Source organism: Genypterus blacodes, unplaced genomic scaffold (genome assembly GCF_046128005.1).
Source record: "Genypterus blacodes isolate CSIRO-AG114 ecotype Tasmania unplaced genomic scaffold, CSIRO-AGI_Gbla_v1 ptg000107l_1, whole genome shotgun sequence".
NCBI classification, from domain to species: domain Eukaryota; kingdom Metazoa; phylum Chordata; class Actinopteri; order Ophidiiformes; family Ophidiidae; genus Genypterus; species Genypterus blacodes.
In genome coordinates this window covers 1208456-1642931 of record NW_027466911.1, presented here as the reverse complement: position 1 = coordinate 1642931, position 434476 = coordinate 1208456, and the positions used below count along the sequence as shown (strand labels likewise).

The 434476-nt window shown below is 43.3% G+C and overlaps 35 protein-coding genes and 1 long non-coding RNA gene across 62 annotated transcripts; 11 read left to right on the top strand and 25 right to left on the bottom strand.

Moving 5' to 3' along the window:
- Window positions 1-4171: 4171 nt before the first annotated feature.
- twist1b (twist family bHLH transcription factor 1b) lies at window positions 4172-4808 on the bottom strand. Its single transcript, XM_076160822.1, has one exon. It carries the CDS (start codon window positions 4744-4746, stop codon window positions 4240-4242), a length of 507 nt encoding a protein of 168 aa, XP_076016937.1. The 5' UTR covers window positions 4747-4808; the 3' UTR covers window positions 4172-4239.
- An 11240-nt stretch (window positions 4809-16048) lies between these two features.
- On the bottom strand, window positions 16049-21113 carry macc1 (MET transcriptional regulator MACC1). The gene is made up of 5 exons (XM_076160788.1): window positions 21009-21113; window positions 19830-19952; window positions 17687-19734; window positions 17399-17587; window positions 16049-17291 (listed from the first exon to the last, which is right to left on the bottom strand). Exons 2-5 carry the CDS (start codon window positions 19942-19944, stop codon window positions 17088-17090), a joined length of 2556 nt encoding a protein of 851 aa, XP_076016903.1. The 5' UTR covers window positions 19945-19952; window positions 21009-21113; the 3' UTR covers window positions 16049-17087.
- A 1961-nt stretch (window positions 21114-23074) lies between these two features.
- LOC143008753 (CXADR-like membrane protein) lies at window positions 23075-272499 on the bottom strand. Of its 5 annotated transcripts, XM_076160643.1 has the most exons (9): window positions 270826-271577; window positions 270272-270601; window positions 269912-270187; window positions 269777-269830; window positions 269510-269683; window positions 269370-269429; window positions 269214-269276; window positions 269057-269115; window positions 23075-23247 (listed from the first exon to the last, which is right to left on the bottom strand). In XM_076160643.1, exons 1-8 carry the CDS (start codon window positions 270911-270913, stop codon window positions 269102-269104), a joined length of 1059 nt encoding a protein of 352 aa, XP_076016758.1. In that variant the 5' UTR covers window positions 270914-271577; the 3' UTR covers window positions 23075-23247; window positions 269057-269101. The 5 variants fall into 5 exon arrangements, with proteins under 5 accessions (XP_076016758.1, XP_076016761.1, XP_076016760.1 ...); XM_076160646.1 differs by lacking the exons at window positions 23075-23247; window positions 270826-271577 and adding an exon at window positions 272406-272499 and having other exon boundaries at window positions 268855-269115; XM_076160645.1 differs by lacking the exons at window positions 23075-23247; window positions 270826-271577 and adding an exon at window positions 272399-272493 and having other exon boundaries at window positions 268855-269115.
- sp8b (sp8 transcription factor b) lies at window positions 27398-28825 on the bottom strand. The gene has a single exon (XM_076160647.1). The coding sequence runs from the start codon at window positions 28793-28795 to the stop codon at window positions 27488-27490; it is 1308 nt and encodes a 435-aa protein (XP_076016762.1). The 5' UTR covers window positions 28796-28825; the 3' UTR covers window positions 27398-27487.
- On the top strand, window positions 72482-106188 carry LOC143008736 (dynein axonemal heavy chain 11). The gene is made up of 82 exons (XM_076160606.1): window positions 72482-72694; window positions 73122-73265; window positions 73386-73579; window positions 73667-73856; window positions 73936-74035; window positions 74134-74345; window positions 74480-74701; window positions 74799-74966; window positions 75447-75563; window positions 75676-75813; window positions 75907-76022; window positions 76115-76310; window positions 76553-76657; window positions 76753-77148; window positions 77333-77665; window positions 77767-78021; window positions 78103-78272; window positions 78356-78578; window positions 78668-78784; window positions 78860-78946; window positions 79036-79194; window positions 79363-79446; window positions 79564-79722; window positions 79816-79938; window positions 80052-80174; window positions 80720-80944; window positions 81030-81121; window positions 81203-81329; window positions 81403-81555; window positions 81657-81890; window positions 82866-82997; window positions 83309-83469; window positions 83577-83733; window positions 83868-84013; window positions 84105-84221; window positions 84303-84441; window positions 84544-84636; window positions 84728-84922; window positions 85034-85111; window positions 85205-85337; window positions 85492-85619; window positions 85805-85953; window positions 86227-86377; window positions 86474-86605; window positions 86858-87031; window positions 87621-87825; window positions 88052-88217; window positions 88348-88450; window positions 88690-88929; window positions 89048-89209; window positions 89299-89492; window positions 89630-89792; window positions 90231-90354; window positions 90497-90639; window positions 91462-91623; window positions 92983-93216; window positions 93325-93471; window positions 93584-93697; window positions 93801-93944; window positions 94591-94773; window positions 94864-94965; window positions 95060-95194; window positions 96388-96561; window positions 96677-96912; window positions 97015-97137; window positions 100047-100251; window positions 100341-100505; window positions 100727-100867; window positions 100980-101150; window positions 101579-101698; window positions 101853-102046; window positions 102130-102278; window positions 102356-102483; window positions 102740-102967; window positions 103051-103243; window positions 104089-104216; window positions 104635-104877; window positions 104975-105157; window positions 105240-105355; window positions 105447-105559; window positions 105639-105779; window positions 105941-106188. The coding sequence occupies exons 1-82, from the start codon at window positions 72482-72484 to the stop codon at window positions 106186-106188; spliced, it is 13380 nt and encodes a 4459-aa protein (XP_076016721.1).
- Window positions 109447-126811, bottom strand: rapgef5b (Rap guanine nucleotide exchange factor (GEF) 5b). 2 transcript variants are annotated; one of them, XM_076160623.1, is made up of 18 exons: window positions 126298-126811; window positions 123182-123312; window positions 122389-122489; window positions 118173-118260; window positions 117832-117967; window positions 117638-117735; window positions 115658-115688; window positions 115455-115533; window positions 114504-114653; window positions 114178-114275; window positions 113839-113961; window positions 113548-113726; window positions 113278-113368; window positions 113092-113142; window positions 112662-112749; window positions 112455-112519; window positions 112313-112367; window positions 109447-111197 (listed from the first exon to the last, which is right to left on the bottom strand). In XM_076160623.1, exons 1-18 carry the CDS (start codon window positions 126475-126477, stop codon window positions 111079-111081), a joined length of 1863 nt encoding a protein of 620 aa, XP_076016738.1. In that variant the 5' UTR covers window positions 126478-126811; the 3' UTR covers window positions 109447-111078. The 2 variants fall into 2 exon arrangements, with proteins under 2 accessions (XP_076016738.1, XP_076016740.1); XM_076160625.1 differs by lacking the exons at window positions 123182-123312; window positions 126298-126811 and having other exon boundaries at window positions 122389-123175.
- On the bottom strand, window positions 128597-132971 carry LOC143008744 (ferroportin). The gene is given in 8 exon segments (XM_076160626.1): window positions 128597-129800; window positions 130075-130729; window positions 131369-131643; window positions 131759-131885; window positions 132061-132176; window positions 132437-132617; window positions 132720-132793; window positions 132878-132971. Coding segments are annotated over 8 exon segments (1782 nt in total). The 3' UTR covers window positions 128597-129540.
- Window positions 134035-137839, bottom strand: LOC143008758 (sodium-dependent neutral amino acid transporter B(0)AT3-like). Its single transcript, XM_076160652.1, has 12 exons — window positions 137649-137839; window positions 137159-137299; window positions 136842-136979; window positions 136562-136743; window positions 136113-136223; window positions 135905-136017; window positions 135699-135827; window positions 135422-135578; window positions 135116-135320; window positions 134678-134837; window positions 134426-134588; window positions 134035-134331 (listed from the first exon to the last, which is right to left on the bottom strand). Exons 1-12 carry the CDS (start codon window positions 137812-137814, stop codon window positions 134137-134139), a joined length of 1860 nt encoding a protein of 619 aa, XP_076016767.1. The 5' UTR covers window positions 137815-137839; the 3' UTR covers window positions 134035-134136.
- Window positions 139974-143042, bottom strand: slc6a19b (solute carrier family 6 member 19b). The gene is made up of 10 exons (XM_076160633.1): window positions 142844-143042; window positions 141947-142087; window positions 141676-141813; window positions 141406-141590; window positions 141217-141327; window positions 140980-141092; window positions 140765-140893; window positions 140507-140663; window positions 140220-140424; window positions 139974-140137 (listed from the first exon to the last, which is right to left on the bottom strand). Exons 1-10 carry the CDS (start codon window positions 143040-143042, stop codon window positions 139974-139976), a joined length of 1542 nt encoding a protein of 513 aa, XP_076016748.1.
- fhod3b (formin homology 2 domain containing 3b) lies at window positions 144089-223538 on the top strand. Its single transcript, XM_076160619.1, has 25 exons — window positions 144089-144546; window positions 150443-150549; window positions 156036-156100; window positions 187944-188011; window positions 189620-189725; window positions 202132-202226; window positions 202705-202816; window positions 204020-204114; window positions 204631-204774; window positions 204881-205125; window positions 208371-208481; window positions 208645-208779; window positions 210166-210216; window positions 211886-212085; window positions 212529-213005; window positions 213093-214027; window positions 214500-214658; window positions 215451-215633; window positions 216108-216227; window positions 216991-217152; window positions 217250-217440; window positions 217563-217755; window positions 219987-220179; window positions 220325-220486; window positions 220639-223538. The coding sequence occupies exons 1-25, from the start codon at window positions 144382-144384 to the stop codon at window positions 220719-220721; spliced, it is 4557 nt and encodes a 1518-aa protein (XP_076016734.1). The 5' UTR covers window positions 144089-144381; the 3' UTR covers window positions 220722-223538.
- On the bottom strand, window positions 223218-230807 carry LOC143008750 (retinoic acid receptor RXR-beta-A-like). 4 transcript variants are annotated; one of them, XM_076160638.1, is made up of 11 exons: window positions 230630-230807; window positions 228902-229092; window positions 228346-228499; window positions 227928-228107; window positions 226534-226694; window positions 226199-226328; window positions 225471-225597; window positions 225324-225365; window positions 225137-225228; window positions 224929-225034; window positions 223218-224800 (listed from the first exon to the last, which is right to left on the bottom strand). In XM_076160638.1, exons 2-11 carry the CDS (start codon window positions 229040-229042, stop codon window positions 224653-224655), a joined length of 1281 nt encoding a protein of 426 aa, XP_076016753.1. In that variant the 5' UTR covers window positions 229043-229092; window positions 230630-230807; the 3' UTR covers window positions 223218-224652. The 4 variants fall into 4 exon arrangements, with proteins under 4 accessions (XP_076016753.1, XP_076016754.1, XP_076016751.1 ...); XM_076160639.1 differs by lacking the exon at window positions 230630-230807 and adding an exon at window positions 230472-230562; XM_076160636.1 differs by lacking the exon at window positions 230630-230807 and adding an exon at window positions 229804-230078 and having other exon boundaries at window positions 226534-226691.
- On the top strand, window positions 231869-234496 carry LOC143008749 (macrophage mannose receptor 1-like). Its single transcript, XM_076160634.1, has 5 exons — window positions 231869-232057; window positions 232146-232505; window positions 232622-232966; window positions 233108-233353; window positions 233470-234496. Exons 1-5 carry the CDS (start codon window positions 232015-232017, stop codon window positions 233826-233828), a joined length of 1353 nt encoding a protein of 450 aa, XP_076016749.1. The 5' UTR covers window positions 231869-232014; the 3' UTR covers window positions 233829-234496.
- On the top strand, window positions 239205-250807 carry c4b (complement C4B (Chido/Rodgers blood group)). The gene is made up of 41 exons (XM_076160618.1): window positions 239205-239341; window positions 239643-239829; window positions 239922-240096; window positions 240184-240254; window positions 240381-240469; window positions 240653-240735; window positions 240834-240921; window positions 241207-241324; window positions 241426-241567; window positions 241750-241862; window positions 241948-242103; window positions 242224-242391; window positions 242474-242662; window positions 242878-243018; window positions 243103-243226; window positions 243508-243576; window positions 243679-243891; window positions 243995-244112; window positions 244329-244399; window positions 244488-244627; window positions 244719-244934; window positions 245181-245232; window positions 245343-245432; window positions 245515-245721; window positions 246112-246190; window positions 246551-246743; window positions 246829-246918; window positions 247005-247167; window positions 247256-247440; window positions 247668-247826; window positions 247908-247967; window positions 248049-248139; window positions 248228-248396; window positions 248511-248595; window positions 249289-249363; window positions 249442-249544; window positions 249659-249748; window positions 249858-249959; window positions 250040-250123; window positions 250198-250330; window positions 250414-250807. Exons 1-41 carry the CDS (start codon window positions 239271-239273, stop codon window positions 250553-250555), a joined length of 5094 nt encoding a protein of 1697 aa, XP_076016733.1. The 5' UTR covers window positions 239205-239270; the 3' UTR covers window positions 250556-250807.
- tnxba (tenascin XBa) lies at window positions 253016-262100 on the top strand. Of its 2 annotated transcripts, XM_076160620.1 has the most exons (15): window positions 253016-254223; window positions 255482-256575; window positions 256710-256829; window positions 256940-258205; window positions 258337-258459; window positions 258590-258733; window positions 259264-259383; window positions 259538-259693; window positions 259861-259973; window positions 260069-260201; window positions 260296-260447; window positions 260532-260628; window positions 260732-260893; window positions 260978-261141; window positions 261679-262100. In XM_076160620.1, exons 2-15 carry the CDS (start codon window positions 255621-255623, stop codon window positions 261775-261777), a joined length of 3804 nt encoding a protein of 1267 aa, XP_076016735.1. In that variant the 5' UTR covers window positions 253016-254223; window positions 255482-255620; the 3' UTR covers window positions 261778-262100. The 2 variants fall into 2 exon arrangements, with proteins under 2 accessions (XP_076016735.1, XP_076016736.1); XM_076160621.1 differs by lacking the exon at window positions 253016-254223 and having other exon boundaries at window positions 255184-256575; window positions 256710-256796.
- cyp21a2 (cytochrome P450, family 21, subfamily A, polypeptide 2) lies at window positions 262326-265790 on the top strand. Its single transcript, XM_076160653.1, has 12 exons — window positions 262326-262581; window positions 262749-262931; window positions 263046-263135; window positions 263200-263354; window positions 263464-263559; window positions 263760-263870; window positions 263988-264074; window positions 264258-264344; window positions 264600-264713; window positions 264807-264973; window positions 265239-265342; window positions 265482-265790. The coding sequence occupies exons 1-12, from the start codon at window positions 262458-262460 to the stop codon at window positions 265724-265726; spliced, it is 1563 nt and encodes a 520-aa protein (XP_076016768.1). The 5' UTR covers window positions 262326-262457; the 3' UTR covers window positions 265727-265790.
- LOC143008745 (uncharacterized) lies at window positions 266347-268825 on the top strand. Of its 4 annotated transcripts, XM_076160629.1 has the most exons (9): window positions 266347-266650; window positions 266806-267057; window positions 267158-267442; window positions 267519-267548; window positions 267660-267803; window positions 267910-268173; window positions 268289-268393; window positions 268492-268520; window positions 268627-268825. In XM_076160629.1, exons 1-9 carry the CDS (start codon window positions 266578-266580, stop codon window positions 268741-268743), a joined length of 1299 nt encoding a protein of 432 aa, XP_076016744.1. In that variant the 5' UTR covers window positions 266347-266577; the 3' UTR covers window positions 268744-268825. The 4 variants fall into 4 exon arrangements, with proteins under 4 accessions (XP_076016744.1, XP_076016743.1, XP_076016745.1 ...); XM_076160628.1 differs by having other exon boundaries at window positions 266809-267057; window positions 267519-267803; XM_076160630.1 differs by lacking the exon at window positions 267660-267803.
- On the top strand, window positions 271614-273022 carry LOC143008757 (allograft inflammatory factor 1-like). Its single transcript, XM_076160651.1, has 6 exons — window positions 271614-271755; window positions 271889-271950; window positions 272168-272234; window positions 272319-272360; window positions 272479-272644; window positions 272861-273022. The coding sequence occupies exons 1-6, from the start codon at window positions 271737-271739 to the stop codon at window positions 272946-272948; spliced, it is 444 nt and encodes a 147-aa protein (XP_076016766.1). The 5' UTR covers window positions 271614-271736; the 3' UTR covers window positions 272949-273022.
- A 389-nt stretch (window positions 273023-273411) lies between these two features.
- Window positions 273412-275949, top strand: LOC143008756 (casein kinase II subunit beta). Of its 2 annotated transcripts, none has more exons than XM_076160649.1 (7): window positions 273412-273509; window positions 273861-273945; window positions 274177-274279; window positions 274368-274483; window positions 274575-274650; window positions 274760-274949; window positions 275256-275949. In XM_076160649.1, exons 2-7 carry the CDS (start codon window positions 273874-273876, stop codon window positions 275344-275346), a joined length of 648 nt encoding a protein of 215 aa, XP_076016764.1. In that variant the 5' UTR covers window positions 273412-273509; window positions 273861-273873; the 3' UTR covers window positions 275347-275949. The 2 variants fall into 2 exon arrangements, with proteins under 2 accessions (XP_076016764.1, XP_076016763.1); XM_076160648.1 differs by having other exon boundaries at window positions 273430-273509; window positions 273811-273945.
- Window positions 275950-276762: 813 nt separating this feature from the next.
- LOC143008737 (uncharacterized) lies at window positions 276763-306939 on the bottom strand. 10 transcript variants are annotated; one of them, XM_076160610.1, is made up of 36 exons: window positions 306799-306939; window positions 306358-306433; window positions 295615-297161; window positions 295032-295304; window positions 294846-294950; window positions 294604-294722; window positions 294276-294494; window positions 293974-294061; window positions 293650-293802; window positions 293297-293394; window positions 292748-292920; window positions 292541-292627; window positions 291670-291873; window positions 291262-291396; window positions 290362-291168; window positions 289987-290274; window positions 289652-289885; window positions 289331-289570; window positions 289007-289249; window positions 288683-288925; window positions 288359-288601; window positions 288080-288283; window positions 287756-287989; window positions 287492-287662; window positions 287164-287373; window positions 286767-286970; window positions 285903-286096; window positions 285538-285612; window positions 285387-285431; window positions 284645-284707; window positions 283180-283359; window positions 279598-279996; window positions 278985-279107; window positions 278639-278758; window positions 278470-278550; window positions 276763-278373 (listed from the first exon to the last, which is right to left on the bottom strand). In XM_076160610.1, the coding sequence occupies exons 3-36, from the start codon at window positions 297151-297153 to the stop codon at window positions 278344-278346; spliced, it is 7824 nt and encodes a 2607-aa protein (XP_076016725.1). In that variant the 5' UTR covers window positions 297154-297161; window positions 306358-306433; window positions 306799-306939; the 3' UTR covers window positions 276763-278343. The 10 variants fall into 10 exon arrangements, with proteins under 10 accessions (XP_076016725.1, XP_076016723.1, XP_076016726.1 ...); XM_076160608.1 differs by having other exon boundaries at window positions 306708-306815; XM_076160611.1 differs by lacking the exons at window positions 306358-306433; window positions 306799-306939 and adding an exon at window positions 305962-306112.
- Window positions 306940-308618: 1679 nt separating this feature from the next.
- On the top strand, window positions 308619-311791 carry LOC143008746 (potassium channel subfamily K member 5-like). 2 transcript variants are annotated; one of them, XM_076160631.1, is made up of 5 exons: window positions 308619-309003; window positions 309750-309861; window positions 310261-310427; window positions 310557-310725; window positions 310815-311791. In XM_076160631.1, exons 1-5 carry the CDS (start codon window positions 308818-308820, stop codon window positions 311567-311569), a joined length of 1389 nt encoding a protein of 462 aa, XP_076016746.1. In that variant the 5' UTR covers window positions 308619-308817; the 3' UTR covers window positions 311570-311791. The 2 variants fall into 2 exon arrangements, with proteins under 2 accessions (XP_076016746.1, XP_076016747.1); XM_076160632.1 differs by lacking the exon at window positions 308619-309003 and adding an exon at window positions 309466-309570.
- LOC143008760 (serum paraoxonase/arylesterase 2-like) lies at window positions 311723-315218 on the bottom strand. The gene is made up of 9 exons (XM_076160654.1): window positions 314664-315218; window positions 314456-314523; window positions 314176-314231; window positions 313888-314047; window positions 313446-313569; window positions 313158-313358; window positions 312949-313030; window positions 312632-312760; window positions 311723-312511 (listed from the first exon to the last, which is right to left on the bottom strand). Exons 1-9 carry the CDS (start codon window positions 314738-314740, stop codon window positions 312350-312352), a joined length of 1059 nt encoding a protein of 352 aa, XP_076016769.1. The 5' UTR covers window positions 314741-315218; the 3' UTR covers window positions 311723-312349.
- Window positions 315219-316330: 1112 nt separating this feature from the next.
- Window positions 316331-318607, bottom strand: LOC143008761 (serum paraoxonase/arylesterase 2-like). The gene is made up of 8 exons (XM_076160655.1): window positions 318399-318607; window positions 318119-318174; window positions 317831-317990; window positions 317388-317511; window positions 317100-317300; window positions 316891-316972; window positions 316649-316777; window positions 316331-316528 (listed from the first exon to the last, which is right to left on the bottom strand). The coding sequence occupies exons 1-8, from the start codon at window positions 318523-318525 to the stop codon at window positions 316367-316369; spliced, it is 1041 nt and encodes a 346-aa protein (XP_076016770.1). The 5' UTR covers window positions 318526-318607; the 3' UTR covers window positions 316331-316366.
- A 544-nt stretch (window positions 318608-319151) lies between these two features.
- LOC143008752 (serum paraoxonase/arylesterase 2-like) lies at window positions 319152-322548 on the bottom strand. The gene is made up of 9 exons (XM_076160641.1): window positions 322398-322548; window positions 322194-322261; window positions 321465-321520; window positions 321174-321339; window positions 320733-320856; window positions 320445-320645; window positions 320236-320317; window positions 319994-320122; window positions 319152-319873 (listed from the first exon to the last, which is right to left on the bottom strand). The coding sequence occupies exons 1-9, from the start codon at window positions 322472-322474 to the stop codon at window positions 319712-319714; spliced, it is 1065 nt and encodes a 354-aa protein (XP_076016756.1). The 5' UTR covers window positions 322475-322548; the 3' UTR covers window positions 319152-319711.
- Window positions 322549-322701: 153 nt separating this feature from the next.
- LOC143008742 (uncharacterized) lies at window positions 322702-327060 on the bottom strand. Its single transcript, XM_076160622.1, has 2 exons — window positions 326349-327060; window positions 322702-326106 (listed from the first exon to the last, which is right to left on the bottom strand). The coding sequence occupies exons 1-2, from the start codon at window positions 326527-326529 to the stop codon at window positions 324377-324379; spliced, it is 1911 nt and encodes a 636-aa protein (XP_076016737.1). The 5' UTR covers window positions 326530-327060; the 3' UTR covers window positions 322702-324376.
- Window positions 327061-327170: 110 nt separating this feature from the next.
- On the bottom strand, window positions 327171-329253 carry LOC143008751 (uncharacterized). The gene is made up of 2 exons (XM_076160640.1): window positions 328980-329253; window positions 327171-328558 (listed from the first exon to the last, which is right to left on the bottom strand). Exons 1-2 carry the CDS (start codon window positions 329158-329160, stop codon window positions 327579-327581), a joined length of 1161 nt encoding a protein of 386 aa, XP_076016755.1. The 5' UTR covers window positions 329161-329253; the 3' UTR covers window positions 327171-327578.
- Window positions 329254-329478: 225 nt separating this feature from the next.
- On the bottom strand, window positions 329479-333086 carry LOC143008733 (serum paraoxonase/arylesterase 2-like). The gene is made up of 10 exons (XM_076160602.1): window positions 332853-333086; window positions 332082-332342; window positions 331896-331966; window positions 331730-331785; window positions 331334-331493; window positions 330880-331006; window positions 330539-330742; window positions 330377-330458; window positions 330078-330206; window positions 329479-329995 (listed from the first exon to the last, which is right to left on the bottom strand). The coding sequence occupies exons 2-10, from the start codon at window positions 332156-332158 to the stop codon at window positions 329834-329836; spliced, it is 1068 nt and encodes a 355-aa protein (XP_076016717.1). The 5' UTR covers window positions 332159-332342; window positions 332853-333086; the 3' UTR covers window positions 329479-329833.
- Window positions 333087-333277: 191 nt separating this feature from the next.
- Window positions 333278-338516, bottom strand: LOC143008732 (casein kinase II subunit alpha-like). Of its 3 annotated transcripts, none has more exons than XM_076160599.1 (15): window positions 338423-338516; window positions 337577-337673; window positions 337258-337334; window positions 336948-337076; window positions 336736-336847; window positions 336523-336624; window positions 336383-336433; window positions 336234-336293; window positions 335961-336044; window positions 335747-335857; window positions 335537-335638; window positions 334769-334869; window positions 334517-334665; window positions 334256-334345; window positions 333278-334119 (listed from the first exon to the last, which is right to left on the bottom strand). In XM_076160599.1, the coding sequence occupies exons 4-15, from the start codon at window positions 337046-337048 to the stop codon at window positions 334004-334006; spliced, it is 1179 nt and encodes a 392-aa protein (XP_076016714.1). In that variant the 5' UTR covers window positions 337049-337076; window positions 337258-337334; window positions 337577-337673; window positions 338423-338516; the 3' UTR covers window positions 333278-334003. The 3 variants fall into 3 exon arrangements, with proteins under 3 accessions (XP_076016714.1, XP_076016715.1, XP_076016716.1); XM_076160600.1 differs by having other exon boundaries at window positions 337577-337713; window positions 338423-338499; XM_076160601.1 differs by lacking the exon at window positions 337577-337673 and having other exon boundaries at window positions 338423-338495.
- A 2329-nt stretch (window positions 338517-340845) lies between these two features.
- On the bottom strand, window positions 340846-343222 carry tyrobp (transmembrane immune signaling adaptor TYROBP). The gene is made up of 5 exons (XM_076160604.1): window positions 341816-343222; window positions 341694-341714; window positions 341457-341600; window positions 341282-341349; window positions 340846-341167 (listed from the first exon to the last, which is right to left on the bottom strand). Exons 1-5 carry the CDS (start codon window positions 341850-341852, stop codon window positions 341111-341113), a joined length of 327 nt encoding a protein of 108 aa, XP_076016719.1. The 5' UTR covers window positions 341853-343222; the 3' UTR covers window positions 340846-341110.
- A 204-nt stretch (window positions 343223-343426) lies between these two features.
- Window positions 343427-345938, bottom strand: hcst (hematopoietic cell signal transducer). The gene is made up of 5 exons (XM_076160605.1): window positions 345691-345938; window positions 345203-345281; window positions 344965-344985; window positions 344639-344770; window positions 343427-344330 (listed from the first exon to the last, which is right to left on the bottom strand). The coding sequence occupies exons 2-5, from the start codon at window positions 345246-345248 to the stop codon at window positions 344287-344289; spliced, it is 243 nt and encodes an 80-aa protein (XP_076016720.1). The 5' UTR covers window positions 345249-345281; window positions 345691-345938; the 3' UTR covers window positions 343427-344286.
- Window positions 345939-348013: 2075 nt separating this feature from the next.
- On the top strand, window positions 348014-354112 carry nfkbid (nuclear factor of kappa light polypeptide gene enhancer in B-cells inhibitor, delta). 2 transcript variants are annotated; one of them, XM_076160812.1, is made up of 12 exons: window positions 348014-348134; window positions 350488-350618; window positions 350763-350793; window positions 350893-351083; window positions 351218-351390; window positions 351783-351888; window positions 351996-352142; window positions 352224-352275; window positions 352393-352550; window positions 352760-352876; window positions 352967-353131; window positions 353227-354112. In XM_076160812.1, the coding sequence occupies exons 1-12, from the start codon at window positions 348119-348121 to the stop codon at window positions 353296-353298; spliced, it is 1359 nt and encodes a 452-aa protein (XP_076016927.1). In that variant the 5' UTR covers window positions 348014-348118; the 3' UTR covers window positions 353299-354112. The 2 variants fall into 2 exon arrangements, with proteins under 2 accessions (XP_076016927.1, XP_076016926.1); XM_076160811.1 differs by having other exon boundaries at window positions 350760-350793.
- Window positions 354113-358569: 4457 nt separating this feature from the next.
- On the bottom strand, window positions 358570-364705 carry LOC143008875 (FXYD domain-containing ion transport regulator 6-like). The gene is made up of 9 exons (XM_076160828.1): window positions 364460-364705; window positions 362971-363027; window positions 361979-362002; window positions 361685-361708; window positions 360755-360829; window positions 359203-359239; window positions 359009-359040; window positions 358858-358897; window positions 358570-358764 (listed from the first exon to the last, which is right to left on the bottom strand). Exons 2-8 carry the CDS (start codon window positions 363020-363022, stop codon window positions 358893-358895), a joined length of 249 nt encoding a protein of 82 aa, XP_076016943.1. The 5' UTR covers window positions 363023-363027; window positions 364460-364705; the 3' UTR covers window positions 358570-358764; window positions 358858-358892.
- A 1235-nt stretch (window positions 364706-365940) lies between these two features.
- LOC143008768 (IgGFc-binding protein-like) lies at window positions 365941-373059 on the bottom strand. Its single transcript, XM_076160661.1, has 14 exons — window positions 373033-373059; window positions 372770-372961; window positions 372072-372645; window positions 371765-371964; window positions 371213-371354; window positions 370791-371119; window positions 370098-370677; window positions 369402-370000; window positions 368482-369049; window positions 367753-368351; window positions 367099-367666; window positions 366812-367011; window positions 366363-366737; window positions 365941-366231 (listed from the first exon to the last, which is right to left on the bottom strand). The coding sequence occupies exons 1-14, from the start codon at window positions 373057-373059 to the stop codon at window positions 365941-365943; spliced, it is 5244 nt and encodes a 1747-aa protein (XP_076016776.1).
- Window positions 373060-373777: 718 nt separating this feature from the next.
- Window positions 373778-376630, bottom strand: LOC143008767 (IgGFc-binding protein-like). The gene is made up of 6 exons (XM_076160660.1): window positions 376207-376630; window positions 375808-376067; window positions 375020-375599; window positions 374314-374912; window positions 373848-374214; window positions 373778-373800 (listed from the first exon to the last, which is right to left on the bottom strand). The coding sequence occupies exons 1-6, from the start codon at window positions 376628-376630 to the stop codon at window positions 373778-373780; spliced, it is 2253 nt and encodes a 750-aa protein (XP_076016775.1).
- A 10921-nt stretch (window positions 376631-387551) lies between these two features.
- LOC143008766 (IgGFc-binding protein-like) lies at window positions 387552-396812 on the bottom strand. Its single transcript, XM_076160659.1, has 16 exons — window positions 396389-396812; window positions 395990-396249; window positions 395196-395775; window positions 394493-395088; window positions 393826-394393; window positions 393375-393640; window positions 392938-393279; window positions 392240-392813; window positions 391927-392126; window positions 391562-391703; window positions 391144-391472; window positions 390453-391032; window positions 389759-390357; window positions 388836-389403; window positions 388120-388712; window positions 387552-388032 (listed from the first exon to the last, which is right to left on the bottom strand). The coding sequence occupies exons 1-16, from the start codon at window positions 396810-396812 to the stop codon at window positions 387730-387732; spliced, it is 6924 nt and encodes a 2307-aa protein (XP_076016774.1). The 3' UTR covers window positions 387552-387729.
- A 2462-nt stretch (window positions 396813-399274) lies between these two features.
- On the bottom strand, window positions 399275-403199 carry LOC143008845 (uncharacterized). The gene is made up of 3 exons (XR_012964630.1): window positions 402322-403199; window positions 400661-400839; window positions 399275-400433 (listed from the first exon to the last, which is right to left on the bottom strand). It is a non-coding gene; the product is annotated as an uncharacterized LOC143008845 (long non-coding RNA).
- A 7536-nt stretch (window positions 403200-410735) lies between these two features.
- LOC143008803 (IgGFc-binding protein-like) lies at window positions 410736-422215 on the bottom strand. Its single transcript, XM_076160724.1, has 17 exons — window positions 422172-422215; window positions 419793-421136; window positions 419395-419654; window positions 418606-419185; window positions 417904-418499; window positions 417232-417799; window positions 416782-417047; window positions 416345-416686; window positions 415646-416219; window positions 415333-415532; window positions 414759-414900; window positions 414340-414668; window positions 413649-414228; window positions 412955-413553; window positions 412022-412589; window positions 411304-411896; window positions 410736-411216 (listed from the first exon to the last, which is right to left on the bottom strand). The coding sequence occupies exons 2-17, from the start codon at window positions 421087-421089 to the stop codon at window positions 410914-410916; spliced, it is 7797 nt and encodes a 2598-aa protein (XP_076016839.1). The 5' UTR covers window positions 421090-421136; window positions 422172-422215; the 3' UTR covers window positions 410736-410913.
- Window positions 422216-434476: the final 12261 nt, after the last annotated feature.

The window sequence follows — 434476 nt, the reverse complement described above, 5'->3', positions numbered from 1 at the left end:
ATCCTGAAGGAGAGCAGGTAGGAATGTGACGCCTGAGCTCATAGTGCTGCGGTCAGCTGGTAACAGCAGGGAGCCTCTCAGTTTGAACCACAGTAAAGGAGAGTGGATCCTATACGACTTTACATTAGAGATACACTAAACTCTATAACAACAAATGAGAGATTCTTTAGTTTTCATTAGATTAGATTAGCAACCTCATAAAGACACACAGGCCGGTGCTGCACTACGGAACAAATTACAATTACAATTACAATGACATAATAATAATTCCAGTTTGTTCCCTTTTACGGGTCCTATAGGATCAAAGCCACTTTGCTCTAAGGCTCCACTCCATGTTTAAACTAATCAATACGGAATCTTCCAGAAGGAGTTCAGTCTTTGTGACACATCACCTATTCTGTCCTAGCTCTTCTGATGCTCTTGTTTTCTAATCTGTCATTTGTAATTTGTCCTTTTTTCTCATTTATCCTAGTACCTAACTTATTGCACTTCTACTCTAGCTCTAGTTATGCTCTTAGCTGTCGGTTTTGGAAGGAAATGCGCTTACGATTTCTGACCTGAAGTTCTTTTATATACCCTTGTTGAACGCACTTATTGTAAGTCGCTTTGGATAAAAGCATCTGCTAAATGACCGTAATGTAATGTAAAATGTAATGTCTTTTTCGTACATACGTTGCCTGATCTGACTTTTTACATGTGTGTTAAATAAAATGCTGCATTATTCATCCATGTTAGTATGCAGATTAGCAGCAGAGCGGCCCAATGCTAGAGGCAGCTGTCTGTTTCTGCTTAGAGCTTCTTCTTCTTCTGTTTCCTTGCCTGAAGTGCAGCACAGTACTTTGATCTTCTCTCCACGCAGCTCAACTGCTCCTGGACTTTAATGTTTCGCTTTCTGTGGTGTACTTAGAGGTATGATACAAGTGTGTGTGTGTGTGTGTGTGTGTGTGTGTGTGGGAGTGGGGGGGGTAATTCTGCTGTTTCCCTCCCACAAAAACCCTCAGCTAAAGTTTGCACCTGCGTCTTGATAAAGCAACTAGAAATAAACAGATCTGTGCAACAATACAATGAAATATTAATTTGTCTCAAGCAGTAATATTGTTAAAGTTCATATAACATTCTTTTTTTTTTCAACCAAGCTGCTAAACAAAGTCAGACAAATCTAATTTCCATCTGACTATATTAATGTATATTTATATATATATATACACATAAATACGTGTTAAAGTTAGAATGAGACACAAATAGGAGATAACTAAACTAAATGTGTTGTCATGGAGACTGAGACTAAAGTCTGAATGTCCTGCTGTCACCTGTCAGACACATGTGAGCCGGGACAATGAGGGCAGATTCAAACTGATACACACAATAAATGTGCAAAACACTCAAAGCTACAAAAAGTATATTAGCTTTTAAATAATAGTGGAAATAGTAACTCCTTTTTTTGTTTTCTGTACATTTCCACTTGGTATATAATATTAATTATAATAATTATAATAATAAAATGATGTAATTATATGGAAGCATCTTTTTAGAGCAATAATAACGACAAAAAATATATAAAACATAATCGACAAAAATGTAATTAATGTCAAACGATTCTTGGTAGTTTAGCAGATCAAAGTATTAACTCTTGTCGATATTCCAATTTTATTTGGAATTCTTCAGCAGGATAAATGGATCCGGCTGGTGGTGGCTGCATTCTCTTTTCCTTTTTTTCTTTTTTCTTTTTCAGATCATGCACTATTCTCCTCCCTCCACACACACACACACACACACACACACACACACACACACACACACACACACACACGTCGTGACAAAGCGCTGTGGTGCGTTCACGGCCGTGGGTTCGCAGTATTGAGAAACTTAAAAAAAAAAAAAAAACTACTTATTTTACTCTTTTAATCTCACAGCCGCGTACATTCTATATTCAGACGGACATGTTAGAAGACAGCGTGTGTGTATGTGTACGTGTGCGAGTGTGTGTGAGTTCACCATACCTTCATCGGGGCTCCGTCGCTCCAATCCGCGGCACCCAAAGGTGTCTCACAGGTGTCCCTTTTATTTTGTATTTAAATCCTTTTGTAAATCGACGCCTTTAAACACACTTCTCTCACACACGCACACACACTCGAGTGCTGCTCGGAGCTCTGCGTGCAGAGCACTGCAGCGCGAGGCGAGGCTGCAGCCTGAACATCTGCTCATTTCACGTGACTTTCTTAAAAATACTAACATCTGGTCTAAATAGCTTTTTCATTCTCGGCCTCTGCGTCGCGTCAATTGCCAACTGAGCTCCACTGCAGCGGGGGAACGCGTTCCCACTGAACTGAGCTCAGAACCAAAGGACACAAACCTGCAGACAGGCTGAGTTTTATTAGAAGCTGCTTTGCTTCAGGCCCAGATTGTGTTTGTGAAGCGTTTTGTTCTTTCTCTCCAGTCAGAATATATATGTGTGTTTGTGTATGAGTGTGTGTGTGTGTGTGTGTGTGTGTGTGTGTGTGTGTGTGTGTGTGTGTGCGTGTGTCCAGCCTATATACCTTCATGGCCTCCTTAAATTTCATAGACATCTGGGAATTCCATACATGCCTCACAAGCCAATTACACACCTTCAAACGGTCACACGCTTTGATTCCCACATCAGCCAGATCAATCACAGCCAGATCACTGCAGAAATCATCAACCAATCATTTACAGGCCCAAACACCCAGAGACCCATCTGCTAGTATTGTTATTGTTATTATTATTAGGCTTTACGGCTCTTATCATGACAATATACATTGTCATCATTTCTGTCTGTGGCTGTTGTTTTGTTTTCATGGCACACTGAGTGTATATGGCAGCCAGTGTGTGCATGTGTTCTGTAATTAGCAGGGCTTCTTTCAGTGCCTACATGGATTTATATAAGAGAGAGAGAGAGAGAGAGAGAGAGAGAGAGAGAGAGAGAGAGAGAGAGAGAGAGAGAGAGAGAGAGAGATAGACTGTGGGCTTTATTAGTTTAATTATTTTAAAATATTTTCTCATTGGCTTTGTTTTATCTATGGAGGTTAAATATAGGGTTCATATATAAACAATCCACTAATAGTTTTAACTTGTTCTCAGTTCTATACATCAGTTTTCTGTTTAATATTTTAAACACTGTTGTATATTATAGTTTGGAATGATTATTAAAACCAAATGTCTCCTAAACCAAATAGAACCTGAGCAGTTTATCATTCTAGCTTTACTCTCTCTCTCTCTGTGTATGATGGAGATTGAAATAATAATATAACTTACATTTTGTTTCCCCATATTTACATACTAACTCTATACTGCACATTCTTGGCCTTTTTTTTAGAAATGTTATTAAAGCAAATTAACAGTTAAAGTACAGTGTTTAAAATGAATAAATTAATCCTAATAATAAAAAACAAAAAAACAAAGCATGTTAATCGTAATTTTCTTTAATGCAAAAAATATACAAACATTTACACAAAGATAATAAAAAATAGGAATGTATTTGTATTTCAGACACAGGATCGATTCCTCGTTGTAACACGTTTCTCCCAATAAATAAATAAATGTATTCTGAAAATATTTTGTTATGTTTGTTGCACAGGTTTGAATCCACAAGTCAGCCTAATGTGAGGCTACACCACCAGTTGACAGTCTCTCTCTCTCACACACACACACACACACACACACACACACACACACACACATACAACAACTGACAGCTGCTCCATGCACTTTGACCTCCACAGCAATAAGTCCAAATGCATTACACTTTTTTTGATCTTTGTTTTTTTCAGTACATTTTCCGACAACGTGAGACCAGATCAGAAAGGCGGTGTGCTATAGAGCAAAACACACGGCGGGTGTTAGAGTCCGTACCGGGCCTGTGCTCCTCCATGTCGGCTTGGGATGTATGCGTGTGTGTGTGTGTGTGTTTGTGAGGGGGTTTAAATAGTGCGCTCCGTCTATCCAGCATTTGGGTCCAGATTTGTCCCGTCAAAAAAAAAGTGATCGAAAAGTAGAATCAGCAGTCACCTGAAATTCAAACAAGTCATCGATAAACAAACAGGGATGAAGGAGCGACACAGAAGCAGCAACGTGATCGTCATTAAAAAAAAAACCCATTCACGCCATTAGAAACAACATGTTTTGTTTGTCCCGGCGCGTAATTACGCACAGTTTTTGGGCGCTGGCGGAAAACGGGTAAGACGCGTTACCATAGTGGGCATGGTCCCTCGCGGCGCGGCGCTAGTGAGATGTTGACATGGACCAGGCGCCCTCCATCCTCCACACGGAGAAGGCGTAGCTCAGCCGCTCATGTGCCACATAGCTACAACTCGACATCTTGGAGTCCAGCTCGTCGCTCTGCAGCACCTGGCAGAGGAAGTCGATGTACCTGGAGGCCAGCTTGAGCGTCTGGATCTTGCTGAGCTTGTCCGAGGGCAGCGTGGGGATGATCTTCCTCAGGGACGTGAACGCCTCGTTGAGCGACTGAGTCCTCTGGCGCTCCCGCACGTTGGCCATGACGCGCTGAGACTGGAGGTCTTCGAAAGACTGTGGGCTGCTGCTGCTGGACTTCTTCCCTCTTTTCCCAGGGGTCGGGCTATCTGAGTCCTCCCCGTTTCTCCTGCTAGGTCTCCTCTTCCTCCCACATCTCTTCGGCTGCAGGTCCAGCTCCCCCTCGCTGTTGCTCAGGCTGTCCGCAGGCGAGACGGGGGAGCTGCCCGAGTCTTCCCCCATGATTTCCTCGGACATCACCACGCAGCGCAGAGACGGGAGACCAAAACAAGCGTCCCGGATTATTTTCCTCTCATCAAGTCAAGTCATGGCTGTGGAGACGCCGTGGTATCCATAGATGGGTCCCGGGGAGGACGAGTCTTTTCTGATACTTGAGAAACTTAGCGACGTCTTATAGGCTGCGTGGAGAGAACTTTTTTGGAGCGCGTCATGATTGGCCAAGGAGGCGAATTACGCGCGGAGGGGAGGGAGCGTCCAAGATGTGAGTGTGAGCCGAGCTGGAGGAGCAGAGCGGCTGCCAACACTAATTAATGCCGCACATCTCTAAACACACGCGTGCCCTTCTTGAGGATTGTGTTTGGGATGGATTTCATCTTTGAATCCGTTTTAAAGTGATCTGAAAGTAGGAAAAATCCATTTAAAAAAATCGTTTTATTCATATTTATTCTAAAGTCAACATAACAGTGAAGATTAAGTGTAATACCTCCGCCCTATCTGTCCTGCATACACGTGTCTCCTCCTGCTGCTTTTGTTTGTTGCCATGGAGGATTTACGCTCATTTGTAACTGACACTTCCTCTTAAATCAAGTGTGAGGAAACCTTGGCACCTCTGCAGCCGGAACCAGATGGCTTAATATAATTTACGTTTTCACGAAGTCTCACTGAGTGTGATCAAAGCGCCTTCATATAGCCAACTTGTGATCCTATAACCTTACACATTTGACACACAGCCAGTCTGTGCATAGATCCTGGAATGCAGCCTGCTGTAATGAAACTGGCCACAAGGGGGCGTGTTTTTGAATACTGGCATCTATCACTAAATATGTGTAAACTGCTCCATGACAGAGGTTTGATTCTATTTCCCAACAGTGAAGCAATACAAGAAGTGATAGTTCTTTGGTTGCTGTCGATGATGAGGGCTGCTCTACGATATGAGGGCCGCTCTATATGATCAGGGCCGCTCTACGATATGAAGGCCGCTCTATACGATGAGGTCCGCTCTTTGTGTAAAAAAGGCCCTCTGTTTTTTTTTGACCAGGACGGTGATACAATATCCATCTTGTTTAGTAGGGGATTACTTTGTTTAGTTTGAGGAGGCTGGGGTCCACGGGAGCAGCATCTGGTTCAGGAAACAGGGGGGGCAAGCAGGGTCAGAGGTCACAACACCAGCGAACATCCATTTACATCTTAGTGGAGGCCTGAGAGTGAAGCATTGTTACAGGGGAAACCCACCAACAACACACACTGTTGTTTTAAGAGTTACTGCTGTCGCTCGTGTTCTAACCTCAGGTCTGAAATCCACCACACACACGGTTCAATCCATCCACATCCTATACCAAAGATAGGTGATATTCCATAAGTGTAAGTCAGGATCCCTGCATGGACAGAGGAGGCTGCTGGGGGATGAACATTAAAGGAAGCAGCTGTTCAAGGTGAGGGTGTACCTGCCTGCTGCCTCTGTCCAGGGTGCTGATCTGAGCCACCTGAAGCTGCCTCCTTAACCTTACAGGTGAGCAGGAAGACTTTATTTGTTTTATTTCCTATTTCCCCCCTGCAAATTTTCCCAAAACAAGCATCCCATTTTCATGACTATCCTACGTATCAATGCCATTATTCTATAGGAAACTGTATTTGTTTGAGTCTAGCTGTTGCTTCACCCTCTAGTCAAAACCCAACAAGGACGCCAGCATCCTCAAAGAAATCATGGACAAATATAAGCAAAGAAATCCAGTTCACAGAGAGAAAGTGTGAAAAACATCGAATGAATACCAATGAATTGTTTCTCTATAATGAAAAAGTTTGTATTTTTGTTCTTCTACTTATAATTCTGTCACACACGTACCCCTGACATACTGTCAATCACAAATGGCCCCTCCCTCCGAAACGGCAATCCTTCCTCACTCACAATCGTCTTTGTTTTTTTTGTGAAATGTAAGAGATAAAATGGAAAATTATGCAGTGTTGCGGAAAAATGTGGCATTTTGTTGAATTTTGCATTGAATTCTGCGACTGTGGAGTTGCAAAATGTGGACATTTCACATTCTACATTCACATTTGTGGCTGATTGCTCCGTAGCGTTTCAGCTCGTTGCTGCTAAGGTGACTCTGAAAAAACACAGCTGCTCCTCCAGAGAACATGATGTCATCGACGGATACGATGACTCCTCCAGTGTTGATTTTTAATAAAGACAAAACCTTCATCAGTCAGTCACAGGTTGCCAGGGCTCGTTAATTAGAACACGGCATGGGGAGATAAACAGCGGCGGGTGTACGGGCGCGTTGCTCTCACTGCAAAAGGTGGCAAAGGCAGAAGAAGAAAGCCTTTGTCCTTATCGATGAGCTGTGAGTGGGAGTTGTGATAAAGTCAAGTGTATGGCGGTGATTCATGCAGCTTGACACGGCGGTCATGAGCGACCCCAGAGCGTCATTAAGAAACCTCTCCCTGAGGTCACATCAAGGCAGACACAACTCAGGCTCTCACTCACTCCAGCCCGGGCCCGAGTCAGATCCACAGAGACCTGTCTATTTTCTCTGCTCGAGTCGTGGAAGGCAGTGTTTCTCTATCGGCCCACTCGTATCTATTGAAATAACAAACCGCAGACCTCCACATGTACAACTCTCCCACAATTGACAGTGATATTCATGTTCACTCCATTAAAGTTTGACCACGGCGAGTCCGATGCCAGCTCTCCGAGATGGATCGAGTGCCGGGCGATGAGAAAAGGCAGGGGTACGTTCTTCAAAGAGCCGGGGCCCCAGATAGCCTGTAATCAACCCTCGGGACTAACGAGGTCAACCAGGACAGACGTTTCTCCCCTCTGACGTTCAGGAATCCTCTGAAAATGGATTCCTGAATGTCCCATTCCAAAGAGAAATCCAGACGTGGTTTCAGAGGGGGTTGATAACGGCGATGGTGAGGGAGGATCTGGGGTGTTGATTTGGGAGGAGAAGAAGAAGAAAAGCTCTACTTTCCAAAAAAAAGAAAGAAAGAAAGAAATGTTGTCTGGACAGGTCGGAGCCAGAACTCCTGAAGTTAGCTGTAAAAGAAATCCTTTGAAAGGCGAGGGCTTTGAAGTCGCAGGTTCTAATCTCGGCTCGACTTTGTATCCCTGCGACGGAGCACAAATACACTCTGTCCTGGGATGAATGGAGCAAAGCCCGTTCCTTTCCTGGAATCCCACAACATAAGGCCTTATCTCTGACAGATGAGGCCTGCGTTCGCCTTCACAGAGGAGCAGGAGGAGGTTGATTTTGTATATTTCTGTGTGTGTGTGTGTGTGTATATTAACTCTTAAATCCATCCATACTGTTAAATCCGACTCTGTGGGATGTCGCGACTGCTCTACCGCACAATGACACCTTATTAGCCGCAAAGAAACCAACAAACTTCCCGTATGTTTTCACAGCTTGGAGCCTCGGGGTGATGTGGGGTCTGTGAACTGGCATCCCGGCAGTATAATCTCCTTTTAAAACCACACACACACACACACACGGCTGAAGAACACACACTCAAAATAAACACAACCTTCCTCCAAAGGTCTGAGGAAGAGTTTCACTGGTAGGACAACAAAAACAAATTTGGGCGTATCGCTGACAGTACGTCTCATTGTCAGCCAGTCAGCCGGTGTGTTTTCGTGCCCTCACTGATCCGTGCGTCCTGCTACCTATAAAGCGCGCTGCCACCCCGCAGACCACACACACACACACGCCAAGGCTATACTGCTGCACGGAGGCCAACGCACCGACCCGTGCAAAGAAAATATCTGTTCACGCCGTTACAGTAGCTGGAGCGTATTTGGGCCAGATTGGTTTAACAAGAGGAGCTCAACAGGTGCTGCTGGGGATTCTAGGGTAAAGTACATTTACTCTACAGAGCAGTAGAGCTTTGAGGTACTACAGAGAGAATGACCTCATCAGCCATAGTTACTTTGCAGATTTGCAGTTTTCAGCTTTTCTAGACCTCCCAGTTGGACATGCCTGGAACACCAAGAGACGTCCTGATTAGATGCCAGCGCTGCCTCGACGAGTTTATATTGAAAGTCACAGTTAAATAGTGTTGAGTTTATCCAGTACAGCAGTGGTCCGCTGTATATGTAAGTACTAATCATTTTCTGTACCACTTATCCACTGCAAGGTCTCAGGGGGGCTTCAGCCTATCCCGGCATTCATTTGGAGAAGATCCTGGTTGGTCCTGGACAGGCTCATTAAAGAACACACATCCATCCAGAAAACGACTTTTCACACACAGTATTCCAACACGAGGAACTCTCTGTGCTACTCTCAAACCTTAAACCATTCCTTCCTTCAAAGCTCATAAAAATGATGGCATCTATGGAATGGAGTCTTTTCATATGGACACACACACTAACTCACACACCCTAAAGGGCTTTGCAAGTGCTGGCTAACATGAACACACACATACGCACGCACTGCTGTCAGGTTCCCAAGACTTAGTTCTTCTTTTATGAGCTCATATTGTGAGCATGACTGACATGATGACCTGACAAACACCATATTTGGTTGAAACGTCATCAGTCCTGCTCACAACATGAAATAATAAGAGCGGCTTTGACTCTTGGGGATGTGACAGCAGCGTGTGGGTATTTTCCTCTCTCCTTTATCTATGGCAAGGAGCCCAGCAAAACAACCCTGGAGTGTGTTTCTGAGAGCAGTATAACATGCCATGTCACATAGGCTTATGTAAGTGATGAGCATAATGTCAGTAGTCCAGTGTGGTTCCTCACTATGACCGCAAGTGCTGCGAGGAGTCCCACCACAGTCCCTGTTAATAAGGGCTCTGTGAGGAGAGAGGAGGTCAAACAGAGTGCTCCAGCTGCAACACCACAATGAATAGTGCGCACAGGGATGATGGGCAGAGGTGTGGGGGGCGGGGAGGGGTGTGTGTGTGTGTGTGTGTGGACCTGGGGAGTGATCAGAGAAGAGGAGGGTCTCCAATCCTTCAGCCAAAATCAACAGGAGGAGGAGCAGCAGCAGCAGCAGCGTGGACGCTCATGCTAGCTTTCTGCGTCCCCACCACTCCAACTCCTGACAGCATGTGTGAGTGTGTGGGCGTGTGTGTGTGTGTGTGTGTGTGTGTGTGTGTGTGTGTGTGTGTGTGTGTGGATCATGCTAATCTTACCTGCATTCTTCAGCATAATAACAACAGCAGTGGGAGAGGGGATGTGGTAACTTTATAGCAAGAAATATGTTTATTTATAGTTTTCCCATCATCCCCCCACCCCTATAAACAGGGAGCGTCATAAATTCAAAGGGACGCAAACCCAACAACCTTGGCAGTGGATTTTAAGTTATGCGAGGTAGTAACGTCGCTAACTCTCCTCTGAACTGCAGCTGTGTTCCCATCTCCCCCAGATCTCCGCTCACCTCTGCTCCTCCCCGTGTGTCAGTTTAGAGGCGACCTCCTCCTCCTCCTCCTCCTCCTCCTCCTCCTCCGGTCGGCCCAATCTGTCAGGACACAATAGGCTACCTCTCCGAGCTCTGTTGTTTTTGGAACAGGAAACCCTTTGGCCCCGCTTGTTCTCCCTCTTGGATGACAGAAATTAGCCCAGAAGACACTACTTGACGGATTTATCTCCCTCTTCATCTTGCATCACCGTCGACTCTGCATGTTGCTCTCAGAGGCCGTTGTTTATTTGCGCTCATTAGTGTGGAAGTTGTGTGATCGGGGCCACCCAGCTGGGGTCCGTTTCAATAAGCACCCTTCAGCTCCGGCCTCTAATATCTCCACTTATAAGAACATAAAGAAGTTATCAGTCACACTATCATCTTCTTCTACTATCATTCAGTAGATCTTCTTCTTTAGCAGGATGTCTTACAATCACATCTTTATTCTGTCCTTCCTTTTCCACATTTCTGTCTGTCTGTCACCCGCTGTCCTTCTTTGTGTGCCTCTTCATTACCTTCTCCCCTTCTTTCTTTCTTTCTTTCTTTCTTTCTTTCTTTCTTTCTTTCTTTCTTGCTTTCTTTCTTTCTTTCTTCCAACCTCATATCAAGATGTTCCACTTTATTGTCTTCCCTGTTTCCTAGTTTACTCTTTCATTCTTTCCATCACTACTTCCTATGTGTTATGATTAAAATCCACAAAACTTCATATACAACTAGTGCTGTAGTATTGTTACTTTTACTGACTTTGAATATATAATAGTCATTATTTAATGATACTGTGTATATAGACGTTTACTCAAGTGCAACTTCCAGGTACTTTATCCTCTGCTGGACTCAGACACCTGCAACATCGTGAACATAAATGTATTCATGGGGCGAGGCTTCGGCGTAATAGATTACGGAAATACGTCGATTTGCAATGACGTAAAATGGTTGCGCCAGATAAAAACAACCGGAGAACGAGCTGCGTCGATAAAAAGTGTGAGTATTTTAGACACACACTGAATAATATCAAGCTCTACAAAATACAACTGTGATGCACGAACACCTTAAGTGAAAAGCATCCCGCAGTGCGTCGTCAAGGCGACAGCAAGACAGCAACGTAAATCCTGTTTACTTTTTGTCCCCGCCCACCAAACATAATAGATTAGATCAAATTATTATATTATTATTATAAATTGTATGAGTGAGCTGAATCCCGAATATGTTCTTACGGTCTCCACAACTCAGGACATACTGAGACCCCTAGCTTAAGAGAGAGAGAGAGAGAGAGAGAGAGAGAGAGAGAGAAGGGGAGAGAGGGAGAGTGTATGTGCGTGGGTGTTGCACTAATTCTACTGCCAGATGATTTTATGTTGGGCTGCTGAACTTGAGGTTACACGTTTATTCCTTCTGCAAGTGACTTCAATATAACATTGCCTCATTTATTTTTGTTGTTGGATTGCTAATTGCAGATTTCACTCGATGACTTTTACCTGAATTGAATGGAATAAGCGATATGTTGGATTGTGAAGTTCAAACTATTATTTGTTGTGGAATAATGCAGTGCACACTTTGTTTTGATTGTTTTCAAGAAAAGATTAATGTTATATTAATTGTTATTAATTGCGTATTGAAATATAATTTGTAGATGAATCGACTAATTGAAAAAATAATCTGTAGATTAATCGTTAAAAACATAATAATTAGGTGCAACCCTAGTTTTCATTGGGATTCAGTGTAATTCTCACTGGTCGCTGCTTTATTCTGATGGCTCATACAGACAGAAACTGGACTTTTATCGGCCATCAGAGTTAATATGTTGTTCAGGCTGCAAACAGTTTTTCCAGGAAAACCAAATTACTGTGAGGCCACGGCGCAGTGAAGTGCTCGCTATCAAAACTGTTGGAATGCGCTGGGAGCCTTTACCATTCCCACGTCTCATTCCCGCCCCCCATCCCCCCCATCTGTTTTTCAGATTATCAATGAACTGAGAGAGCGTCACGGTTGGTACATCAGACCTGTCAGCAGAGACACCCCCCTCCCACCCGCGCCCTTACACACACACACACCTGACGCAACCTCTCACCCGCAACACAACGTCATGTCAACAAAAACAAACCCGGATGCAAACTGGAGGGAAACTGGAGACAGATAAGACATTTAGTCATCTGGTATTCCTGTCTGACGTAGCACAACTAAAAAGGAAGATTGTGTCGAGGTGTGGATGGGTTTATTTCTCACAAATTTTTCCATCAAATCCCAATCTCTATCAGCTAGGTGACAGAACTCTGTCCGTCAGGTTGTTGGTGGAAAAAGTGAGAGCAAAGCAGAGCGAGGATGTGGACGGTGATTACTCACAAACCGGCTGCAAGCTGCTGCCAAACACTTCAGGTTGTTTTTTTCTTCCCCCTGTGAGTCATGTGGTAATGGAGCTTCTTCCTTCCCACTGGCGTTCGTACATGGAACGAGGTTCTACAAGCAAGCTGTTAGTCAGAGGAGAGAGCATTGAACTTTGGGTAACAAGCGACACCTTGTTACACACCCCAAAAGAATTTCTGTTCAAAATCTACTGTAAACCCAAAACACACACACATGCTATTCACTGTACTTAGACAGAGGGATTTGCAAACTATTTCATGTGTTTTACATGTGCAGCAAATGTAATTGACACAACCTGAATCAAGAAGCTGTTTTAGCACAATTATAAGTCGATGATTTGTGGTGAAGTTGCCGCGTCTGGCAGTCGTCTCAGCATCAATCTGCCTGCTGAGTGACAGAAACGCCGATGACAAATGAAGTGTGGCCGCTGAAACAGTAAACTCTTTTCTAATTGTTGAGCTTTCTCTGCTTTCACATCATCCATTAGCGAATTATTAGGGGGCACAGCCTGACCGTGGGTGCAGGGAGACACCAGCGCTTCTACCTCTGCGCCGAGCATAAATCACTGGGCTAATAAATTGAAAGCTAAATGACTTTTTGCCCCCGACATACATCACAGCAGCAAACCAAATGAAGCCTTATATACCCCAGAGGACAGTGGAATGCTTCTGTTCGTAACAGTGATTTGTGGACGCTCCCTTGGCCGCTGGCCTCAGAAATCACATTCGAGCTCCACCACACCTATAAGCTCAGAACATTTAACTGGTAAATAGCAATAACAAGAAAAATAGCAATATTACTAGCACTGCTACTACTATGACTACTGCTACTGCTACTGCTACTAGTACTATGACTACAACTACTACTACAACTTCTACTATTACTGATCAATACATTATCTGGCATCGCTTAAAATGTAGTATAAAGAGGTATAACTGCATTTAAAAGCAACATATGATTTGTCATTGTATATCTCACACACTTGCAGGAAAATCTGAATGGAGTTGTTGTGGTCCAAGAGTTCAAACCCAAATTCCAGTGGTGCACAATACAATGGCGCCACCCACTGGATAAAAGGCGTCTCATCTCTTGTCTGTGGTCACCATGTGATGGTTTGCATTTTTTCTTGGGAAAACTACTTTTATTCCAGATGTGTTATTTTTCATGCTGTATTATATTAAAAATTTAAATTACATTAAAAATTGTCAAACTAAAAATATAATATAAAGGATGCTTCCCCCTGTACAAGGATGTTTATAATATCTGTTAATAGAACTCTAAACATTAAGAGCAGTCATTTGTTGCTATGAATGTCATTTTGGTTTTTGTCAATCATAAGCACAAAATGAATCCCCATTATCTAAAGCATAGCCTGCATCTTCTTTGAAACTCCACCATCAAAACAGTCATGGACTAAGATCTTTCTTGGCACCGCGCTGGGATTAGAGCCAGAGGAAAATGCGTTTTCCGCTATTTTCACGTCTCAAGGGGAGAAAAGACAGTAGATCACTTCTTGTCGGCCTCCACCCAATCCCACCTGGATCATGCAGATTTATGTCATGGATTTGCTCTGTGAGGTCTCACTCTGTCCACCGTCCTGATGAAGACTAGAGTCTGCATGAGGAACTCTTCTCCTCAGAGGAACGTCTGCACACTCCCTAAAACATGATCTATCAAATCTATGGTGGATGAAACAACCAGGGGAATGCACACAAAGTGCACATGGTCTATCTCCTCCTTTAACATACTTGGACTTACGCTTCATATGCTGTGTTTGAGGGACTGCACTGTAATTACTGCAGGTATGAGAAGAGTTTTAATCCACATGATACCACAGCCTGTTCGGTGTGACACTCGGCACCAGGAAGACAGAAGAATTACACGAGAAGCCACTAGATGTATATGTGTATCAGGAGCTTCAAAGTCAGGAAAATGGGAGTGAGTGTCTAGTGATGGAGTTACAGTCGGGCTGAGGAGGGGTCCATGGATAGGACAGCTTGGTGACCATGGATAAGCAACTACAGACCAAACATCTCTCTCTTAACAGTCTCTCCGGTTTGGGATCAAAACATCTTCTCAGAGTGTGAATGTCGGTCACAGTCGATCCAGAGCTTCACAGAGTTGCTCCTTGTTCAACCCTGAGTACAATACAAAACACATTTTTCGCCCCTGACTGTAGTGGTGGATAAAACACAGACTTTGGTCTCGCAGCGGGCCGAAAATATGCTTAGCTGAGTCACGCTTCAGCCCACCCTCAACAAGGGGATGAGTCTGTGTGTGTCAGGAGAAATTTCATGGTGAAGCGTCGTGGCGGCTCTATTGTGGTGTGAGGTTTATTTTCTCAGTGACTAAATGTCCATAAAAAGGCTTATAGGGCTTCGTCAGCATGCAGAGGTCATTCTGCGTGATGCTACTCATCCTTTAGTGAAATATTTCTGTCCTGGTGTGAGTGGTGAATAACAATTTCTCGGCGCAAGAAGGGCCAATTATTTGCTAAAAACGAAAATGTAATTCACCCAAAACAATGGAACACTGACAGTAAAGTCTGAATAATCATTTGTGTATTTTGCTGCTTCCCCATATTTCTTTGTAATCCAACTACGTACATCAATAATATGAAGGAATATATTTATTTGAGAGGAAGAGGAAGTGTAATCCAGTCTCAGGATTTCGAATATTTGCAAATAGTTTTACTTGCTTTTGATGTCTGGTTTTGCAGTTGAAACACATTTGTAATTCAGTATTTGAGAAATTAAACCTCCAATCTCGATAGAAAAAGAGAGAAATTTAACTTTGTGGTGTAACTCGTGAACCAGCAGATGTATCTAATAACATCTAAGACTCTGTACTGGATTTTTATATCAAAAAAGCCTTGAAAATGAAACACAGGCGGGGCCCTTATCTCCAAAAATCACTGCTCTAACAATGGCCTCTTGTTTATAATCTTATCTATTTGATGCTGTGCAGTGACACTGGGATGGTGTGTGTGTATACGTTTAATGATAACTAGGATGTGTGTGTGCATGTGTGTGTGGCTGTTGCGAATGAGACCTGAGACCAGTCCTTTTAATATGATGTTGTTTGAGTGAGCAGTCAGTCAGATCCACATTTCTGTGTAATTAAATTGGAGATAATAGAAGAATTGTGTGTTTTTGTGTGAGGTGTCTCGCCTCACTGCACCAGAATAACAGGCCTTCATTATCACCTTTTGGGATTTGTTTTCCCCAACTGCACTGTTACACTGTTAGTGCTACAGCTTGTCCACATGACAGTACACACACACACACAATGAACTGAGATTAAATCAGTTCACTCGGTTTGACTTTTTGTTTTGTACACATTTCACTCGGCAGTTTTTACTCTGATAGGGAACAAACACAGAAATGAGCTCAACTGAAACTGGCTTAGACAAACAGAGCTGGGAAAAGCAAACAGCCAGAGAAAATCAATGGATATCACAAAGAAAGCTCATTTGTTTCAGTGGGGGTATTTAACACAACTAGAGATGTCACAGAAAATATAGTGTAGTTTTAAAACGCATACATGAGTCCAAATAGTGCTGCAGTCAGCATTTATTCACATCTCATACTTACACCACCTCTGCATTACAGTATCAAATATGTTCATACTCCAGTGAATGAATTCACCGACTTTACGGCACCAATGTAAACACAGAGGTTTGTATTTGGCAGGAAATATATGATCGTGTAACAAAGAAAATCGAAATAACGAATTTGTAATCATCACATTACATCACATTTGATACCATCTGGAAATACATTGTTTATACATATACGTAATGTAATTTTAAAAAAGAGCAATTTATTTAAGTGACACATTTCAATGTGCGTTTGGCATCTTTACAATTGTTTAACCAAGATCAGAAAAACGTGGTAATTTTTCACTTTTGCTCAATTATTGATCTCTCAACCCGCCGTTCACCAGCTTCTGTTTAAGATACCCAATCTAAAAATCCCCCTGTACAAACATGAAAACGGCCCACATTAGTGACACAAACAGTACTAGAAAGAAAGCTTGGCTCCATATGTTTGATATTGTAACAATCATTGAAACACAAATAAAATGTCTGAAAATGTGTTAAAGGATTGTGATAACAGTAAATAAATACATAGACCCTGGACTATTATCAAAAAACAATATCACCACAAATATCTGGAGAATGTTTTTGGAACTAAAAGTGATCAACTCAAGTGAAATTACACTTTCGGTCTCATTAACATCTACATACAGACAAAAGTGGCTGTGATAAACTTAACCTGCCTCTGTTTTCAGTGATTCCTTCACAGCTCAAAACACATCAGAGCATAATGCCCGTTCACTGAAAGAGATTTATACACAAAATGCACCTGAATGAATTTCAATAGTGTTGCTTTGAATACTTTGCATAAAAAATGAGCATTGAGTTCAAACACGTGAAGTAGTAACACAACAGACAAAAATAGAATGTAACATCATCAGCATATCTGTGTTTCTGCTGCACTTTAAAATCGTCAGGGGCAACAAAGACACGCTGCTGTTTCTCCCCCAAGTACACGAAGGTTATCGCTGCTGCAGTGTGTTTTTGCTGAGGGTCTAGGACTTTGGATAAGCAGTGGCCCGAAAGATGTCAAGGCAGTTCACCGTGATGAGGGCGCCGGTCAGCTGCCTCCACTGTCTGGTGGCAGGGTTCTTCATTTTGTCCAAGAACAGGTGGAGGTCTTGGATCATGTCCCTGTAGCTGTTTCCATAGCGCAGGCTCCAGGAGTACAGGAAGTCATAAGCGGGTTTCCACATGGACTGAAACAGAAGAAGAATAAAACCAACCCTTAATCAGTTTTGTACATTAGCAAAACTGAAACTGAATTGGTTCAATATCATCTACGGTTAGATAAAAGCAAGCTGACCTGAGGATTGATTTCGCCGTTCTTCCCTTTGTGTGGTGCCTCATAGGCAGCTATCTGAGTACTTGAGAGTTTTCCGATCTTGTCCGCGAGTTCACGCCATCGATTCCCGAGCTCCACAGCGGTGGACAGGATGACCGTCTTCTGAATCAGTTCTTCCACAATAGTCAAAGAGTCCATTTTAAAGAGACCCTAGGATGGAAAACATACAAACATGCTGTAACACAATCCTGGAACATGGACCAAGGGTTTTGAAATAGCAACATGTACGCACAACATGTCTCTACTTACAACCATGAGCTCGTGCAGGAACTTCTTCCTGCTCTTGTCAGCATGGCAATCTTCCTTCAGCTTTTCTAGCACGCAGGCCACCTTGTCGGACTCAGTTTCAGCGTGCCGCCACGTGATAGCTTCCAGTAAGAGGTTGCCGTACCCTAGAGCATCAGCAAAGACCCTCCAGCTTGTGATGTGTTCGGTCACCGACGTCTGAATGGCAGAGTACATGTACGTCAGCTTGTTGAAGGGCAGAGTCATATTGTCCAGGAGCGTCTCGGTGGTGATGTGAATGCCGGTGAAGTCGATCACCTGGCTCTTGATGATGAGCTTGAAGTTTTTACAGTGGACCAAACCAGTCCGACCTCGCAGGAATCCGATGTACCATTCCTTCACCTTCGAATTGCCCACTGACCTCACGGTGTCTTTGGAGAAGAGAGCCAGAGTGTCCCCCTTAAAGTACTCCAGAAGGTACGCCACACGTGGCTGCCGGATTACTGTCTTTATTGCTACCCCATAACATTGTATGTCCACAGACCTGTCTTGAAATTTGGGGGAATCTGGCACACATTCTTCAGGAATTGGCTTGGACAGTGTCTCGTCGATTACCTTATTTACGTGCCTCGCTGCTCGAGATTCTGACCGAATGGGTGGAGAAACGGGGGAATTCACCTGGAAACCTGTGGCAGCTGCGGTGTTTGATTCCCTCACGTGAAGATCTAACTGAAAGGGAAGCATTTTGGCGTGACCAGCTTGAGATAACGCAACTGGCAGATGCAAAACCTTCCCTAGCTTGAGTTGATTATGCCTCACTTCCTTTGTTTTGTCCTCAGATTTGATTTCAAACTGTGAGTCTGAGTTGACGCTAATATCGACGTGCATGTCATTCTGTATGTCTGCCTGAAACCGATGATGTCCCCAGAGCTGCAGCACAAGTGGCGGGAGGCTCTTGTTGCCTCGATGGATGTCTGAGAATGGAAGCCTCAGTGGAATGTCATCGTGACAACAAACCACCATGACGACCTTGAAAGATGGATGGATGTACCTGGGACCATAAACTGCTACAGTAATTTGACGGTCAAGGTAATCCCAGACTGATGTAGCAGGGGGCTGGATTACAGAGGCCTCTGCTACAGCAATAACATAAAAATGTGTTTTCAGGTCCAGTAGCCTCATCTGCATCGTGTTCTTGTCAATGTGACAGTCCTTCACTTGCTGGTAGGGTCCCTCTCTTTTGTAGGATATTAACCCAACCACAGTGGTCATCACCTTACTCACCGGGTCACTCTTTACCTCTCCGGATAGTTTCATCTCCAAAGAGACAGACTTCTTTGGGTTGATGCTGCTGAGGGCCACTTCTATGAGTGGGCTCAGAGTGGTCATGTAGTTGTTGTTTAGTCCAGGTGGAGGGTCCAGCATTGCTTTCAGTGTAATTTCCTGGACATCTCCTGCAGAAACATGGCCTTCTGGAATGTGGATGCTAATTCTTGAGTCTGGTAAATGCACAGAACCTCCAGTGGGACCTATCTTGCTGATGACCTGAAAATCAGTGGCCTGTGTCTGAGCCCACCCAGGACTCTGGCTCATCAGGCCTAAGTCCAGGCAGGACCGGGTCAGCTGCCTGTGGCTCAACCAGGCCATTTTGTAGGCCTCTCTGTCATTCTTTAGCCACTCAAAATCCGGATTCAGAACCACACCAGGAGGTTTAATGCTGTTTTCCCTTTTTGGTGTCTTGCTCTCCAGGTCATCCAGAATGTCTGAAGCACTTCTCCATCTCCCTGATCTGTTACTGGCTTTGCGTTTGTTTTCAGAAAAATTCGCCAAGTTGCCCTCCTCTGAAGACGTGCTTATGGCATCCTCATTATGTTTGTCCAAAGGGTTTTTGGAGTCTTGCTTAAGTTTGGATGTGTTGCACAGGTTTTCTGTGCTGTTGTGTACAATGTCATCCAGGAAAGGATTGGAAGCAGATTTGTTCCAAAACGGATTATTAGTCTGAGTTGAATTTTTAACTTCAGGTTGTAAAATTGGCCAGTCAGAGATGTTTGTTGATCGTGGATCATAACCACCTGGGAAAATATTGTAATTTTGTATAGCATATTAATACTGACATGTTTTAAAATCATGGATCTTGGCTGTTGATGTTTCATAATGAGAGTTTTACCATTCAGGTTGTTGTTAATCAAAATGCTGTCGTCCAGATCAATGAGTGTCCCTTCAGATTTACTCCGCATGAGACTCCCAACGTTATGGAAGGATCGTACTTCTCCAGCTGCCATATTTTCATCTGGGACCACAAAAACACCATTTTATACCCATATCATCTATTTTCTTGTTTACATGCAGGTATCAGTAAATAATGTTTTATTTTTACCCCTCACAGGCCTGTAGAATGACATCACAATGACATAAATGACATCTCAAACACATCTTATACACACATTGAATATATCTTCGTATTCTTATCTATTGTGGGCAAGTACATACACTACTATCCTTTCTACCTTTATTAGAATTTTGCTTGCATTCACGTTATATATAAATGAATGATGAAAATTATCTTAACGTATCCAGGTGGGAATATTACCATAAAGATGTTGTACTTCGACATATGTCGACACCTTTAAACCAGGAATCCACACACAGAGGTCAAGCATGCAGAGTTATTGTAGTGTCTCAGTTTTCTGTGAGCCTTAGGCTTTCTGTCTGCTCCACATCACAGAAGAAAGCCTGAACTCACTCTGTCACTTGTTTGCGTAAAAGGACACAACCCATTCATGACTTGTCACAGTGAGTCAGTCATTAATTATGTGGTTTCTTACACCAGTGCACAAAAACAGGTTGGTCTTGTCCTGCCTATGACACTGTACTCAGCTCTCTCTTGTTGTAATGAAAACGCAGAGACGCAGTAACAGATAAAATGTCTGCTGTGGTTGAACTAAGGACGTCCAGGCGTTGCGTTTGTTGTACTGTAGGATTATTTACGCATATTTTTATTATAGCACAGTAAACACAATTAATATGAAATAAACAACAGCATAGCAGCCTATTGTCGTGATTTTACACAAACTTTTACGCGGCAAAGTTAGATATCCTACATAATTCCTACATAATAATAACTAACACGGGTTTCGATTATATCATAGCTCACTTTCAAAGTGTCTACACCGCCCATCAGTGACAGTTTCACACTAAAGCGCCCGGACAGGTGCAGAGTAACCACATATTAATAACGCAAATCCCTCATCCGCCGCCTTGTTAAAACCCGGAAAGTGCTGCAAACAAAACAGCACAATTAAAGAAGAGGAGAGGAAATAAAGCATAAATCAAAGCGCGGTCTCACCTTTGTGAAGAGATGTTTGTAGTTTTGCTGCGGCGCCTTGGCAGGAAAAGAAGCCAATCCACTCTCATCTACTGGGCGGAGCTTAAACTTCTTCTCCTGCTCGCGTTACACAAACGTCGCGCTGTTTGTTTCCACGCGCGAAGCATTCTGGGAATACAAGTTCTCTACCACCACTGACTCGCCTTTGCCTGGGGGCACGTAATGACTACGTCGCCCACAATGCAACACGCTGTTTACGCGCGCGGTTTGCAACACCTGAAACTGAGCGATACCTGGAAGTTTCGACGCGGCTCTGCTCTGTGTGATAAGGACACAAAACACACACACAGCCGCTCACAGAGGCTCTTTATCAGTGAAACAAGGTTAATACACGAAGCATCTGGCGTCAGGGTGAAGAAATGTCGATTATTTACTCTCGCATTAATCTTTAATCGAGTCCAGTTGAGTTGCAATTATAGATCTAGGTCTCGTCGCTAACAAAGCCAACAAAAGCCAAACAAAGATCATGTATGAAGTGAAGATAATGAACTGTGGCCTCTCAAGTGCCTGGGACTCTGAGAGGGAGCCGATTATGGGTCTTGTGAGAGGCTGCAGGAGCCTGGACCACAGCCGTGAACCCGTGAAGAAAGCAGTGGAAGCGTCCAGTGAGGTCAGTATTGATGGTGTCATTGATCAGGAGCCTGAGCTGTGCATGATTTGGGTGTTACCTTTGTTTCGGCAGTTGATTACATTTTATTGGAGAATCTCAGCAAATTCTGCTCATTCATGGTCTTTTAAAAAAAAATACCAAGATAATGTTTTACTGTAGTTTCCTTATGGTGAGCCCAGGTATCAAAATTATTCTGTTGCATACACATATGGGGGATGATTAAAGTCCTGAGCTCATCTTAAAACGATTGAACGATGCCTGTGATAATTTTGGAAGTAACATAATTCCCTCGTCCACTGCGTTCATGTGAGCAAAGGTCAAAATCCCACCCACTCTGTGTCTCTGAGTCATAAAAGATGGACCGAACAGTGCAGCCCTGCCAGGCGTTAGTCTCCTCCCAGACATGAATAAGTGAAAATCTGAATGTAAAAGATGTTTCTATATGCTGGAAACTTATCAGCCAATCCTCATGTAACACTGTGTGTGTACTGATCCTCTGGTGTGCTTGCAAGTCTCACACCCTTGCATTTAATGGTGCAGTATGACATCAAAATTCAAGCAGAGAGTTTACCGTTTAACTGTTGGAGCTTGTATTTTTCATAAGAACACAGAGAGACAATGTCAGCCCTCTGTGTATTAGTGTATCTATTGTTGTCTAATCAGGAGGAGGATGTAACCTGGACAAAGAGAAGTACCTGGTTTTATTTCAGGGAAGTACTGCGGTTTGATGTTGAAGGTTGCGAGTGATTGTGGGTCACATATTGAACTTATAAACAGTGTAAAGCCTATAAGTCTGCACACTGTTGGCTGTTCTTCTGCATGTTTATTGCTGTGATTGCTTTACGCTTTCAGCAATCTCTGTATTGTTCTTCTGTTTTCTTTGGCACTCGACTAGTTCATCAACTAGTATCAAAATGTTCAGAATATTGAGGACATTGTTGCTATGACATTTTGGTGTTCATATCTTCCATATTTTCCATTAAAACCCATTCAAATCTCTTCACATTTCCTTCAGGCACTTCATGCCTTCAGGTCCTTCTAACCTCTTGATACTTTTAGGCAGAGAAACCATTAAAGCATGTTTTAGGCCTTCAGGCCTTCAGACTTCATAAAAGGAATTCATACACAATGCTTCAAGTTTTGACATTCATGCTTAAGCCACTCGATGGCGCCATTTCTCTACAATTGGTCACATTCTTCAACGTTCTTCCTGTTTGGAACCAGTCTCACTCTGAGAGCACTTTTACATCTATTTGCTGCTTGTTACTGTGCCCGATTAAACATTTAGATATGACTGATTAGTTTGGCATTAAGTCTGCAACAGTGAACAGGACTGTGATGTCTGCCATGTTTCACCATTTTAAAGGAAATGTGTGTGCCAGAGTAATTAAGCAACATTTAATTTTACATTACACTACGATCATTTGGCAGACGCTTTTATCCAAAGCGACTTACATTACGTTACCACCCTTCGCAGAGGGGGGAGCAATTGAGGGTTCGGTGCCTTACTCAGGGGCACCTCGGCAGGGACTCGAACTGGCAACCCTCCGGTTCCCAAGCGGAAGCACTACCCACTGAGCTACTGCCTCCCTAATTTATGTGTGTGGTGGCTTTATACTGCGAAAACAAAATGTGTTTAATGATCGATCAATTCTAGTGTCTTCCAATGGAATTAGTGAACATATGATTTCTCACGTTACCTTTTGAATATTTCACCACACTGTGATCACCAGCTTCCCTTATGTTGATGGAGTCAAAGCCCAATTGAGGGAGGAAGACTCTGACCCCAGTGCAGCAGAAATCAGATGTGTGATGATTGGCATAAATAAGCATATATACAGCATATATATATGAACATATAGTGTTGTGTAATCAGTGTCTGAGTGCCTACGAGGTGGCTTCAGCAGAAAGTCGAGACAAAGCTCCTGCTGTGTTTTAAGTGGGGGCCGAGTGTTTATATTCACACACTTTACTCAGGTTCAGAGACTTTTAGTGGTTTCAATATTTTGTGGATATCCGCCCTTTGTTGGAGCACTTTGCTTTGTGTAAATTAAGTCATTTCATTTCATTATATGTCCTATCAGTGGAGCTGTGCAGCGATTACACAGGTGAAACGCCACCTGTGACAGGAATGAATCCAATTCGCTGGCAGTATTGTATAAGGGGTCCTCTGTCAGTGTTACAGCAATTACTGTTAATTATTTCGACGCACCTCGCCACCTTTTCAAATTGCCTTTCCCCAGAGATTGGCTGCTTTGATGACAATGACGGTGCGGTTTGGGGGATTTTAACCACCAAATTGGCCACAGATGCATCATGGGTGAGAGGTGCGAGCGCAACACTGTGATTTACTCGCTCAGCTACAAATCCAATACATCTCCTCATATCTATAGCAGCTGGTGCTTCACGCTGCAGCCTCGGGTTCAATCAGCCACCATAGTGACTGACTGAAGATGTTGCCACACGAAAACACAAAATCACTGTGATCCAAAACAAATCTCTTCACCGTTTCACTCTGCCATATAGGATAACACTTCTTCTTCTTCTTCTCCTCCTCACAGGGAGCTGGATTGAAGCTGGTTTTGGCAGCTGGTATCCTGTTATTGTGGCCTTCATCCACTGCTGGCAGCCCATCCTCCTCATCCTGGCATGTGCAGCTCTTCCTCACCGGGTGCCAGCTTCATTCAAACGAGGGCAGACATCAGGACGCCTCTCCAAGGCCCAGGTGACACACACAGGAGAACGATGAAGGTGCTGATAACACTTTACAGTAAATTAGGAATGTTTTGGCCAATATAAAGTCTTTATTTAAGACATAATGTTTAGACGTGACAATTGAACTGGTTCTTCCGGTTTTCTGCTCAGATTGCAGAAACGTAAACCAGCAGCGGGGATTGTTTGCATTTAAGACATGTTTTTATCATGAGGATGATGATGATTATTTATTATGATTACAAATAATAAATAGGAAAGGTTGGAGATGAGGGTTCAGCAGAAGCAGCTGATCTGATCTGCTGGGTGATGCCTCGCCTTCACTGCAGTCAGCTGGTGCCTAACTGTTTCAAATTACCTTGAAGATGTAGTCGGTGGCTCCACGCGTGAGAAATAATGAGCTTCTATTTTCAAACCGCGCAGGAGGACCTGGGGTAACGAGCCGAGATTGCCACAGCAAATTGTCTTTATCACCCTGATTTCATATATGATTGATGTGAGCAAGCGGGGGCGATGAGGTGTGAGGGATCAGGGGGACTCGCGATGAGCACCTGACGCCCGTGTCACTACTCTGTGTGTCTTGTGCAGAGGGAACAGAAATGAATGGCGTCAAATTGTGCCATTTTTCTCAGCTGGACTTGGTGGAAAAAGGAAAAGTCGAGTCTGGGCCAATGATTTGTTTCAGTGATACTGAGAGAGATCTGGATTAGAAGATGTCAGGGTTACTTTCTCCTGTTCCACCCTTACCCACAAACGAGCCAGTGGAGATGCACCCGAGGCTGTTAAAAGTGATGTTTGTGTACAGGCGGAACGCTAGATGGCGCTAGAATCCCGCGCAGAAAAGAGTCTGCCGAGAACTTTGAGAGGTTTCTGCCTGTAGTTTCCCCTTAATGACGAGACACATTGACAAGAAGTTTTAAATGATATATAAGAGCTGATATTATCTATGTTTATATTTTACTAAGGTTGTAAAGAAGACAAACTTCGCCTTCAGTGCGCCAGCGCGTGCGGAATGTCGGGTTATTTCAATCGCGTGAATGTAACATCGTACCGAAACGACGCAATTGTTCAATTTTAAGACAAACTGACAGAGAGAGTGTGTGTGTGTGTGTGTGTGTCCTCTGATTACAGCATGGAAATTGATTTACATTTTTCAAATTTTAGAATACGTTTTTTGTATTAAATAAAATCGTTTTAGTTTATTTCCTAAAACTACACAAGGAATTATCTTCAATCTTTAAACTTACAAATAGTTGTTAAGGACTTTTTCTTGTTTCCACCTACACACACACCGACACTCACACAGAGAGATGCACGCCAGCGAGAGGAACAGTTCTTCATTTTATTTTTTTACTTAAAATATTTCAATACGTGAGAATTACTGTCGTCTTAATATTTATTTCACACTTTTAAAATCTAAACTTCTAACGCATTTATGAGTCATTTCAATCGTTTGAAAATAAACTCATGGCAACAAACTGTGAACCTGCTTGAACACGAGAAAGTTTAGTTACAAAGGGGAAAAACTTAAATATCATTAAAGAAAATTGCACTTTTAAAAATAGGGGAAATTACATGAAATTATACTTTATTTTTTTATTTTTTTTAAATGTTTTAGTAGTTTGGTGGTATAATCTGTTGAATACCTGAGTGAGTGTGTGTGTGTCTTCGGCCTTTGAAAGGTTTAATTTCCCTGCAGGTTCACGCAATTTCCTGTAAAATGTGTATTGAATGAAATCATTTGGTCTATATTAATTAAATTAGAAGATTTAAATCTAAATCTATAAACGAATAATCTCCTTTTCTGCCCCTTTCACCAAATAAAGAATCTATTGGAATAAAACAGCACCAGCACGTGCAGAGCATTGAACGCCATATTTACATTTTTATGACACAAACGCTTTATATAGTTTTCTTCAACAATAACAACAACAAAAAACCCAATAACAAAACAAATGCAACATCTAGATTTGTGTCGCCTGAATAATCAAACAGTTGATTCTGAGTCCATACTGACTTTATTGAGTGGCTCACTTAAGGAGCCATTCTCGGGAAGGAAGGAAGGAAGGAAAGAAAAATCATTGAGAAAATTAAAGTCACTTTTACAACATGCTTACTTAAATTAAATGAGCGGGTAAACAGGAAATGATCTCCAAACCTTACAAATCAATCCAAAGTGCGCCTAACGATAGACCCCTAAATACAAGAAAACTCGTGGTTAAATAGAACTCCCACAATACATTTGATATCATGTCAAAGGAAAATCCAAGTACATTTCCGTATATTTTCAAATATTTACTAGAATCCATATACAACTAGAAATAGCTATACAAAAGCGTCTCCTGGACAAATAACATTACTCACCTTTACATCGGGCTGGAATTACTCTCTAACCTACATCTTCTCAGTATATACACACACACACAGTGACGTGATGAGGTGTGAAGCAACCTACAGACACACACAGCCTGCTTACACTCTCACACACGCATACACACACACACACGCTTGTATAGGCTGCAGGAGTGAAAAGCAACACATGACACAAACCCACAACTGTTCCTTAATCAAACCGGTGGATGGGCCGGTGGGGGGATGGCGGGGTGAGGGGGGGGGGGGGGGCAGATAAGGATCATATTATTCTACAGTGATTCGTTCCTATAGAGAGACCGAGCAGCTCTATATCCAGAGGGACACAACATGGAAACATTCCTCCTGCTCGACAGTATAAAGTGCCAGAGTTTGGTTTGGAACTTCTTTTACCACTGCAGTGTGTTTTAGACTCTAATGCCCCTGTTACTCACACACACACACACACACACACACACACACACACACACACACACACACACACACACACACACACACACACACACACACACACACACGTACACTCACTCACTCACTCATAGTTTCACACCGCTGATGTGTCAGTGTGGGACTGTCCTCCTGGTACACATATGAGATTATGGGATTAGTAATCTTAAACACTTGTAAAAAGTCAAAGGAACATTTTCAGCCTCATTTCTCGCTTTGCGCACACACCAGAGTTTGTCCTTTCTCAGGTCCGCCATGACAACCCCATCATCACCTTGTTGCTGCTGTTTGTCCCCCCTTTTTAGAGGCCGTTCATGCCTACTCCCTGGGTGGGTTCGGGCGGGTGCAACAGGTCCGGGGAATGGCACGGAGGGCTCCCCGGGGCGCTGTGCTCACTGTCGGTATCGCTGCCCCTCTTTCCCCCGCTGCCCCCGGAGCCAGAGCCGGCGGACCCTCCGGCGCTGTGAGTCTTTACGTGCTTACTCAGGTGGTCGCTACGCATAAATCTCTTGTTGCACACCGGGCAGGCGAATCTCTTCTCCCCGGTGTGTGTGCGTAAATGTCGCTGGAGCTCGTCGGAACGCGTGAACCTCTTCCCGCAAAAGAGCCAGTTGCACACGAACGGCCTCTCGCCGGTGTGCCACCGCAAGTGCGCCTTGAGGTGCGACGTTTTGCCGTACACCTTCCCGCAGCCGGGGATGTGACAGCTGTGCAGCCCCTTCCTCCGCAGGCTCGCCCCCGCCGGCCCCAGTCTCTCCGCCTCCTGGCAGTTCGGACAGTCGCAGGTGGCTCTGCCCGAGTACCGCCGGGCAGATGACCTAGGGGACCCCGCTAAAGATGTAGGCGGACCCCCAGAGAGCATAGTGCCCCCCGCCCCGGTTAACGGAGAGGGGCTCGTGTCCGGATAAGAGGAGAGCACCGGTTTGAAGCCGTCCATCAGGTGCTGGCCGGTTGTCAACAGGTGCGGGGAGGGATTCGTGCTGAACGCAGAGTGACTTAAACTCGAGTAATCAGAATTATATCCGCCCAGGGGAGAGTGCAAGGACGTCTGGAGTCCACCGGAATGTAAGGAGGTCTGTAGTGCGGCTCCGTTAGGGTTCTGAACGTCAATCCAGCCCGTCCCCACGTCCCACCACGAGGCTCCGGTGGTCCCGACCTCTCCCGTGGGGATGCCGGGATGGGACGACTTGAACCAGGACTCGTAGGGATGCGCCACGCTCATCCTCGGGTAGATGCCCTGCAGACTGTCCACCGACGTGTGCACCTTGGAGATGAACACCGGCTGGTGGCTGGACTCCTGGGCGCTGCCCGACACGGAGCCCTGGAACACCGAGTAGTCGTTCCCAAAGTGTGTGTGTGACCCGGAGGAGGTGCCGGACGTGAGGGAGAAGGCGCTGGAGCCGGACGAGCCGTTGGTGCCGAAAGAGTCCGAGATGCCGGATCCATTGCGGGACACCCCGAAGCCGGACAGGCCGGAGCCCAGGCTGCAGCTGCTGGCCGCGGCTCTCTTCCACGGGTGGAAGCCTTTACCGAAGGACGGAGAGTTATCCGATATGGTGGAGGGTGAAGGGCTCGGACTCCCGATTTTGTTGCATGTCGCGGCCAACATGGCTAAAGGAGTCGATCCTAACCTCGGCTCCTCCTGCGGCGCACAAGAAGGAGAAGAAAGTGTAAGTCTGACAAGTTTATGATGACATTTCAAAAGCTGTAAATGGGGGATTAGAGTGACAGGCTCTTATATTATAATCACTATTAAATTATTATGCTGACTATTCGGCTCCTTCCTACCTGGGTGAACGGAAAGTAGGTTACTGAGACACGGCAGTGATTACAAACGCAAACATGAAGCAGCACTCACACACTCACTCTCTCTTATACACACACACACACACACACACACACGCACCGGCACCGCAAACTTGTCCTCCGCGGTCTCCAGGAGCGTCTCTCTCTTTCTCTTTCTCTCTCTCTTTCTCTCTTGCGTCTCTGTGGCACTTTGTTGCGGGGGAAACAGGAGCGACTCTCCCGGTGCTGCTGCTGCTTCTTCTTCCCCTGGCCGGTGGAAAGTTTAATCCCCTCACACACACTCTCACGCTCTCTCTCTCTCTCTTTCTCTCTCTCTCAGTGTGTGTGTGTCTCTCTCTCCCTCCGCCGCCGGACAATGACAAAAAGAACTAATTAAACCAGTAAGAAACTCACCCCGAGAAGTGAAGTTGCCATCACACAAAAACACGCAGCGCCTCCTCAGAGGATCTTTTTATATTTATGAATCAGGAGCGCCGGGGCTGTTTTTTTTCTCTTTTTTCTCTCTCTCCCTCTCTCTCTCTCTCTTTTTTTTTCTTTTTTTTTTTTTTAGAGGTGTGCAATACAATGACGCGTTCCGCCCATTCTTCCACGATTGTAGCCTCCTCGCCGGCTTTGAAGTGCCGCTGTGACACGGGCGACCAATCAGCGGCCGCGTCCCAGCCGCACTGCCGCGCATCGGCACCGTGAGGTCATCAGCAGACACGGGAGAGGAGGGGAGGGGCGGGGGGCGGAGGGGGGGGAGCGGAGTGCCCTCCCCTCTCCTCCTCCCTCTCCTCCCCTCCATCATAAAGACAGCGGAAGGAAGGTAAAGTTAAATGAGGGAGAATTAGGAAGGAGGAATTAGAGGAGGAGGAGAGGGTGGGGGGGGGGCACTTATTGAATTTTTTTTGTTATTTTTTCTTAAACGAAAACATCACATAACTCCATAAATGTAAAGATTTAGAGTGGTTAACGTAAAGGTGGGGACACGGTGACCCCCGCCCCCCCTCTCTCTCTCTCACACACACACACACACACACACACACACACCACCCCTCCAGCAAAGAGTAAAAAGAGAAAGGAGAAAGAAAACAAATACATCTCTAAACTCAAATGTCGTCACCTCACCTTAATCGTTCTTTATGTCAAAGTTTGTCAGACTGAAACTTTTCCATTCACACACAAACCCCCCTCCCCACACACACTTAACAAAGCTGTGTGTGTGTTGATCTTTTCTGTAAGTTTCAGGTGTTTTATTTTACCAGTAGCTCCCTAAATGACTCTGCAGATATATTTTGTTTAACGTTTTACCCGCTTCACCGTAATATCAACACTCATTACAGCCATAAAAGGCCGCTTTGTCCCGCTCTCACACACGCGTGGATATTACACCGGCGCACAACTTTGGCATTAGACCGTAATTGCGTTCAATTATCTTGCCAGAGTTTGATTAAAAGCGGCGCATTCCGGAGGAGGATTGTTTTTAATATATTATAGAAGATAAAGAAGAAGAAGAAGAGGGGTGAGTGTGTTGACGGGGAAACAGTTTGAAACATTTTCAAGAATTCTAATATATTTAATGTTGTTCCCTTTGACCTGGTGACAGTGAAGTGATTGAGCCTGAAAATGAAATGATCAGCTGCTTTTATTCAGCAGGTTCATCACTTTACCACGTTGACATTTTGGTTAAATCCTGTTACATAATAAGAACCTGTAGGCCATACGTGTGTGTGTGTGTGTGTCTGTGCGTGTGTGTGTGTGAACCTGAGGGTGTCATTAGCATGCAGCGCGCACTGGAAGCATAAATTTCATTTGAATTTCAAATTTAATAACGCGGGAGGTTTTTAATCATCCTCCGTTTTATTTGTTTGATATTAACATGCTTATTGACCGGCTCTGTTGACCAGCTTGGTCATTACAGGACAGCGAAAAGTTAATTAAAACGACCAGGGATTATTCATCACATCATCTGCCGAACCCGTGTCGCTTCCTTTATTACACAGCCTGATAGATGGACGAGCTCATTCATTCTTGTGTTTCTACGATTGGACAACAGATTTTTTTTGGGTGAGGGGGGGACGGGAGGGGGGAGGAGGGGGGGAGGAGGATTAATTTACACCGCTTTAACCCCGCAAGTGTAGAAAAATAATTTTAAAACGAGGAACTAAAAAAAACATGTACAGCAGCTTCTAACTGAATTAAATCGCTGTAATTTTCTTCATTTTGTTTGACATCTTTTTTATTTATTTATTCAACTCAATTTGCAGTATTTTATTTATTTGCCAGTATTTTACCAACGCGTAGAAAATATGTGACGGCGCTCATTTTATTTCTTATATTATAGGAGTAATTCAACGTTAAAAAGTAATTCAACGTATTTATCTCAATGTGAAAGAAGTAATTATTTCAATTACGCAAAGAATAATCTAATTATAAAATCACCTAATTAGTTATTTTATTGATAAGAAGAAACACGATACATTTAATGTCAAAGCAACATGAAAAATCAAACAGTTTTGCAAACACACACACACACACAGCGTCTATAAGCGCGCAGATATTGCAGATAAAGAGTCTGAATATTGATTTATTTTCCATCTCGTTCCTTATTTGACATCGCTCAAACTAACGCGATTTGTAGAGCAAAAAAAAAAATCACAACGAGCGTGAAACAATATTGTGTAAGAATAAAACGTGACAATGTGACGAGGAGGAAAAAGAACCAAACGTACCGTGCTGCGCTCCGGCGGTGCATCGATTGACCCTCGGTGTGTTTGCCTGCAGCCTGGAGTCAAACAGACGGCGTGATGCGCACCGCGCCACAGACGGTGTTACGCTGCTATTCAATTACCAATAACAGCCCGCCGACCCCAGCTTTCCCTCCTTATAATCACACACACATAACACACCTCAAACACATATGCTTACGAATCCAACAAAAACACATCATGGATCTATTAAACATCATAAATGGAGGGGATTTGCATTGCCTCTTAAGTGTTCTATACTCGTGCGTGAGGCGTCAGAGCGGTTTTCCTCAAGGTAACGGCTCTATAGCAGGCTGCAGGGGATCTATATGTGTGCTCTGCTGACACATGACCCCGCGGTCATATCAGCCAGGCTGCTGTCAGAGGTCAGTGTAATACAGAGAGTTTACAGAGAGAAAGATCAGATATTCTCATTTATTGTAAAGTGAAATCATGTCTGCGTGACTGGAGGGGCGCGCTGGTTCATCTGGTGCGCACAGGTTGTTCTCCTTATCGCACGGCTGTAACTGTAAGCCGCATTGAACAGATGTCCCCATTGAAGGCTTTCTTCTCCCACACACACACACACACACACACACACACACACACACACACACACACACAAGGGCTATATTACCATCGCGAAATCAAACTCAAAACCTGTCCCTTTCGCCGCCATAATGACCGAGTTATTCTGGGCCGCTGAGCACGAACAAAGTGCGTTCAATATTGCGTGCTTTAGAATCAGCCCCGCTCAGAGGAGCCGGGGAGACAAGGGAGTCAAGATACACAAGGTGCAGCTTTACAAAGCTCAACACCACCATCATCTGCAGGGCCCGGAGGAAGGGGGATCACGCACTTGTGGCTTTCCACCGCAATTACACAGGCTGGGGCTCATGGAACCACGCAGACATGTCAGAACACTCTGCTCCAGAAAAGAGAAAAGAGGAATATGTTGGCTAAAGGATCTTTTTACCAAGATGCAAGGGTGTTAAGTGGAAAGAAAGAGGGAATATTAGAAGTTCAGATAGATGGATAGATGGATGGATAGTGATTATGGTTTGTGTCTCTGATCAAGTACACACAGCTGAGAGTCACACAGGGCTGGAGTTGGTGTGTTGGTTGTTGTTTTCTCTCTTCACCAGGAGGTTGGAAGCAGCAGATGTCCGATTGCACAGCGAGTTGCCAAGTGGGTCCGGGGCAGAGCGGCCACAGACACAAGGGCCCAAATGGTGTGACAAAAGATGTGCAGGAAGCCCCTCTCTCCGCCTGGGTGAGCCGCAGAGAGGGTCTCCCCCTCTGCCAGCCTGCAGGAACACACACACACACACTCACACACACGAGCCAGGGGCCGGCAGCAGACAGCAGAGCCATGTGTTACAGGCTGGGATGCAAAATACACCCGACGCTCACACAAACATAAATACATGTGTATGCAGGAATGCACAGAGAGAGAGAGAGAAAGAGAGGAAGAGAGAGAGAGAGATCACACCCTCCATCACACATACCTGCATAGTCACATGTGCTGGTCACACCCGCTAACAAACACACACAGATGCCTTTCAAATTTGTTATCTATCTATCTATCTATCTATCTATCTATCTATCTATCTATCTATCTATCTATCTATCTATCTATCTATCCAGGCGGTGTGTGGAGCACAGGTGTGCATCATGGCCTGTAGTAAACGGGTGCGCTGAACCATAAACAATGAAATAAATGTCTGGCAGATAAAATGGCTAGTTAACAATCTTTTGACTGCTCTAACCTCTGAGCCTTTGTCGGTATCGATCGGCCAGCTGTTCCTGTCTTTGTCTGGCAGGATATAGGAGCGTCTGATTTGGGGATGAATGGGCGCCGACGCCCCAAAACTTCCCTTTCAAGTTGTTGTTGTTGTTATAAAAATAAGAAAAAGCTGAGAACATATTTAACCTGCGTAATCTGACACGTTTGAGCCTGGGGGTGCGTTGGAATCATGTAATGTCTTCGTTTGTCATCCACTCTCATTCACATACATGATGGGGACAGAGTAGAGGAGTAATAAAGTGACTACTGAGGGATATAAACTGATAAATAAATACATTTGATAGTTTTGCTGTTGGTTGTTCACATGGAAACCAGTGTAGATTATAATTTGCACGTTGCTTAATGTGTCTCCATATATTAAGATAATTATATGTTAAATTACAGACGCGTAGTCAGTGTCACGTGATGGGTCAGCAGGGGCAAAACGTGTCGCTAGTGATCCCAGTTATTCTCTACACTCGTGACAGTAATTGCGGCTGTTTCTCACCTGTGCGTTCCAGGTGTATCAGCCGATCTCTGCCCTCCAAAGAAATGTTGTTCTTATGAAACACAGCGGCTGAATGTTTTTCGCAGCCAAGCGTGATTTGTCCTGGCGCGTCGCATGTCGCGATCAGTATTTTTCCCGCCACTCGTTGCCTTGGCGGCGGTGACAGATGGCAGCGTTTCAGAGCGGCTGCTTATGATAAACAGAGATAACAGTGTATTTTGCTGCCATTTGGCTTTGACTAGTGCGTCTGCGGGCCACGGGGTCTTCTTATTGACTTTCACCGAGCCCAACGTTTGCACTTTGTCAGCGTGAGCGGCAATCTAAGAGACAGGCGGGCGAGACAGTCATACAAAGTGAAGTACTTAGGATTAGCCCTGGCTCTTCAAGTTTCAGTAATTATCCTCCTGGAGGCATTCTGGCTATGCTGGGTAATAATGGAAGTCCTGGTGCACGCCTGTCACCTCTCAAGTGTGGGTGGAGGAAGAAGCCGAATGAGAGGCGCAGGACAGAGAAATGTTTGCTTTTCTGTTATGTCATCCGAGGAGCACAAGTGTAAGGCTAACTTGTATTGTTCACACACACACACGCACACACACACACACACACAAACAGAGGCAGAGAGGGAGAGAGAGAGAGATGAACATGCAGTGTGACACAACCTGGGATGTTTTTTCGTCTGAGGATGTGATAATGAAGCATGTTCTGCAAAGGTGATAATATCGTTTGAGATGCAGCCTAATTGCCACATGTCAAGGATGTGTTTTTTGATAAACAAGTCTGTTAAAACAGCGGCAGTGTTACTTGCACCGAGCGTCTGATCGGTGCTGATTAATTTAATCTCTTGTCAGATATGCACTGAGGAAGAGGGAGCACTTACATGTCTGTGTTGTCTCACCTTCTTCTTTATACATTATGTATATATATATATGTACATGTTGGACGAATACAAAGTCCTTCTTCGGCAGAGTAAACACAATGCTTTAATTAAGAGTCGCTCCGATTTCCCAGAGGGGCGATTGTCTTCTTCCATTAACTTAGTTTATCATATAATAAAGATGTTGCCTTGTCCTTCCTACCCACACAATTGGTTTTAATCAGGCTGCAGGCCTTTCACGCCGGGTAATTTATGCTAAATTGACAAGGGTGGAGGATATCAGAGAAAATCATTATGACAGGCCTCAGGTCACACTGCTGTCACCGTCTTGTTTTAGCCTGACTGCGTGTGTGTGTGTGTGTGTGTGTGTGTGTGGGCTGAAACAAAAAGTTCCAAACAGCAAATAAAAGTGATCGAAGAAGTCGCCTGTTACTGATCCACTTTGCGGTTTAAATCAATACCTGCGATAAAAATGTGAACGTATTTATCAGGCATGTTGGAAGGATGTGAGCACATTCGAGACATTAGATTACGGAATTGTTTTTACTAAATATATCTACGGACAATAGTTTCCAGTTGAAAAAGACGTCCAAATCCCTTAAGACCAGAATAACCCAAACCTACTTTATGAATCAACAGGTCTCCCCCCAGCCCCCCGACCCCCCCGGCTGTGTGAACGCATTAATGCTAGTTTAAGGCGTGATAAATTATTCTACGCGTCAAAGCAAAACCGCAAACGTGCATCACGACGTAATTCTGCGGATCGCACACAACGGAGCGCAAAACATGAACCGGTATTGGACTTTTGTGCTTTAAATGCAGACGGTGCGAAGTGCGAAAGTACAAATTGTGATTTGAAGTAAGGGGAGGGTGGTGAGGATGGGGTGGGGGAGGGGAGGGAGAGGTGGATGAGCATGAGGAGGAAGAGCCGGGACAAACACTTCTCGCCTTGCAATTTAATCACTGTATACCCAGGGAAGTATTGACAGTTGTCCTGTGGAAGCTATTAAAGTTGCTGTCCAAGGTTAAATGAAATTGCAGTTTATCAAGGCAGCATTGAGAAAATAAGGGAATCCGCTCATGGCTGTTGATTAATGTGGAGCGTGATCAACACAAGGGGTTCATTAAGCTATACATCACCGGGGTAATTTAACATGTCATCGCGCCTGCTGTCGCAAACCCCTTCACACTTTTGTGTACGTGCGGCGTGTTTTGTGTATGTGTGCGAGTGTGTCGTCGTCTGACCGCGTATGGAAATCCTGTCTTATTTTTCCTGGCTTGTCTGTCCCTTTGTGAGTCGCAGGATCAAACTTCTCTCCCCGGCGGGTTATCGCTGCAAATCGAGGCAGCCGCTCCTCAGAGACACACACAAATACACAACACGGCCCCGGTATGTTGTAATGCATGTACCAACATTCAATTAAGGCCTGAGGTTGGAACAATCTAAGCTTTGTGGCCGCCGTTTTTTTTTTCTTCCCGGCAGGAGACGTTTCATTCCAATAATGTTGTGATATAAACTCAGGGGACAAATCAGACCAGAACACGACCCTGTTATTTATCCTGTTCATCATCTCGTCTTATCCTTTTATCATCTGGTCGCAGCGCCGCTTTGATCACTCGCCGCCGCTCTGCAGCTGACGAGCATACATAGCGCTATGCTAATCAGGCCTGGGACCTGGGATTTGTTTACTGGTGGATAATTGATGGTGCTTGAGGGACAGGCGTGAGTCGAACATGAATCACAGGGCGACATGGCTCATGATAAGGAGCTGAAAGTCGCCTGTAATTAAGCCGGGCACTAGAGACCAATTGTTTGTAGAATGATTTGGTCGGGGCTAATTGACACTAATTGTTTAATCAGATTTTCTTCCCCTCCATGCTGCAAACCAAGTGGGTTCCTCCGGCACTTCATCCGACGCCGCGCTGACATGAGCCGACAAAGTCCTGGAATGAGACGCTTGACTGGGCCGCGGCTAATTCAGGAAATCACATACTGCACAACTCTCAGGTTTAATTTAAGGACGAGGTGGCGCGTACTGTTGCTTTAAAAAAATACAAAGTTATACTTAAAGCAATGGAATTTATTACATTTTATGATTTTCAGGAAGCGAATGTCCAAACGAGGTCACTTTTTGCAGGACGCAAAAAAATACAATACATTTTCTTTAGCTACTATTTGTCCTTCCAACACGCTGCATGTGTATCTCATCACACTCTCTCAGCTACACCATCACACGAGCAGTAAACTCATGTGAGAAGACACCGATTCATGAAATAAGACAGACGCTTCAGGGTAAAATGGCAAATCAAAACACTTCCTGATCCGCTGATAATATCTGTGTGTGAGTGGATGTATGTGTGTGTGTGTGTGTGTGTGGACTGTGTTCTGTGGATCTGACCTGAGTGAGTGAACAGCAAATATTTCCAGAATGCTCCACGAAACTCAATCGAAAGCAATGTCAGTAAACCAGTTCTCTGTATCACCCAAAGCCACTCGAGCATTGTCACCATCAAAAATAAGAGTTTCTCAAACTGTGATACGTGTACCCCATGTGTTACGTACAGCGCCCCCCTGGCAGGTAATCCAGATCCCAGAGTGGGAATTGTTATGGTAGCAAATTATTATTTTTTTCCTTTTTCTTGTGTGATTTCTGATTTTCTTTGAGTGTTGGTGATGTTTAGCATCTGGTTAAAACACAACAGCTTTAAATAATGTCATTTTATATGTACATATAATGTAAGCACCAATTTTCCATCCGCACCTGCTCTAGCCACATGTGATCTGCTAAAAAACCAGCTGATCAAGAGTTGGCGCCTCGCAGATCTTGATTGGCTCCCCACAGATTTCGATGTATAGACACAGGAAAACACACTAATGATATTTTCCTGTATGCAGATTTCAAAACGCATTTCGGTGACACAACCACACCTGCACCCGTGTAGACTTGTGTCGCATTTTTGAACAAACACACCAAATTACCTCAACAAATAATTAGAGCGGTGCTACACATTATGGCGGCGTTTCGTCACCACCAACACCCGACGCAGCAGAGACAAACATTGTCAAGTTGCGGCTGCAGCACACGCGAGGTGCTGTGTGTTAGTAAGATTAAATGATGAAGCGGAGCAGATAATTAGAGACGAGGGAGACGAGACTTCCTTCTCTATCTGATTAAACCCACCAAGTCTGAATAATGAGCAGGGGATGGGTGGGGCTGAACACATGAACATGAGATCTAACATCATTACGTTTAATGGCAATTAAACTTGTAGCTTTTTTTTTTAATTAACACAAACTATGATGGGAAATTAATGGTTATTGCTCAGGGGTCCAGCAGAGGGGAACACTGGACACTCACTCACCCTTCGCTCAGACGTATAGGCGCAACTTGTCATGATGATGTCAGGGTTTGGCAGTTTGCATACCTCCACCAAGGACGAACAAGCCTAAATAACTGAAATTTGTCTTAATTTACAGGCCTAAAGAAGAAACCTGCTTTATTTAGCAAATGACTCATCGCAAAACGTTTGTGAATGCGGACATCACGGGTTAATTATGCCATTTAGTTAGCTCCTTACCAAGCTGCGTGAGTGAAAACACAGCCTCCTCGGTAGAAAGGTAGTTTGCGGTTGTAACATCTTCAGCTGATTAGATGCTTTGAATTGGAGGAACAGTGTGAAAAGATTTGTTGCGCGGTGTTTGATGCTATTTTAAATATGAACTGAAAATCGAATGAGATACTCTCGTAAATGTTTCACTTTTTAAATCAAGCGCTGACTTTGGCACTTGAGCGTTATCCACCTTCCAATTAGCGTTTATCTTGTCGGTGCTGCTTTTCAATAAAGTTTTGTGATTTATCGTGGAAGGCTGCCTTTACTTTGTGCTAATAATTGGATGCTATTGAAAGGATGAGTTTCATTGATTTTGTGGATGACTGGGAGCATTACTGGCCCAGACCATAGATTGTCAGCAAGGTCTGTGTTGAGCCGGGATCGATGCCGGTGAATCTTCCCCTCTGGTTTTTATTTACTTCTGTCTCCATTGATTGAAACATGCAATAGTTCAGCGGCTATTATCACACTGACGCTAAGTTTCTCTGTCTGCCCCTTCCGAGCGGCTCCCTCTGTTCTTGGGCAATATCTCACTCCAGCAAGTGCTCCCATCTTTCCCTTTCTAACTAATGAGTTAAGAGTATTGCTATGACCTGTAAGCATCAATCACGGCGGAGGAGGGAGACAGTGACGAACGGCACCGGCGGGAGAGGGACGGAATGAAATGAAAGTGTACAATAAAAGAAACATATGTTAGAGAAGATGAAACAAATAACTGCAAAAATGAAGGTAGCTAAGCGGCCAGGTGGCGAATTAACTCCGATAACAAAAGCAAAGTTTAATTGTGTTATCGGTGTAATGGATGGTGACTAATGGCACCCTTAGACTTTAGCGGTATTGGGAAGAGAAAAAAAAGGAGGGAAAGAAAGTTTTTTTGGTTGGATCATTGTGGATTCAGTGTTGTGCTCTTAATCCAATTTCTCCTGCTCCCAAAGAAGCCATGAATTTCAAAATTAAACTTCTCTCAAACAGATAACCGGCTCAATCTACCCTGTTGTGGCTGCCGCGCTAGATTGTCTTCACAATACAACATACAGACATTTGCGCGGCACTGGCCCATCCTACGTTTACATATCTTATTTCCTTACGAGGCGGCGGAAAGGTCAGCGTCCTATCCGAGCGGGACTCTCGTGATTGAATGTAATCAGTGTGTACTTGTTATTCTGAGTGCTGGGGCCTTTCTTTTATTTGCTGGCCCCAGAAGTTAATTTCCCTGGTGACCTTTGTGTAATAAAACAGTATTATCTGTTTGTGGAGCCACAACAAGGCAAAGGCAAATTAGCTTCCTCAGCCAGCGTTTTGTCACCGAGGAGATCGGTTATAAGTTTATTTAGTTTAATTAGATTAAGGGCGCAGTAAAGGCATGCCTCTGTGTGGGCATCATCCCTTGTCTCCTTGCATTATCTGATTGTCCCGGCCTGTGAATCGGACAATGGTTACGCATTTTAATGATTATTCACTCCGTGCGGCTGGAGGGAGACACAAGCGTATTAGACCGGAGAGCAGAACAGAACAGAAGCCAACGCGGTAAATATTTAGTTCTGCGTTGACGCGCGGAGACGTCTAAGAGGAATTAATCAAGCTGTTGATTTCTCACACTTCTGCACGAACATGTGCCACCTGATACTGTGGAATCTCTCTAATCCTTCTCTTGCTTTTTTTTTTGGTGGGAGTGACGAGGTGTTTTCTTTTAAACTGGATCCCTTCCTCTTAAGTGCACTCAGGCAACCTCAGACGACTACCTCAGGTTTCCCCCGTCAAACACAGGCGCTCACAACGCGCCGCGAATTTCGGTTAATAACAACAACGCCAACGACGACAACAACAACAACAAGAAGTAATGGCGGCACGAGCGACGCCAGCTTGAACGCCTCGAAACATATTATAATATTTCTTTCCACTCGATAAGAGCGGACAAAGTCTTTTCCCGGGCGACAAAGATAAGTTTACACTTTCAAAAGTAGCCGGTAGCCGCTGCGAGCGCTTTAGACTAAAGGTGAATGCGAGAGGCTGTGAGCTGTGGAGGCCAAAATGAATGCAATGCTTTACTGACCCGAGGAATCTCTTTTATTAGGCGCTCTTTGTGCCTCTCCCTCCGCTGCTCTGTCAGCCCATTCAGACCCAGTGGCAGCCACCTACATTATATCCTGGATAGGCAGGACATTCATGCCTTTTTAACCCATTGTCCTTCCCCCTGGGGTGAGGGCCCAGAGCGGGATGTGAGAACCCCAGGCCGGGTATTGTGTCCCTCTGCGCTCTTCACACACCCGGCGGGGGACTTCCTTTCTGGTGTCACCGAAACCTGTGTGGTGTAATCCGCAGCTCCCCGCTGAGCAGGATGGGAAGGTTATTAAAAGTGCCTCTAATGTCTCGTTAATAAATCGCTTCCATTTTCCGCTTCATTTCTAAGTAATCGTGTTGGGGAGTGTGTATGGGAAAGAATGCGGGGACGCTGCCCGTGTTTTAACTCTCCGAGCCGCGTTAGAAAAAATGAGCGCCTCTCTTTATTGTCAGAGCCGTATCACACACGCACACGTACAAATCCATTAGAGGTGACCCCCGACGCTACAGACGGAGTATCTGGACTCTTATGTGATGGGGTCACAGTACAAGGTGTCAACGCTGCTGTGATGGCCAGAGGAGGGATTTTTAAACATACTCAGTCCAGCTAAGGGCTCTGGGTTAATCGTGTCTCCCGCTGTGAGCCGGTGGGTGCTGCGTTTAGGTCTCCTCTGGGGGAAGCACTAAAGCAGCAGAGGTCACTTCAGTTAGAGTGCGGGCTGTGTTAAGAGGTTAGAGAGCAGAGGTCCCCACAGCGCGCTATCACAAGCACTCTCCATGATGCGTTAAGGATGCTGATGCCCCTGATTGCCACAGTGGGACCCTGTGAGGTGAGGTTAGGGATGGATCGGGACCGCCAGGGTAATCCCATTAACTGTGACTCCTCCAGCCTTTTCTCGCAGTGTGTTTGTGTGTGTGTGTGTGTGTGAGAGAGAGGGAGAGAGAGCACCAGAGTGTGAGACAGTGTGTGCGTGTGTTTGTGTGTGTGTCGGGCGGTGACCTTAAAGACATTAGGCTGCCCTGTAGGTCAAAGGACAGAAGAAATTAAAACACATGTGAATCATTCATCAAATATGAGCGTCTGCTTCCTGTGAGTAATTACCTGTCACAACTTGTGCGTCATCAAGCTCCAAGTTAGTTAGCGGCGAGCTCGCGCACCCTCGTCTTCCTCTCGTCTAATAACTCCCAGTCAATCTGTTTTCTTTCGCTTTCGTTTCATTTGGATTTCCAACCTTTGTTTCAGTGCAAATACGTCCATAATTGTTAATGACAGCTCCACAGCTGTTATGTGCTGTATGTGCATGTATTTTTATACTTTTCTTGTTGACTCTCTGGTCCTTGTTAAGTCTTAGTTGCTTGTTGTTTCGCCATTGGGGAGAATGAGTCCGAATCTGTATGCATGAAAGTGACAGATCGTCTCTGGGAAATCAGAGCTGACAGATTCATGTGCTGCTCCAGAGCTCAGTCATTAGTTAAGCCACAAAGAATAAATAGCAACATGTCCAGCATGGCTGTAAGTACAAGACTTGTCTTTGGTTAATTGGTATCCATTATCACATGTCTCTCATTTTGGTGTGGAACAATTAGCTTAGCTTCTGCCTGCGGGTGTACAAAATATGTATTGACATCCTGTGCAGCTGCTGAGATGGCAGCATCGAGCTGATTTTCACAGCATTGTTGAGTGATAAAAGATGTGGCTATTATGTGTTACACACTGCTAAGATGTCTGCATGGCTCCCAGGCAGTCAGTCAATGCAGGAGCGCATCAGCCGAAACACAAGTGGGGCAGTTACGGCAAACAAAAAGCCATCAGCCATTCTGAATAGAGGATATAATACTGAAGGGGTCAAACGTGGACGGCAGAGAGCAGGAGAGTGTTTGGTTTGGGGGTCAATAATGGATCCACTGTGTGTGTGTGAGGCCTGTTTGTTCACGGGGAAGAAGCTCAAGCAAGCGTACGCCATCCCTACATCAGCATACAGAGCAAACACAGCAAAACAGGAAGTTATGATGAGGAAAGGAAAAGTGGAGCTGCTGGTGTTTTGGTAGTTTGTTTTTAATGAAACTTGAAGGTGGTGATTTCATCCACATCATAATCACATCTATCATAGAAATAATCAATATGTCCAGATTTATCGATGGCTCTGCATTTATAAAGCCTTTGGTAAGATTTTCTATTCTGTTTAAGTGGAAAAATGAGTGAAATATTCTGTGATTCTTTAATTCTCCCACGCAAAAATACTTAAGGGTTCATTTAATTATTTGACTGTTACTAATGCAGCTATCCAGTCTTATTGGTGTTTGGAACAATATGTTGAGTGTGTGTGTGTGTGTATTGATCAGTCTGGATCTTCACATGTCCGTCAATAACTGTAGATGAAACTAATTATGGTTCCTCCGTGTCTACTGGGTTAACTGTCAGCATGGGAGCCCTCAGCAGTGTCATATAGTGTATGTCCCTCTCTTCTCACACACACACACACACACACACACACACACACACACACACAGAGCCATCACAGCATTAGGACAGTTTAGTTAGACTCCCTCCTCCTCCTCCCTCAGCCACCATAAAGCTTTCACACTGATGTCCTCAGTGTTAGAGGCTGTAGATGTGTATGTGTATGTGTATGTATACGTCCTAGTTCCCTTTACTCCTATTCCAACATTTACACATTTAAATGACATGTTCTGGCTTCAGTTTGACTAAATAAGTCAGTAGTATTCTGTTCTACTGATTTAGTGGCTTAGAGCTGTAATACTAACAGGATGAAAACGCTTTGCTGTGAGGAAGATTATTAGTTTTTTTGTTTATTTTCAAGTGTCGTCGTGGAATAAATACGTCAAATTGTTTCCATTTTAATTAAGAATTAAAAAACATCATCTTGAGACTTAAAAAGAAATATGACCTCATCGAATTAGTTCTTCCCGACAGCATGCACATTTACTAATTTATGTCAAAATCGATTCTGTACTTCGGCCAAACAAACAAACAAACAAACAGAAGCAGATGAACTATAACTTTGTTGTTGGTGGTCGTAGGATTCCAGCATTAAACGCTGACAAAATGTCTCTTTTAAGATGAGCTTTGATAACATTTCATATGAAGGAGGACATAGCAAGGCGACATGTTTTGTACAATCGAAACAGAAAACAAACAAGCTATAATCAGCTGATGCTAGTTTCTCTCTCACACATTCAGGTTCAATGACAACAGGAAAGTCTTCAGGTTCGCAGACAGACGAGGTCCAGCATCAGTGTCCTTGATGGAGGAGAGAGAGGAGAACAGAGCAAGCAGCGGTGGGCACACACACACACACACACACACACACACACACACACACACAGCGGCCTGGCACTAACACGCCTCGTAAACATCACTCCCTCCATTTTTCAGCCATTATTTACATTCCCGTGCCAGCCTTTTCCTTCTACAACTCACTCGCTCTCATACGACACAACATGAGAAAACAGCTTTACACCTGATCCACACACTCACACAGTCACACACACACACACACACACACACACACACAGCGGCGTGTTGGCTTTGTTTGCTCAGTCTGTCACTTTGCACAGGCGCCGTTGCGTGGGCCGTTCAGGGACTCCCCCTATCTCCTACAGGTTGTCTAGGAAAGTCATTTGAGTTTGAAATCTTCTCCGGCGAGTGCAACACTTCATCAAGGGTGAAGACTCCCCGGCTATCAGAGATGTATCAGCTGGTGTGATAAAGCCCTCAGCCGGGTCCCTGCACAGCAACATCCCATCATAAATAAAAGCGGCAGAAAAGAGGCCTTTGTCACTGTTTATCTGGACTGCTTTTCTTCCTCGCCCTTGATTTCCTCTTCAGAAAATTGATGCGCCCTTAAATTGAAGCAGAGGGCTTGACAGGTAATGGTTAGTGTGATAACTGCTCAGATTTCATCAGCCGGGCCTTCTTTTTTTTCACCCCCTCGTCTTTGTGTGCAATTGTTGGAACTTTCAGCTAGATTACCTGTCATCCAGCGCATCAGATAAAAATGCAGAGTTGAGGAGATACGAGCCGGCGCCGGTGCAGATAGGCAGGAAAAAGATCTGGATGGAGAATGTTACACGTGAAAGGAACAGCAGGACACACATTTACACTTATCTGATAGTGCGGTAAAGAGAACATATTATTACCATCACAATCACACACCATTTCCTCCCGACATGGAGATTTCTGATTTATATTACGTGATTTAAACGCAGCATAAGCATGTGATTAACAGTTTTCTGCATCATTCTCTGAATTTGGCTTTAAGGTTAAAGAGTGAGTGAAATGCTGGCTTTGTACTAGAAAGCTCAGTTGATTTCTATATAACAGGCAAAAACAAAGCACTGCAGCTGCTTTTAAAGAAGCTGTTTTCTATCAAATGAAAGTTTTATTGATTATCCATCAGAGAAACAACATGTTCCTGCCGCATATAAAGTCAAATCTGCATTTAGTCTTTGGCTCCATCAATGTTGGTGTAACCAACAGAGCTGAAATCTTTGGCAGATGTGTGGTTGGAGTTTTTTCTCCCCTCTCAGCTATTAAAGCATTATAAACACTCGGTTAGAGTTACATAAAACATGCATATTTTTGACTGGGAGATTTTCTGATGAGAGAAACAGCTGTGCTGGCCTTACAATGCATTAAGTATTTCATCCCTTTTAGATGGTTAAATTGTGCATGAAATGTTGCTGGCGCGGGTTCTCCCGAGCTGGACTGATTAGGCAACATCTGTTACATTGGGACAAATCCGTGTCGTTTCTAATTAGCTGTCAGGCTGCGGCTACGTTGTGCCTGATGGTGCCGAGGATCTGCCACAGGTTCCTCTCCTCGTCCTGTCACCTGCTCGTGCCCCCCCAGCCCCCAGCCCCCAGCTCACCCTCTCCTCTCCTACCCCCACCCCCCCTTGTACTCTCTCTCTCCCCCATACACACTCATCAGCTGTAATTAGAGAGCAGGGTCCATACAAAGGAGCTCTCTGGGAGCCGGGCTCCAGCCCATCTGTGCAGCCTCGTCATCAGCGCCGCTCGCGACTCTCTAACGCTGGGGGCCGCTCCCGAGCCGGCGGCCCCCACATCCTGATCATTCCAGACGCACACCAACTTTTTTCCCAACACGGCCCGCTGACTCCCCCCGTCTCTCCTTCCCCTCTCCCCCCTCCCCCCCTCCCTCCCTCCCTCTCTCCCTCTCTCCCTCTCTCCCTCCCTCCCCTGTATCCTTCTTTTCCACTTTGCTCTCTTTCATTTTGCGCTGAAAGAAAATCTATCACAGCGGGGATCATTCGTCTTGTTTTAATAAGGCTCAGGCGCTGGTAAATATTAAATACACTACAGAGAGGAACAGACAACACTGCGGCCGAGTATTGACAAAATGCAACATTAGAGAAATGGAATGAGCTGAAATCCATATGGACAAATTAACAAACACAGGGGGCTCAAAGAGACATACACAACTGATGGCATTTAGAGCTCTGCCTTGTTGCTTTAACGCCACATTTCTCAAAGACTTTGATATCAAACAGAACTTCCTTTAAGCTGTAATTGTTATCATTCCAACAGATGTTATGAACAAATAGCTAAACTGCTGTGAGAGAGCTGGATGTGTTTCCTTTTTAACAACATCTCCCTCACTGCACAGGCCGCCGCCGCCGCTCTCTCACTTCAGTCATCAACTGTGTAAACAATATTCCATATCTATAGGTCATCTCCTATAGGCATCACTGCATCAGGCCGCTCGTTCACTTCAGCAGCTAATCGATACGTCCTGTTAGAGTCATGCAAAGAAAAGTAACTCTGCTTTCTCCTCATCTTCTGTTCTTTCTCCAGGCTTTTAGAGGAGAGAAATGTTTTATTTACTTTTTTGCAAACACGGCAAGAGTTTAGCTCCACTAATAATAAATAAGTAGGTGCTTAGTCACTGTTAGACGACAATTCAAGAAAGTCTTTATATCTTGTTTGAATGCAACTCAGTCAAAGGAAATGATCATATTTAAGACTTTAAATTTGGATCACATTCCAAACATCTTCTACTAGTACTTTCAAGAATCAAGAATCTTTAAACTTCTCTCAACAAATGCAATGAACCGCCAGCGACGTGCGATTCAGCTTGATTCCCGGTGGAATCTATGTTTTTTTGGGGAGGGACCAGGAAGAAGCGTTTGTCTTGAAATGGCTGCACTAGAATCAAGAAATTGACACTTGAATCTAGAAAATTCTTCCCGGGGCTGATTGCCATGTGATGTATGTTTGATTTGAGTCCTTCACGTTCGCTCTGCAAACAACAAAGCAGCAACTCGAGACAACTGAATCCTGTGTTGCTTGTTGCTGGGCGGAAATGGCAAAACTAGTTTTCTCCCCATTTACTGGAGGACTTCAACTTTTAAAATGGGCTGAAGTTAGAGGTGAATAATGTAGTTTCAAGCATTTTTTGTCGATTTCAGTTGTAATATGCATCGATCCATGTTGTTACTTGATTCTCATTAGGAAACACTTACCGCGCCGACTTGCAAGCATTTTGCCTCTAACTATGCAATCGACTCCAGTCAGGACCTACGTGTGCTCCTATTGTCATCTGAGCGCTCAAACACAGTCTGACTTCCTTTTGCTGTCCGCAGCCTCTCAGTCTGGCAGCAGCTTTGCGGCGTTACACTCCGTCAGCGTACACATCTGTCCCCTTTGGCTCTTTCTGACAAGTTCAACGGGCCTGTTGAGATGAGGGGAGGAGCTGCCGGGGGCCGAGCTGCTCACCCGGTGCTTCAGGCGGCAGATGAGACACAAAGATACTGCAGAGTGTGTGTGTGTCTGTGTATGTGTGTTTGATTGTATACACTTTAACCACAACTGAGAGTAGCCCAGGCATCGCCAGCTTCAAGGCAAAGAGGTAATCAGGGTTCAGAAGATGACAGGTACAACATGTACAGTGTAGTCAGTCGCTGCTGCGCTTCAGGTGTCAGAAACTTCAGCTGTTGCTCTTTGCAGACAGGAACTCAACTCCCTCTGCACTTCCCGACACTGATGAGACAACTTTGATGAGTGACTAATGCAGAATGATTCGTATGACGCCTGTCTGTGGCTGCAGTTTACCGTATATGCAGCTGTTAAATGATAGATAGGGACTAAATCAAACAGTCAGGTTAAGGTTTTTATTTTTAAACTTGTTATTTTTAACCTAAACTGACCAGAGAATGTTTCATGCTTCAGTCTTTAATATGATTGCAGCCACATATATAAATGAGCTGTTTATAAACGTACACCTGACCCCCTGGCTTACATAACACTCACACGCTGCAGTGGGTAGAAAACGAGGAGGAATAAGTTAGAGAGAGATGCCGTGTGTGTGTGTATATATATATAAATCAAAACAGGAGGTGTAAATGCAAAGTTGTCTCCATCCCGCTGCGAGCAAATCAAGGCCGAGGAAAAACACAGTGTGACCGAGAATGACAAGCCTGAGAGGGAGAATGTCACGGCAATTGTGGGGGCCATCACGGCACAGAGATGATGGGTGATTGCTCTGCGTCTCCGGCGTCTGTCCATCCTGGAGGACATTGCGCACCCTTTGCTCAGCCGTGGCCCCAACCTTTGGCGCTGACATTTAAAGTGTTGATTTTGGAGCACTTATGCTAATTGTTGTAATTTTCCTGATGAAGCGCCATTCTGATACCTTGATGTGGCCAAGATAGTTTTACATTTTCTATGTGCTCCTCTTTGCCATTTGCACCGTGTAGTGTCAGCTCAGAGTGCTACTGAAAGCAGACAAAATTGCAAGCAAATTGCATCAGATTGCCAACATTGTGAAAAGGTAAATTGCTTGCAAATCTATTTAAACCACTGGCCTATTTTCATCAGCTATGGTACTTGGTATTCATGATTGCTTAATTGGCGACCTTTTCTATTGTGTAGTGCTTTATGGTGCGATGGAAAACGATCTTTACCAAACCAATTACCCCTTTTTCTCCTCACTACTACATTAGAGCTGTGATTGCAACAGCTAGTCCTTTGTAAATGAACTTTGTGGTTTCAAGGTTTTTTTTGTGTGTGTGTGTGTGTGTGCACGCGTGTGTGTGTGTGTGTGTGTGTGTGTGTGTGTGTGTGTGTGTGTGTGTGTGTGTGTGTGTGTGTGTTTTTTGTCAGCGCTGACAGAGAATAAAGTGTCATTTGTTTGATATGATGTTGTGGAGCTGCAAAGCGCTGCCAGAGAGATGGACTGTCTGTGTGTGACAGTAATAAGCCCATAATCGTCTCTTCTATGGGAGAGACTTGTTACATTTAGAAATATTTTGTCACACTATCAATCACCAGTGTTTGCCTACTGCTTGAGCTTTATTAGCTTCAGATGTGGCCCTTTATTTGGGGACGCATGCCGCAGTTTTAGCCGTCGTAGAAATTATTTTGCGGAGTTCATTTTCATAAAGCGCAACAGCAAACATTGGATTTGAGTGCAGATTTCACCTTCTTGTGAATATAACAAACACGATTTTCTGTCATATTTATTATTATACTTTATTTATAGCATCATTTTTATTCGTCCATTTGTCTGGGGAGGAGGAAGCTTCAAGTACCACTGACGGGGCCCGCACCGCAGTTTGAGAACCACCATTTTTTCCGAAACACTGTCCAGACCCGTGAAGTCACAGTCACAGTCACACTCAGGACTTCGATAACTCTCCCCAAATGCTGTGAGATTAATTTTGCACTCATTCTCTCCAAACGCATTTTTCATCAATTCGCTTGTCAGCAGCGAAATTTTCATTTATTACTCTTTCAAATTGATGATGATGAAGAAAAAAAAAAAGAGAAAGCCGCTCTCCCCAGACAGAATTAGTATTCCTGTATAGAATGTAGCGAGCTGCTGTCAGTCTGCTCGCGTTCCCTCTGCCAGACAGGCCAATAGAATTAACCCTGCATTAACCCACCAGGCCGGAGTGCAAGGTAATGGCCTTGGCTCCTGTCTGTGCGCTGCCCCGTGCCAGGTAGCCGGCACAGTTAGTTCCATCTGAGGGGAAGTATGACAGCCTGGCCGGCCCAGTACAGCTGGCATCCCCACGCCTCTGCCAAGCCAGAGATCAAACCCATCCATGCCATCCCTGCAGGATCAGAGGGGAGAGAAGGAGGGAGAGAGAGGGGGGTAGAACCCGCGACAGAGAGGTTAAGTCTTCACTTCTGGTTGTGTTCGAACAAGTTTGATGAACTCGTAGCATCTAGTACCATTTATTTATGATTCCATAATCAATCAATAATTTTGTCAATTTCTTAAGCAATTCTATAGCTATAAAACCTATATGAATGAAAAAAGACATATTTATCTCGTGATAGTCTGTCAATACTCTTTATTAGACGAATGAACAAGCAGGCGAGTCTCATTATTATTATTATTGTTATTATTATTATTATTATTATTATTATTATTATTATTATTTTGGCTGTTTATTCTCTTCTACTTGGTTGGATACAGATGAAGAATTTCCCAAATGAGATGTGCGATCAATGTAAACAATTATTTCGAAGAATTTTCTAATCTTAACTCTTGTATTCAGTTCTTCTTCTTTTATACGTTGGACTATTGTTTGATTCTACACCTGTTTCACTTTCGAAAAGAGAAAACTTCCAGCGTGGTTCCTCCTCTTCCCCTCGTGGTTGAACCGCTGTCTTCCACAGCTCTTTTGTGCCGGCGTCTGTGCCTGGAGGTGAGGGAGTGCAGGGGGCAAGCGGAGGGAGGGGACGGACGACTCAGATCAGCCTCAGCAAAGGGGAAGAGGTCTCCTCCTCTGCTGTAGATTAGCTTATTTTAACTGCGCTCAAGGCTTTTACGCAGACAGAGGATGGGTGTAGTGTGTGTGTGTGTGTGTCTGTCTGTGTGTGTGTGTTAGTGGGGGGTGGTATGTAACCCGCCCGTCCTACCATTTTACCAGATCTGCTGGGAACGTAGAGGTTGGGGGGAGAGAGGGAGAGAGAGAGAGAGCGAGAGAGAGGGAGGGGGTTGGGGGGGCTGTAAATTTTCTCTGAGTCAGGATAAAGCTGATTGATCTCCGAGTGTAAAATCGATAAGAGGACACTGTCATTTTTGTAAAGGATGAGTTGGGAAGAGAAAATAAATGAAGACTCCCCAGATGGGCCCCGGGCGCCGCACGCTGGAGCCTTGGGTTCTCTTTAATTCAGCGCGCTTGTTTCCCGTGTTTTGGTAAACGTAGCGTTGGCGGCTTCAGTCTCCCAGGCGCCCGGCGTGGCTGCGGCTCAGGCAGCTCGCGGGCAGCACCGGGGGCCTTTATGAGGCCGCGTACGTTTCATCAGGAATCCCACACGTGCCCTTGATTCCTGATGAATCTGTTTTATTATTTGCACGGATGCATCACGGCGGCGGCGGGTTGATTAAATCAGGAATTGAAAGCCATTGTCTTTCTTGCATGTCCCTTATCGGAACTAATGCGGCGGCTGCGATCATTTGTCTCGAGTTGTTATAAGAAATAAAGACTGGTGCACTTTTCTCCGGGACGCGATATTGCAGGAAGATTAATTTACTGCTTCTCATCTCTTACCTCCTCAGTTTACTGTCTGCCGTGTCTCCGGTGATATTTTTCACGCTTAGATATGCTGTTTTCACTTATTCATTCCTGTTTCACCTTGATCTTCTCATCTATTATATTACACTTCCTACCCAGCGCTGAGAGAATATAGTCCTCACGGCCTTATTGGATTGATGGTTACAGAAACCATTGCATAATATCCAACTTTCAGGGGGCCATTTTTCACCCTCTGCCCACCTATGTTTCATTTGATCAGCGCCTATGATTCGCCGCATGCTCACATCCCAGGCTTGTGTCTTTGTTTATACCCTTGTGCTTTGTGTCATGTAGGACATCATTGTCTGAGGCTGTGTGTGTGTGTGTGTGTGTGTGTGTGTGTGTGTGTGTGTGTGTGTGTGTGTGTGTGTGTGTGTGTGTGTGTGTGTGTGTGTGTGTGTGTGTGTGTGTGTGTGTGTGTGTGTGTGCGTGCGTGCGTGCGTGTGCGTGTGCGTGTGCGTGCCCAGTGGCTTTTATCAGCTGGTCTGTAACGTGTCAGTCGCTGCGGTGCATCCACTCATCATGCCGCTGTCTGTGCCGTTCAGTGGGGCCATTAAGGACACATCAGGCTATCAGGACGCAGCTCTTGGGAACCGGCAGGCATAAAATACACCCTGTGGCCTGTTTGAATATTCCTCAGGTCAACAGGGCTCATGGTAGAGCCGGGGGGGGGGGGGGGGGGGGCGCGCGTCTGAGGGGGGAGGGGGGGTCGATGGAGCGCTGCAGGATAGGGACCTGACTTAAATGCTCACACATCATATGAAGGGGCTCAACTTTGTCACCTTACAGATCTTGGGCATTTTAAAAAAATATAACCTTAGAGACAGATTGAGTGTGTGTGTGTGGTGTCTTTTGTCATGTGACACAGGAGAGGCTCAGACTAACCACAGCAGCTTCATCCTAATATATAAAACAAATCAGATACACCCTGGAGGTTCTGTAGGACATCTGTGTTTTGCAAACGGCGAGTGATTCTTCCAGCCGCCGTAATGAAAAGAGATAATTTGTATGTGAAATACTCATTTAATTCGCATTCACTAAGCAGGTTATCAAATTAAATCAGGGCTCTGTTAGGCCTGCCACTTGGGCTTTTGCACCGAGCTTCATGTGTAAAATTGGCCAACAAGAGATTTGGGGGAGCGCTTTGCACACCCCTGTCACGTCATCCCTTGGCTCCTCTTAGGAGGCCGGTCCCAGGGTCAGCGCTCCTGGAGAGACGCCTCTATGGACTGCCACAGGGCGACAGGGCCACAACACCACCTCCAGCTGGGCAACTTATTACAGCCCCGCTCTTTCTCACCCCCTCCTCACCTGCCCCAGCTATTCACAACATCATCAAGCCATCACATATTCATGAAGCCGTGGGCTGGTGGAGTGTGTGTTTGTTGCACGGAGAAGAGGAGGAGGAAGGGGGGAGGAAGGGAGGGCGGGGGGGACGGGGGAGGGGGGGGGGGGGGGGGGGGGGGGTTACCAGTGCAGTGACATCGTGCGGTGGTTGTGGCGATGGTGCAGTGGTTGGGAGAGTGCAGTTGGAGACTGTAGGGGGGTGAGTCTGCAGGTGGCTGTCACATCCGTAATTGCCTCATACTTCCCTCTGCAGCGTAAAATTGTTTTCATTATGTGTCATGCACACAGTGCCAGGCAAGGGCCCCTTGAGAGCATTCCCAAGAGCCAGAGGGAGGAGGCACTCCACTTAAACAGCCGCTTAGCTTCAAATAAGAAAGGAGAAAAGGAGCAGAGAGAGAGAGGAGGAGGACAGGAGAGAGGGAAGGGGTGTGGAAAAAACAGAGGAAGCTCATCATTAACTGTGTTCGAACAACAGCAGACAAGTGTGAGCTCATGCACAAAAACCCAGGCAGAGCTTAGCCCAAATATCTCAGTTACCGAGGGGGGAGTTGCGCCGCTCCGACCAAACTGTGAGCTCCTGGAGGGCTTCCGCGGTGTCGGCGGGGGGAGAAAAACAAGTGAGCGGGAAAAGAAAAGGAGAAGAAGTTTCCACCTGACTGGAGTTCCCATGGTTTGCCATGCAGGAGGGTAAGCAGGTTTCAGCAATAAACTCAGGCATTGTCAGGCAATAATGCTCAGTCAGGTCCCTCCATTGGGATTCAAGGGTGTCTTTTTCTCTGCTCCCTGTGCTGCACTAATCACAGGCCTACTTTGTTTAATTGCGGCAAAAGGGAGAAAATGTGTTCAAGAAGTCATCCTAATCCCTCCCCTTTACCCCTCTACCCCTCTACCCCTCTACCCCTTCAGCCCTTTACCCCCTGCTCCCTCCCTCGCTGCTGCCCGGCTCTGCTGCTCCACACTCTCGCCTTCTCTCTGCTCCCCACCCCCTTTTCCCTTTTTAATGAATTGTGGAACTATAGAGACAACAAACAGCCAAACTGAGATAAACAAAGGCTCCAGTAGTGGGGAGGGGAGGGGAGGGGGTTTGATAGGTAAGGGCCTGAGGTGTTGGCTGGTCATCTATGAAAAAACACTTCCGCTGGATTTAAGGGCTCGCAACAAGTGCCATTACACCATTACAGTGGAGTTTGGATGCTGTTGACGCAGGGGAGGATCAGATGGAGGATAAATCCTCTGTGCAGTGAGCTGCTGGTAGCCCGCTGGGCATGCAGCCGCAGAATAATCATCCCTGTTAAAGCACGTCAAAGCTCCTCAATGGACACAAATTCGCTGCTTCTATTTTTCAATCGGAGATTTAGAAACTTATGGTGCTGAGCATTGTACTTGATGACTCCGGGGTCACAGGCGCTAAGGGGGGCAAGGGAGGGGATTTATCAATCAGGACTCCTCGTCTTTCTAAAGCTGAATAAAAAGCAACCCATGAGGAGACAAACCAGTCCCCTTTTAACCAAAGGCTTTTCTTATTCATTAGATTGGGGTTCTGGCTTCTCCCTTCACCTCCTGCTCCAGTGAACGAGGCATCTCAAGCATGGAAAAGTGCTCAGAGGACGGAGACACAATTCTAAAAGCTTCCCCCAACTTCAGATGACGTTACATGACTAAAGCAACCACTATTATTTGATAATTATAATACTGGTTTGATCGTTTAATGGGCATGTAAATGTGAAGATTCCACTGGAGAGATCAGAGATACAAAGAAAAATGTTGTTTTGGCCTAGAAGCTATTTTAATTAATAACTTTGTCACAAGTTCTTCATAGTTTTAAAAATCCTGATTCATTCGTATTTTTCACATTTATGGATTTGCTTTTGAACACGAGGAAGATTTAATTACCTTTCAAATGTTTCCTTTTAAACAGAATGTAATAAAACTTCACATCTCAACCTGCACTTTGCTGCATAATCACAACTCAACAGCAACAATGTCCATCAGCTTCAAATCAGCTACACACACAAGTACCGAACCTACAGCTTTGTGTTCAGATAGACAAATCACAATTGTGGAGGAGTTTTGGTCAAATGTGTAACACAGAGTAACACAGAGTAACACTTCCTTGGTGTGTAACAAAGTCAAACACTGAGTGGTTGCGTAAGAGCAGCGCTGAGCCTCCTTTTAACAGAATGTTCTAGAAACCCTTTGGTGTAAGTGGCTGCGTGAGGGTTTAGTTGTGAAAATCCAGCCTAAGTAAACGACTTCCCATGTGACCCGGGGCAAGTCACTTAACCTCTGCCTTCATGCCCACCACCCCAGTTTAAACAAGACGACTGCTCAGTTCCATCCCCATACACAAGCTCTCAGCAGGCCTCTCTCATATTAAACCCTATTTTATTTCCATTAAAATTCCACAATCTTTAAAAAAAAATGTAACTGTTAAATCCAAATCTAAATTAAATATCTATGTCTAATATCTAAATATCTATCTATGAAATTCTGGAATCTCTATTTCTAATTCAAATGCGAGGCGTTCTAACCAAAGCTCAGCCTGGAGATTTACTTTCCTCTTTCCTTTCAACCGGGGGGAAAATATATTGCGGTCATCCTCGGATAATCCCGTTGTTTTATTTTTATTCTTTTACTGGCCATTCTCTGAACTTTTTGTGGAGCTTGTGGAGACTGTAGCAAGCCAATGAGGGCCAGCGATGCCTGTGAATGTAGCATTATGGCCCAATCTCTTTCTGGCTCCCTGAAAGACTGTTTAAATGGTTTGGTTTATTATTGCCCAAGGAAGGCTAAAGGCTTCTGTCAGCATTTGGGAGAGGGAATCACTGCCTCTTTACTGGACAGCTGTTCCGGCCTTACCCCACTTTTCATATGGATATGTATGTTAATGACAGGCAATGGACTGGAGATGAAGAGGCCTGAGCGCTAGGCCCTCTCTTCAGCGCACTTCTAAAGCTTCCACAAAAGGAGCAGTAAAAGAGGCTGCAATGGTGAAGCTCCCACTTTTGTGCCCTGAATTAGTTCTGCAAGCAATGAAAGTGATCTTTTCTGGACGACAGGGGAAGTCTGCCGATGGCTGGACCAGCTCATTAGCACAAAAGTCTGTTGGGACATATAATTGACTGACGCAGATCCCCCGCCTGTCACAACACAGCACAGGCTGCGAGACGGAGCTCACACAGAAAAAAAGCACCTTTAAAACTCACCTAACAGTTTACATTGGAGGTGCCCTCCCCCTTTCTTTAGGTGCTCATGTGTTTACTTCCTCCATGCTAATGTTGCATCCTTTAGGCTGCTTCCTGTTGCCGTCAACACTGCCGATATCACAGCTATTGACCGATCCCAGTGGGAAGAGAAAAACAAAATGACAAACGCTGTGCTTAAGCTTCAGTGTTCTGCATCAAATCCACCGCCAAATGTTTCTTATTTCACAACGTTTAAAGGCAGATTACTGTGTCATTACTGCGCTGTGGCGTATTCGTGTTTTGGGTGGATATTTAATGTGCAACGATTAGGATTTAACCAGCATAAGTGCCTGTGACTGGCACATCAAGTCTATATTGTTTTTCTGGTATGTAGTAGGAATCTGTATTTTGGTTTGATTTGGAGGCTGGAGGCAGTAATAAACCTGCGCTGCTCACCAGAAGCCCCTAATGGCTGCATCGTGGTTAAATTGACTGGAAAATGCCGTTTTAATTTCCATGTTAATTGAAATGGACTAATTGTTAATATATTCTGAGAGCAAACTACCAAAATGGAATAATTTTCTCCAAATTTAATCCATTTGTAGATGCTGTTGGAACCCATCGTGTTTTTCTGGCCGCACATTAAAAATGAATCATGAACAGCACAATCATTCTAAGTCAAAGTTATAATAACTTTTCTCCACAACAGGCATCATTAGAAATGATTCTAGTAAAATTCAGAAACTTGAACAGTGTGAAGGAGTCCACTTGAAAACAATTGCCATTGTTTTTCCATTTTCAGGCAAAAGAATTTTGTCAAGCAGCTAAATAGGGTATTCTTCATGGTCTCCCTCCTTCACAGGCAACTATAGAAATTAGCCCTACGTTTCTCGGCTCTCACACATGGATACACACGCTTGCATGGACACAAGAAAAATTTCTTTTCTTCTGTCAGCATTCCTGGCCAACAATGGCTAGATTAGTGGACGTGAGGGCCCCCTCGGGGGCACGTATTGTGGCACAGAATACCCTCGGCAGGAACAGCTGGTAGGGGTTAATGGCTACTGAACCTCTCAGCCGGAGCCCTTTCTCTATTGTGTGTTCGGCTCATGGGAAGGAAGGAGGCCACTGACAGCTTCTGGGGTGCGAGGAACCCTCAGAACAGCGCCAGGGTCACCACAAATGGGGAGCAGGGCAGAGGGTGGGGGAAGGGGTAAGGGGGAGGGGACCTTGATGCTGAGGGTGGTAGGATGGTGGCAATAGGGAAGTCTCAGTGGACCCGCCAGCAAAAGCTGCACATCAACACGGCCAACATTAGAATTAGCATCAGTGTATATTCAGCCTGTAACAATAAGGGCTGGACAATGGGAGGGGCAAACTGTACACAAGGAGGGAAGGGGGGGTTAAAAGATGACAGTGACGGGAGGGGGGGAGGGGGGTGCGGCTCAGCTGAGACTGTGTGACACGGAGTCATCGTGGGATATTTACATCAAGCAGAAACTATAACTGTAGCACTGAACACATAACTGTGAGCTGATTCATCGTTTATAAATAAAGGAAAAAAAACATTTAACACAGGATTAAAAAATACTCTCTTTTCATATTTAAAGTTGTTTTTTTTAATGAGGTAAAAACCAGACAATCTCTATGTAAATGTAAAATGGACTGACTGGCAGTGTGTTGCTGCGACCCAGTTGGCTGGTTTGCTGTGATTTCAGGCTGGGTCACTCTGCTGCTCTGTGGCCGCTCTATAACGGCTCTGTGACGGCTCTGTGACAGCTCTGCGCATTAGCATTCAGGGCTGCGGCTGCACAGGAGTAAGCGACGCTCTGATGGTGTGTGTTCCAGCCAGCAGACTCTCTTCCTATGTGTGTGTGTGTGTGGCCTGTGTGGCCTTGTCTTGTAGGCATCACAGCGCCGGAGCCTTTGCCACCCAGAGGAGCCCCCGCTCTGTCACATCCAGAGGGCCTGCACCTCAGATTTAATCCCTCAGCTACTCACCCCCCGCTGGGCAGCGTGGAGAAGCCTCTTCTCCCTGATCCATCCAAGCCTCTCACGCCAGCGGCCACACTCATTAGACGGCTGATTATGATAGCGCGCCGGTGTAATGTTTAATCGAGTCTGACACCTGATTCGCCATGTTACAAATCCCGTCATGCAAATTGAGCCATTTGTGTTGTTTGATATGGAGAGATGGGCTATGAAATGAAAGATTAGCGCTGGAATGAGGCACCGGGGGGACGTGTGCCCTCTGCTCGCGCCGCTGTGATTACAAAGATGAGAACAAGCATCTTTTTCCTGCGCCGGTGTATCATGTCGGGCCGGAGGACATATTAAATTAACATGGTGTTTTTCTCCCCTGCAGGGAATCAGAAAAGCTGCCCATCACAGAGGAAATGTCTCGTCTGCCCCTGCAAACAGGAGCAGGATAATGGGCCTCTGGGAGCACGTCCTCTGAAATCACAGCCGCCCCGTGACAACTGATGTAAATAATTCAAACGCGCTCAGCCTTTCAGGTTTGCCGTCCACAAAGCGGCCGTATGATAGAAGCGATAGAACATCTTATGTGTCTGCGGCTGAGTCGTCTGCGTTTACATGAGATATTTCTATAGCAAAGCAAATGTAATTCCGTCGGCACGCTGTGGGGAAAGTCTTTCAATTTCAATGTAAAGACAAAACAATTTGCTTGGTCGGAGTGCCGCATTGAATTGAAATTGTAGCGCGGCGGTTGACACACAGATGGGCTGAATTAAATGGCAGCGAGCACAACGAGCCATTTTTCACAGCCCTGTAATGACACCTGTTTTGAGGATGACCACTCCTCATCCGCAGCGGAAAAAAAAGTGACAGTCGGAACAAGTGCTCTCCAATGTGTGTGTGTGTGTGTGTTTTTGTGTGTGTGTGTGTGTGTGTGTGCCTCACTTATCAGCACCCTTACTGTAAACATTTCATTTCCTCATCCTGTCAGAAATGTCTTTGTCGCCGCGTGTTGCTCGGGCTTTAATCTGAAAGACAAAGTCAGCCACAGAGCTCGGCCGCTCTCTGTTTGCCTCCAGCTTCCTCCTTTCTCATCTCCGCTGACAGCCGCGTCTTCAGACTGACTTAAGTTCATGTCCCAGTGTTTCTTGTTCTTTATTGAAATAGCAAAGGTCCCGTAAAGCATTTCCTTTTTAAGTGCCTCTCTATTTGTCTCTGTCAGTCTGAGGTTACTGTGCTGATGTTTATCTCCTGGTCAACAATGGATTACGTTACCACAAACACTGACAGTCACACGGGGACTTTATTTTATTTATTTTGCACTCTTGTGAGGACACTGCCGCCGTGCAGATTTGTGCCATGATTTCAGCCTCTCCGGGCAGATGGCCAGGACCCGCTTGTGAGTTATTGCAGCAGCAGCAGGAGCCTTTTATGTGAGTCAGTTCTTGTCTCGGTGGAGATCTACCTGTTTTTACAAGTCATCCCCTCTGAGAAACACCTGTACTGAGCAACAGGCTCATTGTTTTCCTCTCAGCTATATCGTAAAGTTTGAGCGAGCGCAGAGACAACGCCAGGCAGGTTTGCTGAATCACTCATCCTTCCTGGCGCCACGCGGCTGACTGCACACTTCCTGTCAGAAACACTCCATCATGAGAGATGTGGGTCTCCATGCTGGATACTGTAACTGGACTATTATCACTCATTTGGCTTATTTGGTTGAGGAAAGATATATTCCAGCAAGATAAAGAAGTATTTCATTGCTAAAATTACCATTTTTACTTGATTAACAATGATAAAGGGGAAGTGGACATATTGATAGTTGGTAGTTAATTTTTAATATATGGCAGAAGAGAGTAGATGGTGTGAACGCGGTGTGACTCAGGTTTCACTCACAGCTCCTTTTAACTGCAGGGATTAAACAGGGACGAGCGGCTCTTTCCTCTTAAATATAAACGTTACTGTTTTCCCAAACCGGCCGGAATATTGTAAAGTTATTGATTAGCTGTCATGTTCGGTGGCTCTTATTGATGGCGGGAGAATGTGAAAGTAGCCAGCAACCTGGATGTAAAGATCAGGATTTATTGCCCAGAATCTCTTGAACAATTTTATCAAAAGCCCATTCCACTGTGACATTTTTTTTCTCCCATAAATCAGCGAGGGGAAATCTATCAGCGGACAGTAGTGAGAGATAGATGAGCAGAGGGATGAGAGGGTCAGCAGAGATTTTTCACTGGTCCTCCCCGTCACAGCCGCAGCCTCACTTTTTCACCTTTATGAATTGGTCTTTTACTGACTGGCTCGGGCTTTTAATTTGTTCCACACACTAAAAAAAAACCCCACAACCCCTCTGAACATTCAGACTTTGCACATAAGATAATATATTGATTGTTAAAGCACTGGTGCATTGGTTTCCTGGCTCATATTTAAATCGCACAAACTTTAGATAAATGGCTCTCTGCAGATAGATCAACCTCTATATTATTAATATCCTGGATTTATTCTATTTTGGCAGCTATGATAAAGAAATGAAGCATCGGGGGTCTTTATACATGTGATTTGTAAAATTCCTTCAGTGTTAATTCCAAGTAGGTTACATGAAGAAAGAAGCGAAACAGATAGAGGCTAAAACACTGAACACACACTCAAAGGAAGCACCGAGTCTGAGGCAACACTTAAAAATAAAGAGAAATAACGCCTGTAGTTTGACTCCTATGCAGGATTCTTTAGCTTCATATCCATGTTTTGTACTGCAAAGTGGACGTGTCACACGCAAACAAAGAAGCTACTCTTTTTTGCTTCATTAAGATGAATTCAAAAAGCTTCACGGTTTGCGTCCCCACACACACATACTTTTGTTGTGACCGTGAAATTTGCTCAGTTTTTTTCCCCGTCATTTGATAGATTTATTCCTTTGTCATTACTCTCAGTGCCGAGTGTTGGTGCACCAATAGTCCATCCACCCAATCTGATTTGATTGAAGGCCTTCATTTGCTATGCGGCCATGTAAAGTAGAAGCCTTGAAATATCACACTGACCTTGGTGTTCCTTTCTGATTCATTTTGCTCTGACATGCTGCTGCTTCCTCATATGGGGGTTTCTCACTACTAACGCGTCCGACTGATACACTCACCATGCAGCTCCTCCTGGAATTTAAAAATACACTTTACATATGAAATGCTGTAGAAAATCTTATTTACGAGTGTAACATTTCTACCGTTGTGTTGGTCGGTGTAAAATTCATCTGCTTGAGCTTTGCCAAATGTATTTGCTGCATTTATTCTGCACAAAAAAACAAAAAAAACATTTGTTGCTTCTTTTCTACGTAGAGAAAAAAAAGAAAATCAAACTTTTTGTGTTGAATTATTTTTTTTATTTTTGCATTTTTCCATTGTGGGCAGATTTGAGCTGAGATGAAGTGAAGCAGGGAGTCTAAGATCTTTATTACATTTATTCTACATCATTTTTCATTATTTATGTTTGTGTTATTCTAAACTAATACTATCGCCCCTTTGTTGACATGATTGATTATGTAGATGTATTAATGCGTCAACATAAATCAACGACGGCTCCGGTGTGGTGTGTGTGATGTCGGCTTCCTGGTAACAGATACAGTATGTAAAGTCAAAGCTGTGATCCAGACCTTGTTTACTAAAAGCAGTTTTGGCTGAATCTCATCTACATAATGTTTCCACCGCTGACAACTTCACTATCTGAGTTTAAATGTGGGCAAATCTGCATTTTTTTCTGGCCATGAATATTATCCTCTTATTGCCTTTATAGGATGATACATTGCAGAAAGTAACGATCCACGCCGGCCCTTTGTGGTTCAGCTCCCATCCCGGGCTGTGCAGTGCAGAATGCTTGTGTGGTTGAAATGGCTCCTCGCCGTTGTCAGGTCACATTGTTGGCATACCTGCTTCCTGTGCCCTGAGGGACCCAGGCAGTGAACATCGCGGATGAGTGAGCCGCCTAGTGTCGTCTACCTGCCTGATTTACTGTCCTGCCGCGTTTGAAGTCGGACAGGCGGAATTCACTCCACTCTGCTCCTTTGTGATCATTCCTCCCAGATTACAGCCCAGGTGAGGCCCCTCGCTCAGCCCATCAACCACAGGATATAGGAAGTACCTGTCTGTCATAGCCCCTGGTCATCTTTCCCGCGTCAGCATGTGGATGACCCACAGTGCGTTCACATTAAAGATGTTTAAGCGTCTTCAAAAATACAAATCTGACTGTTTTACAATTCCCGGCAGTGATCTGAGGTATGAGTGTATCAGCCTGGGAATAGCCCCGAGCTGTGGCGCTGTGTGTTTTAACCTGTTGTGGACCCAGACAGCCCAGGCTGAAGCTGGCGTCAGTCATGTTTTCTGTCAGACCTGTTCAGCGCACAGAGACACAAGCCAATACTCGTAACGTGTTCGGCTGTAACTCTTTTCCACAACGGCAACAGTCGCTGCGGCCGGGACCCAGACCTTTATCTTTTTTAGGTAAATGTCAACTGTATTTACTTTAAAATAGCCACAGTTCATGACAAAGTGTAATACAGCAATATTGCATTTGAAGCCACACTCACACAGGCTCTCTCTCTGCCGTCTGCACCCTGTAGACGTCTGCACATGTAGCTTTGAAATGCATTTGCATCAAGGCCTTTATCAAACCTCTCTGGTGTAAGCAGAGCAGAGAAGCACCCTACATATTTATGTGTTTTTCAATTTGCCCAACATCCCACCTAATCAGCCACCAGTGTACACGAGCTGGAGGTCCGAGTGATGCCGGCTTGGTGCGGCTGATTAGACTCAATCAGCAGAGGCTGAAACCAACATTTCCTTCAAAACAACCACACAGAGGTCTGGAATTTCTCCTCTCAGCGCATCAGCTAATGGCACAGCCAAATTTCCACTGACCGAATGACAGCTTGATTGCGAGGAGCGTGCTCATGTGGAATTGGGACGCTGATTTGGTGGCGCGCGTTAGACGGGGATCCTGAGAAATAAATGGCAGAATATAATCAGGGCCTCTAAAAGTTAAATAAAACAGAGACATCAAACAAATTGACCGGGGGGAAGATTTTGTAAGAGAGATGATCGATCCTGATGGCAGCAGCAACAGCGACTGGCATCACTTGATCATCAGTTTAGTTTAGTGCTAAAGGTAACAAGTGCAGGCAGGGGATTCATTCTCACTTAATGCATTAGCAAGTGTGCAGAGCCAAAGAAATGCTGTGTAACTAAATGAAGTCATGCATCACATCATATCACATCACAGACTGAGAGTAGAGATACTGAGACTGATAAAAGATGAAACATTTAGCACTTCAGGTTATTAAACTGGGTCAAAAAAAATGTAAAAACATGATCTATGAGTTCTGAAGCTTGTTAATATTTGAGTTTTACATTTAATTTAATTGTTCTCTTATATTATGTTTTACCTTTTGTCTGTTTGTGAGCAGAAATCAAAAAGCTATGAACCAATATTAAAAACAAAATGGTTTCTAATGTCAATAAAAGCAATTAAGTTCAATCACTATTATTATGATTATGATTATTATTGTTACATGTGTTTTTTTCTCTTTAGGCCAGTATGCTACTGACATTGGTAGATTGTGCCAAATGTACTTTGCTAACAGAATATATGAGGTCGTCATGTGGAAAGAATGATTTTCTAACATTGTTGCAGCACTGATGATGTCATGGAGAGTTGAAAAAAAATCTACCGAATCCAAACAAAGCAATTTACTGAGAAGCATTGTGAAAAAAAATCAAACAATCTTTTTGAGGAATAAGACCCTGAATATTTTATATTTTGTCTGTGATGAGGTCAGAGGTCAAACTCACAATGACAGATGAGATTTCAGATGAAAGAACAGCTTTGGTTTGTTGATCCACAAAGGCGGCTCATATATTTTCTCATCTCTCTTTGGCTATAAAGTGAGTGACTGCTGTGAAATAAACATCACTACAGTGGTTTGCATTAACATGTGTCAGATAAGAGACTTTCAAGTGTCTTTAGAGGAACTAAATAACTGCTATTGATACTTTAGCATTTCAATGAGCACCTTAACTCTCAAAGCTGTCATTGTTTTTATTTAAGGCTCAGGCTTCTTCTGCTGCTATCAGTGAGATTTCCCATTGAAGAGGAAATCAGAAGAGCCAACATTTAAATGGCTAAGAGGCCTTTGTATGTCGAGAGCTAAAGGGAGCTGTTTTGTCTTGCATCAGTATATTTTCATCTCAATGAAGTACTTCAAGGGCAAACAAAGTAATAGTGACAGCGCTGTCATTGTGCAGCTAATGAATAATGTTTTTCATAAAGGGCCTAACCTCGCTCAATTCATTTCTGCATAATTGATATCGGTGCCTGGTTGATTGACACTTCAGAATGAAACGTGTCCTCTGAGAACCTGATGGAGAACAGGCAGAGTGGCCGATTCATTCAGGACAGACAAAATAAAGGGTCGGCGGTGTAAAAGTCACGATGTCATTTTGATGACGGGGTCCCTCAGATTCACTTCAAAACAAATCTACACATCTTAATTTGTTGTTTTTGTTAGCTCGTGTGTAAATTCACATTTAGTCCTCTGTTTTTTAACACGCAAAATCACATTGTTAAATACAAAACTGTCAATCGTCAGCCAATTGTTGCCCAGTTTCATTTCGTACATAAATCCACATAAATGATAATAATACTGACAAATGCCGAGTGATCCGTGTCAGTATGAACTGCTCCACCTGCTTATGAACTCACACCGGCTTGACGGAGCTTTGCACGGGTTTCCTGAAGCAGCAGTGGGTCCCAAATTGAATTACATGCACATTTCTCAGCCACAAAGGGGAGCCATCACTAATTAAAACCATGTGATTGATGACAGTGACGCTTCATGCCAAAGGAGGATAAATCACTCTCACAGTCACTTTGCTGCATTGGTTCCTGTCTCCACACCACAGGCTACTGTACGTCCAACACCCTGCGCCGCCCACACCCACATCAACCTACACAACGCAGCAACACAGCGCACTTTTGTGTTGTTTGTTTGTGCGGCTTACCGTCTTATGTAATGTACTTTTGAGGAGACAAACAAAGTCATCCACAGAGGCCAACACTGTATGAATCTGTATCTCACATAAAGAACTTTAGCCTGTCATAAATATACTCTACATGCTCTAAATTGTGTTAAGTCCAACTATGACCCACTAAAAGGGAAGCTGTCAACCTGTCCATCCAGAGGCAGCACTTTGTGAGTAATTGCTGTCTAATGGCTTTTGAACCGAGTCAGTGTATTACACACACACGCACACACACACACACCAGCACACACACAACCTGAAGCTTTACTTTCTAAAGTCTTATTTTCTGGACTAAAGCTCAGCGTCACTTTAAGGCACAAAAGATGCAAACGCTTCCTTCCTGATCCATCTGTAACACTAATGACATAAGCTGAGATGATTCGGTGTCACATGTTTAAGATTTAGACTCACTAATTTAGGGAAAAAACACGTTGCATTGCTGACAAATGTGTTGGAGTAAAAAAAAAGTGTTGTTGTTTTTAACTTACAGCAATTAAGTTTGAATTGTTTTTTTCTCTAATAATGTTATATATTGATGCCATTTTTTTTGAATAAATAACATTTTCAAGAGTAAATTTCAGGTTTGTTTCCTTTATTTTCTCTAATTAATTTAATGCTTTAGTGGTTGTTTGTGGTCATTTTTAAAAGTGAATGTAAAAGCAAGAAAACTGACATCTGTGTGAATCAATTCATGTAAGTTACTTCCTAAATGCTGTTTGTTGTGCCCGTCAAATTCCAAAGTAAAAATAGATCAAAGGTTTTTTTTATAACACAAGAACGCTGGTAAGATCAGAATCTCCATGTTGCTGCTTTACCAGGGGTCCAGGTCTCCTGCCTCTGTAGATGGACCGTTCCACTGTTCCAGAGGTCTACAACTGCTGTCTGAGAATGGATTTTGAAAGGCCTAATGGTGGGGGCATCCACCTGAGGGGTGCAGCACTCACAGGCTTTAATTTGAGAGAGGGGTGGGTGGCATCTTCTGAGGCTTTTACCATTACACAGGTACTTCATTGTGGCTGCTGACCATTTGATCTTAAAATAATTTACTTAATGATCTCACCACGGGAGCAATTGGTGCTGCTCGATTAGTCTGCAAGGTCTAATGGACATGGGAAAGAAAGAGGATGAGGAGGAGGAGGAGGAGGGGTGCGAAGGGGGGAGGGGGGTGGCACAGTGAGAACTAGATGAATTTGCTTCGTAACCTTGTGGAGGTTCATTTTTAGCGTGACTTCAGAAGTGGAATTGTGATGGTGCTTCAGAACCGGCAAGAGTTAAAGGAGACATCAAACATATAAAAGCTGTTATTAATCTAATGTTACCAAAAGCTTTCTAAAGATATAATAGGACCAATAAAGTGCACGTTTGCAGTGAATCAACTGAGGGTGGGGAGCAATTATAGCCATGTTGGCTCACGCGTGTGTTTTCGAATTTAGTCACATTTACAAGAAGTTACAGTGATTCTACTTTTATTTCAGGTTTTATGTCTGATTTCTTCTCTGGAAATTGATCATTTAACATTAGATGGCAGGAACATGGGTTGACATGTGTATGATCCATGTTTAATTTGCTCTTTAAAATTTTAAAATTGTAACCGTGTCATTAAATGTAGAATTTCACTGCACTGGTTATAAAAACAATAGAATCATGTATAAAGTATTGCTGGGTATTATTTCATATATGTTATAACGAACTGAAGACAAACTTGGGGGAATGAAAGCTCAGAGCCCAGAACAGCTTCAGGGATCCACAGGAAGGAGTTGAAAAGGTCACTCCACTTCCAACACACACTTGGCTCGGTGACTGAGAGGCCTTTCTGAACCCTATAACAAGCTGCTGAACGGGGGATGGGGTCTAATGCAGCCATTAGGAGACGGTTGGAGTCAGGTAAATTGGAGCAGTTCACCACAACCCCTCCAGCAAAATATGAAAAACGGAACTAGGGGGGGGTGATGAGCGCCAAGCACTATTATTAAATCATAGATGGAGGTTGTTGGAGCACATGAAGTTGTCTGTTTGACATGTCATGACAAAATCTGGCTCAATGACAGGAAGAAGACAAATAAATCTTCCAATGGAAAAATTCTGATGGGAAAATGCAGTATAATTTAGTGTCATCACATTTAATGATGAGCTGCGATACATCTGTTTCTCTTGTCAGCGTTACGATCTTATTTAGAAAAATGCCAGATTATAGTTACAGTCAAATAGCTGCAGCCTGTCGAGATTATTTTCACAACACATGCCAGAAATGAATGAAATATAGCCGAGCTGGCCTCAATCTCAAGCCCCCGGAGCAGAAAGCACTAACTGCTTTTACTCTTTCTCATATGAAAAAAAACAAAAAAACCCTCGATTTAAATCCGTTGTTTAGGCTTGATGAAGGGATGTTCCCAAAGCTTTAATTAAATGATCAAGTAGGGGCCTGATACTTGTGGTGCCTACACGAGGAGGACAAACACTCCAGATGAAAGCCGTTTAGTTTGCACTCTTGATTGTGTGCGGAGACTTTTAACGGCGACGCGAGCAAAGGTCGACCTCTTCACTCTAAAGTGGCCATTAACTACACCGGCAACAATTAACAGCCATAATGAAACTAGTGCCAGTGTGTTCCGTGTTATATCTCCTTGGCTTATATTGCACATTGAATTACACAAGCTGGTATTTTTACGAGGACATATTAAGATTTAAATTCAGCTATTTCCTCCTATTGAAGTACTGATTCAGGATGTGTAAATACATGCAGGGATGTGTGTGTGTGTGTGTGTGGAGGAGCTTCCAGACTGTAAAACCTCATATGCATCTTAAACATTATTGACCCATCCCCCCCCCCCCCCCCCCCCCCCCGTCTGAAGTGCAGAAATCCTTGTGCTGGCTTCTGTCACAGACCACGAGATGTGCATATTAAAAGTTTGTAACCATAACACCTGTGATCCTCTGAGCGCCGAGCCCCCCTGAGCCGTGCACGGGGACATAAATCACCGCTTGTGAGTGGAATATCTCATGTCGGGCCGGCATTCCATAGCTCGTGATGGGATTAGGAAATCAAAAGGGCACGCGCTCTGCAAATGCTACACAAGGCCCCGAGGAAGAGTGTGGAGAAACAGCCGAGGAGGCTCACTGAGCTCTGTCATTTATAATGGTGCCGGACTGACACAAGCCCCTGGGACATTACTACAAACCCCAAACCACTGCCTGTGTCTATGTGTGCGTGTGCGTGTGCGTGTGTGTGTGTGTGTGTGTGTGTGTGTGTGGGTGGGTGTGTGTGTGTGGGTGTGTGTGCGCCATCCAAACAAGTATAAATTATGGTCTAAACCTAGCGGAAGCGCCAGTGGAAATTACAGGAAGAGCTCTGCTGTGTCTTCATTAGTCTTGCTTGTATTTTAAATAAATGTGCTGTACTTCATCATGGTGTCACGGTGATGAGGACCTTGTTATTCTTATTTCACCTGCTGTGGGAAACAGAATTACAATGTTTTATTTAACACGCGTGTAAAATCATTTTGACTGTATTTGCTGATGAAATAACAATGGCTGTAATGACATCACCGTGTGAAGAACATTGCACAGGGGGACGTTCAGCGCACCGCAATGCAAATATTAGATACGCTGAATGCTTTCAATGTATCATTGTGCTGCCATAGTCAAAACATTGTTGAGATTAATTTGCATTTATGGAGTGAATAATTACACAAATACACTATATGAGGAATAAAAGGAGCAGCCCAGGTTAAGGCTGAGTGACAGCAGCTTTGTCTGACGGGGCTTCACTTCATTTTCAGGAGCCCACAGTGACCTCAGGCATTATGGCCGTGGGGGCAGTGCCAGTCTCTCAGGACGCTGATTAAGTGGGATAAACCAGCCCCTCAGACACAAGTGGCCGGGCCGTCCTCAGGGGAGTCCTCAGTGCTACCTAACGGCCTGGACCGGCTTCCTCCACACACACGCATACACACACACACGCAAACACACAGACAAGCACACACGCAAACACAAACAACCGGTATAAGAAATGATCAAACTTAGGAACCACGTGTCTGGTTTACACGGCTATTTAGGTTTAGAATCCTAAATTGATTAATCCATATAGGCCATTTCAAAAAGCAGGGTTTAGGCCTAATCCTAATGTATGGCATATGTTCTAATATATGTGTGAACTAACTAAACAATGGGGACTTTACAACAATTGTAAGGTAATGGGTGCCCTTAAAGCCTTTGTATGGCGGCAGAGGAACACTTAAAACAAGCCTTTCAAGATAAGCGGCCGGCTGTTGTCCTGTGGCTTCCCGGTCCCCCAGGACAACATATCCATCAACAGATGCCCCAGGGTGTGGGGCCCAACAAATTTGTTCATTCTGGGGCTTACATAACACAGCATGAGGTTTAGCACCATGTATCTGGCAGGATTTGGTGTGATCTGTCAGATTGAGTGCTTATCGGGAGTCCTGCTTTTTTTTGTTTGTTTTTTTTTTGTTGAAACATTTCATTACAGGGGCGTTAAGTCATAAAGCAAAGGTTATGGTTTGCCACAAACATGAAACTACTTTGTCATGGCTGTATTTGCCAGGACAGGTGGAGCAACCGCTAATGACTGGATGACTGACAAGATATTATTATTTAGTCAATGCGATCAATTATTTGTTATGGCGGTGACCAAACAATGCACCCAGCGTGCGCCCTTCATCACACCCTGGGGTGGTAAATATGGCTTACAGGCTGATTTCTACTTTATTTTCAACCAGGTTTTCATTTGCCATTCATCAGGCCTGTTGTGATATTAATAAATATATATAAGTATACAATCGAAAGTGAGAGATCTATCTATCTATCTATCTGGCTATGATATATATGTCATAGATCTATAGGGTGACTGTGTCCGTGCAGTGAGCAGCCCACGCGGGGTCAGAAGCGCATGACGAGCTGCCAAAAGAGAAAAGCCAGTGCCCCCTACAGGACACCGCGGGTAGTGCAAAGCCGGACCGACTTCAGATGACACAAATTCAAGTTCCGTTTTCAATCTGTTACATCTATTTATTTACGTCTCTGCGCGAGCTCGGGTTCTTTATTTATCACAGTCAACCCAATAAAAATGCAGATTATAAAATAAAATAAATATATAAATAAATACAATAAAATCATGTAAATTCGTGTATAGGCAAATATAAAGGAGGATCAGCTCATCTGTGATCCTGTTGCTCCTGACTTACAGCTGGACTCCCTGCTGAGGCCTGTAGAGGGCGCCCCAGCGGTGTGGACCCCCTCACATGCAGGGGTCAGGACACACACACACACACACACACACACACACACACACACACACACACACACACACACACACACACACACAGCAGGTGATTATTGGTAAGCTGAAGTTGCTTTATGTATTTATCCAAGCTATATTGAGCTATTTAATTACATCCAGGCCTTATATATATATATATATATATATATATATGTATATGGGTGATGGGCTGCAGCTATGAACCGACGCAACATCAATTATACACCTATGATTATTGGTATGGCACCGGTAATTTCCAAACCCAGGTGAAACGGCAAATTGACGGACTGAATACGCGACGCAACGAGAGAAAAAAGTTTTCTTTGAACCTCACAACATGCTGCTATGGGAACTAACACAAGAAGTAACACAAGAATAAGATGTTTTAGAGGAGACAACATGTTATGATGGCTCTTTGTATCCTTGTCTTCTGTAATTATGAGGCGCAACAGTAACATAATAGTGAGACTTGTGCCTTCCTGTGGTGTTTGATTAAATGATACGTTTCACCAAGAGACCTACTGGTTAAAATGCTCGTCGTCTGTTTGTCCTCTTACCTCGTCTCACCACGTCTATTATCATTATTTCTGATTACACACCTTCAGGGTTTCAGTATACAATATAATGTAATGCTCTGATTTACACGGCATGCGTACTGAAAAGAAGAATCTGCTATTTCATATCTAGACACTAGAGATTTGCTTGCTCACGCTTGCTTGCCGCTCTGGGCTCATAATGGCGATCAATAGGAATCATCAACAACATTCTGATCTGGCTGCCAGGCATTGATAAACTACTTCAACAATATAAATTTACACAATTTCTGAAGGCCTAGAAGACAAAGTGCAAGATGTACAATAAGAATGCTGACTGTGACACAAACACACACACACACACACAGACAGAGACTGTCCAAACTGCAGCTTTATTATTTAATGTTATCTAATATTTAACTGATTTAGGCGAGGAAACAGATTATGCACGACTTAGCGTAGCGGTTTTATCTTGACAAGTTGATGAATGAGCTCAGATATTGACAGTCAGATCGCAGCACATCGTCTGAGGAGGCAGTGGATGGAGACGTTAGGAGGCCCGGGCTCAGCTGTGTAACCAGCCTTGGCAGGAAAATGGTGGAGGTCACGCGTGTAGTGGCAGAATTGTTTCCCCCGAGTCGAGGTCTAATATCTGGTTGCTCAAGAGGGCCCCGATTGTTGCAGTCTGTCTCCCTCACTCTCGCCCCTCTCGTCTTCTTCCTCTGCTAATGTTCTCATCTCTCGACTCCTGTTGTCTGTCGCGTAAACACATGCGCTGAATTTCCAGAGCGAAATGAGTGTGTGGGTGACATCGGGAGCCATCTTCGTCGCCGACGCCGCTTGAATGCATTGCCTCTAACTTGTTATTAGCGCCATAGCAACAGGCAGGCAATCTCTTCCCAGTAGGGGGTCTTGTCATTGTTAGTGATGAGGTCCAAAATGGTCGTGCCACCTGCAAACCTGAGGAGTTTGTCTCAGTCTCCTCTGCTTTTGCTTTCCCTGGGAGCCCGTTTCAGTGGTGTGAAGAGGGAAATAAAGCCAAGAAGTGCATGATGACACACAATCTACAACCAGGTGATCAGCGCTGCACTGCCAACGTAGCTGTCAGCATTACACTACTTAAGGATTGACCAGTGAATACATTCCTTAGATGCTCTTCCACTTTATTTGACACATTCAGGTTGCTCACTCTTGAAAATGAAGAGCAGTTTAAGGCCTTGTTAAATCTGTTGCTTGGCACTGCTGCTAAGACAACAGTCAAACACACACACTTTACTAGTTGATAATGTGAACAACTGGCTAATCCACGTCTAGAAGCACATAAGTCATCTTACAAACGGAATCATTTAAATTAATTTGATCGGTTTTCAATATATATTAAACTAATATAATATATCACATTCATGTCCATGCAGATATAAGATCAGACGCAGAATGATACTAAAACTTTCACAAACATAATGAAGACTGGTGACAGATTACACAAGTTTAAAGATTTCCATGGAAACAAACAGCCTCCATTAATGTAAAAAATTACAGTTTAAGACAAAGTTTGTATTTGAGCTCATGCTTGAAAAAAACAAAACATGGTTATGGTCCTTTAAATCAGGAGAGTTTGGATTAGTGTATGTTCTTATAATATTAACGTGTGTGTGTTGTGTGTGTGTGTGAATTCACTGTATCTTATCTCACTTTATTACAAACTATAACATGTCTTCCTATCTGTTCGCGCCAAAAAAGAGACTTTGCCGTGATTGACAATGTTGTCCGTTGCCTAGTGACGGCACGCGGTACCGCCCCCTCCCATAGTTTCACGACACCTGCGTGATTTCAGGGCAGCCAGCCGCCATAGCAACCTGTAAAAAAAACACCAAAGAGTCACTAAAGTCTGGACTATTTCCGACCTTAAATCTCGTTTCGTGCTCGTGTTGCGCTGCTAAAGATGTCGGAGTCATAGTCGTAGTCGTAACATGTCCGACGACGAAGCTCCGGCTGCTGGTCTGCTGGAGGACGTCAGAGTGAAGTTTGTCCGGGAAGAAGTCTGTGAGCTGTTGCGGCTGCGGCAGCAAACATGGGGGACCAAGGACCAGGAGACACTCAACACTCTGAGGGACTTCTTTGACAAGCACACGGTTGTCTTCCTCTCTCCGTCCAAAAGTGGCTTTCTGGAGGCTTCTCTTCAGGTAGGCCCGGGTGGTTCTCAACCGGCGAGGCGTGCACCACTGCCTGTACACAGTGATAAGTCGGGGGGGGGGGGGGGGGGGGGGACAAAACTGTTGAATTTCTTTGCCAATTATTTAGAAATACAATGTATTTGATTGAGAATTGCATTTTTAAAGGTTGTTTTTCTTTGTAATTCCCATCTGTGAGGGTCAGGAAATGTTTCTGCTATTTTCCGGACAGCAGTTTGTGGGGACACAAGTGCATCGGAATGACAAGACAGTTGTTGTTGTTGTTGTTGTGGAAGTTGCCGTCCTTACTAATATGACATCATTAATCATCATATGCACATAAGAGCACAGATCTATTTGACGGTCACTGTGTCTGTCCTCACAGATGTTGCTGCTGATGTTTGAGGTTGAAAAGTTGTGATGTTATTTTCAACCGCAGGTCATATCTGCTGCAAAGACCAAGCAAGCTTATGTTCTGAAGAGCAGAGCTGTACCCATCCACTCTGAAAACTACAGGGATCTACTGAGCTTCGGCCTCCTATGTCCATCACCGCTGACACAGCTGTCAAACATCGTCAAGCAGGTGATCATTAGAGCCTCCAGCCTGCATGTAGCTCCTGATGCACCGTGGAGCAAATTGTCCCTGTGAAGAACCTTATTCTGGCTGTGCAAATGACTCCGGTATTCTTATTGTCTTCTCAAGATATGTGTTCCACTTCTGTCGAACAAGAAAAACCATAAAACATGGCCGGCTGTGATGTCTGAGGATATTCTTCGACATGTGGAGAACATAAGCAGCAGGACTTCAGTTGTTCAGGGTCAGGTTTTAGGGAAAACGCTCCTTCCTGTTCCAGCACAGAGAGCTTGGATGGAAAATTCACTACATACCTTCAAAATGTAAGGAATCGCAACCATTTGTGTCTCAGATGTTTGATGTAAACATTTCAGAAACCGTCTTGACTCTGTCTACATGGTGACCCTCAGGTATGACAGCCATAACAGGATGGTGGCCCACACGCTAGAGTCCCACGTCATCACATGGACCAACTTAATCCAGAAGGTTCTAAAGGAGGATTCATCAGACGTACTGGTGGCAGGAGATCATCCAGATCCCACTGCCGAGATGAACTTTTGGGCCTCCAGGAAGAGCAACATACAGAACATCTATCATCAGGCATGTTCTCCTTTTACTTCACCTAAAAAACACAACTTTGTTTATTTTCATTTATTTACCGACATTCTTTAACTTACAGCTCCAGAGTCCTGTTGTTCAGAAGATGGAGAAGATGTTAGAGATCATGGAAAGCAGCTATCATCCAACAATCCAGACTCTAATTGGAAATGTATTTGATGGTAGGACAAGATGGAGTCTCCCAGCCGTAGTTTGTTTCAATATTTATATTGTTTGACATCTGATCATATTGATTGCTTTCCCCCCAAAAAATCAAAAGCACTGCAAGAAGCTCAGGACATTGACCTCCATCTGCAGCCACTGGGCGCACAATTGTCTCATTTGGAACGGAAAGGCTTTCCTCACATTGAGCCGATCATCCCTGCAGTGTTCCACACCGTCTTCCTCATCTGGACCAACTGCTCATCCTATCAGAGGCCTGCACGCATTGTGGTGCTTCTGCAGGAACTTTGCAATTTACTCATTCAACAGGTAGATCAGCCTCTCCTTCTGACAGCAGCTTCTAGATCTCATCCAGTAACAAACTCTCACGACTCCGCTTCAGTGCTTTTACCTCTGTTAAATGTTAAACAAAGACAGTGACGTCAGATCTTTCCTCCTGTAAGGCTTCGACGTACCTCTCTGCAGACCTGCTGCTCAGAGACGACCCAGAGGAGAGTCTGGACATGGTGACGAGGGTGATACAAGTCTTCAGAGGATTCAGGCAGAGCTATCAGAGGCAGAAGGAGAGGTCGGCCTGCCATGTGAAGCTCGCACGCTGGGATTTCCCATCTGCTGGGATTTTTACACGTTTCAACCTGTTTCTTAATCGCATGCTGCAGCTCAAGGTGAGGTCAAATTGTCCTGCTGGCTTTCACATGCTGTATCTGCACCAGTCCCCCCGCCACACACAGATTTGTCACCTGTTACCTCTTATATCTACAGGAGTTTTTTGAAATCACGCTGGTCTTTCAGAGGATGGAAAAGCTGGAGTTTGGTGGTCTTAAAGGCAAAATCTACGGTGAAAATGCTGCCCAGATAAATAAAGAGTTTAACCAACGCTGCCACGTGTTGAAACACAGCGAAAACAATCCACTTGATTGCAACTGCCAGGTAAAATTGCCAAAGTTTGGCATAATTCCCGATTCATAACCGCAACAGCTTTCCAGCACATATAGATAATATGTAAAGAACCGCATGATGACGGCAATGTAAAGTTGATTTAAACTGTCCTTGGTCGCTGGCATTTGTTGGCTCCGCCTGCACAGTAATACACATCACTGCCATAAACGTTGTGCACATAATTATATAAGCATAATGTTGCAAAAGTGAATCTGTCATGTCAGGACAAGTGTGTCTGTCTCTGTGCTTCTCCTGAGGCCTTTGCAACAATGATTACTGACAAACGTTCATTCCAATTGTCATTTCCCTGACACGTCTTTAATTTGTGTGTCAACATGATTGTTAAAGCGAAAATGACATCTTTCTTCTCAAAGATTCTCAAGGACTGCTGTAAAACCTACTGATAACAGCTTCAATATCCACCTCTACTGTTTACTTTTATCATGAATAGATTTAATTTTGTATTTGAAGGACTTTGAAAATGACTATAAGGATTGCAAAGTGAAGATTGAGGACTTTGAAAGCCGCCTCGCCTCCATTCTGTGCTCGGCCTTTAAGGACTGCTCAGATCTGGAGTCGGCACTCAAAGTAAGTAACGACTGGGATGGATGCTGATGACAGCTCTGATGAGTAAGTTGAGTAATGAATGACAGAGCTATTACGTCCGGGACGCCTGCGTAATTCATTTTGTGCCCTTCAGATGTTAACCATTTTGGAACCTTTCCTGGAGAGGAGACTGATCAGACAGATATTCTGCCCCAATTTCCGTGTGCTGCTGCAGCATTTCAGAGAAGAGCTGGAGAAATGTAGAGTCCTGTATAAAACACAGGCCAGCCAGGTACTGTATGGAAATTGTATCATAGCAACGTGCATACAAGGCAGAATAGCCATTGTTTGGAGGGGCTTCACCTCTTTGTCTCTGTGCTTACAGATGGAGAGGGGTCTCCTTAAGAACATGGCTCACACATCTGGAGTTCTGAGGTTGGCAAAGATGCTCAGGGAACGATTTCAAAACCCCTGGGAGAAGCTAAGATTGTTCTTTGACAAGTCAGCGCAAACCCTTTATTATTATTATCTTAAATTTGCAGTATGTGTGAGTGACATTTGATTCAAAATTACGTAATCTGTAATGTTTCCAGGCCTGTGATGGGTGCAGAGATGGCATGTGAGTACGGCATGTACACAGAGATGTTGAGTCTCCTGGATCAGCATGAAGAGGATATTTACTCTAACTGGTGTAATGGGCTGGAACACACCTGCTTGTTCAACCTGAACCAGCCGCTTATCTCTAGAAATATCTCATCTGGCCTGATCTCCGTCAACTTCAATCCAAAGGTAAATTACCCAGAGAGGACGTGGGCGCTCACACCTCGTTTAGGTGCGAGTCATAAGTGTTTGAACGTCTCGCAGATGCATAGCTGCAACTTTCATTTTGGCAGATTTAGCCACGGATGCCTTAATGATATTTTATGCAGTCAACTTATTCACAGAGGGATTCTGTTAGTTGGACAAAACATTTGACCCCTGCCCCGCTGTGACTGTGTGTGTGTAAGTCGCCGTCTCTTTTCATTCCCCAGCTGACTGAAATCTTGAAGGACGTGAAGTACATTCAGACTCTCAGTCAGGTCACCATTCCTGCAGGGGCGATGGCTATTTTCCAGAAGAGTGACATGTTCACAAAGGTTCGACACCACACACATCACCCCAAGAGCTCACTCCTTTTTACGCCTGCTCGTGTTAATATGCAAAGTCTGCCTGCTATGCTTGTTTCTTTCAGTATGTGAGCAGTCTGCAGCTTTTAGCACAGTGGTACAACAAGCTGAGGCAGATGGTGCTACAGGTGGAGTTCCCTCTAATCAGAGCCGAGCTGCTGTCCATAGACGTGCAGCTGACAAAGGCAGAGACTGACCTGACGTGGCAGGATCAGGAGTGCTGGACCTTCATCAGCACCATCAAAGATCTGATCCACGACCTTTTGCTACGCGTCCGTCGATCCAAGGACAATTGCGGCGCCGTGCAGTCGCTGATGAAGGGATGGAGCAAACAGGCCATGTTTGGCAGGAAGGACAACAAGAAAAGCACGCTCATACAGCTGGAAGAGCGGGGAGACTGCGTCAACAGGAAGTACAGCACGATACGGAAGGATGGCGATACCATCCACAAGCTAGTACAGGTGTGTATGTCGAGAGTGTTTTTGGAATGTATTCATCATTTTCAGTCTTATATTTCATTTATTTCAAAGTTTGTACTTAAAAGACCTTCAGAGGTGCAAGAACAACCAAAAACGCTCCATATCACATGACTTTTTAAGCACCTTGAGTACTCCCCATCTCTCCAACATGCTGTCTCTTCACCAGGAGAACATGGTCCTTCTCCATGTTGACCCAGGCTCAGAAGCGTGGCAGTCCTACCTGGAGTATGTGGATGAGATGGTAGTGGACGGGCTCTTCAGGTACATCAGTAACTCCCTGCAGTTCTTTGTGGAGAACATGGAGGCGGGCTCCTGTCAGGCTCCTCTGTTCGAGGCTCACCTGTTGCTGAATGGCTCAGTGCTGACCTTCGTTCCCTCAGTGGAGAGAGATGCTGGGGACGGCGCCTATGAGCTGATTGAGGGGCTGGTAGGAGACGTATTCAAGACCTCCGTGAACATCAACAGAGTGGCCACACACCTCAGCTCAGAAAGCTATCAGGTACAGCTGTAGTGACCTCCTTGCTGTTGTCTGTGCAAGTCTAACTACATGACATGTAGTGAAGTGAGTGGATCAGTCATAGTTTGTGTTCATTCTCACAGGATGTGATGGATGACATGCTGGATTTGTTGGACCTGAGGCAGGAGATCATGGACCACGTGGAGAACGTTCTCAAGAAAGCACAACGTTACCAGCGGCAGTTTGATTGCTACACCCACCTGTGGCTGGAGGACAGAGCCGAGCTTCTCAGGCAGTTCCTCCTGTACGGACGTGTGCTCACACATGAGGAGATGGAGGCTCACAGAGCAGGACTGCTGCCTGAGAGACCCCCGACTACTGATCAGTTCAAAGAACAGGTACACAAGTACTCTGCACACACTCTCTGTGTTCTCTGCTCGTTTGGGTTTCTCTTGTTAGTATTTGTCTTAATTTTACAGATAGATTATTATGAGGACCTCTACACTAACATCTCCAAGCTTGAAGACTTCAGAGTGTTGGATGGATGGTTCCGGGTGGATATCAAGTCATTCAAAGTCAATCTTCTAAACATGATAAAAAAGTGGAGCTGGCTGTTCAAGGGGCATCTTATGGCTTTTGTCACTAACAGGTAAAAGTGCTTTCTGCATCACTGATACACACATAACAAAGTGTAGCATCAGCTGTACTCACTCTGCACGCTGCCCTGCTCAGTCTCGATGATCTGGAGGAGTTTGTCAGAGCTGCGGTCAAAGGGCTGGACCAGCCTGTGACTAAAGGAGACCACCAGGGCTTAGTGGAGGTCATGAGTCACCTGCTTGCTGTGAGGGACAGACAAACGACCACAGACAAGATGTTTGAGCCCCTCAGAGACATAATCGCCCTCCTGGAGCGATATGGAGTGTCCATATCAGAACAGGTCCACGCTCAGCTGGAGGTAAGGTCCCAACTGCATATGTCAAGTTCCATCAGGATACTGGACGTATATTTATTTAGTGACCATTCAACCTTTAATTGTCTCTTAAGGAACTCCCGGAAAAATGGAATGCGGCTAAGAAACTGGCCTTGAAAGTGAGGCATGAGGTGGCACCGATGCAAAACGCAGAAGTGATGGTTATACGAAGGAGATGCATGGCGTTTGAGGTGAGACGACACTTCCTGTTTATATTTATATTTGAACAATGTTACGCTGCTTACATCCTCTGAATTCTTCCTCAGGTGAAACAAAGTCAATTCAGGGAGACCTTCAAAGCAGAGGCACCCTTCGGTTACACAGCAGAGTGTCCCTACACCAGCATTTTGAAAGTATTAGTTCATTCAATCAATTATACATTAAAAACATTGATAATATGTTTTATTCGTCAAATAACAATTTTCATGTTCATGTTCCCTAGTCTGAAAAAGCAGTTCAAGCTTTGGAGAAAGAAGTGGCTGAGCTGCAGGAGTCCACAAAGCTGTTTGACGTCACCATCCCGGACTACAGAGACATCAAACTCTGCAGACGAGAGATCACCGTCCTCAAGGAGCTGTGGGACATGGTGGTATTTGTGCAAGTAAGCAGCTTCATGTGCATTATATACGTAAACATCCCCATTCTTCAGAGACAGAGGTACTTCCTCATGACCTCACCCCAGAATAACCGTTCTTTATTCTGTGACTGCTCTATGACCTTTAAATGACCCTCAACACATTCACCTACGTGTGTGTCTTTATCTATACAGAGCAGCGTGGAGAACTGGACAATGACCAAGTGGAGGCAGATAAACGTGGACCAGATGGACGCAGAGCTGAGGATGTTTGCCAAGGTGAGGGTCACCAAGAGAGACGAGTGGGTGGGATGTAGCACTTTTACATCACACAGCACATCTCTCCCGCTGTCTCGCCTCCACTGATAACTAACTACCCGCCTTCTGTTTGTGTAGGACATACGCAAGCTCGACAAAGAGGCACGCGTGTGGGATGTGTACGCCGGTTTAGACCTGTATGTGAAGAACTTGTTGACGTCACTGCGCGCCGTGAGTCAACTGCAGAACTTGGCAATACGAGAGCGCCACTGGGTGCAGCTGATTAGAACAATTAAGGTGTGTAAATACACACAGTAGAGGTCTTCACCAGAATACGAATATGATTTAAGTCCAACATTGAAATCTGAGACTTTAATTCTTCTTAAGCAGATGGACTTCACGGTGACTGACAGCACCACACTGGAAGACCTCTTGGCTCTGCAGCTCCATTTGTTTGAAGAGGAAGTTCGCTCTATTGTGGACAAGGCAGTCAAAGAAATGGCGATAGAGAAGGTTCTTCACTTTGATCCTGGGATACATACAGCTTATAAAAAATATCCTCTAGTAAACTTCTGTGTTCATCAAATACAGCTTGGAGAATAAAATGTCCATTCTTTTTGTTTCAGGTTGTAGCAGAGATAAGTCAAACGTGGGCGTCAGTGGAGCTCTCATATGAAGATCATTACAAAACCTCTGTGCCTCTGCTTAAATGCGATGAAGCACTTATCGAAACTCTTGAGGACCATCAGGTAAACTGTCTAAACTCTGGATAAACGCTTTGCATGCAACATTCTAGTGAAGGAACCAGCATAATGGTTTTAAATGTAGAGCTTGTTCTCAACATCCATTGTCTCGGGGTTGAGTGTAGTGTTGAATGCAGAGAGGGGCTGTCCAGCCCGCCTCAGAGCACAGCTGAGAGCAGAGACTTCGCCATTGAGACCTCAGATTTATAGCCGCTGTAGGACAGAGGGCATTGTTGCACCGTGGCGCTCTTTGTACGCGTGCACCAGATGTATTGCAGGGTTACAGCCGGCAATTAGACGGCTTGACACCCCAGTGCCTCCATCTTTGTATAAACAGACTGTTTCCCTCCCCCACCTTTTTTTGTAGCTTGATGTATTGTTGCGGAAAAAATGAATATCCAGCAGCACATTTAACTAATATCTGTAATGATATGCGGCAATTATGAAGTCACCTTTGACCTCATCTAAAAATTGTGGTAGTTTTGTGTTATTCAGTCGGTAAAGAAATTCTAACAAAATAAACATAAAAGTCTCTCTGCTTCTTCCTCCAGGTTCAGCTGCAGAGCATTTTTCAGAGTAAGCATGTAGACCACTTCCTGTTCCAGGTGTTGGAACTCCAGAAACAGCTAACTGTAGCTGACTCTGTGCTGATAGTCTGGATGGAGGTGCAGAGGACATGGGTCTACCTGGAGAGCATCTTCAAAGGCTGTGATGACATCTGCCAGCAGCTGCCTGCAGACGCACACAGATTTTTGGCTATTGACTCTGATTTTCAGGTTGACCTAATTATGCAGGAGGATTGTTGTTTAAAATCCCATACTATAGAAATACTAATGCTGTGTATGTTCGTCGTTATTACAGGAATTAATGTTGGACAGTGCAAAGACTAAAAATGTCATCGAAGCCACCAACAAACCTCACCTATATGGGAAGTTAGAAGATCTACAGAAAAGGTTAGTGCTTCATTTTATACTTAGACTTCATTATATCTTAAAGTTCAGTGCTTACTGTGCTTTACCTTTTTCTTCTGAAAGGCTGGCACTGTGTGAAAAAGCTCTGGCTGAATATCTGGAGACCAAAAGACTTGCTTTTCCACGTTTCTACTTTATTTCATCTGCGGACTTGTTGGACATTCTGTCTAAAGGAAGTCGTCCTCGAGAGGTACCCTGGCATGCAAGTTGTCTTAGTTTACATAGTTAGACATTTTGGTCTTATGGCTCATTGTCTTTTGCAGGTAACTTCCCACCTCTCAAAATTATTTGACAACATGTCAGATCTCGAGTTCTCTAAAACTGGACAACAGGATAATAATAAATTTGCTGTGGGCATGTACAGCAAGGAACGAGAATATGTCCCGTTCCAGAACGATTGTCACTGCTACGGCGCGGTAAGATCAGGTTCAGCTTCGAGATCCAGAGAACATATCTGAACGTATCTAGCTATCCCAGAACATTCCTTATCTAACTGAGGATATGCTGGGTATTTCAGGTAGAGGCGTGGCTGACATGTCTGGAGGACTCCATGAGGGAGTGTGTCAGGGGTCACCTGTCCGAGGCTGTGTCTGTGTATGAGGACAAGTCCAGAGAGCAGTGGATCCTGGACTTCCCTGCACAAGTGGCCCTCACTGGATCTCAGATCTGGTGGACCAATGATATGGAGCTTGTTTTTAAAAAACTGGAGGAAGGCTTTGAGTCAGCACTGAAGGACTACAATAAGAAACAGGTTTGATTTATATTCACCCAGAATTCATGTGGAACAATCCAATAATACTGTGTATTACCTTGAAGTGTCTGACTTGTCCGGATAGAAATTAATTTCCTTGAAGAAAATGCACTGTGATTGCAATTTCTGAAAGGTTTGCTGAATGCTGAAGACTTGCTTGAAAGATTTGAGTGAAGGCCTGAAAAATGTTTTAATGGTTACTCTACTTTAAAGTATGAAGAAGTTAAAAGGGCCTGAATTATGAAAGGGCCCAAAGGAAATTTTAATGTATTTTAATAGTGAATGGCTGAATTATTATTATTATTTTTAAATGGGAAGTGTTTTAAACTGGAGCCATCTGAAAAACCATAAAATGTCTGAAAATACTGAAAAAAACATGAAATAATGAAGCCTGAAGTGCTGAAACATGTCTGAATGTTCTCTGTACCTGAAATAATGGAGAGGTTACAAGCAGTTTGAGTGACAGCTAAAGCAACTGGCTGACACTGAATCAGCTCTGTGTCTCTGCTTAATTGTGAGCACATGTTGTTGGCAGTTGGCCCGTCAAAGGATTTGAGCTATAGTTGTCTCTCAAACTGCTTGTAACTTCTTCACCATTTGGCAAAAATGATCAGCACTTGCAATCACAGCACTTTTTCTTGAGGAAATGCATTTCTATTATTATCACTCTTGTCAGTTTCATCAGCACTACTTAAGGTTAGCATGTCCTTGGCTGCTGTTTGAATAATCTCTCTGTCCCTTCAACCTGCTGCACTGCACTGATTAGATATTCTGTCATACAGGACCACTGACAAATTTCAACCCTCCAGTGGTGATTTATCCAAAATGAAGAGCATCGGATTACTTTACATTGGCTAAAATCCCAATTCTTCAATTTAGAATATTATAAAATTAAATGTTCATGAATCTACGCCCATGAGCCTTCCTCAGCATGGTTGTGACGGCAGTTGTTTTTCTTTTCTTTTTTCTTTTTAGATATGTCAACTTAACTCATTGATCAGCCTGTTGTTGGGCGAGTTGAGCTCAGGAGACAGACAGAAGATCATGACCATATGCACCATCGATGTCCACGCTCGAGATGTTGTGGCTGGCCTCATTGCACAAAAGGTTATCACTCAAGTCATGCTCACCATGCCGTTTAAGTCTAAAGCTAGATTCTATGCTTAATATGATAACAGTACACTTCTTTATTTGCAATGTATATGTGGCCAAAAACTAAATTTAACCAAACCCAACTAAGGGTCAAATAATAATAATGAATAGAGTGCCGTTGCGTGAAACACAGAAGGACAAAAACAGATTTAACTGCTTATAATATAAAAGAAGCCTTATCGTGGAGTGGTAGTTTCTCACATATGCAGTACCTCTGTTGATGTATTTGCTCCTCCTGGTTTAATGACCCCTCTCTGTGCTCTCAGGTCAGCAGCTCACAGGCCTTCCAGTGGCTCTCTCAGCTACGACACTGCTGGAATGAGCAGCAGCGCCACTGCTTTGTTAACATCTGCGACGCTCACTTCCGTTACCAATACGAGTATCTTGGAAACACACCCCGTCTGGTCATCACTCCTCTCACAGATCGGTAATCTCCTCGCCAGCATACAGTATACATGTAGCATTTTAACACGTGCTGCATTCAATTGCTGAATGGTACATTTGTGTCTCTGTCATCGCTGTGGATGAATTAAGGTGCTACATCACCTTGACTCAGTCTCTCCACCTGACTATGAGTGGAGCCCCAGCAGGCCCGGCTGGAACAGGGAAGACTGAGACCACCAAAGATCTTGGCAGAGCACTTGGTGTCATGGTGTACATCTTCAACTGCTCAGAGCAGATGGATTACAAGGTGTGATATCTAATCAAATTTACAGGAAAATCAAGGTTTTTTTTAAACACCCTAACTGCATCTTTTAAGAATTCAAAACAATTATTATGGTTGAAAGGGTTTCACTACTAAATGCGATTTTTATTCATGTCCAGTCAATTGGAAATATCTACAAGGGTCTGGCCCAGACAGGAGCGTGGGGCTGCTTTGATGAGTTCAACCGTATCGCTGTGGACGTCCTGTCAGTCGTGGCGGTGCAGGTTAAAAGCATACAGGATGCCATTCGCACCAAGAAGAAAAGGTCACCAGTAGAAGTTGGAAATTTTGATGATTTATGTTATAGCTCTTTCTAAATGTAAAAATTAACTTGAACGTTTTGTGCAACTTATTAGGTTCCTGTTCCTGGATACAGACATTGCTTTGAAACCCTCAGTGGGCATCTTCATCACCATGAACCCTGGCTATGCAGGCAGGACAGAGCTGCCAGAGAACCTCAAGGCTCTTTTCAGGTAAGAATGAGTTAATTAGTCTTTATCTTGAGATTTTCCTCCACGTTTTTCACTCTCTGTGCCATTTGTGTCCTGTTGCAGACCCTGTGCCATGGTTGTGCCGGACACTGAGCTCATTTGTGAGATAATGTTGGTGGCAGAAGGCTTCCGTAGTGCTAAGCTTTTAGCGAGGAAGTTCATAACTCTGTACAGTCTCTGCAAAGAACTCCTATCCAAGCAGGTAGAAATGTGCACATAAAAAAAATCAAATTCCATAATGATTGATTACAAATTAGAGCTAAAAGATATGAATTAGAGCTATCTATCCTGTCTTGTCTATTAGGATCACTATGATTGGGGTTTACGTGCTGTCAAGTCTGTTTTGATTGTGGCTGGAGCCCTGAGAAGAAGAGACAAGAGCAGACCAGAGGATCAGGTGACTGACTTGTTTGGCATCTCACAACTAGATGAGGACGCATTCTATGATAGTTGATGAAGTTTAAAAGTACACATTTATTAACTTCCAGGTGCTCATGCGTGCCCTGAGGGACTTCAACATGCCTAAAATTGTGACTGAGGATGTGAGCATCTTCTTGGGCCTGCTAGGAGACCTTTTCCCAGGCCTGGAAGTCGAGAGAGAGCGAGACTGTGAATTTGAAAAGGCCATGCGAAACGCCACCCTGGAGCTCCGGCTCCAGCCTGAGGAGACATTCATTCTCAAGGTTTGACATTAGATGGTGTATAATTTTCAGTCCCTGCTTATAAATGAAAAATAGGGTGACAGTTGAGAGTGTCTGAAGAGCGTTTCTGAAACATCTGATTCATCTTGTCAGGTGGTGCAGTTGAAGGAACTCTTGGCAGTCCGTCATTCTGTCTTTGTTGTTGGAAATGCAGGGACGGGGAAGAGTCAGGTTAGACTTGAATTTCTTTCATGTTGTAAAATTGATACTAAACTTCAGTGTTAAAGGTATATGTTAATTGTGAGTTATTCATCTTTTCAATAGATATTGAGAGTTCTCCATAAAACCTACGTAAACCTGAAGAGGAAGCCTGTTTGGAATGACCTTAATCCAAAGGCCGTAGACATAGATGAATTGTTTGGCTTCATCCATCCTGCGACTCGAGAGTGGAAAGATGGTAAAGAGATTGAATGAGCTTTGGAATAACAACGTCACACAACACCACTGAACCACTACTAACTTACAGTGTAACGTTCATGATATTACTAAAATGTGTTTTTGAAGTGCAAGCAACCCTACACATTCATATTTATTCTTCAAACCCATCCAAGGTTTGCTTTCATCACTGATGCGAGAGCAGGCGAACATCTCCCACCCAGGACCTAAGTGGATTGTGTTGGATGGAGACATTGATCCAATGTGGATTGAATCGCTCAACACAGTGATGGATGACAACAAGGTACCTCCCTCATGTTTACTCATACACAAGTGTACAATACACAAGCAACCAAGGTGGAAAGATTCTCTGTGCTTCAGCAGTCGCAGCTTGTGCCTTTGAAATGTTCTACAACAATTCGGTGATGTTTTCTTTGTGAGCAATATCTTGACCTTCATATTTATGTATGACTTCATGTTGTCCTTCAGGTCCTGACTTTGGCCAACAATGAACGTGTGCCTCTCTCCTCATCTATGAGGCTAGTGTTTGAAATCAGTCATCTAAGGTCGGCCACCCCTGCTACTGTGTCCAGAGCAGGAATTCTCTATGTCAACCAACAGGACCTGGGATGGAGCCCGTGAGTTACACACAGCTCTGCTCCCACACTTTGCATTAACAAACTGTAATATCCTTGTATTTGTGTGGATATTAATGCGCCGCTTGTTTGAATCCTGCATTGCCCTGCTGCTTGTTGTGCTTCTTGTGCAAGACTGTTATATATTCCTATTGTATTGTATACATATATGTTTTTCTGTGCCGCTATGATTTTGTGTAAACCTGCTGCAGTTACTGGACACTGATTCTGTTCTTTGTGCAGCAGTATAAAATGATTCCTTTGGTTTCTGCTTAGGTATGTCACCAGCTGGATTGACGCACGAGCACGGCAGACAGAAAAGGCCCACCTCACCATTCTATTTGAAAAATATATCCCTCGTTGTCTAGAACAAATGAGAAACACCTTCAAAACCATCACTCCCATCCCAGAGATCTCTATGGTGCAGGTGGGCAGCATACTAACCTGTACATTTCTCTCTACGTCTTTCATCCTTTATACAGGCAAATATAGACAGCAACATAATTATGTTCTTGCTCCTCAGACACTCTGCACTTTGCTCGACTGCCTACTCAAGCCAGAGAACATTCCATCCGATTCTCCACGTGAGATCTATGAGACCTACTTCACCTTTGCCTGCATTTGGGCGTTTGGTGGGGCCCTCTATCAAGACCAGGTATAACTTTGGTTGAATTGGTTTCATTTAAATGTTGGTTTGATAGTCTGAATGTTTGTAACAAGACTGAAAGTGCTATTCGGTGTTAACATATACCCTTGAATGCTCTACAGGCATAGAAATATAGGCATTACTTTAAACTAGATGTAAATCATTGGTGAAAGTTGTGTACGGGTTTTATGAAATTACTGTGCATATGAACTCAAATCTACAATAACTCATGCATGCTGTTTCTTTGACAATATTTTCTAGCTCTGTGATTACCGAGTGGAGTTCAGTCACTGGTGGAGCAAAGAAATGAAGGCAGTGAAGCTTCCGGCGCAGGGGACAGTGTTTGACTACTACCTGGACCCTCAGACTAGACGTTTCCTGCCCTGGAACGATACCGTGCCACAATTTGAGCTGGACCCATGCACACCACTACAGGTGAAGACACATCTGCTGTCATTACGAGGCCGTTCAGACCCTGCACATTACTCCAAAAGCAAAAGAACTTTTCAAAGAGCTTTGCCACTCAATCACAAAAAGTAACCCTCTCAGGAAAAATAACCAAAAATGAACAATACAGTCATATTAAAAATGTATGTATGCCTGAGTGAGCATAATAATAAGAGAGGGTAAAGTCACTCACGAGGTTATGGCAGGGGTGCAAGAATGGATGATAGGCCACTGTGTCTGATTACCATCTACTACACCCCATACCAGACTGTGTGGGGGTGAAGGCATGAGCACCAAGGCTTGAGCTATCACCCACGCACCATTGTCTTTCTTTATACTCCTGCATACAGCTGTGAATGCTCCAAAGGCTCTTGCTGAGCCATAATTAGTGGGGTTTTGTTCTGAGCAAATGATGCTATTATGACAGAATAGTTGTAGTGTACTGGGGAAATACAAGAAATTATAAATCACACACAATTCACTGAACACATGTCTGTCAATAAATCACTCTCAAAGAAAGCCATAATAACCATGTATGTTCCTGTTCTCCGTCTTCCTGCTGTTTCTATGATTGCAGGCTGTTGTGGTACACACGGCTGAGACTGTGCGTCTTCGCTACTTGGTGGACTTGTTGCTGGAGAGGAGACAGCCGGTGATGCTTGTGGGGAACGCTGGAGTGGGAAAGACTGCGCTTGTTAGGAACATATTAGATTGTCTACCAGAAAGTTACGTGACTACCAAAGTACCCTTCAACTACTACACCACCTCCCTCACCCTGCAGAGTGAGTGGAGTTTGTGTGGAGTTCTGTGATGAGTTTTGTTGGATGGTGAACACTGCAGCACCATCTGCTGGTAATGTCTGGGAGTCTGGGAGATGGTGCACGGGCAGTATTTTATATTAAAAGTTCACCCTTCGCCCTTCCTATAGCTGTATGCCATGATATGTGTTGAAATTTACGCCTGTAACTAAACTCTGACTGTGTATGTTGCCTTTGCTTTCTGTTGTAGTGATTCTAGAACAGCCATTAGAGAAAAGAGCAGGAAGGAGCTATTCCCCGTCAGGCAACAGAAGGCTGGTTTACCTCATAGATGACATGAACATGCCAGCTGTCGACAGCTACGGCACAGTGCAGCCTCACACACTCATACGCCAGCATCTGGACTACAGGCACTGGTGAGACGGCAGCACACGCTCAAACACATTGTATATTTGAGTGTCAGTGTTTCATTGTAAAACATTATGACAAAAGCCATTGTGTGGTTTTGATGAAAGCGTGCTGTGTTTCATTTCTGGCTCGCTGAAGGTACGACAGACAGAAATTGACTCTAAAGGAAATACACAATACACAGTATGTTGCCTGCATGAATCCAACTGCCGGGAGCTTCAGTATCAACCCCAGACTACAGGTATTTATACAGGGAAATTGGTCTTTGAAGTGGAATTAAAATAATCATACAACATTCATTCATCCATTATGGACAATTTCAAATATGTCTGATTATGAACTGTACCTAACAAGCTTGTAATGTGTATATAAACATATTTCCAGCTACATGGATTTCTGTTTAGAATCACTAATAACCGGAGTTCACGGTATTGTCTATGCATGTTTCTGAAATGTGGTTTTGTGTGTTGTTTTGCACAGAGACACTTCTCAGTGTTTGCAGTGAACTTCCCATCAGCTGAAGCTCAGATGTCTATCTTCAGTCAGATCCTTGCTGGTCACCTGAGGCAGCATCTCTTCAGTCCTGTGGTTCAGAGGAGCGCTGCGGCTGTGGTCCAAGCTGCCATTTCTCTTCATCACAAGATGATTCTCCACTTTCTGCCCACAGCCATCAAATTTCACTACATATTTAATCTTAGAGATATAGCTAACGTCTTTCAGGTAGTGTATGTGTGTGTGTGTGTGTGTGTGTGTGTGTGTGTGTGTGTGTACTAGTGAGCACTCTCTAGTTGTGCCTCTTACTGAAAGATGAAATATCGACATGATTTGTGTGATTCAGGGACTTCTCTTTTCTGGCCCTGAGAGTGTGAAGGACGGCAATGAACTGGCACTGCTGTGGCTCCACGAGTCCTGCAGAGTGTATTCAGACAGACTGGTGGACGTCAACGACCAGTCGCACTTCCACAAACTCCAGATGGAGACTGTGCATGAATGCTTTGAGGTGCAGTATGCAGGTTTTGATGAACAGAGATGGAATAGAAATTGCTTTACAGGGGTAATTGTTAAAAGTTAAATGCTCGTCCTCCGCAGGGACTGGAGGATGAGAAGATGAGAAAGCAGCCTCGTCTCTACTGCCACTTTGCCCAGGTGGGTGAAGAAGACTTGTATACTCCTGTGACAGACTGGTCTGTGCTCAGGGATATCCTCACAGATGCCCTGGAGAGCTACAATGATCTTAATGCGACCATGAACCTGGTGCTTTTTGAGGATGCCATGCAACATGTGTAAGTGTACCCCATTACCATATTAGTATTATTATTATTATTATTATAGTAAATCTTGTTGTACTTTTTCCTGTAATAATGCTGATGAAGTGTTTATGTGTGAAGGTGTTTAGTAATGAAGGTTGTGTTGTTGTCAGCTGTCGCATCAGTCGCATCCTGCAGTCTCCCCGGGGTCATGGCCTGCTGGTTGGGGTCGGGGGCAGCGGTAAGCAGAGCCTGACTCGCCTGGCTGCTTATATTTCCTCTGTGGAAGTCTTCCAAATCACCCTGAGTAAAGGATATAGTATTCAGGATCTCAAGGTAATTTTTGACGTTATTCATTTGTCCTTAAATCATCTAAACACTTTACAAACCACAGTATAACTGAATGACATTGTTGTAATGCAAAATGGAATGCAAATAATTAACTGAAATCGAACAGTTTAACATGAAATTCCTGATCAATAATTCCTCTGCCTGCACGAGGAATATTGATTTAATTCAGTTCAATTCGGTTCAATCCTCTCCACTGATGCAGGAAATAATTGTCAGATGCTATTAAAGGTTACTTGGATATATTTCAATGTCTCATTGATGAGGCAGATATTGTCAGTTTAATCATCTGTTAAAAGGTCGAGGTGTTATCACCGGGTTTGTGCTATCCCATTGATTATTGTGGACATTTTTTTATTGTACCCCATATAAGTATAAACAATATTCCATATTTATCTATTCATGCTGTTGTTGTTTCTTCCTCAGGCGGATCTGGCAGGTTTGTTCCTAAAGACTGGAGTGAAGAACCAGCGTGTTGCTCTGCTCCTGATTGATACACAGATACCCGATGAGCGTTTTCTGGTGATGATCAATGATCTCCTGGCATCAGGTCAGGAAAAATCAAACAAAACCACCGCAAAATAAGTAGAAACTATAGATGTGCAATAGATGGTGATGACCTAATGTTTACTAAAATAATAATTAAGGTTATATAAAACAAATTTGGATCATGAATGTGTCTTTCCCTGAAGGAGAAATCCCTGATCTCTTCAGTGAGGAGGAGACTGAAGGGATTGTAGCAGGGATGAGATCTGAGGTCCGAGCCCTGGGAATGCTTGACAGCAAGGAGAACTGCTGGAGATTCTTCATCGACCGAGTCCGACTCCAGCTCACGGTACTTCCTTTTATTTGAAATCAGTTTTTTACTTTTTGTAATGATTTGTGATGTAGCGAATCTACTTAAAATATTTATACTTCCAATAAATAAATAACTAAATGCCATAGATTGATGTGAGTGATGTCACCTACTGTATATCTTTATAAAACATTTTTTAGAAAATTGGCAAACTATGCTCCAAGATGTACAAGTATGTCTTGCTGAGATTTTTACTCTCAAAATTTCCACCATGACACACAAGAATCATCATAAGAGACCACAAATTATTCTCAATAATAACAATAATGAGTATTTATTGATTTTGTATTTGAGGAGATGGAGTGTGAATGTGAACAGATACGGAGCCATTACCTCTGAAGGCATTACTTGATTGGCTTCAGGTGATGACTGCTCGGTTACATACCAGCCCGGAAAAAGAACTTCATGTCACAAAAACACAAACCAGTCTAAATCTGCCACAAAGTGAATGAACAAACCCGGACAAACAGGGGGGTTAAAAGGATGGAAATTCTTGTCACAGCACATATGTATTTGGTCCAGCTAAAAACTTGCGCCAAGGCCTCTGGTAGTGTCGCCGTCTGCTCGGGCCAACTGGGAATGTGGCTGCCTGTCCACATGCCAGGGGGATGTAAGTGGGGCCACAGAAGGCTGCCAGCTTCTCTCTCTTGAACTGGAGGATGGGTTTCCCTTTTGAATGGCATGTCTGAGGCCTGAGGGGTTTGGCTTCAGCATGTGTGCTGTAAATGTGCTCATAGTCGTGCTAAGTGTAATGATTCACCTTTACAGTTTGTATTTGTCTTTCTGCTTCTTTTCCTGTAGGTGGTGCTGTGCATGTCTCCCGTTGGCGATGCCCTTCGCATTAGAGCCCGTCGATTCCCCGCCCTCGTCCAATGCACCACCATCAACTGGTTTCATCCATGGAGCCCTGAAGCTCTGCAGTCTGTCAGCTACAGGTTCATCCAAGAGATGGAAGGCATCGAGGTCAGGCCTTTATTTTGAGCTCATTTTAGTCTCACAAACTCTCTAGTCCTGCTCGTCACATCCAGACTTTTAGGCTCTGTGTGATTCCCTTGATTCATTGCAATCCAACAACGTAATAAGTTAGGAATGTACATAGCTGAGTGTGATCTTCCCTGGCTGCTGTGTGCGCTACATTCCAGACTTAGTTAGACTTCTAATGAACACCTTCTAATTACTGCTGTGCAGCTGGATTAACTTTCCCATAGATCCCTCATCATTATTTCCGTGCTGAGGTACTGACAAATCGCTGAGCACATGCCTGGAGACTCACAGTGAGTGCAGGCATATCATTGTTTTTCATCATAGCAGCGGAGCGATCACAACCCATGATCATTTATGATAATGAGAGAAGAGTGATTAATAAGCACATAACGACCCTCTCAGGAGGCACAGCTGTCACAAGCAGGAAGCGTCATCACATATGGGAACATGTGCCAGAATGTTACCTTCCTTTGTCTCTGTGTGTGTGTGTGTGTGTGTGTGTGTGTGTGGATGCAAGTGTGCAAAAAAGTTTGAATTAAAATGGTGCCATAGTAAATGCAGAAGTTGTAACAAAACGCTCAATGCTGGGGAATTATACACAGTCATCAATATGCTGTACCAATTTCTGCTTGTTTATCTTTTTAAAGAGGGAAGAAATGAAATGATCATTTGTTAGAAGTTAGAGATGCACAACCCACTAATAGTTGTTGCACAAAGCCAATCAATGAGAACTTCTTTCGCATCTCAACTGGACATAGCATGCTTTGTCAAAAAGCATCATGTCAGCTCTTAATTAATAATGATTTTTTTCCTGCGGTTCTTGATCATTAACAATGGCTTTTTCTGAGTTATGATCAGGTTTGATCCTTGTATTATCTGCTCATTTGTTTTTTCATTAATTGATTGCTAACTGTATGATTAATGAAAGCTCTATATCATTGAGCACAATGTGATAAATACCTTGTTGGAATGTACAGCACCCTCTGTACACAGCGTTTAGAAAGTTGGAGGACATGGGGGGGGGGGGGGGGGGGGGGGGGGGGGGATAATGTAAACAGTGTGCATGCTTTACAAGCGGCATGTCAGAGGCTTAAACACATTATTTTCACAGAGGCTTCAAAGCCTAATCATTCCTGCTAGCTGCACCTAAATTTCAGATTGAGTAAGTCAGGGCCAGCCAAGTACGACGGCAAAACTTGTAGATGAATTCAAAATTTATGAAGATAATATTTCAGTCCCTATCAGGTTGGTGGATGTTAAACTGTACTTAATCCAGCTCGCCCTGGGCACCCTCTCCCCTCTCCCCTCTCCCCCCTCCGTGTCTGCTTATTTTTACAGCCTGCCGTCCAGGAATCCATCAGTCTTTTCATGGCCTACGTTCACACCAGTGTCAACCAGGCCAGTGAAAAATACCAGCGCAATGAGAAGAGGTACAATTACACCACCCCCAAGAGCTTTCTCCAGCAAATCACCATGTACAGGAACATACTGGAGAGGAGCCGGGCTGAGCTCCGGCACAAGCTAACCCGGCTAGACAGTGGCCTGAAAAAACTACAAACCACCGCTGCTCAGGTGAACGTTTCTATTATTTACTGCAAGTATGTAGAATTTCAGGCACCGACAGGTTAATACGTCTCAGTCTTTGTGTGTGGCGTGTTGTCATATTTCTCTCCGTTTCAGGTCGAGGATCTGAAAGCCAAGTTGGCGTCACAAGAAGCCGAGCTGATCTTTAAAAACCAAAACACTGAAGCTCTAATTGTAAAGATTGGCCTACAGACTGAGAAGGTCAGCAACAAGAGAGAGGCTGCAGACGTAGAGGCACAAAAGGTGAGACGCCATCTTCTCATACACTGGTGATGGGACTTACATACACAAACAACTAGCTAAAGTGCTTATTTTCATCACCTTTTAATCATTATTGCTGCTGCTTTTGGCACAGGTTGCTGTTATCCAGGCAGAGGTCTCAGTCAAACAGAAGGACTGTGAGAAAGACCTGGCCAAAGCAGAACCATCACTGGCTGCTGCCACAGAAGCTCTGGATACACTCAACAAGGTGCTTCACTTCATCAAACGTGTTCCAAACCTTACAGATTTCTGTCCGAATGGAGAGGACGATAAGCCCTAAATCTTATAATCTTTACAAATCTTCTTTCCAGGTGAATCTGACTGAGCTCAAGACCTTCCCCAACCCTCCAGCAGCAGTGATCAATGTAGCAGCAGCAGTGATGGTTCTGTTAGCTCCCCGGGGCCGAGTTCCTAAGGACCGGAGCTGGAAGGCGGCGCGGGCCTTCATGGGCAAGGTTAAGCTGTCATCATGTCGATCACCTCTGCTTGATTAATGCCGTATGACTTTTGTGGGAGCCTTGACCGTGGCCCTTCACACCATCTCTGCCACGCTCACATCACTGCCTGATGGCTCTTTGAATATGCTCTCTTACTATGCCTCATCCTTTACCATGATTAAAGCAAATGTGACCGTAAAAGGCAGTTTTTATTTTTTCTAATCCACCGGTCACATGAGGAAATTGAAGTCCATTTGCTGTCCCCAAATGCACCTGTAGCTTTTTGGAAGCTGTAGGTTTTAGCTTTTAAAAGGTCCCTGCTAGTTTAAAAAAGGGTTTTTGTTAATGCAGATAGGCTACGAAATATTCACTCACTATTTACTTTGTGTTTGTGTACAAAGTATATATCACCTTGAATTTGATGCTGTAGTAAAGAGTTTAAATAATTTTTTGGAGGTCAGTAGAAGAAGTGGAGTCATAATTCAAGCTGCCTTTGTCTGTCTCTGTTAAAATGGCCTCAAATTGAGTCTGATTGCTTTGAATTCTGACACATTCCATTTAGCTGCCATCAGATCCTATCACAGTGACAGCTTTGATAACAGCTTTCAATGTTACACTGCTGTCAACCCAACATCCAATGCAGGCATCATTTCCCTCTGTCCAGGTGGATGACTTCCTGCAGGCCCTGGTGTCGTATGACAAAGAACACATCGCTGAGTCCTGCTTGACTGTGGTGAAACAGCAATATCTGAGAAAAGCCGAGTTCCACCCTGATCACGTTCGCACCAAGTCTACAGCTGCAGCTGGGCTTTGTGCCTGGACCATTAACATTGTCAAATATTATGAGGTAAGATATTCACTTCAAATATGTGTTAAATGCAATGAAAGTAAAAGCTTGGCTTTTGTTTGAGGCTCAATATGATTTCTTGTCTTTTAGATTTATTGTGAGGTCACTCCAAAGCGGCTGGCGTTATCCCAAGCTAACGCAGAACTCGACACAGCGACAGCCAAGCTGTTGGCAGTGCAAAAGAAGCTGGAGGTCAGTAAAATGTTATAAAATGAAGCCATTAGGTTTTTACGTTTATTTAACAGTGTCTTTACTCTCCATTACTTGCTTTGGTTTCTTTCTCCAGGATCTGGACGCCAGCCTCCAAAGCCTCACAGCTCAGTTTGAAAGGGCCACGGCTGAGAAACTCAGTTGTCAGGAGGAGGTGACCCGCACCAACCAGACCATAGAGCTGGCCAACCGACTCGTCAAGGGCTTAGAGGTAAACAGCGAGAGGGGAGTTTGGCCGTGAGCTGGCACGGGCTAAACTGTCACTTTGCCTCAGGCGTGCATGGTGAGGCTGCCGGTGTTTGAGTAATCTGTGCTAGAAGTTGTTATATCCTGGCAAAACAGCCTGACAGGTTTATGAGGAGACCAGGCGGGAGACTTTACAGCCTGGCCCCAGCAGCATATTGGGAACTTGTGAGACAGGTAGAGTGGGCTGGACCAGAGGAAACGCATGGCTGAACTGGGCACCCGGCTGGCTCAGTGGTTTCCAAAATGGAGAAAGGAAAATGGATGGTGAGAGCGCTGCACTGCTGCTCTCTCTCAGTCTGTGCAGGAGACTGTTTGTGTGCTGTGACTTCTGCTTGCTCACTCATCCGGCTTGTATGATTTGTAATAATCTCAAACATTTGTTCTACTCGCCGGATAAGAATTAAGACAGGGAGAATGTGGAATGTATTAAACATATTGTATTTAGTTATGAATTGAAGTTGTATTCGACTCTTGCGGTCAGGCTGTGGTATCTGTTGTCTTTACGGCTGCTGATAGGAAAGAAAATGGACATTTCAGTGGCTATTTTGTAAGTTTCGACTTTCTGATTCCAGAAAACAAATGTGGTTTACATGGAACAGCTTGGCTTTTAAGCATATCAAGATAAATGTTTTGTCTTTGTGGCATTGACCTGGAAGCAATAGTGTTCAGACTAATAAATCAGGCCGTCTATATTTAATCATTAACTCACCTCAAAGCCTCAACAGCTGTTGGGAATTAACAATGTCTCACCCCAGACTGAGTGATATTACAGGCAATCCATAATACATTAGAGTAAAATTATAGTGATTTTTAACTGTCTGAGAATTTATTATGTGGCATATTCTAGACCCACGCCGCCTTGTAAGAAAATGCCACGCGTGATTTATCTTTGTGGGGCTGTCACAGTCGTCGTATCGAAGGTTTAAATAAATGCTAAAATCATGCTGAGTGAATCTATAGCCAAACTTCCAAAGCTGTTTAAGGGAATTAGTGGAGTTTGCTTTACTGGATGCTTTACTTCTTATTCTTAGTCTCCACTGAGGATAGGCGCACATGTTTATTTGGTTTTACTCCCATCCTCACGTCACCATCACAGACACATTGAATACGCCTCACAAGTGTTGCTGCTATCAATCCTTATCTTTGTGTTTGGTGCAGTCAGAAAAGGAGCGTTGGGCGCAGGCGGTTATTCAGTATGAGAAGCAACAGAAGACTCTCTGTGGCGACGTCCTCCTCACCGCCGCGTTCGTCTCTTACCTGGGCTACTTTACCAGGCAGTACCGCATGGAGCTCCTCTACTATACGTGGATTCCTTTCCTTCAGTCTCAAAAGGTAAATCACTAGTGAAACCTCTCTGCGTTTAACTGGATCTGAGTGTTTGGAGCACAGTTTAGCAGTCAGATGACCTTCACCAGAGTGACATCACTCCTTCTGGTTTCCGTTCCAGGTCTCCATACCCCTGACAGACGGCCTGGACCCGATCCTCATGCTTACAGATGATGCCACTGTGGCTGCCTGGCATAACCAGGGCCTGCCAAATGATAGGATGTCCATCGAGAACGCCGCCATCCTGACCACCAGTGAGCGCTGGCCGCTCATCATCGACCCGCAGCAGCAGGGCATCAAGTGGATTCGAAACCGTTTGGGGTCAGAGCTGAGGGTTGTGCAGATGGGACAAAAAGGGTGAGAAGTAGCTCCTCATGTTTGCACTCAGACTCGTCTCTTTAAACATGTAGAATGGCCCAACATTTCCAACCAAATTTCCTCCTTTTTGTTACTGATCAGGTATCTGGATGCGATTGAAAAAGCCTTAGCCTGTGGGGAGACGGTTCTGATAGAGAATCTGACGGAAAAGGTGGATCCAGTCCTGGAACCTCTATTGGGCAGAAACACCATTAAAAGAGGAAGGTTAGTACTGGAATTACAACGACTGTTTAATTACACTAATTTACAAATCACAGACATTACGTATATATGCATCAAAAATATTCTTCATGGCCGATTATCAGAAATAAAATCGGAAACGGTGAGTGTTCTGTTTTGTTGAGGCTTTTCAGCATTTAACCACATTTGTGATTTAAAAACATTTAAAAACCACCGCATCGTTTTTATATCCATGTCGATGCACGAGTCGATATTCCCACAACACTGGCGAGAGACAATGGGAGCAGATATGCCAGATGGTTGAATATCACCGAGCATTGAAACAGCAGTAAGACATGACTGAATGCATTATTATTGCCCACTCTTTGGGTTATAAATGAATTTGCAGCACATGTTCTGAATCCCTGAGGCCAGCGTATTGATCGGGGCCGCTCAACGCCGGTGATAGATGTATATTTGTGTGCTCATATTCTTTAGGTGTGATGAATATTGAACAGCTGAGCCTCTGTGTAAAACCTGAATTGCGGGCAGTCATGGTTATGTATAAGAACTGTCTCCCGCAAGATTCTGCCGTATTACACACACTTAACTCAGCGGTCTTTCATCATTATGGCAAACTCAATTCAGCTTAAATAATTGTAGAGGTCATTAGGCCTACAGGTCATTTGTTGCATTTGTCTGCATTGATTAATTTTGGGGAGGCAGAATAATGAATTTTTAAACATCACTGAATCAGCTTTATGTTTTCTATACGTGTGGTTTGTCTCCAATCATAGTGACGTTGTGACACATTTTGTTATAAGCTTGAATGCTTTGTCACACCTCTACTCAATAGTCAGATAAAAAAAAAAAGAAAAAAAAGGGAATCAAATGTCATGAAATTGATTCTAGTTTTAAAATCATATTGTTTGTTTAATTATTGGTTTATTGTGGTTTCTGCACAAAATTAAAGACTTAAACATTGACCCTATGTAAAAGGTACACGTGAGGTCGTGTTCAATCAGATGAATTGTTTTATTGATATGAACATCATGTCAAATGTTTGTATTAAAGCAATTTTCAGAGAGAAGCAGTTTGGTAAGAATACATTGCACAGAACCGAATATCAATTTGAATCTTAATTTATTCCTGTCCATACGAGATCATTTCATTTGCAGTAAGAATAAATTGGTCATAGTTTGTATTTTCAGCCGTATTTTACACCTCGTTTCACAGTCGCAGTTTTGTATTGTTGACCAACTAGCAGCTAGAGGTGAAGCGCCTTGCTCAATGGCCTCTCAGTGATCTATATTTTAGATTTTTGGAAAGAATTCATCGCTAATTGTTCTGGTTCTGGTTGAGCTTCGGCCAGTGCAGGAATATGGCCAGTGTAGCTGCCCTGCGATAACCTCTGTTCAGTTTCCAATCACCCGGAACAGTCAACATGCAGCACATGTCATAAAATGAATAGCAACAGCCGAATAAATAGAAAATTGAAAACACCACATATTGACGTTGTGTTTAGTCTTCCCTTCAAAAATGTTTACGTCTTCCTAGGTCTGATCCATGCGTGTTCATGAATATTGAGCATGTGTGGCGACGGGGTTCATCCAGCCTCGTCTGAAGTCCTGTCTGTCCACACATAACAATTCATCATAGTAAATCTGATTATAAGTTTATCCCTTGTAGATGACCCGCACACTTGTTTCTGTCGATGATTAATACAACCTGCAGGGGCAGCCGTGATGGATCTGGTAGGGCTCCACAGCTGAAGTTCATTAATAATTGGAATGTTGTAGAGTGTGAAGTAATGAATACTAATTATTCCTTTCATGGCTGACGGAAGACTACAAGCCAATCCATCAGCAAGGACTTTAATTTGGTAGAGTAATGGTTCTATCAATAGTACATTAATTCTGGCTTGTGAAGATATAGAGTTGAACCAGACCCAGGCCATGAGGAACCTGTGCTGTAAAATTGGGGCTCAGCCTGACATCCAGGGGGTAATTAGAGAGAAATGAAAAGCCACCAGGTTCGTCAAGCCAATTGCTAATTTAATTGAAATGCGGGAGCGGATAAATATTGGCTGCCGTGGCGATAATCTTTAAAATTGATTCGAGATTATTGGCCTGCAGTTCCAAGATGGAGTTTAAATTCTTTCCTCAGGTGGCAAGTGAGAAGTGGATGGACTCTGAGATTCATTCAGCCAAAAAAAAAAGTTTTGTAATTTAAAGATGCAGATGGTTGTTTACCTTGATAAAGTGCAAAGATGTGCTTAGATCATTATCATCTTAGTCGTGCGGCTGAAGATTGTAACTGTCAACACTGTCATCTGTGCTGCCATTTAAAGGAAAAGTACCAGTGAAGATTTTTACTCTTCTCACTTAACACATCTAATCTTAACTGTAGACTGTGCATCATATAATTGCACAGTAATTATATTACTGTAATATTGCATATACTTCCTATTCACAGCTGCCAAAGTCTATCTTTCACAAGAATCTTTGAAATTCTCACGTTTCAAAACTTAATTTGCCTCTGCTTTTGGATACAGAAGTTTGTTGGTTCTCATAAAATCATCGGTCGTGTATTCAGAAAATTTTTTTTTTGTCAATATGAATGGATTTTCAACATTCAAGCTTATAAGATTACCTTAACAACACTGATTTTTATTTTATTTATTTAATGATAGTGCCCAATAGCCTCCTCAAATGCCAAAAACGTTTTCAAACACAAACTCACTGTTTTGAAACCAAACCTGTACGGATTTGTTTGCACTGTCGAGCAATGTAACAAAATCAGGCAGTACCTCTTTAATCGTCAATTAAGTTCATCATCAATGACCTTTCCAATAAAGCGATACAGCATCACAGCCAAGCCATTAAGTTGTTACTGGCCTGTTGATAATATGAACTAGCGTTACAACAAATTGCAAATTCTCCCCCGTTTTCCAGGTACATTCGTATTGGAGGAAAAGAGTGCGAGTACGACAGTCATTTCCGGCTCATTCTCCACACCAAGCTGGCCAATCCGCATTTCCCTCCTGAGCTCCAGGCTCAGACGACACTCATCAACTTCACAGTGACGCCTGTGGGCCTGGAGGAGCAGCTGCTGGGTCAGGTAGTGACCCGGGAGAGACCCGACCTGGAGGCCTTTAAGGTGAGCGCCTCGCCATTCTGTCAAAGCTACCGACCGTTAAACACTGTGCACCAAAATCCATCTGACTTGGTTAATTTATGCTGTTTAAGGTGGAACTGACAACACAGCAGAACCATTTTAAGATTGAACTGAAAAGGTTAGAGGATGAGCTGCTGAGTCGCCTCTCTGCAGCCCACGGTAACTTCCTGGGTGACATTTCTCTGGTGGAGCAATTGGAGAACGCCAAGACCACAGCCGCTCACGTCCAGCACAAGGTGACATCATTCCACCCTCGCGTTGCCTGATTGCAGTTGAGAGCGGTTGTGTATATTTTTTTTTCCATCACTCACAAGTTTTTGAATGTCACAAAGCAACCACCACCTCATTTGATAACATTAGCCGCACAGCGCGGTGCGGTTTGGAATATGTGTAATGAGAGGGTTCTGGAGCATGACTGAGAGCCTAATAGCTCATTTTGTGCAATTGGAACACACAGGTGGTGGAGGCCAGAGAGAACGAGACAAAGATCAACGAGGCTCGAGAACTATACCGCCCAGCAGCTGAGAGAGCGTCACTCCTCTTCTTCATCATCAATGACCTCAACAAGATTAACCCCATGTATCAGTTTTCCCTCAAGGTGAAACCTTTAGCCCCACCCCCATCCCCACATTTTCAACATGTCTTGTTTGCATCTGTTATCTCCTGAGGTGGTGTTATCAGAACTCTTCCTCCCTTCCGTTGTGTTCCAGACCTTTAACTCTGTGTTCAACAAAGCGATGGAGCATGCAGAGTGGGACGAGGACGTGAGGACCAGAGTGCTCACGCTCGCCGAGGCCATCACCTACTCTGTATTCCTGCACACCAGCCAGGGCCTGTTTGAGAGAGACAAGTTAACCTTCTTGTCACACGCCGCCTTCCAGGTGAGGAACTCGGGGCCGCCTCAAAGGTGGGGCCCCCTGTCATCCTCATCAATCAAAGTACTTTTCTGCCCCCACATTAGCTTCAATTAAAAGCAGTCAGCAGGACCATACGCTGCTATTGATTACCTCTCACGCTGAGCTTCAGGGCCGCTGTTCAGCCAGTTGGTTCTGACAGGGGGCTGGTTCTGATGGCATAATGCAAATATCTGTCATTGCGCCAACTGTTTTCATCTTAGAAATTGTGGGGCTCTGAAAGCTGTCCATCATGTGGCTCATTTGCATTCAGAAGCGTTTATTCAGCCAATTGCTCAGGCTTATGAGGTCACCCCATCCCTCTGCCAATAAGTTTCCCTGGCCGTGGTGAATTGGAGTGTGATCAGTGCGACATGAATCATTGCAAACTGCGAAACTGTGATCTTTTCCCTCAGATTCTGCTCAAACAGGGCCTGATTGATGCCGAGGAGTTTGACTTCCTGCTGCGGTTTCCCATGGAAGCTAAAGCTAGCCCTGTTACTTTCCTCTCTCCGCACGCTTGGGGCGCCATCAAGGTACGTTACAACACAAGAGAGGCTTATAAACAGGGAGTAGGTGATGGAACATAAATTAAAGGTGCTCACGTCACGTTTGCGTACCTGTTGGCCTCCCGGTCAACACCTATTCCGATGTTTGGCAGGTCTGACAATGTGTTTTACTCTGATTTAGACCATTTCTACAATGGAGGGGTTCAGCGGGCTGGACAGAGACATGGAGAGCTCGTCTAATCGCTGGAGGAAAATCGTTGAATCCAAGTGTCCTGAAAACGAGAGGCTTCCCCAAGACTGGAAGAACAAGAGTTCCCTCCAGAGAATCATCATCCTGCGAGCTCTCCGCCCTGACAGGATGACCTACGTGCTGAGGTAAGTGACCAACCTGCATTGATATAGGATGTTGATGAAGCGTGTTGCGTATCAGCGAGCTCACTGGCAATGTTACCTGGCAGGAACTTTGTGGAGGAGAACATGGGAGCCAAATACGTGGAGGCGTCCGGGCTGGAGTTTGTGAAGTTATTTGAGGAGAGCAGCCCGTCGACCCCAGTGTTCTTCATCCTGGCACCTGGAGTGAATCCGCTTAAAGACGTGGAAAAACTAGGTACTGCACCGACCTGTGTTACATGTCTAAACATAGCTGGTTAGGGATGAATATTGTAATGAATTCTTTGCTTGCAGGATTAAAGCTGGGATTCTCCATGGAGCAAAGCACCCTGCACAATGTGTCTCTGGGCCAGGGGCAGGAGGAGGTGGCTGAGACGGCTCTGAAGAACGCCTCAAAGCACGGACACTGGGTCATTCTGCAGGTGGAGAGCATTCCCGTACATGGTGACTGCAGGCTGCTCTTTCAGCCAGCCTGAAGTGTAACTAATTAGATTATCTCAGTGCCTGAGCAAGGGAAATAAACTCAATTTGGTTTAATCAAGAGCACGATTAGGTAGATCAGCTGCAGTAATGCCTCAGTGCAGCCACACATTACTGGAGATTGAAGGTAATTTATTGGATCAAGCTGTGGTGTAACCTTCTTAATTTTTCCGATCATCTTTTCCGTGTTTTTGTAAGAACGTGCACCTGGTGGCTCGCTGGCTGCCTTCCCTGGATGCGCTCCTGGAGACGACGGGGACGGACAGCCACCCCGACTACAGGGTGTTCATCACCGGGGAGCCGGCGCCGAGTCCCGAGCAGCACGTCATACCCAGAGGCATCCTGGAAAACGCCATCAAAATCACCAACGAGCCGCCCACAGGCATGAACGCCAGTCTGCACGCAGCCCTCGGCAACTTCACTCAGGTACCATCTAAAACATCAACATCAGCAACTAAAAATGAGACGTGGCGCTCACAACACTTTCCTCCTTCTTCTCTCCCTTTCAGGACACGCTGGATTTGTGTTCCCGGGAGCAGGAATTCAACTGCATGTTCTTCTCCCTCTGCTTCTTTCACGCCTGCGTCACCGAGCGGCGCAAGTTCGGCCCCCAAGGCTGGAACAACAAGTACCCCTTCAGCACCGGAGACCTCACCATCTCAGCCGACGTCCTCTACAACTACTTAGAGACAAACGCAAAGGTTGTTTTTCTAATACCACTGCCTTTTAATACTGCTTGATGGATTTATGGTGATAATAGTGTTTGTAGCAACATCTGACACTTGTGCCAAATTACCCAAATGTAACTCCAATTATTTACTGGAATGAAAAAATCCTCTTATTTTTCACATTTCTCCCTTTATGACTGCGAACACACAACCTATAATTTAGCTTTATTTCAAGGAGACGGAAAAAAAATCCATTCTTGCTAAGCTGCACCCCTCAACTCCTAATGCATTTCTCTTAGCACTCCTATTACTCCGGTCACAACCAATTATGTCTCCGGGTTTTCCTGCCCTCCAAAAACGAATGTCCTTCATTATGTTAACCAAACAGTAACCTGTATGTGCGTATACAGAGAATTCATTAGGAGGGCAATGAAGCGTTATCCTAAATGTAATTACATGCAGCCGATGTGACAGTTCACAACGCTACATAAGTGATCACTGCAATTAGAGCTGATGAAGGAAGCAATTTGCAAAACAATACAGGTACAAATGATTGTGAACCTCCAGCTTTTGTAATTTGTTATGAATCACAGGTTCCTTTCTTCCTCCTTCACCCTCACCGATCATAATCTCCCGCTGAGGAAAAGACTTTTCTGTCATACATTAGATCAGTGTGTGTAAAGAGAGATAATTCTGTTATTTCTCTCCGGCTTTCATTACTAAAAGAGCTTAGTCGGTAAGAGATCGTGTGCTCCTCAGTCGGAAAGTTTACAAACTGGGACAAAGAGGAAATACTTTAAGTTTGCTGTGAAATTCTTTCTGAAATATGAGCTTTACTTTGACTTCTGTAAACAAACACACTCTTTCTGATCTCTGTTCATGTGCAGGTGCCTTGGCAGGACCTGTGTTACCTTTTCGGGGAGATCATGTACGGAGGACACATTACGGATGACTGGGATAGGAGGCTGTGTCAGACCTACCTGCAGGAGTTCATGCACCCCAAAATGGTCAGTCGGAGTCCATGTTGCTAAGTAACCAGGCATTTTAGTTTCAACATAACTATTGCATTAGAACCAGAGCTAAAATCAACACATCTTTGGATTTTTCCTCTTATTCTCAAGGTAAAGGCTGCCCTCTTGGGATGTTAACATAAACTGCAGTAAAACTTTGCCATTGTTGATTTTCCACCGTCAAAGAAAAGTTCAAGACGGCTGTGTTCCTTTGTTGTTGGCTGCTGTGTTTGGTGAATAGTTTGATCTTCAGACGCTTAGAGGAGCAGCACTGTAACTTTTTTTTTTTCTCAGGATATGAAGTTTTTCTTATAATTGTGTAAAATATTTGATACTCTCTATTAGAAATCTTTTAAAATGTTCCTCTAACAATAATGCTGATCAGATTTATCTCTGTGTTCTGGATGTTTCCTAGCTTGAAGGGGAGCTCTTCCTGTGTCCGGGATTCCTGGCCCCTCAGTTCACCGACTATAGTGGCTATCACAGTTATATTGATGAGCACCTCCCGCCTGAGAACCCCACTCTGTACGGTCTACATCCCAATGCTGAGCTGGAGTGTCTCACCGTCACCTCAGACAACCTCATCAGGACTCTGCTGGAGCTGCAGCCACAGGACTCCTGCAGGGGAGAGCAGGCGTCTCAGAGCGTAGAGGAGAAGGTACAAGGCGACAGAGACCTAGATATCTAATTATGAGAGTGAACAGTTTGGACCTAACCTACCTGACCCATTTGATCTCCTTCACTGTATTAAACAGGTGAAGTCTGTCCTTGATGACGTCCTGGAGAAGCTTCCTGAAGAGTACAACATGGCAGAAATGATCGCAAAAACAGCAGAGCGCAGCCCCTACATGTCAGTCTGCCTCCAGGAGTGTGAACGCATGAACATCCTCCTCGCAGAAATAAGAAAGTCCCTTGAAGAGCTGGACCTTGGCTTGAAGGTAAAAGTCTGCTTGTAGTGTAAGTTTATCAGTGTGTAATCAGCAGTGGTGTGTGTCTCATCTCTGCCGTCTCTCTTCACAGGGTGAACTCACCATCTCCTCCAGTATGGAGGCTCTGCAGTCTGCTCTGTTCAACGATTCTGTTCCAGACTCCTGGGCCAGGCTGGCTTACCCCTCCACCAAAACACTCGCACAATGGTAAACAAAGCTAAACAGCTACAAGGACACATGAACAACTGATATTTTACATATTTACAAGGTAACAATTCATGATGGTTTCATGTTATAGGTTTAGTGATGTAATGTGTAGCTGCCGTGAGCTGGACAGCTGGACTCAAGACTTTGTTCTACCAGCAGTTGTGTGGCTCTCAGGGCTTTTTAACCCTCAGTCCTTCCTCACTGGTGAGCTCCCACTCTCAGCTCTACAGATGATTCTCTGTGCTCTCTAACCACAGAAACATTAACATGCAGATCTTTACAGCTGTGCTGCAGAGCATCGCTCGCAAGAATCAGTGGCCACTGGACAAAATGGCTCTGACTGTGGACGTAACCAAAAAGAATAAAGATGATTTTGGCCATCCGCCACGAGAGGGGGCGTATATCCACGGCCTGTTCATGGAAGGTGAGAGGCTGATTACGCTTCTTCATGGAGCTCTTTGTCTCTGTAGCAACATAATTGTTGGCGAGTTGAATCTATTTTCACACTCGACACTTGAAGCATTAACCTGTCAGTGTCGCTAGTTAGACTCACTCACATGAGAGTCGTGTCCCGTCTCTGAACAGGTGCATGCTGGGACACCCAGTGTGGCGTGATCTCTGAGGCCGTGTTGAGGGATCTGACCCCGGCCATGCCAGTGCTGTATGTGAGAGCTGTGCCTGCGGAGGAGCAGGAGCTCAAGAACACATATCAGTGTCCAGTGTACAGAACCAAGCAGCGTGGGCCCACCTATGTGTGGACCCTTCACCTCAGAACCAAGCAGCCTCCTGCTAAATGGATCACAGCTGGAGTGGCGCTGCTGCTGTCAGTGTGAGACTGTGAGGGAGCTGCAGTTAGAGCAAGTATAACACCTTTTATATTTACACACAGTGTTCATGTTATTTTGCACATGTACATCTCAGTATCAAGTCTCACACTGCTTTACAGGCCAACACAAGAAATGCTTTCATAAAAATAAAGAATCTCATTGTGAATGTTGTTTGTCACTTGCTGTGATTAAATTCTTTTTTTTGAAGGTTGCAGTAATTCGAGCGTGTTCCCTTTAGGGCTAAAGACAAAGCAAATGCAGATCCATCTTGATCTACTGGCAAAACCTGTTGTGTGTGTGTCCAGACGTGTTGAACCTCTCCCCTGAGATGCTTCAGTCTGGCCATGATTTGTTGGGAGCTTATGTCTCCATTTTAGACCATGTAATTCTGGATCGGGAGCATATTTTATTGGAAGGTCAAGATTAAAAAAGCTCTCCGGCTGCCCTCTACTTACTGAATGATACACAATGCCGTCTGGAGGGCTCCGGGACAGAATTCCCAGGAGATGATGTGCATGGTCGCTATTGACTTTTAAATGAGGTGCATTTGACATTGACCTTTTGTACGGCAGAGGCAGAATACTAACAGACTAGTGTAATTCATTCAGCCCGGCCCGCAGGAGGAACCTATTCAGACTCCCACTGATAGCTTTCTATGAGAGAGCAACATATCACCCATCCTTTATCTGTCTGCACTCACTGTTAGCATCTGATTAACTTAAGACTAAACAAACAAAACCTTCATTCACTGAGTCTGGATCAACAAAATATCACTAAATATAAACCGGTCGATTTTATATTCAGAGGATAAACAAGTAAAATCATGCCTGTGTTTGACTTCGATTGAATACATTTGAATACCGTTTCATCTTGTTGTGTTCCCAGTCGGCCTGATGGTGGCGCTGTAGTAACCATTGTTACAGTTGGGATTGATAATGTTAGATCAAGAAGTCATGGAATCAAAATATTTTTTCCCAGGATTCCTTGGGGTCTCTCTTCGTCCATTCATATAGGCCACGCCCATTTGCTAACTACACTCTATTTCTATCTCCTCCTGCAGTTTTGGGTCAATCATGACCAAATTTGACATTTAGAATCCCTGGAGCAAGCACACACACACACACACACACACACACACACACAAACACACACACACACACACACACACACACACACACTGATACCCAGCAGGTCCAGGATACATTTTGCACACGGCTACTTTTTAATAAATAAAAACTCACTTTATTATCTAATCGTCGCAAAACTTCCAGGCTTTCAGTATTTATTCAAACCTGTAAATAGACGGTCTGCGTCAGAGCAGAAGTAAACCCACAGACAATTAGACCATTATCTCCAGTTTTATAACTTTGGCACCATCTGTTGTTATCAAAGGAAAAAGACATTAAGTGACATTATGATGGGCAAATTATAGCTGTTGTGTATTCCCGCGTGTAAAGCACCACTCTGCCACCCTTGTCTTCTCATTTCACAGAAGATCTTTCCTGCGACACTAACAGCTGCTGTGTTCTTAATTTCTTCCTGCAGCCAAAGCGGCAGAGGGCTGAAGGACGGAGGATTGATTCTGTGTATTGTATTGCGCAGGGGAAATGAAGAACCCCAGTCTTCCTGTACTTTCTCTTCATCTGCCCTCTCTTCCTCTCATTAACACGCCACAGCAGCTAGCCAGTCATTTGGTGACAGGGAAATGATACAGTGCCAGCGGTGTTTGGGAGGAAATGGCAGGGTACGGGACCCGGCTCAGCAGGGGTCGTGCCACAGATAGTCATGTTAAAGGCCAAGCAGGACACCTGGTTAAAGTCAGCAAGGGCATCTGGGTCACACCTCCGCCTCCTAACAAACATGCTGCACGCTGATGAATTCAGCTGAGAAGCCATTTTGTAAAAGGCTGGTTTGGGAGGAAGGAAGGTTCGCCCGACGTTATCAATGAGTCAACCAGGAGAATTTCACATCTCTGCTGCTCACTCACAATATTCTAATAGTTAATGAAGGATAGACAAATGAAGTGTGTTTATACTTTATCACCTCTGCCATGCGTGAGCCTTAGCTTGCTAGTTTGTTAATGTGTAGCTGGATAAGTTCTTAGATGGTTGTAAACTTGGGTTTATGACCCAGAGAGGAAGCTAGTTACATTGTGATGAAAATAATATCTATCAAAATCCAGAATCACTTATTTATTCCAGAATTGTATGTATTTAACAGTTGCTTATCTCATCTAGAACCACTAATGTATTCTAGAATCACTTAATTATTCAACAACCACTTAATTATTTATTGTAGAATCACTTATTAATTCAACAGTCACTTATTTACTCATTTGTTCTATGAGCGACTATCAGAATGTACAATTTGGTGAAGATCTGGTTACACGTGAATCCTCCAAATTTATATTATTAACACATTAAAATCAGTTTCTGCTTCTTTCTCTTTAAGCCGCTTTTTGTTTAGAACAACATTGGTCAGCTCGTTCTGCCTTGGAAGAGGTATGAACTATAATTACGTAGTTCTAATCAGATCGTTTTTGTTGTAAAGGTGTTGTGAAATTAAACGCGTTTGCTTATTTAAAGCGTGGAGCCACACGGATGCAGTGAATCTGATGTGGACAGCAGTTTCAGACCCACTTCATGCATAAATGTACATTTTCCCCCTCAAATCTGATATTTCTCATGATCTTTATAACAAACATGAGAAGTGGGTGACAATTCAAATACGTGTGACTAATCACACTTACCATACAATGAATAATATCAAACTGGATGAAGATGAACATTTTAGTGGACGCACAGTCGACAGTGATTAATGAAGTGTGTTTATGTACCATCACCTCTGCCAATAAGGTCAGAGGTCATCTGGTTTGTTAATGTTTAGCAGGATGACTCAGAAAGTTCTTAAATGGTTCTAAACTTGGGTTTTATGACCCAGAGAGGAAGCCATTAACATTATGTTAAAAAAAATATTAAAATCTAGAATTAGTTCATTATTTAACAGTCACCTAATTATTCATTCAAACGTTAATTATTTACTCTAGAATCACATATTTATTCAACAGTCACTTATTTATTCAACAGTCATGTATTCAACATATTTCTTCCATGATAGACTCATCAGGAGAGCTGGATACATTTACACACACAGTATACAATTAGTTTCTGAATTGAAATAAACAAGTCAGTTTCTGCTCCTTTCTCTTTAAGCCACTAATCATTGATTTTATATTCAGATAGACTTGTAAACAATAATATCAAACTGGATGAAGAACATTTTATTGGATGCACAGTCGACACTGTTGGTCAATCATAGTTGCCGGGTGACGCAGAGCAACCGAATTCTCAACAACGGATCAGCACACACAGTAAAACATGAAATTAAAGTGAATCATGATTAGTATGAGCCAAAGAACAAATACATTCTTCTGAAATAATAATGAAGTCTTCCTAACCAGTATATCAGTTTATAGATGAATAGAATTAGGTCTATTAAATTCAGAATATGACTAATGCTGCAGTTAAGTTCTTACCATGTTGTTTAAACTTCCAAAACATACAAATAAATTAAAAACAGAAAGCAAAATTCCATCTACAGCACTTCACAAAGACCAACTTCATCAGCCTAACCTGAGGGCAAAACTGACTGTTTCTCATTGACCGAATCAGAATGAATACAATATTTTCCATGACTTCACACTGTATATGAGCAAATGGCTTCTTTTCTTCCTCTTCCTCCTCAGTTTGTATCCAAAAGGTGCCATAGTACTTTGTTCTGCTATTGCTCTAGATTTATTGGTTTGCTAAACCTTTTTCCTTTTACCCATAAGTATCTGTCCACACCTCCGCTTCAGACAGCAGAACCTGATGAAATGCAATCCCCTGGCACTTCAATGCCAAACACACACTTTGTATGACGCTGGAACACACACGCTATCACAAAACATCAACAAATCAAACGGAGTGGCTGGATAGATGACAGGTCAGGTAGAAGGAACAAGATGTTTTAGAGCGAACTGTCCCTTTAATGCCAAATCCAGAGATATACAGTACAGAATGAGCTTCAGCTGACTGATTGTCTACAGCTTGTATCTGTGTGTTTGACAAGATGAGAAACTAGCTTTAATTTGAATGTGTAATCTGGAGGATATTTGGCACTAAAGTGATTCTAACTCTCACACAGGGATGAACTTTACACCTTTCACCCACTCACTCACTCACAACTGACAAGGACGGCGTGAGCGTACACACACACACACACACACACACACACGTCTGTCCACACGCTCACACTCCCTCAGCTGTGATGAAGCCTCGTCTAACTCACTACACTTAGAATAGAAATGCGGTCGCTACAAGTATTCTGCAATGTAAAAAATAGTAGATGAAAATAATTTGATGAAGTTGTTAAATATGTCACTGATCACCATTTGTGTACTTTGTTGTGCATACACACGCTGTACTTGTCACATGTGGTGACCTGGTCTGCATGAGCCTCTGACTCCGTTTGGCTCAAAGTCTCTGTACGTTTGCGTAAAGGACTTTTTTCCTCTGATATACTCTTTGGTTAATCTTGATGAAACAACCCTCTGCTGCCTCTGGTGTATAAACTCTGCATACATATAAAAACAATGACTTTATATCTCATGATGTCATCTGTGGTTTGTGCAGCTCTCTGTCAGCTTTGTCGTTGAGTCTATGCGGATATTTAACTGAAAAATGTGTTGTGCTGCCTTTTCCACTCCAGGCGTGTTTTTCCTGATAGTCTGGCTCCCTCTTGTGGTTGGCCTAGGTCATGAACGCTGTCTCGAGTCCTGAGAATTGGAGCGGGGGTCAAGCAGTTTGCTCCTGGGCTCCTTGGCAGCCTGGCTGAAGACCACAGAGAGCTCTGTCTCTAAGCCCGGGGCTCCAGCCTTTGTGACAGTTCAAACAGAGTCTGCTGATTGTCAATGATGTGAAGGTAATCGACGTAGGCTCGCACTTCTGAACTGCTCTTCTGGGCGATGTCGTGTGCTGGAAAAAAAGAGGACAGATTTGATATATTTACTTGTATTTGCTACATCCAATCCTCCTAGTTTATCCTATCAACATCAACTGAAGATCTGGATACATTTACACATACAGTATACAATTAGTTTCTGAATTCAAATAAACTTTCTGCTTCTTTCTCTTTAAGCCATTATGTCATTTGAACAAGACCACATTGGCCAACTTGTTCTGCTTTGGGAGAGGTTTGACAATTCCTCGTGACAATTCAAATAGTTGAATAGTGACTAATCATTGATTTTACATTTGTATAAAATTGTAAACAATACAATGTGAATAATATCAAACTGGATGAACATTTGATTTGATGCACACTGATTAATGAAGTGTGTTTATACTTTATCACCTCTGCCAATGAGGTCATGCTCACACCTGAGTGTGCTGGGTTGGGCTTGGTTTAGCAGGAAGTTCTTAAATGGTTCTAAAGTTGGGGTTTTACGACCCAGAGAGGAAGACATTAACAATGTGATGAAAAAATCAATCAATCTAGAATCACTTATTTTTTGGACAGTCACATATTTACAATGGAATCCTTCATTTAATCTAGAATCACTTGTGAATTTTATGAAGTCCTTCCCAGTGCCACATCCATTCACCATAGGTTTGTTTAGGCAAACAAATATGGCAGCGCAGCTCAGTTCAGCTGAAATGACAAAAGTTGTTTTGCCATTTTTAAGATCACTGATAAGCTTGTGTGTTGTTGTTGCTGTTGTTGGGCGGCTGCATAGTTTGAATTGTGGCAGTGGTCTGGGGGTCTCCTGGTTTATGAGATGAAAGTGCATCAAATCCCATGTTTAGCTCTACTCTAACTATTTCAATGATGCATGTTTTCACGTAGCTTCTCAGCTGTTTATGATCTGGGTTAATTATATAATATAAATATATACAATACAATTTAATAATAATATAATTTGAGCAGAATATTCCATATTAGACTCTAGTTCAACATTGCAATCTAGCTACATTTCTTATATAAAATGGATTTTAAACTGATACGGTTGACACATTGGTTGTTTTCCCTGTGAAGAGTCTCTCTGTATTTCAGATAATAATCAATAACCCGAGCTGACTTGAATACTGACCCATGTGATCTCTCTGACACTGTCGGATGAGTCGCACTGTGTCTGCGATCATGTGCTGTAGGACACAAGGGGAGAATTAAACTGTGACATTCTTCTTATCTGTGCTCATTGTGCAGAGGAACATTGAGGTTTATCGTCGTACCAGTTTTTGAAAGTTCACCAGGTTGTCATGAAATGTCTTGTTGCCTTCATGAATGAACGTGATATCTAAAAAAAAAAGGGAAAACATTTCATGAGACAATGGGAAAAGTGCCGTTGTTGCTGAAACCTGCTTTATGAACACTATGACATCATGTTCCTTGAGTCAGAGCGGATACGAGGCGGCGATGTGCCAGAATAACAAGCACACCTTTCAGTAAGAGAGGAAGAAAGGGGATCTTTGGCGCCTTCATCTTCTTGAAGGAGTCCCTGTAGGCCTTGTGGTTGAGAGAAGGATCCTGTGAAGACATTTTCACAATAAATGAGTGTAATTCTCCAGGGCTCCGTGTGTGTGTGTCTGTGCATGCATGCTGGGCTGTTTGCATGTGCAGTGTCAATTAGAACTCAAGTGTTGAGGGTTGAGTGCTGCTGATCATCTCTGCTACCTGATCTTTAAAAACAATCACTGATTCATTTCACCTCACAGCAGGTTAATATGAGTGTGTATTCCCTATAACACTACAGATCAATATCATCGATCAGGTTTGTCATGCATTTCTATAAAAAGCAAAAACAGATCCATACTGTATAATTCAATACGATGCTCCTGACTCAGAGGAGTCACACACACACACACTTACTGTTATTGTCTCCAGCTCTAAAAACAGCTTTTTGAATTTGCCAGGGATTTTCTGCAGAGACAAAAACAGAATGTGTCTTCATTGAAATAACTTGTTTCTGGAATTAGTTAACATTGATTAGTAAATAAATAAACTACTAGCAAGCTACTAGCAAATGCTTCAAAAACATATCAAACAGATCTTTACCTCCCATGTGTGACTGAGGCGGCTAACAGCTGCGGTGTTTAGGCCCATGATGATGGCGAACACACAGTTGAGATTCCTCTGTGCTTTACAGCTGCAAAGAGCAATGCAGGACGGGTTACATGCAGTTCACTGATTTGCCACCAGAGGGGGCAGCATGCACATGTAAACCTCAGTAACGCTCCCTTAATGAGAAAGGATTCTATTCGAGAATAGTGTAAACAAAACAAAAATGCATGATCTATAGAATACATTGTTTAGCAAGTTACTAACTGGGCTGCAATCTTGATGAACTTCTTGATGAGCTGGACCCTCTTGCAGAGTGTTGGACACAGCAGCACCTCAGTCATCACCCACAGCTGGACCTCGTTGCAGCGCTGTAGCAGCAGCTCTAGCGCCACCGTGTGCCCACTGTTTGCATGGCGGCTGAAGACCAAATATACAAGTTCTTGCTGTAAAAGAAGAACACAAGAGTTCAGAAGTTAAAGAGGGTGAATGTGCATGTAACTCTTTCAGTCTTCCTGTTGTTTCATGCTGTGTTTGAGGCTTTTATAGTGAGAGTACCTCGTGTATTGAGTCAAAGATGCTCCAGTCGAAGTTGGTGAGGGCCACAGCCACGTCCCATGTGTTTAAGCTGAGCAGGCGAGCGGTTCTCTGCTGCAGCTCAGAGTTGTCTGTGAAGGGGTTCTGCAGAGGGAATATATAGCATCAATTCCCCAAGATGACAAAATCAGGAATTTACACTTCTGTCATTTTAGCAGATTTGAAGAAATAACACAAGGTAGGGATTATGCTAACGATGCTCCTAACAGAAACTGATGAGTGTAAGAAATGCTCCATCAGCCAGCGTGCAGACCTTCTTCACAATATTGTTCAAATGACAGACATATATTATGATCCTACCAGGACTTCACCCACGTCCTTTCGGCACACGTGTAGCCTCCCTACTGCCCTCAAAGAATCTGAGTAGACTCTGTCCTGAGGCTGCAGAAGGAGCCGACCTGCAGGGGAGGAAAAGACACAAACATGGAGAATCTCATTAAAAACATGTTGGTAGTTTGTTGCTGGTGTGAGATAGGACACACAGGCTTGATAACATGGAGTGGTGTTACATTACAGGATTGCAAGTGCTTGTTCCAGTTAATTGTTGTCAGCAGGGAGACAGATTCTCATTTTACACGTTCATGTCTGGGCCTGAACATTTTCTGTGGTGGTGGTCGTGTGTTTACCTCCCGGGTACGTGACGGCCACCAGTGCCAGTTCCCCCTGAGGGACATCCATCCTTTCTGCCACTGCCTGCAGCAGCTCCTGCGCCTGAACCCCAGTGTGGGCCCTCATACTTAGGTAGGAGTCCATGGTCATATAGACATGGCACAGCACTGGGACAGAGAGGAAACATTTGTTCAGCGTGGTGTGAGAAGAATGTGCTGCTGTTTCATTAAGTGCAGTTTTGCCTTGACAGAGGTGGCTCAGATCATTCAGGGGGGCAGTGGCCTGGAGCAGAGGTTCAATTCTGACTACACCTCAGTGGAATTCTGTCACACTTTCAACCAGAGACAGAGAACCAGCTCCGCCACCTCCAGCACTTTATTACACTCTTATCTTCTCCTTCTACAAGGTGCTATATGGATTATAACTCCATCCATCTCCTCTATATCTTGCGGTTCTCTCTGCTTGCCTGCTTCCCCACCTATGACTCCCATTGCACATTGGTTGTCTGAGGATGTCTGAGGAAAGACAGTAAAGCATCAGTCTGTAAGATTATGGAGTGGCTTCCCTCCACAACTCCTTCCACCCAGGTACATGAGACAGTTGATGTCATGATTCCTCTGTGCTGCCAGTAGGAGGCGCTACAGAGACATCATATTTCTCACAGAGCTTTTACGGATACTCGCCTATGCGTCAATAAGACAAAAAGCACTTTGCCTTGTGGACGTCATTCATTCCTTAGAAGGATTCCCATTGTTTGGTTCCTCAGATTACACGTTTCCTCTCAGCTACATTACATTACATTAGGGTCAATTAGCAGACGCTTTTATCCAAAGCGACTTACAATAAGTGCGTTCAACAAAGGTAGATAAAAGATCTTCAGGTCACAAGAAATCGTAAGCGCAAAGCTAGTTTGGAAATAACGTATGACGGGAGGAATGTGCCAAGAAATCCATATTTATATGACTCACCTTCCTTGGTATCCGTCTGTGTGCCTCTGGAGGGGAGCCCATTCTCTTTAAAGCTCAATTGGTGGAAAAGTGCTTTGCTCTACAGGAGGGGACATTTGACACACATTCATGCTGCCTGAGAACATTGAACGTTTAGGTGGAATTACAGAACAACGACTTTAACGGAAGATGTAAGAACAATAGCGCAGAGCAAGAACAATTACCTTTCTGTGAGGAGAATATTCATCCACGGTGCTGCAGAAAGAGGAAGCGAATGATTCAGTGAAGGGCTCCATCATATAGTGACACAGACACAAAGCTAGAAAGACAGATGCTACACCTGCGACACGTTTAGAGAGTTTATTGTGGCAGGTCCAGGTCAAATTCTGCTTCTTGTTTTGCATTAGATGTGGGAGCAAATGTTTGGCAGTTTTTGTGAGACTTAGACAGACATGCAAACTATTGTGGCAACAGAGCTCAAATTGATTGGGGAAGATGCAAATAAATTGTTGACAGACAGACAGACAGACAGACAGATAGAAAGTGTTGTAATGATCAACAGTTTTTCTTAATTTTGCAAAAAAGATTCTGCACTGTTTGGATTTTCCTTCACACTGCCACTTCGTCTTGCGCGGAAACAACCACATGTCTATAATCAGAATGTAGTGGTAGAGTGAACGTACACACTTCCGTGCTTCATCTAGTCTATGATTAAAACTCCGAGTTGCGGCTAGATTAGAGTGCTTCCTCGTCTCTCCACCGTTCAATCTCATCCCTTGCGTTTAATCACCTAATTCTCATCAGTTAGGCTGGGCGAGCATGATGGATAGCCCCGTGTCCATTATCATCCCTCAGCCTTCACTGGGCCCTGCATCACAATAAGGCACGTTGGCACAAAGCCTGCCCTGAGGGACACACTCCCCCCCTCTACTGCCCGGCAGAAGTCCCACACTAATGAAAAATATGATGCCCACTGTCAAGAGAGAGCTGAATGTGGTTTATGATAATGCAACGCAAGTATGATTTTTAAGGGGATTCCTCAGCTGCATGGAGCTGATTTATGACAGTTAAGACAGCTAATTGCTTCCTTTTCTTGCTAATAACAAAAGCAGCTTTTAGCTTTTTTTTCAGCAGCAGGATGCAACAAAGCAGTCGGCCGTGTCCCCCCCCCCCCCCCCCCCCCCCCCCCCGGAGCTCGGCTGAGGAAAAAGCTCATAAATAGTTGAGTGCGTCAATTAGGGAAATCCGTGCAAAGTCCACCAGTTTAACAAAGCAGGTGATCTGTATCTGGATTGTTCAGATTTAAAGGTGAATAAAGTACGAGCTGCAGCAAAGGAGGTGACATATTGGCGGCTGTGTCAGGTGGATTTATCTTCACTGGCACTGGATTGGTCATTATGGAGGATAGACGGATGGATGGATGATGGTCTGTAATGGGGGGGTGTCAGGTGGCAGGAGCGCCTCCCCTGGGATGAGCTGTGATTGGAGGAGGCTGTGGTTGAAGGGAGACGTGTGTGGCAGCTTGTCTGGGGGGGTTGTTTACACCGGTTGTAAATGATCAAGGCGGCGCTGCTTATCATAATCAAACTGAGGAATCCCAATTCAACAGTTCTGTTGCCGGCGCTTGCCAATAATCAATATTCTCTTTTTCAGTTTGTGTCACTAGCACATTTAAAGCTAGATAATAGATTCCCTCTAAAGACATAAATCCAGATTGTGTGCCAGATGTGCTTTGTTTGGATTATATAATATATTGTAATATATGTTATACAATACTTTCATCCGTTTGACGCCATCAACATTTATTCACAGTGTCCTTTTTTTCTCCTGACAAGTGACAAAAATTCAAGTGACATCTTGTTATTAGTTCTGAAAATGTCAGCATTTTTGGAGATTCAAGATAAGGAGCGCTGTGACCTTTTCTACTTCTGTGAAAAACACACGCCAGCACACTGCAATTACTCTGCAGTGTCTGAATGGATTCATTGATGAAAGTGAGAAGCTAAATAAAGGCAACATGCAGAGAAGAAGAGGCTCTGGCTTTGTACTGTCAGAACAGATAGTCAACGTGCTTGGTTTAGATCAGAACAGCCACGTTTCTTACTTAGTATTCCACATGCTCAGGCTTCATGCAGAGATTCACACATTATTTATGCTTATTAGGTATGATGACAAACAAGGTCAGTTCTGAAATGGTGGCTCACTGTCTGCGATGCGTCGGGTAGAGTCTCTGCAGCTCCCTCACATCTTTCTCCAGGGCCGGATACTCGTAAAGATCATCCAACACGTAACGAAACAGAGTCTGTGAGGAAACATACATTTTCACTGTAGCGCTGCCTCTTATGCTCAGATTAAGCTTCCCTCAAGCCCGGTTGACACCCTTTTCCCTTTTTCCTACCTTCATAAACAACTGGACGTGCTCGTCCTCTCTCAGGAAGCCTTTGCAGAGGGCGACCCACTGTGACACCAGGTGCAAAACCTTTCCTTTCCTCTCCAGAGCCTCCTTCCTGTCCTCTTTCCCCCTGTATCGCTTGGTGCAATAGGTGAGGTTAGGTTAAGGCTTTTAGGTCAGGCACAATGGGAGATCTGGCTGCTGACTGAAGAATGGAGGATGGGTAGCAAGACAGACAGACTGTTGGATGAATGAAAGTCAAGCAGCTGTAGTGTCGTATTTGTATAATACATATAGTCTTTCTCATCCAGTGTGTGAGACTATGACGTCATGTTCCTAAGTTTGAGGAAGGATATTGTCCGAGCAGAGCTTGACATAAATCACTGGTTGACATGAACACTGGGTAGGTCAGCAAGAAGTCATCCAGAAGGGAATCTGAAACACACACACACGCACACACACATTAAAATCTGAATACTTATTTAATTGCACAAATTTAGAGAGTGTGTGGCAGTAATTATATAACATTCAAGATATCTTACAGCAGGAAGAAATTAAATAACAATAGATGAAAACCATAACATAAATACAAACATTCACTGAGGTCGTACTGGATACACAGGATATTGCAGAGACATGGCTTTTGCTTATTCCCATTTCAATAACAAGGAGAGTTCAATCATCACTGTCAAACATCGGTTAACAAGCTCTAAGCAGAGTCGTTCCAGAGGCCAACATAATGTGAGTGACCTTTCAACTGCACATCATTCTTACATAATGACTCGTGCTGATACGCGCTCGGACCGGAACAAATCAACAGCAGAGTCTACAGTGCCTGGCATCTTTAATCTCATGTGATGTATACAACAAGCATCTCTGTACTTATCTTCAACCCTATGAGTCAGTGGACTGTAACCTCTCATTAAGTCTGCGTTTGTACAGAGCAAGAAAAAAGGCAATATGATGGGGCTCAGCCATCATCCTAATGTGTTTACATTAAGCATTTAGGGCCACAGGAATGCTTGAACTACAATTACAGTGAGATGACGGCAACATAACGCAGGCTTTACACCATTATGTGAATGAAATCAGTATATATTGAAGTATGCAGACCCATGTTCGGCGGGCCGCATTGAAAAGTGCAAAAGGCCAGATGTGGCCCGCGGGCCGTATTTTGCCCACCCCTGCAATACACACACGGGAAAGCGAAGTAGTTTAAACTCAGGATATCTGAAAAGGCCTATATAGAGAAGAAAAGATTACGGATAATCATAAATCCAGGACGACGTCACATAATGCTTTTGATTCTATAGATTTACACAGCTGGTTTGGGCTGCAGTGTTTTGCATCTGGCCGGTGTTTTGCTTGTTTTATTAAGGAGGAAATAGGCTTTCCTATGTTTATGTCAGGCTTCTTCCTTTTTTACAGTAAATCAGTTTGTTTTTGCTGTTAGCGCGGAACCACAGCTACAAAGTGCCGCCTGCTGCTAATCAATACATAACAGAGCCGCACAGGCTGTTAGCATAGCACAGCAGAATGAGCCTGTTAGAACTGTTTTTTTTGTTTTAATGTGGTATGTTAGTCATCCACTCCATGGAACACTTAAACTTTATTGTGCTACAGCAATGTACAGAGGAGTTGGGTTAACGCTAGCTTACATAAGTCTAAATAAACCCTCACAAGCTAAATATTCAAATGTAAATTATTCAGTGGACATTGGAAAACATGGTAGGTAGATACCTGACATAACTGTGCAGACGCAATGGGACCTGACTGTTCAGGGTCGAGTTCAAAAATTCATGTTCTTGGAGTTTTTTTTTTAACTGAAAGCAAATATTGATTGTGTTTATTGATTATCATGAAACAGGTGCTGCTGTAAGAATGTTACGGTTGCCTACTGGTTGGTTTCAGGTCCATCTGACAGAATTTTGTCAAGTTAAAGTTGTGTTTGGACAATTTTGGGGGGTTCAGACTGAAACCTTTATTGTATTTTATTTAGTCGAGTGGAGTCGTACAGCTCTTGCGTTTGGGTCGGGTTCAGAACATCAGCCGCAATTCAATCCAATTCAACTCTGAAATGAGTTTTGAGGTAGGAGTTAAAGACGAAGCCTCGGCAACAGCCATTTGTGATGCTTCGCCACAAGGAAACGCTGTACAAATCCTGTTAGGACGGACCACCCGTCTCCCGTCCCCCCCTTATAAGTGTGTCCCACACCCAGAATTGTAAATTCAGCTCTTTAATTTCACAGTTGCTTCCCCGGGCCTTTGTGTGCGTTCTGGTCCATAGAACTGGCTGACATCATTATGTTAATCCGCACAGAGCAGCTGGAGATGCATCACTCGCTGCTTATGAGGGGCTACAAACGCACATCCAGCCCCCGTACAGCACACAGGACACAGCAACATGACTTCATACAAAGCAAGCAAACAATACAGATCATCTACTCGCAGACACACGACTCACTCATCCCACTCTGTATTTGTCTATTTTATCCTCAAACTCACACATGTAGTACTATACAAGCTGTGCCAATTGGGTCTGCAAACAGTATTAATATTTCATTGTAGCAAAGACCTGGAAAAATCAGAGACTAATGCATTAATGATTAAATGCAAACAAAGCAATAGATGAAATGTTTCTCCTTTGCCTTTGATGTTCTGGTCTTTTGTGGCACCATACAAGTTAGATTTCTAATTTTAGCCCTCATTTAGCCACTGTACTTTTAAATCAAGGTCATTTAGTTTCCCATTGTGAGGAAATGTAAAATGGATTCATTGATCAAGCCTATCAATCTGTCGCCCAGTCAATCAGTCTGCCAATCAATCTGCCATTTTGCATTTCAATAAGCTGTGTTAAAATTGATCAATGCAGCTTCTGAAATTAGCACGTACATGTGTCGTCTATTGGATACATTCATCACAAACCAGGTAAAGAAAAAGGCTTTCAAATGAACCTATATTTCATAAATACAACCTTCAAATCCGTCTGCGTTATCAGTCATGAACCACAGACGGCTTTACTCTCACATCCTCCCTGGGTGGTTTTTGAGGGAGAGACCCAAACGGAGGGCTTGATAGATGTTCAAATAAATCTCTTTTTGATGAAATCATGGCTCTGGAGCTGTCATCCTTCTTCATCTTCTGCTGAGATGACTCTCCAGGGGCAAACTCAGCACGAGCACGGAGCACTACAGCCTACAGAGTTGCAGTACTCGCACACAAACACCAAGGCTGACCTGAGCCGCACTATCAACCATCATCAAGCGCAGATCAATATGCTCGTCAGGACTCAGTTAATTCTTTCTCCTCTGTGGTAGTTTGACCCTGGTACACACACAGCTCTCAGTGGAGTCTTCACTTCCATACACTCCTAGTAAGGCCAGCTAATGGGGAGTGATCCATCAACTACTCACCACAGCCTCAAACCCCACAGGAAATTAGCTTACATGTAAAGTGCGGAGAGGTTGTTTGTGAATGCGCTAACTGAAGGAAACGAGACAAAGCATGTCTCGCCCTGTTTCCCCCGGGGATCTAAATAATTCATCTTATGTTGAATATTGCACACTAAATCACAGCAATAAAATATTACAACTGCACTGCCATAGCCCCGTCCTGCATTGCAGCATCCTGAGAGGACAGAGGACATGTAGATCAATTCAATTTACTTCCTCATCAAGAATGAGCAATGGTCTCTGCTGTGAGGTTAGCCCCCATCCATCCTGATGGGAGATCATCTGTGACCACATCCATTTCCCAGGAAAGAAATCCCCCCCCTTCTGCGTTTCCATTTTCTTCTACTCGGCAGGGTTCCCAACTCTGTCTGCTGCTTGTCTTTCTCTCCCTCACTGACTCTACTTGTGTTCTCAGTCTGTTTCCTTTCGTCATTGAGCCACTTTTCCAGAATCGGCCACAGAGAGACTTTTCTGCCTTGGCAACAGTGCTGGGATGAGAGGACGTGTGCTGATTTGTCTCTGCTCTGCTGTGAGTATGGACAGTATGTCATCAAGCACTCACTCCAAAAAATATATGAACTCCCGTCTGTCGCTGCCTTTTTAAACCAACAGGCCAAAACTTAGAGTCACTCGGGGAAAGATCGCGTATGATTTGCTGGGTCATGTTGCCCAGAGGGGGCTGCTGTCCCAGCTTCTCAGAGAAAGGGCGAGAGAGAGAGAGAGAGAGAGAGAGAGAGAGAGAGAGAGTGAGAGAAAGAGAGAGTGAGAGAGAGGCGGGTAGAATAAAGCAAAAAGGAAAGTAAAGGGAGCTGTCTGTTCTATTTCTCTCTCTCTCTCTCTCTCTCTCTCTCTCTCTCTCTCTCTCTCTCTCTCTCTCTCTCTCTCTCTCTCTCTCTCTCTCTCTCTCTCTCTCACACACACACACATACACACACAGACATATCTGTGGACAGGAATGCCATAGACATAAAGTCTGCAGAATACTCTACAGGCATTTGAACTATGTCTAAAACTTCTGCTCTGTAAAATATGATCACATAACCAAACACTGACAAAGAGACAGAAAAAGGAAGCTAAAGGTTTTCCAGGATGATAAAGAATGCATGCTGACCTGTCTCCTTGCCCTGTGTGGTCCCCTGGTCATCCTCCAGCATCAGCTCATTCAGCAAGTGTTCCAGGATCTTCTCTGGAGTCCCTGACACCACCGTGTACCTGTCGGACACAACAGAGTCAGTGGACGAGTCCTCCTCGATGGAGGACAGAGAGCGGCTGCTGCTCCACTCCTCTTCCCCCTCAGTCCCCTCCTCGTCTATGTAGCGAAAGTAGGGGACATCAAAGGTGGGCATCGTCACCACCTCCACCCGGCTGGTGCTGTCGCTGCTGCTCTCCTCGGAGCCCTCCTCGTCGTCCTCGTCCTCCTCTTGCTCCACCAAGGCAGCATGCAGCAGCTTGCCCTCTTCCTGCTGCAGGTTCAGGGGCTGTGGCCGAGAACCCATCCTTGCGGGGTCCCTGTGCCCTTACGCCGGCACCGTTGCTGTGGTTACTGCTGCATGCCCCCTTTACTCATGCATCCATCCACCTGGAGGTGCTACAGAGCGGTGTCCACTGCTGTCTGTCCCTTTAGTGTGCTGAGGTTTCCCCAGTCAATTCACTGCTGAAAAGCTCTCCACTCCCAAGGCTGAATGGGTTGAATGGTGCGAGCCAGCCTGCAGAGCCCTGACTCACAAGCCAAAAGCTCCTTACCTTTGTGTATTTAACGCTGTCATTTCGGTGTAGGGAGCTGTGATGCAAGTATGCATGAGTGAGTGTGTGATCCAGAGAGGCATAGAGGGAGACTGATGAGAGTGGACGGTGCCAAGTGAGAGATACAGTGTGAGAGAGAGGGAGGGAAACGGGGGGCTTACCTCTTGTGCCTCGCCTCCTCTCCTCTCTCCCCTCCCCTCGCTGATGACTGCTCTGACGACATCCTCTGGAGAACGAGCACATCGCGGCCCCTCTCCCTCACATGCACACGGACTGCCTCGTCACGCTGAGGCTGGAGAGAGGGAGAGAGAGAGAGAGAGAGGGAGGGAGAAAAAGGACGGAGGGTAGGAGAGGGAGGGAGTGAGTTATCACCAAGGAGATTCCCCTGTATTTTCTCCCACTCACACACATCACCACTGATTTCCATCATAATACTCCAGCACTGTAAATGAAAGAGCATTTCCATAGATCATTATTCAGTCCTTATCGGTGGGGTCCATTCAGGGATTAACATGAAAGTCTCATACATATTTTAATTACAGATTCGTACTCAGAAGGTATCAAATGATGGGTTGTGTCTAGAGACGACCTATTTACAATATGTTAAGCAGCCCGGACTGTTTGTCTGGCGTGTCAAGATTGTAAACTCAAAATGATTTCGGTGGTTTACAGTCTGACTCACGGTAGAGCATATATGGAGTTGTCTCACTGATTGCCGGGTCTGATGGATGTACCACTGTTGGCCTGATCCATTAGAATCGAAGGGGAAGCACTGCTCATTGTAAACTGCATTTTCAACGGAATGATGGCAATTCCAATGAAAGGACAGAGATGGCTTGTGGCTGTTTGGCAGTAAGTGGTCTGGTTTGAAGATATGGTTTTGTTCATTGTATGCTCCTCCTTACGCACTCGTCATGCTTCACCTCCCCCTTCCCCCCCCCCTCCACTCACCCATCAGTCAATGCAACCCAAGCCTCAGTGCACGCAATTAGCCGGACAGACGGGTTTGAAGTGATTACAGTTTTCTGTCCGAAATTGTCTATTGCACAGAAAATGCAGGCTTCCTGTCATATTATTACTGATCTAGTTGTACATGCGCGCAAATAGATACATGGCCACAACACTTACATATGTGTGCATCAACACAACATGCCAACACACACCAGGGTCACAAATAACCAGGGGATGCCATTATTCTACATTTTTGCCCCTAAAAAGTCAAATTGGGGACAAAAAAAAATGGAAACATGTCTCATTTGAATTTGAGAAAAATAGATCAGAGTGCATCACAAAGTGTGTCAGTCAGTGAGGACAAACATTAAAAATAGATGATTTCCTTCCCTGATGCACAGATGAGCTGCAGAGGCACACAGTGTCCAACACGGGCACGGACACGTTTTCTACACAGTCATTACACACTTGAATAGGCACGTGATAAGTCCTAACACTCAGAGGCCCTTTAATGGGAATGTTTACTGGCTGTTCCTTCAGTGCTGTGATTCATGACGCCAAGCAAAGACAGATAAATATTGTCTATTACAAATCATCAAGAACACATTCAGTCAGCATTTGTCCTCGCTCTACGTACACACACACACATGCACAAACTTTCTTTTATCTGGGTAATAACAGACTGTATTATGCTGTGGCAGGACCTGTGACCTGATGTCAGGGGGAGTGATGGAAACTCTTCCCAGAAAGCTGAGAGCAGTGCCGATGAGCATCCTGGTTCTCAGGATCGAGACGCTGGCGGGTCTGTTTTTTTCAGGGTGTGACGTACATCATTATTGTTTCGGTGCTAGTGACTTTGAAAGCCTAAGGGAAATCACATATGACTTTGGTTGCCAGTGTACCAAATACAAAAGCGATAGGATTCATGGAGTGGATGCTTGTGGTGGGGAAGAGCTGAACACATCGTTCTGTAGCCTGGAGGTGACCTCAGCGTGCTTTTATCACAGAAGTCCTCCCAACATGGACACCAACACTAATCTCTTGCATTTTCATAGCACCCCTAGAGCTGAGCTTTCTGATGTCAAGCTTAGATATATGAGCCGCACGGAAGATGTTCATTGAAGCATCATTGAATTAGTTTACATCAACCTTAATCTGGTCCCTAGATAATCTCATATAATCTCCATATTTCCATATAATGTCAGATGGTCACCATATCCAGCCATTACCTCCAGGATTACAGGAGTGATGCAAACAGAAGTACACTCCTGTTTTCCCCCTCTCAGCTCAATTATGTAACAGGCTTCACAAAACAAAGTGTTTCACTTTATTGTGTGATACAACAATTTGATTACGAGCAGATCGACGTGGGTCTACTGCAGACAAAAGGTCATTCTATTGAATTTGAACATAAGTAACCCCCTGGCTTGTGTTTGGAGGAAAGGTCAACGACCTGATGCAGTGGAATCCACCCTGAAACCACACAATGTCTTGGCATGGTGGTCTGGTGGAGCCACTTGCGTCAACTCTTCCTGCCATTGTTGGACGCGCTGATACAGCTGCAGGAAGGGAGAAGCTGATCCCAGCATGAGGTCAGCCAGTCAGCCTTAGCAGGTGATTTTTTTAGGTACCAGTGAAGTGCTGCTAACGCCTCCCTGTGTATTTCAGTATGTACACACTGACAGGGTGTAACAGCATTTTAGAAACAGTAGGATTCTGTATTGTAGAGTAAAGTGCTGTTCATGGCAAACAAGTTTGAAACACACATATGAAATCCATTTTAATTAAACAGATTCCTAAACATTTAGATGCTCAATGCACTCTGTCCCATCATAATATCCTTTTAACATCTACTTAATTTGTCCAAAATATTTCCAGCGATGCCAGTAATATTCTATAAGAGCTTTTATAAGAGCTTTTTTGTCAACATGGGCAGAATCTAAATGACAACATTAATCTTCAACACGAGTGGAGTTAATCCGAAATGTAAGGAAGCCAATAATAACAGACAGCAAATTAGCATCAGCATGATGAATGGGACACTGCAGGGGGGTGTAATAAGTGGTTCTTATAGCCCAGAGCAAAATAAACCATAATGTTCTCTAACTGCAGATTCAAGCTGAGAGTAAGCTAATTGAGTTGGATGATAATGATATGATGAGAATAGAGGAGCAGGGTGACTGATGTATTCAGTGATGAAACCAAACATACAGTAGCTGTGTGGGCTTTGTTATAGTTCAGTAAATAAAGTGATATAGAATTACTTCCTACTGAAACTCACAAGCATACGTGATAACTCTGTTTGTAGCAGCGATGTGTATCTCACCTCTCTTGTCCTCTCTGTGCCCTTGCTGTGGTTCTGGAGGAAGCGGCATCCATCCTTGGCCAATCTCTGAACCATCTCCAGCCTGGAAAGGTCCTCCTTGTCATGCAGGACGCACATGCCCCCCTGCTGCAGTGAAGGAGGCACTGAGAACATGTACCTCAGGCCGCAATCCCACGACATTGCTGCCTCAACTCCGTCAGGACTCTCAACCACTCAGCTCTTTATACTGCTCCTACGAATGTGTGTGAAGAGGTGAGCAGCATTGGCGTGTGCACAGTACGATGTGTGTGTGTGTGTCTGTGTGTGTGTGTGTGTGTGTGTGTGTGTGTGTGTAGGTAGGTCCTCTGTCAGTGCAGCCAAAGTAAAACCCAGTTGCCGTATGTCGGAGAGCTCTGTAGTAAAGAAGCTCATACAGAGAAAGCTTCAGAGACTCTGTGCGAGATTGGCATTCAAGAGAGAGAGTGAACGACAGACTCCCACTTTCTGTCCTCCCCTTGCCTTTCACTACTGGGAGGGGGGTGAGCTTGGAACATGGTGGACTCAGGAAACATCTGCAGAGCTGGACAGCCCAAGAAGGGAAATCATTGTGCGCATTTAAGCACACAGCAGGAAGTAGGGAAAAAAGGGTAAAGGGTCTGCTGTGGTCACTGCTCCGCTCTGTGACCACAGCAGACACAACAAGCATAATTACAAGTCGCATTAGAGCGCCCAGTCATAAAATGTAATCATGATCTATCTTTACACTCCTACTGTAAACCACACAAGAGCTTAGAAGTGCTAGAATGGAGTCAAGTCAATGCGCCCTCGTTTTTATATAATTTCAAACTAGTTTTATCTTTAAAATCTACAGTTTGATAGTATTTATAAGTTCAAAGACCTAACCAGAAAGATATAGTGCAATGTACTGACAAGCAATGGACATAATTCATGCTTCTATTTCATCTCACCTGGACAACTGCAATCAAATACTCACCTGTCTCAAAGTCAACTCTAAAGAAACTGCAACTAGTTCAAAATGCAGTCGGTATAAGGTGAACAACATCACCAATACCCTCATCACTGAACTGTGTTTAATCAACTCAATTACAGTAATGACAGTTTTCCCTCTAACGATTCACCCATTCTGCGCTGATACAACACAACAGAGGGCGTTCCCATGCGCTCACTACGCAAGTTGCGTAGGATCCCGTAAGTACGCGATAGCCAAGCCTCCTCCCCGGGTCAATGCGACGGGGGTCAATGTTTACAATTTCAATGAGAGGATGAAGCGAAAATGTTCCTGTTGGTCACGAGAAGACGGAAGAACATCATGAGAGAGGGAATTTCCGGAACAGCAAGCAGGTAAAGTTATGTCTCAGACTCTCTTCTCTTTAACTTTGATGTCAGCAGGTAGCTGGAAGGTGATGTTAGCTTGCAGTGCATCTCTCTCGGACATTGCGTTTCCTGTCCTGTTTGTGTCTTCCATGTCTGTGTTCTGGTACTGTGTGACGGTGTCTGACAAAAGTGACAGTGAAATACAATCATTTATTACGTTTGATAAAAGCCACTGCGATGTTTAGAAACTGTATTTCGGAAAAGGTAACTTCAGCGCTAGCATGCGCGTGCGCGAAATGAACCTGGCCCTTTCCAGCTTCAGCCTCTAGGGGCGCTGTTCAGACAGGACAGTGTATGGACGTGATGTTACTCCTCAACATTTTTACACAAGAGTCAAGGTTAACTTTAAACTCTGGACTAAAAGATTCACATTGACTATTAAATTAAATATTTAATTTTCACACATGCGGTTTCAGTGTTTTTGCCTTGTGACCTGAAATCCATCAGGCAGTACATTCATAATACTATGGTCTGCAGAATATGTGATGCAAAAGTCAACTTCATTCATTCATCTTTATTTTTTAATCATCACGATCAGTCTGAGACAAATAGGGACAACACAGCTTAAAACCGAAAGCTCACAGGAAATGATACAAATATAATGAGATGTGGAGCTAATTGTAATGACAGAAAATCCACCTTTGATGTTATTTTCACTGTACATGAAGAAGATATGAAAACATGGTAGCTGAGAGTAGTCGCCTTATTCCCAACCAGGTTCTGGTTTTGAGCTGAGGTATGATAATGTTTAATTCAACAAAAGTTTGAAGCAAAATCTAGGCTAATACAGAAGACGGGTCACACAGGTTTGCTCTCAACATACAATTATCCTGATTTCAAAAATGTCTCAAAATGAAGATTACTTATCCAATAAAACTAATATCACTCTGTTTATAAGTGAAGGAAACTAGGAAGCTATTTTCATTTATCTAAGTACACAAGCAATTAAAGTAGTTTAGCAAGTAGTTTGCAGTACTTGGCATTTCTTTTTTATGACAAATGTTGATTATGTTGTTTTTAATCCATAACCCAGGATGAAATGAGCCAAATTTTTGAGCCAAATGTTTCCTTGATTCATCCACAGAGAAACAATCTCACGTCAAGTTCCCTTTATGCTCCGTTTCACACATCCTGGAATATTCTTAAGCAGACAGAGACGCATTTGTTAGGGTCTTCATGCTATGTCCTCATTTAAAGTCTCATTACAGCATCACCTTCTGTGTAATCGTTGGTTCATCCATCCAAAACGCTGCATGTGATAACAGGCACATTTGCTGAAAGTGTTGCAGTAATCCTGCGGGGTTTTGTAAAGGGCATGGACTTCATATTTTCTCTTGTCTACTTCTGCGTCACGTTGGTATTGGTTCATTCAGAGGAACTCTGTAACCAAACTCTAGAGGATCTAAGTCTGCTTAGGATGAGACTCCTTCATCTTGATTATCTACTATCTACTACTATCTTCACCAATCTCTTCTTTTGTCTTCCATCCCATGAAGAATAATTCAAAACCTTTAGCCTTACCTTTGTGTCCTGCTATGAATTATCTAAGGACTTCTCCCCTGTAGGTCGAAACGCTGCATCTGTTGTTGTCACCCTAACCTTCTCTCTCTCCTCTCTCTATCTTTCTATTTCTCTTTCTCTCTCTCACGCTCTCTCTCTCTCTCTGACTCTGGTTAACCTGAGGTGTTGTTTGCTACTGTGGCACTTTTATTTCATGAAAGAAAGGAAAAGAGTCACCCAGGGGTGGACAGATGTTCACTGCGTGGTGCCAAAATCAATGGCAGAGTGGGAGTGGACTGATTGCTGTGGGATCAGGACAGACTCGTTCATTTCACGGGTGAAAAGCGAGAATCTGTCCATGTCCGATCCTTATGTGTCGAGGGGGGGTTTTCTTTTGGCTTTGTGTGCGTAGAGAAAGTACATTGTGTGTCCGGTGGTGATGAATAATACCGAGATGATAACCAGGATGCCAAAGTGCTGCGGCTGCGGTGCGGATATGACCATGATGAAGTGCAGCAGGTCCATCAAGTAATTCATGGAGCTCTGCACGCCGTTGACAACTCCCCTCTCTGACTCGCATATGTTCTCCTGCAGGAGCTGGGTCACCGTCAGGTCAAAGGACCACAGACCTAAAACAACACAACACAGAGGTCGTTCCAGTTTCAAAGGTTATCTGGTGGCCATGCCTGAAACCTCTTGTCTTCTCACCAAAATAGGGTTTTCAAATTTGTGTGTGTGTGTGTGTGTGTGTGTGTGTGTGTGTGTGTGTGTGTGTGTGTGTGTGTGTGTGTGTGTGTGTGTGTGTGTGTGTGTGTGTGTGTGTGTGTGTGTGTGTGTGTGTGTGTGTGTGTGTGTGTGTGTGTGTGTGTGTGTGTGTGTGTGTGTGTGTGTGTGTGTACTCACCAATGCGTGCTGTGATGACACCCAGGAAGAGCAGGATAATGGAGATGTAGGATTCTGGCGCCGTACCGGAGGGCACATTGTCAAACAGCACAGTGTTGTTGGTCCAGTGGATGGAGGAGCGGTCGGGCAGCAGCGGCTGATTGCTGCCCACCCTCAGAGGATACGTGTGCTTTTGCTTTTGGCTCACCAAGCCTCCGAGCCCGGCGGAGGAGTTGGTGTTAAAGTAGGGTATCAGCAAACTATGATCCATGGGGCTGCCGGGAGCAAACACAGAGCACACACACAGCAGTAAGCATCCCAGGTGGAGACAGCTTGAGATGACTCCTGTGTTAACCAGGCCGTAGGTTCTCCTCAGTTTGGTGAACATCACGGTGCCCAGGAGCCCCGTGATGGCTGACACGCCCATGAGCAGACTGAGAAGAGAGCCGCTTATGCCCTGAGTGTAGGCGTAGCCAGTGGTGATGCAGTCGAAGCCCAGCACTGTGGTGTAGAGGAAGGCCAGGCCCATGCCCGCCAGGAAGACAGGCTGGTGATAGTATGCCCTCCATGCGTCCTTACAGGTGCTCACCAGCCAGCGGAACCTCCGGAAACACACGGGCACGTCGGATATTTCTTTATGCCCCAGGCTCGTGTTGCGTTTGCCTTCTGTTACAGGCTGAGGTTCTCCTGCGTCGTCTTCCCCTACTGAGGCAGAGGAATATGATGTCACTTTGAGCCATTCATCATTCAGCTGAAATACTCAATGTGTTAACTTCATCCTTTTACATCATTGTGAAGTCCTACTGCTAAATGTAGGCCATGAACAATCAACTACATGACCTGCAACTGGAATGCAGACCACGTGGAGCTGCACACAAAAAGGACATCTGTTTAAATAACACACCACCTTTCATGAACAATATAGAGCTTAGCTAGAGGTGCCGTTTGTCCAAGCTGTAATCACTATATATCACTGAGATCTCTGAAGTATCTTTTATATAATGTAACCCCTTTTCAACTCACACAGCAAGCATTAGTGATGATAGCAGGTAGATGGATAAGGTCATATTTTTTAATGTACCACTCTGATGTGATGAATGCCTCAATGTTGCTCCCTGAAGCTTTCCTGTCAGCTCAATTTGTAATTTCTTCGCAATGGAAATCAGCAACTTACTGGACACACGGCTCACATTTCAAACTGGAGTTCTCTAGACATCCAGAGGAAGCAATTTGAATGATTTTAAGCCCTTGAATTATGATTACATTCTTTCTCCAATTGATCTAAGTTTGCTTGAAAACGATCACAACCACACACACGCACACATCAGTTTGTACCTCGTAACCTTTTCCTTCCCTTCCTCTGCAGATACGCCTGATCCACCTCCACCACCGGCGGTTTGACTGAAAGAGCGGGGACGATGCGGTACACTCGTGACAAGAAGAAGAACTCAACTATGAGGGACACAAGGTTCCATCCCAGGATGAAGCCACAACCAACGACATTGGAGGCCAGGGTCATGACCTGTCCCACTGCCAGCGGGGCCAGGATGTTGGTCACCTGATCGATCCGCCTCATAGTTGCATTCATCCCTTTTTGTCAGAATCAAAGACACAGAGGTTAGAGCTTTTCCTCATCAGAAATCGATCAACACTTGATGTTATAATTGTGTAATTCAAGTATTCATCACAAACTGAACCTTCTCACCAGCTAAGTGACGTCGGTTGTAACCTGTGATAACTATGATCCAGTCTCTCTGAATAGCTATGGTCAGCGCCGTGCTCGCAAGGTTCGCCACGTTTGCCAGGATGATCACCACCGTGTAACAGATCACCTTGTGTAAGTTGTATGATGCAACATGTTACTACACACACAACAGCAGAGACGCCAGGAGCTCAGCGGCACAAAGAAGAATGCAGGATAATGGACACAGCATCAGCTATAGCTCACGTGTGTCTTTGCCGATCAATATTATATTTTCCCAATATACACAGTGCACGTTTACTCACAGTGAGCCATCCATCCCAGATCTTTTCAATCCATTTCTTATACGAGAACACCAACATGAGCACAATGCTACACACTGTCACCGAGATGTTCTGAATGAAGAGGGACGCATGTGCAACTGAAATAGAGGACAAAGGACAGTTTCAGACTTTCAAAACCAAAAGAGTGTGAACAAAAAGAAGTAGCTTTGAGTCCTGCTGCTTTTCAGTGTCGCTATCAAATCAAATCAAATCAAGGGCTGATTTACAATTAGGACACAGTAAGAATTTAATTAACTACCTGGTGGGATAGGAGCACAGCAGACGTCTGGGCCCGGGACTCAGAACTACGTGCCCCACGTTTTAAATGTCCTGTTGAAACAAAGTTGCGGGTGCTTACCTTTATTCCTGGGATTGCGATCCACCCAGTCGCCAATCAGAGCCCCGAGTAGGAGCACTGACCCCGCCACGACCAGTCCAAACACGGCAGTCAACAACAGGTTACGTCCATACAGCTCAATCAGGAACACAGAGATTGCAAAGTGCCACATGCGGTCGCCCTGATTAACACAGCGGGAGAGCTCATCATTATGCAAATTAGCACTCGGATGATGTGAGCGGTTTTGGCACCTCGCAGTTATTTTAAGGTCCAATATCTTATCTCTTAGATTTGAGAAAATGACTCTTACCCACATTGACAAGGCTCCGCTGATGTAGATGAGAAACTTGGGACCCTTGAGGTAGATAAGAGCCGACCCTTTAGAGGAAACACATGGATGTCAGACACAGCTGAACACATGGCTTTACACTGATCATACGGAGCGTAGAGCGTAGAGGTCACCTGGTATACTCCTGGCCTTTTTAACTCTTGCATCTTCAGACTCAAACTCGACCACCACCCCATCACGGCGGGGGGCATCTGCTTGCTGGGACATTGCCTAGTGTGGGATTATACATCACAAAAACTATTTCACAAACTATTGAACACATTCCAAACATACAGAAGATGTAAAGAAAGTGTTATTTCTTTCAGAAGCTATACAGGTACGGCAACAGTAAAAGAAAAATAGCTTTAGCTGTTCAAACTTTAACCAGGCAAAACTTGAGGCACTCATGAATCAAAGCAGGGTCCTTCATCACCTTGGTTGTGGTGTCGTACTCTCAGTCCTCGCTGTTGTTCCTCACCTCACATGTGTCTTGTGCCATGTGTGCTACATTGGGGATGCTGTCTTTCCCGAGAGCTGGAATTCAAGCTATAGTAGTTTGAAAGGCTTAATAACATCGCAGTGTTAAAGGTGCACTATTGTATGAAAGTGCCAGAAAAGCAGAACAGGCAGAGAAACAACAAAGGCAGCCAGCATATTCCAGAGCACGTGACAACGGGGGGGACAATATCACCGTCCACACACACACACACACACATATACGCCACAAAAAGGGACAACTGTGTAACTGGTGCGACTCAAAATACACAAACGCGCATGGTCAGTGACACACATGCACACACAGTCCGCCCACACACACTGTTGACATGCAAAAAAGGGCACAACAGGGAAAACATCATGCAATGTTACGTCACTCTTTACATCGCAGGACACAGAGTCAAGGTAAATTACGCAGTGTAATAGTAGTAGTGGATAAAATGTGTTCACCAGTGATCCACATCAGCCATAGATGAACAGAGCATGCAAACGCTGCAGCAAAGCCCAACCTCTGCGTTTCCAACACACCTGAATCAAAAGGAACATTGCGTTTGTTTTACAAGAATTAATAAAGCTCTTATCAGGAGAGGCGATCCACTAATTTACAAGTGTTTCATTGAAAACACCAACACAGGAAATGAACAGTTATCTCGTTTTAATCAAATATAAACACAGACCGGCATTTTGTGCTGTGTTGTTAATATTGTTTCATCATCTTGCATTGATTTAATCAGAACTTTAGGTGTTTACATTTCCGCCACCATTGTAGACGTGAGTGTAAATTAAAACAGGATTTTCTTTGAAAATATACTAAACAGCATGGACTGGTAATGATTTCATTTAAAATATATACAGTAAGAAGCTTTGGGGGTGAGATGTTGCAATCCTGGTCTTTCCTTTACCAATCTCCAAACGTGGTTTCACTTTCGTAAGGGTTTGGAATGTGTCTGTCCATGATGCACCTCCGCAGGAAGCAGGCGAGTTTGTAGAGAGCCACAAGTGGAATGGAGACGACGGGAAGGACGCACAGGAGGACGCAAATGACGAAGACCCACTGAGGATATTGTACAACTTCAGCCAGGGGGAAGTGAACCTGTGAGGGGGGGGAATGAAGGCAAAGGTCTTTTTTTTTTTCCATGATTCCACTCAGGAATAGATTTTGAAAGAAACAGCACAATGTGGCTTACATAGTCTGGGTTCCAGGCATTATATGTTGGTCTTTGTTCCGCCTCAACCACAATATACGCAACAAAAACCACCAGAAGCAGAAACGGGCTGATAAAGCGCCAAGTGGCCTGCCAGTACCAGTTTGGCTTCCTCTCCGTCATCCATTCAATGTCAGCGTTAAATCTATAGGAGGAGGAATACAGTCGGGACAGATCAGGCACCTATATCACCAGGAATGCTTTGATTAATGGTGAGATTGAACTGATAATCACCTGTTTATTCCATAGACGTACACCACAGAAATGATCTCGAAGAATGCGATAACGAGCAGAGGCACAGAGCCCACGTAGTTGTTGAAAATCTCCAGCCAGTAGTTTCCTGATCCTAAAGTGAATATGAGGCCCACAGCAAAGGAGGTGAGACATATCAGCCCTGCCAACAGAAAGGGAAGAAGTACAGGCGTTAAAATCACAATTACAAGTCTGATTCACATCTGTCGGAACATTTAAAAAGCTTCAAATGTTTGTTCTAAGGGGTAATTGTTGCGCAGCACAAACACAAAATGGAACATACGCACTGTAGCCATGTTTGATCAATGCAAGGACATGCATGGAGAAAAAGAATTCCAATCTGTACTCATTGATTGACTAATTGATTAGGACCCAAATGTATCTAAGATGTAATTCATTGTGTATAATTTTCCAGTTGACCTGTGACGAGCTCCTTGGGCATCCAGGACGGCACCACCTGCAGGTCCAACAGAGGGGTCAGGACTCCTTCCAGACTTCCAAACATGGAGGTCAGACCCAGGCTTAACAGCATGACGAAGAAGAGCACCGCCCACACCTGAGAGCCTGGCATGTGTATCACAGCCTCAGTGAACACGATGAAGGCCAGTCCGGTTCCAGAGGCGCTCTACAGGTAGGACACACGACAGGTAGGACACACGACAGGCGCTGTGGTACACGGGCGCTTACAGGGCGTCACTGAGTAATCGCAGTGTGTAGCTGCTGTACCTGATGCAGGAACGTCTGTAGATTGCAGGTCATTAGATTGAGGCTTTCAACTTCCAAGGGATCAGTCATGTTGAGATGATTCAACCAGTCGTCATAGTTTTCAACCGTTACATTTTCATCCCCAATGTTGAACGCATTTGTCAATTTCAGTATATTTCTATGTTTAACAAAGAAACCAGACAGTTAAATCAGATCTGTTCAGACTTTGGCACAGTATTGTTACACTTTGTAACATTCTCATTGTTTTGACGTTTGCCTTTTATATTTTATTACATACCCTTGTTGGCATTTGATGAAGTTTGTATTTGCTTTAAATCCAAGAATGGCAAAAATAGGAATTGCTGCATATATGGATGTGAAACTGTTCACACACCCGACTATAAGGGCGTCGCTTTCACAGTTATTCCTGCAAAGACACACATGGAAATTACATCATTTTATCTTGCTCATGGTAATTTAGTTGCTTTAAAAAGAAAAACTTACTTCTGAGGATTATAGCTGGAAAAAGCAATAAGCCCCCCAAAGGCCAAAGACAAAGAGAAAAAGATCTGAGTGGCAGCATCCAACCACACTTTAGGATTCTTCAGGGTTTCCCACTGTGATGAATAGATTTAAATACATAACATACATACACATGCATATCTTTTACTTTGGAATTTCTGTAAATGAGGTATAATAGAGGCAAAATTACATCGGGAGTGAAGAGATACACCAAACCGTCCGTTGCCCCCGGTAGAGTCAAGGCTCGGATCAGGAAGATGGTGAGCACGAGATATGGAAAGGTGGCAGTCACATAAATGGCCTGGAGAAAAACAGAGATACTTCATATTCACCTCTAACACATGGAGTATAATTCGCTTGTTTGCGTTTGTGAATGTTATCATTTGTTTGAATAATAACGGGCAAGTGAATGATTAATACTCTGTCTGGTTCTGTTGCCGTGCTATTTAAAAGACATTTCAGAATAGAGCTGTGAAGTTCAAAAGAGTCAGTTGTGTGTACAGATAAGACTTCCTGCCAGTGATGGAAGCGGATGTCTGAATATAGCCCCAGCATGCAGGCAATAGTAAACATCCATTTTTTATCATGAAGTGCTTAAAAGCTTCATTAAGAGGAATTTCAGCATAAGATTCAATTTACCTTCCCGATGGTCTCAATTCCGCGTATGAAACAGATGTAGACGATGCACCAAGCGACTCCAAGACACAGTACAAGCCACCACTGTAAGGAGCCAGCTGTCTCAATGTTTGGGGTTATGTTCAGCGTCTCGCGATACCAAAAGTAGTTCACCGATGAGCTCTTTTCACATTCACTCACATAGCCTGCATCAGAGAGAATATTCATAGTTTGATAGATGGGACCTCCATATTTGGGCATGTTTATGTCTGTGGGATTGAATGGGCATGGACAGAGAGGCTACCTGTATGGTTTAAGTTGATTGGACAATCCCTCCATGGAAGTGGGTTTTGAAATGAGTGAAAGAAGTACCAGAGGATCCAGGCCAGGATCATGTTGTAGAACAGACCGATCAGGAAGGACACTAACAAGGACGCCACACCTGCGTACGTACACACTGACATTACCCACCAGAAGCTGAAGTGTAGTATGGATTAGAGTCATTTCAGAATTCAAACAGAGAATTTTAAGCACGTACGATGCAACCCAGCTTTTTGCTCTTTTTACTTTACTGAATTAATTTGTAAAATGCTTAAGATCACTGAAGCCAGACCTTCTTACCCAAACCTCCTAGGAAAGGCGAGATTGAATGCCACACTCCGATGCTTCCCATGCGTATTCTTTGTCCAATGGCGAGTTCCATGAACAACAGAGGAAGGCCCTCGAATACCAAGGCAAGGAGGTACGGAATCAGGAACGCTCCTAAAACAGAAGTGATAATAGAAATTCTTAGAATAACTGACAGGTAAAAGGGATTTGTGCACTAAGGATCTGACTTCATCCTTAAATACTTTGGCATTGTACTTATGGTTGAAGGTCATTGGAGTTTTTATCAAAGTATTTAGTCTTTATCGTACTCACTCATAGCAAACTATGATGTAATGAGACAGATTTTAGTTCTATGTCTTATGTCACTTATTATCTCTCTCTATAATGGTTAATTTCTCATTTTGTACAGATAAAAATAACTGGTTGATTTTCATTTCAATCGAAAACCAGATGATGGCAGTTTGCTGTGTAACAATGCCTATGGAAAGTAAAATGTTCTTACCTCCGCCGTAGATTTGACACAAATATGGAAACCTCCACACATTACCAAGTCCCACAGCAAAGCCAATGCAAGTGAGCAAATATTGAACCTTGTTGTCCCATTTTGGTCTCTCACTGGACTCCTTAGAGCCCAGAACCTGCAGAGAACTCCCAGCTACTGTATCCATTTCTTATTTGTCCTCTGTATTCTGTGTTGTGTATTTTTGTAAAACATACACTATTCCTTTATGTCTGACCTGTCTATCTGTCTTCTGAAGGGAAAGGGCGAAAACCAGCTTTCTACCTGTGTTTGTGAGAGGACAAAGGGGCGCCGCTTACATTATCAGCCTCTTTTTTACTCGCTCGCTTTAAGAGCTGTGGGAACAATGCGTCCTTCTTGTTTAATCAAAAGACCTTGTGTAAATGTTCACAATGTGATCTCGATAACCAAATTATTATCAAGCTATTGTAAAACAGAATAAATAAGAACATGGAGGAATGAAACCGACACAAGATACATGACTTTCTAATTTCTTACTTATTTCAGTCAACATTAATAACCAAAAACAGTCTCCATATCTCTATAGAAATATCAAGTGTGTAACATAGGATAGATTATAGTCGTTATGAAACTTTATTTGAAACCCTCAGTTGCTATTTACATCTATTATTGCCCACTGAGAATTACAAGACTAAAAAGATCAAAACGTGCACATATTGGAATCAGTTTCACAAATTACAGGCAAATTCATAGGCTAGAGGAGTTACTTGCAATACTTTTACAAATACTTCAACATTTTTCCTTGGGTTGATTCATCTTAACTGTATTTCCTGAATGACTCTGCTGAATTCTCTCCTTGGGCATGTTTAATGTCTCAACACCGCCCCCAGCTGGATGACAGAGCACAGTGCCTCTTGTTATGAAAGTTGTTATAAAAGTTATGCTCGACTTGACAGTGAAATCAGATCGAAGGCCGTAAATAAACTACTAGGTGGCTCTGGATGTTGACAGTTATTATGCATTAATTTGATTACACATACACACAGGTGGTATATGGACTATGACCAAATTATATGGACCTTAAAATGGAATTCACCAAGGCTACAGAGGCTTAAGACCAAACACTGCCACAGTAAACAACAGTATAATACTTTCTGGCTGCAGTCACTTCAGAGGATATTGTGCCTGGAATGTTTGCACAGCACAGATCATTGAGCAAATGAATAATAGTGGAGTAATGTGAACACACTGTATGAAACCCTCTGAGTGCTGAGCTAATAAGCTACTGTGCGTTCTAAATACACAGGGGAAAAGTTTTAAGCTGACAATAATCTCTGTATTATTTGATTTGACGATTTAGTAAGAAATGATTGCTTTATGTATGAATATGGTGCAAAAATCCCAAAATGACAGTGTCCCCTAACAATTCTATTTATTGTTAAAGTAGTGTGTTAAGCATCGGATCTGCCAGTCTCTTCACTCATCTCAACTTGATCAGAGATAGTGTGCAAATGTGATTGATCTCTTTTCTCTTTCTTGAAGCATTTCCAAACAGCCATGATCGGCACAGTAATAGTGGGTATTCCTGCCAGTACGAAGATGACCACAGAGACCCAGGCTGGGTATGACTTCTCATCCAAAGTAGGGAATTTCTCCTGCAAAAACAGTGGGAAATGAGATCTCACAACATTTTGAAGGTACGTTATCTTTGACAGATATCAATATCTACAATTCTAGAGAGATCCTCTGAAAGAAGGAATCAATTCCGTACCGATTCGGGATCCCAGGATTTGTACAGGAGCTCCTCCGAGATTTTAGTGAGGAAGTAAAAGATCAAGATGACGAAGATTATGAGCGGGCTGACGACTCTCCACAATATCTGCCAGAAGATGTTGGGTTTGTGTCCAATCATGAACTCAATGTCATTGTTGAACCTAGAAAAGCAGCAAAGTACATATAAGTATTGTACAGAAATACATTGTATTGAAACAGACTAACAGGAATCCTTTCCTTTAGATAAAGTAAGAATAATTATGTGGGTTGCTTGGATATTATAATGAATCAGTTTTTCCTGCTTGAAAGATCAGATGTATAGTTCTTTAAACGTGTGGCGAAGTGATCAAAACTGTGTTTAAAGTGCATGTTTATTGAGGGAGTGTATTCCTGCTAGCTGTCCTCATTATCATGCTCTTTAGACCACCGGGAAATGACTCTTTGTTCTTCAAAAGGGCTGGCTGAAGAATGATAAAAACCCTAATCTGGATACATTACTCATAGACTTTATGGTATTTTCCTTAATATGCTTATATCCTGCATGTGACCAATGACGGCAATAACGTGTTCTTTTCACCTGTCTATCCCGTACACGTAGACGACTGACATCATCTCACAGAACGCAATAACAAGCAGAGGGATGGATCCTCCATAGGTGTCAAAGAGCGCAAGCCAGTAGCTCCCTGAACCTTGGACAAATATCAGCCCCACCAGACAGCAGAATCCACATGTTATACCTGAGGAAGAGGAAGAACAACACACATAAGCAAGTATCACCATAATAATCTGTAATGATTGAAAGAATAGACTTGGCTTTACCAGGGACAACCTCTTTTGGCCATCTCTGTGGGAAAATATTCAGGTCTTTCAGTGGCACTATAACTCCCTCGATGCTTCCAAACATGGAGGACAGGCCCAGACAGAACAGCATTATGAAGAAGAGGACAGCCCAGAGCGGTGAGATGGGCATCTTGGTGATAGCCTCTGTGAAAACGATGAAGGCTAAACCAGTGCCTTCAACTCCCTAGACCCAAACACAGCACACTGTCATTAGAATCATAATCAATGGTCTGCAGCCTTAATGCTCCTCTTCCACAGCATCTTACATCACTGAGGAAAGTATTCAAGTTGCAGGTCGGCAAATCCAGCTTTTGAATTGCATCAGGAAACGTTGCATTGAGACGTTCAAAGACCTGATCGTAGTTGTTCTGACTGACGTCCCCCTCAGCAAGATTAAAGGCATTTAGCAATGCTAAGATGTTTCTAAAATTAAAGGGATAGTTGGGTTAAAGACAAGCTTGAATACAGAGTTAAAAAATGTGTGATTTGTTTAAAAAAAAAGGAATAACAAGACAACACTGTACCCCTCAACACAGTTGTCAAATCTCTCTGTGGCTCTAAAGCCAATAATGGAATAAATGACCGTAGCAGCATAGACGGAGGTGATGCCATTGATGGAAGAGATGATCACTGCGTCCTGTTCACAATTGTTACTGAAAGAAGAAAATGTACGCTTTTATTTCAGTCAAAATTCCGTAGCCTTAATTAAAGCGGGACTGAAAAAAGAAGTCAAACTCACTGCACAGAGTTGTAACTGGAGAAGGAAATGAGACCACCAAAGGCCAAAGAGAAGGAGTAGAACACCTGAGCCCCCGCGTCCAGCCACGTCCCCGGCTTTGCAAGCTCAGCCAACTAAAGAATAAATGTTTATCGTCATTCTTGGCAAAATGTTACTCCAGCCTTTGGGTTGAAGATCCTAAATTCACCGATAATAGTAAGGTAACGCTGCCTCTTATTCACTAGAATAAAAACTTACATCTGGTGTGAAGAGAAACTTAATTCCACTTAAAGAGCCCTTCAGGGTCAATCCTCGGATTAGAAAGATGGTCAGCACCACGAAGGGAAGGGTTGAAGTCACATACACTGCCTTGAGAAAGAAATCATACTTATTCTTGTTTGGCATAATTGGAATGATCTCTGCAGCACTGTAGAGAAAGAGTTGTACCTTTCCGCTGGTCTCAATACCACGGATGATGCAGATGTAAAGTATAGCCCAAGCACAAACATGGCATAACACGATCCACCACTGGAGCCCACCATCCTCCTCAATACTCGGGGTTGTGTTCAGGGTCTCCCTGTACCAGAAATAATCCACTGGGGATCCACTCTTCGCACACTCGGAGACGAAACCTGACCGAATTTTAAAGCAGTACAGTATCAGGAATGAACCTAAACCCCATTTCCATCCAGCAGGGGTACCAGTTGGAGCCCTCACCTGTGAAATTGGCATTCATGGGACAGCTGCTCCAAGGAAGAGGCTCTTGGAAGGAGTTAAACAAGTACCACAGGATCCAAGCGATGATAGTGTTGTAGTACAGACTGAGCGTCAGAGATGTCAACATGGACGCGATACCTGCCGATGAACGTTTAGACCAAAGAACAAAATGTTAAGGTAAGTTAAGGTAAACGCCCTATCTTATCTTATCTTATCTTATCTTATGTCTTATAAGTGTTATATAGGACAGTGTGTTAAGCTTGTTGCTCACCGACGCCCATCAAACAAGGATGAACTGCTGTCCACACGCCCAGACTGCCTTTTCTCAAGCGTTGACCGATGGCAAACTCAATATAGAGAAGCGGGACTCCTTCAATAACCAGCAGAATCAGAAAGGGGATCATGAATGCACCTGGAAGCAAAAGAGAGAAGTTATCCATCTGATTGTAGTGTACATTGAAACTATGGCATAGAGGATTCATTACTCTCAACACTAAAATTGCAGTATATGTATAAATGATAATAATGGTATATGTAATTGATCGACTTTGTATTCAAACATTTTTACAGAAAGTATGAATTGCTGTTAATCATTTAACAAGTGATGTAATGTCCTTTTAAAGAGGACGTATAGATACATTTTAAAGAGTTTTGTTCTGATTAGTCAGCAGGAAGAAAGACTCTTATCTGAACAGAGAGTCACAGCTCATCTTTATGGACACTATATGACGCTCGACTTTCTGCGTAGGACTTCTGCTGAACTTAACTTTTGAATGAGTGCTCTTGTGCTTTGTTACAGATTCACTTTCATATGTGGGGATCCAGAACTGCATTTGGTCAGCAGTGATATTCAACTGTAGTTACTGCAGATCAACGATTGTATTCCTTTATGCATTTAGGTAATTATTGTCTCAAGATAAAAGATTACGTGCTTACTCAACAGTCAGAGACCAGATGGAAGAGCCCAGCAATTTTAACACCAAAATGAAATAATGCAGGAAAGATGAAACGCTTCTCCTCCCTGCTTTGTTCTTACACTGATTAAAGAGAATTTCCATCACATGTAATTATTTATATATCAGAAGTTATAAATATTAATGTACAATTTGTATTTTCTGGTTATGAAATCAAATCAATCAAATGTAACCAATCGAAAAACAGCACTTGCCTCCTCCATGACTTTGACACAGGTAGGGAAAACGCCAGACGTTCCCAAGTCCCACACAAAACCCCACACAGGTCAGCATGTACTGGGTCTTGTTCTCCCATTTCTGTGTGTCTCCAGTCTCCTCCGCCTCTAGCTTGTCCAACTGCTGGTGGGACAAAATCCTGTCGTCCAGGCCTCGATTGGTTAGTTGAAGCTTCATAATCAGCCAGACACTAGAGGTAGTACGGTGGCGATGCAACGGCAAACTTCACAGCAGAGGAAAGCAAATTGTAGAGCGTGTGTGATGGACCTCTGTTATAGATTGACTGAGCTGTAATTTAAGGGGACGTTGGCTGAGTTGTGCCCTTGAAGCCGAAGCTGAGTAAAAACACACGTGATATTTATTGGTGTCTTATCTGCTAGAGATGCCTACACATCCAAACATATTACCCCAACGTATGCAGAAAGATTGCCTCCCCAGACTGTTAGCTGTTAACTGACTTGGATAAAAGCGTCTGCCAAAATGATCGTAATGTTATCATTATTTCTATACGACTTACTGCTTTCAGAAAGTGTCATCAATACGGATGCAGCCATCACACACAAGTCTCAGCGGAGCAAAGTCATTGAGAAAACTATGACCTCAGAAAGATGAGACCAATACCGCTTTGTTTATTGGAAATTAAAAATGGAATAGTATAAAAAGAATAATTTTTGTGTTTTGGAATTGCCAAGTCAAGGAAAATCAAGAAGTATTGTTTTTAAAAACAATTAAGTTAAATGATGTGTATTTAACCTGTTAAGATCTGGGAGACACCAACTTTTGATCTGGTAACTTCAAGGGGGGGATCAACAGTGAAAACAACTAAATTAGACTTCTTTCTTTCTTTCTTTCTTTCTTTCTTTCTTTCTTTCTTTCTCTCTTTCTTTCTTTCTTTCTTTCTTTCTTTCTTTCTTTCTTTCTTTCTTTCTTTCTTTCTTTCTTTCTTTCTTTTTTCCTCCCCATTGTGTATTCTCCTGTTTGGCCACTGGAGGTCGCTGTTGCGCCTGTCATCTGAGCTGCGTGTGCCCGGCTGCGGTCTGACTGTCTGCGTGTGTGTGTGTGTGTGTGTGTGTGTGTGTCCCCTTGGCAGAGTTTGCGTTTGAGGAGGGGAGCCGCTTCCATCGCTTCTCGCAGGGGCCCGGCGCCAAGTGTAAGCAGCTCCGCTCCGCAGTCCTGCCTCAGTACCGCCTCCCCTCGCCTCGCCGCCCCGCGATGCCCTTGGACACCGCCGCCGCCCGCCGCGCACCTCAGAGCGAATAACGCACCTCTGGATCCTCTCTGACTTGTGGGTTTTTGTTTTCACTCCTCCTCACTCTCCTCTCTGCCCCGCTCGCAGCGAATGGACACGACGCAGGGATAAACAGAGGGTGCAGAGGAGTCGCTGCTGCAGAGGACCTGCCGCTGGTTCCGCCGTGGCCCGGTTGTCAGTGGAGGAGGAGGACGGTGGCGTCTTAAGGCTTCGGTGGCGCATCTAGATCTATTTAGATAAACCAAACTCGCCGTGCATGGATACATCATGGCCACGTTTGTTTGCAGGGTGCAGTTCTTAGATGACACTGATCCATTTAACAGCACCAATTTCCCCGAACCCACCCGGCCTCCTCTGTACACTTTCAGGGAGGACATACCTCTGATCAATCAGATTGCTGGAGTCCACCGGCTGCTCAAAGCGCCACAGAAGGTACGCAGCGTTTATTGCTTTGGTTTTTGTGTATGCGCTTTGCGGGGGTCCCGTTGTTAATAAGTCTCAGGAAGGTTGAGTTATTCATTTGATCACTGTATGTTCGTGTTAAAGCTAATGGACCGGAGCGGTCAGAGACAGAGCTGAAGGTGATTGCTGATGTGGGGGGGGGGGGGGGGGGGGGGGGGGGGGATGCTGACAGAACATCCGTGTGTCAGTGTGGCAGCGTTACCATGGCATTATGGAATGTTTGGTCAGTCGAGTTGGTAATAGTCACAGTTGTAGGCAATCACGCTTTGGCTGCATCTGTTAATATTTACCTCAGCCACAACAACTGCGAAGCCTCTGCAAAGTTAACCTGCTCTCCTTACTACATGGGATCATCTCGCTTTTTCATGATGATCTCTCCATAGAAGTGATGTGAAGTTAATGTGGAATGTAGAATATAAAGCAAACAAAGTTGAGATGAGGAGGTTAAGGTATTTTCTCTTAGGAGCATTTGTCTCCACTCTGTTGTTGCTAAAGGTCCTCTGCACTCCAACTCTTCTTCTTCACACATTCACAGGTAGTTAAGATGAACACCTGGACGTTCACCAACATCAGCACTGAATTGCCCCCAATAACTGCCCTGCTCAAGGGTTGGTCAGTGGTTGAGAGGTCAGTCGTTGCTGGATCTTGGGTAATTTGTGGTGATCTGATCTGTTCTGAAGACATTTTCTGGAGAATTGGGGTCACTAGCATCCTCTCACATAGGTTTTGAAACTGTTGTAATGCGTTGTTGTATATTTATTGTAGTTTGATGTATGACTTTTGGCATTTCATTAGTCAGCGCTGTACCATGGCGTTGTTGTGTTTGGTCAGCGGCATCATGTCAGTCTTGATTTATCTCTAACTGTTGGAGGAAATGAAACAGTACACATTGTTTTGATTGCAAAAGTTCCCAAGATCCACAGTTCCATAGCCAATTTCTAACAGCTGAAAATAACTGAATGTTCCTCATTGGTATGGTGTAATTGCTCTTTTAGGAAAGTCAAGTTGAAGATCATTTTATATTTTCTCTTTCTTCTGTGGCCTCTATAGTCCCAGTTATCACTGTAATGACATCGCAGTCTGTCTCAGCCTTCTGATGGAGTCATGTGCATCCAACCAGTTTACAAAAGGCCTCATCCTCTGACCTTTAACTTTAAACAAAGCAGAGGGGCTGTCGAATCTGAATCCTTACTGTGCATTCATCTCAATCTGCTCAGGAAGTCCAGTAAATAGAAAGTTAATTTGGGTCTTTATTCATTTTGTCAGATCAATGGTTCTCCATCTTGTTTGAGTAGAGCTGGTAAGATAAGTCACGGAAGCCTCAGGATGCTGTGGATCACCACAAGCCTGGCTCTCATTGTGCAGCCCACTCAGCCTGACCAGCAGGATGGGATGGGAATGCTTTCCACTGTTTGAGAGGGCAGAATTAAAAACACAAACAAAGAGCTGATGTTCTTTGCACAGTCCATTGGTTTGAGTTTAGCTGTTGGCCAGCTGGACCGCAAACGAGACCAGAAGGGAGTACCAGCGGAAGGTTCTCCGGCATCTTGGTACTGAACTTTGGTCACATGGGCATTAGTGGTTAGTAGTAACTCGAGGGAACAGCCTTGTTGTGCTTTTCATAAAAGCAACAGTCATGTTGATGACAGGTCCGTGTCAGCACCTTAAGGTGAGGAATTCATGTGCGCATAAAGAAATGACTGGTGTGACTCTGTCATACCCTTGACAGCAAACCTGTGGGCTTTGAGCTCTGCCTCTGTGGATGTCTGGGACGTGCAGGTCAGGCGGGTATAAATAGCACAGTGCTAACACATGGTGTCCAGGGAACCAAAACAGCTTGCATGTGCTGTCTGGGGGCTTGGGCTGTTCCTGTCAGTTTCAGCGTGCAGTCTCAAGAGGAGAGAATGGAAGCACATGGCCAAGTGTCTTCATAGGGCTCTCTCTCTCTCTCTCTGTGTGTGTGTGTATGTGTGTGTGTGTGTGTGTGTGTGTGGTAGAAGGGCACCTGGCCTACCTTGGCTTAGTTTAAAGTTCATGTAAAGTGTAAATCTGTCTGTCTGTCTGTCTGTCTGTCTGTGTAGGTTAGTTCTGTGTTGGTTGCACAGTCAGTTGGACGTTATATGAGTCTCTTCTCCTTCCTTAGCAAAGGGAAAATGTAAGTGTGGGCTAGTAAAAGCTATTGTCTGCGTATCAAATTGCTCTTAGGAAAGAGAATTCAGTTCCAACATTAGCAACCCACACACACCCTGTGGCCTCCTGGACGGTTCAGAAAGCACAATGCACAACTTCACTGAATTCAATATCAATCAAACAATAGCTATACTGTCATAAACACTGTAACAGTGCGTTCAGAGTGTTAGTGCTGAAGACAGATATCTTCCTCACTGCAGTGTTTTGCTCAGCATGACGCCTATAGCTCAGCGTCTCTACTGCAAATAGAACGGAGGACAGGACACTTCCTGAGTCAGCCTTTTGATTCTGTACATCAATTATTCAGCATTTCAGACAACAAGTAAGAGCGTGAGCACAGTGTGAGCGTGCCAGTTATCACAGACGTGTTGCCTCCGTCCGCACAATCCGGCAGATCGATCCGACCTTCACATGCCGTCCTCCCTGTCAGCGCTTCATAGGTCCGTGGCTTTGGTGGCCTCGCAAAGCAAAACTCAGGGAAGGGAAAATGTGGCTAAGCCTTGGAGAATAGACTCTCACTTTACCAATTTCACTTTTTCGGTGTGGTTGTTTCCCTGCAGTGTTTTCCTGCTCCAGAAATTACAGAGACCCATAATGAGAAGTTATGTTAAACGCTGTAAAATACAGGTTCCTCCTTTCACGACCGTCGAGAGCTCTTTTGAATTCTTTTACACATTGTTATGTCGAGTTGAGGTTTTGCTGATCTCTGTATTTTTCAAGCATTGTCTCAGCAGACGGCTCCTTTCAGATCAACGACAGACTCGTTCTCTCTACCTTTGACAGGTTCTTAACATTGCTCTTGTGGCGTCTCTGTCATGCAACCACTTATGCATTATGTGTACTAATTACCCATCTAGAGAAAGACCACAAAGCTGTTAAAGGACTACACTCCATATCCTCCTATTACATTAAGAGACAACATCTCAGATAATACTGGCTCACATTTGCTCTAACTCATGAAGAAGTTGCTCTTCAGCCATCGAGTTCCAGACGTCGCATACAGGATACGCTCTCTCATTCCAGATGTCTTTTCTTCTGAATACAAAGAAATCTGGAGTGAGATACCGGTTTTGAATTGGAAATTGCATGGCGTTTATTTTTAGTCCTTTCTGCCTCAACTGCCTCTCCGGTCAGTGGACCACGGTATGGTGGTTGAAGGGAGAGGCCAGACCTCAGTGTGTGAGCAGAGCACTTGTGGTGAGATTTCTGCACTTGGCTATCATAGGGCCATTGTGTGGGTTCAAGTCCTGGGCAGGGGACAAACTGAGGAGGTCACTTTCTGCTGATAATCTCTCTCTCTCTGTAGTTGTAGTCTCCCTGGATGAAGGACCATGTGGCGTCACACTGATGAATGTGTGGAGATATGCAGATGTAGGGTGATGTAGAGATGAACAAGACCAGTCAGTGATCTAATAGAATGATTCATGGATTCATGACTTCGCTCGCTGTACTTTAGGCTCTGAGAATCCAAACTGCGTGTGAGTGTGTGTGAGTGTGTGGGGAAATGGATTTCTTGTTTCCACAGTTGTCTAATTACTGGTTACAGCTGTAACTTCAGCCCAATGTTTTTGTCTATTTCAGGTTGTGATACAGAGCATAAAGCAGGAAAGAAGCCTTGTGGATGAGAACTAACACTTTTTTTTTACCAAATCCATGAATCTCAGGCTGCTTTTTTTTTGAAGTATTCAAACTATAAACTAGACAGAAAGCCTACAAAGGATACTGACCACTAATAATTGATCAGATATTTATGTTCCAGAGTCCTTATTTATGTTTTTTTATTCTCTCTGTACCGCTTTTAGACAATAGAGAACCCCATGGTTAGGAAACACTCAGTGTGTGTATAGCGGTCAGTATATTTGACTTTAGTATCACTCTCTCCATAGACAGTAAATCTATTGGGCCTGACTTTGCTGTCTGGATTCCTTGTCACTCCAGAATCTGTCCTGTAATCTTCCTCATCCTTCCGTCTGTGTTTTATGCGTGTTTGTTTTCCATTTCCACATCTGTATGCTCTCTTTCTCTCTGTCTGTCTGTCTGTCTGTCTGGCTGTCTTACTGTAAGAACATTAAAAACAGTCCCAGTAAGACCTTTTCTCTGTCCTAAAAACAGTAGGATTTCCTTAAACGATTAAGTTCTTTTTTTACGGCATCGGCCTCGTGCATGGACTCATCTCCGGTGTCCTCTCAAAATGAAGACGTTCAGCCCTGTAATCTCAGGAACTATTATATGACCAATAAGCTTTGGTTTGTACCGGCAAACAAGGGAGAGATAGAGAGATAGAGAGATAGAGATAGAGACAGAGAGAGAGAGAGAGGCAAACAGAGAGAAAGAGACTCAAGCTAAGACAACCACATGTTTTGTTTCAGTTCTCACTCACTCACACACACACACACACACACACACACACACAGTCCTTGATCGCTGTGCTGTAGTGCAGTAATACAAACAGAGCGGCAGAGCAGATCAAAGACGTCAGAGCCGTAATGTCTTTCCCAGCCTTTGTGTTTCTCCTCCGTATTCAATTAAGTCACTGTCACATGTGGGAGGAAATGGAACTGCATGAAACCTGGCAGCCAAGTTGTAATTTGAAAAGTAACTTGGTTTGAAATGCTACGTACACAGCCATGTTGTTTACACATGTTGCTGTCCTTTCATTTAGGGGGTAAATGTCTTTGAGGGCGCTCGTTTGCGAAGTGTAAATACTCGTTTATCTGTGTGTTGACAAGAGACGACAAATGAACGAACTCAGTTTATGTTTGGGCTCCGCTGTGTGTTGTTAAGTTTATATACGTCCTGATTCCTGCCTGATGGAGCAAAGCAGCGCTGCTCTCTCCGCCTCACGTCACATAGTTTCCCTGGAGTAATGGTATTTGTTTTCCCCCTCGTCCTCTCCTCCTCCGTCGGAGCCGCTGTCCCGTGGAGCCGACAGACTCACAGCATATAAATAGGTTAATATCTCCAATTTGCAGGTCAACCACGCGTGTGAACAGACACTCACGTTCTCCACGTCCGTGATCACAGGCAGCCGATGAGAACCGCTCGAGACCAGACGAATCGTGTAGTGCCTCCTCTGCGTAATGACTCTGCGTGTGTGTGTGTGTGTGTGCATGCGCGTGCGCGTGCGATAGGTTATCAGACAGAGAGACGAGGGACGAGAGGCATCACGACTGCCAAGTTCCTCCGAATCTGCGCAACTCTTCAGCTTGTCATTGTAAAGTGCTGACAGCTGCTGATAAAGGGACTCTCTCTGCTCCACTGCAGACTAGACAGAAACCCAGAATACACACATGTGCACTGGATCTATAAAAAGAGGAGTTCGGAGTGTGTGTTTGTTTGATGAGGACGTTCTTCTGTTTCTCCAGAGCAGGAAGCAACATGCAAGTGACCAAAACACAAAAAGCCGGTTGGATATTTGTGGTATTGAAGAAGGTGGTGTGGTTGTGACATAGTTGTGGCAAAGCGCTTGAGTGTGATGAATTCCAGTCGACGTGTGTGTTTGTGAATGTGTCACAGTTCTGCAAACCTTCATATGGCTCAATGTCCCACAAGCAATTCCTACAATTTTACAATGCTAAAGATAAGGAGACAGTTTGGCCTTTATAGTGTACATGCTATCACCTCAAGAGACCATTTAAGACAAACTTCTAATGAACTTTATTTCCTCCGTCTTTAGCCTGATGACTGTGCGCTTCAACTGTCCCACAATGGAAGCTACTTGGACTTGGAGTCGACGCTGGCAGAGCAGAGGGATGAACTGGAGGGATTTCAGGAGGAAGGAGGGTAAGAAAACACTCAATTCTCTCCAACGTGCTCCTACTCCCTCTTTACCGTTCAGTCGTCTTTTCGCTCCAACTCAAACTATAGCGTGTACGTACACATAATGAAGTCAAAGGTGGGCCTGCGTTACTGCTGTAAATGTCAGAAAGCGATATAAATCTACATCACTCTCTAAAAAGTCCTTCATTTATTCCTTGTTGCTTCAGAACGTGCAGCTGAAATTGAAAACATGAGAGAGGGAACTGGCTCGGCCCAGCAGGTGGACAATAGCCTGATGCAGTTTGTTCCTGCCAAGCACCGCTCGTCCAAGAATAGATGCTGGCGTTGTTGTGGTCAAATAAAACGTTTTAATGGAGAAAAGCATCATATTAGAGCAAGTGAAGTCAAAGTTTTTAATAACAAATAACGCAAAGACTCAAGTATTTCTCTGCTTTAATCTGCGATCAGTACAATGTGATTGTTGTTTCTTAAAAGAGAGATAGAGAGATAGAGAGTGAAAGGAGAGAGGAAAAGAAAAAGAGAGAGAGAGAGAGAGAGAGAGGGACAGAGAGAGAGAGGTAGAGAGGTTGGGGGGGAGGAAGGAGGAAAATGCAGGGGAGACAAGAAAAGGTATTTAAATCCTCTGCCAGAGGGATACGTGGAGATATCCTGCCCGCGATATTAATTTGATTCTATTATAGTGATCTGGATCATACTGACACCCATTTTTTTCCCGGATGAATATATCAAATGATCCCTTTTTATGCTGTAATGCCTTTAAACTGCCATGGAGGGACGACTGAGTGTGTAAAAGAAGACGAGAAAAGGACTGATTTCCCAGAACTTTGACATGTCGGGGAAAGGAATTTGCCTTGAGTGACTAGTTAGCATGACCTGCGACACATCTGCTGATAGTCGACAGTGTTACAGTATACACGTCAGCCGCTCGATGTGTTTTTATCAGTTGTGTCGTGGCAGCATTGCCCTTTTTCTAACACGCCAAACGCCTCAAAGTTTCCATGGCATTCGTCCTCCACTCAGCTGGCTTTAAACACCTGGCCTCCACGGGCCAAAGGCAGCACTGATGTCATCTGAACCACTGGTGGTGTAGCCAAGGCTCATGACTTATCGCCATCATCATCACCCTCATCATCATCTCGGTTCAGTATTACCTCAGTGTTCTCATTAGAGGTGAACACACTGCGCTTGAACACCGTCTTCCAGTAACAACTCAGAGCTTCTTGACTTGACCGTGTTGTTTCTCCTCTGTAATGTTTAGGCTTGGTCTTAGACCTTAAGGAAGGCGAAAAAAAGGTTTAGAATTCTGTTTCATGTCAGCTTTGTACACTTTTCTGTGGACAACTTTATTGACTCCATATGTTTTCATGTACTGTGTGGAGTATGTTGATATATCATTCATGTGCCGCCTCCTTCGGTCGATCGCAAAACCAAAGGTTGGCACGGAAGTCCCTGGTCGGCTGCACCACAAACATGTATGGATTTATTTGTCTAACTTGGAATTCATAAGCTGCTCTCTGGCTTTGGTGTTGCTATTGGACGTTGAAAACGCCGTCCTTTCCCAGTTCCATCTGAAACTGTGAGGAGATTATGGGAATCTATTGAGAGCTGTGAGGTTAAAGCGGTCCGCTTCTTCTCTCGTCACAGATAGAGGTTGCCAGGGTCCGTTCCGGTTCCAGCTGGCACAGCCCGGTATGGATGTGTGTCATTAAAACCACACAGCGTTGTCTGAGGAGGCTGGGGGTAAAGGTGCTTTGCCAATTTGTAAAAATAGGGCAGTTCTGCGTGCGGGGTTTTTATGGCGCTGGTGTGCTCTGGATTCCATCTCCCACGGCTCGGTGTTGTTGATTTGATGATTATGGAGGTAATAAACGGTCTGATGAGGCATTTCACCTTTACTGTATTGTATTTTATGAGTTTATTCATTCTTCCATTACTGCACAAGATCTATGAACAGCAGACGCAACTCCAAATACTTAAACTTGGAGAAAATAACTCCAAGTTTAAGGAGAAACATAAGTGTTTGCCTTCTTTTCCGTATTTTACAAGGTCTCTCTCTAAGTCATTATCACACAATAACTCAAGCGAACACTCTTACCAACCAATCATACATTACAAAAATAGTAGATTACCTTCGAGTCGCTGAGCTCTCCTGATCACGGGCCCTCGAACTCGCCTGTAATTGATATTAATGGCGGGTTGCATTCCAGAGGTGCCTGTGTCATACCTAGTGTCTTTACAATCAGATTAAAGTATGATCCTCTGACAGAACACCACGGAGCCAGGAGATATCCATGTCACAGGAGCTTAAGGCCCATAATCACTTCCACACCGTGTTGTGAAGCTCGGCTGTAGGCGAGGGGATCCCTGAAACCCCCATCGTCCCCCATCTCTGACACAGTCTCGCTCAAAGGTTACGAACTGACGGTAGACCTCAGAAACGTATCGCGCAGGTATGCGTTTGCAGACCGTTTGTATGGATGTTTCAGTGGTTTGTGTGGATTGAGGAGAAGCACCATTTTGTTTTTTCCCTTACTGAACTTGTGCGTTAAGCGTTAGACTTCATTGTTGTTTTTGCTGGGATATGTGACAGTGATTGGCAGATGATTAGCAAATGTGGAAGTCCTCAAGGATTTACACATGGCTGAGCGGCTTGTCTTTACATATGATCCAGGCCTCTGTAATTGACTGCATAATTGTTCCAGAATGTGAAATGTGTAGCTGACATAACGCACACAAGAGGAAGAAGAAGAGGAAGAACAAGACATTTCTTTCGTATTTTATCCCTCCGACTGAAAGCCCAACAAACTGTGCTGAATTTGCCATTTTTGTCTTTGTTTTATGGAGTGTTCTTGATGTTTTTTGACAACCGGTTAGAAGTCGAGCTTAGCAAATCCAACTGTTGCTCCTCTGGAAGCCTCAGCTATTCACAGTTTTTCTCCTCGTATCCTTTCATCTCTCACAGGACTTCTCTACTTTCATTATTTTCATTTTTTTCTGACGCACTCTGACATTGTTTTGCACGCGCTCGCGGCACGTCCCATTTTCATTAGATGGGGAAAATGCGCTTTTGAAGTGATCCGAAAGGAATCGTCAGAGTGCAGCTTAAACCTCAAGGAGGGAAATGAAACTCCTGTTGTCCCCTCTGCCAGTCTTTGTAGAGCAGTTTGAGGGTATTATGAACAGAACGGAGCAGCTTGGTGATTATTGAGCGTGTGTGCATGTGGTTTTCTGTGTATGCAGGGTGAGACCTCGCGGATGGTTAGTGAAGCCCTCTGAGGGACCTGAAACCCACGGTTAGTCTTGGCCCTGACTCGCACCGCGTCTCTACGCAGAACCGAGGTCGGATTTTTGAACCTCTCAGTTACGAGCGTTCACCAAGAAGTGCTGAGTCAGTCAGCCTCCGCGGGGGGAGGGGGGGGGGCCTTTAGCTCGCATTAATTGGTGGTCCCGGGGAAGCACTGGGGTTGACTGCGGTCCAAGTATGTAAGCTTCTCACTCTCCTCGTTCACTTTCTGTGGGTAGGTATTATGCCATGTTTTATAAACAGGGCCAGTAATGCTCCTCCAGAAAAATGCCGGAGAGGACGGAACTGGCAGGCATCCACTCGTCCAGTTGCTGCTGCGCCGGGTATTAGGATTAAGACGGAGCTTTGTGAGGGTGCTGCCCATTGAGGGGAAAATGGAGACGAAGAGAGAATACATATTTAGTTTTGTAAGTTTCCACTGTTACACGAGTCACGATTGTTAGGCAAAGTGTTGATGAATACGGCCCTGCATGCACACAATGAAATGTTCACATGTTCATTTCATTTGACCTGAAATCATCTGGATTTGAGGAATCTAATTGGATGATGGTCAAGACATACATCTCAAAAACTACGATTTAATGAAACAGGATAAACAATTATTTATTTCAGAGGCTTGATGTTGCCTCAAAGGCCGAACAGATTGAACAGGAAGTGATGTTCTTGGCTTGGCTGGATCATAAGCGGCACTGCGAGCCAGAACATTGGCACAGGAGTGGATTTACTCAACAGGACCGGAGGATAATCTGTCCCAAAGTGTTGCCAATGTCTTTGTTAAGATGACCTTATTTTTTTGATGTAACCTGGAGTTCCAGCATTCTACCTCAGCGTCCAATAGTTCATCTCCGAGGGGGGTCTGAAAGCCTCATTCACACCCCTGTGCGCTTTTGTTTAATTTGATAATGAGCACGTTGGCCCGTGTAGCCTCATGTCTCGGTTAAGCACAGGGATACAGTTGCAGCGACGCAGAGAGAGAAAGCAGGCGTTCGTGACAAAATGGCTCCGGTTACACGTTTGCCTCAACAGCGTCGCGGCGGATTAAGTTCCTGTTTGCCGTCTCATTTCACCAGCGAGAGGTCGGCGTTGACAGATGTTGCTCTCCCCGTCGCCCTCGTCTTCTTCTTGTTGTTGCTGGATATTATATTTGATGAATAGCGCACAAAGCACAGGCGGGCGTCCCCTGCCATGTGATCCGATCTGCCCGCGTTGCGTGTCTACTCAGCACATCACGCTGACTGGTCGGGGCAGGAAGGATCTCTCGTCTGTCTGCAGTAATGCCGGCGAGGCGGCAGCACAGAGCGGCCGATGGTTTTTCACTCTGTCAGACCCCCTGCTGGCTGATTGTCGCTCACGGTGTCAGTCTACTTTTGGGCGGCGGTCCAGTTCCTAAAGCATCACGCAGCCATTGTGCAGGCGGCACAAAAGCACAGTTTTTCAAAAGCACCAAATTAGAAGAAGGGGGAGGGAGGTGTTGCGCAATACCGTCTGCTGTTATGTTGTTGTGTCTAGTTAATAGTTTGATGTCACTATCTTTGGTCCGAAATCTAAACACAAGCAGCTTCCCTCTCCAAGAGAATTCAAGCTCACAAACAGATCTTTAACTTTATGATGAGCGAATATGGCAACGTCCCAACAAGTGACACGTAACTCTTGTTGCAAACTTTACTTTTTTCACATCAGTTAAAGTGAACTGGAGTCATTGTTGCCATCGTTCATTCAGGCCTCAGACATTGTGCCCATTGACAGGGTGGCGTTGGGGGCGGAGCTGACCTTTAATCGTCCCATCACTCATTTCTCCCAATGGGGACCTTCCCTTTTGTTTTGTTTCACCTACTTTTTTTTCTCTCCACTAACTGTGTTGTGAGTGCAGGGTTTGGTTTGAACGAGACTGAATGGTGTCGTTTGTTGTAGGAAGAATTCACCTTGAAGATCGTTTTGCACAGTAGCTTCTTACCCGCCGCTTCTTGTCAGCACACGTCTGCATCTGCTGTATCGATGGCACACTTTGATCCAGACATTCAGACATTCTCTTTCCGTATCTGGATACAGTCGTGTGTGCCATACCCAGACACACACACGCACAATCACATCCACGCACACACATACACATGCAGAAATAAGCATAGATGGTTTAATGTCCAAGTAACATTCCTCTTTCTCCTCTTTTTTCCTTCTTTCTCCACAGAAGAGGCAAGAAACACAGCATTATTCTCAGGACCCAGCTATCAGTCCGAGTCCATGCCTGCATTGGTGAGTAACTAACTGTGCCGCAGTCTAAACTGTCCGTTTGTAGCTTTAATTACCTGTAGCTGCGGTGGATTATTATTATTTTATTGCCGTACAACAATAGCCTACAAGCTTAATTTGACTGAGACTTAACAGCATCTTAACAATAATGAAGAACAGAGCAACGGCACACGGCGGAGACTTTAAAGGGCTTTTAAGTTTTTGGAGTTTACTGTTCTATCACTTTGTTTTATTGGGCCTCGTGCTGCCTTTGAATGATGTGAGCGAGGCAACTGGAACTGAAGTGCTGAATGAGAAACATCTGCAAACACGCACGCATGCAAACACACACAAACACACACACACACACACAAACACACACACACACACACACACACACACACACACACACACACACACACACACACACAGTGGACATGTCTGAGGGTGGCATTTTGATGAAACAGAGGAGACCAACTGCTTACATTTTATTAACTGTTGTGCACTTGTCTGAGTCTGACTTTGGCATCAGTCAGGTACTTTCCAACAGCTTGGCAAGATGCAAACGATAAACAATTGAAATGTGCTATTGTTGCCTGATAACAGTGTTCTAATGTGATCTAAATGATGACCCTGCTGGCCCCTCCAGTATATGCCAGTTATATTTAGTGTTTGTTAGTAAGGGGCACTATGTCAGAGCAAACACAGCCCCATCCTGGCTTCAACTCATTCCTCCCTCCTGCTGTCACTTTGGCTGAGCTTAGTTTAACCTGGGGGGGGGGCAGGGGGGGCCGCCGCTCCTCTCTAAGTGGATGATGAGCGTATTTCTCCCTAAGTTGTCAGCCACCTGTTGCCCAGCTCACCCTCTGTGACTGCCAGCGCGGGCGGCCAGGCTGATGAGGTGGTCACCGTTAGTGCAACTCGCCCCAGACGTCTTAGCCTAATTTCATCTGCCTAGGGGGGCTTACCTCGTGGCCCCATGTGTGGAGAATTACTAGGTTATCTCCGTTCCCCACACAGGAGATAATAGGTTAGTCTTCAAACACAAATGGCGCTGTGTTCCGTCTCTGGGATTGGAGCTTTTTCTCTACTGTCAGTCTACCGAGACCAAATCCTCCCCTAAAGCAAACAAACCTCATTATTTTGTTTGCCTTTCTCGCTCTTTTGTCTTTCTAAAACGAGGAAAGCGGCATCATTGTGTTACAGTAACACGCCTTTGGAGGATTGTCACCACAAAATGTAGAAATGCTTGTTTTCAAACACTCGGTGGATGTAATCCGAATCAGTCTTCCATTCCATCTCCTATTTAAAATCAATCTCCATCATGCAGTATGAGCTGTGTAAGCAGACTTGCTAAATTAGTCCATCTGAGGTGTTTACAGTCATTGTTTATCCCAGGACGCCGCTCGTAAACAAGTGTGATGAGTCGGTTAAAATCCTCGCTCTAAATTCTGCGTAAAACCCAATGTGCATTTTTGTTTAAACTGAGACAACTTTGCTTATGTTATCTAGTTTTTGTCAACTTTGCGCCTCCCAGCTTTTTAGTTTGTGTGTGTGTGTGTGGGTGAACATACAGTACAGTACGCACACTGTGTGTCGTGAACCACAGCAAGATGGAATCCAGACTTCCCTAATCATGGTCATTAGTGCACGCGTACATATGGAGCGGGGGCGGGGGAGGGGGGGGGCAATGAAGTGCTCACCTAAAGAGCTAATGGTTTATTAAACTGCTTTTTACGATCCACCCCTGACACGGCGATTCGTTGTAATCACACAGTGAGGCAGTCCAGGCTTTTGGGGGGGGGTTTGTGTCTGTCAGGCTCAGCACATAGATTTATCTCTGAATACAGTGCTGCCTCGTTAAAATCAGCAGGTTTCATGCCGGTTCACCTATAGTACAAAATAAAACCTCATATATGAGAAACATCGCAAAATCTTAAAACATGTTGCAAACTGTCTGATAACAGCAAATCATATCAGTTCATTTCATGCCACAGTGTGCAAGATGGAGGTTGCAACAAGTACAGTGAAGTCTTGTCTCTGACTCTTTTGACAATTAATCCAATTTATGGAATTTGTGTAACATCTGACACAGTAAATCTTTCAAGTGCGATCCGCCCACACTTCTGGAGCCAATCTTCACTTTGACATCCCACATTATTAGTGTTTTTGTGTGTGTGTGTGTGTGTGTGTGTGTGTGTGTGTGTGTGTGTGTGTGTGTGTGTGTGTGTGTGTGTGTGTGGCATAAACTTTTTTTTTCTTCTCCATTTTGATTACTAGTTATTATTCCCAAACACAGAAACAAAACATTGAAATGCTGAAATGCTTTGGTATCCTCCTTTAAGCGCGAGATCATCTGTCAGCACCATTGATCCCAGCTGAGGAGTGACGGCTGTAATCAGAGGTGACACATTCTTACTGGATTATCTCCCTCGTCTTTTTACGACCTCTTTATAATCCGTACTCTGCGCATGATTCATTGCGACCGCAGTTCACTTGTGTTCCTCTTTTTCGTGCTATAATTTTGTCTAATTGGTAGTCTTGATCTTCAGGTTGACAAGTGAAAACAACTGGTGGTTGTTGAAGTAGAAGATGTGGAGTAGAGCACTTTTTTATCGTACACACACACAGACACACACACACACACACACACAAATATGCTATATATACTGTATGTGTATGTAGTATGTCAACACATGTCAACAACACACGTGATGAGATGAACTTCAGGTTATCTTCCTGCAATTCCAAAACCTCAACAGAATCAATATACAATGATATGAAACTCAAACAAATATTCACTTTCTGGAAGTTGGGACCAAGAAATGTTTGCCAATTTTACTCAATCGGCAATTACAATGATTATTGATCTAGTTTTAATATTGTAAAACAAAAGGTTAATTTGATCTGCTTTTCTGGTTGAAATGTGTGTGTTATGATTCTCTGTGGACTCGTCCTTATAACAGTGTGTAGCACACTGAGGACCCTCAGAGTCGCACCGCACTTTGGAGTCATATTCCGCCAATCAAATCAAATATTTCGTCATGTTTTAGTATCTTGGGAGAGCAGAACGCAGGGAGTAATTAAGAGCATGCATGTCACAGAGCACATGTGAGACACAGAGGACTCTCATCTCTTCCACTCCCCTCATAGAGACCCCAAAATGGGATCATGGACTTAGAGTCACAACAGGGGGCCAACCTAAACAACAGTGAGCCAAAGAGGAGAAACCCAAGGAGCAAACATTTCAGAGAGAGGAGAGTGCATCTGGCTTTTCAAATCAAAGATGATAGTAAAAGTAGATCAGTGGAAGGATCGCATTGAGACTGTTAATTCTTTTAAATACTTTCTGTTTATCCATGACCTCTCAGCCCCACACAGAGCAATAACAGGGACGCTGTGGCTCATGCTTCATTCATCTGCAGCTGTAGACGACAGCTTGAAAGTCACTCTCAACCTGCACCACTTAATGACTACAATGGCCTTTGTGTGTTCAGACTTGTTGCACACAGCGTGGAAGGTTTAAAGCCGGCTATAACATTAATGCATAATGTGCACATTGTATGCACATGTTCACATGCACACTCTCATGCAAAGGCATGCACGTATTAAGAACCCATCTGGTTCCAATTGTAAGAACCCCTCAGCGCTGCTCCTCAGCCATCCAGAGAGCACAGAGCTGTCTACGTTTTCTTTTGTTAAATTGCCTTTGTTTACAGGGCAGAAGGAGAGTGAGTGTGTAGTGTGAAGTTGACCAGGGGACACAGCTGTACGCATCTCAAGCAGGCATCCTATAGCCTCTTTGTTTTTGGGCTTAACAGCATGTGTAACGCTTTCTTGTACTTAACAAATATCCAAACTGCTGCCAGGAAAGCAGGTGATTTGTTAGAAATTGGTGTGAGGTGGTAACAGAGTGGCAGAGTACAATGACGTAGGACTGGGAGGAAAAGACGCCATGGCAAAGGCAGGGCGGCTGTGGGGTTTAGCTCTGCTGTGAGACAGGAACAGGCCCTTGTAAGGCTGGACAGGTGTGTAACCTCAGCAACCACAGACTTTAAACAGCTGACCGCTCGCAGGAAGGAACATTTGGAAGGAATCTGAGTTTGTTTTTGTCCAAACCAACATTTATTTGATGTCTGCAGAAGATTGTTTATTGTGTATTTACATAGAGGATGATGCTGTTTTAGTGCTGGAGGTCTGAAGTGCGCTTGTGCTCAGCTGGTGTTCTTCGTCCCTCTCCTCTGTAACCCTTAATGGAGGGAGGATGAGGAGGAACAGATTGAGAAAACACATGTGAGGAATGGGTCCTTTTTCCCTTTTTTCTTACATGATTCATTTGACGCATTACAGACAGATTTAAATGTCATTATGTCTAATTGAGCACAGGTATCAGATTTAATTTGATTGAGAATTTCCTGCTTTTCCTCCTGAATTTAATGAACATAGGTTGGTACCCAATTACTCTATAATTCCACCTGCTGTCCGGGTAAATATGTTTTTTCTGCATTCTGCACCCATCGAACTCCAAATATTGAACGTTCCCTCACCGCCTGATTTATAATCTTCGTCAACTTTGAGATTTCAGTGTGGGGGTCAGGGTTATATATGGGACGGAGGAGGAAGACTATGAGCACAGTATAGACTAGCAAAACCCCCTGACCTTTATTTCAATACCCTGCTGGCCCACAGCCAAATCCTAGTGTGCCATGGAATTCCGTCTCACATCCTCCTGCTCATGTCACGCTGGCTCCTTTTCTTTCGTCCAGCTTTGATGTCAACATCTTAGTAAGGAAACTTGTCTCCTTCCCTCTCGGCATCTATCAGGAGAGTATGAAAAATGCTTAAGAGAACCAAAACACTTCATTTTTTCTCTATTTATCATTACAGTAACTGTCAGTCATCCAACCTTCTATGAAACGTTTGTTTTCTCTTCTCTCACCTTGGATCAAGGAGTGTTGCCACAGCTGCCGAGTTTTGAATCATTTACCATTTTTGTTTTGCTTTGAAGGAGGATTTATTGGATTTTTGTCACATTCATATTCTGAGAGTGATTTAGCTTTTAAGCTGACATCAGCTAGAAAAATAAAGATTGACATGACCTAAAGGTTTAAGGCGTGGGGGGATTGCAACAGCCTAAAACTGAGTTTTGGCCTGACTTCAGTAATCACAGTGTCAGTTTAAGCTATTCAACAAAACACAACACGATGAGCTAGAAGCCCAAGCCAAAGCAAGTCAAGATAACCGTCTGTGCACGACCTCTGAGATCACTTTGATTTACATTGACAAAGTTAGAGATTTAAAGAGACAGGTGCATATTCACGGCCATAGATTAGCACGTTGTACACAGAGCAAAAAGGATTGATGATGCTGAACTTCAATATTTCATCTTTTGTCACGCTGCAAGATTTTGTCTGATACACGTTCTGTTTCTCATTTATGTGTGTACGACAGAATCTCACTCAACCTCAACTTGAGTCGTCACTTTGCTGCAGCACTGGAACACCTGTGGCTTGTTCACCATAAATCATTTTTGCAAATATGATACCAGCTCAGTATGAATAAGTATATGATGGAAATGTGTAAATAGTTGCTTTCACCACGTTAGCAGAGATGAGATGAAAACTCTACCACAGCGATTAAAAGGATCCAACAGCTGTCTAACATAAAACAAACTTAACCTCAGTATGTTTTGCCACATACACACAGACACACACACACACACACACACAGACACACACACACACACACACACACACACACACACACACACACACACACACTGTTAACAAGTTATTTTGTGGTTTCACTGCATGGCACATCTACCTTCCTCTTCAGCAAAACACGCTGCATGTTAGAGCTGCTGTCATGGAGACGCTGTGGGATTACCACACTTATGGCAGTCCACTGTGGGCACGCTACCATTACCATCATTTAAAGCACTCCACTCATATATTTAAATAAATTGCAAGCAAATTGTGATTTTTTAATTGTGCAGCCCGAGTCATGTTGTGATCGGCTGTAACTATGATTCAGGTCGTTTGGTATCTGTTCAACTTATCAGCTGTGAACGCGGTGAAGACCTACGGCTGATGTGAGTAGAAGTAAGGGCCAGTATGGGCAGCACAGTAATATCCTCTTCACCTGTAACCACATAATACTGTCTCATCTTCTCTCCTGAACTTCAGCCGGAACATTGATGGAATGAAGGGATGTGGTAGCTGTGTAGGTGTAGATAGATGGAGATGATGATGATATAGTATCGTCTTTCTCTAGATGAAAGCAAAGACATCAGGTAAACAAGAAATATTTGATAGATCAGTCTGCGCTAAAGAATCAAAGGGATATTGATGTCTTTATTCAACCGCATTTTCATTTATTCCCACTATTATTAAGCAGGCAAAATGACAAAAAAGTGTTCTCGCTTTTCTTTATTTCTCATTTTGGCTTCTGATCATAGCAGCAGCTGAAACCCAAATGATCCCTTCACCTCCATCCCAGACATTGTTGGGTGATTGGAGAGTCTGAGTGAAATGAAGGCTCAAGCACCAGGAGGATCTCTGCTTTCAGGCCACCCATGGCTCTGAAGAAGACCACTCAAGAGTGGCCTTAGCAGGAGACGATTGGCCAACCTTTGTTACATGCTTCAAAGCAAAAAGAAAAGTGCCATAGATAGGGAGGGGGCCCAATTCCTTGTGTGAACATCGGCCAAGAGCCTACTTAATCGGTTCAGGCATGTTGGGAAGGTTCCATCTGAAGTGCAGGTTACAGGAGGAGAAAGAGTCTGTGTCTGAAGTGCGTGTTGCACATGGCGCTGAAGTGTCTTACAAATGCTGAATACTTTTAACAAAGCGTACACACATGTGCATCAAAACTCTCAGCACTTACTCAGTCGGGACTCATCCGAATAGCAACTCTACAAACAGCTGTGCATCTCCAAACGCTGCACTAAACACATCTGAATAGTTTATCTGACATTTCCCCCCCTGGTGAGAGTTAAAGAAATACTCTCTGCTTTTGCTTAGTCTGGGTTACACAGAGGGGTGAAAATCTCCATTGTAACAAACCGTAAACCAACCAGTGATGTCGGTGAGGAAAGCAGGGCATGTTTACATCATTGTTGTGGTTTACGCTGTGTAAAGTTAAGACTCATCTTTCAATGAGTATGTCAGACATCGTTATGATTCATTCAGATCTGTTCATTTGTGTAGTTTGGTGGTTTTCTCGGTGGTCACTTAAGGATCATTGAACACCAAAGCTCCAAAATGTTTTGCTAAGGCCTCTTGTTTAGAAGATGAAAGCCTGTACATAAGCCTTTAATCTCTGTGTTTGGAAATCTGAAAAATGTTTGAATATCTCCCAGTGTCTGGACCTCAGAATTCAATGACATCAGCGGCCATTCTTTCCGCTTGTTCGCCGATGAATGCCTTTTGTATTAGGGAGGGTCAATACAGAAATAAGACTGGCCGTGTAGGGTTTCATTCACACACACACAGAAAACAGAGAGGGGTGACACGATACACAAACACTTAACAATAGAATGCGTTAGGGAAACTTTGTCGACGTCTTTTATAGTCATTTGTCATCCAAGTGTGGATTCATTGGATCGCAATAGAACAACTCCATTACACATTACACTCTCACTCGTTTGCAGAAGTTCCAAAAATGTGTTTCAGGGTATTTGTTTGATAGCTTTAATTGTTGTACTTCTCTTTCTTCCATGCCACATATAGAAAGAAAGCTAATGCAGCTACACGTGCTGCAGTCAAACCAAATAACAACTGGCGGTGCGTCAGCTTCAAATGAGCTCTGACAGTCATCACTTATCAGTTACAGGCCACAGCTAAGTTCTGGAGCGAGCAGATAAACTGCCTCCAGTCTTAGATCTTGACAGCTTAAGCCAAACATTGACAGACTGCATTAGTAAACAGTGAACATTGGTCACCAAAGACTCAGTTCAGCCCAGGTTCTCCACTTGCAGACACAAGAAAAAAGCCAGAGGAAAGAGAAAAGATCGAGGCCTAATTGGTCTAATCTCGCTACATGTGAATGTTCAAAGATGTGAACTGTTGGGAGGGATTCCATACCTTGCAGTGTGAAATGTGTTGTGACGCTGTGTGTGTGGGGGGGAAACACGGGACACCAGCAACAAGGTATCAGCAAGCAAATTAGCAAACAAACGACCCTGATTGGTATCTTGTTGCTGATCAGTCGTGTCATTTGCAAACCAAGATATTACTGCCAAAATGTAATCGCAATAACTACACTATTTCTTCTATCCTGTGTGTCATCTTGAACCGCGTACTAGCCCCCGAACTCCCTCCCTAACATTCCGCTCCTGCAACTGAGCAAAGCCGACAGCGGCAGGCGACGGGCGGCAGCTGCGTTGGAAGAGTGTCACGGCGGTAAAGGAAATGAAGGGGGGGAACGGCTTAGTCTGTTCGTCACGTCTCTCTTCAACAGCTAAACATGACGTTCAGTGTTCTAGATCAACTTCCCGCGTTGATGCTACTTGTAGCTGTAACTCTTGTAGCTGTAATGCATCATGCAGCATTCACGGGCATAAAACAACTCTCTTGTCACTACAAAGCGACACATTCTGTGGTTGAATGTGCTGAGCCAGTGTTTAGTGTATTATTCATTTCTAAATATAGCTTCCTAAAAATAGCCCCTTTCATTCAGCCCCGTCTAACTCCTGGCATATCCATTCTGTCCGTCTGCTAGTGTAATTTGCTGTTTTTGGATCCACCTTTCCTCCCTGGAACAAATGTAGCGGTTTTCATACACAGTGGCGAAACCTCTCTTTTTGTCCTCAGATGACTGAAGACAACAATGTATTTATTGACACTCAGCGAGATCACGGGGATCCTTCAGCTGGACTGTAGAGTTAAACCAGAGGTCGTGACCTTCACCTCCCTACAGTATGTCAGCTGTTGCGGGCCACAGGAGCTCCTCCACGAGCTGAAATGACACTGGTGGAGCCTTCCGGAAAGTGCTGCCATCTTTATGTCTCAGCATTTAGCGGAGGTGTGTGTGTGGGGGTGGGCGGTGCGGGGTGTGTGTCTTTGCTGAGGCTTGTCCCGAGACATCATTTCACTTTGAAACAAATACAACTGCTGCCTCTTTTTCCGCCTCATCGCTGATAGGTGCGAGATTAAAATGCTTTCTGGCAGGTGATTAAATCATGCAACGCTGACATTTAATACAATATGAAAAATGAGTGTATTTTGGACACAAGTCTAAACAGATACAGACGCATGGGAACTTTTTGTGTGGCGAAATCTACAGCATCTGGTTTCATAGCCAAAGTCGGATTCTTTTCTTTACTTAATCCGTCAGTCCGTTACTTACATGATGGACGTGCCACATTGTTCCAGTTCCTTGACAAGCCAGTGGCAGATCTCCTTCTTCTGACAGCGAGAGAGTCGGGGTCAACTGGGGTTAACCCTGCCCGACCCTGCCGGCCACCTGGAGACCCCCACAAGACAGCTCACCGGGATTACCCTCCACCCTCCCACACATGAGCTGCACACATATGAAGGGTCGTAGAGGTCATTTCTCTCCCTCCCTCCCTCTCTCGCTCCCTCTCCGTCCGTCCCTGTGCCTTTGGTGCCCGTGCTCCAGAATGCTGATCCTGTAAATGCTGTAGGATGAAAGGGCTGTCTTGGCACAGGCCTGTGTAACCTCTGTGTCTTTGGCTATGGGAGCTGGGTGCACCCCTCTTTGTTTGGGTTGACACTCGGAGGAAGCCGTCACCCTGGAGGTCAGCGGGCGGGGGTGAGCTGAGTGACTGGAGAACCACCTCCTGTCACGGTGAAGTGATTTATGGAGCGGAGACACAATCCCCGCTCCTGTAAGACACATTGAACACCGTTAGCGTGTCTGCTCTTTCCAGTTCTTCTCTTCTTCTCCTCCATCCCTTCAATCCCTTTGTCATTTGCCTCTATAGCACACCAGAAAGCATTTTTAAGATACTATTGGTAGTTCCTCCCTCCAGGTGATTACCTGTCTGAGGTGCGATAGGTAGCGGCCACCATCAGGGAAGCTGTCTTATGTCCTTTTTGTCCTTTTTCACCGGCGTGCAGAAGTAAAGAGGTTAAGCAGAATCCAGCCTTGTGTATTTCTTCCTGTGGAAAGTTCTTGAGTATGAGAAATGAGCTTTCAGTCCCAGTCTGGGACGTTTCACATTTGTCAGGTTTTTTTATGGCTTAATTCTGCATTAATCTGCTGCCCCACATTTTGTGCTAAACCACTTTTCATGCCCCCCGTTTCTTAATTGAGAAAGATGGTTTTGGAGGGAGAGAAAGAGCCATGGAGGAATGTTCTCCTGCTAAGACATCATGTGGCGCATGACTGTGTGCCGCACTTTCCGAGAGAGAAGAGCCTTTCCTGGAAATCTCAGTTTACCTCTGAATAATAGAAAAGGGACAGTATATCACAGACATAAATGTGTGCTGGAGGCAGGGAGGTGGCGGGGTGAAGGGGGGCTATTACTGAAGAGTTATGACAGGATGAAGCAGTGCACTTGTAAACGCACTTGATTCGTTTCCTTTTTGCGCTTGATGATGTCCTCAGTTCTGACAACTGTTATATATCCTTTAATATTATGCTGTCACACCAGTTGAACGTTGTGTGTTTCTTTCTTTCTACGTCGGATCAATTTAAAGAACACACTCTTGCTTCTACAATCACACTGATCTGTGGCTAACAATAGACCTCGAAGGCGCACCGCATACGATGGATCCGAGCTGGGGCGTCTTGAGCCAGCTCTTTTTGGTCTGTTCCACATCAGGATGGCTGCCTCAGCGGGGCCTCAGCCTGCCCGTGAGTGGAAATCTTTGGCCCATGTTATCTTTGGAAAGTGTTGAGTCCACAGAAACCCAGGAGCATGGAGTCCAGTGTCAGCTAGACATCCCAGGCTCGCTCTTACGAAGGAAAGAGCCAGGCTGAATGAAGATGAGTTGAGGGGAAACAAGGAAACAGAAGAAAGGGCGACTACACATAAGAAGTATTAAAGGACTGTCGAAATGCGGGACAAAGAGCTCCAAATGTGCACTGGGCTGTAGTGTAACCCAAGTCCTGCAGCGAGGGAGGGCCTCTTCCACTTAATGCAGGAATCCATCTCATTCTGTCCGTCTTTATTGCTGTGATTTTCCCGTTATAATGACCCCCAAGAGCCAGCGGGAGATTGGACGGCCTCCTATACATTCTGCATGTTGCGGTGGGGCATGACAAATTAGCACCCTACAGAAATGCTGAATGTCGATGTGTGTTTGTCCCATCAAAACAGCATGTCCATTTCCTGACTTGGCAATTGGAAAGCTCTGGTATAAAGAAACATTCATAAAGGCTCGCAGACAGGGGACAGTTCCTCATCTACTGTTGTTTTCATTTAACGCATGGGTTCATTTCATTCCTTTTCGATAATTGTTAATCTCGTTAGGACATTTAGACTTCGTATGGGCCAGAAACGTTCAAATGATCCTATCCAAGTAGAGATCTGGTATGAGTAACATCTACCACATGCTATCATAATCTTTGTTGTATTACACAGTATAAGTTTATACTGTATCATAGGCTCAGACTGCAGGAGAGACTGTAGCTGATTTGCTTTAGAGGTTTGATATGTAGAATTAATCTATTCCCTCTTCAAACAATTAGCTCATTAACTGATTATTCAGTTGACAGAATGTTCATTATTCATAACGGATACATGAGTGAGGTCAATCATGGCTCATTTGCTTGTCACTGCTCCCCAAACCCAATCATTCCCAAGCTTTTCTCTGCTTTGTATGATTTGAAATGAGGCGACAACAAAGCCACCAAATTGTCAAAATCATGAATTAACAAAGACCAAGACCTTCAAATTCAGTTCCCAGAGCAGCAACAAACCCATCAATATTTGCCACTAAGTAATAAACTGAACGGCAACATTTTATCAGGAGAAATTGCGTAAAACGTTAATAGATTATCCAAAAGCAGTTGTTTTTATGTCAGTCAAATCATCAAATAATCACTTACTTGTCCTTTCGGCGATTGTTGAGACTCTATAAGCAGTTTTAAGCTCTCACATTGGATTGAGCTAAAGTGTCATTGACATTCATCACGTTTTAGGATAAATCTCCTTATTCCCGGAGGAATTCTATGAAATCTTAGACGAGAACAATTAAACGTGACTGTAAGGCTTATCAGCAGCGGAGCAGTGCCGCTGTCTGCCACTTGATCTGCTCGCGTGACTAAAATATCACATCAGCTGTTCTCATATAGATGTTCCAAGTTAGATAAAGAGTAGCAATGAAAGAGTGACCTGGATATTAACAGAGGGTCTTTGTCATCCTGCTGGAGACGGATTAAGCATAAGGAGGGGGAAAGGGCCGATCAGAGACTTAAACATGCGCCTGATGTAACATTCTATATTTTTATCCCACGGTTTTACATGTGCTTGTGTTTATATTTAGCGTGACCCCCCCCCCCCCCTCTCTGTTTGAACTGCTCAGCTGGTGACTCATGAAGATTGTCTGCAATGGAGCTCATTTATTTTTTGATGGAACACACATTTATACTGGGTGTAGACAGGTCTCACTTTCTTCTCACCTACATATAGAACCGACCGGCTACATCAGCACTCGACCCACTGATTATTTCCGTGCTAAGATCTAAGATTAGGATGGAGGGAACACAAAAAAAAATCTTTCATTCACTTTTAGAATCCCGCCCCCCACATACCTCCACCAGGGCCCGACCGAGCTCAGGTGTCACTCATTTTTGTGAATGTAAATCCAATTCATTTCAACTGGCACTTGTGCATTGTGTGAAAACATTAATAGTACAAATTATTATACAGCATCATCAATCAGTACCGTTTTCGCTAAGCGTAGGCTGTAGTTCAATGTTTCTATCCTTGTTTTGAAAGAAATGTTGACACATCGAGATATTGCCATGTCAAAGAAATGAAGGTAGGCAGAGAAACAGATGAAACAGTGAAAACAATCTCCTTGGTAATCAATATATAGTGGCTCTTTGCTGTCTGTTGACTATCTGTAACTGTTATATTATCAGTTACAGTAAACAAAACCTCTGTATTTTCAGTTTGATGTAACTTAATCTCTGCCTCTGCGTTTACCTTTCCTGATGTTGCCTAAGCTGCCATCGGTGCAACAAATGAGGCTTTTCTCATTTCCTTGCGGTCTTCTGTGCTAATGCTACAGTATTCCACCACCCATTAACTTGTGACATGTGGGGAAAACAGGTTGATGGCTTTACAGGATGTCCGAGGAATTGTGGTCGTGCTCAACAGAGAGCGGTGCCAAAGAAAGACCAGTAAGGGGGACAGAAGGGAAAAACATTTTAGAACAGTCTATTTTTGTTGAATAAGTCCATTATGTGTCAGGCCACATATGGCAAATGGGTCTAAGTAGTTAATTTTGCCTTTGACTGTATTTTCCTCAGTATAGATTTCATTGTTCTTTATTGTTGTTTTGGTTACACTCTTTTGATGCTGCAATGAAACACAAAACATGAAAATCTGGCGCCTACAGTACAGGTATTGAAATGTATAGTTAAAGCCACTCATCTACGTTTTGCTCACTCAGCGAACAGATCCTAGTGGGCTTCTACTCCCTTGCATTCACGCCTGTGTTAGCACAAAACTCCCTGTCATTGATTATAAATCACTCTAACAATCAAAAATCATGGTCTACCATCATGATTTATTTCACATAGGAGCCACACAAGTTGCGGGGAAATCCGCCACTCATTGTTTCTCTGTGCGTTTGCCTCCAGGGCAGGCAACACTGACATGTTAGAAATGGCTGCAATGAATCCCTTCATTATTGATGTCTCTACTAGCCTGTGGCAGCTCGTCTTTGTTTGGGTGATGAAGCGTAAACATAACCCGCTGGCCCCCTGGTTTGAAAGCGCTTGTTGTTACCTGTAGGAAAATCGTAAACCCCAAGAAGCTGGACTTATTGAAATTTGCCTTAGTATTATTATCAATTACAAATATGACAATTTTGGTGGCCAATGTTCGAGTACTTGCTTCAAAAAAACAGCAAATTCTCGACTTTATCAATTATTTAAGAAGAACTGTAGCCGATCTTTGTCTTTGAAGGAGCTGAAATTCAACTACTGGACTGCGGGTCGTGGGAAATCAGACCATGAAGGGCAATATTGGAATCCGCCTTTTCTTGAGATTTGTCTGTGTGTATGGGGGCATTTCCATTGCTGAACATTCTGAGCTAACGATGCATCAAAGACAAACAGCACCTGGTCCTGTAAAATGCCCTCATATTTCTCGGCTGTCACATGACCATGCAGAGCAAACATCAGACCTACCTGTCAGATGTTTGCCCATCTGGTCCACATCCACCATGCTGGTCTCAGTGTTCCCAGGTAATTCCACGTTAATGTCCTTGTTTGTTAATCCAGGATAAAGGCGTAGATTGTTTCAGTCATGCACTTCTGCTGTAACTATGAAGCAGCTTGCGTATGTTTGACTCATGATGTTTATGTTGATCTTGCCCATTAGAATAATTGGGAAGCTTTGATGAGTGACGCTAACTCCACCTTGGGCACCAAACCCTTTCTCCTCTATGCATCACTGGAAATGTGTGGCTTTGAAAAGTCACATACTTAAGCAGTGATAGTAAAACCTCTCTTTTTAAGCCGACGCACGCTGCTAATTGCCGTTCAACATGTGACTATCATTTGTAGTTGCTTTTATAACTGGGATTTCACTACTTCAAAGGTCTTTTATCAGAGCAATCGCCATTGACAACATGAAAACACAAACCAAGGGGCGAACACGTCGAGACCTGGGAATGACGTTGTCAACCTGCGTGGCCGTCATTTACGAATGTGTCACCTTCATTTGATCTGTAATTGTAGCACTGATGAGATACATCTGTCCAAATCCAGCCGGTGGTGCCTGAAGTTTCATTTGTGGGGGTTTTAAATGTGGACGTGTGAACAAATGAACAGATGGGGAAACAAAACCTCCCACCACTGTTTTACTTAAGAGACAAAACAATGAAGCAAGAGCAAAATGTGGGTCAGCAGAATCATATGATTATGTCCCCTGGCTCAGTGTTATAATAGACCTTTATATTCCGTCAATACAGCTGTTTGGAATAGTCCAGCTGGGGGGGGTTGAAGGGACACAAGCTCAGATGCCACACCCAGGACCGCCACTTCAAATCAGCTTTTATATGTATTGTGTATTCATCTAAAATTAGTAAGTGGTGACAACAAAAGGAGAAACAGTGTAACGAAAAACAAATCGTCTAAATGTTGTCATGGCGAGTTTGCAATGTTAGAATACCAGAGGATGAGGCCAGCTTCCATCGCCGCAAACAATGCTGTCAGGCCGTCTGAGCGGCGACCATTTCAGACGCCCCGCAGTAAACCAGTTTAAAGGGCAAATGTCTTCATACAAAGTGAAGGCACATTTGCAGTTGCTCAGTGGCCCCGAGAGCTTATTGCCATAATTGTGGTTTTTGAAAATGTAAGTTAGACATGAGGAATATGATGGGAACCTCGTTTTACTGTTTGTTTACTATTCCGTTGCGGTGGCAGACTGCTGGGGTTTAACATATTTGCTACATTTCTATCCACTACATTAGGCTCTCAGTCTCCTCCTCTGATCTCTGCTGATTGTTCTCATGAGTGGTTAAGTCTTGTCACACAAATGTATATCCTACAGTTACTCCTCTGTTATGTTTTCTTCAATGGTGGCAGGATTTGTGTGTGTGTGTGTGTGTGTGTGTGTGTGTGTGTGTGTGTGCGTGCAAAGGAAGCATTCTGCCTTCTGTTTTGCGCTCTGGACATGCTTCGTTTTCTGGATTTGTTGGAAACGCTGCAGATTTATCTCTCAGCATCAGTAAACAGCAGAGGGAAACAGGGCAGGATGAAGAGTTTAAGGTCCCGGGATCAGTCAGTCACCTGTACTGGCACTCAGCTTGGCATGTAGGGTAAACAGCGGAGGACTCAGACTGACCCCGCTGTCAAACAGTCTGATATGGATCACATCAAGCTTCAGTCAGCTCTCCCAGCCTGCTCTGCTCCTACCACCACCACTCCACTTCTCTCATTTCCTCTCACTGTTTTTTGACTTTGTTTCATGTTTCGTATTCTCGTCTCCACAGTGATGTTTTTGTAGTGAAAAACAAATTCCTACCACGCAGCTTCATGCACAACTGTCAGTCAAATGTTTATATTCTGCTACTTGCTGAATACATTTATGTCAGCTGAATGCAAAGACAAGATTTAGGCGCAAACGCCGTCCAATTAAAACACAAACCCTGCCAAAGAGCTGCTAATTACAGTTAAGGGCTGTTTGCTATGTGATAGATTGGGCCACAGTGGGCCATGTGAACCAGGCCTGCAGCTGTCACACACATCACACACACGCAGACTTCACTTTTCTCCTCCTCACTCCCTACTGATGTGGCCCAGTCTGCCCAGGGACAAATGAGCCCAGACATGGAAGACATTAAGACAAGCTAAAAACAACATGCTAAGTACAGACTCCCTCTCCCGCAATGCAAACACAAAGTGTTCACTCTGCTGCAAATACACACATTTTGACATGGGCAGCGGGGGACCGTTTTCTTTATATTTATGTAAATGGCTGTTTCAGGGAAAGCTTAAAGCTCGGAGCCATTTTGTGGCTTCAAGTAGCCGTGTTAACATTAAGATGAAAGGGCAAAACAGATTATGGAGGTCAAGGGTGAACCACGGAGACATGGGAGGGTGTTCATATGTGTAGGAAATAAGGTCTTAGTACAATGTGTTGTGTAGAACTTCCCTCATGATTGCATTCAGACTTTCCCTGCATTATGAAAGGGAAACATATGCAAACCGGCCTCCCAAAGCGAGTCTGAAATTCAGAGCCAGCAGTCCAAGCATTACTGCTGACCCGTCTCCAGTCCCAGATCAAATGCGTGGTAGGAGTGTGACCTTTGTAAATACAGCCAGAATTCAAGGTTCTAGTCTGGTGATATCACACATACTAAGACGAATCCAGAAATACTCCACGGCAAGATAAGAGATTGCCAGATTTAAAGAGAAGACGATGCACCAAACCATGGGTGGGGGGGGGCTCGCTGTCATGATGGGTTTACAAACCAGTTATTGTTCCTCCTGGCTCGCAGGGTGGGCATCTCCCGCTGGGTCCTCGGACACAGTGTGTTTTCTTAAAAGAGACAATTAGCTCTTGATGAGGTAGCCCGACTCTAAGAGCTGTTGATACCAAAGAGTCAAAGGTCACTTTTTTGAAGTGGAACAGCAGACATGGACTTGCTCCTCTGGTGAGAAAAAGCCATTTGTGTACTCGACCTTATGCCAATGAATACCACATGCCACATATGTTAATTCTGAATTTGTATTTGTGTTTTCTCCTGTCTGTAACTCATACGGCCACATAATCCATCCAGTGTACAGAGGATTCCTACTCTCGTCGGCCATTGGAAGTCGAGTTACAACATCCATCGTGAGAACTCCATCTTATTAAAACTTTGCCTATGAATGGTGGTTTGTGGTTAGGAATGTTGATTTACTGCGTCTGAGGTCCTGAGTGGCTGTCAATCAGTGGATCTTTATAATCCGTGGTTTATTTTGCCCCGTACTCCACAAGTAATAACACTTACACTTTCATATAATTATATTTCTGGTGATGTCAGCAGCGAGCCCTCTTGATTTGCTTATCTAAACGTAGTGCGGGAAAGTTCGTTTACGGTGCGCAGGAAATGAAGTGTTACACATTTCTGGCGGGCAGTTTTGTGGAATAAACCAGGCTTTAAACTACATTGATTGTTAAGATGGCTGACAAAGGCTATTGCGGTTGACGACAAAGAATGGATACATCAGCTACCGAGGCGCTAACTGATGCTAAACGAAGCCGTTCAGCAAGTGTATCGTTTCCACACAGCGACTACAAATGATGGCCTCCACAAACTGGGGATGGTGGTGGAGATACAGGCGCCCCGTTTAGGCTTTGTGCATAACATGAGTGTGTACTACCAGAGCAGGGAGAGGCAGGAAGAAAGGGTTAAAAAGAGGCAGATCAGATTAAAAACCGCCTCAAGTTTGACACACATCGCGACAGTGATAGAACACACTGACTTGTGGCACCACGCCTGATCCATGGGCAGATCCAGGAATGTTCGTAACGATTCCTTACAATCAGAAAGCAAGGCATGTCTTCAAATCTCCAAGAATCTCAAGGAAAAGAAAACTAGCATGTTAATCAATGTAATTTGGTCCAGACTCAGACAAATTGAGTCAGCGTTGTTACCTCACTGCACTGTTTATCTGTGTATGTTCTGTAACGTAACATAGCTGCTTGCTGTCTGCTGAACTTACAAGACCTTTTCTCCGTCCCAAAAATCCTCCACCTCCTCATCCTGCGATCAAACGTATCAACAACCGGAAACCAAATGAAATAGCACAGTTCCATTACGCTGACATTGTAAACAAACATGGCTTTTCCCTCTCTGGATACCATTAGGAATGTTTTAATGTTTGTTTTAGTCATTGAGCAAAATGTGTTCCCTCTTCCCTCTTTATACTTCAATAGTATGCAAATCATAGCATTCATTCACAAGCCGCCATTGTTCTCCGTCCAAACACAGCTTGTGTTTGTGAGTCTGTAATTGTGCGGCGGATTCTGCTCTGCTTATCTAACCTCCTCTCTTTCTAATCATGTAATATTTAGAATATATAGAGGTTATGTTGTCCGCTGGTTAAATCCCGCGGCTTCTACAGAGAGTGCAAAAGGCTGCTTTGAGGCCTTTATGGAATCCAGCTGGCTCGGCCCGGCATTTCCAAAGTTCCACGTTTATCTGAACCAGATCAGAGCCGAGCGCCGTCCAGTCAGACATGCAGCGGCCGCTGAGGAGAGCGCGGATGTTTTGAGAACATCCAACACATTTGTGCACATCAAAAGCCGGGGGACGGAAAGTTGTGTGTATATGTGTGTGTGTGTGTGTGTGTGTGTGTGTTTTTCCGCCACGAATTGAACCTGCCTACACTAGTCTGAGATTGCAAGGGAAGGAGGAGGTTCCTTGGAAACTGCAGTAAAGTGTTTTTTAAACGTCCCCGACTGTAAAATTAGATCTGAATTTGTGAAATTACACCGTGCATTAAAACCTTTGTGCAGCTGCTGAATCTACACAATCTACACACACACACACACACAATCACATCCCAGCCCCACCCATGCTAGAGTGCTTAAACTCCTGGCCAGGTGTGCCAACATTTTTACTAGAATCTCACTCCTGATCTGTCATGAGCGACTTCTGTTCATCATTGTCACGATAAACTGCTTTTCTGAATGTGGATCAAACCTTTCGCACGAAAAGTTCTCTGTAAAACTCAAAAAAATAATTACGTCTACATTCCAACATTACATCGCACTTTCAGACCTGGAACCCTGCGAGGCCTTCTCAGCTGTATTTAAGATTGGAATACAAAAAGAAAGCATGACTCACACACACACACAAACACACACACACACACACACACACACACACACACACACACACACACACACACACACACACACACACACACACGTCTTAGCACATTGTCTGTTAGGTGCTGGTGGTGGTCTCCCGCTCTGTGTGTTAATGAGAGCACCCTTTTTTTGCACCCAATGCTCCGGAGCTTTAACATTGTGTGGTGATTGAGCCCTAACCACTACCAGGTGTACTTGAAAGGTTTTGGCGTGCATGGCGTACGGTCAAAGAGGAGGAGGAGGAGGAGGAGGAGGAGGGGTGTGAGTACCTCCGTGTGAAAACCTCAAACGGCCTGAATCTGGTACCAAAGTGTTCGACTAAAGGTGTCTGAACTTGTTAGGGTGCGATCACGCAGAGCTGTTGCCTGTTGAAAAGTTGCCTCACGCAGAACCAGAAAGACCCCCACCCCCTCTTTCCAGTCAACAAAACCAGCAGTTGTTGCATTTTCTCTCCTTTTTTGGGGGAGAATTCGGCAGAGTGCAGGTTGTGTGAATGTCATAAATATTATTCTCAAGATTTGGCTCTTAAATCTGGACGCCGGTTCCTACGCCGAGGCCCAAGGTCAATCAAAGCCGAAAGACAAACGAGGCGATTTCTCAGATTTACAATCCCATCTCGTTCTTTATACAACAGAACCCTGTGGGGCAAGAAAACCTTTTCCCCTCAGCTCTGAGCACGCTGGTGTTTTGAGAGACATTAGTGCCGTACCCGACAGAGCACCCACGGCCTCATGCAAACCATACTGCAGAGGTATGTGTGGTCACGCACTCTGCAAGCAGCAGCAAGGCTTCATGTATTTCAGCCAAATCTTTGTATTACGGGGTTTTTTTGAGCAGCGGGGGATTTTTTTTGACATGATTGACGTGACGTGATTACTAACAGCAATAATATTCAACGGGCAAAATGCCACAACGCAGCCACTTTAGGAGGGTGGTAAAGGATTACAGCAGTAAGCACAGGGCTCCTTTGCAGCAACATTACATTCACTGTTTAATGATTGGGTTTACTTACAAGCCAGGCTTCCTTTTGCGATACACATATTATGCAAATGCAATGGAAAATGCAGTGTTTTGCGTTTGTTTTCATTTATCTGGTTATCCCTTTTATGTACATTTGGTTTTATTGTGGAAAAAAATATCCCTTATTTGGAAATTCAGGCAAAATTGCCATCACCACAGTGTCACCACAGCGACCAAACATTATGTAAGAGCATTTTTTAACCAAACGGTTAGACTCAGCGTGTACCAGTTGGAGGAAGGCAAAGGATCAGTCAGAATTTGTGGCTTTATCCATCAGTGATGTTCTCCTCCTCTTGTAAATTTGTACTTTTCTGAAGGCCACAACACAGACATGCAACATTTTTAGCATATCCACCCATGCATGCTCTCTCAAGTACCCCCTGCTGAGAAGAGAGCAAGGTCCTCTCTCTCTCTCTCTCTCTCTCGCTCTCTCGCTCTTCCGTGTTTGTGTGCGTGTATAGTTGTGAGTAGTTGAACATAACACTAGCTGGTCAGTCTTGGTGTTGTGAAAGTTAAATCTGTCACTGCTGCTGCCTGTGCAAACACACTATGGCTCAGAAAAGCACCAGAGACCTCCAGGGGTTGAGGTGGGGCGCCCACTTTTTACTGGTGAAATGTAACCAAAGCAACCAGCCAAGAAACTCATTTATTACAAAAATTCTTTCTTTGAAGTGTAAAATTTTCATTTTATTTACTTTTAACATATTTTGTAACTCAGCCCTTAGATGTTTCACCATATTTTGGTTTCCACACTGCTAGGGAGGCTTATCTCTGTCATCCTGGGACACACTCAAACACCCAGTACACACATTAAAACAAACACACACAAGACAAGTAGACACACACTTGAAACTCAGGCAGATGGTTTGGCAAACATAATTGCGACTCGGCGCCATGGACACAAAACAAGAATAAGATGATACCAGGTGGATATTTGACTCTGGGTCTAAGGTGTCTTTTTTGGGGGCATTGGAATATAAAAGATGTTGAGGTGACATGTCACTTCATGTTTGACTGTCAGATCCATATACTATTTTTAGCAGACTATTCTCTTGAATTTCTCTGTAATATCACTCTATCCCTCTTATCTCTTGTCTCTTATCCGGCCACATGATGGTCCCTCCCTAAATAATTGCGTGTTAATCTGTCGTCATTCTCATTCCATGAATATTCTTCATCTCTTTGAGGTATGTATGTTTTGCTGTCATTGTTTTTTTCCTCTCACTTTGAGATCCTAATCTTGGCAATCTCTCCCCTGCACTCCTTTTTTCCATTGCACGCTCTGCAATATGATGGCTGGCTTTGGCTAAATAAGGTAAGGGAACACTTTGCATTCTTTCTTGCCAAACAACGGCAGATCCTCTGTAGTGCTGCGAGCCAGAACGCCCCCTCCCTCCCCCTATCAGAAACAGAGAGTGCTCTAGGTGTGCCAGCCAATCCCTTCCCACCTTGACACTGTCATGCTACAGGGATGCATGACTGGCTCTTAATGGTGGTTTTCAAAAATCTCTTAGTGTGATTTATGTTGCTAGGACATGTTTGCTGAAAGCCAGGTATGCTGGTAAACTCCACATTCTGTCATCTCACTCACTCATTTAGGACTTAATTTTGTGTTTTTTTTTCACTATTAGAGATTCCATGTGTGTTTAATCTAGAAAGAATGGATATTTTTCCAAATATTTTGTTTTTCTGGGAAGGAAAAGACATTGGCCAGGTTCTCTGGTTCTCTCTCTTCTCTCTCTCTCTCTTTGTCTCTCTCTCTCTCTCATTTTCTGTGTGACTTTGATGAGTTCTGCTGCAGCAGCTGGTCGCCCTAATGTTTTTAATATCCGTAAACAGTAGAAATGTGGTCCTCTTCATAAATATTCACTGATTTATCGCTCAAGCTAAACAGATGTTTATTTGCGAAAGTCAAAGCTTTTAAGAGACGGTTCACTGAAGGTTTTTCTCACGGATGTTATTGGAAAATGAGCCCCACTTCAAAACCCGTGCCGGTCAAACGTGAAGGACCTCATTTCAGCAGGCAAACATTAGGGTTCCTCCCCAAATGGTTGAAGAAGTGTTTTTAGGAAAATGCCACAGATAACCTCCCACGTGACGGATGAGCGATGAGCGAAAGGCCCAGTTCATCGCTGAAAAATGTCCAGAGGAACCTTGTGCTCCTCCGTCTCTTGTTGACTTTCCTGGGTAGCACGAAATCTCAAAGGGCGCTCCAATCCATCAACTGGGTCATTTACATTTCATATCTCAAATTTGTGGAGCCTGACTCTAGTGTGTGTGTGTGTGTGGGTGTGCAGCTACCCCTCCTCCCTGAGTGCAGCCCTGGTGTGGTACAGTCTGTCTCCTGTGTCGTATTTATTCAGACCAGTCCAAATAAAGGCAGGAGGTGTCATGGAGCCCAGGGACTCGGGAGAAAAATGACGATGGATTCAGAGTGACAGCGAGGATGCTCTGCTGGAACATTTAAGACGTCTTCTAACTCAAGTGAAGAACACCGAAGGAGCCCAGGTGTGATTTGGCACCTTGAACAGAGTTCAGTCCAGGGCCACTAGAAAAAAACACCTGAAACATTTTATTATGCCAACAGGTGACTGTGCCAAGTTAATATTCATCTGGTATGCTCAGTTACTAACAGTTTCTGAGGAATTTCTGATGTAGCACGCGGGGGAATAAAACGGTCAACACATCAGTCAGTTTGGCATTTCGAAGCGAGAGCAGTCGGTCATGTCCGTAGAGAAAACAGGTTGGTGGAGACAAAACACGTCTTTCAGTCTTCTCCTGTGCCAAGTGGGGATTAGATCCAGCTCAATGACTCACCAGAATAAAGCAGCGTTTCTCCAAACAGAGCACCTCCGCACCTACGGCGGATCATTAAGCAATGTTCTACCCTGTTGGCTGCTGGTGCCAATGCAAATGTTAGGATATCTAATAACAAATATTCAGTTTACAAGCTAGAATTCCATACCTGTGTAAGTACGCCGCTTCAAATTTTGTGGCTCTGATGTGGCCATCAATGTATTCTATAGTATCAAGCATGTGATAGCTGGTGACTTGACCCTTTCCCAAGCTATGCCACCTGTCAGCAGCCTGGATCACAGCTTCCAGAGCACTTCGCACCCCGCGGAGCTCAGCCACTGCCAAGTTGTTAAGAGAGTACGATGACAGCGCCCAGGGGCGAGTCATATAGACGCAGATGGCCACACAATAATAATTTGTACTGCTCATGTCAATCTAAAGAGGGCCGGCGGTCTTGAGCTTTTACGGATTCATCTGAACTCTTTGGCGGTGAATTACTTGAGAGCCAAACCTCACACGTTATTAAAACAGACTTGTGCACTGGCTTGTTTGATGGCTGCGCTGAAGGTAAACTCCCGTGCCAGTTCCCTCGCAGATCCGGATCAAAGGCAAAGTGGCATTAACTTAACATGGCCAAGAAATCCACAGTGTCAAGAGATATTACACTCCATGTCTGGCCTGTCCATTGTTACAAACTCAGATTAAATGTGTTAAAGTTTTGAGGATCGTCAATAATCCTCTGCTCCGTTTAGGGTTCCTCGTGCGTCTTAACAACTCTGGAAAACTCAGACTTTGCAATATGAACGGTCCAGTTCGGGAGGATATGTGAATTCTAAAGATCGGATTTATCCCCTTTGCCTGTCAGGTGTGTGTGTTCGCCTGTCTCAGGTGGAAGTAATTACCCAAAGTAGTTAGAGAATGGGGGCACCTCTGATGACAGGGCGGGGGGGCTGCTCTCATCAGGCCGTATGTCAGGTTAAGTACAGTAGATTGTGTCCTCACCCAAACCACTGACAGACATGTGCCAGAGGTCCTCCTCTTCCTCGTGGAGAAGACAGGAGGAAACACACTTTGGCCCGACTCTGAAAGGAAAATAGGCCAGAGAGGGACATCGCCGAGGATCCCGCTTGTGCAGAAACCAGGTGTCTCGACTGAGAAGCTGTGCAGTGCCAGATCTCTCTACCATCTGTTTTCCAATACTCACGATGTGGCCAGTATGGAAATGAGACAGAGTGGTGTACTGTCAGAACTTTCTGTGTGTGTGTGTGTGTGTGTGTGCACGCGCCTCCACGTTGGTCTGCTTCCTATTCCCAGCGTGGCGTCTGAAATAGATTGTGGCCTGGGCGCAACTGTGTTTATTGGACGAAGTTCTCTCCCCCCCACCCCCCACCCCACGTGTCAAGTTGTTCAGAATAGCAGGGAGAGAAGAGCGAGTCAGAGGTAGAGAGACAGCCAAGAGGAGTGAGCGACGAGGAAGGGAGTGGAGGAGGTCAGGCAAGAGTCGCTGTTTTTATGGAGGATTTTCTGTCCTTAGTTGAGGACAAAAGGATGAGACATGAATTGATGGTACATGAATATAACACTGAGTATCATAAAAATTTTAATTGAGAATCTCTCAGCCAAATGTAGGAGCAAATGTGCGCAGAACGAAATTGGGATCCGAATGGAATCAGATCTGCTTACCGCTGCGGTCAGACTCGCATCGATGTGATCACATCTCAGCACCGACAAGCCGGGTGTAAATGCGATCGGTGCGGCTTGGATGCATTCGCGCAATGAAATACGCCTACCAGTTTAAGACTTCTCATCTTCCCAGGCTCTAGTTAATAAAGTTATTCCGAGCAAGGAATTGTGGGCCGTGGAACGTGGACAGCGACGCAAAAAAGTTATTAGTTATTTTAAAACAGGAATGAGGCTCGTTGGCAGAGAGAGGAGGGTTGTCGTTATCCAGATGATGTCCGCGCCAATTATACCAAAGAACAACTTAGCCTTTTCAATTTTTACAACTCTATACAGCAGCACATGATGGATTTCCTTAAACAATGTTTTTCCAAGGCTTTGACAGGCTGTCGCCATCTCCACTTCACCCGTGGATCTCCTGGTTGATATCTCTGTCGAGCTTTTGTCCGGTCCGAATGCTCTCTTCTCCGCTCTCTGCTCCGCTACTTATCTGTGTCAGGACCCTGCTGAGGAGGTGAAAGGGGGGGGTGGGGCACCAGAGAAACCAGAGGGAAGAAAAGGGAAGGTATTTGGGGGTGGGGGGGGGGTCGGAATGGGGCAGGGGCTAGTGAGGCTCACCCCACCTGGTAGCTAAGGAATGAGTCATTAGACAGGGAGACACTAATGAAAGATTTGTCTTTCCTCACGTTGGCCTTGCTGTCGTGTCTCTCCCCCCTGTCATGTCTTGAATTCTGCAGATTCCTCCCTCACCTTCAGATAGCATCTTGATGGGTTCTTCACATGCGGTTTAGTGAAGAGTTACCAGCAGATATTTAGCTCACCGTGCCCTTTAAGCACTTACAGAACACAGCACTAAAACTGTATGGAGGGCTTTTCTCAGAATTCTTAACTACCAGAGGGTGAAAGACAAACGCCAATCGTGGCCTCTTTCCTAAACAATTACGACCCGACGAGAGGGTAAACGTTCCAGCTAGAGCCTGTCATGTAAACACGTCAATAAACACAACAGTCCAATTTCCACCGCTGCCATCTGAGGGACAATGAGCACCGTTGAGCTCAGCGGGCGCAGGTTTTTGTGTTTATTGGAACTCAGCTGAGGTATGCCCTGGTATCGAATGCCTCTGCCAGGATAGAGTGTCGCAGCCCAGAAACCTAATCTCTACACGGGTTCCCATGGGATTGTAGCCACCATGCACCCCCCCCCCCCCCCCCCACCCCAATCACCATCCACTCTGTGTGTAGAAGCAGTCCAGGTAGAACATCTGTGAAGGAAATCAAATCAGAATGACGTAGTGTGGTTTATTTGCGTGCTCCTGCCACTGTTGTTGAAATACATCATTACATCAACCCTATTAGACTCAATGAACCAGCACGAAATCCACATGTTAATATTGATCAATGTTAGGTAAACAGAAGCCATTTGATAGTGAGGATGACTTGTGCCCCAGCTGTCTATCCCCTCACGGTTCTGAGCCCCATGGGCGCGTCCTCTGGGCGTTTCCTTCGCAGCCTGGCCCTTTCCAATGGAGGCTTCTTCGGTGTGTGTGGCCAGGCTCAGCTCACTCTAATGTAAACCATCGTTTCCATATGTCTCTCAGCACAGAAGACACTCCGGGCGACAGGAACAAATTAATTAATGTCTTTATTTCTCTTGTAAACTGCTTGTGTAAACACACACATTTGAGCCTGTTATTGTTTTGATCCACATTTCGAGTCGAACGTAGCAACCAAAACACATGAAATGATCTCATTTTTACCTGCATTCCCGCCTAATGATTTCCACCCGGGTGCATTAATCTCCTTTTATTGACCCATCATGCACTTATGTTTTACGTTTTAGTTCAGGCAGAGAATAAAAAGAGCAGAAGAAACCCAACGTCCACGTTACAAGCTGATGCACGTGTTTAGAGGTCTTTCTCTCTGGTTTCTCTTCATAAACGTAGATCATCCAGTGAGATGGGAGAGGAGGAAAGAGAGGAGACAAGAAAGGAAGCGCTCTTGTTGTTGTGCTGCTGCGTTTCGTGACTGTAGCGGACCATTACACATACTGTAAACTCAATGGCTGCTCGTGAAAATACCAGAGAGACGAAAATGAAAGACGGGTTCGTTTGTCCTTACACATGGCCGGCAGTGATGTGGCGATGCTGGCGCGCATCAGACTGTTCTCCCAGATGTTCTCAGTTTGCCTGACCTCGGCCTGACCGCTGTCACCTCTCACAGACTCTGTGGCCTTTGCTGACCGGTGGAGCAGGCTCCAGGCTCTCTGGAACAGGGCTAAATGCAGACATGGGCAGGGCTCTGGTTTGGGATTTGAGTTCACTTTTAATGTCCGTCTTTGACTGGGACCGAAATTCTGCAGCACAAATGTACTCTCACTATCATCATTTCTGGGTTTTGATCTCATACTGTACTTCATTCTTTCCCCATCCCACATGAAAGCCATTCAGTTGTTTGTGCATTGTTGTGCAAGTTTTTTTCACACAATCGACAATAAGACGCAAAGACACTCAGCTAAACTGTGTTTGCCGCTTGTCTGACAAGCGGCAAACACAGTTTAATTTATAGCAGTGTTCACAGGGTTGTCCTGCCCAGTGGGGTCTTTGCGGGTTTCCTGGCTGTGCTTTGGATGTGGTTTATGTGTTCCGCCTGCTGTGTAAAGCAGGAGCAGCGGCAGTGGTCCTTTTCATTTTATGGCACTTTCTGAAAATAAAGGCATGCGAGAAGATCAGTAACTGAGCTCGCAGATGTGTTTGCGGAGGAGTTTGAACAAAGTTATTTGGCTTTATTGCCGAGAAAATCTTGATAGTTTTGTTAGCCGCCCCAGCGATGAGCGGTGAGGCTGGTGTGGTGCTTGGTTTGCATTCGGTGGCAAATAAAGTGAACAGTTGGCGTTAAGTCTTGGTGTTGAGGGAGAGAATGAGGATTCCAGCAGATTGAAATTATTATAAAGGAGCATCCATGGGTTTCTGGCTTCCCTGACTGTTTGCCTGATCAGGCCCAAGAGCATATTTTAATTCAATCCCTCTCCTTTGGATAGATTTCTGACGATTATATGAATTCACCCTCTATTGCCTCTATGATTGTTGTAATTATGAGACTATTATGTCCCTGTAGCTACTGCAGTTTCGAAGACAGTGTGTGTTGCCTTTAAAGGGGAGAAAACAGCTGCTGTGTGTCAAGCCAGCAGCTTTCACCGTTGAGTGGTTCCATAGTCAGGTTCCAAGGTGGATGTAAAGATGGTTTGCTCGTCTGCTTGTCCTGAAACGCACTCGTGTATTATTGTAATTTTAAAGGGTTTTACTTCGATTGGGAGGAAAAATGACTCACAGTCTTGATTTTGTGTGTGTATGTGTGTGTGTGTGTGGAGTATTTCTTGAATGTTGCCCATGTGTGGCTGAAAAATGCGTGGCTATTACAGTTTGCTCTCGCTGTCATTGTAGCTGTTGTTCCAGACTTCACTGAGGTCGCTGCTGGCCAAAGTATTTCTCAGTGGCCCAACTATGTTTGATATCTCCTCAACAATAACAACAAATCCATGACAAATGTACGTCAGTTGTAGTGGTTGACGCGTACAAAGCAATCTGTCTGGGCTCGTACCTGTGAGAGCTGAGGTTCATAAACAATTCCTCTGGGTAAATGAGATCTTAGGTTTCTTACCCCAACAGGAAATGCAGCTGATACTGCCATACAACCATACTTTTGAGTACATATATGTGCCAAATGGCATTTCTCGCTACAGACGGGGCTCTTTTAGAGGTATGTCGGTGTGTAGACTGGACAGGGAAGGAGCTATCTGTTCCTGCAGATGGGCTTCATTTCTTTGTGGAATAGAATAACAGTTTTATTGCCTTCCAGACTGAGCAGCTAAGTGGAGAAGCTCGTTGTGCTAATGACAATGCATGAAGAACTTCTCTGCCAATGCGCCCGCTGATTGCCCCCTCATTGCACACACACACACACACACACACACACACACACACACACACACACACACACACACACACACCCCCCTGGGATTAATTGAAACTCAGGGGCTGTTGCTGAGAACTGCATCACTGTCAAGATGCTGTGCAGTGATCAGGGCTGAATCATCAGTTGGTTGTTTGTGGTGCTGAATCGCTCATCTGTTCCTTTATTCAATCAACCTTCAATGCCTGAGACTTTGAGAAGAAAATTCGATTCCAAGCAACACTTCGGAGGGGGACTGCAAATGAGGTTTGCTCTCCATGGGGAAGGTGTGATGATTAACCCAGCGTCGCCCTTTGTGTCTCCACTCCAGTGATCAGAGAGATCAGCGAGGCTGTCTGTTTAGTGATCCCTAATCCAAACTGTGAGTCATCCTCCTAAAGTACAAAGACGTGACTCCGACCCTGTCCTGACCTGCTGCATTAGAGAGCTTCCTCCTCTCCTTTGTGGCTCCTCTCCACACGGTGTGAAATCATCCACAGCACCCTGAGGCCTACGTATTGATATAAAGCGTTCAAAAACCTGCAGATAGAAAATGTCAGAACAAGCCAACCACACAGCACTGGTGAAAAGTGTTGCTACAAATTGTTTTCCACCTTTCTGCATTTTTCTACAGCCATAAAACAGAATGTGTGACATTTCTTTCCTGTTATTTATAAAGACATAAATTACCTCCATTTCCCCCTCTTAATACCTCTGGACTCACTCCAGAGATTTACTCCTTGTGTTTGTTGATGCCAATGACTTTCTGGAAGTCCTCTGTAAAAGACCAATACACATCCCCGCGGCCATCTGAACCATGTATGGCACTCAATGCACAAGTGGGATTGAGCTTTTCATGCATGTTAAGCTTGTACAAAATACCACTGCAGTCATAAATTAGAAACACGACATCCTCTGAAGATAAGGACCTCTGCTAGCTTGGACTGTGGTGTTTCATTTCAATGTTTGTCTTGTATTCAGACTGAATTCAGAATGGATTAAACCTTCAGCCCAAGTTCAGGGTTTTTGATCAATTAAGCTTTGATCAGTCTACAATATAAATGATCATAATAAACAGAAATCAAGGAGAAGGGAGAGTTCAGGTCATCTGACATAAATACCATAACCCAGAGTGTCCACTGAGTGGTGCTGTAGCCCCGGGTAAAAGGATGGGAGAGGAAGGGTGATAGTTACTGTCCTTACCTGCAGGAGGTGCCTCTTAAGCTGGCATGAAAGCCACCACCAGGTAGCACTAGTGTTAAGTGGACAGAGAAAGGAAATTGCAGCCAGTGCAGGATGTTTGCAGCCAGAAAGAGCTCAGTAGAACAAGAACTATTCAGTCAGAGTAAAAGTATTGTTTTTCCCTCCTGGAGCAAGAAAGATTAGAAAGGTCTGTAATGTGTCCTAAATAGAATGCTAGATTGGAGTTTATGATGTAGCTTGATGTGTTTGTCACAGGCGGCTGATGGTGTGATACTGTATGTGCAATGTGGAAAGGCACGCACAGACACACACACACACACACACACACACACACATCAGACCACTAGAACCCGAGTGTCTCGTCCAGTGTCTAGAAGTAGCTTCCTGTGTACCCACAGAACTGGCAGCCAAGACTCTCTCTCTCTCTCTCTCTCTCTCTCTCTCTCTCTCTCTCTCTCTCTCTCTCCCCCCCCCCCTCCCTCCCTCCATCCCCCCTTCACACACACACATCCATCAGCTGAAGAAGGGATTTACTCTGTGGCTGAGGAGGCCAACAACAATACTGAATAAGAAGTCTGTTGCCCTGATTCCCAAGTGTATGCACTCATCACTTTCTCACACTTTGGAATAGAATTGGTGGCAGCTGTTTGTTAATACAAGGAACTCATTGGCACAAGAGTTGTTCGTACTTGTGTGTGTGTGTGTGTGTGTGTGTGTGTTTATGGTATGGCATTGGTTCTGGCGCGTTTACGTTTATTTTCCGTCCTGTTACACACTGACAGGAAATGCGTTTTCTTGTCCGTACATTGGAGCTGCAACAGCTGCAGTGGTGGCACAAATGGACGACAGGCACACGGCAAAGTGCAAGTCATGTCTTTTAGATAGGTGTGAGTGTGTGTGTGTACATGCCAGTCACCTGTCAGTCTCTTGCTGACCCACACGTCCAGCACTGATACTAAAGTCCCATCAACACTCCCATAATGCACCATACTTGCAGCGTTTGCGTGGGCATGTGCTGTGCGTTTGCTGTATCTGCAGCAGTAATGTGCTGAGTCAGAGAGAGGTCCTGCAGCCATGGCAAGGAGGCTTATTAGCACTCTGCTCAACACCGCCACTCGCTGGCAGACATGGGAAACGGCACACAGGATGAAAGATGATGGAAGTAGTTGCAGGAAATGTACGCCTCCGTCACCAGGATCTGTCATCCATCATGCCATTCCTTTGGTCCTCTGTGGAGTTTCCATAATTGATTAATGGATGTATTGTTTCTTCACCATTGTGGTAGTAACTGGCTGAAGTTTTCTGCCTTGATTTTGTGTTACGGCGAGCTGCAGATATGGCTTTGTCAGCAGGAAGTGTCCACTGTTCTCTAACTCTCCACAGATGTGCTCTTGAGTTTCTCCTACTGTTGTTCCTCTCCCCTCTCTCTCTCTCTCTCTCTCTCTCTCTCTCTCTCTCTCTCTCTCTCTCTCTCTCTCTCTCAATTCCTCCCACTGCATATTTTTCACATTTAGCTACTTGGGATAATTGCAGCCAATGATATTTACATTGTTCAAACACGAGGAAGTGATCTTGAAGGGAGAAATCTGTCGTGGATGGATACATGATGTGTTAAGTCAATTATACCGTGAAACACTGGTAGCTAGGCACTTTGTTTTTCTTCATCTCTTGTCCTTTTGGTTTATATGTGATTTCCGTCTCTCCACACAGAGAAACTCTACAACTCAAATGGACGAGAGCTACGCAGAGCCCTCTTCTCCCTCAAGCAGATCTTTCAGGTATGCATCTCTTCTGTCCTAGCTCTCCTTAGTCTGCCTTAGCCTCTACAGTTTGTCATGTTCGCCCAGACACACAGGATCTGTTCACACCCAAAGAGGGATTTGGTCCTGTGATTCTCCCTTCGTGGCAGCTGTGCGGTGTCCAGGTCTGGTCATACGTCACGTGGCGGGGCTGGCCTGGCGGGCATTCGGCCATAGAGGGGGAGGGTTAACTGTTAGAGTCTGAGAGAATTGGATAGAAAAGAGAGTAACAGACATAACGTAACATTCCCGTTGTCCCAGAATAGATCAGAATACCTCATTTTGTGCACTCTGGGAAGGATTTTGTGGGTTTTCAGTTCATGTCAACATTGATCACTGTTGTTCTTTAATAAAATATCCTCTAAGCCTGATATTAATACAGATCCTTTACATTACAGTGGTGTATATGCTGGAGTGTAAGAAGTGCTGTACTGCTCTACTTTCAATGTGAACGCAGTATTGTTTATTTAGTGTGTTTGCCAAATGGCTGGAGTGTCCATTACAGGTCCATGGTAAAGCTATTCTGGAAGGAGCTCAGCGTTGTCCTGGGAGACGAGTAGCGCTGACCACCCTGCAGCCTTTATTGCCGTCTTCCTCTCTATCCCAACTGAACAGTAGAACATATCAGAATATGTCGAATCCATGCAGAAAACCTACTGCGTGGCCTTAAATTACAGAGTCAGCGACAGGTGTGAGAGATGCAGGTGGTTTTGTCATCAAGGACAAAATGCAGGATGAGGTGAACAGTCCAAAGCAGCAGGAAGCCATTCAAACAAACTGCAGGCTGAGGGATGAGGCCAGCTCTGCCTCGTGGTTTGGCAACGGCAGCAGTCAGACTCTCAGTGTTGTCGGAGCTGATTGTAAATATTGGATTTGATGAGATGAGGTCACCATGTGAATGCTGTATATATGTAAAGGCCCATTACGCTATTTGTCCCGCTTTGTCTAAATTAAATGATGCAAGCAACAATAATCCCACACACACATGTTCGGATCTGTCAGTTGTAAAAATGTATTGTTTTCTTCTGTTAAGCTTTATTGTGTTCTTGCCAACATGCCTGGGCCTTGTGATTCCATAATAAAGCCAACTTAAGGAAAAGTATTTGAATGACAACAGTTATGCACTGAGGACAGGGTGAGGTTTGCTCCTCTTTTGCTTAGTGACTCGGCCAAAGATTCTCTGTCATATGTCACAGAACTTTGCCACTTACTTATAAATATCGGCCAGTAAGAATCCACCATTCCTTCCTTCAGGAGTTTCCCCCTTAAGCTGATGTCACTCTTGTTTATTGTGTAAAACCCTATTTACTTGTTAAAATATGTTTGGGTCATCTATTCTCATCTTGGGTCATTATTCCCTGAACAAACCATCATTTTGAGCAGGCAAACGTTTACATTCTCAATCATTAATGCAGCGCTGGAGCAGGGACACACTAACTCAGTATCTCTCTCTCTCTCTCTCTCTCTCTCTCTCTCTCTCTCTCTCTCTCTCTCTCTCTCTCTCTCTCTCTCTCTCTCTCTCTCTCTCTCTCTCTCTCTCTCTCTCTCTCTCTCTCTCTCTCTCTCTCTCTCTCTCTCTCTCTCCAGGATGATAAGGACCTGGTGCATGAGTTCGTGGTGGCTGAAGGGCTGACGTGTTTGATAAAAGTGGGAGCCGAAGCGGACCAGAACTACCAGAATTACATCCTCAGGGGTACGAGCTTGCAACAATAAACACACTTCCCTCTCCTCCGCCTTCTCACACCTCCATTTACAGCACTACGGCCAATCAAGGATGTTATTAATCAATCCTGCAACACTTGGCTTTCCGTAAACCTAACCCGGAGCTCTGTGTTTACATACAGAATCTAAATTGATGACTACGCTTGATGACCTTCTCAGGCACACACACAGCCCATAAACACTAAATGTGGGGTAGCAGACGCTGTGGTGGATACTAGGTCGAGTTTAGCAGCAGCTGGTGAATTTACACGCAGGGTGTTAGTGTAGGTGAGACGTCATACGACTAACGGTCAGGCAGAGGTGAGAGCGTCGTGTTGGGGGACTTGTGCTGTCCCACCATAGCAGTTGCGGCAAGGTCACCGCCATTTTAACAGCATGCTGTGAGGTGGCCCATAAACGTTTTGTCAGGATGTTGCAGATCATAAAACTAATTTCCTCTCGTCTCTTTTTCCTCCTCCTGTCTCTCTTTGGGTTGTCAAAGGTATAGGAAATTGTATTGATAGTGAAATTTTAATAGGATTTCAAGCTACAGATTTTTTTTATAAACAACAGGTGCAGCCAATTAAGCAGAGACACAGAGCTGAGTCAGTGTGAAGGTAGGAGATGCCTGAAAACCACATGGTGAACAACTGGCCCTCACACAAAAAGTGTAACTGCTATCTGAAAATGGGTTGGACCGTGAGAACCAAGAGAACTTCCTGATCGTAGGGATGTATTGTGGTCCAAAAAGGCCAGAAAATAAAGAAGAACCGGTGAGTTGAAAAATCTGTAAAATATTTTTTTCAGCTGAAAATGTAACATTAGATGAGTTAAATTGAGGACCAGTTTTCACTTTAAGGCATAAGATCTTTACCTGGATGTCTCTTTAGTGGCAGGACGCTCTCACACTTCCTCTCTAATTTACAAGCACAAGAAGGGGAGGTCACAAGCACGAATGTGACCCTTGACCTCTGGACGAGCTGTGCGGTCACTGGGGCTCTGATCTTTTAAGGTTTGAAGCTTAATCTTAACTTGTCTCTGGTCTCTGACTCAGAGCGGATAAATCACTTGCGTTAAACGGCGGTTAAACACGCCAGAGGAGGCGAGCGACGGGCTTTTTGGAAACGTAGCAGACTTGACCACATGTAAGAGTTGTTAGTGTTGTTGCGCACTGAATGATGAGGCCGCCTCTAATATCCTTTTACCCCTCCTCCTTGTGCTCTTGCGTTTTCCCCCCTTTTACTTCCTCAATATCTTTTGACAAAACGTCTTGTCAGCTTGTTTCTCTGGGGCTTTTTCCTTAATTCTTTCATGTGCTAATTTATCGTGTGGTCTCCGCAGACTCTAACCTTTCTCCTCTCGTACTCCTGCATCGCCAGGAGAAACCAAACCAAACAACCCGCTCTCCCAAAAGCCCTTTTAAAGCCATTTCGACTCTTGACCTATTTTCTCTCCTGACCGGCTAAGGAATTGTGGAGTGCTGTACATCATCCTCCCTCCTGAGCCTCTGAAGGATGAGAATGGAGCACGTGCCTCAACATAGAGGCGAGCGCAGGAAATGTTTAGCTGCACTACTGCCAATTGTTTCCAAGAGAAGCTGCAAACTATGACACAAGGACTCCTCTGAATTAATTCACACAGGGAGGGAGAGAAGCATAACAGCAGTGATTGTTTTGGTATTAAACACTTCTCGTGTGGGTTGCAGCCATAAACGTATGCGCTTCATGTCAAGGCCGGCACAAAGAAGAAAAAACTAGGGAATGCAGATTCTCAAAGTCGCCTGTCTGGTGTGCATTAAAAAACTCCCAAAAAACAGATTTGCTCTCTTTCATGAGTAAAAGTCGTTCTTGCCGTTCTTTGTAGACGAGGGCGGCACGATCACGCGCTCAGGTTCGCAGCCTCGACTTGTTGGAGCTCTGCCGTCGTCGTAAACGCTCGTTCACCGCAGCAATCTACATCGCCATCTCGCTTTCTTTCGCCTTTTTTTTCATTCCCCTCCGCTCAAAGCCCTCGAAGGTGTCTGTGGCCAGTTAGTGCTCCCTCAGTGATGTGTGGGTATAGATTCTGGGGGTCTGGGCCCCTCTCTGGGCCCCTCACACCTGGCTCAGAGGGCTTCCAGACGTGGACTTCGCTCCTTGAAGGCCTGTGTTTTGGGCCCGAGGCGAGGGGGGCTTGAGGGGGGGGGCTTGTCTGCCTTTATCACCCCATCAGTGGGAACGGGTGTGAGGTCACCTTTCCAGCGCTAACTGTGCCATCTGGTCCCCCTGTGAGCCTCACACACCAGCACCACAGCCAAATACACAAGTCAAGGCTTCTTAGAAAAAAATCAGATCAAGCCCACGTCTGTGTGTGATACAGTTTCCGACTCAATAGAAAACGAGATCAATACTGAGATTCTGTTTCATCCATAACATAACTAACCCTTACTTTTATTCTTATTTAGAATCTTTCTGCAGTGTTTTGTGAAGCCAAACAAAACACATTTGAAGTTCATGAGAGCGAGAGCCTCATTGTTAAAGCACATTGTTATAGTAAGTATACTTCTGAGTGAGACTAACATGATATCAGTTACACAAGGATGATCTTAAGAACTTACACGTGGTGGACCAAATAATAGGAAAGGCTGAAAGAAGCATTTGTCTTTACTAATGTGTTTTTGCTTAATTCAGCCAAATGGCATCATGACTTTAGAGACTTATTTTGTGTACTGCTGTCTATGCAATCTGTTTCTGTGAGTGTCCACCTACAGTTACAATTACAAAGGCAGCTCTACAATCAAGCTATTTTAGGTGAAATATTGAACTTATGTGACTATAACAGATGCCAATGTCAAGTCACATATTAGATGGGAAGCCTTACAGCGGTGTACAGGTGGAAGATATCGATCAATATTTGCACAACCTTGCTAATTTATGAATGAATGTGTGAGCAGCGTCTGAGCACAGTGTTATAAACTATGTCGAGTCACAGAAAAAAATGGAACATCAGTAATTGTAACATATACTGCAGGGTTGTTATTGTAGATTGTAGTGTGTGTTGTTATTTTGTTCTTTTGTGCCGCAGACTGTGCAGCAGCAGTAATCATGGAATCACACCACTGTTGACAGAACAATAAGCTTTTAAATTGAATTAGTCTTTGCCAAAGGCCAACATCTCCCAAAGCCTCCTGTGTGTGTGTGCGTGTGTGTTTGTGCGCACCGTGCAAAGGACAAGAGCCCTACACACCAATTATGATGAGCACAAACTGCAAAATAACAAGGTTGTCGCTGGATGATTCCTTTTATAGTATTTACAGAGGAGCGCTAACAAAACTAACAACTTTCTTTAATTGCTGACTGGAGGATAAAAAATGGGAGCGGCGAGATTAAAGGCGGCCAACTTGAAGTAATTATTCTTCGCTCTGAAACGTTTGTTGTTCACGTGTGTCGGTGCGAGCTCTGGTTTGAGCTGTGTGTGTGTGTGCACGTCTCAAAGGCCTCTGTGGAATGAAATGGAATTTAGAGAAACGATCAAAGCAAATCTGCCTGTTGTGTACTTGAAATAACATTCTTACACATTGCATAAATTACAGTCCTATCAGATCTCTGTGTGTACATAAGCTTACATGTACGCTTTGCACACAGATTTATTACTTCCGCAAGAAATGGGACTATGAACAACATCCTATACCTCCCCCCCTCCCTCGCCGCTCTGTTTTTAATGACGTGGCCGTTATGATGCCATAAGTTAAACCACCTTGACTTCCTGGTTTCCAGAGGGGGGGACCGAGCGGGAACCGAGAGACGTATTGTAGTATTGGAGTGTTTCATTGCCTCTTAAATTGTCTGGGACTTGGTACACTGCTCCCCAGTGCAGCACAGCCCTCCGCTCCGGCTCTTAGCGTCACACTGCAGCCAGTTTATTGCACAGAGAGTCTTTTTTTTTTTTTTTTTTTTGCTCAGTTACAAGTGCCCCCCTAAACAGAAGGAGCTTTTGTTGAATTTATAGGCGTCCTGCTGTGTTTTCAGTGTCAGTGTTGTGGGTTGGGATTCAGCGAGGAAGTATATTTTAGTTTTAATCTGTGTGAGATCTAAGAATAATTTAGGTAGAGCTGCTATTTCACCATTTGACTTTATGATGATTCTGTGTGTGTTAGGCATTAAGGGAAAGATTAGAGGAGGAGGGGAGTCTTTAATAAGTGAACTGTAAGGGGAATATTTCAGGACGCTTTTAGACACAACACTCTAAATGTCACTACAAATGCTTCAAAGTGCACAAAAACAACCTCAGTGATCTAATTTGGACATAAATTCTCCAGAAAATCGTTTGATTTTACTACAGAATCTTTCAGGGTCCAGTAACTTTCTCAGGAACTTACTGTCCCAGACACCATTATAGTCTTTAAAGGATGAGTCAATGATTGATATCATTACCTAAAGTCATCACTGCTCAGTTTAACATGTTAGATATTGCTTCTGTTAGGAATGATGCAATGTCTTATTTACTTTTTGGGGTCTAAATTCAGCACAGAGACGATGGCTTGGTGTGATACTGGGATGTTCTCTGGATCTTATAATTCCCATATCTGAGCCGACTCCCCCTCCGCCTCTGCTGGTCTGACCGTTTCTCTGAGCGTTAAGTGAAAGCCCAGGCGTGGTCGGGTTAACAGAGGTGCTGGCAGTTCCACTTGGAAACAGTGTGTATTGTGTGTTTGTCTGGCTGTGTTATAGGTCTTCTGTTCGAGTGGGGGCGGGAACCTCTACTATGCGCCGTCGTCTAGGTTTCTTTCCATTCCAGCTGGGCTTTAGGCAGAGATGCTGCATGGACGTATATGCTGGTCACTGTGGATGTGATGATTTAATAATAACAGTTTCTGATCACGACTCGGGGTGATGTGCAGGGAGAGGATGAGTCACTGCAAAGCAAAAAACAGAGCCGTAATGCTGCGGTAAATCCTGGAGGATAAAGGAAATCTGAAAGGGAAGACACAGGAAACACACACACACACACACACACACACACACACACACACACACACACACACACACACATACACACAGGAGGGGGGTATCTCCAGGAATGCCCTTGTCACAGCAATAGAAACCCAAATCTCTTTTTTCGGTTTCTAATGAAATCCTGTGAGAAAGCATGCATACTTTCCACCCCATCTCCTGCTGCTTCTCTGACTCAGCCACTGCTCCTGTGCAGAACCTTCCAGCCTCAAACGCACACACACACACACACACACACACACACACACACACACACACACACACACACACACACACACACACACACACACAGGTAGCAGCGTCACCCAGGACGTTTGGTCATTTCTACACTTCCATAGAGCTTTCAGTGTTTTTGTCTTCCGGAATGAGTCAATACATCATTTTCTGATACACTGTCGGCCCGAGCCGCTTCTCTTTTAGGATGACACATGTTTCCCCTTCATGGAATTACTTCATTCCGTCAGAGGAAATTTAGGAAATGAGCGCTAAACGCCGTCTCACCCCTGCAGCCCCTCAACTCTCTACGCTCCACCGGCAACATTCTATCTTTTGCCTCCAGCATGGCCTCCCCTCATTAAATTAAATCACTACATGACTTACACACTCGGTGCCGCTCCAAACACACACTCCGTGTACTCCGCAGACTGATTTGGATAACAATCGCAATTATTAACTTAACGTGTAACTGAGTATTTTTGCTGAAGCTTGGAGACCTGCGTTGCCCCGGATACGTCCCACCCTGCGACCCCCCCCCTCACCGTGTCCGACCCCAGCTCGCATCTGAACCCAATTCAACCCCACCTGCCTGACCTATATTCTGCCCCCCCCCGCCCCCCCTTTTCTTTTCCTTTTATCTGTAGGCAACTGGAAAAAGAAACAGGGGAAAAAAGAAAAAGTTTTCCGCCTTTCGCAAAAACCACTGGCAGTGGAATCACGACCGCATACTGGAGCCTCGTTTTGCTGTAACACAATTCAGTACACACGCCAATTATATTATAAGAACTGTTTGATTTGGTTCACTTCACCGGCTCTTATTTTGTCATCTCTGACCTTGCAGTTCAAGACACATAAACTATCCATTTGAAAAAAATAATAATCCTTTGCAGTAATGTAGCAGGCGGGCGGGCGCTCGGGCGTCTGAGTGGGCTTTTAACGGCCCGTTCTTGCGAGTGTGTGATCACGCTGCTATTCTCTCAAGTGCTGTAACTACTGACCACAGCTTGTCTCTCCGTTCACTTTACAAGAGCTGGATGTCTCAGGCCGTTGCAGTCTTCTCCTGCCTCGGGATTGGGATGCGATGAGAGGAAGACGCTCCCCTCAGCTGGGCTTTCACAGCTGTTCACCGTCCTAAAACGTGGAAGGGTTTACCCGCCTCTGACCTGATGCCTCTGAAGTGAAAGAGTGGCTGTCATAGTACGAGTGTGTGTTTAGCCCTCTCTCTATGCTCAGTTCATTAACGAGTCTCCACTGCCAATGGAGTGAAATCTCAAGCCAAACACTGGAAGGTTCCGCTGTCTGACTCCGTGCTATTGTTCCGACGGGTTTGTTTGTTTGTCTTTAGGGAATTTGTTTGGTCGTTGGCCCACAGTAAATTGTCTCAAAATGCAGGCAGACAGACAGACAGACCCCCCCCTTCCACACACACACACACACACACACACCCCGCTGTTGTTTTACTGTATGGGGGCTTCTTGCAGGTCTGGCAGTGGGCTTGGTGAATGCAATTGGCCCGGCTGAGACAGTGAGTCTGGCTCTAATGGCCTGGGTGATTAGAGGTGCTGCTGCTGAAAAACAAATGGAACATAACCCGGTGGATATGTCATAGCCCAGACCGTACTGTAAGAGCCGTTTAATTGGCCCGAGTAACGAACATCGGCGTCTGCATGCTGAATCTTACCAGGGGGCACAGATGAGAAAGTGATGAGAAATGACAGCGCAGAAAAAGGAAATCTGTCGCGATTTGGCTCAATCAACGCCATTAGATTGCAGGAAAAATCTCACAAATTCTCATAATGATGAGATATTTATAGGTCACCCTGGGCCCTCATCTGTGTCTGAGCGATGTGGACACTAAACAAAAGAGAATCAGCGTAAAATTCAGCTTGCTTTGACTTTCTGGGTTGAGTTTATTTGGCTACGGGGAGGCGTGCGTCAGAACCGCGAGAGCAGATCCGACTTTAATGCATAAGGCAACAAGATAAGAGGGCTGCACGTTGTTGCACTGTGAGCTGGACGGAGATCTGGCCTCTGCCCAGAGCCCTGGCAAAATAAATGTTGCTCGCTGACAGACAGTTTGGCTGACCCAGTTTTGATAAATTCCAAAATGTAAATGAAACCAAAGGGGCAGAGTGGTGAAAGGGGAGGGAGGGAGGGAGGGAGGGAGGGAGGGAGGAGCGGTCTTTGCAGAGGGAGAGCGGCCGAGTCCATCGCTCACTTCTCAGCAGATAAGGTGGAATACTACACAGCGATGCGTGAGTCAGGCTGGCGCGCGCCGGTGCCGCCGCTGCCACCCAGGCCTCTTGAGTGCCTCTCACCTCGGGCGTGCGGTCAGGGAGCAACCCTTCCTGCACATTCCTGAGGCTGTGGAAGATAATTGCTGTGGTTTAAGAGAGGGAGAGGCCCCCGGAGCAAAGACTTTCAACCAAACCTCAGTCGCCCTGTACATCCTCTCTCTCTCTCTCTCTCTCTCTCTCTTAACCTAAAGTTCTGACTAGATAAGACGCCACCAAATCAGTTTGGGTCCCGGTGAGCACTCTTCAACGTGTCGCAGTAGTTGTGACATCATGAAGGAGTTGCTTCCTCAAAAAGGCTGGTTGGACAACTAAAGCCAGGGCGAGAACTTGGTGTGGTTGAGTTTACGACAAGGTTATAGGAGTGGCTTCAGTGGCTGTTTTTGGTGGTTAAGCTGTGGTGTCCCAACAGGAAGTCACCAGTGTGATGTCATAGAAGTCAGGTTCACACCCAGTTCCATTAAATCCAATTTGAATTCCCCTTTCAGGCAATGTGTGTAAGGTGCTTTAACAGCAGAAAAAGCACAGGTAAAGAAGAAGAGAAGGAACTCAGTTAGCTTAAATCCTGCTGCCGGAGGAACCATGCTAGCGTCTGATGAGCCTTGGTTCCTGGTTTCCTGGGCCTAAAGTTCCTGAAAAGTTCACTGACGTTGTACTTGAGAGCATTTCTGGTGATATGTGGCCTTGCTTTGGTGTGTTTTGCCCCAGGATGTTGTAAAATATACACTTTCCTGATCACTTATTAAACACTTCCAAGTTCCTTCTCGGAGCTTAATCTCTATCCTCTCCAGTAACGGCTTACATTTAAATTCTAATCACTGTGCTTGGAAAGGCAGCTCATTGTCTGCCAGCTTCCCATTACGTGACGTCCATGCAAAGGGACCGAGCGGTGTTATTGTTGTACTTTGTGTGAGGTATAGTAGAGCTGCTGGTGATTACTCGGAGGCCCACATTTTTTGGCTCCAGATCGGTGTTTGAAGTGGAGGTTGTCCCGTGTACACTCGGCCCCCACATGCTCTTCTTATTAACCTTCTCCAGGAGCTATTGATGAGCGTCTGGCCGAGCTGAGAAACAAATCCCGGCTCCGTTGTCCTCATAGGTAAAGGGAGAAGGAAGTGCGCTGTAATGCGGTGGCTAGAATCACTCTTTTGAAAGTTCTAGACATGAAACGCAACGCACAGGTAAAACTCTACTTTCCCCCAGCAGTTTCACGACTAATTAAACCAGAAGTGTGTGGAAATAAGTTCCATTTGCAGTTTGCAGAAGTGATTGCTGGGAGATTGAGTAGATGTTTCCTTTCAGCTCTTTCTGAGCAGACTCTGAAGGCTATGGTTTCTAAAAATGAAATGCCCTTTTAATTGTTTGAAACAGTTACAGTATCCTTTTCCCTAACTGTTCAGTGACTGCAGTCCATGTGGTTTCTTGTACTCGTGGTTTAATTTTAGCTAAATGTCAGCTGGCATTGAATAATGCAGCAATGTAGCAGTTTTAATGAATCTGAAAGAAAAGACAATAATTGTGTGGTTTCTGGTTTGCTTCATGAGAATTTCAATATTATAATTTCTTTACGTGCAGTAAAATGTTCAGTAAATTTGATTTATAAATGACAGTGGTTCTACAACGTTATGATCCCGGCACCACCTTTGAGTAAAGGTCAGTGTCGCCTCAGTAACAAGCCACCAAGACAGAGAATCATCTGCAGACTGAAACTGAAACGTTTACAGTACGTGGAAGACAAATACACAACAAAGATATGTATGTATATCAAGTATAGAGCTTGAACGGGGATTGAAGTATTGAACCTGTCTCGAACCTGCGACAAATGTAACATATTGCCCCCCCCACCGGAGCGCCATCCAAGAGAGTGCTATGCTAGCTGTACGAATGACATCAACACAGCAGCGCCTCAAGCTCCATACCACAGTAGAGAACCGCTGACATGGGATAAATAGTTGTTTATTCCAGCGGTGGAATAAATCCAGAAACCCTTTACTTAAATACAGTTAGTAATTCCACAATGGTAAACCTGCATGTCCTGCATTTAAAATTAGCTGCATGTAAACTTTCTTTGTACTAATTGCACAAAACCGTCCCCGTGAGAGCGTTCCACATTTATCTGGTACATGTTCTTTTGGATTCTCAGGCCCTCACAACAACTCTTATGGCCTCAGTAATATCTCTGAGTAATTCCTTAAAGATTACACCTCTCAATGAAGCTAAAGCCATTTCATTTTGTTGTTGACTTTGGTTAGAATCACTAATGTCTCACGCGTCATCGCCTGGGCTTTGATGTCGTCTAATAACACCTTTTTAAAAGCCTCATCAAGGCCGCTCGTCTCTTCTCTTCTCTCCCCTCTCTTCTCACCTCCTGTTTTCAATGCACATTCCTGGCGACCTTCGTGCAGCGCTGGCGTTCCTCTACACAGGTGCACGCGGCAGATAAAGTGATGTGCAGCCATGATACTACAGGTCAGACATCGGCTGCCGATGAAGCGTTTAGCTCATTACTCATCTGGCGAACGTTGGAGGAATATGTTCTCAGTCTGTGTAAATGTCACAGTGAATCATAATGCGTTTAAGCCACTTCTCACCTGCTTTTTTTTTGTCCTACAGTAGGAATCCATTAGAGACTCTTTTACGCCAGCTGTACATCATGTCATTACTGCTGTCACACATCTGTCGGCGCCCGTGCATCGGCAAGTGCAGTTTCAGGCGAGGGCAACACTGTGGGCCTTCACTGACTGAGGGAGGTTAATCATGTTTTCATAAACACACTCTTGATGTGGTCTTGGTTGATCTGCCATATTGTCCGTGCTGCTGACTGCCGTGACACGCGGCTCAGAGCTCGCAGCGGGAGAGGACTGTTTGGAATGCTCTGGCCTGACATGTAGTGAGTAATTAGCCCTGATTGATAAAAGATGAACTGCCGCTGCTGCACCAGTGGGCCATCTGGATACACACACACACACACAGACACACACACACACTCGTGCTTACACCCACACACTCTCACGCACTATGCACACACAGCTGCACCTGGGAATTTTGGCTCATCTACAGCATATTCACAATTTTCATGCCCCTCCAGAGGAGACGGGGAGGGAAAATCCATCACAGAAGCTGCAGCCGCTCATCACACAAACTGTCAGACCAATTTGATCTAAACACAGTTAGAGGGGATTAGGTGGAAGTAATTTAAAGAGCTCCAGATAAGTCAATTCAAGTGTTTTATCCAGATAAGAGTCACGGAGGAATCTGACCGCAAACATCTTTTTTCCTCCTCCTCCATCTGCCAGGATTACGCAAAAAGTTACAAACCGAACTATAACTCAAGGAATCAAAGTCCTGGGTTCCCTGGGTCCATCTGCATCCATCCAGAGAGGCCACACCCACTGGGACCTGACTAGAAAGTTTCTCCAAAACAGTTGTTGTGGATTCTTTAAAAACTTGTTTCACATTGAACACGAAACCTGATGGTGGCGCTGTAACAGTTCAAAGCTCAACTTTGGCACTGGAAACGATAGAATCAAACGTTTCTTGGTTTGTCAGGGGATCGTCTATCGTCTATCTACATGTACTTATGCATCTCTGATCATCGCCACTTCAGCTCCTACTAGTACAGAGTTCGTAAGGGAAAACCTCAAAAAAATGAATCGTCTGAGGATTTCCCTCCAAGACCGTCAAGTCTGTCGTCAAACGGGCCTCCCCAAGCGGTTCCACCCTTGACTCTTTATGCCTCGACTTCCCTGGCGCTGTCAGCTCGTGTATCATGTATGGTTCAAGCTGAGCTCATCCTGTTGCCGCGTGAGACCGTTTGCTCGCTGTGTGGGGACGGCCGCTGAGACGCTGTTAAGAACTGACAGACCATTTCGCTCTTTCCTTCTCGCCACCGCAGTCTTTAAATGGAGCTTTTGTCCGTCCAGCAGTGTTTGTCTCCCTCCCCCCTTCGGCTCTTTTCTTTAACAGAAGCCCTACATTTTTACTGCCCCCCCCCCTTAGCCCCCTTCCAACCCCCCATTGAGCTCCCATGGCTCTTATTATGTTCTTATTTATGTATCCTGTTACAGATGGAAGTCGTGTCAGAGTCCAGTGAGTTAGTCTGCTCAAATATTTTTCTTCCAGTTCAGTCTGCCGAGCTGAGGACAGAGTGGACCGCTGCTGTTTTTCAACGTTTCTGTCTTCACCCAAGTGTTGTGATTTCTTCGCCGTCCATCGCCGCGGTTCCCTCGGTCTTTGCGGACATTTTTACGCGTCAGGTCGGAGCCGTGCCGCTCAACCGTTTCACGCGCATTCCACGTGTTTGTATTGTGCGTGTGTGCTTTTGTTACCAATGCAGGAGAAAATGCAGTTCATCTTTGATTGCATTCAAAATGACTGTGCACCATTTGCATACATTTACTGTCGTTACAAGACTTTCCAGGAGTCTCAGGTCAGGTTTCAGCTGCTTTGAATAGAAATATCACCCATGCATGTGTGTGTGTGGGTGTGTGTGTGTGGTACTGAAAGTTAGATGTTTACAGTGTGAGAAGACACCCACGTAGAGCTGGAGTCGGGCTATTCCTGACCGACCCCCCCCCATCCCACATCAATTCTTTAATTAAAAGAGAATAATAAACTGTAACATCCTTCCCTGAAAGCCAGTTTGAGGACGATGACTTTCCCACAATAATATCATTTCCTTAGATTTGAGTTGTTTGGATTCTCTGCAGAAATTTCCAGAGTCATCCGGTGTACCACTTGGGGCGGTAGGACGAGTTTGAGAACCACTAACCCAATACACTCTTGTAGAACGCTCCCCCCCCCCCCAACAAATGGCAGATGATTAACTCCCCCTGTCCTCTCTCTCTCTCTCTCTCCCTCTCCCTCTCCCTCTCCCTCTCCCTCTCCCTCTCCCTAGCTCTTGGACAGATCATGCTGTACGTGGACGGTATGAACGGTCTCATCTCTCACAATGAAACCGTCCAGTGGCTCTACTCCCTCGCCGGGTCAAAGGTAAAACCAAACACGCAGTATCTCCGCCGCAGCTGTCACTCTGTTGTAGAATCATTGTGAATTAGTGATGTAGCTCACTTCCCTGAAATTGAATGCCACCGAGGTCACCTCAGCTGCCCTCTAGTGGCCAGGTTGCCGTACAACAGGAAAGAAAGTACACAGGCTTCTTCTCTCGCAATGATGTCTATTTATCTGTTCTTACTTATCCGTCTTCTGCCTGTCTGTCTAACATTTTTGTCTTAAGAGTTACTGTTACTATTATTGACTGGATGTTCTCTCTTTTTCTCTCCCGTGCTTCACTTTGTTTTATTAAAGAGTGTAAGTTTCCTCATTCAATCAGTCGCCTTCATTTAAGTATTGCACTGTCCCCTATCAATGTTATATTCTGCATATTTGTCTCGTCTGACTTTGGTAGAAGCATTTTAAGTATCGCGGGCAAACACACACTCAGTTCAACCTTATTTCCATCTGTTTGTAGTTTCGTCTGGTGGTGAAAACGGCGCTGAAGCTGCTGCTGGTGTTTGTGGAGTATACAGAGTCTAACGCCGCCCTGCTCATAAAGGCCGTGGATGTCGTGGACACCAAAAGAGGTGAGAGCGCCGACGAAGCGGCCTGGAAGGTTCAAACAAGGTGAACTAACTGAACTCGCAGTGGGAAACGTGGACTCCTCTGCTGCTGCTGTGATGCACGGTCCAGGCACAGCTGTAAAGGGAAAATCTACTCTGGTATTTGTGTGATTTTTGGATGGAAAGCTTAATATTTGTAGCCGGAAAAAAACTGCAGGAAATCAGAGTGTCAAGACTTAAAAATTGATATGGGGGTCATGATGAGGCGACACGTTTTGGTGTCGATCCATCGAAAGGAGAAACCGACTGCGTGAGCTCATCGGACTTTTGTTTGGGGTTTTGGTCCAAACGAATGAGTGTGTTTTATATAAATGTAGGGCTTCCAGTTATGAATAAGAAAATGTCCCTGTTGTTCCATTATTCACCGTCTGTGGAGCTGCTCCAGGATTTGTCTGCGCGGATGACATCATCACGTTTCAGTGTTAACTCTCTGCTTTCCAGTTTGTAATGGAACTAAAGCTGTCAGCAGTGTCACATTATAGAAATCCTGTCTTTTTAATTCAGCTATGGAGCCTTCTGCAGTTGTTCAGGTGACTGCAGATCACACACAGCTTCCTGTTACACAGTCAGATCAGTTGTTCTGAGATCGAGCGAGACTTATAGAAAGCGACTGTAGCTCTCGCCCATGGTGGATTCAGTTACCTGTCAGCTTCACGTTGTTACCTCAGTGTGCAGCAGGGGGTTGAGTGTGTCTGTGTGTGTGTGTGTGTGTGTGTGTGTGTGTGTGTGTGTGTGTGTGTGTGTGTGTGTGTGTGTGTGTGTGTGTGTGTGTGTGTGTGTGGAGGGGTCGGGTAGCCCTCTGTCTTATCCGGTCTCGGCTGCTATTGCATAGGAAGACTAAACCCGATCCCCGGTCTCCTGATGAGGAGGAGAAGGCCGGCTTGACCCTTGTGGCTGGGAGGCCTCAGAGCTGCTACCTCCTCTCGCTGGTGATCAAGTCACTCCATGAGCGGCCCTGCTCGCTCTTCCCCTGCTGCTTTCACACCTCTGCTAGTTGAAGACTGCTATGACTTTGCCGTCCTTTAAAATCCATGAGACAACGTTTTGTTTTGGTTCTTGCAAGGTTTTTCTTTCTTTCTTTGCGGTGAATTGGCGATAGGTCGGTGCAGCTGTTTGAGTTTGAGTTTTGGCTTGTGACAACGTTTCGCACACTTTATGATCCTGCAGGCATCAAACTGTGGTCGAACATCACGGAGATCCTGGATGAGAAGGATGGAGTGGATACGGAACTGCTGGTGTACGCAATGACTCTCATCAACAAGGTCAGTGATGCTGCTTGCCGTGTTTCTCTTTCACCCTATTCACGCTCACACAATCCTGAAACTGAATGATGTACGTTAATCTGAAGTTTGACTCCTGATCGGATCTGGGCCGTGAGCGCTCGTCCACAGCCAAAGACTCACTGAGGCCCTGTAGCAGCAACGGCAAAAGAAAGATTATCCTCATGAAAAATGGACGGGGGCTGAGCGCTATCATGTGCAACAACCCAACACCTGCCACATTCTTCATACTGTGCCTGAAAAAATGGGATCTGATTACGCAAGGGACGCAATCCAGATGACAGGAATGCATACAAATGCTAAGAAATAAATGATGCGGTGGAGTCTTGACCAGAAAGCCTCTCGGGTTACAGATCACATTTCAGCACCAGATAGAAATCAACAGGTTTTTCCCTCCCTGGCCATTGTTCCAATTTTTTCTTCCCCTCACACGCAGTTAATCTAAAATATGACAAGGACGACGTGTTGTGTAACCCTAAACATGTGTTTGTGTGTCAGACCCTGGCAGGCCTCCCGGATCAGGACTCGTACTATGACATGGTGGACTGCCTGGAGGAGCAGGGGATCGAAGGCATCGCCCAGAGGCACCTGAGCAGGAAGGGAACCGACCTCGACCTCGTGGAGCAGTTCAACATCTATGAGGTTTGGGAGGCCGACACATAAATGAGCCTTCATCATGTCCATCACCAACATTTGGCATAAACTGATACTAAGCTTGTTCCCTCCCGCCCCATACACAATAACCCAGGTGACGTTACGGCGCGAGGACGGCGACGATGAGACTCAGCTGCCTCCCAGTGGCCGCAGGGACCGCCGGCGAGCCAGCGTGGGCGGCACCAATGAGAGGAGAGGGCTGGAGCGAAGACGCAGCCGGAGACATTCGCTCCAGAACGGCAGGGGCCACGCTTCTGCCCCGGGGTCGCCCAGCAGCTCCCACAGTCACACCAGCTTCCTGTCCTTCAGCGGGAGGCCGGTGGAGGACATCAGCGAAAGGTACGTGACACCGGGGTCTTAAAGGTTCAGCCAAGAGTTGTTGTTGTTGTTTCGTGCTCGGATTTGGATTCAATTTTCCCCCTGTTAGACCGAAACACAAAAGATTTCTGGATCCAGGCTGGACTCTTTTTCACAGGAAACGGCTGGACTGCGAGCACCGTATTGTGTTTCAGTGTCTGAGACTTTTTCTATCCGGAGCCAACTTAGAGAATTTAATTATGTAGCCATTTAAAGAAAAGCAAATAAAAGGCTCCTGTTGCAAAAGTGACATTTACATTAATATTCCAGCAGTGGAAGAAAGCCTGGACCTGTAATGGAAATGGGAAACTTCTGTAAACACACAGATGCCCTACACGGACAAAAGTAGTGGGCCACCTACACATTACACCTACAGGAGCTCTTTATCACATCCCATTTTAAGTCCATAGGCATCAATATGGAGTCCGCCCCCTTTCCCCTTAGCACCTATAACAGCTTCCACTCTTCAGGGAAGGCTTCAACCTCAACCCCATTGAACACCTTTAGGATGAACTAGAACGGAGATTGCGAAGCCAGACACTCTCGTCCAACATCAGTGTCTGACCTCACCAATGCTCTTCTGAATGGGCAAAAAGTGTGGAAACTGCAGCAAAAAAGGGTGGAAGTGGGTAAAGATTAAGGCTGGGGATGGGTTAGGGTTAGGGTAAGAGCTTATGGTCAGAGATTCGTGGAAGGGCGAGAACTAGAGGTCTCAAACTTGGTCCAAAGCCATTTTAGGCTCCCACAAACAAATGGGAGTTGGTTTGGGGGATAAACCACAAATGCTGATGCCGACATATTTAGATACAAATAAGTAGCAGATAATCAATAACTCCCACTAAGGGACTAGTAGTAGTAACACACCAATATTTCTGATAGCGCTCAGGTTGTCAGGTGTAGTTAGATTCCGTCCAGCAGGTCATACGATGCCAGTTCAGCGTCTTCCAGTCTGACACACACACGAAATTGGAGACCGTCCTTTGAAGATGGCTGTTTTCCACATTGTTAATGGAACCCAGGCATCTGAGAGGAATCCCTAATAGCGAACGAGCCACAGACTGACACATGACGACGTACGCCAGGCCCCTGTATCGCTCCAAAACACGCAATATATCACCCACAGCTCCGAGAAGGCTTTACTCCGAACGTCCTCAGGTGCGGTGGCTGGGAGACAATTTTACTCTGTTGAAAGTTGTCAGAAGTTGCGTTTTGCATGTCAACTCTCTACCAAACAAGCTTAGGACATTGTCTCGACCACATATTGACTACTAATCTTCTTGTGCCTCCTTCAGTGCTTTCTCTCTCTGCCACCCTAAACCCTTGGCTTGCCTCGCCCTCTTCTTCACACGCATGCCTCTCTGTGTCTGTCCTCCATCTTTCTTGGGCTTCTTTCTCTGCTGCTGCTACTGCTACTGTGTTTTCATGGTGTCTTTGTCCAACATCTCTTCTCTTCCCTCTCTCCTGCCCGCGTCCTCCCTTTTTCATTCCTCGCCACAGAGAAGAGGAAGAAGAGGAGGAGGAGGAGGACGAGGAGGAGGAGGGAGAGGATGGGAATGAGAATGAGGAATGCAAGGAAGAGGCAGATGATGAAAGTCATCCAGCCACTGAGTCCTCTAGACAGGGAGCGTGCAGGTATTTTAGGTTTTTCCCAGGTGTGACTTCTTCCCATTCCTTTAGTTGACAATGTGATTTTCTTCTTCTTCTTTTGGACCTCTACTCTTGTATGTGTCATCCTAGTGTGGCTCCAGCCGTAGCGGGCTCCCCTAACATGTGTTTGAGTTTAAAATGTGTGGCCAACGTCCTACCTAAAGCCAGGGACGGCGATGCGGAGGGAGAGTATCTCCGCCTCAGGACCGGGGCGTCTTCTCCTGTGTTTGTCGCACCAAAACAGAGGACCTTTAGTCTCGGCACTCTGCCTCCCCAGCGACCTTTGAGTAGGGCGCCCGGCCCCGCGAACCCCCCGATGCGGCGTCACTGTCCGTCTACCCTTACCTCACTGCCCATTCCTCCCTCCCATCCTCTCCCTCCATCCCCCGACTTGAGCCAGAGCCCTGTGGTGTCTGTCGGGGCCGAGCAGAGTGAGAAGGGCCGCGGCAGAGAAAGGCGCTACAGGTAGAGCGTAGGAGCTACACTTCATCTCTCTCATGTTGCCATCTGGACTCCCATTAAAGCCTCAGCACATAAAAACACACCTCCACACCTACAGGCATTAGTACAGAGTCAAAGTGCTCTCTGTTGTAAGATTGTGTCCCGTGAGGTGACTCGTATTGCACGTAGCCTAGCTTCTGCTTTAGCTCTCTCCTTCCTTTTACGGAGGAGATGATCGCAGTGGCTAGTAAACATCTTTGTTTCCCATCAGATGCGATGTATGTCGCATCTGCCATCTCCTACAGTTAACACAGGACAAGGTCGTAATAATGGCCGTGCACGTCTCAGTGAGGCTTGGTGTTTCTGCAGAGCTCTGGTGTAACAGATATGGGATAGAATGTGGACCGGCACAGCTGAGTGTCTAAATGATTCTGTGTCCTCTATGCAGTCAAAAGAGAGACGATTAAAGCTCCTTAAACACTTTTTGTTCACTTTTACCAGACATATTGTGTTGCCTGTGTCGGCCCCGTTGCCCCGCCCTGTCTCACCTCCTCGCCTATGTGACTAACACGTTGTCCTTTCATCTTTACCCGACTGTACCTCTGTGTGTGTGTGTGTGTGTGTGTTTTCTCACTGTACCTTCCGTCTTCAGTCTGACAGAGGCGTCACACATAAACCACTCCCACATATCTCAGCCTGCTCCAAAGCCCTGCTGGGCACAAAGGTAAGAAGAAGTTGAGACGGTCTGAAGATCAATGCTGTTAGTGTGGCGATGGCATAGGTGTACAAATGGATCTGATTGGTTGTTCAGGCTCACAGACTTGTTTCACACTGCCTGACAAGAATTCCAGAGAGATTCTGATTGTTCTACCAGTTGAGCAATCAGAATCAAAATGCTTGAAATGCTCGTTAGCTCGTTTGTGTTTCCAATAAATAATTTAACCCTTTGTTTTCTGTATTTTTATGAATGCAGGCTGTGCTGTTCAAACTATTATAGGAGGAGATGTGCAGAATTTATGAAAAGTGTTTTGTTGAGCCATTACATGGTGCAGTCTGCCTTAGCTGCCCCTCATTGCCTTTTCTGTGTCACTATGGGACACTACTCTGTTTGTTACAAAACTTGTTATCCTTTTTTCCAGAATTGGCGCCAATGGCTCTCCATACCCTGGCAGGCACCAGGCTGCTACAACGCAACCCATCCATCGCTTCAGCACTTCAGCTCCCGCTACACCAGACTCCAAATCTGACAGGTTGGCGTGTGAACTTTTACTTCACGCGTAAATGAAACCGAAACCCAAATGAAAACTCAAAACAACCACCCCAATGTTAACAATCTCTCTCTCTCTCTCTCTCTCTCTCTCTCTCTCTCTCTCTCTCTCTCTCTCTGTCTCTCTGTCCTATGTCCATGTGCAGGCCTACTTTGGGGGGTTTGCTCACCTCCTCCTACAGGCAGCACCAGGAGTCGCTGGCTGCAGAGAGAGAGAGAAGACGCATGGAGAGAGAGGAGCGGCTACAGAAGATCGAAATGGAGGAGAGGAACCGCTTCAAGTGAGTCTGAATTCACAAACTGGACGACTACCACTGAATGACATCAAGTTTAGAGTCACAATAATGTTTGGTTGAACAGAAAGCATCCACAGCGCTCAAGCATCCACGACAGCTCACTTTCCTATTCTCTCGTCCTTTTTCTTCACCTCATTTTCCTCTATTTTCTTGCTTTTCTAACACGGGAAAAAGAAGGTGCACAATAGGAATGATAGAATGAGAACACAGGAAAAGGAGGTGAAGTAAAAGAACAAGGTGTTGCAATCGACCCCAACGTCCTGCAACATGGAAGCTCTCGCTCTTCTCACCCAGCAAACAGAATGAAGGTCCGGCTCTGAACTCCTCCTCATTCTGGAAGACACGACAAAGAAGAATTAGTTTATTGCATTAAAACAAAGCCGTATAAAAGGTGACAGGCTGGTGTTTACAGCAGGGGTCCTTACTGAGGATGGAGCACGACTGATGGTCCTCACAGAGGATGGAGAAGGACTGGGGCTCCTGCTAGCTCCTCCTAACAGCGTGGGATCCACAGGTGCAGGCCATGGACACGCCAAAAGAAATGGAATGAGAGAACGACACGCAGACATCGTTTTTTCTTTAGTTTTAAGAGACTTTCAGTGCTTTTGCAATCGGATAAACTCACCTCTCACCACTTTTTCCCTTTATGCACATTTCTTTAACATTTCTTTGACTGTCCACGGCCCTGCATGGGAAACCCTGAGAACCATGAGAACTTCCTGAACCTAGGGATGGATTATGGTCCAAAAAAGCAGGGAAAAAACAAAGAACCAGCAAATATTTAACATCGGGCAGACGAGGAAAATTCAGTACCAGTTGTTGCCTGAATGCAGAAAGAGCACAAACTACACGTAAGATGAACGGATGAAAGTTTCCCATGTTTCTATGTTTTTGTTGTTTGTGAAGTGTGAAACTTGTGGAGGTTATTGAGGGTTGAACACACTCTAACCGGACACAATACACATGGGGAAGGCAGAACATTCCAAGTATTTTAAACTCCCGATACCTGAAAAACCGTGAGATATTTGAAAGCGCTGAAAGCCTGACATCTGAAGACCTAAAAACAAATACTTGAATGGTTTCACTGCATGAAAGTTGGAGAAAGATCGAAGCCGGAAAACGCAAAATTTTTCAGAAAATATGAAAGATATGCACACATAAAGTCGTCATAGCGATAATGTCCTGAATATCTTGGACAGGTCGACGTTTGAACGGTGTCTGTAGGTTGAAGTATGCAGAAGAAGTTGAATGCCAAAAAAAATGTACTGAAGGGAAACAGAAGGCAGAAAAGCTGTGTCAGCGGAATCTCCCAATATTTACTCACTACAAATGATTTCTTTAACACATTTTCTTTGTCTCTTTCCCTTTCAGTCGGGATTATGTAGAGAAGAGGGACGAGGCCAGGCAAGCGCGAGAGGAGAGGTGAGCGCTAACGTTTGCGGGGTTCACACGGATTCCTCGTAACGATGCAGATGTGAAGATATAAGAGCATAAATCTCTGAATGTTTGCACACGCTTTGAGATCTTATTTTTACAATTGATAGCAGATGTAAAGTTGAGTTGCACCCGAGGCCTGGGGGGGGCTGAGTTATGGGTGTCGGGGCCCCTGCAGGCCTGCTCGGCATTAACACGTCCCAAAGTTAACAGGACAAGTGTGTAATTGTGTTTTGGCAAGGTTCCGCTCTGTGCGTTTGTCTCTCTTTTGTGTGCGCGACACCATTTTACAGCTCGTACATTCTCTCCCTCGCCTTTTTATTGTTTCGGTTCCCGCGAATTGGAAAATGCTTTTAGTCGAGTTGTAAATAGTTTTTGAATCCACATCAGCAGCCGCTAGGAAGAAAAAAAGGTTGAACAGCATTTTGGCAAATGTTAAGAAGGATGTCATCAGTCATCTGAGGCCTTACAGTAAAACCATTACAGCTCCGTCTGACCATAATCACCCTGAAATAATCCATAAATATGTCCTCAATGTTGACGTCTCTAAACGCTTTCATGAGCTTGTATTTAATTTGATCTTTCTGCTTTTTTTAAAACTCCACTCAGACAAGAGATCATTTAATTCCTCTGCGCTTTGAAGACGGCATAGTTTTCAAAATCATCCATCAGGGGTTTTCAAAGGAGTCACGCATGCTGAACTCTGCCCTCTCTCTCTCTCTACCTCTCTCTCTACCTCTCCCTCTCTCTCTCTCTACCTCTCTCTCCCTCTACCTCTACCTCTCTACCGCTCTACCTCTCTACCTCTCTCTACCTCTCCCTTACCTCTCTCCCTCTACATCTCTCTCTACCTCTCCCTCTACCTCTCTCTCTCTCTACCTCTCCCTTACCTCTCTCCCTTTACATCTCTCTCTACCTCTCCCTCTACCTCTCTCTCTCTCTCCCTCTCTCTCTCTCTCTCTCCCTCTCCCTCTACCTCTCCCTCTACCTCTCTCTCTACCTCTCCCTCTACCTCTCTCTCTCTACCTCTCCCTCTCTCTACCTCTCCCTCTCTCTCTCCCTCTACCTCTCCCTCTCTCTCTACCTCTACCTCTCTACCGCTCTACCTCTCTACCTCTCTCTACCTCTCCCTTACCTCTCTCCCTCTACCTCTCCCTCTCTCTCTCTCTCTCTCCCTCTCCCTCTACCTCTCCCTCTACCTCTCTCTCTACCTCTCCCTCTACCTCTCTCTCTCTACCTCTCCCTCTCTCTACCTCTCCCTCTCTCTCTCCCTCTACCTCTCCCTCTCTCTCTACCTCTACCTCTCTACCGCTCTACCTCTCTACCTCTCTCTACCTCTCCCTCTACCTCTCTCTCTACCTCTCCCTCTACCTCTCTCTCTCTACCTCTCCCTCTCTCTCCCTCTCTCTCTCTCTCTCTCCCTCTCCCTCTACCTCTCCCTCTACCTCTCTCTCTACCTCTCCCTCTACCTCTCTCTCTCTACCTCTCCCTCTCTCTACCTCTCCCTCTCTCTCTCCCTCTACCTCTCCCTTACCTCTCTCCCTCTACATCTCTCTCTACCTCTCCCTCTACCTCTCTCTCTCTCTACCTCTCCCTCTACCTCTCTCTCTACCTCTCCCTCTACCTCTACCTCTCTCTACCTCTCTCTCTCTGGCAGGTACAAGGCTGTGGAGAGGTTGGCGGCAGAGGAGTTTGAGCGAGAGCACACCAGAGCCCCAACAAGAGGACGCACGGAGATCACCTTGTGTTTGAGTCCCACTCCCTCCTCCAGCCGCTCTGCGTCTCGCTGCGTCACGCCGTCATCCGTCCTCTCGCAGGAGGACGCGGCTACCGGTGCGCCGAGGACCCCGACTAAAGGTGCGTTCCAACCATTTATTCCATCATTCCCGCTCAAGAGACGTGAAAGTAGTACCTGTTGGACTTTTGGGGGGGAAGTGTAATGTGTGGTTTGCGGGGGAAAGGAGGAAACAAGATCCACAGATATAAAGGATTGCGATGAAACGGCTTCATTAAGTTGGTAATGGAACGATTTCCCTCTAAAGGGTTGTAAACTTCTGAAGCACTCTGAGACACTAATGAGTCACGGGCGTACACTTTGATGATTGCTTGGTAAATGACTTCTACGCTCTGATACGGCATGAATTTGAAACAATTTGTCACCGCCATTAAGCATCTGTCGGGAAGTCATTTAGAGCTGTTTGGATTATGAGCAGGAATGTTTCAGATAATACAAAAAGCAAAAAACAAAAAACAAAAAGCCTTCTTACATTTTCGTCCATTTGTTGTGATTTCTCTTCCAGGAACAGATCACGTCTCCGAGCCAAGCCTTGACCCACAGACCAGAACCAAAAGTCCAGCGCCAGAGCTAACGGCGTCAGAACCGCTTCCCTCCAGGCCAGACCAACAGCGGGCAGAGACAGAGTTGCTCGCGGAGACGGAGGACGTCGCCGATGAGAATGCAGCAACGGAGCCGGAGTTAGATGAAGAAGCGGGAGCGGAGGAAGAGGAGGCGAAGGCAGAGGGTGTGAACGAGGTAACGGGGGAGGAAACGGAGGAAGCGCAGCCAGATGTGGAGATGGACGTGGAAGAGGAGGACTGTGAGATGGAGCGGACGGTGGACAGGGATGTAGAAGACGGAGTGCTGTTGAGTGAGAAGGAGAGACAGAATGAGGAAGTGAATGAAAAGGACAACTGCTCTGCGTCCAGCATCTCCTCAGCCAGCAGCACGCTGGAGAGGGAGGAGCGGGAGGAGAAACTCACCAATGACATCCACGCAGGTATGATATCACGCTAAGATCCAGAATAATCATCAGGGTTTCTGTCAAAATGAACTTAAATCACTGAAATTGTTCCCATGCCAACAGGCCAATGGACGCAGTGCACTCAAGATGCAGATGTGGACGATCAGTGCAACAAAATACTCAACAGCAAGCGGTTCATGCTGGACATGCTCTACGCTCAGAAGGCGACCGAGGAGGAAGGGAACGCAGAGGAAACGGAGAAAGAAAAGTGTCTGTGTGAGACAGAGAAGGAGACGGAGGTCAGCGACTCGTCTGTGACGAGCCTGGCCAGCAGGATCTCCACACTGGAGGCCCACAGACAGGCCCGAGAGGAAAATGTGAAGAAAATGGAGGTGGGACATCTGGACAACCAGGGTAGCGTCCGGGCGGTGGCAGAGAAGTTTGGAGATTTGGTCAAAGCCCTGACGACGCCCCCGGAGTCAGAGGCGTTAAAAGAGCAGCAGCAGAATCAGACGGACAAATCGACGACGGCCGTGTCGTCGTCTTTACCCGCCAAGAAAGAGTCGGACCACATCTGGGATCAGCTGATGGCGGTACCCAGGGAACTGCGCATCAGAGAGATGGACTTCACCGATCTGAGGGAGGAGGACGACTTGGACATTCTAGATGTTGACAGCGTGATAAAGTCCAGCGACCTCATACCGCCGCCGCCCCCGCCCCCGTGCAACGCCGCCCTGCCGCCGCCCCCGCCCCTCTTCGGGTGCCCCCCGCCTCCCCCCCTCCTCCTCCTCGGCAAAATGATGCCCCCGCCCCCGCCGTTCATGGCCCCCGTCCCCCCGCCCTCGCCTCAGCTGAATCGAGGGGAGGCCCCTCTCTTTCAGAAGAAAAAGAAGACCATCCGCCTCTTCTGGAACGAAGTGCGCCCCGTGGACTGGCAGTACAAGAGCCATAAATTCTGTAAGGAGTCCCTGTGGTCCAAGCTGGAGCCAATCAAAGTGGACACATCCAAACTGGAGCAGCTGTTTGAGTCCAAATCAAAAGAGCTGCCAGTAACAAAGGTAGGACCACATCAGAGAGAGAAACTTTTACTGCTTCAATTTCATTTTCCCTGCATTGTTTCCCTGCAGTGGCTCAGTTTGTCCTGTAGGTTGTGCTGCTTTGACTCTTTACTCTTTATTTAGATGTTGTTGATGATTAAAATGAAGCAATGATGATTTGATTTGAGGGATTTTTTTTTTAAACTTTAATCAAGTAAAAAAAAAAAAAACATTTAGAAATTGTAGCTTCTTAAATAGAGACTTTATTAGCTTCATAGTCCTTTAAAAACTTTTTCACTGGCAAAAATGTTCATCTCCCAACATTGTGATCTGTGGTAAGCTGTTGTTTGTTTGGAGATATAAATGAATAAACTCGTAACACTGCACCTTCCTGCATGTAGAAGTTAGATATGTTAAACAATGACTTTAAAAAATGAGCGATAAAAATCCACCATCCACATTAAACCTCTGCTTTTTCTTTGTATCTACGTAGAAGACAGCAGTCGACGGCAAACGACAAGAAATCATAGTCCTGGATTCCAAACGTAGCAACGCCATAAACATCGGCCTGACCGTCTTACCTCCTCCCCGCACCATCAAGACCGCCATCCTCAACTTTGACGAGTACGCACTGAACAAGGAGGGCATCGAGGTGAGCCGTACGTCTGCGCGTGTGTGACGTATCCGTCTGTAAATATACGTCGAGAGCGGCGCCGTCAAACAAAACCCCAGTCCGCGCTCACGCCGTCCAAAACAAACACACATTTTCTTGACGGATATTTACTCAGCACACCGAAATACAATGACCAGACGAGAGAGATTGAACTCATCTAGATGGGATTGCCCACAGCGCCGGCGTATCGTGTGATTTTCTCGTCGGACGTCTGGCTTCTCGGCGGCTCTGGTGTAATGAATCACGGCCATGATTAAAGGTTAAACACCACATGCATATTTTCAGGTTGTTTTAAAAACCGTAATGTTGCCTTTTGAAGGACTTTGGATCAGCGGATTGTGAGTAATGTTGCGTCTCTTGGGGATTATATAACCGCTAGTTTACAGACCTTCTCCTTGAGTTGTTTCCCAGGAGAGGAGTCTTTCTCTCCGCCTACTTTCGATCAAACAACAATTGGAAAGGTGGAAAGTTGAAGGTGCCACGGGAGTTAGCTGGAGTCGATCTTAGAAAAACACAAAACAATTGTCAAAATCAGATCCTCTTCGTCTGATTGACTCCCTGATACGTGCGGTTAGAAGCAACACACACATCCACCCAAGAGTCTGAGATATGTTGACTCCATGAATGAGGCACTAACCCAGCTTCTCTCTCTCTCTCTCTCTCTCTCTCTCTCTCTCTCTCTCTCTCTCTCTCTCTCTCTCTCTCTCTCTCTCTCTCTCTCTCTCTCTCTCTCTCTCTCTCTCTCTCTCTCTCTCTCTCTCTCTCTCTCAGAAAATCCTGACCATGATCCCCACTGAGGAGGAGAAGCAGAGGATCCAGGAGGCTCAGCTGGTCAACCCCGACATTCCCCTGGGCAGCGCCGAGCAGTTCCTCCTCACGCTCTCTTCCATCACCGAGCTGTCGGCTCGTCTGCAGCTGTGGGCCTTCAAGATGGACTACGAGGTGGTGGAGAAGGTCAGGGCCTCTTTCCTGTTCTGCCGTCATGGTGTAGCAGCTTCATCGCACCTTTGTCACACAGACATCCATTACTGAGGGTGTTACAAAACAACTAATAACAATTAATAAGTATTTGATCATTTAAAGGTGAATTATTGTTCCCTTTTAAATAAGATTGTGTGTGTGTGTACATAAATCCATTTCCTGTGTTGTTCTCTTACACACACACACACGGTTGTTCTGTGACACACACACTCACACACACACAAGGTTGTTCTGTGACACACACACACACACACACACGGTTGTTCTGTGACACACACACACACACACACACACACGGTTGTTCTGTGACACACACACACACACACACACACGGTTGTTCTGTGACACACACACACACACACACACACACACACACACACACACACTGTTCTGTGATTTGGTGGATGGTCGGTGAGGTGTTTTGTGTTTTCTCTGTGTTTTCTTCAGGAAGTAGCCGAGCCTCTGCAGGACCTGAAGGAGGGGATGGATCAATTAGAACAAAACAAGACACTGCGCCACATCTTGACCACACTGCTCGCCATAGGCAACTTCCTGAACGGCACAAATGTAAGTTAATATCCAAGACAGGCGGCCGCACTTCCTCTGTTTCCTCCCACGCCGCCCCCACCCCCTCCCTCCCTCCGTCCACAGATTTATTTGGCAGGGATAACAGTGGGCTCTCTGTGTGTGTGTGTGTGTGTGTGTGTGTGTGTGTGTGTGTGTGTGTGTGTGTGTGCGTGCTACAGTAGACATGCTGTTCTCATACAGTAAAGAAGCTTGTCAAGGCCTCTGCTGAACCTGGTCCTGTCTGTCTGACTGACTGGAGGGAGCGGCCTGTGTGTGTGTGTGCCTGCCTTTGTGTATATGTAACTGTGCGTCAGTGTGTGTGTGTGTGTCAGGGATATGAGAGCCAAAACGTGGCAGGAGGAAACGTAAGCATCATCAGCATGAAAACAAGCAGTTCCCGTCAGGAGCGGCTGCACTTACATTGTGCAGTAACCCGTTTAAAGCTGGCAGGAGAACAAGGCAGCTGCTGCTCATGATGGCGTCCGGAGGTTCTTTCACCCCGCTGCGGCGAGCACAACAATCGCCCGGGCCTGAAGCTGATTGTGGTTTCTGATAATCACAACCTAATGAATCTCCATATCTACTCCCTGCACTCCATCAGTCCCCTTTTCTTTTTTTTCTCCCCCTCCACTACTTTGCCAAAACGGAAATTCACTGCAATTTGGTTTCTAGAGCATTGCGGCGGCTTTTTAAAATCTCTAGACAAGTTGTTTCCTCGTCGCACATTCTCAAGCGTGTCGCTGTGTGTTCCCCGCATCTCCAGGCGAAAGGCTTTGAGCTGAGTTATTTGGAGAAGGTTCCAGAAGTGAAGGACACGGTTCACAAACAGTCCCTGCTGCACCACGCCTGCTCCATCGTGGTGGAGAAGTTTCCCGACAGCACAGACCTCTACTCTGAGATAGGAGCCGTCACGCGCCTGGCCAAGGTACCAACGTTCACGCTTGAAAGATAAGAGTGTGTTATGTGTGTGAAGTCACATAGCTTTGAAGGGCGTGTCCATTTCCTCTCTGCCTTGTCTTCAGGTGGATTTCGACCAGCTTCAAGAGAATCTGGCCCAGATGGAGCGGAGGTGCAAAGCGTCGTGGGATCACCTCAAGGTCATCGCCAAACACGAGATGAAACCGGCGCTGAAGCAGAAAATGTCGGATTTTCTAAAGGACTGCGCGGAGAGGATTATTATTCTGAAGATCGTGCATCGACGGATAATCAACAGGTTTGTTCACGTGCAGGTCACGACCCCATGCTGCTCCTGAGGGTTTGGTTGGTTTTGCGGAGAGAAAGAGGTCGGACAGCATTTATATAATAAGTGTTTCTGCATCACTGATATTCCCGCAGGTTTCACGCCTTCCTGCTGTTCCTGGGTCACCCCGTGTACGGCGTGCGCGACGTCAGCATCCACCGCTTCAGCAAGATCCTGAGCGAATTTGCGCTGGAGTATCGCACGACGAGGGAGCGCGTCCTCCAGCAGAAACAGAAGAGAGCCAATCACAGAGAGCGGAACAAGACCAGGGGGAAAATGATTACAGATGTAAGTGGAGAGAGAGAGAGAGAGACACACACACACACACACACACACACACACACACAATCTCTCACACACACACAATCTCACACACACACAATCTCTCACACACACACACACAATCTCTCACACACACACAATCTCTCTCACACACACACACACACACACACACAATCTCTCACACACACACACACAATCTCTCACACACACACACACAATCTCACACACACACACACACACAATCTCACACACAATCTCTCACACACACACGCACACACACAATCTCTCACACACACACACAATCTCACACACACACACACACCTTTTTGCGCTCTCAGTATCTGTTGAACAATGTGATCAGTCCCCCACACACTGGTTACATCCTTAATCTGTTTAATCATCAAATGAGGCCACGTCAGGCACATGCATTTGTAATGACCTCAGCTCAGCCACACACACACACCCCCCCCCCCCTTACTCACATGTATAGGTTACTGTAACAACAAGCAGTCAGTTGTTTGGAGTGTATCCCGCTCTGTGGCTGCAGTGGGCTAAGTAAGGCCAGACCAAACAGCTAAACCCAGAGGAGGCAGCCTGCCTGGCCTCCACAGAGAGGCAGCAGGGCCCCGCTCTCTTCAAAGAGACCCTAACTCAATCACTGTGTGAAAACTCAAACCTTTGGGCCGTCCCTGGAGCAGAGAAAACAAGACACACACTGGAATCGCCCGCTCTTCTTACACAGACGTGTGTGTGTGTGTGTGTGTGTGTGTGTGTGTGTGTGTGTGTGTGTGTGTGTGTGTGTGTGTGTGTGTGTGTGTGTGTGTGTGTGTGTGTGTGTGTGTGTGTGTGTGTGTGTGTGTGTGTGTGTGTGTGTGTGTGTGTGTGTGTGTGTGTGTGGATCTTTTTCTACGTTTGCCGAAAAAAAATTGATGTTTCTCTTTTTTTTTCGCATTTCCTCACCTTTTACCTGTGTAGAGTGAGGATGAAGATGATAGCGAGGTAGGAGTGACAAGTGCATGGGAGTGTTTTCTGTTGTGACTAACATTCACAAGTGTGTGTTGTCATGACTTTGAACAATAGCCGGCGCGTTAACGAGGACACTTACAGAGGACGAGTCATTAGTCAGACTGACAGGCCCGGTGCAGGAATGAGGATGCTGCAGGGTGGTGATGATGATGATGATGGTGGAGGGCCGGGGGTGGGGCGCTGTCAGTGGGAGTGTTGACTGACGACGGAAGAAGAGCCGTAGCTCAGTACTTCCTGGAGAAAATGAATCCTTGGTAATGGACCTCAGGGGGATTCAAAGGTTCACGCCCCGGAACCTGAATGGGGCCCATATGAGAACCTGAATGAGGCCCATATGAGAACCTGAATGAGGCCCATATGAGAACCTGAATGAGGCCCATACGAGAACCTGAATGAGGCCCATATGAGAACCTGAGAGTCCCGACCAATGTGGCTCACGCTGACACGGCAGTAATGTCAGTAAATCCCTCAATACATATGTTTGAAATCATTTATCAATAAACACAACTTTGACCAGAGGAGCAGGATTACAAAGAGGATCAATCACATTTCAGATCATAATCCATGTTGGGAGGATTTATATCATTTGCAGATTTTAAAGGTTTTTGGTTAACATGTGTTATATTAATATACAGGGTTAAATTACAACCAATGCTATTAAACGTATGGATGAGGATACATTAAAGTGGAAACACTCACCAGACTCTCATCCATGTCTCTGATTGAACTTGTCTTCTGTTTTGAACACAACTAGAGCAGATTTAGAATAAGAGACATAAAGATCTGGATAACGAGAAAACACAATTTGACGTCTGGAGGCGTGTTTGTTTGAGCACTAATGTAGACTTTTGTCAGTGTATGTCTCAAGCATGTGTGTGTATGCTTGATGTTAGGCTGATGTTGTTTCTGTGTTATTATAAACGAGTTAAACGGCTTCAGCAAAACCCTGGTGGAAGGTACAAAATCGTTGTTGAAAATGCAGTTTTTGCAGTGTGAAGAAATTGTCTTGAAATGAAGTGCTGCATCTGCAACCAAACTGAGAATGAAAAGTTTGTGTTATAGGGAATGAATCAGTTAAGAGCTTTGACTGACCTTTGTTTCAGGCTGGGTTGTGCTCGTGTCACTGCTTCACAGCCCAGATGAGCAGTGTGACTCTTCTGTCTGACCTCTGTCCCCTTATGAGCAAAATCCCCTCTCTGTCCTCTGCACAGAACGGGAAATTTGGCGGCGCCACATCAGACGGACAAGAGAGCCAACCTCAGGGTATCCAGACTGCTGAAGACGCAGCGGAGCACGAGAACATGAAGGCGGTGCTGAAGAGCAACCTGCACGGAGGCGAGAGCGGGGGGGCGGCGTCCACCGTGCCGGGACTGCGTTCACGCACCAGAGCCGGAAGCACCAGAGGTCGGTTTCCTCCTCTACTCTACGCTCTTCCTCTGCCACGATCAAGCCTTTACGTCATCATCATCATCCCAGCACACTTCTCTACTTTCCTCTCTTTCCTACAGATTATGCTCGCCTCTTAATCCGCTCTGATCTCATTTCTCAGGGCGTATTCCCCCATGGTGCACTGCAAGCGACGACCCGGTGAATTGCACAGATGACACAGCAGATGAGATCATGGAGAGAATAGTGAGGTCGGCCACGCAGGGGCCCAGCCAGCGGACGCAACCTCGCGAGAGACGACGGTCCCGAGCCAACAGAAAGTCCTGTGAGTTATGAGAGGAAGATCCTTTATCTGAGAGGAAGAGAAACCCCCAGTGTGCATAATCTATAAAGAAACATGCGGATCAGAAGCTCTTCTTACATCGCTGTATCATTCTGTCTCTCCCGTCCCCTCATTTGTCTTCTTCCTGGCTGCAGTGAGACGGACGCTGAAGAGCGGTCTGACATCGGAGGAGGCCAACGCGCTCGGCCTGTCCAGCGGTTCAGAGATGCAGGTCTGAGGAAGATCCTGGATTCTACTGGAAGGAACATCTGGAAGCCCTTTCACTGCCCCTCCAAAAACACCGACACCCCCAACCTGGCAACCCCACTCCACGCTGGTTTTTGGCACAAACAGACCCCGCCCCCTCCTTCTCCCTCACTTGCGTTGATGAGTTGATCTCATTTTGATGTGTTTGGTTTACGGAGGTAGAGGAAAAGGCTTCATCGATACAAACCACTAAGCTTTGCTGTCGATCTGCACTCCCGTAGTCTCAATTCCTCCTTTGAACGTAGTTTCCCGTAGGTTCCCCTGGGCAAAATCTTGAGTGTTTGGCCCATTTGTGCACGAATCGCCGCGGCCTGGAGTTGAATCTAAAGTGCTGGACGGGCTAAAGTACAGGGCAGAACCAGAACAACTTTAGCCGGCGTGTACAGAAGGTATCATTGTGTTATGTACTACTATGTATGCTCGAGAAAGTGCTCCAATAAGGACTAATTGCACTGGATGGAAACGTGGGGAATGTGAAATCCTCTACACTGATGAACCACTCCAGACATCCCAATCTGAAAACACACTCACTTACTTACTTACTTAACCAGCCATTACACAGTAGCACAGTTTCTCTTTCAGGATGTCAGATCTGGCACACGGATTATCTGTAAACGTTTAGAGGATGAGAGAAGATGATCTGAGCAGAAGTAACGCAAATATGCTCCGAAAGGTGCGCAGAAGGAGAATATGGAGTTCCAGCGGTTCAGTTAGCAGGTGGGAGACGAGATGATTACCACTAGTTCCAAATTGACGCTCATCCCGCAACCTTTCATGGTTTTTTTCTTCCCCCCTCCTTTCGCTTCAACCAACTATAGACATGTTGCTTTATGTGAAGTTTGGAGAAACGCAACCTTGAGAATGACGTGTGCTTATTTGAAAGAAACGTACGTGCTGCACATTTGAGAGTGCCTTTCAGAGACATTTTTATTTATTGAGACATTTTCAGGGACGTATATAATCGAGAAAATGTTACGACAAGGGTTTACCGAGAGGCGCGAGGGCCGATTATCGCAACGATTAAAGACGGATCTTGCGAGCTGTGATTTAGTTGAACCAGTGTGTTTTTTGTTTTTTTTTTAACTTGGCAACCCATTTCTGTTACGTCTTGTGTGTTTCATGCCCGGGGGTCGGAATAGTTTGTCTTACATGATAGCTTTAAAAGAATTTTGTCCGTTCAAAGGTTACGCACATTTAGCTGTATCCTGTTGCCTTACTTTAGAAGAATACGGGCGCGTGTTGTTTCCACACGAGTAAAACACAAAATGAGGCCAGGCCAAATTAATGGCATCACTGGAGTTCTCTCTCATGTACAGTATTCCTATTTCTTTAACTTTTGAATGTGATCAAATTTAACGAGAGTAGTATTATGGATGCACATCAAATCTCCATATTTTATACAATTTTAAACATTCTTCTGTATCGATGTGAATAGAGGAAGAGCCCGCGTTTGGCATTTGGTTGAGCTCATTGTGCTATGAATTAATTTGGAATGGCCTTGGCTCCACGTGTAACACACTTAATCCATTGCTTGCATGTTGCGAGGGTTTAATCCCGTCCACTCGCAATTGTTCACTGTGATGGAAACGTAGCCATTATGGGGAAAGAGGGACTTAAGCACGACATCACCATTAAGCTGCATTAAACCCACACCAGCAATACATTTCACTTTTCTTTTACAATTTACTGAAAACCTGTTCAGCACCTTAGGCTCAGTGTGTAGCATGTGACTTTGATCTGAAGAAAAGAAGACGTGAAGTTAAGGGGGAGAGAGCTCATCGGAATTCTAAGATTGTACTGATTTTTGTCAAAAACGAGACAGATATATGTAAAGTAATATAGGCAAATGCTGTAAAATGATGTAAATGTCATGACAATGTCTTTTTGTGCATCTTTTGTTTATGCTCCATGTGTAGAATAGTGTATTATAGACTAAAAGCAGTATTATTCTAAGGATAATTTAAGCAAACCGTGCATGGTTTAAAAAGAGTCGACATGTCTCACTTCTGCAACACACTAACTGGGTTCGCTTCGATCCTCAGAGCTGGAGGTTGTGTCTGTGTGTGTGTTGTACCTTTTCACTTCACAGACTTGAAACGTACAGATATGAAATTCACGAACTCGTCCAGCGGAATCCATCAGAAGCCTTTGAGTTGCCTTCATTCAGCATATTCTCCTAATTTGAAGTTAGTCGAACTCAAACACACACACATAGACACACACACACACTGCTTCCTGTGCCATAATGTCACTGTGGAACTGGAGACACAAGTTGCAACACAACCAAGGCTTTTTGCAGCGTCCCTGCCTGCAGCGAAAACTGTAACGACGACATTAAAAAGGCTCATAAAAAAAACCAAACATCTTCTGCATTGTTTTTTTTTTTGTTTGTTTCTACTGTTTGCCCTGAAACATTAACAACATTCCTCTGGGGGGGAACAATGTGTGAAGAAACAAAGCAAACAGAAAAACTTAAGCCTCTTTATTTTTAGTCCACACAACCCATGCTTCAAGTCACTTAATGTTGGAGGTCGATCAATACAGGGTGATCTGATGTTTACACGTGGTTGTCACACTGACCTCATTTGGTCTGTTTAATATTCCTATATGTGCACAGGTTTTCTGGTTTTAATGTGATTAAGTTTCGCTTGGAATAAATTGCAGAGACATTATGGTGAAAAAAAAAGATGTCTACCTAAAAAAAAAAAAAAAAAAAAAAAGTGGGGAGACGGTAGGAAAATGCAACCGAGCATCAAAAAAAAAAAAAAAAAAAAAGCACAAAAGAAAATCAGCTGAATCAGTCTCAGCAAATCCAGTGCAACCCAAGACACGTTCTGCTTTAGCTGAAGACTCAAAACAAGGGCACATATCAAAAATTACATTATTCGTTTTTTCTCCTGATCAAATTCAATATCAAATTCATCAATGTACAACAATTTCCCTGAACAATTACTTTTGCACAGTACCTTAGAATTGTATAGATAAATTACAAAATGGAGTATTCCCTTTCCTCCAGACAATGATTTACTTTGTAAAACCCTGAATGGCAGACAGGCAAAGCTCTTTGCATTTCATATTGCTACATTTTTAACAAAGGGGATTTCATTTTTGCATAATTAAGGTTTGTGGTTTAGAGTGTCTGCACCGAAGAGTCAAATTATCTCCTAAATAGCACCAAAATACAAACGCCGGGCCATTTAGCGGCCTGGCGTTTGTTAATAGCATGTTTTACAAATAGCAAATGTGCAGTGCAGTTTAAAAATTAGATTTATAAAACGGCAAAGTAAACAACACTACGTAAAGCTAATCCTCAATCAACTGACAAGTCTGGACTTGGTGAACATGAACTTGTCTCGCACAGCAGGTTTCGCTGTTAAGATGTTACACGCATTTTCTGAAATGTACACAAGTACACTAGGAGCCGTTTCTCGAACACGGCCACTAATGAATGTTTGTAAAGTGATATACTTTTTAAATGTGACATTAAAAAAATTATAAAATGGAGAAAAGACTACATCTTTAATGCGTACTCATGTCAATGTTACCTTCATTTTAAAAATAGGTTTCTACGCTCTGTTCAATTCAGCTGAAGCTTATCGTTTGTCTAAAAAGCTTATAAAATGATTACCCAAATTTAATCTCCTGTGAGTGAAAGAAACGTTGAAAATTTGAAAAATACTTTGTCGTAGTTACTCATGAAGTTATTTTGTATAGCACCAGCTTGTAGGTCACGCCAAGCCTTGGGTTTGGTCTAAAGAGCGAATCTGTGCTGCACTAAAAAATAGTGAAACGCAGACAGCAGTGAGACAAACTGACAAATCTTCAAAGAACTTAAAGTGCAGTCCCACTCCAGCACATTCCCAGACCTCAGCTATCTAAACCCAACCACAGTACAAATCTGTCTATGACAACTGATGGGGAGCTTCAAGCATTTCCATAAGGAAAGTGTCAATAGGTGTGTCACCAATAAGCTTGAAGAAGAAGAGATGCTCCAGGCACTTCAAGCCAATGGAACGCAGTGCAGGCAGCCTGAGGAGGAGCTTCGCAAACCTGCCAGCACAAAGACACGAGCCAGGGAGGTTACACTGTTCCCCAATTAAGCAAATGGGGAAACATAACGAGCGGCCTGTGAATTGTTTCCATGGTGAATACGTGATGACATAATTCAGGACACTTACCTTCCCTGCTGCTCTGGGTATTTCTGTTTGCAGTAGGATTCCAATGATGCATAGACTTTTTCTCTAAGGAGCTCCACCTCACCGGTGTTGGAAAGCCCTTTAGCATCTACGACATACAACAATATTCTCATAAGGGACGCTGCCGTATTAAGAAGGGGAAAATCTTTCTTAATTAGATGTCAGCACAGTGCCTCGGGCTGTCGAGCACCTGGGTTGAATAGGACGATGGCTCGGAGGCAGCCCAGCTCTGTCTTGTCCATTTGCATATCTCTCATTTTATTGACGAGCTCGGTGAGAACCCTGAACGACAAAAAAGATTTGAGGAAGGAAGGTGGACGATGCAAGCTACGGCAGAAAATACAGGGGGACATTATTTCCTCACAGAGGGAAATTACCTGTCGAATATGGCGCCGACCTCTGCACTCTGCACACTCTCCCTGTGTTACATCAAACCATTAGATAAGAAATATTTAACGTTACACAAATACATCTGACCTTTCAGAATCGGAATAATCACAATCTGTCTCTTGACATTGGCGTACCTGTCAAAAATGGCACCTACTCCGGCTGCGTGTGCGTTGTCCCTCTGCAGCTCGGAGGTGAGAAGAACTCCATCCTTCAAAGCGATGGAGCGGTGGGAGAAGGAGGCGATGAGGAGCTCGTTCCACCCTGACAAACACAACACAGACAAGACGTCTCAGCGAGCGGCCCCAGCGCGGCCCGGGACTCCTGCTGCTGCAACCACTCGGCTTCGTGACCCTCGTCCCTGGACACGAAGCCCCAAAGGGACGTCTCTCCACACAGGGATGGTTCTGATGTCACTTCAACTAAAACCTCCAAGGAAATACACTCTGGTACAAATTCAAACTCAAATGTGCTTCATGGAATCTCAGTCAATTAAGACAGAGAGAAGAAGTGTTGTGTTGTGTTTGTCTTGCTGGGCTGACAAATCGTTTCTGTGTGCAGCGAGCGTGTCATCGTGTTAGTCTTTGTAAAGTGGCGTGACTGTGATGTTTGGAAGGAGATTTTGCGAGAGTGGAAGAATAAAACAAGATGCTTCTCTCCGTTGAACACTTATGTCAATAAGTACTCTTCATATATATTATGTGATCATCAGAGATTGAGATTTTCCAACACGCAAATACAATAGACTTTTCATAACACTCAATTTTGTAAGTGGAATCTTAGTCCTGCGGAAATAGAAAATATTCTGTGAACTCTCAAGGAGCGTTTGCATGCGGGTCGCCCGACAGTCGCCGCTTGGTCGTACCTGCACGCAAGAGGATCACTTGGTCGTCGAGGGGTAATTCAGAGAAATGCGGGATCCTCTTCGCCCACTCCACCAAGGCAAACAGCTGTTTATCTGCAGTCTGGCAGATGTTGCTGACTGCATCATGGGGCTGAAACCAAACAACACAAAACCGTGACTTCCCAGAAACGCATCTAAGATAAATACTTGCAGTAATTATTGTAACTCTGTACTTGAAAAACATATGAGGTTATACAAAAAATGTGATCCAAATGCTTTAAAGAATCCAAGAGAAACACTTTACTGTAAGAGTTAACCCATAGAAACCCTTTGATTGCCAGGTTACGGTCACTCACAGAGTTGGCTGCGGAGCCTTCATCAGAGTGAAGCTCAGTCTTCTGCTCCACGGCGGTTTCTGCCTCCAGGATCTTCTCCACGGGCATCTCCTCGTTCACGCCGACACTAAACTCCAACTCTCCTTCACGCTCTCTGTTCCTCTGGCGCTCCTCTTGCACTGCTGCACCACACAAAGCACGGAGATACAAAGGCGGCAGGGGGAGAGGCATCAAAGGAAGGTTCTCTCCTCGCCGAACTTTCTCAGTGACTCGACTGGATCAAGTGGACTGGGGTCTAGCGTCACATTTATTTGACTTTCCTGCATTATTAGGCTACATTAGATCTTTGATGTCTGGGTGTAATTAGTTTTAGATTTTCCCACACAGCCCCTGTAGCACACCTGGCCGTTCAAGGAGAGGGCCTCTCCCATTTTTCTTCTTCCTTCTTTTTTTTTTTTTCCCCTTGAAAAAAAAAAAAAACCTACCGCCATATGCTTAGTAAAGATCACACCTGAAGAAACAGGCCTGTAGCAGACTTGTCAGACATTCCTACAGCTACAGGCAGATCAGACAGAAGTACAGCGAGAAACGGGCATGACGAGATAACAGCGAGAGAAACAGAATGTGCAGACTGAAGGCAGCAGCGTGTGTCGACTAAAAATAGATCAGATCACATCTAAGCGAGGAGGCGCCGCGTTTGTACATGTACGTTTCCAGTGCATGTGTTTAAGGGACTGGGAATACGGATCTACTGCTAGGCACACAGAGGCGTTTATTACAACCTGATGCATAATTATCTTTATTATTGTTGTTCTTATTAAAGATCTGTAGTTTCACTCGCTCAACCCTGACACACCCTCGGGCTGGAAATACATTCATGCACATTTAGGTCGTATCACTGCAGTCAGACTTCAGACTTGTGTGCCTGTCACGCATGTGGGTCGAGTGTCTGGAGATATCAGCTGCCATTCAGACTTCTACACGACGTCGACTCCGGCGGGGAACTACGTTAAAGCCTGAGCCACTGTGCAATATTCCACACGCTGCTGGAACGCCACCGTTGAATTTCTTGGCGATCTATCTTGAATAAATGTATGCGGCAGGCTGCGATCCTGATGCCTTACTGCTGACACGGCGGAGCAGAATGACGCACTTGGAGGATTTCAAAAGTATCTTAACAATGCAGGAAGAATTTAATAACATGCTCTTCAACCTTCTTGCAATTATTCAATTAAGAAATAATTGAATAATAGGAGGCTCACTAAGTGCCTGCGGTGAATGCCAATGTATGACTGAAACATATCTTCTAAACATATTTTGAAATGGAGTTATGTTTTAACTTTATGACAGGTTGCAACATGCATAATCACAATTATATGAACTCTTGAGACTTCACTCTTTTAACTCTTGCATACCTTCCCTCTTCATGCCCATGGCCAGGCACTTCTGGTACCGGCAGTACTGGCAGCGGTTGCGCTGCCGTTTGTCAACCAGACACTCTTTATTATCCCTGCAGGTGTAGCTCAGGTCTTTACGGACAGTTCGTTTGAAGAATCCTTTGCAACCCTCACAGCTGTACACTCCGTAGTGCTTGCCTGGAGACAACAGAAGGTGAAAAAGTGAAACGAGTGACACGGGCTACGACTGAGGTCATCGTAAACTCAAACTACAGCAAACGTGTGTATTTCTATAAGCACAGACAAGGGTTTAGAATGCAAAGAAGAAAGAATGCAAATGCTCTGACAAAAAAGGTCTTAACCTCACGAAAACTGCAATGACCTTAAAAAAAGCCCACAGCCACTCTCTAAACCTGCTCTGCAAACATGCACTCACCAGAGGAGCGGTCTCCACAGATGACACACAGGCGTTTCTGAGACAGCATAATTCCTGGACTGTGTGCGGACATAGGCCTTAACCCAAACGGAGGCTTGATGTCTTCCGAGCTGCTGATTGAATGCATCCCTGACATGGGCGCTGAAGAACTAATCTGGAGGTAAAACAGTGCGAAGAAAGATTAAAAAAAGACAATGTGCTTCTCGTCTGCAATACCAATCAACACGCCTGGCAAGATTACAGGATTCTACCAACTCCTCGTCAAATTGTATTTTAAATTTGAAGCAATGGTTTGCTTCTTATTTCCATTTCCAGATAGACCTCCCCCACCCCCCCCTCCCACTGTTGTATAAGCGATTCAAACCAAGCATTAGTCCCCTACTCTTGTCCACTGACATGTCTGTAGTGATGCACCCAAAGTTAGTTGACCCCAAAATAGTAACATCTGCTTCATCTGAACAACAACAGTAGTATCCCAAAGCTATCGCAGGTTAAACTGCCATAGCTGAATACAAATGTTCCCACAATGTCCCCGGTCCTTTCTGCTTTCACTCACCTGGCTGTTGCTGATGGGCCCAAATCCCATCGAGGGCGTGACCACAGGAGAGTTGGGTGAATGACTAATAACTGAGAAAGGGGAACCCAGGATGTTAGTGGGGCTGTTGGAGGCTGAACTGATGGGCTGCTGGGAGGACATGGCTATCAAGCTACCCGGCGGAGAGGATGAGGACCCGTCTGAAGGATAACCTGAGGGGGACGCGACAAATCTTCGTCAGCATTACAACGGGGCTTTTACTTAAAGCAAACATAGCAAACATAAGTATTTGTCACGAGCTGAGGAAATGTCCTGCATCATGTATTTTTAATGAGCCTGTTGATTTAGAGATGAAGCTTATAGTCACAAGATGCCATGAGGTTATGGGATTAAAGGCAACAAGAAGGTTAGGTGGCAGTGTTGTATGGTCCACTGAGCAGGAGAGGGATCTGATTATTGGAAGGAGATATATTCATTCACTAATGGGTTAGAATGATTGCAAGTTCATGAACCTAAAAGGTTAATTTGACTAAAAGAATTAATGAATGGCACAAGGTTAAACCAGGGTATTAGGAAAGCAGAGGTTACATTTGTGATTGGAAAATGTTTTGAGTAAGTATATACTCTATATATTACTGCGCTGAATCGCATTATATCATGGAATAGACATTACCATAAACACAGGCAACCAGTACAAATTTAGACAGCTGGTCTCTTTACAACTGCTGCCGTTTAAACACACAAGTGCAGATGAATAACTGAATGTGTACATATGCAGAGATTGATTAAAATCTTCACCGTGGAGCAGGAAAAGTGACATACACACATAAGACACACAGAAGCTTAATGCTGATGGTTGAGCCCCATTACCATAACAGCAACACAGTACAAAACGGAAAGGAGCAAACAGTTATGAACGTAACCTGCTAAGCAATCCATCCCAGGCGAGCGATTTGATCGATAAAAATGAGAAAACCGAGTCCAGATTCTAAGTACAGTAGTAACGGGAATTAGCCAACCGGGCCACAGAGCCTACAGACAGACAGCAGCTTAGCGACTTAGCTGGTAGCTGATCGTTACAATGACACTCTGACTTCTGTGCCTGTGTTTGGTTTTACTCGCTGGTTTGTTTAGCGTCGCAGAAAAATACAGTTTGACTCATTTACAGCTACAGTAGCTAACCAAGCTACTGCAGCGAGCGACACACGGCGATGTTTCCCTGCAGTTGTAGGCTAGCTACATGAAACCATGGCCGCAAATACGCAGTTTGGTGTCGATATGTGTATTTAAAGCAGAAGTTTGATCCAAACCCGCTGCTTTTGGTCACAGCACGAAGCTTTTGCCTCAGTGACGCCGCGCGCGGTATCGTTAGCTAGTTAGCAACAAAGGTTTCCTGCTTACGAGCGGAGCAGGCTAGTTACTGTTAGCAAACATTAGCTAGGGCTCCCATAAACCGGACTTGCGTTGCATTCTTATACATAATATGATATCTAAATCAATAAACACCAGCCCCGCACACCGCCGAGGTGTAAGCAGTTGGGACGTTAGCTCGACCTTCATCAAAATACTTCAGCAAACCTGCACAACTAACCTTTATCTCGAAGCCTTATCTCGACGAGATTAGCCTGCTAGCTATAATTGCGGCTAGCAGTGAGGGGCTAGTGTGGGTAACGCTGCTGGAGGAGCTCAAGCTAGCGATGCGAAGAAGAAACGCACAAATGTAGCGATATGTGCCGCACTTTAACTCACCTCACACGCCTTCAACGCATTATTGAACACTGCGAAAGAGCGTTTGGCTAAAGACAGCAGTGGCAGATAAGAGGCCGCGGCTCACACTGAGTTTACTTCAACTTGACGCTGTTGTTGTTTACACAGTGAGGAGGCCATGATGGCTCCCGGCCAGTCGCTCTGTGCCTGAGCCAAAATGTCTCACGGGACCACCCAGAGGAGCAGACGAGCACCCCGCGTCTCAGCCGGCCGACTATCACCTCCAAACACCAGCAGTACATTCGTCGTATTTATTTTCTCATTTTGTTTTTCCCTAATTTTTTTTTTAAATACTAATACTCCTGGATTTTTATTTCTTTTAGGTTTTAATGGAATTTTATCATTTACACGTATCTAATCTTATGAATAAATAAAAACCCGAACAATTTCATAACATTTTATAGTTATTATATTGGTGACATTTGTATTAATTCATTTTTATTATTGACAAATTATTTCCCTTCCTTCCGTCACAATATTACTATATTTTCACAGCATTGTGAAAATATAGTGAATTCTTAACAGCTGACAACATCACATTGCATTATTTTGATCACAATGGAATCTGAGTGTTTCATCTCTTGTTGTGATTTTTATTAAGAACATAACTGAGATGATTTGGATCATCTCTCACTCACTCACGAGGCTGTCAGAGGAGAAGTGTAATTCTGCTCTCCTCACTCTTTCCTGTCATGTTATTTTTTCGAGATGACGACAGACCCTGACACAGTGACAGAAGGAAAAGGAGGAGGGATCCACACAAGTCTAGAAGGTCCTCAACAAAGTAGACCTTACATCTGATATAGTACTTTAATGTTCTATTTGTTTTTATCATTGTAACATTGAACAGAGCTTCTATAAATAACTTTTATCTATTTATTCTGTTTGCCCACTTAGTTTCGTTAATATATTCAGTTTGTTCGTAAAACTTTAAATTCACAAATTTAACTTCACTTAATCCCTCCTTGTGTATTTCCATTGTTTGAATTGAGGCACTGAATTTGAGCACAGTTGCACGTACCACCAGTTTGAGAACCAGTGATGTTTGTGCACATTTTTTCTGTCATTTGTCCCGAGATACAAAACAATGCTGCTCACCTGTTTTTGCTGTTTTTCATCACATGTACATCACCATCATCATTTCATCTCCACAAACCAGAGAGGAACTTGAAAAACCGCTTCCTCTTTCACCACCCAGCTGTTCCAAAGGAGTGTCTCTAAACTAGACAAGTTGCATTCTTATCTACAAACCAACAAGTGCTGCGTTGGTCACATCAGCTCATGACTTTGTTGTATCACAATATAATCAGAGGGACCTAATTATTCTCTTTAGATTTCTTGGGAAAATTGAAGACAGACTCATCAAAATGAAAAGGACTCAAATTTGGTGTCTTCTTCTGTTTATATCAGGTTAGTGCCTTTTTTTGATTTATACACGGTTCCTCATATCGGATTTTTTTTGAATATGTACTAAGCTTTAACACATTGTCTCCTACAGGATTTTCCCCTTTCATATTTGGATCATCAGATTTTAACATTGTTAATGTTTTGAAGACCTATACAGAGGCAAAGAGCTTTTGCAGAGAAAACTACAATGATTTAGCAACAGTTCGCAACATGGCAGATATGAAAGATTTGACCACTTTAACTCCAAGTGACATTGCCAGAGCCTGGATAGGACTGGAGATTGGAGACACAAAGAAGTGGCACTGGTCTTTGCCCGGGCAGAAACTGATTTTTAAGAAGTGGAAGGAAGGAGAGCCTCAAAATGAAAACGAAGATTCTTGTGCCGTAATGAATCCAAGTGGTGAATGGGCTGAAAGGGACTGTAAAACTAAACAGAGTTTTGTTTGCCATGGTGAGTAAAATGACTACACTGATTTGGAATGTTGTTTAGGATGCCACAAGTCATAGCTCAATGTAGGTCACCTCCATGTTCTATTTGATTGAAGGATTGAATATTTGGATTTGCAGGACAGAGAGGTACCACTGGGCCCATTTATATGGGTGACAAAAAATCATGGAGGGATGCTCAGAACCACTGCAGAGACGACATGAAGCTGTCTGACCTGGTTAACATCCAATCACTAAAAGAGAATGAGGCAGTGCATAAAATGGCCGAGTCAAACACTGTGTGGATTGGACTGTTCAGTGATCCCTGGAAGTGGTCTGATGGAAGCAACTCATCATTCCGATTCTGGAAGCCAAACCGGCCTAACAACTTTGAAGATCAGGGTTGTGTTGCTGCTGTATTCAAAGATGGTGGGCAGTGGAATAACCTAAAATGCACAACCAAGCGCAGATTCATTTGTCAAGGCGGTAAGTAGGTGTTTTTGCTTTGGGTATTATAACATATTCTTTCTCTATCAGCCAAATAATGATTTAAAATGAGTGTCAAGTTATTTTTAGTCAAGTTATGTTAACTATCATTGTCTGATCATTTATTACTCATTCCTACAGCAAGAAAATCCACTCCAACGCCAGCAACCACCAATCAGACAAACCTGACCACAGCTCCGAACACCACAACTCTGGCTACAACATCATCTCAAATGACCACTGCAAGTGCCCCTACTCAGCAAACCACTGTTAATGTAACATACGAGGAACCTTCGAACACAACCACAGATGTTAGCAATGCCACAACCCCACCCATAACCTGTGACGCTGCCACTTATAATCGCTTGCCCCCTGAAAACAGTCCAGGTACAGTGCATTGGGTCACATTATCAAGTGCAAACCATATTAAAACTAGTTTTATGTTGGATAAATATGCATTGTGAAATTATATATAACACTTTTTTTGTGTTATCCGCCCAAAGAAAAAGTGGTACTGATCCAGAAAAACGTGTCATGGATGGAGGCCCTGAGTTACTGCAGGATGCATCATGCTGACTTGGTCTACATCACCACCAAAGCATTACAGGACATGGTGGCGGAAAAGGCAAAGAATGCCACGTCATGCCACGTGTGGCTCGGACTACGATACGCCTGCAAGTCTGACTTTTGGTTCTGGACCAAGTTATCCCCAGGCTGTTACCAGAACTGGGCTCCCGGCCACGGACCAGAGGGGCTATATGGCTGTGGCGCCACAGGTGCTATTCAGACCACTGGGGGGCAGCAGTGGGTCGGTTTGGCTGAGACAGCAAAACTCAACTTTCTCTGCTATGCAGTGTACTGAGATAAGCCTAGAAAGACTGAGAGCACAGACAACTTCGGAAAACTGAACTATTGTAATGATGTTAATGCTGTTATTAATTTCACATTGAATTCAATGTCACATGAAAATAGTAGACTTTGACAAGTGCTGACATAGATATCAGGTTATTTTTTTTACGCTTAGCTAAACCCTCTCTGTGTCTAAAACATGCTTATGACATCACACCTTACCTTTGTTTAAATACAGCTGCCTTCTCTATTGTTCAGGTTGAATTTCATTGAATATGAAAACCTCATGCAGAGTGTAGGCGTGCACATTCACAGTCATGGGCAGCAAGAGTAATGTGAGAACATTGATCTGCTCTCTGCCTTTCACTGGGGGTTACTATTTGCATATTGACCCTTGGGATAGGCCCCAAGATTGTCTTTTTTCACACCACCAGTGTGTGCCCCCAATCCAGACTGCCTGCTGCCCTCACTGACCTGACCTTCACTAGCAGCCACATGGAAGACAGAGCACACAGACCCTTACCTTCCTGTCTGCACCCTTGAGGTACATACGGACCGTCCATACCATGGGATGCTGCAATGATCACACGATCAAATATCAGCTATCAGCACTGTAAGCTATGACAGAAATGAATGTGAATTGTGTATCATTGTGAGAAACTTATAAATATTTCCAATACATTTTGCTGTTGTTCTTTGTTCATTCTTTAAAACACAATACATTAGTGAGCAATTAATGACTTAAGGCTTTAACTGTTACTTGGTACATGTTAGAGTCCATATTTCCTTTTGGAAAATGAAGAAATAGATATCAGTTCAAAATATTATATTTCACAATTTAGTATTTAGTAAAATACCTTGCACATATTTAGTATATATTTTACTTATGGCAACATGTGTTATATGTATATTGTATCATCTTTTTGTATTTTTGAATCATCCCTGAGTACCCTGAAAAGCTCTATTCAAACAAAATGTATTATTATTATTATTATAAAAGAATAGGGCCATGTACACTTTAGCAAGTGACTATCAGTGATTCCAATTAACATTTTTTTTATTTTGTTGTGGCTAAGGCTTTAAATCACCATGAGCTTCTTCTATAATCTCTAGTCTAAAGCATTCCTGAGGGCCCGTTTTCATCTTAATGTATTGGCACGTTTTTAATAATATTCAGGACAAGGAGAGTGCTGATGATGACTTATCAGTATCAGTATATTATAGTTTCATAACAGAAATGTGATATAACTCAATACAGACCTTGGAGAAATATATATATATATTTATATATATAAATAGTTTACTACACTGTTATTGCTTTCACAATGCGGATTTGGTCACTCGTCAATTACCACGGACCATTACACATGAGTGTGTCATAGCTTGCTTTCTCCCTGAATGGACATTGGTCAGTGAGCCTCCCATCAGTTCAATGTTAATGTCCCATTGGGTCCAGTCAGTCAGTCCCTGGACGAGCCCCCCACCTTCTTTTCTCACCCTCATCTCCTCTTGTGTGCTGTCCAGCTGGCTCTGACCTGTGACCCTTTCACCCTCACTCCTGACCCTTGGGGACATTCCCACGCCACACCCTTTTGTGTACATCTCTCCCCGGTAACCTAGTGGTCACTCCCTCCACGGTATTAGAGATTATAGTGGTAGACATAATTCACTTTCAGTGCGGTAGTTGTAATGCAACCTAATTTGCCTTAATCCCAATTCAAGTACATAGACTGAAAATCCACACAAAAAAATCACATGCAGGACAAAAATTCAATTAAACGACACAGAACTGTTAATGACATTAAAACCTTGACTGCAATGAACTGAACTGTGCTACTTTAATGTCCAAACATTCAATTCAAATGAATCTATTTCACTATTTACTCATATCCAAGGGAATATCTGAGGTTGCTGGTTTTTTTAAATGAGTGCAAACATAAAGTTTTAATTCTACATATCTTTCTACCTGGCATGCGCACTCCTACCACTCCCTCGCTCCCCTCCATTGAGTCTGCACCCCTTCGTAGATCCCTCCTTCTTTTCCTTCTGTCACTTTCACAGTTAATTGTAGCAAAAGAGATTTTCTCCTTTGAGGCCGAGTCTCTTAGGTAACCCCAGTCCTGCATGAAATGAGATGGATAGAGGGGAAGTGAGAGAGGGGGACATGGACAGGCAGACTGAGCAAGCAGCAGTTGAGGATGGATGCAGAGGATTGCGGACTTTACAATAATGACAAAGTTAGATAGTAAGACGGAGTGTTAGTGGTGTTTGAACACAGGGCGCCTTACACCAGCTGCATCACCGGACTATTAAGACCAGATAACTGACGATATTTAATGTAAGTATATGAGAGTTATTTCTTCCTTTTTTAATTGAAAAAACACAATTAATTCTTTAATCAATTTTTCATTTTAAATTTAGATAAATTACTAATGTGAACATAATATGGAGAATTATAATCTGAAACAAAAGTGTGGATTACACAAAATCTAGTTTGGAGAAACAGCTGCTCTTGGATTGGAATTTTCCATGAATGATAAAACATTATTTTGACGCTTCAATCATTTTGCAGTACACAAACAAGTTTATTTCTAAAAATGTGTTGTCACAGATCTATTTACAGTGTATTTTTTGACCTCCTTCCATGACATCAACTCATCAAACCATCCATCCATTGCAGGTTTTACTTCCAGGCTGAGAGATGCTACGTTGCTGGTCATTCCAGGCTTTAGCAGGGAGTCTGGTGTTGATTGTCCAAACGCAATTCTTGTATTTCTTTTCTACATCCAGGAGTTGTGGATGGACATCATACCCCCGGCTCCCATCACTTCCACAGAAACTACAAAATCATACAGAGAGCAACTATGTGTGCTAAAAGGCCCAACATTCATACTGTGTGAGGACACGAGTGTCAGCATTGACGGTGATTTAAGTGTTAACCTTTGTCTCGTTCATTTTTTATTTAAAGGGATTTGTTGAAATTTGGTTAGGATTTTCACCAGAATTTGTCATCAAATATGGTAGATTGAGAACTTAATTAAATGACTAAACTGTAATATCTGTTATTAAAAGTGTGTTTGCCTGTTTTTTTAAAACTCACTTCACTTCAAAATGAGTTGTGTGGAGGAGCTATTTCGATTCCCTGAATGCTGGCTGGTTGACAAAGTGCCATCTTCATTATCAACTGCAGAGAACTAGCTTTCCACATTTGATGCTACAATACACTCCTTTCTAATACTGAAAATGTTGAAAGAACAGTTTTGGGTGAGTCATGATGTAATAAATAAGGCTAAGGATGCAGCTGTTTATGTGGGTTAAAGCTAATGGTTCACCAGATCAGTAGACATAACCTTTGCCTCTCACATGTGGAGCGTTATTACGATCAGGAGAAGGAGTGCGGGAATACACGGCTAAATGACCGAGTGCCCAGTAGGACTTACGAAACAGGGTCACAACACACACACACACACACACACACACACACACACACACACACACACACACACACACACACACACACACACACACACACACACACACACAAGGTTTGGGTGAGTTTGAAAAGTGGAGATGAATGTAACGGAATGTGATAGAAAGTCCTGCTTGCCTCATTTCAAAATAAGAGCATGCACAACACAGCAACATCACAGGTAGCTTGGATTAGCTAGTTGGATAGTTTAGAGATAACTGTTTACAAAGCGAATAAAGACATAGCTAGCAAGTTTTATAAAATTACTTTATCGTTACAATTAATGACTTAAATTATTGCTAAAGCTCAAGATGCCGCGAAACTGTTGAGCAAGGGCTTATGCTAAAGTTTGGCTTCAGTGTGTTAGCACTCACGTTACAAGATCTATTTGTTTAGCTACTTTGTGAAGCTATAATGTGTCTAATTGTTTTACTTTGTGAAATTATTATTCATTTTCCTATATAATACATAATGATAATAATAAAAAAATAATACATTTGAATTTTAATTGAGTTTTTCTCTGCTGGACTTTCAAATGAACTTTAAAAAAGAAGAATATTGTCACATATAACATAATTTCATTTACTGTATATATATTCATTCTTACTCCAATTTCTAAAATGTTATTCCAAATATATTTTTTACATTCACCTAAGCGGCAGGGGATGTATGGGATTAGTATGAGTGATAATATTATCTAGACCTCACATCAAATAGCTCTAAACATTAACTCATTTCAAGACATTTACTGGATGCATTCTGAATAAATCTTTCAAAAATACCTGCATGATGATTTTGGCCACTAGATGTCAGAACACCTTCAAAACATTCTTGAGTTCTGAGCATCAAGGCCTTATGTCGTTCCAGCCAAATTAATCAGGCTTACATTTACTTGAGTCACTTCAATGTCGTCCCATCAGTTTGTTTGAATAACACAGAATAGCAGTGCTGAGTTACAATCTGTCCATCAGGAGGGTTCTCTCACAGTTAAAGGCATGTTGGATCTACTGACTAACATACAAACAAAAGTGAGTTACTGCCAGTATGTCTACATACGTTTGCAACTTCAGTTATACTCTGAAGAAGACAATAAATCATAGTTGTGCATTCTCTCAACTCCTCCTACTGTGAATACGCAGTGCATCAATGCAAGCAATTAGGTCCTTGAATACATCTTTACTGTCTATACTTGTATAATGGGGTATCATTGTTACTGCTTAGTTCGAAGCCTGAACAGAGAATAACAGGTCATTAATCAGACAAGGGGACAAATAAATTATGGGTTTGCTTGAGTTTTGCTAAATTCCAAAATAATTTTGGTTGGACACACAGAGAAAGAGAGAGAGAGAGAGAGAGAGAGAGAGAGAGAGAGAGAGAGAGAGAGAGAGAGAGAGAGAGAGAGAGCTGCAACACATTTATCATTTCATGTTGTATAAACTTAAAGAGGTAAATATTCTGCTCATGCTTTAAAATTGAGCTGCTGTAGTTTGCACACATACATTAAAACCATATAGATGCTTGATCTGAAAATCATTGATTAACTGTTGTTGAATGTAGTGATCAGGCTGAAACTTCTGATTTCTTGTAAATCACATGATTTGGGGGAAATTGGGCCCTGACCAATGAGGGGGCAGCTACACATTGTGAAACAGCAGACAGAACTACCAACACACATTCCATGGGTGCAGGCCAAGTACCAATAGATCACTGCTTTTAGCTCTATGAAGGAACACCAGTTAAGTGATGTGTAATTTATGTTTACATGTATATTTTCACATGAATATGCATCAATCAATGAGAGAGCGCTTTTGTTGTAACTGACATCTGTTTTTGAAGTTCATTTTAATAAACAGATGTTAAGAATACTTTCATGTGAGAAAACAACCAGGAGGGGGAGGGCACTGAGCGATTCTGAGATTGAGAAACACAGGGGTGGGTGTCTTATAAAAGCGTGTGAGAGCAAGCAGACAGACAGCAGCTGCAAAAATGAAGTGCCACATCTGTGCAGTTCTCCTGATCGTCACCCTGGAGTCAGTGTGCGCAGGGGAAAAAGACAGGTAAATAGAAGAACACCTGCACACATGCAGGTGTTCTACATTTGGTCATAATGTAATGCCAGCCTATTCCTGTTTAATTCAGATATGCTTATGCCTCTGGGTTGTAAGATTTGATGTTATATATTTTCAATATACTGTTTACTTTCTGTTAATTCTGTCTGATAATTTTATCCAAAAATGCAGCACTGTTGATACATATCTGCATGCATGCTGTACATACAATAGTGGTCCCTTTAGTGCATAACATAGAAGAAAGTAGATATACTGCATGGTAAATTATATGTTTCACCTCAATATGCAGATTCTTCATCTCAGCTCCTACTTGGTTCCATGTGGGCGTGAAAGAGAAAGTGTTTGTCCAGCTCGGAGGGTCTCATCTTAACAACCCTGTCACTTTCTACTTGGAGGATGAGAAGGGTACCGTGATGTCAGAGAAGATACAGACAATGTGTGCCAATGAGGGGGATACCAAAATAATTGAGCTCATGGTTTGAGAAACTTTCCAAACTCACCTTGAAACACAGACAATTCTGACAGGAGAGAGCTGTTGCTTATGAGTCTTTAAATTGTATGTCTACAGATAAACAAGGACATCTGGTCGCAAAGAACCCCTTCCAGGAATAAGCCCTACCTACAGCTGTGGGCAGAGAGCCCTTCTTTCACTAAAAGAAGGAGCACAAAGGTGTATGTATCAACACGCAGGGGCTATATCTTCATTCAGACTGATCAGCCAATCTATAACCCAAAAAAGACAGGTAAAGACAGAAAGTCAATGTCAAATTGTGTTGAATGTGTTTGTTTCACATTATGATCATACAATATGTGAATTCTCTTCCTGCTAGTGAAATACAGGATATTCACTCTTGATCACACTTTGAGGCCCTATAAGGCCATAGTCCAGATATCAATATTTGTAAGTATATACATTTTTGCTTTGATTCATAATTTTGTCAATTAACTGTAATGTCTTTGACAGTGAGCCCATTATTTAATTTGATGATTGATTATTTTGATCTTTTCACATATCTATTTTTTGCAGAATCCAGCTGGAAATAGAGTAAAGAACTTACTCAAGATTGCACAGGGAGGAATACTCACTGAGAAGATGGACATACCTGACGTCGCTGAGTATGTTGAATGAGATTTGCAGTAAAGTGTGTGTGTGTGTGTGTGTGTGTGTGTGTGTGTGTGTGTGTGTGTGTGTGTGGTTGTGTGTGTGTGTGCATGCTTTAAATACAAAAATACAATTGCACATGAAATCTAGATGTCACTTTGATTATTTAATAATGCATGCATGCTTTGTTTTTATAGAATGGGCACATGGAAGATTACAGCACACTATGAGAAGGATCCAGATCATGCTGCCTCTCGAGAGTTCACCGTACAGAAATTTGGTAAGCTACTAAATTGATGTGATATTTTTAGAATTCAGAATTTCTTTTATATTTTATTTTAACAGATAATGTTTTCCATCTGGATAATTTTGTTTTAGTTTTACCAAGCTTTGAGGTGAGCATCAACATGGAACAAAAGTACATTTTGTTGAATGCAGCACAGATTGACTTCCCCATCTTAGCCATGTAAGTGTTCATGTTCCAATTACTGCTACATTTTAGTGTTGGATTTTCAAAAACGTTTACAGTTTTGGTGCAAAGACTTACTAATATGTACACCACTTTGGGCCACTTTAAGCACCACCAGTGGCACACTTGCTACAATTTGAACTGAGGGGGGCTATGAGAGACCCTCATTATTTATAGACTATTTATAACTTATAGTACTGACGTGCTGATTTCAAGCAAGCTCGTCAAGCTCTGTCTCAGTTTGCCAGACCTTGAACAGTCGCACTGTTACAATGATTCCAGGTATTCCTATGGTGAGAGAGTCCATGGAACCTACCACTGTCGATTTGGAATAAAAAGAAAGACATTTGGTCAAGAAACAAAGCCTGTCTTTATCAGAGGAACAGAGTCGACTGGTTCGGTGAGAAAACTCTGTGTTTAATTTATAAAGCATTGTTCATTTCAAGAAGACAAGTTAATATTGCAAAAACCTACATTAACATGTTTGCCATTTTTTTGCAGGTCACAGAAGGGAACGCAAGGGTTCAGCTTCAGGTTGCACAATTAAATAACCTGATCCAAAAACAACTGAACACAACGCTATCTGACTTACTGCAGAGTGAAGCAGAGCTCTACATGGGAGTAGCTGTCACCAACATACAAAGTAAAGGACACAGTGACACACAGGCAGCTGTTTCAGAGAGATGCTGCACAGTGCATAAACCAGAGACTAAGACACAAACATTATTTAGCATTTTTAAATGAAATACACAACTAAACTATAATCACAGACACAGCAAGTCCCAACGGGGATATTTCAGAAATAATGTATGCATGTTTTGCCAGGTGGTGAAGTACAACAGTCAGAAGTTTCCCTTCCCATCATCTCCAACAAATACACCATAGATCTGTCTCGAAGTCGCTCATTTTTCATTCCTGGAGCTTCACTAGATGTGGAGGTGAGCCTGGAACAAATAGGCACATGGTCAGATACATACAGTACCTTTGAGGGGCTCGTCGGTAAGGAAAACCTTGTTTTTACAGGTGGTCGTTCGCCTCCCAGATGGCTCCCCAGCAGTTGACGTGCCGGTGGAGATCAGTGCATTATCAACAGGGACGAGTATGTTCCGAACCAACCAGCAGGGGGCAGTGGCTGCTGTCTTTAATGTGCCAACAACTACCAATACGGTTACTGTTCAGGTAAGTTGCCTCAGTTGACTTGGTGGTAGTTTGAAAGAAAACGATCAAATATTACAATTTGAAATAAAAGTCACAGTTTCCTTTGTTGTTAGTAGTTTTTTTTATCCATGGCTCCCATAGGTGTCTGTAGAGGATCAGCAAAAGAGTAAAGTACTCCAACGTGCTTCATCACCATCTAACAGCTACCTGTATCTGAACATGAACCACAAGACTTATGCTGTGGGCGCCTCACCCATCATTACTTATGAAGTCATCAATGGCCCACCAAATGGGTTCATATACTACATGGTGAGACATATTCGAGGAACAAAACTGGTTTTGTATACTGGTATGTGTGGTTGTAAATGTATTTCAATTGTTTGTGTTGTAGGTGTTGAGCCGTGGGATGATAATAAAAAAGGGTACTTTTACTTCTGATACAAAACAACTAAAACTGGACATTACAGCTGATATGGTGCCATCCTTCCGTCTGATTGGCTACTATTACGACGCGTCTGGCAACATCATTGCTGACTCTCTGTGGATTGATGTGGAGGATCAATGTGAAATACAAGTTAAGGTGAGTAAATAGATTATATACAGATGCAGCGGGAAATCACTCTCAATCTGTGTGCGTGAGTGTGTGTGCAAATTCCATATAAGTAGGATACTTTCCTTCATTGTGGGTAAACCAAAGATCAGATATTACAATTCATGAAATATGACTTGAAGTTTATCACAGCTGGTCAGATTAACATTCTTGATTTGTCATAATCTCTCTAATCTATTGTCCAGTTAACTGGCGATCACAGTGAACCTGGGAAGAAAGTAAATCTCAAAATAGATTTAAATGGTCAGACAGCCAAAGTGGCGTTGTTGGCTGTGGATAAGGCCATCTACGCTCTCAAAGCCCAGAATAAACTCACAGCCAAGCAGGTAACATCACAGCCAAGCTCCCACTTAAACTCCTCCCCAGTCAACTCATAATGGTGACAGCAACATCTTTGTCCCACTTTTTAGGTGTTTTCCTCTATGGAGTCGCATGATCTTGGTTGTTCATATGGTGGAGGATCTGACCCTGCTTCCACAATAAATGATGCTGGTCTGGCTTTTGTGTCTCACCTTGAGTCAGGGTGGAGAGGCGGTATGATATGTCTCCTCCTTAAATATGTAATCTTATCAACATTGATGTAGGATAAATAGATAATTATTAATTCAAAGTATTACAAATATTTATTTGCTTACATGTGTTTAAGCCTGATTTTGGCAGAGCACCATGTTGAGCCATTAAATTAGAAGCCAAACCTTGACAAAAGTTGATTTTTGTTTTTTAGTCTGGATGGAAGGTATTCAGTGAGCTATCCAAAGCCACTTGTGCAGATGTATTTCATGCCGAGCTTTGACGTTGGTATTCCATGTTTGCAGGGTCCTGTAAGACACTTAACTATCGGCACACACGCTCTCTGGACATTGAACAGGAAATGATGGACTTAAGTAAGACAGTTTTCTGTCAGTGCTGCTGTCTGTCTGAGAGGTTGTAAGCCAGGTGTGGGGAGAAAGTCCTGTAAGCTCATTTCTTTTATCCGTCATTTTCAGAATCTAACTTTTCCAGTAAACAGTTGCAAGATTGTTGCACTCGTGGTTTTTCTCTCCTCCCTATGAGACGAACATGTGAGCAAAGAGCTAAGAGGGTCTCTCAGTGGCATGAAGACCCTCTGTGTGCAGAGACCTTCCTTAGATGTTGTCTCAAAGGAGAGACGCTGAGGCAGAAAAAGGCACAGGAGGATGCCCGCAAAGGCCTTGGCAGAAGTGAGAACAAATATTCTCATTGATTAAATACTTTTAACACAAAGCTAAATAGCATTTAGCATCTACTCAAAGCAAACCCTGACTTTTTTTCTTTCTATTTTAGCTGCAACCACAGAAGACATCGAAGAGTACTTCATGCTAATCGATGAGAGCTACGTTCGGCGCATGTTCCCTCCAAGCTTTGAATTTAAAGTGTATGATATAAATAATGAAAAAAACAGGTAAGAAGAGAACAATCAGTGGAGAAGGCAGGAATAAAGAAGTACTAGACATTTAGACTATGTGCCACATAGTGTTTCTGTTGTCAGCGCAGGGCAGTGATTGCATAGTAACTTTTCTACTTCTAGTTTAGGTCTGGAATATTTACTGTAAATAACCAAACCCCAGAATTTTCCAATTCATTATTTCCTTTGTCTCTGAACTGAAACCCTTTTCAGTGTACCTTTGATTCTACCTGATTCCATCACCACCTGGGAGATTCAAGCCGTCACTTTATCTCCGACCACTGGTGACAGCGTCCTGCCTGACACATGTGTCTCAGATATTTGGCTCATCAATAACTGCAGTTCACTCGTCTTTCTCTTTATTTCATGCAGGTTTTTGTGTAGCGCAGCCATCCACAATTGTGGCATTTCAGGAGATATTTGTGTCCCTGAGGCTGCCTTACTCTGTCAGAAAACATGAGCAAATATCCATTACACCTGTCATCTACAACTACGGACAGGCAAAAACGCAGGTAGATGCTCTGTTACCTGATTTGTCATATGGTATATACAATACAAACAGTGAGTCAGTGATGTTCCTTTTGTGTCTGTCTTTGTTTATAGTTGGCGGTTCACATGGAGCAAACTGAGGGACTTTGTTCCCCGGGCTCAGCTACCTCTTCATCCTTTGTTAACATCACTCTGGAGCCAATGTCTTCCCAGTTTGTTGTTTTCACTGCTGTCCCTATGGTAACGGGCTCAATACCCATCAAAATACGCCTCTATGACATCGAGAATTATCGCAGAAAAGATGCAGTGGAAAAGATTTTGAATGTTCAGGTGAGTGACAAAATTATCGACACACAATGATGTAATAGTGTGAAATTCATGTCCTGGTTGCTCAAGACATACTTCCTTTTTGATGTGCTCTATATAAATATATACCCAAACTACTGATTTATTCTTTACATAAGCACATTGAAAACTTGTTTACACTTGAAATGCCATTGAAACTTCCAATCAATGTGTTTTTATGTGTAAGTCAAGGGATGCAACAATTCTAATCTCTATTTCCTCACGTCATAGACAGAGGGTATGGAGTACAGAACAGAAAAATCATATGCCCTTAAGTTAGATGGTGAGTTATTGCAGTATTTCATTCAATTGTTGATGTCTTTAAACTTCCCATCAGTTTACTTCTGGCTAGAAACATTTACACTGATGCAAGACTTTTCTTTGTCTTGACAGGAACAACCAGTCGGGACATCGACTTGGACGGAACGCTACCTGATGGAAGAGTCCCAGACTCCTCCTCTAATATTTTCATTTCCTTGGAAGGCACGTACAGCTCAACACAGAAGTAATACGTGTAATATGGCCCACACAGTGTCTGTAACTACACGATATTCTCATCTCACAGGGGAGGGTTTCAACAGGCAGAATCTCGTCAAGCTTCTTTCTCCTGAGGGGGTGCACTCCCTGATCAGACTACCTAGAGGATGTTTAGAACAAACCATGTCCAAATTGGCCCCTACAGTTTTTGCCATCCGTTACCTTGACGAGAGTGAGCAATGGTTTGAGTTGCCAGCTGGTGCCAGAGATCAGGCTCTTCAACACATTGAGGATGGTGAGCTCTGAAATTCAGGCATTATTCTTACTTTTGCCCCTACCGACAGGCCTGCGGATTTGTTGTGGATTTTCATGGTACCTACGGGGATGATTCCCCGAATACTTCACCTCTATATCAAGAAATATCTATAGGAAATACAAATAAGCTAATTGCGAGAGTACAAAATCTCATAGAATGAAATCTATCCATTTTGAGTTTCCTGCTTTCAAGTGTAAACTTTACAGGCCAGTTGTATAGTTGGCATCACCCCGAGGAAAAAGTCAGGATTTTGTTTGGCTCACAGTTTTTAGTTAAGGGATGTTAAGGGCATTGCAGAGTGTCAGAACTTTAATGTTTATTGAATTGTTTAATGTCATTTTAAACCAAAAATACAAATTTGTCTTTAAGGCTATGTCAGAATTTTAGGGTTCAAGAGGTTGAGGGATAAATCTTATGGATCATGGACTTCAGGATCACCCAGTGTTTGGTAAGTTTATGCTGTTTAAATGGCAGCAAAGAGTTTAGCAATTTCTGCATTAGTAACTCATCAAATATAGACTGAACTGCATCCAAGTCATAACATGGACAAACATGTAAACTCTGTCAAGGCTGATAAAAGTATATGAACTTTGTATTTAATAACTGATAAAACCTCCTGTAGCAATAACCTCCACCAAATGATGTAATGGAGAAATCCAAATTATTCTGAAGGATTCACAAATGTTTACTTGCCACAGAATATATCATGTCAACATACTGCATCATAACATAATAATACCCCTCCTTGCCTGTATCTCATATGTATTCTTTCCATTTACCCTTTATATGCTTCTTTCTTTGCCCTTAGGATGACTGCGTATGTAGTCAAAGTGATGTCCCTGGTTGCTGAGCGTCAGTCAGTCTCTATAGGACAACAAGGACGGCGGGTCTCAGCGATCGTAGAACAACAACAAATCACTGAACCGATCAATTTCTTGCTTTCAAAACAGTCTAAAGAGGGAATGTTTGTTGACCCATATCCAGTGTACCATAGAATAATGGTAGTAACTAACTCTACTTTGACTGTATATAACATACAGTATTTAAACAGTGACTTGGTTGAAATATCCTTCTGTTGTTGTGTAGGGCAGTAAAGAAAACATAGCATTCACGACAGCTTACACCGCCCTCGCACTGCGTCTGTCCCTTCCGTTCAACCAAATGGGAGCAGAGACGGTAAGATGAGACAATGATGGCGATGCTGTCTTTGTTGCAACTCATATAATTTGGATTTTACTGATACTTTCTTTACTTTCCACCAGCAAGCAGCGATCACAAAAGCAGCCACATACGTCAGGACAGAGTTCGAAGAGCTTCAAAATCCCTATGTTGTTGCCATTTCAGCCTACTGTCTCTCAGTTTGCCGAGCCCAGGGAACAGATGTCTCTTATATCTGGACAAAACTCAGTTCAGTGCTAAATATAGGTATGTCCAACATGAACAAACACTGCTTGTGATCACAAAAACATTTTCTTAACCACCGTCTTGTCTTTTTCCCTTTCTCAACCATCAGGGGAGGATCAGTGTTCTGTGGGGGCCAACAATGGTGAAAGAAAGATTGAAGCTGCCATCCAAATAGAGACTGTAGCTTATGCCCTCCTAACTGCGATGGAACTCGGGCTTTCTGAGTGGGCAGACAATGCAGTCTGCTGGTTAATCTCACAAAAAAACTATCAAGGAGGTTTCGTGTCATCACAGGTGAAATCTGCTTCACTAGCGGCTTATTTAAACTCTATCCATCAGGACCTGGGGCTTCATGAGATTGCATTGCTCTAATTGAAGAACGTCATTCTGCACTTCTTGCTTAATCGGATTTCCAAGACTGCCCAGGAACTGATTAATTTTAGTAGTATCTGGAGGAAATTCAGATGTGAGGTAGACTGACTTGGCGAATACTGTTAACTTTGTCGTAATTCCATGTCCAGGATACCATTATGGCACTGGAAGCCCTGACGGCGTATGAGCTGGGGAGGACCACTAGTACCTTCTCAAATGTGACAGCAGAATTCAGTGTCCAAGGAAAGACTGACGTTTTAAAGCTGACACTAAGAAATCGGAGGGAAGCCTTGGAAATAGAAGCAAAGGTATGGTCTCTGCTCAGCTATACCGTTACCTCCACACATACAAATGTACAATTTAACCAGTGTTTGTGTTTGTTACCATAGAAATTCACGGGGACCAGGATCGTTGCCCACCTGACAGGACAAGGAAACGCCACTCTGAAAGTGAGTTTGATTGATTTTAAGCAATGTCCAAAAAGATTTGAAAAAAGTTATATATAAATAAATTATTGGTCTTATTGCCAGATTATGAAGGCGTACCATCTCATGGCACCCAAGGGCCAGTGTGAAGACCTGTCTATCACAGTAACAGTGGAGGGGGCTGTGTCATACACTAGTGAGCCTTAGTCTATGAAAAATTGAAGAACAGAGATCAAACACAAAAAGATAAATGCCACAAGTACTGTTGTCTGCTGTCTCTCTAGCCAAGATCTTGGAAGATTATGAGTATTATGATGAAGGCGAACAGAGCGAAGGGAATGTGGCTCGAGTGACACGATCAGCAGTTGAATGGTCTGATGCTCACATTCGAGACAGGAGAGCTACTGACCAAACAGATCCAGAAAAACCCCTGAACTACACCATCTGTGTCCGGTTAGTTAAAATAAGAATCACATCCTGATTATGGAGCTACTCTCAGGCATTGTTGGGACATGAAGATGTGGAAAACCTGTTTTACTCATCCGGTGTGTTCGTGTGTGTTCACAGCGCCGACAGGAATCTTACAGGAATGGGCATCGCTGACATCACACTTCTGAGTGGCATGGAGCCTCTGACTGAGGACCTGGACAAGGTTAGTCCATCTCTACCTCCCCTCCTCCTCGTTATTGTCTCTCCATTCCTGCCTATCCTGTGCAGGGTTCTCAGGGGCTGAAAATTATTCCCATGTTCACTGCTCACACAATGACCACATTTACATTTGGTCAATTCATGTGTCTTCAGTATCTGGGTGATATCCCTATTTTTTAGATTCCTTGAAGTTTAACCCAGGATGGTGCACGACCCAAGACGAGCAAACAATCTGACGACGGTTAGACAGAAGCAATGGCTCCTCCTCAATGCCAAGCCTTATATGGACTTGAGGAGATGGCAGAATGGTAGAGGAAGTTGGCTGACGGAAGGCAGCGTTTGCATATTATGCGCGTTGTCGTCAATACGATTTCAATCTGTCCAGTCGGAGAAGGCTTTGAGCAACAAGTATGTGGCTGAAATGTGATCAGGACACAATCCGGAGACCACACGGATGGAAGTGTAAACAGGGTTAATGACGGACAAACTCATAAGTTAATTCATGCCACGCCATGCATGGGCAGGCAACTTAGAGCCCCCAGTTTGCCTTAGAGCACATGGAGGATTTGATTCTTGACCGAGTCACCATGACGGTTGCAAACCAAATGCAGAAGACGAAGCATAAATTGGAGGAAATGCCTCAACCTTCATGCTCTCTTATTCTGTCGTCTAACAGTCAGCTCTTGTCTCCTGGCAGCTAAAATCCAAAGAAGAACAATACATTTCTCATTACGAGCTCACCAAGGGAAGATTAATCCTCTACTTCGACCAGGTGAGTTTGAAATCCATTTGGATACACACGACATTTAAATCTCCAAAGCTTATAGATGTTTCTTCTCTCCCACTGTAGCTCTTTGACACAGAGGAATGTATTAGTTTTAGAGCTAAACAGGTAATTCCAATTGGCCTTCTGCAGCCTGCTCCAGCGGTCTTCTATGATTATTACGAGCCAAGTAAGCACCGCATGTTAAATGTTTTCTGTACATCTTCTGCCCATCTGGGATAGGAGAGGCTTTTTTATGTAATCTACACGGAGCCTATGTGAACTGTTTGTGCTTTCCTTGCAGACATAAAGTGCACTGTGTTCTACTCTGCCCCCCGAAGAAGCAAGATGGTCTCTAAGCTGTGTTCCGGGGATGTGTGCCAGTGTGCAGAAAGTAAACCTCTATCCTAAGCCTTATCCTGAAAAAGGCTCGCGCAAATTTAGCGTTGGTTCTGTGTAAATAACGTAACATAAATAAAAAAGTTTTTTTCTTCTTTCTATAGAACCTTGTCATAAAGAAAAATCCATATTCGCCTCTGAAGACCAGAGGATCAAATTAAACGCTCGTCAAAGACATGCTTGCTTCTTCCCCATTGTAGATTACGGTCAGTACAACAAAGACCCTCAAGGTACACTGAAAATCAGTCAAAGTACAGTAAAGTTACTGTGTGTTTTTTTTTTCCAGCATACATTGTTGAAGTTCTGGATGTTTCTGTGAAGAGTAACTTTGAAATGTACACCACAAATGTAACTGATGTGCTGAAAAACGGTGAGTATAACAACAAGCGAAATGACCATGTGCCATCGCATTGAGTGATAAGGACTATAAACTCTGTCCACCAGATGGAGATCAGCTCTTGGAAGCAATGTCTGCTCGAGTGTTCGCCAAGAGGCTTCAGTGTAAAGGGTCTTTAGTGCCAAACGAGCGTTATCTCATTATGGGTATGGATGGTGCCACAACTGACACAAATGGAGCGTAAGTACAATCAGTTAAATGAGCGGCTGTATCATTTCAATACCGTGGTGCTTTTATTCCATTTGCTCTCCTTCTCTTTGCAGGATGCAGTATATGTTGGAATCAAACACCTGGGTTGAAAAACTGCCCAGCAAAGAAGAATGTCAAGGGTCCAACTACAGAACTGCCTGCAGACTATTTCGTGATTTTGTCTCTGCGATGAGGGTAGATGGCTGTAAACAGTGAATGCAAAAACAAAGCAGATTCATCTTTACAGGTAACTGAATGTGTATAAGTCAGAAATTACATAATACAATAACAGCTTTATGCTTCATTAGAAGATGCTATAGGGTTGGACTATAGGACTGAGATGAACTGTTGACGGGCACATCTACACGCTTTAATTTGAAGTATTGCATAACAATGTGTAGAAATCAGTTAATCATTTCTTACTGTGCAGTACGTGTGTTTACATTAAAACACGTCTCGTAATGATGACCAGCAAATGCCTCTGTGTTTCTTTAAATGATTATAAGTCAACTTTTTCGTATCACCTTCATTTCTGTCTGAAAATCACATCCACTCCGTTTCCCTGCACATCCAGCCAAATAGTGAGATCCAGGTGGCTTTCATGGTATGATTTAGCTTTCCTACCAAATGTATTTATTTTTGATGTAACTTTTTTTCTGTTGCTGAGAGGGGTCTCTGTGCTCAACACAACCCCCCGCTCCTGCCCCCTCCATCCGTAACATCAGCAAGGTTAGGAAGAGGGGAGTGGTGGTGTGGTGTTGGGTTAGTAAGGCGACGCACACACACACACACGCACACACACACAAACACACACACACGCAAACACACCCACTCGGGCGGCCAGTGTGCACACATGGCTGCCTCGCACTGTGGCAGGCACGGGTATCAATCTTCACCTCATTAGGATAATAGTAATGAGATTCTCAAATGTGCTCCACAGAGATACATGCCCCCAAATGACACTCAGTGTAATTATACCAATGTGAAAACTTGTCAAGTTGTATTTGATGCAGAGAGTGGGAACGGGAGAAAACATGGAGGAACGGGAGGGAGTGGTACAGAAAGAGCACGGTGGGGGAGGGGTGTATGTGCGGAGAAGCAAGGAACAAGCGAGGGCTTATGTGCTTATATTATTCTAATCTCTGAGGCCAGGGCCAATGTAAGCAACACAGGAGTACTGACCATCACTTCAATCAAGGCTAAATCAATGCCTGCACTGTTTCGGAACTTTGCCATTAGACATTTCATTAAATTTGAATCAATAAAGCGTCAGTAAATATTCAGACTTCAACTTTACACATTTTCATCTCAGGATTACTTCAGTGCATCGCAAGCAGCCAACACCAACAGCACATTTGAAAGAGCGGTCTTCTTTTTACTGTAGCTCCCTCCGTGTTATCACTAGGTCGGGGTGACAAAGTACTAAAGGTTTGTGCTTGTTATTAAGAGCGCATCACTTGAAAATAAGTCAGATAAACAGGAAATGGAACTAAGTTTCAGCAGAAGCAACATTTTACTGAATTATTTCCCTGACTTCCCATAAATGTGCAGGATAGTAATGCACATATATAAGTTTCCCCGAACACAGAGAGAGTCTCACCGCATACTAAAAGACAGATTTATCTTTTACTATATCTGGCTTCATCAAAGAAAGTCAAACACAGATATGTTTGAGTAGTGACTATGAAACTGGCTGAGAAGTTGTGAGATATTCATATTGACCACGTGTATTTTGTTAGGTGTGCATTAGCCTTAGTTGCTGCAGATATGTCTCCTGCCATGTCTCCAAAGGCCAACACAGGGTCAGCGGTTTGAGGGTGGTCTACGGCGCAGAAAGGAAAATGAGGGCGGAGCTGTTCCTGGAGGCCGCCAGCAGATGGAGGCACTGATGGTGTGGGACCACCCACTCGGGAGCCCACGCTTTAGTGACAATTGCTCTTTGTCGTTGCCTCGGTTCATCATTAGGGCTGTAGACCAAAGCTGTAATAGGCCTCTTTTAATGCCATATTACGGTTGAAAGGCACACGATCAGACACGTTTGTGCTTTCATGCATGCATGTGGATTGCATTTGAACTAATTCATGGTATATTTGAGCGTATTTTGACCTGACACTGCTGATGGGCCTTCTTCTAAAATCTGGCTGAGAGGCATCTTTACAGATTTCCTTTATGGGAATAACCACGACTAAACCATGCACTGATGTATCTCTGCAACCCTGTGCAGTGGCTCCAGGTTGTCGCTGTTATACATGAGGATGACTGAGTGATAAACAAGACAGCTGTTTCTTCAATATTTCTCTATACATTCAACATCTGCGTAGACATCAAAGTTAACAGACAGATTGCTGAGAATGAGGATATTGTCTTGGCTGAGTGACTGTCAAAAAGGTCGTGGAGTAGGCATCCATAATGTCTGTAGACAAGCCATCAATAATGATGAGGCACTGTTTTCGTTGTAGCAGTCATAACACATTTGAGTGCATAATGACTAAAGAATGTCACAGGCAATTATGAGAGAAGGTTGCGTTAATTGGGATTACATTTGAACTGTTAGTGATTAACTTTTGCTTATCTAAGATTAAGATTAAGATTTATCATGTTGCATGCAATTCACGCACAAATTACATGCAATTGAAATTTTTCTTGCACCCCTTCTTACATATCAGACACACAAAAACATTGTACAGAGGGGGTGCAGTTGGCAATTTATGAGGATTGATATTATTTTGTTTAGTTTGTCATCTATGCACTTTTAATGTTTAATATGTTAACTTTGTAATCCATATATAACTGAATCTTAATCACTGTCAAATATAAGTGATTCCTACATCATATTTGGATTTGAAAAAGTTAGGATCGCTTCAGTTTTCTTTCTGCCCTCCTGCAAAATTAGGAGAGTGTCACTTATGCCCTGTTTGCTCTAAAACCCTTGATATACTTGTCTTCATGTGGTTTACAAAAGGTGGGATGGTGGGTGGCCATTTGGTCAGTGATGCAGCGCCCTCACAGAGCATTCCTTAAACCTGGTGGATATTTGGTCACTTACATAACTCCCACGTAGTTACATCTCATTACTTCCAACAAACGGCCAATTCATATAGAGAGAGGTTCCTGTCCCCCAGAGTGAGTGGTGAATACCTGCAGTGTTATGCTATGTATTCCAGCTGAATCATGATTCTCAGACCAGGGCTTTATTCAATCAAAGACGATGTCTAGCTGTTAGAAATGTCTGGTATAAGTCAAGAAACATACGCCACACACTGAAATAAATAACTGTCACCAGCATTGCAGAGCTTAAACATTTAAGTAACATGTTGTGCCACTGTATTTTTGCGTTACATGACAGAACATGATAGCCCTGTTCAGGGAAAATTCTTGGAAATAGCTGGGATTGAGATCAAAGCTACAATTTTACCACATTTACTAAAAAATATTCCACTTGACATATTAAGCCACATATTCCAAAACTACTGAATAATTCATGTTTTCCAATTAAAATGAAATTAACAGTGGAGTTACATTGATAAATCTTACAAGTAAGGTGGATGGAGGCACAACAAAAACATACTGTATGTAACTTTATGTAACAGTACATATATTTAGTTGATCATATTTGATGCACAAATCCATGAGAACATGCCACTCTCTTCGTAAGTCCAATACAAATATTTTCCATCGTGGTTGAGAGAGTGGGACCACTGGGGGGAGGAGAGGGGGTCCTTAAGTAGGAGAGGACTTTATCACTCTCCTCCTTTCTAGTGGTGGTCCTTTCTCTCTCCTCTTCCCTCCAAGTTCATACTCAGCAAGTCTATGTGAGCATTTCCAATCAGATGGAGGGATCCACAGAAAGAAAGACATAAAGCCAAGAACCAACTCATTACCTGGTAGGTTCATTATTCTTTTTCTTGCATGAAATCATTGTAAAGTCTGCATATCATAATGTTTACTGCAGGTATACGAATGCATGGAATTATATACTGACATTTGATGTCTGCAAGCTGTAGATCAAAGTTGTGTGGCATTATGGAGAATTGCTAGGGCAAAACCCAATTATGAATTGAAGCAAATGCCTAAGTGTTGTTTGAATTTGGCGAATGGTGAACATAATGTGCAACTGTTTGTGCTGCAGGAATCAAGCTACGACTAAAATTCACCATAGCTTAGCTGAGATTCAAGCATTTTTATTGCATTAAAATGAAGAAAAGAGATTCTGCTTTAATGAGGTCAAAACTGCAGCTATTGAATTAATAAATCCATGCATACCAGTGTAGTATTAAACTTTGGGTAATAAAGCATCCTAATACACAATTTATTTGATTCCCTGGTGGCTTTCATGAGCTGTGGTTGCAGGATTATGTAACAGGCTGTACAGTGAAAGACATACAGTGTCCAAGAGTTCTATACAGTAAAGCTCTGTTAGCACTCTGCATAGTCTCTCCAGCAGACTTCCCGCTCCAGTCACCTCTTTCCTTCCTGCACTAAGTCAGCTAATTTAGGTTTCACTTACTCTGGCAAAACATTAAAATTGGCAACTTTGGCTGCCCTGATGTACTTTTGGACATAAATCTGTTTGAACTCTTTTAATGTACTACATACATGCATGCATGTAAGGTGTAGAGGTGATAACATGTACACAGTCTTATTTAGAATGTAAGTTTTCATCAACATTTTTTCAAAAGTTTGTGGAATTTAAAGACTTTCACAAGTTTAGTTCCTAAAATCCAGCACTGACTCTAGCACTAATCTAGCACTGAATGAAGAGAGTACTCTAAAGAGAGTAAACAAATAAAAACAGGAACATGCACAGTACGATATAAAGCTCCAAAACGTTTCTATTTGCTTTAATGTTTGTATCCACCTTACTTGCCTCCTGTCAGTTCACATATAACTTGAAAAGACCCCAAAGTGCCATGGTTAGACTAGTGACTGGGTTTATAACCAGTTGAACATTGAGTTGCTGAATGAATCGAGTAACCCTTGACCAAGTCATACAAATGAAAATGATTCAGTGTAAAATGTGGGTAGCCAGAAGGAGACTGTGGTTATTAGAGGGGCACCAAGGCTTGAATGGGATCTCTATGAATGTGACGCTGGCCACTGCTGAAAAAACACAACTAAGCTCTTTTGTTTCTTTGTTTCTAGAGAAGACCTGGCAAAATCCCCTTTACAACTGGTCACTGAAATATAAAGGAAGGAGTTCATAATTTTCCAGCAGCATACACACAGATCTTCCAAAGGCAATTCCATCTCTTGTTACCCCTGCAGGGTGCTGGCTAAAAAAATGTTGTTTACTCTAGGACTTCTCCTCCTTCTCACCCCATTTCCCTCCTTTCAAACCACGACCAATGAGAAGAGAAACTCCACAGGAAGTGACATGACCAGACCCAATACCATTTTCACCCTTTCAAAACCAAAAACCACTGCTGCTCATGCCAAACAGACCTTTCGCCCCACCCTAAAGCCAAACACAACTAATCTGACAGATTTACCCACTCCAACCGTCAACCAAAAGCCGTCAACGGTCAATGCTACAGGGGCCACCAAAAACAAGCCCAGCTCCACAGTAATTCAAACCACTCCATCAGCACCTGCAAGGCCTGCATCCAAAGAGAAGCCTGGCCCTACTGCAAGTCTAAATGTTCAGTCAACACCCACCAAGTCTGCTGCATCCAGCGGCGCTAAAGCCACCAAGGACAAAGCCCAACTCTCCACCAATCAGACCATTTCTACCAAATCTCCCTCAAGCAGTGATGGGAAGACTGCCAAAGACAAACCTACTCCTACCATAGTTCAAAATGTTCAGTCAACGGCTGCAAAGTCTGCTCCCACCAGTGGCAACAAAGCCATCAAAAACAAGATCACACCCTCAGTCAGCCAGACTGTTTTGGTTAAGGACAAGCCTTCCTCCACAGCAGGTCAGACTCTTCTGACCACACCCACAAAGGCAACAGCTGCTGGTGCTGTAGCTGACAAAGACAAAGCCATGGCCGCCAAGACCACCACAGACAGACCTGCTCCTGTGCAACCCATCAAGGTGGTCATAAGTGATTCAAGCTGTGACTCGAGCAATACCAAGGAGCAGGAGGTGAAGCTGAAGCCAGGCGCTCCTCTTGTGATGACTCACAAGATCAGCTTGCTGCCCGGAGGTTGTGCGGGGACCTGTGAGGCTGAGATGGCTGCACTGAAAGGACGCGTGGCCCGACTCGAAAAGGAGATGGCTGCATTTAAAGAGAAATGTATGGTTTCCTAATTGTCACCGCTCTGTATATACATGTAGCATGATTATTCTCCATTCACCAGACCATTATATTAAGCCACAAAGTATCACAGATTTAGTAACAATGCTTTTTCTGTCCTTGTCCCTGTTAAGTGAGCTGTCCAAATGACTGCAGTGGCAATGGACAATGCGAGAGCGGCAAATGTGTCTGCCAGCAGGGATTCCAAGGTCCAGACTGCAGTAAGTGTGCAAGTGGAGTAGAGTGTGAGAAAAGTAAGTATGAGTAGTTTAAGTTTAAATAAGTTTTTTTAAAGTGATGGTTAATTATTTTAATTTTTGAGTTGCCATTTTAGCATATCTCAATTTCTTCTCTGACCTTTCAGAATCCACCAAAGGAAAGGTCAAAGCAACAGTGGAGACAGTGACTCAGCAGGTTGACCAAAAAAGCAACACCGTGAAGGAAAACACACAGGAGAAAAGCACCAAGACGGAGCAAACGCTGGTCCAGAGAAAGGAGCAGAAGAAGGCAACTGAAAGCAAAGAGAGTGACACCAAAACTAAAGTGGGCACCAGTGCTAAAGCAGGCATCCTTAAAACATCAGCAAAGCAAGGAGATACTCTAACTAAAGTCATTACAAAAGTTTCTTCAGGTGCCACAAAAACCAATCGGCTAACCATTAGTCAGGTTTTGTTGAAACACGATGAAAGAAAGCAAGAGGAGGCTCGCAAAGGCAAAACTACAGTCCTGGCTTCTAAAAAGCCTTTCCCAAAACCTGACCTCAAGCAGGTCACTGTCAAGGAAGGAACTGCAGCTAAAACATTTCAGAAATCAGGCCAACTGAAAGACCAACCACAAACCAATGTAACCCAGAGCAGTGTGAAAAAACCCGATGGCACAGCTAAAATTGTGACCATTCTCTCCAAAGTCACTGAAACAAACAAAACAAGAACAGGGAAAGAGACCCTGGAGCAGTCGACGCTGCATGAGAAAAATGTTACCCAACCTGGCCATAAACTCATTAAAAAGGGGAAAGTAGAGAGTGTGAACGTGACAAAAACTGTACAGTCTGTCGATAGAAACATTGAAGCAGGTAAGGTTGGAAAAGGGAAAGTTATACAGAAGAGTCAGTACATAATCAATTCAACCCTTACAACAGAGGAGGCTAAAGTTCAGCAGAACAAAACAGCCGTCTATGCTTCAGAAGATGGCACCAGGAGAACTGGAGGATCTGGACTGGGCTCTTTGAAGGTGGTGAATGTCTCCTCCTACAGCTTCACTGTCACCTGGTCAGCTCCACAAGGGATGTTCAAGAACTTCACAGTGATCCGACGAGAGCCGAGAGCTGAGGGTGACGAAGAAGAACACGAAGAGGTGGAAGAGGAAACTCTTGATGGAGACAAAGCTTACGTAACTAAGAACACAACTGAGGTTCACGTAAAAAGCGAGAGTACCAACGTGACAGCGTCCTCTGGGAAAACTCTCGGATCAAGAGGTAAATTTGAAAGCAAGAGAGTCTCCATGGTTCTCCCTGGGAATGTTCGTTCTGTGGAGTTCAGTAACCTTCGGTCACAGACACGGTACTCCCTGCAAATATACGGCACTGCTCCCGGCAAAAGATCCAAGATTCACAGAGCAAGCGTAACTACAGGTAATTACAACAGGACCACATTCACCATTTCATTTCACCAACATTTATCAGTGACGGTGACACTGGAAGCCATGAGAAGATTACAACGTCCATGCATGTCTGTATAAGGTCAGTGCAATGTCTCTCACCAGGTCCCGAGCCAGCTACAGAGATGGTTTTCAGCAATGTGACAGAGTCTTCTCTCACGGTGTCCTGGTCCAAACCCAAGACCACATTCACAGGCTTCAGGGTTACATACACCCACTCTGTTACACGTATGTTGAAGATTTAATACATACTGCATATTTGTTCAAAATTCACATAGATCACAGCATCTGTCTCTGTAGATGAGTCATTGAAGAAGCAAGCATGGAGAGTGATATCTGTTCTGTCTGATCCCACCAGGGGAGAGCTTCTCTGTGACTGTGGATTCAAAGCACTCTTACATGGTTCTGTCCAAGCTATCTGCTGGATCCTCCTACATAATCAGTGTAACTACTACACAAGGCAAAGTCCAGAGTGATGCCCTCACATCCACTATCACCACAGGTAGACACGGACAGTTAATTTCTGGTCTTTTATGTCCAACAAGGACACTGATATTGTTTTTGTAGAAATGTTGTGTTTACGTACTCAGTGTGTAGGCTGTATATGGACTCTTAAGAAACACATTTGTTAAAGCAAATGTCTCTATGTAAAATAGACGGGTAAAATAGACATTTCAGCATCATAAACGTAAAACACTTTCTGAGGCAATGGTGGACATTTCTGAATCTAACTTAAAGTGTGGCTAAATGTAGAGCAGCTTTTAGAGGATTTTCATTGTGTTAAGCACAGGGTTCCATGGACATGGTAAGTGAATGGACAATATCCCCAGAATGCAGCGATGTACATAAAATCTCCAAAAACTATCAATATCAGTATCCTAGTTTGCACATAAATTATCAAAAAAAAAATCCATTTGTAAAATGGCTGGGGTGTCACTTTAAACTTATCCTCATATATAACTATGTTTTAATGCTTTGGGCTGGGAAATCAACAGTTAACACAGTTCTTAACAAATTGTCTCCTGACTGCAGTGCCTGCTCCGCCAACACTTGTTCAGGCCATCAATGTAACAGACACCAGAGCTGTGCTGCAATGGACGCCCAGTCTGGGAAAAGTAGACCGTTTCATCATCAGCTATGAATCTTCCAAGAGTGAGTGCCGCAACATCATTCTCTTCTACCTGCTTCAAGATCAGATAAAATGAGATAACATGAAACTTTATTATCACCAGGGAAATTACTGAGACTTCAAACAGCAGTAACAATGAATAAGCTAAGTAATCATAATTAATTCTCCCTCTCACAGCTCCTAACGTGACAGTGACAGTTATGCTGTCTGGAAACTCTGTGGAGCATCAACTGCGAGGGCTGCAGAGAGGAACCCAGTACACAGTCAAAGTCCTGAGCCAGAAGGACAGTCTACAGAGTACAGCCATTTCAACAACGTTGACTACTGCTAATGGTGAGCAACAAAAGGTCACATCAGGCGTTGTTTACTGAATGAATGAATGAATTGAATGGAATGCTTGCTCAAAATAAGTTTGGTAAAAAAAAGGAGGTGAACTGAGTGTGCGGAGATTGAGCAGATCAACGAAATGTGACCATGAAATGTGTTTTTCTGTCTTTCAGTGATTAAAGCCAGTGAGGTGGGTTCCCGCTCTGCAGTGATTGTGTGGAAAACGTCCACTGTTGTTTATCATAGCTACAGGTTGATCTACCAGGTGGTGGGAGAGGAGACAAAGGTAAACAATGTCTGCTCTTACATGTAAAGTGAGAACCTCAAAATGTATGTAAGTAAGTACGGAAACAGTTAACTGTGTGTTTGTGCATCCATTAGGAAGTGATCTTGGACTCGACCTTCACTGAGTACAAGCTAACAGGCCTGTTGCCCGTGTCACGGTACATTGTTCTGGTGCAAGGCGAAAGAGATGGAAAATACACATCAGTGGTCACCACAGAATTCATCACAGGTAATCCATTTGATGGGAAATAATACCTAAGATGAACTAACGTACACTGTCGAAACAACATATTTAAACTAACTATTGTTTTTTTTACCCTCAGGAAAGCTGCGCTTCCCGTACCCTACCGAGTGCTCTCAGGAGTTGCTCAATGGAGCCCTGCAGTCTGGAGAAGTGGCCATCTACCCTGAAGGAAAAGAGGGAGGAGCAGTCAGAGTTTACTGTGACATGGAGACAGATGGAGGCGGCTGGACGGTGGGGAGAAACGAAATGTTATTACATGACGAAAGGTCACAATGGATCTCAACCTTTACCGACAATCCAATGTGTGTTTTCTAGGTATTCCAGAGGAGAATGAATGGAAAGACAGATTTCTACAGGACCTGGAGTGAATACAGTGCCGGCTTTGGAAACATTAGCGAAGAGTTCTGGCTTGGTACAGTCGTTCATCACCACAATTATGATCACATCACAATATATCATCATCACATTAAAGCTGTCAGCGAAAACTGATCACTCTTCCTGTCTACCACCACTAGGAAATGAACTTCTGCACAACTTGACCAGTATGGGCCCCGTGAGTCTGAGAGTGGACATGACTGCCGGAAGAGAAGCAACATACGCGCACTATGCCAACTTCTCTATTGATGCAGAAGAGAGGAATTATGCCATTTCGGTGTCTGGATACACAGGAGAAGCAGGTACAACTTTAAAAAACAGGTCTACATTACATATACATTATATATATGGCTAATACAATACATTCCTGATTATGCACGCTTCAGGTGACTCAATGAGGTACCATAATGGCCGTCCATTCTCAACCTGGGACAAGGACCCTGATCCTTTGGGCATCCATTGTGCCAAGGCCTACATGGGTGGCTGGTGGTATAAGAACTGCTACAAGACCAACCTCAATGGTCTTTATGGCACCAACAGTAATAATCAGGTAAAGCAGTCTACCTTGCAAAACAATCTTTTTTTATGAATTTAAAGGGGTCACAACACCATTGGCACGATGACAAAGATAGATTAGCTGACCTCAGTGATACAGTCAGTGTGTACAACTGTATTGTGCTCCATGTTAGAAACAAAACTGTGGAGAACTGTTGGCTATTTACAGGGCTATTTCATACATAGTCCCTGTTTCTCTGGTGAGAAATAAGCTCTCAAGGAGTTTTCCTATCAGTGTCTCTTCGTCTTCCTCTGTGAACTCTGTGATGAAACGAATGCTACAAATGGGCCTTGAACAAGAACGAACTGGCCAATATAATAACAACTTAATCAGAAGTTGAATTCCTTATTTCTTGACCCTTTACTCTCCCACTTGTTTCACAACAGTTTCACATTATTACATTCTACACTCTCTGTTATTTCTCAGTGTAATAAATGATTGCCTAATATCTGAACAACAGAGCTCAATGTCTGCAACAGTCTCCTGCATACAGACCAAATGTATCATGGGCCTGTTTCTCTTGTGCTACAGGGAGTGGTCTGGATAGACTGGAAAGGTAAAGACGTCTCCATCCCATCCACCGAGATGAAGTTAAGACCATCTAGGTTCTCTCCTGAAACTCACGGCTAAGGATGCTGTGCCATCTCCAACCCGAAAAGCTGACATCTGACAGCGAAATACAATTCCGGACGCCCAGATCTGTGGATCTCACAGCTGCTGCATGTCACTTTCCAAAGAAACTGCATGTGCAATTATCAGCTGCTTCTTTAACAAAAGTACAAACAGAGAGGAGATGTTTTATTGCAAAATTGTATACTATTGCCTGATCTGTCCATTTCAACACAGTTTGTTTTACTCTAAAACTTTCTATTGTGCATCATCGATGTATGCCACCCCACTACTACTGTAATTAAATATGCACTGTCTCACTCTATTGGAATAAATGTGGCTAATGTGGGTCTGACAAGTTGTGGTTTTGTTTTTGAAAAACTAAAATAGTACACCAAGATACTTCCTTCATTCCCTACAAGGCAAACACTCAACTGTGTATCATGGCCTTCAGCAGTATCCTCCCAAAACAAATGGGAACTATCTTTGTTTATCAAGCTGCCTCTTGTCACATTTGCTCATTCCATCGTCAGACACGTTGTCCTCAATCGGGGGTTAAAAAAATATTTAGACATCCTTGATGCTGACAAAACGCTAACGACGCATAACGTGCTGACGGACTTCAGGTCACAAGAAGAGCATAAATGGGAAGAACAGTTTCACAAGCAGTTTTCTGAAGGAGGGCAGCAGCAAGAAACAAGATGGGAGCAGAAATGTCTGTCATCAGTGTGGGAGCTGCACTCCTAGCTTTACTACTGTCGATGTTGCTGATCAAAATTTCCGGTCAGAGACATAAATCCGAAGAAGGAGGAGTTGCACCTACAGGTAATTATCTATTAAAGTTCATTACATTTGTCCATGCTGGTTGTTCTATCAGCTTTTCAGCAAACACATGGACAGCATTGTATACTACTTAGACTAATTACTGATTAGACCAGTCGGCCAGTAGACATGACAGACTTACTTTTGTCTTTTTTAACTCGTCCACACAGAAGTCAACTCTGGACTGCTGCACCGGTTTCGTCCATGCTCCTTGTCTCCTTCCCTCCCAGGTCCTCCTAGTCATTTTCTCATAGGAAACATGATGGAAATGACAAATGATCACCTGCCCATTCACTTGACCAACCTGGCACAACGCTACGGAAACATCTACCGCCTCATATGTGGCAACACCAGTAATGCAAATTCATTTACAGAGTAGACACTGTTTTATCTAATGAAATTCTAACAGAATAAAATCCAGTTTGAGCGAAATGAATGTCAAAACTCTATGTTGTGTCTTTTTCCAGCCATGGTGGTTCTTAATAATAGTGAAATCATACGAGAAGCACTTGTGAAGAAATGGTCTGACTTTGCTGGAAGACCAGATTCATACACAGGTAAACCTCCTCTTGATTTTATGGTTATGCATAATTGTTGTACACTTACAATGTATTCTCTCAGGGGATATCGTGTCTGGGGGAGGGTACTCCATCTCTCTGGGCAACTACACTGAGGAGTGGAGAGCACATAGGCGTCTGGTCCACAGTGCTTTGCAGCGCTGCTCTAAACAATCTTTACACAACGTCATTGAGAGAGAAGCACTGCACCTGCGACAGGTACCGAACACAAAACAGTATGAATACATACCTTGTCGACAAAATAATAACCTGTAATGGAAACAAAGATTTTGTATTAATTACTGAAAATGAATCTGGCTCTCTATAGATTTTGCTGGGCTATCAAGGCACTGCTGTGGATCTCGCTGAGGATTTCACTGTAGCAGCCAGTAATGTCATCACCACGCTGTCTTTTGGAAAAGAGGTGAGTATCTTTCCCTCCACACGGTGCAGTTTGTGTGAGGAAAGTCCTGGGAATAGAGGGGGAATTCTGCTTCTCATCAATGAACACCAACTGGTTTTCTTCTGTGGTTGTGGCTGGGCAATGCCACTGTTTATGTTGCACTTTTTTGCGCTTTTTTTACTGGTAAGACGTACGAAAACATAAACCTCTCTGTTCTCTAGTATGACAAGAGTTCACTGGAGCTGCAGAGTTTGCACAGTTGCCTGAATGAGATCGTCGCACTGTGGGGCTCTTCTTGGATTTCTGCCCTGGACTCCTTCCCCCTGCTCAGAGTCAGTTCATACACAGTATTTATATTTATATTAATCATCAGTGTGGATGACTGGGTATACATTTACAAATATGCTCAGACTGAATTCTCACACCTCCCCTGCTCTCTTCCGTCAAAGAAATTGCCCAATCCTGTGTTTTCCAGTCTCCTGAGAGAGGTCAAGAGGAGGGATGACATCATAAGAGAACATATAAGCAATTACAAGGTTAGTGTAAGAATAAAAAAATAACAATTAAGTACTGTATAATAACAATACAAGATAGTGGAGAGTCTTCATCATGCTAACATGCTCAGGTCAAAAAATGTCAACATGAGAAAAAATCCATTATCCATGTGCTAATTTGTGCGTAGAACAATGATTTCACCTAATTTCCTTCTTTTTAACCAGCTGATGTCTGCACAGTCACAAGAGGAAACGATCACAGATTCTCTCCTGCAGGGCCTTGACCAACCTCACGGCACAAATCATGACGTGGTAACTACAAACACACACATATGCTACATATCATAACACCAAATACCAGGAATCACATCAGTTTGACAGATATTTCAAGGTGTTGATCCTGCAGGGAGAATTTGGATTTGGACATTTACAAGTCTTCCCTCTATTTTGACTTGTGATTTGTTATTAAAATTTCTGTTTATTTAACATTCATTTCAAATCTAATGTAAGCTATCAAACTACTGTGAATGAGAAGTTGCATTGGTATTCATTGACATTTGCCTCAAGCATCTGACGGACACTCACGTCCACATGGCCACAGTGGACCTTCTCATCGGGGGGACAGAGACCACTGCAGCCTGGCTGAGCTGGGCCGTGGCCTTCCTTCTACACAGACCAGAGGTAGACATACAAAACAAACACACCACATGGCGCCGGTCGCACACCCTCACGCTTTAACTAGGCCTCTCTCTGCTTGACTGCTATGATCTGAAGGTGCAAACCCAGGTGTACGAGGAGCTGTGCTTGGTGCTGGAGGGACGCTACCCCGAATACAGTGACAGACACCGGCTTCCGGTTCTGTGTTCTGTGATCAGCGAGGTGCTCAGGCTCAGGCCAGTCGCCCCATTGGCGGTGCCGCACAGAGCCATCAGAGACAGCAGGTCAGCTAGGAGAGGCCGCCATAGTGCCTGGATCTTTCTTTCTAACCATTAAAGATGCGTCAAACCAGTATTACAGCTCAGCAATACACTGTTTTACACCAGCAGTTCATGATAAGGATCTAGATTCTAATCAAGCCATGTAGAATTTGTGTTTCTGATTTGAAAAGTTGCCCTAATACTTTGCAACACCTTTTTTACTGCCAGACATGATGACAGATGCAATGTTAATGTGATTCTCATCTCAGTGAGCATTGCTGGTGTTTAGCATTGCAGGTTATTTCATTCCTAAGAACACAGTCATCATTCCTAATCTGTTTGGCGCTCACCATGATCCTGAGGTCTGGACTGACCCGGACAGCTTCAAACCAGGTACTGCTTTAAAAAGCTGGGTGCCCTCCTTTAATTCGGCATAGTAGAGTTCAAATACTTAAATCTCTCTCTCTCTCTCTCTCTCTCTCTCTCTCTCTCTCTCTCTCTCTCTCTCTCTCTCTCTCTCTCTCTCTCAAAGAGCGCTTTCTGGAGGGTGGGGGAGGTTCCACCCGGGCCCTTGTGCCTTTCGGAGGGGGCGCTCGAATGTGCCTGGGCGAGTCTGTTGCCAAAATGGAGGTCTTTCTGTTCACCGCCTATTTGCTGAGAGATTTCCAGTTTGTCCCTGCCGAGGATGGAGCCTCTCTGCCCGACCTGAGAGGAGCTGCGAGTATCGTGCTGAAGATCAAACCCTACACAGTTATAGCACGCCCACGACCCATGTAGTGTGTCACAGTCTCCTAAATAATGTACATTTGTATAGAATGTACAAAATAAAACTTTTTTTACTGTTCAGTGTAAATTAAATACAACTGAAACAACATTTTCTATCTCATTATTCTCATTATTACTGAATACATTGATAAAAACGGTACATTTTGACATTGTATTTATTTGCTCATCAGTACATAACGATTTTAGTAAATAAGTATTCAATAAGTTTTGTGAATATTTAGTTAATAACATCACTAATACAATACAATATATTCATAGAGATGAGAGTAAGAAAAAAACACATCTTCAGATTCAACATAATCTTTTACAGCAGCTAGTCAGATTTCCCCTAAAAGAAAACACAAAATCTGTTTAGGACTGTGAAAAAATCTTCCATTAATAGGATTCCCCGAAACGTACAGCTTGCACAAACTATAATAAATTGAAAATGGTCAAAATTGTATCAATTTGCAACATTTAAGAGGACATATGGACTGGAATCAAATAGCACCACCCAGTGGGCAAACACTGAGAATCTATATGGAGTCAATATCATCATTGCATGGATGAGAGAACTACATGAATTGTGATGAATCATCAGCACGTACATTTGGCTGTAGTGTTAGGTGGGAGGTATGTACAATCATTTCCAAACACAACATGCATGACCCATCTCAAAGATATACATTCATTTGTCTGGCTGCCATGTTTCTGCTGGCCTCTGGTATAAATGGGAGGCCCGGATGTAAAGAAAAACCCACTCCGTATGAGTTGTCTGCATGCATGTCATTTCCTGAAAATCTTGCAGGAAGCTGCAACTAAGATGTGATTTAGCAATAGTCAGAAAGTCTGCTCGGGGGAGGATGATTTCCTATTATTTACTAAACCTTTGCCTCTTCTCTCTTACACAAGCAACATTTGGACTCCAGCTATCTGGTGAGTATGAAAAATAACATTATGCTCTTATGTTGACTATAAATTCTATGTAGAAGGTGGAGTTAGTCTAGCAAAGAAACCAATTCTATTTCTGAGCATCATTACAGTCAATACTCAAATTTAAGTTTAACTGAGAATTTAGAGTCTTCCTCCAGCAGATCATTTGGTGATGTTTGCATCACTGGGAGACAGCATCACTTTGCCATGTGTTATACCCTCCTGCTCCTCTATCGACTGGAACATGATCGGACAGCATGGATTAGTGACTCGGGTGGTGGTAGCAGGAAGGCTCAGCCTGGTGAAGCACTGCTCTCTACACATCAATCACCTGGAAATAGATGATGCTCGCGATTACACTTGCCACAGCGGAACTTTCAATTCAAGCGTTTCAGTTCAAATCCTTGAAAGTAAGTGAGTTCTTTTACAATATTGTGCATTCTTGTAACAATTATTAGTAAGTTAGTAACAAACAGTCACTAACGTTGTTGTTTTCCTTCCATTCGCCAGTTAGTCAAACATCTACAGAGAAAGCCAAGATAGAGCTTCACTGCTCCCTCAACACATTTGTGGGCCTCGTCCCAACTTGTCCCCACAGCGGAATCAACATTGAATGGCTGACTGAGGCTGAAACGCATATAAATGGAAGTAGGTTTCACATTAAGGAGGTTTCTAAATGCTTCTCTGTAATGACCATCAACCTCAAACCGACAGACCATCAACGAAAATGGAAATGCCAGCTCACTCAAAGAGACTCTGTTAAAGCCAGCACCACTACTACTACAACAATAGAAGGTACACACAAAGGTGCTTATTCTACAATTAAAGATGTGGTTTATATAAAGTGTAACTGGTGCTCCCTTTGCCCCAGATGGTATACAGGAAGTGTTTGCTGCAGTGGGTGAGTCAGTGTCATTCTCTTGTGGCAACACTTCCTCTCTTGGTGTGGGTGACAGAATGCAGTGGGCTCTGGGTGGAAAGCCACTGACAGAGGACATATCACCTGTCAAAGGTCAGACGGAGCCATTTCATGTAAACAAAGACTTCTTGCTGGTCATAAGCAAAGTGAGCGCTATGCATTCTGGGAACTATCAGTGTTCATTTCCTACTGATGATCAAAAGGTGACCAACAAGATCAGACTGCACACAGTTGACAGTGAGCATTACAAAATACTGAGCTACAGTCTATTTATATATGTATACAGTATATAAACCCGAAAATGAATATTCCCTCTCACACAATCTCATATTTGTGTTCACAGTTACTTCAGAGTCCAATCCGGAAGGCGATAACCTGACATTGACTTGCATGCTGACCTGTGCTGCTACACAATGTGAACCAGACTTCAATTTAACATGGTCTGGGAATATCCAACACAGCTGGCGAAGCAAAGTGACACACGTCAATAACACCCTTATCTCCAAGCTATTCCTCCCAGATCCTCAGAAGAGCCTGGATCAGTTTTCCTGCTCTGTGTCCAGAGAGGAGGTTATAATGGCAACAAAGAAGTGGCAAACTGTTAACAGTAAGCAATGGGTCCTGTCAGTGTTGATTGCTCTCCAAACTAACATCCACATGCTGAGGAAGTTGCAGCATAGTTACTGACAGTAATCTGAGGATTAATAATTTGTTATGTGCAGAGCTGCAAACTGCCACGTGGTCAATCCTTCCTCTGGGCCTCCTGTTGTGTGCAGTGACTGGAGGGATCTGTGTGTACATAAAGAGGAAGCACAATAAGGATGCAGGTACTGAATGTGGTCCGAAAGTGCATGATTGATTTAACAGTCCTTCCTGAATCGTTTACCGTAATAATGGGCAATTTCCCTGTTTTTCTATTTTGCAGAAAACAAACAGGCAGCAAGTGTTGGAATGGTAAGAATACTAACAAGACACACAACACTAAAATATGTTGTGTGGAAAATATGTCAGGCTTTCATCTTTTGAATGGCTTCTAACGCATATCATCATACTGTTGCAGACCAACATTTATGAGACCGTGGAAGATGTAAATAATGAGGAAATACACCAGCAAAGTCAGAGACAAAGATCAACCACATCAGACAGCTTCTATGATCTACTACAAGCTGTGAACTAACACAAAATAAAAATGCTTTACCGTCTGAATGTTCACCTTCATCTTCTCTTTTATCGTCAGGACACAATGCACACATATTGTTTTCCAAAAATGACACTAAAGATTGTTACGTAAACGCATCTTGATTTTTATTTAACATACCGATCACAGATGATTTAATAATACAAAACAGAAACAGGTGGTATAAAAGCTTGTCATCAGTCACCATACATTGTTATGCATCTTAGCAAGCTTAACTCGACATTTTACAGCTTACATTTCAGGAACTCAGAAATATGATTAATGTGCTCAGATTAGTTATCAAGTGCAAAACAGAGAGCAGCAGATCATCTTGCCATTCTTCTGTAAAAAAAGAAAATCACCGACACTGGACTGCAATAAAGGCAAGAAAATTGTTATTAAACTTGAATATTAGTGAATATCATGACAACAAACGATGGCTTTTATAGCTCATCAGTCAGAATACTCACAGGTATCCATCCCTCCATCCTGGGAAAGCATGTATAGGCTGTTGATCTGTAGGTTTGTTTGTTCTGCAGGATGTGGGAGAAGCTGTCAGTGAAGCGGCGTAGAAATTCATGCTGGATTCAATGAATAAACTATTGGGAGATGAAGCTGGCACTCACCTTCTACACCTGGTATCTGCACATCCTCATAAAGTCCGTCGTTACATTGCAGGAAGCCCCCTGATTACAACAAGAGACGGAGTTGTAACAATTTACTACGCATATCACGACAATCTGAATTTCAGTTCCTCAGCTCTGACCTGGGTTCCTCTGAGTGTTCTGCACAAGTCTCCTGACGTAACATCTGTGGTAGATGATCAGTCCAATCACTGAACATATCACAGCAAACCCAGTCAGAGACGACACAAGTGTGACAGAAAATGTTCGGCTCCCCGTATTCTTGGGTTCCTCCATCCTCTGGTTAGTTGTCATTGCTGAGGAAGACATGAGGAGCATATATGATATTGTCATCATAACTACATAGAAAATAATGCAATTGCTTGTGCAAATAAACTTTAACACACAACCTTGCACAGTTTCTGTTTTAGTAACTGGAACTGTCGTGGCCACAACAGTATTTTCTATTTAAAAAAGGAAATCGAAAGGTACAATTCATTTATTTTGTCATTAGTTGCCATAGATAATACCAAAGAAGGTCTCACCTTGAACTTGTAGATGGAGGTCAAAACAGCGCTGAGTTTGTCCGTACTTGCATCTAAACCAACCGCCGTCACTATAATCTCGTACATGAATAGCCAACAGTGTCCCGTTACTTTCAACCGTTTTAGAATTGAGAAGCATCGGGTTTTCAACGCCTGCTTTCAGCTTCACCCAGGAGACATTTTGACGTCTGTGAGGTTCCAACATTGTGTCCACTGGGCAATGCAGATGTGCTAGAGTGCCAGGTGCTGCCTTCACTGCATCAAGGGTTTTACAGTCTAAAAGTTACAAGCAATACATGCATGAGATTGATTAGCCTGGGAAAAAAGTAGGAGTAATAATATAATAATATATGACGTTACCTTTCACTTTTAGTTGGAGGTTTTTGACCAGAATGATCTTCCAGCCTTCCCAGATCTCACAGCAGTACTCTCCCTCATTAGATTTGTTTAAACTCTTTAGAGAAAGAGACATATCTCCATTCTTATCAGTTCCCCATGAAACGCCTTCCGCATCCCGGAATGGGGGCATTTGAGGTCGGGCGAGGATAAGAATTGGCTGACGGGAAGGATCCAAGAAAAGTTTGGTCCATTTGACTCTGTAGCAGCTCTCTGGAGCCAACATGGTAGATTTGAAACAAGGGAGCGTGACATCTTCTCCTTGAGAGGCTGAGACAATTTGTGCTGGATTCTCTTTAAAATTGAGAACGACAAGAAGAAAGGATAAGCGGAATACATTTATTATAGTGTGTATCATAAACAAATTGACAAACAAAACGGTCAGAATCTCAGAATAAACTGCAGTCATAATCACTTGTTACACAGAATACATTAATACATTGATTTAGTTAGTCACATGAAGCATATGTGTGAAGTATGTCGAGTCTAACAAAGGAAATTCTCAATCGCCTACTCACCTCTGCTCTCTGATATGACTGACCAAAATAAAAACAGGGGGCCCCAAAGATGAAAATATGCCATTTTCTGTACAATGCAGTAGTGCATGTGCAATGCAGAGTATGTGGCAAAGAAATGATTTACACTGATAATTATTCAGTCTCTACCTTTTCTCAGTTCTCTAAGTCTCCAAAGAGCCTGCAGAGAACATGTCAGACATGCTGTCATGACACTGGATCATACGGCCAGCAGAGACACCAAGTGGTAACAACAAAAGATTGCACTGAAATGTTGATATGTGTCTTGGCATATATTTGACAAGTGCTGATTTGTGGATCAAGTGTTGAGGAGGACAAATGTATGTAAAATCATGTCAGCAAAATGTCCCCTGTGGCATATCAGAGCTGCCCTATTGACAGAATTGCACAACAAAGAATGAATTTGCCCTCAATGCAGAGGTCTAGCAAGTGCCAGCCTGAGGGCTTGATCTGTCACATATCTGTAGATAAACACATGTTCAGTATTGCAGGCGTGTTATGCAACAATGTCACACTTGGAATTTTCTATTTTCGTAACATGAATTTTTCGGGATTTCAAAACATGCAGTTCCACCACCCACATCACCTTTCCTTCCTTAATTCAAATGTCAACTTATTTTCAAAACTAGCAAAACTTTTTTCTCCATCAGAGAAGCTTAGATATGAGACCATTCAAAGTTTAAGCTAAAAGGAATTAGGTTTTGTCTATGTCCTCTGGTGAAAGTCAGTGTCTGTGACCTCAGTCTGCTGTAGCAACCTTAAATATAACAGAGGAACCTGAAACACATTTGCTCCACTTCCTGTTCTGGTTTTATTCGCAGAAACACCGTCATTGCATTTTATACTCTTAGTTTCACCACTTGCAGGGCAGTTTAGACGCTCTCGCCACCAACATGGACAAGAACACTCAAGGTGAGTCTGCCTGCCCCGTCAACTGTCAGTGTATACATTGTCTAAAAAGCTACTTTGTCATTTCAGTGCATAAAAGTGTTTAAACTCTTATATCTTGTACCTAATTATCTCCATTGTTGTTTCATTTTAACAGGGGGCAAAGCATATGGTCAGCTCAAGTCTCACCAGGAAGAGAAACTGAACTCTATCAATGAGGTGAGTCACACTGATGATTTATATATAAAGGTCAAGCCATGAGTTCACAACTGGCATAGACTTTTTAAACTAATTATCTAAATACACAGTTCAGGTGTTGGAGTTATTATGTACACCCCCTGTACATAGATCTAATGGTTAAATACCCACATTAGCTATGACTGACAGCTACTACAATACAAATAAGTAATGTATCGTGTACTCACCACTTCCCTAGGCTTTACTCTCAGATCCACAGTATGCAGAAGTGGAAGATTTGGCCTCAAAGCTTGACATGTTTAAAAGTGAGTTCAATAAAATCTAACCTTATCACACTCTCTGTGCACAGCTATGTCATTTGTAATGAATTCCATTTTGTTTTGCTACAGATAAATACATGGAGTTTGATCTAAACGACCAAGGAGATATAGGTAAAACTGTGTCATAGTTATAATAGTACCACACATACCACAGACCTATTTGTTGCAGCCAGTGTTGACTCCTAACATGCACATAGTCCCTTTCAATTCTTTGAACTCTTCATTTCAGACATGATGGGATTAAAACGAATGCTGGAGAAACTCGGAGTGGCCAAAACTCACTTGGAACTGAAAAAGATGATGTCAGAGGTGGTGGGTGGGACAACCAAAGAAACCATCTGCTACGATGACTTCCTAAAAATGATGCTGGGGCAAAAAAATGCAATTCTAAAACTGTGAGTCTATACCAGTGTGAACTGTTATAACAGGAGAGTGTGATCCACAGACTGGGGGAGGATTAGATTCAATGAATATACGTCATTCATATGGATTTGATAGGGTTTGGCTGATTATGTTACATTCAGGAACAAAGAATACTACTCTGTAAGATAGATAATGCTGATGATATAGTAATAGTTTGTGTTGCTGACATGTCATTTTCTGTGTGGAAGGATCCTGATGTTTGAGGGCATGTCAAAGGAAAAGGAACAAACAGAGGTGGGACCACCACGCCGCAAGACCTTTTCAGACCTGCCCTGAAGGATCTGAGACGTTTTGACATTGCCACTTTTGATGACTTCATGTTAAAACATTAAAACACATGGGAGAAAGTATGCCTGGTTTCAGTGGTGGTATATATTTAGGCTCATGTATCAATTATGTAAAGTTTATACATTTTATCAAGTAATTGCAACCACCATCCAATGATATTTCCTTTTTATATCATGAAGTAGCGCATTCTTATACTCATACTAAATATACGTCATATACAGTGTGTGTTCAATTTGTATGAAACCACGATTACTGAAACAAAAAGGAACAATTCGAGCTGAGTATACAGTATTTATGGCTGACTTATCAACATACATGAAAAACACTGCAACTGATGGTCGTAAATAAATTAAAACGACTGTTAAAATCAATAGTAATGCTTGTTGTAATAATATCCAGTGCTGAAACGTTTCCGGTATGGTTTCACCGCAACAACAAAGTGTGAGCAGTTTATTTTGAAAATTAGATGTAATCGGAAGTCTGATTTCGTCAAGCGAGGCTCCCAAACTAGCCGATGGTGTAGATTCATGTTAATAAATACAGCGAACGGTGAGTAAAAGTGACTTTGGAGTGTTTTTAACGGTACAGATGTCGCGGTTTCGTCACAGTAGTTTGAATCAGAATTACTTTATCGTCTTGCTAGAATAAAAATGTAAATATGACGCTACGTGATATTAGCAACGAGGCTAGCACGTAAAGCACGCGCTAACAGCAGCGTTTAGTTTAGCAGGCGTAACCCCGGGGGATAAGAATTATTATTCACATTAAAAAAAGTGATATTTGCAAAGTGCTTAAGATAACAGTGTTGGTTTAAAGCGCTCGGTTTGGTCCGAACCTTAAACTATAACAGCAGTGTTGTTGACGCGGAGGCATGGCGGCGCACTCACTGTCTGCTTGCAGGTCTGTGAGGAGGATGAGCAGCTCGGAGGAGGTGTCATGGATCTCCTGGTTCTGTGGTCTGAGGGGGAACGAGTTCTTTTGTGAGGTGAGTCTGCTGGATTTGTATTTTTGTGTTTTCTTTTAAAGTCTTCTTTTTGAATTCTTCACCGCAGCGACCAAAATACCCTCCAAAATAAAAGCCCATCCTCTGCAGACACTGATAATCATAATTGCCCCAATACACCGCAAGCGTGCTTACCACCGCCACAGTTTGGATTGCTCCACACACAGTTCTATCTATGTTTACAGCCATGTGTCTTCTGTCTCTGCGTTACAGGTTGATGAGGACTACATACAGGACAAGTTCAACCTGACAGGTCTGAACGAACAGGTGCCTCACTATCGCCAGGCTCTGGACATGATCCTGGACTTGGAGCCAGGTGAGAGCCTCAGGGATGTGGTGGTTCCTGTGTAAAACGAAGTCAACGTTTGGTTGATTTAGCTGATTGGGTCTCTTTGCTTTGACAGATGAAGAGCTTGAAGATAACCCCAACCAGAGTGACCTGATTGAGCAGGCAGCAGAGATGCTCTATGGGCTCATACATGCTCGTTACATCCTCACAAACAGGGGCATCGCACAAATGGTAGGTTGTTTCTAAATTAGTCTTGGTGGTGAATTCGTAACTGTTTCCGTTTCAAGAACTGACATTGTTTCCTGAATTTGTCCTTTTGTAGTTGGAAAAATACCAACAAGGGGATTTTGGCTATTGCCCCAGAGTTTATTGTGAGAATCAGCCGATGCTTCCCATTGGTAAGTCTGACATTTCAATGCTTGCACACAAGAGAGCCACACTCTTGCCTTTGAACTTTGCTGGTTATGAAGACACAATCCACTATCAGGCATCTCTTTTCCCGTGTAGGTTTATCAGACATCCCGGGAGAAGCGATGGTGAAGCTGTACTGCCCAAAGTGCATGGATGTGTACACCCCTAAATCCTCCAGACACCACCACACAGATGGGGCCTATTTTGGCACCGGATTCCCCCACATGCTGTTCATGGTGCACCCAGAGTACCGGCCAAAGCGACCGGCTAACCAGTTTGTGCCAAGGTTTGTTTGACCAGATACTCACTTTTCAGTTGTTGCCAGCATACAGAAGTTGAGTTTCGACTGCACAGTTCCAGCTAGAATTTTCCGGTTGCAGACTACAAACTTTTACAACTGATACTTGTCTTGTCTCTGTATTATACCATCATATATTATGATATATTGATTATTCAGAAATGATATCTCATGTAATTTGAACGCTTAAGCAATTTTGGGGAGTTGCGTAGTGTAAACCGGAGTTAAAACTGGATTCCCTCGTGTCCCTTTGATGCGTCATCACACAGGTAATGCGTGTTCTTTCTTTTTCAGGCTATATGGATTCAAGATTCATCCGATGGCCTATCAGCTCCAACTTCAGGCTGCTTCAAGCTTTAAGAGCCCAGTCAAGGCAATTCGCTAGACCTCAGCATGGTCCACGACAGCGGAGAAAGAGACTTATACTTTTGTTATTGGTTTGACACAGTGGATTATTAAATCCCAATAAACGTTTGTACAGATCTTCAAACTCAGCCATGTTGGACACGTTCAAGTCCTGTTTTAGACCTACAAACTTACTCTCATTTAATAAAACACTGTTAGTTTAGCAAGTTGTTATTGCCTGATAAACATGTTCTGATTCTTAACAGTGTCCATCTCACGATAATGTTTTACCCAAACTGCTGTCAGATCTGTTGATGCGGGTTTCTCTTAAGCAGGAAAGTGACTATCTCAGTGATAATGCTGGTGTATTTCAATCGATTGTAACAGGAAGCCGCATGCTGACCTTGTTAAGAGTCAGTCATTGCAATTGAATGTTATTTTTGGGTTGCATGTGAGTGAGCTTTAGCCCTCTCTGCTTTCCTTGTTATGTTTAGTGGTCAGTTGATTGACAGTATGGGTTCTTTTGCGCGTGCTGGTGACAATATTTTCCTGACAATTCTTGCGTTTTGTTTTTTTTATTTTGTTTTAAGATTTTGGATTTACCACATGGAACAAGTGAATGACATTAAATATTTATTTCGAACACCGATCTCATTCTTTTTCATCAGCAATCATAGTATTTTTCTGCTCCGTTTTCTTCCATAGGCACTCAAACTAGTTCTGCATACTTCTAGCTACAAACCCCAACTAACCTCCCTTATAACTTCTTACTTCCAGGCAGAGAAACCATTCAAGCATTTTTCAGGCTTTCAGCCACCCATTCAGCGTTTTCTAATATTTCATGGTTATTCTGTTGTCGCATACTTCAGATTTTTTTTCAGCCTTCCCCATGTGTGTGTACTTTGAATTGTTAAGAGAGAAAATCATTTGAAGCTGATTGGCTGAGGGCCTCACACTCTAAAAACTTGCGGAAATTTTTACTTGAAAATGTGTTCAACTCCTAATAACTTCCACAAATTTGACAAATGTAGGAATATGTCCTCTTGTAATTTGTTAAACTAGCTTGTAGTTTTTGCTGGCTGATTTGCTTGGCTGCAAATGTTTATAAACAGACGGCGTCAAAGGATTTGAGCTTCACCTTTCACTCAAACTGCTTGTAATTTCTCTGTTCAGGTACAGAACCCATTTTCAACACATCAAGGTTCATTCTTCTAGGGTTTTTCCAGCATTTTCACATTTTAAGTTTTTCAGATGGAGCCAAATTAAAATGCGTCCAATTTTAAAGGTCTTTCAGCCATCTCCTATGAAAAAACATTCACATTTCTTTCAGTCCTTTCATACTTTCAGGCACTTCAGCATTCCGCAAAACCTTTCAGCAACGGCAATCATAATGCATTTTCTTCCTGAAATGCATTTCAAGTTTCAGTCTGTCACACATTGACAGAGGACACCAGGATGCATAAAATAATGCATGTTTTTATTTATTTTTTCATAAAAAGACAAGGGATAAGTCACAAAGCAACAATATTTTCCAATGTCTAAAAACTATTTTCCTTCAAGTGATCTCCATTTTCCCTCTGGAGGGGGTTGTAGACTTTGTTGCTAGAATACCAATGGCTTCTTTTGGGTAAAAAAAATCTGCTACCAAACATGCTCATCTAAAAGGACTTTCATATATTTGAAGCATTGTTGTTCCTAGGGAAAGTACAAAGTACAGCAAGTGAGAGTAATCTACTTAATCTATGTGGTAAAAAGGCTTTACAAACTTGGTGGATAATGAATGTAATAATTCACACTGTGACTCAAGTCTTAAAATGTCACATTACAACAAATCACATGAAACAGTTCCTACTTTACAAATAAATTACTGTATAGTAGAACATGTTAAAAAAGACAAAACCGGTGCCCTGACGAGAGAGAGAAAGCCACAGACAGGGACCGGCTGCCTCATCCCAAACGTGTGGTCGCTGTGTACGGACCAGCTTTATATTTACTGACCTCACTGGCGGACAAAAATGTACATTTAAAGTAGCGGGTGGATATGCACATTTGGATTTCCCTCATACAATCACATGGAGGTCTGTAGCCTTTAAAATAATATCAAAACCTGAGATAAAAACAGACCAAAGCATGTAAAGTTTTTCATACCAAATATGTTTCAAAGCACCTATGAGCTGTATGCTACCGAACGAAATGTAGAGCGGAGGGAAGCACTCGACTATGAGGCTTGATTACAGATGTATAAGTGTGAAGATGATTCAGGTTGTCAGGCGAGACTAATAAGGAGGTCCAGAACAGAGACCTCAAAATTGAGTAAAAACCACAAATGGTAACCTACTGTTCAATGAGCTGAGGGATATGAATAACTTAAAAACCTCATTTTGTACAAGTACTATAAAAGCATCAATTCTATAAAATAGAGAAACATTTCAAAATAGATCGATTTTTTTAATTCAAACTTTACAATAGCGTGTTGGTTACCGCTACGTCGCTAGTTGGGGAAGAAAAGATTTTGTTTTGTGTACCTGAGCAGTGAACAAAGCCAAACAGCTGTCCCAATTTAAGCACAGAATACCTTTGTTCACATATTCTGAGGTGAGGTATCTCAATTTCATGAAAATGTCTGCTCCTGAATTAAATAGACGAGTAAACAAAAAAGCAGAGAAGAGCTCTATCGAATGGTCTTCCCTTACCTGAACAGCACCAATGGAATAAAATGCTGGAACTGGTGTCAAAGAGTTCAAACGGTGTGTTTATATCAAATTAACAATGTAAAAACCCCTACGAAAATAAAAGCACTTAAAAAGCCAAAACTGAAAATATCGTTTCTGAACCTTCACTAAGCTTCACCGCAGAGACTTTTTCTACCTATAACGCAAAAAGAACAAACATTATCTACTAAGGTTTTTCTATCCATTCATTTTAGGTGCAGATATTTCTTGTGTGTGTGTGTGTTCGATACAGCTGGTCGCTGTGTGTTGTCCTGGACCTGCTGAATGCTGCACCTTGACATGGGGATACGCGATGTGGAATTCAGTTACAAAGCTGATGCTCCACCCTCTGTCCCCTGCAGGATGCACATCATGCATGCTTGTATTAGTTTTATACTGAATTTCAACAAAATGAGTAGTAAAAAAACTGACTGTTACTCATTATTCTGTACCTCGACTTCAACAACATCAGAGTCTGCAGTGATGACGATTCTCTTCTCCACACGCGTCTCTGAAGAGCCGCCTTTCACTACCTGATGGACAGAAGAGGAAATGAAGACTAACGAGAGAGATTTGGGAGACTAAAGTTCAGGGAGAAGGTAAATGTGAGTTTGTACTGACCTTTGAGATGTGGGTGGTAGTGGTGGTAACTGTGGTGCCACTCTCTGTTTCCGAGGTAACAGTCTGGGAGCTGGACACAGTTGTTAAATCTCTGTCCTCCTCTGCCCCATCGACAATCACCTATAGGGGGGAAAAAACCAAACATCAGCTGATTTCTTATTTGCAGTCAGGTGACGCCAAGTTTAGCCCGGCTAGGTACTTGTGCTCATTCTGGAGCTCCTGGCCTGGTCCTCCCAGACCAGCTCACCCTGTTGTCACTTTGTGCTGCCATGCACACCGGAGGCGATAGAGAGTGTTTGTCTGTGGCTACGCCAGATCTGGGCTGAGCAAGTGCAGAAGCCCCTACCTTTGGAGACTCATAGCTGATGGTCTTGGTCGGGACGATAGGGACCTCTGTAGTGGAGACGCCACTTGGTGAGGAGTTGGAGACAGCTGTGATGGTGACTGTCTGGGTCTGCACCAGAGGGGGCTGTGGATGGGAGCATAGCCCCGTGAGTGGCTGTGACCAGACAGCTTGGAGCTCACAGCAACCATTTACTTCACACCATTCCCTTCTCAGCCACTCCCCTGCTAGAAGATGAATCTTGCCACAGAAGCCCTTTCCTCTCACCGAGATGTTTATTATGAAAAGAATGCTTTTGCTACAGCACTTCCCTTCCCACCACCAACTACTACAAACAGGAGGGCATCAGAGGATTATCAAGCCATGAGCTGGCTGGACAGATGATGAAATAGCACACAGTGGTATTTCAACCCATCACCACAGTTGAGCCCCATGCACTGACTGACATTCTGATTAGATTAGACATTCACAGACTTTGTTAGCGTGCCGTGATGGTGCTGCAAAGGAGTGAGCAAGTGCACCAGCCATGGAGTCATAAGAGAGGCCAAGCTGAGAAAGACAATCAGGGTCACCCTGTAGGAGTTAGGGGGCAGAGGTTGGCGCTTGGGGGGTCTACCTGGAAGCAGCGTATGACACTGGGACCACCGCTCGTGAAATAGGAGGCTGGGGAAGATCCGACTATCATCCCAAGATACTCCAACCCGGGATGTGATGCTTCCTCCTCCTGCGCGTCCTTCAACTGGGTCTCCTCTAAAGCGTTACTGGACGGGTCGTGGGTGGAAGGCACCTGTGCCTCCTCCACCTCAACCACGGCCACAAAGGAAGTCTCACACACACCCTCTTTCTGAGCACACAGCTCTGCGGCAACTGGAGCGCCATGGGCTTCAACGCTACAGAGGTCACCCGTTTGGCTCACAGTGGGACCGGATATGTCTGAAAAGCCCAAATTGCTGCAGGTTTCCTTGCGGGCTGTCTTAGTCTCTGAACCATCCCTTAAGGGACTAAAGCACAAACTCTAAAAAAAAAAGACAATAACACAGTCACTGCTTGATCACGGATAGGATAAATCTGCGTTTCCACACAACAGTGAACATATGTATGCATGCAAGTTAAAGATATACAACTGGGGATACAGTATATATGTGTGTATGAGGTGGGGTCCATATCATCACGCAGGTACAGCAGACCTATGAGCAAACTATATTATTACTAAAAATCCACAGCGTAACATAAATGATGATTAACCTTTGTCAAACTGAAGCTGTTCAATACTGATAGTGTACCTGAGAAGATGGATACTGCATATACTGTATGTCCAGCCGCATATTTCAACTATGAATAGCAGAATGGAATGTATGTTTTTATAGTTTTTATAAGAAGGAAGTATGGCAAAATGACATGAATCATGTACAACACTACTGCTCAAATATTGTCGTGTCCAGGCTCCTTGCTAAGGAACAAACAATCAATGTGGGACTGTGGCGTACATATGGAATGCCCTTTATTCTTCTTTGGTCAAAATTGATTGTCAAAACATCATGCAACAGGAATCTCTTGTAGTCACTATATATTCTACTGTCAAATACTGGTGAAAGAGGTTATTTAGTATTAATATTAAGCTGCCTTGCGGTCTCCCAGCGCGGAAAATCCAATATGCTGACCCAAATACAAGCCTTTGATTGCTGTTTTTGAAGTGCTTAATCCATGTGGCTTCCCTTACACATGTAGAGAAAATACCCCAAAACATCACAGTGTCTCCGATTAGCAAATCCTAAAACAACCAACAATATAAATTTAGTTCAAAATGTGTATCAAAACAGGCTCAGGGTGATATTGGCAGACGTTAAAAAAGCCTCCAGATAAAACAGGCAGATCTTGGCCAATACTGGTGCGTGGATCTATGAATCGTCCATGACAGAAAATGCAAAGGTGAGGTGGGGTCATTGTCATTTCCAGTCCTAACCAGTCTTTGGTGAACAGGTCTGTTTGTGGCTGCAGTGGGAAACAGAGGGGATGAAGGTCGTGTTCCGCAGAGGCCAGAGAGAGAGAAAAAAGAAGCAGCTTCTCAAGTGGAGTCAGGGGGTGAGAAAAAGGAAGAATGCGACAGTGATGCTGTAGGAGAAGAGAAGAAGAGGATGCTAGAGGAGGATGATGGGTAGATGACTAGGTGCGGACTCCACGGATCACGCTCGCACCTGTGTGGGGACTTGTGCACGTCGGGCCGGCCCCTCAGCTGCGTTTGGAGTAGAAGTCTAGCAGGGGGCCGCGCGGGAGGCGGATGACAAACTGAGGGGGGGAGGAGGAGGAGGAGGAGGGAAGAGAGATGAGAGAGGAAGGAATTCTGACATGTCTGCAACCATCCAGGTGTGAACTTCACTTGGAGAAGCCAGAGTTGTCAGGGCTGAAGGCTAAATTTAGAGGAGGATTGTGGGAGGAGTTTCTCTAATCCAGAGCATGGAAAAGTTACTCGCCCGTGCATTTTAACATAGCTTCTTACGTTTTCCATGTCTTACAACTCACTTAACGGTCTGAAAAGGCAAACAGTCATCCACACTTGATGGAAAACCACCACCTAGCAGTTATGTCTGAACAGAGTCTGCCTGTATGAAACGCTCACTTCACTGCTCCAGCATACATTTTGCAGTGAAGAGGCTCACGCTGAGGCTTAGCATTGATTATCATTAGTTTATTATCATTAGTTTCATACCTCAAACTGGAGGCATTTGTCTATTGCCAATTCATATTTGATCATAAACTAAGTCCAAGTATTATGGCTGGTAAATTTGAGCTCAGTGTCTATCCTCTCCACTAGGTGGAGATATTTGACCACTTATGTATCCTGTTGAAGGCATTAATCTTCAAAGTGGAATAGTGGTTTGTGTCCAGGCAGTTAAGCTGCAGTTGAGGGAGCTTAACGTCAAAAGACTAAATCAATCTCGGTATAATACTTTTATTATTGCTGCCAAGGACATCATGTTTTCATCCATGTTGATTGTTTTGTTTGTCGTTTCAAAAAGGTTTGAATTGATAGTAATGAAGCTTGGTGGGACATGGCCCAGGCAAGATCCCTGAGATTTTGGCATAAATCTGGATCTATCAGCAGATGCTAAAAGGTTTAAACGATTTCTTAACTTAGCAAGATATGCCATTTTTGTGAATTTATAAGTAATACACTAATCTCAATGAACATAATCAGGCATATTCATACTATGATAGACTATCAGTAGTTGCAATTCAGAGTGCAAAGCTGACTGTAATAGATTAAGTTCAACTGTGAATGAGGCCTTGTCTCTTCACTGAACAACAAACCAAGAAGAAAGTAGCAGCCAAAACTTAAAAGCACAAGGTAAAAGGTATCGGAAGTAGGAAGAAAGCTCAAGAATGATGCAAAGGACAGAGCGGGAGAAGGAGCAGTCAATCCACATTCTGCTCAGAGTGGAAACATGCAGAGAATTAAGAGAATCATCTTCACTGGCTCATGCAGTGTGATTGCCACAACAGGTTTGTCAGTCATGCAGTGCATGTACAGACTTCCAAGACAGCCGATGCAGAGAGGTGAACCATCCCTGAGCCTTTTCCAAAGACATTCAATCTGTATCGCTCTCATAAATTAAGTACAGAAGCACACACCATATTCAACAAGTCCAACTGCATTCTTCATACACATGCATGTGTCACATACCACATGCCGTGGACAGATCTGTACATGCATATGACATCCAATATGCTCAAACAATCAGAGGACCGATAGTGGTAACCTGAAGAGCCTGATCCACTCTAAAAAACTAAATAATTGCTTTTGTTTTGTTTGAGAATCAGCTTTGATGCAGTAGAAATGAACTGCCACAAGGTTCAGGATGACACGAAATCAGGAAAACTGTTGCTCATGAATCTTTTCCAAACACAAAGCCTTATTAACGATTCAGGTTCTTCTGTTACATCACAATTCCATGCACGTTTTTCACACAAGAAAAAGTGCAGTGATGGTTTTCCAGGTCATATAAAATAAGATGCAGGGCCACTGATAACATGTGGCGTAGAAATTCCATCTCAACCAAGTCAGGTAGGGAATTTGTATTCCTTATATTTGTTGATTCTATTAGATTATTATTTACTCAAATTCCCCAAATTACTTGACTACTATTAATGAATCAGCTTAAAGGCTTTTGTGTAAGGCTGCTGGTGTGTGAAGACTCACCCCATCTGCACCGGGCAGAGGCTGACCATTGATTCCAAGGGAGCGGAATGGAGAGTGTGTGGACAGGCGCTTGTCCCACTCATTAGGCCTGGAGTCCGGGACGGCCTCCATGAAGTTCCTCTTCAGCTCAGTGATGCTTGCGTGATGCCTCATCAGCTCCTCCTGAGGCTTATCGAAGTCCTGCACAGGCGAAAGTGGAGGGGAGAGAGAGATGGAGGGAGAGAGGGAGAAAGAGGGAGAGAGACGGAGAGCAGGAAAGGATCCAGGGAATCAGGGCCAAGGAATCAGAAAGAGCGAGGAAAAGAAGAGATGGGAGAAAGGAGGTCCATAGATAGACGTTGGAGGTATGGTGAGGGAAAGGGGAGTTTATAGAGCATATTGGGAGAAAGAGAGATTAACAAACAGGACAGAAAAATAAGTCAGATTATGTTGTTTTTCGGTTCTCATTGAATTTGTGTTGACTGCTCATTAAATGCATACTTTAATCAAAGCAGAAGCAGGGTTACTTGGGCATTTTCCATTAATTAACAGTGACGTTAATTAAAATAGGCTGGAGCTCAATAACTCAAGATGGTCACATTGTGATTCTTAGTAGATTTTCAGGGTTCAGAGGCTGAGCACAGGCTCGGTGATGAGTTTGATAGCATTAGGCTTTCACTGAAACATGTCTCAAAAAACAGGCTGCAAATCAAAGAGCAGCAGGGCCACATTTAGCAGACATGGTTCAAGTTGTCAGAGGTGAAGCTCCGGGGTCAGTGGAGATGTGTTTATTTGAACAGGAAAGAACAAAAGCAACAGCAGCAGCACGGATGGATTTGGCAACAGTTAACACCAAGTTGATCTTTATGGACCACTGCATGATATGGACAGACTGGACATGAGGCTTTCAAACCTAATGTATGTAAATTATTCAGTAGCTACTGAAGTAATCATGACTTTGTGTGGTGCTAAAGAACAACTTAATGATAAGTGTTTCCCAAAATTCATTTCATATGCAACAGCAAAGATGAATGCCAGAACTGCTTTCATTTACAATTTTGAAATAGTCAAAAGGTTTTCATTTGTATAACTGCCTAAGAAATGTAATGAATTACTGGCGAGTAAGATCATGAGGCAGAATGAAGATGGAGGGGGAAGAGCAAAAGCTGGAACAGGAGAATACTGATGATCTGGACAAAGTGTATTTCAGTTATAAAATGGAGTCGTTTGTGAATCCTGATTTCAAAATCTAAAACAGGCGGAACAATCACTTGCCATCCCTGATCAGCAGGATTATTTGACACCAGCAGTCTCCTGACAAAAGTGATAAGGGTTAGAATTACATTGCCACACACACACACACCTGCACAAAGCCACACAAACACGCTGAGGCAAAAAGTGTGAATTGTGCCACATGCAAGCGTGACGTGAGCCAAAAAGCAAGAAAACACAGCCAGAGACGGACATCTCCAGAAGGGATACAAACCTCCAACATTAAAAGGCTATGTCTGATATAAATTGAGTCGCCCTCAATTTTCTTAGCTCTTTTCTGTGAAAAATGAAAGAAACAAAAAAAGTGTGGGTTTTGTCAGTTTCCTTGTGGACACCATGGACATGCATGCTACGCTGTTCACTAACGTGTTAATGCTACAGAGAGGAGGAGGCATGCAAAACAGTTTGAGGCCAAAATGACCACAGAACCAGAAGATCACACGTCACTCCACAGTGTTCTAACAGAGCAGGACACCTGTGGCTCTACAAGGCCGACTGATAAGGTTTCTAGTTTCAAAACAATATGATTAAAAACAACAAAGAACACTAATAAAACAGTAGTCATCATGCTGCATTCTAGTAGTGTGTATATACTCCACCATGCATGTGCAATCCAGGGTTTAAAATAACAGCATGCAATGAGAAGAAATTAATGCCACACAAACTGCTACTGAGGTAAAAACACATTTTCAACTGTTAGTTAATGTTATGTTAATGTTCTATGAATGAAAATAATAGTATTGTTTAAATATAGTTACTGACTGGTCACCTTTTCTATCCCATTCTTTCACTCTCTGTTATGTGCGTCAAACATGATGTAGATGTTATCTAAAAGCTATCACAGCATACGAGCGCAGCATGAGATGGGTGAGAATAAGACTTTTGAATGAGAAGCTCGATATCGTCAGAATGGAGGTGGGAGGGTGACGGCTCAGATAGCAGGCTGAATGTCTGACCTTTCGCATTCGCACTGCCTCTGTGATGGCCTCCTCTGAGTGGAGCTACCCCGTGGAGGAGAGAGGAACACGCATTAGCATCCTCTGCTTGCCCGCTTTGACACTTGCAGCTTGGCTAGTCTGTGCTGCCATGCCAGTGTCTGACACTAACCTGAAGCTGAATGTCCCCATTGACGCTGGGTATCAGTGAGGAGTCTACATCTGTCTGGTCCCTCCTCACTGCTGGCTACAGCAGCAAGAGAGACACAGTTCATTTCAGACACAGGCAGCCATCTCTGCTTGTTACACAAGCATATTATATTACTTAATGATAAGAGGGATTCAAAGAGCTCTTTATCATTTAAAGTTAAAGTTAGCTACAATCGAAACACCCACTAATCACTAAGAGGACACGACACTATCTTGCACTGGCACCAGCTCAGAGGCAAGTGTCATCCTTTTCTTGCATATCCACTTTTAGACATTTGTTAGGATAACGCAGCAAAAAATAAATTAGGAATCAGGAAATTTTGATACCTTAGTTTCGATTTTCGAGGGTTCCACAGCTTCAACAGTGACCTCAAGCTTCCTATCTTCCTGGCGGCTGATCCTGATTGGTGTGGAGGTTTGGGGCTGGTCTAGTGGGGCCATGGGGATCCCAGCCTCAGCCAGGGCAGCCTGGGAGAAGACTGGGGCACTGACGGGACGGACACCCCTGTGTGTGCTCACCACTGCAGAGGATAAAGACAAAACGGAAACGTGACTGAGAGAAATTAAACACACTTGATGGGATTGGGCAGCAAGCATGCAAAATGATTGAACGCGACACGTGAGAAATAGCCACAAACAAATGGCCAAAAACATAAAAACTCATGGAAGCAAAAAGCCGGTTTATACTTACAGTCTCAAGCTTTCAGATAAGTTCACAGACTGCAGGCAGCAAATACTGTACCATTGAAAAGAACTAAAGCACGTCAGAGGCACATCAGAACCTGAGGTGTGCCCGGGGGGTTGGATTAGAGGGATAGCCACGATATTCAGAGTGGCATAAGAGCAAAGGTGTAGGTAGCATAGGTGTTGTTACGGTCCAAAGGTAGATGCAAAGGCAAATGTTAGGCAGCAAAGAGCAAAAACGCTTGACGTCGTTGACATTGTTGAAATGCTGAGAGAAAGAAAGCATTTCATCTTCCATCTGTAATATATTACAGGATCAGCGGTCGATGATGGTGGATACTCTTGGCATCTGCAGAAGCATCCTCTGATAGCAGAGAAGAAGGGAACGTTGCAAAGAGGCTGCAAGAACGTTTCATCGTGATGTTAGTAAGCTTTCCAGGGAGTGAAGGAAGCAAGGCCGTATTTGAGCTGCAAAACAAACACAATCCACAACAGGCTGAAAAATACCTGACACTGTGCGGTCAACATCTAGGAGAACAAACCAGTCGGCATTGACATGTGCACGTGTTACTGGCCGCCTCTCCTCCAGGATCCTTTTCTCAAACTGCGGCCTCCTCTCAGGGACAGCGATCCTTACTTTGGCGCCAGCGGTACGAACTCTGACCTCAGAGCGAACGTCTGCGGGCAGCTGGGCATGCTTACGGACGGCAACTAATATGAATACACACATTGCTTTTTAGATCATATTGTGGAAAAAAAACACAAAATGTAACAGTTTCAGCAAAATAATCTCTCCTGTTAAATGTGAATAAAAGCATTTAAGTATGACGCTTTTCATGAATAAACCCCAGATGTATCACGATTAACAATGCTGGCGGAGTTATTCGGCGGATTGCGGCTATACCTGATGTCTTAGGGGCCACGTCCAGGAGGGTAAACCAGTCATCGTCCACCTGTCTGGATGGTGGACTTTGCCTCTGCTGTCGAATAGTTTCCTGCTGCCAACTTTCCTCCATTATAGTGATTCTCTGCTGTGCTTTCTGCTCTAGGGCTGCAAACTCTTTAGACGGTCTTACCTCAGGATACACATAGGATACAGGCTTGTCCACAGCCACTGGGGTGAGATGCACACAAAGAAAAATCGAAATGTATTCCCATAAGAAAATGGTAATCTTCAAATTTAAGATTGATTGAGGGTTTCAGTAACAACCACGCATGGCAGAGAACAATACCTGGAAGTTTTTCTGCAACCTCTAGTAGCACAAACCAGTCATCGTCTACCTCTCTTGGCTGTGGTGGTTTACGCTCCACCATCACCACAGGCGGCCTCATGTCTGGCATTAGGAGCTTTTGCTTTGGCTCAGCAGCTGCCACCACATACGGAATACGCGCCACCAAGGCAGCTGACAAAGGAGAATTGGGGTAAATAAATGTAATGGAAATTGAAGAGTCTTTCAACAGGGTAGATGGAGAAAATCACTGGTCAGCAAAGATACCTGGTGGTATGAAGACAGGCTTTTTGCGGATGACGTCAAACAGGAGATACCAATCATCTCCACTGCCCCTTTCTGTTGCAGGCACGATTTGGCTTAATCTAATTTCGGACAGACGTGTCTCATCCTGCCTGCTCTCCATGCCAATTATCATCTTCTGCCACGTTCTAGTCTCTGCGGTTGTCGCCTTGGCCTCAAAAGTCTTCCTCATATCCGGAACAATCTTGACAGGAACAACTGACAAATGCAGAGACAGCCGTTGAGCTTGTGAGAAAAATCGAGGCGGTTGTCGAGACAAAAAGTTGGACACGGACATACGACGTATACCTGGTGGTACTGGGACTGTTTCCTCATGCAATGCGTCAAACAGCACGAACCAGTCGTCATCTCGCCCTGGCACCGGATGGGAAGGCTGCGGCCTAAACTGGTGGAGGTCAACCACTTGTTGTTTCTGCACTACACGTTTCACTTCAGTTACAGGCTGGATGACGTCTGGGTACATTTGTCTCGGCGAGGTCAGAGAAACTGAAACTGAAATGCAAAATTCAGCCATTCTGACTATGCCAACAGGAGCAATGATGGAAAGAGTTTGAAGGCTGTAGGTACCTGGAGGCACATACGCAGCTTCTCTTGGAACAACATCCAGAAGCACAAACCAGTCGTCGTCTCTTTGTGTCGCTGGCTGTGATATTTTCAGCTGTGGGCTTGTTTGCTTAGGAAGCACCTCGTCTTCTTTCTGCGCCAAGATCTCCTCAACTACAACCTCAAGCCTGGACTCTACTGTTACCACTTCATCTTGAGTAGAAATTCTTCCTTTGGTATAACGCTGGAGATCTTTAACCTCGATTGCTAATGATAAAGAGAAGGTATTGTGAGACGGCAAGGGACTATTTTACATTTTTCAAACAAGGTGGCGAAATTCAGCAATACCTGGCATCACAAACGCTTCTTCTCTGGGGCAAATGTCAAACAGCACGAACCAGTCGTCGTCTCTTTGTATCACCGGCTGTGATATTTTCAGCTGTGGGCTTCTTTGCTTAGGAAGCACCTCGTCTTCTTTCTGCGCCAAGATCTCCTCAACTACAACCTCCAGCCTGGACTCTACTGTTACCACTTCATCTTGAGTAGAAATTCTTCCTTTGGGATAACGCTGGACATCTTTCACCTCGATGACTAACGACAAAGAGAAGGCAATGTCAGACGCCATGGGCCAATTTGACATTTTCCAAACACTACGGGGGAATTCAGCAATACCTGGCGGCACAAACGCTACTTCTCTGGGACGAACATCATATAGGATGAACCAGTCGTCGTCTCTTGGTATTGTCGGCTGTGATATTTTCAGCTGTGGGCTTGTTTGCTTAGGAAGCACATCGTCTTCTTTCTGCGCCAAGATCTCCTCAACTACAACCTCCAGCCTGGACTCTACTGTTACCACTTCATCTTGAGTAGAAATTCTTCCTTTGGTATAACGCTGGAGATCTTTAACCTCGATTGCTAATGATAAAGAGAAGGTATTGTGAGACGGCAAGGGACTATTTTACATTTTTCAAACAAGGTGGCGAAATTCAGCAATACCTGGCATCACAAACGCTGCTTCTCTGGGGCAAATGTCAAACAGCACGAACCAGTCGTCGTCTCTTTGTATCACCGGCTGTGATATTTTCAGCTGTGGGCTTCGTTGCTCAGGAAGCACCTTGTCTTCTTTCTGCGCCAAGATCTCCTCAACTACAACCTCCAGCCTGGACTCTACTGCCACCACTTCAACTTGAGAAACGCTTTCTTTGGGATAGGGCTCGACATCCTCCACCACAACGACTAACCACAAACAAAAGGCATTAGGAGACGTCAAGGGCCAATTTTATGTTTTTTCAAACACGACGGGGGAATTCGGCATACCTGGCGGCACAAACGCTGCTTCTCTGGGGCGAAAGTCGAACAGTATGAACCAGTCGTCTTCTCGCTCTCTCGCAGGCTGTGGTGGCACCTTTACCCGCATCGGAATGAGCTCTTGTTTCACTTCTGCGTCCTCTACCAGAATCTCCAACCTCATCTCACTCTGTTCCACTGAGGCCACTTCAACCTTAGAGAAGCGTACTTCTGGAGACACCTGAACACGCTCCACAACTGCAACTAGACAGAGGAGACACAAATCCTCACTGTGGGCCGCAGAGGGGCTTTAAGTATGCTGGCGTCTGGTTGCTTTCATGGTGCTTGATTGATTTTAGAAATACCTGGTGGCACATAAGAGGTTTCTCTGGGTGCAGCATCCAGCAGCACAAACCAGTCATCTTCTCTCCTTCTCACTGGCTGTTGTGGAATTTCTCTGAGTTGCGTTGGGAGCTTTTCTCTTATTTCGCTCTCTTCCACCACAACTTTCCTCATTTCCTCAGCAGTTGTAATGTCAAGGACAGGGGCGAGACCTTCTTCGTCCACAGGACTTCGTCCCTCCAAGGTAACTGATACCAGTTTTTTCTCTTGTGTTTTTCTCTCTTTAACGGCGACATCCATTCTCTCCTCAGCTGTTGCGATTTCAAATTTAGTAGAATCATACAGTTGTGACATTATCAGATTACGTTTGAAGCAGCTGCCAAAAGGATTTAGTGTACCTGCTGGTTTGAAAACAGCCTTGTATGGAGGACGGTCTAAAAGCACTAACCAGACATCCTCATCCTCCTCCTCAGCCCGAGCTCCCTCTGTAACTTCTTGCTCATTCTTCCTCTCTGGTAATTGAAGCCTTTTCACATCTGTTTCTTTTTCTAAACCCTCCTCTGACATTACAACGGGCTTTACCTGCTCATCTGCCACATCTTTCCATTCCTGCCTCCTCTCTACAATAACCACTCCCTTTTCAGTCCTTTGCTCCACCCTCTGGTACGAGACGGTGCTCGTGATAACCGATGAACCGGACTTCAGCGTCTCCTCTGCCTCCTCCTGCCATTGCTTGTCTACCTGGTGTAACTTTTCTCTCACTGTGTCGTCCCACAGACTCTGCTCCGTCTCACTCTCCTGTCTCACTTTGCCATGTCCCTCCTCCTCCTCCTCAGGCAACAGGCCTTTCAAAAACACACGCTTTATTTCATCTTCCAATTCATCCCAGCTTTTGACTTGTTTTACCTCTTCTTGCACTAAATCTTCTTCTCTTATCTCTTCTCTTAATTTAGCAACTTCTTCCTCCCCCAGTTCCCCTTCTATTACTTCCTGAATTCTCTCTGCTAGCTCATCTACTTCCTGGAGCCTTTCCTCGAGAACTCTCACTTCCCTGAGCTTACATTCCAAAACATCTGCCTCTCTCAGCTTGTCTACTAAGGTCACCGTTTCCTTCAGCCTCTCAATGATTTCCAAGTTGGTCACTTCCTGTTCTGCCACATACGTGCCTTGTTCATCGTTGACCTGGAGCTGGGCTGGGGGGGAGACTGGTGTGGAGGAGATGTGTGAGTGTAACTGGGTTGAATAAACTGACAAGATTAAAACCATAGGACAGCATTTACAATCACATGAAAACTCACATGGAGGTTTGTCCACACGCTCAAGCGAGGGTATGGCGGCGATGCGGTCAAAGTACTGGAACCAATCATCTTGCTGTTTAGGCACTAGTTGCAATAGCCTGTCCATAGAGCTCATTTTTGCAAAGCTGATCTTGGCTGACAACATCAGAGAAACAATATGTAACTCTCCAATGACAGCCAACACAGTTAACACAAAAAGCAAAAGGTAGAAAACAGCCTATCAGGATAAAGCAGTGTACATACAGTATCAACCCAAAGTGCATACTTGCCTCAATAACTGAAAATGAAATTCATACATGTCCTTTGACAGTTAAACTTAAGGCGGAATAGAATTAGAACGATTAAAAGCCCAGTAATTAGAGCAGCAAACTTCTAAATAAGACATAAGCGAACTTCATATGCAGATACCTGGTGGTTTCACAAAATCAAAAGATGGGACAAAGGGAAGAGGAGGATGACGATGGAGCAGGGGATACCAATCATCACCCTCTTTTCTTCTTTGCTGTTGCTCATCAGTTGCCAGTTCCTGCCATGACTCACTGCTGGTTGTGGTAATTGGATGAAAGTCAGCTTGCTGCAAGGATTCTGTCTGCACAGACTCCACTCTGGCTGCTAAAAGATGACGTGGTAATGATGGTTATGATATCATGTTTCTTCCTGAGATAGGACAGCAATGTTGCAAAGCGCTTCAGGTGTGTGCTTACACCGAGCCGGATGCCAAGCAATTGTATGGTACAACTGTACCAGAGTATTGTGAGTCCAGTAAGCTGAAATTAGTACAAAGCTGATGCAAGAAGCTTTTATGATATGGATGTGTAGCACAAACATTTGTTCCTTTGGAACAAATGTGCAGATGAATCCTTTTTATGGCAGAACAGCGAGGAGTTAAGATGTGGAACAACACACATCAAGCAGTAGCTTCTTAAATGCCAAGAAATGAGGAACAACAGTCTCACGACTGTAAATGCTCGTGTCAAGTTGTGAGCATAAAGAAATTCCTTGTTTTTCTCTCAAAATCGACAGTGACCAAAGCTGCCCTGGGATCATGCCAGGGAAAGAACAACAGAGTGTCATTATCCACAACTCAGATGAGTTCACTGCCCTGGCAAGTAAGCCATCCATACTGCAGCATGTTTTTGAGTTTCATGGCTATGAAAGCAAATGAACCTGATGGACTGTCATGTCACATCATGCAATAAGGAAGTTAGCAATCTAGCTTTAAATAAATCATGTTAAATATGCAAAAAGCTCTGATGCAGCTCCCAACATTCAATGGTACCTGTGAGCTCATGAGAAGGCTTTGGTTTGTCAGATTCCAACATCAGCGACCAATTATCAACCTCACACCTGAGAGTATCATCTCCAGCTGAAAGGGCGGAACCAGTTAGAGAGGGGTTTATTCAGCATATGCACTTATGACGAGATAAACGCATGACACAGACCAACACACCACAACACCACAGGTTTTTGCAGGAGTTGTACACACCTCCATCTAGGTTACGGGACAGCCTCTTGCTGGCAGAGCGTGTGAAGCGAGGGGCCGGGCGGTCAATCATGGAGCTGGCCTGGCGGGTCTGGGCCTGGGTGCGCCCACTGAACCGGAACTTAGATCCCAGGACGAGAAAACGGCGTGAGGAGGGTGGCTCTATTGTTGAAACCCTGAGGGAGCAAACACTAATTGAAGTTTACAGAGCCACAAACTCATCAAAGATTGTAAATGTTGTGTTTACTGCTCAGGTTATTTTGCGTTCGCTAAAACCTTCCATTGTTATATAAACCAGGTTAAGCAATGGTTCCCTTGCCGTACTACGTGGACAACAGCTTTGAAGGTTAAATCTAAGGTCAGGACGACAGTGTGTGTAAATGAATTCTCCTCTGGGGTTAACCAATATAATTAGTGGCTAAGCTGCAGAGGCCAGTTAGCCAATTATCTCAGGGGATGGAGGGGTAGGGATAGGGTGAACCTGAGAATGGCTTCTGTTGCCATGCAGAGAGACATCGATCGGTCAGCAGAGAGAGACAGGGGTTTCCCTACCTGAAGAAGGTGTGGTGTTCCACACAGACCTTCCACAGCTTCTTGGAGGCTTTGTAGTTGGGCAGCTTGAAGCCAATTGTGCTCTCATACTGCTCTTGCTGAAAGTGAAGAAATAAATATGAGATCATTCAAACACACAGTTGTAAGCATGTTGTAGCAAATTCTGGTAATATTGCCAAATTCTAACTAGAGAACACCACTTAAAGGTAATTCTTTAGCATATAAAAATGCATTACCTGGCTATTATTAACTATATCACATGGTCTATTTAAATTCAACAATTAGTTAATTGAATAAAAAGACAAAAAAAGTAAAATTTAAACAACGGGATGGAGAAAGTCCTTTGGATTTACCTCTGATGGCCGGATTTTGATAAAGAAGCTGCTGCGTTTGTAAGAAATCTTAAGCACTTTGGGCCAAGGGAAACGGTTGATCCTCAGCTTTTCCTTGTAAACCATCAGGCCGCTGGAGCAAACACCCAGTGTGATGTCAACCCCTTCGAGATCCTGCAGAAACAAAACAAAGTTCCTATATTTTGTACTGACAACAGAATGTCACTGGGGGGCAGACTTTCTCCCACTTTGGGAGCATAAAGTCTCAGGTTTAATTTAACAGGACCTTTGAGGCCTCAGTGGCTCACAGTTGCAAATCGGGTAATGTTAATTCAAACACTCTACCTTGGCTTGGTGCAGGTCCACTCCATACATGGCAAGTTTCTTGGCATTTTCCAGAAACATCATATCAGCTTGGGCTGGACTCATTGACCTGGACACAGAAGAAGACAAACATTTACTGTTGACATCATTTGACAAGTTTTCTATTTGATCAGTTTTGTAAACAATTTTGTTTACAATGTGGATTTCAGGAACTCTACTTTAAAGTCGAGAAATCCCATATGTCCTCAGGTTTGAATGCAACAAAGTAAGTGAATCGTGACTGAAGGTCAGCAGTCCATGTCCATGCCTTTCTGCAGGCTCACCTGTATGTGCGGTGCAGCTCCATCACCTTCTCCTCCAGCTCTTTGCTTTGACCTGGGGCCAGACTGAGATCCTTTACATAGTCTGTTCCGTGGAGCTCTGGATCATACTCTCCAAGCTCTGATTGGGCTGTATAGGAGCCCAGTAGGGACAGCGTAACAAAGGAACAAGGAAGGACCCCACGCATGATGTCCTTCCTCAGCTGGAGGCAAAGACAGTACCTGCAGGAAAAAACAAGATGACTTCAGAAATCTACACCTTTATGTTGTTCATCAGAGACCAAACAGTATCCGAGTAAAGTGACCAGAGCAACATTTAGGAGACATTTACCTAGTGAGGTCTTCAGTAAGCTGTACTGGGTCAGCTGGGTAGAACTTCACATTGAATGTAAACTCGTAGACGGCACCGTGCACCTGTTTCCGGATCTCTTTGGTGGGATCCAGCCATAACTGTGGAAAACATTAAAACTGATCAGAGCCAATTTTTCTCTGATGCGTCCAAATGTGAGTCTGGCGCGAAAGCTTGAGTAGTAAATATGTCATAAGCAAGGTAAAAGAGAAGAACAGGCCTACCTTGCCAGTCGGGGTTTCCAAGTTGCAGAGGCCAAAGTAATCTTTCTCCAACAAGTTGAGGTGGTCACACACCTTTGTAAGAAGCTCCTGGCCTTTAGCATGTTTCTAAGAGAGAGAGAGAGAGAGAGATTCAGTCACTCACCATTACACACACATCAGAGACTATAGTGTGGTGGACAAACTTACATCAAGCTCGCACTCAAACTGAGCGTCATCCAGCAGGGTGACTTTGCACTGCATGGTTTTCTGTCGTTTCGATGTCTTGGCCTCTTCTGCGTTCTTCTCCGCCTTCTTCTCCCTTTTAGCCTTCTCTTTCTTCACCTCGTCCTCCTCTCCTTTTGCCTCTTTCTCCTCTTCTGCCGGTTCTTTGTCCTTTTCCCCGGCGTCCTCCTTTGACTCCTCTTCCACTTCGGGCTCTGCCGTGATCTCGGCCTCCGCCTTGGGCTCCTCCTGAGCGGGCTACAAAGACAGACATCAAGTCAGCTAGGCGGCAAGAAATGTGACACTGTTCAAAATGATGAGCGCGCTACGATAAATACGACGGATACAACGGATACGACAGAGCGTTTTTAGTGCTCTGCTGTTTACAAAAGAGCAACATCCTTAAGTACAAACCAGCATAAACACTTTTGCTGAGTAGGCAGTCCACAAAATAAATAATTCATTAAGAGGGGGAAAAGCTGCACTCCAGTGTCGGCTAAAAGCTGAAGGACGCTTTAATTCTTCGATATTTACGTTTCCAGTTTCAGGAACTAAACCTCCTGCTCACCTGGGTCTCAGTGCTGCTCAGCGAGTGCTGGTCGGGTGGCTGCTCGATCTCTGGCTCCGTTTTGAGCTCGGGCTCCGGAGCAGCGATGGGTGCTTTGCCCTGCTCCTCGCCTGGACCCTTCTCCTCTCGCTCCCCCTTCTTGCCTTTGTTTTTCTTCTCTTTTTTCTTGGCTTTTCCCTCGTCCTTCTTGTGCTTTTCCTGTGTCTTTTCTTCCTCTTTCTCCTTTTTCTTCACCTCCTCCTCCTCTTTCTCTTTCTTCACCTCTTCCTCTTTCTCCTTCTTCACCTCCTCCTCTTTCGCCTTCTTCACCTCCTCCTCTGTCACCTTCTTCACCTCCTCCTGTTTCGCCTTCTTCACCTCCTCCTTGTTCGCCTTCTTCACCTCCTCCTCTTTCGCCTTCTTCACCTCCTCCTCTTTCGCCTCTTCTTTTGCTTTCACCTCTTCTTTCTTTTTGGACTCTTTTAACTTCTCCTCTTCTTTCTTTTTTGCCTCTCCCTTTTCCTTCTCTTCCTTCTTCTTTGCCTCTTTTGCCTTCTCCTCCTCTTTCTTTTGGGCCTCCTTTAATTTCTCCTCTTCTTTCTTTTTAGCCTCGTTTGCTTTCTCCTCCTCCTTTTTAGCCTTTTCCTCTTCTTTCTTCTTTGTTTTCTCCTCTTCTCTCTTCTTTACCCTTTCCTCTTCCTCTGCTTTTCTCTTTGCCTTTTCCTCCTCCTTCTTCTTGACCTTTTCCTCCTTTTCCTTTTTCTTTGCTCCCTTCTTGTCAACCTTTTCTTCTTCTTTGCCCTCTTTGATTGGCTCCTCAACCTTCTTGTCTTTAACTTCAGCCGCCTGCTCCTGATCCCCTTCTTTTGTCTCTACCTTTTCCTCTCCCTGTTCGACAGATTGTTGTGCCTTGTCCTCCTCTTTAGATTTTACTTTTTCATCCTCTTTCTTTTTCACTTTTTCCTCTCCTTTATCATCATCTTTCTTTTTTACTCTCTCCTCATCTTTTTCCTCTACTTTTTTCTTTGCATCCTTCTTTTTCTTCTTACTACCCTTCTTCTCAACCTTTTCTTCCTCTTTCTTCTTCCCCTCTTTTTGTTCTACTTTTCCCTCAGTCTGTTTTGTTTCCTTCTCCTCAGCTTTTTTATCCTCTGCTTCGGCCTCTTTCTCCTCCTCTTTAACCTCCTTTACTTTTTCCTCTTCTCCCTTTTCCTCCTTATCCGCCTTTTCCTCCCTTGCCTTCTCCACTTCAAACCCCTCTCCCTCTGAGCACTGCGAGCGGCGCTTCAGGAAGGAGGAGAAGAGGCGAGACAGGCCTTTACCAGCAGAGGTCCTGGTGCGGGGCTTGAGCTGGTCCTCCTCAGGGGAGGTAGCTACATCACCATGCTCGGGCTCAGCGGCCTGTTCCTGGGCCTTGCTGCTTGAGTTCTCCCCCTCTGGTACGGAGGCCGCCGCCTCTGGTTTCTGCTTGTTCTCAGGTTCGGGTTCCGGCTGGGCTCCGCTGGCCTTGTGTTTGCCCTCTGTGTCCGCGTCACTCACCGCACTTGCCTCTGTTGTCATGGTAGCCACTGGGAAGAGGACAGAAGTGAGTTAGAGATGGAGAAAGGTCACAGCGCTGTACAGCGTGTGACGGTGCACAGCAGAGCTATACTTGGAACGCCACAAACAAGATTAGCAGAGGTGGACTCATTAACCTACGTCTACAAATCATTACATCTATTGCGATCACAATATTGTTCTACTGTTTTATTCCGTAGGTTGTTTTGGCACTCAACTAGTTCCGCATACTTCATCTTACAGACAACCCCCTTCGAACATGAAACTGTTTAGAATATTCAGGACATTATTGCAATCTTCTGGTTCTTGGTGTTCATATCTTTCATATTTTCCAAAATATTCAGCTGAAAAGTCCCAATTCAGACCTATTCCAATCTTTTCAAATTTCCTTCAGGCTTTTCCGGAAATCTCAAATTTCAATAACTTCTGATTTTAAAGATTTTCAGCCTTCCCCATGTGTTTGTGTATTGCGTCTTATTACAGTGGAGGCAAGTTGAAGATGATTTGCTGAGAGCCTCACACTCTAAATTCTGATAATGGACATTTTAACTTCAAAAAACGTGTTCAACTCCTAATAACTCCTACAAATTTGACACTTCCCAAACAATTCATACATAGCAGTATACATACATAACATAATATAGGAACTCTTGTCATATTCTTGTGACTTGTCTCGTCCAGAATATGTCATTTGTTAAACTATAATATGTGTAGTTTTTGATACGCCTGTCCTCAATTTTCCTCATCTAGCCCTCTGTAAACATTTCAGCTGAGAAAAACCTTTCAAACATGTTTTTAGACAGTTTTTTTAGATAGTTTTGTGTGAGAGTCAGCTGTTCCACGTGTGGTTTTCAGGCATATTCTGCTTTCAGACTCCTAGCTCTGTGCCTCTGCTCAATTGGCTGTAACTGTTGTTTACAAACAATCAACAACTTCAAAGGATTTGAGTTTAAGCTGTCACTCAAACTGCTTGCAACTTCTTCATTCATTCATTCAGGTACAGAAACCACCAGAAAACATTTTTCAGGCCTTCAGGCATCAATCTTTCAGGCTGTTCACCATCAGCAAAACCTTTCAGCAATTGCAATCACAGCTGATTGCTATTGACTTGAATTTTACTCTCAACAACACATACATCTAATAAAGCTTGATTTGTATTATAGTGCTACAGTCCGAGTTCATGCACCTTAAGTAAGTCTATGCACACTATCAACCACAATTTGCTTTGTTAAAAGAAAAAAAAATGAGCGCAGGCCTAACTTTGCTTGTACACCTCTGCTGCCATGGTGATGGACTAATATGCAGTTACAGCCTCTTTTATCATGCAAATAGAGTGGTTGATATGCATATTTCCCCGACTACACTTATGATTTGGCAGATGCTGTTATAAAGAGCAATTTATATGCATAATCCTTAAAATGGGTAATATATGTCATCACTAAAGGTTATTTGTCGGCAGCCTCACTCTGCGGCAAAACAGAAACTAATACCATTAAACATGAAACCAATGGCCACCCACAGATTATATTGCAACACAAACGCACACATCCACAAAAAACCACTTTGCCACACAATGCCCTCCCTTGTTTAAAGCGTCTCTGTGCCTACATGAACTTTGGAGGGAAAGTTCACAACAGTGGCCATCGCAGACTCATTAAAAGCTGGCGGACACAAAGGAGGCATTCTGCTCTGTAGCTGCCCATCCTCACGGAGCAGGCCACACACTCTTCATCTCGCAGGCTCATTCTCCGTGCGGAGGGTCACCTGAGGCCTTTGCACACTTAAACAAGATCAGGTAGTGGCGAGAAGTTCTCAATGCAAACACACTTAATTACTTGTGGTTCACATTTGGAGGTTGATATGGATTATTTTGATTGACTGGTTTGGCGTTGGGATCGAATCACACATTATACTGCAGGTATTTTACAACCGCTACACCTCTGCTAAGTGAGATATATCATTTACAGACACTTGAATTGCAATCAATACTCGTCGTCAGTGAGACAGATAAGCATCCTGTCTGAATGGGGCTGGTCTAATTGGTGACTAATGCGGCTGCGTTTGTCTCTTCCATATGTGGTTCAGGTCCCAGCCACGGGAGTCATGCATGTGTGGGGGAGGGAGATGCGAATCAGGCAGACAGGCCAATCTTCCAGATGTACAGGGCGGTTCGTGCCCCCAAAGAGTGCAGCCTGCTCCTCCATACCATACACTCCCCACTGGCACTACAGGACAGCCGGAGAAGGAGGAGGAGGAGGTCGAGGAGGAGGAGGAGGGGGTACGCACCAAATCCTCTTTCACCCTTCCATTGTTTGTGTCCAGTGACCAATAACTGTGCTGCACACTAAAACTAATCCTGCCTACCCTTCCCCCCACAAGCCCCCCATAGGCCTATTCCCTAGGTCACCGCGCGCACACACACACACACACACACACACACACACACACACACACACACACACACACACACACACACACACACACACACACACACACACACACACACACACACACACACCGGTATGCATCAGTGCTCACAGGCTCCTCTGAGTCTTTTAATACTCTGTCATCTCAATTCTGATTGTCAGGAAACAGACATACTCCTAATGGACCAGCTGAGCTTGTGTCTGCTGCCTGCTCCATTTTGTCTTTCCCATCAAACATCTCTGCTAGCAGCCAGCTGAGCAACGTTAACCTGCATCCTGACTGACTGATTGAGAGAGCAGCAGGCTAACCACAGGATATCTCAATACTTAAAAGTCATGATATGAAGGGCATCATTTCTCATCTGGAGTAGATGTAATTAGATGAAATATTGCTGCACTGTAAAAGACTGCCCTCAATACTGCATAATTAGTGTTGCTAATGAGCTAAATGATATGTAAAGTGGGTTACCCTCAAGCAAAGCGGGTGCTCGCACAGAGCTGCTGGGCTCGGGTGAATAGTCCGGCCTCATGATGAATCAGGATCTGATTTAAGGTCACATTCCTCATGATTGACATTTTGAGTATTTCAGTGTCCTTAATTAACCATTTGATCTGAAGTTTGATCTTAATTTGATAGTTTATTTATTTCCATTTTCAAGTCACCAAATCTTTTGAATGCTTTGCCAGTGACTGCTGTGTATGACGCTGTGTAGATGAGAGAGTTGAATGGGAAGAGAGTGCAGAGGAGGAGGTGGACTGTATAAATAGCTGCATGTGCTCAGGATACAGACTCATTAGTTAACCTTTTATCTATTTATGTTCATGATGCACCGCAAACACACACATATGCATACATCTGTGCAAAACGACACACTCGAGTTAATTTACAAACTTGTTGTAAGGCAGCCGTGGAGCGTGTTATTTGATTTACTGTACATTCAGTGAGGTTCCTGAGCAACCTTGACAACTGACTGATAAGTGACAGCTACAAAAGAGCAGCGTAAAGGAAACGTGCTTCCTGGGTACTTGAGTGTAGGATTAAGGAATTAGAAGGAGTTTAGAGTTAATCGGTCCCCAAGTGACCATATGAGATTATCTCTGGCACTACCTATGTGCCTCCCTGTCTCTATTCACTGTGTGTCTCTTACAGTCTGTTCCTGTGTGTGTATGTGTGTAAGAGAACTAAGAGAAGAGCTAGTCAAAGCACCGTGGTGATCCACTATGCTGATTCATGCTTTTATGTGGAGCTCCGCCTACCTGGCTCAAAATCAGCAGAAATTAACACAAGGCCAAGACACCGGTCCCCTGACCACATGGTGGCTCCTATTTAACCCCTCTAAGTAAACACAGACACACATGCAAACACACACGCTAACATGTGCCTCGCTACGCTGTTCGTATGTTCAAATAACGTGCATCAGTCTGCCAAGTAACACACAAAATACATACAATGGACAGATTCTAGTTGAGTTGGTTTGCTGTGGCCGGGGACAGACATTCACACTGTGACGCCTTTCATCAGCAAATGCTCAACACAATCAAACTAAGTGAAATGTCAGTGATTGACCCTACACCTGCATAGCTCAAGGGGGCGACTGGGTGATACAGAACCAAAAAGGTTTTGAGCTACAGAGGTTTATTTTAGTCCTCGTCTGTGTAAGTCAATCCCAAACCCGGTCCTGAACTAATCAATACACACAGATGGTCTCCTCTGTGCTCCAGATGCTGCAACATGAACTGCCCTGGGAAGGCAGCCGAGTGGGCCGATCGATTGACTGTGGTTGCCTTGAAAGCAACTCGAAATCCATTTCTAACATCACCTCAGCCAAAGCCCATTGATTGAATAGTATATATGTACATTAGAGTACATTATGAGAGAGGAGCTTTGTTTTATTTATTTGGACAAAGCTTACGATTCATGACTAGATATCTGTAGGAAATATTAGACGATTCGTTAGCCTTTACTTACACCAGGAATAACTTGTCAAACGAATTCTAAATGGACCTTGGAGTTGTTTGTGTTTGTGTGTGAAGAAATACACGTTGAATGCTTCCAACTGTTCAAAGCTTTCTGTCATTCACCGGGAAAAGAGGAAAGCTGCCTATGTGGAATCTGTTTCCCTCTTTGGTTGTGCTCACAAAAGAGAGAAGGAGCCTAACTGCACAAACGTATGATAGCTCCCAAAAGAGGATTAACAGCAGCAGACTCCTTTGGGACCTTGGTGACCTCACTCTCACAAACCAGAGCCAAAAAACATCCTTCAGCATCACTCCAGCACCTGTGTGTACTCAACACTGCTGATTCAGCATTGCAGCAGACTGATACCGTGGGTTTTATCTGTTATTTTTTACCTCTCTGTTTACCTTTTCCCTCGTGCCGCTTGCCAGTTTTACTGCACTAATACCGCCAGTGTCTCTCCCTCATCCGCTCTACGTCACATTTGCAGTCCTTCATAAAAGATTATCAGACTATATATATCCAGCAGTATCATCAATTGAGACAAAGCTTATTGGATGATTTCCCAATGAGTGTGTTGGGCATATACAGCAGCACATGCATGCACAGGCGCACAAACATATGCAACCCTCCAGGGGAAAGGGATATTTTTAACCCATAGACCCCTTGTTGGGATAAAAACAAGTCATGTCAAGCAGAAAATGAAATCCAAAAGCCATGCCATCTCTGGAACAGCACCGACAGAACAGCAGCACGATTGCACACAACTGCTGCGTGACATGATAACCGTGTCATGTTGATCATCAAATGATCTTCAAATACAAAGAATGACTAAACAGACTGCAGCTGGGAGGACGGGAGAGGAGCACAAACACACCTCCATTCAGTTTGCATTTGAATCTATATGAGCATCTGCACTCATATCGCTACTTTAGCCTGAAATATATCTGTTTCATAGAAACACCTATCTCACACCCTATTCAAAATTTGCACAATAATTTGCAAGTTTATTCATAAAGTGACCGTTGCTCTAGAAAAAAAGTGGTGATTTAAGTCTTTTATTGAAGCCATTTTAACAGATAAAGTAGTCTCATCTGGCTATTAATTAAAACAAACATTGGACATATTCACTTATTTTGAGTAATGGCCAAAAGGAGGTCGTTTGCCCACACAGATTATCAATAGAGTATTTAATACTATTCTACAAACACATTTTTTTAAGTGGAACCGTCAATAGAACGTTTAAACTTCATCTACATCACATTAGAGAAACACATTACCGATGCGAACCACTTTGGATTTATGGGAGTTGTGAGGCGACTAATGGGCTTTAATTGGGCGCTATAGAGGCTTGATAGGTTTGCACCGCCCAGACTATAATACATAATATATAGTTGCTAAATATCACCAAGGGGCCGCAGCCAAACCCGATTTCTTCTTATAAAGTTTTCAAAATAAAGCACAAAGCGGTAATAGGCTGCAACGTGCGGGGGGTGGGGGGTGGGGGGGATTTAAATCATCTGTGTATGAAAATGGCGCCGAATGTGCCACAAAAACAAACACACGCAAACTCATCTGCTCCGTGTGTGTGATATCAAGCGGGCCTTCGTCTTACCTAATGTCGGAGCACCGTGAAGAGGAGCGCAAATACAATCAAATCCAATCCGGTCTATACGTCGCGTCGGGCGACTTCAGCAGCGCAGCAGCAGCAGTGTGGCGGAGGAGGCGCACATGCTTTGTTGTGCTGTCGGTGTCCGATGCTCGTAAAGGGGCGGAGCCTCACCACGGGGCTCGGACCTTATGTTGACCAACTGAACGGCAGAGCGGAGGAGCACAAACCGAGACAATGCTGCTTTACAATGGGCCCCACTGCACGACACGAGGGTCCGCTGCTGAAATGTGATGGGAGTCAGAGCAGCTCCCTAAGGTGCTGAGATGCACCCACAGCAAGACCCACAGGAGCAGCCTGAGCAGCCAGAAGGGCTTGTTGACTGTTTTTTTTTTTTTACTCTAGTTGTGAAACCTATTATGACCTGGTGCAATAAATGAGGCACCAAGGCAAAATCCCCAACATGCAAGAAGCAAGGCGGGCTAAAGTGCAAATCATTAACACGGGACAATGTCCAGACACAGCAGGGGGGCAACAGGAAAGCCCCACAGCAGCACAGTGTGAGGGTGTCACGGGTGTCACCCTGCGCCAAACGCTCAAGACGGGCACAGTTTCAAGTTCTGATGCTGCCAAAACTCACAAACAATAGTTACTGATCGGAACCTTAATGTCCAACACACACTCTCCATTGTCCCACATACATGTCAAATTCAAAAATAAACAAGCACACACGTGCACGGAATTATACACACGCATACATACACACACAAGCTGTCTTCATGAACCCCAGTATGGTCCCAACCCATCTGCCTGACCCCATTAGTGCCATAAGGCTCCCGGGGCAGAGGGGGGGGCGGGGGAGTTCATTATTCTCTCAGCCACGCAGGCTAAGCAACCATCACATGTGCCTAACAGGGCCAAGTTCATGTGGCGTGCACAGCTATGTCATATGTCATTTCTGGGCAATTTATTTCCTGTTAATTACAGAAATTCTTACCGGTGCGAAGCAGGTTCGGCTGATCCAACGAGTTACATTCTAATAAAGCCATGAGCGAATCACAGAGATATCAGACGGTAAAGGAGCAAATGGGAAATAGTTCTGGCACACTGTATTACTCCATAATCACATTTTTTGCCTTTAGACTTTGATCACCAAGCACAGTGACAAGATATCAGGCGCTGTGCAGAGTGGTGGCGTTAAACATTCACCTCAGGGTGACGCAATAACATAAGCTGATCCAATTGAGCCCATCTGGGTCCACACAGAAAGGCCTGCAGAGGGATATCGTATTTATCTGTGTCATTTCCTTTCCCCTGCTTTGGTTTGTGATTGAACTGTGAGATGGAGACGGTGAGACAAAGACGACAGGGAGACAAACAAAGACTCTATCAGCTAGGAGCGTTGCCTCTGGTTGCTTAGGAACCCCTGCCCTGCCCTGTGCCTACTGCAAGGAGCAGGTGCTGAGCTGGACCCTGGAGAGGGAGGAGAGACGGAGCAGGAGAGGAGGAGCAGCTCTCACACACCCACAGTCCCCTGAGACAATGACAGACTGGAACCAGGGGCTCTGAGGCGGTCCACGCGCCCACACACACACACACACACAGTCGACACACCCAACACAGTGCTTCATACACTGATGCTTTGCCCCGTCTCTCTTGTTTCCACTTCCCTCTTAGCTCATGTATGAGTCAGTGCTTTACTCCGGCTGAGTGGACAGCAGAACATCTTTCTCCTACTCTGACTCCACCGCTCAGTGATTACATAATGTCCCACACTGCTCTCAATCCGTTCATCTGAGTTTGACTCTGCTCCCTTCGGTGTTGCGTCTTATGTAAAACAACATGTGCAGCTTTGAAAGTGCTTCAAATATGAATTTTGAATGCATGTGACGGATGCATGCTTGCAAGAGCTTTATTTGTTGCTCAGAATCTGGGTTCCCAGGAGCACTAACGGGATAGATAGTAACAGGGCATCAATATTCATATCGTGCCATTATGCTATGAAGTATTTATGAAGCATGTTTCTGCGCCTCTCTAGCAGCAGATATGAAGCCGTTGCCCCCTCCTGTTCAGTCAGACCGAGCTGGAATCTGCTCACCTCACAGACTTTAGATTCTATAGCACATTTCTTAGGTAGGTAAATACGGACAGCTTTACAAACTGTTCTACACATTATTCACAATTTTAAGCAGAAAAGGAAACTATGTCGAGCTTCTCTTTGCACATCAGTGTCACTGAGAAACTGTAACTGTAAGAACACATATGTGGTAGATTCACCAACATGCTGACTTTTTAGTTTAAACGCTGCATGAACGTCTGAGGTTCACGATATTACAACACAGACTGTGGTGATGGGACCTTCTCTTTAAAGCTGCAACGTGAAATACACTGTACAAACTTGTCTGAGTTTGCACTGCCACCTGGTGGAGGAGCGGTCAGCAAGGTTCATCATAAATGCTGTTATGAAAGAGGAAATCCTCCCTAGTTCTTGCACCCTAATGCAGAGCTGAAGAGCTGCAGCGTTGCACAGCACGCCGGGCGCGAGTGTTTGCGAGAGATAAAGATGTCTCTGCGTACAGATGCCTCAGACTGACAGTCCATCTACTCCTCCCAAAACAACTGCCAGAGCGCCCAAAAACAGCATATCAGCATGTCAGCATTATTGACATTCACTTTAAAGGCCTTATTATTTAGCTTATGATTCATTGTTAAGTCAAAGATCTGCCCTCAAAATAACCTTTATACAGGACCACCACATCTAATCATAACAGAAGAACGGCACAAATTCCAACTTAAATACTATTTGATGTGATACTCACATTGTATCCACGTAGAAGGTCATTAAGTTCATCGCCAGTAACAGACAGTGTGTGTCGGCCAGAGAGCCGGAGGAGAGAGAGAGATGGAGAGAGAGAGGAGAGTTGAAAACAGGATTAAAACTGTTTGGTTATCGTATAGTAAACATGTCAAAATGTGACAAGACAAACACACAAGCAGAGAGGATGAAGCTAAGTGCTGTTTTGCAGTAAAGTACACGATTATTGTCGGAATCACAACCTGAAAGCTCACTGATGTGCAGAACGCTGACATCATTTTATTCAAAGTAGATCTGTAAAAGAGCAGAAGGGGACATGGGTGAGCGGAGAGCCAGGTCTCAGGTTACAGCTGAACACAGAAACACACAAGCACCTGGATATTTAAAAGAAGATAATTACCATTTCATCCAGATCCATAGTTCTTCGTCACAAGTACACACACTTGCTATGGCTGTGTGTGTGTTGGTTCCGTGTTCTGTCGTGGAAAAAAAAGAAGCGCGTTGTTTTGACTCCGAGCAGGTAATAGTCACAAACTAACTTCGGATATTTAAGAGAATTTCTCTTGTGTTGAAGCGTCTGTTCGCCACTCTGAGTGTTCAGTGTTGCAGGCGGAGAGCAGAAGCATCACCGCGCTGAAGATAATCCCCTCCAAACACACACACACACACACGCGCACACAAGGCACAACAAAAGTGTGTGAGCGTGGAGGTGGAGCTGTGTGGAGGTGTGTGCGTGGAGGTGAAACGTACCTGAGCAGGTAGCCGCAAACGTGTCCCGCCTGTGAGTGTGTGTGATTTGCGTGTGTGTTCCTGTGTGTGTATGTGTGTGTGTGTTCTCCACCTTAGTTCCGGTGTTCCTTCGCAGAAGTTGGATCTTCGGTTTCCACAAGAGGCGATGACGCAGATACAATGACGCAGCAGAGCGCAGCTGGGTGGAGACAAGAGGAGCGGCCAGAGATTACTGCTGCTCCTGAACGCCTCACGAGAAGAACAAACGTGAACTAGAGTCAAGCCTCCAGTTACATCACAGCCATGATGGAAGAGTCACGGAATGAGACTATTTAATGCATGTAACAGGAAAAAAAACAATTATTATTATTATTATTATTGGTAGTAGTAGTAGTAGTAGTAGTGGTAGTAGTAGTAGTAGTAATAATGTTTTACAATATTTTAATTTCATATTTGACAAAAAATTGTGTAATACAGCAGCTCCTAGGGGTGCAGACAATAACCCACATCATCACAGACATTAGCACAATCAGTTAACACACAAGGGATACCACCTCTGAGCCTCACCTCATCACAAAGCCACCATCAAGTCCAACAAAGATCTCAGGAAAGCCTTGGGTGTACATGAGGTGCAGTGAAAATGTCACTGATGCACGTGTAGAAGTTCAAGGGTACAAGCACAGCAGTTCTCTATTGCTTGGAAATGTTTTGATATCCTAGAAACTTTAATGAAATGGAAATTAAGTCATTAACAACTTCCCCTTTGTAAATAACGACAGGTCCGGTGTGGTTCTCATGCTTTGGCACTATACAGTATGGTTAATAATTACCTAAACACTTGGCATGAAGAATGTTCTGTCAAAGAAGTCTTTGTGCAGCTATCAGCTCCCTGCCAGTTGCAGAGTGACCGGGTCAGTAACAGGCTGATATCAGCCAAAGAACGCATTGGCCCATGCCTGCAATGAGAGAACAGAATCCAGATATTAAGTCAAGTCAAGTCAAGTCAAGTTTATTTGTATAGCCCAATATCACATACAATGTCTCAAAGGGCTTTACAGAGCCACAACATTAGGACAATTTCCGACCCAGCCCAAAGCTCTCAAGGAAGACGAGGAAAAACTCCCGAGAAAACCTCAATAAATAAGGAAAAAAAGGAAGAAACCTCGGGAGAGGCAGTTCCATGAGAGATTTCCCTCTCCACGAATGGCTGGGTGTGCAATGGGAACTTCCAGTGGGATTATACAGAGGTGCAAAGGCATAGGGTACTTATGGCTCCACACAGGGACGCTGTTTGGGTGTGGCTGAGAGCTGCTACATCAACACATCTGCTATACTCTTTGTTCTCAGACAGTATGTTTATTAAAATCTCAATGTATGATTTGGAGAGTGACATTACGTCTATTTTTGTACAGTATGAAATAGCAAACAGATGGAGGTCAGTTTTCTCTGCTTGCAAATACAACAATCACTCCACCTGGGGCGATTCTCCTAATGACCATACAGAAGACACACACACACATTCAAACTGTTGACAAAACCTCCCTCTCTATTATCACGCTGACCAGCGAGGATCCACCCAGTGTGCAGATGAACCTCCACTGCTCACCAGCTCTCTGGATGCCCGCAGACAAAGATAACAACAACCGTCACTGACAATGCACAATTCGTACATAGTTTGTGAAGTTTGTAATTGTGAGTGTGTGCAAGCACAAATATTCTCCCTCTGCTGAAAACCTTATTCAATAACTTTTGTCTTTCAAAAGTTATTTCTAGATGAATAAACAGATATATCGCTGGGTAGATGGATATATGTAGAGGTTGGGAAACAGCGCCATCTGCTGGCTGGTTGCGGTACATACATTCTTAATGATTTGCAAAGAAAAACACAACATGCAAAACTTCCATTCAGTTTATCACAACAGGAAACTCAGTGAGTAGCTACATGATGTAAAAAATAAAACTTTTTCCCAATGAAAATGAACCACACTATATGATTGTGGAGCACAGAGCGCCTGTATCGATCCTCCCCGGAACGAGGTGAACATGTGTGAAGCAGGAAAGAGCGGCTGGCAGGTTGAGTTCAGCCCAATGCGGGAAGCTTCGGCCGTGAGTCTGGCGGTATGAATTCACTATGGCTGATAAGGGCCCCTTTCTGACCTCATGCATCATCTTCTACCTGTCGATCGGCGCGGCGATTTTCCAAATTCTCGAGGAGCCAAACTGGGAATCAGCCAAAGCCAAATATGTCCTCGACAAGCAAAACATACTGGTGAGATATCCCTGCTTAACAAAGCAGAGCCTGGACGAGATCCTGGAGGTAAGAACTAAAGCAATGATTAACAAAAAGAAATAATGTGTCAAGAGAAAAGCAGGTTTCAGAGAGTTAAAGCGATCTGAGTGCCGGTAACTTCCAGATTCACGGAAGAGTTCAGATCAGGTTTCATGTAGTCGTGATCAAAGTTTGGGAATTTTCCAGTTTTTGCAAAGGAAGTCAGCTTTTTTTAAAAATCACAGAAAACTAGGCAAACAGCCAGTTTCTTGCTGAAACTGTAAAGGTGACTTAATTGTAAAGGTGGGTTAATTGTGTAAACGCTGCGCGTCAGAACACACACACACAAGCACAAGCACATACTCTCTCTCTCTCTCTCTCTCTCTCTCTCTCTCTCTCACACACACACACACACACACCAGAACCAGTTTTCCTGGTTAGAAGTAGTACAATGAACAACAAGCGAAACACAACCGCTTCTGGTTTTGTGTAAGCCAACTGTGCTGTGCTACTTATTGTTTCCTATTGTTGTAATAAAGGGAAGGCAGCGTAACTCGTCATTACATGAATACAACATGTAGTAACTACAGACCAGTGTGTGGATATTCGCACAAGGTGTGTCTCAGCATTAATGGCGACATATTCGCTTTGATTGAGGAGAAGGTTCAGTGAGATTATTATGATTTGTTAAGTGTATTTGAAGGTGGTATAAATTGACAACATGGTTTATTCTGACTGTAAAGTACTGCTTCCAGTATGGACTCATTTTCTGTTTCCTCCTCCATCCACCCTAGATAGTGTCAGAAGCTGCTGGTCAAGGTGTGCCCATCACTGGAGACAACTATATCAACACGTGGGATTGGGCAAACTCCGCCATTTTCGCTTCCACCATTGTCACAACTATAGGTCAGTATGAGTCTACAGTCAATAACATTATAATGCAGGATTTTCATATTAGATCATACAACCGTTCACCAGTTAGCTAACTTGACCATGTGTATATATCAGGCACATGTACATTTTGTAAGCAGTGAACTGATGTGTGAGAAGGATGTAATTATACAATAGTAATCCATGGCAAAACAGGAATAGTTTCAGAATAATATGTCATAGGTTAACACTTTCTGGAGCGACAGTGAACATATAAGTATCAAACTATACTTGTGACATCATGCACAGTAGCTTTTAGAGGCTTTTCCACATGTTCCATGGATCATGTCAGTTCATTCTACAGACTGTGGGGCTACCACACAACAGCAAATGTCAACAAACTCCAGATTTAACATTTACTCACCAAACCCACAGGTTATGGCAACGTCGCTCCAAAGACCGTCAGTGGCCGAATCTTCTGTATCCTGTACGGCCTTTGTGGAATCCCCCTGTGTCTGGTGTGGATAAGCGAACTCGGTTCATTCTTTGGGGACCGGGCCAAACGTCTGTCCCAGGTCTTGATCCGCAAAGGTGTTTCAGTGGTAAGAACCCGACGAAAGCCTGGAGTTAGATCTAGTTTGTCTGCAAATTATCTAAGGAGTCCATAGTTGTTTGGATGTATTCTTATGTTAAATTAAGACATTGTGCGTCTGTTGTCTTCCTTTTGCCAGAAAAAAGTCCAGTTAATCTGCACAGCTTTGTTTCTTTTATGGGGGCTGCTGCTGCACCTGGTGATCCCCCCATTTGTTTTCATGTCTCTGGAAAAGTGGACCTACCTGGAAGGCCTTTACTTCTCTTGCATCACACTCACCACAGTCGGTTTTGGTGACTATGTGGCAGGTTGGTTGAACTTTAAATTGAAGTTTTTCTGAGGTTGCACATATTTCTGGGGATAACTGAGAAACTCATGATGCTGGATCTACTTTCAGGTGCCAATCCAAACATCAACTACCACAGTCTCTACAAAGTCTTTACATCATTGTGGATCTACATGGGCCTTGCCTGGCTGTCTTTATTCTTTAGCTGGAACGTCCACATGGTCGTGGAAGCCCACAAGGTGCTAAAGAAAAAGAGGAGGCAAAGGCACAAGCATTTCTTGTACGAGCAGCCCGAGCCTGAAGTGAGGATACACAATCCAAATGCAAGGCCCAGCATCATCGACATCTTCAAATTCATGTCTGAGGAGGTGGAAGACTACAGCACTGTCATTAAGAAGATAGGAGAGACACAAAATGGAAAGAGCCTTTCAGACTGCAAGAGTCGCTCAAAGAGCTGCAATGATATTTTGGCCATTGAGACCCTGGATCACTCTCCTCGGCACAGGCGTGTAATGAGTATCAGTGAGGTCTTCATCAACAAAATGTCTGGCAATGGCGCAGAGGAAAAAGGGGAGATGTCTTCTCTGGCTGCCAAAGATGCAAACCAGAAAGAGGAGAAGCCCTCTCTAATCCATGCAAGCAGTGGAGACCCCAAACCGGCAGAGTGTCTGAGGACGGGCCATGAAGACAACGCGGAAAGCTGTTCATTTGGCCCAGATGATGGTATCGTCATCATCGCTCGACCTCACAAAAATGTCCCAGAAGAGGAAAGTGCACAGCCTCAGCAGTCAACTGGGGGGACTAGGTTTAAAATATGCAAGGTAGCGGAGACAGAATTGCTATTGGATAAAGACGAAAAGGGGTAAAAGATTGAAAGTAAAATGGTGGATTCACATCTCTGAAGCTGTTGAGGTAATACCCCGAGATCAGGCTAGGAAAGGTCTGGAGTCTATTCCCAACATTTAGTAAAAACTCTCAAAAACAGGAGCAAAAGGAGTCTCAAGGAAGCAGACAGGATCCTGGGTTTTTACCTGTGTCATGTTTAATCTTCACATGATACAGAGCTACAGGCCACATAGCAAGCCAGGTGTCCTAGCCAAAAATCTATGCACCATTAAGATATCTCTGGACATCATACAGTATTTTGACATCAATGTGTTCTGGCCTCTTTGTTTTCCTTTTTTAAAAAGGGTTTAAGCACAGTTGTGCACCTACTGTAGATGATTTGTCACACATTCACTATATGATTATAACTCAAACAGTAATATAAATGATTACATTGGTATATAAGATATCAGATATATATAACATGATATAAGATGATTTATACACAACAACGCATATCAGATATGCATAACTATGAAAAGGGATAAAAGATGGAACATTTCATTAAACTTAACTGGATTCACATCTATGAAAAATATCAGATATGTTGCTTAATTTTTTTGCCAAGGATACACAGAAAGGCTGCCATGCTGGACAGTTTCCAGCCTTAAAATGTATTCAATCGAGTTATCTATTGCCGTCTTTTCTTTGAATCAAGAGCTCAAGATGAATCAAGATAAAATAAACAACCTCATCCTGTAGTCACACATAGTTGGAAACTTGGTTTCACTGATTTTGTATTTGTAAATAGAATACAAAGCCTATTTCAAATCACAGTATAGGGCTTTGTGATAAACCGTGCCAACAAGCAGCTTTCCCTCATAGGGAGCTGCTACGGAGGAGCCCATGATCACGTGACCGTCGTCAGCGTACACCTGAGTCACCAGGGGCTGCTCTGAGTGAATGTTCTGGATCTTGATGACCTGGAGGAAACATGCAGGAAAATGAAATGAATAGAAATCGGTGAGCGAAAACACCACATCTGAAACAGCAAATACAAGATAACAATAACAGTAACTGCAGATTGTTAATTTATCAATAACCTCAGATCCAGGAGGGTCGTTAGGGTCAGCATTCAACAGCTTCATTCCGTTGGGATGGCAACCCAGCCATAAGTCGCCTGTTTTGTGGTCCACCTCAATGTTATCGCAGAGAGAGCCAACATCTACAGACTGGGTGGAAACACCACACATATGAGGCCTGATCATTGCATTCTGTCCTCTAGGAAATCTGTTCACAAGTACAAGATAATACTGTGTGAAAGTTTCTTTGGTTTTGAGGTAAAACAATGTACGGTACTCTAATTTCCAATTTCTGTTTTTCTTTGGTGGTTGTATGAAACTAGATGGCGCTGTGTTACCTTTACATGCACTAATTGTTCGCCTTCCAGTCTCTCAAAGACGTCAATCTCATGGTCTAGGAAATCTGCAACATAAAGATACCTGAACAGAATGAACAAGTTTGTTAGACTTTTGCCATCATCTGGGAAATATGTTGAAGACAAAATACTGCACATTCACTTCTTTCTCCATTGATAGTAGAAATAAATAAATAAAAACACAACAGAACCTTTTGTCAGGTGAAATATTGATGCCATTTGAAAAGAGAATGCCACTGGCTGCTTCCCTCACTTCGTCCGGACTATAGTACACCACGTTACACAAAGGAAATCCCAGGAAGAACATCAGGAAGGTCAACTTTAAATTGAGAAAGTACTGATGGTTTGTGGCGTAGAAGCGCTCAACTCCAACTGCAACAATATCATTCACACTGAGGGAGACAGTGAATAAGACTCTGAGAACTCAGTGATCTTCAAATCTGTAATACCAATGTGTAATGTGGGTTTCTTATACACACCTATGAAGTAGGGGATGGATAATAGTTTTCAAGTGCACAAGGGTGTCGTCTTCAACAAATCGAAAGATCTCTATCTGGCTTGTGTGCTGAGGGTGATTGACCACAAACAGGTACACAGAGTTATCTGCAGAGGAGCAGCAATATAGAATGTGAAGGAACACAGAATATGATGAATCATGCATGTTTCTCTGGGTGAAGAAAGTTTATGTAACAGCGATGCATTATTTGTTGTGATTGTTGATATTTTCAATTAAATTCAAAAGAAATCTGTTCTCTTAGTGTTCATGCTTTTCCTATTCCTGTCTTCAGTGTAACTACAATGCATCAACAGTCAAGAAAGTCTACTGACTGATGGCTGTACAGCAGAAACGCGAGTAAAATATACAGTATTATTCTTACAACATATTTTTGTGTTCATAACTGGTGTGGATTTGTGCTTCACCTGTGTCATCAATGTAAACACTAATGCCATGTGGATTGAAGGAGTTCAAATCCAGCTGTCCTTTGATTTGTAGCTCCACAGGGCTTGGTTTGGGGTGCAGCAGGTCCAAAATGTAAATCTTCCCTGGGTCATCAGAGAATGTAAGCATTCCCTTTAACCCCTGGATGAAACATTTAACAGGCTTTCACAGAATCATTTTGGAACATTCAGTCATTGGAACAGATGGCAGTACAGAATGAAGTAAATCATTTATCAATCAATCATCAATGATTTTCTCAAATGACATACTGTGCTTATGAAAGCCAGTCCGTCTCTGACAATCGTAAGATCCTCTGCACCATATTCTGTAAAAATGAGAAACATTTTCATCACTTAAGTTCATTTTGCCACCAACAGCACATAAAAGAGCAGAAGGACTGATGATTGACCTGCTCACTGGGTTTTAGCTCTTTTGCTTTCAAGCAGGAAGCATATGACTGAGCACTTACTGGGTGAAATTATTCAACTTATGTTAACCCCCTAATCAAAATGCAGAAAGAAATTAAATTGATAGGCAAAGAATTCTCACCGATATTCTTCAAGTATTGACAGTGGAGGTGTTTCAGGGGCACTTCTCTGGAGCCAAGAGTCATTTCACTGCAAAGGAAAATATGACCAGCAGAAACTATGCATTTCAAATTGTTCACTAACCACATGCACTGACCTGTCTTGGTGAGGAACAGCTTTATTTTATAAGTAGCAACATTAAACTCACATTTTAGAAGAATAAAACTTACTTCAGTTTAAGAAATCTGTGTCCAATAAAAGCTGCAACAAGAGCAGCAAGTGCAGCTGCCGTCTTCATGGCCGACATGTTTCTGTATCAAGGGTCAAATTAAAAAACACATTCATTATGCAATTGCACAGAAGAACTCAGGATGGCGACAAGTGCTCATGTTTAGAAATGTCAGATTCAAGCAAGAAAACTGCTCACTTAGCAGCAGATATGGACTATTAGTACTACTACTATTTCTTACCAGTGAAGTTTGCCGTCATGCTCCTCCACCAGGAGAAGTTTCAAAAAAGTTGTTGGAACTGCCAATGGAGGGCCACAAAACTGTTCAAACTTCTGTGATGAAATTGCCATCCCTACTGTAAAGCATATACTTCAGCAGCTAAATCCAAACAAAAAAACTAGATGTAGGGCATTGTGAATATGCAGCAGCTATTTTAAAACTTCTGCTGTAACTGCAATGCAGGTAGAAATTCCACTGAGAATTAGGAGAGTAAAGCTGTTTATGACATGTCGGTTCACAATGCAGGGGCACAGCATTTTCAGGAGCTTTGGATGGCCTGGCAAAGCAAAGGCTGAAAGAATAGACCTGTGTAATCTGAAGTACAACTCTTCTTGGTGTGTTGAATTACTATTCAAAAGACCAAGTGTAAATCTTTAACAGAAAATAAAGCAAAAAAACGAAAATGTATCCAGTTATGTTTCAACTGGACTAATTACTGGGTGTATATTGTAAGAAGTTATATTTAAAGTGCCTTTTCCTTCTTTCAGCATCTAAATCCAAATAAGGCTCACCGTCCACAAAAAGTCTTTCATGGTCTTTTATTCTTCAGACGTGCAAGTATGGGTACATAATAGCAATTAAAGTGTCAGTCTTGATGGCTGCAATGGACAAAATCTCTACTTTATACACTCAGTGACAGATAGCCAGATGGTACCTTCTCACACTACCAAAATGCTCGCCGAGTGTCCCTGTAACTTGCCTGTCACAGTCATCCTGGCTAGTTGCTTGCCCCAAAGACCTATAGGTATTGTCTCTTCTATGAACACCTAAACAAAATTAATATGCTGAGCATGCATTGGTTATGTGACTTCTAGTTCTAATGCTTCTTCATTAAGTATATGATTACATATATAATGAATGCACATTTTGTTTTTCCCATTAGAGAAATATTGGCTCACTGCAGGGGCATGGTAGCTCACATATAACTACAAGCATCCTAACAGACTGCTGGGAGTACAGTGACTCTAATTTCAGGAGCTTTGGATTGTTTGGTGAAGCAAAAGCTGAAAGCATGTGACTTTCCAGATGATGGCATCGTCATCATCGCACGACCTAACAAAAATGTCCCATGCATATAACATGATATAAGATGATTTATAAACAACAAAGCATATCAGATATGCATAAAGATGAAAAGGGATTAAAGATGGAACATTTCATTAAACTTAACTGGATTCACATCTATGAAGAATATCAGATATGTTGCTTCATTTTCTGCCAAGGATACACAGAGAGGCTGCCATGCTGGACAGTTTCCAGCCTTAAAATGTATTCAATGGAGTTATCTATTGTTGTAATTTTATTTGAATCAAGATAGAGATCAAGAGATCAAGATGAATCAAGTTAAAATAAACAACATCATCCTGTAGTCACACATAGCTGGAAATTTGGTTGATTTTGTATTTGTAAATAGAATACAAAGCCTATTTCAAATCACAGTATAGGGCTTTGTGATAAACCGTGCCAACAAGCAGCTTTCCCTCGTAGGGAGCTGCTACAGTGGAGCCCATGATCACGTGACCGTCGTCAGCGTACACCTGAGTCACCACGGGCTGCTCTGAGTGAATGTTCTGGATCTTGATGACCTGGAGGAAACATGGAGGAGAACGAATAGAAATCGGTGAGAGAAAACACCGCGTCTGAAACTGCAAATATTAGATAACAATAACATAACAGTAACTGCAGATAGGAAATTTATCAACAACCTCAGATCCAGGAGGGTTGTTAGGGTCATCATTCAACAGCTTCATTCCGTTGGGATGGCAACCCAGCCATAAGTCGCCTGTGTTGTGGTCCACCTCAATGTTATCGCAGAGAGAGCCAACATCTACAGACTGGGTGGAAACACCACACATATGAGGCCTGATCATTGCATTCTGTCCTCTAGGAAATCTGTTCACAAGTACAAGAAAATGCTGTGTGAAAGTTTCTTCTGGCGCTGTGTTACCTTTACATGCACTAATTGTTCGCCTTCCAGTCTCTCAAAGACATCAATCTCATGGTCTAGGAAATCTGCAACATAAAGATACCTGGACAGAATGAACAAGTTTGTTAGACTTCTGCCATCATCTGGGAAATATGTTGCTGACGAAATACTGCACATTCATTTCTTTCTCCATTGATAGTAGAAATAAATAAATAAAAACATAACAGAACCTTTTGTCAGGTGAAATGTTGATTCCATTTGAAAAGAGAATGCCACTGGCTGCTTCCCTCACTTCGTCCGGACTATAGTACACCACGTTACACAAGGGAATACCCAGGAACAAGGTCAGGAAGGTCAACTTTGTATTGTGAAAGTACTGATGGTTTGTGGCGTAGAAGCTCTCAACTCCAACTGCAACAATATCATTCACACTGAGGGAGACAGTGAATAAGACTCTGAGAACTCAGTGATCTTCAAATCTGTAATACCAATGTGTAATGTGGGTTTCTTATACACACCTATGAAGTAGGGGATGGATAATAGTTTTCAAGTGCACAAGGGTGTCGTCTTCAACAAATCGAAAGATCTCTATCTGGCTTGTGTGTTGAGGGTGATTTACCACAAACAGGTACAGAGAGTTATCTGCAGAGGAACAGCAATATAGATTGTGAAGGAAAACAGAATATGATGAATCATGCATGTTTCTCTGGGTGAAGAAAGTTTATGTAACAGCGATGCATTATTTGTTGTGATTGTTGATATTTTCAATTAAATTCAAAAGAAATCTGTTCTCTTAGTGTTTCATGCTTTTCCTATTCCTGTCTTCAGTGTAACTACAATGCATCAACAGTCAAGAAAGTCTACTGACTGATGGCTGTACAGCAGAAACGCGAGTAAAATATACAGTATTATTCTTACAACATATTTTTGTGTTCATAACTGGTGTGGATTTGTGCTTCACCTGTGTCATCAATGTAAACACTAATGCCATGTGGATTGAAGGAGTTCAAATCCAGCTGTCCTTTGATTTGTAGCTCCACAGGGCTTGGTTTTGGGTGCAGCAGGTCCAAAATGTAAATCTTCCCTGGGTCATCAGAGAATGTAAGCATTCCCTTTAACCCCTGGATGAAACATTTAACAGGCTTTCACAGAATCATTTTGGAACATTCAGTCATTGGAACAGATGGCAGTACAGAATGAAGTAAATCATTTATCAATAAATCATCAATGATTTTCTCAAATGACATACTGTGCTTATGAAAGCCAGTCCATCTCTGACAATCGTAAGATCCTCTGCACCATATTCTGTAAAAATGAGAAACATTTTCATCACTTAAGTTCATTTTGCCACCAACAGCACATAAAAGAGCAGAAGGACTGATGATTGACCTGCTCACTGGGTTTTAGCTCTTTTGCTTTCAAGCAGGAAGCATATGACTGAGCACTTACTGGGTGAAATTATTCAACTTATGTTAACCCCCTAATCAAAATGCAGAAAGAAATTAAATTGATAGGCAAAGAATTCTCACCGATATTCTTCAAGTATTGACAGTGGAGGTGTTTCAGGGGCACTTCTCTGGAGCCAAGAGTCATTTCACTGCAAAGGAAAATATGACCAGCAGAAACTATGCATTTCAAATTGTTCACTAACCACATGCACTGACCTGTCTTGGTGAGGAACAGCTTTATTTTATAAGTAGCAACATTAAACTCACATTTTAGAAGAATAAAACTTACTTCAGTTTAAGAAATCTGTGTCCAATAAAAGTTGTTGGAACTGCCAATGGAGGGCCACAAAACTGTTCAAACTTCTGTGATGAAATTGCCATCCCTACTGTAAAGCATATACTTCAGCAGCTAAATCCAAACAAAAAAACTAGATGTAGGGCATTGTGAATATGCAGCAGCTATTTTAAAACTTCTGCTGTAACTGCAATGCAGGTAGAAATTCCACTGAGAATTAGGAGAGTAAAGCTGTTTATGACATGTCGGTTCACAATGCAGGGGCACAGCATTTTCAGGAGCTTTGGATGGCCTGGCAAAGCAAAGGCTGAAAGAATAGACCTGTGTAATCTGAAGTACAACTCTTCTTGGTGTGTTGAATTACTATTCAAAAGACCAAGTGTAAATCTTTAACAGAAAATAAAGCAAAAAAACGAAAATGTATCCAGTTATGTTTCAACTGGACTAATTACTGGGTGTATATTGTAAGAAGTTATATTTAAAGTGCCTTTTCCTTCTTTCAGCATCTAAATCCAAATAAGGCTCACCGTCCACAAAAAGTCTTTCATGGTCTTTTATTCTTCAGACGTGCAAGTATGGGTACATAATAGCAATTAGTGTGTCAGTCTTGATGGCTGCAATGGACAAAATCTCTACTTTATACACTCAGTGACAGATAGCCAGATGGTACCTTCTCACACTACCAAAATGCTCGCCGAGTGTCCCTGTAACTTGCCTGTCACAGTCATCCTGGCTAGTTGCTTGCCCCAAAGACCTATAGGTATTGTCTCTTCTATGAACACCTAAACAAAATTAATATGCTGAGCATGCATTGGTTATGTGACTTCTAGTTCTAATGCGTCTTCATTAAGTATATGATTACATATATAATGAATGCACATTTTGTTTTTCCCATTAGAGAAATATTGGCTCACTGCAGGGGCATGGCAGCTCACATATCACTACATGGAGTTATCTATTGTTGTCATTTTATTTGAATCAAGATAGAGATCAAGAGATCAAGATGAATCAAGTTAAAATAAACAACATCATCCTGTAGTCACACATAGCTGGAAATTTGGTTTCAACTGATTTTGTATTTGTAAATAGAATACAAAGCCTATTTCAAATCACAGTATAGGGCTTTGTGATAAACTGTGCCAACAAGCAGCTTTCCCTCGTAGGGAGCTGCTACAGTGGAGCCCATGATCACGTGACCGTCGTCAGCGTACACCTGAGTCACCACGGGCTGCTCTGAGTGAATGTTCTGGATCTTGATGACCTGGAGGAAACATGGAGGAGAACGAATAGAAATCGGTGAGAGAAAACACCGCGTCTGAAACTGCAAATATTAGATAACAATAACATAACAGTAACTGCAGATAGGTAATTTATCAACAACCTCAGATCCAGGAGGGTTGTTAGGGTCATCATTCAACAGCTTCATTCCGTTGGGATGGCAACCCAGCCATAAGTCGCCTGTGTTGTGGTCCACCTCAATGTTATCGCAGAGAGAGCCAACATCTACAGACTGGGTGGAAACACCACACATATGAGGCCTGATCATTGCATTCTGTCCTCTAGGAAATCTGTTCACAAGTACAAGAAAATGCTGTGTGAAAGTTTCTTCTGGCGCTGTGTTACCTTTACATGCACTAATTGTTCGCCTTCCAGTCTCTCAAAGACATCAATCTCATGGTCTAGGAAATCTGCAACATAAATATACCTGAACAGAATGAACAAGTTTGTTAGACTTTTGCCATCATCTGGGAAATATGTTGCTGACGAAATACTGCACATTCATTTCTTTCTCCATTGATAGTAGAAATAAATAAATAAAAACATAACAGAACCTTTTGTCAGGTGAAATGTTGATTCCATTTGAAAAGAGAATGCCACTGGCTGCTTCCCTCACTTCGTCCGGACTATAGTACACCACGTTACACAAGGGAATACCCAGGAACAAGGTCAGGAAGGTCAACTTTGTATTGTGAAAGTACTGATGGTTTGTGGCGTAGAAGCTCTCAACTCCAACTGCAACAATATCATTCACACTGAGGGAGACAGTGAATAAGACTCTGAGAACTCAGTGATCTTCAAATCTGTAATACCAATGTGTAATGTGGGTTTCTTATACACACCTATGAAGTAGGGGATGGATAATAGTTTTCAAGTGCACAAGGGTGTCGTCTTCAACAAATCGAAAGATCTCTATCTGGCTTGTGTGTTGAGGGTGATTTACCACAAACAGGTACAGAGAGTTATCTGCAGAGGAACAGCAATATAGATTGTGAAGGAAAACAGAATATGAGGAACCATGCATGTTTCTCTGGGTGAAGAATGACCAATCAAGAGATTACAAAAGAAAGTTTATGTGACAGCGATGCAATATTTGTTGTGATTGCTGGATATTTCAATTCAATTGAAAAGAAGTGTAACTACAATGCATCAACAGTCAAGAAAGTCTACTGACTGATGGCTATACAGCAGAAACGCGAGTAAAATATACAGTAATATGCTTACTACTGATTTTTGATAATGTATATTTTTGTGTTAGTAACTGGTGTGGATTTGTGCTTCACCTGTGTCATCAATGTAAACACTAATGCCATGTGGATTGAAGGAGTTCAAATCCAGCTGTCCTTTGATTTGTAGCTCCACAGGGCTTGGTTTGGGGTGCAGCAGGTCCAAAATGTAAATCTTCCCTGGGTCATCTGAGTACCAAACCATTTCGGGAAACTTTAACCCCTGGATGAAACATTTAACAGGCTTTTACATATGCATTGGAACATTCAGTCATTGGAACAGAATGCAGTACAGAATGAAGTAAGTCATTATCAATCAATCATCAATGATTTTCTCAAATGACATACTGTGCTTATGAAAGCCAGTCCATCTCTGACAATCGTAAGATCCTCTGCACCATATTCTGTAAAAATGAGAAACATTTTCATCACTTAAGTTGATTTTGCCACCTAAAAGAGCAGAAGGACTGATGATTGACCTGCTCACTGGGTTTTAGCTCTTTTGCTTTCACGCAGGAAGCATATGACTGAGCACTTACTGGGTGAAATTATTTAACTTATGTTAACCCCTCTCTATGTTTTTGTATTTCTCTTCTCTTCTCCTCTTCACCACAGCCTATGATGCGATTTGTAGTAGTCTACATTGCTGTTTGATATCATCCTGTATAAACTATATTTACCCTGAGATCATTGCATTAACATCACTGATGCCCTCCTGGACTCTGCGTCCACACTACTGTGCCATGTTCTCACAACCGCCAGCAGCCGCAGCTTCCTGCTGTTTCAATTTCAATCTACTTGTACCTCATACCGCCTATTTTACCTCAGGGTCTACGGAAAGCGTTAAATAACAAAAATGATAATTATAATACAACCTTCTTTCTTTCTCTCTATCTCTCTCTTCTTTCTGTATAAAAAAAATTATCTCCAAAATGTCCTATAACTGTATGTGCACTGTCATGTTAAATGTTTGCTTAAAAAACAAAAAATTGTAAAAACAAAAACAAGAGAAAAAAACATTAAACCCACTAATCAAAATGCAGAAAGAAATTAAATTGATAGGCAAAGAATTCTCACCAATATTCTTCAAGTATTGACAGTGGAGGTGTTTCAAGGGCACTTCTCTGGAGCCAAGAGTCATTTCACTGCAAAGGAAAATATGACCAGCAGAAACTATGCATTTCAAATTGTTCACTAACCACATGCACTGACCTGTCTCAGTGAGGAAGTTTTATTTTGAGTAGCAGCATTATACTCACAGTTTAGAAGAATAACACTTACTTCAGTTTAAGAAATCTGTGTCCAATAAAAGCTGCAACAAGAGCTGCAAGTGCAGCTACCTTCTTCATGGCAGACATGTTTCCAAGTCAAGGGAACACTAAAAGGTCAGTCAAACTCATTCAGGATGCAATTGCACTGAAGAACTCAGGATGGCACAAGTGCCAACTTGCACTTAAATGTCAGATTCAAGCAAGAAAACTGCTTGCTCAGCAGCAGATGTGGACTATTACTACTACTACTACTATTTATTACCTCTAACTATGTCAAATCAACAGGAATACTTCTTAAGAATAGACATGTGCTTTCTAAATGGGTAAAAAATCTTTTAAAACCATTAGTTGTGCTACAAATGCATGTGCAGCTACATCCATCCCTTCGTTTTCCACCAAGTTGCAGGCGGCGCTCTGGACACTCATTCTCCTGCAGCCAGATGAGTCCCGAGCCGCTCTGCACACCCCTAGGGGTCACTCCCCCCACTTTGGGAACCACTGATGTAGGGCATTGGGGCATTGTGAATATGCAGCAGCTCTTTTAAAACTTCTCCTGTAACTGCAATGCAGGTAGAAATGGCAGTGATTCCACTGAGATTTAGGAATAAAGCTGTTTATGACATTGTGTTGGTATTTCTCTTAGATAAGGCTCACAGTCTATGAAGAGTCTTTCATGGTCTTTTATTCTTCAGACGTGCAAGTATGGGTACATAATAGCAATTAAAGTGTCAGTCTTGATGGCTGCAATGGACAAAATCTCTACTTTATACACTCAGTGACAGATAGCCAGATGGTACCTTCTCACACTACCAAAATGCTCGCCGAGTGTCCCTGTAACTTGCCTGTCACAGTCATCCTGGCTAGTTGCTTGCCCCAAAGACCTATAGGTATTGTCTCTTCTATGAACACCTAAACAAAGTTAATATGCTGAGCATGCATTGGTTATGTGACTTCTAGTTCTAATGCTTCTTCATTAAGTATATGAGTACATACTGTATATAATGAATGCACAACATTTCGTTTTTCCCATTAGAGACATATTGGCTCACTGCAGGGGCAGCTCACATATCACTACAAGCGTCCTAACAGACTGCTGGGAGCACAATTACTAATTTCAGGAGATTTGTATTGTTTGGTGAAGCAAAGGCTGAAAGTATGTGCCTGTGTTAATTGAAATACAGCTCCACTGGTCCTATATCAGAATCTATTAATCAAAACACCAAGCATAGACTTCACCAGAAAATAAAGCAAAAAACAATAATTTAACCACTTATCATATCAATGAAATTGTTGAAGTACATTGTTATTGGCCTTTATACAATCGTCCATTAGTAAACTGGCCTACTACGTATACTGGGCACACACAATCTTTCTTTCGTTCTTTCTTGCTGTTTTTAACAGAGCAATACTTTGTCAATTCATTTGTTGTTACATTTAAGGTTTGTTTTGTTAAATCACATCATCCTTTTTTGTTTTAGTGTGTACAAAGCTTTGGCTAGGATTCTGAAAATAAAGGGAGATACTTCCATATAAGGAAGTTATCATCACTCACCTTAGATCACTTTTCTGAAGGCATAACCCTTTATGTCGGCATCACAAAATACAGAAACAATGGAACATGTTCGGCATACAACATTGGCACACCCCCAGAATTTGGACTTAATTCAAAGACATTACAAATATTATTGACAGATAAAACAGTTCAGCTCACTTTCATCACTTGAATTGGTGGTTTTTCAGTGTTTGTGGCACATAAAATTTCCACTCCTGTAGCTTTATTTGTTATTATTATTTTTGCTGCTCTCAGCAACACACTTATGCTTTGTAATCCAACACTGCAGCAGAACGTTTTCTATTCTGTATAGATTGACACATCTTTTCATATTACGTCTTATCTACCTTTACACACATTCTCTCTCCCGAGTGTGGATTCTCATGTGGGGATCCCGATTTCCTTCTTGAGTGAAGTATTTACTAGAAACTGAGCAACTAAACTGTGTGGACTCTCATGTGTCTCTTCAGATATCCATTTCTGATAAAGGTTTTTGCACAAACTGAGCAGCTAAATGACTTCTCTCCTGTGTGTACTCTCATGTGTCTCTTCAAATGTCCATTCATGGTAAATGATCTTGCACAAACTGAGCAGCTAAATGGCTTCTCTCCTGTGTGGACTCTCATATGTCTCTTCAGTTCTACATTTGTGGTAAAGGTTTTTGCACAAACTGAGCAACTAAATGGCTTCTCTCCTGTGTGGAGTCTAATGTGTCTCTTCAGTTCTCCATTTGTGGTGAAAGCTTTGGAACAAACGGAGCAACTATAGGGCCTCTCTCCACTGTGGATTCTCATGTGCACATTAAGAGTTCCACTTCGAATGAAGTTTGTACCACAAATTGAGCAACTATGCGGCTTCTCTCCTGTGTGGATTCTCATATGGACCGTCAGGTCTCCATTTCTGACAAAGGTTTTTGTACAAACTGAACATCTATGCGGCTTCTCTCCTGTGTGGATCCTCATGTGGACCTTCAGTTCTCCACTTGTGATAAAGGTTTTTGCACAAACTGAGCAACTGTGTGGCTTCTCGCCAGTGTGGAGTCTCATGTGCCGCCCAAGGGATTCATTTTGATTGAAGTTTTTACCACAAATTGAGCAACTATGTGGCTTCTCTCCTGTATGAGTTCTCATGTGATACGTCAGATTCTTATAGCTGGCATAGTTTTTACCACAAACTGTGCAACCATGCAGCTTCTTTTCTGCGTGGATTCTCATGTGCATCTCAAGAGTTCCACGTTGAGCAAAATTTTTACCACAAATTGAGCAACCATGCAACTTCACTCTTGTGTGGATTCTCAAGTGCCGCTTAAGAGATTCATTTTGACTGAAGTTTTTACCACAAATTAAGCAACTATGCGGCTTCTCTCCTGTATGAATTATCATGTGGCGCTTCATATTTTGATATCTGGCAAAGTTTCTACCACAAACTATGCAACCATGCAGCTCCTCTCCTGTATGGATTCTCATGTGGACCTTCCGTTCTCCATTTGTGGTAAATGTTTTTGCACATACTGAGCAACTGTGCTGCTTCACTTCTGTGTGGAGTCTCATGTGTCGACGCCGTTGTACATTTTGAGCGAAGCTTTTACCACAAACCGAGCAACTGTAAGGCTTCTCTCCCGTATGAATTCTCATGTGTAGTGTCAGCTGTCCACTTTGAGCGAAGCTTTTACGACAAACTGAGCAACTATGTGGCTTCTCTCCTGTATGAATTCTCATATGTAACTTCAGTTCTCCACTTTGGTTGAAGCATTTTCTACAAACTGTGCATCCATGTGGCTTCTCCCCTGCATGAATTCCCAGGTGGCGCTTCAAATTTTTATATGAGGCATAGAATTTACCACAAACTGTGCAAACATTCCGCTTCTTTCCTGTGAGGTATCTCATGTGGACCTTGAGGTCTCCATCTTGAGTTCGGATGCTGGAGGGAGGCGCAGCGTTTGTGTCATCATCAATTTGACTTTGGTAAAGCTTTGAGCACTGAACATTTGCTTCATCGTCGTCTTCACTCTTCACAGACCATTTCAAACAATGAAACTGCTCTACCTCTTGACCGATCCATAGGGCCTCCTGTTCCTCTTTAATTAGTGGGTGCTCTGGTCCTGCCTTGTCCAGACTGGGGGTCCACCTTTGCTGCACAAACAGTTGTTGGATGTCTGGAGCCAATGCTGAAACAGAAAAATATATAACAGAAAAACATTAGGGTATATTTGCCCAAGCTAGCAGGGGTACAATAGTTGGGAGGTCACAGTTCAGTAGGGTGGAGAGCCTGGTGTCATGGAGGTGAGTGTGTGTGTGCGTGCCCTCACACCACTGTCATTCTGTCTGTCAGTGAAAATGTTCAGTGTCGTGGTATTTAATGCTTCATTTAGTTCAACCTGGTAATCAAACGTAAAAAAAGTGGACAAACCTATTCTGTGTAAGCGAACTTCGGGGTTGAGAACGTCGAACAGTCGGGTTCGTAGTCTGTCGTTCTCCTGCTGTGACTGGGACAAGCCTTCTTCTAAAGTTCGTATCTCGTCCAGCAGCTCTTCCATGGCAGCAGTCGGTCGCTGTCTCATCTGCGCTCTCAGCATTTGGACTTTGAGCATTTTCGCACAAAGAAAACTTTTCTCCACACAAACTCCATAGGAAAATCACTGATTGGTGTCCATCTGCCACTCAAGTGTCGTGCGGCGATTTCCGAAGCTAAAACGCTAAATTAGCTTCAGTACGAGTTAACTTCGCAACAGCTACCAGGGAGTGAGACGGTGTGAAGATAAGCACCACCGTCCAGTCACACACATGTAAGACTGATACTCTTAAAACAGATAGTTTGGTATCTGTCACCCTGACTCGCTCTGTGTTGTTTCAGTTTATATCGGCATAGCGAGCATAGAAGTTACCGTAGCTTCGTTAAGAGACAGGTTTCCTGCATACGTCATCTTAACCTACACTACGGCGACTCAAGAGGGACATTTCCACTACAGCATAAACACAGGCAGAAAATAAAAACATCCGTTAAACTGCTTTCTTTAATCTACTCCATTTTTTTTAAAGGAATTTACTTACGTAAGTAATTAACCAAGTTATTGCATTTTCTTCAATTCATTTCCAGCCCACCATCCACCCAGCACTCTGTCTATGTATATGATAGAGAGGTCTCCCAAATACTCCTGCTATACTGACTGTACACATGTCTGAATAAATGATTAACTTCACCTTTGTTTAATTGAACATGAAGGTCTACACATTCAATTCTGAGTGTTTATTTGGCTGGAATATCTGGCAACAGTTAATGTCAGTATGACCGAATGCAATGAAACAGTAGAACTTGTTGTTCTTGCATTGTCAGACATACAACAGTGACACAGCTTCAAATTAATTTCAACTATAGTGACAAAATTCCCATTATAGATATTATTGTTATATTTTTTAATGTTTGTGGACCTTCAACCTCCTTCGATCTCCTGTGTGGCTACTAATGTGAATCTTAAGATTTTCACTTCGAGTGAAGTTTTTTCATTTTTAACCACAAATTGAGCAAATAGTTCACTGTCTATGGTTTGCTTAATATTCCTGAAACAAACTAGCATATGTGGATTCTCACGTGGACCTTCTGATTCCCATGTAGAGTGAAGGTTTTAGTAAAACTGGGCAATTAAAGTTTCTCTCCTGTGTGGAGTCTCATGTGGTGCTGCATGTTTCCGCTTCGAGTGAAGTTTTTACCACAAACTAAGCAATTAAATAGTTTCTTTCCAGCGTGGATTCTCATGTGGTGCCGCATGGTTCCGCTTCGAGTGAAGTTTTTACCACAAACTAAGCAACTAAATGGCTTCTCTCCTGTGTGGATTCTCATGTGGATCTTCAGGTCTCCATTAAGAGTGAATGTTTGAGCACAAACAGAGCAACTAAATGGCTTCACTGTTGTATGGAATTTCATGTGTCTGTTCAGATCGTTTCGATAACCGAAGTTCTTACCACAAAGTATGCAATTATGTGGCCTCTCTCCTGTATGGTGTCTCATGTGGCGTTGCATATGTCCTTTTTGAGTGAAGTGTTTACCACAAAATGAGCAACTAAATGGTTTCTCTCCCGTGTGACTTCCCATGTGGCGAACCAGACTTCCTTTACGTGAGAAATTTCTATGACAAACTGAGCAACTAAACGGCTTTCCTCCTGTGTGGATTCTTGTGTGTATCCTCAGAGCTCGCCTGTTCATGAAGTTTTTACCACAAACTGAGCAACCGTGTGGCTTCTCACCTGTGTGAATTCTTGTGTGGGGATCCAGATTCTCTTTTTTATTGATTTTTTTTCCAGAAACTGAGCAACCATGGAGCTTCTCTTCTGTGTGGATTCTCATGTGCACCTTCAGGTCTCCATTACGAGATGGGTAGCTGGATGGACATTCAGTCTCTGTGTTCACATCAATTTGACTTTGATAAAGCTGTGAGGACTGAACTTTCACCTCACTATCTCTACTCTTGACAGACTCTTTCAAACCATGAAGTTGCTCTTCCTCCTGGCTGATCAATAGGGCCTCCTGTTCCTCTTTAATAAGTGAGTGCTCTGGCTCCTCCTGGTCCAGACTGGGGGCCCACTTTTGCTGCACAAACAGTTGTGGGATGTCTGGAGCCAATGCTGAAACAGACAAATATATAACAGAAAGACATGAGGGTATATTTGCCCAAGCTTGTCGGGGTAAATTCTCATCGGTGTGATCAATAAACATCCTATCCTAATTGTCAATTTTCAACATATTGACCAGGCAAAAGCTTTCATTGACAATAAAAAGCTTCACTCAATATGTCTTCTAATAGTGTCAGATTATTCTTTTGTATATAAATCGACCATCTTACCTTGTAAAACTACAACTGACTATTCAATTTCCTCCACTACATTTAACACAACACTAAGAAATTGACTTTTGAGCAGTCCCTTTGCCTGTTAAAACCATCATAGTGTGTGCATGTAATGTGATTCTGTTTGTCGGTGAAAATATTCAGTGTCGTGGTATTAAATGCAGCTAACCTGGTAGTAAATTATAAAAAAGTGGACAAACCTATTCTGTGTAAGCAAACTTCGGGGTTGAGAGCGTCGAACAGTCGGGTTCGTAGTCTGTCGCTCTCCTGCTGTGCCTGGGACAAGTCTTCTTCTAAGGCTCGCATCTCCTCCTGCAGCTCTTCCACCGCCGCAGTCGGTCGCTGTCTTTCCTGGGCTATCATCATTTGGACTTTGGGCATTTTTCACAAAAGACGGAAACTTTTCTCCACTCAAACTCCAGAAACATCACTGGTTGGTGTCCATCAGTCAATCACAGTCGTGCTGCGTTTTTCTAGCCTTTCCAGTAGATGACGTCAGCTCAGTGTCAGTAGGAAGTCTTTGTATTACCGCCACCCACTGGACTGGAGGGTGTGTTGCAATTTCTAACATTATCTTCTCAATTTGAAATCAAAAACCACAATGACAAAGTTTGATCACAGCTGAAAAACAAACAAATCCATGTGTGTACTCCAGAAACAAAAGTGACTTTAATTTCTTTAGTACAAATCAGTCAGCGATACCAGCAAATTCACTTTTTTTTATTATAAAAACCTTCACCCCAAACCACAACGAACCAACAACCAAATCACAGTAAAGTAAAGAAAAGTAAAATGTGCATATTTCCAAGTTTGATGAGAATTTGAGCTGAAGTGATTTCATGCCTGTACTGTGGTTTTGTTCGTTTAAACTCAAACCTAGTTTCAATTGGTGTCCTGGCTCTACAGCGCGATCAGTTAACTGATCAGCAAAAGTACACATTTTGCCCTCTTGACACAACAAGTGCTCAGAATTTTTGGACAGTGCTTCTACAAGATGTCCCGTGCAAAATTAGGATTTGAGGAAATGAGAATGATGAATATGAAAAGTTGTCACCTACTTCAAATCACAGCATAGGGCTTTGTGAAAGACGGTACCAATAAGCAACTTTCCCCCAAAGGGGGCCGCTACAGAGGAGCCCATGAGGACATTGCCGTTATCAGCATACACTTGAGTGACCACTGGCTGCTCAGCATGAATGTTCTGGATCTTGATGACCTGTTCAGGGAAGAAAACCACAGAAGTGAGCGTTTTCCAGGTGGCCCATACCATCCTTACTGGCAAAAGTGACGGCACAAACCTCTGATCCAGGTGGATTCTCTGGGTCAAACAAGAGCATTTTCTCTCCGTTAGGATGACAGCCTATCCACAGGTCTCCAGTTTCAGGGTCGACTTCAATGTTGTCACAAAGTGAACCAACAGCCACAGACTGGAGAGGCATCAGAAGACAAGGTCAACATTTTAAATAATTTTGGGACAATTACAACATGTTTCATTACAAACATTACATAATTTTCATATAGTTATCATTACAAGACTTTTTTTCTCATTCTAGAAGTAATAGCAATCTGTACAATTTCATATCACTGTAACATTTACCTTTTCAAAGACCAATGTTTTGTCCGGTTTTATCTCCAGCACATGAACGTTATGGTCCAATGTATCGGCCACATACATGTGCCTGTTAATGAGACAGAAGACACTGACTGGCAGAGCACAAACTGAATGACCAATAAGAAGACTGACATACATAATGGATACCTTCCATCTGGTGAGATATTGATGCCATTTGCAAAGTTATATCCCTCAGAGGCCACTTTGACTCCTTCAGGACTGTAGTACACCACACTACTCCAGGGCATACCGAGAAGAGGTTCCAGATACACTTTGAGGTGGTAATGGGCAAAATAGTGATCGTTGGTAGCATAGAAGCTCTCCACTCCGACTGCAACGATATCATTTACACTGTAAGGAAGAAAATGAATTACAACAGGATTTATGTGAAAATATGTCAACACCCAACTACTTCTCCCGATATTCATTACATCTGGAAAAACTGCATTTTGTGTTTGTAACAATGAAGTTTTGGCACCATACTGTACCTGTGCAGAAGTTCATGTTTTATTGTTTTCACGTGCTCCAAGGAGAGGTCCTCCTCCTCGAATTTAAAGAGCTCTACTTGGCTTTGAAGTTGAGGGTGATTGACAATAAACAGGTATACCGTGTCGTCTGAAAGATGACAGGTAACAAGGCATTAAATATCAGAGACAAGACATCACCCAACTTAAGATGTGCTGTAAATGTATGGATTATTTTAAAGTTGTGTTATGTTATGTTAAATGTCTTCTCTCGTTGCTTTGTTGTGTTTAGCGGGTTCCTTTTGATCTAATCCTGAAAATAACTTGAAAGAGTTTGTGTAAGTAAATCATTTGTGCCTGTAAATGCAGACAGCATCACTTAATAGGTGTTTCTGCTCTCTAAGTGCTAAATGTAGAGAGATTTGGGTCATATGAGGGCACATACAAACTAAGGTGTAAGTGATTTGAGCATGCGCACCTCGATCAGTGTAAACACTGATGCCATGGGGGTTGAATGAGTCCAGATCAAAGTTCCTTGGCATGCGCAACTCCACAGGTTTCATTCTAGAATCGTGCATATCAAGGGCGAAGATCTTTCCTGGCTGATCTGATTCTGGCAGTCCAGGGTACTTCAAACCCTGAGGATGAAAAGCAAAAAAAGAAAAACAGGATGACATTTACATAAACAAATATGTGCAACTGCTGTACATTCATACACAAGCTAATTTATGTATGTGATCAAAGTTGCCATGAGAATCTTCGGAGACAATATGAGTTTGTTGTTAAGGAGTTAAGATTGAAACACTGTAGTTAGAAGTCGGTTTACATAACAAAACGCTTTTAGATTTTGCTCATTGACTCTTCAAATACTTACAGTGCTGATAAGGGCAAGTCCGTTGGGGAGGATTGTGATATCTTCTGACCCTTGTCCTGGAAAGTAGAGTAAAGTTCATATTATTCTGCTGTAAATGTGCAGGTCTCATATTTTAGCAGTATTTTGTATTTTAAGATTGTTTCGATTAAGATTGAGTAAATGTTACCCAGCTGTTTGAGCGTGAAACAGTTGGGCAGGTGATTCTGGGTGATCTCTCTGGAGGAGAGGAGCCTTTCCCTGCAGGAGGTCACAGGTCACATGAGGTCATGCTACATGCTACATTCACTAACACGTATACAGAGTTTACAGCAACAACTTTCCCCTGCTAACCCAAGTGGGATTCGGTCTTTACCTTAAGGTGATAATTCTGTATCCGAAAAGCGCCGCTAAAGCAGCAACGAGCAGTGAGATGCAGAGGAGCTTCCCCATGTTAGGAACTTCTTCGTGCAGGGATGTTTTCCTGAAGTATGCGAAAGTGAGCAAACTGGTGCTAAAGCCGAGGTGTGTCACTGCAGGCGTCTGCTGATGCTGCCTTCATGGCTGTCGGAAATTAATACACTTATTCGATATGTACGCGATACGAAGATGTCCCATGTTGTTCCATCAGTCAACTCTAAAAAAAAAATAATAAAAAAAGAGAGAAAGAAAGGCATATCTGGTTACATTTATAAAATACCCACAATGGTAAGGTAAGTCTTAATTTAAGGAACAGTCGCGCCAAAATGTTTTAAACAGTGGGGGCTATGACTTACGAGATGTACGTTAACGCACCATATATACCATTGGCTTAAACTTCCAGTTTGGGAGCTATGTAAACATAATGCTATTCGATGGAGCCAGATTCTGACAGTGAATTGCATGTCGTGTAATTGCATTATTGCGTTTTCTGAGTGTTAATGATGTTTGATAAGATGTTCCAGGTGATGTCCTCAACCATCCCGTTTACAGTCTAAACCATGGATACTGAACTGTATCGTACATTCGACTTCCAAATACTGACTGAAAGTCTGTGTGTTCATGCAACGGCTTGAGTGCCCGTGTTTGACAAGTTCCATCCTGTGACCGTCCCCGAGCACAAGGAATGTTTTCAGCTCCAATGACGTATAGATATAGGCATACGTACCCATAAGCGTGTGCTGATCCCATCTCGATCAGCACCAATAGTAAAGTCGTGTGTTCTATGTTGTTAAATCATTGCTCACACTGTATTCTGTTGTACCCAAGCTCACTAAAATATTCATATCCACACACAATAAGCCAGAGCCTCGCCATACGGGATGTGATCGTGTGGATTTAATCACACACGCTTATGTGGCACAAAAAAATGTAATCCAGACAGACTGCGTACAAGGGCACCTCAGTAGCCGTTAAGGTAGAAGTGTTTGGACACACCTCACAAACAGGTAGATCAGGTTCGACTGCCGTTTACACACAAGAGTTGTCCAAATCGACCATTATGCAACTTCATCTGTTGTATCAAATCACACATTCAGTAGGTCAAACGAGCCAACAGACCGTGTAATTAATAACATGTAGTGCCTGCAAAGCCCTGTTTAAATTGTTTATTTCTGAAGTTGATTCTTTTAGGTGATGATTCCTCCCAACATAAACCAAAGTTACAAAACTGTCTATGTAATCAAAATCATGTGTAAGAGATTTCATAAAAAACAAACATGAACACATACATACACATACAGAAGTGAAAGTAACATAAAATTGGCAAACTATTGACCCTGTGATACTCAGCATTGGGTGCATGCAACCTGACAGTAACTGTAGAATATCTACAAAAGTCCAATTTAAGAGTGATAGCATCTAACAACTTCAAAACAGCAATAACTCCTGCACATAACCGTGTGCAGCCATGAAGCACTGTAAGGTGGGGCACACCAGACTCCTGACTTGTTTTGTGAAGTCGTGTAAGTTCACAGTGTAATAAATGACAGCAGAATACCCCCATTAAACAGTTTCAAGCAAGACTGTATATTTGGAACATACAAAATAAATTTTATTATCCATTCTCTCATGTCTACATCTTATTAGAATTTCTAGACAATGGCATTGTCAAATAGCACACCCAAATTAATTCTAATAATCCTGACAGGTGCAAGAATACATTTCTGTCAAGTCCGGATGTCAAAATATAACTGAATGTGAAAAGCAATTTAAATCTTTTATTTTCAACATAAAAAGGAGAGCCAATGCCTGGGGCCACAGTGAGAGCTGGGCAGGACATGGCCATGGGCACACAGAAACACAGGGGAGGAGGTGGCTTCAGGGTTGGGTCCCAGTGGCTGCTGGGACTTGTGTGGCCAGAGTGTTGGGGGCAGAGATGACAGGTGATCCGGCAATGTTAGCCAATGGCTGTGAGGAGGCCATTGAGGTGATGCCTACAAGTGAAAGGGGCTTCATTAATCAAATTCAAATATCTCAGCAATCTCAAATTAGTGCTGCAGCTTTTTAAAAAATTTGAATATAGTAATAATAAAGATTTTGAATTGGATTGTTGTCAGCAAGCTCCCTTACCTGCCATCATACTCGAGGAGCTGACTGGTGTAGCGCTGGCAGCCATGCCTCCTGGAGTGGCGCCCCTCCCCTGGTCTTTGACGATGGGAACTGAAAGAAAATGTGCATTTGAACATAAAAAATATGAATGCAAGAATGAACACAGTAAATAAAATTAAATCAAAGATATGTTGACACAATCAAGCCACTAGAATAGGTTGAATGTGGAACTTTGGTTAGCGACATCTACCCAGAGCAATATGAAAAGTTGAGCCAACATACAGAAGTAGGGATGATCCATGGCCTCTCTAGCTGTGAGGCGAGCTTGATGGTCATAGCGCAGCAGTTTGTCCAAGAAATCTAAAGCCTCTGCACTGACCAGGTGCTGGTTCTCGCTGTGCACAAACCTCTCCCACCTTTTACGAGAGTGTCTAAACAAACACACAATAATAACAATAAAGGTTTATATTGGAAGGCTGTTAAAAATCCTTTTCAACCAAACATTACTGATGCCAGAGTGTACAATGTTCTTACCTTCCCAGAATGTCATTGAATCGTGGATCCAATTCAATATTGTACTTATCAATGTAGTCATACAGGTCCTCAGTGCCCAGTACTTTAGCAATTCGCACAAGCTGCAAGTTAAAAGAAAATTAATTAAACATGTACATTTTGACAAATGTTTGACATTATAGCAACTTAATACAATTCATTTTGTTCTAAAAATAACAGTGAGTACAACATGGATCTGTAGCGAGATTTCATTATACACCCAAAACATTTTTTCTCTACTTTAAAATGGAGATAAACTGGAAATATAGGAATAATAACAGTAATGTACTCTGCTCACTTATGTTTTTTTTTTTTATACATTCAGTGAGTTCAACAAGTTTAGCATAAATTTAAGGGACCCTGCCACCCCCAACAACTCCTGAGATGCCTTTGAGCAATAGGGCTGGCTATCGATTCTGACCTCTTGATTCAATCTTAGGCAGTTCAGTTTAATTGTAAACCTTTTATGTCAGGGTTATATCTCTAATATTACAAAACTGTTTAAAAATTAAATTAAAGACATTCTTCAAAATATAGTATATGTTGAAATTTAAACAAATGTAGTCAAGGGAACATCCCCAAATGAAACGGCAACATATCAGTAACATTTTCTTTATTGTCTGATCTACAGTGTGATTGTCAAATAAGGTGTAAACCCTGTGCCCACTTTAATAACAGCAGCCTGTGAGGTCAAAGTTCATACGTGGACAAGACCGCCAACAATTCGTGCAACAATCTGGTTCGTCATACCTGATCGTAGTTGTCATGCCCGTGAAAAAAGGGTTCCTTTCTGAAGATCATGCTGGCCAGCATGCAACCCAAGCTCCACATGTCCAAGCTGTAGTCATACATCTACAAATAATCCATAACGACAGTTTGGTTAGCCCATCCTTACAGCACTTAGATTCTGTGTAAACCTGGCATAACTACAGTTACACAGGAGAAGTATGGGCGCCCCACCTGGTAGTCTACCAGTAGTTCAGGTCCTTTGAAGTACCTGGACGCCACTCTCACGTTGTATTCTTGATTTGGGTGGTAGAACTCTGCCAAGCCCCAATCGATTAGGCGGAGCTGAAAGATAAGAATGAGTTGAATGTACTTCATAGTTTGTAATTAGCTTGTGTGACTGCAGACAACACTGGCACAAAGAATAAAACGGCACACGACACCTTACCTTTCTGTGTTCATGATCGATCATTACATTGTGTGGCTTGACATCTCTGTGCATAATCCCCATACTGTGGCAGTAATCAAGAGCCTTACAAAGTCGAGGGAAACAATAACAGCATGTTAGAGTACAGGCTGACATCAGTGCAGAATATGGTGCATAAACCATCAGCAAAGAACAGGCCAAGGTGAAACTGGTTTTGGCAAATAAAGTGTGTGTGTCAAGTAGAGTGACTAGTGTGAGTAAAGAGGAAACAAAAAGTTTTGTTGAGTTTCTCACCTTTAAGATTTCGTACATGTAGAACCGTATGTCAAAGTCTGATAGGGTTTGATACAGTTGCTGAGGAATAATGAAAATATGACTTTAGATATGTATATTATCTATATAAGCATATCACAAATGGCAAACAAGGATAGACAGAATCCTACCTTGAAGTCTGTGTTGTTGACATGTTCAAAGACAAGAGCAGGGGTTCGGGACTGGAAAGAGAATTCACAGATCTTATTATTCAGTATGTGACAACAAAAATCTGCGCAATTATGTTTGTGCAAAATACAAACAAAGTTACCACAGGATCCTTGACGATATCTAACAGTGAGATGATATTTGGACCACCCCTCAGATTCTCCAGGATCTTTATTTCTCTCTTGATTTTCTTTTTCTTGACCGGCTGTGAGCAGAGGGCGTTGTTATGAAACACATCACATCGACACTTGAACTGAATAAGACCACTTGCAAAACTTCACAATTTCAGGGGGAAAAAAAGAGATCCTCTCCATACCTTCAGTATTTTCACGACCACTTTCTCGTTGTTTGTGATGTTTATGGCTTCAAACACTTCACTATATTTGCCTCTGCCTAGTTTTCTGACTAGCTGATAGTCATCTTGGTTCCTGAAAAACAAAAAGCCACATTAAATATTGCTGAGATGACTTTCCCTGCAACAAAATTCAAATACAAGACAACAAAACTAATAATTCCACTTTGCCTTACCCCCATTCAACAACATGGGACTCATAGTCCCAGTATTCCCGAGGCCTCTGTGTGTTTACATCAGGGTAAACTCGAGAGCGGCTTGGAACCGGGCCAGACATATTCTACACAGGCTCGTCTCAAAATCTCCTAAAACATGGTAAAAACAGCAACAAAAAACAAGTTAAGTCATTCATATAGATGAGAGAAATGAGCACAAAGTTGACATTTCATAGCCATGTTATTCATTTTTAGACTGCATAGAAGGACACCTTTCACTAACTACAAGAGACATAAAATAAGGTGAGAAATCATTAAGACAACACAATACCTTGGAGGTTTCCTCCAGGATGAAAGTGACAACTGAATTTAAACTTGGGGGGTTGAGAAGCCTTCACGGTAAGAAAACTAAATGAAAGGAAACAATGTTTAAAACAGACGGACCATTTGTTACTCCAAACAATCAAATCATACACATTAGTTCAACATAAAAAAAAAAACTGACAAATATGGGCCAAGGAGACAAACTACATTTCCTTACAACATCTACTTCTAATATACTTTCATAAACTCTAAGCAGTGTGTATTATTTGAGTGTTCATTCTCTTCCAGTGTGCGTTATAATATGGTGGTGTATGAAATGGAGAAACCTGAGCGTTAAATGGGGGCATCCAACCAGTCTAGTCAGGAGGCACAGAGTTAAATGCAGTCATCACTGGGGGGCTACACCAGGCTCTCTGGTCTCTCCTGGTGCAAAAGGCACAAAGTCGGTTGATGGAAATCAATGCTGTCAATTAAGCCAACACGAGCAAACGGTGTTAGCTAGCGTCCCTGCCAATACAATAACGCTGCACCAAGAGCTTTTGGCCATATAAACGCGAAATTCTAACGGACGAGAGGTTTCTGTCGCGTTAAAAACCTGCTTTATAATGTGTATCTAATGTGAACGCAGTACTTTAATACACTGGTTGTAAATTAACGAACGTACTCGTACTCACTCACGGCCTACACAGGTACAGCGACGCTAACAGTTAGCTGTCAGGCTAACGGGGGCAGCTGCTCGGACTGGTTAGCTAGTTAGCATTAGCTCGTCAACAGCAGAGGGAAAAGCCGGGTGGAAAGTCACAGAGAAATTACGAGCTACGCATAACTCGTGACCTCATTCGGCGGCGAAATGGAACAACGTCCCGCCTCAAAATGTCAAAATCATCACTCCGGGGCGCTTTATCGACCTACAGCCGAACGGCAGGCTTCGAGAATATTATTACACTAAGCTAGAAAGTGCTACGCTAACACGGCTAAGGAGTGAATAGCCTGTTAGCTGGCGAGGCAACTGGCTGACAACGCCTTGAAAAAACAGCCCGCAAACACCGTTACCGGGGAGCTGCGCGGCACCGCGGTCGTCGCTTGTTCCCAGCTTGTATTCACATGTAACACACCCAACCATAATGCCAAACACACGACGATTCATTGTTAAATAACGCCATTTATATTACCTCTCAGCGGTGTAGGGACGTCAATATGGCGATGCTTGGGATCAAGAGCTTAGTGGGAACAGCCTCCCCGGTAGAGGGCGCTCTTCTTTTCTCTCTTTTTTTTTCCATCGGGAGTGAACATAACTCTTGTCACACCAACAGGTCTGACCGGGGCTGAAACTAAGTTACATAAAGATACTTATGTAACTGGTGTCCAATAGGGCCTTTTTAAAAGAACCATCTCTTCAAAATATGCATGTTAAAAAAATAATGAGTTGTACAACTTGTACTACGATAGCTACAATGGTGAGGTGGAAACAAAGAACAATGCTGCTCTGTCGATCATTCGACTGAAATCTGAGTAACGGGAACAGCCAGGGGCATTTTATTAGAACTAACCACCAATAATTAACAGAGAGAAAGACACATTCTTTGAGCTAAATAACAAGTTATCATTTTCGAAATGAGCTGAGGGAATGAATAAGTCTTTGTAACTGATAAGGACCTGTGGCCTGTTTACTATTGTTTTGCCTGCTCCCGCAAGTCATGCACTGTTAAACACAGAATCATGAACAAACACGAGGAACTGCAGTATATAAAGCTCCAGCTGCACTCTGGCTGCTACACATCGAATTCTGCTGTGACCTGAAGAAGACCATGATGAAGCTGTAAGTTTGACATACATAAATATACAGTATACATTTAAAGAAAAAGAAAAACTAGCTTCATTGACATTTAATTTCACTTTCATGCAAGTTACATCCTATTTCTAATGACATTTCATTTGTTCTAGCTTCCTTTGTTGTTTGTTTCTCCTCCCAATGGCAGCTATGGTGGTAACAAACCCGATAAGAGGTACAACTTATGTGACACACTTTCTTGAACTTCTTTTTAAGCCTGACGAAAAAACACTCCTTTCTGAATACTGACATTATTGATGTAACGTATATGTTATATAGCATCACTTGACAAACGTGCAGCATCTGACTGACTCATTTTATTACTAACTGTATTAGCGTTATCAATATAAAACAGAACATATACAGTAACTGATAACATTTGTACACCCATAGCTACGTGGGCAAAATGTTGATGAAGATGTAGCAGCAATAACCTTGATTCCTTTCCGCAGATGCATTCACTGACTTTGAAAGCCACAATAGCAGTGTTGCTACTGTGGTGGGGAGAGATAAGGCAACATCAACGGGAAAAACAGCAGAGGACACAGACCAGATAGGGCCAGTGGAGGTTCCAAGCCACCGGAGCAGGGGGCAGAGCAGGACATGCAGGATCTCAGTTGAGCCAAAGCAATCAAGCAGAGAGCTCATTGATGTTAACAATAAGGAACAGGTAGAGGTGGACCACCTTTCTCTGGAGGGAAATTTGTCTGGAAAACAAGTTTCCAGTTTAGGTAGAGTCCAAGACAGTGGAACTGAAGGCATACAGGTACATCTCCAAAGAAAGGCAGTCCAAGTGATACCTGCAGGCAGAACAAGGGAATATGTCAATCTGGACAGTTTGGAGAATGTTAATGGTAGATCTGCTGCAGCAGCCAACAGCAGAGATGTGGACTATGACGGTAAGATAAGATTCTGTTTCAAAATGCTCATATAATGATGCTCTGAAGATCCAAAAACATCTGAACACCTTTTTTAATTCATCTATAGATAGTAGAGTATTTGCCAGCTCCGAGACATATCCAGCAGGTAAGAAGTCTAGACAATTTGTTTTCTATTGATTAATATAAGGCTGTGTGTTGATCAAGGCATTAAGTAACTGCCGTCCTCTTATTTCTTTTTGCTTCAGTGGCTCCAGGTACACAAACCCTGTAGTCTGTGTCAGCCAAGAGCACCAGGAGCCTCACAGAAGCTCATATAGGATGTCAGCCACATGATGTGATAATGTTACTTTTTTGGAATTTGCTACTTGATCATTTCTTGAATGCAGTTGAACAATGCTGGTGTATATTTTTCTTCTTCTCTTAACTGTGGAGCAGAACAGTGGTGTCTGTGAGTCAGACGCTGCCATTGGTTGACTCATAGGAAGGCTGGATGAAAATATCTCCTGGGACTTTTTTGTTTTGATTTACAATTTTAGATTCACTTTGATTTATGTTAACATGTGAACCAATACGGTAGTGGAAGGAAAAAGCAGTGTCATTGACTTTGTGTTAGCATTACTAGAGTTACTAATTACTAACTAACTGCTACTGGAGATAAGTTGTATCATTTGTAGTATGAAGATAGTTGTGTGTGATTAAATAAAAGGTATCACATATCTGAATTAAGGACAGCGTTGTGTTCATTCTCGTGTAATCATGCTATTTTAATGCCTCAGAATCTTTCAAACATACAAAATAACTAAAATAATAGCACAATATACATTTTTCCAAATATAAAAAACAATACAAAGAGGGAAAACATTAAGAATTATCATTTGTTATTATTATTTACTGGTTTAAAAAAATAAAAAATGTTTTACTTATTTCATTTGGAATAATTACATAAATAGTATTACACATTTCAAGACATCTGTACAAAATAACAAGTGTGCAAAGCAGAGAACATAAAGCTAAACATTCATATGATTCAAATACATACCCATTTATTGTGATGAAAGTTGTTACCTATATAATGATGTAGAGTACAATACACCAATGTATAGTTTGCATTAGTCCTTGTCAAATCTTCACATCAGAGAAATAAAGTTTCACTTCCTAAAGTGTTGAAGCTCACTGTACACGTCTGATTGGACTCCATGTAACTCCTATAAAAAAGTAAAAAATAATTAACTGATGAACTACTAGGAATTACCACTGAAGACAATAATACAAAATATTTTGTCTTTGACGCTAAAATTAGAAACATAGTTCTGATTCACCTGATAGGGAGATTCCGTGACTTCTGCGGCCATTTTCCTTGACCCTGATGGTACATTTCTTCTACTTACTGAAATGAAAACAAAGATGACGGCACGATAGCTTGAGAACATCTCCCACCATCCTCCTGCCTCATCATCCTGCATACAAACTCGTACACAGGAATTTAGTACTCACCGTCACGCGAGTCCCATTCTGTTCTGTTTCTCTGCAGTGTACCGTAACAGAATACAGAAATGGTGATGAGGATGGTCAAGATGACATCGCAGGCTATAATGCCCACAACAACCCCGATATTTATTGGGTAACAGGAGTCACAATCTGTGAAAGAGTTAAGACACAGAATTGGAAAACAAAGTTTTGCACCCCATTCCAGCACTCCATAGTAGCAATAGAATATAGAAAGCCAACTACCTTGTTGTCCTTCCACAGAACCTGAAATAGAACGAATATCAGTTCATAAAAGTAAAAGGTGAAGGAGTGGGTCAGGTATTGTTGTTCTATCACTGCTGTCACTGTCAAAACACAACACTTACCAAACCATGAACCAACAATACAAAGGGTGGTAGACATCTTCTTGATGATGGCTGTTGGTAGAGGAGGAAATGGTGGTAGATGGTTACCGTGTCTGATATTGCCTTACTAATGGCTGTTATCTCACACCCAAATACAAGAGGCAGCAGGATTACAGATGAAGGACCGTCCACTGGTGACACTGACTGTCCCGTCAGGGTTGGCAGCATGTAACTATGACAGGAGGAGGAAGAGGAGGGATCGGAGTGAAGGAAAAGGAAGCTACTGTCGGTCGCATTCCTGTGTGTGTTGCTGGTCTCTCAAACTCTAGTTTTTATTTCCACCGGTTCATTTCCTCGTTTCATGATCTGATTCGTGGATACTTCAAAGTAACTGAAACAGAAATGAGACGCCGACATATTCAGTTGCTTTTTCTGTTGAAAAATATATGTGGTTGCATCTCACAATAGACCATTTCCTCATGACCTGTGGTTTGCTGCTCTGGGTTGGCCACACCCACAGCTACTCTGCCTCAGAAAATTTGTGAGCAAAGCTCATAGCTAATGGAACAACATCTTCATAGTTTTTGCTGAAACATTTTGCATCAACTATTATATTTAATGTTATATATCTATGCCAAACGTCACAATTAAAAATATAAAATATGGTTGAGCAGATATTTATTAAACCTTTAGTTTGGTTTCCTTAACTAAAATGTTTAAATGTATCAATTATTTTTGTTCTTCATAGTCATATCAGTAGAATGAGTGGTTTGATTAAATAGCACTTAACCAACAAATACCATATTAATAGAACAACCATAGCATGTACAAATGTAATGTCTGGTATATTTAAGATATCCCTGCTTGTATGTCCAAGGGAAATACCATGTCAACCTATAGTATGACCACAACTGAAGAAAATAACATTGGACCCAGAATTAAACCTTGAGGCTCTCCTCAAACAGTGATTCAAGTCAATCCGTCCTTTCTCTAATACATTTTTATTTCATAATTTCCAATAAAGTCTGTCAGTCTTAATGGATACGCCAACACATTGCTGGAGCCTGTGTATCAGCAGAGCAAAAGAAAAAATAGAGCTCATGGGAAATTCCAAACAGTAACTTCTCACTAACTTCCCAAATTTGTATGAAACTTAGAAGAGTGCGTTGAACACTAAGCCTGGCAACCCGTACATGACCTTTTGAATTGGTCATCTGTATAAGAATGCAGCACACACAACCACACGAAAACTCCTGGCTATAACACCACTTAATACAGCTACAGAGGAGGCAGATCAGTCAGATACAAAGAGGCGCATCTGTCTGTCGAGTGCTTGACTGAAAGGGCAGACAAACCACAGACTCACCTGAACACTCCGCCTGCATCTTATCAGGTCTGCTGCGTTAGTCACATTGCCACAAGTGTCAGTTCAGCATAATGATATCGGCAAGAGGAAGAATGAGTGAAAAACAAAGATAACAATGAAACAACAGAAATTTAAGCACTGAACTGAACAAGCAGTATACACCCACAATGTGAAAAACAAAAAGGCAGGTGTAACTGATTCTCACCAGGAGGTGGGAGTGTTTAGTGCTATTTGATATTGTAATAAAAAGGTGACATTTTATACTCTCAAATGCATGTCATTGGGATTATACCCTTTATTTACCAATCCAGGCTCAACTTTCGTCCAATTATGTACCAAATGCATACACATGTGGTCTCAGGAGGGCTTATAACATACATGTAATGTTACACCTGAGGAATGTGATTCTTTCTGGGAGTTTTATTTCTTTCTTATCAGGTTTTGAAATTGATTGCACTACAAGTACTCACTGTGTCAGAATGAAAAATAGATTTGATTGTTCTCCTTTTAAAATAGATTGACAAGGTTTTCAAAGCTTGTACGCAAACAGACCCTAACACATCTGCATGTACATGACATTACATTACAATCATTCGGCAGACGCTTTTATCCAAAGCGACTTACATTACGTTACCACCCTTCGCAGAGGGGGGAGCAATTGAGGGTTTGGTGCCTTGCTCAGGGGCACCTTGGCATGGGCTCAAACTGGCAACCCTCCGGTTCCCAAGCGGAAGCTCTACCCACTGAGCTACTGCCTCCCTCAAGTAGTATGAACAGTACATGTGGCTGCAATTCATCGTCTCTAACAGTCACAATCAGGAAGTCAGTCACAAAGTCTAACAGTAGCAAATAGTTTTACAAAATCTGACAAATTTGACTGGCTTTTTTATCAATTTTGCTTTAATTCCCGATGTCTGCTAAATGCTTCTAATGTGTTTTATGTGAAGTACGTGGAGTTACGTGCTCATGTTTAACCTTCCCTTGTTGATATGATGATGCACTAACAAACAAACAAACACACAAACAAACTGTTCTATTAAAACTAAACTGTTAAGGTTGATGTTTTTATAAAGCTGGATTTGGATTTACAAAATAGAACATATCGTGTACCAGAACATCAGTACATTTATGTTTTACAGTTGGCCCTGCAGTTCATGTACACCTTGTCAGCTGTGAGGAAAGGAGCAGAGAGACAGGAAACAGAGTTATTATGTTAAAATATGTTACCATGCATAAAGAACATCTCTAGGGGTGATGCTAAATTGATGAAGTTACAATTAAGAATTTTCTTCCTTCAAGTCATAAGGACACAGGCATGCTTAGGAGGCATAAAGCCATGAAACATAAAACAAGATAGAAAGCTTGGGATAATTAAAGCAATACAGATGCATTCCACAAGTTCTTTTGAGGGCAAACCACAACAATAGTTGTGCTTATGATATTCCAGAACCTGACCACTTTTGTGTCCAGTGCCTTACCCTTTTTTATCCTTTCACGCCGACCTGTGGCACATCGATAGGTGATGATGACAATGATGACAGTCAACACCATGTCTGCACAGATGATGCCTGCCATTGTTCCGGGCTCAATTCTGTAGCAAGATGTGTTTTCTGGCGAAGAGACAGCGGATGCAGAGAGGAGTGGGATGGAAGTTAGGCGGGGTGACCTCAGAGACGACTGGAAAGAATGATTCATCACGTCTAGCGGACTTGATTTAAGTAGTTTGGATGTTTTTTTTACTGAAGTTTAATCTGTAAGTTCATCATTTCAGAACTCTGTACAGAGTTTGTTGTTTTGTACTCACCTGTCACTGCCTCAGCAAATTCTTTCAAAGAGGAAGACAAGAAACAAACACACACAAACAAAGATATTTTAGTCAAGACGTGTGTTGACTGCATGCAGCAACACCTATTAAGAAAGGCTGAAGATAGGTTTCCGTCTGTAGCAGCGTTTTTGGTCTGTGGTTTCATTTTCCTGTTTAAGACCACCTGAAAATGTATGTGTGTGACTGTGTAAAGGGTGTTATGAAAGAAACAACTTACTGCAAAGACAAAGCAGGAGAAGCATGAGGCATCTGTTGTACGCCATGATCAGTGCTGTCAGCTCAGATAGATGTGCTTTCTGAAAGAGTAAAACATCACATTTTCTCTTGTGACAATCTGATTTCACATTCGTTGTCATTGTATTTGATGCCACAGTAACATTGTTTAAGCTGAGAGAAAGAGTGTTTTTGTCCTCTGTTGTATAGGAATTTCACATAATGACACAAAAAGATTTTACAAATTAAACTCTTGACAAAAACCATAAACATATACATTGTAAGAAAATGTTTCCTGCCCGCTACATTTATGGGGAAGATTTTGTATTCACAGTTACATAAACAAATGTTTGTCAAACAAATGTCCTGCTTGAAAATCAGAATTAAATAGATGTACAACCATTCGGATTTGACCTGACAGAAGCCCCGGACAATAATTGTTTGAAAAATAGGACAATAAAGAGCAAAATTAGTGAGTTTAGATCTTCATACCTTCTCTGCTCTGGCTCGGTCTGCCTGCTGGCACCCTACAGATGATGTGACTCTGACTTCTCATTTGTTTTCGCTTTTGAGGGCTGACATCAAATGTTCTTCCTCCTCCTGGAGCAAAACTACTAGTAACACCATTTGTAAGCATATTGTGTTAACAGAAGCACATACAGGTTTGACATATAATTACTGATTTTACATTCCTGTGCACTGATAATTTCTTCTGATTTTATCTTTCTTCCTCATGACTGTTTGAGTTTTTGAATGCAGTTACTGTGCACACGCAAAATCTTGACTCTGCTGACCCCTAGTGGCCCGGCAACAACAGCAACCACAAATCCATATATTGTTCCGTAATTTTGATACAGAATCAATGATCTAATCTAAATTATAACAAAAAACAGTTAAATCTATACATACGCAGAGCTCACCCTCTTAACCTATGTGTCAATCATTAAAGTGGTGCTGTCAACCTTTGTTTTTACAATTCATTAGATTCAATGTAATCCATCAATTGATAATCTGTATAACTCATTCCAAATTTAATTTGATGTCAACAGTGTCCCCATTGCTGAAATCAGTACCTCTTTGGAAGAGTAGAAGGAGCTATACTCCCTCAGTAGTACATAGTATGTCATGTAGGAGAATTTGAAATCTGAATGTTTTTTGAAACTTTTTTGTACTTAGTTGTATTGTTGTACTTTTGATAGGCTCTGTACTTTGTTAGGCTCTTATTATATCGTAATGGCATTTATTGCTTTGCACTATCCACTTTGCTGTTGTAACATGTGAATTTCCCCGTTGAGGGACAAATAAAGGATTATCTTATCTTATTTGAGGTTATCTTCTTGTTTAGTTTTTTTGTTGAATATTTAATTCAAGAAAGCATTTGACATGACGATGAGCATGCAGTTATGAGACATTTTGGCGATTGATTTTATCCACAAAGAGGGGGGTAAAAGAAAAAAGAAAAAGGAGAAAAAGGAATTAAACATTAATGAGACCAAGGAAATGTGATACACATGTGGACTAAATGCATAAGGAGACAAAATAAAGGTGACTTGAGCTAGTGACTTGTACAGTCAGTTCGTACAGGTGGTGAATAATAAGGCGATAAGTGATGAATAATTATGGTCTGTGACAGATTGATAATGGTGAAGCCAAATTGTCCCAGTTCTGTTAGATGGGTCCATGTGTGTAACACATTGTCATATAGGGATTGTTTTTATACATGCAGAGGGGGAGAAATGAAAAGAGAACCAAAACCATAAACAGAGACCAGGCTGTGTAATGTACATGTGAATTAAGGCAAATGAATGACTTCTAATTGTTAAAGAATTTTATAAATGTCTGATTATTCATACCAATCATGAAAATCGATACAGAAAATCCTAATTTAGCTTCATATCAATGTAATAAAATGCAGATGATCAAACCCAAAGGAAGAGTGAAGACTAAGATTCTGTTTTTCTGATTCTTTCCAAATCGTGTGAATAGCTAATTTGTGGTTTGTGGTTCAGAATCTAACGTTACTTTCACATCTCACAATTTCACCCTTATTTTCACTGACTTTAGTTTGTTTTACTTTGACATAATCCAGTTGATTTCATTCTACATTACTACATTAGCCTCCACTGGCTTTGATATTTAGCTCACTTATTGTAAAACAAATTATATTCTTTTTGTGTCTAGTTGTTGTTTGTTTTCAGTTTTTTGCTTATAAATCATTTTTGGCCAGGCATTGAAAAGTCTTATAATGGATTGGTTCTTTACAGAGCTGCTATGCTGAGTCTTTGGGGCTGAGTCTGAGATATGAAATGGCTCTGATCGAACCTCTGTCAATATCTGCACCAGACTGTACGATATCAACTTATGATTGAATAAAGACGTGCCTGTATTAACTATGTTACTTTCTCAAAGGTACAATCTGTGAACCGAATGAAAACTTAAAAAAAGAGAGACTGGATGCCTCATTCGTGACAGCTTGAACAAAACACAAGCAGTTAATGTTCTTATTGTTGTTCTTATTGTCGTCTTTGTTCAGAAGATGTGACATTTATGGGTTAACAAAGAAAACAATTGTACTATATATTCTATTTTATGGCTAATTACATAGCAGGCATTTACTTATGGTTTCACCCCACAGCTGTTCTTGGTATTATTGTTATGTATGGCCTCTCTTTCTTTCCTTCTTTGTTTTTGGTGACGCTGGCTTGAAGGGGAGGTGTTCCGCAGCGGACGAGGGCGTGGGCGTGGGCGGAGTCGGGAAACAACGTGTCTGTGTGTACATGAAGCAGCTGTGGGAAACACACAGGCACAGAGAAGAGTCACAGCGGGGAACTTCACACCTCATCATTTTCTGTTGTGCATCCCGTTTGGATCAGAGCGCCGATCGACCTGCTGAGGACTTCACAGCAAAACCGCTTCTGACATGCACTTTGATAAATGTGAGTAAAGTATTTCATTCCATTATTTGTAAGTACTCTTAATGTCACTGTACTATAATGTAACTTGTTCGATATATATAAGGGGAGGCAGTAGCTCAGTGGGTAGAGCTTCCGCTTGGGTACCGGAGGGTCGCCGGTTCGAGCCCCTGCCGAGGTGCCCCTGTGCAAGGCACCGAACCCTCAATTGCTCCCCCCTCTGCGAAGGGTGGTAATGTCATGTAAGTCGCTTCGGATAAAAGCGTCTGCCAAATGCTCGTAATGTGATGTAGTATAATCTAATAAGTCAGGATGCCTTTGTATTACTGGATTTTCAGATGCCTTCAATGGGGGCTTAAGTCAAATATTGTCAATATCTTAATATGATTTAAATTTGATCTCAAATCCTTAACTTGATTTTCCGATTGATTGATTGAATTCATTTTGTGAGGACATTGATTGGAAAGTTGGATATTCAGTTTTTGACAATCTGGGTAAACTCTCAGTGAGTACTGGACCAGAGGTTGTTTACCTATGCAGTTTGGGATCAATAAAGTATATCCATCTATTCATAATAACAGTAATAATAAGAATAAGGCTAATAGCATAATTGTACATGCATAATGTTGATTAGTTCAGGTAATATTAGTAATACGCTCACATGGATGTGTACTCTTGATTTTCAATGAATGAAATGAAAACATTATTCGAGGATGAATCCAACAAAGATGACACTGCTGGGGAAACCCTGACACTCCTCCACCCTAGCTTTCTATTCCCCTTTTCATCACACTGAGACAAGTGTGTAATGTTGAATCCCCAATGTGTAACAACAACCGGCAGCCTGCATTGTAGGGACATTACACGGCAAAGCAGAACTTTCTTTCTTCAATCAGACAGAATGCTTTTTTTTAACATGGTGCTAAATGATCACACACACAGCGCGTCGTGTGCGTGTGTTTCTGTCAACCACAAATTGAGGAAACCAGCCCTGTGCTCCTTTTTCTCTCTCAGCAGAGAGAGCCAGAAGTGAAAGGTCGTTGGAATCCCCTCCTCCTACGCACATGACTCAATGTCCAGGGGTTTCCACAAGCCCTATTTCAATAAAGCACACTAGACCAAGGGGCCTAAAGCAGTGTGGGTAGCATTTATTGTCAACCCTTCATTTATATCTAGGTCAGGATGTTATGGTACATTTTTTGTGACAAGTGACAACATGGCATTTCCTCACCTTTGGTTTTTCTCAGCCAATATGTTAGATCAGATTGGCTGTAGACAGTAACAATCTGCTTTAAATGCCACACATATTCAAACTTTCTTTTGATTCTTGACTTCACAGGGCTACAACATTACATCATCAGCCACAAGACCTCATGAGACATTTGTAGCCAGTCAGTGGCAGTGTGGAGAAACCTGTAGTAACACCTTGCTGAAAGCAAAACTGATATTCTGAGAAAGTGACCTTTAATATGTGGTGGCTCATACACAGAACCAGAGCTTATTGTTTAGAAGATGCTAGAAGTCACTGCCCTTAAGATATTGTTATTGACTTGACTAAACACTAGCAATCTAATATTAAACCCTAATCTGTGAACACATCTCCCTCCCTCTTCACGCGCCACTGCTTACATTTGCATAGATATTTTTTTTGCAGAGATACACTCTCTTTTTCTTTGCTTTGGTGGTTGGTTAGAGCTGTCAGTCCCCCACGTTCTTTGCCACAGCTGTAAGAGCCATACTCAACATTAACACACGATGAAGAATACCAAAGGACACAACCCTTCTTCTTTAGGCCCATTTTGCTTTGCCCCTCTAGAGTTGGAGGTGTGGTAGAGAGGACAACGCGGCATGTGTTGAGATGAGACGCCCATCACACACCACATGCAGGAAGTGTGGTTAGCATTTGCTCTAAGGCGTAATGGAGCTCCGACAGGAAGGTGTCATAGAAAATAAGCAGTGGCAATCCCATGCTCAGGTTTCTGATGAATCTGTCTGGTTTACACACAATCTCTGTTCCTAATGGAGGAGGTTTATCAAAGCTGCGCTGGCACCACAAACAAGGGACGGAAATATCAATTTATCTTTCTCGTGTGGGGTGAAATCTTTGAGGAAACAATCTGTCTGGTCACATCATGTTTTCCTATTTCTTCTCATTTGCTCTACCTGCTTAATGGAAATTACATAAACACCAGAGGAAATGTACTCATTGTATAGTGGATATGATAATGTATGTGTCAAAGTAGATAGATAGATAGATAGATAGATAGATAGATAGATAGATAGATAGATGCATAGATAGATAGATAGATAGATAGATAGATAGATAGATAGATAGATAGATAGATAGATAGAAACTGACTTACTGTCTCTTTCACAGCGCCAAAGGAGAAGCCGTGTTACACTCTGCCCACAGTCAAGAAACTTCTGGAGCAGAAGAGAAGGCGGGAGACGTCCTCGGTGTCCCCCTCCACGGCCCAAACAAGTCCTGATCCTCCAACTGCTGTTCAAGTGAGACACCACACTGGGTGGGGGTGGGGGTGGGGAAGCTAGGAGTGAGGGAGGCAGGAAAGGAGGGAAGGAGGAAGGTCAGTTTAGAAACTACATGTAGCCGATTGTTTTGTGATTTCTCTTTTCTGTTATTTCTTGTAGCAGTTACCGACAACAGAAGCGAATACCTGCACAGGTAACAGCTAGATAAAGTACAGCACACACAACACTTAGTTAACCTTGTTTTCTGCTTGTTGGTGAAGAGTAACAGTCCGTCCTGTACTGTACATTCCAGGAGCATCGAGCAGTTTCACAGACATGGCAGTGGCCTATGACCAGTGGACTCCAGCAACAGAGGCTTCACTCAGTTACTACAGCAGCCAGCCAGGACCAAGCTATCCTGTTCCCTACTGCCTTCCAATGGCTCCAGAATACAGCACGCAGCCACAGGTGCAGGGATATGAGGATACATTTCCCCAGACATATGTAAGAGAAACCGTTCTTCTGCAACAATCACTATGCCTTTTAAGTCACTCCAAATATGTTGTCATTGACCACACATGGATTTAATTTTTAATTTTTAACGACACGGCATGTACAACTGCATTCTTCTGGAGCAGGATTGCACAGTGAATCCAATTCTGGCCTCATCCTGGCCTGTGCTGGGGCCCAGTCAGACCGCACAACTAAGCTTTGGTTCACTACTGGATACCACCAAGCTGGCAGAAGCCCGAATGATGCTCATAGGGATGGACTACAACAGAGCCACTGGGCAAGATGAAGACGGAGACACGTGAGTGCATGTTCATGCATACCTCTGTGTATCGCAGATGTTAAAGCTTAATTTTAAATGGGAAAACAAATGTGAAACAACATCTTACTGGATTCTAAAAACTCCCACCAATACTGAGCTCTGTGTGTGCGTGCATATATGAATAAACACAAGTAAAAAAAAAAAGTAAATTGGTGCCACATGTGCAGTTTGGTTATAGTAGAAATACTGAGGGGAAAAATTAAGGGATGATTCATTTAGGTACTGATGATTAGAAACTCTGATTAATGACTTAGGGAAAATGGAAAGATACATTTACACCTAAAGGGAAAATTGTAAAATTTGTCATGGGGATTTATATGATTTTCAACCCTCATTTAAACCCAATTTGTCACATGCTCATGTTCTGTCAGCATCCTCCACATCTACACCGCCAAGGGGCTCAGAGAGTGCGCCTATGCTGCTGCAGAGAGGCTGAGGGATGAAGGGAGGCTCGATGCGAAAGAACACAAGGGCAAGGTACAGACACACACACTCACATTCCAATGCCACATATGCACAGGATCGATATGTCTCATGTCTATAGGAAATGACAGAGAGTAATGGTAATTCTTTTTGGACTCCAGACTGCTTTACTGGTGGCTGTGACAGCAAACCAGCCAGAGATCGTACAAGATCTGCTGTCATTCGGATCAGACATCAATGCTTGTGATGTGGAAGGACAAACTGCCCTTCACCTGGCTGCGCACTATGACTTCCCCAAGGTTCTGCAGGTACAGCAGCATTAGGACTGACTTGTTATCATGATCAAGAGAAGTCTATATAGAGCACTAATTGGCCAGTCTTTCCCTTAGACTATTCTCTCCAGCAGACCTGCAGTGAACCTGGAGGCCTCCAATTTTGAAGGTATATTTGCATTTCAAAGTCACCTTTTCACCCATAGTCAACAGCAATAAAGGAATAATGACAATATTGCCACTGTAACGTGTCCTGTGCCCGTCCCCCCCATCCACCTCACCTTAGGTATGAGGCCTTTGCACTGTGCAGCCATTTCCCACAGCGTGTCCATGAAGGCTTTTTCTGCCGGCGGGACGACAGATGTCGACCTCCAGGCCAAGGCCGAGGAGAAGCTATCCTGTGTGCGGATGCTTCTCGGCGCAGGAGCGTCCCTGTCCAGCCAGGTAAGTTGCAATGTCACGCCTGCCATTTTGATTAGCGGGGGGGTCAAATGCATGGAGCCTAAAATGAGAACACAGATTTTGTTCATTGGAATACAAGAAAAAAGTAACACTAACATCTCAGCAATCTCTACCTTGTTTGTCTCCTCTATGTTTTGTTGTGAGTTATGAAGTTTTTTTCATCGTCTTTGCTTCCAATCTGCCAATTCCAGGAAATCAAAAGTAACAAGACCGTGCTGCACCTGGCTGTGAAGGAGGGAAACGTCCATCTGGTCCGTTTTCTGCTCAACTGTCCCCTGCTGAACATGAAGGAGTTTGTCAACATGAAAGTAAGTCAGCACAAAGACATGACCCACGCGCACATAAACACAACATATACCTTAATATACACAATCATGCTGTATTTTCCCTCATCATAGGCTCATGGTCATACAGCGTTACACATGGCAGCAGGTCTCCATGGTAACCCCCACCAGGAGGAGATCCTGCGGCTGCTACTGAGCAGAGGAGCCGATACAAGCGTCCGCAACATGGAGAACGACCAGCCTGCTCACCTTCTGCAGAGCGGCCAGCAAGGGGAGCAGGTGAGCCAATCGTGTTTAACAGCCAATCAGATCATCATCTGTCCATCATTGTTTATCTGTTAGAGATTTATTTTACGCCCCCCTTACATTTCTAGCTGAAGCTCCTCCTGAAGAAACGAAGTGCTTCTTCTCGTCGACGCGCTGTGTCCCGACAGGACCAAGAATGATTTTGAAGAGTTGTTGTCTCCATTTGGAGGGAATAATTCTCAGATGTGTTTCCTCTGTTAAGAAGGGGATTTTTACAGCTTATTGTTGTGAGGTTTTAGAGAGTCCCTGGCCTAGATTGTTCAAGTATTTTCTTTTCAAAAACTGGATAAAGGTTCCATAAACCTTTGATTTTAAAATGTTATTTTACTTTTCTGCATGAGAGTATTTATGTGTAAAACATGATATTCATCACCAACTCTTCCTCATAGACTGCTTGTGCTGTTGACAACGCAATAGCATTGTTTTATTTATATATCTATATATATATATTTTACCAAAATAAGTACTTCTCTTCAATTAATGAAGACATGGTCCTTGTGTCATTTACAATTACAAATGATAATTGGGAGATGCACTAATTTTTCTAATAGGCCAAACTCTCAGTTTGAAGTTGATTTCTGTGAAATAATTAGCATGACCTCGAGCAGAGTCCCTCTGAAACCCCTCTTTATGCTTTGTCAAAACTCCCTGTGATGATAATCTAATGATTCATTTTCTTTTTGTGATTTCAATCAACATGTGTGCTTATATTAAGAATCCATGTGTCATAAATCACATTTAATTTACATTTTCTTTTATCTGTATGCATCATACTGTTGTGTGTACTAACAAATACCTTTATTATGATCCTCTATGGACTTTGTGGAAATTAAACTTCATTTTACTGTGTAAAACGCATATATATGAAACTATGTGACAAAGAATGTACTTTCTTTTCAGAGACATTACATGAGTAACTGTAGTGACAAATTGTCTGACTTTCATTTCATTTCAGTCATGAGTCATGAATAAAAGTACCATACGACTGATAACATGAGAGTCCTTTGATTGTTTTATTGTTGAACAGCCACACTGACATTTTCCTGCAGAAATTAGGAGGATGGAAAGAACATCATCCCACTATAAAGCCGTCTACGGCAATGCTTTTAAACAATCATGTTTTACTTTCTAATGCCAATTTCCAGTGACCTTTAGTCAAAGGTGAAAAGAAATTTCTGTTGTGAGTCACTATGCGATCTTGTTAGAAATCAACCATATTTCTGTGAACTACACACAAAGTTCAAACAGATCAACTTACCAATGCTTCCGAATTAATATATCTTTGTAAACCGATAACATATCTAAATGAATACATTTCTAAGCACTTCAGATTTCTTCACGTCAGCACTATGAAACAATTTGAATAAACGTGAATCAGATCAGAAAGCAGATCTTTCACCAACATGAAAGATCTGCTTAACAAAAAGACATTAAAAGCTTGAGTATTCGTTTATTTTCAGCTGTGGTCTCTTTGAAGCTTTGCATGGAATATATTCTATCACTTCTAAAGAGAAGAATAAGACTTGAACCCAAAGCAAAACTAGACATTCGTGTAGTGAGTATTTTTAATATGCACTATATTATTCAACCTTGTTTTTACATTTCCATCGAGATATTATGCTTTCATATTCACTTCAGTTGCACTTTGATTAATTGAAACATATCAGATGACCTCTACTATTCTAACATGTCATTTCTGTTTGTTTTGTTAAAAATGAGAAATAAAAACAAAAAACAAGCAGGAAGAACATGATTCTCTAGAATGCAACAAACAAGGGAGAGGACATCTGTTACAGCTACTCGACATGCAACAAGTTTGGTTAAAAAATGTGCAATGTTTTATTATGTAACCATGCTTTTTTTCCAAATAATTTTTTTATCAGGTGTGAAAGGTGAGGAAGAGAGATAGCCTTTGTTGAACTCAATGAGAATTACCCTGTCCAGTCTCATGATTTAGATACACGCACACACACAAGGTATAAAGAGGTCTTGTGTTTTTGGTTTTTTTTTGCTTCTGGGGATTCCAGTAAGATCTGTTGACTTTAGAGTAAAGAACCAAAAATGTCAGAAATGACATTCGTTCTAATGCTAGATGAATGGACTATTTTCGGAATCTGCTTTTCATTTGGAGTATTTCCGTCCAACCGTGGAGTATTCTTAAGATTATTCTGTGAAATCAGCAACACACAAACACACGCACAAACTCACACAAATAATACACAGCTTGTTTATACACGGACGATATTTAGCACTTCAGAAGGAATCTGTGAAAACTGCTGGCACGTATGTATTGGCAATAAGAATGATGGTCATAGAAAACTGTGTGTATGTGTGTGTGTGAGTGTGTCTTCGTTGGCATGGTTCCTGTGATGACTTCCTCTCTGTCCTCCAAGCATTCACCGGATTTTCTATACAGTTTGAGGCGGCACTGTGCAAAGGAGTCAGGGGGTCACACACATTCAGAGACACACACTGGAGCACATAACAACTCTATACAGTTACATCTTCTAAACCTACCCTCTGTCTTTGGGATTTGGGTACCAGATGAGCTTGAGCTGCAAGCAGAAATAATGGAGGAAAGAGCAAATATTAAATACTCAAGATGAGGGATACAATTGTTTTGCTGTGCAGGTTGAAAGCGGTGCTAAGGCCGAAGTATACTTCATAAGAAATAGAAAGAGGTGCAGTGATTCAAGCTCTTTGTGTGTCAGTTCTTCAGGGATCCCGCAAAGAGAAATTTGTCTTTTCTCCCTCTTATACCTGATCAGATTTGATCCACTGTTTGGGATCCTCAGCTAAACCAGCTACAGTATATGATATTTAAGCCAATTACGGCCGGATGTCTTTTGAAATATACTGGGGCCTTTACAGTTGGGAGATGCAACCGATCGAACGGATCGAGCCCACATCTTGGGCTACAGGCACCAAAACAGTCGAAGCCACACAGTTCTGAGATTTATCCCAACATATCATACGCAGATTTGGTCCTGTTCAAACAGCCTCTTCTCTGATTGGCCAAACAAGCGGCATGCGATCACCACTCACGACCAACACATACACGCACATGTGACACAGAAGTAAATAGTAGAAAGTGTGATTTCAAAGAGAAAACACCACTGTGTTACCCCAGATGGGATTCATTACACAAGGTTGCGGTTATGTGTTGGAAGTGTGTCTTTATATTTTGGGTTAGTTATGCAGATTAGGGAAAGTGCTTGTGGAGAGGTGCATCCAGGGCAGGAGGAGAAAGGGCTGTTGGCATCTGGGAACACAGCTTCAGTCAAGAAAAGTTCGGAAAAATCCTTGTCCGCTGGTTGGGTCTCCTGCTCAAAAGTCAAATTCATACAGCATGCAAAGGATCATCCAGGAAAACCTTGCATGGACTCTTACTTGGATGAGGATTTTACACAGTTTGTGAATTTTTTACCTGTTTGAGGAATGATTTGACAAGTGATTAGACACGTGTTCAAATGTACTGTACGCGATATAACCTGCATGTTCAAGGGAGACGTAAAGCAAAGTCTGAACTTACTCAGGGCGATTAAAATGCCAGAGACAAACATTATAATAGCGAGGATGACCCCTGTGGTTCGCAATGTCTCATAATCTGGAAAGGACAAAACAGAGTGGGCTTCAAAGTTTGTAATGTCTTGTTGTAATTGTCTTAATAAACATACTTTGGTAATGGATGCACATTGTGGTATATTAAATATGCTGCATGATTAAACTACCATGTTGGGAGTAACTCTTACCATAATCAAAGTCACTTCGGTCTGGAAACATCGTCTCTGCAAAGAAAAACTCAGATCAGATGCAGTAAGATATGGGTGTGTTAGGTTCAGAGCCGTTCACAGCTGCAAAATAGAAGGGGCGTGTGTTGAGTTCAGCAGCATGGACTGCAGACTTGGCTCTAAAGGAGCTTTTTTTCCTCCCTCTCTCTCTTTCTCCCCCCACGGAGAACAATCAATGCAGCATCTTTGCTCAGCAAAAAGTGATGCACTATGGAAAAAAGTGGGTTACAAGCTACTGGGCAGATCATGTCACACACAAAGAATACATGGTTAGAGAGCGTTTCTGTTTGGAGCAACTGCATACATTTTTGTTTTAGTGGATAAATGACTGCCTGGTGAAAATTTGGCAGTGCAGACTGGGGCTCGTTTAATGAAATTGAAGCCGCCTTGGTGTCAGTAATGCGGCTTGTGTGTTGCTGAGCCCCCTCTTTCCCTCCAGAGGCTGAGCAGGCAGTTCTTTACTTCTCTCCTCTCAGCTACAGACATCTTAAGTCACATATTTGTACATATTTGTCCAATCCAATCCATCCAATGTTTGTTTAGTTTAACTCAGGCACATAAGTACATAAACATAGTTGTGGATGGAAAGTACTCAATATTTGTCTTAAATTAGATACTTTCAGATTTGCAATATACAACCTAAAAAAAATTCTCAAAGAGAAATAAAACCTAGATAATATAACCATATGAATTCCCTGAATGAAGGAAAACAAAGAGACAAACCTGGGGTGGACATGGCTGCAGTGCAGAGATGTAGAAGAGGTTTTTGAGGTTGTCGGTTTGCAGGTGCAGGATGGAAATAAAGCGAACCGCTGGACAGCAGAGGGGAGAACAGCTCAGTCCACCCCCACCAGTGTAAACCCACGACTGCCCTCTGCTGGCACATTTAAATTCAAGCTAATGCTGCAACCCAGCTGTAATAATGCAGCAGCAGCAACACCGCAAGGAAGGTTTTCCCACAGTATAGACATAAATGAGAGGGGAATAGTAGGCAATAGTGATAACAAAAGGCAAACCTAGTGTTACCAGAATAGATTGAAGTATTGGCGACATTATACTGCATTTTCTTTTCTTACAATTTCTTACATTTGCTGCTTCCAAATTCAAGATGATAAAACGGTGGGGACTGCATGCTTCAATTGCAGCAGATTCCCGCTCACACTTTTGTGCAGCGCGGTCACACTATAACTGCAACCCAAAGGGGGGAAATGTGCCTACACATGCAGCCCTCATTCACTCAAGAGCTCTGTGGATGCAAACGCCATACAGAAAATCAAAACACAGAGATATGGCAGATTCTCACACACACACACACACACACACACACACACACACACACACACACACACACACACACACACACACACACACACACACACACACACACACACACACACACACACACACACACACACACACACACACACACACACACACACACACACACACACAGCTAATGCTGGTAGCGAATGTGTAACTGAACTGTGTGCAGAGTCAGCACAATCAACTGTGCAGCATAAAGGGCTCCTTACTCATCCGACCAGAGGCAGACACGAAGACACACACACACAAAACAAAGTTAAATATTTCAAACATCTCATTTACTTTGAATCAATCAGAAAAATCAGAAAAATACAAATCGCTATCATGCTACTGATGTCATATAAAGTTTTCAAAGTGTCTACTTACAGTTCATAGTAAAAACATTTAAATGGGAAAAGGACAGTAAAAATTAAGCTTCATGTGTTCATGGGAGGATATTCCTCAATGCTGATCATGGTCTTTGCTGCCACCAAGTGGTGACTTGTAATATCACTGTAAAAAAAACACAAAAAAAAAAAGTTAGGTTTATTTCTGCACCAACGTCCTTTAGTCCCCATCACAGCCAATGGATACACAGATACTTACCAACCATTCACCGCTCTTCATCTCTGAGTCGATCACTAAGCTGCAGAGGGGAAAGTTTACGGTTACTGCTTTGGAACAATGTGCAATGGTAATGCATCTACAAAATCACCATTTTCACAAAAGCAGCTGCAAGTCAGAAGTGAATATTTACCCTTGCCAACGCCCGAATCCACATCAGGACCCCTGAAGTTAATCACAGATGAGGTGACCAGTTAAACAATGCACCTATTTTGATAAAACATTTATGTCTTTGTCCAGTAAAATTTAGCTAGGGGGACATTCGGATGCATTTTTAATAAGCAATTTCTATATGCAGAATTCAATCTGTTGTTTTGTCATGCTTACCTTGATTTGTTGCCCATTGAACAGGTACATTTCCGGCCTGTTTCAGGAGAAAACACAAGGGGAAGATTACTGTTTATGGGTCCAACACTACCAATCACGCATAGTAAATAGCGACGTGTCTTGTTGAAGGCGTTGTACTCGGAGCCTCCTTTGTTGTAATATACGATGCAGTCATGAGATAGAGCAGAGCTGCCAACCGTGCATAACACGGCCTTAGTTGGTCATCTACTAAGGACCAACTCCTCACATGGCCACTGTTTAAGGCATAGTGTCGGAGAACAACAATGTTGACTAAAACTAAGAAATTATGATCCATCCAAGCAGAATTTGACTCAATTGTGTAAACTGAGCTTCACTTAAAGAACACAGTGCACACAGAGTGCATCGTCTTTGAAACACTTGATGTGACCAGAACAGCTGAGAAGCTGCAGTCCATGCTGGTGACCTACATTCTCTCAGGGCTAAGAGTGTTCCAAGTGCTTGCGACATAGCTTTGGCTAGCACTGACACAGCCCAAATGTAAATAATTTAAATGGAATATCGAAGGTCTTATTCTAGGTGTATTTACCTCTTTTTAAGTTTTTACATTAATTTGATTTTTCTTTCACAGATCTGTTTTTTTCCCTGCTTTGGGTGTACAAATGATTTGTGATGCATCATCTCTTCGCATGGTAGAAAAAGCTGGCAAGCCACGATCAGATTAATGATGAACCTCCTATACAACGGATATTTAAAGGGTCAATTAGTAGGTCAAGGAGTAACTATAAAACTGTATTTATGTCCGCTTCAAAAGTACTGTCAACACTCTGCAGTGCCAGGTCCAGCTCCTTCAGATCGTAAAAGGAAATCCACACTGTTTACGTGACAAATTTAGGCTACCAAGTATCGAATAACCACCAAGTAACACAACAATGACTTCGCTTAAGCTGTGCTGTCCCACTATGATACCATTAGAATCATGCTTCCCATTGATTTTTGATCACATAAAAAGTTTCTGCAAAGTTGCAGTCCTGCACTCTTACTCAAGTACTACTTATTTAAGACTTAATGTATTACGGTACTGTGGGAATAACATTCATGATAGAAATGATGTGTAAGGAGTTGTCGGATTTGAGTATTTAGGTACATACAGTAGCTCACTGTAATTATGTAGTTTACCTAATCACATAGAATCAAAAGTCATAAATCTTAAAATGATCCGCTACCATGTTCAACAGGTTCAGGTTCAACCGCAGGTTCAACCGCAGGGAAAACGTCCTAAATTATATGAACTTGAAATATGAAAACTTTTCCTCAACATTTTATAGGTGGGTTTTGGGTTACAGATGTACCAGCAACATATCACTGGGTGAAGGTATGGCGGGCAGAGAGGCGTGACATGAGAAGCAGGAGGATATTGACTAGCAAGGTTGCGCAAGATGCATCAGTGCCCACCTCCCCACAGGACCTTATGAACGTTGTGAACCATGCAGACGCACAGGGACCACAACATGGTAAGAGCCCATCTTTGCATCAGGCACCTGCAGTGTGCCCGTGGTGCTCAAACACTTACTGACAATGAGGGCGATACCCAGGAAGAACAGCACCACTGCAAACACCAGGCCGCCGATTCTCAGTGACTCATAATCTGAAAATAAAAACATAATTCAAAAAGAGCAGTTCATAAAAACATGCAGGGTTAAACTGTATAAAAATCAAGAGTGTGTGATCAGATTATTGAAAGCGACTGAATTCTGTTCACAAACTGTCTGAAATTATTGACCAACATGGTAAGTTTTGTTGAGCTGAAATATTTAATGAAATAATTAGAGAGAGAGAGATTTAAAGTCACATGCTTTATCTCACTCCCTTTATTCTACTACAAATACATGACAGCGTTTGAATTTCACATCACCATGTTCAGTATATCTAGATGATGAGTTCACACACAAACATGCACCTTATAATGCTTCTCTGCTCGGGCCCAGGGAGAGTCTGGATCAACACAAATGCCTTCTTGTTCCCTTTAACCCTTAACCGCCTGCTATTCTAACTTTTAGCCCCAAGTAGCTAACTCGAGAAAATACTGTTATGTTTTCTTCTCAAAGTTTATGAGCGTCTGAAGTCTGTGACGCTCTTTGGTGGTTACCCAGAAGGACTTGGGACAAGATTGGGGACACAATTAGAAATCCGTTGATCCCACTTAAAAAACAGAAAACCAGATATGTATACACTTAATTAAGATTGTGTAAGAAAAACTTGTGATGTTTTGTGAGTTTGGTGCAGTTCAGTCCCTGGCATGGACTCAAAGAGGGGATCACAGCATAGCGGACGGGATTAGAAATATTTGCAGTGGGACTGTGGAAGCTTGGCCCAAGAGGTTAAAGTTTTCCATGGCTTTGAGGGGAAAACAAGAAGCAAGCGCAAACTCGTCTCAGGCTCCCAGATGTTTCCTGAGGAGGGTCAGCCGTTCAAAGATCACACAGATCTGTGCAATACTCACCATAGTTAAAATCGCTGTCGTAGTCTGGGAGGAAGGAACAGAGAGAAGAAAGTCATAAGAAGCAGATTCACACGCCGACAAAGGTCAGAGAGAACAAACCCTGCTGATGATAATACAGTTAAGATACACAAGTCATTCAACCAATCACATAAGCCTGTCCTGCATCTAAAGTGTGTGTCAATTAACACAGGAATACAGTTTTAGTTTAAGTGACTAAAGCGATGACATAATGCTAAAAGTGCAGTCCATAGGCTGGAGCCAAAGCATGCAAAGACATTAAAAAAAGCTACAAACCTTTGACTTCATTTGCTGCTGAAGCTGTAAAAAAAAAAGAAAAGCAAAACAATGATGTATCTTCTGTAAATTAAATCACGACAGGAAAACCACTCTTACACACAAATCGGTGTGTGTGTTCACGAACGACAACATATGTCCGTGTTGAGATTCTAAATATCTGTAGAGAGATGGATGGGTATCCTAATAATGATACAAAATAGATTAGAAATTACTATGAGGGAAATCTGGGGTGATGTAATATACCAAGTACTTTTGAATGAATTTAGGCAAATAACTTGAGTCCACAGTTATGTCCCCGGCAAACAAAGTAGAACAAGGTAGGCAAAAAGATACAAAAAGACAAAGAGTGCTACAAACTCTTTGTATGTGACCTCTATGAGGCACCGACATTAATTCCTTACTCTATGAAGAAAAAAAAAATCACATCTGGGTCAAGTGTCAGGTGCTATTCGGCAAAGTAACATCCCTGGCTACAGTTATCCCACCGACCTCAAGTGGGAAAGGGTGGGGAAAAAAGCGCAAGCAAAATCTGCTCAATATCAAGCCAGGCATGCAGAAAAAACAGCCATCAAAACAGTCAGAACGAATGGTTGTACAAACCCAGATCTTGAAGAAATGTTTACACTGCTTTGAAATGGCCTTTCGTCTCTGCGTGATACTAAACTACAACGATTTAAGGTTGAAAACTGTACATTAGCCTGAAAAAATTGCTGTATATCTATATTTAACTTCAGGTCTTTGCTAGCAGCCACATTGAATAACCAAAACCCAGTAGCCAAGACCTTAGAAATGGTCATGCATTGCCAGTGACCACTTGGATGCAACAAAACTTACCAAACATTTCCCTGCCAAACGCTGATCCTGTTATATAGACAAATCAAGCTCATTTAGCACCGCAAATGTTTAGAGTAAAGCAAAAAAAAAAACTAAAGCCAACCGGAAATGGAAAGAGAAAGGAAGCAACTCATATCAACATGTGAGAAGCTCACCCAGTGCAGGAGTCAGCCAGGAGCTGAGCGCCAACAACACCACAAGTTCCATCGTACCTGCCAATGTGAAAAACAGTTACTGATATTTATGAGTGAAGAAGAAAAGATTCAAAACAAACCAACTTTAAAATGCGTTCTGATTTTGTTTGGCAGCAGCCATTTCGTCATAGGTATGAACTGTTGGACATGACAGAAGAAGGACCTTTGTAAGTGAGACAACCCCCTGCCCCCCTCAGCTGAAGGAAACCTGACAACTGCCATCAATGACAAAGAGGAGTCTGTCTCCACGATCATCGTAAGTGGCTCACTTTGGTCAGTCCTTACTGACTGGACAGTCCAGCTTCACTTGTTTTTGTAAGCTGCTAGTGAAAGTTACATCTATCTACATCTATCCAGATCAGTACATGCTGTGTCACTGACACACAGTGCAGGGGAACTGTTGGGCACAAAGCTCCGTCTTGGCTAGACACTACATAGTATTGGATGTTCTTATCATAAATCATCTTTGTGGATATGTGTAATAAGGTGACCTCTTGGCTCCGGGAATGAGAAGGGGCTCTATTTCGGTCTATGCACCTCAGCACTGGAGCTTGGGTGCAAGACCAAGCTGGGGTTCAGTTGCATGCGATATTTGGTCAGTGGGTTACAGGCGTGATATATTTGGATGTAGCTGGGTCATCTCCTTCACACATGATAGTGGAGTGGCAACACGAAACTCTGCAAGCCTGTTTGTCTACAACTGGCTTAAGCTCCCGAGTTTGCAGAGCTCCCTCTCCCTCTCTCCCTACCGACCTACGAGGGCCTCTATGGCAGACAACTTCACCCTTAATCATGAAGATGTCTCAACTCTTGTCACCACAGAATGCCTTTATGCATTTTGTGATTTCATGGAAACCCAAAGTTTAGGCACTGAGTACACTCAGGCTTAAGATGTCACATGTGGGCTCTGGGAACTTGTGAGGGATCCCAAGACATGGCAACCGAAATTCCACACAGAGATGTAGTACACACAACGTTGTGCACAGCGTGAGTGCCAACAGCAAAGAAAAAGCATTATGGAATAAAACATTTGGCATCGCATAGATCAAAGCCCATGTTGGCAGAGCCTTTGATTGAGGAGTGAAAATGTTGCCTGAGTGGAGAGGAACGAACACTTAAACCGAAAGAGCAGGATTAACAACAAAGACCTGTCAATCAGGTATAATCAAACAAATATTGGGTGACTATTCCAAGTCACGGAATACACTGCTGGCAGCTACAGAAGCGACAAAGTGGACTTGGACTCCAGTAAATGTGAAACAGACGCAGGTGTTGCATTCAACGCTCGAGTTGAAAAGCAACAGTCAATATGTTTGCATTAAACGATCACACGTAAACAGTTGGAAAGAGAGAGTAGCCTTAAGAGAAATCCTATTTTGTGATAACTTCTCCATTCTACTTTCAAGTAAATGTGTCTTCATTCCAGAGTAAAGTGAAAGTGAGTACTCACCGTGTGTTACGTGTGAGCTTCCAAACTTAATGCACGATTTCCTCTCCGCTCACTGAGTCGAACTCCGTTTATTGGCGAAGAAATGGGTTTCTGCCCCTCTTACTTGAACCAAGGAAGGAAAAAATAGTTCAGGTTTTTTTTTGCGTCCTTAGATTGTTGAGAGCCGGCGTGCACATTAAACACTGAATTATCGTAGCTCGCAGGAAAGGTTCTTCTCCTGCACTCGTCAGCGCACAGAGAGTGTCTGTTCCTTTCGGGTCGTTTTACGTATGTGTGAGGAATGGGTGGGGGTTGGGTGTTGGAGTTACACCCCGAGATTGCCAACGAGGAATGCCCCACATGAGCAACACAAAACGCTGCTACTGAGAGGTTTCATCAACCCAACTGAAGGATAAAGAAAATGTGTAGGTTATCTATCTATCATTGAAACGTATGTTCACTAGGTTAGGACAATTAAGCAAAAACAGTGTTTTTGTTGTCTCCAAGACCGCTGTAGTGAGTGTCAGTGAGGTGCAGTCTGTCAGCCATGTGAGAAGTGTCTCTGCACATTGCCACATTCTCTCCTATGTTATCTTCCACAGACACACAGCTGTGCAGCTGTGGCTGGCTGCAGGTTTTGTCTCTGGCTCTTCAGCAAAACAGTAAATACAGCAAATGAATGAATGAATGAAACCTAAGCCTGTGTGCCTGGTACCAACAGCACATGAAAGGGCGGATAACACATGTAGATGATGTTTAGTGATAGGGCAAGGAGGGCCCTTTTACCATTGGATCACTGTCTGAACTCTTCTCGAAACACACAATTTCTTCCTCATTTGTTCCCATTTATTGTTCAGAAAAGTAAGAATGCATTTGATAGAATAAACATGATTTTCCTATTGTTTCAAAGTGAACATTGGAGTAACACATTGCAAGTCAACAGCTTCCAACATTTCAAGAGGAAGTACATAATTATGAGTAAGAAAATGGCCAGACGACTTCACATTCTTCTTCATCCTGTTAAATGAGGGTAAAGATAAGGGGTGTCAAGACACACGCTGTACAGCTTTTTCATTCACAAGGATAAATCAATTTATAAGTTGGGTGAGTTGTATTTTACCTCTAGACTGTGTTTTTTCCATCACCAAAGAAGCAACATTTCTATAAGCCACTGAAACGACAACAAGGAGAGACAAAAGTGGTTATAGGACACTGGAGCAAAGTAACGTCACTCCAACAGACACTTTGCATAATAAAGGGCAAGGTAGAATTGAAGATTCAAACTTCCACTGTGAATGGAATTGAAAATCAGCATTGACAAGGAATATTTGTTGTAGGAGTACAACAATTAGAGTTAACATGAGGAGTTAGAAAGCTATTGCAATGGGATGAAAGAGGACATGAGTGGGTGAAAAAGGGTAAATTATGTGGCACTGGCATAGCGCCGAATGTAGCAAAGTACTTTGTGCCATTACATTTCTACAGATAAGATGTTGTGCTGCTCACCATCTAGAAAAGTCCCCTGCACTCCAAGAATTAACAACCACCGTCACATCAGTGGTGTTTTTTCCATCTGCTGTCCTCCAGTCATCTTTGGTATTTTGATTGTAGTTGCCACAAGCACCGCACATTTTATTGGACAGGCTTCTGTCCACTTCAATTGTGAGCTCCTGCGACAGCGAGAATGCCACTTCTACAGCCGATTTCCTCTCAATAATCACAGTCCTGTCTTCTATATGGACATACACTTCACCGCTCAATTTGGAGGGAAGAGGTACTTTCCTGCCATTTACCTGGAATAAAGGGGAATGAAAAGAAAAACAAAAGCTATTAAGGTAAAGCAAAACTAAATGCTTCTGACAGCAAAAAACAAACTTTCTTCCTAACACGTAGCTTATTCTTTATTACTCTCAGCCTTTCTTACCCAGGTCACGTGTTGGTTGTTGACTGTGACAACAGTCTCCTTGAAGAACACATGCACGGTGGCTACACTGGCACCTTCTCTGCAGACTCTGACATCCACAACCACACGGAACCACAAACTGGCAGTCTCGTCACACAGAGATGCTGCTTCAAAAGCCCCATGAGCTCCTATTGCTCCCGACACGCCATCGAAGGAGGTGAGATGGGCGGCAGGACTGACTTTGCACTGGCCGCGTGGGATGTGACAACCTTTGACACCGTTCCTCACAATACACACCTCTCCACTGGCACAGGACAGCTTTTCACACTTCAGCAGCCCAGAGGCCTGGCACACACACTTAGACTCACAGTCTTTATTTACCACAGTTTGGCCCACCTGGAAATACATGTGTTTTGTTAAAATCAGCAGTCCTTCATACCTGTGTGTTCATCTCATTTTTACTTTCTCACCGTCAGATATTTGCCATCAGCTACACAGCCACAGTTGCTCATGGGAACACATTGAACACCATCAAAAACATAGCCAACGTCACACTGGCACCCCTCGAAGCAGCTTTCAGAGCAGGAGAATGGATTAATAATGCTGGCACATGTTGTGCCACAGGTGTCAGCACACACCTCATAGTGGCTGTGGGCAGGGCAGGAAGCAGCTACAAAATCAAAAGTCATGTTTTTAATGTGGAAAATGGACAACTGTTCAGGAGTGGATTACTAAAATATTCCTGTGCTTAACTTACGACAGAAGGACTTGCTCCTCCATGACTGGATTTGCACCCCTGCACCCTGGCAGGCTAGTGCATAGGCCTGGACACTGTGACAGAGAGTGTCTTTGTCTCCATCCGAAGCGCAAACATCAAATATGCAATCAGATACATATGGTGCAGGGTCTATTTTACTGTGGCAGGCATTGAAAGGCCCATTACGAGACCTGATGATGCCACAGGAGTTAGATTGACCATACAATTTAGCCTTGGCATGGTCACATACTGGGCACTGGCCTCCACAGCCTCCACATACATAGCCAGGTAAGTCCATCACCCATGCCTTCCCAAAGTCATCAACACTCTTGGCTCGTTTGCCATCAGGCAGTCTAAAGTCATCATCAGCTTTCTCATTGTAGTTGCCACAAAGGCCACACATCTTTTCCTGGTATGTAGAAGGCACAACCACCTGGACATAATAAACAGTGTCGTAAAGGACTGTCAGTCCGAAATCTGTCCTGATGATTATGTTGCGACCTTCCTGGGTTACTGTAACACGGCCATTATCCAGGGATAAAGGCAAGTTGAGGAGTTCATCATCCACCTTGACAGAGGGAGAAGGATAAATACTATGAGAAACACAAAACACAGAAAACACAAAAAAAAAATGATGAAAGACATTTAACTCACAGTGACTTTCCATGGCATTTTCTGTTGGATGTAAATGACATAGCCGTAGACTGACACAGCAATTGACTTAGTGACAGACACTTTTCCATTCCCATACTTCTCATTCCCCTGGGTTACAGTGAACGGCATCAGGCGGCCTTTGTCATCGTCACAAACCTTGGCCAGTACATAGACACATGTTCCTTGGAAATCAAACTTCCGTCCATCAAAGGATGTGTAATGGGGGTCACCTGAAGCCACACACTTGGCGTGCCCCTCTGGATGGCAGCCTTTAACTCCCTTTACAAGCTTGCAGATCTCCCCTGGGTGGCAGGTGGTCTTTTGGCAAGACATGGCACCAGTCTCTCCACAAATGCACTTCTCCACACACTTGTCCTCTGGGTAGAAAACCTCCCCTTTCATAAAGTACTGACCCATGTAAGAGCAGCCACAGTCTCGCACAGGCACACAGGTATCCCCACTCAGCAGGTAGCCATCACCACACTCGCAGGCCTCTGCACAGTGCTTTTGGCCTATGGTAATGGCGGGCAAGTTGGCACAGGTGGTAGGGCAGGCCGAGGCACACAGGGTGTAATGACTGTTAGCTGGACACTCCATTGCTGTGGTCAAATGAGACAAGAAGGAAGAAGAATGAACCACAAATTGTTTTCAGGATTGTAATAATTAAGACTATATTCCAAAGGCCAAGGTGGTTCATAACATGACACATTAAGTGAAAACACGTCTTACGACAGAAAGTATCAGTTCTCCAGGATTTGATGGTGAGTCCTTGGTTCTGACAGGCAGAGACATAGATTCCTATAGCCTCACAAACTGAGCCATGGTGACCATTATAATGGCAGGAATCATACACACAGTCCTCAAGGTAAGCAGCAGGGTCCACCTGGCTGTGACAGTCTCTGAAAGGCCCTGATTTGTCAGCAATTATTCCACAGTACTTCTGGGCAGCATAGACTTTCTTCTGTGAGTTTGAACAGGTGTGGCACCATGTGCCCTGGCATTCTGATGAACAGCCTGGTACCAGGCCCACTTGCCAGCTCTCACCCAGCTTGGTGGCATCACGGGTGAGCTGGCCGTTCTGCATTGTCATGTCGTCCTGTTGCGTTCCGTTGTAGTCGCCGCACAGGCCACAAACTGCATCCTGGTAGTTGCTGGGCAGAGTGACAGTCACCCTGCTTCGCCAGTCAAAGGTCACTGTGATACCAGCAGCTGTCTCCACTACAGCTGTCCTGCCACCACGACTAACTACCAGCTCATCTTTGATATACAATGGTAAGGAGGTCAGCTGCCCATTGAGCTAAAGAGCAGGAAAATAGAGAGGCAAGTTTCAATAGATTAGATAATATATAATAATCCTGCTGTCTCTGTAAAGCTACTGCACTCCACTGCACAAAATACAGCAAAATTTAATCTTGTCTGCCTTGATCAAAATTCGAATCAAATATGCAATAAAAATGATGTGTGAGCAAACAAAGCAGATTGCCAAATTAGCAGAATGAAAGGAATAATTATCTGCTCAATTGTTTAAGGCTCTGTTCAAAATGTTTATCTATTTATTGTGTCCTGCATCTAAATCCTTTCTCTGCAAAATTTACACAACAAGATGTGGGACGCCATTAAAACTACCCGTATCACTCTAGTTCACATACCAGAACCTTGAAGGGATAATCTCTGCTGATGGTGATGGTAACCCCATAGATGGTCACACTGACAGTTTTGGTGTAGGATACAGCCTTGCTTCCACGGTTGTCATTCTGCACAGTGATGTTGAACGGCTCTAGCCCAGGCCGATTAGAGCACAGAGCCACCAGCTGGTATTTACATGTGCCCTGGAAATCAAACCTCTGTCCATCGAAGGTCCGGTAATGTGGGTCACCTGAGGCTACACATGTTGAATGACTGATGGGTCTGCAGGCACGTTCTCCATCCACAAGGCTGCAGGTCTCTTTGGCAGAGCAAGAAGCTTCACGGCATGCCACCATGCCCAGGGTTGTGTCACACTGGCATAAGCGGCCACAAACCTCATCAGCCCAGAAACGCTGACCTGGCTTGTAGTAACGACCTTGGTAGGAGCAGCCACATGTTTTAGCAGGCACGCACATACCAGCACTGAGGACGTAACCCTTGTCACACACACATGTTTCCACACAGTTACAAGTGCAGGGCTCTTTTTGCTCAGGGAAGGGACAGGATGGCTGGCATGGGCTAGCACAGGCCTCATAGTGGCTGTGACGCTGACAGTTCATGGCTGGAGCAGAAAAAATATGTCAATGGCATTAACCAAAAAAGAAATGTATTGATTTGAAGTCTTTGGCAAAGCAAGTGAGTTGCTATGAAATACTTACGGCATCCCAACTTTGTCCTCCAGTTTCTGATTATTATTCCTTGATCCCGACACTGCTCACTGTAGGAGGCCAATGCCTGGCACACCATCTTCTTGTCTCCTTGATTCAGACACGTATCGTACACACAGCCTTCCATGAAGGCCTGGGGATCCAGTTTGTCTATACATGGCTTGAACACATTGTTGGTTGTGGCTGTGAGGGCGCCACAGGAGGCCTCAGTCTGATAGAGCTTACGGTGGTCATCATCACAGGTAGGACAGTTGTTCTCACATATGTCCCGACATGGAGAGTCCTTGTCCTGGTCAGGTGTTTTCCAGCTCATGGTCCACTCGCTCACTGAGGCGACAGCTTGGCCAGCTGGGTTCTGGCGATCATCACCTCTGTTTCCATTAAAGTTTCCACACAGACCACAGACGCTGCCAAAGTAACTGCTGGGAAGCTTGATGATCAGATATGAATTCCAGTCATAAGAGACAACGAGGCCAAAGTTTGTCTCTACCACCGCACTGTGACCACGTTGTGACACTGACACTTCACCCTCACCTAGATGCACAGGTAGATTCAGCATCTCTCCATTCACCTGAGGTAAGTAGATCAGGGACAATATATACTATGTATATGTCTACAGTATATGTATCGAACACTATGGAGCAAACACAGATGGCCTTGTCAGACTGGATATTTTACTCTTACCTTGACTCGACCAACTTGGTTTTTGCTTATGGTGATGGTGAACCCGTACACTGACACATCGACGTCCCTGACATAGGAAACTGCTGCATTTCCCCTGTTATCATTCCTCTCTGTGATTGTGAATGGGACAAGGCCGCCCACATTCCCACAGGTCTTAGATATGACATACTTGCAGGTTCCCTGGAAGTCAAAGTTGTATCCATCAAATGTGCGGAAGTGGGGGTCACCCCAGGCCCAACAGGTGCCCGTGTACAAAGGAACACAAACAGCCTCGCCGTTCTCAACTTTACACTTCTCCTTGACATGACACTTGGCATCCTTACAGGGATCTGACACAGGGTAAACACAGGGACAAAATTGCATAGATTGCAGATGAAAGAGACGGTATATTCATTTATCAATTGATACTGTATCCGTTTTACCTGTGTTGTAACATGCTTTGATTCCTTTCCTGACCATGCATTTGGTGTTTGGGGGGCAGGAGTGACTTTCGCAGACTAGGCCTTTCTCTGGGTTACAGGTGCACTTGTTGTTACAGTCATCATCATACACCACTTCACTAGGCTAGAAACATGAAATATTTTTTATTAGACAGGGGGAATCAATATACAGCAAGAGCTATAGGTTCAGTCAGGATCCACCTTATTTTATGCTTATTTTACCTTTTCAAGAAAAATGTATCCCAGGGTTAATTTTCATTAAACTCTCAAGCTCAAACTGGCTCATGTCCACCAAATGTCAAAAAAGGCAGAAACAACTTTATATCACTTTCAGCATAAACATTGTTTGTTCTTTGTTATTAAAAAGCTGTATACACAACATTAAAGAAAGTAGTAGTAGAGTAGTATACGTGAATGCACCATCATTAGGACAGATTCAGAAATAGAAATGAACTTAATTTAATATTTGTGCAGTGTGATATATGGGGTTATTGGTTTATCATTTTATGTAAAGATAGTTAAGCTCATATTTACCTTGTAAGACTTCCCGTTATCATAACAACCACACTGAGTTTCCTCAACACATATCTGTCCATTGAATAAGAAGCCATCCTCACATTCACAGCCTTCTGTGCAACTGGTGGAGCATTCAATAATCTCTGTGAGGCCTTCGCAGGCTGCAGAGCAGGGATCTGCGCACACCTCATAGTGACTATGGGCCGGGCATTTCATGGCTGTAGTAATAATCATGATAGAGAAAAAAGAGCTATTGCTTATTGCAAAAAAACATGCTTATCTTACAGTTATGTTAATAAAACAGACATGAGACATTGTCACTTACGACAAAATGAAGCCGTCCTCCAGTTTTTGATGTCTACTCCTGCCATGTGACAGTTGAAGGCATAGGCTGCCATGCTGTCACACAGGACCTTTCCATCGCCATTGGAGGCACACACATCAAACACACAGTCATTAAAGTATAGCTTTGGGTCCAATTTGCTATGGCATACTGCAAAAGGACCATTGGGTGTTGTAGCAATGCCGCAGTAAGTGGGCTTGGAAAACAAAGTCTTCTGTGCTGGTTCACAATTGGGACAGTTGTTCCCTTCGCAGCCATTGTCACACACGACGTTGTCAATGGTGACCTTCCACGATTTCCCAAATGCATTCACATTTTGGGTAACTTTATGATGAGGATCCTGGAAGTCGTCCTTGGAGTTACCATTGAAATTGCCACATAGGCCACAGACCTTTTCACGGTAATTACCAGGTACTGTCACTGTAACGTGGTAAACCAGATCATAAGTCACACGTAGGCCGAAATTTGCTGAGACAACATAATGGTTGCCCTCCTGATAGACTTCCACTGCACCATCATTAAGGTTAAGCGGAAGGTGGTTAAACACTCCATTAACCTAAAGAAAGGGAACAAATATTGTTTTACATTTAATATGTAATGTAAAGTGTTTGTCAAGCTCTCTAAACTGATTTCACTGTATTGCAAATATGGAGCTTGGTTCAAACAGTGTATCTGCTCACCAGGACTCCAAACATGTTGTTCCTCATGATGAGTGTGAATCCGAAGACCTGCACAGCAACCAGCTTAGCAACAGACACCACTTTGTTGTTCATCATCCGGTTCCACTTCACATTCTCCACCTGAACAGAGAAGGCCTCCAGGTGGGTGTCCTCCAGCCCACAGGTTTTGGAGAGTGTGTAGGTACAGGTGCCCTGGAAATCATATTTTTTCCCATCATAAGTACAGTAATGGGGGTCACCAGAGGCACGACAAACACCCTTACCAACAGGGTGGCATTTTTGGATGCCATTCTCCACCTTACACTTCTCATGAGGGCCACATGAGAACTTCTTACACACAACCTAATGAAAGTAGAACAGTGAAATCTTTCTTGTTATTTTGCACGTTTTCATCAATCAGTATTAACTTGACCTTTTTCATTTTCCCTATCCATTACCTCTCCGCCCTGGTTGCACTTGCACTCCTCCTGACATTTCCCATTGGGATAGAACACTTGGCCGATTTGGTAGTAGCGGTCATTGTAGAGGCACCCACACTGTGCAAAAGAGACACAGCGATCTCTGCTGAGGATGTATCCCTCATCACAGGCACAGCCCTCTTCACAATTGCTATCACAATCTTGAGGTGGGGCCAGACTGTGGCAAGTGGCAGGACAAGCAGTGGCACACACTTCGTAGTGGCTGTGGGCTTTACATTTCACAGCTGTAGACATTGGAAGGGAGGCACGATTATATTTAAGATAAACATTGAAAGGAGAGACACAGAACAGTTACATTTATTAAATACTTTGAGCACTTCAGCTCTGTAATGTCATATTTAGTCAATCAGTCCCGTTTCTATGCTATTCAAGTATATTGCAATTGATGCAGTTCTCACCACAGAAGTGATCCGTTCTCCATTTGTACACCTCGGCTCCTGCATCCTGGCAGGCAGCAGTGTACGATGCGATAGCCTGACAGAGCACATCCCTCCTGCCCTTATACAGACACACATCATAAACACAATCTTCAAAGAAACCAGATGGGTCCACCTTAGCATGACAATCCCGAAATGGCCCTTTGGTGTTCTTTAAGATACCACAAAACTGGTCTGTCTCATATTTGATCTTCTGGTTGTGGTCACAATCAGGACACACCCCTTTACAGCCTTCAACACAGCCTGGGATCTCAGCCACTCGCCAGCTGGCACCGAACTTTGCTGGCGAGACAGAGTTGCCGCCATTCTTAGGGATCAGATCGTCCGTAGCCTTCCCATTGTAGTTGCCACAGAGGCCACAAACAGCTTCCATGTAGGTACTAGGCAGTGTCACAAACACAGCACTCTCCCAGTTAAACCTGACTCTCAGGCCAAACTTTGTTCTGACCTCTGCATGCGAGCCACTTCTATACACAGACACCTCTCCTTCACACATTGTGACAGGCAGATTGACCAGCTCACCATCCACCTGGAAGTGGGAAAAACATGGCATCAAATGTCTGAGATACGTAGTGTTTGTAATCTGTTCATGATTACTCTATAGTATATTTTAAACAGCAGCTCTTACCAAAATCCGACCAATGTGTGTCCTAGTAATGACAATGCTTAGAGAGTAGACCTTGATCTCCACCAACTTAGTGTAGGAAACCGTTTTCCTGCCCCTGTTGTCATTTTGCACCAACACCTCAAAAGATTCCAAGTCAGGGTTCTTCTTGCACAGTGCAACCAGTTGGTACACACAAGTCCCTTGGAAGTCAAACCTCTTGCCATCAAGAGTCTTGTAATGAGGGTCACCTGTTGCCTGACAAGTGCTGTAGGAGAGTGGATGGCACTTTCTAATTCCATGAACCACCTGGCACTGGTGATTTTTCCCACAGCTTTTATTCATGCACTTCACTTTTTTCTTTTCAGCAACACAGCGACACCGTTCTTTACAGTCCTTTCCAGGCCAGAAGATTTGTCCAGCAGGGATATATCGACCCTTATAGGTACAACCACACTTAGCAAATGGCACACACCGACCTCCACTCAGAGCAAAGCCTGCGTTACAGGTGCAGGTTTCCACACAGGGCAGTTTGCATTTGGATGGTGCTTTGGGATCAGAACAAGTGGCAGGACAGGCATTGCCGCACAGCTCATAGTGACTGTTGGCTGGACACTTTGCAGCTTGAGAGAGAGAATAGAAGGAGTTGGATAATTGTTAGCAATAAAAAACAACAATGAAAATGTAATTCATTGCTTGCATTATCAGCTCATATGTTGGAAACACTTACGGCATCTTGCACGTTTCCTCCAAACATCAACCTGGATGCCAGCTCTCTGGCAGGCTTCAGCGTAAGACTCCAACGCGCTGCAAAGGAAGTGTTGAAGGCCACCTCCAATGCATACATCATATTTACAGTTCTCGAAGTATACATTAGGGTCAATAGAGGAGTGACATTTGCTGAATGGCCCATTAACCACAAGTTTGATGAGACCACAAAATAAGTCACCTTCCCAATACTTCATCAGGCTGTGTTCACAACGGTCACACCCACCCACACACTGGTCAGTACACCGAGCATCTTTGATCGGACCTGGCACTTTCCAGCTCACCCCAAAGGCCACAGCACCAACAGCCTGGGAGCCATCCGGTGTGATGAAGTCATCTTTTGCATCACCATTGAAATTGCCACAGAGACCGCATGTCTTACCAGCATATCGGCTGCTCAGAGTGACCACCAGAGAGTGTTGCCAGTCATAACGAACTGTCAGACCAAAGTCTGTGTCAATGACCACGGAGCGACCGCTCTGAGACATTGTCAGTTTGTCATTGTTCACGGTTACTGGCAAACTCCACAAATTGTTGTCAATCTGTGAAAAAGAAAGCAAAAGACAACACAGATACACTGCTATAATAATCATCTTTAAAGTTTTATCAATTTAGTAAAATATACTTCCTCATGCAGCCTCACCAAATAAACCGAGATACAAACTAGATAATAAATTAAAGCTAGGAAATAATCAAATCCAGATATAAGAGAATAATTCTTAATCTAACAACAGGAATTGAAAGGCTTACCCTCACAAAACCTGTCTCTGAGCGCATAACTGTGATGGTGAAGCCATACACTTTCACTATAACCAGGCCCACATATGATACACGGAGGCTTCCTCTGTTCTCATTTTGGGAAAGGATCTCAAAGGCTTGGAGATTATCATCTGCTGCACAGTTCTTAGCAATGATGTAAGTGCAGGTACCCATGAAGTTAAAGCGTCGCCCATCAAAAGATTGGTAGTGAGGGTCTCCCATGGCCCAGCAGATACCAGGCTTAGGGATGTCTGGAAAGTCAGAAACATTATACAATCAGTGCTCACTTGTGATCACAGTGATAATGTTTAATGTACAGTATTGCTTATTTGATTTCTGTCTCATACATATAATTTGATGAATGCATTATGTATGCTATGTGCTTCATACCTGGCTGTATACATTGCCCTGGGGCACCATAGCCATTCCTTTGGCTGACTCCCATTGTATAGACAGCAAATTGGGAACCAGAGCTGGAAATGGTGTATCCAGCTTGGCTAGGGTTGTAGGTCATCTGAGTCCAGGAGAAATCTGTCCCTTCAACATTTTTCCATTGGACATCGCGGGGCAGATTTGTATCAAATTTCAACTCTGCCAATTGCTTGGTTTTTGCCACAACCAAGGCCCAGCTTTCAAAGCCATCCAGAGCCTCTAAGGCGTAAGAGGAGCAGAAGCGGTCGGAAGGTAGGATGGTCATCAAGAAAGGGTCATAGAAAAGGTACCTGTACCGTTTTACACCATTGAAGAGCATAAGGACTTGGATGCCATGATCAGCCTGAATAAAGAGTGTTGCAGGATGCTGGGATTTGACCATGATTACTTGTCCTCCAGTCAAACTATAATCTTTAATTTCCTTTCCTTTTTGGACTGTGACCCGGGTGAACTGAGAGGCCTGAATGGAGATGCTGTCATATCTCCTTTGAAAGCTCAAAGGAGGTACAATGAAGTTGGTGCCCCATCTGCTTACTGGCAGCAACTGTTCATACACATGGTTACATTTAGAGAGGATTGTGGTGCAACTGTGGCCTGTGAAAACAGCAACTGGATGCTGGGAAGAAACTCTTGTGCCAGTAAGGTCAGACTTGCTCTGGAGCTGAACACTCTCATAGGGCTGAAGATCAATTAACATTTTGCTGCCCTTTTTATACACGTTATTCTTGAACTTGATTTTACCACGTAGAAAAATTTCCACTTTGTTTGCCTCTTTTCCATTTGTAACAGAGAACTCTGTAAAAGTGCCACGAGTAGTTCCACTAGGTGTAAAGATAAAGTACTCTGTGCCCCATTCGCTCATAGGATATATGACAGAGATGTCTCCTGTATTCAGTTTGCTATTGTACGAGGTGACAGCCACATGGGCTGAGGCTTCAATGCGCACAGTATTGCCAGACTTCTGGCTGTTGTATAGCTCAACGGCATTAGGGAGAGTGATGGTGACTTTTTCCCCAGCCTTCAGAGTTTTCTCCTGTGTGAAGTTTAAGGGAGGCACTTCTACTGTCACTTTAGCATCAGTCTGGAGGGCTCGGATGAATAGCTGGAAGTGAGGAGTATCATAGTTTCCAACATAATTTTGCATGAAAGAAAGGGCAAACTCCTTCCCTGTCCAGTCAGCACGAGATGGGCCTGGAAGAAAAAGGGAAGAATCGGTTTTCTTAGTTACCCAAACATATGCTGTCACATACTTATAAGAAAACAGATTTTGGGTCAAGGCAAACAAAGCAGGGACTAATAGAGTAGCGATATAAAACATGGTTGCCTGTAACTTCAGGATACAAAGAAATAATGTGACAACAGACACTGATTGGAAAAAACCTAATTTCAGAGTTAAAAAAAAAGGTTGAATGCTCGTCAATGAGGAATGGGTCACTTCTTTCTTTTATCACTTTTGTCCCAAGGGCTTGGGTACCTCATCGTCACCTATTCATACTATGCAAGCAGCCAACCTGTACATCATGAACAGTTTAGGATTCTGTGTCTTGCTCAACAACAGGCTGCAAAGGAGGAGCCTGGAATTATGCAACTCTTTCCCCCCCCTCATATTACAGTCTTTTTAAAAAAAGCATTTTGTTTCTCCATTCTTTATTTATTAATTTGTTTTACATTCTCCTCAATTCAAACATGATGTCTGCACAACAATGCTTTTGTGTGATTAAGTTGACAATGACAAATTGCTTTTAAGCGAGAGCTCTCCTGGCTACATCATGTTAAGAAATTTGGTCAGGTATAATGCTAGTTATTTACTTTGTTGATTCTATATAAAATAGTCGTCATGATGGTTTGATATCATCTTTCAAAAGTTGCACCTATGATATCACTTATGATATCACTGTAATGTCAGGATTGATGTCATCTGAAACTCCAGGGTTATATTGTCGTGTCATGTCATATCTGGCTGTGCTTTGTCACCGATGCTTTGTGTCCCCTTTCACCTTATTCACATGTTTATCACAAATAATTCTTCTCTTTTTTCCCTTTTCCCTGCACTCTGTGAAAATGTTTGATAACAGCAAGGTCATTATGTCAGATGCTTTCATCAATCAAAATATTAAGCAAAATAATAGCTCTACGCTAAAACTAGACAGCACATGGATTACAGGACAAAGTTTGACAGGCATGAATATTTGACTTCAAAACTTCCTAAAATGTTGTTCACAATATATCATGAAGTATCACAAATAAACACTCACAGGCGAGTAAAGCTGTCAAAACACAAAGCAGCAACTGCAGCCCCATGGCTAAAGAGAGAAAGACGGGGATAAAGAGAGAGAGAGAGAGAGAGAGAGAGAGAGAGAGAGAGAGAGAGAGAGAGAGAGTAAAGTGAAGTATTTGAGTTCTAAACAATTTCAATTAATTAATTAATCGTACACATCATATCATATAATTGGATACCTTACCTGATAAGAAGCATTTGGTGTGATGAAATCCTTTCAGTTCTGCTTTTCTTTATATTGTAAGAGAAAGAAGGCCCTTCCTCTAAAACAAATTAGGGCTGAACCTGCCATTAAATTGAAGCATGTTGACAATAGGGGTGATGTACATAACTGACTCAAATATGACACACCCATTGCATTGCATACCCGTTGCACATGCAACCATTGCACACCAGGAAAAAGAAAATGTTATTATAGATATTTTTAATAGTTATGAAGTCTTATTGTTTGCACAACACAAACCAGTTTGTCGATTTTAATCAGCAAAAATTCAAATTTTCCTTGCATGTGCATCTTCAGGAAGATATCTTTTAGGAGTTTTCACCCACATTTGGGGGTATTGTATATTCTGGTGTAACCAAATAACACAAACATTTTGTACTGGGCAAGGCAAAAATGTGATGAATAATAAATACACACATTATGTTCATTATAAATAAATCATTTTATAAATCATCTGGAACTGCACATGACAAGGAAATACAGTATATACATTATGCATTGGTATAAGAATGTATGTCAAATGTAACATTTCCAAGACCTGTTGAGGAAAGAACTGCAAATTTTAAATAGCAAGTATAGACAACAATTTGATGTTAACATAACATAACATGTTATGGCCTCCATCTAGAAATATAAATGTTTGGTAATGCACATCACATCCACCCATGCTTTTTAAACAATGGTGTTACTTGTAATAATTTGCAAAAAGGACTGAGCCAGAGCCAACAAATTTAAATATTGAATAAACAGAGTGGCAGCTGTTAGAAAAACAGGTGGCTCCTGTTAGTTCAGTGTAGAAGCCAAGAATAAACAGAAGGCTTAATTAGGCATAATTTGTATCTAATTATGTATAACTTGGCACACACGGGTATATTTTGATATTTACAGCAAGAGAACTGCTAAAAAAAATAATGGGATGGTTTATATTAAGTCAAAACCCCATTGGCTCTGCAAAATTAAAGTTGATTTAGTAAAGGTGGATGCCCTGTGGCGTGATCGTTCCACCTATATTGGTTGGGACACACCCAACATTGACTAAGCTCTGGGCTTTAGCCCATCATCTTGATCATGCTGCTGCATGTATAATGTAAGGCAGGGGTGGGGAACCTGTTTGGTCCGGCCAGCGAGACAATTTTGTCTCCCTTCGATGACGGCATATAAATAATAACACTGTGATCATAATCCACCCGTCAGACCGGCAGATTGCAGCACAAATTTCGAAGCAAATTGCTTTTAAGGTGGATCAAGTAATAGCTTCATGGAATTTGTTACTGTCGCGGGGTTCTACCTCTAAACTCCACAAAACACCAGGCGTAGTCGGAAGATAGCGTTGTTGTTCTTTTATTTCCAGCCTCCAAGGTGCAAAAGATACAAAAGAAAAATGCACAGGACTGCCAAACAAAAATTGCCTTACAAAACAGGTTTCACACTCTAAGGAAAAGAAAAAGGAGTTCCTCAATAACTCTAACAGGTTTCCAATGTTTCCCAAAACTAAACTTGACTCAATACAAAGCACGTCACTGTTACCTTCTGTGTAACCCAACCACGACTGCCCGCTCCCAGGCTGAGGCAGTCTCCTTTTATTTCCATAGCCCCTCCCACTAGGCTTTAAACAATTTCATAAATCAATTAACCCAATTTCTACTCACCAAAACAGCAGTCACAGTTACCTTGACCTCAAATATAAATTACACAAATTATCCCTACTATATCTCATTCTACAGAAATGAAAAGCAGGTCATTTGTAACTCAAAGAATGGATTCTGCAAACAAACAACAAACAAATTATTCCCTTTCACGTCACTGTGCAAGGGCGCGAAACCATTCCATTTAAACAAAGCAAATGTGACGCCTCTGGTTGGCCAACCCACTCCGGCTGGGACATCACGGAGCGAGCGTGCAGCGCATCTCAAGCCGCATGGTGCATAAATGTAAGTTGTGATCACCAGTGTGCCGCTTTGGTTACGGAGGCAGAGGCTCAGTGGGTAGTGCTTCCGCTTGGGAACTGGAGGGTCACCGGTTCGAGCCCCTGCCGAGGTGCCCCTGAGCAAGGCACTGAACCCTCAATTGCTCCCCCCTCTGCGAAGGGTGGTAATATAATGTAAGTCGCTTTGGATAAAAGCGTCTGCCAAATGATCGTAATGTAATGTAATGTAATGTAAATGTGAAATTGTAACGGGGTTATTCAAACTGAGGGAGAACGGATCGGAGGGAGGGCGAAAGTGCGTGTGTGCATGTGTGCGTGTGTGCGCTGACCAGAGTCATTGACGGGGCCGTGCTGGCACAGTGCCGCTCCGTCACAGTTACTAAAATGATTAGCATGGAGGAAGATGCTTCAACACGCATCTCTCTGTAAACATTGAACTCCACCCCACTTCTCAGACAATGGCTAAATTCAGCAGTCTTTATAAACAAGTCATTGCATGTGATCGAGGCCTCCTGTGACAGGTTGCAATTTTCACATGCTCTCCCACAAGTCTCACTGCAATGCAGTTCAGTGTCAACCACTGCCCAGCTGTGCAGGAACGCTGCAACACTTCTGCCATATCTCAACGTCATCTCATTGGTTTGTGTTGAGGTGCCAGGTGAACTAAATTTTCACCCGAGATATTGTTGTGATTGCCAAGCCAATGCCAGCCTGGAATGCTTTAACTGCACCATTGTCAAAAGGTGAAACAACAGCCCAGGTCGATGTTAGTTTCATGAATTCTATGCAATCTTAACGCACACAAACGTGCAGGACTTTCTTGTATGTTCCACAGTTTCTCAGGGTCAATGGCTACTTCCAATGAAACCAATAAAACTAAGCAGCAGAGTGAAGCCAGTTGTGGTTATAGAGAAAAGTCTGATATTACATAGGTACAAGCTCTGTGATAAGGCAGAGTCAAACCACGAACCTCCACTGCAGTTTTGTTGTTACAGTCTCCTTGTAGAGCAAAGACTCTTCCTTCAAAGGTACGGTAGTAAGAATCACCCCATTCTAAGAACATTTTCGCTTTCATAGATTGGCTTTCCTCATTCCAAATCAACTCCTATTGTGACCACAGTGCAGATCTTCTTAAGAAGCTTCACCTGAGAAGGAAGAACAGAGGAGATACATTGCAGAAGAGAAATGTCAAAACAAGCTCAAGATGTTACTTTTAGACTGTTGTCAATTGGAGATGGATGCAGCTTGTGTGTCTGATGCCCTGATTGAAAAGCAATAGCCAATTTTCTCTAGAACTGCAGTTGCAAGTAACTCTGAAATGGGTCCAAGCTTTCTGATGTTGATCGTAATCCATGTAATCCATGTAATCCATGTAATCCAAATAATTGTGAAAAAAAGTGTATTTTACGACATACGAATAGTTTGGATCTACATCACAAGCATATAACACCGTAATTCAAAACATTTTTTGTATAGTTCCAAAGAATCATTAGATACCAATTACATGTCTCAAGTAAAAAATCCAGGGACTCTTTCGAAAAATGAGCCCCCCTGTTTTTGCAAAATTGTGTAAAAAGCAATTGGTAGAAAAGGGCTTGACCCATGACGATTGTATTATGTCTATTGATCGAACATGTTGATATAGTTAAGTAAAACACAAGTTTCGATATAGTTAGATACAGAAATAGTTTAGAAACATAAGAAATACTTTAGCTTTTTCTGTGCATTTATTTATTTATCTATTTTTTAATGTCTTCCGCTGTTTTTTGTTACCTAACTAGTTCTGCATACTTTAACCTACAGACACCATTCAAACAAATTGTTCAGAATATTAAGGACATTAGTTTAATGACTTTTGGTGTTCATATCGTTCATATGTTCCAAAATATTCAGCTATCTATTTTGAAATACTTCATGGATTTTCAGATTAAATGAAATACTTCAGATTTTAAAGATTTTTCAGCTTTTCCCAATGATTGTGTATGGCGTGCAGTTAGAGTGCGGGCACCTTCAAGCTGATTGGTTTAGAGCCTAACACTCTAAAATCAGCTTCTGGACATTTCAAATTTGCAAGATGTGTTCAATTCTTTAATAACTTCAAAAACAATATATGTATAGAAATAAGTCCTTTTTCAGAATTTGTCACATGTGGTATTGTTGTACATAACTGCAACGTGTAATTTTTGCTCTTGCTGCCTTTAAGCAACAACTGGTCATGACTTTTTCCAATTGAACCCAGCATCATATTTTCAGCTGAAAAAACACATTTCACATCTTTTTCAACTAGCTGGTTTTATATATAATAATAATAATAATATATATGTATATATATAATAATATATATAATATATTATATCATACGTTGAGGAAGTTCTTCTGCTTCTAGTACTTTTGGTTTTTGTGTGAGATTAATTTGTTTGACATGTGGTATCAAAGCATTTTCAGGCAGATTGAGCTCTGTGTCTGTGAGGAATAGCTGCACCTATGTTTACAAACACACAGCCACTTCAAAGGATTTTGAGCTGTCAATCAAACTTCTTGTGACTTCATTCATTCAGGGACCGAAATCATTCACACAGGCTTCATTATTTCAGGATTTATACAGTACACTTTTATGGTTTTTTACAACAGACTTTCAGGCACTTGAGGAATTTAAAACATTTAAAATCTTTCAGGCACTTACAGCATTTAAAACCTTTTATGGTTTTGCAGCAAAATCTTTTGTGTATTCAGTGTTTCAGACCCTCCATACTTTCAAGCTCTTCAGGCCTCAATCTTTCAGGCATTTCGACAGCGTTCAGCCAAACGTTTCAGCATTTGCAATCACAGCACATTTTCTTCAGGAAATGCATTCGTAGTTTAGATAGGAGCCTTTCAATTTGCAAGTTATAAACCATTACATGTTCAGATAACCTGTTGTCCATTATAGCGCCCCCTCATGGCTGTCAAGTGTGATTTTTCTCACATGGCTTACGCTTCATCACCTTGTCTCCAAATTTCACATTTGCACGTTGTACTGCTTGGGCTGCAGAATCAGTTTTCCGCCTTAGGTCAATTCTGGCGGAATAAAAAAACAATAATTAATAACAATAATAATAATAATAATAAAAACCTGAGCAAAAACTATAGGATTCCAGCACTTCATACTTGGACTCCTAATTGGACATTTGGACAGCCATTCACGCCAAACACGCAGCATTTACTGAAAAGTACCGGAGAGCTGTTCACAGACGGAGATTACATGAATTATCATTTACTAAAATATCCGAGAACCTATCCTCGGAAAATCACCTTCGTTAAGCGCTGATGTGACGCTGATGTGGAAACGCTACATTTTTAACGGCGGGATGCCGTCACTTTGTGGGTCACAAAAGCGACATGCGTTGTGGGAAATGTAGTTTATGGAAAATGCGGCATAAACGTTTATTTTGCTCTCGCCTTGAGTTTGATACCTGTGCCTTGGAATATTGAAAGTCAGCGTGCATATTAAACACTGAATATGAGGCTCTCTGAAGAGGCTCTTCTCCTGAATCATCAGGGCACAGAGAGTGTCCTCACCCATCGGTTTATGTGTGTGTGAGGAATGGGTGGGGGTGGGGTGCTGGAGTTACACCCCAAGACTTCCAAGGAGGAATGCCCCACATGAGGTAAGCAACACAAAACATACAGAAATATAATATCAAAATCATTTTTTTTAACAATTTATTAATTTATCTCTTCATATTATAAAGATTCCCTTTGGCATCAGCTATGTTCATAATAAAATGCATAATTACATAATAACATCCAGCATACTATTCAAAATGTTAAAATGTTAACAGTTAAAAATGCTTTTGCCACACAGAACTCAATAGTTTTTAAATAAGATAATAGTTACATCAAAAATCAGTCAACATCTTCATCCAAAAGCATAACAAAAATAAAACCACAGCCCTCACTTACCTTACAGTCTGAGCTAAATTCAATATCAAAACTGATAATAATGACTGTCTCAATTACAACTACAAATGAAACCTAAGCCTGTGTTTCTGGTTACTGATACTTGCACTGCACCATTTGTAGTTTAATTTGTATACAATGCAAGAACTTAACAATATTTGGAAAAGCAAATAACACATGGGGCAAGTTCTGTGTGTGCTTTGAATTTTAGTAGTGGCCACCTCTACCGTTGGATCACTGATTGAACATTTTGTAAAAAAAAACTAAAGAAAACACAATTATTTGCTCATTCGATCCATTGTTGTCCAGAAAAGAAAGAAGGACACATTTGATAAAATATACACAATTTTGAAACTTTGCAGAGCTATAGAATTAGTTATTTCTGGCTGTTGCTTTCTCTGGAGGCACATGAGACCTGAGGCAGGGAGCTGGTGTGTCATTTCCTGCTCCACTAGATGGGGATGTTGGTCAGGACTGACCTGTGTTCTCATTAGTGAACATTAGAGAAACAGATTGCAAGTATACAGCTTCCAACAGTTCAAGGATTTAGAGGAAGTACATAATTATGAGTAAGACCATGGCCAGACGACTTCAGATTTTTCCTCATCCTATTTAATGTCAATAAAGAAAAGGGGTGTCGAGCCACTGTCAAGCCACAGCCACAGTTTTTTTTACCTTCAGACTGTGTGATTTTTTCCACCACCAAAGAAACAACATTTCTATAAGCCACTGAAATGGCAACAGGGCATAGCCACGAAAGTAGCAAAGTACTCTGTCCCATTTTATTTCTAAAGATAAGATGTTGTGCTGCTCACCATCTAGAAAAGATGCACACACAGAAATAACAACCACCGTCACACCAGTGGTGGTTTTTCCATCTGCTGTCCTCCAGTCATCTTTGGCGTTTTGATTGTAGTTGCCTCAAGAACCACACATTTTATTGGACAGGCTTCTGTCCACATCAATTGTGAGCTCCTGCGACAGCGACTATGCAACTTGTACAGCTGATTTCCCCGCAATGATCACAGTCCTGTCTATCTAATGGACATATACTTCACCGCACAATTTGGAGGGAAGAGATACTTTACTGCGATCTACCTGGAAAAAAGGGGAATGACAAGAAAAACTGAATCTATTAAGGTAAAGCAAAACTAAATGCTTCTGACAGCAAAACCAAACTTTCTTCCTAACACGTAGCTTATTCTTTATTACTCTCAGCCTTTCTTACCCAGGTCACATGTTGGTTGTTGACTGTGACAGCAGTCTCCTTGAAGAACACATGCAGGGTGGCTACACTGGCACCTTCTCTGCAGACTCTGACATCTACAACCACACGGAACCACAAACTGGCAGTCTTGTCACACAGAGATGCTGCTTCAAAAGCCCCACAAGCTCCTATTGCTCCCGACAGGCCATCAAAGGAGGTGAGGTGGGCGGCAGGACTGACATGACAACCTTTGACACCGTTCCTCACAATACACACCTCTCAAACTTCATCAGCCCTGAGGCCTGGCAAACACACTTAGACTTAGTCTATTTTAGTCCTTCATACCTTTTCAACATCAAATTAAAAACAAAGCCAGTGTGGTGGAGGGTTTTAGGAGACAACACAACACAAGATCGAGTGGCTGCTTATAATAACAATTATCATAGATCAATAAAGTGTAAATAAAGACAATGCCAAATCAGTGTTTCACGAATAGTACAAAAAAAAATATGGGTTTAAATATGGGTGAGGGGACAAAGGCATCAAAACACAGAGAAATGTTACAGAAAGGATAGAAATAATTGTTAACAGACACATTTCTTAAAATAACAGGCTCATAGCCAGAGATCCTCCAGTATTTAAAAACTAAACTTTTAAATTTGAAAAAATATCGCGCAGAAAAAGTTTAAACCTGAGGACAAAGTTAAACGGGCGGGCAAATTAAACAAGTGGATTCCTGAAAAAAATATTATTGACTCGCGATAAAAGGGTTGTGCTATCCAGCCAGAGCAAACACTTCTGTATCTAGATGCCATGGAAAAGAGCAGGATTTATGTCACTTTACCTGGCAATGCTTCAACAGATAAATATGATGAACAGGTTCCTTCTTTTGCTTTTTCACAGCCTTTAACAACCTGTTAGGAATGCAGACTATTTTTGTTTTTGTACCATTACTTTATCAACCCAGATATGTCCTCTCGCACATTGAATAAACAGAGTGACTCACCTAATTGTAAATTGGAGCCGTGACAGGGATGCTTGCCCTGTCGTATGCACTGACACTTCCATAAAAACCCTTTGTAGCACTTCTAGCCCTGGCCATCTTGTCTCTTCAACTGAGTCCTGACGACAGTCTGAAGGTTGCTGCTGCGGCTTGATAGCTACAGACCTGTTGCATGAATATAGGGGAAAAAACACAATGCATCGTATTTTACAAACCATTTGTTCTGCACCTTCTCCTCTTCATACCTTTTCAGCTTGCGCCACAAGCTTGACAATTTGCTTATCTGTCTCTGCAGTGCTCTCTCTCTATGACTAATAATAATAATGAAAAGAGGAAGAAGATATAACAACCAAAGCACTGATGGGAGGATTGTTTCTTCATATCCCGCTGGTTGTAACCATTCTCACTGCACCCTAATAATTACATTAGATATACTCACACAGTGCATACTCACCATGGTAAAAGGCCACGTCCAGATGCCAATGACCAATGCCTCAGTGAAGAAAAACTGTGTTGACGATAAAATCACTTTCACGTGGTGGTGTAACACACTTACCCAGGAGAGCTGCTGTTGCTACAGGAGAGCTGCTGTTGCTACAGGAGAGCTGCTCCCCACACACGCAAACAAGTCACACCACTGGCTCTCCCTCTCCCCCTCTCTCTCTCTCTCTCTCTCTCTCACGCACACATGCACACACAGTAAACCACAGAAAAGGGTTGCTTTGTTAATGATTGTTTATAAATTAGACACAAATATGATGGGGTGGTCATTTTCCCTCCATTATACACAATACATCACATTGTTTATCAATTAAGCATATCAATTACAGTATGACGGAGAATATGATTTATGACCACCTCTTATATAAAGATGTGTCCACTATACCATGTGACCAATACATTATCAGTCCTTGCATACATTGCCAGGCATGTCCACCACCCATGCCTGCCCAAACTCCAAAGCGTTCTTGGCTGGTTTGCCATCAGGCAGTCCAAGGTCATCATCAGCTTTCTCATTGTAGTTGCCACAAAGGCCACACATTTTCCCCTGGTACGTAGAAGGCACAATCACCTCAACAAAATAAGCAGTGTCATAGAAGACTGTCAGTCCAAAGTCTGTCTCAACAAATATCTTGTGACCTTCCTGGGTTACTGTAACACGGCCATTATCAAGGGATAAAGGCAAGTTGAGGAGTTCATCATTCACCTTGACAGAGGAAGAAGGATAATCAGAAGCAGCATCACAAAACACAGAAAACATAAACACAAGTCTGATGAAAGACATTTAACTCACAGTGACTTTCCCTGCCATTTGATGCTTGATGTAAATGACATAGCCGTAGACTGACACAACAATTGACTTAGTGACAGACACTTTTCCATGCTTCTGATTCCCCTGGGTTACATTGAACGGCATCAGGCGGCCTTCGTCATCGTCACAAACCTTGGCCAGTACATAGACACATGTTCCTTGGAAATCAAACTTCCGTCCATCAAAGGTCTTGTAATGTGGGTCGCCAGAAGCCATACACTTGGCATACCCCTCTGGATGGCAGCCTTTAACTCCCTTTACAAGCTTGCAGATCTCCCCTGGGTGGCAGGTGGCGTTTTGGCAAGACATAGCACCAGTCTCTCCACAGATGCACTTCTCCACACACTTGTCTCCTGGGTAGAAAACCTCCCCTTTCGTAAAGTACTGACCCATGTAAGAGCAGCCACAGTCTCGCACAGGCACACAGGTATCCCCACTCAGCAGGTAGCCATCATCACACTCACAGGCCTCTGCACAGTGCTTTTGGCCTATGGTAATGGCGGGCAAGTTGGCACAGGTGGCAGGGCAGGCCGAGGCACACAGAGTGTAATGGCTGTTAGCTGGACACTCCATTGCTGTGGTACAAATGAGACAAGAAGAATAAACCACTAATGTTTTCTTTAGGATTGTAATAACACTATATTCCAAAGGTTAAGGTGGTTCATAACATGACACATTAAGTGAAAACACAGTCTTACGACAGAAAGTATCAGTTCTCCAGGATTTGATGGCTATTCCTTGGCTCTGACAGGCAGAGACATAGATTCCTATAGCCTCACAAACTGCGTCAGGGTGACCATTATGATGGCAGGAATCAAACACGCAGTCCTCAAGGTAAGCAGCAGGGTCCACCTGGCTGTGACAGTCTCTGAAAGGCCCTGACGTGTCAGCAATAATTCCACAGTACTTCGTGGCAGCATACACTTTCTTCTGGGTGTCTGAACAGTCTTGGCACGATGGGCCCTGGCATTCTGATGAGCAGCCTGGTACCAGGCCCACTTGCCAGCTCTCACCCAGCTTGGTGCCATCACGGGTGAGCTGGCCGTTCTGCATTGTCATGTCATCCTGTCGCGTTCCGTTGTAGTCGCCACACAGGCCACAAACTGTGTCCTGGTAGTTGCTAGGCAGAGTGACAGTCACCCTGCTTCGCCAATCAAAGGTCAATGTGATACCAGCAGCTGTCTTCACTACAGCTGTCCTGCCACCACGACTCACAGCCAGCTCATCATTGACATACAATGGTAAGGAGGTCAGCTGCCCATTGAGCTAAAGAGCAGGAAAGAAGAGAGGGAAAATTTCATAGATTAGATAATCATTTATAATCCCGTTTTCTTTACAAAAAGCCATTCCAATGCACACAAACGGCTTAAATTGACCTAGTCTGCCTTGATCAAATTTCAATTCAAATTCTTTACATAAACATATGTGTGAGTGGACAAAGCAGATAGCCAAATTAGCAGGATAGAAGGACAGTTATCCGCTCATTTGATTTAGGCTCAGAGTATGAAACCTGCAATCTATTATTGTGGGAACAATGTTCTGCATCTTAATCACTTTCTGCACAATGTAAACAAGATGTGGGACGCCATTAAAACTACCCTTATCACTCTAGTTCACATACCAGAACCTTGAAGGGATAATCTCTGCTGATGGTGATGGTAACCCCATAGATGGTCACACTGACAGTTTTGGTGTAGGATACAGCCTTGCTTCCACGGTTGTCATTCTGCACAGTGATGTTGAACGGCTCTAGCCCAGGCCGATTAGAGCACAGAGCCACCAGCTGGTATTCACATGTGCCCTGGAAATGAATCCTCTTTTTATCGAAGGTCCAGTAATGTGGGTCACCCGAGGCTACACATGTGGAATGACTGATGGGTCTGCAGGCACGTTCTCCATCCACAAGGCTGCAGGTCTCTTTGGCAGAGCAAGAAGCTTCACGGCATGCCACCATGCCCAGGGTTGTGTCACACTGGCATAAGCGACCACAAACCTCATCAGCCCAGAAACGCTGACCTGGCTTATAGTAACGACCTTGGTAGGAGCAGCCACATGTTTTAGCAGGCACGCACATACCAGCACTGAGGACGTAACCCTTGTCACACACACATGTTTCCACACAGTTACGAGTGCAGGGCTCCTTTTGCTCAGGGAAGGGACAGGATGGCTGACATGGGCTAGCACAGGCCTCATAGTGGCTGTGACGCTGACAGTTCATGGCTGGAGCAGAAAGAATATCAATGGCATTAACCAAAAAAGAAATGTAGTAATTTGAAGCCTTTGGCAAAGCAAGTGAGTTGCTATGAAATACTTACGGCATCCCAACTTTGTCCTCCAATTTTTGATTATTATTCCAAACTCACGACACTGCTCACTGTAGGAGGCCAATGCCTGGCACACCATCTTCTTGTCTCCTTGATTCAGACACGTGTCGTACACACAGCCTTCCATGAAGGCCTGGGGATCCAGTTTGTCTATACATGGCTTGAACACATTGTTGGTTGTGGCTGTGAGGGCGCCACAGGAGGCCTCAGTCTGATAGAGCTTACGGTGGTCATCATCACAGATAGGACAGTTTTTCTCACATGTGTCCAGACATGGAGAGTCCTTGTCCTGGTCAGGTGTTTTCCAGCTCATGGTCCACTCGCTCACTGAGGCGACAGCTTGGCCAGCTGGGTTCTGGCGATCATCACCTCTGTTTCCATTAAAGTTTCCACACAGACCACAGACGCTGCCAAAGTAACTGCTGGGCAGCTTGATGATCAGATATGAATTCCAGTTATAAGAGACAACTAGGCCAAAGTTTGTCACTACCACCGCACTGTGACCACGTTGTGACACTGACACTTCACCCTCACCTAGATGCACAGGTAGATTCAGCATCTCTCCATTCACCTGAGGTAAGATCAGGTAAGATCAGGACAATATATACTATATGCAGTGTATGTATGAATCACTATGGATCAAACACAGCTGAACTAGTGAGATTGGTTATTTTACTCTTACCTTGACTCGACCAACTTGGTTTTTGCTTATGGTGATGGTGAACCCGTAAACTGACACATCAACGTCCCTGACATAGGAAACTGCTCTATTTCCTCGGTTATCATTCCTCTCTGTGATTGTGAATGGAATAAGGCCATCCACATTCCCACAGGTCTTAGAAATGACATACTTGCAGGTTCCCTGGAAGGCAAAGTTGTATCCATCAAATGTGTGGAGGTGGGGGTCACCCCAGGCCCAACAGGTGCCCGTGTACAGAGGAACACAAACAGCCTCGCCGTTCTCAACTTTGCACTGCTCCTTGACACGACACTTGGCATCCTTACAGGGATCTGACACAGGGACAAAATAGGAAAATTGCAGTTCAACATCTTTTTGCGACAGTATATTCTTTTATCAATTGATACTGTATCCGTTTTACCTGTGTTGTAACATGCTTTGATTCCGTTCCTGACCATGCATTTGGTGTTTGGGGGGCAGGAGTGACTTTCACAGATTAGGCCTTTCTCTGGCTTACAGGTGCACTTGTTGTTACAGTCATCATCATAGACCACTTCACCAGGCTAGAAACATAAAATATTTTTGTTATACAGGGGGAATCAATATACAGTAAGCGCTGACAGTTATTACAAGAGCTAGATAAGAGCTATTAAAGAAAGTAGAGCAGTACAAAAATGCACCATCATTGGGACAGAATAAAAAATAGAAACTCCTTTTATTATAAGCAGTATGATATATGGAATTATTGGTTTCATTTGATGTCGGGATAGTTAAGCTTATTTGTACCTTGTAAGACTTCCCATTATCATAACAACCACACTGCGTTTCCTCAACACATATCTGTCCATTGAATAAGAAGCCATCATCACATTCACAGCCTTCTGTGCAACTGGTGGAGCATTCAATAATCTCTGTGAGGCCTTCACAGGCTGCAGAGCAGGGATCTGCGCACACCTCATAGTGACTATGGGCCGGGCATTTCATGGCTGTGGAAATCACGATAACGAGAAAAGGGCACAAGAGGAAAAACATGCTTATTGCAAAAGACCATTGCTAATAGTGGCATCTAACAGCTACGGTAAGAGACACTGTCACTTACGACAAAATGAAGCCGTCCTCCAGTTTTTGACGTCTACTCCTGCCATGTGACAGTTGAAGGCATAGGCTGCCATGCTGTCACACAGGACCTTTCCATCGCCATTGGAGGCACACACATCAAACACACAGTCATTAAAGTATAGCTTTGGGTCCAGTTTGCTATGGCATACTGCAAAAGGACCACTGGGTGTTGTAGCAATGCCGCAGTAAGTGGGCTTGGAAAACAAAGTCTTCTGTGCTGGTTCACAGTTGGGACAGTTGTTCCCTTCGCAGCCATTGTCACACACAATGTTGGCAGTGGTGACCTGCCATGATTTCCCAAATGCATTCACATTTTGGATAACTTCATGATTAGGATCCTGGAAGTCGTCCATGGGGTTACCATTGAAGTTGCCACATAGGCCCTCAACCTTTCCATGGTAATTACCAGGTACTTTCACTCTAACGTGGTAAACCAGGTCATAAGTCACACGTAGGCCGAAATTTGTTGAGATGACATAGCGTCTGCCATGCTGATAGACTCGCACTGCACCATTATTAAGGTTAAGAGGAAGGAAGTTAAACACTCCATTAACCTAAAGAAAGGGAACACGTATTATTTACATTTAATATGTAAATATATAGTGTTTGTCAAGCTCTCTAAACTGATTTCACTGTATTGCAAATATGGAGCTTGGTTCAAACAGTGTCTTTGCTCACCAAGACTCCAAACATGCCCTTTCTCATGATGACTTTGAATCCAAAGACCTCCACAGCAACCAGTTTAGTAACAGACACCACTTTGTTTCTCATCATCCGGTTCCACTTCACATTCTCCACCTGAACAGAGAAGGCCTCCAGGTGGGTGTCCTCCAGCCCACAGGTTTTGGAGAGTGTGTAGGTACAGGTGCCCTGGAAATCATATTTTTTCCCATCATAAGTACAGTAATGGGGGTCACCAGAGGCACGACAAACACCCTTACCAACAGGGTGGCATTTTTGGATGCCATTCTCCACCTTACACTTCTCATAAGGGCCACATGAGAACTTCTTACACACAACCTAATGAAAGTAGAACAGTGAAATCTTTCTTGTTATTTCACACGTTTTCATCAATCAGTATTAAATTGACCTTTTTCATTTTCCCCATCCATTACCTCTCCACCCTGGTTGCACTTGCACTCCTCCTGACATTTTCCATTGGGATAGAACACTTGGCCGATGTAGTAGTAGCGGTCATTGTAGAGGCACCCACACTGTGCGAAAGAGACACAGCGATCTCCACTGAGGATGTATCCCTCATCACAGGCACAGCCCTCTTCACAATGGCTATCGCAATCTTGAGGTGGGGCCAGACTGTGGCAAGTGGCAGGACAAGCAGTGGCACAAACTTCGTAGTGGCTGTGGGCTTTACATTTCACAGCTGTAGACAGTGGAAGGGAGGCACAATAATACTTAAGATTGAAAGGAGAGACACAGAGCAGTTACATTTAAAAAATTGTTTGAGTACAGCACTTCAGCTCTGTAATGTCATATCTAGTCAATCAGACCTTGTTTCTATGCAATTCATGTATATATGTTTATTCATGCAATTGATGCAGTTCTCACCACAGAAGTGAGCCGTTCTCCATTTGTACACCTCGGCTCCTACAGCCTGGCAGGCAGATGTGTACGATGCGATAGCCTGACAGAGCACATCCTTCCTGCCCTCATACATACATGAATCATAAACACAATCCTCAAAGAAACCAGATGGGTCCACCTTAGCATGACAATCCCGAAATGGCCCTTTGGTGTTCTTTAAGATACCACAAAACTGGTCTGCCTCATATATGATCTTCTGGTTGTGGTCACAATCAGGACACACCCCTTTACAGCCTTCAACACAGCCTGGGATCTCAGCCACTTGCCAGCTGGCACCGAACTTTGTTGGTGAGACAGAGTTGCTACCATTCTTAGGGATCAGATCGTCCTTAGCCTTCCCATTGTAGTTGCCACAGAGGCCACAAACAGCTTCCATGTAGCTATTGGGCAGTGTCACAAACACAGCACTCTCCCAGTTAAACCTGATTCTCAGGCCAAACTTTGTTCTGACCTCCGCATACCAGCCACTTTTATACACAGACACCTCTCCTTCACACAGGGTGACAGGCAGATTGACCAGCTCACCATCCACCTGGAAGTGGGAAAATCATGGCATTTAATGTCTGAGATACGTAGTGTTCTTAATCTGTTCACAATTACTGTAAACTATATTTCAAACAGCAGCTCTTACAATAATCTGACCCTTGTATGTCCTGGTAATGACAATGCTTAGGGAGTAGACCTTGATCTCCACCAACTTAGTGTAGGAAACCGTTTTCTTGCCCCTTTGATCATTTTGCACCAGCACCTCAAAAGATTCCAAGTCAGGGTTCTTCTTGCACAGTGCAACCAGTTGGTACACACAAGTCCCTTGGAAGTCAAACCTCTTGCCGTCAAAAGTCCTGTAATGAGGGTCACCTGTTGCCTGACAAGTGCTGTAGGAGAGTGGATGGCACTTTCTAATTCCATGAACCACCTTGCACTGTTTATTTTTCCCACAGCCATTAGTGTTGCACTTCAATATATTTCCAGCCTCACAGTGACACTGCAATTCACAGTCCTTTCCAGGCCAGAAGGTTTGTCCAGCAGGGATGTATCGACCCTCATAGGTACAACCACACTTAGCAAATGGCACACACCGACCTCCACTCAGAGCAAAGCCTGCGTTACAGGTGCAGGTTTCCACACAGGGCAGTTTGCATTTGGATGGTGCTTTGGGATCAGAACAAGTGGCAGGACAGGCATTGCCGCACAGCTCATAGTGACTGTTGGCTGGACACTTTGCAGCTTGAGAGAGAGAATAGAAGGAGTTGGATAATTGTTAGCAATAAAAAACAACAATAAAAATGTAATTCATTGCTTGCATTATTAGCTCATATGTTGGAAACACTTACGGCATCTTGCACGTTTCCTCCAAACATCAACCTGGATGCCAGCTCTCTGGCAGGCTTCAGCGTAAGACTCTAACGCGCTGCAAAGGAAGTGTTGAAGGCCACCTCCCATGCAAACATCATATTTACAGTTCTCGAAGTATACATTAGGGTCAATGGAGGTGTGACATTTGCTGAATGGCCCATTAACCACAAGTGTGATGAGACCACAGAATGAGTCACCTTCCCAATTCTTCATCAGACTGTGTTCACAGCGGTCACACCCACCCACACACTGGTCACTACACCGAGCATCTTTGATCGGACCTGGCACTTTCCAGCTCACCCCAAAGGCCACAGCCCCAACAGCCTGGAAGCCATCCGGTGTGATGAAGTCATCTTTGGCATCACCATTGAAATTGCCACAGAGACCGCATGTCTTACCAGCATATTGGCTGCTCAGAGTGACCACCAGAGAGTGTTGCCAGTCATAACGAACTTTCAGACCAAAGTCTGTGTCAATGATCACGGAGCGACCGCTCTGAGACATTGTCAGTTTGTCATTGTTCAAGGTTACTGGCAAACTCCACAAATTGTTGTCAATCTGTAAAAAAGAAAGCAAAAGACAACACAGAAACACTGCTGTAATAATCATCTTTAAAGTTTTATGGATTTAGTAAAATATACTTCCTTAAACCGCCACACCAAATAAACTGATATACAAACTTGATAATAAATTGAAGCCAGGCGATATTCAAATATAGATATAAGGGAAATAATTCTTTATCTGTTTTAACAACAGGAATTGAAAGGCTTACCCTCACAAAACCTGTCTCTGAGCGCATAACTGTGATGGTGAAGCCATACACTTTCACTATGACCAGGCCCACATATGATACACGGAGGCTTCCTCTGTTCTCATTTTGGGAAAGGATCTCAAAGGCTTGGAGATTATCATCTGCTGCACAGTTCTTAGCAATGATGTAAGTGCAGGTACCCATGAAGTTAAAGCGTCGCCCATCAAAAGATTGGTAGTGAGGGTCTCCCATGGCCCAGCAGATACCAGGCTTAGGGATGTCTGGAAAGTCAGAAACATTATACAATCAGTGCTCACTTGTGATCACAGTGACAATGTTTAATGTACAGTATTGCTTATTTGATTTCTGTCTCATACATATAATTTGATGAATGCATTATGTATGCTATGTGCTTCATACCTGGCTGTATACATTGCCCTGGGGCACCATAGCCATTCCTTTGGCTGACTCCCATTGTATAGACAGCAAATTGGGAACCAGAGCTGGAAATGGTGTATCCAGCTTGGCTAGGTCTGTAGGTCATCTGAGTCCAGGAGAAATCTGTCCCTTCAACATTTTTCCATTGGACATCGCGGGGCAGATTTGTATCAAATTTCAACTCTGCCAATTGCTTGGTTTTTGCCACAACCAAGGCCCAGCTTTCAAAGCCATCCAGAGCCTCTAAGGCATAAGAGGAGCAGAAGTGGTCGGTGGGTAGGATGGTCATCAAGAAAGGGTCATAGAAAAGGGAAGGGTACTGTGTAACACCATTGAAGAGCATGAGGACTTGGATGCCATGATCAGCCTGAAAAAAGAGTGTTGCAGGATGCTGGGATTTGACCATGATTACTTGTCCTCCAGTCAAACTATAATCTTTATTTTGCTTTCCATTATGGACTGTGATCTGGGTGGCTTGAGAGGCCTGAATGTAGACGCTGTCATAATTATTTTGAAAGCTCAAGGGAGGCACAATGAAGTTGGTGCCCCATCTGCTTACTGGCAGTAACTGTTCATACACATGGTTACATTTAGCAAAGAACGTGGTGCAACTGTGGCCTGTAAAAACAGCAACTGGATGCTGGGAGGAAACTCTTGTGCCAGTAAGGTCAGACTTGCTCTGGAGCTGAACACTCTCATAGGGCTTAAGATCAATTAGCATTTTGCTGCCCTTTATATATATGTTATTCTGGAACTTGATTTCACCACGTAGAAAAATTTCCACTTTGTTTGCCTCTTTTCCATTTGTAACAGAGAACTCTTTAAAAGTGCCACTAGGAGTTCCACTAGGTGTAAAGATAAAGTACTCTGTGCCCCATTCGCTCATAGGATATATGACAGAGATGTCTCCTGTATTCAGTTTGCTATTGTACGAGGTGACAGCCACATGGGCTGAGGCTTCAATGCGCACAGTATTGCCAGACTTCTGGCTGTTGTATAGCTCAACGGCATTGGGGAGAGTGATGGTAACTTTTTCCCCAGCCTTCAAAGTTCTCTCCTGCTTGAAGTTTAAGGGAGGCACTTCTACTGTCACTTTAGCATCAGTCTGGAGGGCTTGGATGAATAGCTGGAAGTGAGGAGTATCATAGTTTCCAACATAATTTTGCATGAAAGAAAGGGCAAACTCCCTCCCTGTCCAGTCAGCACGAGCTGGGCCTGGAAGAAAAAGGGAAGAATCGGTTTTCTTAAGTTACCCAAACATATGCTGTCACATACTTATAAGAAAACTGATTTTGGGTCAAGGCAAACAAAGGGACTAATAGAGTAGCGATATAAAACATGGTTGGCTGTAACTTCTCGATACAAAGAAACAATGCAAGAAGAGACACTGATTGAAAAAATTCAATCATTTCAGAGTTAAGAAGAAAGGTTGAATGCTCCTCAATGAGGAATGGGTTACTTCTTTCTCTGATAAGCAGATGGAGGGAGTTCTAGACTAAAGAATACTCACTTGACTGCTTCTCAGCAGCACTAAATAAGTCTCTTGTGCAAACAGATGGACTGTGCTTATATAGCACTTTTATCCCAAGGGCTTGGGTACCTCATCGTCACCTATTCATACTTTGCAAGCAGCCAACCTGTACATCACGAACAGTTTAGGATACTGTGTCTTGCTCAACAACAGGCTGCAAAGGAGGAGCCTGGAATTATGCAACTCAAAAGCTCAAAAGCTGCACCTATGATGTCACCTATGATATCATCGAAATATCAGGATTGATGTCATCTGAAACTCCAGGGTTATATTGTCGTGTCATGTCATATCTGGCTGTGCTTTGTCACCGATGCTTTGTGTCCCCTTTCACCTTATTCACATGTTTATCACAAATCCTTCTTCTCTTTTTTTCCCTTTTTGCTCTCTTTGAAAATGTTTCATAACAGCAAAGTCATTATGTCAGATGCTCTCATCAATAAAAATATTAAGCAAGAAAAATAGCTCTACGCTAAAACTAAACAGCAGATGGATTGCAGCACAAAGTTTGACAGGTATGACTACTTGACTTCAAAACTTCCTACAATGTTGTTCACAATGTATCATGAAGTATCACAAATAAACACTCACAGGCGAGTAAAGCTGTCAAAACACAAAGCAGCAACTGCAGCCCCATGGCTAAAGAGAAAAAGACGGGGATAAAGAGAGAGAGTAAAGTGAAGTATTTGAGTTCTAAACAATTTAAATTAATTAATTAATCGGACATGTCATATCATATAATTGGATACCTTACCTGATAAGAAGCATTTGGTGTGATGAAATCCTTTCAGTTCTGCGTGTCTTTATATTGTAAGAGAAAGAAGGCCCTTCCTCTAAAACAAATTAGGGCTGAACCTGCCATTAAATTGAAGCATGTTGACAATAGGGGTGATGTACATAACTGACTCAAATATGACACACCCATTGCATACCCGTTTAAAATTGCACACCAGAAAAAAGAAAATGTTATCAAAGTTATTTTTGATAGTTATGAAGTCTTATTGTTTGCACAACACAAGCCAGTTCATTAATTTTAATCAGCAAAAATTCAAATTTTCCTTGCATGTGTATCTTCAGGGAGATATCTTTTAGGAGTTTTCACCCACATTTGGGGGTATTGTATATTCTGGTGTCACCAAATAACACTTGTTAATTTTTTACTGGGCAAGGCAAAAATGTGATAAATAATAAATACACACATAATATTAATTTAAATAAATCATTTTTTAAATCATCTGGAACTGCACATGACAAGGAAATACAGTATATACAATAAATGTACAAGTGACATTATGCATTGGTATAAGAATGTATATCAAATGTAACATTTCCAAGACCTGTTGAGGAAATAACTTCACATTTTAAATAGCATTTTAAATTAAAAATATATAGACAACAACTTGATGTTAAGTAATTACTCATCATCAGCCAAGGAAAAATCTACATTTTACACCATAACATGTTATGGCCTCCATCTAGAAATATAAATGTTTGGTAATGCCCATCATATAAACCCATGCTTTTTAAAGAAAGATGTCACTTGTAATGTTTGCGAAAATGACTCAGCCAGAGCCAACAAACTGAAATATTGATTAAACAGAGTGGCAGCTGTTAGAACAACAGGTGGCTCCTGTTAGTTCTGTGTATCACCCAAGAATAAACAGAAGGCTTTAGACGGTGCATCATTTGTAATGTTATTATGTATAACTTGGCACACACGGGTATATTTTGATAATTTACAGCAAGAGAACTGCTAAAAAAAATAATGGGATGGTTTATATTAAGTCAAAATCCCATTGGCTCTGCAAAATTAAAGTTGATTTAGTAAAGGGAGATGCCCTGTGGCGTGATCGTTCCACCTATATTGGTTGGGACACACCCAACGTTGGCCAAGCTCTGGGCTTTAACCCATCATGCTGCTGCTTGTATGACGTAAGGCAGGGGTGGGGAACCTGTTTGGTCCGGCCGGTGAGACAATTTTGGCTCTTTCGAGGACGGCATATAAATAATAATACTGTGATTATACTCCCCCCATCAGACCGGCAGATCACAGCGCAAATTTTGAGGTGGATCAAATAATATCTTCATGGAATTTGTGACTAAAATGATAAGTTCCTTCCAGCAAAGAGTATTCTTCCTCCATGCTCCGATACACATCTCTCTGTAAACTCCACCCCACTTCTCAGACAATGGCTAAATTCAGCAGTCTATATAAACAAGTCATTGCATGTGATCGAGGCCTCCTGTGACAGTTTGCAATTTTCACATGCTCTCTCACAAGTCTCACTGCAATGCAGTTCAGTGTCAACCACTGCCCAGCTGTGCAGGAACGCTGCAACACTTCTGCCATGTCTCAACGTCATCTCATCGGTTTGTGTTGAGGTGCCAGGTGAACTAAATTTTCACCCGAGATATTGTTGCGATTGCCAAGCAACTGCCAACCTGGAATGCTTTAACTGCACCATTGTCAAAAGGTACGCTATGTTCCTCCTCGTTGACCTGAAACAAGAGACCAGGTCGATGTTAGTTTCATGAATTCGTTGCAATCTTAACGCACACAAACATGCAGGACTTATTTGTATGTTCCACAGTTTCTCAGGGTCAATGGCTACTTCCAATGAAACCAATAAAACTAAGCAGCAGAGTTAAGCCAGTTGTGGTTATAGAGAAAAGTCTGATATTACATAGGTACAAGCTATGTGGTAAGGCAGAGTCAAACCACCAACCTCCACTGCAGTTATGTTGTTACAGTCTCCTTGTAGAGCAAAGACTCTTCCTTCAAAGGTACGGTAGTAAAAATCACCCCATTCTAAGCACATTTTCATTTTCGTAGAGCATAGTGGCTTTCCGCATTCCAAAGCAACTCCTATTGTGAACACCTACAAATCTTCACATTAAGCTTCACCTGAGAAGGAAGAACAGAGGGGTTGATTATGTATGAGCAATTGAAGGTTTTTACATTGCAGAAGAGAAATGTCAAAACAAGCTCAAAATGTTTCTTTTAGACTCTTGTCAAGGGGAAATAGATGCAGCTTGTGTGTCTGATGCCCTGATTGAAAAGCAATAGCCAATTTTCTCTAGAACTACAGTTGCAAGTAACTTTGAAAAGGGTCCAAGCTTTCTGATGTTGATCGTAATCCATGGCATGTTGGCATGGGGTCATTTGTAAGGGAATGGCATTTCAGGTGAACAGAGGAACTTTTCTTGCATGTTTCCACTGTGAAGGAAATTAGTAAGTCAATCTTAAATACTTAAGATAACTGTCTTCCATAGTCATGTTCTCTAACATGGTAAGTGTGTTACACTAATTTTCGGGACTAATCTTATGTATTATATTTGGTGTCAATGTCTAGCCATTAGTCAGAGTTGTTGTTTCCCCGAGTGTAAGCCGGGGGCTAAACTGGATGTGGAACCACCGAGTGTTGCATGGCCGAAATCGCAGAAAAGCCATGGCGCGCAGTTATTTTGATTTTTGCACCCATGTTAACCAATGTGACCGTTCACAGTCTACACATCATGCTCCTGCATAGATCCTTTCTGCATCTGGTCTTTCTTCTTTGCAGACTGTGAGCAGGTTATTAAGGTATTAAGGTTATTAAGTAGACTACATCACCTATGTAAGATAAGTTAAGATGAAAGTTTATTATCCCGAGGGAAATTACTGAATTACTATGTGTGTTGGTGTTGTTGTGTGCGCATTGTTTTTTGTTGTTTTGTTGTCAAACTCTGCCCTTGGGGTCTCTCTCAGCAGAGAGGAGCTCCTAAACATTAGGGGAACTACTCCAGCGGATCTGTTTCCCACTTTTCTTGTCACTTCTGTGGATTTACTGAACATTCTGGTCAAGGGGTCGCTGACCCTTGTCCACGCAGTGAAACGTCGGAGGAGAGGAAAGCGAGCCAGCGCGCCGGTTCGTCTCCGTCGACACGGATTACGAACACCGCTTCCGGGGATATTCCTCTCAAATGTGCGCTCAGTGTGCAATAAACTTGACGAACTCCATTCACTGTTGGGGAGAAACAGAGAATTCTCTACAGCTTCAGTTCTGTGCTTCACGGAAACCTGGCTCGGCGGTTTAACAACTGATTACGCAATACAGCTGACGGGGTTCCAGCTTCTCAGAGCGGATCGTGTAACCGAACTTTCCGGCAAAGTGAAAGGTGGAGGTATCTGTTTTTACACCAACAGTGGCTGGTGCAACGATGTGACAGTGATTTTACAGCACTGCTCTCCTACTCTGCAAACTTTCATCATTAACTGCAAACCCTTCCATTCCCCCGTGAGTTCGTGTCATTCATTCTAGTCGGTGTTTACATTCCACCGCACGCCAATGCGCAGGAGGCTCAGCGCACACTCGCCAATCAGATACTGTGTGTGGAACGGACTTACCCGGACTCCTTAGTTATTGTCCTCGGCGATTTTAACAAAGGAAATCTCAGCCATGAACTCCCCAAATATAGACAATTCATTAAATGTCCGACCAGAGAGGAGAACACCCTGGATCACTGCTACACTACAGTCAGTGGAGCTTATCACTGGGACACTCGGACCAGGCCGTGGTCCATCTGATTCCCGTATACAGGCAGAAACTCGAACTGTGTAAACCTGTTGTGAGGACATCAAAAAAGTGGACCAGTGAGGCTCTGGAGAATCTGCAGGCGTGCTTTGTCTGCACTGACTGGGACGTTTTCAGGTCTGACACCGTCAGTCTGGACGAATACACAGAGGCTGTGACGTCATACATCAACTTCTGTGAGGACAGCTGTATACCGACAAGCACCAGGGTGAGCTTTAACAACGACAAACCCTGGTTCACGGTGAAACTCAGGCCGCTCCGCCGGCAAAAGGAGCAGGCATTTAGGAGCAGGGACAGAGACGGGTTCAAAGAGGCCAAGTACAGATTTAGCAAGGCGGTGAGAGATGCTAAAATACTGTACACTGAGAAACCGAAGCAGCAGTTTGCAGCTAATGAGGAAGGGTCTCAGAGAAATCACAAACCATAAGCCTAAACCCGCTCAGTCTCTAAATCAGGGGTGGCAAACTCATTTTAGCTCAGGGGCCACATTGATAAGAATCTATATTCCAAGTTGGCCGGACCGGTAAAATCATCATGGCGTAATAACTTAAAAATAACGACAATTTCAGATTGTTACATTGTTTGGTCCAAAGTAGTACAAGCACATTCTGAAAATGTACACCACAAATAATCCTCTCGACAAAACACTTCAAGTTAGTTGAAAATTCTGAGGAAAAAATTGGTGCAATTTCAAGAACACAATGCCTCAGTGATTGGAACTTAGACTTCGTCTCAGTGTATCTACAAAGCCATTTAATTTTAAGTCACAGTCTATCTGGGATTGAACTAATACAAAATAAATAATCAATAAATAAATAAAACAACTCTTCTAGTTATCAAATACCTCATTTGTCATTTCCACAAAATAATCCTGTGCTGACTCAACAAACAATACAAACTGAGGTAGAAACTATTCAGGAGGGTTGAGTTACTCCCTGCCTTGTAGGCTACACTATTTATTGATAGAAAAATAAAAGCTGTGCAATGCATGAACAATTTTAACAAACCAAACATATGAACTGAAGTGACTGACATTATTACAGTAAATCCCACACTTCACTTTCTTTAAATTTCCACAGAAGACAATAATTTTCACAGAACTATATCAGATGCAGTGTCTCATGCGGCATTTTAAGTGGGGTTACCCATTGTTTGTTTTACTCCTGAAACTTGCCATCTATTAGCTTTCACAAATTCATCAATATCAGGCGTCACATCCTGAGTGGCAGCCAATTTCAGGATGTTATTGAAGTGCTTGTGCGTGAGCCTTGAGCTCAGCTTTGTTTTAGTGATGCTCATTACAGAGAAAACTTGCTCACAAAGATATGTGGTTCCAAACATGCACAACATTTTTGCAGCAAGGGCTGTCAAGTTTGGGTAACCTGGCAAGAGATACTGATAAAATGTGTCCAAGCCAGCTGCAGCAAATTTACCCTTCAAATCTGGGTCACACTGCAAGTCTATTATTTCAAGTTGGATGTTGACGGGCAGATCAGAGGCATTCACTGTGAATGGCGAGCAAAAAACTTTTAAATCTTTCTCCAGTTCACCAAAAATCTGAAAGCGTTGCTCAAACTCCCGCAATAGTCCCTTTATTTTACCTTTGAACTGCTTCATGTCTGTGGCATGTTGAGTTGCACACACATCTTTCAGACAAGGAAAGTGAGCTTCATCACCTCCTGCGAGTTGCGTCTCCCACAATGACAGCTTCAACTTGAACGCACATATGCTGTCATAATACTGCGTGACAACTTTGTTGCGCACTTGTAGCATTTTGTTCAAATTATCCAAGTGCTCTGTAACATCCACCATAAATGCAAGGTCCTGCATAAATTCTGTGGACTGAAGTTCTAACACTGGTTTTCCGTTTTTTTCCATGAACTGCTCAATTTCCTCTCGTAAATCAAAGAAACGCCTCAGCACAGCACCTCGGCTTAACCATCTTACCTCAGTGCAGGCCATAGTTGTGGTCTTTCTCTCTGAGAAGGCTGTCAAACTGACGGTGATTCAGGCCTCTGGATCGGACGAAATTAACAGTTTGGACAACCACCGTCATGACGTTATCCATCTTTATTGACTTGCAACACAAAGCCTCCTGATGCAAAATACATTGAAAAGTCCAAACATCACGTCCTCCATTTGCAGTCTGCACTTTCTCTCTGAACTTTGTCACAACACCTGCTTTTTTCCCGCTCGTTGAGGGCGCACCATCTGTAGCCAGGCTGACAGTGCGGGACCAGTCCACTCCGACCCTGTCCAGTGCGCCGACGAGTGCGGTAAAAATATCAGCTGCTGTTGTGGTATCCATCATTGGCACCAACTCCACGAACTCCTCGGTGACGGTCAAAGTGTGATCAACTCCGCGGATGAATATGGCCAGTTGCGCAACATCTGTAATGTCCGTGCTTTCAATTGCAACTGAAAACACAATAAATGACTTTACTTTGTGCTTCAATTGACTGTCCAAATCCGCCGAAAGATCAGTAATCCTGTCTGCAACTGTGTTTCTTGTTAGGCTGATATTTGCGAAAGCCTGGCGCTTTTCAGGACACACAATCTCCGCAGCCTTCAGCATGCATGTTTTCACAAATTCACCCTCACTAAATGGTTTTGAAGCCACTGCAATTTCATTAGCAATAAGGTAGCCAGCTTTCACTGCAGCATCACTGATTTCTCAGCTATGAGTAAACACAGACTGCTGTTTATTTAGACCCGGCAACAATTAATTCACCTTCTCTCTTCTCTGTTGTTCTTGAAACTTATTGTATTTGTCGGCATGAAGAGTCTCATAGTGGCGACGAAGGTTATATTCTTTCAGCACTGAAACATGCTGTGAGCACACTAAACACACAGCTTTCCCATTCACTTCCGTGAATAAATAGGAGGATGACCATTTTTCTTGGAACACTCCGCACTCCGCGTCCACTTTTCTCTTTTTTGACAGAGACATTTTAGGGCAATGAGGGTGCCAAAGCAGGTAATGTTCAAAGTAGAAGATGTAATAGGGCAGGCAGAACGACAAGGTAGCTCCGAGCTAGCTGTACGTGCTTGGCCTACTTGCTCAGCCCCGGTATAAACAGTTTGCTTGCTGAACAGAATTGCTATTGCGACATCCAGTGGACACATTTGGAACAGCAGTTTCTTTTATTGAAAAATTGCAGCTCATTTTGATACTTTGCAAAATCATCTCACGGGCCGGATTAAACCCGTTTGCGGGACTGTTCCGGCCCGCGGGCCATACGTTTGACACACATTCTCTAAATGATCTGTGTTTTGCGAACAGGCTGTATGAGTCTTACTGTTGCTTTGATGGTCAAGCTGCCAGCCCTGACACGTACCCCTTGACATCTACAGCCATCTCCAGCCCCCCCTCCCTTCCTCCTCCCCCTCCACACATGACTCCTCCAGTCATCAGTAGAGATGGGATTTTTGGCTCTTTGGAGGGAGCCGTTCATTTGGGATCCGTTCACTTCAAAGAGCCGTTCAAAAAACTGGCTCATTTGGCTCTTTTCTATATATTCACTTTTTAAGAAGCCAGTCTGGGGTTAATTCCTATTATCCTGTAAATAAGAAAGAAGGGAGGAATGATGGGCTGAGATTTGGATCATAATAATTTCTAACTTAGATTTCCCACAAATATTTGAATTTGAATTATTCTATAGTATAGATTATAGCTTCATTTGACATGTGTGGACAAGATTTTTTAAGTCTGATTGACAGTGAGATGACAATTTACTCATTGTATAAAGTGTGTGTACGCGCGTAAACCTACTTTGACTTATTTTACTTATCCAACACCTTAATACTTACAAATACATACAAAAAGCCCAAAGCAAGCTACAAAGAAGTTGCAAAAGCTTTTAGTGCAAAAAATTCAAGAACATTACAATACAGATTTCAAGAATAATACAAAAAAAACCCTCAATACAAACAATATTATATAACACAGGCTTATAAAAAAGGTGCACATTTTAAAGAAAACAATAACTAATATAAATGACAAAATATTTGCATACAAAACTCTAAAACAATACTTCAAGTGTTATCAAAACATATAAAACTGATATAAATTGAGAAAAAATGTGCATACACGCTACTGGAAATACTGGTACAAACTGTACAATAGACTAAAACCATAACCATAACTCAAATAACAACATCAACTGTAGACAAAATAAAAAATAAATAAAATAAATAATAAAGCAGCAATAATAAACCATGCTTTACGGCCTCTCTTTCTTGTCCCTTGGCAAATTTGCATTGAGGAAGGTAGGTGCCCTTACTTTTTCGGGCTTGACTTCTCCTCTCTGTAATTATTTGTCCTGTTTTAGAGAAAATTCTCTCGGATGGAACTGATGTAGCCACGACACAAAGCTTCTTAGCCATGAGTTGGCTAAGCCTGGGGTACACAAGGACCCGACTTTTCCACCACTTCCACCACCACTACTTAAATAAGCGCTCCTCGCAGGTGAGGCGTGGAGAGAGCGTGGACAGTGGAGGGAGGAGCTTTTGTAAGCATCTGTTTGCTAGAGGCGTGATCGCAGGGAGAGAGAAAAAAAATGAACGAAAAAAAGAACGGCTCCCAACCAATCGCGACCTGGCTCTCATCGTTCATGTTAATGAGCCGTTCAAAAGAACTGGATCGTTCGCGAACGTCACATCTCTAGTCATCAGTCCGTCCAGCTCCTGAAGTTTGTGGACGAAACCACCCTCATTGGACTCATCTCCGATGAGCACCAGGCGGGAGATTGACCGTCTGGTGAATTGGTGCAGGCAGAACAAGCTGTAGCTTAATGCTCTAAAAACTAAGGACATGGTCTTGGATTTCCGACTGAACGCGGCCCCACCCGCCCCCATCATTTCTGTCTTTACCATCTTTTCGATTCCTGGGATCCATCATCTCATAATATTACAACTTGCCACATATCAAGAATGACAAAATCATATATTTAACAAATCCAATTCTCTAAAGAATCATTTGAAGAATGATTTTGAACAAAAATAATTGTGAAAAAAAGTGTATTTTACGACTTGCTTGATACATATAACACCGTAATTCAAAAATTTTTTTGTATAGTTCTAAAGAATCATTAGATACCGATTACATGTCTCAAGTAAAAAATCCAGAGACTCGTCCGAAAAATGAGCCCCCCTGTTTTTGCAAAATTGTGTAAAAAGCAATTGGTAGAAAAAGGCATGACCGGTGCCGGTTGTAATTATATCTATTGATCGAACATGTTGATATATTTAAGTAAAACACAAGTTTCGATATAGTTAGATACAGATATAGTTTAGAAACATAAGAAATAGTTTAGTTTTTTCTGTTCATTTATTTATTTATCTTATTTTTTTAATGTCTTTCGCGGTTTTTTGTCACCTAACTAGTTCTGCATACTTCAACCTACAGACACCATTCAAACAAATTGTTCAGAATATTAAGGACATTAGTGATATGACTTTTGGTGTTCATATCTTTCACATGTTCTGAAAGATTCAGCATTTTCCAGCTGAAGAATCCCTATTAAAACCCATTCAAATCTTTTCAACTATCCTCCAGGCACTTCATCTGTTTTAAAATACTTCCAGGTTTTTCAGATTAAATGAAATACTTCAGATTTTAAAGATTTTTCAGCTTTTCCCAAATGATTGTGTATGGCGTGCAGTAAGAGTGCAGGCACCTTCAAGCTGAATGGTTTAGAGCCTAACACTCTAAAATAGGCTTCTGGACATTACAAACTTGCTAAATTTGTTCAATTCTTTAATAACTTGCACAAATTTGACACTTCAAAAAGAATAAATGTATAGAAATGTTTTTGTCCTTTTTCAGAATTTGTCACAGGTTGTATTGTTGTACATAACTGCAACGTGTAGTTCTTGCCCTTTCTGCCTTTAAGCAACAACTGGTCATGACTTTTTCTAATTGAACCCAACATCATATTTTGAGCTGAAAACACACATTTGACATATTTTTCAACTCGCTGGTTTTATATATATATATAATAATAATAATAATATATATGTATATATCTAATAATAAATATAATATAATAAATCATACGCTGAGGAAGTTCTTCTGCCTATAGTAGTACTTGTGGTTTTTGTGTAAGATTCATTTTTTTGACATGTGGTATCAAGGCATTTTCAGGCAGATTGAGCTCTGTGTCTGTGAGGAATTGCTGCACCTATGTTTACAAACACACAGCCACTTTAGAGGATTTGAGCTGTCAATGAAACTTCTTGCGACTTCATTCATTCAGGGACCAAAATCATTCACACAGGCTTCATTATTTCAGGATTTATACAGTACACTTTTATGGTTTTATAGTTTTACAGTAGACTCTTGATGGCACTTGAAGCATTTAAAGCATTTAAGTCTTTCAGGCACTTGAAGACTTCAAAGCAGCAAAACCAAACTTTCTTCCTAACACGTAGCTTATTCTTTATTCCTCTCAGCCTTTCTTACCCAGGTCACATGTTGGTTGTTGACTGTGACAACAGTCTCCGTGAAGAACACATGCACGGTGGCTACACTGGCACCTTCTCTGCAGACTCTGACATCCACAACCACACGGAACCACAAACTGGCAGTCTTGTCACACAGAGATGCTGCTTCAAAAGCCCCACGAGCTCCTGTTGCTCCCGACAGGCCATCAAAGGAGGTGAGGTGGGCGGCAGGACTGACATGACAACCTTTGACACCGTTCCTCACAATACACACCTCTCAAACTTCATCAGCCCTGAGGCCTGGCAAACACACTTAGACTTAGTCTATCATATTTACCACAGTTTGACCCACCTGGAAATACACACATTTTGTTAAAATCACCAGTCCTTCATACCTTTTAAACATCAAATTAAAAACAAAGCCAGTGTGGTGGAGGGTTTTAGGAGACAAGACAAGACAAGATTGTGTGGCTGCTTATAATAACAATTATCATAGATCAATAAAGTGTAAATACAGACAATGACAAATCAGTGTTTAACGCATTGTACAAAACAAAACCGCAAAGAGCGGTGTACAAAACTCAGAGAAATGTTTAGGAAAAGGATAGAAACAATTGTTAACAGACACATTTCTTAAAATAACGGGTGCATAGAGGTCCTCCAGTACTTTTAAAATAGAAAAAATATCGCGCAGAAAAAGTTTAAACCTGAGGACAAAGTTAAACGGGCGGGCTGGCCTGATAAATTAAACAAGTGGATTCCTGAAAAATATATTATTGACTTGCGATAAAAGGGTTGTGCTATTTAGCCAGAGCAAACACTTCTGTATCTAGATGCCATGGAAAAGAACACGATTTATGTCACCTTACCTGGCAATGCTTTTGGCAGGTTTTTTTTTTTTGCTTTTTCACAGCCTTAAACAACCTGTTAGGAATGCAGACTATTTTTGTTTTTGTATCATTACTTTTTCAACCCAGATATGTCCTCTAGCACATTGAATAAACAGAGTGACTCACCTAATTGTAAAATTGGAGCCGTGACAGGGATGCTTGCCCTGTCGTATGCACAGACACTTCCCTAAAAACCCTTATTGTCGCAGTTGCCCTTTGTCGCACTTCTAGCCCTGGCCATCTTGTCTCTTCAACTGAGTCCTGATGACAGTCTGAAGGTTGATGCTGCGGCTTGATAGCTACAGACCTGTTGCTTGAATGAACGGGAAAAACACACAAATACGTAAAATACACAATTTAGATTTTGTTTGTACAAACTAATTTTTTTGCACCATCTCCTCTTCACACCTTTTCAGCTTGCGCCACAAGATTGACAATTTTCTTATCCGTCTCTGCAGTCTCTATATGACTAATAATAATGAAAAGAGGGAGAAGATATCAACCTATAGCACTGACGGGAGGATTGCTCCTCATATCATGCTGGTTGTAACCATTCTCACTGCACCCTAATAATTACATTAGATATAAATTAGAACATAGGATATAAGTGCATACTCACCATGGTAAAAGGCCACGTCCAGATGCCAATGACCAATGCCTCAGTGAAGAACAACTGTGTTGACGATAAAATCACTTTCACGTGGTGGTGTAACACACTTACCCAGGAGAGCTGCTGTTGCTACAGGAGAGCTGCTCCCCACACACGCAAACAAGTCACAACACTGGCTCTCCCTCTCGCTCTCGCGCTCTCTCTCTCTCTCTCTCTCTCTCTCTCACACACACACGCACACATGCATGCATGCACAGTAAACCACAGAAAAGGGTTGCTTTGTAAATGATTGTTTATAAATAAGACACAAATATGATGGGGTGGTCATTTTCTCTCCATTATACACAATACGTCACATTGTTTATCAATTAAGCATATCAATTACAGTATGACGGAGAATATCATTTATGACCACCTCTTATATAAAGATGTGTCCACTATACCATGTGACCAATACATTATCAGTCCTTGCATGCATTGCCAGGCATGTCCACCACCCATGCCTGCCCAAACTCCAAAGCGTTCTTGGCTGGTTTGCCATCAGGCAGTCCAAGGTCATCACCAGCTTTCTCATTGTAGTTGCCACAAAGGCCACACATTTTCCCCTGGTACGTAGAAGGCACAATCACCTGGACATAACTAACAGTGTCATAGAAGACTGTCAGTCCAAAGTCTGTCTCGACAAATATCTTGTGACCATCCTGGGTTACTGTAACACGGCCATTATCAAGGGATAAAGGCAAGTTGAGGAGTTCATCATTCACCTTGACAGAGGAAGAAGGATAATCAGAAGCAGCATCACAAAACACAGAAAACATAAACACAAGTCTGATGAAAGACATTTAACTCACAGTGACTTTCCCTGCCATTTGATGCTTGATGTAAATGACATAGCCGTAGACTGACACAACAATTGACTTAGTGACAGACACTTTTCCATGCTTCTGATTCCCCTGGGTTACATTGAACGGCATCAGGCGGCCTTCGTCATCGTCACAAACCTTGGCCAGTACATAGACACATGTCCCTTGGAAATCAAACTTCCGTCCATCAAAGGATGTGTAATGGGGGTCACCTGAAGCCTTACACTTGCCGTACCCCTCTGGATGGCAGCCTTTAACTCCCTTTACAAGCTTGCAGATCTCCCCTGGGTGGCAGGTGGCTTTTTGGCAAGACATAGCACCAGTCTCTCCACAGATGCACTTCTCCACACACTTGTCTCCTGGGTAGAAAACCTCCCCTTTCATAAAGTACTGACCCATGTAAGAGCAGCCACAGTCTCGCACAGGCACACAGGTATCCCCACTCAGCAGGTAGCCATCACCACACTCGCAGGCCTCTGCACAGTGCTTTTGGCCTATGGTAATGGCGGGCAAGTTGGCACAGGTGGCAGGGAAGGCCGAGGCACACAGAGTGTAATGGCTGTTAGCTGGACACTCCATTGCTGTGGTACAAATGAGACAAGAAGAATAAACCACTAATGTTTTCTTTAGGATTGTAATAACACTATATTCCAAAGGTTAAGGTGGTTCATATCATGACACATTAAGTAAAAACACACAGTCTTACGACAGAAAGTATCAGTTCTCCAGGATTTGATGGTGATTCCTTGGTTCTGACAGGCAGAGGCATAGATTCCTATAGCCTCACAAACTGCGTCAGGGTGACCATTATGATGGCAGGAATCAAACACGCAGTCCTCAAGGTAAGCAGCAGGGTCCACCTGGCTGTGACAGTCTCTGAAAGGCCCTGACGTGTCAGCAATAATTCCACAGTACTTTGTGGCAGCATACACTTTCTTCTGGGCGTCTGAACAGTCTTGGCACGATGGGCCCTGGCATTCTGATGAGCAGCCTGGTACCAGGCCCACTTGCCAGCTCTCACCCAGCTTGGTGCCATCACGGGTGAGCTGGCCGTTCTGCATTGTCATGTCATCCTGTCGCGTTCCGTTGTAGTCGCCACACAGGCCACAAACTGTGTCCTGGTAGTTGCAAGGCAGAGTGACAGTCACCCTGCTTCGCCAATCAAAGGTCAATGTGATACCAGCAGCTGTCTTCACTACAGCTGTCCTGCCACCACGACTCACAGCCAGCTCATCATTGACATACAATGGTAAGGAGGTCAGCTGCCCATTGAGCTAAAGAGCAGGAAAGAAGAGAGGGAAAATTTCATAGATTAGATAATCATTTATAATCCCGCTTTCTTTATAAAAAGCCATTCCAATGCACACTAACGGCTAAAATTGACCTAGTCTGCTTTGATCAAATTTCAATTCAGATTTTTTTACGTAAACATATGTGTGAGTGAACAAAGCAGATAGCCAAATTAGCAGGATAGAAGGAATAATTATCTGCTCATTTGATTTAGGCTCAGAGTATGAAACCTGCAATCTATTTATTGTGGGAACAATGTCCTGCATCTTAATCACTTTCTGCACAATGTGCACAAGATGCAAGATGTGCGACGCCATTAAAACTACCCGTATCACTCTAGTTCACATACCAGAACCTTGAGGGGATAATCTCTGCTGATGGTGATGGTAACCCCATAGATGGTCACACTGACAGTTTTGGTGTAGGATACAGCCTTGCTTCCACGGTTGTCATTCTGCACAGTGATGTTGAACGGCTCTAGCCCAGGCCGATTAGAGCACAGAGCCACCAGCTGGTATTCACATGTGCCCTGGAAATGAATCCTCTTTTTATCGAAGGTCCGGTAATGTGGGTCACCTGAGGCTACACATGTGGAATGACAGATGGGTCTGCAGGCACGTTCTCCATCCACAAGGCTGCAGGTCTCTTTGGCAGAGCAAGAAGCTTCACGGCATGCCACCATGCCCAGGGTTGTGTCACACTGGCATAAGCGACCACAAACCTCATCAGCCCAGAAACGCTGACCTGGCTTGTAGTAACGACCTTGGTAGGAGCAGCCACATGTTTTAGCAGGCACGCACATACCAGCACTGAGGACGTAACCCTTGTCACACACACATGTTTCCACACAGTTACGAGTGCAGGGCTCCTTTTGCTCAGGGAAGGGACAGGATGGCTGGCATGGGCTAGCACAGGCCTCATAGTGGCTGTGACGCTGACAGTTCATGGCTGGAGCAGAAAATATGTCAATGGCATTAACCAAAAAAGAAATGTATTAATTTGAAGCCTTTGGCAAAGCAAGTGAGTTGCTATGAAATACTTACGGCATCCCAACTTTGTCCTCCAGTTTCTGATTATTATTCCTTGATCCCGACACTGCTCACTGTAGGAGGCCAATGCCTGGCACACCATCTTCTTGTCTCCTTGATTCAAACATGTGTCGTACACACAGCCTTCCATGAAGGCCTGGGGATCCAGTTTGTCTATACATGCCTTGAACACATTGTTGGTTTTGGCTGTGAGGGCGCCACAGGAGGCCTCAGTCTGATAGAGCTTACGGTGGTCATCATCACAGGTAGGACAGTTTTTCTCGCATATGTCCCGACATGGAGAGTCCTTGTCCTGGTCAGGTGTTTTCCAGCTCATGGTCCACTCGCTCACTGAGGCGACAGCTTGGCCAGCTGGGTTCTGGCGATCATCACCTCTGTTTCCATTAAAGTTTCCACACAGACCACAGACGCTGCCAAAGTAACTGCTGGGCAGCTTGATGATCAGATATGAATTCCAGTTATAAGAGACAACTAGGCCAAAGTTTGTCACTACCACCGCACTGTGACCACGTTGTGACACTGACACTTCACCCTCACCTAGATGCACAGGTAGATTCAGCATCTCTCCATTCACCTGAGGTAAGATCAGGTAAGATCAGGACAATATATACTATATGCAGTGTATGTATGAATCACTATGGATCAAACACAGCTGAACTAGTGAGATTGGTTATTTTACTCTTACCTTGACTCGACCAACTTGGTTTTTGATTATGGTGATGGTGAACCCGTAAACTGACACATCGACGTCCCTGACATAGGAAACTGCTCTATTTCCTCGGTTATCATTCCTCTCTGTGATTGTGAATGGAATAAGGCCATCCACATTCCCACAGGTCTTAGAAATGACATACTTGCAGGTTCCCTGGAAGTCAAAGTTGTATCCATCAAATGTGCGAAAGTGGGGGTCACCCCAGGCCCAACAGGTGCCCATGTACAGAGGAACACAAACAGCCTCGCTGTTCTCAACTTTGCACTGCTCCTTGACACGACACTTGGCATCCTTACAGGGATCTGACACAGGGTAAACATAGGGACAAAATTGGATAATTGCAGTTCAACATCTTTTTATTCATTTATCAATTGATACTGTATCCATCTTACCTGGACTGTAACATGCTTTGATTCCTTTCCTGACCGTGCATGTGGTGTTTGGGGGGCAGGAGTGACTTTCGCAGACTAGGCCTTTCTCTGCGTAGCAGGTGCACTTGTTGTTACAGTTATCATCATACACCACTTCACCAGGCTAGAAACATAGAATATTCGTATTTTACAGGGGGAATCAATATAAAGCAAGAGCTAGAAGTTAAGTAGGGATTATTTTATGCTTATTCTACCTGGTCAACAAACCAAATTTACACAAATTGCTGATACATTCCAGGGGAAATTTTCAAATTTTCAAACTTTCAAGCTCCAACTGGCTCATGTCGACTAAATGTAAAAAAGGCAAAGTCAACTTCATATCACTGTCAGCATTACTTTGCTTGGAGTAATTGCTTGCGTTGCTTTGTTATTTAAAAGCTGTATAAAAAACATTAAAGAAAGTAGCACTAGAGCAGTGGAAGAATGCACCATCGTTGGGACAGATTACAAAATAGAAACCCCTTTTATTATTTGCAGTATGATAAATGGAAATATTGGTTTCATTTGATGTTTGGATAGTTCAGCTCATTTGTACCTTGTAAGACCTCCCGTTATCATAACAACCACACTGCGTTTCCTCAACACATATCTGTCCATTGAATAAGAAGCCATCATCACATTCACAGCCTTCTGTGCAACTGGTGGAGCATTCAATAATCCCTGTGAGGCCTTCACAGGCTGCAGAGCAGGCATCTGCGCACACCTCATAGTGACTATGGGCCGGGCATTTCATGGCTGTGGAAATCACGATAGAGAAAAAAGGGCACAAGAGGAAAAAACATGCTTATTACAAAAGAACATGCTAATAGTGGCATCTAACAGCTACGGTAAGAGACACTGTCACTTACGACAAAATGAAGCCGTCCTCCAGTTTTTGACGTCTACTCCTGCCATGTGACAGTTGAAGGCATAGGCTGCCATGCTGTCACACAGGACCTTTCCATCGCCATTGGAGGCACACACATCAAACACACAGTCATTAAAGTATAGCTTTGGGTCCAATTTGCTATGGCATACTGCAAAAGGACCATTGGGTACTGTAGCAATGCCGCAGTAAGTGGGCTTGGAAAACAAAGTCTTCTGTGCTGGTTCACAGTTGGGACAGTTGTTCCCTTCGCAGCCATTGTCACACACAATGTTGGCAGTGGTGACCTGCCATGATTTCCCAAATGCATTCACATTTTGGATAACTTCATGATTAGGATCCTGGAAGTCGTCCATGGGGTTACCATTGAAGTTGCCACATAGGCCCTCAACCTTTCCATGGTAATTACCAGGTACTTTCACTCTAACGTGGTAAACCAGGTCATAAGTCACACGTAGGCCGAAATTTGTTGAGATGACATAGCGTCTGCCATGCTGATAGACTCGCACTGCACCATTATTAAGGTTAAGAGGAAGGAAGTTAAACACTCCATTAACCTAAAGAAAAGGAACAAATATTATTTACATTTAATATGTAAATTTAAAGTGTTTGTCAAGCTCTCTAAACTGTATTTCACTGTATTGCAAATATGGAGCTTGGTTCAAACAGTGTCTTTGCTCACCAAGACTCCAAACATGCCCTTTCTCATGATGACTTTGAATCCGAAGACCTCCACAGCAACCAGCTTAGTAACAGACACCACTTTGTTTCTCATCATCCGGTTCCACTTCACATTCTCCACCTGAACAGAGAAGGCCTCCAGGTGTGTGTCCTCCAGCCCACAGGTTTTGGAGAGTGTGTAGGTACAGGTGCCCTGGAAATCATATTTTTTCCCATCATAAGTACTATAATGGGGGTCACCAGAGGCACGACAAACACCCTTACCAACAGGGTGGCATTTTTGGATGCCATTCTCCACCTTACACTTCTCATGAGGGCCACATGAGAACTTCTCACACACAACCTAATGAAAGTAGAACAGTGAAATCTTTCTTGTTATTTCGCAAGTTTTCATCAATCAGTATTAAATTGACCTTTTTAATTTTTCACATCCATTACCTCTCCGCCCTGGTTGCACATGCACTTCTCCTGACAATTCCCATTGGGATAGAACACTTGGCCGATGTAGTAGTAGCGGTCATTGTAGAGGCACCCACACTGTGCAAAAGAGACACAGCGATCTCCACTGAGGATGTATCCCTCATCACAGGCACAGCCCTCTTCACAATTGCTATCACAATCTTGAGGTGGGGCCAGACTGTGGCAAGTGGCAGGACAAGCAGTGGCACACACTTCGTAGTGGCTGTGGGCTTTACATTTCACAGCTGTAGACATTGGAAGGGAGGCACGATAATATTTAAGATATACATTGAAAGGAGAGCCACAGAGCAGTTACATTCATTAAAAACGTTGCACTTTAGCTCTGTAATGTCATATTTAGTCAATCAGACCTTGTTTCTATGCAATTCATGTATATATGTTTATTCATGCAATTGATGCAGTTCTCACCACAGAAGTGATCCGTTCTCCATTTGTACACCTTGGCCCCTGCAGCCTGGCAGGCAGATGTGTACGATGCGATAGCCTGACAGAGCACATCCTTCCTGCCCTTATACATACATGTATCATAAGCACAATCATCAAAGAAAGCAGATGGGTCCACCTTAGCATGACAATCGCGAAATGGCCCTTTGGTGTTCTTTAAGATACCACAATACTGGTCTGTCTCATATATGATCTTCTGGTTGTGGTCACAATCAGGACACACCCCTTTACAGCCTTCAACACAGCCTGGGATCTCAGTGACTCGCCAGCTGGCACCAAACTTTGCTGGTGAGACAGAGCTGTTGCCATTTTTAGGGATCAGATCGTCCGTAGCCTTCCCATTGTAGTTGCCACAGAGGCCACAAACAGCCTCCATGTAGGTATTAGGCAGTGTCACAAACACAGCATTCTCCCAGTTAAACCTGACTCTCAGGCCAAACTTTGTTCTGACCACCGCATACCAGCCACTTCTATACACAGACACCTTTCCTTCACTCAGGGTGACAGGCAGATTGACCAGCTCACCATCCACCTGGAAGTGGGAAAAACATGGCATTAAATGTCTGAGATACTTAGTGTAGAGTTTGTAATCTGTTCATATTTACTGTATACTATATTTTAAACAGCAGCTCTTACCAAAATCTGACCCTTTTGTGTCCTAGTAATGACAATGCTTAGAGAGTAGACCTTGATCTCCACCAACTTAGTGATGGAAACCGATTTCCTGCCCCTGTTGTCATTTTGCACCAGTACCTCAAAAGATTCCAAGTCAGGGTTCTTTTTGCACAGTGCAACCAGCTGGTACACACATGTCCCCTGGAAGTCAAACTTCTTGTTGTCGAAAGTCCTGTAATGAGGGTCACCTGTTGCCTGACAAGTGCTGTAGGAGAGTGGATGGCACTTTCTAATTCCATCAACCACCTGGCACTGTTTATTTTTCCCACAGCCATTAGTGTTGCACTTCAATATATTTCCAGCCTTACAGTGACACTGCAATTTACAGTCTTTGTCAGGCCAGAAGGTTTGTCCAGCAGGGATGTATCGACCCTCATAGGTACAACCACACTGAGCAACAGGCACACACCGACCTCCACTCAGAGCAAAGCCTGCGTTACAGGTGCAGGTTTCCACACAGGCCTGTTTGCATTTGGATGGTGCTTTGGGATCAGAACAAGTTGCAGGACAGGCATTGCCGCACAGCTCATAGTGACTGTTGGCTGGACACTTAACAGCTGGAGAGAGAGAATAGAAGGAGTTGGATAAATGTTAGCAAAAAAAACAACAATAAAAATGTAATTCATTGCTTGGGCCATCAGCTCATAGGTTGGAAACACTTACGGCATCTTGCATGTTCTCTCCAAGCATCAACATGGATGTCAGCTCTCTGGCAGGCTTCAGCGTAAGACTCCAATGCGCTGCAAAGGAAGTGTTGAAGGCCACCTCCCATGCATACATCATATTTACAGTTCTCAAAGTATACATTAGGGTCAATGGAGGCGTGACATTTGCTGAATGGCCCATTAACCACAAGTGTGATGAGACCACAGAACGAGTCACCTTCCCAATTCTTCATCAGTCTGTGTTCACAGCGGTCACACCCACCCACACACTGGTCACTACACCGAGCATCTTTGATCGGACCTGGCACTTTCCAGCTCACCCCAAAGGCCACAGCACCAACAGCCTGGGAGCCATCCGGTGTGATGAAGTCATCTTTGGCATCACCATTGAAATTGCCACAGAGACCGCATGTCTTACCAGCATATCGGCTGCTCAGAGTGACAACCAGAGAGTGTTGCCAGTCATAACGAACTTTCAGACCAAAGTCTGTGTCAATGACCACGGAGCGACCGCTCTGAGACATTGTCAGTTTGTCATTGTTCAAGGTTACTGGCAAACTCCACAAGTTGTTGTTAATCTGTGAAAAAGAGAGCAAAAGACAACACAGATACACTGCTATAATAATCATCAAGTTTTATGGATTTAGTAAAATATACTTCCTTAAACCGCCACACCAAATAAACTGATATACAAACTTGATAATAAATTGAAGCCAGGCGATATTCAAATACAGATAAAAGAGAATAATTCTTTATCTGTTTTAACAACAGGAATTGAAAGGCTTACCCTCACAAAACCTGTCTCTGAGCGCATAACTGTGATGGTGAAGCCATACACTTTCACTATGACCAGGCCCACATATGATACACGGAGGCTTCCTCTGTTCTCATTTTGGGAAAGGATCTCAAAGGCTTGGAGACTATCATCTGCTGCACAGTTCTTGGCAATGATGTAAGTGCAGGTACCCATGAAGTTAAAGCGTCGCCCATCAAAAGATTGGTAGTGAGGGTCTCCCATGGCCCAGCAGATACCAGACTTAGGGATGTCTGGAAAGTCAGATTATACAATCAGTGCTCACTTGTGATCACAGCGATAATGTTTTATGTACATTATTGTCTATTTAATTTCAGTCTGGTACATATAATTTGATGAATGCATTTCTTAATCAGCTATGTGCTTCATACCTGGCTGTATACATTGCCCTGGGGCACCATAGCCATTCCTTTGGCTGACTCCCATTGTATAAACAGCAAATTGGGAACCAGGGCTAGAAATGGTGTATCCAGCCTGGCTAGCTTGGTAGTTTATCTGGGCCCAGGAGAAATCTGTCCCTTCAACATTTTTCCATTGGACATTGCGGGGCAGATTTGTATCAAATTTCAACTCTGCCAATTGCTTGGTTTTTGCCACAACCAAGGCCCAGCTTTCAAAGCCATCCAGAGCCTCTAAGGCGTAAGAGGAGCAGAAGCGGTCAGTGGGTAGGATGGTGATCAAGAAAGGGTCATAGTAGACCTCGTCTTTGTCCTTGTCTTTGTCCTTCTTGTCTTTGTCCTTCTTGTCTTTGTCCTTGTCTTTGTCCTTCTTGTCTTTGTCCTTCTTGTCTTTGTCCTTCTTGTCTTTGTCCTTCACGCCTTTGAAGAGCATGAGGACTTGGATGCCATTATCAGCCTGAATAAAGAGAACACCTGATTTCTTGATTTTGACCTCCTTTATTTCTCCTCTACTTAAATTATGAACTTTATCTTTATCTCCGTCTTCCTTTGCATTTTTGAGAGTGACTTGAGTGGGCTGGGAGGCCTGAATGGAGATGCTGTATGATTTGCTTTCAAAGCTCAAGGGAGGCACAATGAAGTTTTTACCCCATCTGCTTACTGGCAGTAACTGTTCATACACATGGTTACATTTAGCAAAGAACGTGGTGCAACTGTGGCCTGTGAAAACAGCAACTGGATGCTGGGTGGAAACTCTTGTGCCAGTAAGGTCAGACTTGCTCTGGAGCTGAACACTCTCATAGGGCTGAAGATCAATTACCATTTTTTCATCCTTTTTATATTCTTTATTCTGGAACTCGATTTTACCACGTGGAAAAATTTCCACTCTATTTGCCTCTTTTCCATTTGTAACAGAGAACTCTTTAAAAGTGCCACTAGTAGTTCCACTAGGTGTAAAGATAAAGTACTCTGTGCCCCATTCGCTCATAGGATATATGACAGAGATGTCTCCTGTATTCAGTTTGCTATTGTACGAGGTGACAGCCACATGGGCTGAGGCCTCAATGCGCACAGTATTGCCGGACTTCTGGCTGTCGTATAGCTCAACGGCATTGGGGAGAGTGATGGTGACTTTTTCCCCAGCCTTCAGAGTTTTCTCCTGTGTGAAGTTTAAGGGAGGCACTTTCACTGTTACTTTAGCATCAGTCTGGAGGGCTCGGATGAATAGCTGGAAGTGAGGAGTATCATAGTTTCTAACATAATTTTGCATGAAAGAAAGGGCAAACTCCTTCCCTGTCCAGTCAGCACTAGATGGGCCTGGAAGAAAAATGGAAGAATTGGTTTAAGACAGCAAAATCAATGTAAAAAAGTTTTAGCTCCCCAAACATATGCTGTCACATACTTATAGGTAAACATATTTAACCATACGGGTAGCGATATAAATAATGGATGGCCGAACATTCCTTCCTTTCTTTCTTGCTTATATTAAAAAACAATACAACACCAAGCAGTCATCGAGTGAAAAATAACTTCATTTCAGAGTTAAAAAGAAAGGACGAATGCTTTTTTCTCTACTTTTCTTCTCGACTGAAGTCTCACTTATACTTAATAAGTCTCTTGTGCAAACAGATGTAAATGGACTGTGCTTATATAGCACTTTTATCTAAAGGGCTTGGGTACCTCATCGTCACCCATTCATACTGTATAAGCAGCCACCCTGCACATCATGAAAGTTAATGCTTCAGTGTCTTGCTCAACAACAGGATGCAAAGGAGGAGCCCGGAATCGGGCAACACTTTTCACAATTCGCTCTCTTTATATTACATTATCTTTGATTCATCAACTATGGCTGCACAACAATGCTTGCATGTGATTAAGTTGCGATTGACAAATTGCTTTAAATTTAATGCTTTAATGCTAATTATTAATTTTGTTGATTCCATTTTTAAATGGCTCCATGCTGCATTCGGTGACTGTCGCAATGACAGAATGAAGATATCCTGAAAAAGTTGCACCTATAATATCATCATAATTATAGGATTGATGTCATTTGAAACTCCAGGGTTATTTTGTCCTGTCATGTGTATCTGGCTGTACGTTGTCACCGATGCTTTGTTTCCTTTTTTACCTAATTCACATGTTTATCACACATCCTTCTTATCGCTATTAATTTTTTCCCCTCTCTGTGGAAAAAAAACAATCACTTATGTCAGAAGCTTTCTCCAATAAAAATACTTGCAAAAAATTGCTCTATGCTCAAACCAAACAGCAGATGGATTACATTAGAACGTTTGACAGGTATGTGTATTTGACTTCAAAACTTGTATTGAAGTATCACAAATAAACACTTACAGGCGAGTAAAGCTGTCAAAACACAAACCAGCACCTGCAGCCCCATGACTAAAGAGAGAGAGAGAGAGAGAGAGAGAGAGAGAGAGAGAGAGAGAGAGAGAGAGTAAATTATGTATTCTAAGTTTGAAACAACATAAATTAATTTATTAATCTGACATACATCAGTATAATTGGTTCAAGAGTGAGGAGTGCTTACCTGGTAAGGAGCAGTTGTGATGAAATTCCATCAGTTCTGCATGTCTTTATACTGTAAGGGAAATAGGCCCTTCCTCTAAAACAAATTAGGGCTGAACCTGGCATTAAATTGAAGCATGTTGACAATAAGGGTGATGTATATAACTGACTCTAATCTGACACACCCAAGTGCAAATAAATGGTATTCTGACATTTATTTCCAGGTATCTGGTGACGGATGAGTCTCTCCACACCAGCATAAAGGCAAATATTTGGAGATGCACCGTTTCATGTTACCTCCAATCAAACTTCTATGCAACAATGTTGCATTACAAACTGTGCATATGGTACCCTTATCATACTGAACACCAGGAAAAAGAAAATGTTAATATAAGTATTTTAGATAGTTTATCAATAGTTATGAAGTCTACATGATTGCACAAAACAAGCCATTTTATGTCTTTAATTTTAATAAGTAGAAATTCCAATGTCCTTGCATGTCCAATGCTGTATAGAAAGCGTCCTAACATACTGTCTGACAGCTTGGTATGCAAACTGCACTGAGGCAGATCGCCAAAAACTCAAAAGGACTGTTAAAACAGCAGGAAAAATAATTGGACTCCCCTGCCCTCTCTGGAGGACATTTTTAAGACTCGTTGTCTCCCTAGGGCCAACACCATCCTGAAAGATGCATCCCACCCTTGTAACTCCCTGTTCTGTCTGTTACCCTCTGGAAGGCGATACAGATCACTGAACACGCACACCACCAGACTGAAGAACAGCTTCTTTGTAAGGGCCATAAATGAGCTAAACAAAATCAAACATTAGACAAATTAGTACCCCAAAAGGCAATTGCAATATTGGGAAAAAATTTGGACACATTGGGACATATTGGGCATCTTCAGCTATGATGTCATGTGATGTCATATGGGGCAAGGGACATGTGATGTCATTTGGGGTGTGATGTTGTGATGTCATGATGTCATATGGGATGTCATGATGTCATGTGGGATGTCGCGATGTCATGTGGGATGTCGGATGTCATGTGACGTCATATGTCATATGTGATGTCATGTGATGTCATATGTCATGTGTGATGTTATGTGATGTTGTGATGTCATATGGGATGTCGAGACATGTCATATGAGACATCTTGAGCTATTGGGACATCTTTAGCTGTGGGACTACTTATGTTTTAATGTATGAATGGAACTGTGTGTTGTTTATTTATTGTTATTTATTAGTAGATGTTTATTTATTGTTTGTTGCTGTTAATTTTTACTGTTCAAAGATTCAGGCACAGCACAAATGCATTTCGTTGTATTATCATATACAATGACAATATAAGCTATTCTATTCTATTCTATTCTATTCTATTCTATTCTATGTGTTATATCAGAGATATGGGTCAGTCTTGAAGGAGTATTTACCCACATTCCGGGGGTATTGTATATTCTGGTGTAACCACATTATAGTTATTCATTTTATATGGGCAAGGTGAACATGTAATAAATATTAAATACATATATAAAAAAATTATAAAGAAATCATCTGTAACCTGTTCCACGTTTTGCAGACAGATTTCACTGAAGTGGGACTGAAGTGACCAATTATGCAACTTGTCTACATTGGGTTTCAAAGCAGGGCTCAGTTCTGTGAAGTGACATTATGCATTGGTATAATAATGTATATCAAAATGTAAGGTTTCCACACAAGACTTGTTAAAGGAAATAATTGCAAATTTCAAATAGCAAGTATAGACATCTTTTAACAATTTGATGTTTCTAATTTTTCTTCATCATAAGTAAAGGAAAATATACCGCACATCATATCCACCCATGCTTGTAAACAAAGATATCTCTTGTAATGCTTGCAAAAAGGGTGGATAATGCCATTGAACAGATGGAACAAATATTGATTTAACAGAGCAGAAGCAGTTAGAAAAACAAGTGGCTCCTGTTAGTTCTCTGTATCATCCAAGAATAAACAGAAGTCTTTCAAGGGTGCATCATTTGTAATCTGATAATGTATGACTCGTGTATAACTTGGCACACACAAGTATATTTTGATATTTACAGCGAGAGAACTGGTAAAAGAAATATTGAGATGGTTTACAATAAGTTAAAATCCTATTGGCTCGGCAACATTAAAGTTGGTTAAGTAAAGGTAGATGCTCTGTGCGTGACCTTTTCACCCTTTTCTTGTTGAGGCACACCCAACATTGGCAACATCGTCCATAAACATTTCAAATCACAGGGCAGAGAAAACTGCAGAGAGGAAGATTGGGGGTTTGCATTCTGCTTTATATATGCATCAAATTGCATTTCTTTGATGTTTCCCCCCCTTTGTCTGAAACTAGGTATTAAAACCAATCATATAAAAGAAATACCGGCACTTTTAGCAATCTTTGAACGGTACAGTTCCGATCGCAAAACTTAAAAAAGGGACACAAAATGTCCATTCACCTGTAGGTTACAATCAGTTGGTGGGCTTCAGAGCTAGTCAAATTTTACCTTCACAGTGCCATTTTGGATGAAACACAGTAATACCCCTGGAAAAAAGTGTCCCATGGTCCATCGTAGGAGATGAACCACTCGCCATCAATCTCATCACAGAGGGACACTGTCAGTTGTCAGTCAGGTAACTCAGGTTCAAAACTCAGTTGCTGCCCACTCAGGGGGGAAACCTGGAGGTATCAATCCCCATTGCACAATTCTACCCTGGAATGCACCTCACACAGTGCACAACCTAGAGGATGGCACCAGCGTTTTTATTTATCTTTTTCTGTTTAAAAACATTTACAAGAGTCTTTAGGGTGATAGTGATATCATGTACTAAAGTTGATGTATTTACCCTGTGGAACAGGGGTCCCCAACCACCTTTTCGAGGACCCGTACATGGGTCATTTGATGCCAGGCTGCACAGAAAGAAGATAATCGCTGAAATGTTTTTTAAGAGTTTTAATTAAAAAATGACTGGAACCATCCATCTGCGGCTGTGTCTCTTGACACATGTTAAGACGTTTGTCTCAGTAACGAGATACTTAACCCAAAATTAAGCCCACAAGATAGCAAAACTAAACTAAAGTCTTTACAGAGCCATGAGCACTGGAAACTCTACTTCCATTTCCAAAATCCTGTCTTTGTGAAGCAGGGTTTTCTGCAATGACAGAGTGAGAGAGTAGACTGGACATAAGTAACACACACTGGGTGTTGTCTCTCATTAACCCTGGACCGGCTCGTTGCAGACACACAAGCTCAGGGCTCCCATTAATTCAGCGTAATTGTTAGTTCAATAATAGTTTTTTTGCCAGTCATATCATTGTATTTATCCATCTATCTATCTACCCCCCTTGAATGCCAGTCCCTGAAAACTTTGTCTTACATGAAGCCGGTCCGTGGCCCCAAAAAAAGATTGGGGACCCCTGCCGAGAATACACCCACACCGACTGTTAGGTACACACTCGCCCTCTTCAAACACATTCACATTGAGGCACTGGCAGCCCTCTGAACAGCCAGCTGCTGAACATCCAGCAGAGCTGGGCATGAGTTGGAGCTGGGCTCGACACACCCACTTGGGCTGCTGCGGTCAGGACACTGGAGAGCTGGAGTATATACAAATTATTTAAGATGGGTCTTATAATACATTCATGGAAATTGTGACTAAAATGATTGCCTTACAGCAAAGAGTATTCTTCCTCCATGGACCTACAGACAATCCCTTTTCCTGGCAAGCTGCAGCATATGCTTCCAGTGATAGACATGTTGCCACCATGTGCCGTGCCCCTGCACAAAATGATCCAATACACATCTCTCTGTAAACATTGAACTCCACCCCCCATGTGATCAAGGCCTCATGCGACACGTTGCAATTTCCACATGCTCTCCCACACGTCTCACTGCAATGCAGTTCTGTGTCAACAACTGCCTAGCTGTGCAGGAACTCTGCCATGCTTCTGCCACGACATCGGCATCGGCTTTGTCCCCGTTGAAATTCCCGCAGAGGTCTGAAGCTGTTCCATCATATCCCTGTGGTACTGATAACCTGAGGTGCTGGGTGAAGGACAACTGAATTTTCACCCCAGATACTGTTGTGATTGCCAAGCCACTGCCAACTTGGTATGCTTCAACTGCACCACTGTCAAAAGGTACGCAATGTCCCTCCTTGTTGACCTGAAGCAAGAGAACAGGTAGATCTTAACGCATAAAAACATACTTGTATGTTCCACAGTTTCCCAGGGCCAATGGCTACTTCCAAGTAAAGCCACAGAAAAACCAGCCTACTAACTTTTACTTAAACATTTTTGTCCTCATCCTCCTTAAAAATAAGCAGCAGTGCATAGCCAGTCATGTTTTTTTGTTTCTGTTTTTTTTATACTACATAGGTACAAGCTTCTTGGTTAGGCAAAGTCAAGCCATCATAGGTGATTAAGCCAAAGCCTGCCATGACTTGGCACACCCCATGCTCCACAGGCTTACAGTGGGCAAGGCCATCCTTCATTGTGCAGCTTTCTGTGGGGATGCAGGTTGCCGGATGGCAGGTCACGTGTCCTCTTTCACAATTACACTGCAGGCATTTGTTTGAAGTACACAGCAGGGTAATACTGTCCTTCATGCAAGCAGCCACAATCAGAAGGCAGGACACACTGGTCCTCACTCAGGCTGTAGCCAGGGTGACACTGGCAACCCTCCTCCCCCACTGCAGTTTTGTAGTTACAGCTTTCTTGTTGGGCAAATGCTCTTCTTTCAAAGGTGTAGTAGTAAGAATCACCTCATTCTCAGCAAATTAATTTTTTTTAATCATTCATTTTCTTTTTTTTTTGCTATTTGTTTTTATTGAAGCAAACATTTTACACAACATTGCACATACGATTATAGGGTTTTTTGAAGATCCTCTTTTATACAGAAAGAGGGGGAAAGGAGAGAGAGATAGAGAGAAAAAAGGAAGGCTGTAATATTATTACTATTTTTGATGTTAAACTTTATACATAGACCCTGAGGTTCATTCATTTTCAAAGAGCAGAGTGGCTTTCCCTTTTCAATGCAACTCCTGCTGTGACCACAGTGCAATTCTTCACAAAAGGCTTCATATGAAAACGAAGAACAATAGAAGAACCAGAGGCAATAATTAAGTATGAGCAATTAAGGCTTCTCAATTGCAGAAAAAAAACGTCAAAACATGCTCAAATCTTTCTTTTAGATTCTTGCATATGGGAAACTGATGCAGCGTGTGCGTTCGATGTCCTGATTGAAAAGCAATAACTAATATTCTCTAGAACTAAACATGTTCACAATCATTCAGATGGAAATTCTGGGAGATGGGTGTTGAATAAAAAGAGAAGGGCAACCATAGGAGAAAGCCTATTTTGGGATAACTGCTCCTTCAATTCTACATGCTACATATACGCATGTTTCCAACCTCAGCATCGTCATGTCAAGTCAATTTTATTTCTAGAGCTCAATATCATTCAATGTCTCAAAGGGCTTTACAGACCCACAACATCAGGAAAATTCCAGACTCAGCCCAAAGCTCTCTAAGGTTTTCTTGGCAGTTTTTCCTCATCTACCTAATGTGCATCCCTCTCCAAAAATGGCTGGGTGTACAGTAGGAACTTCCCGTGGGATTATACGGGATTATATGTTTTCTAATTTGTCCTTTTTTCTTGTTTTCTAATTTGTCCTTTTTTCTCATTCATCTTGGTACCTCACTTATTGCACTCCTACTCTAGCACTAGTTATGCTCTTAGCTGTTGGTTTTGGAAGGAAATGCTCTTACGATTTCTTGTGACCTGAAGTTCTTTTATCTACCTATGTTGAACGCAGTTATTGGAAGTCGCTTTGGATAAAAGCGTCTGCTAAATTACCGTAATGTAAAGTAATGTATACAGAGAAATGTTCAAGTAAATGCTTTATTTAGAGTAAATTTGAGTACTATTGATCGAAAGTGAATGTTAGAGAAACAGCTTCCAAGAGTTCAAGAATTAAGAGGGAGAACATAATTATCAATAAGAAGATGGCCAGAGGACTTCACATTCTTCTTCATCCTGTTTAATGAGGGTAAAGAAAAGAGGTGTCAAGTCACACACTATACAGCTGTTTCATTCACAAAGACCGACAATCCATTGTTTAGTTGGGTGAGGGTTTTTTTTACCTTTAGAATGTGTTTTTTCATCACCAAAGAAGCAGCATTTCTATAAGCCACTGAAACGGCATCAAGGAGAGAAAAAGTGGTCATACGACAATGGGGCAAAGTGATGTTAGGTTCACACACACAGAAAGAAAAAAAAGATCATGAGGCACATGCAAGAACCCAGCCAGTTGTGGTTATAGAGAAAAGAATGATATTACATAGGTACAAGCTCTGTGGTAAAGCCGAGTCAAACCACCAAAGGTGATGTGGCCAAAGCCAGCCAAAGCAGCCACAATCGGAAGGCAGGACACACTGGTCCTAACTCAGGGCGTAGCCAGGGTGACAGTGGCAACCCTCCTCACAATCTCCACTGCAGTTTTGTTGTTACAGTCTTCTTATAGGGGAAAGACTCTTCCTTCAATGGTACGGTAGTAAAAATCACCCCATTCTAAGCACATTCTTTTTCATAGAGCAGAGTGGCTTTCCTCTTTCCACTGCAACTCCTATTGTGACCACAGTGCAAATCTTCACAAGAAGCTTCATCTGAGGAAGGCAGAACACAGGCGTTGATTATGTATGAGCAATTGAAGGTTTTTACATTGCAGAAGAAAAATATCAAAACAAGATCATGATTTTTCTTTTAGACTCTTGTCAAGGGGAAATGGATGCAGCTTGTGTGTCTGATACCCTGATTGAAAAGCACTAGCCAATTTTCTCTAGAACTACAGTTGCAAGTAACTTTGAAACGGGTCCAAGCTTTCAGATCTTGATCGTAATCCATGGCATGTTGGCATAGGGGCAATTGTAAGAGAATGGCATTTCAGGCTGAACAGAGGACTTTCCTTGCATGTTCCCACTGTAAAGGATGTAGTAAGTCAATATATTTGGTGTCACTGTCTAGCCATTAGTCAGAGTTGTTGTTTCCCCCGAGTGCAAGCCGGGGGCTAAACTGGATGTGGAAGACAAATCATATGTTTAACAAATCCAATTCTTTAAAGAATCATTTGAAGAATGTGAAAAAAGTGTATTTAACGACACACAAGACATGGATCTACATCACAAGCATACAACACTGTAATTCAAACATTTTTTGTATTGTTCCAAAGAATCAATAGATACCGATTACAATCTATAAGTACAATTGGTAGAAAAAGGCATGACCCTTGCCGATTGTATTATATCTATTGATCGAACATGTTGATATATTTAAGTAAAACACAAGTTTCGACATAGTTAGATATTTTAGAAACATAAGAAATAGTTGAGTTTTTTTCTGCGCATTTATTTACTTATTTTTATAATTTCTTCCGCTGTTTTTTGTCACCTAACTAGTTCTGCATACTTCAACCTACAGACACCATTCAAACAACTTGTTCCAAATATTAACGACATTAGTGATATGACTTTTGGACTTTTGGTTGAGAGCCTCACATTGTAAAATCAGCTTCTGGACATTACAAACTTGCAAAATGTGTTAAATAACTTGCACAAATTTGACACTTATATACAATATATATAGAGACTTATGCATTTTTGTCCTTTTTCAGAATATGTCACATGTTGTATCGTTGCACATGACTGCAACGTGTAGTTTTTACCCTTTCTGCCTTTGAGCAACAACTGGTCGTGACTTTTTCCCATTTAACCCAACATCATATTTTCAGCTGAAAAAACACATTTGACATCTTTTTCAACCGCTGGTTTTACTTTATTTTCAGGCCTTTTTGGACCATAATATATCATACGTTGAGGAAGTTCTTCTGCTTCTAATAGTACTTATGGTTTTTGTGTGAGATTAATTTGTTTGACATGTGGTATCAAGGCATTTTCAGGCAGATTCAGCTCTGTGTCTGTGTGTGTGTGGCTGCTGCACCTGTGTTAACAAACACACAGCCACTTCAACGGAGCTGTCAATGAAACTTCTTGTGACTTCATTCATTCAGGGACCGAAATCATTCACACAGGCTTCATTATTTCAGGATTTATACAGTACACTTTTATGGTTTTATGGTTTTACAGCAGACTCTTGATGGCACTTGACGCATTTCAAGCATTTAAGTCTCTCACACTTGAAGAATTTAAAACGTTTAAAATCTTTCAGGCACTTACAGCATTTAAAACCTTTTATGGTTTTGCAGCAAAATCTTTTGTGTGTTCAGCGTTTCAGACCCTCCATACTTTCAAGCTCTTCAAGCTTTAATCTTTCAGGCATTTCGGCAGCGTTCAGTCAAATGTTTCAACATTTGCAATCACAGCACATTTTCTTCAGGAAATGCATTCGTAGTTCAGATAGGAGCCGTTCAATTTGCAAGGTATAAACCTTTACATGTTCAGATCACCTGTTGTCCATTATAGCGCCCCCTCATGGCTGTCAAGTGTGATTTTTGTCACATGGCTTACGCTCCATCACCTTGTCTCCAAATTTCACATTTGCAAGTTGTACTGCTTGGGCTGCAGAATCAGTTTTCTGCTTGAGGTAATTTCTGGTGGAATAAAAAAACAACAAATAATAATAATTATAATAATAATAATAATAATCATCATCACAATAAACCAGAGCAAAACTTTAGGCTTCCGGCACTTCATACTTGGACCCCTATTTGGACATTTGGACAGCCATTCAGATACAAGATCTGGGAGATGGGGGTCAAATACAGACGAGCGTTACCTAAGGAGAAAGCTTATTTTGTGATAATGGCTCCTTTATTTCTACATGCTACATATAGGCATATGTCCACCCTTGGCCTTGTGCCACAAACAATGAAGTAAATGCTTTATTCAGAGTACATTTGAGTACTCACAATGTGTTTTGTGTGCGCTTCCAAAACGAAATGCGTGATTCTCTCTCTGCCCAATGAGGTGAACACTGTGAAAAAAATGTGTTTCTGCCCCTCTCACTTGAACAAGAGACTTTGATGGAGAGAAATTAAGTCAAATGTATGATAAATAAGACAGGTGAAAGGCAAAATGTTCAAGGACATTTCCAGAACAAACACGCAGCATTTAGTGAAAGGTAGCGGAAGCCGTTCACAGAAGGAGATTACATGAAAGAATCATTTACTAAAATATCCGAAAAACCTATCCTTCGAAAATCACCTTCGTTAAGCGCTGATCTGGCGTTAAACGCTGATCTGGCATTAAACGCTGCATTTAACGGCAGGATGTCGTCACTTTGTGGATCACAAAATCGACATGCGTTGTGGGAAATGTAGTTTATGCGGCATAGATGTTTATTTTGCTCTCGCGGGCCTTGAGTTTGACACCTGTGCCTTAGAATATTGAAAGTCACCATGCATATTAAACACTGAATTATTGTGGCTCTCTGAAGAGGCTCTTCTCCTGTACTCATCAGGGCACAGAGAGTGTCCTCACCTATCGGTTTATGTGTGTGTGAGGAATGGGTGGGGGTGGGATGCTGGAGTTACACCCCAAGACTGCTTTGGAGGAATGCCCCACATATGAGGTAAGCAACACAAAACATACAGAAATATAATATCAAAATCTTTTTTAACAATCTATTAATTTACCTCTTGATATTATAAAGATTCCCTTTGGCATCAGCTATGTTCATAATAAAATGCATAATTACATAATAACGTCCAGCATACCATTCAAAATGTTAAAATGTTAACAGTTAAAAATGGTTACATAAAAAATCAATAGAAATCTTCATCCATCCATCCAACTAATTTGAGATAAAACTGTGAATAATTATTCACCCCTCCACAAACACAGATCTGACATACAGAGTCTGAAATGTATGTTTACAAGATTGGATCAGCACAACATAAAAAGAAAAAGTGTTTGTCATCTCCAAGACCGGTGTAGTGAGTCAGTGAGGTCAGTAGGGCAGTCTGTCAGCCATGTTAGAAGTGTCTCTGCACATTGATACATTCTCTCCTCCGTTTTCTTACACAGACACACAACTGTGCATCTTTGCTTGACAGTAAGTTGTGTCTTTGGCTCTTCAGCAAAACAGTAAAGACAGAAGATCTCTCATAAAACCCAAATAATAATGACTGTCTCAATTATAACTACGAATGAAGCCTAAGCCTGTGTTTCTGGTTACTGATACTTGCACTGCACCATTTAAAGTTTTATTTGTATACGATGCAAGACCTTAACAACATTTGAAAAAGTACATGGGGCACGTTCTGTGTGTGCTTTGAATTTTAGTGGTGGGCACCTCTACCATTGGATCACTGATTGAACCTTTTGTAAAAAAACAAAACAAAACACAATTATGTGCTCATTTGATCCCATTTATTGTTCAGAAAAAGAAAAACACATTTGATTAAATATACACAATTTTGAAACTTTGCAGAGCTATAGAATAAGTTATTTCTGGCTGTTGCTTTCTCTGGAGGCACATGAGACCTGAGGCAGGGAGCTGGTGTGTCATTTCCTGCTCCACTAGATGGGGATGTTGGTCAAGACTGACCTGTGTTCTCATTAGTGAACATTAGAGAAACAGATTGCAAGTAAACAGCTTCCAACAGTTCAAGGATTAAGAGGAGGTACATAATTATGAGTAAGACGATGGCCAGACGACTTCAGATTCTTCCTCATCCTATTTAATCACGATAAAGAAAAGGGGTGTTGAGCCACTGTCAAGCCACAGCCACAGTTTTTTTTACCTTCAGACTAAGTGTTTTTTTCCACCACCAAAGAAGCAACATTTCTATAAGCCACTGAAACGGCAACAGGGCATAGCGCCGAATGTAGCAAAGAACTCTGTCCCAGAGTACAGATAAGATGTTGTGCTGCTCACCATCTAGAAAAGATGCACACACAGAAATAACAACCACCTTCACACCAGTGGTGGTTTTTCCATCTGCTGTCCTCCAGTCATCTTTGGCGTTTTGATTGTAGTTGCCTCAAGAACCACACATTTTACTGGACAGGCTTCTGTCCACATCAATTGTGAGCTCCTGCGACAGCGACTATGCAACTTGTACAGCTGATTTCCCCGCAATGATCACAGTCCTGTCTTTCTAATGGACATACACTTCACCGCTCAATTTGGAGGTAAGAGATACTTTACTGCGATCTACCTGGAAAAAAGGGGAATGAAAAGAAAAACTGAATCTATTAAGGTAAAACAAAACTAAATGCTTCTGACAGCAAAACTAAACTTTCTGCCTAACACGTAGCTTATTCTTTATTACTCTCAGCCTTTCTTACCCAGGTCACGTGTTTGTTGTTGACTGTGACAACAGTCTCCTTGAAGAACACATGCACGGTGGCTACACTGGCACCTTCTCTGCAGACTCTGACATCTACAACCACACGGAACCACAAACTGGCAGTCTTGTCACACAGAGATGCTGCTTCAAAAGCGCCATGAGCTCCTATTGCTCCTGACAGGCCATCAAAGGAGGTGAGGTGGGCGGCAGGACTGACATGACAACCTTTGACACCGTTCCTCACAATACACACCTCTCAAACTTCATCAGCCCTGAGGCCTGGCAAACACACTTAGACTTAGTCTATTTTAGTCCTTCATACCTTTTCAACATCAAATTAAAAACAAAGCCAGTGTGGTGGAGGGTTTTAGGAGACAAGAAAACACAAGATTGTGTGGCTGCTTATAATAACAATTATCATACATCAATAAAGTGTAAATAAAGACAATGACAAATCAGTGTTTAACGCATAGTACAAAACGAAACCGCAAAGAGCGGTGTCCTTTAAACATGGGTGAGGGGACAAAGACATCAAAACTCAAAATGTTTAGAAAAAGGATAGAAACAATTTTGACACATTTCTTTGAATAACTGGCACATAGCCAGAGATCCTCCAGTATTTAAAAACTAAACTTTTAAAAATAGAAAAAATATCGCACTGAAAAAGTTTAAAGCTGAGGGCCAAAGTTAACTGGGTGGACTGGCCTGATAAATTGAGCAAGCCGATTCCTGAAAAAGATATTATTGACTTGCAATGTGCTATCCAGCCAGAGCAAACACTTCTGTATCTAGATGCCATGGAAAGGAACAGGAGTT

Bases quoted from the DNA above. Each gene is read 5' to 3' on its own strand.
- twist1b (XM_076160822.1), bottom strand. From the start codon at position 4,746: ATGTCCGAGGAAATCATGGGGGAAGACTCGGGCAGCTCCCCCGTCTCG.
- macc1 (XM_076160788.1), bottom strand. From the start codon at position 19,944: ATGGCAGCTGGAGAAGTACGATCCTTCCATAACGTTGGGAGTCTCATG. The intron at 17,588-17,686 runs GTAAGTAGAGAC...TTTCCATCCTAG, and splicing joins TCCTGCACGAGCTCATGGTT to GGTCTCTTTAAAATGGACTC. The intron at 17,292-17,398 runs GTCAGCTTGCTT...CTTCTGTTTCAG, and splicing joins ACGGCGAAATCAATCCTCAG to TCCATGTGGAAACCCGCTTA.
- sp8b (XM_076160647.1), bottom strand. From the start codon at position 28,795: ATGTTGGCCGCGACATGCAACAAAATCGGGAGTCCGAGCCCTTCACCC.
- LOC143008736 (XM_076160606.1), top strand. From the start codon at position 72,482: ATGTCCGACGACGAAGCTCCGGCTGCTGGTCTGCTGGAGGACGTCAGA. The intron at 76,023-76,114 runs GTCAGCGCAAAC...TAATGTTTCCAG, and splicing joins CTAAGATTGTTCTTTGACAA to GCCTGTGATGGGTGCAGAGA. The intron at 95,195-96,387 runs GTAAACAGCGAG...TGTTTGGTGCAG, and splicing joins GACTCGTCAAGGGCTTAGAG to TCAGAAAAGGAGCGTTGGGC.
- rapgef5b (XM_076160623.1), bottom strand. From the start codon at position 126,477: ATGTCGTGGGATTGCGGCCTGAGGTACATGTTCTCAGTGCCTCCTTCA. The intron at 114,654-115,454 runs GTGAGTCATATA...TCTCTGTCCCAG, and splicing joins ACAGACGGATACCAAGGAAG to TGCTGTGCCATGTCTATATG. The intron at 113,727-113,838 runs GTACTCTCACTA...CTTCTTTTACAG, and splicing joins TCTTTGACTCAATACACGAG to CAAGAACTTGTATATTTGGT.
- LOC143008758 (XM_076160652.1), bottom strand. From the start codon at position 137,814: ATGGATACAGTAGCTGGGAGTTCTCTGCAGGTTCTGGGCTCTAAGGAG. The intron at 136,224-136,561 runs GTAAATTGAATC...GTTTTTCTCCAG, and splicing joins GAATTGAGACCATCGGGAAG to GCCATTTATGTGACTGCCAC. The intron at 134,838-135,115 runs GTCAACTGGAAA...TTCTGTTGGCAG, and splicing joins GCCCAAGGAGCTCGTCACAG to GGCTGATATGTCTCACCTCC.
- slc6a19b (XM_076160633.1), bottom strand. From the start codon at position 143,042: ATGAAGCTTCAACTAACCAATCGAGGCCTGGACGACAGGATTTTGTCC. The intron at 141,814-141,946 runs GTGAGCAACAAG...GTTCATCGGCAG, and splicing joins TCCTTGTTTGATGGGCGTCG to GTATCGCGTCCATGTTGACA. The intron at 141,591-141,675 runs GTGAGGGCTCCA...AAATTCGGTCAG, and splicing joins CATGAATGCCAATTTCACAG to GTTTCGTCTCCGAGTGTGCG.
- fhod3b (XM_076160619.1), top strand. From the start codon at position 144,382: ATGGCCACGTTTGTTTGCAGGGTGCAGTTCTTAGATGACACTGATCCA. The intron at 202,817-204,019 runs GTGAGAGCGCCG...ATGATCCTGCAG, and splicing joins TGTCGTGGACACCAAAAGAG to GCATCAAACTGTGGTCGAAC. The intron at 215,634-216,107 runs GTCAGGGCCTCT...TGTTTTCTTCAG, and splicing joins ACTACGAGGTGGTGGAGAAG to GAAGTAGCCGAGCCTCTGCA.
- LOC143008750 (XM_076160635.1), bottom strand. The intron at 228,108-228,345 runs GTGAGTGCATGT...TGTTGTCTCCAG, and splicing joins CTGTGGAGACCGCTCCTCTG to GCAAGCACTACGGAGTGTAC. The intron at 225,598-226,198 runs GTACGACCAAGC...TGTGTTTGTCAG, and splicing joins AGTGATCCTCTTGCGTGCAG to GGTGGAACGAGCTCCTCATC.
- LOC143008749 (XM_076160634.1), top strand. From the start codon at position 232,015: ATGAAAAGGACTCAAATTTGGTGTCTTCTTCTGTTTATATCAG. The intron at 232,506-232,621 runs GTGAGTAAAATG...TTGGATTTGCAG, and splicing joins ACAGAGTTTTGTTTGCCATG to GACAGAGAGGTACCACTGGG. The intron at 233,354-233,469 runs GTACAGTGCATT...ATCCGCCCAAAG, and splicing joins GCCCCCTGAAAACAGTCCAG to AAAAAGTGGTACTGATCCAG.
- c4b (XM_076160618.1), top strand. From the start codon at position 239,271: ATGAAGTGCCACATCTGTGCAGTTCTCCTGATCGTCACCCTGGAGTCA. The intron at 242,104-242,223 runs GTAAGTTGCCTC...TGGCTCCCATAG, and splicing joins CCAATACGGTTACTGTTCAG to GTGTCTGTAGAGGATCAGCA. The intron at 249,364-249,441 runs GTGAGTTTGAAA...CTCCCACTGTAG, and splicing joins TAATCCTCTACTTCGACCAG to CTCTTTGACACAGAGGAATG.
- tnxba (XM_076160620.1), top strand. From the start codon at position 255,621: ATGTTGTTTACTCTAGGACTTCTCCTCCTTCTCACCCCATTTCCCTCC. The intron at 256,830-256,939 runs GTAAGTATGAGT...CTGACCTTTCAG, and splicing joins TGGAGTAGAGTGTGAGAAAA to AATCCACCAAAGGAAAGGTC. The intron at 258,460-258,589 runs GTATGTTGAAGA...TGATCCCACCAG, and splicing joins ATACACCCACTCTGTTACAC to GGGAGAGCTTCTCTGTGACT.
- cyp21a2 (XM_076160653.1), top strand. From the start codon at position 262,458: ATGGGAGCAGAAATGTCTGTCATCAGTGTGGGAGCTGCACTCCTAGCT. The intron at 262,582-262,748 runs GTAATTATCTAT...TCGTCCACACAG, and splicing joins AGGAGGAGTTGCACCTACAG to AAGTCAACTCTGGACTGCTG. The intron at 264,345-264,599 runs GTAACTACAAAC...ATTTGCCTCAAG, and splicing joins ACGGCACAAATCATGACGTG to CATCTGACGGACACTCACGT.
- LOC143008745 (XM_076160627.1), top strand. From the start codon at position 266,578: ATGATTTCCTATTATTTACTAAACCTTTGCCTCTTCTCTCTTACACAA. The intron at 266,651-266,805 runs GTGAGTATGAAA...GTCTTCCTCCAG, and splicing joins ATTTGGACTCCAGCTATCTG to CAGATCATTTGGTGATGTTT. The intron at 268,394-268,491 runs GTACTGAATGTG...TCTATTTTGCAG, and splicing joins GAAGCACAATAAGGATGCAG to AAAACAAACAGGCAGCAAGT.
- LOC143008753 (XM_076160643.1), bottom strand. From the start codon at position 270,913: ATGCACTACTGCATTGTACAGAAAATGGCATATTTTCATCTTTGGGGC. The intron at 270,188-270,271 runs GTAACGTCATAT...TGTAACTTTTAG, and splicing joins CCTCCAACTAAAAGTGAAAG to ACTGTAAAACCCTTGATGCA. The intron at 269,684-269,776 runs GTTGTGTGTTAA...TGTCTTCCTCAG, and splicing joins TAAAACAGAAACTGTGCAAG to CAATGACAACTAACCAGAGG.
- LOC143008757 (XM_076160651.1), top strand. The intron at 272,235-272,318 runs GTGAGTTCAATA...GTTTTGCTACAG, and splicing joins AAAGCTTGACATGTTTAAAA to ATAAATACATGGAGTTTGAT. The intron at 272,361-272,478 runs GTAAAACTGTGT...TCTTCATTTCAG, and splicing joins AAACGACCAAGGAGATATAG to ACATGATGGGATTAAAACGA.
- LOC143008756 (XM_076160648.1), top strand. From the start codon at position 273,832: ATGGCGGCGCACTCACTGTCTGCTTGCAGGTCTGTGAGGAGGATGAGC. The intron at 274,484-274,574 runs GTAGGTTGTTTC...GTCCTTTTGTAG, and splicing joins ACAGGGGCATCGCACAAATG to TTGGAAAAATACCAACAAGG. The intron at 274,950-275,255 runs GTTTGTTTGACC...TTTCTTTTTCAG, and splicing joins GCTAACCAGTTTGTGCCAAG to GCTATATGGATTCAAGATTC.
- LOC143008737 (XM_076160607.1), bottom strand. From the start codon at position 304,191: ATGGCTTTATTAGAATGTAACTCGTTGGATCAGCCGAACCTGCTTCGC. The intron at 291,874-292,540 runs GTACCATTGAAT...GTCATCTTTTAG, and splicing joins GCCTTCTCATGAGCTCACAG to CAGCCAGAGTGGAGTCTGTG. The intron at 288,284-288,358 runs GTACCTACAGCC...TTTGCATTTCAG, and splicing joins AGCTGCGTATGTGCCTCCAG to TTTCAGTTTCTCTGACCTCG.
- LOC143008746 (XM_076160631.1), top strand. From the start codon at position 308,818: ATGGCTGATAAGGGCCCCTTTCTGACCTCATGCATCATCTTCTACCTG. The intron at 309,862-310,260 runs GTCAGTATGAGT...CCAAACCCACAG, and splicing joins CACCATTGTCACAACTATAG to GTTATGGCAACGTCGCTCCA. The intron at 310,726-310,814 runs GTTGGTTGAACT...ATCTACTTTCAG, and splicing joins TTTTGGTGACTATGTGGCAG to GTGCCAATCCAAACATCAAC.
- LOC143008760 (XM_076160654.1), bottom strand. From the start codon at position 314,740: ATGTCGGCCATGAAGACGGCAGCTGCACTTGCTGCTCTTGTTGCAGCT. The intron at 314,048-314,175 runs GTATGTCATTTG...TGTTTCATCCAG, and splicing joins GACTGGCTTTCATAAGCACA to GGGTTAAAGGGAATGCTTAC. The intron at 312,761-312,948 runs GTAACACAGCGC...GTTTCCACCCAG, and splicing joins AACAATTAGTGCATGTAAAG to TCTGTAGATGTTGGCTCTCT.
- LOC143008761 (XM_076160655.1), bottom strand. From the start codon at position 318,525: ATGTGGTTAGTGAACAATTTGAAATGCATAGTTTCTGCTGGTCATATT. The intron at 318,175-318,398 runs GTGAGAATTCTT...TCATTTTTACAG, and splicing joins TCAATACTTGAAGAATATCG to AATATGGTGCAGAGGATCTT. The intron at 316,778-316,890 runs GTAACACAGCGC...GTTTCCACCCAG, and splicing joins AACAATTAGTGCATGTAAAG to TCTGTAGATGTTGGCTCTCT.
- LOC143008752 (XM_076160641.1), bottom strand. From the start codon at position 322,474: ATGTCTGCCATGAAGAAGGTAGCTGCACTTGCAGCTCTTGTTGCAGCT. The intron at 322,262-322,397 runs GTAAGTGTTATT...TTTCCTTTGCAG, and splicing joins CACAGATTTCTTAAACTGAA to TGAAATGACTCTTGGCTCCA. The intron at 320,123-320,235 runs GTAACACAGCGC...GTTTCCACCCAG, and splicing joins AACAATTAGTGCATGTAAAG to TCTGTAGATGTTGGCTCTCT.
- LOC143008742 (XM_076160622.1), bottom strand. From the start codon at position 326,529: ATGCTCAAAGTCCAAATGCTGAGAGCGCAGATGAGACAGCGACCGACT. The intron at 326,107-326,348 runs GTTTGTCCACTT...TTTCTGTTTCAG, and splicing joins AGTTCGCTTACACAGAATAG to CATTGGCTCCAGACATCCAA.
- LOC143008751 (XM_076160640.1), bottom strand. From the start codon at position 329,160: ATGCCCAAAGTCCAAATGATGATAGCCCAGGAAAGACAGCGACCGACT. The intron at 328,559-328,979 runs GTTTGTCCACTT...TGTCTGTTTCAG, and splicing joins AGTTTGCTTACACAGAATAG to CATTGGCTCCAGACATCCCA.
- LOC143008733 (XM_076160602.1), bottom strand. From the start codon at position 332,158: ATGGGGAAGCTCCTCTGCATCTCACTGCTCGTTGCTGCTTTAGCGGCG. The intron at 331,786-331,895 runs GTAACATTTACT...TCTACTTTCCAG, and splicing joins TTTCACGCTCAAACAGCTGG to GACAAGGGTCAGAAGATATC. The intron at 329,996-330,077 runs GTTTGTGCCGTC...TTCCCTGAACAG, and splicing joins AGAATCCACCTGGATCAGAG to GTCATCAAGATCCAGAACAT.
- LOC143008732 (XM_076160599.1), bottom strand. From the start codon at position 337,048: ATGTCTGGCCCGGTTCCAAGCCGCTCTCGAGTTTACCCTGATGTAAAC. The intron at 335,858-335,960 runs GTAAGGTGTCGT...CTTATCTTTCAG, and splicing joins TCGATCATGAACACAGAAAG to CTCCGCCTAATCGATTGGGG. The intron at 335,639-335,746 runs GTGGGGCGCCCA...GATTATTTGTAG, and splicing joins AACTACTGGTAGACTACCAG to ATGTATGACTACAGCTTGGA.
- tyrobp (XM_076160604.1), bottom strand. From the start codon at position 341,852: ATGTCTACCACCCTTTGTATTGTTGGTTCATGGTTTG. The intron at 341,715-341,815 runs GTAAGTGTTGTG...GTTCTATTTCAG, and splicing joins TATTGTTGGTTCATGGTTTG to GTTCTGTGGAAGGACAACAA. The intron at 341,350-341,456 runs GTGAGTACTAAA...TTTTCATTTCAG, and splicing joins AGAATGGGACTCGCGTGACG to TAAGTAGAAGAAATGTACCA.
- hcst (XM_076160605.1), bottom strand. From the start codon at position 345,248: ATGGCGTACAACAGATGCCTCATGCTTCTCCTGCTTTGTCTTTGCA. The intron at 344,771-344,964 runs GTGAGTACAAAA...TCTCTTCGCCAG, and splicing joins ATTTGCTGAGGCAGTGACAG to AAAACACATCTTGCTACAGA. The intron at 344,331-344,638 runs GTAAGGCACTGG...CTTTCCTCACAG, and splicing joins GCGTGAAAGGATAAAAAAGG to CTGACAAGGTGTACATGAAC.
- nfkbid (XM_076160811.1), top strand. The intron at 352,143-352,223 runs GTACAGCAGCAT...TCTTTCCCTTAG, and splicing joins ACTTCCCCAAGGTTCTGCAG to ACTATTCTCTCCAGCAGACC. The intron at 352,551-352,759 runs GTAAGTTGCAAT...TGCCAATTCCAG, and splicing joins GAGCGTCCCTGTCCAGCCAG to GAAATCAAAAGTAACAAGAC.
- LOC143008875 (XM_076160828.1), bottom strand. From the start codon at position 363,022: ATGGAACTTGTGGTGTTGTTGGCGCTCAGCTCCTGGCTGACTCCTGCA. The intron at 359,240-360,754 runs GTAAGTGTTTGA...CTCCTGAAACAG, and splicing joins GGGTATCGCCCTCATTGTCA to GCCGGAAATGTACCTGTTCA. The intron at 359,041-359,202 runs GTAAGCATGACA...GATTAACTTCAG, and splicing joins TCAATGGGCAACAAATCAAG to GGGTCCTGATGTGGATTCGG.
- LOC143008768 (XM_076160661.1), bottom strand. From the start codon at position 373,059: ATGGCATCCAAAAATGCCACCCTGTTG. The intron at 367,012-367,098 runs GTAAGTTAAGCA...TTGATTTTGTAG, and splicing joins GAGGAGCAAGTCCTTCTGTC to CTGCTTCCTGCCCTGCCCAC. The intron at 366,738-366,811 runs GTGAGAAAGTAA...ATGTATTTCCAG, and splicing joins CTGATGGCAAATATCTGACG to GTGGGCCAAACTGTGGTAAA.
- LOC143008767 (XM_076160660.1), bottom strand. From the start codon at position 376,630: ATGGTCAAATCCCAGCATCCTGCAACACTCTTTATTCAGGCTGATCAT. The intron at 374,913-375,019 runs GTAAGTGTTTCC...CTCTCTCTCAAG, and splicing joins GAGGAAACGTGCAAGATGCC to CTGCAAAGTGTCCAGCCAAC. The intron at 373,801-373,847 runs GTATCTTAAAGA...TGTCATGCTAAG, and splicing joins TGAGACAGACCAGTTTTGTG to GTGGACCCATCTGGTTTCTT.
- LOC143008766 (XM_076160659.1), bottom strand. From the start codon at position 396,812: ATGGTCAAATCCCAGCATCCTGCAACACTCTTTTTTCAGGCTGATCAT. The intron at 395,776-395,989 runs GTAAGCCTTTCA...TCTTTTTTACAG, and splicing joins CAGAGACAGGTTTTGTGAGG to ATTGACAACAATTTGTGGAG. The intron at 392,127-392,239 runs GTAAGTGACAGT...TGATTTCCACAG, and splicing joins GAGGACGGCTTCATTTTGTC to CCATGAAATGCCCGGCCCAT.
- LOC143008803 (XM_076160724.1), bottom strand. From the start codon at position 421,089: ATGCAAAATTATGTTAGAAACTATGATACTCCTCACTTCCAGCTATTC. The intron at 416,220-416,344 runs GTGAGCAAAGAC...CCTTTTCTTTAG, and splicing joins AGGGCATGTTTGGAGTCTTG to GTTAATGGAGTGTTTAACTT. The intron at 414,901-415,332 runs GTACAAATGAGC...CTATGTTTCTAG, and splicing joins ATAACGGGAGGTCTTACAAG to CCTGGTGAAGTGGTGTATGA.